This window comes from Rhinichthys klamathensis, unplaced genomic scaffold, assembly GCF_029890125.1.
Source record: "Rhinichthys klamathensis goyatoka isolate OS25496 unplaced genomic scaffold, OSU_Roscu_1.1 h1tg000232l_1, whole genome shotgun sequence".
Lineage (NCBI taxonomy): Eukaryota > Metazoa > Chordata > Actinopteri > Cypriniformes > Leuciscidae > Rhinichthys > Rhinichthys klamathensis.
This window is the reverse complement of record NW_026606756.1, coordinates 2,508-533,555: the sequence shown is the minus strand read 5'-3', so window position 1 is coordinate 533,555 and position 531,048 is coordinate 2,508. Positions and strand designations below refer to the sequence as shown.

Below are 531,048 nucleotides of genomic sequence, written 5' to 3'. Positions count from 1 at the left end.
ATACAGATGCTGGAGGAACACGGCCAGTGGGGCCATGAAACAGAATACACTGGCATCATGTTCTACAGAATATCTGTAGACCTCAGAGAGGACAGGCACACACACACACACAAAGTAGTGCGTGCGTACTTTATACAAAAAAGCAACTTGAAGCAAAAATTCATTTTCTGTCATTTTTACTCACCCTAATGTCATTCCAAACCTGACTTTCATCCTCAAATGGTGAAATTCTAAAGACATTCTGCTATAATTATGATGAATTAGGACCAAATTTTAAGCTTAAAAAAAGAGAACTTAGAGATACCAGAAATATGTCATAAAAGTAGTTCATTTAAATGCTCTGAAATCATACAATATGTGTGTGGAACTGACTGCAACTTAATTTCAGTCAGCTGTGAATTGTTGTGACTGGTTGAATGAGTCAGTAAGTTTAACTCATGAATGAATCTTCCAGACCTGTTTTGTGAACTGTGTTAAGTGATTCATTGAAAAGATCTAACTAAAAAAATGATTTGTTCCTTTTTACAGCTTAAATTTGGGTCTGTTTCTCAAATAACACAGTCTTGTTGCTTTAGAAGACTTGGAACATATGGACAACATTTATAATACTATTTTGAAGCTTACATGCAGTCACTGGGGTGGAAACCCCATTAATGAGGGCCAGATGACAATATGGGATGCCATAAAATTTTAAAAGCAATCACTGTCCCAATCTTAAGCCCTAAATTGAATGCAACAATCAACAGGTGCACTCAAAGACATGGAATACAACTGATAGGTTAGACAAGCATGAAGACTTACAAATCCCTTTTGGTTACAAGCTCCCTGATGTGTCAGATGGCTAATGAAGACTTTGGTCCCTTTGAGTTTTTCCTTTATCACACACACATGTTCCAGGAAATCAGTCCAATGGTGACCTAACGCCAGCCTCTCTGATAGCTGCTCTACTGCCCAGTTCTATAAACCTCTGTATTTACAAGTCCATTAAGTTAAAAAAGCTTCATGACGCAATTCTAGGAGCCGTGTTGATCCCTGGAAGAAAGCATAATTACATAGCCCTGCATTCAAATGAATCAGTGCAAACTAAATAATACACTCAGAGACTACAAACAAACCAGATCCATTTGTAAATAAAAATGTTGTAAGACAACAACCCAGGGACAACTACAAGAACGTTTTAAACGTGAGTTAAAGAATAAGTGCATAAAATGAGCCGAAAGAGACAGAAAACATGCCCTTCTTAGTAGAACTGCAGCAGAAATGAGACATTTGTATCTATAACCTGCCATTATACAGATCTGCCTCAACATACATAAAGGTCCACAGCAATCAGACTGCAGAAGCAGAGGGAGGGATGGAACTTGAGGTAAATCTCCACAGGGAGAACCGAAGGAATTGGAGTTGTTTGTTGAAGAAGTGCTGAAGAGATTTTTCCAGCTGTTTTGTGGTCAACTGCTCCCCTAAAAACCCCTTTATTCATTTGTACATTTTCCATATGGAAATATTCTGAGACTAATGTACAGACACGCACATTACAGTCCTGCATTTAGCCTCGTTCCTCAAGAAAGACAGAATCTGAACTCTAATTGGCCCAATGTTTACCCAGGTATGGTAATCTATAGGTATTAAATGTGCTCAGTGTATGTGAAAGGTCAGATCATAATTTAAATCAGTCCAATAATCAGTGCCAGTTGTACTAGGCACCTCTTTATGCGTAGGGATGCCTCATCTTCTACTCGTCTTTCCTGGCATAACTTCAGAATGACACTCCTCTTCTGTTGTCTACTTAGGGTATCCACATAGCACAAAACAACAGTGGGGGGGGGGGGCATTTTGTCTTCCATTATTAAGAGTCCGAGTGCATCAGTCTCCATTTAAACTATGCCAAAATAATTATGCTATGATTACTCACTGATTAATAATCACAAATGGAAACAAACCTCTGCAGTGAGCAAGAAGGGCCAAACAAGAAATGCATAAACAATAAAATAATGAAATAAACAAATGCCCCCTTTTCCCTGTTGTGTAATTTGGTAAATTCCCAAAGTGCTAGTACATATTAGTGAGATCAAAGGTTGTTTATGTTTAGAAAGAACCACGGACTCTAATGAGCAACACATGTTGAAAGGCTCTACTGGTTCTTTTTTTTCCCCCATTCATTAATCCATGATGATTTATAGGGTTGCTTGTAAGAAGTCATCGAAACTTCCAAAACACATGTATATGGCTCCCTTTGTTTGCTCCTCTCTGCTTGAAATGTCATGCAGAGCATTTGAGACACAAGTATAGGCCCACTTTAAACCCTGAACTTTGAACAGTATTGTATGGTTGTGGTATTGCAGCATGATTTGTTCATCTGAAGGTATATCTGGACATAGTCGAGGCTGCTCTACCATTGGAGAAAGCATAATGGCTAACTTGGATCACATCTGCCTTGATAACACATCACATAATGGCCTTGACGTCATTGTATTTCTTTCAGAGTTGTAAGACAGTCAATCGCTGTTGACGGATACCATAGAAATGAATGAGAAGTGCCGTAAACTGAATCACCTGCCGCAAAATTGTCAGTGACTTCTCTTATAAAAGAGCATTTTTTTCAGGGTAAACTCTAAAAATAGATCAATTCAAAACAAATATTTAATGGCAATCATTTTGAAGATTAGCCGATAGACTGTCGCTTCATTAAATGATAAGCTGTTTCCCACAAAAGCAGTTTTTTCAGCATAGTGAAGCCTTTCCTCCATTGACATCCATTCAAAAAAATAAAGATAACAACGCCCTCCTGTCTCCTTCCTTGCATACCACAGCATTACGCTTTTTTGCTAACCTTGGCTTCAAGCGTCTTTGTTCGAAATCTTTAATCAAAAACTTGAACCTCCCCAGCATAGCCGTCATTTCACCGTCTGGTTTAACTATAGACCCGAAATAGTCCGGCTATGAGTAACCCACTTCTAGCCAAAAAAAACTTGAATTTGGATACATGTCATTTTTGCCAAAATAACTGGCAAGATGTATGATATTACATCATGTAAGCAAAGTCAACAGTGATTAGCCTACAAGGTGTTTGGTTTGATGTCTTTGACATGTTGTATTTGTGATGGATTTTTAAAGGGGACCTATTATGCAAAATTCACTTTTGCATGGTGTTTGGGCATAAATGTGTGTTGGCAGTGTGTGTACACAACATATCATATAGATAATCTCTCTATATGGCTCTGCTCTCACTGAGCGTGCACGCGCTCACATAAGAACAGCACGCATACAATAACGTACGCCATAGAAGACGTCATCTTAAAGGCATATCAACATGTCATGAACACTACTAACACTAGGTGGCCGTTACAATAGCTCTATCTATTTACTAAAAAGTTGCTCCTGAAGGATGTAGCAGTGCCAACTGTTCGTGATCCAGCTACACATCTAACGTTAGAAGTAAGTATTACGCGTTTGTTTTCCAAATTGCCTTTGAATTTGTCAAGCTCATAATAACATGTTAGACTTATAAAGTTTGTGATAGCATGTGATAGCACCATGAGTCTGTCCAGCTATGTTGTTATTTTTTTATCGCGCTGTCTTTATTTGTCTTTATTTGTAAAGGACAGCACATCAGAACAGAGCAGCCAAACAAGAGATATTGCTTGTCAGACAGTCGCAAAACCGCTGACCAAGTCTGTTGGTACAGTTAACAATGAAGACGTTTCATGTTCGCTACAGGGGCGGGAGCAGCAGCTCATTAGCATTTAAAGGAAAACACACTAAAACGATGCGTTTTTGCAGAGCCCAAATTTGGCAAATTTAAAATGCTATAAAAATTATCTGTGGGGTATTTTGAGCTAAGACTTCACATACACACTCTGGGGACATCAAATATTTGTTTTACATCTTGTGAAAAGGGGAATAGGTCCCCTTTAAATAAATAAAATAGTAAACTGTATATCAAACTAATCATAATTCTAACATCTAACCTTACTTCTCCTTTAGGACTAACACTCTACCACTTGAACAAAATGTACTCTGAAGATTGTGTCGAAACCAGTGGAAAATTCTGAGATGCTATAATATCAAAAATGTAATAGTCTAGAATAGTCTCATGACATATTGAGTAATCAACTGAACTTCTAACCTTTTCCATTTGTTTTTAATGATTTGAGATCTAAGTTGCTTCTACCTAGTAACAGAAGGGTTTGCATATGAAGAACCAATCAAATTGTAGGGAAATTATGTAATGTTTCATGTAATTTTTGCCATGCTCCTATTCTATAAAAATTGTTGTATTCTTTTTTGCTGGTGGGATCCTCCGGCCGTGATAAAAGCATATTCAAAGGCATTGACGCCCAAGATATATATAAATTTAGTGTCGACTCTAGACGCTTGGGTGTCGATTGGAGATGCCCCAGGTAATTAGGAGTCATAAGAAGTAATAAGAAGTAAGTAATAAGTAATAATAAGAAAAAATCTACCACATATACCACACGCCTGTGCGTCTATTCTTGGGCTATGGTTAGCCTATTACAATTTTCACTGACAGCCCAAATTTTGCCTTGTTTTAGCCAAGATGTCAGGGCTGTGTTTGGACGGCTATAGAAGTCTTTTAAATGCAAAATTGCTTGCTGGGTCCCCTCCACCTCAAAATGATGTGTGTTCTCTTCATGATGAGGGTGTTTTTTTAAGAGTTCTTCCCCACTCAGGTGATGCATTACTAGTATTGCACCTTATGTTAAATAAACCTAAGTATTAAATGGGTCATGCTGGCTTAAATTTCGTTTTAAAGCTTCCCTGTAAATACTTTGGTGTTTGTGTAGGATTAAACTAAGTGGTTGTGCAGGTTTTTGAGTTATTAATCAGTGAGGAGCACAGCAGGAGTAGCAGCCAAAGACTGCAGTCATCTGTACACTGACTCTGCAGGCAGGCACGGGAGGATTTATATGTATACTGCTCTGTCATAATGAGGGGAAAAAATGAGTGCTCAAGGACAGTCTGGTAAAAGACTGAGAGACAGAGAGAGAGATTCATCCTGTTCCCTGTTGGCCAGCCTAAAGCGTGCCATCTCAAAAAAGTTAGAAAATAACAAGCAATAACGGTAAATATGACAGATGGAAGAGAGAGAAAAATGAGAGAGACGGAGCAACAACTACCAACACAAATATGGATAAGACTATAAATGATGATCTGTCTGGCAGGAAGGACATTTTCCATGTTTTTGCACACAAGAGGGCCCTCTGTGCTCAATTCATCACCCTGGACTATAAAAAAGGGGACACGTACAAAAAATGGAGCAAATCATAACAAAAGCCTTTTTAACCTATTAAATTATTATACATTTAATAGCACTTGTGCTTCTTTTACCATAATGTTGTAAATTTAAAGTGTTTTTAAACAGCAAACAAATAAATAAAACAAACAAATAAATACAAATTTCAGTAAAATTGTGATGTTCAACAACTGGTACTGATGTTGTCACTGTCACATTATGTTGGTGTTTTTAAGCTACGTCCGAAATAATAATGAAAAACAGTACGGCAACATAGTATGTCCGAATAGGCTGCTTCCGAAATTGAGTACTGAATACGTTTTTAATATTTCACATTTCACCAATATGTTCATGTTTCTGTGTTTCTGTGTCTGTATAAAAGAGAGAGAAAACAATGGAAGTTTTTTGTGCTATTTTTTAAATTTTGCTATTTTTTCCATCAACATGTATAACTTTAATACAATTCATAAATTTCTCTATGAGCTTCAAAAACACACACACACACACACACACACACACACACACACACACACACACACACACACACACACACACACACACACACACACACACACACACACACACACACACACACACACACACACACACACACACACACACACACACACACACAGAGAGAGAGAGAGAGAGAGAGAGAGAGAGAGAGAGAGAGAGAGAGAGAGAGAGAGAGAGAGAGAGAGAGAGAACAAAAGATAAATATGAGAGAAAGGATAAGGAGGTGGAAAAAAAGGTTTGAAAATAAAACCGGAGTAAGATAAATTAAACAGAACATTACAAAACAAAAAATGTAAACAATAAAATAAAAATACAAACCTGTAGGGGTTGACTTAATGAAATGTTTATCAGAATTCATTGGTTTTGCCGGGAAAAATAATGTTATATTGAAAAGATTCCTTAAAGATAAACATTGTGTAAATATTATGTAGCAGGAGCTTTGAAGTATGGTCTGTGGTGAAATGCGTGGGCTAATTCTGAAAAGTGTTGTATAGTATAAATCACTCCGACATCATGACACATTAAAAATATTTTCACTTAACTGACAATATGAGTTTACCATTAATGTGTCACATAAAAACGTGCTAATTCACACAGCATATATCAGAGTTTATGCTTTAAGCAGAATTTTGGTGAAAGGCCATTTAATGTATCACATTTCTAAGAGGCTTATGAGTTTTGAGTCACTCTTGATCCAGTCAATGATCTCCTGCTGACTAAAACAGTGATGTCAGCATTACAAAGTGTTTAAAAGAGGCAAGTTCATTTTAACTGGCATGGGCACACAGAGCCGTTGGTCTTTCCAACGGCTGTTAAACACCATCATACATAAAAGCAGGATGAAGGCTATGAGGAGAGTCAGAGAACACATACATAAATAATCTTCAATTTTCATTATAACCGAGTGTTGCAACACACTCCTAAGGTGTGCAAAATATTCAAACAGTGGAAATGTTTAGACCAGAGAATCTAGGTTCTTATTTAACGCAGGGAGGAGGATCACGCATGCTTTCCATATGCAGTAAGTGTTGGGAGCACTGAAGCAGTTGGAAGAGACCCACACTAGGCCAACAGTGGACCTACACTGGGCTTTCTCTGGTGCAGTAATGGTTGGAGCGTGCTCAACAGGAATAGCTGCGGTAGTGTTAAACCTCCGTGCATCTGCCAGGAACGCTGCCGCAGAAGCAGTTCTGTCTCACTACGTCTGAGGTATATAAATGCCCTCATTGTGCCCAAGACACTGTCAGAGTCAGGCAAATCACGCCACACCATGTCGACACCACACTGTGACAGAAAATAGCCATGTTCCCAGAATAGGAAGCTAATGAAAAAAGGCAAATGTTTGCACAATGTTAGTCTAGGGCTTGTCAATTAAGTTGCAGGGAAAATTAGGTCTAGTGTCAAGTGGAATGAACAGTTTGAGATCTCAATGTAAGATTGTTGAGAAAAAAAAAGTCATTTTAAGTTAAATAGATAGATAGATAGATAGATAGATAGATAGATAGATAGATAGATAGATAGACAGACAGACAGACAGACAGACAGACAGACAGACAGACAGACAGACAGACAGACAGACAGACAGACAGACCAAGCTGAGTTCTTTCTAATTAAACTCCGCATTCCTCCCAAAAGAATTGAGAGGGAAATTGCCAAGGTCATTCTGGGCTTTTAAAAATATCTGTCATATTTAATAAAATACGTTGTAAGTAAAGTAAATTTGTAGCCCTGTGTTTTTGCCACTGTATATGATTTTCTTTTCTTTTTTTACTTCAGGGTGCTTTGCACATGCTGATATTACCAAAAATTACATTGCAAATGTATAATCAATTATATTGGATATTTTAAAAAAATCTATCACTGTTGTACTACTCTCTGGTCAATAACATAGGCTACTTGACAGAAATATTTAGTAGGTTCTTTATTGAGAACAGTGATAAAAGTGTGACAGAAACTCTGAAACCAGATGGCTGTGAGTCTTGTGCCTATTGCCATAAACTAAAAATAAAATTCTCTCAGGGATCAGACTTGTCTCTATTTTATAGTTTCTAGGAACAATCCATGATTGTTGGAGCAGAAGAAGTTTTTTTGTTAGTACGTTGCTACAAAAGCCAACAATTTTTTTGCACTTCTAAACCATTTGTTCAAACAGTGCAAAAGTGTTGACTGTGAAGGTGATTATAATCAAGGTAATCAAGGTTTATTAATCAATATTTTTCCGTCTAAATATCACATGAGTTGAATGACTTCTCTAGGCTTATGAGATTTTACTTGGTTATAGAAGTTACCAGTGCGATTACTGAAACGTTCTTTTCATGTCTTCTCTAATGTCTGTATTTTATATCTGAGAGGTGACTGAAGGGTCTGGCTCAAATGCCAGGAATGCAGAAACAGTGCTTGCTCATTTAGCCCGGCTTCCAGAAATGAAATATGGACTCGTCTTGTGTTTGAGAAAGGTCTTCAACATGTGTCAATACATACATTTGCTTTTGTAGGGTACTCTGACAACTATGGTCACAGGGGTCATTGAAGTCTATAGTTTAAGGGACCATTTCTTTGTTAAAGCCTTACTTTCCAGTTAGACTAAAGTCATAGTGTCCTCTCACTGAGAGAAAGAACGTATTATCTTGATGTTTTAAGAAGACTCTCCTGTTTATAGTTACAGCCTGGCCAAATCCAACCTTGAAGAAGCTGTGTGTCTGTGTATGTGTGTTAGTATTCTTGGTTACAGGTTAAGGAACCACTGGCATTATTGGAGATTGACCGACTTGTTGTTCGGGACAGGCTGGTGCCCAGCAACCCAAATCTGCGACCTGGAAGGTCATCATGGCATGCCTGTAACTTAAGGGTCCGAGTGTCAGCTGCATAATCGATGGAGATATGATTCAGTCTATCTGTCTAAATTACTCTGTTTATTATTTCTTAGCCAATGAGAACCTGAACCATTCAACCTGAAGCAAGGACGTAGCTTAGACCTTGGTGTAGGGTATAATTGCTGTGATCTTTGTAACTGTAAACAGGGCGGCCTACGAACTCCTTGTGAGTCTTGAAGCTGACTTCTGCTGATGAAACTACAAATCTTCTATCTTCTTCTATTACTACTATCTTCAGTAAAACTTTTCTTCAATTGACTGCACTCTTTCATTCCTCATATCTGGTTCTGGGTCTTTGACTGTAAATCCCCTTACAACTGAAAGGAGCTGACAGATCTACAGATAATGTATAAGTTCCAAATATGAATCTGCTGTGGAGGAAAATCAGTAGTATATATACTATAGTCTACTCTAACTAAGAATCACATCTTACTAATGACATTTGCATAATCATCATATACATTCTGCACTAAAAGTATGTGATTCAGGACTGTGAGACAGAATGATGGATGAAGGGTTGAATGAAATAAAGATGGAATAGACACTGAGATGTTCTGGCTCAGCATATAAAACCCATTGTGAATTAGAAAATCTGCAAGTACTTTAATTCTCCAGATGCATCTTTTCATGCATATGCTCCTATACAGTACATCTGCGTTTGTGTGGCTGTGAGCATTGATATATCACCATCATTTTAAATAATTATCATTGATTAGTGTAATATCAAGTTTTATGTCACTGTATATGGTTTGTGTAATTATTTGGGTGGTGTATTCTGTAATTGGCAGAATCCAGCTGAAAACAAAAAAATTTGTCCAAGTGACCTAGTTTTTTTTAGATGTGTTTTTATGGATACAGCCATAAAAACTTTGTTCACCAAAAAGGAATGTTTTATCTCACATTCCCTACATCTAAGCTGCAGTGGTTCTCCAAGTTTACTTTTTCAAGTCCTCAACAGGCCAGTTTCTGGCCTCCTCAGGGCATCAATCAGCAGTGAAACATCAGTGAAGCAGGATGCTGAGCTCATGTCTGAGGAAAGTCTCTCTCTTATTATCTCTCTCTGTCTTTCCTCCAAATCTGGAATCATTTTAGGTCTGGATTCTCTCTCTCTCTCCCTCTCTTTTCTTTGTCCATTTCTGCTCTCGCTGTCTATTTTGTGCTGGCCAATAGCCACATGTGCCCAGGAGGTGAACGATTCTCATTGTCAGCAGGAAAAGAGTAGCTCTAAGCTCTGATCTTATTCTGAGTCACACACCAGATGCCCTTAAGTGTTTGCACAATTTGTTTTGTTCTAGCAAAGACTGTTTTGAAACCATCTCCATGTGTTCACCATATCTAAGGTTAATATCGCTGCCAGAACTGCAAATCAAAAATTGTTGTTGAATTATCTGTACCTGGTGGTTATGTTATGTAGGTCAGTGCTTTATCTATTCAATTTAACTGTTAAAAAAAAAGAGCCTTCAGTAGTTTATTAGCCCAAATGCACAAGCATTAATATCAGAAGAAATTATCTGATTTCTAAACATATGTGATGTTCTTTGATGCACAAAATGTCTACAGGGAGAGAAAACCTCTTACTTTAAACCCCTATGTGGATATTAATCATTATAATTCTTTATCTAAGATGGTCTTTGACTGGGAAGTTAAGCTCCACTCCCACATTTTTCCAGGGTTTATGTAATAGTGTGATAAACGGAAAAGCAGCTGCTGAAAATGTTGAAAAAAGTGGGTAGAAAGGAGAGAGAGGGGAGGAGAAAAGGAAAATTGTGTGGTCATTGAGTTTGGGTTCTTATGGTTGGCCAAGAAGATTCCAGCTGTAACACACCTTTATATATCAATGTATGTCTGTTCTCCTTTAATCACAGGTTCATCTAATTTCATTTAGATGGAGAATTACAATTATTTTTCATTTTGTGAATATGCTCATTGTTTGGTAATTGTTACATACACTAGTGTACGTAATAAAATGTGTTAGGGCATTTTTATGCTGAAGACTTATTTTCTACATTTCCTTTTTGTCAGTTTGTTACATATCAGAGGTGTTTTTGTTCTATTTTTTTTTTATTTCAAGTGTTGTCTGAATTATTAGCAGTAATTTAGTAGATTTTCTTTTTACTTTAGTTTTATAATACAGATAAGATTTAAATTCCATCAGAAGAATTAGGGATCGCTAAGGAGACAGCGGGTTAACATAAGAAGTAACAGACAGACACAAGATTGAATTAGAAATATAATTGGTTTCACTTGAAAGAAAAAAATAGAAAATGTATAAAAGTAAATTACAAGATCACATAAACAATAGACAATAAAATTGACTATGAAAATTTCCACCACGAGTGCACTCTTGTTGGTGTTTTCAAATATGTACCGACATAGTTCAACACTCAGAAAGAAAATAGAAAATAACAAATAAGATACAACAAAAGAGAGTATAATCTCTCTCTAAAGACCCTCAAGTATCTCTCGTAAAAGTTTCAATGTCTCTCAAATCTGGGTTGTGGTTGACCATACACCCTCAAAAAGAAAGAAAAGTTCTTAAGATCAAATTTGTAGCACTGGAAACTCAAAGAAAGGATATCGGCCTCCTCTCCACGACGTGATGTCTTCTCCCTTTCTAGAAACTGGGTTGGCTCGCCATCAAACACGGAGTCTACAGGATGTCACTAAAGGTGGTGCAGTCATCATGTCTCCACGATATCAAGAAGAAAGAAAAGAAAACGAAAAAAAAAACAAAGGAGAGAAAAAAAACCCTGGCCTCCTTTCTCTCTAATACAGACACGTGGCCAACAATGGCGACGGTGAACTCTTTGTGATCGATTTTTCTTTTGCTCTCACACAGGCGCAACTACAGGCGTGCGTGATCATAAAATGGCGTCGGTGAACAGCTAGAATGTATTCCTCTATTCAGTCGGCTTCTTATTCAGAATGCATCAAATTAATCAAATCTCAACTTTTTCAAAGATTTTCAATCTAAGACTTATAAAATGGATCACGACGATCAGATTGCGTCTGCTCTTCTCAATCAAGCTTGTCTCTCTCCTGTCATTGCGCATGCGTCGACACCCATGGCGCAAATGACAAAGAGCTCACATTGGTTGATCACCGAGCTTTTATCTAGAATGAATTTGCATATTTATTCATTTATTTATTTTTTATATCACTCATTTGTTCCATCTCTTATCGACTTTTATTAAGGGAACAGATCACTTAATGGGCTCTATGCACGGCGGTATTTCCGGTGAAGGTCTAAGGATGCTGGATTACTTCCGCCGATCGTAGAGTCCAATGCTATACCGAGAATTTATATTGGTTTTTATACTCTATTGCTATACTAAAGAAACGTTAGTCGCAAAAACAGACAAAACAGACACTCCTCATTTTGTTTATGCTTCTGTGTTTATTATATTAAATAAACATAACTATATATAAAATTACATCTAAACGTATTAAAGTTTCGTTTCAAAGACGAGAGGACAGTAAATTTTGAAGACTCTGCCATAATCCCGTTTTCCTCGGTTTTCCTCCGCTTTAAATCTCCCCAAACGGAAACGCACGAGCATCCTTGCGTCAAACGCGGAAGTTATGCGTGCATGTAGCCCATTGTGTATAAATTAAATTACCTTTATTTAACCTGTGTTACACAAGCTTTCGCCTTCCCTCCTTGCCTTGTCATTGTGTTGTTCGTCTTTCTTTGTTCTCACTCTTTTCACTTGGCACTATGCACTTTTAAAACTTTTGAAATCGAATTGAACTGTCTATATCCTCCTCTTTCACAGCCACACCTCCATTTTGAGACCCACACACACATTTATTTTACTGTTATAACCCCACACACCCCTAATCAAAAATTCCTAAGATCTACGGGATGTAACAGTAAACATTATTAAAGACAACAAATTTGATGTTAAGGAGTTAAATAGATTTTACACAAAGCAATCCTGCTACTTTTTAGCCTAATATGCTTATGAAATGTTTGTCCATCAAATAATAGTGTAACTGTATGTGTATAAACTATATATTTTATATTTGTATCAAATTTCCTAGTGTCCCACATTAGGAAATGTGGTTTCCAAATCCGGGACAGTATGATCAGCCTAATGTGGGACAGTACTTCAATGAGTCAAAAATGTGTGGTGGGGCATGTTTTAAACATTTTTATTTTTTATTTTAATAAAAATATGAATAATGTTTATATAGACAAATCTTAACTAAAGAAAAAAATGTTTCACCTAAGGCATTGATGAAATGGAAACAGGATTTTCATGACCTTTTTTCAGAATCCGTGGTCAGATATTAATAAATATGTAATTCCTAATAAATAAGTCAAAGAAACTCACTTTAAAATAATTAATAGATATTATCCATGTTATGATTTTATCAGTAAGTTTAAAGAAGGGGGTTCTCCATTATGCTGTTTTGGTAAAGAGGAAACAAAAACAATTGTACATTTATTTTTTAGTTATAATTAATTATTTTGGTCCAAAGTTTATCTGTTTATTTTTTAGGTGTTTTACAAATGCATCACTACACTGTAAAAAAATGATCGTGATTTCAACGGTAAAAGTCTGTAAAAATGCTACAGTGCAAAACTGTTAATTGGTTAACAGAAAGTTTCCTTACTATATACGGTAAATAACTGTGATAGATAGTACATTTAATGTAATTTTACTGTAAAATTCCGTTAAATTTACAGTTTTTGAAAGTGAAAAGAACAACTCTTTGTATAATTTACAGTGAAAAACCGTAAATTGACATTCCCACAATTCCCTGCATGACACTTCACATTTGATTTATTTTTGTTGAAATAACTATGTTTCTTCTTAGTTTTCTTAGTTATTTTCTAATCAGTTATGTACATTAGGGTTTTATGTTACATTTAATGTTGTTAAATTAATGTTTATTGCATTTTTAAAATTTCATGTGTGTTACCATGATGGTGTTTAATGTTTGTGTGAATAAGAATGTGCAGCTTCAATATAATAGTATTATCTTTCTTGTGGAAGATTGCTTGAGATGAGCTTTGATTTATCATGTGACTCTCATCACTGCTGTGGTGGTTGTTGGTTGTCAGTGTATTACAATGGTATAAAACAGATATTAATACTTCAATAGGTTGGTAAATTATCATTATATCAGATAATGAATTACAGTGTAATGCTGTAAATTTTACGTTAAGTCTGTAAAACCAAAAACGTTGATACCGTATTTTTGACAGTAAAGTTCTGGTAACCACAGCTGCCAGTTTTTTTCCGTAAAAACAACGGGATTTTTTTTTTACAGTATAACTGATATAATGGTCTTGTTTATGGATTGTGATACTGGTTTACTGGAAATGGATAACTAAAGATTTTGTTATTTTACATGTTTCATTCATTCATGACAAAGAGAATTACTAACTAAGATTTAAGAGAGAATCTAAAATAATATAAGATTTTACTATTCTACATGTATCAATGTGATTTTTGGTATTTTATCATAGATTTTTCAGTGTCCCACATTGGGGGCACAACTGTCCCACATTAGGAAGCTGCAGATTGTCTCAGACAACTTGCAATAAGAGCACTAATATGTCTATAATTTCTCTTATGAATGGGTTATCTGAATTTTGTCTTTTGATTTGATTAGGACACATACTGGGGTTTTTAAAATGGTATTGGGTGTGGATTTAATGTTCTGGTTATACATTGCAATATGTCACAGAAGTCTGAAGTGCAAAAAATGTCCCACATTAGGGCAATTCACCCTAAGTCTTTTAATCATTCACTAAACTGATTTGTTCAAAATATGCTGATTCATTTGAGAAGAAATCACCGGTTTTGTGTAGCCTACTCAGAGACGCGACATTGTCTAACTGCTTTCGTTGTTGATGCAAAAACAGACAAAATAACTGGCAACATTGTGTCAAAAAATGTAAGTTACTCAATATTACCATCTTGTTTTTTGAACTGTTGTATAAATCACAGTTGCAATTATATGCTGTTGTTTGAAATATCAAATGCACGTGATTGGTGACCATGACTGTTACATGGATTTTCAGGGAATAATTACCTACTTTTCATTTATATTTTTAAAATTGTATTTGTCATGTGTTTTTTTTAAATGAGCATTGGTGTACATCTGCTTTCAATATATGGAACATACTAGAGTTAAAACTTATAGGCTATTTTGGGTTGTAAAGAAGAAAAAAGTCACATAGGGTTGCATTAACTTGTATGCTACTACTATAATTGCTCATTTAACCGTGTGGCTTAAGCAATGATACTAACATTAAACATTGCCTTCACTGTCCGAATCCAAGACAGTGTCACAAAAAAGAAAGATACAAATTAACAAGACTGGTTGGTTGGGCTACATCAAAATTCACTCTTATCTATCTCATCAATTTTGAAAACTGCAAGATATCCCAGAGGCTATAACTCAGAAAAATCTAATAGAACAAAACATTCTACCAATGCTCAATAAATATTGCCTTATTTAAAACATCTTCTTTTGGCTTCCATTAACATAAAAAAAATGTTTGAGTAAAACTTCTGGTAAACCATTAAAAACGTTAAGGGAATGATGGCTTTAATTGTTTGGCTTGCTTCTTCCAGTATAATAAAACATCACTCAAGGACATGATGTTCATGCTTTCTCAGTGTCCAGCTGCTATTCACATTTCATGTAGTATTGTAATTATTCACATTTGACACTGTCACTGCATAAGTCTGTTACCTCACCATCCATCAGGTTGCTCCAGTCAAATACAGTTCACCGCTCCGCCATGAGGTCTTAAATTTCAGGAGGCCCCAAATAAAAATAAAATAAAAAAAACTTCTAAGCTTTCGCTGATCTAACAGTTTCCTTGGATAAGCATTTGACCATGTTGTCATGGCAATGATCAATTTATATTTTATTTAGTTTTATTCAGTTTTCCATAATACAGTGCTTTCTGTGAAGTCAGAGCTTGACAACTATAGTGTGTGTAGCTTTATGATGTGAAGCAAGCCCCCGTAGTTTAATAGTCTGGCCTATGGGCATCAAGCTTTTGTTCTCCAGGGGAAGTTTATGGCTCAATTTCATTTTATTCATTTGAATAGGAACCTTCTGCAAACAACATTTTCCAATGCCCAAAATGTTCAATTGAAAAGGCTTGGACAGAAGTTAGTTGCCTCATTTAAAGTGTCAAGAAAGTAAATACCGGTAAAGTAAATGTGATGTTGGTTATTCCCTCTAAAGTTTCAAATTGAAAAACAGCCCAACCCACATTGAGAAACACTGCAATGGTTTCTTCTTTAATCATATTTCTAATTGTATGATGACCATGACATAACAACTGCAATTTTTATGTTAACATAAAAAAGTTCTAGGGACTTTTCTGTAAAAAAAACAGCATCTGAATTTGACAAGAATATCAAGTCAAGAGTGCAACAAGCAGAAAGGATTCAACATTATGTTTCAACATGTATTTTGTTTAAAGGGATAGTTAATAATAAACATTTAAAGATGGGAAAGATGATTTTAATTATTCAGCTCATGCTAAAAAAATATATCTAAGCCTAAGTTGGTTTGGTGGTTTTAGCTGGTCTCTCTGTCTGCTTATGCTGATGTGTTGGTTGGTTGGTTAGTTTTAGAAGGGTTTTGGTCCCTTTTCAGCAGGTCAGACTAAGAGGCCAGCTTAGCCAGGCTGAAACTAGTTTAGTTAAAACCAGCTAAGATGATCAAGCCAGCTTAGAACAGTTTAAGTTATATGTTGGCCTGTTGGTAATATCACACTGGTTTCATCCGATTATGAACAGTAATGTAGTTATCATACTTGTTGGAGAACTCAATGTTGGACAAACTCAATTAAATTGGCCCAAATTGAGTTGTACCAACTTAATTAAATTGGCTCAAATTGAGTTGGACAAACTCAATTAAATTGGCCCAAATTGAGTTGTACCAACTTAATTAAATTGGCCCAAATTGAGTTGTACCAACTTAATTAAATTGGCCCAAATTGAGTTGTACCAACTTAATTAAATTGGCTCAAATTGAGTTGGACAAACTCAATTAAATTGGCCCAAATTGAGTTGTACCCACTTAATTAAATTGGCCCAAATTGAGTTGTACCAACTTAATTAAATTTGCCCAAATTGAGTTGTACCAACTTAATTAAATTGGCTCAAATTGAGTTGGACAAACTCAATTAAATTGGCTAAAATTGAGTTGTACCAACTTAATTAAACTGGCTCAAATTGAGTTGGACAAACTCAATTAAATTGGCCCAAATTAAGCTGTACCAACTTAATTAAACTGGCCCAGATTGAGTTGTACCAACTTAATTAAATTGGCCCAAATTGTAATGGGGCGAACAAGACGTGAGGCGTGCGGATCCATGTGCAAGCTTTTATTTAGAAACATAGTAAACAGGCAAGGGTCAGACAACGGTAAACAGGTATGGTACGGGCAAGACACAAGAGAGACCCTAGGGCAAGCGTGGGTCTACGATCGGTGAACAATATCCAACAGGGCAAGGCAGAGAGATAATCCAGGTACGCAAGCAATGATTCAAACGAGGGGCAAACAGAGTCCGAAGGGCAAGGCAAAGGGTTAATCCTGGAAACACAGGAAGATATCAAAACACAAGAACACAGGCAAGGCAAGACTTAAAACAACTGAGTGGGCTCCGTAGAGTAGCTATCGCTAGGATAAGCGCTATACAATACTCGGCGCTCACAGAGAGAAAGTCCAAGGTTTATAAAGAATGTGATTGAGTGATAGTGATTGTGAGATAATTCTCAGCTGTGAGTGTGATTAGTGTAATCAGTTGTGTGTGTTGTCCGTTCAATGGATGATGGGAAATGCTGTCCAGTGTGGTGTGAGAGTCAATATGATGGAGAAGCGACCTCTGGTGGCTATCGGGTGGAAGGCCACATACTGGATTCGTGACACAAATTGAGTTAGACCAACTCGATTAAATTGGCCCAAATTGAGCTGTACCAACTTAATTAAATTGGCTCAAATTGAGTTGTACCAACTTATTTAAATTGGCTCAAATTGAGTTGGACAAACTCAATTAAATTGGCCCAAATTGAGTTGTACCAACTTAATTAAATTGGCCCAAATTGAGTTAGACCAAATCGATTTAAATGGCCCAAATTAGACCAACTTGATTAAATTGCCCCAAATTGTTACTTTTTCTTTATACTTTTTTCCCCATTTCAACTAAAATAAAATAAAAAATCTTTACAAAAAGGACATTTTCAACATACTGCAAATTAAAGACCTATAAAGTAACTTTATAAACTTTATAAATTAATAAACACACTGTTTCTGAAGAACAATGGCATATTATGCAAAACAGTATAGCCTACTGATTCCATTCTTACAGCAGGTCAGCATTTTTGTTGAGACGGAGTAGCTTATAATACTGAGAATAAAGAAGGATAATCTGGGAGGGGGGAGGGTCTTTTAATATGCTTTATTAAATTAAGGTCATCTGCCATTTTCCTGGCCTTATAATTTTAGTAACTTACTACAATAAGTAGCAACTGAAATGACCACATTTAATGCAAGAATACCCTCTGCTGGGCAAATGTGGGAAGTACAATCATCTGGCCAGTCTGTCCACTTCCAGCCAATGATATTTCACAGGTTGTTCACAGGCCCATGATTAAGCACTGGAAACATACCCCTACTATCCCACTTAAAGACATGACTAAAAATTTCACCATCAGTATGACATTATAAAAATGCAGAATTTGACCCCACTACCACAAAAGACGCCCTTATGACGCATAAGGTCATCGGTCATGTAAAAATAGCATGTGTCTTTTGTCATGGACAAAATGTTTAATGTTGCAAAGGTATGGGGCGGATGAAAGCAGATCTGAGCAACCTATGGGTTGCCATGGACACAGGGCATGGGAGGAATGCTCAGAGGCCCAGCCAGCGTGTCAGGTGCTCCTCCCTCCAGGGAATTTCACTTGCTCAAAGTCTTCAAAACTCACCTCCAGGATAAACCCGTTTATAGTAATGACGTATGTATAACTGACGTATGACTGGAGATTGACGTTCAGCTTAATTCATTGTTACAGCTGACGCACATCAATGCTTTATTTGTCTGTTTGCATGCAGGAAGGTGTGGTTTACAGGTGCAAATTCAGGAAAGGCCAGTTTCCTGATAGCCACAAGCGAGACAGAGCCCTCCCCTTGCCATTTGTCTCTGGATGCACAGTCTCTGAACTCTCAAGCGATTCTATTTTAACCTCGATCATCTCACCCGAGCCCAGCAGGCAGCACTCAGGTAAGGTGCACAGTTTTAATTTTAAATACATAGAAATCTATTGAGGAATTGTGCTGCTTTCACATTCGACTGGGCTAGTTTGGTGTAAAATAGAGAATAGGTATTAGATGTCAGTGGTATGAAGGCTATTGAAATTCTGATCCATCAAAGGAAATCATCAGGATTAAATAACTAATAATTACCATTGGGAGGTTTGACACATAACACCTGAAAACCATTAGTAAAATTAGACATATTAGTAGTTTTTCTGAATCCACTGATGAACCTCTAATAATAAATGAACCAAAAATGTATTCTTTAAACAAACCTATGGAATATATATCATATTATAGATTAACACATTTGCATAATACATTTCTTATCTGTACATTGCGTTATTGACTATTCTTTAATCCTGCATCAAACTTCAACATAAGAGATGCCACATACTCACAGTACTAATATATATTATTATAATACTAGAATATTATTATAAATATATTTTTTTATCCAGGATGTTTTAAGGAGGGAAAGAGAAGTATAAAATTGTGTTATTTTACATTTCTAATTTAATGGACATGTACTTTAATTATTATTATTATTTTGGGAGGTGAGGGCCTCCCCCTTGGCAGCATTGACAAACTTTTCATGTTGACTTCATATTGCCTCCGAAATATTGCCAAGCAAACATAAAATATAATAATAACTGACAATGTAGAGTACTTCATATATTGCCCATTGCCCAAATTAAGAACAAAGACATGCTATAAATAATTGTTACAACAACTTTATAATATTTGTAAATAAGAAAAATAATTATGCCACTAGCAATCAGCATCTGGTTCAGATATGACATGGCAGATTAAATGTTCTATAAAATAAATACACACAAAAAGGTCACTAATGTGAACCCCAAATAGTTAGTTAGTTAGTAATTTATTTTCTTCGGTCATTTTGAACAATTAAATCTTAGGTCATATGTAATTCAAAAATCCTGTACACAATGAAAAAAACATAAAACAATGAAACAAATAGAGAAAGAAAAGAAAATGTAAATACATTAGAAAGATAAATACAAAATGAGTACCTAAGAATTTAAATGCTAAATAATACCTGACCGAAGGGGTTTAGGCTGAAGTCGAGACTTATTTTGCCTAACCCCTTTTACAACAAAAACACTATGTCCAAAGATGACACAATTTTATGGTTTCTCTTATACCAAAAATGATAACATGTAAGCACAGAACTTAAACTTCAACAATCAAAATTATATTATGCATCCACTTTCGCTTACTTTTCTAATGTTCTTCATTCAAGTGTTCTATACTTTTCCATAATGTTTAACTTATATCTTTTCTTAAATGCATTAATAGTTTTAGAGCTCTTAAGTGAAATAAGAAGAAAGTTCCATAAATTAACTCCTTTATACCAAATACTCTTTCCATTTCATTTCTGTAATATTGTCACTGCTAAATAGTTTTGTTGGTGGTTGGCATAAACTGGCCAAACAGGAATAGCTATGATGTCACAACGTGATGGAAATAGTTACCCAGTTAGTCACATGTTAAGTGCGGGTGTGTCTGTTCAACAACACATTAAAATAAAATATAGATATCAATTATCGACATTATGCCACTTCTCATCTCATCAATACACAAAAAAAGTACAAAACAGTATTTATACAAGTATATGTGAGAGAGTCACTTTGTCCTTTTTTGTTTTGTTATAATCTCACTCAAAATGTATCTAAATATAGTTTGGGTGTGTAATTTGTATACCAGACACAGAATACAGAATATTGTGTGCTCACCTCCTGTTATTACAATGCAGTGAAATGGTTGAATGGTGTACATTACACTTGCATCAAGAGGGCTTAGATACACTTCAGTGAAAAGGACTCATGGGAGTGGAACAAAGGGCTGCTAAACAGAGGTTTCTGAGAAATAAAGACTGAAGAACACTTTCATTTTGTAGAGGAGAAACATCTTAGGATTTGCATCTTTTCCCAAATGTTGATTCATATTATGAGAATTCGCCTTTTGATTGATGCCAGCATTTATAGCGGCAATGTATATTTGATAAAACTTTTGTCATATTTAAAAAAGTGGAACATTGTTGCTCTTCTTTTCGCTGTTGGTCTTGAGAATTTATCCTAAGTGAGACCAAAGTGCTTTCTGTGATATGCACATTCACTATACACACAAGTAATGTGTCTCATTTTGGCAGGTAGAAGAACCCAACATGAAATTGCCACTGGGCATCATACTTGCACTCCTCTTGATACTTCAGACATTCCAACAAGTATCCACTGAGATACCCGAGGAGTGGAAAAGAGATAATGGGGCAATGGACAACAACGAAACACAGTCGTCTAGTGAGAAACCACCTGTTCAACCATCTGTTCCAATGGGAGAAAGTATGGAGAGCAGTTCAGTAGAAGATGGACAATCATTTGGCTCGTTTCTATTTACTGGAGGAGATGAACAAAAGCAGAATTCCACAGAACTGTATCAAATCCCTGATCACAGGGACAATGACACAGAGGAAGCCAGTTCTGGCGGACCCATTTCTACAACGCCACCTCCTATGATTGCACTTACTTCAAGTTCTGAGCCCTCAGAATCTTCAGCGGAATCCAATGAAACACAGACCCAGGAGACAGCTACAAATACCTCCACACCAGAGCCGGAGCACACGAATCAATTTGCTCTTAATGACACATTTACCAGTCCAAAACCCGAGACTACCACAACAGAGAGCAGCCTTGACGAAACGGGTTCTGGATATTTGCCCTCAGACGTTGTACCTACCAACAGCACTACTAAGAGTCCGGCCACCACAACAAAAGATGAGAACGTCCAGTACAAAACTACAGTGAGTCCAACTGAACCACCAGTAAACGGAACAACACCACCAGTGATTCCACCTGCCATCCCTGAGGACATCACAACACCTGCCGCAGACAGTGAGGACACAGGAGCAAACTTGACTGGACCTTTTGACAACAAAGATAATTCTGAAAGAGGTTAGACTCACAAATCAGCATCAATCGAGCATTAATAATCAGTGTTTATAAGAGCAAGCTTCATTTGATAGCCGACCGAAGAGTTCTGTCATGAGATATTTGTAATTACACTACCATTTAAAAGTTTGGGGTCAGTAATATCTTTTTTTTTTTTTTAAGAAATGAATACCTTTATTCATTAAGGACAAATTAAATTGATCAGAAGTGACAGTAAAGTCCTTTATAATGTTACAAAAAATGTCTAATCTAAAAAAAAAAGAAAAAAAGTTTTCAACACTGATAATAAGAAATGTTTCTTGAGCAGCAAATCAGCAAATTAGAGTGATTTCTGGAGGATCATGTGACACTGAAGACTGGAGTAATGATGCTGAAAATTCAGCTTTGCATCATAAATTACATTTTAAAATATATTCAAATAGAGAAACAAATATTTTAAATTCTAATAATATTTAACAATATTTCTGTTTTTACTTTACTTTTTTTATTTTGGATCAAATAAATGCAGCCTTAGGAGACTTCATTCAACAACATCTTCTGACCCAAAACCGTTGAACAGTAGTGTATATGGCAAAAATATTTTAGTTAAACTGTAAAGCACACTACAAATCTGGGACACTGATAGTGTTTTGACCTTTTATAAGCATTATTTCTCTCTCTGTTTCTGTAGTTCACAAAGATCACAAATCTTTTAATTTCATCCCTCAAGCTAACCCTTATTCTCAGCTTCTCAATTCAGTCATAAAAGCCATATTTGCTGTTCCTCTGTGTTGGATTGGGTTTCGGGCTTTGTTTGTCCTCTGCTCTGGGCCAGAGTGTCTAGTTACTGACACCAAACCTTCATTCACAATAAGAGTGGTGTTCACCCCACAGATATTGGGAGGGGCTCCTTTCGAGGTCAGGCGTGGACCAATGTGACACAGAATACCTGACATTGAAGAACAAATCCCATTATCTCTTCGTGTAACTCTGACCAATTTGTGTCCAAACCGCATCCTAAACTTAAAAGAACAGGTTATAGGCTATTTACATATCCAGAATAATTATATACATTTAGATGTTGTGTGTTTGGCCTGTTGTACAATAATTAGCTTATAAAAAGCTTTTAGACAGCAACCACTTTAACCCCTCTGATGGTGTTGATTCCATTCACATTTTTAAACCAGGAACTCCATGTTAAAGGCAACCACATACCAATCTGTTCTCTAATTTGGTCAATAATTTTGTCTTTTATGAGAGCATCTTTGGATGAAGAAGTTAGTGTCTTTGTTATAATAAACATGTAATATGTCTTTACAGGTTTATCCTCAGATATTACAGATGCTGAAAACAAGAAAGGGGAGGCATGGGCTATCGTCCTAGCCGTTGGGATTGTAGTGGGGATCATTGCCTTGGCAGCATTTATCATCCTGAATCGAAGGAATAGAAGAGACTTTTCACACAGAAAACTGGTGGAAGAGACATCACCTGATCCAGGTAATATAAAACTTTCCTGTCAGTACTTTGAACTGAGATCCATTCGAATACATGTGAGGGCTTCTATGAACTACAGAATCGTTTTTCCTCCATGATGTTATTTAAATTGTTTTGTCTCATCGTTTCAAAGTTCTCCGACTGGATAACAGTGAGCCACTAGACCTGAAGTTTGATGGACTTGGTTACTACAATCCAGGACTACAAGGAGACAGCATCCAGATGACCAACTTTCCGCAGGGACGGTCGCAATAAGAACAAATCTCTGATGCCAAAGACTCTTTATTTAATGTTGCACGCATTTGAAGACAAAAGGATAATTAAGAAATGATTGTAATTTTTAAAGTGATTTGCCAAATCAATCTCAAGGCAATTTTACATAACTGAACAATCGAAAACGTTTTTAATTTTAAGTAGTGTCTTTTGTTTGGATGTTTTAAGGAACCAAAATGTGGGGGCATATTACAGAAAGATCTCTGTTTGGTAACAAATCAGTTAGAACCCCATTTAGGATAAAAGCTGCAGAATGATATTTCGTGTGCATAATCTTATCTTAACTACGGTTAGGAAAAGGGTATTACAGAAGCATTCTAACTCGACAAAAACCCCTAAAAACTGTCTTCACTTTAGCACAACCTGGTGTCCTACTTCAAAATTATTTGAAAGCCAACTGTAAAAATCCCATTACAATAGTCCTGTCTGAGAATGGAGTCACATTTATTAATGATACAAGATGAATAACAGTGATGTTGGATGGTGGAAATACTTTTTGAACACCCAAATGATGTGCTGCACTTTGACGACAAAGCACTGATAAATAATTACAGCCTCCCATGAAATATAGTGATAGGCTTTGCCTTTCCTACCAAGCTTATCAAACCTTCTCTTTTTGCAACACTTATTTAAAAACACACCTATTTTATTTAAGATTTCTTAACTAAATGAGATTTTGTAAAATATAATCCTAAATCAAGTTAAGATTTGCTTCTGTAATACGAATTTGGGAAAAATTCTAAATGAACTTGTCTTGACAGATCTTATCTTAAAAAAGATAGAAGGTTTCTGTAATACGCCCTCTGAAGAAAATTTCTATACTGGGCAGTTTTGTTGAAATTGGAAAGCATTAGATTGTATGTCTGTTTTTTTCTAATTGTTCTTTGATCTTCTTAAAGTCAACAAGATTGTTTTCTTGACTAAAAGTTATTGTATCATGTCAAAACCAAACTTCATTTCTGAATGTTGCTATATGCAAGATGGTGTGAAATGAGCATTATGACACTGGGAAGAATTTTCTGACACATGGTCTAATACCTTTCTTCTGAGTCTATAATATTTGAAGAATTTTTATAGTTTACAAAAACGTAATAGAGAATTAACATGACAGTAGGTTCTCAGATTATTATAAATAATAAAAATGATTTAAAATAAATGTGTCTCCGTGACTGATTGATTACTCGTCTTCCAGTCCTGTAGATGGCGCAGATTCATTTCGAAAATGAGAAACTCATCTTGATGATAAACAGCAAAGAAGAACTGAGGATACTGATGTTTTTGAACGCTACCTTTACCTCAAACTGTAGATTATTATGCATAATCCGGTCATGATTAAAACCGAGAAGGTTTTACATTTGAACAGCTCAAAGGGTAGAAAGGTCCGTGTGGTTCGGGAGCATTATGTGAGGGAGCAGGTGCCGTGTGGAAGCTCCTTCTGTCAAGCGAACTGTCACAACGGTAAGAAGAGGAGCATGAGACAGCCAAACAATACAAAACAACATGAAATGTGTAGTTAATTTTATTTTACATTTTTTTATAGTGACCGCATCAGTATACTAACAAGAAATAATCTTAAAATACGAGGTCTTTACCTTCTACACTGAACTATAGCTTTAGGAAATGTTAACTTGCATTGATTCTGAAAATCTTTCTTAGTAGGTACAGTAATTCTCATTACTGGTGACTAAATGTGGTACGTCACGCCCCCTGAAGTAATGTCAGATCTTTACCATTCCATACTAGTTTAGTACGAACCTAAAGTTGATTTGTAGTAATTAAGCAAACGTCACAAATCTTGTTTGTGAAAGTTGCAACCTTGCAACACTTCTTCACCCTACAACACTGATAATTATCAGTAATTTACTATCTGATGTTTTGGTGAGAAATAATTTTGTTCGGTAATTCATCCTGCAATTAATTTGTTCTATGTGTGATGAATTTTCATATTGTGTTTACAATTTAGATAATACAATAATGGTTTACAATATGATATCGACCATTTTGTGGTCCAACAGTTGGGAAGGTTCTGTCTAGTGATGTGACCCACTATGTGGTTCCGGATGTGGGAGTGGTTCGGGATTTCCTGGAGATACTGGAGTTCAGGGAGCTGCAGGGGATCGTTTTGACCCAGACAGCGTACCAGACTGTTCAGCACACTCGTGGACGCAGGTCGACCTCTCAAATATTATTTTTTGTCATCGGTTTTACTTTATTTTACTGTCACACATTGTGCATTTTTCACTCACTTGTCGTGTGTGAATAAAAAAAGGAAAATTCCTTCAGAAAAATTAAAAGGGCTACTTTTAAAGGTTGCTTTTATAGATGCATTTTGTTTTGTCTTGTACAGGCACTATAACAGACTGCGTGCTTTACTGAAGGACCCTCGCCACGATTGTGTGATGTTTGCAAATGAGTTTCAGCAATATTCCTACTGCCCCAGAGACAAGGGTGAGTCTCAGGACAAATGGCAAACGAGGTGAGTCCTGACTAATCTATCCAGTATTACACTTTCTTTTATGTATTGTGTACTTTGAGAAAAGAGTATTGAGAGTATTAATAGACTATAGAGAAATAGAGAATTAATTTGTGTCAACCTCCTCTCCTCTAATGTGTCATGCACTTTACTTTATTTACTTTTATTTGAGCATCTAGGATCCACAAAATTCTATATAGTAACAAAGGTCAGCACAGTAGGCCAAACTAAAGAAGGATACATGCGCAATGAATAAGTAAGAAAATAATTAAAAACGTGAATATGATGCTCAAAAGTAGGCAGAAGCTTAAGCTTATTGACGCCTACACCCTTTTATACATTTATGCAGGAGTTACATTTACTACAATCAAGAAAACAATTGATATATATTTATGTTGAACTTTTCCAGTGTCCATACAATCAACAAAATTAACTCACAAGCATTCTGATGATTCCAAGACAAGTGAGGACAATACTTGACAAGAAAAGAAGAATCGTCAATTAATACCCTTTCCACATTTAAGGATATTCTTCCGTCCTGTACTTAGACAGTATAACTTGTTTATACGTGGATTTGAACTGATAAATGAATGGGCATTTATCAATAAAGATGATTATTGATTAGTGATGAAAATCAATAATCTTTGATTTTCAATAAACAATGGAAGTATGCAGTGCAATTTTTATATGAAACCTTATTGAGAAGTGAAGCTGCTTCCACGAGGCACTTCACAGGATTAGAGGAAAGCATATTTCCGAAAAATATTTGATCACTCATGGGAGAGTCATTTTTATCTGTGAACATGATGTTTATTCTTACAGAAAAGTGTACAATGCAGCAGTTTGGTACTATAATCATCTGGCTGGACTCCGGCCAGTGGTCATGATTACAGAAGATAGTGACGCTATTTCAGAATATAGTGCCTTAAACAGTGGAGTGTATGTCATCTCAACTCAGGTATGTTCTTTTATTTTATTTTCTGTCAAATCTGTAGTGTTGGATTTTAAGTATCTTTCTGGAGTCAGATATGTTTAATGACCACTACATTTTATAACTGATTTTTGTCTCAGCCAGGAAACCAATTCCCTTTGTCATATGATTGCAGTCTCTTTTTTTCACATAATAAAAAATAATGTCCATTTGTTTATCTAGGATTATGTATGATCAAGCTGTCAGGGTTTATTTTGTGATGATGACTGGCTTATCATAATACATTTACCATACACATTTTTAAATTTGTAACAAATTGTGAAGAGCTGGGTTTAGACTGTTCTGCACTTCACAAAGTAATCCATGTTTTTGAATCAAATGATGTTTTTTTTAAGTGCATTAAATGAGATCAACATACTTGTCCATTAGTGACACCAGTGAACTCTATTGTAGGAGTACCTGTTAAGTTTCTGTCCGGACCTGCAGGCCGCCCATGATCTGTACATCTCCATTGCTCAGACCCTTCAAGAGCGAGAGAGTGAGGCAGCAGAGAAGGTGTATTCTGAACACCTGCCTGCGGAGGTGCTGGAGGCTGGTATAAAATCTGGAAGGTACATCCAGGTAAGTGCCTCTCAGAGATACTCCTGTTTTTCAGATCTCTTTTTTTTTTGGTGGATACATTCCAACCAGCTCTCTCCCCTTTAAGGGCAACCTCAGTGTGAACAAACATCGAGCACAGCATGAAGCCTTTGTCCGTTATGAGGGTTCAGCCAGCAAAAATACAGGTTGTTATCAACATACTTTAATCAGTCGTTACATTTTTTCTGATTACTGACATTTTTTGATATTGATGGTTTTATGATCTTTTACCTTTGACCCTGCCTGTGTGATCCTGTGTTGTTAGAGCTAAACAGTGATGTGCTGATCAGTGGAGCGAAGCATCGTAACCGGGCGGTGCATGGAGATGTGGTTGTCATAGAGCTGTTGCCCCGTAATGAGTGGAAGGGCAGGACTATGGCGCTTACAGGAGGTCAGGGGGAGGAGCGGGCACAGGAGGACACCCAGAGTCAGCCCTTGCCCACAGGTAAACATAAGCAGAGGTGGACAAAGTAAACAACTTTATTATTTAAGTGAAAGTACAGATACTAGTGGTCAAATATTACTCCATTACAATTGAAAGTTGTAAAGACAGATTTTTACTAAGTACATTTACACACCTATCAAGTCAATCCCTGAATACTGAATTAATTTCTAATAATTTCAAATAACCAGCTAATATTCATTAATATAGACAAACTTTATATTACTGTAATTGTCTAGATTGGCAATATGTAAAATATTAAAACAAAAAAACACGTTTTTCAACACACGTAATGTTTTCAACACTTATTTTTTTTAAACTCTACATTTGTGCAGTAAAATTAAAATGAATCTCATTTTCATTCATGGAGATAACATGGAAAATGTGCCAGGATTTCTGTCACCTGATGGAAAACAAACACACTTGAAAATGACATGAAATTACCAATATAACCAGTAGATAGAAGCAGAGGACCATTCATCACTCCCTTTTATAGTTCTTTTAGCGTGTTTTGCTTTTGGATTTATTATAAAATGAATATTATAACAAATTTCAGTAATTTTATTGCACTGAAGTATGAAGCATAACAAGAGTATGAAAAGTCACACAGTCTCATGCCATTTAGGTAAAAGGAATTTCATACAATAAATAAATAAGCCCAAATTTGACAGTGGATGAGAAAACCGTGTTGAATTGCTTCCACATCATATTATGTAAACTGCATTTATGACAAAGAACTACACAGATGTAGATATCATAACAATTTTTAATCACTAATTCTAGTATGTTTGAGTTCAATTTTATTGAAGAAAATGTCTTGTTCAAATGAGAAGATTCCCAAAGTTTCAGTAGGTTTTTGAACCTCTCTGCAGATTGATAGCTGTATAAGTTGTGGCTGTTTTTAACTCTCTCCTCTCTTTTCTGTAGGCAGGGTGGTGGGTATTCTGCAGAGGAACTGGAGAGACTACGTTGTGACATTTCCTCCTCTCGAGGAGGTGCAGTCCCAGAGCCGAAATTCACAGAAGATTCTGGTCATTCCATGGGACTACCGCATTTCTAAAATCCGTATCAGCACACAGCAGGCTGAGGCACTGCAGGTGGAGATATAATTCAGTATTTTAAACGCATTAAGGCTAGATTAGCAGATCTTGTTGCAGCAAGTGTGAAGTAATGTTTATATCATTGTTATTGATACCCTTTGTTAACACTTAAACATTTAGACTTAGTACACTCCTGAAATTAGAAATGAATGACTGAAGAACTAGAAATTAATACTTTTATTTAGCAAGGATTAAATTGATAAAAAAAAGTGACAGTAAAGATAATTATAATGCTACAAAAGCCCCCCACCCCCCCCCCCAAAAATGCTGTACTTTTGAACTATTTTCATCAAAGAATCCTGAAAAAAAAGTATCACGGTTTCCACAAAAATATTAAGCAGCACAACTGGTTTTTGTGACACTGAAGACTGGAGTAATGATTCTGAAACATCAGCATCGCCATCACAGGAATAAATTACATTTTAAAATATACTAAAATAGAAAACAGTTATTTTAAATTGTAATAGTATTTCACAATATTACTGTTTTAGTTTTTGCAGCCTTGGTGTGAGCATAAGAGACTTTTTTCAAAAACATTTAAAAACCTTACTAACCCCAAACTTTTGAATGGTACTACAAGTCTTGTTCATCTGGCACGCTTCTCTGTGTAGGACCAGAGAGTAATTGTGCGTCTAGATTCGTGGGAGAGTACTTCTGTCTACCCAAATGGTCATTGTGTGAGGGTTCTGGGGAAAGCAGGTGAGCTGGAGACTGAGATTCAGACCATTCTGGTGGAGAACTGCATCCATGTGCCACCATTCTCAGAGGCACAGGTGAGGTCATAGTGTCAGCATCTGAGTTGAGTCATTTCAAATGTATAAACTGTGATTTTGACCTATTAAAAGAGTAAATCCCCAATAGTAGACCTTGCAGAAAGGTACAAGGTGTATTCCAAAAAATTGTTGTTTTTGAATCTCTTTAGTTGCGAGAGATGCCGGTTAACACAGACGAGAACCCGTGGCAGATGGACAGCAGTGAGGTGTCCTCTCGACGGGACCTGAGAGAGACACATCTAGTGTTCAGTATCGATCCTAAGGGCTGTGAGGACGTGGATGACACCTTGTCTGTACGGACTTTGCCTGGGGGGAAACGGTTAGAGCTGGGTGTCCACATTGCTGATGTCACTCACTTTGTCAAGGAGGGCTCTCTTACAGACCTAGAGGCACGGTCCAGGTATGGAGATTGGCCAGTTATTCAATATATATATTATATCAATATATATGAATTGATAGAGTATATTATTGTTTAATGTCATGTTTTTCGTCACACTTACTAATGAATAATAATAATGATTCATATGTTTATCAAATGTCTATGGTGAATGTACATTTATAAATATTAAAATATTTTAATAGCATATATAATATAATGGTAACTAGTCCAAACAATTAAATAAGTTGCATACACTACCACACTGTACACTGGGGTCAGTATGATTTAAAAAAAATATATATATATATTTTTTGTAATCAGCAGGGATGCATTAAATTGATCAAAAATGACTGTAAAGACAATAATGTAAAGTTTTTCTTAAAAAATCTAATGCAAATACATTTTGATCTTTTTGTTCATTGAAGAATTCTTAAAAATATTTATCATGGTTTCCATAAAAAAATAAGCAGCATAATAAGAAATAATTATAAGAAATGTTATAAGACTGGAGTAATGATGCTGAAAATTCAGCTTTGCCATCACAGCAATAGATTACATTTCAAAATACACTAAAATAGAAACCAGCTATTTTAAATTGAAATATAATTTCACAAACTTACTGTTTTTACTGTATTTTTGATAAGCAATATGAGGCTTGAAAACAAAACCCTAAACTTTTAAACAGCAGTGCAAGTTGATTTTTGGTTTAGGTCCCCAGATTTAAAATCCCACCAGATGTGAATCAGCTCTCTTTTCTAAACACAGGGCAACCACTTACTACCTTGCTGACCGGAGGTATGACATGCTGCCAGCGGTGTTGAGTGCTGACCTGTGCTCCCTCCTTGGAGGAGTGGACCGGTGAGTAACACACAAACCTTTCCCTGCTATTTGACACTTTGAAAGTGGCCCTAATATGCAGCTGGAATCTGTGGATTTTCTGTCTGTATTCTGTGACTTTAATGAGAAATAACAAAGGAATCGCTCTGTAATTTGTTCCAGATATGCCATGAGTGTGCTGTGGGAGCTGGATGCTGAGTCTCTGAATCTGTGTACGGTTTGGTACGGTCGCACTCTTATCCGCTCCTCCTATCAGCTTTACTATGAGCTGGCCCAGAGCCTGCTGAACGGCGAGGAGGTCGAGGTGCCTGAGCTAGGCCAGCTTAAGAGTTCGCAGCGGGACCAGAAACTGGCTGAGCTCTTGCTGGCCCTGGAGACTCTGACGAGGGTAGCCAGGCACCTCCGGGCACAGAGAGATAAGGGTGGTGCCCTGGAGTTGGAGGGGGTGGAGGTTAGGGCTCAGCTGGATGAGGAGAAGAACATTACAGCCCTTGTGCCCAAACAACCTCTGGAGGTTCATGAGACTGTGGCAGAGTGCATGATCTATGCCAACCACTGGGTGGCACGCAAGATACAGGAGGGCTTTCCACATCAAGCTCTTCTGCGTCATCACCCACCACCCAAACAGGAGTTCTTCAATCAGCTAATCGACAGTGCCAAAGCCCGTGGCTTCAGTATTGATACAAGGTAAAGTTAATAAAAAAAAATTTTTTTTGAAAGAAGTCTCTTATGCTCATGAAGGCTACATTTATTTGATGAAAAATACAGTAAAGTAGTAATATTGTAAAATATTATCACCATTTAAACACCTGTTTCATATTTTAGTACATTTTAAAATGTAATTTATTCCTATGATGTTAAAGCTACATTTTCAGTCTCTAGTGTCACATGATCCTTCAGAAATCATTCTTATATGCTGATTTGCTGCTCAATGATAACAGCATTTCTTATTATTATCAATGTTGAAAACAGTTGTGCTGCTAAAAGTGTTTGTGGAAAGTGTGATCATTTTTTCCCCAGGATTCTTTGATGAATAGAAAGTTCAAAAGAACATAATTTATTTAAAATAGAAATGTTTTGTAACATTATGGATCTTTACTGTCACTTTTGATCAATTTAATGCATCCTTGATGAATAAAAGTGTTAATTTCTTTCAATAATACTGACCCCAAACTATATATATATAAATAAAAATGAAAATAGTACCAATAGAAGTAAGTATAATTAAATCAATACATGCATGTGTCTGTCTGCATTGTTTAAACTAGGTCAAACAGGGCTCTGGCTGATTCTCTGGAGCGAGCTGTGGATCCTCAGGACCCCCTGGTGAACAGGTTATTGAAAATGATGGCCACACAGGCAATGTCTAATGCCCTTTACTTCTCTACAGGAGCCTGTCCTGAGGAACAGTACTATCACTATGGTAAATGCTTTTCATTCTCTCATTATTTATGATATAAATATTATTTCAGATGTTAAACAGAGTTTTCATTTTTATAGCAATAAATGATACCATGATTTAAAACCTACATAGACTTAGTGACATTTTGGTATATTTGCTTGCTAGAACTAAAAGGTTGAAGCCATTATAAATCATGTTTTGCTGTTCATGTTGTTTTCAGGTCTTGCACTGGATCGATACACTCACTTTACCTCTCCAATCAGACGCTATGCTGATGTATTAGTTCACCGGCTGCTCATGGCTGCCGTTCAGCTGGAAAAGGAAGGATCACTAAGCAAAGCTTTGGCCAGTAACAAAGAACTTGAGGAGCTGGCTCAACAAATCAACAATAAAAACAGAGTAAGTGGGGCCATTAGCTTTTGTGTCAATATTTTAACAGTAAAATAGTAATGATTTTCTGGGAAATTCTTCTCAAACTCTCTGTTTGTGTGACAGGCAGCGCAGCACGCACAGAAGCAGTCCACAGAGCTCTTCCAGTGCCTCTACTTTAGAGATAAAGACTCCAACACAGATGAGCGCTGTGTGGCTGATGCAGTGATCTATGGTGTCCGAGCTAATGGTTTTCTTGCCTTCGTACCACAGTAATGACCCACTTATGGAATATTTCTTTGTTTTGAACATGGTGTAGACAAAATGTTAAACAAAAAAATTATACACTACCATTTAAAGTTTGGAATGGATAGATTTTTATTTAAAATTTCTTTTTAAAATAAGTCTCTAACTGTGAGTTCACACCACCGCCGGCGAGAGCATCAAAGTGGCCGGAAGCTATTCATTTTCAATGTGAGCCGGCGCGGTGCGTCTTGTATGGTTTGGGCGTTGAGGAGAGTTGAAGTCAGATCAACTTTATGGTAATGAGCTATGGCGCGGTTCGGCGGCAACCAATTGGAATGTAGAAGTCCTCCACTTGAGGATTCCAGAGAACGCTGTCCTGTAAACTTTGGTTCCGACCACATTAGTTCCCAAGCAAAATGGAGGAGAGGTTGATCATGTGAATTTGATAAGATGGCGCGCAACACTATTTACAACATTTGCGCTAGAACGCTTGTTTCAGCGGGAATGCAAATTAGCACTTAACCATGAACACAAAAGCCACACCACACAAATGGCTTTTAATTGGTTCATTTCGTTAGAAAACATGTCACTATAATTGTTAAGTTCTTTCCATCGATCAATTTCTTACTTTCGAGGTTGCATTCATTTGATCAAAAATAGCACAATGGTATTGTTACAATTTCAAGTAAATGTTTTCTATTTTAATATATTTTAATTGTAATTCATGACTGTGATGCAAAGCTGAATTTTAGCATCATTACTCCAGTCTTCAGTGTCACATGATCCTTCAGAAATCACTCTAATATGATGATTTGATGCTCGAGACACGTTTCCTTTTATTATCAATGTTTAAAACAGTTGTGCTGCTTAATATTTTTGTGGAAACTGTGATACATTTTTTTCAGGATTCTTTGAATAGAAGGTTTAAAAGAACAGCATTTATTTGAAATAGAAATCTTTTGTAACAATGTAAAAGTGTTCATTTTTTATTCATTTAATGCATCCTGAATAAATGTATTCAAAAATCTTACTGACCCCAACTTTTGAATGGTAGTGTACACCAAAAATAGCTCTTAAATGTTGGACATGATGTTTTATGTCAAGCTGCTGTAACACTTATCATGTAACCTGTTCACACAGGTATGGTTTGAAGGGAGCTGTGTACCTTAAGGATCGAGAGGGTCATGTGGTCAGTGTCGATGAAGGTGGAAGATGCGAGTGGAAGGCTGGGACATTGCAGAGATACCCTGACAGGATCAGCACCTGCACCAGCACTGGAACTCATACCTTTTACCTCTTCGACCACATTACAGTAAGTAAATTCCCAGCAAACAACAAAAAATCACATTCTTTGTGGTACCTTTATTTGGACTGTCATAGATATTTGCTTGTTGCATCCTCTGACCTCATTTTTTTCTTCATCATCTTGTGTCTGTCTTCCTCCACAGGTTCGTATCTCTGTAGAACCATCTCGTTGCCATGCCGACAGCTTGTGTCTGCAGCTTATCAGGAACAAGCCTCATTGCGCCGTGCAACCTGAGTCCCAGCCAGCTGGTCGAGGTCGGTCTGAGCTGGTTCAGGAAGTGGTGCGCTGGGCAGAAGAGGCCTCGCTCCAGGCAGAGGAAGAGAAGGGGAGGAAGTCCAAACTGAGCAGGGAAGAGAGGAAGTTCAGACAGAGCAGAACACCAAACCTCTATGTCCTGTTACAGGAGATCAGTGAACTTGCCCTGCTGGATCTGTCTTTATGCCAAATCAGAAATACAGAGGAACAGACTTGTACTCCATCTTCTTAGCTTTATACTGCTGTTACTGAAATTGATTAGACACAATACTCTACACAAAAAGCTTTAGGGATGGTTTTGCTATATTTGCTAGATTTACACCTGCCATGAAGTTCCATTGAAGTGTCCAGATGTGAACTATCAAACAAGAGTTATAGCTACTCAGGATTTATGAACCCTCATAATTGGAGATTATTTCTCAAAATTATTAATCTAGAATAAGATTACAAATAGCATGCAATTTACATGGGCTCTTTCTTTTTTTTTTTGCCTGAAGTCCCTGTTAGCCATATCTGTAAACCAGTTTGAGGCAAATGAGAATAATAACCTACAATATTTTTGAAGTAGGCTTATAGACTTCCAAGATTAATGCTTTCTATTTTGATAATGTAAAAATTTAAAATATTTTTAGAAATAAAATGTATTTTTGTATGTCAGTAATGAATCATGGTCTATTTCTATTTTCTCCTTTGATGCTACAGAATCAAATTGCGAGACACTCATCTCCAGTAAAGGCTTGAATACGCTACATGACGTTTGCCCATATTTTGAGTTGACACCAGTAGTCGAAAGTCAGAGCCCGTCTGCAGATTTTGGTCAGTCGAGTTGACAGAGCTCACAGAAAATCATGTAGTGTATGATGTGCAGACTTTTCGAAAACATTGTTTTCATTTCTCATGCCTCTCCTGACAACAAGTTTGCTGTGGTCATCATAACAACTTCAAAGTCTGGTAGTGAATAAAGCAGTTTTTCTCTTTAATCATTTATAGTGATTTGTTTAGATTTTAAAAGTTGTGTAATGTTTTCCAGCCTTTAATCTCACTTCAAAATATAGAACTGCATTAATTAGATCATACATAAAGGGTGTGCTACATCAACATATTTATTCAGAAAATCAAAACAATTGGTACTGAAACACTGAAGATTGACCAGCATTGTTGAAAATAACATTTTTGTGACGACAAACTGACTTGATCCCCGCCTCCCCCCTTAAGTCCTGCATTATTGCATGCTTACATATTAGGACTTTTTAATTAACTTTAGCTAACAATAAATGAAATGGTGATAATTAAGATTATCTGCAAAAAGGGAATGTGATTCCCAAAGAAAAGTTTTGAATACAGGCAAAATATTTCAAAATCCTCACAGAGGATAAAAGATAATACGACAAAATGCAAGCTGAACTAAATCAATGTGTGTGAAAGACCATTAGTGGTGATCGATCCCTGGGTTGACATTACAAAACATGCCAATGAGGTGCAGAAAATGTCTGGCATATGACTGGGAAGAGTTTATAAGGTTAAAATGTAAAAAAGCTCGACTGATTTAGCTGCTACTCCCGAAAACACCCTCAATTTATTTGTAGTCCTCTTTGTACAAACAGGGAGGATTGGTTCAATTGCTATCGTCGTCATCAACTATGCCATTTGGAACAGGCCTGGCACCCTCGTTATCCTTTAAAGGGGAATTCTGAAGTACAGCTGGCTTTTCTTTGAGTGGAGTTTGGTTTGAGATGCTCTGATCGAAAATCTCCCGGTTCTCTTGAATGGGGTACTGTCCTGAAGAACTGGTGGACGGTTCATCTGCATCTCCCTGGATGGAGTTCTGAGAGGATTCTGTGGAAAAATAAAAAATAAATTCTTTAAATAAATGGTCAAAAAATGCGAAACAAACATGAGACAGCTGAATCTTAAAATTAATAATTGTAATCACAGTGGACCCAGGTTTTTCCCAGGACTAGAGGCAAATGCTTGCATTCTGATCATAACTCGACATCATGCCATATCATATCAAATGGCTCCACACACCTAACTCTTTCTGCTTCGCAAGTCTCCTCTCCAGAGCGAGCCGTTTGTTGAGCTCTATGCGCCGCTGCTGTTCCTCGGTGAGAGAGGCTGGAGCAGGAGTAGAATGGACGAACGGATCTTCAGGGAAAACTCCGTCTCCAGCTGGATCAGACTCTTCTGGGACTCGAACCTCTGCCTCCTCTGGAGGGGAGTAGGAAGTCAGTGAAACTTCAGTTTTACCTACTTTTTTCAATAGTAGCGTAAGACAGCCAAGATTTGAAAAGTATCATTACCAACGTAGTCCTCATGTGTTATTGGCATGTCCAATCGAATTCGTTTTAGACATGTCTAAAGTAGAAACAAAGAACAGCATTAACAAAGGACGCAATCAATCAACGTCTATTAAGGATGTAAAATATCACATATTAATGGTTTTTAAATGGTTAACTCTTCCTGGATTAATTGTCTGAGGAGGTGTTCACAACAGGATGTTCTTGCACTAACTGAACAGAAATTACTTGTAACTTGAATGTGTGCTAAATCACACATTCGATATAAAAAATGCGCCAGTCATGGTGTAACAGAAAAAAAAAAATAAGACTTGTTTAGTGCATGTGTGCATAGAGTAACAGTTGAAAGTGCATAGATTGGTCGGATAGTATAGATTTGCGTAACAGTGCTTCAGGCAGCCGAGTTTAAAGGGATAGTTCACTTTGAAATTAATTTTTGATATGTTTTAGCTTACCTCAAGGGCATCCAAGATGTAGGTGTCTTTGTTTCCATACTAGTAGTTTTAATTTTGATATTTTTAGGTCAAATCATTCTTGTCTGTCAGTCATATAATGCAGGTCTATGGTCACCACCTCAAAGAGCATGCACAGAGAAGTCCAAATTAAACATTTGATGACTCGTAAATGTACACATTGATGGCCTAAGACACGAAACGAGCGGTTTGTGTGAGAAAATCTGCTTTATATGACTGACAGACAAGAACGGTTTGACCTAAAAATATCAAAATTTAAACTTCTGCGGAAACAAAGACACCAACATCTTGGATGCCCTTGAGGTAAGCTAAAACATACCAAAAATTCATTTCAAAGTGAACTGTCCCTTTTAGTCCCGACTCATGGTCTTTTCCCAATTCCACTTCCCTCTCTCCTATCCTATCACTTCCTGTTACAGCTTCTACTGTCCTGTCGTAAAGGCATAATGCCAACAATATAACTTTTAAATGGATAATAAACTTTTAAAAGCACAGATAATAAAAATAAAATTCAATTAAAAAAAAGCACAGATGGAAAGAACACATCCTTTGTGAACAGTTCCTAGGTGATCTTGATTTTTCCTTCAGATAAAATTATTTTCTTTTCATTTGCATAGTAAAGCCAGAAGTCTTACCTGAACTTCTTTTTTGCCTCCCAGACTCTCTACTTTATCAATGAACTCTTCAAACTGCATTTTAGGATATAGGCGATGGGCCCAGTTCTCTATTTTCTGCATGAGGAGTTTCAGATTCTCTGCCTGAATCAAAAATGAATGAAGAGGGGTGAGCACTGATAACTGTATTCACACATCACTCTGATTCATTTATAAACACAAAAACATTCCTAGAACAACAGCATCTGTAATCATATAACAAAGAGTTCAGCAGAATATATAAGTCGAAGAGAAAGATTAGCCATTACCTCGTGTCCTTTGCCTTTGAACTTTACATCATCATATAAAGTACGCAGAGCTGGGAGACCCTTTTCAGAAATCAACCTAAAAGAAAGAAGAAAGGGAAAGAGAAGAACTGTAAACACTGGAGAAAGTCAGTCATACTCTGTCTGCTAAAATAAACAAATAATTATCATTATTATTAACTGCCATCTGGTGCAGTACCTGTTAGCATCCAGTTTCGGCCGAGGCCTCTTCACCGTTCGTCTTTTTGCCACTGGCACTTCTGCTAGTTTTGACACTTCTCCTTCCTCCTCACCTGAACACACAACAAAATGGGATTTATTTACAGATTAAACTCAAAACATTTTTACTATGTAGAGTATGAATATCGAGTGGGGGTTCAATCTTCAGCTGGCTGGCAAGAGGTCCTACAGATCACATGACCTGCCTCCTCAGTTAAAGGGATACTCCACCGTTTTTTTCATATTAAACTATGTTATTCCCTTAACTAAGACGAGTTGATACATACCTCTCTCGTCTCAGTGCGTGCACTCAATCGCTCTGGCGCGCGAGACACTTTGATAGCACAGTTCATTCAATACGTGCCAAGCAGAGAAGCGAGCAAACACCTCCACGTTTTCCCTATTTAAATACAGTTACACGAGTATGTAACTCGACCAAGAATGGTGACACAAAATAAAACGTTGCGCTTTTCTAAGCGTGTAAAGTGGATAACTATAATGTATGGCGGAATACCACAGCAAGTGCTTGGGAGCACTTTGACTCGGCGCATATATATCTATGGACTCGGCGCAGTAATATCATCACTCCGGAGAGGGAGAGGATTTTTCACGAGTGATGATATTACTGCGCCGAGTCAAAGTGCTCCTAAGCACTTGCCATGGTATTCCGCCATACATTATAGTTATCCACTTTACACGCTTAGAAAAGCGCAACGTTTTATTTTGTGTCACCATTCTTGGTCGAGTTACATACTCGTGTAACTGTATTTAAATAGGGAAAACGTGGAGGTGTTTACTCGCTTCTCTGCTTGGCCCGTATTGAATGAACTGTGCTATCAAAGTGTCCCGCGCGATTGAGTGCACGCACTGAGACGAGAGAGGTATGTATCAACTTGTCTTAGTTAAGGGAATAACAGTTTAATATGAAAAAACGGTGGAGAATGCCTTTAAGACAACTACTGAATGAATAATACAGATTCATTATAAAAATGTAAACAATTTTCTATACATTGTTTTAAAAAATACTTTGAAAAAATGAATATATTTAATCATTTTTATTCACGTCCGACTGTTTGGTTACTGCTGCTCTTGGCCTCTCAGTCCTGCCAGCCACTATGGTGCTCCAAGTAAAATGTGTCCCCTACCACTCGCTGCAAGAAAATACATTAATTTATTAGTGTAATTCTATTCTAATGGATCTTTTCTTTTACATGATCCATGTTTTAGGAGGGTTTTGTCGAATTAAAGCAGTCAAATGACTGTAATTCAGGTTACTAATGTGTTGGTGGCCGCTCATACCAGCCAGCCACTGTTGTTTCCTACCACTCTCTCTGCAGGGGAAATACATTATTGTTTTATTGTGAATATAATCTTATGAATCTATTCATTTGTATGATTGAAGTTTTATGGAGGTTTATCCCTATTAAAGTATTCAAATGGCGGTGATCTTGACTGGTGGGTTACTGACGCTTTGCTGGACGCTCAGTCAGGCCACTCGCTATGCTACCAGATTATCACGTCCCCTACCACTCTCGCTGCAGCGAAATACATGATTTTATTGTTATGAATAATTTCTTGTGAATCTATTATTTTATACGTCGACATTTTAAGCAGGCCTATCCCGATTAAATTGGTCAACTGACCACGACCCTGACTGGTGGGTTAGTGATGCTTCAGTCCAGCCAGCCACTAAAAACTAGTTTCCAACCATTCTCGCTGTAAGGAAAAACGTATATATTCGTATGAATCTATTCATTCATGTGATCAACGTTTTTTTGGGGGGAAGGTTTAGCCCAATTAAATTACAATTACTGTTACAGTTAAACCCACAGCTCAACAGTGGCTGGGCTACTTTAATCGGGGATTAACGTCTCTAAAATATTATATTAAGGAATATATTCATCTTAAGGATACTTTAATAACAATAAAACAAAGTTTTCCCTTGCAGCGAGAGTTAAACAGGAATGCGTTAAACTTGTATCAGCTCAGCAGCGGCTGGCTGGACTGAGAGGCCAGTCAGGATCAAAGTCATTTAAACCAATTTTTTTAGGATAAACCTCCCCAAAATGTCGATCATGTTAAAAACAGATCAATAAGAAAAGATTCACAATAATACAAAATATATATATTTACTCCCTCGAAACAAGAGTGGTAGGGCACGCATCAAACTTTGAGCGCTATAGTGTCTGGCTGGACTGAGAGGCCAGTGTAAGCGTTAGTAACCAACCAGTCGGATCAAATATATTTGACTGCTTTAATTGTGATAAAACATTTTTAAAACCTCTTAAGAACACAATCATATGAACAGATGTACAATAATAAATTAATGTAATTTGCTGGAGCAAGAGAGGAAGGAGCGCAACACAAAACCTGCCAAAAATCATGTTGCTGAAACGAGGCAGACTGCCAGCAGCCACTGAGAGGTCAGATGACCTGCCAGTGGCTGGTGCTGACAGGTAGTTAGGGATTGAACAACTACTGTCAGGAATTATGCAGCATGGGAAAGCAGCATGGGGAATTTGACCAGCTCACATCACCAAAGCAGCAAGTCGATAAGAAACAGCCTAACAGACCCTCTCCATTGCCAAAAGCATCCTCCCCAAGGTCCCGCCGACCAGGCGATGACGGAGGAGGAAAAGGAGGGAAAGTCTCGTCCTCTATGTGCTCATAATCTGGGATGTCATACAGGCCATTTTCTAATGGATCAATCATGGTGCACAGGATCCTGTAGAGAGATAGGAGAATGATCAATTCTAGAACATAAATAGAACTTCCTTTTACCTTCAGTAATGTTCACATAAATTAAGATCAGATACATCAGCTGTTTTTTTCTCTTTTCTGTGTTTCTGAACAATAAACAAACAGTAAGTATCATTGTCTAAAAGTCTGGGTTTTCTGGGGGTAATATGGTCAGATACTAATATTATATCAAATTTCATTACATTCCAATTAAAATGCTATTAATTTATTAATTAAACAATGTAAATGTATTGCTAAAATGGTAAACTAATTCTAAATGTGGTCAGTCTATTATTTAGCTTTGTTAATATTTTTAATCTACAGTTGTTAGAAACAACCTCTCACGTCACCACAATATTGTATCAGTAAGCCATGCTAGAATGTTGCAGCGAGTTGTTTACAATACAAACAGAAAGTCAATCATAAACTTTTCCAGTAGTTATCTCGTTAAAAAATCATGTAGCTGTACTGTCGCAGAAACGTTCACACCGTTTAATCTATATCTGACTGAAACTTACAAATGTTGAACAATGATTGGAGTGATGAAAAGACCCTTATTTTTTCAGTATGTTTGAGAAGACTTTAAAACACAGTGAGAGTAACGTTAGATCGACAGCAACCAAAAAAATGTTTTTGTCGATGGCTCATACATAACGAAATAAGAAACATCCTGGGTTTAAACCATAGACTGTAAAAAGGTTTAAACTTATGAAAGGTGCATAAGTTACAGTACAAAACAATGTCACACGATTCTGTTATTGGGAGTTATTCTCATGACACAATGATAGTTTAGTTGTAGAATTGAACAAGTTGTAGAAGAGAGTTGTTTTGTTACTGTCCCAGCAATTTGGCGCCAGACACCATACAGATTCAACAACACGCACGGCACGACGTCCTTAGTTTCGCCCATGACTGGATATCAAGCCCAACCGATGTCACTGTAATTTCAGTGAATAGTTGAATTTCAGTGCGGTCCGTCAAACTTACTGAATATGTGCTGTCAAAGGACGAAACTTCAACACCGACCGCAGCACGAGGATATCGATCCAGTCAGTGTTGAACCAAAGTTTCTGCTGCGGCTTCCCGGTCGGACCCCGCCTCAGCCAATCACATTTCTGATAACTGATGAGAACTGCGACGTCTACCGGCTCGGAGCGCTGACAAGTCTGATGTTCACAAGTCTTCTTCTTCTTCTTCTTCTATTCGAGTTTTATGGCGGTTGGCACACAATGAAATGGTGCATTACTACCACCTACTGGTATGGAGTGTGGTACTGAATGACTATTACTTATATATAAAAAAATTAAATAAAAGAAATAAAAAAATAATAATAATTTAAATCCTCTCAATCATATTAATTATTCTAAAATAATGAAAAACAATTCCATAACACTTTTCTTTAGAATTTTTCCTAAGAATTTCTACTAAATCATACCGTACTCTTTCCTTTTTCAAATTTTGGATCATTTCCCTCCTTTTTCCCTCATATTTTTTACAGTCTATCATGACATGTTCTATTGTCTCTTGTTGTTCACAGTATTCACATCTGCCGGTGTTATGTTTACCTATTTTAAATAAAGTGCTATTTAGTCCTGTATGTCCAAACCTAAGTCTAGATATAATTGTCTCATCTCTCCTTTTCCTTCCTGTACATCTCATTTCCCCCACTTTCCTCTGAATTTTGTAAAACCATCGTCCTTTTCTCTCCTCTTCCCATTGCTTTTGCCACCTTTTCTTCAAACTCTGTTTAATAATGCTCTTCATTTCCATCTTACTGATGTTAACTTCTACATCAATGTCTTCTCTTTTTGTGGCCTCCTTTGCAGCCTTATCTGCCTTTTCGTTTCCTTTAATTCCAATATGTGCTGGTACCCACACAAATATAACTGTAATACCCATCATTTGAATTCTATATAATGCTTGATGAATTTCTATCAATATATCGGCTCTACTATCTGAATGACTGCTCTGTAAACTGACTAATGATGATGCAGAATCTGAACAAATAATAGTTCTCAATGGTCTTACTTCCTCTATCCACTGAACTGCTAACATTTCTCCTGTGTATACTGATACATTATCACTTATCCTCTTCGCTGTTGAAATATGAAACTCTGGAACAAAAAAAGCTACTCCTACCCTATTATCTAAACTCTTTGATGCATCTGTATAAATCTGAATATAACTATAATAATTATCAATATATTCCTGTACAGCATACGAGTCAAAAATTAACCCCATGTCTTTGTTCTTCTTTCCTAATAATACTAGATCTACTTTTACTTCTGGTAATATCCAAGGTGGTACTATTGGTAATGGTACTGTAGGACTGATTTTTAATTCCGTTAATTTTAACTCTGTTGCTTTTTGTATAACTGTCCACCCAAAGCTTTTTGTCTCCCTCTTCTCCTTTTCCCAACAAGATTTTAAAGTGATTTGTGCTGGGTGATCTTCATTATGGCCCTTTATATTAACCCAATAATTCAGAGATAGCTGTATTCGTCTCAACTCGAGTGGCATTTCTCCCATTTCCACCTGCAGTGCTGCCGTTGGTGTTGTTTTAAAAGCCCCTGTACATAATCTCAAAGCCTGAAACTGAATGGTATCTAGTTTTTTAAGAGATGTGCTTGATGCCGATCCATACACCACACATCCATAATCTAATACTGATCTAATTAATCCACAATAAATTGCCTTCAGTGCTGTTCTGTCAGCTCCCCAATCACTTCCCACCAAACACCTCATAACATTTAACACCTTACATTTTTCAATTACTTTCTGGATATGTACATCCCATGTTATTCCCTCATCAAACCATATCCCCAAAAACTTAAAACAACTTGAATTCGCATAATAGTTGTTTTTGCGAGAGATTACCGATGTAGACACAGACACATCAAAAAAGATATAGCCTATAATTCAGGGTTTCAAACTTTATTGAATGGATGTGGATCTTACACTGCAATGTATGCTTCAGTAGGTGGTTGGTTAAATCACTGAATTTTAGTATTTTGAAGTTTTATAGACACATTTATTTATTATAGTGCTAATCGTATTTATTGGTTGTTTTTCACATACAAAAGAGATACAAAATTGCTTTCAAAAAGTTTCAGAAACTCTTTCTCACCTTACTTCAACACTCAAACCTCAACTTATCCTCTTGGTAATTTGTTGAGAGATGTTCGGATGGTTCATGAACACAGAAGTGCATTTGTGGACCATTTTATTTCAAGGTACATGTAAACGAGTCTCTGCATATCATAATTATTCAATAATCAATAAAAAAATAGAAATGCTGCAGGGAGGGACACATGCAATGTGAAAAAATATAGTCGTAAATGTGAGGCAGTCAGTTTAATATCCGTGTTCTCAGCAAAAACATGAGAAAAACTGCACTGAGGAGAATGCAGAGAGTGCACACAGTGGGGACGACAATCTCCGTGACCATCTCCATGTGGCTGATCAGTGGATCTGTAAAAAAAACACACACAGGTAAGTCATAAATATGCAGAATATGCAACACTAGCACTGGCCAGAGAACATGTGAAACATGCCAACCTCCAAAAATAGCAATATTTCGGCCCTGTACCTAAACTTCATCATGCACAGGCCAAACCTTTGGCATATCTGCATGTTCCTTATTTTCCTTGGATTTTCTTCTAGCTGGAAGGGCAAACAAAAGAAAATTCCTGTTAGAAAGTTACGCTATAATTTTCTTTCTCTGTATAATGTGCTTGGTTACAAATAGAAAATATAATTTGAGACAGAATTTTCTTTTATTTGCCCCAGCTAGATCACTGCCGGTTGTGCTGCCCTGTGGGGAGTGAAGTCAGCAACAGTTACACTAACCTGCCGCAAGGAGCTGGTTACTTGAGGTGCATGTTTCCAGTGCCTTTCTTTTCCAGCTTTCAATCTGTGGGAAACATGATCCAACTTAAAAACTGCATAAGATGTGAACTGAGACATAATATAAAGTTCATCACACAGATTGCACAAAAAATGCTCTCATTGACTCAAAAGATGAACTAACATTATATTATATTGCTAAAGTCATCATACCTCTCTCTGATTGGGGAAACCATTCGAGCTGATGATGCGCTTGTAGTACTGAACTGATGCTTTTGGGTAGCGTGGTTTATTTTTGCTCCCAAAATCCACATAGTACAGGCCAAATCTTTCAGAGTAGCCCTCATCCCACTCAAACTTGTCAAGCAGCGACCAAGCTGTGTAGCCTTTCACATTAACTCCATCTTTAACCGCTGAATGAAATAGAAGTAAAAAACAAAAAGGTTCCTATCACTGGTTGAATGGGTTTTATTTATCAGTGTATGAAGAGCAATATGATTTGAATCTCTAGAAATGTTTGAAAGCATTTCGAATTTTTAGAGACCTAAAGCAGTGACATGGTCAATCAGTAATCAAGTTTCTGTAAATTTAGATTTGCATGTTCTGAATGGGTCATTTTATTAAATCTAGTTTAAGACAATGGTTCAGGCACGGCGTTATGGGTGGGCCTGACGGGCCTAGGCCCACCCACTTTTCAACAGGCCCACCCAAAACTTTTCTTCAAAAATGTTTTGTCAATAATTAGGCCTATAATAAAAAAATCGCCAATAAGCTCATAATTTGTGCTAAAATAGTCTAAATGTTTAGTTTTAAAAACAATTTTAAAAAGCTGGTTATGTCTATTTTGATGTTTCTGCACAAGTTCAGCAGACAGTGTTCGGGTTTGTTCCGATCAGAGCATGTGAGCAGAGAGCGCATTTCTGAATATTCCGCTCTGCTCGCTCATTCCGCAGGGTCGCGCGCTCAACCCAGTGGCCTGCTGGCTCGAACTTCCAAGATATGTGGAATAAGGCCTCCGACTATTTTTTTCCCCTAGTCGACTAGTTGTTCATTTAAGCCATTAGTGGGCAAATCGCCCCTTTATATTAATTTAATTAGGCTACTTAAATAGGACAGGCTGCTATAGCCTATATGGAAGCTTGTTTCCGCCATATAGAATAAAACATTTTAAAAGATAATTGCGACTTTTTATCTCACAATTGCGAGTTTACATCTCACAATTCTGACTTTATTACTCAGAATTGCGTGAAATAGTCGCAATTGCTTATTTTTTTCCTTTCTTTTTTTTTTACCCCACAATAGTTTATATCTCACAATTCAATTCTGACTTTGTAACACGCAATTGCGACTTTATATCATGCAATTCTGCCTTTATATCTCTCAATTGCGTATTATAAAGTCAGAATGGCGAGATATAAACATGCAATTCTGTGAAAAAAAGTCAGAATTTCAAGCTATTCTCGCCCTTTATACAAATATGAACTATAGGAACAATAGTTTTTGTATTTTAGTTTGAATTATTTGTTAATATAATTACATTTGTGTGTGCATATATATATATATATATATATATATAGTTATATGTATGTGATTATTTTGGCTTTATCTTGATAGAACAGTAGATAACAATGGGAGGGGAGAGACTAATTAAATCATTTTTAATACAAAGTCATACTGGCCCTGGCCCCTTTGTTGAGCTCCACTGGTCTAAGAGTATTTAACTATAGAAGGCAAGGCATTGATTCCTCTATTGATTCTGACCTTTAAACATTTCATTTATGTAATCCCTGAAGTACTGCATTCTCCATTCATCACACAGTTCTGTGCACATCATCTTCTCCGATACTCCATTTCCTGTCACGTAAATCATGGGGTCTCCATACCGTGTCTAAGAATACAAAAAGATATATAAGCCACCAATGTGCTAGTCAGACTACTGGCTACCGTCTGGAAGTAGTTGTTGCAAAGATGTTTACAGAGATGTACCTTTACAAAGCTGAGCAGACGGCTGAAGCCCCATGGCACAGCATAGAGCCACTCTGATCCAGGGTCAGGCCACTGTGGGTCCACCAGCTCAGCCAGGTCACGGTCAGTGAAGTAGCTGTTTCCACGGTTGGAGGGAAAGTTCTTTTGTGTGATGTAGCGTGTGGTGAAGTGGCTGATGCCAAGGAAGTCACAAGTGCCTCTGATGTAACTTTTCTCGTGAGGGCTGAAAGTAGGCAGGCGAGAGCTACTCAGGCCCTGCTGGGCACTCTTCCTACCTGCAGAAATAAAACAGAAAATGCTGATGAAATACGTACATATGTAAATTAACACCAGCCCCTACTAAAAAAGCAGATACGTTTTTGTTTTTCTATTTATTTGCGGTTTGTCACTTACCTATGTAGTCTTTCATTATTTGAGGATAGTCTCCATTAAAGAGTGGCGTGGCAAACCATCCCAAGTAGAACTGAACATATCTTTCAGCGGCTTCTATATCTTGCTGATTGGTGACATCCACTGGTTCTCCCCAGTCTGCTGACAGGGAGATGCCCACCATACCTGAAATGGCAGAAACACTTATACTAGTTTGGACCTTTGCCTTGACAGGTTATAAGCTGAATTCAGAATCTGAAATTTGTCTACCTTTCTGCTTGTTTCGCCATTGGGCGTCGTATGTGTGCCAGACCTTAGCATGAGCCTGTCAGTGCAGCAAATGGTAAAAGTGAGCTTTAGTTCACTACATTTGAATTTGTATCAAAAGAACAGTGGTTTTAATAGTTGATAAGTCTTTTTGGAATAGCTTGCACATGCATGCTACATGCATGCTTATATGATCATTTGTGTTTTATCATTTATATTTAGCATTTTTGTCTCTGCTGTCCAAACGCATTTTCTGGTTTAAGAGTATCCACCTTATTTTGCAGTTAAGTAAGCTATTTTCTGTAAATGCGTAAGCCACTATAGGTAGATAACTAGAAGAATAACAAAGCGCAGTTAACGGTAAAACTATTTGTGCTACAAAACGCTGTGTTTATGATTATGATAACCAAATTGCAACATCAAGCAGCATAATAGCTGCTTTTGTACAGCTAAAATTACTGGAACCGATACCGGAAGTTACAAATAGCCGCACCCACTTTTATGTTAAAATAATGTGGATACTACAGCAAAGTGGATTGCATTGATAACTTGTCATTTGTTAGGGTTATTAGACTACAGTGGACTGCGGTGGATTTTGATCACCTTAATGATGTTGTGGGCAGCATTATAGGCACCAGTACCCCTCATCTTCAGACCAGGAGCATGTTCTCCAGTCTCATAACCCTCTACTGCAACAGACTAGAAACATGGGAGGAATCTTTACTGCCAGTGTAAGAATGGAATTTGAACCAGATAATAAACAGTTTTTTCTCATAGAAGTCAAAGTGTCCCTGACAAGAATTGTTGCTAGCTTTTATTTTATTTAAAAAAACAACAACAACTTGATATTACTTACTCACTAATATTGTTTAATTTTAGAGAAAGGCCAAGTTACTTGAAATTTGCATGACAAATTAATTATGATTACATTTTTAATGAGTTGGAATTATAATAGTGGACACTATTTTTACAGTTCTTACCCAAGGATTGTTGAAGGTGATCCAGTATTTGACTCGATTGCCAAATCTCTCAAAGCACAGGTTGGCAAAATCGTTGAAGAAGTTGATCATACTTTCATTTTGCCAACCTCCATATTTCTCCTCCAGAACCTGTACAGGTATTTTGAAAATTAAATCAAATTGAAGTATATATACTCTTAAGATGTGTACTCTCTGATATACTAATTGTAAATATTTTTTAGAAAGAGAATTCAGAGTCATTCCCTGTGTCCGAATACTACATGTACTATGAACTGTAGGTGGATAACGAGTATTTGGGAGACGAGTAGTATATATGAAATGAATTCACAGTATTCATAAAACAGTACAGCAAAAAGTACCCAGATGACTTGCTACTTGCTAGCGAGATTCTAAAGTGTACATCCAATGGACACTTTACTATCCCATAAGGCCACGGGAGAGGATTTGTGAATGGCAGAGAAGTGACGCTGGTAGGTCACGTGACAGTGACAACATGTAGGACATCCAAAGTTTCATTCATATTACCCATATTCATACTATATAGAAGATACTTTTTAATAATTGTAAAGTACGTTTCAAACTAGACAGTATGCAATTTCAGCTATTGTCTTCCTCAGTGAGGATTTTGTTTTACCTGAGGTAAGTCCCAGTGGTAGAGCGTCACAATCGGTGTGATTCTGTTCTCCAGAAGCATATTAATCATGTTATCATAGTGCTCTATCCCTTTCTCATTGATGTATTTAGCTAAAAGACAATCAGAAAAATGTTTGGTTATGACTCTTGTAAAATATTACAAGAAAATTTTTTTCTTTCTTCATTTTAGCATTCATTTTAATTACTTTTAATGCCACTGGGCAGAATCCTTGGCCAGGAGATGGAAAAGAGATAGTGGTTCAGCTTCATGTCTTTCATCAGTGAGATATCATCCTAAAACATACATTAAACAACTCTTAGAACCAAAGTGTCTACATACTGTACGTCATTGTGCATTTCTGATAAAGTTAATCATAGCACCTTGATTTTATAATAGCCATCACAGGATGAGTCACCGGTGTCATTCCGGTCTGTTTTCCCTCTCTTGTGGGAGAACACATCCCAGATGCTCTTTCCTTTTCCATCTTTATCCCATGCTCCCTCTGTTTGGTATGCTGAACTGCCAGCACCCCAAGAGAATCCTGAAAATGTATGCATACACACTTTGCTATTTATATCAAAAATGATATACTGTATATTAGGGCTGTCAATTTAATGCGTATATTTAATTAATTAGTTATGGAGAAAATTACCCGCCCCAGACCTACATATGTCATTTTACATTTATTTCATAGTTGATTGATTGGTAATTGGACAACTCACTGTGTGATGGAGCCTATAGAATGCAGTTAGAATGCCCCTAAAATTTAAGATGCGCGTTTATACGTTTTTGTCTCATATTTATATCATACGATAGGCTATAGTAAGTAACACGCGCGATATCACACAAGTGCTGTTTAAACAGTAAGTAGGAGGTTAATATTGTGTCATCTCAGACACGATATTGTCCGTTTTTGCTACATTTTTCCAATGAAAATATTACCTGTACAACCAGAACTTTGCTGTGCGTCTCCGAGCAACACACAGCGGTGTTTTATTTCTAAAGCATCCACATTTTGAGCGAATCTCTCCAATAATAACCAACTGCAGAACCGCAGAGCCATACATCACACTAGCCTGAGGACATCAGCAACAGGCCAGCAGTCGCATATGCCCCATTCATAAAGAGAGACATTCACTTCATCCCTGAATGAATCAGCCGTTTGAACGAATCAGATGAATGAACGACTCAATAATCTCCTCATTTAGACATTTACCGCACGCTACCTACTGACAGTTTTAGTTTCTTATTTAGAGGATCATTTTATTTTAAAAATATATATATTTTGGGGATAGTTTACACAAAAATGAAAATTCTGTTTATTTCCATTTACTCACCCTTGTGTAGTTTCAAACCTGTATGACTTACTTTCTTTTGTGGAACATAAAAGAAGATATTTTTAAGAATGTTGGTAACCAAACTGTTTTGGTCTGTAAATATATCTAAATACCAATTCAGATGCAGCTTCTGAAGAAAAAAAAAAAACATGGCCGTTGTAGCCTAAAAGTTTGTGTATAAAATAAAATATTTCTTACTAAAACTACTTTTTGTAATGTTTATTTGATGCTTTTCTCATTTAACACAATAATGACTTTCAATAATCTTTTGGGGGTCATTTCTCAGCCGAAATTGATGTCCGATTAAATTGCGATTAATTAATATGCACATCATGTAGGTAATTAATTAATAATTTATAATATATATATATATATATATATATATATTTTTTTTTTGTATATGCAATATGCATTAATTTATAGGATATAGAATATAGAATAGAATTCTATCCTATAGAATCCTGAAAATGAATGATTTCAATAAAATGATATATGTAATTTTATATAAAACATTTTTTTTATTGTATTTTTTTTTATTTCAAGACAGGATTATAGTTTACAATCTTATTTACCTGCTTTAATCACTTTATTTTTACTGTGCTGCAAACAATATAAAATACTTTTTTTTTTCAACCAGATGCATACTTAAAATGTAATTTAATATTTGAGCTTAAAGAGAACACGCATCTATTTGCAAGTGTTAATTGCTTTTATGAGTAATGCTTTACCTGAAGGAAATGTTCCATACTGAAATGACCCCTTTTCGTTCTTGGTCCAGTCAAAGTCTTCGCTGGAAAAAATGCAGGGTGCCAGTAGCAGAATGTGGCATATCCTCAGCACACAGTGTTGTGGCATCCTCTTATTCTCATAGGAGTTTGTTTTTTACCAGTAACAACTGGACATATAAAACAGACTCATTTTACTTACAGGCACATCTTCGAAGCACATCTTGCAGTTATTCTTAAATAGGTATATATGGAGAAACTTCACAGCAGTTATCCTCATTTCAAAAATAAGAAAACATACTCACTGAGTGGTCAGTTCAGGAGCTGAGGCATATCAATGATGCATCCCAAACTAAAAAGCTGTCACAATCCACGTGCAATCGCCTAAAATGTCAAAAAGAATTCCAAACCCAGATCAGATCAGATGAATTAACTCATTTCAGCCAGCTATAATACAAACTGATACAAAAGGCTATCAGAGACAAAAAATAAGTCAGTTTGTCAAGAGCTGCCAATATGAAAGACATCTCAAAAGTATTTATCCTGAAAAGAGGAGATGTGACTTTCTATCTGAAGGAGAGAGGATGAGAAGATGATTAAAAAGCTCCCTTCTCTTCACAGGAACCAGCAGCTTTGCCCTGTCTCTCTACCTCTCCCTCCTCTCACCCTCTCCCTCCATCTAGATTCACACTCAAGCACATATACACGTATACCTGCTCCAGGCCTCACATTTGTCCTGACTGGAATCCACTCCAAAGTGCCAGAAGGTTACCTAAGCTTCTGAACTTCATTCACCCTCACAAAGCTGCCCAGTGCCTGTGCGCCCGCACGCACAAAACAGTAGCGAAGCATCTAGTAGATCCAAGCTCCATTCAGGAGCCACACACAGGCCCAAATACCCACTATTCAAATTCAATGGGCTGAGAGGGGAAAAGTGCTGCTCCTAACATGTTTTATAGAATTGAACATTTGACTCTGTAAGCAAGTTGATGTTGGTGTGGGTGATACATTTGCATTTTGGCCCCCAAAGGAGAAATGTTTATGCTATGAAAAAAGGTTGACTTTAATCAGCAGCATTTCTGAATCAAATTCTGAACCAATGGACTATATATATATATTAAAAAAAGGCAATATCTGATTCATTTTCTATTGAATAAATGAGCATTACATATTAGTAATAATGTATAATGTTCTTTTATAATGCAAAATATAATAAACAAATTATATAAAATAATATTTCAATATATAAAATATTGTCCCTTACTTAAATATGAATCCAATTCTGACTGGATAATCAATATAGACCAATATTATATTAAATCATGATTGGTTACCACAATGTGGCTGTAATTGTGTCATTGCTTTATGCATTAAAACAATTTTCTAGACTAAAATATTTTTTACAACATCTGACAAAGATTATTGGAGTACATTTTACATGAAAATACGATTTCAGTCTTTCTACTTCAAAATGTCATTATTTTTGAGTGAAAATTGTTTTGATTTTTTTCAGCATAAGCTGCTCCAGTTTAAACACGAATAGTTACAACATGCAAAATGCATTGTAAATGAACTGTGAAAAGAATGCTGAATTGTTTTAGAAAGTGTTGGCTCTGCACTCTTTAACTGTATGTGTATGTATGTGTGTATGAAGCATAATTTGTTCAATGTATGTTGGTTTATCATGGGAACATGCGTGTTGTTGTCTTGCATGGGCTACTGATTTGCATGTCTAAGCTTTTGTACTGTATGTGTGCATTTGAGTTTCTGTATGCACATATAGCTGAAGGCTTTGACAAAACATAGCAAACTGTATGTGTTTAGCATATCAATACACAGACCGACTACAGAGAGAGCAGCAGAAAGAGTATGAGCATTCTAGCACTCCCTGTTTCTATGTACCTGCTGTATTTAAGGACCATCTTAGTGGCCACCACGAGCTGACATGAACATCTTCACTAAGGTCCCCGGACTAGCCCAACAAACCAGGTATGTTTGCGGTGCATTTGGAAACAAGAGCAACACCAAATTTTGTGGACTGAGTTTCAACCAGATCTGCACCTCTCAAGAGGGCTGTATTAATCATTGCAGAAAATATGAAAGTCAGACCAACATCCGTGACTCATTGCAGTTTTGTGGAAGAGAATACATATGTAGTTCAGATCACATCCGTACGGTTAGGGAAGCCCTGAAACAACATACTGTTATGCTTTAATTGGCAAACTGATTTGTTTCACGCATACATTGTCATGGAAGAAATCAAATGTAACTTTAATTTAAATGTTGACAGTTCAAAAAGCTATGTTTTCTACTGGCTTCTATTATGGCATATTTTTATTGATTGTTGTTGTATATGTGTTCTCTGTTGGAAAATATGCTAAGAGTATTGGACTTTTTTCCCTAGCAAGCTGGGGTCTGTGCTCCAACGTGCCTTCTACGGGTCCAGTGGGAGGGTAAGAGTTTTTACTTTCCTGCATAGTGACTCGGTGCTGATGAATAATATATCAGTCTTACTCTTTTTATCGCTTCTCATACCGCTTAAGTGGTGTTTTTAGGAAAAGTCATTTGGAAAATTAGCTGAAAAAGTAGCTAGTTTCATATATGCTCCGAAAATTCTTTTAAATCCTGTTGTGCTTTTTAAATGCTTAAATGAATGTGTATATATTCAAGTGGGGGTTTTTTAACATTAGTTGTGTTTTTCAGGTGACCCTTTTCGAGCAGAGGAACTTTGCAGGTCGGCGACTGGACCTGACCTCTGACTGTCAGAAATTGAGTGAAAAAAACTTTCCCGACAGATGCAACTCTGTCCAGGTGGAGAGTGGAGCGTGAGTACATGGCACTTTTATATCACAAGACCTTGTTTGACCCTTATTAAATCTAACATTAATGATTACTTCACATTTTGATTGAGTCGATATTTTGAAAAGATTCTAAGCTAAATTAAATATTTTTTCTCCATGTAATGACATTTTGCCAATTCAAGCCCACTCAGCTATTTTTGCATTTTAACTGTGGCATGTGTTCATATGTAGATGGGTGGGATACGAACATGAGAACTTCCGAGGGCGTCAGTACCTGTGGGACATGTCTGACCGGGGGGAGTACAATTGCACTGATAAGTGGTGTGCTCAGGGTGACCACATCTCCTCTGTTCGTGCTGTGAAACAGGTGAGATACACATTTTATTCAATAGTACAAAAATACAAAAAAAAAGGAAGAAAACCAATATTCTCACAATATACCAAAGTATCAATCTTTGTCATTTCCACTGAATGTAAAAAAAAAAAACCCCATAAACCTGGAGTTTTCATTTTGTTTGTGTGTGTTTGGTGGGCTAGGACACCAACACTGCCCGTGCACAGCTGTTTGAGAGGGCAGGTTTCTCAGGCAAGAAGACAGAGCTCCATGATGACATCCCCAACCTGATGAGCCGTCACAGCCTTAACAGGGTGTCCTCCATCAGAGTAATGGGCGGAACGTGAGTACAAGTTCACTGATGTTAAAGTACTTGGATATTTATTCTGTTCTGTATATATTCAGTATTGTGTGCATTTTTTAAATCTATATTTCCAATCTCTCTTTCAGCTGGGTGGCGTACCAGGAGCCGAACTACAGAGGAGCCCATTACATCCTAGAAAAGAAGGACTACAACAACTTCTCTGACTGGGGTGCTCAAAACAGCACCGTTGGCTCAATTCGCCGCGTCCGCTTCAGCTAAACAAAATCCCCTGAAAAACACCCACACCCGTCAGCTCTTTATACAAAAATATGCCAGCTCTAAATGAAACAAACCCTACAGAAGACCTATTTTAGTAATAAACTGATGAAAAAGACAAATATTGTTGTTTGTGCTTCCATTATCTAACAGTAATTACATAATTCATCTGGTATGATAAAGATGAAAAGTTCTTCAACAGCTCAAGAGCTTTTTGGGTGCAAGAATGAGTGTTGTGTCGCCCTCTACTGGTGAAGCACATCATGCGCATTTGAGTTTCTGCAATATCAGCCTGTCTGTTATACTGTTACCTGGCATGTCTGAGCCACCAACATCTTCAGATAGCACAGATCCAGGATTGTTCCCAGGGTGCTACAGTACTCTGTTTCGTCCTACTGCCCTGATGGGACGCATCATTAGACGTGGGATGCTAATAGGAACAGTGAGCTCACGACTTTGCCCTCTCTTCTATGATCCGAATCCTTTAAAGAGCAGCTGTAAAGCTCATTTGTGTATATTTGAGCATACGTTAAGGAATTCACATGGGCTTTAGCTCTGTGTTGGACTGACAGACACATGCTGCCATGCTCTCTAAAGGCCGGTGAGGTATTTCTGTGGGTCGTGGGAATAGCAGTTGCTGTGGCCCGGTTGTGCCGATGACATTGTGCTGCTACATATCCTCTCACGGTCACCACAGCAGCCTGGAGGTACCCACCAGTGCCTCCTTTACATGCAGAAACAGCGGAAGGGTTCAAACAATGCAAATTGCTTTAGGATTATGTCTCAAAGAGAAGGATGTACAGGGAATGAGAGAGAGGCAAGAGTGAAAAGAGGTTATTTGATTATAAACAAATGTTTAGCACAACCATTATTTTATAATGTTCTGGCTCTTTATTTACAAGATAAAACTAGCTATTGTTTCCATTAGAGCAGATGTTACTGTTATCACTGTTGCTGCAGATACTGTTGCTCTTATACTAGTAGTATGACTGAATGATACATGAATAAATGATTCCACAGGGTTAAATATCCAAAAATCCAATAATTAGAGTTAGGCAGGAGTCTAGTGGATAATATAATATAATATAGATTATTAAGTATATAGTATGAATTAAGTGAATATTTACACAATTCATAAAACAATCTGATGTTTCACAGAGAATCTGCTGATTTGAAACATAATGCCAAAACATACAAACACTGTTCAAATGTTAGGTGTTAAAGATTTCTATTTCTATTACATTAATTTCTTTTGAACTTTTTGTTCATCCACGAATCCCCTCCAAAATGTATGACAGTTTCCATAAAAATATTAAGCAGCATAACTGTTTTCAACATTGATAATAATAAGAAATGTTTCTTGAGCACCAAATCAGCATATGTGACACTGAAGACTGGAGTAATGACTGCTGAAAATGTATTTAAAACATGTATAATTTTATATTGTATTATTTTAAAATGTAATAATATTTCACAATATTAGTTTCCACTGTATTTTTGATCAAATAAACGCAGCCTTGGTGAGCATACGAGACTTCTTTAAAAATCTTACTGACCCCAAACTTTTACAGAAGTGTATGTGCGCACGCAATAGAAAATTATAGGCAAATACAGCTGTTTTTAAACAGAAAAAACGAATGCCTAAGTTTTTTTTTTTTTTTTTTTGGAGATCAGGGCAGGAAGTCCATCACAAAACTCTTTCCCTCTGTACCACACACACAAACAAACAGTCAGAGTCTGACCTTGGAGGTGGTAAGGCCTGCTGAATGGGAAGGATCCTATGTTACTTTCCAGTAAGCCAGTTGGTCTCAGCTGAAATGGTAATTGACCACCCATACAGCATTCCTCTTGCTTCAATCCCACACACACAAACACATACACAAAAAAATGTAGGCCATTTACATCCACACAGCAAACCATCAGTCAACTTTTAACAATTCTACTTTGAATCCCTCTGTCTCTGAGTGTGTTTATGTATGTAAGTTTGCACTTACAAACATACCACACATTTGGTTGTTCTGTAAAAGCTGTTTGACCTCTTCTCTACTTGCTCTTTTTCTCTGTGCGTCGACTTTTACTGTGATCCATAAGCCAAACGTCATAGATTACCAGTCCTCATGTTACATAATTACAGTACTACGTGACAGAGTCCCAAACAAGCACACACCTCACAGTACAGCACACCTTAATGGCAGTTATTATCTCAGTCTGGTTTGGTTTCGTTCACACAGTATCGCAGAGTGTTTAAACGCTTGGGAACTTCCTTGTGAAACGGCTTCTATCCAAGTGTGATCCGCATCTTCATCAGAATGTCACAGTAAAAAGTGACATTCACCCCCACTCTCTCAAGCGAGGCAGTAACAGACATGAATGTCACATTGTTTTTGTCAATCCAATCTTGGAAACTCCACCTACTTGATTTTGGCCCAAGAGAGAAAGTGTATAGACACTAAAGAGACCGAATGTAGGCTACGACAGGATAGTCTGTTAAAATAAAAAATAAAAAATCTGTACCAGCTATTTTTGTAAATACTTTTTTTTGGTAAGCACTACTTAATTGAAGATAATGCAATGTTATAGGTACCCCTAATATATTCTGTCTGTTTTGACTCATTTGCCATGTAATGTATAGATATCACTTTGTCAATGTTCAATGTTCTTTCTTGCGCTCAGGCTTTTTGCTCGGTCTATGTTGCGGAAAGATGATCTCATCAGAAAATACCCTGCAAAGCTTAAACGCAAACTCTTTCATGTCTGACAAGCTATTTCAGTATGATTATCAGGAAAATCTTGATGGTACATGCCACTTGGCAGAGTGGCGTCTTGTTTCAACTTGTTGTTTGACTTTTAGTCAACAAAGAAGGGTAATGCCTGGGGAGACTGCATGCTCAATGCTAATGGCATATCTAAGGAATTTCTGCATTATCTGATAACAATATCTGATAGGAGGCGGCGGCGCCAAAAGAGGTTTTACTGGGGCACTTTTGCTATAATGCAACTAAAATCTTCTAGATCACTTTGATGTGAAATCAGTGAATACATTCTAGTCTTACATTCAGCAGTATGGGGCTAGTTTTACTCAGCAGTTATCATTATTTTCATGCACTTTATCATTTCCGTATAAAATATATGGTTTATTGTTTCATTGTTTAAAAGTAGAAAACCTCACAGTAGTTTCAGAAAAATCAGATCAGTTTCAGATACTGTTACTATTCCGCATGTAAATATTGCCGTGAGATCTTAACATCAATACTGCGTTCTTTGCAGTGGTTCTTTTCAAGACTCTTTGTTTGAATTCTCAGGATACTCAGGAGACTCATGAACTCATGTTTAGGTGGACACGGGAATGGCCAGAGGCTTTGACCACAGTCAATAACAAAGAGCCCTGGAATCTTTTGTCTTTTGTCCCAGGCCCTGGTATGAACTCAAAGCTTGGACAGGCCACCACTGTGGCCACCTGTGAGCCACAATTATCACCAATGCTCGCACACATGCACACTGGACCAATTAAGCATCCCGTGCACCCACCTCCATTCAGCCAGCACTAACAGCTTTGCAGTGATGCCAGGACTGACTCCCTCACTTCCCTCTCACTCATCAATAATGACTCTTTGAGCAATGTGTGAGCCGAAAGGTATTTAAAGGGTTGCCAAGTAATTACCTAAACAACACATTTCCTGCTATACAGATTAAAAATATCATTGACAGTACTTCAAAATCGTGTCAAGATTTATTAGACGACTTTCAGGAATACTAGATTCTGAGTGTTCAATCGCAGCACTCAGATATTTTAGAAAGTGATACATTTCAGCAGTTAAATCTCACATAAAGGTTTTTTTTTTGTGTGTGTTTTCATATTTTTACATTTCTAACACTACTTTGTGTTGTATATCCTGCCATTAAATTAAAAAAAAAAAAAAAAAAAAAAAAAAAAATTGTAAACAGCTGGTAAGGTACACTCTTCAGGGGAAAAACATTCAGTGGGGGTTCAATACTGAACCCTATAGGGTTCTTGACTCAATTTTAAAGAACCCTTTAAGCTAAAAAGGCTCTATATAAGAAGAAATATCTTAAATGGTTGCATAATTCTTTAATCTTTAATTGGTTATTACAATTTTTCAACAGAAAAATGATCTCTATAGTAGTTTACCGTACTCGTTCTAAACCAGATGTCAAGAGGCACCGCTTTATAAATCCACAAGGCCCGGGAAAAGAACTCCGGCTGAACCCAAAAGGTCAGGCAGCTGACTGCACAGGTAGCGTAAGCGTTTGCGCATGAAGTAAGGCCTACCTAACGAAACTGATTTCAGACAGACTTCTGAGGCAGCAATGCAATTAGTAGGCTAATTAAATATTAACATAGGCATAGCTGCTGCAGCATATAGCGGTTTTGGTGACAACTATGCCTGAGTGAATTTGTTGTTAGGGTTGGTAACTTGCAATTTTGTGACATCTGGATTCATTTTCTACTCAAAATGACACATTCATACTCAAAAACGATCTATCGATTGTTACCATGCATTGTGTAGCCTACCAAGCTATGTGTCTATGTTCAGGTATCTTTATTAATGTATAGACATTATGGAATCTACACAATGTCTATTATATTTTTTTTACATAGATATTTCTAAGTAAAGCAAACAATTTAAAAGAGTGGATTAATTCAGTGTTTTATTGTTTGCATAAAAATTAAGTTTTGTTAAATTTATTTAATGTTACTTAATTCTATATGTTATCTTAAATAGGCCTATAGCCTAATTAAGTAATATTTACTTAACTAATTTAATTAATTGTTAAGTGCCAATTAAATGTCAAATGAATGTTAAGCTCAATAGTAAGTAGACTTTACTTGATAATAGCAGGTAAGTTGTATACAGGGGCCCGTTCTTCGTACGTCGCTAACTCAGCTGGTTCTCTTACGAGAGTATCTCTCGTACTGCGTAATAGCTTACGCTAGGGGAAAAACTCTTTTCCGCGAGATATTGAAGCCAAAAATTATCCTTAATTTTTTATTAATGTAAAACGCTTTGCAGCAGCAAGCAGACATAGGCGAAACAGCTCGCGCGCCTATTGGTTGCTCTGCAGCAAATGCAGCAGCCTATCGAGAGAGACTCTGCGTGACGTAATGACCAATGGGGGCAATTCGCGCCCATATCGTCACGTCCCGCCAGAAGGGGCGTGGTCTCACCCTATAAATATGCTCGTTAGGCTGATACAAGCTGATTTTTACCTCTTCAGCGAAGCACACGCATCGCTGGATCCGGAGTGAGAAGCCGCGCCGTCGAAGCAAGCCTTTCAGCGGGACGAGCTCTGGAGTCGCTGGCCTCGCCGCCTTCAACTGCCGTACCTGCTGCGCTTTCCGGCGTTATATATCCTTTCATACTCTGTGTGTATTTACTCTGTTGAGAGTGTTTGCTCGCTTACTTGACGCGACTCACACTTCTCTCACAAAAGAGCTGCGTCTTTTTAAAGATGCCTTCCTGTGGCTCGTACCGCGCCCCGCTCAGCGATGGAGACCGGCACGTCATCTGTGTTTCCTGCCTGGGTGAGGATCACGCGGCTCTCGCGCTCGCTGACGGCGGATGCCCTCATTGCGAGCTTTTGCCCATGGTGACTCTGAGGACTCGCCTGGCATCATTCTCCGAGCCTTCACCGCAGCCCGCCGTGGTGCCGCGCCGCAAGAAGCGCCGCGCCCAGCGCGCTCCCGAGCTTTCTCCAGCCCGCCAAAGCTCGCCGGTTCGCCCGCCAGCTTCGCCGGCTTCGCTCGAGTCGCTCACTGACGGACAACGGCCGCCGCCTGCCGCCGCGTCCATCCACGAGTTTGACGAACCCACTGAGGCGTGTTCTCTTCTGGCATCCGATAGTGAGGATTGGGCGAGCCCCGTGGATCTCCCCTCCGCTAGCGTTTCCCGCCAGACCACTGGTAAGAGAGCCGGCATTGAGACTGAGCTGATGCGTCTGCTCTCTCAGGCCGTGGAAAGCATCGGCCTCGATTGGGAGGCGCCCGCGCAACAGGCGAGCTCTGTGGACCTCCGCCTTCTGTCCGCGAGTCGTCAAGGAAACGGGCCAGCATCAAGACCGCGAGCCCTAAAACCGCGGCTAGCTTTCTTTACGTTATAAGAAATCTACCCCGCCCCCCATGGGCGTGCGTCACCGGCAAATGAGAGAAGAGTGTGTTTTAGTCCCCGCCGAGGCCGGACTAATCTCCATTTCTTAAACATTTCTCAGCTCCTAGTTTGAGCGGCTGAAAATGTCATTATTGCAGCAATGAGCCTGTTGTATAACACGCACACCTGCATACAAACGCCGACACACACAAAACTGTGATGACGCTCTCTCTTATCTGCTTGCACTAGTGTAGTTCTCCCTGTGGCCCAGTGGCGGAACCCATAGCTTTCACGCGAGAGACCCGTGTTCGATCCCGGCTCTCGCAGCAGTTAAAAATTTAGTCTCGCCGCGGCCAGACTTCTACCAAAAACTTTTCGCTCGTTCAGTTCCAGACAATGCGACTGTTCCAGTGTATTTTGCAGTAAACAAGCTGGTACCACGGCCCGCTTGCCTGCACATAAAGGCCGTTTCCACGGCGACCCAGAAAAATCATGTAATCATTGTATTTCTGGTTTTCCGGCCACAGCCGATGGTGTTATAAGTGTAATAAAATGCTCACAGCCCAGTGTTCATTTCTACACACAAACACAGCCCGCCACGGTACAGGGCTCGCACAAATGAAATCGACGCATGTCAATTGTGCATCAAATGTAGTAAATGTGCCCACAACCCAGTGCCCACAAACACTACCACGGTTTCTGTAAAACGAAACCAACACAAGTCTTCCTAGCCTCCTAGGAAATCGACGGTGTTTCAGTCAGTCAGGCCAGACTTCCACTGAAATTTTCGCTCGTTCAGTTCCAGAAAATGTGACTGTTCCAGTGTATTTTGCAGTAAGCAAGCCAGTACCATGCCCGCTTGCCTGCACACAAATGCTGTTCCCACGGCGACCCAGATAAATCACATAAATGGTGTATTTTCTGGTATTCCGGCCACAGCCGATGGTGTTATGAGTGTATTGAAAATGCCTACAACCCAGGGCTCATTTCTACACACAAACACAGCCCGCAAATATGCAGGGCTCGCACAAACAAAATCGCCTCATGTCGATTGTGCACTAAATGTAGTGAATGTGCCTACGTCTCAGTGCCCACAAACACTACACACCACATGTCCCACGGGTTCTGTGAAAACGAAACCAACACGCATTCAGTCAGCTCAGGCCGACGGTGTTTTTCAGTGCAGTAAATGTGCCCGCTGTCCTGCGCCCACATTCACTCACAGACATGTTAAGCCCCACGGGGCTCGCCCCGCTCTCTCTCCCTCAGCAAACTGCTATAAGGGTTTTGAGCGCGGCCAGGCTGCCCGCCGCGATCGGCGCGCCCCCCGCCTCACACACTGTAAACACAGTGTCTGCGTTACAGCACGCCGGAGCTCTCTTGCCGTCACTATGTCTCGGCCAGAGCCCAGATCTCATTCTACCCCTAGCTATTCACGCGAAAGTGTGGGCACAGCTTCCTGGGGTATCAGAATGGGTGCTGAACACTATAAATAGAGGCTATTCGCTACAGTTCGCTCGACGTCCCCGCCGTTATACGGCGCTCGTCGAGACTACGGTGAAAAACGAAGTATCTCATCTACTTCGAGCCGAGATAGCGAAACTACTGAGCAAAGGTGCTATAGAACCTTTATCTCAAGCTCAGAGCAAAGGGGGCCTACACAGCAGATATTTTCTGGTACCGAAAAAAGATGGAGGTCTCAGACCCATTTTAGATCTGCGACAGCTGAACAGAGCGCTTGTGAAGCGCCAGTTCAGAATGCTTACGACCAGGAAAATCCTCGCGCAAGTGCGCCACGGGGACTGGTTTATGTCAATAGATCTGAAAGACGCTTATTTCCAAATACAAATGGCGTCCCATCACAGGCGATTCTTGAGATTCGCTTTCGGGGGCCAGGCATATCAATACACAGTCCTGCTGTTCGGCCTGTCCCTAGCACCTCGTACATTTACGAAGTGCATGGACGCGGCGCTCGCACCCCTGAGACTTCAGGGCATGCGAGTCCTGAACTACTTGGACGATTGGCTGATTCTAGCTCGATCACGATCGGAGCTCATAGAACACAGGGCCGCATTACTCGAGCACCTCGAGGAGCTGGGCCTCACAGTCAATTGGGCGAAGAGCTCACTGTCTCCCAGTCAGAGAATTTCCTTTCTGGGAACCGTGTTGGACTCGCTGTCCATGACAGCACGCCTGTCACCAGAGCGCGGGCTAAATATTCAGCGCGGCGCGAAATCCTTCTGCCACGGCGCGATAGTTCCGCTCAAAAGGTTTCAGAAAATGCTGGGGCTGATGGCCTCAGCAGCCTCTGTACTCCAGTTGGGCTTGCTCCGCATGCGCCCACTGCAGAATGGACAGCGGGTCTGTTTCGCCTCAGGGTCGACCTTCAGTGTGTTTCAGCTCTGGAACCTTGGAAAATAACCGACTGGTATCAGTCAGGTGTGAGTCTGGGGACCGCTTCGAGTGTGAAGGTGGTGTCTACGGACGCCTCCACCTCGGGGTGGGGAGCGCTGCTCGAGGGCAGACCGCTAGCTGGCCTGTGGTCAGAACGGGAAAAGCTCCTTCACATAAACTGCTTGGAGATGATAGCAGTCGACAAAGCGCTACGGCGTTTTTGTCCCCAGGTAACAGGCCACCACGTCTTGGTCCGGTCGGACAACATGTCAGTGGTGGCATACATAAATCGCCAGGGCGGCGTCAGGTCACGAAACCTTCACAGGCTGACGGAACGCCTCCTGGTCTGGGCTCAGCACAACCTGCTCTCACTGAGAGCAGCGCATGTGCCTGGTCACCTGAATGTGGGACCAGACAGACTGTCCAGGAACAATGTTCCAGCAGGGGAATGGTCGCTGCACCCGCAGACGGTCCAGCTGCTGTGGAAAACGTTCGGCAGAGCACAGGTGGACCTATTCGCGTCCCACGAAAACGCTCATTGCCCGGAGTTTTTCTCGAAAAGCAAGGACGCGCTGGCTCATGTTTGGCCCCGCTGCCCCCTATATGCTTTTCCTCCTGTCTCGCTCCTGCCTCAGGTGTTGGAACGAATCAGGGAGAACGGATGCCCAGTGCTGCTCGTAGCTCCGCTCTGGACAAACCAGACGTGGTTCCCTGCCCTGATGCAGCTGACCAGCACTGCCCCATGGCCTGTACCATTGAGGAGAGACCTCCTCTCTCAGGCGGAGGGCTCGATTTGGCACCCTCGCCCGGAGTTGTGGTCCCTGCACGCATGGGCCATCAACGGGTACCCGCTAGCCTCCCAGAAGGAGTGTTAAACACGATCGCGCAGGCTAGAGCTCCGTCTACCAGGCGGCTCTACTCCTCGAAATGGTCTGTTTTCTCTGCATGGTGTCAAGCCCAGAGCTTTTCACCTGTGGAATGCGGGGTTTCGGAAGTGCTTTCCTTCCTTCAAGAGCTACTGGATAAGGGCAGGACCCCATCCACGCTCAAAGTATATGTGGCGGCCATAGCAACGTTTGCAAAACCGGTGTCTGGCCAGTCGCTGGGGAAAAACGACTTAGTCGTGCGTTTCCTTAGGGGAGCTCGGAGGCTGAACCCTCCCAGGCCCCCTTCAGTCCCGACGTGGGACCTTTCCACGGTCCTGGAGGCCATGAAAGGCGCCCCGTTCGAGCCAATCCAGCTGGTGGACATGAAACACCTGTCGTTCAAAACAGTGTTTCTCATGGCTCTCGCTTCAGTGAAGCGCATAGGGGACTTACAGGCGCTTTCAGTAAGCGCGTCGTGTATGGAGTTTGGGCCTAATGACTCGAAGGTCATTCTCAAACCAAAGCACGGGTATGTCCCGAAATCCCTCAATACACCGTTCAGGGCCCAGGTAATTTCCCTGTCCGCCCTTCCGGTTCTCAGTGAGGAGGAGGATGCGAGTCTCCTTTGCCCCGTCAGGGCATTGAGAGCTTATGTGTCACGCTCGTCTGTTTTCAGACAGACGGAGCAGCTTTTTGTTTTGTTTGGCGGGCGTTCCAAGGGACTCGCCGCCTCAAAACAGAGCCTATCCAGATGGATAGTGGATGCCATTGCGCTCGCTTACTCTGCGAAGGGCCTACAGTGCCCCTTGGGTGTCAGGGCGCACTCCACGAGAGGCGTGGCCTCTTCGTGGGCATGGTCGAGCGGGGTTTCCCTTCAATATATCTGTACGGCCGCGGGCTGGGCCTCGCCGTCTACATTTATAAAATACTATAACCTGGAGGTACCCGCCTTACAAGCTAAGCTTTTGGCGGTCTAAAATTCAGTGCTATCTGCCCCGCTGTGCGGCCCAGATGCTGAGTTTACTGCAGCCCCATGAGTGTTGACACACGTATGGCCACCCAGATCAGGCTGAAAGCTTTCACCCTGGCTGCGCGTTTTTTTGTCATATAATAGCCCCGCTGGGTGCTTTTTTATAGGGAATGACGCTTCCAGCCTCTCATACACTCTATGTGAGTTTATGGTGATTATGCACTACATGAGCCCTGGGCTTCGGCCCCCGGGACTTTGGTGTTGGATCCCTGTACGCACGGCGTGTTGCATTGTGTTCCCCTAGCGTAAGCTATTACGCAGTACGAGAGATACTCTCGTAAGAGAACGTACTCGGTTACTAACGTAACCTCGGTTCTCTCTAGAGAGGGAACGAGTACTGCGTATCTTGCCGTGCTTGGTATACGCTCTGGTTCGCTTCAGTGATAAAAACCAGCTTGTATCAGCCTAACGAGCATATTTATAGGGTGAGACCACGCCCCTTCTGGCGGGACGTGACGATATGGGCGCGAATTGCCCCCATTGGTCATTACGTCACGCAGAGTCTCTCTCGATAGGCTGCTGCATTTGCTGCAGAGCAACCAATAGGCGCGCGAGCTGTTTCGCCTATGTCTGCTTGCTGCTGCAAAGCGTTTTACATTAATAAAAAATTAAGGATAATTTTTGGCTTCAATATCTCACGGAAAAGAGTTTTTCCCCTAGCGTAAGCTATTACGCAGTACTCGTTCCCTCTCTAGAGAGAACCGAGGTTACGTTAGTAACCGAGTACGATTTGATTGTTGGCGATTTGGCATGATCTTGGATTGCTTGGTTCTTCGACGCTCATCCTGGGGCCCGTTCTTCGTACGTTGCTTAAAACATCCGAGATCAAACGAGACATCCAAGATAATATCATCGTGCTCATCATGATCTGGCTAATTAGGTTCTTCGAACACTCTTGCCGGTTATGATTAGTATAGCTGGATTGGGTTATAGATAATTGCGCGTTCATGCGCTGGGTTAAAAGGGGATATGTATCGATAGTAGAAACAGTGATCAGCAACGCTGCTATTGGCTGCTCACCGTGGCCAAAGAGCGCGCTCAGTTTTTTTCTCCACAGAAGAGCCAGAGTTATTGTTTGAAGGATATGCAGAATTTGAAAACTTAATTAAAACGCCAGGGAACACCTCAAAGTGTGCAAAAGCCAAGAGAGAGGGCTGGCAAAACGTAGCAGACAAATTAAGTTTGTAGTTAGATGTTTTTATCACTTATTACAGTATATATTTTTATATTTTAATAATTTCTAAATAATTAATAACTTTGTTCATTGTAATGTCAGAGTCACCACCCACTACTAGAACATGGGAACAAGTAAAAGTGAAGTACTAGAATATTCTACATAATAGTAATTTGTACTAACTAATCTCTTTTAAAAAGGCACTGTTAATAAATGTTTGCCTGTTTATAAAAGCAACCAAGAAAAAGGCTGAGAAAAAAAAAGAAAAGAAAACCAAACAGGTGGTGGTCCTGCACCCCCACATTATACCCAGGCAGAAGAGCTGACCCTTGGGTTGAGTGTGAACCTTGTGGAGGGCATCCCTGGGTTCAGCTCTTCCTCAGACCCACAGCCAGAGGCCAGGAGCAGCAACACCTTCACTGCTGGGAAATGAACTTTAAATGATCTACACTGTAAAATAATTTGTTGCTGCATTAAATTAAGTAGGCCTATAATCCAAATGGCTGTCCAGTCATATCAGCTGTTAAACCTTGAGTAGCAATGAATGCCTTTGACTTGTGAAAGTCTACATGAGTGACTGTGAAACTACATAGTTAATGTAAAAAAAAAAATGTTGCCTTGAGTTATTGATCACATTTCCCCCCAGTGTACTTCATTGTAATGAAATTGTGTTTTCCTCTTTTGTGCAGTATTAAACAATACACCCCAACACTTTTATGTGTTCCCAAGCATATGCAGTAAGTGGACTTTTTCTAATGTTACATCAAAAGGGAAGAAAGTAGCTACAACACTTTGTAATGGCCATTTTTCCCCCAATGCACAGGACAGTGAAGAAACCCTCTCAGGTATCTTTAAGTGCATAAATAACTTTACTTAATTTACACTTGAGTACCTATTATTTCTAATATGAGTTGCAGGAGTCCACATCTACAGAAGAGCAGTGATGCAGAGGTGGGCAGTGTTGTACTTTTCCTTTTAATTTTTGATGCATAAGCCATGTGTTTGACAGGTGTACCCCTACCCCTAGAAAACCCCTACCCCTTTTGAAAATACTTGACAACTTAAAGAAAAAAAAACTGGCACTAGAGATAGAGTTGCTTCATAGGAACTTCAGAGTAAGTGCTAATATATTATTTCACACAGAGTACAATATATATTATTTGCAGGCAAAAGATGACTTGATCACTGGCTTTTCTTTACAAAGAACAATTAAAATAAAAATCAAGGAACTAAGCATATTTGTCTTGTCTTTTATTAAACATTTAATGAAATGTTTTATATTTTTTCTGATGGTGCAATGTTGTGTAATATGGCCCATGTCACAGGCCCTGTCAGGTGCAGCCCTCAGACTTTTCAGACACTTTAGTTGGCTAAAGTTCACTTCATTGTGTGCCCTTGTCCTGCTAGAGCTGCAATGCAACTGGTCTGGGGTTTGGGTCAGGGAATGGGGTCATAAAACACCTGTCTCCAAGCAGGATCCTGTTGTAATCAGCTGTTTAATGGAAAATTTCAGTTCTGTTAGGATAATCATGTATGTAGCCTAATACAGTGAGCTTGATATTTATATTTTTACTTACCATGTTCAAATAATGTGCATAAATCTCTGAAAATTCTTGAGTCGTGCACAGATCCTGGCCATATCTGTGATATGGAACTAGTCACACACCATCTAAGAGATTTTAGTCAGTCAACTGCCTTTTTAAAATTTGATATAATACTAATCTGGATAAGAATCGCAATAGTAACTTGCCTGCTATTAAAGCCCGACTCCGACGAGTCGAATAGTATGCGTTTCCAACAAATTAATGATGTAAACGACATCCTCACGAGTCATGAGAAAAATTATATCTCTCAAAAAGTACACTATCGCGCTGCGCTAAAAGACTTCCCGTATCACCTCCGCGTATAAAGCCGCGATCTAATCCTGTTAAGATTAAATAAACCTGATCGCGAGCAGGTTCAAGCTGGCGCACCTGTTGCTATGACAGCAACTCCAGGATGAGCGTCGAAGAACCAAACAATCCAAGATCATGCCAAATCGCCAACAATCAAATCCAGCTAACTGAATTAGCGACGTACGAAGAACAGGCCCCTGGACTTGCTGTCATAGCAACAGGTGAGCAAGCTTAAACCTGCTCGCGAGCAGGCTTATTTCATGAACCCCTTTCACACAGCGCTTTGAACCCGGCAAATTGCCGCCAAATTGCCAGAGTGCCTTCTGTGTGAAAGCAAACACGACCCGGGACTGATGCCGGGATCGATGCCGGGTTGGGGGGAGTAACATTGCCGTGTTCAGACCCGGAACGCGCGCTGTGTGAACAAAAGCCGTAACCAATGCCGTGTCGTAATGATGACGCTGAAGTGTAGTGAAAGCAGGCTAGTGAAACGGTGCGCTAGTTTATGATCGAATCAGAGAAAAAAATGCACAAGCGTGGATTTCGCTCCAGAGAGAAATTGCAGCTCATAAGCAAACTATACACGTTGCTGAGACATGTCACATCGATGTGACGTGTCTTTCCGGAACATACACGGGTTGTGTGTGAACGCGCTCTCTGATTCCGGCAAATCACTGGCAGTGTGAATGAAGCAAAATCAAACGAACCCGAGTCAAATCCCGGGTCGCTTTATCCGTGTATTTTCCGGAATCTCTGTGTGAAAGGGGCTCATACAGGATTAGATAGACCAACGCTACTTTTGCGTCATCGAAGGGTAACGCCCCCTTTTGTGTGAAAACAAACGGATTCCCCTGAGAACAGAACTCGCTCTAGATCTGCAAAGTTTCTTGATAGCAAAAATGGCACAAACTTAAAGAAGCTACTGGATACGGGGTTACAGAACCTGTCAACACATGGCTTATGCATCAAAAATTAGTACAAAAAAAAGTACAACACTGCCCACCTCTGCATCACTGCTTTGTGCAGACTCCTGCAACTCATATTGCATTCAGAAAAAATATGTACTCAAGTGTAAATTAAGTAAAGTTATTTATGCACTTAAAGATACATGAGAGAGTTTCTTCACTGTCCTGTACATTGGGGGAAAAATGGGCTTTACAAAGTGTTGTACTTTCTTCCCTTTTGATGTAACGTTATAGGCCTACTTAATTTAATGCAGAAACAAATTATTTTACAGTGTACTAGGATCATTTAAAGTTCATTTCCCAGCAGTGAAGGTGTTGCTGCTCCTGGCCTCTGGCTGTGGGTCTGAGGAAGAGCTGAACCAGGGATGCCCTCCACAGTGGGTCGGTTCAGATTTTACCCAAGGGCCAGCTCTTCTGCCTTTTTTTTCTCAGCCTTTTTCTTGGTTGCTTTTATAAACAGGCAAACATTTATTAACCTTTTTAAAAGAGATTAGTATAAGTAGCTAGTACAAATTACCATTATGTAGAATATTCTAGTACTTCACTTTTACTTGTTCCCATGTTCTAGTAGTGGTGACTCTGACATTACAATGAACAAAGTTATTAATTATTTAGAAATTATTAAAATATAAAAATATATACTGTAATAAGTGATAAAAGCATCTAACATTACAAACTTAATTTGTCTGCTACTTTTTTGCCAGCCCTCTCTCCTGGCTTTTGCACACTTTTAGATGTTCCCTGGCGTTTTAATTAAGTTTTCTAATTTATGATATGCTTCAAGCAATAACTCTTGCTCTGCTGCGGTGAAAAACTGAGCGCGCTCTTTGGCCACGGTGAGCAGCCAATAGCAGCGTTGCTGATCAATGTTTCTACTATCGATACATATCCCCTTTTAAACCAGCGCATGAATGCGCAATTAGATAATTCAGATAATTCAATCCAGCTATACTAATCATAACCGGCAGGTGTGTTCGAAGAACCTAATTAGCCGGATCATGATGAGCACGATTATCTTGGATGTCTCGTTGATCTCGGATGTTTTAAGCAACGTACGAAGAACGGGCCCAGAGCAGTAGCAGTCAAATTTACTTAAAATGTGTTAGTGCAAATTGTTATGAGGATTTTTAAATCATACAAGTTATTTTTTTTCAGTGTATTTACAAAAAAAATTGACCTACAATCGGGGAGCACCTCTATACGCATGCGTGTTGTGTTGACTCAAGACTGGAAGTTGTAATATTATTTTGTAAATATAGAGGTAAATTATGATTTTTTTGCACAAAGCACTTGCGTTGCTTCATAAAATTCAGTTTTCATATCCACACCTATCACCCTTATGAACTCATTGAATCATTGATGCATATAATGAGCTGCTTAACATTTAATTTGCTTGAAAATGTTTCAAAGCGAATGAGACATCGCATCAAAGATTGTGAGTGGGATTTGCAGCCTGTCAGGGTTGTGTCTGAGCTTTAACCCCACCTCTGCATACAAGGCCAATGTCTGTTTCCAATTAAGAGTGAAGGCTGGAAAACACGGCCTGATCATGTTTGGATGTTTACATTTCAGTCCTTCCCTTCAGTGTGGAGGCTGGGCCGAAGAAACAGCCAAAAAAACAGCAAGGAGTTTTTAAAGTCTCAGTACTCAGTTACCAGAGTCCTGCGCCACCCACTGAGCCCCTGATCCTATCAAACACAAACAGGCCAAAGTGGTTTACTCAATAACACAGGCATCCCATAGCCGCCTGGCTGCAGAGATATGCACAACCAGGTCATTTTCAACCCTCCTTACTTATTTCATACTTCTTCTCTCTCTCTCTCTGTGTCTGTGTGTGTGTGTGTGTGTGTGTGTGTGTGTGTGTGTGTGTGTGTGTGTGTGTGTGTGTGTGTGTGAGTGACAAAGTTGTTGTTTTGGCATTAGTTGCATTTTTAGATGGCGCTTAATATTTTTCCAATACACAGTTAAAACCCCAAGATAATAAACAGATTATGCATTTGATTCATGCATGAAATCTATTGAATTAATTAGATGCGTTTTTGGATTATTTGTTATAAATTAATTTTAAAACTAAAAGTTCTAGCAGCCTGCTTCATTTTCCTATATAAAATTTAGCAATAACGTACAGTATAGCCTTCCTTCTGGAAAGAGTGCTTTGGGCGGTTTTGGGAATCATGTGTTGCCTTCTGGAAAGAGAGCTCTGGACAATCTCTGGCCTGCTCCAAAAGTGCTTATACTGACCCCATTATGGGCGTATAAACGTGGATGCTTAAATTAGAGCTGGTCTGCATTCACATGTCATTGCCAATCCTAGCTATGGACTGTGAGAGGGACCATGAAGCTGTAATCTAGAGTAATCTTTGTGTGTGTGTGTGTGTGTGTGTGTGTGTGTGTGTGTGTGTGTGTGTGTGTGTGTGTGTGTTTGTTTATGTCCCTTTTGGGTACATTCACCAGGATACACACCAGTAAACTGAGGACCACCTCAAAAATTGAGGACATTTTGTATGTCCTCATTTGTTTGACTATATAATGGCATTCAGCATACTCTAAAATGGTGTCCAGACTTAAAATCTCACTTGTCCCAAAAAATCAGTTTTAAGTGATTTGTGTATGTGAAGTGTGTATGCCCCCCCACTAAAGTGTGTATAACACAGCGCCCTCTAGGAGTACTGCACTTCCGGAAAAGATACACACTTCGGGGATTCTGACCAATCAGAGCGCAGGAAGCCACTATGAGAGCGGGACTTAATGATCTGACCAATCTGAGGCCATCACGTCATCAACAAAAATGGCGGAGCGGAGGCGATATCATTATTATGAATGAATTAACAGATAATCCACATTCAATAATAGATAAATTCGCAATAATTATTATTTAAATAAAAATAGACTAATTTACCCTGAGCAGCAGGAGCTCTCACGATGTATATGGGCATGTTATTAAACTTTAATCCTCGCAGTTTTGCTCTCGCATCGGAGTCTGCTCTGTGTAACGTTATGTGTGTGTGAAGATCGCGCTGCTGCGCGTCACCGAGACTATACAGCTGTACAGTAACTTACATAGGAGTTTATTAATCATGTAGGAACGAGTTTGAAGCGGGGAAGAGACAGAGACATTACATCATGTGAATTTACAAAGTACATATTTTCTTCCAAAAGCGGAGGAACAGCTGTTTAAATCTGTCAATATGGATGTGATGATTTATTCATCCAAGTTTGTTTAATAAAAACACACAAGCCACCAAAAGATGTGAAAACATGCTAAATCGCTTGCTTTTATGAGTGATTTTATTTGTTTGAAGTGTTTTCTCCTACTTTGCGTTCTGCCGTTTCCTCTCATAATATCAGTGATTTCCCTGAGCGGCCACCGCCCCTCCCCCACCCCCCGCACGAGCAGGACTCCGTTACCAGTTACCACAGCAACACATTCACTACAGCAAACAAGCTAACTTTTTTCTTTATATATTATATTATATTATATTATATTGAGGAGAGCAGTTACAGCAAACATTATTCTTATTATATTATATTGCATTGTATTATTTTATATTATATAAAGAGGAGAGCAGTTACAGCAAACATTCTCTTTGTAGTATATATTATATTATTTTATATTATATTATATAGAGGAGAGCAGCTGCATGAAACATTCTCATATTATATTATTATATTAATTAAATGTTTACACTAATTACATACGTTTTTTTAAGGCGCTTTGGTGCATTTCTCAAATCACAACTAAAATTCTTGTTCAACCTCCACATCATCTAGTCACTTGTGCACATCATGAAAGCAGTTTATCATTCTTTTGAACAAATTGCAAATGCTTTGGTACATTCATGCAATAAATGTAAGTGTCTGCTGTTTCTTACATTATCAATTGCTTATGTCATGTTGATCAAAATGTATTATACTGGTTCTCTGTTGAATAGTCTTACCCCTCAAAACATATAGGCATTAAATTACTAGTTGTCATAAACTGTCAAACATATTTTCTATACAATTCTATTATACTTTTTTTGTCCTGAATTGCAGATGTGAATTTTGAATTTCACTAATGAAGGGGAATGTAAAGCATTAGATCAATCAATGATCACCAGTTCTCTATAATCGCTCAGAGTGCATCTCATGAAGCTTCCTCTGGAAGCCATATAGACAGAGCACAACACATACACACTCTGAGAATGGAAGAACAACAGGGTAACAGCCGAGAAGAAGAAGAGGAGGAGTAAGGATGTGTGGTGGAAGGATACAGAGGTAAAACAGAGAGATTGTAGGTTTCTGAAGAAATAGGGGCCAATATTGTAGATCATGTTCATGACCTCATGGCCGAGGCGGGTTGAAAGCTGAGCTGAATGTTGGGAGAACAACCGTGTGTGTCCTCAAACATTCAAGTCTTTATAGACAGAACATGCGTGTAATCAGACAGTGTTCACTATACTGTACTGTTCACCATAAGCTGTAGACTTACTGTATTACAGTGGAGTCTACTTGCATTTTACATGAGACAGTAAAAATACGTGATAGAGATCCCTTTCCCACTAATTAGATATCTTAAATGATGTTGTGTGCACTTCTGTATTTGTCTTCATTGTTGTACAGCCTTGATGTTAATATTTTGTTGAAAAATTGTTAAGACCCCAGGAAGAATAGCTGCTGCTTAATGGAGTAGCTAATGGGGATCTAAATAATAAACAATAAACAATAAACTCTACAGATAAAGCGTTGTGAATCTAGTTTCGCGTACCTACCCCGAAGTGATAAAATAAAACAAAATTATGTATCAAATTTATAGACAAGTAATTTGTTCAGGCATGGTTTTCTAGGGAAATACAAACCTACGCACATATATTCAAACGCACATAACTATAGAATCAATTCTTAATGCGCATGTGAACGCCATCAGCGTTAATCACAGGTTCACGTTTAAAGTCTGTTTAGAGACATTCATATACATTTTTACCTTGCAGTTACTGTAAATCCGGCCTCTAGTTCATAAACGCCAGAGGAGAACTGGCCCCCACTGAGCCTGGGTTCTCCCAAGGTTTTTTTCTTCTCCATTGGGTCCCTGATGGAGTTTTAGGACACCATCGGGTCACTTGATGGAGTTTTTCGGTTCCTTGCCACTGTTGCCTTTGGCTTGCTCAGTTGGGGATATTCAAATTAATTAACCAATCATTAATACCATTGATCAGCTCTACCAAACGTGGATGTTTTTTCTACTAAGAAACGAACATTGTTATTATGTTTTGATTGATACTGTGAAGCTGCTTTGATGCAATCTATATTGTGAAAAGCGCTATATAAATATACTTGATAGAGACATAATGTAACACACACACATATACAGTATGTGTTTGAATAGTCTGTTCATCGCAATGGCATTGTCATTTTTTAACAGACCAACAGTGTATCTGTGAGTCCAGTCTCATAATGGGTACATGTGTTTATGTGTCATACAGATAATGTGCAGTCTTTTCATTGTCATCAAAATCGTAGCCAGTGTTTACTTCTCAAAATACTGATACAGTTATATTGACAACCATCAAAAGCCTGTAACTTGTTAAAAATCCTTAGTACAATATATATCAATGAACATATCAGTGCCTTGTGTCACAAACAAGAATGTCAAAATGCTGTCATGTAATCCTATTGTGTTCTGCTGTTTGTACGAAATGCACTTTCCTTGTTTGCAAATCTTAAGGATGATTCAAGAAATGTACCAAAGCGACTGATAAGAACTGTTTATAGAGGAGAGCAGTTACAGCATACATTCACTCTCTCTCTCTCTATCTATCTATCTCTCAATATATATATATATATAGCCTATATATATATATATATATATATATATATATATAAATCGATAGATAGATAGATAGATAGATAGATAGAGAGAGAGAGAGAGAGAGAGAGAGAGGGGGGGGGGGGGACAGAGCAGTTACATATAGTCATACAAAAGAAAAAAAGTGTTTAAAAGAATCATGAATCAAGCTGACACGTTTAAATGTTTGTTTACATAATTATTTTGTACTTAATTTGATTTTAAAAGCCATTGGATCTGCACTAACCCTAACCCTAACCCTAACCCTAGCTCTGCCTGTGACTGTCAGTCTGACTGAGATCTGCTCACACTGTGATCAGCCGCCCTTCCCCCACAGCACTGAGACTGATCGCGCGCGCGCCCTTCCCCCACAGCACTGAGAGAGACTGATCGCGCGCGCGCCCTTCCCCCACAGCACTGAGACTGACTGGAGTGACAGAGAGTTGAACTTGTCTCTGGCTGAACTAACAGGGTTACAGGTAGATAGCTAAGCAGAAGTGCTGCTCAAAAGATCACAAACTGTCGTGGCTATGCGTTTTTAAAGCACTTTTACAAGGTCTATTAGCTTCTCCGCCCTGTAATGTAAAATACCATTAATTTATGAAAGAAATACAAAGAAGATAATGCTGTTAAAGTACTTGTTAAAGTTTAATTTAGAGCCTCGAAATAATCCACACCCATCCCCCATCTTAACTCGAATAAATTGACAACAACACAGACTCCAAAAGTAGAGACATATTATACCAGCTTGAATATCAGCCCTGCTGTGTATTTGCATACATCAGTTTACTATTTTGATTAATAAATGCTATTAGTAGAAAATAAGATGTCTGTTCAAGATATCTAGGTTGCTCATTTTGCATTTTTTGCTCTTTTAAACCTGTGCTTGTTCGGACATGCGCACTGGTTCCTAGTTCGAGTCGGGTGAGTTCGTTTACAAGTGATCATGTGCTCTGTCCACTAGAAAGACTTGATCCACGACAGTTTTTTTTTTTTTTTTTTGAAGAAGAAGAAACACTACTGCGATTAAAAAAAAAAAGATTCTTGTCATCAGAGAGTTTTCTATTCGGTCAAATAAATAGTCACAATTGCAACGTGAAATCCAAATACGTAACTACGTCATTTACGCACGTCTGCGACAGTGGATGTATTTTCCCGGGAAATGCAGACACGTGACAATGGGACGCGAAACAGTCAGACGACAGCCCTCCACCCTCCACCACGCAGGAAAGGTGAGATGAAGTCTTGTCCTGAAAATGCATGATAACTAAATACATTGTGAAATATGAAAGTTAGTAAGATGTATGTTTATTTTAGTGGTTTAATTATTTTTTGCTTAGGGTTTTATTTACTTCTCGATTGTATTTTATTTGTTTCTCATTTGATAATTTGTTGCAATAAGGAAAAAAGTATATTGCCTACTTGTAGGCATTGACCAGTAAATATAATTTTGTTATTTCTTATATAATAGTACTTTAGATTCTACAAATAAAAAAAAAAACGAGTCAGTGATAGCCTACTATATCATTGTTTTTCTCAAGTGTTGTCAAATTGCAACTGTGATTTAAAATATTAATTATATATTTTTATATCATTATTATTTGATATATTTTTAATTTTATGTAATACAATATTTGCCCAAAAATCTTTTTTTCAGTGGAATGTTTTTTTCTAGATTTATTATTTATCTTTTTTTATCTTTTTTTGCCCAATGATGGTACATAGACACTTTATAGTATTTTTATTGTGTGTTTCAATGTCCAAAGCAGACAAAAAGCACATTAGAAATAGTCCATATAAATCTAGCTGGTTATTGACTGAAAATATCCTGTATGCTGTAGCTAATCAATATAGTAGATTCATGTCAATTGTGGTCACAAGACACACAAGAACCAATGTTTTTTGGCATCATTGACATTGCCTTTTTTTAATCTAAATTCCTGTTGTAGACTGGTCACACGTGCTGTCATTGAATAGAGCTCTGTGATATAATATAAATATATACTTAAGTGTTGAACAGAAAAAACACACGTGTTTGGAACAACATGAGGTTCAATTGGAACACTTAACATAATTGTATGTTAATTACGTATGTTTTTGGGTGAACAATTCCAGTAAGATCAACAAGATTTTTTAAATATGCTTGTTTATTTCATTCACATTATATATATATATATATATATATATATATATATATATTTTTTTTTTTTCCCAGTCATTTCAAGAAAGTAAGTCGCCATGCTGGGAAATAAAAGACGTAAGAAACCTCTGCAGGACGCTGAGCATCACATTACCTGTGAAACCGACAAGCCTGAGCTTCAAGAGCAGTTCATCAGCAAATATAAAGGCAAGTATTTATGAATAAGCAGTAATAACGTTACTCTACAAAACTGATAATTTAATATATAATTTATTTTTATTGTGCAGTCAAGATTTCTGAATAGAGTTCTGCAGGCATTAGCCCGAAAACAAAAACAGTTGCATTTTTGCATTTCTGGTTCCATCAACCCAAAGTCAGTGTTTATTTGCGCATTCTTAGCCCAATTATGCACAATAAGCCCATAGTGCGTGTGGTCATGTAAACGCAGACTAAGGTCATCATAAACGGCATAAGCATAAACCAATCGACACCGCTAGATTTTTGCCCCTTATTCCAGATTTGCCCAGCATGTAAACACATTAACCTGCGTTCTGTGGCTTATTGAAGTGAGCATGTGTGACTGGAAAGTGTCCTTATTGTGGATTTAAGCACATCCAGACAGAGCGAGCGTTTTCTTGACCCAAGAACATCTTAAAAAGTGTTCTCAAAAAGTGTTCTCATCTCATGCAGAAGTGGTACAGTCAAAATCCTACTAAAACTTCTTTGTCATTGTGGAGAGTGCAGTGCATGGTTGCATAGCAACAACAGACGCCACGGGAAAATCAGACTGTTATTTTACTATTAATAATAAAATATAAGCTAATATGCATTAACACTAGGACTCCCAGAATTCTATAACTACTATAATGGCCATAGCAGTCATTCTGACTGCTCATACGTTATTTGCATATCATTTCAAAAAGCTATATCAAATCTAAGAATAAATGGATCTGTTATGTTAGGATAGGTAATAATAAACATCAGAACACTACATTTTAATTATGATGTATGTAAAATTGTATTAGTTAACCAACAACCACTCAGCCTCATCAAGGCTCTGAAGCATGGCTAAAGCCTCTGTGGCAGTCATTCTTCTTGCTGACATTGTTCTGATATTCTCTTTTCAATATTTCAATTTGGTTTTAGCTCGAAGCTAAAGCTAGATTTCAGCTTTGCAATAGACTAAACAAACAACAAGAGAAATTGTTGCTAGTCAACGGTGATGCATCTTCAAGAGCAGGAAAAAGGAGCAACCGACACACGGTCTGTAATGCATACGGTCAGTATGACTGTTATGACCATTCAAGGTAGAAATACTCAAAACTCAGTCTTTTGTGTCTTGTAATTTTAATAAAATAACAATGATAGAATAAAATATAGACACATTTAGGAAAAGTCAGGGTCCTATAGTTACATGGGTTTTATTTCAACTAGGGGTGTCGCAATATACCGGTATTGACGATAATCGTGATATTCAAAGCTTGAAATATCGACATCGTGTTAATTTAGAGTGTGGCAATATACCGGTATTGGCGATAACCACGATGTTTAAAATGAATAGGACTTTTATGATGACATGACACGTATACTCCAGCGCCAGTTGAGGTGGCAGTATTGCACCCGCTGACATCTATCAAATGAGAAGAAGACGCAGCGCGCGCCCGCGCAGCCACTCTGGTATGGGAGTTCTTCGGCTTCAAAGAACAGCACAATAAAGGGGGTCGCACACCGGACGAGGCGCAGAGAATTCTTTCAAATTCGAACACATTATTTTCTAGGAGTTTACACACACCACCGGCACCATTCGGCGTCTGTCCGCGACGCCCAGCAATGGCTCGGATTTTCAGGTGAGATTCTCAAATCATTCAGTTAACGGATGCGCTCTGACTGAGGTAAAGTGTTCAGACTGCAGACTTGGCAACGATTGTATTTAATTGTACAGTACAATCATAACATAGTACAGACATGATCTTAATTTCATAATGTCCTTAAACATAACAGTATTGCTGGACATGAACTGAGAAAGTGCGCGTCCGGTGTGCTACACGCGTCGCGGGGCGGAGCTGCGCTTCTCGTCCGGTGTGCGACCCCCTTAAACCCAATCTGCAGAATGTGTAGCCACCAACCTTTTTACCCATCTCCGTGTCCATCGCCCTGCGGATTACGCTATTTTACAGAGAGTAAATTGCGATTATTTTACTAGTCATGGAATGGGAAATGTGACATTAACCTGTTAACAGCGGGTTTTTGTTTTCATATGTTTAAATAAGTGGTGATTATTAAGTACCCCGTTTTCTTTACTCGTCTTATTTATTGTATTTGCACTTAATTTGTTTTGTTCAAATCTGCATGACTTGCACCGGCGCAACAATAGGTTTAAGAGCTTTTCAGTTTTTCAGGAAACATTCAGACAGTGTTTCGCTCCAGTTTGAAACCAGATATACTTAAAGGTGCTCTAAGCGATGTCACGCGTTTTTTAGGCCAAAACATTTTTTGTCACATACAGCAAACATCTCCTCACTATCCGCTGGCTGCCTGTCCCCTGAACACACTGTAAAGAAACGCGATCTCTGTAGACAGCCCAGGCTCCACAAACAGCAACAAAAACAAACTGCATCGACCCGCTCCACGAAACATAACAAACTGTTCCAGCCAATGACCGACAAGAAGGGTTTGGGGGTGTGTTTTGGGGGGTTAGTGTGCAGATGAGGAGGAGGGAGGGTCTAGCTAGCCTCCGTTTTGTTTGACAATAGTTCAAACGTCAACAAGAAGTGACGTCGCCCAGGATCGCTTAGAGAACCTTTAACATGCTTGTCTTACTTCACAAAAATGTGCATTCAAATATAAGAACGCAAGAAGTAAAAATGCAAAAAAAGAAAAATTAAATAAACAAAGTAAAAATGAATTTGACTGATTTGACATTTTTCCCCCAAGGTTTCTATAGATATCGCGATATATCGATATCGTGAATTATTTTGGCCACAATAACCGTGGTGTGAAAAATCTAACATCGTGACAGCCCTAATTTCAACAAAGTTATTACATTGCAAAATTTTAAAACAGTCAAAATGACTGCCTTGGGAGTTCTAGTGTTAATGTACATGTCAAGTAATTTGTCTTTTTTTACTCGTATATTTCAGCCTTTAAATCATTTTTATAAAAAGAATGAGGTTTATCTTTTTATAAAACCTTTTTTGTCAACTTTATTCGAATTTAATTTTACTATATGTGCCTATAGGGGTGGGCCGGGGATGGCAGGGGTTGGTGGCAATGTAAGTTTCTGGATATTTTCTATAAGAAAATTTGCGGGGCGAGGGCTTCGATTACCTCTCTCTTTTTGGACCATACATGTGTTTGCATCCCTGCATATGCGCGAGGGAGGGAGAGAGAGAGCAAGACAGTTTGAAGGCGCGCGCGCGGCCGGGGCTCTGCTCGTTCTTTCAGTAACATGCGCCCTGTCACACTCATCTACATCACTCACCGATCAAATAAGGCTTTGGCGGCAGGGGCGTGTCTAGAAGGGGGGCACGGGGTGGCAATGGCCCCCCTGGAATATGATTGAGAAAGATACCTCGACACGTCATTGTAAATATTGCACCGTATGTTAGTCTGATTACTTTCATGTGTGACTGATCAAGCCAGTACCGTTAGATCTGCTAACGTAATTTCGGCAGACTGAATAGAGATTCCGCGGCAGCGCACGACCACATAAATATAAAATAGATAATTTTTATAGATTTTTAATAGATTACTCTATCTGTTGTTTTAAAGACTAAAGGCACAATAATCTTTTTCCAAAAAAGTCGTGCCGTGGTGAACATTAAAATGTGAGAATGTTAACTAACACCATAGCTACATGCAACTCTGTGTAATTTAGATACTTAATGGGTTTTTGTTTATTTATACACCGCAACAGGACATCCAAGATTTCTTTAAGAAATCATTTTAGAGACCGATTTCATGCAGAGAACGTTCACCGACACTCACACACACATTCAATGTTTGTGTTGAGAATAATGCATGTTAGATGACTAATTAATGCCTAGGTGATGTTTTTTTTATTTATAAGAACAAAACTGTGTGGTCCAATCCATGTTAAATACAAAATGATTTTCAGGCTCTTGTTCAGTGCCACATTTAATACCATCTATATTAGGGCACTGGGCATTGCAAAGATTTTTTAATTCGTGTTTAATATTTTCTAAACAAGTATTTATTTCTAGTTGAATTTTCTAGCTGATTTCCCATGGGCCCCCCTGACTGGTCCTTGGTCCACCCTGTGGCCCCCCCATTTATAAAATCCTAGAATCACCCCTGTTTGGCGGGGCAAATAAACTGCATCCAACTGCTTTCCCTGACGCCTGGATCGTTCGGTGGCGTATTCAAACATGTTGTTTGTCCGCAGCCAGTAACAGCACGTCTGCGTGGCATCGCAATCTTCTTGTAAACAGACCCACTCGCTGCATGACAACGCATGCGATGATGCGAAATGAGGCATAGTTGTCTTGTGCTGGAGGCGGTCATATGCAAACGACTGGTACGTCACTTCGTACCGTGACGTCACCTCGTACCATGGATCCACAACGAGCTGTATTTAGAGCTTGATTAAATAAATGCTTCGTTTATAATGGGGGGGGGGGCATCTTAAGCTATTAAACTTGCAGGAAGTTTTAATAGTACATAGATCTCTTATATACCAAAAGATCAAGGCAAATTTGGTCTCATGTCATGACCCCTTTAAAAGTATAATGTAAAGTATAAAAAGCAAAGCATACTTTGAGATTAGCCTGGCTATTGACTATTTTCCTACAGTAATTTCCCTTTTACATCATATAATGTACATCATATGGTTGAGAACTTTTAGTAATAATCAAAATAATAGTTGACATTAAAGAAACTGCTGCTAATGAATTTCTCCTCTTCAGGGCGTGGAGTTTTCACCACTGGAGCTTTCTTCAGAGGGGATTTTGTTCTTGAATACAGAGGTGAACTTCTGAGTTCAGAGGAGAGTCTTGCTCGAACTGAACACTACACTGAAGCTGAGAACACGTTCCTGTTTGATTTTCAGTGGCATGGCAGAAATTGGTGGTGAGTAAAGAACTGTTGGATTGATGTAGTAGTGATGATAAAATATCTGGAACTGTAAAATACTCAGGGTGTGTTCATGCCTGTAGTTCTGTTCGCTTGGTTCGTTTGGTCCGGGTCTGCTTAGTGTTCAGATTGGCATTTCTATCGTCAAACCTGTTATGCTTGACCAGTTTGTCCTTTTTAGGGTCACATCTTCCTGTTTTTGGTTCGTTTATATGTCTCTGGTCCATGTTATGCTCATATTTCATTCAAACCGCACCAGAGTTTTTCTCTGTATTCCCTAAAGAGAACAAAATGGTTAAAGGGATAGTTCAGGATTTAGCATTAAGCTTTGTATTAGTAGAAAACCTGTAGTATTTTCGAATTACCATGCTTTCCACCCTCATATCCCCCTGAGACGAGAGATTTATGTATTTTTTGTCTGGAAAAAATCCTCCGATGAAGCAAAATTCGTCATTTTGCGTCATCGGAGGATTTTTTGGCCAGAGGCTAAAGACTACAGCCAGTAGTAGGGGCTGTCCCGCATGTTCTCAACCCGCCCATAGAGGGTGGGATCTCACTCACAGAATGTACACATAGTGTCAGACATCTTTTTCTGGAAGCTAAGCTAGCAGGTTCTTGTTCTGTGGCGAAAGCTGAGTAGTAGGGGTTACCATCCTCTTTTTCCCGGACATGTCCGGCCGTCGATGTCCGGGATTCAGCTTTTGCTTTCTGCAGTCGCCATTCATTGTTTACATGCACACCTTTTGTTTCAATCTAACTGAATTCATTCCGATTGGTGAATCTGAATGTAGTGTTTACATGAAAGCTAAACAAGTGATCGGTTGATGTGCATTTTAACATTGCTAAGAAAATTTCGTCTCACAGGTGTCGCTCATCAGTAATCACGCCACCGGCCTCGCGCCGTTCTCCCGCGGCCCTCACTCGTCCTGCTCGCCACAGTAAACATGACTCGCTCCGTTCTCCCGCGGCCCTCACTCGTCCTGCTCGCCACAGTAAACATGACTCGCGTCGTTCTCCCGCGGCCCTCACTCGTCCTGCTCGCCACAGTAAACATGACTCGAGCCGTTCTCCCTCTGCCCTCACTCGTCCTGCTCGCCACAGTAAACATGACTCGTGCCGTTCTCCCGCGGCCCTCACTCGTCCTGCTCGCCACAGTAAACATGACTCGCTCCGTTCTCCCGCGGCCCTCACTCGTCCTGCTCGCCACAGTAAACATGACTCGCGTCGTTCTCCCGCGGCCCTCACTCGTCCTGCTCGCCACAGTAAACATGACTCGTGCCGTTCTCCCGCGGCCCTCACTCGTCCTGCTCGCCACAGTAAACATGACTCGAGCCGTTCTCCCGCGGCCCTCACTCGTCCTGCTCGCCACAGTAAACATGACTCGCGTCGTTCTCCCGCGGCCCTCACTCGTCCTGCTCGCCACAGTAAACATGACTCGCGTCGTTCTCCCGCGGCCCTCACTCGTCCTGCTCGCCACAGTAAACATGACTCGAGCCGTTCTCCCGCGGCCCTCACTCGTCCTGCTCGCCACAGTAAACATGACTCGAGCCGTTCTCCCTCTGCCCTCACTCGTCCTGTTCGCCACAGTAAACATGACTCGTGTCGTTCTCCCGCGGCCCTCACTCGTTCTGCTCGCCACAGTAAACATGACTCGTGTCGTTCTCCCGCGGCCCTCACTCGTCCTGCTCGCCACAGTAAACATGACTCGTGTCGTTCTCCCGCGGCCCTCACTCGTCCTGCTCGCCACAGTAAACATGACTCGTGCCGTTCTCCCGCGGCCCTCACTCGTCCTGTTCGCCACAGTAAACATGACTCGTGTCGTTCTCCCGCGGCCCTCACTCGTTCTGCTCGCCACAGTAAACATGACTCGTGTCGTTCTCCCGCGGCCCTCACTCGTCCTGCTCGCCACAGTAAACATGACTCGTGTCGTTCTCCCGCGGCCCTCACTCGTCCTGCTCGCCACAGTAAACATGACTCGTGCCGTTCTCCCGCGGCCCTCACTCGTCCTGCTCGCCACAGTAAACATGACTCGCGCCGTTCTCCCGCGGCCCTCACTCGTCCTGCTCGCCACAGTAAACATGACTCGCGTCGTTCTCCCGCGGCCCTCACTCGTCCTGCTCGCCACAGTAAACATGACTCGTGTCGTTCTCCCGCGGCTCTCACTCGTCCTGCTCGCCACAGTAAACATGACTCGCGCGTTCTCCCGCGGCCCTCACTCGTCCTGCTCTCCACAGTAAACATGACTCGCGTCGTTCTCCCGCGGCTCTCACTCGTCCTGCTCGCCACAGTAAACATGACTCGTGTCGTTCTCCCGCGGCCCTCACTCGTCCTGCTCGTCCACAGTAAACATGACTCGTGCCGTTCTCCCGCGGCCCTCACTCGTCCTGCTCGTCCACAGTAAACATGACTCGCGCCGTTCTCCCGCGGCCCTCACTCGTCCTGCTCGCCACAGTAAACATGACTCGCGTCGTTCTCCCGCGGCTCTCACTCGTCCTGTTCGCCACAGTAAACATGACTCGCGCCGTTCTCCCGCGGCCCTCACTCGTCCTGCTCGCCACAGTAAACATGACTCGCGCCGTTCTCCCGCGGCCCTCACTCGTCCTGCTCGCCACAGTAAACATGACTCGCGTCGTTCTCCCGCGGCCCTCACTCGTCCTGCTCGCCACAGTAAACATGACTCGCGCCGTTCTCCCGCGGCCCTCACTCGTCCTGATCGCCACAGTAAACATGACTCGTGCCGTTCTCCCGCGGCCCTCACTCGTCCTGCTCGCCACAGTAAACATGACTCGCGCGTTCTCCCGCGGCCCTCACTCGTCCTGCTCGCCACAGTAAACATGACTCGTGCCGTTCTCCCGCGGCCCTCACTCGTCCTGATCGCCACAGTAAACATGACTCGTGCCGTTCTCCCGCGGCCCTCACTCGTCCTGCTCGCCACAGTAAACATGACTCGTGTCGTTCTCCCGCGGCCCTCACTCGTCCTGCTCGCCACAGTAAACATGACTCGTGCCGTTCTCCCGCGGCCCTCACTCGTCCTGCTCGCCACAGTAAACATGACTCGCGCCGTTCTCCCGCGGCCCTCACTCGTCCTGCTCGCCACAGTAAACATGACTCGCGCCGTTCTCCCGCGGCCCTCACTCGTCCTGCTCGCCACAGTAAACATGACTCGTGCGTTCTCCCGCGGCCCTCACTCGTCCTGCTCGCCACAGTAAACATGACTCGTGCCGTTCTCCCGCGGCCCTCACTCGTCCTGCTCGCCACAGTAAACATGACTCGCGCGTTCTCCCTAGGCCCTCACTTGTCCTGCTCGCCACAGTAAACATGACTCGTGTCGTTCTCCCGCGGCCCTCACTCCTCCTGCTCGCCACAGTAAACATGACTCGCGTCGTTCTCCCGCGGCTCTCACTCGTCCTGCTCGCCACAGTAAACATAATGAATGGTGACTGTAGAACGCAAAAGCCGAATCCCGAACATTTTGGGCGATCTCAAAACACATTTTCGAACTCACTAGTAGCCTATACTTGTTGTTTAACTACTGCGCTCTGTTACCGGTAGGCGTGGCCTCCTAGGGCAGCGAAGCAAGTGCATTCTGGGAGTTGTTGTCTTTCATCCACATAAGCCAAAAATACATTTTCTGGCTTTTCTCAGTCTACAGTAGAAAGCTCCAAATTCAAAAATAATTTCACATTTCTTCTACATAAATGACCCATTTTAAATACATATTCATCTTCGCAGAGGTGAAGTATCCCTTTAATTTGAGATGGCTTTATCTGAGAGCTGAGAGGATGTTGCAGTACACTATCATATATATCAGTGGTTTTCAGACCCTCTCTGCAGATTCTGTATGTCTCCTTCACCAGACACACTCAGTTGAGTTCATAGAGCCGTGTTCTGATGATAAACTCCTCATCTGAATCAGCTGGATTAAAACACGAGACATACAGCATATGCAGAGCGGTGGGTTCCCAGGACTGGGGTTCAGAACCACTTATAGAAAATAACTGTACATTTCTATCATGTATACTAAGATTACAAGTATTGAGTGATAATTGGATGTCTTTATAGCATGGATGCATCTAAAGAAGACGGGTTGTCCTTGGGAAGACTTGTAAACGATCAGACCAGAAATCCTACTTGCAAAATGAGAACCGTTGAAGTGAGCAGAAAACCTCACCTGTGTCTCTTTGCTGTACGAGACATTCTACCAGGAGAAGAAATCACTTACAATTATGGAGACTCAGATTGGCCATGGCGAGTCAAGGTACTATCAAGAAAATGCTAAAGAGATTGATCAGTAATTCATGATAATCTTTTACTGTCATTCTGATTAGTTACCATGTGATTGTGGTCTCATATTTCTGAAGCCTTTAAATCAAGCATCAGCAGAATCCACTGATAAAAAGCCAGCCAGCAGTTTGGGCCCGCAGAAATCGGTAGGTCCACTTTAAAACATCTGTATCATTATATTATTGACTATTTCAGCTTAGAGATGTGTGTGAAAGAAATGATAGTTAAAGTGTAGGACAGCTAGAGAAATGAACATAAACAAGTTTTTCTGTCCTTCACAAATATTTCCTGCTTTCTTAGCCCCATTGTGCAGCTTCTCTTCCCTTTCCTGAATTGGACAAGGTGAACAGCAATGGTCCACATAAGCTGTCAGGCAAAGCAAGAACATCAAGGAATAAAACGGTAACCATCTCATACATGCAGCAGCGATCTACTGATGTTTACTGCCAGCTAGTTAAAAGTGCAGTCAGTGATTTCTGATAAACACTGTTGATATTTAAAATCGACAGCCAAACAAACACACACCTCCCTTCATTGCTCCGCCCCCAAAATAATGAACAACACAGGCAACCAGTTGACTACAGGTGCATATCCACTTCATCCAGCACACGTGTGTAATAGTTGTGGCACGTTCGGATCATTTTACTGACTTGGATCTTTGAATCTCGTTCATCAAAATTAACAAATCTTTTTTCGAAAACCTTTTGTTCATTTCAGTAGAATGTATTTAAAATGGTAGCCAAATTCCCCAAACACATCAAATGTTGATCGCATTTAGAATAAGAAAAAAAGTGCGATGCAAGGAAAAGGCCAAATTATGAGAGACGGAAATGATTCATTAATTTATTTGGGTCTTCAGGCTATGCAGTCTGTTAGTTACCTCACCTCCCGATCTAAGCCGTTCGTTCATCCTGTGACATCCTCATAAACTTAACTTTGCAGTCTGTAGTACCGGATACGTACACGTTTCGAGTCTATCGACTTCGGGTTCAAGTCATTCGTTCATCACGTGGCAGCCCCATTGAGCTATGCAGTCAATACTGGATGCAGAATTGATTAGTTCATATTTTGAGTCTTCGAGGACTTGAGAGGTGAACTAATCATTTATCTTTCCAGTACTGACAGCATAGCCTCAATGGGACTGATGGGAAGAACGAAGGACCCAAAGACTCGAGTGATTTAACTAATCATTTCTGTTTCCAGTACAGAACCTATAGGATGTTGTGTGTGCGCAGTCAACACAAAATTAAAGAATCACTCTCTGAGACAACTCAGTAGTCACGAGTCATTAAAGATTCTTCAAAATGTCTATCACACAAACAAGCCCCCCCCGTTGGACCCCATTGAAGTCACTATATGGAGAAACACCTGGAGTGTGTTCCTCAAAAACCTTCATTTCTTTTACACTGAAGAAAGAAAGACATGAACATCTTAGATGGTGTGATGATGGCGAGTAAATTATCAGGAAATTTTAATTCTGAAGTGAACTAATCATTTAAGTAGTTATTGGTTCAGAGTTTTAATGTCTGAACCAGTGTAACTATTAATTTGACTATTGTCACAATTTTGTTGTTTTTTATTTTATTAATGATCTTTGCTTTGAAGTGTGCAAAACACGTTTCTTTATTTTTTGTTTACCCCTACAGTGTGTTTGTTTTGTTTTATATGGGTGCCACAGTTTTCAATATTTTTAATGTCATTTTATTCTTGTTTAAGCTAAATATCTCTTTATATATCTGCAGAAGCGGTTTCAATCAAGACTGTTACAGTCATCCTCAGTCGCATCCATATCTGGTGCACCCTCTTCATCAGCACCCTGTGCTGTGTCCACCTCTATAATGGCCTCATCAACCTCATGCCCTCCTGCCCTGTCCTCATCAACATCAACACCTCCCACGTCACCTTCATCATCCTCGCCTGTGCAGCCTTCATCCTCGCCTGTGCAGCCTTCATCATCCTCGCCTGTGCAGCCTTCATCATCCTCGCCTGGGCAGCCTTCATCAGCCTCGCCTGGGCAGCCTTCATCATCCTCGCCTGTGCAGCCTTCATCAGCCTCGCCTGGGCAGCCTTCATCATCCTCGCCTGTGCAGCCTTCATCAGCCTCGCCTGGGCAGCCTTCATCATCCTCGCCTGGGCAGCCTTCATCAGCCTCGCCTGGGCAGCCTTCATCAGCCTCGCCTGGGCAGCCTTCATCATCCTCGCCTGGGCAGCCTTCATCAGCCTCGCCTGGGCAGCCTTCATCAGCCTCGCCTGGGCAGCCTTCATCAGCCTCGCCTGGGCAGCCTTCATCAGCCTCGCCTGGGCAGCCTTCATCATCCTCGCCTGTGCAGCCTTCATCAGCCTCGCCTGGGCAGCCTTCATCAGCCTCGCCTGGGCAGCCTTCATCAGCCTCGCCTGGGCAGCCTTCATCATCCTCGCCTGGGCAGCCTTCATCATCCTCGCCTGTGCAGCCTTCATCAGCCTCGTCTGTGCAGCCTTCATCAGCCTCGCCTGGGCAGCCTTCATCAGCCTCGCCTGTGCAGCCTTCATCAGCCTCGCCTGTGCAGCCTTCATCAGCCTCGCCTGGGCAGCCTTCATCATCCTCGCCTGTGCAGCCTTCATCAGCCTCGTCTGTGCAGCCTTCATCAGCCTCGCCTGGGCAGCCTTCATCAGCCTCGCCTGGGCAGCCTTCATCAGCCTCGCCTGGGCAGCCTTCATCAGCCTCGCCTGTGCAGCCTTCATCAGCCTGGCCTGGGCAGCCTTCATCAGCCTGGCCTGTGCAGCCTTCATCAGCCTCGCCTGTGCAGCCTTCATCAGCCTCGCCTGTGCAGCCTTCATCAGCCTCGCCTGTGCAGCCTTCATCAGCCTCGCCTGTGCAGCCTTCATCAGCCTGGCCTGGGCAGCCTTCATCAGCCTGGCCTGTGCAGCCTTCATCAGCCTCGCCTGTGCAGCCTTCATCAGCCTCGCCTGTGCAGCCTTCATCAGCCTCGCCTGTGCAGCCTTCATCAGCCTCGCCTGTGCAGCCTTCATCATCCTCGCCTGGGCAGCCTTCATCATCCTCGCCTGTGCAGCCCTCATCGCCTTATGCGCAGCATTCATCATCCTCATCCTCGCCTGCTCCACCCTTATCTTCACCTTGTGCTGTGTCAACACCAGTGGTTCACTCATCACAGGTGTCTGAGACACATTCATGGGAGGTGGGTAGATTCATTTGCTGAATTATTGGGATGGTCGGGGTGTATTGCACTGGTAGAACTAACAATAGATTATATGAAATTATATATCATTTATATTGGTTTGTATTCATCCTCTTCCAGATATCCTCTTTAAGGCCATCAAGAAAAAGACAGGTATGTGACTTGCCATGTGATACTTTATATGCAATTTTTTTTGCATAATTATGAATTGGCTTGCATAATAGTATCCGCAATATGATGAAATGTAATGTTACAGCAACCACTGCCTTGAGTAAGTGTTAAATTCTCTCATTCAGTATTCCGGAAGTTCCGTCTGTGACACAGACTACAGCGATGTCACAGACTACAGCGATGTTGACTACATACCAAAAATCAGCTCCGATGAATCGGATGGTAGTTCTTCTGGACATGACATGGTCAAAAGTGCTTTGATACATCCAACATCTCCCAACGAGGCAGGTAGTTCATCTGATCAATTTATGACCGCACCATCACCAAAAAAGATGAAATGCCAATCTAAAGAGACAAACACCTTGTCTGGTGAAAAGACTTTTATTCAGTCAATGCCATCACCAAAGCAGGAACGCAAGGCGTACAACAAGAAGCAGTATTGCCTTTATTGCTCTAAGCCATATTCAAAAATGGCAAGACACCTTGAATTTGTCCATCGCAACGAAGTGGGGGTTGTAAAGGCAATAGCATTTCCAAAACATTCCAAAGAAAGACAAGTCCAGTTAAACCTCCTTAGAAAAAGGGGCAACTTTGCCCACAACACAGATGTGGTGAGACAAGGACATGGGGAGATGATTGCCTGCTACCGTCCAAAAAATAGACAAAGAGCCAAAGAATTTATTCACTGCATTTACTGCCAAGGGCTTTACAACAAGCATAGCCTTTGGAAGCATATCAAAAACTGTCCCCTGAAACCTAAAGAGGATGATGCCCAGGGCAGGAAAAGAGTTCGATCTCTGTGTGCTTTAAACACACCAGTTGGCTTAGAAGTGAGCAAAGGTTTCAAGAAAATACTGTCCTTTATGAACTATGATGAAGTTTCGCGTGTAGTTCATACTGACAGATGCATCATGCAGCTGGGGGAGCACATGTTCAACAGGATGGGGTCTGATGTGACCAAACATGACTACATCAGACAGAAGATGAGAGAAGTAGGCAGACTTCTTCTTGAAGCAAGGAAGATTACCCCACTGAGAACAATGGTAGACTTCTTCATACCAGCAAACTTCAAACATGTCATAGCAGCTGTTAAAGTTTTATGTGGCTACAATGAAGAGAAAAACTCCTACCGCATTCCTTCTTTAGCTCTCAAACTTGGGCATTCTTTAAACAAGGTCTGTAGCATTGTTGAGAGCAATGCCATGATGTATGGAGATCATGATCGTGCTGAATGCGCCCGAGACTTCAGGAAAATACACCAGGCAAGGTGGAATGAGTACATTTCTGCTGGTGCTATAACTACATTGAAAGAAGCCAAGTGGAACACACCACAGATCATTCCTTTCACTCAGGATGTCAAAGTCCTGCACACACATCTTGAAAAGAAACACGATGGGCTCCTAAGTAAGCTCAGAACTTGCCCTTCTGCTGACAGCTACTCTGCTCTAGCCAAGGTCACACTGTCCCAGGTCATCCTGTTCAACCGAAGGAGAGAAGGTGAGGTATCCCGGATGCTTTTGTCAGCTTTTAAAAGTAGGGATTCTTCTGAGCTACACAAAGACATTGCCATCTGTCTGTCTGAGTTTGAGAGGAAGCTGTGTCTGCACTTCACAAGAGTTGAGATCCGGGGTAAACGAGGCAGAAAGGTTCCTGTGCTCCTCAAGCCTTCCATGGTTTCTGCCATGGAGCTGCTCGTTGAAACTCGGGAGCTTTGTGGTGTTCCAGCAGAGAATCCCTTTATGTTTGCCAGATGTGGAGCAATGTCAGCCTACAGAGGTGGAGAGTGCATCAACAAAGCTGCCTGCGAATGTGGCATAAAGAACCCTGAAGCACTGTCATCAACTAGGCTCAGGAAACACATAGCAACCATGTCTAAAATTCTTAACCTTGATGAGAATGAAGCAGACCAACTGGCTGATTTCCTTGGTCACGATATCAGAATCCACAGACAGTATTACCGGTTACCAGAGGGAACACTGCAGCTGGCAAAAATGAGTAAAGTCCTAATGGCCATGGAGAAAGGAACACTGTCTGACTACAAAGGAAAGAAACTTGATGACATTGAAATTGACCCAAATGGTATGAGTATATTTAGTCTGTGTGTATCTGTGCTGTACTTATTTGCAAAACACATCATGTCACAGATACTAAGTATAAGCAATATAGTGTTAATTTTATTGTCATTTAATTATTTAGAGCAACTTGAGGCCCAAGGTGATTCCATGTCAAGTGATGAGGAGGACTACAGTGACCTATCTCAGACAACAGCACCAGCAGAGACTGATCGACCTGTTCAACCTGTTCAATCTGATCAACCTGTTCAACCTGTTCAATCTGATCAATCTGTTTCACAGGTGGATCAATGTAAGAAAAATCTCTAAACTGCACAAACAACAATAATCAAATAAACATGAATTAGCTCCAAGCAGCAATATCCAGCCAAATTCAAATAATCAACACATGAGGACACAATCTTGATTTGGTCTTTACTCACCGATTTAGTTGTAATGAGAATTTACTTTTTAACTATTTCATAGGTTCTTCACACGCTCCAAAAAAGAAATGGGAGGACAGTGAGGTAAAAGCAGTAGAGAGACACATGATGAAGTTCATCAAGACATGCAAAGTTCCTGGTAAGCAAGACTGTGAAAGATGCATTCACGCAGAGCCAGAAGCTTTGAAGCAGCGAACATGGACTGGTGTGAAAAATTATGTGCGGAACAGGATCACGACTCTTAAAAGAAAGGGTGGTTTGTAGGGAGCCATCAACACTTCAACACTTTGCATATTATGCTCTTTTTGTAAGAAATTGAGCTTAATTAAAAGAAATGAGGATAAAGGTGTAGAAATATTCTGAGGATGGAATGAAACAGAATATAAAGTGAAAAGTTAGAGTATAAGAAAGCTAATGAAGAAGTAGAGGATAGTAATATAGTCTAATTTCATTTATTCAGTTTTCTTTGTTCAGTTGCAATGAAGTTGGATGGAATGTCATGTTAAACTTTTTGATATTTCTGTTATAGAGGGAGGAGAGAATGTAAAGATGATAAAGTGAAGAGTGATTAGCTGTGTTGGACATGGGCTGTGGCTGGATGTAACCGATCGGTGAGAGTTGCGGGAGGAGCTGAAAACTGAGACGTGAGTTTGACACTTTCTGCTTACCGTAGTGACGCTTGCGCTGTGTTTGCATACTTTACCACAGCTGAAGTGGAATAAATGCATTATTTGCCAAATACACCGATATTTCAGAGACATTTTGATTCAATACATGTACTGCTTAATACAGCGTCTGTTTGTACAAGAATATAGTTCAACATAAGCCTAAATCCAATGAAGTGGGGTCTACATTGTATCAGTTTTATTTTGATAACCATGACAATATAACATCGCGACTACATGAAAAGAGCTTTCACTGTTATAAAAAACAGATTTGTGCGGTGGATTCGGCAAATCGTGGATCAGTTGTGTCGTCATCAGAGCTCGTGAGTCGCTCTGGAGAAACTGCTCTGGCTGAGTCCTGCTCTCGAATCGCTCTCGCCGTACTCTGAGACCATACGTCACAGTCACGGGGCGTCGCTGTCTGAAGCCGTACACAAGCTCTAACCGTCATGCACTGCTCAAGTCAGCCGTCTGTGCAGCGCTGTCCAACAAGTTCAACAAGCATAAAGCTCTCCTCCCTCTTTACATCATCTTTATATTCTCCTCCCTCTTTACATCCCCTTTACATTCTCCTCCCTCTTTACATCTGTAAAGTAAAGGGGATGTAAAGAGAAGGAGTGAATGTAAAGAGGAGAGAATGTAAAGAGGATGTAAAGAGGGAGGAGAGAATGTAAAGAGGATGTAAAGAGGGAGGAGAGAATGTAAAGAGGATGTAAAGAGGGAGGAGAGAATGTAAAGAGGGAGGAGAGAATGTAAAGAGGGAGGAGAGAATGTAAAGAGGGAGGAGAGAATGTAAAGAGGGAGAAGAGAATGTAAAGAGGGAGGAGAGAATGTAAAGAGGGAGGAGATAATATAAAGAGGATGTAAAGAGGGAGGAGAGAATTTAAAGAGGGAGGAGAGAATGTAAAGAGGATGTAAAGAGGGAGGAGAGAATGTAAAGAGGGGGGAAAGAATGTAAAGAGGGAGGAGAGAATGTAAAGAGGGGGGAAAGAATGTAAAGAGGGAGGAGAGAATGTAAAGGGGATGTGAAGAGGGAGGAGAGAATGTAAAGGGGATGTAAAGAGGGAGGAGAGAATGTAAAGGGGATGTGAAGAGGGAGGAGAGAATGTAAAGGGGATGTAAAGAGGGAGGGGGATGTAAAGAGGGAGGAGAATGTAAAGGGGATGTAAAGAGGGAGGAGAATATAAAGATGATGTAAAGAGGGAGGAGAGCTTTATGCTTGTTGAACTTGTTGGACAGCGCTGCACAGACGGCTGACTTGAGCAGTGCATGACGGTTAGAGCTTGTGTACGGCTTCAGACAGCGACGCCCCGTGACTGTGACGTATGGTCTCAGAGTACGGCGAGAGCGATTCGAGAGCAGGACTCAGCCAGAGCAGTTTCTCCAGAGCGACTCACGAGCTCTGATGACGACACAACTGATCCACGATTTGCCGAATCCACCGCACAAATCTGTTTTTTATAACAGTGAAAGCTCTTTTCATGTAGTCGCAATGTTATATTGTCATGGTTATCAAAATAAAACTGATACAATGTAGACCCCACTTCATTGGGATTTAGGCTTATGTTGAACTATATTCTTATACAAACAGACGCTGTATTAAGCAGTACATGTATTGAATCAAAATGTCTCTGAAATATCGGTGTATTTGGCAAATAATGCATTTATTCCACTTCAGCTGTGGTAAAGTATGCAAACACAGCGCAAGCGTCACTACGGGAAGCAGAAAGAGTCAAACTCACGTCTCAGTTTTCAGCTCCTCCCGCCTCCACACGGCAACTCTCACCGATCGGTTACATCCAGCCACAGCCCATGTCCAACACAGCTAATGTAAAGGATGAAAGAGGGAGGAGTGAAGGTAAAGAGGGAGAAAATGGGGAGGAGTGAAGGTAAAGAGGATGGAAAAGAGGGAGGAGTGAAGGTAAACAGGTTGAAAAGAGGGAGGAGTGAAGGTAAACAGGTTGAAAAGAGGGAGGAGTAAAGGTAAAGAGGATGGAAAAGAGGGAGGATTGAAGGTAAAGAGGGAGAAAATGGGGGAGGAGTGAAGGTAAAGAGGATGGAAAAGAGGGAGGAGTGAAGGTAAAGAGGGAGAAAAGAGGGAGGAGTGAAGGTAAAGAGGATGGAAAAGAGGGAGGAGTGAAGGTAAAGAGGGAGAAAATGGGGGAGGAGTGAAGGTAAAGAGGATGGAAAAGAGGGAGGAGTGAAGGTAAAGAGGGAGAAAATGGGGAGGAGTGAAGGTAAAGAGGATGGAAAAGAGGGAGGAGTGAAGGTAAAGAGGTTGAAAAGAGGGAGGAGTGAAGGTAAAGAGGGAGGAGTGAAGGTAAAGGAGGAGGTAGAGATTTTGATGGGTGGATGGAGGAAATATCGAGGATGGTTGTGCACTGAGAATCATTCCCACCTCCAAGTTAATTGATTTTTCATTGTTCTTTTTTTTATTTTTTATGTTTTTGAATTTCTGTCATTAACTGCAATGTGTACTTTCAACACAATGTGTTCAAGACTGTTAATATTAAAGAGTCATTTAATTGGAGTGTGTGTCACTCGAGTCCCCAAAGAGTCATTTAATCGGAGTGTGTGTGTCTCTCAAGTCCCCAAAGAGTCATTTACTTGGAGTGTGTGTCTCTCAAGTCCCCAAAGAGTCATTTAATCGGAGTGTGTGTGTCTCTCAAGTCCCCAAAGAGTCATTTAATCGGAGTGTGTGTGTCTCTCAAGTCCCCAAAGAGTCATTTAATCGGAGTGTGTGTGTCTCTCAAGTCCCCAAAGAATCATTTAATCGGAGTGTGTGTGTGTGTCTCTCAAGTCCCCAAAGAGTCATTTAATCGGACTGTGTGTGTGTGTCTCTCAAGTCCCCAAAGAGTCATTTAATCGGAGTGTGTGTGTGTATCTCAAGTCCCCAAAGAGTCATTTAATCGGAGTGTGTGTGTGTCTCTCAAGTCCCCAAAGAGTCATTTAATCGGAGTGTGTGTGTCTCTCAAGTCCCCAAAGAGTCATTTAATCGGAGTGTGTGTGTGTCTCTCAAGTCCCCAAAGAGTCATTTAATCGGAGTGTGTGTGTCTCTCAAGTCCCCAAAGAGTCATTTAATCGGAGTGTGTGTGTCTCTCAAGTCCCCAAAGAGTCATTTAATCGGAGTGTGTGTGTCTCTCAAGTCCCCAAAGAGTCATTTAATCGGAGTGTGTGTGTGTCTATCAAGTCCCCAAAGAGTCATTTAATTGAAGTGTGTGTTTTTTTTGTTTGTTTTTTGGACAATTACTACACTTTACAGAAGAACATGACTAATGTGTTAAAGCCCCAGTGAGTAGCCAAAGACTCAAGATGTTTTTGTGATAATGATTATTTTGCAGTCGATGCTAAATTAACTAGAGGGATGCAGGCCGTGGTCTTAGAAAAACTATTTAGGCTATATATATATATTAGTTTGCGTGCCGTGTGCTCGGCTGCTTGCTGTGTTGTGATCGTAATTATACGATCACGCGAGAGAGAAAGTAGATGTGTGCAGTTTCAGCCGTCCTCCTCTGATTGTGATGTGATCGAAATAACAAACAAAACAGTTTTGTAAAATGATATATGAATCATTTTTATTTTATCATATATCATTTTACAAAACTTTTTTGTGCATGTGCTCCCGCACACACAATTTCAGTCACAACACGCAGTCAGAGGATGCGCTGAAACATCAGCTCGCGATGCTGTTCCCTTCATTCATAACTCGGACTGAGAAGGATAGGCTATATTTGTGTAAATAGTTGTGCAACTGCGCAAACTTTATGAAGTTTAATGTTTGGGTTCCAGGGGAATTTATGACTGTTTCACCTTTTCAACCTCATCAAAGTTTCGTAATTAGTAAGTTCTGTGCTTTTTCTCTTTTTTTTCTTGTGTGCTGACTGATGAGGGGCCGATGTGCCTTGGTGAAACGGTGTTTGTACATGTAGCTTATTTTTTTAATTATCGTGGCAAGCAATCATAAAATACAGCATATTGCACACAAAAAAAGCAATTTACTGAGAAACGGACCTCGGGTTTGGGTCGGGCTCAGGCTTAAAATATAACCGTAATGTTCGGGTCAGGTTAAATGATTTCGGGTACGGGCCGGGTTTGGGCTTAAGTTTAAAGCCTGTGCTGACCTCTACTTCAGGCACATAACTTGTAAAATTTCAGCAATTATTAAATGACTTCTGTAGAGCTGTTTTACAGTTGAAATAGAATTGAGCTGAATAATGACACTATTGTCTTCAGTTCCATCTTTGGTTCTCTCTGATAGTCAATCAATCAAATACAGTCAAATGAATAATATTTCTGAATGTTAATTGTCATTCCCCAACTGAGCAGTGAAGGACACTTCATCTCAAGCTACAAATCAGACAAAAATGTTGGCTACCCATTTTCTGTGATCTTGACGAAATAAAAATAAAAATAAAAAACTGTTTACTCACTAAATATATACCATCTCAACAAAGTCCTGATATTATACCTTTACCAGAATCTGTGTATCACCATGGTCCTCAAAGTATGACTTAACCAGAGTCTGTGTATCACCATGGTCCTCAAAGTATGACTTGATCAGAGTTTGTGTTTAATGTCCCCAAAATGGACATAAAAAATACTGTCCCTAAAGTGAAGGCAAAATGTCAGGTCTTTAAGGAAGACTTTTATTAATAAAATCAAGTGATAAGTGTGATGACAGCTTCTCCAGAAGTGCAGTCATGTCTTTCTTTTGTCTCTAGACCCTTCAGAAAGGGGTGTCCCTAAAGGTAGGGTTCCCAGTCATACGTCCTCACATTGTGGTTAAGTAGGTATGTGTGTGTGTGTGTGTGTGTGTGTGTGTGTGTGTATGTTTGAGTGGTGTTACAGCCTCAGGCCCAGGGAGTAAAACCGGGTGCAGTTCATCTCAGGCACTTGGAGTGACTTAAAGGGTTAGTTCACCCAAAAATGAAAATTCTGTCAGTAATTACTCACCCTCATGTTGTTCCAACCCCGTAAGACTTTCGTTCATCTTCGTAACACAAATTAAGATATTTTTGATTAAATCTGAGAGCTGGATCACTCCTCCATAGGCTTCTTAAGGGATCGAAGCTGGCCGGCCCAAAAGTTATGAAAGACATCGTTAAAATAGTCCGAGTGACTACAGTGGCTCAATCTTAAGTTTATCAAGCGACGAGAATACTTTTTGTGCGCAAAAAAAACAACAAAAATAACGACTTTATTCAACTAATTATTTCCTTCTCTGTACGGCCGTGATATTTCACGTAGTGATATTGCGCAAAGCTTCTAGGTTGCACGTCACACGCAGGCTCACTATTGGCCGACGCTGGTCATGTGTGTGATGCGTGACGTACAACCTAGAAGCTTTGCGATGTCTTTCATAACTTTTGGGCCGGTCAGTTTCGATCCCTTAAGAAGCCTATGGAGGAGTGATCCAGCTCTCAGATTTAATCAAAAATATCTTAATTTGTGTTCCGAAGATGAACGAAAGTCTTACGGGGTTGGAACAACATGAGGGTGAGTAATTACTGACAGAATTTTCATTTTTGGGTGAACTAACCCTTTAACTTGGCAGTGCCATTATCCTATGAAACATTTTGTGTTTCATAACTTTATAAAAAATAAAAACATTGTAGTGAATCATAGAGAATTTTTTTGTACAAACATATGTAGGATGCTAATAGAAGCATATGCATATTAGAGAAGAGAAGGAGAGAGGAAAAGTGAAACATAGTTCATGCATGTGAACATTGTTCTTTCACAATTGAAGTCAGTATATTTTGCCCTGGATGTGTGAAGCTCCAAACCATCACTGTAGACTATCATAATAGAACGGCCAGTCTGGACAAAGATTTCTTTTAGATAGCTCGTATTTGAATTTCATACGAGAACCTACTGAAAAAGCTTTATCTTTCACGCTCCGCCCTGGGCCACTCAATGTATGCTTTTTCTTATCTCACATGGATAATTATTATATGATAGGCTACTGCTCTATGTCACGGATGCAGGCAAAGGAAAATTATATTTAAAAAAAAATGCTTGAAAGGGAAAAAAAGAGTTCATAGAGAAGATTTGATTAGTTGTGTGAGATGTTGTAGACTGGAAACTCTGAGTTTGTCTTCCTTTTTTCAGAGAGGGACCATGAAATATAACTAATTGGCATCCCACCAATATTAATAACGTTTTATTTATTTGTTTGTTTGTTTGTTCATTCATAAATGAATAAAGTTATCTTTATTCAGAAAGCAGAAAACAGTCTCTCTGTTGTTATTAGTTGATTTGTGAGGTTTTAAATCAGCAACTTGAAAAATAATTTGATTTTGCTTGTTATTTTTATTCATACAAAGAACTGTAAATAATGAACATGCAGTTGTTACTTTAACCAGCTACTTCTGCCTGATTTGACCCTTAAAAAGTATTGCATTGGTGTCAGGCCAAGCCTATTCAGAAATATAAATCATTCTTTGATCTGAATAAAAATAGTTCATTTAGATGTTATGAACATGAGGAGCATCTTTGTTAAATGTTGAACTTTTTGATGTTTAAACTTGATACACACACACACACACACACACACACACACACACACACACACACACACACACACACACACACACACACACACACACACACACACACACACACACACACACACACACACACACAAAAAACTCTCTTATGTATTTCACACGTTTCTGCCTCAGATCCTCTCTCTCTGCTCAGAGCCAGGCAGGGACAGGAAATTGAGAGCCAACCTGGTAGTGGTCTGGCCTCCCAACCCTAAACTGCTTGCCTTTGAAGTTGGGAGAAGAATCACATGCAATTACTTGCGATATAAACCACGTTCTCCAAAAACAGATCCCCTCTCTCTCCTTCTCTCACTGAGGGCTTATATTTTTCATGAACTAGTGGGAGAGTTGTTGACTCGCCAAATGCTGGGAATTCAATATACAGTAATCAGGGAGAGAGATTTTGAAACAGTTGATGAATCGCACTATAAAAACATCCCACCCATTCCCTGCAGAAAAAACACAAATACAAATTCGATGAATTCATTACCCATAATAGTTATTTCCTATATGCATTCAGTACCTTTCTCTTTGTCTTTACTTTTAGCCTTCTTTAGAAATATGAAACTGTCGCACCTTTAACCAAGCTGTGTAGGCTATAGAAAGTGTCTGGGTCCGGTAAGTGAAGGAGTGGAGAACTAAACTTCCTCAGGAGAGAAAGAATGCAAAGAATTCCCCAGATGACCATAGTCCACAATCAGAGAAAAGGAAGAATAAAGAAAAGTGAGTCTCTCTCTCTCTCTCTCTCTCTCTCTCTCTCTCTCTCTCTCTCTCTCTCTCTCTCTCTCTCTCTCTCTCTCTCTCTCTCTCTCTCTCTCTCTCTCTCTCTCTCTCTCTCTCAAGATTTCAAGATTCAAGATTCAAATAGCATTATTGGCATGGTGAAAGAAATCTTTACATTGCCAAAGCATTCATAACACTATACAATACAAACAAATAAATAAATAATTATAAATAAAAACAAATAAAAAAGTATAAAAATAATAGTTATATATATATATATATATATATTACTTGAAAAGAAACATAGCAATAAAAATCTTCAATCTTCTAATATTTACATCGGTGTCTCTAGTCGTATTGGTAGCTCTGTCCTGCTGGAGGCTCTTTCTCCGTGACAGGAGTTCACATACCTGGCAGCCAGGTTTGAGCTCGCTGGGCTTTCTTCTAGCAGGAGTGGGAGTTTGTCCATATTTGATTTTTGATGGAAGTCTTTCTGGTAGGTTGTAAAAAGGGGATAGAAAGTGTCCCTAATGTTTTTATATTTGGGGCAGGATGTCAAAAAGTGTAGTTCTGTTTCCACTTGATTCTCTGTGCAGTGAGGGCACAGTCGCTCTTCCTTCGGCAGCCAGGTCTGTCTGTGTCTGCCTGTCTCTATGGTCAGACTGTGTTCACTGAGTCTGTACATGCTCAAGACTTTCCTCAGTTTAGGGTCGCTCACTTTACTCAGGTATCCTGCCAATTCATAGTTTCTGTTTAGGGCCAATTAGCATTCCAATAGTTTAGCTGTATTTTTCTTTTTTTGTGTTTTAATTATTTGGTTTGGTCTGGCTATGTTTTTATTGTCAGTTTGTGACATCAGCTCTAAGACCGATCGGCCGAGGGCGTTTTTCTCTGGCTTCAGCTCTTGGTAGGTCAGGGCTTTGTGGTGGAGGGTCTGTTCATCGCTATTTTCTAAGTGGGCATGGGATTTAATGGCTCTTTTTTAAATTGTTATTACAAGGGGGTATAATCCTAATTCTGCTCTACGGGCATTATTTGGGGTTTTGAGCTGAACTCGTGGCAAGATTTTGCACAGCTCGGTCTGCTCTCTATTGGCTGTGTGTTCCATTTAGTGAACTCTTGGTCTGTGAGTGGACCCCAGACTTCACACCCGTACAGCGCAATGGTCTCTCTCTCTCTCTCTCTCTCTCTCTCTCTCTCTCTCTCTCTCTCTCTCTCTCTCTCTCTCTCTCTCTCTCTCTCTCTCTCTCTCTCCCTCTTTATAAAGATGATTTGCATAATGTTGTTTTATATGTGTGTTACTAAATAGTAGCTTTGACATGATTGTGATGTGTGTCGCTCAAAGCACATTCAGCAGGACGGACCATGTTTATTTAATCCTGACAATCACTCCTTTGGCAAGTTCACAACCCCAAATCCACCTTCATTTCTTCTACAGATATTAAATATTAAACTTTTTATTACTTCATTATAAGTTCCACCACTAAGGACGTCAAACCAAATAGGTTTATTTCATTCAAAGATTATATGTACAGTATAATTTTGAGGAACGTCAGGGGTTTAGCATTTTATTCCTGTTGGTTTTCCTTTGATCAATAAAATACTGTTTTGCACTGCAAATAAATAAATTATATATATATATATATATATATATATACATATACATATACACACACACACATTATAGCCTTTATTTTATTATTTTTTAAACTTGTTTTCAGACAATAGGCTATTTATATTTAATTAAGTTTATTTTCTTTATACCAATGTTGTTGTTTTTTGTTGTTGTTTTAACTTTAAAGCATTTTTCTAATGAGAACAATTGAAAACAATAGGTTTTTAAGGATGTTTAGATAGTTTGACTGGAAAACAAGACAAAAATATGATTAATAAAATTATCACTATGATTTAAACTAAGGACAGTGTTGTTCTGTGAAGCATTCAGCATGTTGTGCTGTGATACAGTGCACAAAAAGAGAGCCACACAGGATCAGTTTACTCACAGATCAATGAATGTTCAGTCCAAAGACAATGCAGCATTTTAAGGGGTACTGAAATAGTACATCAATGCCTCAAAATATAGCCTCGAAAGTAATATTTGAGTAATTTAACTAACATAATGAAGTTGACAGAGATCACTGAATAACATTTAAGTCACAGGAGGAACAAAATACAAAAAGAACTGAAAGAAAGCAGTGAAATAAAAGTTATCTATCTTTCTTTTTCTTCTTTTGAGGAGCTCAGTTCCTTTTTTTCTGCTCCTGTGTCAGTCTAAATCAGAGCCAAAAACACACGAAAACACATGCATTCTTGGTAAACTTATACTCGACATTACTTGCAAAGCAGAGGGTTCTTCCTGAAAGAAGTAGCTTTTCCCTTAGTCTCCTTTCTACTCTGTCTTTCTTGCTTATCTTTAAGGAAAAGTTTGTCTGACCCCTGGCCAGACTCACACGTTTCTCAGTCAGGTCCGTGTTTCCTCACCTTAGTGTTGTGGATCTTGCTTATTCAAGGACGAAATACATGTGAGTTCAGCCAATCTATTGTTACCATTTTGACCAAAGTTCAACTTCTACATGTTGCTCACATATTATGGTAGCCCTGTTTGTGCTAAATAGAGTGTAATTACACCTTTGCCATTAATATGTTTATAAGCAAATGAAAAAAGCACAAATGTCAGTGCATATCAAAACATCTCAAGGACCCCATAAACACCTTGACCCAGAGGGTTAAGATAGTTTATGAGAAATGAAAGAAATCCATTTTGTTTTGAGCAATGTAAAAAAAAAAGAAAAAGATTCTTAATTAAACATAATCATAATCACTGGGGTATCTCAACATGGAACGTCAAGGAGCGCCGGGAGCATTAACTCAGTCAGACGGTCTCTATAGCAGTGCATAAGCGCTGTTGAAAAGCACCAGCAGAGAGGCCCTGTGGGTGTCTGGTCAGTTGACAGTGAGACAAAGCTGCTGGGCCCAGGAGAACAAGTGTGTTTGTGTGTGGAACTGAAGCCCTTATCTCCAGCCTGTACTGACGCCATACTCTTCCTGTCTCAAATCTCCTCCATTGATTTACTCTCTCCAGTCTGCCTCTCCACCCCTTGCTCTTTCTCTATTTCTCTTTCTCGATCTCTCTCTTAATTCAGCTCACCCCGAGGAGCCCTGCTGGCCCCTGGACTAGTCGTCTCCCTTTCTGTCCTCTCTCTCTCTCTTTCTCTCTCCTGTAGATTAGATGTAGTCTTTGTACCCACTGACGTAAATACTGATTGGCACAGATGCACGCAAAGTCTATTACTGCTGATGGGACACGCCTGTCTCTGGTTATGCAGGTTTACTGATGAACGCAAACGGATGAACTTGTAATCTTCATATCTGCCTGTCTGTGTTTGTACATCTCTGTCTCTGTTTTTCTTTCTTTTTTTTCCCCTGAAGCGTACTTCAATCTCAGCAGCGGTCTATCGTTGTTCATGTTTTTACCGGTGTTATTGTAATCATTTAGTCTTTTGTGCCACTGTGAAGATAATAGTTCTGAAATTACTTGGTATAAGATAACTTAATTTGCATCGACTGTGCTGCACAAATGCGAAGTGAATTGCACGCTAAGTGAAGTAAACTCTTTGTTTACTCGCACAAGTAAGAGTATGAGCTCTATCTCTCTCTATCGTCTAGAAGTTTATGGCCTGCTCCGTCGGCGCCAGGCGCTCTGAGACTAGACTAGAGTACAATCAGCTACAGCAACAGAGTGGCCTGATCTCGCTGAGTTTCTCTCCCTTTCCTCTGTTTTCAGCCTACTTCCTTCCTCGGGTTCTCAGATATTCTCTTTTCCTCACAGAGGCAACAACAGGCTTTAAAAGCACACTAAATGAATGTAAGGAGTCAACTTTGCAATGCAGAGACTGTTGTATATTCAAAGAGGAAATCTTTGAATTGCGTACTCCTCAGATTTGCTGTTTAGTTATACAAGAATTAAATTATAGATTTTGAGGGGTTTTTTTAGAAACAAAGAAGTTTTCTTACAAACATACATAAATACATTTAATTTAATCACTGGCTCATGTAAAATAAAAGTTTTCTTTAATGGCCACTTTTATGATAAGAGTGAGTTCTGGTCTAGATTTTCAGTTACTCTTCTTGCAGGTTACATTGTAGCAGCTTAGTTGCTTCACTGGGCAGATGCAGGCTATGCGTCGCCTGAACAGCCTTTTTGTCAGCTTAGTTAGTTATACAAGAATTAAATTATAGATTTTGAGGGTTTTTTTTAGAAACAAAGAAGTTTTCTTACAAACATACATAAATACATTTAATTTAATCACTGGCTTATGTAAAATAAAAGTTTTCTTTAATGGCCACTTTTATGATAAGAGTGAGTTCTGGTCTAGATTTTCAGTTACTCTTCTTGCAGGTTACATTGTAGCAGCTTCCCACTGGTCGAGTTAGAAAACATGACAAAAAGGCTGTTCAGGCGACGCATAGCCTGCATCTGCCCAGTGTACCTGCGTACAACTTGCACAGGGCACGAAGCGAGTCTCCTGTCTTCCTCTGAGTCAGAGATTTTACAGGGTGGGCAGCTCGAACAAGAGCACACTCTTGACATGATTTTAGGTGTATATGCAAATTGGATGAAAAAGGGATGTACCGATAGCGCATGAAGAACACCATCTTGGTTCGATGATGCCAGTACCAACGACAGGCCAGCATATATTCAAGGATTATAAAGGCTCAAATGGAGGTTCACACATTGCCTTCAGACCTACCATCATGTCAGGACAGCACCATTAAATCTTGCAACGAGGCTAAATACGCCGAGCCCCTTAAAGCACAAAGTATACTTTAGCTGTATACACCATCCACGTGACGTAATTTACATCAACAGGAGGGTCCACAATGTGTGTACAACAGCGCATTTATGAGTGACTTGATCGCTTTGGAACAAAGTCCACTAGCAAGTGCTTGCACGCTAAATGCGTCTTTTCACACTCACGACCAGTAGGCTTCTTGCACTTGGGAGAGGACTGCTCCAATTCCCCTGTCACTGGCATCCGTGTCGAGGAGCAACTGGCCACTGTCGAGGGGATAACCCAGCACGGGTGCTGACGTCAACCGGCTTTTCAGCTGTTCAAACGCCTCCTGGCATTCGTCCGTGCAGTTAAAGCGTGCATACTTTTTGGTCAGTTCGTGGAGGGGCTTGGCAACGGAGGCGAAATCTTTGACGAAGCGTCGGTAATACGAAGCCAGGCCGACAAACTGACGCACTTCAGATACGTTTTGGGGTGCGGGCCACCCAGCCACCTTTTGGGGGTCGGTGGCGACACCTTTTGCGGAGACAATGTGCCCCAAGTAAGCCACTTGCTCTCAGAACAGGACACACTTTGAAGGTTTAAGTTTCAGGTTGGCTGCGCGTAGTCTGCTGAACACTTGACTGAGCCGCTCCAACATTTCAGTTCCGTGCCACCCCAGGACAATGATGTCATCGAGGTAGACTAAACAGGTCTCCCACTGCAGCCCGGCCAGGACATGGTCCATGAGCCTATGGAACGTGGCCGGCGCATTGCACAGTCCGAAAGGCATCACGTTCCATTCGAACAGGCCCTTACGGGTGCAGAAAGCAGCGGCTTTTCGGGCTCTTGGCGTCATCTCCACCTGCAGGTACCCTGATGTTAAATCAAGCGTGCTGAAGTACCTGGCAGTGGACAGTGTGTCTAAGGTGTCCTGGATGCGGGGCAGTGGATAAGCATCCTTTATGGTTCTCTCATTTAGGGGCCCGCAACGTCTGATCTTTCTTTCTCACCATAATGATTGTTGCAGCCCAGCTGGTGTTGCTGGGTTGGGCCACACCAGTGTCCAGGCTCTGCTGCACCTACTGGTCTGCTGCAGTTTGTTTGTCTCTAGCCATCCTGCACGGATGCTGTTTCACAGGCGGACCAAGGGTGGTGAGGATATCATGCTGCAAGAGGCCAGTACGGCCAAGGTCAGTCGGCCCCGTGGAGAAGACGTCACTGTAAGACGGTAGCAGGCGGGCCAACCTCACCTGGTCGCCCTTGGGCAGACTAGCACAGCTCTCGTTATACAGTCAAGTCAAGTCAAGTCAAGTCATCTTCATTTATATAGTGCTTTTAACAATGGATTGTTTCAAAGCAGCTTTACAGAGATAAACATATAATTTAAGGTAACCGATTGTTTTGGCGTTATGGCGGTTCTTGAATAATGTTACTTCCAGCTAAAGTTAACTTTGATTGATTCACCTCCGTCGAAATGATCAGTCTTTAAACGCGAACCTGTGATTAACGCTGACGGCGTTCACATGCTCATTCAGAATTCTATAGTTATGTGCTTTTTAAAATATGTGCGCAGGTTTGTAATTCATACAACCCAGCCTAAACAAACTACTTTTCTTGCCTATAAATTTTGATACAGAATTTGTTTTATTTTATCACTTCGGGGTACGCGAGCCGGAATTCACAACGCTTTATCTGTAGAGTGGGAAAGGGATCCTCCATAGGGAGAGGATAGTGGATACTTCAGCACTGCATTGTCATCGGGCCCAGGCAAAGCTCCCTCGTCAGATCTAGACACTGCCTGGATCCGGCAGGCTGCGGGAAAACCTCGGGATAAACAAAGACACTAATATTAGCGTAGATGCCATTCTTCTTATGATGTAGCGAGTACATCAACATTTAAGGGAAGTGTTCCCAGTTCCGGCTGACCTAATCTATGCAGCCTAACATTGAATTTATAGAAGTCTATAATGTATTATGTGTATGCTAGGTCAAAGAGATGTGTTTTTAGTCTAGCTTTGAACTGACAGAGTGTGTCTGCTTCCCGGACAATGGTAGGAAGACTGTTCCAAAGTTTTGGTGCTAAATAGGAAAAGGATCTACCGCCTGCAGTCGATTTTGATATTCTAGGTATTATCAACTGGCCGGAATTTTGAGATCGCAAAAGACGTGAAGGACTATAATGCGTTAAGAGCTCGCTCAAGTACTGCGGAGCTAAACCATTTAGTGCTTTGTAGGTAATCAACAATATTTTAAAATTTATACGATGTTTAATAGGGAGCCAATGCAGTGTTGACAGAACCGGGCTAATATGGTCATATTTCCTGGTTCTGGTAAGAACTCGAGCTGCGGCGTTTTGAACTAGCTGTAGTTTGTTTATGAAGCGTGCAGGGCAACCACCCAGTAGAGCATTACAATAATCTAGCCTTGAGGTCATGAACGCATGGACTAATTGTTCCGCATTTCCCAATGAGAGCATATGGCGTATTTTAGATATATTTTTAAGATGGAAAAATGCAGTTTTACAGATACTAGACACGTGGCTTTCAAAAGAAAGGTTGGTATCAAATAGCACACCCAGGTTCCTAACCGACGACGAAGACTTGACAGAGCAGCCATTAAGTGTTAGACAGTATTCTGGGTTATTACGTGTGGAAGTTTTTTGTCCAATAATTAGAATCTCTGTCTTTTCAGAATTTAGTAGTAGGAAATTACTAGTCATCCAATTTTTTATATCAGCTATGCATTCCGTTAATTTTGTGAATTGGTAAGTTTCGTTGAGTTTTGAAGAAATATACAGCTGAGTATCATCGGCATAACAGTGAAAGCTAACTCCATGTTTCCTAATGATATCTCCTAATGGTAGCATGTACAGAGTGAACAGCAGCGGTCCTAGTACTGAGCCTTGTGGTACGCCATACTGAACTTGTGATCGATAAGACATCTCTTCATTTACTGCTACAAACTGATAACGGTCAGTTAAGTATGATTTAAACCATGCTAATGCAATTCCACTAATGCCAACATAGTTTTCTAGTCTATTTAAAAGAATGTTGTGGTCAATGGTGTCAAATGCAGCACTAAGATCGAGTAACACTAATAGAGAGATACAACCACGATCGGATGATAAGAGCAAATCATTTGTGACTCTAATGAGAGCTGTCTCAGTGCTATGGTACGGTCTAAATCCGGACTGAAAATCCTCGCAGATATCATTTCTTTCTAGAAAGGAACATAGTTGTGAAGATACTGCTTTTTCTAATATCTTTGACAGAAAAGGCAGATTCGAGATCGGCCTGTAATTGACTAATTCTGTAGGATCAAGTTGTGGTTTTTTAACAAGCGGTTTTATCATAGCCAGTTTAAAGGTTTTTGGTATGTATCCTAGAGACAAAGATGAATTAATGATATTAAGAAGAGGATATATGACCTCTGGAAACATCTCTTTCAGTAGCTTAGTCGGTATAGGATCTAACATACAAGTTGTCGATTTAGATAAATTAACGAGTTTGCAGAATTCTTCCTCTCCTATAGCAACAAATAAATCAAATTTTTCCTCAGGGAGACTACAATGCACTTCCTGATGCGATACTGTGGTAGACGGTTGCATAGTTATAATTTTGTCCCTGATATTATCAATCTTATAAGTGAAGAAGTTCATAAAGTCATCACTGCCGTGTTGCTTTGACACTTCTGAGCTTGAAGCTTTCTTTTTCGTTAGTTTAGCCACTGTTTCAAATAAATACCTAGGATTATGTTTATTTTCTTCTAATAGGTTTGAAAAATAAGCAGATCTAGCAGCTTTTAAAGCCTCTCTGTAAGCAATCGAGCTCTCTTTCCACGAAATCCGAAATACCTCTAGTTTAGTTTTCTTCCAGTTGCGCTCCATTTTTCTGGCTGCTCTCTTAAGGGCCTGAGTGTGATCGCTGTACCACGGCGTTGGACTATTTTCTTTAATCTTCTTTAAGCGCAACGGAGCAACTGCGTCTAAAGTGCTGGAAAAGAGAGAGTTAAACGTTTCTGTTGCAATATCAAGTTCTTCTAAGCTATCCGGGTTGCTGAGATGATGAAACTGATTAGGAAGATTATTGATAAAGCAATCTTTAGTGGCAGAAGTTATAGGTCTAACGTATTTATAACACGGAGTCGGCTTTGCAGCCTTGGCTAAATGTAATTTACATGAGACTAGATAATGATCTGAGATGTCATCGCTCTGCTGCAGAATTTCAACAGCATCAACATCTATTCCATGTGATAATATTAGATCTAGAGTATGATTACGACAATGAGTAGGTCCTGACACGTGTTGTCTAACTCCAATTGAGTTTACAATGTCTTTAAATGCCAATCCCAAAGCATCTTTTTCATTATCTACATGTATATTAAAATCACCAACAATTAGTACTTTATCTGCAGCCAATACTAAATCTGATAGAAAGTCCGCAAATTCTTTGATAAAATCTTTATGGTGCCCTGGTGGCCTGTATACAGTAGCCAGCATAATTCTCAAATGTGATTTATCGTTTACACTATATATTTTTACATTAAGCACCAATACTTCAAAAGAAGTATATTTAAAGCTACATTTCTTAGTGGTTTTGAAAATATTACTATAAATTACAGCAACACCTCCCCCTTTGCCTTTCAGACGAGGTTCATGTTTATAACTGTAATCTTGTGGGGTTGACTCATTTAAAATAATGTAATCGTTTGGTTTTAGCCAGGTTTCTGTCAAACACAGCATATCAAGATTATAATCTGAAATCATATCATTAACTATGAGAGATTTTGAAGTAAGGGATCGAATATTCAGCAACCCAAGCTTTATCATTTGCTCATCTGTATTATATCTGTTTTTTATTTGTTGAACATCAATTACATTTTTAACCTGACGTTTTTTGGATTTCCAAATTCGGGGAACAGACACAGTCTCTTTATGATGATATCTAGGTGAAAGAGGCTCTATGTGATGGGATTTATCTGACCTTGGTGACGTGAGGCCGCTAGCAGACGGTCGGTTTAGCCAGTCTGTCTGCTTCCTGACCTGAGCCCCAGATTGTCATGTTTTATCTCTAAGACTATGAGCCAAATTACTAGAGAGAAGAGCAGCACCAGCCCAGGAGGGATGGATACCATCTCTTTTCAACAGATCAGGCTTGCCCCAAAAACTTTTCCAATTGTCTATGAATTTTATATTATTCAGCGGACACCACTTCGACAGCCAATCATTCAGTGAGGCCAATCGGCTAACTATCTCATCACTCCTGCGTACAGGAAGGGGGCCAGAGCAAATTACAGTGCCTGACATCGTACTTGCGAGTTCACACACCTCTTTAATATTAATTTTGGTGATCTCCGACTGGCGGAGTCGAACATCATTAGTGCCGACATGAATTATGATCTCAGAGAATTTACGATTAGCATTAGCCAGCACTTTTAAATTTGCTTTGATGTCAGGCGCTCTGGCTCCCGGCAAACATGTGACTATGGTGGCTGGTGTCTCTATTTTCACGTTCCGTGTGATCGAATCACCAATTACCAGGGCACAATCAACAGAATTCTCAGTGGGTGTTTCACTGAGTGGGGCAAATCGATTTGTTATGGGAATCGGAACGGAAGAGTGGTTCTTTGATCCGCGACTAGAGCGGTGATCTCTCACGGTCACCCATCTGCCCTGCTGCACGGGCTCTACTTCAGCCGGAACCGAATCATGTAAAGAGTTCACTATGCTAGGCGCATCCAAAACACTATCTAAAGCTCTAGCATTCTTACCATCCTCAATTAAAGTTTGGATGCGTGTCTCTAGTTCTGAAATCTTCTCCGTCAGCCTGACTGTCTCCTTGCATTTATCACATATAAATCCTATATTGCCATCGGAGAAGGCTATACTAAACATATGACATGTGACACAGGTGACAATAACAGGACAAGAAGACATTACACACCGTGTTTGTTAACTGATTTCTTACTTACCTGGACTTTATGAACTCAAAGGCGCGGGCGCGCGAGAGAAAATAAATATATAAATGAGCGCACGGGTGGCGCGTTAGCAGGCTAACGTTAGCGAGTTACTAGCGTGCTGTGTTAACAATAACGGAAGCTAGAGATGTAAGGTTAATCTGAGATGTTGGGTAAGCTGTATTTAGTAGTATAAACAACTAGATAGTAAATGATGGCTCAAAACATAAAGAAATACGAGGCTCAGGCGGAGCTTACAGCCTCGAAGCAAACAAACACACAGCAGGCAGCGAGGCAGACAGGAGCAATCGATCAGACCCAGACAGCAATCGATCAGCCTGCAGGTCCTGGCAATACAGGACCTGCAGGTGGCTGGGTAAAGAAACACAGACAGAGTTAATAGGTTCAGGGGCTGGTGAGGCCAGAGGCGGCTGGGGCTCCCCCCTCCCCAACACCGTGGCTGGCTGTAGAATCCCTGCCACAGCGCCTCTCTTCAAAGTGACAGGTAAGGCACCAAGGTTGAAAACTCTGATGGGAACGTTGGTGGACCGCTGCGCCTGTACGATGAAGTGAGCCACTAGAACGTGGTGCTTTTCTATGAATCCCTTGGTTGGGCTCAGCATCAGGTCTTCCTCAGTAGCATGGCGCAGGTGGGCAGTGCCAGGCACTACATACTGACAACCCCGACTCCAACACTGTTGTGCGGGCCACTCTGACAATGTGTACCCGAGGCTGATGGCGTTGGTTAAAACGAGGTACCTTTTCTCCAAAGAGGGTTATCTCACGGCAACCATAGTCCAGCTGGCCACTTGTCTGATGTAGGAAGGGGTGCCCCAGAATAACCTCGGTGTTCTCTGCTGTGTCTGCCAAAATAAAATTCACATTAGTAGCTCTGCTCCCAACTTGTACTGGTAGGTTGACCTCCCCCAGCACTGCCAGACCACTGGGGCCGATGCCCTGCAGGACCTGTGCGACAGATGGCTCTATTGGGGTTCTGGACTCTACGGGACTGGAGTTAAAGATATGGAGGGGCAATACATTCCTACGAGCACCAGAGTCAAGCAGAGCACACATTTCCAGTCCATATATCAATATTTTAACACACATGTCGTCTCCCTGACTCGCAGTACAGGTGACCACTATAACTGTGTCGGGTGCTGTGTTCTTATTGACTGTCCGGCCTTGCTGTCTGGGTCAACGGGGGGATGGGCAGTTTCTTTGAATATGCCCTAGACCGGAGCAGTTGTGGCATTGAACATCCTCCATAGGCATTTTTATATTTGTGCCTCTCTTCTGGCGCCACTGCTGATGAAATCTTGGAGCCCTCTCTAGCGAGTCGATGGACCAAACAGTTACCCCCACTGGCTCCACACAAGCTGACCTGCTGTCATTTTCACGTACTGTGGCGGCCCTGGCTCTCTGATTTACAAGGCCGCGTTGGCCAGGCTGCATGAACTGTGTGACTGTTCCGGCGGCCCTCTTGGTTGTCTCGTAGCTGTGTGCGATGTCACATGCTCTGAATAGGGTGCGTGGCTGCTTCTCCAGTAGTTTTTTCACCACCTCGGCGTCGGCCAGGGCGTTGGTGAAGACCTCCACACTGATGCCGTCCTGCTCCAGCTCTGTACGGTCAGCATACACAATGGACACTTTCTCGTAGATGTCATCCCTTAATAGGTGCAAGGCTTCGTTCTGCCCCCTAACCCTCTGTCTCAGTTCAATGCCGATGGCTGCCGCATGGTCGGAGCGTGGCCTGTAGGCAGTCTCTATTTCAGCCACAATCCGCCGGTAGCTCCAGCGGTCAGATCTGGGGTTTTTATGGACGATAGCTCCAGCCACGCCAGTCAGGCTGAATCTCAGTTGAACCGCCATTGTCATTTCAGACCAATGGTTTGCCATTGCACAGCTTTCAAACCGGTGAATGAAGTCTTTCCAGGAGCCCGTTCCATCAAAATGGCCTGGCTTTTCTCTCTTGATATCCATAATGTTCATCATCACTAATGCCCATTATTTCAACATCTGGCGCTATATGTGATGACCGTGGGGCCGACTTGGCCCTTTCCACAGCTGACTGACCGTACTGGTATCGATCACGGTGTGGGGCATAGTTATCATCATAGCTTAATACTCCACAACGTTCCACGAGCCGGGGCTTGCAGGGTGGAAAAGGTGTCGAAGTGAACTCGGAGAGCAATGCGTGGGCCGGGGAAAAGGGGTTTTGTGCCGTACAGTTCAGGGGTGGAACGGTACACAGAAGTCACGGTTCGGTTCATACCTCGGTTCAGACATCACGGTTCGGTACGATTTCGGTACAATGGAGTGAAAAGCAAAACAAAAATGCAGAAGGCATTTTTATAAATGTCTTAAGCCTTGTATTTTTTTTAAATAGGTTTTATTAATAAAGGCATATAACCAGTTTATTTGTAGTCCACTGACAATAGTTTTATACAATTAGTTTATTAATTAAATTAATAAAAAGACCTTGAGATATGTTGGGTAATTGTACCTGAATGAATTTAAAATTAATTTGCTATATTTCAGATCAATATAGTTGTTTTCCTTAATTTTAATTAACCCTAACTTTATTCTCATCTGAATTCTAAATAATTGATTTCTGTATAAAATAATACTACCATTAAAAACACATTTGTTCTCTTACGAGAGGTTCTCTCGTATTGCGTAAGTTTAGCTTACGCTACGGGTAAAGTTCATCTTTGCTCGAGATATTGAAGCCAAAATTATCCTTAATTTTGTATATATCGTCAACGCAGTGCAGCAGCTGCAGACCTAGAGCAGGCTGTCTAGCGTGCTCATTGGCTGCCTTGCGGCAACTGCAGGAGCCTACCAGTGAGCCTGGCGTGACGTCACGCCCAATGGTGGCGCTTCGCGCCCACTACGCGTCACAGCCCGCGCAAGGGGGTGTGGCTTAGCGTATAAAAGCGAGGCTCAGAGGCTGCTTCCCTGATTTTCATCTCTTCAGCGAAGCTCTTCATTCCGCTGGATCCGAGAGAAGCCGCCGCCGTTGGAACCAGTGACTGCTAGCAGAGGAAAGCGCCTGAGGAAGCCGGTCGACTTCTCGCCGCCTTCAGCCTTCCATGCCAGCAACGCTATCCGGCGACAAATATCCTTTCTTTGTCACTGTTTTACTGTCTGTGTGTGCTCGCCGCTGGGACACACACTTTTACTAAAAGAGCGCGAGCGTTCTTTTAAGAATGCCTCGCACGTCCTGTGGCTCATGCTGAGCCCCGCTCAGCGCCAGAGACCGCCACGTGATCTGCGCTCTCTGCCTGGGCCAGGACCACGCAGCCCTCGCACTTTCGTCGGGAGGTTGCATCCACTGCAAAGAGCTGTCTATGGCGACCCTGCGGGCTCGTCTGGAGCTCTTCAGCGCTGAAGCTGTCACTCCGCCCTCCATTTCACCGCGCAAGAAGAAGCGCCGTGCTCAGAGGATTTCCTTCAACAAGTGTCACCACCATTGGTTTTCTTGTGAATGTGGCATGTTTGTAGTCTGGCTCCGCCCTCCTACGTACTTCCGCACAATTTTCATTTTCAGTTCAGTTCAGTTCAAGTTCTTTATTCAGTCATGATGTTATTACAGACACAATATTAATCGTATCAACAACAAAATAATAACATTCAATGCTGAATAGGAGCATGAGGAAGACCTAGTCTTATAATTTCATGCCCCTTTTTTCAATAATCTTAGCTGACACAAAACAGATGGCTCGCCGTTTTTTATTTTTATTTTTTTATCGAGGTACAATATTACTTCACATCTAAATAATTAACAATTTCAAATTTTCAAACATTGGTTCTTATGCTTCACTGCCTTCATATTTTTTTAAAGAACATTTTTTTTGTACATTTTATTGAATTGAACAATCGTGTTACATGTTTTTTGCACAATGTCCAAAGAGTTCCATAAATTGATCCCAATTACAAGAAACCCTTTTTGTTTTTGTGAGGTGCGTGAATAAAAAATTACCTTTTCTTCAGTTGTTACTGTCTGTGAATAGCATGAATTTGTTTTGAATATGTATTGGCACCAAATCATTTTTCACTCTCCACATAATTTGTTGTATTTTAAATTTGACCAACTCTTTTAATTTCAAGGTCTGCAATTTTATAAACATTTTTTATATTTTATATATTGTTTGTGTGGTCTCGTAAACCTTTATAAGTCACAATTCTTATTGCTTTCTTCTGAAGTAAGAACAGCCTTTCTGTATAACTGGTGCAAGCAGCTTTCGTGACTAGCTTTCGTGAGGCACACTCGCAAGGTCTCTCGCTCTCTCCCTCTTTGCCGTGCGCGCGCTATGTTATGCGCGCAGTACTGTCTCGCATGCGCGCTCTAGATTCCGGGAGATTTGAACTAATTTGCGGGCATCGGGGAGACGCTATCAATATGCGGGAGACTCCCGGGCCACAGACAATTTGAGGAAGTGGTGGGGGAAGGACGTAGTTGAATTTTGTAGTTCTTTTTGTGCTCCGGTTACTACCCGAAACCCGAAGTTACATAGTGCAAGTAAAAGCGATACAGACCACGTCAGGCTATGGCAGACGTGTCATTTAACCTAGTGTAAGTCGATGTACCATCACAAGGGTCTTGGAAATTATGAAGGTTGAAAAACCACATAGTGTTACTTTAAAAGATATCAGCAGGAACCTCATGAAATAGTTGTGTGCCAGGCTCTGAAATTTTGTGCAAGCATTTTTAAATCTAAAATACAGAGCTACAAATTCTAATGTTGACGTTTTATGAACATTAATTTTAATTAATTAAATATTATTAATATGATTTTATTTATGTCTTCAAAGTGACCATAAACTGTCCATCAATTTTTCATTGGTTTTAGTGAGAAGTAGCCACAGTGGATGTGAGATGAATGTCACAGCAACTCTCACACCCCCCACACACACTGATGCCTTGATGCTATAATGCACACAGTAATATATTCATCAAAACAACCAGCAACTACACATGAACACATCCACATAGACACAAAGACATATACACATATACTCAGAATCATCCAGTGCAACCAACAAAAAGAATCAAACAAGTTTTTTTAGACTTTATTTCATCATACCTTTCTTTATTGCATTGCTCATTCTAACAGTATGGTTTTTTTTATTTTTAAAAAAAAAAATCTTCAACACTATTTCACAAACTCTAGTTCATAAGTATGGTTAATATATGATATTTTTGATGTTGCTTCAGTCATGGTGTCCATTGTAGTGGACAAGTAAAAAATCTAATAAAAATTAGTTGGCAAAATCTTTGTTTTTTAGATGTTGATTTTCTAACTTCAATTCTACATGGAAGAAGAGCAATATATAGGCTATATTACTGAGGAAGAAAATCTGATTGAAACTCATAAATCTGGTTAAAACTCATATAATCGAAAACACTGAAATTATTGCGACAATTTAAATGGGTGGAAACAAAGATGTTGGTACAGCAAAATGATGAAATATTTATAGAGTGAATGTTTCCAAACAGTACAGAAGTTGCCATTATATTACAATTTTCAGAAGAAAACTTCACAATCTGCTTTTGTTAAGGATATTCCATAGTTGTTTTTTTTTTATGCACATACTCCTGCCACGTAGAAACATCTGTCACATTTACACAGCAGACATTCGTTTAAGTCTCTGGCTGTCTCCTTGTCTTCACCATAAATGAGGTTTTCCTTGCCGAAACTCTGTTTTGACTTCCAGAATCTTCCACAGGAGACAGATTGCACTGCTAATAATGTCTGTCTGAGGCTACAACTTTCATGCTACCATAGACCACACCAGCAGTCACAAATCAACAAATTACAATACTGCTAAAACATCTTTACATTGTGTAATGTAATGATTTTTTCTTAAACTCATTCCATCTGCTCAACTCACTTATTAGCCATACTCACCCTTTTGAATGTTTTTTTCCCCCACTTCGTTTTTGTCTCTCTAGTCTAGAGAATTTGAGCAGTATCCAAATAGTGCCATCTAGTATGGAGTGTGGGCCCAAGCAAAGCCCTTGAGGGGATGTGAGTGCCATCCTTTCTGTCTCCCACTGTCTTGCCTTTCTCCCTAAAGTCCATTAGGAGTAAGGGGCTTGTTGACATGCTATTCCTGTTGGGTCTTGCTATAGACCCCATCAACAGGACCATTTCTGTCGGGAGTGGAAGGACTGGGGTTATTTTGGGTGGTAGTTTGGTGCTGGTCTCTCCATCTCTGCTCCAGACTTCTGTTGATAGATTATCTAAGAGACTTCATGGGAGTAGCTGCAATTATTAGCCTGACGCCATGCAGGCTACAACAGTTATCACTCCCTCTGATAAGTGAAGGGAGAAAGCCTAAGGATTCTGCCACTGAAGTAGGAGTGTAAGAGCAAATGCTGTTTGCTCTTGATGTTGACAATTTGCAAAAGTTTGCAACACTTACATAATGGGCAAAATCTTCATCATTCTGAATGTCTGTTATGCGTGCTAAATATCATTCACTAGTGTAGAAAAAAATAATGCTTAATACAAATTGCAAATTCTCAAAGTAATAAAGAAATATCATATGGGTTTAGCCAGACTTCTGACTACACACACACACACATGTTGGGTTTTCATGTATGGGGACTTTCCATAGACATAATGATTTTTATACTGAACGGTATATTCTTTGCCCTAACCCTACTCATCACATAAAACGTTCTGTATTTTTAGATTTTCAAAAACACATCACTTAGTAATAGTATGATTAATAAGCTGTTTTCCTCGGGGACCAAAAAAGGGATTTTTGATAACGTAAAAAAAGACAAAAGTAAATTCTATATTAGCACTCAATTTAAGCTTGTATATTTGATATTTATAGTTGATATTTAAAGTGTAAATATCAACGTTATAAAATTAAGTAAAACTATTCCGCTTTTCTAATACTGGTGCTCCCATCATGCACTGGGGATTAAATGTATTTTCACTGTTTTATCATTGCTTTTGTTGTTAGGTTTAGTAACTTGTCATTTTGTGCCATTTGGAATTTATTTTCTACTCAACATTCACATTCAAAATGACACATTTATACTTAAAAACGATCAATTGAATGTTACCGTCATAAATATTGAGATCTCTGTGTTCACGTGCCACGTTACGTAGATATGGTGTCTACACAATATCTATTGTATCAATTACTTAGATGTGTTTAAGCGTACATTTTAAAAGTGTGGATTAATTCAGTGTTATATTGTTTGAGTAAAAAGTATTGTTTAGGAAACTTCAACTAAGTAGAAATTACTCAACCTTTTACTGTATGGGCATGGCCAAGTTAAAATGACTTATTTTCTTTGCTAATTATACCTAACTTAGTTAAGTAGAATTTACTTAATTCCATATGTGAAATGAAATTTACAAAAAAATATGCGTGCAAAAAAATGTGCAAAAGAAAAATTAAGAACATTTTAGGCTACTTATTGTTTTTTCTTCAGTGAACCACATGACGTGTGTGTGTGTAAAACAAAAAAAGATAGAATAAACTATTAAAGTGAATTTGTCTTGCAGTTATTTCAATAGTTAATGTCTCTATATTAATAATTATTATAAGAATAATTAGTAGCCTACTAGTATAAAACATATTATATAAATATTTATATTTATAATTTATATTATAAAAATTAACTAAATAAAAATTAGGCTAATGATGCAAAGATTTTTATTGTTCCCCCAAAATACTTTATATTTTATTTATTTTTAAATATGAGTGTCGAAGGTACTATTTGTCTTACTAGCGATATATCCACTTTGAGAAGTTAGCAGTGTTTTTTTTCTTACACAATCACAGTCATTACAGCAGTAACATTTCGGTGTCTTGCAATAACGTTTTTCGTGCACAATCACAATCACTGCAGCCATAACATTTTGGTTTCCTGTCGCAGGCAGAGCGCGCGCACACACAGAGGTACATGTTGCTCCTTTAAGAGTTCGGAAACTTGATACTGTGTTTGCGCAACAATCAGCGCGGCTCGCAGCCGCCAAAGTGTCTAGACGAGCACATGATGGGAATCAACCAATGGCTCCACTGCTCTCCTCAGGGGCCCCGTGTGTGTGTAGCCTATCTGAAGAAGAAAGAGAGTGAAACGGTGAAAGAAACCATCGAAGAATCCCATTAATCTCGCACGAAACACGGAAAGAAACCTCAAGACATTGTATGTCCATCTATCCACCCGGAACGACCACTTTGCCGTCGCAACACGATCATTTTCTTCCGCGAGGAGCGCGTTAAACGTCAATAAGGATTATAGTGAGATCCATTCATGTGCTCGGCGTCATTAAACTGCTGCAGGAGGTTTTCTTGAAAAAAGAGGTTTGTTTCGGAAATTATTTTCCTGCATATCGTGCATTTCGCGTTGTTTATCAAGAATAAAGTTTATCATGTTGATGGGGAATGTTTAGAAAGTGGATGCACCGCTCCTCGCGTAGTGCACTATGATTACAGCCATCCCGTTGCTACAGTGTTGATATATTGTAGCAGTGGAGTCTAATGTTGGGCTTTGCTCAGGCTCTGCTCGGCTGTGCATGTGAGCACAGATCATTGATGTCGGACAGCGAGCGCACGAGCGTTTGGAGTCTCCGCGGTTCTGACCAAACATAGAAAAACGGATGCAAACTGTTTAAATTGTCGTATGTTCAGGACGAGACGCTCGGGTCTGGTTCGGCGACTCTGGAGAAGCCGTTTGGTCACCGCAGGTAAAGAGGGGGGCGATGGAGGTCCGGATGACTGGAGTGACAGCAACCCAGAGAAGGTCCCCAGAACGGAATACGCACTGGGAAACAATGCGGGCTCTTGCAGCAAACGCTTAGAGGAACGCGGGGAACCGGGGGTCCTTATTGAACAGGATGGACCCCTCGACGAGGGGAGCGAGGGCAGGACGGTGACATGCTGTTTGTTTAAAGACCTCCCCAGAGGCAAAAACCGACTTGCTTGTCGCGTGGAACATAGGAACCACAACAACTACAGCAGCTTAAGTGGCAGGGAACTGAAAAATGGTGCCGTGACCGAACAAGAACTCAAGAAGTGCACTTATTCGTTTCTCAAAAAGTTGAAAGAGAAGTCTCTTGATGTTTTACTGGAAGCTGTGGAATCTCAAGGTGGGATGCCGAGTGGATGTGTCCTTGTTTCGCAGACTGAAGTGCGCATTGGAGGTCAACTGGTGTCTCCACAGTACCTGTTGTGTCGACTTTTCCGCTGGCCAGACCTGCGGCTCTCTTCTCTCCTCAAACCGCTCTGTCACTGTCAAAGCTTCAGGGCAGAGGACAGCCAGACCCTCTGCTGCAACCCCCATCACTACAGCCGCCTCTGTGGACCAGTCAAAGATGGTAAGGAAACCCTGTGAATGTTTTTAGTCAAGGCAATAACGACTTTCTTTTTCAATCTTAATCTAATATGCTTTTGAATTGTAATAACAATTTCATTTCAACCCTGCTGAAAAAAACAGAATTTCTTTGCTGTTTCTTGCCACTGTTCCAGGCTGGTCTGTTTGGTGCTTTTAGATGAGTTATGGGCACTTTTTGGAAGTAAAAATTGACCTAAGCCAGGAGACCATCTTAAACCAGTTAAGACCATTTTAAACTAGCTGAGATGGTTAGCTGAGACCAGCAAACCATCTTAGACTGGTTTAATTGTTTATGTAGCATCAAATGAGGCAAAACACAAAATTAAGTCCTTTGTACTAATATAACTAATAGAACACTTTTTTTTCTTTTTTTTCGTGAAGCCTGGGTGAATGATTGGGAGGGGAGTTGAACAGTGATACTCCTGTTCAGGAAGTGGAATTCCCAACTAGAGTCCCTCTGGGATTCTCAGTTTCTCTGCTCCCTCCCTATTCACAAAAACACTGCCCTAACATTGTGTATGAACAGTTGCAGATTGAGAACAGAATTGATTGAACAATAATCTTAGAGGAGGGTCAATAAAGAATATAGAGTAAAAATGTAGCATGCTGGTTTAGTAACTAAACCATACATCAAAAATAAAAGTAGTATGACTTGCACTGTAGTCCTACAAGAGAACTAGTCAGGCATACAAATGGTCACTACAGTCCAACACTGATGTCCTGTAAGTGGTTAATAGTTTTAAAGCAAAGTCTGATACATTAAGTGTTTTCCATATTTTTTCATCTGAAGTTGTTATTCACTGTGTCAGCAAAAGTGTTTCCACCCTCTGTAATAATGAGATTCAGAACTGGTCACTTTTATTGGATTCCATGCATTCTTGGCTCATGGTGACACATTCATTGTCTTTTTGATGGATGGCTCTTCTTCACCTGTAATTTCCATACCAGCTGGTAACATTCTCATTGGCTGTAAACGTGCTGGAGAATCTGTGCCAAACGCTTTCGCAGTGTTAGATCTTTAGATCTAGGTCTGGTCAAATAGGCATCAGAGATGTGTTCAGTTTTGGAGGTATACTCAATCAAAAGAAAACTTTTAACTCCGTTCTCCCTATTTTCAGACACACCACCTCCTCCATACTCCCATCTCTCCCCCTTACCAGAACACAAGCCACTGAGTAAGTAATTTAGTTTTCCTCAGTTCAAGCAAGCAGAGATTCCTTGAAATAAAGTATGATGTTTTAACTCTGTCATGTTTTTTTAACTGCAGTCAAATGGAGAAAATATTGAATTTTATGTCTTGTCATTTTGCAGATTCTTCCCTCCCAATGCTGCCTTACATAGAAACCGAAGCCACGCGTTCACACTGTGGCATGTCGCAGGACTATTCAGGTTGGTGTTCAAGTCTTCAGTAAATGAATGCATTTAAATGGGGGGAGACTTTCTGGTTGATCCTGAAAATCAAGTGATGTGTATTTACACTAATGTTCAAAAGTTTGGGTTGCCATTCAAAAGTTAAAAATAAATTTAAAATGTTGCAAAAGTTTTTTTTTTTTTTTTTATCAATGCTGTTCTTTTGAACTTTATATTCAACAAAGAAACATGAAGAGAATTTAACATAGTTGCTACAAAAAATATTAAGCAGGACAGCTGTTTTCAACATGAATATTAATAAGAAATGTTTCTTGAGCACCATATTAAAATGATTTCTGAAGGATAATGTCACGTGACACTGGCTACGTTTACATGCACACCTTTTGTTTCAATCAGAATTAATTCATTCCATTTCATTCCGACGGTAGTGTTTACATGAGCGCTAAATAAAGTGATCGGGTTGATGTTCGCTTTATATGACACAAGCTATGACGGGTCCTGACTAGGAGACGACGAGCACATAAACTGTTGTGCCGTGCTGCTTATATTTATCAATCAGTAAAAACACCCCTTCCCGTGCCCAAAATAAAGTGTCTGTAGATGAGAGAATGAAGTGAGGACTGATGGGACTTAGTTCTGCTCCACTTCACAGACAATGAGTGGTAGTAGAATTTTAGAATAATACATAAGTAATTTATAATACTTTATTTAACAACAACTGCAGCTTGTCATATGTCATTCCGCGTGTCATACATCATTACGCCATTTCTGCGTCATTTCACTTGCACAGTCCTTTCCAGTTTCGTTTTTCAATCCGATTAAGTGTTTACATGCCCTCTCGATCAGATTAGAAAAGGAATAAGCCACCCCTTCCAATCCGATCGAAATTTCATTCGGATCGAGCTCAATCTGATCGATTAAGGTGTTTACATGAAGGCTTTTCAATCTGATTGAGACGTTAATCCAATTACTAAAGGATTATCTGGTTGTATGTAAACTGAAAATTCAGCTTTGCCATCACAATTACATTAAAAAAAGAAAAAAAAGAAAGTTATTTTATATTGTAATATTTTTTCAAACTATTCCTGTTTTTACTTAGCCTGGCAAGCCAGACCTACATCAAGATGTTAGGTCTGGGAACTCACAATTGGCATACCTCAATCCGAGGGGCGGGATAAACGGTTGTCTTTCAATATCACTCTGCACGCAATAGGACAGCGCTACAACCAACCAGAGCAACGAACGGCTGTGGCTGAGTGAGTCCCATGCGTTTTCCCACCAGCGGAGCTAACTTTTGCCGTATCCGGTCGTCAAAACTCTGAACACATCTTCCTTTTTTAAGAATGACTTAAGTGACGTTCTCTTAACTCCAAGTCCTCCAGAGTCGCGGCCAAAGCCAATTCGAAAGACCGCTGTTCGCCAGCAGCATCTTGTTTGTTTTCAAGTACCAGGGAAATCACTTATGAAAATCACGGCGCAGAACCGTCACAACTCCGCCGTCATTGTGTTAAGCCCGCCCACCAACTCTATACACGATCTGATTGGCCTGACCAGAGTTTGGTTTTTCCACTTCGAAAGCCAACGGAGTTGCTAGACCACACTGGCTGCAAAATAATTTTTGCTGCCGCTAGGGTGCGTCTAGATTTCTAGACTAGTTTTTACTGTTTTTTTTAATCAACAAAGCATAAGAGAAGAAGCCCAAACTTTTGAACGTTAGTGTATGCTGAATGTGATGCTTTGGTTTGGCCATTGCTGTTTTCAGAGCTGCTAATTGGCATAACATATCAAATGGCTTTGCTTATCCATGCTATCTTTGTTAGCACTGGTCAGCTAAGCTTTCCTCTCCCTATCATGCATATGATAACCTCCCCACGTAAAGTTTTTGTGCTTGTTGTATGGTTCTTGAAGGAGAAGCATGTTGTCTATGTGCAGACATTTGTTTTGTTGTCACTTTCCTTCTTTATCTTTTTCCTATAGTCCAATTATGTACCCATGTGGTTTATGGTTCTCTCCATTTCATCGCTTCTGTGTTTAAAGATATTTTTAATATGATGAAAACATGTTACACCTTGAATATTCATTCATCAATATTGACTTTCTCCAGTTTGAATATGATATTTAGATGAGCTTTATGCAAACAGCTAAAAGACGTCATTTAGCAGCTTTTCAGCACTGAGTCAAAATTAGATTATGAGCAACAATGGGCAGTCTTGTCAGGATGCTGACTGGGGGACTCAGGGCCTCCTGAGCTCTTATCTGCTGTGAGTCTTGCAGTCCTGCGCTGATTATTACCCTGCATTTAAAGCTCTGAAGACAAGGAACAAGATCCTTTTGGTGTGTCGCATACTTTCTTTCCTCCATTATTTTCATGTTGATGCTTCCTGCTGAGTTTTGCAATGCAAGCCCTGGCATAGCCAGCCAGTCGCATTTTAAAATAAGGTTTAAATTACAGGCCTCGCTGTGGCTTCCCCTCTTCCTGACAGAGCGCAGGCCAACACGCAATTTAACTAATGAAATCCTGCCTGTCTCTGCAGAGATTCTTTGCAGATGTTGACAAAGAATGACTCTATCAATTGTTGGAAAATGATTTGCCCCTGCTTTTTAAGGGACATGCATGTTTAGGCTTTTTAGATCTAGTCATTTTTTTTGTTTGTTTTTTTGCCAGATTTATTGTAATTACGTTTACGCGTGATTGTGTGTGTCTGTCTGCATATTTCTCTCAGTGTCTCCTCAGTATTGTGACCGGGAGAAATCATTTTGCTTTCTCATCCTGACAAAAGCTGTTAGTTTCATCTTAGATAGGGATCAATATGCAGTCAATTCTCTTACCACAAATTCATCATCCAGAGGAATGAACAACAATATGACTTGCAAAAGAAAGACATTTCTACAAATATGTCCCCCAATTTAAGGATTTGCGCATGTATGCCTGACTGCCATGTATTAGTTAACTAAAAATGTAGCATAGAGAGACAGTTCACCCAAAAATGAAAATTCTGTTATCATTTACTCACCATTATTCCTAACCAATTTGACATACTTTCTTATTTACAACACAAAGGAGTGATATTTTTAAGAAATTCTGAAGTATATGGGTTCCGAAATAACATTGGATCCCATTGACTTTTATTTAATGGATAAAAAAAAAAGAGTCAGAATATCTTTGTTTGTGGTCCACAGAAGAAAGGAAGTCATACAGGTTTGAAATGGAATGATGGCGAGTACATGATGATCAAATTTCTATTTTTCAGGTGAACTATCTCTTTAAGAGTTATTTCAGAGTATAGATTTAGATGCACAGAAGGAAAGATGTTGGCTTGCTTTTGGAGCCAAACGATTTGGACCCCCCCCTAATTTTGTGGTGTTGGTTTAGGCTAGGCACACAAGCACCAAGAATGCTTTTGCAGGCACTAACAACTGTGCATGCAATACAGTGCATAGGAGTAACTTACTTAAACTTAAAGGAGATCCTGAAACCTCATTGTCATACAAAATAGCATTGCTTACAGAATTAAACTAGGCAGCGAATGTGTTTATTCCTTATTTATTTCAATAATTTCCATGTCTTTGCATAAGATTTAAGAAAGTTAAACTTCAACATTAATGAGGCACTCTTTGAAAAGCAGATTGTTTGTAGTCTTTTCCAGTGACTTCTGATAGGTATTTTGCCTGGTTTTCCCTTTGTATCTATTTTAAACCCAGAAACCAAAGAAATGTAATTTTTTGCAAATCTCTATGGAAATGATTATATTCCTCTTTGTCTTTAACCATGCATATGTGTTTTGTATGTATTTGGAAGCACATAGCCTACTAAGTCAGTGGCCAGAGAATCCAAAATAATGACAGTGCATTTCCGTACCCTTCCGTACAAAACTTACTTCATTAACAGTGTGTCCTCTGATGTCTGTTTGGGCCAGAGAGGGTTGAGACTGAGCAGAATGGGGGCACAGGCCCAGGGCTTTAGATCTTCTCCCTCAATAGAGCCTGTGAAGCAAAATAATGCCATCAGTCTGTGTTTGACTTAATCAGACTGGATAGGCTGGCGGCTGGGGGGTCAGGGGGTCGCGAGCCTTCACTGAGTGGTCAGAGAGCTGAATGCTGGTCCTCGGAGGGGGAGAGGGGGCCCCAGTCGGCCCCGCGCGGGGAGAGAGGAATGCTGAGGCAGAAGCGGGGGGTGTTAAGAGTCAGAGATGACAGATTTGGGCCTGTTAGTGGGGGTCGTTGCTTCTTCAGTTTCGAATCCTCTCCTGATAGGATTGGAGATTAAGTGAATGAATATGCTCTGTGTAATATCAAAAAGAATAAGGGAGCTGATATGAGAGTGGTCAAAACATTGACATTGCTTGTCATGACAGCACATTACAGTAGAAATAAGTGTGGTAATGCTTAGGAACACTCTGTTGGCACACTAGTGGCTTTCAGAACTACAAGAAAAAATATTTATTATTATTATTATTATCATTATTTGTTTATTTGCTTAATGTTATAAAAGTATAAAAATACACAATATAGCTATATATAATATTGCTATAATCGTTGGTATATCCAGTATTGTAGGAAGATATATAATAACAATAATAATAATCAATTAAATAATTATTTTTTTCCCTAATCAGCATAAACACATTTTTTTTTTAAATATTTCATTTAAGTTTACAATGAATTTGACCAACTAATTGTAAAAAATACTGCAGACAGCACTTTTCTTAAAAGACTGTAAAAAATAATTTGGTGGTATTCTGTTTTATATTGTGCTTTATGTACTTTGGTTTGTGTATTTTTTGTGTTTCATACATTTGTTTTCTCACTCCTCAGATGCCAGTATGTCTCCATCCTCCTTGGCACAGAATCACTGGTGTAACGTGGCATACTGGGAGCTTCGTACACGCGTGGGCCGTCTGTACCCAGTTCACGACGCCTCTCTTAGCATCTTCTATGACCTACCTCAGGGTACAGGCTTGTGTTTGGGCCTGCTCCCCCTCTCTCCACGTTCCACTTCCGTCCAGCGCACCCGTGGCAAGATCGGACACGGCATCCTCCTCAGCAAAGAGCCAGATGGAGTTTGGGCCTACAACCGCAGTCAGCACCCTATTTTTGTGAATTCCCCAACTCTGGAGCATCACCCCTACTTGAGTTTGACTGTGAGGAGAGTCATGCCAGGCTACTCCATAAAGGTTTTTGACTATGAGAAGTCGTGCCAAATTCAACCCCTCAGCGATTTGGTGCACCTGGAAGGGCCGTACGACCCAAACAGTGTGAGGATCAGTTTTGCCAAGGGCTGGGGACCATGCTACTCCAGACAGTTCATTACATCATGTCCATGTTGGTTGGAGATTTTACTCAACAACCACAGATAATGTATACACACAAACAAATGCAGACATATACATTCTTACCACATACTGCACACACTCACTGCAAATGCTCAGACACCCACAGCCACAATCCCAAATGTAATCTATCTAAATTTAATATAAAGTTTTATATAAACGTATTATATGGAATACTTGTAAATACGGAGTCATTTTTACAACAATTATTTATGTATGGTGCAATGTCTTTATGGATGGACAGAGAAAATAAAAACAAAAGAAATGCACTTTGGATTTCTGTGTGTTGAAATGTGCCATTTTTGGAATTTACATCGAGTCTTGTAGTATACTATAAATTATATGCAGATTTTCCGCATGATCCAATCAATGCAGTACACACAGTTGATGCAATACGTAGCTGCAGATTTAAACAAACACATAGGACTATTAATGAAAACTTGAAAGAATATTTCTTTAAAAAACCAATAGATGGCAAAAAAAAAAAAACTCGTAGCACTTTTAGTATTACTTGGATTAATATCAGTGTAGGTATTTTGTCTGTTTTTGCTGGCTGCTTTTTGAGCAAAAGCTAAACCTCTAATTTAATTTCACCCTTATAATCAATGCTGAGCTAAGCTTACATTCATGAATTTATCACTGGGTCTTTTGTCTTTGCTGACAAAGATTTTATGTTTGGTTGAATTTTCATGAATAAAACTCTATAAATGTTATTGCATATCTAAAATATGTGTCAAATATGTGGGTTGCTATCTAGAGATCATTTTCAGATTTTTCAGTAGAATCAAAAATCGCTGATAGTTTCTGTAGAATAAAGCGATTTCATTCCATTTTTTTTTTTTTAAGTACAAAGTTAACTTTACTATGCTCACACATCACATAAGTGTCACAGCTTTCCATTTCCAGTGTTGCAATACATGAGGGTCCAGGGAAGCTTTCTTTTAGTGCCGTTGTTTGTTCTAGAGGGCGACCGCGTAGCGGCTAGCTTACTCAGCAGTCTGCCTGGCCCCACCTCATCCCTTTTAAAACAGGACTCCCAGAAAGCAACATAGACATTATCCCTGCGCCATGAAGCCCCAGCCGCCCAGCTCCAGACGCATTCTTCAGCTCTGTGAACACCATATTATGACTGTGGAGACAGAAGAGAAATACTAGCACCTTTGAACATTTATATCTGTGAAGGGAAACGGAAAAAATCATTCTGGAAACGGCGCCTGTGAATGAAGGCATTTGCATTCAGCTTGTTTGCCTTCTCAAGAGTTTATGCTGCTTTTCATGGAGGATTTTGTTAATTCAACTTTTTTTGAAATCATTGTTGCTTTCTCACACATTTCTCATGGTTCAATGGTTAACGTGTTTCTGCATAAAACAGCATAATCAACTCAAATAATATGGTCTGTTCTCTTACATGCATGAATGTTTTTAGTTTATATCTCTAATTGATCTCATTTGTCATATTCTGGAAGCAGGATCTCTGTCGGAATGGCTCTGGTTTCTAGCCGTGGTGTTTTTAACTCCATGGTGGGCTGACCTCACAGTGAACTGGATTTCTGAGTGAATGTGGTGATTTTGGCTCAGCCAATGCTGCTCTAATTCGTTTTCAACTGCACCAGATCTTACCAGTTTGGGATTTATTTGTGCAACTTGCAAAGAATTAACTCAAATATTTGCCCTTTGTATAAACAGAGTTGAACTTACTAAAACGATACACTCTTGTTAAATCACTGTAAAATTATTGCTTGTTGAATTCATGGAATTAGCCTTTAAGGCTTGAAAGGTTCGACCTACTTGAATCTCAATAGCACAATAGAGCTTTGAGGCCCTTAGGAAGAGAAGCAGATGCAGAGAGGCGCCATGATGACGTCACATAAGACATTTAATTACATATCAGCTGATTTGAATTTATTTACCACATGTCCCCCTTTCTTTCTCTTTATTCCCATACAGTCTCAAAAACAAAATGGATAAATAAGAATAGAAATTAGAGTAGACAGCACCATAAATCATTCTGTCATCAGGTAATTATCTAAATATAATATTTAGCCTTTATTTTCTTTCACCCTTTTCCCTTCATTTAAATCATTCAGCAGTCCATATAACTCCTAGATTATTTAAAGTCCATGTATGTATGTAATGTGTCTGTGATGTGTGTAGAGTTTCTTTGCGTGCAGGCGTACTGGTGTTTATTCCTAATCCTGTCTCTGTTTTGTTTCTTTAAGCACTATGTCTGTCAGCCACTGTAGTAATTATAGTGAGACTGGAAGCCTGGCTCGGGACGGCCCGCTCCTTAAACATCCTTCAGACACAACACTGCTAGACCCAGATCCAAAAACACAGCCAAAACCATTTCCCTACCCTTTCACCTTTTTTTTTTTTTTGGAAAATCCTTTCATCTGTCCCCCTCTCTTTTAAATCTCAAATGCAGTTTGAATTAGGTTACCCCAAACCCTTGGATGAGTATCTGATTATGGAGGTGGTTTTACTGGCAGAGGAAAAATATTTGCCTTTGCTTTATCATATAATTTTGAATTATTATATTTTCATAGGCTTGCATGGTATTTTTTTCCCAGTATAAACTATGTACTTTGCGAAAGACTGAGCCACTGTAGACCGTCCAGCATTTCCTGTCAATAGCTCTGCAGCAGAGAAATCAATATGGTCCCCATGGAGCCAGACACAGTTCTGCTGTTCAGCTCCAGTGTTTATCAGACACACAGTGATATATAAAGAAGAAGACAATCCATTCTTCATTTTATTCCTGATGATGGGCTCATAGTGGTGTGTGTCTCAGTGGGTGACTATTATCTTTTAGAACTATTTGGTAGTTTTTTGTTCATCACTAACACTTTCTCATTTGATTAACTAACTGAACCTTTTACTATTATACATGGAAATTCAGTGTTAAAAGTGTTATTTCTATTCTATTCTAGATTGTTGGGTTAGAAAGTCTCTAACTATAGATCAGTTTCTGTCATGCATATTCATGTCTTTTTTTAAACTGAAATGGCAGAATCAAATATGTGACAGACAAATATTGTTTGGAAATAGGGCAACCTAAAAACAAATGTACAAATGTCTCCTCTGCTTGTTTACAAAAAGAACAAAATATGTCAATGTCCAAATATTTCAAAATGTTAGAAATGACACGTATTTTATGTAACATTTTTAAATGCATTTCCTTTGTCTTATTGGAAATACAATATAAAAGCCAGGCCCTTATATTTGTGTTATTATTTAACATATTTAAGTATTGCAGGTTTGGAGAGTTTGCATCATATTCTGTTTTCTTTTTGCTGTTTCTATTGATTTTAAGGAATACTGAATCTGTTTTTGTGCAAGTGAGATTAATAAATGCCTGCTCACATTTAGTCTCTAGATAGAACTACAATAATCATATTTACACAGCGCACAGCACACAACGCCCCTGTCCCTTTACTCTGGATTTCTCTCAACATGGGGACACGAGAGCTGTCAGTCAATAAATGGGAAAACAAAGTAACTTGTGTTACGCCTACTTAAGTAACTCAGTGTAAATTTAAAAGTAATGCATTACTTTATTTGTTACTTGAAAAAAGTAATCTGATTTCGTAACTCACATTTACTTGTAGTTACCCAACACTGTTTACTAACCCTAACCCATTATTCTACTAACCCTAACCCTGCGCCTAACAGTCCACTAATACTGAACTAATAGTTGACATGTAGGTGCAATGTTACTCTTAGTCAATAGAATGTCTGAAGGGGGCCGAATTGAATATTAATGTAATTTTTACATAATGTGACATTTGATATTGTAAAAAAAGTGTTAGGATGTTCTCCACCCTAGCCAGCCTTCTCTCCCACTCCCCTCACTCTCTTTCTCTCTCTATTTTCTCACCTTTGCTCTCTCTCTCTCTCTCTCTCTCTCTCTCTCTCTCTCTCTCTCTCTCTCTCTCTCTCTCTCTCTCTCTCTCTCTCTCTCTCTCTCTCTCTCTCTCTCTCTCTCTCTCTCTCTCTCTCTCTCTCTCTCTCTCTCTCTCTCTCTCTCTCTCTCTCCACAGGAGGATCGGATGTTCTCGAGTCTCCAGGAGGGCAGTCGGCCGGCAGACGGACTGGCTCCACACTAGACTGGGCATCCGTACACACAGTCAGACATTTTCTCATCAGTTTTACTTTCCCTTGCCTCAGCTAAACATGCTTGTTGCTAGCAAACATTCTCACACATATAGAGTAGACACATATACACACACATACATGAGAAACCACATGTGTGCATTCATTATCTTAATCTATATATATGGGTTTCTCCTCAATCTTACAAGTAATCTAGAACATTTATTGGATAGGCCTATAAATACAGCATACGAAGATGATATTCAAGAACATGATGACAGAAATGTTTTTTTTTTTTTAACAGACACACAAGCATCTATCCTTGAACATAATGCCAACTTATGATATGATTGACGATCAGACAGGCACATGCTATCACCACCACCCCCGTTTTTTACTAAATAATAATAGCCCACAAACAATTAATAAACATTAATAAACCAAATGTCAAAATTATTTTGTTCCCTGTAAATTAATGTCCTCCGGTTTTATGACTTAGGGATAAGATTCATAGTGCTGCAGCAGACAATGCATATGTTTGTCTGTTTTTTTTTTTCTTCAAATCCAAAGTTATTTTTTTTTTTATTATTGCTATGTAATCATCATCATCATCATCTCTCTTTCTCTCACACTTTCTCGCTCAGTGAAACCAGAGTGGGGGACATTCCTTCTTAAAATGGCCCCCTCTTCCTCTGTCTCATCCTGTGGTGTTATTGAAGCAGTATTTCAGGCCTGTCATAAAGTCTCTCAAGGATAAAGTATCCTAACTACCTAAATAAGTGTCTACAGATGATTGAGGTTTTTACACCTCAATATTACAATAATATAAGGTATTTAATTATATTTGTCATACTGCATTACATAACAAAACATATAGATTCAGGCTAAATGGTTATTTTCTTATTTCAGGTATAGCCCATTCGGTCATCAACTGTCTGCACTTGCTGCCACCTAGCGGAGTCTGAACTAACTACATGTCAGTAACAACCTTTTGGAAGGAAGGAGCAGGACAATCCTCTGGCATCATGTTTTGGCTACTGGCCATGCAGCTAGTCAATATTTTCCTGGAAGACACATTAGATGTGAATGCTCACTGGAGCCAAGCAACCTCAGATGTTTTCCTTTGCCGTTTCTGCTTCCATTCATGAGGAGTTGGAGCTCAGCCCAAATAGCTGTGTGATCCGTTAGTGATTTATAACTGTTCTGTATTGTTTAATCTCCTAAATTATACTAGCAGACACTGGAAACGTTTCCATGGTTTTCTAAATGCTGCCTAACCATGATGAATTTTTTCAGCCCACATGCCATGGAGTCTTTTGCCTAAGACATGTGAGAGATATGTTCAACTTTTCATAATACCGGTAGTCTAATCAAATGATCTGTCAGCGATTTTCTTGTCTGCTTTGCTTGCTGGAAAATCCAGCTTAAAAATGGTATCTGTGTTTTAGACAAGGTGCTGGTTTCTAGCTGGTCTGAACTGGTCATTAGCTGATCCAACCTAGTAGACCATCTTGGACCACCAACAAAACTGATTAAACCAGCTTAAGGTGGTCAGTTTTGGGTTTGTTTTGTCACAGTTTGATGTCTGTTCTTCACAATAATAGGCTACAGACAACAGAATGAAAATTCAATCTTTTGTCCACTGTATACAACTAACAAAATGTGATTGTTATGAGTTATTGAGTGCATTTCTCTCTCTACATATTCATTAGCAAATTACAGTGAATGTAGGCTCCATTATTATTCTAATAAGTGGAAAGTTTTAGGAGCTAATTGCATGCTGGCTTTTCCACTCTAAATAAAGGCTGGTGTTTAATTAAAGAGTATCCCATGATCAAGCTCTGGGTTGTATAATGGGGTGTGTTTATCCCTCTCCATGTGTGAGGCAACAGCTAAAGAGACTAGACTGTTTAGACCCCATGTTTGCTCAAGTTATATTTTTAAAGTCTGTTATTTCCTCTTAAGAATATTTACAGTGCACACAAGAAACAACAGTATTTAAGTATGGATTAAAGGGCGCTTGTAAAGCTGCTTCAAGCCCCTTCGGAGCCCCTGCTTCTCAGACCCACCCAACAACTGCAGACCTGAGCCGAGCCCTGCATCCACTCACACTAAACTCACACCGACAGCCCAGCCCACAACACTGCTGACAGTTTAATGTGCTGGTTCATCACTCTGAACTATTAGATGACAAAAGTAGACAGCAAAGGGAATGTCTCAAATATATATATATATATATATATATATATACACTCACCGGCCACTTTATTAGGTACACCTGTCCAACTGCTCGTTAACACTTAATTTCTAAGCAGCCAATCACATGGCGGCAACTCAGTGCATTTAGGCATGTAGACATGGTCAAGACAATCTCCTGCAGTTCAAACCGAGCATCAGTATGGGGAAGAAAGGTGATTTGAGTGACTTTGAACGTGGCATGATTGTTGGTGCCAGAAGGGCTGGTCTGAGTATTTCAGAAACTGCTAATCTACTGGGATTTTCACGCACAACCATCTCTAGGGTTTACAGAGAATGGTCCGAAAAAGAAAAAACATCCAGTGAGCGGCAGTTCTGTGGGCGGAAATGCCTTGTTGATGCCAGAGGTCAGAGGAGAATGGCCAGACTGGTTCGAGCTGATAGAAGGGCAACAGTGACTCAAATAACCACCCGTTACAACCAAGGTGGGCAGAAGAGCATCTCTGAACGCACAGTACGTCGAACTTTGAGGCAGATGGGCTACAACAGCAGAAGACCCCACCGTGTACCACTCATCTCCACTACAAATAGGAAAAAGAGGCTACAATTTGCAAGAGCTCACCAAAATTGGACAGTTGAAGACTGGAAAAATGTTGCCTGGTCTGATGAGTCTCGATTTCTGTTGAGACATTCAGATGGTAGAGTCAGAATTTGGCGTAAACAGAATGAGAACATGGATCCATCATGCCTTGTTACCACTGAGCAGGCTGGTGGTGGTGGTGTAATGGTGTGGGGGATGTTTTCCTGGCACACTTTAGGCCCCTTAGTGCCAATTGGGCATCGTTTAAATGCCACGGCCTACCTGAGCATTGTTTCTGACCATGTCCATCCCTTTATGGCCACCATGTACCCATCCTCTGATGGCTACTTCCAGCAGGATAATGCACCATGGCACAAAGCTCGAATCATTTCAAATTGGTTTTCTTGAACATGACAATGAGTTCACTGTACTAAAATGGCCTCCACAGTCACCAGATCTCAATCCAATAGAGCATCTTTGGGATGTGGTGGAACGGGAGATTCGCATCATGGATGTGCATCCGACAAATCTGCGGCAACTGTGTGATGCCATCATGTCAATATGGACCAAACTCCCTGAGGAATGCTTCCAGCACCTTGTTGAATCTATGCCACGAAGAATTGAGGCAGTTCTGAAGGCAAAAGGGGGTCCAACCCGTTACTAGCATGGGGTACCTAATAAAGTGGCCGGTGAGTGTATATTAGGGCTGTCAAAATGAACATGTACATTTTTTTCAGTTTAATGTGTTAAAATATTTAATACAATTAAGGGCCGGTTCACACAGAATGCGTTTTTGCTCTTAATAAAATGTGAGATTCAGGTCAATAGAATGAAAAAAAAAAAAGCGCAAGTTTTAGAGATGTGTTTTTTAAAAACTGAACTTATTTTAACTTGAGCGCTACGTTTTTAGAGTTCTGTGTCATGCACGAGACGCTGCAAAAGACATAAGACGTGAATGCAATGGTTAAAGACGTCCGTCTAGCGCGTGTTTACATTGAAAAATAATGGAAAAGTAATGCAGTGGAATGGAAAAACGCGTTTTGTGTGAACGGCCCCTAACGCAATATAAAAATAATTACAAAATGTATAAATCAGTCGTTTTTCTAAAGTAACACTATCCAACAGCGACACCCGCAGGTGAAGATACAGCGGGATGCCGCATCTCTCTTGCCTCCCCTGAGCCCATTGAATTTTAACAGACACCCCTAGCGTGCAGTAGGTTAGTGGTGGGTAATCAGTGATGGGAATAACGGCGTTGCATTACTTTTTCCAGTAACGAGTAATCTAATTGATTACTCTTCTCATCTTAATAACGCCGTTCCCGTTACTGCCAAAAAATGCGGCGCGTTACTATAACTGATGAAGCTGGGTTTTTTTCTTTTTCATCAGACCAACTAGATCTCTGAGCGAGAGGCAAATACTTTTTTTACTGTTCTTCCTTGGTTAGTGGGCAGAGCACGAGACAAGCGCATAAATGCTGACGATTGGCTGAGGTAGAGTAAAATGTCATTGTAAGCCAATCAGAGGTAGAGTTGGGCGGGTGTTCGAAAGCACGCATAGTAGGCATTCGGCACTTTTGACTCAGCTCACTGAAAAGAGCCGGCTCTTTTGGCTCACAAACGGCTCTTTAAATTACTTTGACTATAATATTTAAATTTTTATTACATAATTATTTAATTTCTATAGGCTAAATTTGTAAAAATAGAGTCGGCTCTTCAGATATGCGAGCCAGCTCCCGACGTTCACCTAAAAGAGCCTTCGCGAATCGCGAACGACCCATCAAAAGCTCATTCGCGAACGAGTCGATCCATCATCACTAACGGCTAACGCTCATGAATTGCGAACGACCCATCATCATAACGCATAGTCGGACAGGACAGGACACACAATGAACAACACAAGCAAGCCAGTCAGTCAACGAGAGACGGGTATGGCGACGAGCTTAACAAGCTTAATTTAATTTTGCCCAGTTGTGGCCTGTTGAGGGGCAATAAATATCAAAAGTTCCAAAACATGTTATTTGCATTGATCCACTATATAAACATAATATCTACATGGCATTTGATTGGAGGCTAGTCTCACTTTGTCCCACAGCAACATTTTTTTTTTTTTTAGATGTGTGTACAATGTTTCATGTTTCTGTTAATAATGTATTGTATTAAGTGTCCATTTCATTATAATATTCAGATTTATCATAAATAATTGAACATGCACATGTATTGTAAGTTCTGTTAAAGAGGGGTAGAGGTGGGGTCACATTTGAGCATTTAAATTTAAATTTTACTTGAAAGTAACGCAATAGTTACTTTCTTAAGTAACTAGTTACTTTTAAAATTTGTTACTAAGTTACTAATTTAGTTACTTTTTGGAAGTAGTAACTAGTAACTGTAACTAATTACTTTTTAAAAGTAACTTGCCCAACACTGTGGGTAATTGAGGATGGGGGAAAGTTATGTGAGGAGGCAATGCCTCCTTCGCGCTATGAGGGGATGTGATTGGTTATAATAAATCCGCGCCTCTTGTTTTCATGCGTTGGCAAATCAGTCTGAATGAACAAAATGTTAATGGGAAGACTAATTAAAAAGTATTTACTAATTACAGGACGTTTCAGAGTGGTGTGGGTTTTTTCTCTCTAATAGATACGATGTTATCCACCATTTAATCATATTTGTTGAAAACTATGGTAATACAAAATCATGGGTAATTTTCATGGGTAAAGGTGGTGAACAGTCTTACAAAAGCAAGAGCTTACAAAAGCTAAAGTAGACACTACATCCATACTGTAATGTTAGCTAGCTAGCAGGCTAGCTTCATTTACATCAGAGCTATCATATATAAAGCTTATTATTGGAACTGTTAATAGAAAACACAACTACAAAAAATAAGACATACTTACAAGTTGTGATCCATAAACAACAGATTGTCCTGACAAAATGGGAATGGCTACATCTGCTTTTGTGCGAATAGCCTGCATTGTACTCTCTTCTGGAAGCTGTTCTCCGTAAAATGTTAAATATAAAATGTTATAATGGTCAGGAACAGTGTTAAAAATTTATTTTAGCCTCTCTAAGTTCGTCAGCCTTAGGAAAAACTTTATCTGGGGAGTGAAAAACGGCGACCATAACTTTTCCTGTTCGCTTTAAAGCAGCCCAACATGGCCTCACCCCCCTTTGTGTTCCTGGGGGCAGGATATGTACATTTTAGGGTTTGTGATGTCACCAACCTGGGAAGAGGCTCGTTGTTGTCCCTCCCAGCCATTTGTTGTAGTCCTTAAAAAGTGATTTCTGTAAAAGAAAATATCTCCCTTTGCAATGAACTTTGAGCGTTGTAACTTTGCAGAAGTTGTTAATGCTGAAACAGCAACATTACACAATAAAGTTAGAAAAGTGAAATCATAATCAAGGACCCATTTAAAGATGCATCTCCGTGTCTGTGACCAGTGTTTACCGAGCATGATGACTGAAAGTGCATTAGCCATGTTGAAATTATCTTGATTTCGAGGTTTCAACTTGTAACAAACTTTCACGTCCTCATAGAGCTCATAATTACAGCTTGTAAAATAGGACTTTTCTGAGAGCTCATACTTTTACCACGTGACCGCTGCAGATTGATTTAGGCTTGATAGTGGTGCTAGAAACCCATAATTCCCCAGTCTGAGGATGTGAACAGCTCAGAATCACAGGCTGCCTCCCAATTCGCATACTATCCGTCCTAAATAGTATTCGAAAATAGAATTAGTGTCCCAAATCGTAGTATGTTGAAATGAGTGTTCCAAAGAGACCCGGATGGTCTACTATTTCCGGTTAGAATCCGAAGTGCAGATCGATGCACACTCTGGGTGCTTCTCAATTCTTATTTGTGCATCCTCGTTTCCTTTCCTCGCTTCCTTTCCTCGCGTCTCAGCTCCACCCCCTGCAGGATGCGAGGGAAGGCTGCAAGGAAAGAAAATGGAGGAAAGGAGGAATCGAATTAAAGTTTTTTTATACTTTGGAATACTTGATCACTCGAGGGTCACTTCACTGCGTCATCAGCAGCGCTCAAAGGATCTGCCCTTATGTTGTTGAAGTTTGGTTATTTAAGAAATTAGTAATAAATAATAATAAAGCAAGATACCCTGTTGAAATATGTGAGATGTGTGGTTTATATAAACTGCAAAGTGTAACTGTAAATTTAACTGTAAATTAAAATGATTGTGACCGACGTGAAGGGGGAGGAGAATTTATACGTGCGTCACGTTTAGTCGATAAAACACTTCCCCAAAGCATACAACTGTGCATCCTCGCTCATAGCTCCTCTTGAAGCCTCCTCACTCCTCGATCCTCGCCTCCTCGCGGTGCAATTAGAGAATTGAGATGTCCTTCAAGATGGCTGAGCTCGATCGGTTTCCGGACTTCCCCAGGAGGACTTGAACGGATCGAGGAGACGAGGAGGGATATTGAGGGTGCTTCTCATTTCTTATTTGTGCATCCTCGTTTCCTTTCCTCGCTTCCTTTCCTCGCGTCTCAGCTCCACCCCCTGTAGGACGCGAGGGAAGGCTGCAAGGGAAAAAAATGAGGACGGAGGAATTGAATGAAAGCTTTTTTTATACATTGGAATACTTGATCACTCGAGCGTCACTTCACTGCGTCATCAGCAGCGCTCAAAGGATCTGCCCTTATGTTGTTAAAGTTTGTTTATTTAAGAAATTCATAATAAATAATAATAAAGCAAGATACCTTGTTGAAATATGTGAGTGTGTGGTTTATGTAAACTACAAAAGTAAAGTATAAATTCAAATGATTGTGACAGATGTGATGGGGGAGGAGAATTGATACGTGCGTCATGTTTAGTCGATAAAACTCTTCCGCAAAGCATACAACTGTGCATCCTCGCTCATAGCTCCTCTGGAAGCCTCCTCACACCTCGATCATCGCCTCCTCGCGGTGCAATTAGAGAATCGAGATGTCCTTCAAGATGGCTGAGCTCGATTGGTTTCCGGGTCACAGGATGGAGGATGGAGGAGCGAGGAGACGAGGAGGGATATTGAGAAGCACCCTCTACGGCTAATTTTGCCCACAACCCATCGTGCGTTGGACGAGCATTCGGTTAGAACTACAAACACGAGAGAAAAGTGTTCAAAAACTACAGACATGTACGCGCGAGTCCGGTTATAAAGGGGTTTAAGTGATTAATTATCAGTATTTAACCTGACGAAAATGTATTTATTCAATGTTGTCCACATTATATTCCATCTGCAGCAGCATTGTGAACTTTTGCAAAGATACGTTTAGCCATTAAATTTTAAATGCATTATTATATTCAAATTCCAAACACACGGAGAGTCTCGGCATGAAAGACCCACAACTGGCAGATGAACGTGCTACAACATCTCTCTCCGAAACCGTAAGAAATTAACTTATTGAATGGAGTATTTTAACTGTGACGAGATGATTGACAGGGCAGGGCAGTTTACGGTGAAAGGATGCACGCGACTATTCTGTCCGTTAAAGATGACGAAGTAGGATGTCCCAAAGCTTGCCTACTCTTTTGCTACACACTCAAAAGTATGTAGCTACTTTTTCTTCACAAAAAGAGTAGGGCGTAGTATATAGAACGTCACGTGTTGTCATCTCGAGCCTACGGTAGGCCTAATTACAACATGGCGCGAACGCAGATGGTTCGAAAATATGTTGACTATTTAAAAAAACACACAAAAAAAACAGCTTAACATCAGTTCACAAATAACATATAATATTTTAATTGTTACTGCCTTTAGTTATTATTTTGGAATAAATGTTAAAATTCTTAAAACAGTAACTTGATGGGATTGATAGGCTACTTGGTTTTATTAAATAGAACATTAATCACATTGTTAATGTAAAAATACAAAATATAATTGTATTTTTCTTTTTTTGATGTAACGTAAAGTAATGCTTATAGAGCCAGGAAAATGTGACAATGTTAAGCGTATCTGGGACATGAAGATACATTTGATTTATTTCATCCTCATTTCAGAACACCTCTGCATGCAACTGATAGGCCTGATATAGCCTATAAAAATACATTCTGAGTGGCAACTTCAATAGAACATCTTCGCCACCAGGTGGCGCTGACATGCTTGTGTGAATCCTAAAAGAACAGCTGGCTCTATACCATCTGTCCAATTAACTATACATTTTGTAGGACCAGCTGAGTTGTTGAAAAAACAATTGGGGGACATGCTTAAAATAAAAACTTTTAGTTGTGTGGTAGCATCCTGCAAGATAAACAAATTAGATTATCTTCAACTAACCCAAATGACAGGCCAAGATGACACTGGATATTTTAGTCATCGCTTGCTGATCCATATCATTCTGCCCTCAGTATTTCCAACACATTCGCTCTGACTCATGGGTGCTAAGACCAGTATGCATCACACTCAGCACAATAGAGTCAGATCTCCAGCCTTGTACACGCATCAGCACGTGAATCATAATCCTCACATGGGTGTGTAGTACTTTGGGCCCATATCAGCCACAAAATATATGCCCTCCATGCTGGGTCTGCACTCTTTTAGTCCCTGTTACTCACAATAAAACAGAAACATACACACGGTGAGTCACTGTTGGTTTTGCAACGCAGCACACTCCTTCAATAATAAAAATCCAGAGCGTCATATTATGTAACGCCGGAGTGTGGGCTGGTGTTGACTGAGTGGTGGTGACCAGATTTATCACCACCCTCGGAGCTTATCAGCGACATGATGAGTGTTGACTACAGCATGCAAAATAATTCAGCTGATCATATGTTTAGGGTTTTCTTGTTTATCTTTTTATTCCAGTGATGAATTTTACTCACAAAGAATGCTGCAGAACAGCATTTCCTCATTGTTTACATGAAATAGGATGGAAAAGCTTTATTTTAATATGCAAGAGGTGTTGATAGGCTCTTAGTTTTCTTGTGCAGACAATCAGCTAACATAATTATATATAGTTTGGGTATTTATGACTTTAAATAGCTGTATTTGTGCTTTGGAGCAATAATGAATACATCTTTAAATTTGAAAGCAGCATGACGAGTCTGAGTTTGACCTTCCCCATCTTTAACACTCAATACGCTTTAAATAAAAAAGTGACCTTCATTTTTGTGCATTGCACAGGGACTTCAAAATATGTGTCTATATGACAACGGAGAATGGGGCGTTTATGGCAGTAACTGAAAAGTGACTTCTGTCTGAGGAGGTGTATGTGTGTGTTTGCACATGCCTGTTCTGTTTTGAAGTATGTGGACAGATTGATGGATTTTGAAGGGCAAAAACTTTTATATTGCGCTCTGCTGCCTGGAATCTTTATGCTGCCGTGGTGTGACTGCTCTCAACATAACATATTTAAGCCTGCCAAAAAACTTGCCTTAATCAGGTACACTCGCACACACACACACACACACACGACACGTGCACATTTATTTAACTAAAAGCAATGCAAATGGGGACATACAATAGATTTCTATGGTCTTTATACAGTATACAGCTTTTTTATTTACACTCAAAAAAATGATATGTTGGCTTTACTTAACTTTTTTTATGTGAACAGGTTCCACCGGTTCCACATAACTATGTTTCGTTAAACAAACATAATATGTTCATGTAACTTCAACATCTTGACCATTAACTAAGTTAAGACCATTAACTTATTAACTTTAGATTTTGTTTGGTTGCTGTACATGAGTTATAACAGCCGGATAAACAATAAACAAAGGTCATCTGATGGTGTTGGTTGTGATTTAACATAATCATTATTTCACAATCATTTGACCTCAATCACTGAACTTATATTGAACCCAATTTCTGAGTTAAGTTAACCTTACTGTCATTGTAGAGCATACTATTTTTAGCCTTTTCAAAGAAATTCAAATGATCAAATCAAGAAATAAAAAATAAACTTCCTAAAAAATATCTTGAGTAGGCACACACAGACATCAAGAATCAGCATATGAATCTCAGCAATGATGACAAACAGATCATAAGCTCATTATTTATTCATGCAGCAATGCATGATGGGAGCCATGAATGAGTTTTGATTGGTGGCACCCAGAATGCACTGCAACATGCTTTATAATTGTCACCATTGTTGAGATTCACAGGCTGATTCTTGATGTCTGTGTGTGCCAACTCAAAATATTTTTTAGGAAGTTTCTTTTTTATTTATTGATTTGATCATTTGAATTTCATTGAAAAGTCTAAAAATAGTATGCTCTACAATGACAATGCTGCTATTATTCGTAAGGTAAACTTAACTCAGAAATTCGGTTTAATATAAGTTCAATGACTCAGGTCAAATGATTGTGAAATAATGATTATGTTAATACACAACCAACACCATCAGATGACCTTTGTTTATTGTTCATCCAGCTGTTATAACTCATGTACAGCAACCAAACAAAATCCAAAGTTAATAAGTTAATGGTCAAGAGCCCAACTAAAACAAATACTTATCTCCATAATGGTGACTTAAACATTCCGGTTTTCTCCTTCAGAGATTCTGCTTGTTAACATCAGGTGTCTTCAATAATGCTCAATCATCACTCAGTTATTCACTTAATTAACTCATTAGCTCAGAGTTTAATTGGGTCGCTTAAAATGAGCAAATTCCATGATGTTGAAGTTACATGAACATATTATGTTTGTTTAACGAAACATAGTTATGTGGAACCGGTGGAACCTGTTTACATAAAAAAGTTAAGTAAAGCCAACATATATATAAATAACCCAAACCCCACATTCTAAACTTAACAGAAACCTTTTTATAATTAAAACAAAACATGAATACACTGTTATTTAAAGGTTTGGGGTAAGTTTATTTGTTTTTGTTTTTGAAGGAAATTACAGTAAAACTTGATTTAGCCATGACGCATTAAATTGAACCAGCCTGGACCAACATGGAATTCATGATGGTTTATGCTGGATCAGCGGGGGTGCTATCATAAACATGAATGTGTGCATGCCCTACCCTTCAAACAAACATGCATATACAGACATGCATTGGAATAAAAGCACAAAAATCTAAACACGGATGGATGCATGCAAACATACAGATCCTGCCACACACAAACACTGCTACTCAGAGCTCTTGGCAGAAATGTTTGTTTATCTCTCCGTACCTGCCACTCACAACATACTGGCGCAAAGTCATCACCTCAGAACTATTTACCAAAATGATTCAGTAACATCTCTTTCCGGATGTCTCCTTCAGCAGTAGACTTATAAAATGATCTCGTGAGAACACTGAGTAAATACACAGCAAAACGCGTTAAACTAAAGAAATATTAGCATATATACAGTAATATTATACTGCATACTAAACTTCATCAGGTAGTCTGAGAATGACTACTGAGAGGCTCTACTGCTGTTTTCAGTTCTGCTGAGTGTACAGATGAAGCTGAAATCATTCTCCCACCTGTCCTTTATCATTGGTTCCAGTATTGTGTTAAACACTGTTGATTAGACATAAGCTTCATCTTATCACTCTAACACATGTCCTCCACTGGGACATAGTTCAGCCCCCTCAGCCCCTCTTTACCACCTTGTAGCTCCCCAGGGTCTCTTGAGTCAAAGTATGCACAATACCCTCATCAGCCATCAGATTGTATAAGGCCATTACTCATTCACGCTGCCTTGCCTTTTGTGTGAGGCAATTCTTCAGACAAACACATGCACGCACACACACACACACACACACACACACACACAGACACATATATCCCCAAATCCCCCCACTTCGCTCTTCTAGATCCCATCTGCCCCCTGCCCCCACACATCCTAAACTACAAGCCCCCTAGGCCCTGGACTTCATCCCTTCCTACTCCCAAACCAGCTGTCCGGGAGCTGAATCCCCTGAGGGAATAAACAGGTGCTGAGCTTGTGCTGGCCACTGCAGTCAAGCTGCACATTTTAACACTCGCAGCCTCCATCCTGCCACACGCTTTCACACAGATGACAAACACACACACGTTTAGCTATCTAACTGAGGATACCATACAGACCTTTGTAAACTACCATATACCATTCAAAAGTTTAGGGTCAGTAAGAATTTATAATATTTTTGAAAGTAGTCTCTGCTCACCAAAGCTGCAGTTATTTGATACAAGTAAAGACAGTAATATTGTGAAAATTAAAAAATGTTTAATATTTTTTAAATGTAATTTTTGCTGTAATCATTTTCATGATCCTTCTGAAATCATTCTAATATGCTAATTTGATGCTTTATTAACTTTTAAAACCTTTATTATTATTATCAATGTTGAAAAAAGTGCTGCTTATTATTTTTGTGGAAATTGTCGATTCTTCAGGATTACTTGACGAATACAAAAGTTCAAGACAACAACATTTATTTTTGACTTTATTGTCACTTTTAATCAATTTAATGAGTCATTTGCTGAATTTTTTTTTTGAATGGCAGTGTTTAGATGTAGGCCTACATTTGTCATAGGCAGCTTTTGACAATGCATCCCTAAAGTACTACGTCAACTCATACACAAACATGTTAAAGTTTCCTCTGAGGAAATATAAATTTTTGAAAACCTGAAAATGACATTTCAACCAATTAGAGCACATCTCTGTTCATCATAGTGAATTTATATGAAAGATGCAGAAACTACACTTGTGCAGTTTTTTTTTATCTTCTGTATTCCTGAGGTGTGCCATGCTGTGCACAGAATCTGTTTATACATTTTTGAGTATATTGACCATCACCGTGCGGGAGGACAAGAAGAAAGCAAATGCTATGAAAAAATATACATCAGATGTTCTTTAAAATAGATAAAAGGAAGAAGCAGTACCACGCTGAGCTGAGGTGCAGGCTGGGTATTTTTTAGCACGGCTAGTGAACTGTTTTAAAGGGTTGCCATACACAAATTTAACTAAATGTGTGTGGCCAGGGTTTAATGACCTCCAATGTAAAACTCTTCGGTTTGAAGCTGTTTTTAAAACATTCATGAAAATTGCCTTGAAGTTTTATCATTACATCTGAGAAAATCGAGAAATTGGCATAAAACTGCACACTTCTTACTTATTGCTTCCTTCTTGTGTAATGTCTTGTGTAGAGGGGCAAAAAACTATGGCTCAGTCTGATGAGGATAAATCAAATCTGACTAGTGCAGTCCCTTGTGTTTGCATTTTGCATGTAACAGCTGGCCATTGGTTGCACACGCTTCTTTTCGACACTTATGACCTAAACTCCCACTGGCATATGTTCATGTGTGTGTGTGTGTGTGTGTGTGTGTGTGTTCCAAGACTATGGCCAGTGATGATGACATAAAAACAAACACAAACAAAAACGAAAACCATTCAGGTTAAAAAGTTAGTGTAAAAACAAAAATCAAGACAACATAAATAATCATGATAAAATATCATCACAAGTCCACAGAAGAACTAAAAAGTGGATCATGTAAATTTTTATCTCCTCTATATTAGCTAACAGTTTACATAATAAAGTGCAGTAAAATCTCCTCAATCTTATATCCCCCCAAAATAAGCTGTTTGTTAAGACTTGTTTATCTGCTCCTAATGAGTCGTGTACAATGTTAGTGTGTATATGAGTTAGGGGTGTGTGATTGCATGTTGTTGTCATGCTGAGGCAAGGCATCTGCATACTCAGCAATATTCACTCCATCACTAAAAAAAGCAGACAATGCCCTGTATCAGATGAATTAAACCCTGTATAGGCCTTCTCAGTTTGGTGGGACAACCCACTCACAGACAGAGAGAAAGAGTGGGGGTGGGAGAGGTAAAGGAAAAGGGAATGTCACTCTTTTCTCTCTTGAGAATTAAACTGTGCTTTTACTGTGAATGATAAGTAAGGTCTTGTATAAATTGTTTCCTGTGTGTCACTGTCTAATAGTGGTTATTGGGCGGGTTTTATGAGCGTTTACAATAGCAGAAGAGGAAGGGAGCAATAAAACTGTTCAGTAGGACTGTTTCAAATGTATGACATTGCGCCAAAGTCTATGGCATATTGTCTTTATGTTTGTATGGGAGTATTTTGGCCATGTGATGTCAACATGATGCCGCACTCATGAACTATACCAGAAAAAAAAAATATTAAGAGACTTTATTAAGATACGCGTTATTACGATACTGATATGACTAAACTCCTCCTCTCATGTGATTCTACGTTATTTTAAACATATTTCCAAACGTAGCCTACTGCTCATTGCTTTAGGGGTAAAACTTTTTAATGAGGAAAAAACCACTGAGTGCACCTTTAAATGCAGACGCAATGAATACAATACAGAGAGCGCACCACACAGCACAGCGGATGCCTTTAAACTTGAGTAAACCTAATTTTTTAAACGGTGCACAAAAACGTAGGCTATATTACAAACAGACGAGGTAATAATTTTTTTCATTAAATATATCAGTTTTATTTCTCTTCCAATTCCAACCTGTCCAGACGGGATGGAGGGGACTACTTTCCTGCGCGGAGTGATATGAATGGCCTCGCAGTTATTGGTGTGTGTGGCGCGCGCTATGCCTGATGATCTCGAGAGACGGACAGACGGAGCTGAGCTGAGCGCTGAACTTGAGACCGTGTCTCAGTCACGCCTCAAGTCCCTCTCACTTTTCTCCATATTATTATCAAGCTATAAGCAGTTTATTTTGATTTACCGCCTTCGGATTACATTGAAGATTAAAAAGTATCCAGAATTTCTCTCCCGAGGTGCGTGAGAGACTGCGCAATAGAGGAACGTTGAACTCAATTCAACATGTCAATTTTACCGTTTACTCCGCCGATCGTGAAGAGGTTGCTGGGCTGGAAGAAGGGAGAGCAGAACGGACAGGAGGAGAAATGGTGCGAAAAGGCCGTGAAGAGTCTGGTGAAGAAGCTGAAGAAGACGGGACAGCTGGACGAGCTGGAGAAAGCCATCACAACTCAGAATGTCAACACCAAGTGTATTACCATACCACGGTGAGTGCTGTTAAAAACATCCTCGACTTTGCTTAGGGGAAACATCGGGTTGTGGTGAAGTGGGGCTGTTTTACTGTCGTGATTTTTGCCGAGCCAGCCCAGATAGTCTCAAACTGAAGTTATAACACATTCAAACAGCACAGTAAGGCTTAAAGAAAGCAGCAGAACCGCTTCTGTTTAGGAATCAACTGTGTGTTTCCTACATAAATAATAAACAGCATCTCATACTATGAGTGCTCGTATCTGTTTATTTATCTGTTTAATATATTATCAAATTCCGACACTCCTGTTGATTTATTATGACTTCATACTCTTCTTGGTTTTCATAAACCCACATTTGCCTTGCCTGGGGTTGTCATTTACTCTCTGATGAGGTTATATAACCCGACCTTAATCTGGGGAGCGCTGGTTGTAACTGCTGTCTGGCAGTGTATGGAATCCCGTGCTTATATTTTGGATGGCGGATATATTTGGCGAAGGACGTTCAGCTCTTTTATTCTTCATAAGTGTGTGTGCATCGGTGGATATAGGATGGACGTTGTGGTCTGAAGTTGTTTTTTCTTAGTTTCGCAAAGACTGGTTAATCTTGTTATGTCACAGAGTACTATGCTGGCCAACTGCTCACAGAATTTGAGGGTTGCCTACAAGCCCCTACACTCAGCAGATCTTCAGTCTCTGCACTTCAGTACAGAGAAACATGGCATTTGCACTGGTTCTGTTATATTGTTTTGTTGATGTATACAAACATTGTGCGAATTAAGGACCTCTTTAGAGAGGTCACCAAAGAGTTTTTGTAAATTATGCTTAGACATTTTCTTATTGATGAACTTGGTTTGGATACATAAAGGTTATTTGTTTATGTAATATCCATATGGTAAGTTCTTTAAACCGTTTTTTTTTAAGTATTGTGTATACAGATTAATCAAAAGGTCAGCTAGAAGTTCACTTGAATTTTTTGATAGACTAATATGGCTACAGGTCAGACCAATCAATCAGATGGTAGATTTGAGGTGTTACTATGCTTGCTTGGCCAATTTACAGTGTTGTCTTCCCCTGTTCCCCCAAATCTGCTGACAGCCTTGTCCTTGGGAAAGTAGCCTAAATCTTGTATAAAATAATCATTTGTGTCATTTAAATAATGTTGTGTCCATCTAGGCTAATTTTCTGTCTTTTATATTAAATTATGTAAATGGACGTCACAACAACCGTTAGTAAGATTAATACTTTTATTCAGCAAGGATGCATTAAATTGACATTTATAATGTTACAAAATATTTCTATTTCAAATAAATGGTTCTTTTTAACTTTCTATTCATCAAAGAATCCTAAAAAATATATATATTGAGGTTTCCACAAAAATGTTATGCGGCACAACTGTTTTCAACTAATATTAATAAGAAATGTTTCTTGAGCATCAAATCAGCATAGCCTATTAGAATGATTTCTGAAGGATCATGTGACACTTAAGACTGGACTAATGCTGAAAATTCAGCTTTGCCATAAGGAATAAATCACATGTTTCACTAATAAAAAAAAACGGTATATTTTTTAATTATTGTAAATTGTATATCACTAATGTTGATATACAATTTATGTTTTTGAAACATGTCTCTTATGCTCAGCAATAATCATTTATTTGATCAAAAACACAAAAAATTGTATATCAACATTAGACTATCAACAACAACAACATTATATTGGTCAGTGGTTATCAAGCTCTGTTCATATTATATCCATTGGGAGTAAGGGAAAAAGATAAATCAAACAATCAAAAAAGTTTAACCAAAAAGTTAACCAAGAGAAAGATGCATGATGAGTGTGAGAAAGTAATTAATTGCTTATTAAATACCGGAGTGTCTGTTGTCTTTTTCACATTGAGAGAGTAGATAAGACTAAACGAACTCTTGACAGAAAAGTTCTTGTGATGTGCCAATGTCACATTAAGCGATGCTCTAATTATTTTTCATCTGCATGATGGAAATTTACGACCTAGTCAGTCAAATTGACAGATAATCATTATTTGTATTCTATTCTGATCGTATTACCAGTGAAAAATTAGTAAATTAGTTTGGATTTTAATTCGACAAGGTTACTGTAAAGGTAAAGACTACAAAAAAAAATCTCACCTCTCTGTAATCCTCAGCCTTATAGTTGTTGCTGCCTGTAACCGGACGAGTTTCTGTTGAACCTCATAAGAGAGTTTATTCATGAGCTGAGCTATATGCAAAGTCATTGTCTTGACACATTTGGGTTGCTTGACTAAATTTAATATATTTGCTAAATTGGGTTGGCCTATGGAATTGAATTAAAGAAGACACTTTGAAGGAGTATGTAACTTTATAGTGACTCACAACATTTACATTTATAGTCCCTTAGAAATTTTCTTTCCAAATTTGAAGTTTGCATAATTTTGTGGTGTTACAGGGCCGAGCAACTGCGGTCCAAGCCTGCAGCGCTGTTGTATTGGTTGTTGTTTCCAAACAACAGATCACTCAGTGAAAGCAGGGCTCCCAGCCAGAGATCAGGCTGAGTCACCCTGGAGGGAGAGTGAGTTTGAGCCTGTGGCTTTGTGGTGTGACCCACTGGTGCTTCTGTGGTAGAGCTTGGTGGTGACAGAAACCATAACAAGTGAGGACTGTATTGCAACTTTTGGGATGTGAGTAGCGGTTCTTATGTAACTCAGATTGACTGGGTTAGTGTCAGTTAAGTGCATAAAAACAGTTTTAGCTTAGACTTCAGTCAGTTTTTGTCCTTGTTGTTAGAGTAGTGTAACCTGAATCAGCACAGTATCCAGTCCAAGGCTCTATTCTTGGCTAGATCTATAGACGGTAGCCTTCACATCTGAGATACAACACTCTGCCTCACCCTGCTGGAGGATCCAGATTCCTCAGAGACACTCCACTCACCTCAGGCCACACAATCCTGTCTTGCCCTCACACGCAGCTCATGCTGGAAACCTGTCCCGGCCTGCTGGAGATCCAGACTGATAAAGAGATAGAATTGAGTGGAATATGACGTCGAGTTCAAAAGAAGCAGCAGAAAGAGGAGATGGAAGACAGATTGAAATTGTCCAAGACAGGATACGAAAAACATAATTATACCATAGTCACACTTCCTTCGCCTGCCATACACCTGTCGAAGCCCTATCGGAGTCTCCACATAGACTTCCTGAGAGGATGTCTGTTCCACAGCTTTTCTGTGTTCTGAGATTCCTGCTATATCTCAACCCCGCAGTCTTTGTTTGCTTTTGCACTTTTCGCACAATGACTTCAAAGGCATCTGAACTGTGAATTAAATCTGTGGTCCATTGTGTAGGCGCATTCAACCGAGTATTCAAACAAGTCGCCTATCAGCTAAGAAAGTTTATGTGCCCTGCCACGCTGATATAGTTTATTGTTGGCATTTAAAACTGAAAGTGTCTGTGCCTTCAAGAGATGTCTGGCTTTAAGTCTGACATCCTGAAACTCTATACAGTATGTGATTCAAAGGCGCTTTTGATAAAACGTGGAGATTGGATGTCATTGGCTTGTAATTGATGTGCCGAGGGTTGTTTTGTTTCAGCCAGGGTAATGCCTTCAAAGCGCCGCTCGTCTGAGGGAAGTGAATCTGTCGGATGATTCAGAGTAATTGTGTGGCAGCTGATAGAAACAGAGTGAAAGACAGCACGACAAAATTTCACAAGCCTTTGAAGTGATGGCTGAAACGAGTCTTTTAACAGTTTTGTCTACAGCACCTTACTGTGCACTTATTACTGTGACTGTCCGGTCCTGCGGTTAGGTGTAATAGTCATGATTCATAGGGGGATGAATTATTATTTTTTTTTTTTTTGTTGTTGTTTAGTTTTGGGTTGACTGAACAAATAGTAGTCTAATGTGCCTCAAGAAAAACCTGAGGCCCATTAGGCTGGTTTTGGGTTCACCTGATCCTGGTCGAATGTTTCATAGGGTGCAGTGCAACTGAATGTAACAGAAGGCCGGACACACTTTTTAAAATTTGGACTATTTTTACCTTCACTGTCTTAGAAACACAACGCTCGTGGTGGTTCCTTGAGACGCAAAATGCAACGGCCAAAGATGTCTGTCTGAATGTGTATGGCTGTAGCGCCAGTGTTCAAATAGCATTCATGCAGCTCAAACAGTAAAACGTGGTGCTAGCAATGCCATGGTCATGTTTTTGTATCCCAGGGCATGCATGATCTGATAAAATGTATACCTTAAAGGGTAACTAAATCCTAAAACAACTTTTTTTAGTTAATGATCTGTAAGACTGGGGCTTTATTAATGCTGTTCATTGATTCGAGTAAAATTTTTGACATTTGGGTTTAAAGCAGGCACGGCGTTATGGGTGGGCCTGACGGGCCTAGGCCCACCCACTTTTCAACAGGCCCACCCAAAACTTTTCTTCAATTTTTTTTGTCAAGAATTATAAAAAATCGCCAATTAAGCTCATAATTTGTGCTAAAATAGTCTAAATGTTTAGTTTTAAAAACAATTTTAAGCTGGTTATTTCTTGATGTTTCTGCGCAAGTTCAGCAGACGGTGTTCGGGTTTTCTTCCGATCAGAGGATGTGAGCGGAGAGCGCATTTCTGAATATTCTGCTCTGTTCGCTCATTCTGCAGGCTCGCGCGCTCAACCCAGAATGGCCTGCTGGTTCGAACTTCGAAGATATGTGGAATAAGGCCTTAGGCTACTTAAATAGGGCAGGCTATAGCCTAGTATGGAAGCTTGTTTCCGCCATAGAATAAAACATTTTAAAAGATAGGCTAATTGCGACTCTATTTCAAACAATTGCGACTTTAGTTCACGAAATTCTGATTTTATATCTCGCAATTCTGAGAAAAAAAGTCAGAATTGCGAGATATAAAATCAGAATTTCGTGAACTAAAGTCGCAATTGCGTGAAATAAAGCCGCAATTGCATGTTATAAAGTCAGAATTGCGTGAAATAAAGTCAGAATTGCGTGAAATAAAGTCAGAATTGCGTGAAATAAAGTCGCAATTGCTTCTCTTTTTTACCCATAGTTTACTTTATATCTCACAATTCTGACTTTGTACCACGCACTTTATATCTTGCAATTCTGCCTTTATATCTCCCAATTACGTAGGCCTATTATAAAGTCAGAATTGCGAGATAAACATGCAATTATGTGAAAAAAGCCAGAATTTCAAGCTATATTTCTCGCACTTTTAGCCTATATCACGCAATTTTGACTTAATAACATAGGCTACAATTGCGACTTTATATCACGCAATTCTGACTTTATAGCTAACCTGCAATTGCCACTTTATATCATGTAATTCTGAGATAAAAAGTCAGAATTGTGAGATTAAAAAAATCGCAATTACATTTTGCCGGCGCCTTATTACATTGTCTGCTATATATTTGCTTCTTATTTATTCAATAAAGGCAATTGGTTGATAAAACATTGATCAAAATTAAGATACAATTTAATACAAAACGAAAAAACTCAATTAAGTGGTCAAAATAATGTTTTAATACCCACTCCATGTATCCAGAAATATTGCGCATCTCATGATAGCCTATCATCTCTCTCATGCTGCATGCTCACTTTAATAATCAACAATGATTAAATTAAAAAACATAATGAAAACCGCCGCATGAAACAGCTTCAGCGCTTATCATTAGCTTGTATAAAAATAATTTCCAGTAAAGGACAATGTTACAACAGTCGTTGTTTAGGTACCTTAAACGCGCAAGTACAGTCTCTGAGTCATCGCTGCAACCAGGAGATGAAGGAGAGCTGAGATCCACATCACCTAGCACATCTCCGTCTCTGCCACCCCAGAATGCTAGTGCGACTAGCGCAGCTAGCGCGACCAGTACCGTTGCTAGGAGGGCGCCAGCGCCTCTGCCTCTCAGCGCCTTTGACTCGCGAGTGGATGATAGTCCTGCTGTGGATCTGTCTTCCGTGGATGAGCCCGCAACTCAACCAGTGCTGAAGTATCCGGTCACAGTGATAGGTGATAAAGCAAGGAGTTTCTCCACAAACTGGTATAGCAGATACAATTTCCTTGAGTACAGCATTAGGAAGGATGCAGTCTTCTGTAAGATGTGTAGGCACTTTGGTGATCGGGGCAGGGAGGAGAAGTTTAGCCAGACTGGATACCGGGACTGGAAGCACCTCAATCACGCTTGTTTAAAGCACCAGAATAGCAAATCGCACACATTTGCTCTGGATAAATTTAACAATTACAGGCTGTCAATGTCTGAGCGGGGCTCTGTCATCCATCAACTCAACAACACAGATGGTAGACAGTGTGAAATCATAGAGAGGAATCGGGAGCACATCAAAGTAATTCTGGACGTTCTGATTACTTGTGCCAAACAAGAAGTACCCCTGCGTGGCAACCGGGAGAATGAGGAGGTCAAAAACGCAGGTAATTTCCTAGAATTTTATAGACTTGTCTGCAGGTATGACAAAGCAACTCAAGAGCGACTAGATGCGATCCCTAGCAATGCAAAGATGCTCAGTCACGAAATTCAGAATGACCTGTTGGATGCTGCGTGCACTCTCCTGTTGCGACGGATTAAACGTGAACTGCATGAGGGATCTTTCTATGCTATTTTAGCAGACGAGTGTAAGGATGTATCTAAAAAGCAGCTGGTGGCTGTTTGCTTTCGGTATGTGCACATGGGGACTGTGCGAGAACGCGCTGTTGGCATCGTATCCACAGACAACATGACTGCTTATGCGATAGCACAAAAAATATTAGAAGTTGTCGCACCTTTTGAACTAGACCCTAGCCTTTGCGTTGGTTTTGGGTTTGATGGTGCATCGGTAATGGCTGGGCATAAGGGTGGTGTCCAAGCCATCCTTAAGGGCACCTTTCAAAACGCCATCTACGTGCACTGTCACTCTCATAGGTTAAACCTCGTCCTGTCAACTGTGGCCCGGACATCGCTGGATGCTTCTACTTTTTTCGACACTCTCAACACCTTGCACACCTTCATGTGCGGCAGCGAACGTCATGCCCGTTTCCTTAACGCGCAAAGAGAGATGCGGCCCGATCAGAGGTCATTGGAATTGGAGCGAGGGTGTGACACCAGGTGGGATTCAAGATCAGCCGCAGTCAAGTCAAGTCAAGTCACATTTATTTATATAGCGCTTTTCACAATACAGATTGCATCAAAGCAGCTTCACAGTGATAACATGAAAGTAGTACAACACAGTTCAATAATATTGTTGAATATTAAATATCCCCAACTAAGCAAGCCAAAAGCAAGGCGACAGTGGCAAGGAACCAAAACTCCATCAGATTGGATGGAGAAAAAAACCTTGGGAGAACCCAGGCTAGTCAGGGGCCAGTTCTCCTCTGGCTAACAATCATAGGGTTTTAAAGAAGCTTTACAGTAAGTCCATATCAGAGAGTACCTGGAAAAAATACATTTAGTTAATCATGTAATATTTAGGGGATAACATATCGCCGGCGTTGAGTCGTCTCTTCGCAGGCGTTGAGTCGTCTCTTCACAGGCGTTGGTCTTCTCATCACAGGCGTTGAGGCATCCGAAATCCCCGTGAGAGGCAGGATACCAAACTGGAGCCTACGAACGCCATTTTTCTCGGGACAAGCGTCCCGAGATAACAGCAGAAAGGCAGATGGGAAATAATTAGCATAGCTGATGTTCATAATGATTTCCATTACACGGGAGTAGGTGTTAGAAAACCATAATCTCACAACTCTCCGTAACCCAAACTCTCCGCAACCATACGGACCGCAGTGACAAAAGTTTTCATTCTGTATGATGTTATCGTGGAGGTGCTGGCACAGTATGCGGAAGACGGGGGACAGAGTGAGATTGAGGCACAGTCACTACTTCAGCAGATCAGAACAAAAAAGTTCATATTCCTCCTTGTACTTTTCATACAATTGTTCAGTAAATCAGACTTCACGTCTAAAAGCCTCCAGTCCATCGACACATCAGTGACAGACACGGTTGATTTGATCGAGAACCTCAAACAAGAACTGACAGACATTCGCTCCGGTGACTCTGCATTCTCAAATATCTTAGCAACAACAAATAAGATGATGGAGGATCATGATGTCGGGAACTGGGATGTCATGAGTTTGCCTCGCTCAAGAAAGCTCCCAGGCCGATTTGAGGGAAGTATTGTCACATGCACGTTGGGGAAATCGACAAGGGTGAGGAGTGATAGTGACCTGCGCAACATTTCCAACACGCTAATAGACTGCCAGCTTAATGAACTGAGCACTCGATTCCACAGTGACACCTATGGCCTCATGGCATCTGCTGCAATCCTGATGTCCCCTAGCCTTGATACAAATGACACCAGCTTGGCCACTATAGCGAAGTCTCTCAATGATACAGGGAAGCGCTTCCACGTAACCATATCAGAGTCAGAGCTCGACGTGTTTGTGCAACTCCTAGAGAGGAAGAAAAAAAGAGGAGAACATCTCAAAAGTCTTGTAGAAGTGATGGACATATGCAATGGGGACGTTTTCCCGAATATCCATGCTTTCTTAAAAGCTCTGATAACACTGCCAATGACATCTTGTACAGTTGAACGCGTCTTTTCCAGTGTCAACCGGATTAAAACACCAAATAGGAGCACCATGCTTACCTCTCGCCTTATGTCCCTCTGTCTGTTGACCTTTGAGAGAGAGCTTACAGTAACTCTGGACTTCGATGAAATCATTGACATTTTCAAGAGCAAACCCCGCCGACTACTCCTGTAATTTCGGAAAGATAGGTAGGCCTAGTGTAACGCAAAGTTGAGGCTCAGAGGTGTCGGAGGGAAAGATGCACGAAAGACGAGAGCGTAGCCTATTTTCCCCGTGTTTAGTAAAATTACTCAAACGTCACACTCGTCAACAAATATAAAATGAAATAAAAGAAAGAGTAGGCCTACAACGGTCGGTGGAGCGGTTATCTCCTCAACTTTCAAATCTATTACTGACAGTCTACCCAGTACGCACATGCGCAGTTCTCATTTTACCTCAGATTAACATAAAAGCACAAAGTGACCGTTACAGTAGTATGCCCTTTCCTACTGCTCTGATAAGTAATTTGATTTGCAATGAATGAATATTCTTCTCATACTCTCTCTTCTTCCCTTTCCTTCACGTTTGGCAATCTTTTAAGCCTGTCTGTTAGCGCATAAATATGAGTGTCTTTTACTTAGTTGTTACTCAGTTGTTATTTTTTAGCCTGATTATTTTTTGGCTTCTGAAATGTTTTTTGCTGTTGTTGTTTTTCTGCAATGCAGATCACTTTGTTGATATTGTGATATTGTATAGGTTACATTTTAATACATCTTCTCTGTATAATAAGTAAGTCTGTTGTTAATGAAATCGAAAATAAATAAATGGACAGATGACGTTGTTAATGAACAAGTTCTGTTCCCGAGTAGGCTATTGATTGAAACTGTCGGGCAGTGTTGTTGATCTGTAATGTAGCATGTTGAAAACTTAAAACAATTAAGAATTGTGAAATATTCGGCCTCATGTTATAGGAGCAGAACTAAACTATGTTTTGGGGAAATATTACATTCCTGACCTCTTTTACAGTCTAAATATAGGCTATTATAGTTTAGATTATTTTTTATAATATCCCATGAGTCCTAATAAATGCAATTTCAACTATTTCTGAAGTGCTTATTTTATAAAGAGCATCGTTTTTTCTTTTATCGGGAAACGCAGCCCAGGTAAATGCGTAATGGAGATTCCAAAGCGCTCTTCTTTGGTCAGAACCAAGGAGAGCGATCGCGGATAGTTCCGTCCATATGCACCGAAACTTTTTAACAATGCAACAAAATATTTAAAGAGCATCAAGCTATTAAAATCTATATTATGTATAGCCGGCCCTGCGTACAGATAATATAGCAGTATATTAGTCAGTAACTTTTATTAGGTTAAACAGTGATTGGATAACGTTTTAACGTTTTTAATTTAAGGCCCACCCACAATTGGTCTGGCCCATCCAAACCTGAAATCCTGGCGCCGTGCCTGGTTTAAAGTGTTTTAATTCTACAATATATGGTGTAAAAACGTCTGAGTGCTGCCTCCTCAGGTTGAACGGTGGCTACTGCAGTTGAATTGTCTTATTGGATGTTGTGGTACTGTGTGACGTAAGCAGGCACCAGCTCACCACACCCTTGCCTACAGAGAGACGCAGGTCTCAGGTGCACGCCTCTCCACTGGGCTCTGCCCACTTTTCCAGCATTTTTCAAACATTGCCAGTGGGTGGAGTCAGGCTCTGACCAGGGGTTGAGTTACCCTTTAAATGCACACCTTAAAGTCCCCATGAAATCAAAATTGAAGTTTTTTGGCTTTTAGTGTAAATATGTTAGCTCTAAGATTATCTATAAGCTAGTGTGCTCCAAAACAATGTCAAAATTCGCATTTAAAAGATATTAGCATTCAAAACGTACAGTCTCTCACTTCTGCTAATATGGATCAACGATTTTGATGACATCATTCTGCACTTTAGCTTCTCATCAGATTGTTCTGTCCAATCACATGCTCTCTAGAATTTGAAGCGTATAAATAGATAGACGCTGAAGTTGCAGCTGAAATCAGTCACTTGTTCACATATTTCCTATTTTCTATATGGTGAATGGTACATAGTGCACTAAAGGATAGGGAATGATTCAGACAGTGTAAATATGCTTTCCATTTGGGCGAATGAAGTCTGGTTTTGCATTAGCCTCACGCAAACCGCCACAGCGCGCACACAGTCTGCTCCGGTCCAGAGACACGATAGCACAGAGTGGATTATATGCGAGAGTCGACGCATACCAGAGAAAACGTATCGGACCCATTCAAATTGTAAACAGAATGCTATAATATTTTAAAGCGATGGTGGAGATCAGGAGGAGAAATGGTTAAACAGACTCGGCATTAGAAACAGCACTGACGAGTAGAGATAACATCGGTGACATGCACCAACATACTGTATATTACAACAATATTACATAAACTTTCCAAATACACACCCTCAGCATGATTATGTTCACTGTTAATGCACCACTGCAAAAAAAATATAAAGAAGAATCTATATATCCTAGTCAACTCTCTAATTTATGGTCAACAGGTTGTCTAACAACCAACTAGTCAACCATTGTAACCCATCCCTATGAACGCTCTAATTATAACACTGCTGCTAAAAATATAAAAATTACACACTGTTCAACAGTTTGGGCTTAGTTTGTGAAATTACTTTTATTTAGCAAGAATGCATTAAATTGATCAAACAGTAAAATACATTAATAATGATACAATAGATTTCAGTTTCAAATAAATGCTGTTTAGATGCTCTTTAGAACTTTCAATTAATTAATTAATCCAGAAAAAAATGTATCACAGAATTATTAGGCAGCACAACTGTTTTCAACAGACAATTTTGTTTCTCCAAAATTAATATATAACCTTGTTTGACAATACCATATGAAAAGTTAATGCAGGATTTTAAAGGTTTATGTCAGGTTTTGCAAGACATAAGGGCACAAATTTAGTAGAAAACGTGACAGTTTCCTCGACCGTGTTAAAAAAAACGCTTTTTTTTCCAACTTTGCGTCGTATTACGTCACGGGAGGGAGTCGTTTACCGGGGCTCTGCGTTTGCTCAGTGCAGAGTAGGTTGGTATTCAGTAGGAGCAGTCGTGATTCAGTGTGTTTTCGGTGGTTATTGTATTTCAATTAATCATTGTCGTGGTAAATTATGGCTTGTCAGGACATCGAGTCCACAGGTTTCCGAACAAGAAAAAGGACGGTGCTATCCTCCGTGCCTGGGTGCGTTTTGTGCAGGGTATACGGGACTTCACTTCTGCATCTCCTTCGAAAAACGCGGTAGTGAGTAGCGTTCACTTTAGACCGGATGATTATAATCCCGGCGATATGATGGAGTTCAACATGGGATGCCGAAGCAAGAACCAAGTGAGACTCCGGGCTGGTGCGGTTCCTTCGGTGCACACTGTCCCAGCTCCTTCATCGGGTCCGCCGTCAGCGTGTGGTTCGGCCGCCGGCGGGAAACATGACGATCCGTCAGAGATCTCTTATTGTACATCTGTTTTACAAAATGTGCCTTGTCTTAATTTAATTCATGAACATATCCTACATAAACTTGTAATGTAATGCATGTATGTGTTTGTTATTAGTCTGCAGTCGAAACTGTATTATTATAAATATAATATATTATGTTTAGACAGTTGTGATTGTGATTATTTTTTTATTCATTGTCACCAAAATAGGGTCATTCAAAGCCTTTATAAAGTCCCTCTTTCTCTGTAAACGGTCTCCTCATGGCTGACATACACAACACATGCAGGTAAGGGTCTAAATACTAGCTTTGCTATTGCCTGATACATGATAATAATCTGTACAATATTGTGATCTGAGCATAGTGTTATACATATAGTCCAGTCATTTTATGAAAAAAGGTTGAACAAATTGCAACAGAAGCAAACTCAACTGATTTTGTATCCTCAATATGTCCTGAGTAAGGGAAAAAAAAGCCCCGAAGAATCCCATTAGGGGAACGTTTCGAAAAAGACCCAAATATATCCCATTCATACGCCTATTCATTCTTTTTCTCATGTGAAAAGGGCAAAATTTTTAACCTTTAGATATCACCATGAAAATCACTGAGTTGATTACTTGCATCAAGACAAACAAAAAATGTATTACAAGTTTTTTTTAATTGTTTGTTAACATGGACAAACGGTGCATCATTTAATTACGTATTAGCTAATTTGCATAATTACCCAAACAGATCTAAACTGGGTATAGCAGGTGAAAAAATGTTTTGTTTTTTTTAATCTTGTTGACATATAACAGTAAAAGACTTAATGTTAAGGTCTGAATGGAACCCATTTAGGCTACCCATGAACATTAATACAGGAAGAAGTACTTTATTAATTATTATTGCAGAGATGGAGTTTGGGCATTGAGTGCATTGTGTACGTAATTAGATTTTTTGATCCAGACACTTTTTATTTCACCCACCTTTTGTCTTCTGCATTCTCCTTACCCATGTCTCCTGTTCTTCCCTCAGACTCATCCCCCAGAAACAGTCCCACTGACCCAGTCCCACTGACCCAGCCCCACTGACCCAGCCCCAAACCCCATCTCTGCCATAATAATTAATAAAGGCTGGTTTCGAAAGTACTTCTTCCTGCATTAATGTTCATGGGTAGCCTAAATGGGTTCCATTCAGACCTTAATATTAAATAGTTTACTGTTATATGTCAACAAAATTCTACAAGACATTTTCCCCTGCTATATATGTTTAGATCTGTTTGGGTATTTATGCAAATTAGCACATATGTAATTAGATTATGCACCATTTGTCCATGTTAACAAACAATTGCAAAAAACTTGTAGGCGTAATACATTTTTTGTTTGTCTTGATGTAAGTAATCAACTGAGTGATTTTCATGGTGATATCTAAAGATTAAAATTTTTGCCCTTTTCACGTGAGAAAAATAATGAATAGGCGTATGAATGGGATATATTTGGGTCTTTTTCTAAACGTTCCCCTAATGGGATTCTTCGGGGCTTTCTTTTCCTTACTCAGGACATATTGAGGATACAAAATCAGTTGAGTTTGCTTCTGTTGCAATTTGTTCAAGGTTGACCCCCATTTTGGCTTAAAATGACTGGACTAATAGGCTATCGTCGGCCAACGTGTATACACTCACCGGCCACTTTATTAGGTACACCTGTCCAACTGCTCGTTAACACTTAATTTCTAAGCAGCCAATCACATGGCGGCAACTCAGTGCATTTAGGCATGTAGACATGGTCAAGACAATCTCCTGCAGTTCAAACCGAGCATCAGTATGGGGAAGAAAGGTGATTTGAGTGACTTTGAACGTGGCATGATTGTTGGTGCCAGAAGGGCTGGTCTGAGTATTTCAGAAACTGCTAATCTACTGGGATTTTCACGCACAACCATCTCTAGGGTTTACAGAGAATGGTCCGAAAAAGAAAAAACATCCAGTGAGCGGCAGTTCTGTGGGCGGAAATGCCTTGTTGATGTCAGAGGAGAATGGCCAGACTGGTTCGAGCTGATAGAAGGGCAACAGTGACTGAAATAACCACTCGTTACAACCGAGGTATGCAGCAAAGCATTTGTGAAGCCACAACACGCACAACCTTGAGGCGGATGGGCTACAACAGCAGAAGACTCCACCGGGTACCACTCATCTCCACTACAAATAGGAAAAAGAGGCTACAATTTGCAAGAGCTCACCAAAATTGAACAGTTGAAGACTGGAAAAATGTTGCCTGGTCTGATGAGTCTCGATTTCTGTTGAGACATTCAGATGTTAGAGTCAGAATTTGGCGTAAACAGAATGAGAACATGGAACCATCATGCCTTGTTACCACTGTGCAGGCTGGTGGTGGTGGTGTAATGGTGTGGGGGATGTTTTCCTGGCACACTTTAGGCCCCTTAGTGCCAATTGGGCATCGTTTAAATGCCACGGCCTACCTGAGCATTGTTTCTGACCATGTCCATCCCTTTATGGCCACCATGTACCCATCCTCTGATGGCTACTTCCACCATGTCACAAAGCTCTAATCATTTCAAATTGGTTTCTTGAACATGACAATGAGTTCACTGTACTAAAATGGCCTCCACAGTCACCAGATCTCAACCCAATAGAGCATCTTTGGGATGTGGTGGAACGGGAGATTCGCATCATGGATGTGCAGCCGACAAATCTGCGGCAACTGTGTGATGCCATCATGTCAATATGGACCAAACTCCCTGAGGAATGCTTCCAGCACGTTGAATCTATGCCACAAAGAATTGAGGCAGTTCTGAAGGCAAAAGGGGGTCCAACCCGTTACTAGCATGGGGTACCTAATAAAGTGGCCGGTGAGTGTATATCTATAAGCTAACTGGTCTCCCACCAAGACCCCTGCCCTGTTCTCCTCACACCACAACTTAATTTGTTTCCTCTGACCATTTTGTCTAATCCTGGCCAGTTCCTGCTCTCTTGGCCGTATAGCTGGCTTATAATTATATGGCTGAGGTCCGTCATACGAGTAAACATTTAGGCTACAATTTCCTCAGCGTCCGAACTGTCATTACGATCCATTGCTTTCCTATTGTTTACTTTGATCGCACTCCCTCCCGTTATGTAACTTCCGGTTTGGCGGTTTTCAAATGCGGAAGTAAAATGTTATTACAAAAACGACTCCAGAAGCCTAAATAGCGTTTTTTAAGTATATGTTTATATTTAAATCTAGTTCCTACATTATTTTTCTATACATTGGCTGACTGGGCTAACCTGCAATATGCCCTTTAAGGATAATGTCACCTGACACTGGCTATGTTTATGCACAGTGCACACCTTTTGTTTCAATCGGAATGAATTCATTCCTACTAATGAATCCGACGGTAGTGTTTACATGAACACTAAATAAAGTGATTGGGTTGATGTGCGTGTTTAAATGACACGCATACCTTGACACGCATAAAAGCTTTTAATAAGAATTGATTTTTTGACATGCTCACACTGCACGAATATAAAGAGTTTCCCGCTGTTTGCACATAGGCCTACTCTCATTCATTGTTTTTTTTACTTGTTGTAAAAAGCAAAAAATAATTTTTTGGCGTTAAAAAACTACTGTCAACATTTACTAAAGACACACAGTGAGAAATTTGCACTGAAATTTGCACTGAATTTGCACTCTCACGCTAATTTGCCCTGTTTAGTAAATCTGGCCCTTAATATTTTTCTGTTTCGGGTCCTGATTAGGAGACGACGAGCACATAAACTGTAGTGCCGTGCTGCTTATATTTATCTAGCCTATATCTTATATTTCCCGTGCCCAAAATCCTGTGTCTGTGGATGAGAGAATGAAGTGAGGACTGATGGGAGTTCTGCTCCACTTCACAGACAATGAGCAATGAGTGGTAGGAGAAATCATGACCAAATACAACCAGAAACAAATGTTCAGTCTTGCTTGTGTAAGATAATTCCTCGAGACCTGTTTTCAATTGTGTGGCGATTTTGTACAGCCCCAAGCAGCACACGACACAGTCATTTATCTCAATTCTCATTATGAGAAGTATGAGAAAGTTGCCCTCCGCAATATGGCGGCGCCGTTGACGTACGCTCCAGCGGCCAATAGGGCGTCTATGTATTTATTATGTCTATGGTCGTTCACACCTCAGAGCTGAAAAAGTCTCAAAAAGTGGGCGTGTAAAGCTGTGGAAAAGTGGGAGTGTAGAGGGTGAGAAGAGGCGAGACAACAACCAATAAAACACAGACCTGCAACACACTCATTATACAGACACATGAATATTAATATTTTAAACATTTTAAAAGGTCTAATAGTATTTTCATTACATTTACGAGCACAACAGTCTCTGAACAAACGACACGTCAGTTTAACACAAAAATAATAATGGCATAGTAACTTTTTGTTCATTCTTCTTTGAATTCTTGGTCTAAATAATTGTCTTCTGTGTATGTATCATAATAATTTATCGTATTCATGATCAGATGTATGGCTGTATCAGTGTCCTTATTTGCTAAATATATTTCGTTTGAAGAAGACGTGATTAAATATGTGTGCATACACGGTGCTGGTTCATATATGAAGTAGCCTATGTCCATAACTGGAAACAGGCTCGCTGCAGTCCGTATATGATCTTCTGTATGATCCGCGTTGCGAGTAGGCTATTGTTAAACTCATCGCGGCATTCCATGCAAAAACCACTCTCATGCACGTTCCGCTTGTTGTTAATCATATTTCCCATGTATTTGCAGTCAAACTCCAGCTCTAAACGCATCACAGGGGAAATGCAAACTGCACTTTTGTGTTACTGAGGAAATATACAATTACGACACGTGGCTGAAGGACAACAACACAGCAGAACAGGCAGAGAGGTGAATGAACAGCGCTGAACCGGTCTTTCTTGACATTTGAATTCTCCGCTGTAATGAGATCTCCTTCTTCTCATGCATATTACGGCGCAGTGATTGGATTGAATGAGGTCTTTCTCACGAAAGCATTCAGAACCGGCTGACGTCAGCTCGTTCGTCCACCCCCTACTGGAGCCCCGGCAGCCAATCACCACTCCAGATCTTGCCGGTATTACGCATTGACGTCAGAATCCGTGACGTTGCTCCGACTTTGCTTTTCAAACCAGAAGACAGAAATGGCAAAAAAAAAAAAAAAAAAAATTTCACTTATGAATAAACTTAAAGGCACACCGCGGAACTTTTGGCCACTAGTGGCGCTCGACCTGTAACTTTCACGTCTAGCGTCCCTAGAGGCCACAAGCTCCGCAGCACTGTCGCAAAAGTCAACAAACAGTCAACCGGTCAGACCATAGACAGTGGGTCAGCCTCCCGTGTCTTTAGATTGTGTGTGCTTGCAGTGTTTGAGGCGGGCAGCCTTGCCGCGCTCGATTCCCTTATAGCAGTCTGCTGAGAGAGAGAGAGAGCGGGGCGAGCCCCGTGGGGCTTAGTGCTAACATGTCTGAGTAAATGTGGGCGCGGGACGGCGGGCCGGGCACATTTACTGCACTAAAAACACCGTCGGCCTGAGCTGACTGTAACTTATGTGTGTTGGTTTCGTTTTACAGAAACCGTGGGACATGTTGTGTGTAGTGTTTGTGGGCACTGAGTCGTGGGCACGTTCACTACATTTAATGTACATTTGACATGAGTCGACTTTATTTGTGCGAGCCCTGCACTGTGGCGGGCTGTGCTTGAGTGTAGAAATGAACAATGGGCTGTGGGCATTTTATTACACACATAACACCATCGGCTGTGGCCGGAATACCAGAAAATACTACACTACTTATATGATTTATCTGGGTCACCTTGGAAACGGCATTTGTGTGCAGGCAAGCGTCAGCATCGGTCGGGCACCCCTCCTCCTCCTGTAGCTCACGCCAGCGAGCGAACGCTGGACCAATGGTGATCCTCGTCCTGGCTTTTCATTTGTCACTATGCCTTTTTCTTTATTTTTTTAGTGTCCTCTGACAAAACCTTTGCCTTCTTCCTTGTAGCTGTTGGTTCGGCCATGACGAAAACATACAGACGAGACGGCAATCAAACGCGAGTTGAGCACTCACGTCAGAATCTGAGGAAGTTGTGGGTGGTGGGGGAAGTGACGTATGCCGTAAAGCGGTTGAATTTTGTAGTTCTTTTTGTGCTCGGGTTCCTACCCGAAACCCGAAGTTACATAGTGCTAGGAAAAGCGATACAGACACCTTCAGGCTACGGCAGACGTGTCATTCAACCTATTGTAAGTCGATGTACCATCTCAATGGGTTTTGGTAATATATTATAAAGGTTGAAAAGTTCCACAGTGTGCCTTTAATGAGTACCTTTAGTGTTTAGCAAAGGATTCGTTGTGCTTAATATCTAGATGTTGTGTTTTTCATTATGAATAATAATGAACCCATCAGTCAAGCAATTGCTGGCCCCGAATTGGCGCTAATTGGCGCACAGGCATTTATAACAGTGTGTCCACTGGCACAGAGCGATCGTTTCCAGTTCATTCCTATGGTATTGTGTTGTCACACGTCGATTAACTGGTGGGAAAATTTTCTCACCGTCACATTCCTACTATTTTACCTCGCTAATCAGCTAGTTGGTTGTTGGAAGACTAATCGACTTTCGTGACCCCCTCGCCACCCCAGTTCTTGAATCTCCCAAGAACCTTTCAATTTCCAGACCAGATGTTTAATGCAGCGCCTCTAACTTGAGCGGTTTAGAACTACTGTCTGAATGCTGTTGCCTTTTCTGTGTAAAATATATCCCTGTCTGTGTGCATGAAAGTTGTGTTCATATTTGTGTCCTGTTTGACTGATAGTGTGTCTCTAGGTGTTTGTGGATTTCATGAGGGTGTTATAAGGGTTGCAACACCCAAGTGACGGAGAAGGCCAAGTGTGCCAAGTCTGACTGTGGTTGTGGTGGAGATTAGCGACACAGTTTGTGTCTCTGTGTTCTGGAAGTGTGTGCATTCATTGTGTATTGTATGTGTACACACACACACTGCTGTTGTGTCTATGGAAGTCTGTGCATTGAGAGTCTTCTCCTGTGTGTGTGTTGTTCGAGGCGGGGTTAGTCAGGCTTCAGGAATGCTCTGTCTGCCCAGGGGAGGGCGTGGGCCGCTTCTGGGTTTGTGGCTCCTGCCGGGGTTGAAGGTTTAGAAAAGCTGTGCCGCCTCCATATCTGCTGGAATAATAGACACTCTGTACAGCAGACAACAAGACTGCTTTGTGCTACTCTGTCATCACTAACCCTACCGCTGACCCTCAGACTGCTTCTGACCACCCTGAGAAAATAACCGTCCTTCAGCCGTGAACTCTCCGTGTGTGTTTGTGCGTTCTTTAGAAGAGTGCCAGTGTAGACTTTGCGCAGGATGTTTTGATGTTTGTCTGAGAGTTTTGAGAGACCTGCTTTAAAGTCTGCCATGAATGTACACTGACACTGATCCAAGTTAATCGCTGTAGTCTTTAATTTTAAGACTGTTTTATCTGAGGTGGCTCAGTAGTATTGCAGGTACACTGAAAAATCTTGTTTAATGTTATATGTTATGTAGACATGTGCCAGTATTCGGTAATGCGATAAATCGCGGTAATGAATATGCACGATATTGTTATCGTGGGGACTTCAAAATACCATAAAAAATAATAGATCCGAATTTACTGGTTCAGAAGCCACACTGACAATTGATTGGTTGATTTACTGAAACAGGGCATCAGGGTGCTCTCTGTCTTACATATGCGCTTCATGAGGCACACACGCAAGGTCTCTCGCTACGGTTTGGAGCACAGTCTCTTCTGTCTCGCATGCGCGCTCTTGCTCGCTCTAGATTCCAGGAGATTTTAACTAATTTGCGGGCATCAGGGAGACGCTATCAATATGCGGGAGACTCCCGGAACTTCCGGTAGACTTGGGACGTCTGCGTTTTGGCGCTTGTAAATGTGACGTGATCATTTCAAGTATACGGATCATCTGTTACTTTTTATTTAAAGATAGAGTACAAATTACAGAAAGGTATATATGCCTCATACATAATATCGATCAATCAGTGTTTTTCAACCACGGAAAGAGGTCAATAAAACTGCAGGTGAACAATATTGTCACGTTACGAGAACATTACCTCAGGAAAGCCATTTAATGAACAGAGTATTTTGCTAAATATGTGCACTGTATTATATTTATTATATTACATAATTGTTATTATAATGAAAACCGCATTTAATTTGTTATTTTTAACCTTTAAAAATAGCCTACCAGCTAATAGGCTCTCTGTATGTTTACAGCATTATGTGAGATATATTTTTTCTTGAGAAAAATTACATGTAGGCTTATCTACTGTAGTCAATATTGAATCAAGATTGAAATCAAATCAATAATTTAACTGAAATTGTGAAAATTGTGTTAAGCAATAATACAAACAGTAGCCTACCAGTCATTGTACCAGGTAAACATTGTGACATGTTCTCACTAAACTTAATAAAATTTTGTTTAGTTACCAAATGTTTTGACAATCACAATTACACCTATTGTGATGCAAGTTGTTTTTTTTACATCCCCCCAATCCATCTTCTTCTCTTGTGCAAATAAAATATCGTGATAATACCGTATACCGTGATAAAAGCTCAATCAATTAATCGCAGCATGAAAATTTGATACCGGCACATTCCTTGTGTTGTGTTGTGTTGTGTTGTGTTATGCTCTGGGGTAAAAGTGTCCTCCTGTATACGAGTACTAAAGCCTAAAAAGAATACTTCGGTTTTGATACAAATGAATACAGGGTTTCCGTTGTCCGGTAATTACCGGACATTGGCCGGGAAAAAAATGAAATGTCCGACAAAATTAAATCTCTCCGGTCAAATTGTCCGATTAAAATTGCGTAATAATCCCGCCCCCCTAACACAATATGAATTTGAGAATAAGCCTAAAATGTATAAAGCAAAAATACACCGTTTGAAAGTTATTAAACAACATCGCATGCTGCATTTCAAATAAAGCACACGCCTAGAACGGCTGTAATATAGACCTAAACAACGAACGATTGAGTGAGACGTTTCAAATATGGCCAGGTCCATTGATATTATTGATGAAGTTGATAAAGTTGACGATGCAGACTCGCCATCTTCGCAGTAGTGAACGCGCCTATAGAGAGAAGTGTGCACGCGTCGGCGCCTCCGTGTCCTGATTAGCCTATATTGTCCACTATATTTGCTTCTTATTTAATAATCCAGGCAAATTTGTTGATGAAACATTGATTAAAATTAATATACAATTTATACAAAACGAAATTTTCAAGCAGGAATAATATTCGAAGATCGCTGGGTTGATTATTATTTGAAAATCGCACCCCTCCACCACATGCACGCACACATGCATTAGACTACACACCAGAGCATGTGAGCAAAGCGGAGCGGTGTGACGCTTATTATAAGTTAAAAAACTTAAATATACGTTTCATTTTTATAAATAATATAATGATATTATTTTTTTATTTCATCTGTTGAGTAGGCTATATGAAAAGGGAACCGCATGAGATGAGTTAGATAGGATCATAAAATGACCAATAGGCCTATAGGCTATATCGGAAAACATTTGGAATTGGTCAGACATGATTTTGACCACTTAATTAATGTTTCATCAACAAATTTGCCTGGATTAAAAAATAAGAATTTATTCATATGAAGTGTGCATTTCTGGCGCGTTCACTACTGCGAAGATGGCGAGTCTGCATCGTCAACTTTATCAATTTATCAACAATTTAAATGTTTCATGCATAATCATTACTTTCGCCGGTTCTTTGTGGCAAGCTTTATTTCAGGTGTTGTGTGATATCTCTGCGCCCAAGTAGCAGTGCTTCGCCTGTGTAGAGTCTCCGCAACGGCGATAGATTGAAACGCGCGTCCGAGTGAAGATTGCGCAACTCGCGCAGCGCGTCGTCCATGCAACTGATAGCAGCGGACACGAGCGCTCAGCTTGATTTAAAAAACAACTGATTTTAGCGCTAGATCTCTTATTTAATAGCGAACTAAATGAATGATCTGCTAGTTAACTGGAGATGTTAACTAGTTAGCTAGTTATTTATTTGTATTAGGTACATCCGTGCCTCAATGTTTCAAAAAGTAAATGTGTGTGTAAAAAACAATTGGTGTTAATTGACGCCAATCGGACGTTCATGTTTTTTTCCGTCTATTTGAAAGTTAGGCTAATAATAACATGTTGCATTCTATATGGCCTGATTATGTCATTTTTTAAGTTACATAGCCTGCCTCCAGTTTTCCTCAACTTGACTAATTAAGAGGCGATATTTGACCGGCATATCATCAAAATGTCCGTTAAACGAAACCTCTGCCGGTCACTTTGACCGGCACCATTCTTTTCTAGCGGAAACTCTGAGCTGAATGCATAGTAGGGCTGGTCGATTAAACAATATCATATCGAGATTGTGATTAAAATTTATGTCGATGACGATGATAAGCTCTAGACATTCTTACTCCATATGGATTAATCTAACAGCCTATCACACAGCAGAAATAAACACGACAACAGCCAGTCAATGCATGTTGCTAATAAGTGATTTCTGCGTGTCTCTGTGTGAAAGAATGGTGCGGTTTTGTCTGATACACAAACTCACACACTGCTCCAGAGCTGCTTTGAGTCACTTCACAAGCTTTTCACTCTCTTTTGAGGAAAAACTACCGTCAAATACACACTTGAAACTAAAACTGAAAAGCCAGTCAGTTGAGTTTGTGACAAAACCTTTTACAGTGCTTGTTTATTGTTGTCTTTCATGCATTTGATAATTCATACTCATAAGAACTGAAATGACATTCATTAAAAGATTATTAGTTAAAACATTTTAAAATGCATGAACTTTGTCATTGAGGATTTCTATTTGTGCAAAAATCTTGTCTCGTCTCGTTCTCGTGAACCCAATATCGTGTCTCGTCTCGTGAGATAAGTATCTCGTCACACCCCTAATAATAATATTGTGGTAACTATCATTATGATATGGAATAAAAATATTGTGATAATTATTTTTGGCCATATCCCTCAGCCCTAATGCACAGCCTTTCAAAGTTTACAACATTTGATGTGCGTGAACACAGGTGGTCGACACATGGACCAAAATACTATAAAATCTTATCCTTGTCTGCACTATTTCTCACACCGTCCACACTGGAGACAGCAAAGCGATTGTTGCAAATACATTTGTCCTTCGTGTCAGTCATCAGAAATAGAACGGGGCATCAGTTTACTGTCGGGGATTTGTCATGTCGCATCGCACCGCGCTGCATCCAGTGTAGACAGTATCACTGATTATTATTGGTTTTAATGTCTTTTGTCGCGTCATGTTGCGGGGTACAGAGTACATGCGGTACTCTGGCTGTGTGCATAAAGTATGTGCATTCTATTTACATTGTGCACTGTATGCATAACCTAGCGTATGTGTAAAACTGAAGTGTACTTTGGGCTTTACAAAGCTAGTTTTATTCTGCATCTCGGATTACTGTGCCCATGTGCCTGAAATGCAGTGCCACTCATGACAATGAACAATGTTTTGTTGGATCTTTTTTCAAAGTCATCTTCCCTGTTTTCTATGACACAACTCCTGATGTATCTTACCTGCTTTAGCTATGTGTTTTCAGCATGGGTCCGCTCTCATTAAAATTTTGAAAAGGTGTGATGGGAGGATGTGAACACGGGGCTGGGTACAGCAGCTGTCTGGTGTTGGTTATCAGTCTTGTTCAGATCCTAGTTCTGACAGGATTGTAAGTAAAACCATGCAAAATAATATTTGCTGAAAATGTACTTGTCAAAAAATAATGGTAAAGAATAATAATTTGTACTCAGACACTGCTGAAGTGAGAGGTACAAAACTATATTGCTTACTTTTTACCAAGTGACATTTACTCACTATTGATTTCAACCCTTTAAAAAGAAAATACCACTGTCCCCTTGAATATTAATTAACAATTAAACCGAAGTAGAGACAGTTATTTTCTTCCATGTTGTGACATACAATTGAATGAAATGGATTATCCAAAAAGAAAAATAATTGTTCAGAGTCTTGGTTCCTTTCATTGCTTTGATTGGATGGAGACAGATCTGAATGCGAGCTTGCAGTTGATTGTAAGAAAGGGGCGGGATTTAAGCCAAGTAAATGATTGGAGAAATGTGGCATACATCACCAGTCTGTCATTTCTCCTGAAGATTGAGTTAAGACGGTTTGATGAAAGGTTACGAAGTCAAAAAAAATTCAAACAAAAAGAATATTGCATCTTCTCTTTTTTCTTTTTTTTTAAAGAAAAAAGGCTTCATCTTTCACCTTCTGTGGAGGTGGGAACCTACTCCGAATTCTACAGAATGCTATGCTATGGAACCTGAGGTTCAGTGATGTAGTGTTGTCACGATACTGGAATTTCTAACTTCGATACGATACCTTGAAAAATATCGATATTCGATACCATTTTCGATACCACGGAGAAAAAACTGCCACAATATTAAGGGGGTATTTTTTTTATTTTAAGCTATATAACAAGTCTAGAACATGACAATGAGGTATATTTAACATGAACAAAAATGTCCTGAGTTCTATTTGTTTATATTTTTTAATTGGACCAGAGCTAACATGATGTACTTTTATTACCTACTGTTATCAAAGATTAAAATATACTGTAACAAAAAAGCACTTAACAGTATCAAATTGGAGGATAGAGACAGTAATGTATAATAATAAGATTAAACATTAAATTTTCAGTTAAAGGCATGTCATTATTGAATTCAGAGATGCCATTGTCTAGCTGTTTAGTTTAAAGGTTCTCTAAGCGATCCTGGGTGACATCACTTCTTGTTGACGTTCGAACTATTGTCAAACAAAACGGAGGCTAGCTAGACCCTCCCTCCTCCTCATCTACACACTAACCCCCCAAACCCTTCTTGTCGGTCATTGGCTGGAACAGTTTGTTATGTTTCGGGGAGCGGGTCGCTGCAGTTTGTTTTTGTTGCTGTTTGTGGAGCCTGGGCTGTCTACAGAGATCGCGTTTCTTTACAGTGTGTTCAGAGGACAGGCAGCCCAGCGGATAGTGAGGAGATGTTTGCTGTATGTGACAAAAAATGTTTTGGCCAAAAAACGCGCGACATCGCTTAGAGCACCTTTAATTAATATCTGTGTAATCAAATTGATGATAATCGCTAATGAAGGAAAATTGCAGAATTAAATAATACTTTTTGAATAAAGTTAAATAGGCACCAGTTAATTTACATTTGACCACAGTTACAATATTTACTTGTCAAGATTCCTCAGTCAGATTATGTTAACTTTAAGAATTAAAACGAGACAACACAGACTCTTATCAACAACAATACTAGGCCATCTTGGTTAATGTTTCAGAAAAGTTCAAATGAGAAGAGTTACAGTGTTTCCTTGAGGATTTTTTTTAGCAGTGGGGGCAGGTCTGTCCAAACAACAAACACCCCTGATGCTGAGCATATGCTGCTAAATAGTAGCCTACCCCTGGAGCCTGTTCCTTAAGTCTGTTTTCACCTATTCAATAATTAAAAAAAATGAGTGATGTGAGGGATTATTGATAGTCAAACAATCTGTTGGGTGCCCGCAGCCCGCTCGCGTGTCCGCGCTATTCTCCGACATGCCCGCTCACGGTGTGTAGCTCGTGTCCGCGCTATTCTCCGACATGCCCTCTCGCGGTGTGTAGCTCGTGTCCGCGCTATTCTCCGACATGCCCTCTCGCGGTGTGTAGCTCGTGTCCGCGCTATTCTCCGACATGCCCGCTCGCGGTGTGTAGCTCGTGTCCGCGCTATTCTCTGACATGCCCGCTCGCGGTGTGTAGCTCGTGTCCGCGCTATTCTCCGACATGCCCGCTCGCGGTGTGTAGCGCGTGTCCACGCTATTCTCCGACTCCGACATGCCCGCTCGCGGTGTGTTTTTTACGCGTGTCCGCGCTATTCTCCGACATGCCCGTTCGCGTGATGTTCTTTATCAATTAACCAAAGCCGGTCGCGGGGGCGCCGCACTCGCCATCTTTCCATTCACTTCACTTTTGCTATTTAACCAGAGCGAATGAGACGAGTGCGTCACGTGTGGTGTTTATCAACGCGCCTTTTGAGAGAAGTGAAAGTGACTGCTCGGCTAGTATCGATACTTCGGGAAATTAGTATTGGTACCGTTCAGATATTTCAGTATCGATATTTATCGAAATATCGATATTTTTGACAACACTACAGTGATGTGTAGGTTTGACATTGTGGTGTTCATCACACAACATGTTTTAGGTTTATAAACAAGGTATAAAACAAGATTTTAAATAATAAAAAAATAGATACATTTCCAAATACTTTTTTAGTAGGTGCATTGTCACTTGCAGCAGCATTATATACAGGCCAGTCTATTGAAATAATACTTACAAAATATACAATGCATGGCAGTCACTGACCATTTTTTCAGTAAGCGATCTGTATCTGTGTAATTTGATTAGCCCATTTTACATTCTTTTACATTGCGATTTGAACCGTGCAGTATTTCGCACTAAAAAAAGTGGCTAACTGGAGTGTTACTTTTGGCCCCTGCTGCATTTGTATGATGGTTGTAGTGTTTCTGCTATAGTCCTGCTCCCATGCTGAGAACGGGCCCCCGTAACCACATCCAACCACCTGCACATGAGACCCCTGCAGGGTTCTGTTTACTTAAGGAAGGCCTTAATGACTTTAGCAGAGGGAGGAAAACCAAAACCTTTAAAAAAAATAACAGGAAGTTAAACATGATATTTTCCCCACACTCACATTATGAAATGAAGAATAAGCAGGTATATAAGCCTTGAATTAGAAACAAATATTAGACTATAAGAGTTTCCATGTGAGTTGGGTTTCCAGATATTTATGCCGTATTTTTTACAGTCAGATTTAATATTTGATCAGCTTCCAGCTATTATTCCAATACAAATATTATGACCAGTCAATCCAAAGTTGAGTAAATGTATGTTCAGACATATCTCAGCTTTTATCTTCAGTAGTAACTGTACGATCAGGTATGTGTCCTTCATCACTGCACTGTGTCGTGTAGTATTAGGTCTGTTGTACTGCTGCGTGCTGTCTGGGTTTAGGCTGGGGGGATGGGGGAATAGCAATGGTCTTAAAAGTGTTTTTTAAGGGGGGCTGTGGGGGCTGGGTCGGGGTATGTTCCACAGGGTGAAATGGTCCCGCAGACGGTCTGGTCTGACGTCGAAGTTGCTTTTGTCCTTCTCTCCCTCTGCATCAAATTTGCATGTATCAGAGTTCACAGAGTTTGTGTTTTGTCAGACTCTCTGATTTCAAACGGAGACGTGCAAGTTCAGCTCTAAAAACATACACATTAAAGGCTAAACACAGCTTGAAAAAGTGAAATAAAAAAGTTGAAAATTACTTTGGAAAGATGTTTGTCTTGTCTGTCAAACAAAATGCATCATGTTAAATCTAGCGTATTAGTGCAAATAAACTACACATCAGCTGTAGTTTGCCTTTGCTTATTTTTGTTGCTCTGTTTAAATTTGTGTTAAAGCTGCAGTCCGCAGTTTTTCCTCTTTGTCGCCATCTCTGTTCGAAATCTGCAATTGCAGTTATTCGCGGAAATATCAGCTTTACGTGAGTTGTACTTCGACACGGCACAGCGCGGATGAACACAATGTTTTGAGGAGAGTGTGCAGCTGTCAATCACCGCGCCGGTGTGGATACCGTCATTCAGAATCACAGATTATTCATTTTGGAAGTATGACCAACATAATAATTTTCACCGGAAAATGTCATCTGAACAAGTAAGAAACATTCACTTTTGTTCTGGTTCTGACATTGCAGTAAATCGCACTGATTAAATCTAACAGTCGCTTTTCTTATCACGCAAAACCGTGCAAATTATACTTTGTTCTCAAATTGTTAATGTTCAACATCAGCAAGCATTGCGTGACTACATGTAATGTCCTTCCGATATGTATCCTTGTTTTCGCATGGGTCCGGTTGCAGTCTCTTCTTTTCTGTAGCCACTCCGAAGTCCGAACGAAGTCTTTTGCATTTTACAGCGGGTGAATCTGTTGTCACTGGTGATTGTCGTTTGAACCTTTCTGGATCCGCCATCGAATTGATAAGTTTAATTATATCAAGTGCTGTGAGAAAAGGCTATAAATCTCCACCTCCAGCATCCTCACACACGCAATATAGCCTACTAGCCGAGACTCCTTCTTTATGTGTACAGAATCAGATGTGACGTAATGACGCAAAGACATGCTCGAATCTCCCGCGGAAATCCACCAGTACCACTAGAATTAAAAACATTATTACAAGCTTACCGCTTTGCATCGAGCTAAGGCAACCAGATAGTTTTGAACACTGGCTGGTTATGTATTTTCTCAAATATGTATTTTGAATAATTTTTAACCCAAAAAAAGCTACGGACTGCAGCTTTTAGCAAAACTTTGTATAAGTTCATGTCGAGTTGCATGTAAACATCAAAGAAATCGACCTGATCCTGATTCCTTGTAAGCATTGAGTTGAGGATGATAATGCTCTCTGGGGAAGTGTCAGTGTCATGGTCAAGTCAAGGATGCCTGGGCTGATACAGAAATTGTCCACTACAGCCCACGGCGTCTGTGTTTTTATCCTAGATTAAATCTGCCCAGCGTGGTTCAGCCTGTGTCAGACCCCTCCATCCCTCCAGCTCACCCCCTCAACTCTCTTTCTCTTCCTCACCCCCTCCCTGTTCAAATCTCACCCTGCTCTCTACTCAAGTGACAGCCGGCATGCGGGTGGGGGGGAGAGCAGGCTAGACCCGCCCTCCAGGCTGTGTGTGTGTGTGCATGTCTACGTTTATGTTGGTTGGATGTGCCTCACTGCTGACCTAATTTGCCCTCTGCAGCTCAATCAATAGTCATTCAGTGCTTCCTTTTCACATGAGGTCTGCCCACACAGCAGCAAACACAGGCTCTCTCTCCGCTGAGCACTGGAATGTAATGGAAATGTAAAGGACTGATGGTGGATACAATATTTTCAGACTGATGCAGTTAATGAATGCCAGACCCCACGGAATGATCTCATCGCGAACTTTGCCATTTCTTAAATTATCCTAATTGTTGTTACCTGTTGTATTTCTTTTATCTCAATTAGACTTTTGTGTATGAAAAAAAGCTTTTGAAAGGAGTCACACTCCCATTCAAAAGTTTGAGTTCAATGTTTTGTGCTGTTGTTGTTGTTGTTGATGAAAGACATGAATAAGTTCATTCAGCAAGATGCATTGAATTGATCAGAAGTGACAGTAAAGACTTTTACATCATTTAAAAAAAAATTCTACTTCAATGCTGTTCTTTTGGACTTTTTATTCATTATTTCTTGAGCACCAAATCAGCATATTAGAATGATTTCTGTAGGATCATGTGACACTGAAGACTAGAGTAATGATGCTGAGAATTCAGCTTTGACATCACAGGAAAACATTTTATTGGACTGTCCTGGGTATAATACAAGTAGAATGCTCTTTTATGAAGTTATATCTTACTTATTTAGTAAGATTATGCCTGAAAAGGTTTTGGATTTTTTATCATATGTTAACTTTTTAAAAAATTGTATAATATGACTTATTGTGTTTGTTTGCTTGGTTTTATTGTATTTATATGATGATATTTGTATTTTTGTAATTAAAATTTTGCCATGAAAATAGGCTTAGATGCTGACATGGCATTAAATAAAACAATCTAGGCCTATCTATTGACATCACAGGAATAAATAAAATTTCAAATATATTAAAATCGAAAACAGTTATTTTGAATTGTAATAATATTTGACAATATTACTGTTTTTTGTTGTTTTTTTCGGATCAAACAAATGCAGCCCTGATGAGAATAATAGACCTCTTTCAGAAAAATCTTACCAACCCTAAACATTTGAACGGTAGTGTAAAAATGCTACATTTCCTTAATTGAAATAAAAGGGTTCAATGTTCTATGAAAACAGACTGTAAGATTCAGAACTGTAAAATGTTTTTCAAAATAGTTATTCCTGACTTCAGAAAACTGAATGCAATAACACATGGCCATTGTCACAATGACACTTATTTGGTAACCGCACCATTGTGGTCATAAGGAGGAAGTATGATAGATTATATCATATATTATTCCTAAACACCACTGAGTGTTTTTCACAACTATCACAAGAATAAAAAAGGGGCTTGACCTTGGTTATTGATTCATACATTGCTCAAATATTTTATACAAGCTGTTGTATGAACAGGAGAGTCAGACCTGTCATTAGTGTCTAACACTGACTGAGTGAACGGACGCAGCCATAGAAGTCTTCAAGACACAAGTTAAAAAAAGGCCAGTTTAATTCAAAAGTTGAGAGAGGGAATGATCATGAAAAAACTGTGTAATGACCTGATTTGGGCAAAAACATAAGTGCAGTATAGGAACAAAAAGAGAATGATGTGAAATGTATTATATGACCCATTTTAAAGGGCTCCGTTAAGGAAAGTTCACACCTCTTTCCTCCTTTCTTTTCATGTCTCTGCTTTTATGTAGTGTATAAAGGATGAATAGAGTGTCATGAATGGTATCTGTGCCCTGGATTCCTCAAAGAGTTGCTGACCTAGTGCACAGCCCTCCTCTCTCTCTCAGCACTTTGGCTGCTGTTGCATATTTCAAGCACACAATGTAGCAGTCATGTATAATAGAGTGCTCTGAGAGGTTTCAGCACACCATAGCAGTGCATGTATTACGTTGGTGTATTTAATCTGATCTCGACCGCGAGTGTGCCGTTATAGGAGGCCGCTACACAGATAAGCATCATAAAAATGTTTTGGTCGCAGCCCTTGACTGTAAAGATAAGAACTGGAGGCGTATAGAATGGAGTTAGTGTGAAAATGTGTTTTGATATGATGGTGTGCTCAATTATGTCTGCAAAAGTCCTCTTTGTCTGAGACCGGACCAGTGAATAACTCGCCTCAGACATGAAAAGTTCACTGTGTGTTTTTTCAACATTGCTCAAGGCCTTCCCCACATTATTCTGAAATGATTATGCCTTTTTCCATTTCCACATGGGGCCATCCAAAGAAAAGTCTGAGTTGTATTTGCCTGCAGTTAAAAAGTGAAGCAGGTAAAAATATGATGTGTACAGGAATACATATTTGTGTTGTTTTTCTGTCCGAGTTCATCTCTCCTTTTCCTTCCCTCTCTCTTGTCTCCATTAGCCTTAATGTGTCTTTGACTGGTTGGGCATGCATGTGTGAACTGTGAACTGAAGGAAGTGACTCTGTGTTTACAACTCTGTTGCTGTACTCTGCCCGTGTGAGCCTGTGTTGCAACCATAAAGTGGATTGTTTATGCCTAAATGTTCTTGTTTATTCTTTAAATTTTATTGCTTTATAGATTCTCTTTTCATTCTCTCCATGGGGTGTCTGGATTTTACATCATTATTTTTTTCCTCACGCAATCTGCCTGTGGAGCGAAAGCTCTGCTATGAAAAATTTAAAGCATATTGCTGGGAGAGCCACAGAAGCCTCGGGCTGGCCAGGCAGGCCCGTGCCATTGTCTGGGCCAGGCTTGGTGGGTGTAAAAGTGGGAGGAGGGGGGTCTGACAGACATGCTTTAAAGAGCTTTTGGGATTTGCATTATTTGGCCCGCACTACATATGTGTGTGAGGAGTCTACTGTTGCTTTCATATGGCTTTATGAGATGAAGCTGTTGTTAAACTAGAACACAATCAACCTCCTAAACACACACACACATTGTTCTGAAACACTTTTTTTTTGGGACTTCCTCTTCCTATTTTTTCACCTCATTCACATCACGTGTGATGTGTAACCGAAAGCACCACATTAACAGGAAATTGGGCCACTTTTACTTCATCTGCGGTCTCACATAATACCGTGGCGTTGTCCCTGCAAGCCTTGGAGTAGTGAGTGTTTATATTGTGGTAATTTAGGATTTTACACAATATTTCTGACTTAAGCCATAATAACATTTCAGCTGTATTTCTGCTTTGGATTTTAGAGAATGAGCTGCTGGGATTGTTTCTGCTACAGTGAGCATCATTATTGTCTTCTCTTTTTCTCTCAGATCACTAGATGGTCGGTTGCAAGTATCTCATAGGAAAGGACTCCCTCATGTGATCTACTGTCGTCTGTGGCGCTGGCCTGACCTGCAGTCACATCATGAGCTCAGAGCCGTTGAACTCTGCGAGTTTGCCTTTCACACGAAAAAGGACGAGGTCTGCGTCAATCCCTACCACTACCAGCGGGTCGAGACACCAGGTAATGCACACTGATATTTATGGCTCGTTTCCACCGTACGGTACGGTACATTTGTAACATAGTAAATGTTACTTAGTAATTAGTAATATATGTAGTATATGCACAAGTATATATTGTTCAAGTTGTGAATCAAAACGTGTTTTTTGTTTGGTTATTCAGGTATCATGTTTTTTCTCTTCTTTTTCATTCTTGTTCACTTTCTCTCTCTCTCTCTGAAGTTCTTCCTCCAGTGTTGGTGCCTCGTCATACTGAAATCCCCAGCGAGTTCCCTCCTCTAGATGACTACAGTCACTCCATCCCAGAAAACACCATTTTTCCTGCTGGCATCGAACCCCAGAGCAACTACATACCAGGTAAAAGACAAATACACTCTAGTACGGGAAGTAATGGAGAAGACTCTTGGAAATGAGTTTCATAGTGTTATAAAAACAGAAAAGCCAAACCAAAAAATGTCAACTGGCATTTAAATGAATATGTCTCCATCAGCTGCCACAAAGCGGCACAATCTCAAATGTTTTCCAGGTGTACTAGAGTACATTTAGTCTGTAGCTGTAGTCCCAGTAGGGCTGGGTATCGAGTTCGATACTTTTTAGGCACTGACCGATTTGCCTCGATACCATCGAGTATCAAAAAATCTCTTGTTGTTCGTACCAAATTTCGATACCTAAGGGGTTAATCTCGTCAGTGAGCCAATAACCATGCAGCATGATTGGCTGTGGCAAGGCTACAAGGAAAACACTAGTTTACGCCAGTTACGCCCAGAGATGTTGCTCACACTTGAGGCTGTAGTGTCTCAAACCCCGTAGATGTAAAAGATGTGAAAAAGATCAAAACTGTGGCTATATTTCACCAGGCTCGATGCTAACAGCGTGCGATGCAATATTTGTGACAAGATAATTGCTGCCAACACCGGCAACACGACAAATCTGATGAAGTACTCGACAGTGCACTGAATAAACTTAAGAGCAGAAAGTTGCTCTGTCTTCGACTGCAGGAAGAACTGGAGCACGTCACAAATGAACCGAAACTCTGCGTATAGGCTTTTTGCCTCACAGACATGAGAAATAGGCATATAAAAAGCTTGAAATGTCTAAACAAACCAATTCAAATCGAAAACAAATTGTCTCTGATTATGTAATCCAAATGAAATATGCATTTATCTCTATAGGCGCATGCGTGCGTTCACTATACTGCGGAGATGACGAGTCAGCAACGTCAACTTCATCTTTGCAGCCAACACTGTCTCAGAAAACACTAGTTTATTAATAAACAATTAAAATGTCTCCTTGCTAATTTTTCCAGTGCTTTGCGGCAAGCTTTATGCATGCGCTTGAGCGCGAGGCTTATATTCCTCCTCCCCAGTGGTCTGAATGTCTTTGAGTTTGTAAAAACAGTCAACAAACTGAAAAAAAAAAAGTTTTAACCTTTTTTTTAGGTAATATGTAATGTAATCTTGTTAAAATGATTTCATAAAATTGGTATCGAAAAAAGTATCGTTCAGGAACTAGTGGGCAGTGGGTGGATCACTTTTATTTTAGATGTAGGATGAGCAGAAGAGACCACCAAACACAAAGATAAAGCAACAGTACTGTCCAATCACTACATCGTGTTACAGTGTGTTGATGAAGCACAAAGAATGAACAGTAAATGCATGGAAAAAAAACATGTTCATCCAGAATAAATCTGATTTTTAATCTAAATACAAACATGATATTTCAAGCAGAATTCTTAGTTATTCTTAGTTATAACTAAACTTCTGATGTGCCACAGATCAGTCATAGTAGAGAAGTTTTGCATTTTTGTCTATATGCTCTTTCAAATTTTATGATTGGATGGTTATTTTGATCTAAGCTGCTCTGAAACTTCATAGTTTAAATCCCTTGTTTTAGCAGAGTTGTTGATTGACAGGTTGGTAGTAGGCGGCCATTGTTGACCTGGATACATCAGCATTTACACTATACATATAATGTGGTCACATGTGTTTCTGACCTCCTGTATACTACCATTCAAAAGTTTGGGGTCAATATGATTTAAAAAAAGAAAACAAATTAATAAAAAATATTCAGCAATAATGCATTAAATTGATCAAAAGTGACATTTATATATAAAACATTTATAATGTTACAAAAGATTTCTATTTTAAATCGTTGTTCATTTGAACGTTCTATTAGTCAAAGAATCCTGAATTCCACAAAAATATTAAGCAGCACAAATGATTTCAACATTGATAATAAGAAGAAATGTTTTTTGAGCACCAAATCAGCATATTAGAATGATTTCTAAAGGATCGTGTGACACTGACTGAAGACTGACACCTACTCATGTCCTTAGACACAAGCAAAGAGTACATGTGAAGCTTTAACTGTACACACAAGCAACTCATAAGAGAAAGAGGTGCACAGGTAAACAATCACAGCCATTTAACAATTTACCCGTTAACCCAACCTACAGACCCGTTTTCTTATTTTTTTGACAAATGTCTGCATGAAAAATTGGCTATAGTCCTGTTGCTTATTATATTTGTAGGACTAATCAAAATATGTTTAACCATTTTACAGTTGAACAATATACGCTGAAGTGATTCAAAGACTGCTTTTGTCTACATAAGGGGAAAATTATCCCATGAAGTCTGTATGGAGTGGCTTTGACTGGGATTAGTTTCATCTGAATGGTATTTGCTTTAGAGAGGCAGTCTTTTACTGTAATAGGCCGGTGTGTGTTGTTTTCATATCCTCTGCTGCTGAAACTGAGCTGACCCCAGCTTTCTAAATCGGGTGTCTTAATGTGAAGGGGAAAAATAAAACCCTTGTGAGACATTGTCTCTGCTGCACCTGCTAGATTTTGCCGGATGTGTTTGCTGATGTGCCTAATCCTTCATCCATCAGCTGGCTCACTGTGTTACGGGTGTGTACAATTTGTGTTCATGCGGGCTAACCTTGTGTGTTTGTGTGTGTTACAGAGACGCCCCCTCCAGGCTACATCAGTGAGGATGGAGAGACCAGTGATCATCAGATGAACCGCAGCATGGACACAGGTGACGCCAGTAGTTATACCACCGCATTTGTTGCATTCTTTGATTGGTTGACACATTGAATTTTCTATAACTGCACAGCTATGAAGTAGTTCCAGGTTTGTTTTTTTGGTGGCATTTCAGATGCATATCACTTTTCCAAGTTTCTTTCTGACACTTAATCAGTGGTGTATGAAAGTAGGTCTACACACACCAATATTTAGGGACGAAAATCTGAAAAATGTCTGAAGACAATCACATGATAATTGACTTTGCACTCTTGAATTATTGGAAATGTAATTGTTTTTTAATCAAAATGTGTTTGTCCTATTTACTGTACATTCTTATACCATTAATTATTAATCTGTCCTTTTCTTTTCAGGGTCTCCAAACCTGTCACCGAACCCCGTGTCTCCTGCCCACAACAACTTAGGTAACTGATTGCATGTGTGTGTAGATTTTGGACCACTTTGGACACAAAATGATTGAATTGAATTGCATTGCAAAAACCAATATACAAAACCAAGTGTTATTTGAAAAGATATGATACTAAATCTTTTCACATAACAAACTTCACTTTTCTTTGCCATTTTTGCAGTTATTTTTAATCAAATGGTTTTGATTAGGGTTGTCTTGATATCAGATTTTCACTATAGATTATCGTGGCCAGAAGAATTCGATATTAAAGTTAGAGTGGGCAATTTCGTAAAGGCTAGCAATAGCAAGCTAGCTTTGAAAGCATAAGAACCCACCCTCCCTTCATAGGGTCTCCAAACCTCATTCATCTTTAAATTCATCTTTAATTTTGTTTTGTGTTTTCTCTTTTTTGGCTAATGAATCACACTTGATAAATATCACAGTTATCATCAATACCGGCATATTGCGACACCCTTAGTCTTGATTCAGGGTCTTCCTGACATCCAGTTGCATTAACAGTTCTTCTCCACGATTCAGACACTGATGCGACTCAACGCAACGACAAAAGGAATGATGCTATAGTTGAGTTGTGCTTGCAATCTGATTTGAATGTGAGAGTGAGAGAATATGAGAGTATGGCCACCAAAAAATAATACAAACAATAAATAAACTACATAGCATTCAAATGCAGTGACCTTGCTGTTTTTTTTTTTTGCAGTAACAGAAACTTGCAGTGTATACCAACTTATAAACTAATAACTAATGAATCGGTCAAAACAGTCTTGAAAATGTGTTATTAGCCACCCAGCCAAATTTGAATGATAAAAAAAGTAAATAAAATAAGCTAAAATAATGCTCTCAAACGCGGGGTACTCAAACTAATGACTCAGTCTAATGACTCGCTCGCTAAACGAGTCAGTCGAAGCAGTTCTTACTCACTCATTCAAGTCATTATTTTCCCCATGTCCAGCTCTAAATGAACCAAGAACTGTTACTGTGTTGTGTGCTTAAAGTCCCTGTAAAGTCAAAATTAAGTATTTGTTCTGAGTTTTTCACACCACAGAAAAATGTGTTATTAGCCACCCAGCCAAATTTGAATGATAAAATAAGTAAATAAAATAAGCTAAAATAATCTTGAAAAAATGAGCAGTCTCTGCTCTCAAACGCGGTGGGCGTGTCCGCTGCCTGCGCTGAAACCACGCCCACTCGCGGGAAAGCTGCCGACGGTAATATTAGGTGATACTGCTTTCGGGACGGGAGGATGAAGGCCGAGGCGGGAGATAGTCGTTTCGGCCCATTCACCAGTAACAGCGGATTATCAGTGAATCCCAGTTGTCTCAGACGAAAGTTTATAAATCTATCCCATGTAAAATGATCACTACAGAGGCGGGTGTTGGTGTTGATCCTCAGCTCTCCATCAAGGTGGCTCTTCACAAAATTAATCCACCTCTTCTTGATGTGATCGTTTTTCGGAAAATTAAATAAGGACACCGATCTGTTTTGTACGTGATCGCATCCAGGTAATACGCATTTCTGTGACGAAGGCATAGCTAGCTAGCAAACTGTAGGCTGTAGTAACTAATAGTACTGACAGTAACTCGCGATTGAGCGGCAAACTGATGTGAATGTGCTCTATTGTTAGGGGAGGGGCCAGCCTCAGGGGCTCCAGTGCGTCATCAAGTAGGGGCGTGTCCAGGAGCTCAGGGGCTCCAGTGCATCAAGTAGGGGCGTGTCCAGGAGCTCAGGGGCTCCAGTGCATCATCAAGTAGGGGCGTGTCCAGGAGCTCAGGGGCTCCAGTGCATCATCAAGTAGGGGCGTGTCCAGGAGCTCAGGGGCTCCAGTGCATCAAGTAGGGGCGTGTCCAGGAGCTCAGGGGCTCCAGTGCATCATCAAGTAGGGGCGTGTCCAGGAGCTCAGGGGCTCCAGTGCATCATCAAGTAGGGGCGTGTCCAGGAGCTCAGGGGCTCCAGTGCATCATCAAGTAGGGGCGTGTCCAGGAGCTCAGGGGCTCCAGTGCATCATCAAGTAGGGGCGTGTCCAGGAGCTCAGGGGCTCCAGTGCATTATCAAGTAGGGGCGTGTCCAGGAGCTCAGGGGCTCCAGTGCGTCATCAAGTAGGGGCGTGTCCAGGAGCTCAGGGGCTCCAGTGCATTATCAAGTAGGGGCGTGTCCAGGAGCTCAGGGGCTCCAGTGCGTCATCAAGTAGGGGCGTGTCCAGGAGCTCAAGGGCTCCAGTGCGTTATCGAGCCCCCATTTTAGCCCCGCCCAAAAAATCCTGAACACAGCAATGGTGAAAAACTGTTTAACGGTCTAACTCCACAATTCAGTACTTCAGACTTCACAGTCTTTGTAATATGTTTTAGCAATACATTTCTAACATTTATAATGTGTTTAGATTTTTTTTTTTGGAATTGCCTTTTACAGGGACTTTAAGGACTTGTGAGATCTAAATCAGTGCAAATACTGACTGATTGTTTAAATAACAGTTTGTCATTTAAAAATACACATTTAGAACATTTGAAACACAAATGTGTTTTCAGTCTTTTAGAGGAAATGGATTAAATTGATTATTTGGATGGAAGAAAACCTCCCACTCTAAACATCCTGTCAGTTACCATTTTAGCAAGGGAGGGCCCACGATTCCTTTTGTATCAGATTGTGCTTTTGCAGACACCGCTCAGATCCCACAGCGATTTCTCCTCTCCACAGCAGTGGTGTATGAGTGTGTGTCAGAGAGAACGGCCAGTGCCATGAGCCTGTAATTGTCTATAGATTTGTGTCCAAGTGATGATGGTATTTCCCGATTCAGCCTTTATTTCTGGGAAGTAACATTTGCTCTTGACATCACAGTGCCGTCAGTTCCCAGCCCCCGTGCTCTTTCTCTGTATCCCCACCCATTTGTTTGTTTTCTTTTTCCTGTTTTCTTTTTTTCTTTTTCCTGTTTTCTTTTTTTCTTTCTATTTCTTTTCATTTTCTGTGTATGTCTGTGCCTGTCGGATTCTCTCCTTTTATTGTTTTTTTTCTCTCTTTCTCTCTCAGATCTACAGCCAGTGACATACTGTGAACCAGCGTTCTGGTGCTCTATCTCATACTATGAGCTGAACCAGAGAGTCGGTGAAACGTTCCATGCCTCCCAGCCCTCTTTAACAGTAGACGGCTTCACAGACCCGTCCAACTCTGAGCGCTTCTGCCTGGGCCTGCTGTCCAATGTGAACCGCAACGCTGCTGTGGAGCTCACGCGCAGGCACATTGGTACGCACACATCTGTTTCAATCACTCATTCATAAGACAACATTATTTAATTTAATTTTATAATAAAATAATTGTATTTTTTATTTATGTGGCAACCTTCTATTTTTGCAGGCCGAGGTGTGCGTTTGTACTACATTGGTGGTGAAGTGTTTGCAGAGTGTCTAAGTGACAGCGCCATCTTTGTTCAGAGTCCCAACTGTAACCAACGTTATGGCTGGCACCCCGCCACTGTTTGCAAGATCCCACCTGGTAAGATAAAACGAGAGACCCTCAATAAATAGCCCTCATCAACAGAGTTCAACTGTTAAGTTACTGAATTGCTGTTCTGAAAAGGATGAAACAGCTCCCTTTTTGATAGTTAAAACCTTGTTTTAAACCGCTTTGTTTCCATCCAGGCTGTAATCTGAAGATCTTTAATAACCAGGAGTTTGCAGCTCTGTTGGCCCAGTCTGTGAATCAGGGCTTTGAGGCCGTGTACCAGCTCACCCGCATGTGCACCATTCGCATGAGCTTCGTGAAGGGCTGGGGAGCCGAGTACAGGTACGATTACTGCTATCACTTCACTCTATATCTATCCACGCGCTTGCCACTCCTGGAATGTGGCTTTGATTTGTCTTGCTCTAAGTCTTTTGCATCACTTGTGAAGTGGTGTTACCCAAACCACAGAAGCCACCCATGCTTCCTGTTAAATTCTTTGAATTTGATTGTCGTAATCAGTTTTTTTGTAGAAACGGGATTATGAATATTGAATGACTTAAACACTACTACTACTTATTTTCTTTTACATTTACATTCATTATCTTGATTTAGATTTAAATTAAATAGACCGCAAGAGATGTTAAATATAAAAATTCTGGCCAATACCGATAACTCTCATGTTATGGCTGATAACTGATAAAATCCTGATATTAATATTCTTTTCTATTTTGTCTAAAAAAATAAAACTCAATAAAATCTGTAGTTTAGTTGCTTGTTAATTTAGGTATCACAAATTTTAAATGTACAGTTTAAAAAAAATATATTTATTTAAATATTCAGATGCTAAAGAACATTTAACAGTGTTATTAAAATAAATTTGAAATGCGTGATAAAATAAGTAACTGTTAGATGATGGCAAAGGTGTCTAATTGTAAAAATAGGTGAAGTGAGCATGCACCATTAAAATATTCAGTAGTGGTCGATATAGATCTAATAGGTGTGCACGATATGTTAACATTTCGATCATTAGTCAATAGAGGGTTTGCACTTGACGTCACCGTCGGCCGGAGTGACAGCTGAGTGGCAAAAAGACTGAGTGCCAGCATTGTTTTTCAGCGTGAATGCCTCGAAAAAGACAAAACACATCTAAACTGGGAAAGAGCTGAAAGCTACAGAAAAGGAAAGCAAATGGATCGCTGCAATTCACAGAAACAACTGAACAGGCAGCGAAACGTGGATTTGCAGTTATCATTTTATGTCAATATGTTGAATTTTGGGGTAAAATCATACCATATAGCACACGTACGTCTGCAAGATGTCTGTTAAAGATCACTTCATCTGGAAAGCATCTGCTATTTACTAACATCTGATAGACATCTGTAAGATGTCAGTTTAACATACATTCTAAATCATTACATCTTAAAGACATCTTCTAAACGTCTATTTGACATCTGACAGGAAACGTCCTATAGACGTATTTAGGGCTGCAACTAACGATTATTTTGATAATCGATTAATCTGGCGATTATTTTTTCGATTAACCGATTAATCGGATAAAAATTCAATTCGATTTTTTGTTTATTATGACTAAATAAAACCCGGTTACACTTTATTTTAAGGTGTCCTTGTTACAGTGTAATTATATATTTAAGTACAGAGTAATATTAAGTAACTACATGTACTTACTTTAGGAATAGGGTAGGATTAGGTTGAGGGTTAGTTGCATGTAATTATGCGTAATTTACTGTTATTACTACAGTAAGTACATGTAACATATGTAACAAGGACACCGTAAAATAAAGTGTTACCTAAAACCCTAAATTAGGATATTTATGTGTAAAAGTGTACTTTAAAAAGTGCAAAAGCCACACATTGAGTTTTACAAATATCAATATTTGCATTGTTTTTAATGATAATTGCTGATGGCAAGTTGACAACCATGATTAATGTAAAAAAAAAAAAAAATTATATCCAACATATTGTTTTAACACAATTTTTGTTAAAACAAATGTACAGACATGTTGTTCAGATGTAAAGATATAAACTAAAAACATCTCATACATAATTCATTTAATTTTTATTTAAAATTAATTGAATTATAAGGATAATTTGTAAAAAGAAATATAGAAAGACTGAAGCGTGTGAACAGAGCCGCAGTAGATCGCGTTTGAAAAACAATTAAAACTTAATAGTAGACAAATGCTATATAAAGAGAACGTAATGGAGGTACGCAGCAAGCTAACAGGCTTGATTAAAAAGACAGGAAAAATTATGCATTAGTGCACAAACATTCGCTGAAAACCACTGAGTACAGTGACTAAAAAACAATAATTTACTGCTGCTGTTATTAACTGCCTTTATATTTAGTGCTTCGCTTTGTAAAGACCGTTTTAATTTAATATTTCTGCGGTAGCACTATTTTAATCCATCACTTATGTTGCGAGCGAACTGATTGAGCAACCTGATGCTCGAGACGCAAAATACAGACATCCCAAGTCTCCCGGAAGTTCTGGAAGTCACCCGCATATTGATAGCGGCTCCCTGATGCTCGCAAAAATTTTACTAATTTTAGTTCAAACTCCCGGGATTTGAGCGCGCATGCGAGACAGAAGAGACTGTGCTCCAAACCGTGTAGCGCGAGCGCGCGGCAGAGCAACGGAGGGAGAGAGACCTTGCGTGTGTGTGCGTGTGTGCCTCATGAAGCGTGTGTAAGACAGAGAGCATCCTGATTGGCCTGTTTCAACCAATCACCAGTAAACGCTCCCCGTGACGTAAGCAGACCAACTAATCGATAATGTCATTCGTTGACAACGATTTTCATAATCGATTATTATCGATTTTATCGATTAGTTGTTGCAGCCCTAGACGTATTGCAGATGAGCAAACACTCTAAAAAATACGTCTTCCAGATGTAAACACACACATCAAATAGACGTCTCTGTGATGTACGTGTGCTACACATTTCTCCGTTATTAACGGATCAAACAGCGCTGACGTGGAAACCAGGAAGAAATACTGTGCCATGTATCCAGTGTCCACAGATCAGCAACATTCACCATGGATTTACTGTAGTAACACTACTAACTGTAACCATGGAAGTTTGGCAGGAATAGTAGGCTATATTGCTTTCAAGTAACATCACGTCGGTTTTATTTTGACATTATGAATACAATTGCTGCCCTCAAATGTTAATCTGAACTAAAATAAACCTTTGTTTATAACTACTACAATATTACATTTCATTTTGTCCAAGGAGCTGTTTTGTTTTATATTCTCCTAATAAAAGTCAAGTATAGCTCCATCATTGGTCAAAGTTAAAAAATATCATACTTTATGATGTTAGTTTTAATAAAAATATAATTAAAAAAATTAAATCAAGAAAATTTCTCTGGCATTTCTTTCTTTTTGCTGTATCGGAAACGTACCGAACTGAACCGAACCGTGACACAAGTGTATCGTATCGAACCGAACCGTGAATTTTGTGAACCGTTACACCCCTAATATATATATATACACACATACTGTGTGTGTATATATATATTGGACTTATATATATATATATATATATATATATATATACAACTTTTATATAAGTGATCAACAGGATTTAGACCTAGCTATATTGTATTTATGTAAAGCGTTCACAGGCAAATTTGCTTTATGTATTTCCCCGGAGTCAAAATCAGGCATCTATAAATGTCAGGAAACACGATTCACTGGATCTTTGGTAAGTTGTAAGGAACACTTATATTAAGTCCAACGTTTGTTTAAACTGATAATCATTTGTTTTACTCGCGTTTTCACAGTTTTCCCTATTAAATCCAGTCATGCAGCAGGCTGTTTTGCCACTCAGTCCAGCTGAGGGGGCGTGTTCTGGCAGGGAAGTGATGTCAATGCATACCCTCTATATTAGAGTTTTTTATGTATCTGTATCAGCTGAAAATTGCATAGAATTAAATCATCCATAACAGTTATTTCAGAAAAGCTATCAACTGAAAATAATTATCAGCTTATCAGACAGAATTTTAAAGTGCCTCTATTATGCTATTTTAAAGTTTCCTAATGTTATTTTGGAGTCTCCTACAACATGTTCACATGCATCAAAGGTCAAAAAACTGTTTCATTTTCTCATAATATACATTTGCACATCACCACATTTTCATTGATTCTCAAACGACTCGTCAGATGAATCAATCTCTCCAAATCCCTCCTTTCCGCGAGCTACTCTGCTCTGATTGGCCAGACAGCTCAGTCTGTTGTGATTGGTCTACCGCGTACGCGCGTGTATCGAAAACAAAAACGCCCATTGCCATAACAACGTCAGCTCTGCTTGTCCTGAGGCTTCCTACACCACAAACTAAAGACAGGAACAAACAATGACGTCAATTTTACCATATCAATGCGAGCGCGAGCGCGAGTCCGATAATGAAATATTGGAAGAACTATTCATTAAATCCGAACCTCCATTGCAAGGACGACTCGAGCAGGACGTTTCTCAGTGATACACTACTCAGTTTGAGGTACATTATGAGATGTTTCAACTGTAATTCCTCAGCATCAGCATTAAAGGGGTCATATAATGCCATTTTTGTACAAGCTAATATGATTCTTTAGAGTCTAAATTAAAACTTTGTAATATACTTTAATTAAAAATTCTCATTAGTATTGTAAGAAAACACTTATTTTACCTGGGCAAAAACAGCTCTGTTTTCAGCACGCCGTTTCAGTGCATATGACTTTAAATGATCATGAGCTTTGCTCACCCCGCCTCTCTGTTCTGTGTACACCGTTTGTAACACAATACCATAACGCGTTGTTCATTATAGATGTGGGATTATGAATTATATTGAGAACGTCGTACATAGAAAACATGCCGTAATGTACCCTGAGTGTAAACCTTAGACGCATTCATTGTGAAGCGTGCAGCTAGCGATTTGCAAAGATTAATATAAATATTAAAGATTAATAAAACGATACACTCACTTCAGTTATTTTGGAGGTTCAGCAGGAACACGAATAGTTGGTACTTCTTAGCAAATCCAGCTTTATACTGACCCTCCTCGTTTATAAGCAGTCTGGTGTGTGAAATGATTCGCGCAAATATGAAAGCATTGACGTTGCTCGTGGGGAATATTCCCTTCGAAAACAAACTCAGCCACTGCGTCTTCAGCGGTTTGGATTTAGGAACATTAAAATGACTGCTGTGTTCGTTATTGCACCCAAGAACAGAACACCACAATCGCTTAGACGCCATTCTGCTCATAGACAGTGCTCCAGCATATCAACAATGTCCGCGCCGATCCGCGCGGACTATGATTGACAGGACGAGCGAGGGCGGGTCTGTGTTGAAACCCCTGCTGTCAATCAACAATCGTGCGAGGGGCGTCCGTTTTATTGACGTCACAAAAACGAACGGCTCAATTTAAGACAGGGGAAAACATATAAGGAGATTAAAACAAAAACACTGGATGGATTTTTATCATTATATGATGGTTGTGTACAGGCACTGCCAACACACATTTCAGTACAACAAACTTGTAAAAGTAAAACAAATGACCCCATTATATGACCCCTTTAACAAGTGCTTGTCCATCAACAAACCGATTATTTTACTTGTAACGTTACTTATTTATTTACCGAGTATTTTTTATAATTTATTCCAGTGAACATGTGGAAACTGTATCAATAACAGTGCATACATTAGCCGAGCTCTAGCGTGAATGACTGATGTAACATTAACATTGGTAAAACAAATCTTGCTCCATGCTTAATCTTTCCTTCAAAAAGTGAGAACGACAGACAATCTGCATTAATAGACACAGTTTTAGGTAATAGTGGCCCATAACTGCTTAGCAGAAGTATTTCAGTAAGACAGTGATAACATGAGTTAACCAGTTAGCAGGAGACCTACACAATATAAAAAGACAGTGATAACATGTCATCTTTCATCATCATCTTTCAAGAGCAAGCGGTTTGTGAATCCTGCATTGAACTCCGAGATTTGAGAAGCAGTCATAAATAAAATAAAGGGAACACAGCAAAAGTTTAGGATTATACTGCTGTGATATCATGGTAAAGATGAAATTTAACCACTGATTCTTCACATGCTCGTCCTTGGGCAGTGAAAAAAAACTGGCTTTACCTTCACATTGTAGAGCACAGCGTCTTCTCGACGTGATGCTGTCGAGTATCCACAGGAATCAGCTGCAGAGTTTGAGGGGGTTCAAGTTTTCCCTGGTGTCTGCGCGCGCAATAAGTGGGCGGGCAATATGCTAATGTTTCGTCTTGATGTCACCATGAAACGGCTTATGACTCGTTTGAAAAACGATTCATTTCATTGACTCAAGTCAAGAGTCAACTCTTACTTTTGAAAGACAATAACTTTATATACGGTGCACTTTCAGATTTAAAACTTTGCAGGATGTTTTCATTCACTTAGAGCTATGTTACACACTACATGAAAGGTCATTTTTAAAAATCCATCATAGGGGCACTTTAATATTTTTCATCCCTAATATCCAGCGTCAATGATAAATGATAAAGTAAGAAATCTCTTATATCAGCAGATATAACTAGTAATGACAGAAGTTCGTAAAGGAAGCCCAAGCCATTTTACTGCTCCGTAAGACAATAGGAGGGAATGTTGCTTTACAGCTATTTTAATATGGACAGTCCTGCGGGGTCATGACAGGATCTGACAGGCTGCGGTAACTGTTTTTCTCGGTCTGGCTCACTCTGGTGAAGAGCTCTGACGTAGCAAGGCAACCCGGTGTCCACCAGTCTAGCGTGTCCGTCATATAAACTGTTAGGTCTGCGCTGGCAAATCATTCCACACCAAACAAACTCACATATGGTGTGCTTCAAAATGTCTCAGAGTTTCCTGGTTTCTCTTTGTTCTCTTCCCCTCTTGTGAGTAACTTCATTGTTTGAGCCCATGGAACCAAGACCCTAATTAGAAGCAGTTGTGGGTTTTGACCATGGACATCTGCAGAGAAAGCTTGAGAAGAGAGTGGGAAAGAGTAAGACTGGTGTGAGAGAGAGTGAGACTGTGGTTTCCAGACAGCTTGGCGTGTGGAGACACAATCTGAGCTGTGTCAGGTTTCAGCAGACACCCACTCTGTCTCTCTCTCTCTCTCTCTCTCTCTCTCTCTCTCTCTCTCTCTCTCTCTCTCACGCCCCTCCACTTCTCCCCACCTTCAGATCCACCTCTTTAAGTGCGGACAAACTCTCACTGTTGCAGTTTAAAAATGCCATTTGAGCACTTTATGGTTGGGCCATGTATTTACCATCACGTCAGCGAATATCATGACGTAGAACAGCACAGTGCCATTGTCTGAATTCACCTTCATATTCTCTCAGTTTCATATTCTGCCCCAGATTACTTGGTCGATGACTAGAGTAGATTTCACCTCTCCTCATTTTTGCTTTTATTTACCAATATCTTTTCTAAAACAAGACATTAAAATTGTTAATAATTTTGCAGTATCTACATGGAAGACGAAACTCCTGAATTTAGGAAGAGCTTTCCTCTTTCATTTCCTCACTCCTGCTCTCCCACTTTCTTTCCACTACTCCATCTCTTTTTAACTCTTAGTAGACTTTGTAGAATAATGGAGGCTGCGACCTCCGCTTATGCTGTATTTCAGCACTGCCCTTATAAAAAAGTCAGGGGTTTGTTCATAGATGGCTGAAAGATTTACTCGTCGAAGAACAAGAAACAGTCAAACGATCAATAAAAGAAGCTGCTAGGAGACAAAAGCAGTGGGTAGACACATTGTTGGATGAAACTGTAATGAAAATGTCTAAAATGTAATGGTTACATTATGAAATGATTCGAAACACAATGTGAAAGCAGCAGAACTGTTTTAATAACCAAATTAAAAACTGTTAATTGTTAAGAGGCAATTTCACATTCAACGTGCTACTTTTTAATTATTTTTATTACTTTTATTTAAAAATATCATTGCATGAGTTATATATACACTACTGTTCAAAAGTACGATTTTTTTTAAGGAAATTAATACTTTTATTCAGAAAGGATGCATTATGTTGATCAAAAGTGACAGCAATCTTTTGTAACATTATAAATGTCTTTACTCTGTCAAACAATGTTCTTTTGAACTTTCTATTCATCAAAGAATCCTGATAAAATGTTTCACAAAAATTATGGTTAAGCAGCACAACTGTTTTCAACATTGATAATAAGCAATGTCACGTTAGCTCCAAATCTTCATATTAGACTGGTTTCTGAAGGATCATGTGACACTGGAGAAAATAAATAAAATAAATGCAACCTGGTAAACATAAGAGACTTCTTTCAAAAACGTTAAATAATCTTACCGACCCAAAACTTTTGAACGGTAGTGAAGCTTCAATTAGGTTTTTAAGCTTCAATTAGGATTTATTTAAAACTTTTCTGTTGAGCTCTGTTTAATAGCACATGTTTACTTGATGTCTCTGTTTAATAGCACACGTTTACTTGATGTTAGGACACATGGTTTATTTTTCAAAATAGAAATATATAATAGAGTATAACAGTACAATTTTAAAAACGTTTTTTCCATAAAAATATTTTTCACTACTTCACTCACATACGTTTTCTGTGCACAGTGTAGCGATTTGACTGATCAATAAAACAATTTATTGCTGGCTGTTTTCATTATTGATTATTATAGAATGATTACATTTTAAAATTAGTCTATAATTCTTTTATGAATTATTCTCTGAGTGCTGAAGTGACTGTAAGTCATGTAGAAGGAGAGGGACAGAGATTAAAGCTGCAGTAGGGAGTTTTGAGAAAACGTTGACTTAGCCTGAAAATTTGAACAAGCACAACTTACAGGTCCCACCCCCTTGCTCTCTGCTGCGCTACAGCCCTCCCTCCACAGCTCGTCCTCCACAGCGGAGCCTGTCGTGAACGCGCAGGCTAGTAAACAGGGCCACCGATAACAGCGGATAAAAAGTTATATGGCACATTCACTAATAGGGACTAAACGTCAATAATATGCTTTACATTGACTATGGCCTGCCCATACTTTGACTACAAACTTGGTCCTCAAATCATTATGTATTTTGCAATACATGTAACTTTATAACGTTGCACTCTTTCTATAAGTTATAAATAGCTAGTAAGATAACGTTAATATAACGGTAACTAACATTACAGTATGTAAGTAATTATTCTAGCGATATATAATGCTAGATAAGGTGTGCTAGTACATTATTTCAGCAACATGACAAGCCAGTGAATTAGCAGGTTTCAATTGTTGCTTAGCAGAGTGCGTGACATTTTATCTACATGTTATGCGGCTAGAGTTTTGACACCGAGTCAATGGGCTCTGTGTAATTCTTTCTTTTTCGCTTGTTTATCGTCATCGGTCTTTTTCCTTTTACCTCTTTGTTTTATGAGCAGGTGCCACTCGAGAATTGGCAGTTTAGGTTGTTTCTCCGTCATAAGCACACAGCACAGCTGCGGCACACCGGCAATCTTGAGTTTGAATGACGGTACGCGCTCGCGCTGTGCAAGAGAGGGGTGTGATCAGCGCGTACACGAGCGTGATTGACACTGCTAAGACATTCCTCCTGGCTCTGATTGGTTGTTTCTGACCGGGAGCGTGTATTTCTGCAGATGGCAATAGGACCACTGGGAGGAGCCAGAGGAGCTTGATTTTTTCACAGACTATCTGTCTCATATTCTACTGTCAGGACATAATGACAGTTTTAACAAATATGTAAAAAATATTTTTTACAAAAGTTACCTACAGCAGCTTTAAGGAGAGACTTACACACGTGTGTATGTGAGTGGAAGGATTAGAGGAAGTCCCAGTGAGGAATGGAACGTGAGCAGTGTGAGGTGTTATGAGGAATGGAACGTGTGTGTGTGTGTGTGTGTGTGTGTGTGTGTGTGAGTGTGAGTGTGAGAGAGCCCAAGCTTTGGAAACTGCTGAGACGAGTGTTGTGTAAGTATTGTAAAATGTAAAAGAAGTGTGTTTGGCAGTAAGTACATCCCTATGAGGGACCAAAGCAAAGAACAGCAGAGCAGAGTTTACACACAGTTTATATCCAGACAAACTGACAAACTCTGTGAATTATCTCTTGACAGTACTTCACATTCACAGTAAATGATGTCAGTGGATGATTTATTAACAATCTACATGCTTGGGAAAAAATCTGTATATTATTAGTTTGAAAATAACATTATATATATATATATATATATATAAAATAATAATGTTTTACCCACCCTGGTGTCATTTCAAAGCTTTCTTTCTTCTGCAGAACAAAATAAGATATTTTGAAGAATGTTGGTAACCAAACAGTTTTGGTGACCATTGACTTCTATTGTATGAGACATTTCTCAGAATATCTTTCTTTTGTGTTGTACAGAAGAACAAAATTCATACAGGTTTTGAACTACATGAGTAAACGATGACATAATTTTCATTTTTGGGTGAAGTGTACCTTTAAGCCACACTTAATGTTCCAAAGTCATTTGCATTAGAATATAATAAAATATCAAACCAAGTGTTATTTATTACAAAGAAAGATAAGCAAAATATTTCAAAAAGAGGTTTGGTAGGTTTAAAATTTTCGTAATGTTTCTGAAAAATGGTTGTGATCAAAACAAAGGCATGTAACAAATATGAAAATGTGTAATGATATTCATATGCTAATCACTGAAATTGCTCATTGCAATCACTGATCCGATGCAGTTAAATTGATATATTTAAGTGTGGCTTAAGTGTGTGAATACTGTGTGTTTCTGGTTTCTGACCTCTCTCTTTATTTCTCTCTCTTTAATGCTGTCAGGCGGCAGACAGTGACTAGCACCCCCTGCTGGATAGAACTGCACCTGAACGGTCCTCTGCAGTGGCTGGACAAAGTGCTCACTCAGATGGGCTCCCCCTCCATCCGCTGCTCCAGTGTGTCATAGGAAAAACGCTCCATATACAAACCACCAGATCTGGGAAAAAAGTTCCTTCAGGAGTCGATGGCTGAACACCTTCATACCTGCCAACTAATTGGGTTCCACAGACTCGGTAGCACTTTCATGTTGGAGGAGTGTATTACAGTATGTGTATATACTCGTTTTTATGTTATTGGTAGCCATTTTTATTGCCATTATTGACATAAAATATTGCCATTTATGACATATTTAGTTATATACTGTTGCACGTGTATGTAAGATCTCTCCTCTGTTGTGTCCATTATGATTCTGTTATGTTAGGTACATTTTTACCATAACAGAGGCTTGTTTTTTTAAGAGACATGAAAAAAGTGCTTTTTTGTAAAGTGAATATATTAAGTTTTTCAAATATCAGTTAAACTGTATTTTTGATTTTTTTTTGGTTTGATCAAACTGAAACTTTCCCCATGTCATAATGTTATGTAGTACATATCAAGAGGTTTTGACCTTCCTCATGAGAAAGAAACAGGATGTCTTTGACTAAGCGGTGTGTTCAGACATTGAAAACTCAAATTAATATTGTTTTTCAGGTTTCCCCAAAACATTACATTTCCATATCCCGTTTTGTCCTAGCCAGTGAAATGTGCTGGACAGCACTTTAAAAAAAGCTCTTCACCTTTTTAAAATTCCCTAAACAGAATACTATATAACAAACTTCATATGTGTACATAACAGTTTATGTAACACTTGTGAACGTGTTTTCTATGCTTCACAATATCTAAGGTTGTTGAAATGTTAGGGGATTTTGTCATTGTACAGGTTCTGAAAGCCTGATACTACTCCTACAGCAGATTTCCAGTTGTAGTGTTTTTCATCTCTTAACCCGGACTCGTGTGTGTGTGTGTGTGTGTGTGTGTGTGTGTGTGTGGAGGTTACATGAGGGTGTTTTACCTGTTCCAGCCGTCCTCTGTGAGTGTTATGTAGTGTCTGGTCTGGTGTTGAGTTCAACTTTGTCTGCAGCGAACCGGCTGTCTGTTCTGCGCGAATGAATGTGAATTATTATTGAGTTTTATAGGATTCACCACTCACAACTCCATGTGTTGTGCCGCGCTTTCATTTCTTATTCTTTAGTGAGTGGGTAAGGAGCTGTTCAAGGTCTGGTGAGGTCTCCCAGTTGTCCGCTTCGGAAAAGAAATTTCCTTTTTCATGTTGTGGCAGTTTTTGAAAACTGGGCATTTCATAATTTTGAGCACTATATAGTTCATGCTTCATATCTCACAGTGTTAGTTGTGTCTGTATACATCTGTGGATATGCACACTTACCTGTGAGTCCTTGTGTTCTCACATCCTCTAGAAATGAAACTGAGTGAGTGTGCCTTCGCATCAACTTTCACAACAGAGTTTGTAAATAGTATATTGGAGACTTCTTCACAGGCATTCATCCATACTGAGTAAGTGGGTTGTCCAGTGTTGGACCACTCAGGGTTGTGATTTGTTCTCAGCTGAACTTGTAAATATGTCTGATAAATTGATTATGCATGCCTATTTTCTGAAAATCATGGCATTTGTACTGTAGACTCTATTTTGCTACCAAATATTTTTTCAGAAGTGGGACGGGAAAGTAAATGCTCTTTGTAACCGTCGAAAGGGGGGGGGGGGGGGGGGGCTGTACTGCTGGCAGGTTTTTTTAAGGTTGTATTTTTATATACGTCGGATACTCATAGGATATGGAGAAGGGCTTGAAGAAGGCAAAAGTCACAATGGGTTTCGTGAAAGCCAGTTCATTTCAGTACTTTCAATTAGCATCAGGTCAGTGTGATTCGCTTGCAATGAGGAGCTCTTTCCAGGCTTTGTGAAATCTCTGGTCTCCCAATGTGTTATAAAGGAGTCATGGAGGAAAGTTGCATTTAGGTGCATCATGTACTTCACAGATAGGAGAAAAGATGTGTAACATCTGTTTGCTTAAATGTTCATAAGGACTGTTGTGCGATTTAAATGCGCTAAGACTTTACTTTGATAAAGTCAGTGTGTTGTATGACTTGGATTCCTTGAAATGTATTTAAAATCTCTTGATGTCATCCGGCAAGACAAAATAGAAGGTACTTGTATTATTCAGGAAATGATTTGTTGTCCATCTAAGCAACATTAACTGTTTTCTTTGATAGGAAGAAAATCAAATCTCATTTTCTCAACAAATTGTTGAACATATTTTAAGTAATGTGCATTTATTGTGCTTTTGTGATGTTGTGACTTAGTGGTGATTGTTGTGCTTGACATGTTAGATGTTTTTCTCTGTATAATAATCTTTATTATTTCTCTCCATCTTTAAAGCTTGTCAGGAGAAAAAAATAATTGTTTATTATTGTTGTACTTTTAATAAATGTGTAAATGAAAAAAAAAAGTCTCATCTGATTTGTTAGGCCAAAAATGTCTTTACAAACATTCTCCTCTACATTCCAGTCAAGTTCTGCTTATTTTTTGATCATGACAATGCTGTAAAAGGTGCATTGGCATACGGAGACAGATACGGCATGGCCTGTTGTTACCTAATGCACTTTTTTCCTTTCCTTGCTGAAATATGAAAGCTCTCTTTGTTCAAAGGACCCTAAGGGCAGGGAGGCGCTAGAATTCTTCTGAACCGCGATTACATAAATCATTTTAGGCAAATGCTGCTATGCAGCATCTAAAAAAATCACCAGGCCCTAATCAGCTTTTGTTGTTCCCTTATTAAAAGGAGGAGATTCAACTATATTAGATAATTATAGGCCAATCTCAAAGCTTATTGTCCTATCAAAAATTGTAGAAAGTTTTATTAGTGACCAGTTGACCTGTTATTTGAATGTAAACAAAGATTCTATCTAATAATCAATCAGGGTTTCGTAAAAAACATATCACACAACAGCCGTTCTGAAAGTTTTAAATGATATTGTGGAATCAGTGGATAAAGGTGATTATTGCGCTTCCCTTTTTATTGATTTATCAAAGGCTTTCGATCATGATTATGAAATATTGTTGGATCATAGACTGCATAGACTAGAGAGTGTTGGTTTATCAAATCATGTTATTTTCTGGTTTAACAAAATATTTAAGTGAAATAACTCAATGTGTTCAGGCTGAAGGTAAACATTCAGGACTATTGGAGATTGTTAACGGTCTTCCCCAAGGATCTGTGTTGGGACCTCTTTTATTTACTATCTACATAAAAAGTCTACATATCTTGGCATCATTGTTGATGATGCATTATCTTTTGGCTCTCACATAATTAAAGAATTTTTTTTAAATAAAGCTTGGGTTTTATTTTAGAAACAAGTTTTGTTTTTCATTTAATGTAAGAAAGAGGTTACTTTTTTGCCTGTTCTTGATTACGGTGATTTGGTGTATCAATTTGCTCCTTCTCATCTTCTCTCTTCTTTGGATGCTGTTTATCATAGCGCTTTAAGAGTTATATCAGATCGTAAACCTTTAACTCATCATTGCACTTTGTATAACAGAATAGCCTGGCCCTCTCTGTCCATTAGAAGGAAAATGCACTGTTACCTAATTATTTACAAAACTATTCTGGGGTTGTTGCCTTCGTATCTAGGTTGTCTTATTTAACAGAAAAGTGTTGGGAAATATTCCCTCCGGTCTCAAAATTGTTATACTCTTTCTGTTCCATTTGTAAGAACTGAACTGGGGAAAAGGGCTTTTTTGTATGCAGCTCCGTTTGAATGGAATCTACTCCAAATTGGAAAATTGAAATGAAAAACTCTGGTGTCTATGGAACATTTTAAATCTATTATTCGGTCACTTGAAGAAGACTCATCAATTGTTTTTAAGTGTTTTCAGTTTTTATTTGTTATTTTGATCTGTAAGTTTGTGATTGTAACTGCTGCCTATTCTTGGACAGGACACTCCTGTGAAAGAGATTTTTAATTAAATAGAGATTATCCTGGTTAAATAAAGGTAAAAAAAAAAGAAAAAGAAAACGCATAAAAAACACCTATACTTTAGGCCTACTGATGGATGAGACAGACACCAGATAAGGAGTTTAGCTGCTTAAACTCAACCCAGCTCTGCTACTGAAAAATTAACAGGTTTGAGGGTCAAAACCTATAACACTCATGAATGATTCACAGCTTCTCGAATGTGTAGGGCACTGTGTCAAGGTTTGTTTCAGGTTCATGAGGCTGCTGTGTTTGTTCCCTTAGGTTTTTTTTCCCTTCCACATTTCAGGTTAAATGCATACAGTAGTCCGGTGGATTATTTCCTTTGCGCTAGCGCTCTCTGTGGGCAAACGAGAGAAACGCATCACCACATCACAAGTGTATGTTGACTGAAGCAGTCACACGGGGAAAGCTTGTTTGCGCTGTTGAATCACCATCACTCATCGTTTAAATGCCTCTGATTTTTTTCATTTAACCAAAACACTTCACACCTGGTCTATTGCGAAATAAACCCTAGAGTTTCTGGGCTTCATCTATAGGCCTAGTTTTATTGTAGTAAACACACTAGCCACGTCAGAATTCACTAGGTATACTTTCGGAATATTCTTCTTGAAGTAGGCTAAATGCTTTACATTTTTTGCACGCGTGGGTGTAAACCTTTGGTGTAAACTGAGATTCCTGAATATGCGTAGGCTACTGCATTTGAGAACTGAACACTTTACTATCCCATAAGGCCACGGGAGCTGAATTGAGGTCAGACGTCAAGAAAAATGGCGGAAAACTTAACGGACGGTTCAGGACAGAAAATGAAGTTTGTTAATTTGTTACATTTTATTTGTTTAACAACACTCGAATACATATTTTTTTCACTTTATGACATGTCTTATGGGATATAAATTAATCATCTGCTGCTACTTTCTATATAAGGTAAGCCTATAGGCCTGCATACATAGCCTAAATATAGGGGAAATGAGGCATTTGTTTTCATTTTGTTTAGCTACGTAGCTACCTAAAAACAATATTTAGTTTGAAAATTAAGAAAGGTGATGATAAAGCTAAAATCAGGTGGCAAAACAACTCACAACAAATGAAGTAGGCCTAATTAAACATAAACATTAGTGCAAAATAATAATAAAAAACAGTTAAACGTCCAGGGTAAACTAATTGCATATAGCATCTAACTACACATCTAATAGCACTAAAATAAGATGAATAGCCTAAAAAGACTAAAAGGAGGAAGGACCCTATAATCATAAGTAGCCATAATACAGACTGGAAGTCTTTATTATTACTAATAGTGCTTTAGCGTTATGCCTCCTGTGAAAGATGTCCTTACAGATTTTGATAAAAGACTGACAGAGTTGATTAACTGAACACCATCCTCTCTCTCATCAGGCCTGAAAGCATCATGATCGTCGGTGACAGCTACTACCTTTGTTGGTAAACAAATTAATCTTCTTAAAGGTCACAATTTGCTGTAGTGTGTCTGTATCTCTCTCTCCGTCAGATTGTCCCTCCATCAGCATTCCTCTCAGGTGACTCACACACCTGATTGCGGCGCTACGCACTGCTGCGTCACAGCTGTCTCCGGACAGAAGAGAAGACAGGGCCGCTCGTCTCCAACTGCCGCGCACTGGAACTCTGCCCAACGGGCGATGCGTATCTGTGTTACTGGCCAGCAGTTCTCCCTTCAAGCCTTCTGTCGGCGACAAAGATATAGCCTACTCTCTGTTTCTCTTTAAAATCGTGAACACCTGTTCTGCTTAAGGTCTCCAGAGAAATGAGACTCAGCGTAAAGCAAAATGATCAGGATCGTTGGACTATCTGCGCGTGTTAGATGTAGGCATATTTACTGTTAAAGGGGTCATATAATGCCATTTTTGTACAAGCTAGTATGATTCTTTAGGGTCTAAATTAAAAGTTTGTAATATACTTTAATTAGAAATTCTCATTAGTATTGTAAGAAAACACTTATTTTACCTGGGCAAAAACAGCTCTGTTTTCAGCACGCCGTTTCAGTGCATATGACTTTAAATGATAATGAGCTTTGCTCACCCCGCCTCTCTGTGCTGTGCGTACACCGTTTGTAACACAATAACACACAATAACCATAACGCGTTGTTCAGTATAAACGTGGGATTATGAATTATATTGAGAACGTCATACATAGAAAACATGCCGTAATGTACCCTGAGTGTAAACCTTAGACGCATTCATTGTGAAGCGTGCAGCTAGCGATTTGCAAAGATTAATATATTAATATAAAGTTTAATAAAACGTTACACTCACTTCCGTTTTTCTAGTTCAGCAGGAACACGAATATCTGGTACCGATCCTTTTTTCATGAGCAGCTTCTTAGCAAATCCAGCTACTGATCCTCGTTTATAAAGCAGTCTGGTGAGAAATGATTCGCGCAAACATGAGAGCATTGACGTTGCTCGTGGGGAATATTCCCTTCGAAAACAAACTCAGCCACTGCGTCTTAAGCGGTTCGGATTTAGGAACATTAAAATGACTGCTATGTTCGTTATTACACCCAAGAACAGAACACCACAATCGCTTAGACGCCATTCTGCTCATAGACAGTGCTACAGCATATCAACAATGACCGCACCGGTCCGCGCAGACTATGATTGACAGCTCCCTCACGAGCGAGGGCGGGTCTGTGTTGAAATGCTCCTGTCAATCAACAATCGTGGGAGGGGCTTCCGACCGTGTGACGTCACACGGTCCAACGGCTTGATTTGAGACAGGGGAAAACATATAAGGAGATTAAAACAAAAACACTGGATGGATTTTTATCATTTTATGATGGTTGTGTACAGGCACTGCCAACACACATTTCAGTACAATCAGCTTGTAAAAGTGCATGTACCATTATATGACCCCTTTAAGAGAAAAGAGCTTTGCACACCAAAATTGAGTGGAATTCACAGGACTGATGCTAAATTATCTGCTCTTTCAGGTAGATACGAAGTGAATGAATGGCTGTTTTAAATTGAGTATTGTGATCACACAGACAATAAACACACGAAATCCACACAATTAGGGCTTTGATTTTGTCCACATTCTCTGAAAAAAAATTCAGGGTTCTCTTTTGAGTGCAAATAGAGGTGCATTTTTGCGCATTGGTGGTTACAGTTTTTTAAGTTGTTCATTTCAAAACAACTCATTTAATGCATTTCACAGCACAACACAGGCCCTTTTCACACCTAACTGTTCATGTAGGGAAATTTCAATTTGAGTGTTATTATACTGGGTGAAATCATTGATGATTTTCATCTCCATTGTTTTGATGTTCATCACCAACAGCTCATTTAAACAGACCTGTTCAACCATTTCAGGGATGACAAATTAAAGATTCTTTTATGTTTTCTAAATTAATGTAAGGACACATTTTATGGCATTTTATTGGAGTATGCCTACCTAAGCCATTCACACTGCCTTACTATTACAATACAGTCAGCATTATTTAGTATCTTAAATTGCATTAGGCCAAGGAAAAGTTACCCAGAAGCTTATGCTTTGCTTACATGTTCATATTCAGTCCAATCAGGTTTAAAATCAGCTTTAAATGAATTGAGTGAAGAAATATTTCCAGCCCAGAGTTTGAATAGTCAGAAACCACTGGCTTAAATATCTTAAATGTGGAGTTATATCATGCTAGTTTTGGTCAACTGATTTGTATGCAGTGTAAATAATTACTATACAATATTTAAGACTGAAATGTCACTGTGTCTGAAAATGTATTGAAATATAAATTGGAGATTGCAGAAAGAAAGCAAAGAAAACACTAATGTTATACATAAAACAAGCTTAAAAACGGGGCTTGAACTTCAATAACCTGAACATGTGCATGTCTTATCTTTATAAACACTTGCCCTTATAATTACCTAATGTTTACCCCTTCAGATACTGTTATACAAGCTATAAAATGGTTTAAAATGTGTTTATTGTAAAGTTAAACTAAGTTTGATTGTTTTATCAAACCTACCAATGGTCCATTGACAAGTATGCCATGTGACGTCACATGGACTGTGGAAAAGGCCTATTGACTATGCTTGTGAAAGCAATCCCCTCCCTGTTGCACAGACTGCAAATCTAACAGTTTTAGTTTTAGTCCAGCAGCTGCCAAGCTCCTGATTAATGACCGCTCAATCCCTGCCCAATGAAGAGTAGCCATTTGAGTGGGACAGAAATCAAGACAGCGACCCATTACTAATAACATTCTACTCCAGCAATCTATTGAGCGCTCAGACCACTAGTGGTTATTGTACTGGTTGATGGCTGTGAGAACCAAATGTGAGGCAGGGCAGCAGGTTAATAATCTAACCTTTCAGTCTGACCATTCATGTGCACTGTGTACACTTATCTTGGTCATTTACTGCAGTACCCTATTTGATTGTAGTAGAACTGAAGTCTTGATCTTGTTTACGTCTTGTCTCAAGACCAAATGATATCACTATCAATGCTCTCACAAGGTCTTGCAGTGACCTTTGGTCTTTGACTGGTTCTTTAGATTCTCATGGCTTTTTATTATTTAAGAATGCGTCAGGTTATCCAATACATTATATATAGAAAAGAAACTTGGATTGCTCATTACATGTATACAACAATAGATCTCTTAAATGTTTCGGCCAATCGTTGCCATTATATTTGAATGCATAATTGCTATCATTCTATAAACTGTGTAGGATACTGCTCAAATGCCTGCACACTAAGCTATGTGAAGTACTGAACAGACCGTAGTTATATATATATATAGCCTATATACCAGCTGAGCTGACATTATTATGCACTGGATTACTTTAGTAGCTAAAATATACAGAAACAAATCTCCAGTGCTGGATTCAATATTATTTTAAAACATGTTTGTGATAAGGTTCAGTGTATAGAAGGAAGAAGACAGGGTCGGTGTGACTGGGACTCGTACGTTTTATTGACTCAAAACAACAATGAAACAAAAGGCGCGCGCGCACACACACCGTAGTCGCAGATCACTACAGCTCAAATCACTTTCTCAAACTCTTTCCACTTCAACGGCGTACGAGTCCGCAGTCCTTCTCTCTCTCTCTCGTCTCTCACTCCACAGCGCCTTATATCCGGTCTCTCCGCGCCGATTACTGCAACAAGACACAGGTGTTCGTCATTTGCACTTGACCTATAGGCTTTCTGCTCGTCTCCTTGCGTTTACACTTGGGGCATGTTCAAGATCACAACGGTGCGCAACGTTTTGCTACGGTTTCCAGGTTGAACGTCATGTTTCCTGGAAACGGCGTGCACCGGTGTGCAACGGGGTTTGAGATCCGTTTTCTCTTGTTTGGTGGGCGTGTCAGAACTGCAGTCCAATCAGCAGCAACATGTATATAAAGCACACGGTATTAAAGAGAACTCGCACAATGGAAGTAATTTACAAATGTGTTCGATACGCAACAACTAAGGATATCAGAAGACATGTTTGTCATAAGTATTATTGTAAAAATATAGGATATCAACATAATGATGTAGTTGTTTATATTTTTAGCTTCATTGCAAGTGTGTGACATTTGGTATAGAAATAAACAATGCATGTAAAGTGCTTTTCCTAAAAATGAGAAAGAAAATACAGGGTATTAATAAAACATTATGAACAACAAGAATGTGAGGCTAAATAGATGTGTTTTAGTCTTTATTAGGTAAGATGTGCTTCCATTTCAGTTTCCACAAATCCCTTCACTCGATTGGGATGTTCTCTTGTGTTCTGGGCGGCAAGTGCAGTAACTGTAACATCGGGCATATTTTGTAGTATTAAACATTTTTATACCGACTTCATCAGGCTCCGAAAATTCTTCACAAAGAACACAAAAAGCCTTCTCAGCTGCCGTAGTTGCAACTCTTGCGTCATCACAACAGTGCGTTCAACGCATCACCGTTTCTGTTTAAAAAACGTTCTGCAACGGTTTGTCGGCGCTGAACGCAGCCCTGGCATTAACATGCGACCACTATGATCCGATTAAGCACATCGGATCATTAGCCAATCAGGACATGGCCCGTTTACATTTGTTCACATTAAAGTAGCCTATGTATCTGGATAACCAATCGGATTTCTGTTTCCTGCTTAATATTTAAATTAGGTTTGTGGCACGACACCAGATTAAGAGTAAAGATGATACAAATTAAACAATGTCCCAATTGCTTTCCCTCACTCACTTTACTTAACTATGCAATCTCAGTCTTATATCAAATTAAGTTTTTTGAATGAAGGAATACTTCCAGAGTTGATCATACAAAAATAACTTGATCATGTTAAACAAGTCACATCATCGATCATCTGGGTTTAAGGTTATTGCAATGACTATATCTGGGAGATTGATGAACATGTGAAACAATAAAAACATTCAACATTTAAAACGTTAAAAATTCAGATTCTGATTCCTCTGTCAAAGATCGCCTTGTTCAGATAATGTTGCACAATTAAAATGAAAAAAATAACACGCATAGTATCATGTAATACAATGTTTTATTGTAACTTTTTGTTACAATTTGTAAGGTTCAAATAAGTTTAATTTCTTGTCTAAAACTGCGTCTGGCCATTATTTTCTGACAGCCGTGGGGAGACGGGCGGGGATTTATATGACGTCCACCTGTGAATGCAGACGGTGGATTGCGTTTACAGATCCGATCACAATGCGTCCTCTCCCATTAGGGGGAGAGCGGGGTTGGTTGACACACTTTTCACTCTCTGTCATATTTCTCAGTCATGCTATATGTTAAAATAGTCTAACCAGTAACAACTGAAAGGTTAAGATCTCAGCTACTCAACAGGTACATTTAATGTTCACAAATTATTCCTAAAAAATAATTATTCATCATTAAAGTGATGTTGTGCACTTGTGCCAACCAGCCCCAGTATGGGGGTTAGTTGGCACATGCAATGGGGTTGGTTGGCACAGATGCTATAGTTACAAAGAATGAGGTGACAAATATAAAAAGAACTTGACCATTTAATTCAAACCAGATGCAGAATAACATTCAAAAGAATTTCTGCCCATTTTTAACCAAACCAAAAACAAATACAGTTTGTATAGTATACAGGTGCTAGTCATATAATTAGAATATCATCAAAAAGTTGATTTATTTCAGTAATTCCATTCAAAAAGTGAAATTTGGATATTATATTCATTCATTACACACAGACTGATATATTTCAAGTGTACATTCCTTTTCATTTTGATGATTATAACTGACAACTAATGAAAACCCCAAAATCTGTATCTCAGAAAATTAGAATATTGTGAAAAGGTTCAATATTGAAGACACCTGGAGCCAGTGTTGGGGGTAACGAGTTACAAAGTAACGGATTACAGTAACGATATTACTTTTTTGGGTAACGAAGTAAAGTAACGCATTACACTAAAAATATCGGTAACTACACTACTTTACTATACTATAGGAACGCGCTTTCCTGCGTTACCCAAGCCGTGTTTGCTTGTGTGTAAAGTTCTGTCTAGTGGTGCGTGCGCACCGTTGCCATAGAGATCGATTTGAGTGACATAGCTGCCGGTGCGCAGGAGAGAGGGAAATGGAGACGGAGACGGAGACAGGGGGTCTCTGCAGCGCGAGTCTCCGCTGACTGCACGCGCACCTCCCCAAACGGACGAGGCGTTTATACTCGACGCGCTCGCCATTGTACTATTCTGTGAAACGACGGGGCGACTCGAGTAATTGTCCTCTTAACCATCAGGAATCAACGGTGAGAAGAAGAAAGGTCCACACGTGACGATGTTTATTTTAGTAGGCTACATCACCACCAATAACACTACAAAAAGAATCGTGTACGTAAAATCCAGTAAACCCTGAGATTATTACTTGTGACATTAGAACAAAATGTGGATATAAAAACATGTATGTAGACTATAGAACTAAATCAACGATCTCTTAAATGGTTTCTAATTTCACTAAACATTTCATTAAGTTTCGTGGACATTTGATAAAACATGGATCTTTCTATTAAAAATGCTTATTATGCTATTGTAGGCTCATTTTGTAAACATAAGCAACTGATTTAGACACGCAAACTGTGTGCCGATGCGGTCACGGTGAGACGTAGGCTACATGCTCGGGCAGATTCGGCTTCTTGAAGTCGTTCATCCTCGGATTCGGCGCCGCGCACGCTGTTACAAAAACTCTTCTCAAGTCTTGGAGCACAGCAGGTAACACAAAACAAAATGAACAGGCTTGTTGCAGGGTTCATTGTAGAGGAATGCTTCCCCTGCCGACTATTGAATCGCCAAGAAAAATGCATTTTAAATTAAGATCAAAAATGTAAAAGTGACCTTTATTTTATTATTTTTCATTGACCACTTCATTTTTTATTTTTATTGCCATGAGTCGAATAAAAAGCTTGTTTTGTTCTCAGGAGAAGAGTTTATTCTCATGTTTCCCAAAGCCTGTGTTTTAAAACTTGTGTGTTGACCCCATTTTAAAATGACCGCACCATAGCCTCCTTTATCCTGTTGTTTGTGGATTTTACAGTGAGATATATTTCCTTGTGCAGACAGGGATATTGTTCTTTCATATGGTTTTACATGCCATTTTGTATATATTTATACAATAAACACTATGTAGACAGGCTAAGTGATGATAGGGCTATGATATTTGTCCATAAATTAAGAAACGGGAAAGTAAAGTAATAAGTAGTGAAGTTACTTTTCAAACGCAGTAACTAGTAAAGTAATCTCATTACAATTTACAGAAGTAACTAGTAACTAGTAACTAATTACCTTTTTTGAGTAACTACCCCAACACTGCCTGGAGCCACACTCTAATCAGCTAATTAACTCAAAACACCTGAAAGGGCCTTTAAATGGTCTCTCAGTCTAGTTCTGTAGGCTACACCAGACCCAACAATGCAGAAGAGCTGAAGGCCACTATCAGAGCAACCTGGGCTCTCATAACACCTGAGCAGAGCCACAGACTGATCGACTCCATGCCACGCCATATTGATGCAGTAATTCAGGCAAAAGGAGCCCCAACTAAGTATTGAGTGCTGTACATGCTCATACTTTTCATGTTCATGCTTTTCAGTTGGCCAACATTTCTAAAAATCTTTTTTTTTGTATTGGTCTCAAATAATATTCTAATTTTCTGAGATACTGAATTTGGGATTTTCATTAGTTGTCAGTTTTAATCATCACAATTAAATGAAATAAACATTTGAAATATATCAGTCTGTGTGTAATGAATGAATATAATATCCAAGTTTCACTTTTTTGAATGGAATTACTGAAATAAATCAACTTTTTGATGATATTCTAATTATATGACCAGCACCTGTATTTATAAATATACAACATATAATAGTATTATTATTATATAAAGTCTTTATATATATATATATATATATATATATATATAATGTTTTAACATATGTAAAATGCATAAATTAATACATTTATAACCAATTGGCTATAATGACACATGTGCCAACCAACCCCCAAATCAGTGTGTCAACCAACCCCACCCACATTAGGACACACCTCTTTACTGAAATTATGTTAGCCACATAGCATCACTCATCAGAGACTTTTAAATTTCATATCAAAATATAGCTGATCCTATCTATATCAACTGAAATCCTTTCATTTTATATTATCTCTATCTATCATAGTTCTAAAATGTATTTAGTGGGGAGAAGGTTTTTTTTTTGTTTTAACACAGTAAAATAGAAAAGTTATCCTCACCTCAACAGTTGGTGAAAGTTCAATGATTTTAGTAAATAGGTGTGTTCAGGTCAAGAGGGCAGTCATTTTAATGTCAGATTTTTGTGGCAGCGCCCTCTGGTGTACTGGAATTGAACTGTGTGCCAACCAACCCTTGACCCAACCAGCCCCGCTCTCCCCCAGACGTCCTCTCCCCCCCCATGTTTAAAAGTATTGTTTTAGTTTTTCAGCTTAAATTGATATTTCACCCCAAAATGATAGTTTTCTCATAATTTACTCAGAAAAAAAAAAAAACCTTCTGAAGAAAGAAAGTCATATCTGGGACGGCATGAGGGTGAGTAAATGATGAGAGAACTTTCAATTTTGGGTGGAGAATACCTTTAAGATTGTTGGCATTGGATTGGATTTAATGGTAGATCCAGTCAGGGATAGGTAGGGTCTAATCTCAGGGCTGGTTTCAGTTTTGAGGGTCTTTGTTTGGGTCATGGTAATGTGCAGACTTAATGTAGACAGATGGATTTCAATCAAAGCAACAGTTGTCGATGTGGAGAGAAACACAAAATAATTTCTTCACTGTTATTAACTTACCAAATGTTGACAGCAAAGTCTCAAGCCAATTTGTTCATTCCAAATTTGTGTGGTATCTCTCTGTCAAAGCAGTTTAGCTGCAGGGAGGAGAGGAGCAGCATCTGGATACTAATGAAGCACTGAGGAGCTTGTGCTGTTCTAGTTGTGCTGTCATGTCATGTTGTCCTCTTGTCAGCATCACAGACGTGTTTATGTTAAAAAAGAAGTAAAACAGACCATTTGGTGTCATTTAATTTGATTAATGTTATTGATTGGTCTAATTTTGATTTTAATTTCATTTTAAAATTTTGATTGGTTATGTTGTGCAATAACAATATTTTTAATAACTCAAATCTCATAACAGGTGGATCTCTGGATTTTTGAGAAATGTTCGAACGTCAAGTAAAACAGTTTCTTGGGTTTTGGATGGAAATAAATCAGATTTAATTGCAACTCTGCTTTTATCTCATTCTCTCTCTCTCTCTGGCGTTCTCTTTTCCTCTCACTCTCACATTTTCATATTTAATATCTTAGCCTGTTATATGTATTAAACGTCAAAAAACATTAACATTAAAAAAACATTAAAACTGTCTCAAACTTTTATCATTTTATTTTATACTTATTAAAACATTAAAACTGGCTTAAACATTTTATTTTTTATTTTTTAATTTCCTTTTATGTGTATATTTTACATTTTTACCCCATCCAAGACCAGTGTCATGATTACGGTTGTGTGTTTCCCTGTCTTGTGTTTAAGGACTTTTATGTTTTATGAAAGTGTTTTTCTGTTCCCATTGTTTCTGTCTTCACTTCCTGTATTTAGTTCCTGTTTGCTTTGTGCCTTTTTAGTTTCCACAGTTACCCTCGTTTGTTACCATGACAACTCATTGCCTACATCCATAGAGATATATACATAGATGCATCATTAGCAGCCATTTCAATGGGCCGCTATAAGCCGCCCGCCATATTGAAACGGTCAAAGCCGGTCTGTGAACATTCAAGAGCAAATTGACTGAGTGTCTGTAACCGTAGTTAGATGCATGTATGAATATCTATATGAAATAGAGTTCATCAGATAATTTTTCTAAACTAACACAATACAACAAGATGAAGGCGTCAGCTAACACGACATTAAAAAGTTACCATAGTTTAAAAACATGTAATGTTGAGTTAATACATATAAAAACACAAACCAACACATTCTCACCTGTAAATTCTTCAGGAATTTAAATCTCGGCTGTTTCACAACCAGAAGTTGTACAATGTTGTGGCATTATTGATTTTTACTGTGAAAACACGCTGAGCGTTGCAATATGGTGGGCATGTCAACTTATTTGGAGTGGTCGAATGTGGCATCTATGTATACGTACTATGGCCTACACCTGTCCCTCCTTAGCCCTTTGTTTCTTTAGTTGCATCCCAAATGACGTACTATACACAATGCACTTATTCACCATGTACTCATTCATGTAGTGTATGAATTTTATAAGGTTATTTTTATAGATATGAATGTCTGACTGAGTGGTGTTCCAGATGTTATTTCCAAGTACAAGTTCCCAAAAAAATTCCAAAATCCAAATTCGGAGCTGTCTAAAATGTAGCATTAATCCCGTGTTTCTTCTGTTTAGTGTCAGAGGCCTGTTGCATGAAGCCGGTTTCAGTTGCTACCTGGGTAAGTTTGAGATAAGTTTGAGCAAACTCTGGTTTTTTAGGTTTAAGAAGGAGTGCCACTACCACTTCTTCAATGGGGGGAAGCTTGGCTTAACCACTCGTTCTGGTGGCAGCCCGAGTGCAGAAACCACTCGTCCAGGTGACTCGGCGGGAGGAGGAGACCACTCCAGACCCAACTCTTCCACCGCTTTAGTGAGAATGCGCAGCAGTTCATTGTCCCTGGCGGCTGGCACTTGCTCGCCTTGCTATGGGTTCTGGGACTGGACTCTGTGACCAATCCTCTCTCTCTAAAGCTGTATTAAACATGGCGTCGTCGTAGTCCTCCGACGCGCCAAAAGACACCAATCCGCGTGCTCCTTTAAAGGGGCGGAGGGAGTCTTTGGCATGAGTGACAGGGGGCTCAGGTGAGCGCGATGCACACGCGGGAGCTGGGCCGTTGCGAGCTTGTCTCCTGAGTAAGCGCCCTCCAGCTGGCGCTGCTTCTTTCTCCACGGCTTGACATCGACGGAGGGGGGAAGCATATTCACTGGCATTTTATGATGGCAATACAGAGGTGAAGGGTCCTAATGCTTATCTCTTCACAGTAGGTGCAATCAGACCCTTCCATCGATGTTTCTGCTTGGGCACGACCCAGGCAAAGTACACACGAGTCATGTCCATCGGGAGCTCAATAGGTCTCGCACAGAATCTGCACTGTTTCAAAGCCATCTCTTTCAAAATCATCTTGAAGTTCACCGGAACGCGAAAGGGAAATAATCTACTTTGATGAGGTGTTGATTAAAGGCGAATACAGGCTTAAGTAGACAGGTGTCATGAAGGAGAAAGATTCTAATGCAGTGACACGTCAGTGACGGTTTATATAGCGGGAGCGCCCGCCCTTTTTTAATAACGCTTGAACGTCATTGGCCGGCTCAATGCACACGGTGCCATTCAACAGGGCTTCAGTATTCTAGGAGAAAGGGAGTTTCCCATAGCATCAGCAACGATGCAATGTCTCGTTCCCTACTCTCAGGGAACCAAGGTTACGTTGAGTAACCAGAGATGTTTTTAGTGGTGGTCATCGCCATTCGCCACGGTAATTTACACTTCACGACTAACATGCTGTTTTTCTTCAGGGTTAGAGATTGCAAACCAAAACTGGAATAATATAAAGCTTTTAAACTGACCAAGCTTACGTGTGTTCTTTTGAACTCTTTGTGGACCTATATAAATGATTTAAATTCAGTTGATTCACATGCATTGATATAGGCAGATATTTTATTTCAGCTGCCTTCCCAAACTCTCGCTGCAGCAGCAGTGTTAATCCCTGCCTTGGAAAATGCATTTAAATTCATGAAATTTTTCAAAACTATCTCTTTATCTCCAACAAAGAAGTGAATTGCGTTGTCTCTCTCGCTAGAAGTGAATCAAACCAGGCGCGCTGGAAGCTGTTTCATGCGAGGGGGGCTGAGGGCTGGGTTGGAAAATATGTGACGTCATTGTGTTATGGCTGACGACAAGACATGACATTTCTCTGTATATGTTGTAGCCATTAAAGAAAACATATTTAGTTTCATATTTATGTTTAAATATTATAGGCTAATGTTATTTTTTATTTAATCAATGTTGATTATGAAAGTGAGCTCGCAGCGTGAGAAAGACATGATACATGAGATCATGAAATACTCAAAATGTCTGGAGACATGTCACGAGGAGTGGGTAAGACATGATTTTTACCTTCACTAAGTTTTTTTATTGTTGTTGTTGTAGAAAGACTCTTTTAAAAATATTTTCGTTTAGTATAAATTGTATCTTAATTTTGATATGTTTTATCAAACAATTGCCTGTATTTAATAGCTAAATAAGAAGCAAATATAGCAGACAATGTAAGGCGCCGGCAATCACTTGCATTGCACGTAAACTGGAGGGCGCCGAAACTCAGCTTATGCCTCACAGATTTTATAAATATAGGATATCTATTAGCTTGAAATGTCTTCTTTTAAACGAAACTATTCAAAACGAAAAGAAATAGACTAGGCCTACTCTCTGATTATGTAATCAAATGTGCATTTCTCTCTGGCGTTCATGGCGAGTCCGCATAACTTCATCTTTGCAGCGACACAGAAAACACCTGTTTATTAATAAACAATTAAATGTCTCCTTGCTATTTTTGACACATTAATAATCATTACTTTCGCCGGTTCTTTGTGGCAAGGTTTATGAGTGCGGGCGTGCGCTTGAGTGCGGCTATATTAGGCTACGTAAACGCTCATCCTGTAGCCTATTTAAGTAATTAAATCAATATAAAGGGGCGATGTGTCCACAGTGGCTAAAATGAACAACTACTAATCGACTAGAAGAAAACTTTAGTCGGAGGCAGCCCTTATTCCACATATTTTCGAACCAGCAGGCCATTCTGGGTTGAGCGCGCGACCCTGAGCGGAATGAGCGAGCGGAGGGATTCAGAAATGCGCTCTCCGCTCACATGCTCTGATCGGAACAAACTAAGCATGACAAATTCAAACTTTATTTCATTTTCTCCGTAGCTTGAACACTCAAACACAGCATGTCTATTTTAATTTTTTCCCCCCACGTTTTTTAGTACAATATTATGTTAGTCCACAGCCACCACCAAGGGGGCTGTGGCTATGACGAGGGGGGCTGCAGCCCCCGCAGCACCCCCCTTCCCGCGCTACTGAATCAAACTAACGCTCTCCATCTTTGTTCTGTGTGATTGGCTGTTCGCTGCACATGACACATTAGTATGAAAGGGCGTTAAGACAAATATTTATATTTTTATATGGATTTGTCAACTCTAAACCTACTCTGAAACAGGCCCCTGGTGTTGTCCTTTGTTGGATGTTTCGTTGTGGTTCTCAGTTCTGGGCTCACAACGCTCGGTATAAACGTTATCTGTCAACTTAAAGCGTTAGTTCTCCAAAAATTTTAATTATTTCGATAATTACTCGCCCTCATGTCGTTCCAAACCCGTAAGTCTTTCATTCAGCTTCGAAACACAAATGAAGATCTTTTTTGATGAAATCTGAGACCTTTCTGCCCCTTCATTGACAGCTACGCAACTGACACTTTGACGCTTCGAAAATTCATAGAGATTGTAAAATTAATCTATGAATTGAGCGGTTTAGTCCAAAATTTCTGAAGAGACACCTTCGCTTTATATGATGAATAGATTTAATTTAGGCTTTTATTTACATATAAACATTCATCAACTCACACATCAGTTGTGGCAAATGGAAGCTTGCTTGACGTGAGAGAAACAATGAGGTTCATTCTTGTGTGTTACGCAGCAAGTTTGAGCTTCCGCAAGAACCAATGAGGTTTGTTCTCGTGTGTCAAGCAAGTTCTGTTGAGCTATACATGTATATTTAAAATGTCATTTCCATCACAAAATGTTATCAAACTAAATAAATAATTTGAGATAAGTTGGGAATGACACTCTGGCAGAATGACAACAATTACAAAATTCTCCTGGTACAGGTATTGCCACTGTTAATAGACAAACTAAATAAACTATAAAGAGAGTCTAAAAAGTGTGTTTTAAGAGAGTTTAAGTTCACAGAGCAAAAAGTGCCCATAGTTGAGGAAACCCCCAATATAATACAAATATATGGTGCAAACAAATATGTATTTATTTACTCCTATATATGTGAATTTCTTACGAAAAAAGGGGGAGTGCTAGAGCTTGGTCTCATTTACACATTAATACGTTGTTAATTACACCCATAATGTCTCCCTGCTAGCTACACCATGTTGCTGACTAATTGAATATATGAGTTGAAGATGTTTGAAAGCCTGTAACTGATTTAATTAATGCATATTTTGCTTTAAGCATTGCCCGTTATAAGATCTCTGTGCGCCGGCGTGTTGAGGTGTGTATGTCTGTGTGTAGCTGTGTTAATCCTCCTGTCAATGATCAGTGTTTGTCTTGATTTCTGGCAGCTGGCATCCAACTGGAAACACATCAGGTCTTCCAGGAGGGCAATTCCCCAGCATCCCTCATTATGGATCTCTCTCTTTTTCTCTCTCTCGCCTGCAGGTCCATCACACACACGCACACACAGCACAGATTTGAGGCAGCCTTCTCGTCTTATTCAAATTGGTCTCGGCAGGAAAATGGGTTCATGATGATGGGGGTAATAACAGTGTGGAAAAGAGAGCGTCTTCAGCTTCAAACACCATTTAATTTGGAGATTAAGCTAATAAAAAGCCATTAAGGCCAATGCCTTGCTGTTGTAGCAGGCCGTAGTGATACACAGTAATTCCTTCTCATTTAACGCAAATGAGCTATAAAAGATTAGGACTGGGCGTGTTATTCCTTTTATGTTTATATGTTTCCCAAGGTTTATGGAAAAGAATAATCAGTCTGTTTTAATGTGTTGCTTTCCCCCCGACTATGGTTTCACAACACATGGACCCTTTGTGTAGAAAAACAAAAACCATCCAGATTTATAAACAGGTTTTAATCAAATTTGCAGTCAAAATGATTAGCTATAATGTCTGATATTATTTAGCTCTAATTACCAGCAGATGGTGTCTTTATCTGCACTTAGGGCGCACGAGTCTTGGAAATGCTGCATGCACAAGAATAATTAAGAAGTTGACTTGAGCTGTTTTTTTCTGGTCTTTTGTGAGCTTTAATAGTTAGACTCAGCACCCTAATGTTAATTAGTGCTAATTTGATAATTTGATTACATTTATTCCTTTAAATCCAAGCATTCTCGATTGCTGCTCAATGTGCTTTATTGGCATAACACAAATGGTATATTTGTATTTCAGTAGCAGCAGTAGCTTCCTCTCTCTCTCCTCTAAATGCAATTATTTTTATTATTCATGCAGGAGATCATCTTGTGAGATAATTTGCAGATCGTACAATTCCTCCTCACCTCTGGAGATAGATGGACACTTATGCCTGTCTGTGTGTTGTTGTTGGGAATGGGAACACAGCGCTCACCTGTGGAGAGAGAAGCAGACCAGCTCACTGGGGTATTGATGGAGTCATACAGAGTTAATCAGACTCAATGCCAGCAATGATTCCTTCATTTCCTGCAATGCAGAATTAGATGGTAATGCGGCCCCTGTTGGAACTTTGGCAGCATATGGTCTTGTGTAATGTGCCTGTTCCATTGGGTATAGATGCATTCCATAGGACAGAACAGCATTACCCGAAATGTAGTTATATAACAGGCTGTAGTTTGTGCTGTGGTGTTTGATTGTGAATATTGACATTATATTTATACTAGGATTGTCGCTGGATTACGTGCAATTGGCCTCTGTCTTGAAAAATTTGTGTTGACTTGAATCTGAGAGAATAATACTGCTGATGATGCATTCTGGTGAAGTAACTAATCACATCTCCGTGGACGGAGAGCTGGAAGGTGTGTAGAGCTTATGAAAAACAGGTCAAACTGTTATCAGTAATTGCCACAGATTTTAGGGGGCAGTCACTCAAATGGCAAGCTTAGAGGAGAAAACAAGGTTTTTAGGAAAGAAGGCTTAAAATGCTTTACATTGAGTAATGTAATTGTAATTTGCCAACAACAACAAATAGTTACAGTTCTCATAAGCCCCCAAACCTTGCCTGGGCCTAAGGAATTAAAGTCATCATGTAATCAAAATGGACAAATCATATGTGTTTATGGAACATTGGCGTGTTTATTATAAATGATTTGTCTGTGCACATCATATTATGATGATGTGGGACATTAACCTCTCCCCTCCTGCAATCTGTCACTCACATGAGATCACTGTCACAAACTCATCCTCTATGCCAGCGCCATATTCTTCAGCTCCTCCCACTCATTCCTAGTCCCTGCAAGTGTCTGACTTACCTGACTCGCTTACCCTTTCCCTGTGGCGATCATCATCTTCACCTTCCTCGTCTTCCTCGAATCTACTGCCAGTCATGCAGTATCCATCTCCTGTCCTGCAAATGAGAACAAAGACTGTTACATTGAGTTAAGTTACCAATTGAATCTCTTACTTCTATTTACGTCCCTGAGTTGACTCCTCCTGACGATTCTTCAGTAAAGTCCAGTGATGAATATTCCTTGTGTCTGTGCTTTGTTGTTTGTGACAATCACAGCAACAGCAAACGAAAACAATCCAATCAATTCCCGATGGACAAAATTAATCCCTGCCTTACATTTTTATAGAGGGTATGTACTGACGTCACTTTGCCGCTAGGACACGCCCCCTTAGTCGGACTGAGGGGCAAAAACATCCTGCAGCATGACTGGTTTTAATAGGGGAAACTGCGATTACTTGCTTAGATTAAAGGCATCTTGACTCAACAGTGATCCTCACAACTCGCCAAAGAACCAGTGGTCCATGGACATTGATTGACACGTGGCCAGGAATCGGGGCTGCCTGCTGCCTAGAGTCCGGTTGTTTCTGCGAATTGCAAGGATCCATTTGCTTTTCTTTTCATAGCTTTATTGATAAAGGAAAATATTTTATAATCTGCCAACACTAAGTATAATAGAAAGTATGAGCTGTTGTGGGCTCAAGTAACCCGCAGCTGTCTAGATTTTGCATTTGCAGTGTATTTGTTTATATCCAAAAGTGTGCTTGATGGCTTATGAGTGTCCAGATCATAAAACCTTTTAGATATGTAGTATACATGCAGCACGATTGTAGAGAATAGATGATTCGATAGGATAATTTGAGTGGGATTTGGATGTAATTATGACGGAGTAAGCGAAAGGCCTTGCTTTGAAGTTATTGTCTGCAGTGTGAGGCAAGCCGTTCGTTCTGCTGCAATTATAGACCCTTCAGTGTAAGGCTTATTTGTGCTTAACAGTTGGCAGTGCATTGATTTAATATGTAATCAGTACACATAGGCCTGCAATGTAAATGTTTCTTAAACTTACAAAGATTTTCTGTCACGCTTTAATTACTATGTTTCACCGCTAGACAGGAAGCTTATATGTAAACTAATTATGAAGTAATCACGGTGTCCTGCAAGCATGTTGTTTATCACCTTTTATAAATATCCTCTTTTATATATATATATATATATATATATATATATATATATATATATATATATATATATATATATATATACTTTTTTACAGTAGAGCCACCTACTGTATCTCACAGAACACGCCGGCGTTAGCTCACTCTAATTTTCAGGGTGACGTAGTTAGTATCCATCCCATAATTGTAGTGGTATCTGCGCTGTTAATTACTGAAGTAAATGGTTGAACTGCTGCCAAGGACCCATTGTGTTGGGGCTTTGAATTGTGTTTTTACCATCTGTAGAATTGGGAAGAGGAGAGAGGGGAGCAAAGGAGCAGGGGGAGGCTGAAGAGCAAGCTCACAGCCTCGGGGTCTGAGGCCATATGGAGCCAGCACTTCGCCTGCGCTTTATTGCACACCTTGCTGTTTTAATCAATGGCAAGCCTGTTCACAGGACACAGAGAACAGAGGCTATTGCACTGTGTCAGTAGGTTTTTTTCTGCTTGATTGTTTCTCTCTCACTTCCAGAAAACTTTTGCACTTGACTTTACATGTGCTTATATCTTGTTTGTGGATTATGGTGATGTCTGGTGAATCTGCTGATCTATTAATATACTTTATTTAATATATTTATTACACTATATGCTGCTTTCCGTAAACATGAGCTAAATAAATGTCTTTGACCGTTGTGCTTGAATTTTTTTACAGCATCTCGGGCATGACACAGCGTTCTAAAAACGCTGCACTTAAAATAAATTCAACCTTTAAGTTTTTTACATACCTGTTCCAATGCCTGTGTCTCGTGTTTTTCAATGCTAAAACGTGTTCTGAGCGAATGCCCTCCTTACTTTGTCTATTTTTGCTCTGCCAATAAAAGGGGTTCCAAACAAAGTCACAGTAGAATTAACCATTGCTCATTTCCAAGCAAAATACAGTAGCGGTGTCCCTGCATGAATGAATCAGTATTTTTGAACAAATCGCTTGAGTGAATGATTTAATGACCAGATCACCTGTCTTCGTGTTCACTCGTCACCTGCACAGAGAATCCACTTCAGTCATCGCCAGCTAAGTCACCATCATCATTCTACAAGTCATCATCCTCTCACCATCATCTGGTTCCTGTTGTTCCACCACCACTCTGTTTTTAATAAACACTGTGTGCACTTAAACCTGTCTCCTCTTGTGTGTGTGACAAAGTGGGTAATCAAATATCATCAGGTAAAGTTCTGCACACACTTGCAGCCTTCACACATACTTTAACACTGGGGCCAAATACGTCATCTAAGTAGACAAGTGATCAGTGCAAAGACCGCAAGTGGGTGTGTGTATTAGGACAGGCCCAAAGGCTTCATTTCTGAATGAATCAAATGTTTTTGATCAAATCGGTAGAATAAATGATTATAAAGTATCAAATGATTCAATGAAAGACTCATTGTAGAATGAATTAGAAATACATTATTAAAATAAAATAAATTATAAACGTTGTATGCTTTCATCCAGATACAGGTTATACAAAGTCAAACAGCCACATCACAGTTTGGCTTGCTCATTCTCCACTATTGGCTTAGTGCAATCATTATGCCTGGTGAAGCCTAATGTTACAGCTTGTGGTAATGGTTACACTGTGTCTAATAGTGTGTTTGTGTGTGAAACTCTTCATTGTAATGTTATAGTTTGTGTTAATGGGGCAGAGAGCGTGATGGAGCGTGTGTGTAGGAGTGCATGGCAGGTTCAGTCAAATGTTATAGTTTGTGTTAATGGTGCATTTAGAGTGCTAACTGCTACAGTCCCAGCTGTAGACACAGCTAGGCCTCCCTTGCCCCAGTTATGCCCAAACCCTCCCCAAAGCTGAGAGTGGCTCCTGCTATTCACCAGTCTGTGCGCATATTGTTTAATTATTGGCTGTTCTGGAGCACCACAGGAGGGAACCCACTGAAATGTACCAAGATGAACGCAAGGTTACTCCTTCTGTACTATGCAAGGTAATCAAACCACATGTTTTTTCATGGAGAGGATGTCAAGTGTGCCCGTTGCAGAAGTGGTCATATTAGGGCATATTTAGGTTAATAGCCTGAGGAAAAAAGTGTGTGTTTCAACTGACTTGTGGCAGTAACTGGCTGGGCAGCAGCAGTGTCTTCAATTATATTCATTCATCACACACTGACTCTTTATAGCATCAGCAGATGGAGAAATCTTTCCTTTATAAAAGTGACCAGATAAAAAAAAAGAAAAAAAGATCTGTTAAGATTTTGAGTGTGGTATGTTAAAAAATGGCATGCCTTTCCCTACAAATGGGTGTGTGCATTTAATTTGATTTATTGGTTTAATCAGATAATACATCAGTGCAGAAAGGATTGACAATTGCATTCAAATTTCACACCAAAGCATCGTGTAAGACTGGAGTAAAGGTTCCGCTTTGCCATCACAGAAATAAATTACATTTGAAGACATATTTCAATAGAAAACAGTTATTCTAAATTGCACAATATTTCTAATGAAATATTTCACAATATTATTGTTTTACTGTATTTTTGGTCAAATAAATGCAGCCTTGGTGAGCGTAAGAAACTTCTTTAAAAAACATTTAAAAAAAACTTTCTGACCACAAATGTTTGTTTAAAATTCACCAATTTCAAAGTGAGTGTTAATAATTCTTTAAAAGCAATGTAAATAACATCTTAATCAACAACATTCTCAAGGGCACGGAATCTTTAAAAATACATTGCTTTACAAATCAAGCAATTTGCTGTGGAGAAAATCAATATTTACTATGAGAGTGGGTTAACAGTAAGGGCAGCAGCATTTGAAAGCAGATGATCATTATCGCCTGACTCAAGTTATTGAATTGTGAATAAATGCAGCATGCCTGGAGTCTGCAGGTGCGGCCACCCTCAATTACTAACCTAAGGGACCTCCTGCAGAAATCTTAACACAGCAATTAACAACATAATTAAGTAGTAAAGTCGTTGTGCCATTTTCCCACAGCAGAAACAAGAGTGCCATTGACCAGATGAAGGAGCGCTGGCCTCTGATTGATCGTCCAGTTGACTTGCTTGCACAGGCATTTATCACCCTCTCCAGGATAGAGTGAGTGAGAGAGAGAGAGTATGTCTGTGTTTATTGGGGAGATGATGTGCTTAGTCTTGGTAAAGTGTCAGAGGCCTTGTTTTTCACATCATTAGACAACTGTGTGTTAATGAGCTGTCACATCCGGCTCTATATTTTAAATGTGCCTGATGCACACTTATGTGTATTTCCACATATGCAAACCTAAAAAAACAAATGGCCTCTGCTAAACTGGCTCTGTTTTTTTCCCTGTCATTTAGATCAGCTGTCATTACGCAGAATTCCACCTTATTGAATGTCTGCTCATCTGATTGAACAGATGTAGGTGTACAGCAAGGTTAAGCGCTTTTCATTCAGTGCTCCAGGAATGTAATGACTGCAGATGTGTTTTTGCCAACACCAAAATATTTAAAATCTCAATATTCTCTACTGAACTGCTTGTTGTGACATTGATTGATTCATTTTGTAAGATTGTATGTCTGTTAAATGTTACATTCATATACCATGTAGTAACTCAACTATTCAAATTTATTACGTTTTTTTAAATAATGTTCTAGTTTTTTATACAGCTAGTGTTCAAGTTGTTTATAAATGATGAACAAAAACAGTAGTTTGATCATTTAGTTTGTCTATTGTAAAAAAAAAAAATCAACATTTTTCACATTTTTTTCAAAATCATATTTTTCAAATAGTGTTGAATGGCTATAATTATTGATATTATTTATTTATCCATAGAGATTGGAAAATAAACCCTATTTAATAGAGGTATTGGTATCAGGTATCAGTGTTTGCAAAACTGACCTTGATAGTAATTGAAAAATACTAAAAAGATGCCTTGAAACAAATATGAAAACACACGTCCTCTATGTTGGTTCTACTTTAATTTGAGAATTGTGTAATTATATTTGTTTGATGTTTTTATATTAATATAAATGTGTGTATGTATATATGTGTGCCTATCTATCTATCTATCTATCTATCTATCTATCTATCTATCTATCTATCTATCTATCTATCTATCTATCTATCTATCTATCTATCTATCTATCTATCTATCTATCTATCTATCTATCTATCTATCTATCTATCTATCTATCGATTGTTCTATCTATCTATCTATCTATCTATCTATCTATCTATCTATCTATCTATCGATCGATCGATCCATCGATCGATCCATCGATCGATCCATCGATCGATCCATCGATCGATCCATCGATCGATCGTTCGATCGATCGTTCATTCGTTCGTTCGTTCGTTCGTTCGTCATTCGTTCGTTCCTTCGTTAAACTAAGTGTGATTATACTTGTGCAATTAACTAGTTACATTTTTAACATTTTTAATCAGTTCAAAGTTTTAATTATTATTCCGCCGAATATCAAGTTCTCTCTCATTTCTATATGAAGTATCTAAAACAGATTAGGTAGACTGGGACTCAAAGGATCAAGGGACCTCAAAGCATTATAACAGCCGTGATAGATTTCTCATTTATATAGCTTCTGTTTCTCACCCTCCCGTGGGATCTGTGAAATTGAGAGGCAAACATGAGGAAGGTTGGAACACTGTGTGATGGAACATCAAATAAACTGCCAGGTCTTATTGCGTCAATAAACTAATTTCTCTTTTAGGCTTTGACCTTTGACCTCTAGTGGCAGGACCATCCGGGGTTGTGACTGGAGAGAAAATCTCTTGGGAAGGAGATGGGGGAATGAGAAACAGACAGAGAGAGAGAGACTGTATCAAGGATGTGTCAACACAATATCTCCCACACATCGTTCCTTCCTGTTTCCTCATGTGCTGCATGTTTTACAGATGGATCCCCTGCTACAGAGCGAGGACACCTAATGAGCCATCCTCATTTCCTTCCACACAGTCATGGAATGAGGTCTGCTCACAATGGCTTTGTTTGCCAAGAAGCTGTTGTCTGTTTGTACAGAACTATGGCCTCTTAGCAGATTCTTTTGAGGTGTGTTTTCTTAAATTGTGTCAATGTTGTGAGGCGCTCAAGTCAGTTCCACCACCAGAGGGCACCATTATATGGACAGAATGGGAAGGAACTCCATCAGGATCCTTCCTTTAACTTCAAATTAGCACATGTTGGTTTAGATCAGTTTCTTTGACTTTAAAATAACCCTCAGATTTCAAAAACAAAAACACATATCTAGATGATTTATAAAGGCCAAGTGCCATTCATCAAACGTTTCGTCTCTAACCTGTATCCCTGCAAGATTGAGGCGTGTGGTTGGTCTCCATCACAGTCAGCCAGGGGTCACAAGACATGACAGTCAAACATTTCCTGTGTCATTGAGGGTTTTTATAGTCTGAACTTTAACTCTGTAATTACACAATGGCTAAAGCTAGTGTGCCACGCACACAAAGATACACAAAATCACTAAATACTATAGCACTGCAGCGTAGTCAACAGACCGTTGTCTGTTTAATTTTATAGATGTTTTCCACACCCTGTATGATATTTACAGGCTGTTTTAGACTATGTAACATTAGCTGCCTATGTGCGGTGGAACTCACAGCACTCTTTATTGCACTAAATCAGCTTCCTCTACACAAAGGGAGCTGGAGTCTTTCAAAATATTAAAGAAACCCACAAACATAAAAGGCCAAATGTTGCACAGAGCGCTGGACAAACCCAGTTACATTCAATTCTCATTTACATTCAACCCTTTTGCAAAAACCCACTTCAATTTGTCTATTTATTTACTGCTTTTTTATTTTTTGAAGGCTAGCGTCAGGTCCTGTGTGTTTGCCCTTGTGTTAGAGGGCTGCATTGTGGCTTTCCCTGAGGCTCAGCTGCAGGATTGTGGTTTTTAATGAAAAAGTGATGCTATAGAGCACAGGTAGCTACAGACCAGGCTTGTATTTCAGCTGCTTTTGTTATGTTTTACAATGAGGCAATGCGGTTGGATTCTTACAGACACTGTAAATGACCCTCTGGAGCCTGCATGCTCATCATGCGGGCCGCTGGATTAGGCATACGGGAGCTACAGTGCTTTAGGATCGATACTAGGCAGAATACCTCAATACCTCTGGTACCTTAATACATCTGCCTGTAGTTCTGCCCATTAAGTCTGTCTCATTTAGACTTATTATATAAATATAGCTGAGATGGGAAGACTGGAATATGTGATGAGTCTGAAAGAGAACAAATTAAACTATAGATGAATGAATGTTGTGAGAGACCAGATTCATATTTATTTCTAATAGCCAATCAGACTTAGATTAAATACATTTCTTGGCCAAGTTACACTTGATTCTGATTGTGCCATGCAGGTTCAATTTTAATGACCAAGACATATAGATCTTGGAATCAATTTAAAGTGTAAAATAAGATGTGTATGAGTGTGCTTGCAGACACTGATCGTACCGCAGACATTCCTGGATCTCGTAACAAGACTGGGGGAGTCTAAAATAGAAGGAGCAGCACTTATTATGTCTTCAGTATAGGTCAGATCCAGAGGCAGTGGCGTGAGTACATTAGCATACACGCTGGCAGAACGTTTAAGGTGACGAATAGGATAAGCTCAGAGGGCTGTGCTACCTGGCTCAGAGCTATTACCAGATCCCCTCAGGCTTGATTATCAACTCCCCTCTCGCAGTGTTTCTGCTTTGATATGACTGTGGAAATGGACTTGTTTAAACACAAAACCTTGATCCCACTGACCTCTTAATATGCTTATAATGATCCCATTTAACAAACAGATGTTAGGGCAGACACGGCAAAGCCAGGCCACAACATGTGGTGTTGGAAGTAGACACTTAGAAAGATAGTGAGCGCCTTTGTCCGTCAACACACAGCATAACAACACATTCCTTGGTTGTCATTGTGAATATTAATATTAAAATGAATGAAGTACACATTCTGATGTTGCAAAGCTGGTTTAGAACTGTTTTGTTTGAGATTCAATGCGTTTTGGGTATTACAGAACAGAAAACGGAACACATTTTTGTAGGTCCCTGAAGAAATACCTCCTAATTACACTAAATTAATACAAACAAACAAACAAATAAACTTAACTTGAAAGCTGTTTGTAAATCACTTGAATATATACCATTCAAAAGTTTATGTTTTTGAAAGAAGTCTCTTATACTTACCAAGACTGCATTCATTTGATAAAAACAAAAAAAGTAAAAACAGTGAACTATTATTACAATTTAAAATATCTGTTTTCTATTTTAATATATTTTAGAATATAATTTATATAAAATAGCATTTATTTTTATAAAATTTAAAATAAAATATAATTTATTCCTGTGATGGAATTTTATACATTTCAAAATATACAATTATTGGTCAGGATATGATAAGACTGCAGAAATAAAATGCATATAAAAAATAATAGAACTCATAGATGGTACCCGATGCAGACCCCTCTTATGGTGATAGATGAGCATAAAATAAACAGGTAATGAAATATTCACAAGCCAATTAATTATGCATGTGCATCACTACTTTATGGATGCAAGGAGGATCTCATTTACATATTGCTCATACTTTAGCCATTACAATCAGAGTGGTGCTGAACTCGTTCCATGCAGTGGATCAGGTGGGTGAGCGATGTGATGGTCAATACTGAATATAGTGCTGATCTTTTTCAAACTGAGGAAATAAGTGTGTGGAGTTTCAGACAGTGCAAGACTTGCTGATATGATTGAACTTATCAGGCTAATCAAACTCCTTGACTAAACCTTTTTTTAAATTTTTTATCAAGGATTCCGTATAGAATGTAAGCCATTTATCACACTTACAGGCATAGGGTTAGGCCTATCAGGTTGAAATTCGCAATGAAACGGAAGTAGCGACATATCTTCTCTTTTCTATTGTGACCTTATATCCTTGATTAATGGAATATTGGAAAATACAAAATGTAGGGTGGGGTCTTTGTTCTATTCATCGTTTGTCGATTGGATTTTGAGATGTGGACACTGCACTCAAAAATGGAGGTCGGATGAACAAGAGCTTGAAGGGGCGGGGTTTAAACAGAATAGATCACTGGACAAGTCCGGCATTCGTCATCCGAGAGAAGTCTGTTTACACCGAAATTGAGGTCCAAAAATATATTTCGATGTCAAAACATACATTTAGAAAATAGATAGGGTGAATTTCCACCCTAGTAGCCTACTTAAAGTTAAGGATGTTAAGGAGTACTTATTTTCAAAATAAAGATGTCCGAAGAGCTTATGTGGTTTTTCTACCCAGATTAATTTGGAATTTTACAAACAATAATATCAGAAAATATTTGTCTTTGCGGAAAAAGCGGGAAGACCTCACTACAGCCAATTTTGGTGTAGTGGAAATTTCCCCCGCTTGTCTTTTGTTCCAACAGCTCATGTGCCTGTAGTCAAACTGCTCTGTCTCAAAGCAACTTGTCGATGGAGAGGAAGAGAGAGAAGACCGTTTGGGCTGATAAAATGTTTTTTAATTACCAGACACTGCATTCTAGCAATCTCTCCACCCTTTTCCTCACTGCTATAGGTCCAGTTTGATTTCTGATAATTGTGTTTGCTGATGTGGCATGTTTTTTTTAATACTGCACCAGACCTTATAAGCAGGTCCACAGAGGGACGACAAACTGCAGTTACATCTCTCTTGTAATCAGCACTTTACTGCTAGATACATTGACTCTGGTACTCCATTTCTGTAAACCTGCAACAATGAGACTCAGCCATTACTTATTGTGCCGTGTGACACACAATCAATGTCATGCAGAGCAGCTGATGACTCATTCAGATCAAGAAGGGTTAACCACTCATTAGGTTTGATTGTGTGTTTATGAGCCACTTGTGGATTCAGCTGTTTCCACAAACTGTACATTTTAGAGCTATCAAAACTAAACCCCTTGGTTGACAATTGTTATATGAGTAATATAATCTGATCATTAAACTGAGAGCTCTTAGTAAGTTTTCACTTACACCAACCTGACTGTTTCAATTGTAGTTTGAGAGGAGAATGGTCGTCATTCAATTGTGCACAACCCCATGGCGTATTTAAGCGTTTAGCTTTTGTCCTCTTTCAAAGTGAGCAAAGAAAACATTTAAGGTGGCATTCTTCCACTGCTCTTTTAGACTACACATTTGTTCTATTGACAGGGCAGCTGTAGAGCCAATAATAGGCCAGGGCATTGATAGGCTGCCTGGAAACACTATTGTTTTAAAGTTTGATGTGAGACCTGATCCTATTTGGAAGGCCGTGATCATATCATTGTGGATTGCAGCTTGCAATGGGTCAGACTTAGTTTTCGTAGAATCATTACACATTGCTCTATAATATCCTGCCCGCCAGGTAAGACTGCATTAGCTAGTCGAAAGAAACAAAACTCTACTTTGTTGAAGGATCAATGTTTGTTGAAGCTTTTGCAATCAGGCTGTGACCATGAATGAATCGAATTAGTCTTTCTCTAAGATAAGGCTGTAATCAACAAGGGCACATAATGTTCTTTGTTGTACATTCAATTACAATCTAATGAGTTGTGCAAAGTGGAAATCTTTAATGCTATTTAAATTTTATATAAGTAAAGCAGAAAAAAGGTACTAATAGAAGTGAAATATTAAGTAGATTTAAATAGCGGTAACAGACTCCGAGTAAATTATTTACAACGATAAAGACAGCCTGAATTTAGTATCCTGGTTATACCAAATAAATAAGTAGGCTATTTAGACATGAAATATTTATTTGAGGTGAAATTTAAAAAAAATTTGTCTTTGCATAAGTCAAATAACCTGTCTGTGTTTATTTTGTAATAATGACCATTCTACACTGCTATTTAACAAATAGCATACATTTAGGCAATATGTAAACTAATTAGGCTATAATGTAAAGCAACATTGAACTTTCATTCAACGTGAATTGTTTTAATGGCGATTTTTGATTTATGACTAAAATTAAAGCTATGGGGTCAAAATGATACAAACAGCTCAATTAAAAGGTAGGCTATATCATTTATCCAAAGCCTTATGTAGCAACTTGTTCGCAACTTGTTCACAACTTAAAAAAAATAATAATAATATCAGTATTCCGGGTTGGCCTGCAAATTGACGCCACGTTCTGAAATATTACTTATACAAGCTAAAGGAATAGATAAAGACACGTCGAGAATACTGTCTAGCAGTCAGCATCTCAGTCTGTGAGGCTTTTATATACCTCCAGCTGACGGTCAGCTTCCGGGTAATTCTCAAAACACTTCCGCTAAACTTCCTCTGCTTTACTTTCATTGTTGACAGTTTGTTAACTACGGCCAAATATTTGTTCAAATCCTAGTTAACAGTCGGAGTAACTGTAGTCCGTACATCTGGAAGTACATGTCTCTCGTTTATGAGTCGGAGTGGCCGCTGCGTCAGTTGTGTGGTGAATGTTTTCTTCACTGTTAGTGAGCTAAGCAGCTAGCTAGCCGCCTAGCCTGCTGTACAGCTGCTGTGTGTCTGGGAATCTGCACTGAAAGCCAAGATTATGTTTCTCGGTGTGCTTTTGTTATGCTTTTACTTGTTTTAAATAACCTGTGCAGCATGGAATCTGAGGGAATCGTCATCCGGATAAAGACGCCGGTGGGGGACATGGACTCATTAGTGGATTATCCATCACATCTCAACTTTAACGATTTGCTGGTGAGTTGCTGTTTTACCTGTATATACAGTGTGTTTCCATGTGACATCTCAGTATATTTTAGAGGGAGAAACCATTCATGGAGTATGTAATATCCTAATGAGTGGTTTTCATGATAATGGTGCTGATTGACAGCTGTCAGTCAAATGTTTGTTTGCTCACTCAGTGATTCTCTATTTTGGCAGGCCGCGATCAGGGATGTCATGCCTGAAGCCACAGTCACCGCTTTTGAATGTGAGCATTGTTATTATATTTTAATTATTTTACTATTTGCAGTATAGCCAATTAAATAGTATATGAAACAACAAAGAAAAAAATTACTGAATATAACTGTCATTTTCTCTTTTCAATGATGTTGTCTTTATTGAACAAAACTAATCGGTCTGGCTAAAGGCATGCCAAAAAAAGTAAACTTATACATTTGCAGAATACATGATAAAAATGGTTGTTTAAATTGGCAAGTGATTAGCTGTTTTAGATTCAAATGATTTCTTATATTTCAGATGAGGATGAAGTTGGCGACAGAATCACAGTTCGCAGTGATGAGGAGCTCAAAGCCATGCTGTCATATGTGAGTATACCCAGAGACAGTTTGGTATACCTCATGTATAAATGCAGCCGAGCTCTTTGAGTCCTTTGATTCAGCTGTTAAACAGTGTGATTTCAGCATCATTTCTAAAACATGTTTAATAGCCAGATTGCCATTGAAGAACTACATTGCCTAATTGTAAACATAACTCACCATCAGAAACGTCACTGTTACCATGAGAAACATCCGACAAAAGTAAAGTTAGACGCCATATTGAATTTAATGCAGATGAAAATGAGGCTGTGAGGGATAGATGTACAGTCTTTACAACGTGCACACTATATAAAGGAGATCACACAATCATTTTTACAACTCACAACTTTCAAAACTGTTTTTGTCTACTGAAAGTTTAGCTTGCTGGACAATCGGTAGGTTGTTAAACAACCGTATAATTCATTGAATCCACTGTACTTACAGTAGCTGTCAAAAGTTTGGAAACATTAAAATTTTTATGTTTTGGAAATCTCTTATGCTCATCAAGGCTGCATTTATTTAATCAAAAATACAGTTAAAACAGTAATATTGTGAAATATTATTACTATTTAAAATAACTGTTTTTATTTATTTATTTGAATATATTTTAAAATGTTAATTTATTCCTGTGATGCAAAGCTGAATTTTCAGCATCATTTTTCCAGTCTTCAGTGTCACATGATCCTTCAGAAATCAGTCTAATATGCTGATTTTTGCTGCTCAATAAACATTTATCAATATTATCAATGTTGAAAATAGTTATGCTGCTTAACATTTTTGTGGAAATGGTGATACTTTTTTTCAGGATTTTTTGACGAATAGAAAGCATTCAATGAACAGCATTTTTTTTTCTTCATTTATTAAATTGATTAAAGCATTTATTAAATCATTTTTTTTGTAACATTATATATTTCTTCACTGTCACTTTTGATGATTGTTTCCACAAAAATATTAAGTACGGTAGCTAGATAATAAGAAATGTTTCTTGAGCAGCAAAGACTCTAGAGACTCTAAAGACTGGAGTAATGGTGTTGAAAATTCAGCTTTGCATCACAGGAATAAACCACATTTCTAAATTTATTAAAATCGTTTATAAAATATGTAATATTTCACTATTACCGTTTGTACTGCATTTTTGATTAAATAAATGCAGCCTTGGTGAGCATAATAAATTGATTACAAAATGTTTTAATGTTTCCAAACTTTCAACAGGTACTGTATATCCCTCACAGCATCGTTTTCATGCATTAAAAAATAATAAAAAATGGTGCTACTCTGATTAAGATTTATTAAGGCCTATTGTGAAGCATTGCAAATGATGTAATTGAATCTCTCTCACTGCTTATATATTTTGTTAATATATTAATATTACAATACATCTAACATATATTGTTTTTATACTTATTAACAGTTATAATGTTTTTTTTTAAAATTACTTTAATTCAGATTCTTAAAACAACACCATTTGCAATACTTCATGGAATTTGTAGTTAAGTGCAAGTCTTGTACTTTTTCCTTTTTTCTTTTTCTTTTCTTTTTTTATTCAAATCATAGATTATAATAGGATTGTCATGATATCAGATTTTCATTGTATGGTTATTGTGGCCAAAAAAAACCCAAGTCAAAATCTGTCACATTCATCCTTAAAGGGGTCATATAATGGTACATGCACTTTTACAAGTTGATTGTATTGAAATGTGTGTTGGCAGTGTCTGTTCACAACCATCATATAATGATAAAAATCCATCCAGTGGTTTTGTTTTAATCTCCTTATATGTTTTCCCCTGTCTTAAATTGAGCCGTTCGTTTTTGTGACGTAAATAAAACCGACGCCCCTCCCACGATTGTTGATTGACAGCCGCGACAGCCGCGTTTCAACACAGACCCGCCCTCGCTAGCTGTCAATCATAGTCTGCGCGGACCGGCGCGGTCATTGTTGATATGCTGGAGCACTGTCTATGAGCAGAATGGCGTCTAAGCGATTGTGGTGTTCTGTTCTTGGGTGTAATAACGAACCCAGCAGTCATTTTAATGTTCCTAAATCCGAACCGCTGAAGACGCAGTGGCTGAGTTTGTTTTCGAAGGGAATATTCCCCACGAGCAACGTCAATGCTCATGTTTGCGCGAATCATTTCACTCACCAGACTGCTTTATAAACGAGGATCAGTATAAAGCTGGTTTTGCTAAGAAGCAGCTCCTGAAGAAAGGATCGGTAGCAGATATTCGTGTTCCTGCTGAACCTCCAAAAGAACTGAAGTGAGTGTAACGTTTTATTAAACTTTATATTACTATTTATATTAATCCTTGTAAATCGCTAGCTGCATGCTTCACAATGAATGCGTCTAAGGTTTACACTCAGGGTACATTACGGCATGTTTTCTATGTATGACGTTCTCAATATAATGCATAATCCCACGTTTATACTGAACAACGCGTTATGTGTTATTGTGTTACAAATGGTGTACGCCAGAGCCGGCTCTGGTGACGCATAGAACAGAGAGGCGGAGTCAGCAAAGCTCATGATCATTTAAAGTCATATACACTGAAACGGCGTGCTGAAAACAGAGCTGTTTTTGACCAGGTAAAATAAGTGTTTTCTTGCAATACTAATGAGAATTTTTAATTAAAGTATATTACAAACTTTTAATTTAGACCCTAAAGAATCATATTAGCTTGTACAAAAATGGCATTATATGACCCCTTTAACTTTATTTAGTGTCTTCTTTTTTTTTGGGCCAATGAAACACTTAAAATACGAGTGTAGGCAGGTGAATCGAGAGTTTGTAACCATAACTGTACAGAAGTGTACAAAAATAATGTACTATGTTTTTCTATTTTATGATGGGTGGTGATGATCAAGGTTAAGGTGTAAAACTGCCATCCACTGTATTTGAGTGTCATACTGGTGCCGGCTTTCAAACGATAATATTGTATGTGTAATATTAACACAATATCAGCATTTCATTTTTGTAATATTGCTGCTATCGTCAGTACCGATATATTGTGACAACTAGGGATACACAGAAATTTCGTCTGCAGAAAATTATCGGCTGAAATGGTATTTTCGTTTTTTGGCCGAAACGGAAAAAAGGCTGAAAATGAGCCGAACATACAGCAAATGCCTCAGTGTTCAGTGCTCAGGTTTCACTTTCATGCAGGATTTTTGTGTAATTCCATGTGTACTATACTTTATTTTGATAATTGGTCAAAAAATAAATCGGGTAAATCTGATTCTGTTGCATACAACTGAATGAAAAATAATTTTTATACATTTTCTGTCCAATTTTGGTGTGTTTCTTTAAATAAGTGTGGTTATTTTATTTTATTGGCTTGTATTATTTTTTTAAATAAGATTAAATTAAAAAGTCTAATATTAAATACAATTTTATATATATATATACTAATTTTTGGTTTCGGTTCTCGGCCAAGTGCATGCAGAATTTTGGCTTTCGATTTCAGCCCAAAATTTTCACTTTGGTCAATCCTTAGCAACAACCCTTGTTTGCAATTTTGTGATTCTTCTTGGAGCTGGTTGGTTCATGAGACACTTCAATAAAAAGGCTTTAATGAAATGCCTATGGAGCAAATAAACAAAGAAAAATACTTCCGGGACCAAAGCTGAGGAAAACTGGGTGGTCACCGTTGCGCTCTATTACAGTCTGTTGTATTAGACCTTTGAATGCTGAAAGTGTTTTGTTGGAAGGGAAAAGCTATTACAAATCTATTATTCCAGATCTATTCACCCTTGGGGAAAATGTTCTCATTACTTTGCTGATTGGCAAGGATGACAAGTAGCTACATATTTTCTTTTTTCTTTTCAATTTCTTCATCTATTTCCTTTTTTTCTGGCTTCACCTCTCGATGTTTCCATGGCAACGTGCGTCTCTGGCTCTCACCCCCTATTTTAAATTTAACAGGTGTTAACCAAGCAAGATTAGCAAAGGGAAAAGTGTAATATTAAATTCCTGCTTATTTTTCTTAATATTCATTATTTTTGTGTTGACTCAGGCAGTGGCCTCCCCAGTGACCAGGCACAAATTGAAAATGTTCAAAATATTTGTGTCATGTGTTTAATAAAAAGCTATTGTAAACTTTTCAAGTCAAGGAATGTTGTTGCCTACTCTTGTTTCCTCAGTCTGTTCTTCTTCTTTCTCTGCTTTCTATGTGTTGTTTTTAACGTTCTTCTTTTGAGACCGCCGTAAAAGTGCTTTCAATACTTACTGCTCACATTGTGGACACCAAACGTAATGACTCGTAATAGTTTTTCCCCCTGTGAAGTACAGTGGAAGTTAAATGAACTATCAACTTTTATTATTTATTATTCAATACTTAAAGTTTCGCCTCATTAGAAGCACAGCCCTCTTGGGTAGAGGAATTTTTCAAAATCCACTTTCAGCTGGTGTTGTCTTTTACCCCCCATCAGCTCTCAATGACTCTCGAGTAGCCATGGGCTTTAAAACCACCGCTTCTGCATGAAATTAAATTACTTATATTTGATATTTATTTATTTTTAGATGCTTTATCAATGTTGTACCTCTCAAGGCCATTGGAGTCATTAGCCAGATTAGGCCAGAAGGTGACACACTGACAATGATGTCTCGCGGGTGTCCTGCTCTGCCTGAGTGTAATTCAACTTTTTTCCCTGTCTTGATTAATTCTAGTTTTGAAATGCACATTCTGACATTGGAGATATTTGCGGGAATGCGAGTATTCTCATTTGTTATCGCAACAATCTGCATTGATGCTTATACACGGAGAGACTTTACTCTTAAGGAACGTGCCATCGCACATCACCAAAAAAATCTTTGAGGCCATATTACTCTGACAGTGAATATTACCGCTCGTTGCTGTTGCAGATTGCCTCCCCCTTGCATTTTGGTTAACAGCACAACTGAGTCCACTTTTTCTGAAAATGAGTTTTTCCTCCCATGATGCTGTTTGCTTCTCTGGGGAGAGTGCAAGCTGCTGAGAAGGGTGGAATTTAATATGCATGTAACATGTTCTGAGGCTTGTGCCTATGTCTAACTGATCATTGTGGTCATATTTCAAGCGTGTGCTCTTTGCCCTGGTGGCTCTTGGGGTCTCTGTGGGGGACCTTTATAAATTTGCTTCAATTAATTCCATGTGAAGGGATCTACTGTTATGTAGACTTAATAGGAATTAAGAGATGACTTCTTGCTTTACAGGTGCGTAAGCTAATTCACAGAGCTCTCTGGTGAAAACCGACCTTCAAACTGTCTTGACTGCTCTAGCAGCGATCATCAGTCTGAGGTCTCTGAGATGTTCTGGGTCCCCGGTGAACCCCTTCTTACCGTTAGCCTTTCCAGGATGTTAGTTCAAAGTTAAAGACTGACCCATGTCAGATGTAGCCTCGCCAACTCTCTCTCTCTCTCACACACACACACACACACACACACACACACAGGCACTGATCTCCCAGGCTGGGACTGCTAATTACAGAGCGCTTTACTTGGGGTGTGTTAATGATCGGGGTCCAACAGAGCGGAGGTCCGACTCCTCTGTTCCCTCCAGCTCTCAAGCTGCCTTCCTGTGATCAAACTGCCTTTAGTTATTGTCCAACAAAGGGAGGTTTCTTTTAATACACTGTTACAGATTAGTTAGGTAATTGCAGCCCTAATCGATAAAGCAACCGAGTGGAAAATTAAAGGTGTGTGTTTTGGTAGAGCTACATGGTTTCAGTGCCTGCAGGCAGTGCAGAGAGGTGACAGTGATAAATAGGGTATTTAATAACAGCTGCTCTAACACTGCTTCCTCTGCATGTCCTCGCGTGCGGCACGGCGTATTCATCACGTATTCGCACGCGGCGGAGGGACAGTGCTGTACCGCCGGCCCCTTGGTTAGGCTTGCTTTTGACCTTTGTCTTGTTCTGCCTTTGTCTCTCATTCTCTCTCTGTCTCTGTCTTTCTTTCAAACACTGACACTCTCCCCTCCTCTCTTGTCCATCTGGATCTGTGGTTTTTAATGGCTTTATTGTGTGCGATGGGTGCTCTGTGTTTGGACACAAAGGTCTCGTGCTGGACTGAGAGGAGAGGACGAGCGACCAGATGGTTCTGTTAACCGAAACATCCATTGAATGTTCTTTTGGCAGGAGAGACAAATCTGTGCGCGTGTTTGAAAGACACCAGAGTTCTTTTGAAATAGAATCAGCAAAAGTGCTACATGACATATCAACTGCAAGATCAACTTCAAAATAATATTGAATATTTATACAATAATATGAATGAATAAAATAATATATAAAATAGTAATAATAAAAATTAAATCGTTAAAATGGAATATGTATATATATATATATATATATATACACACTGCAAGATCAACTTCAGTAAATATTGAATATTATAAAATATAATAAATGTAATTAATATACGACATGAAGTCTCATATTGTAACTACAAGTACAGTGCCAACAAAACTTGAAATCTAGATTGCTTTAAGTTAAATTTCTTTATTAACCGCATAGATTAATTAAAGAAAAAGAAAAATAATTACACAAAAAGCTTGCCATGACATTAATAATATCATTAATAATATAATAAAAGGTTTATAAATGCCAGACTCCATTTCAGCCTATTATGCAGTGTAATTAATTAATAGGCAGCCGTTACTGGCAGATTGCTTTTACGTCAGGCTGAAATGAGAAAACTCAGTGATTGGGCTGCGCCTGGCAGCCATTACAACGGATGAATTGATACAGAGGCTTTCAAAAAGATTACCTGAGCTGGGTGCCCGATTCATTTAGCGTCTTTTCTTTACCCCCCCAATACTGCAAGTGGCTCTGAGAGACAATAGTTTATTCTAGGGTTCAATTCTCGCTATTAACTAGTTGCTTATTATCATGCATATTACTAGGATATTGGCTGTTTATTAGTACTTATAAAGCACATATTAATGCCTTATTCTGCATGGCCTTATTCTACATCCCTTAATCCTACCCAATACCGAAACTTAAACGCCACAAAAACTACCTTACTATTAATAAGCAGTAAATTAGGAGTTTGAGGCAAAAGTTGAAGTAAATAGTGAATGTGTGTTCCCTATACTGAAGTGTTACTTAGAATATATATATTTTTTTTGGACATAAGATTGCTTTGATACTCCGTGGGACTTTTTTTTTCTCAAATACTTTTGTTGTTGTATTGATTTTTGTGAACTACTGAAAAAAGGAACTGGCCTGTTTTTAGAGTCTTTTTTGTTTTTGTTTATTCTCCACAGTACTGCAACACAGTGATGGAGCACCGCATCAATGGACTGTTACCTGAGCCTTTACAGATATTTCCACGAGGTGTGTAAAGTGTGTGTTAGTGTGTTGGCCCAAATTACAGTTTAACACCGCAACAGTAAACGTGCCCGAGGCCCACCTAGAGCCTAGATCGCTGTTTAAAACCCCATACTCAGCACTGGCCTGTTCACGTGCGTTTGTGAGCGTTTTCTGTTTAGCAAATCCCAAATTACTTCATGCTCAGTGGCTTCTGTGAGAGGAATAAATATCAGTTTCAGTTTCAGGAATAAATATCAATTCTTTATGAATGCATCCACATATGCATTATTCTTTATGATATACTTATTAGCTCCCTAAGCTGTATTTCAATATGTTTTGTAATGTTGCAGATAGACTAATTCTGACATTTGAAACATTTTCTGTAAAATATTCTGCTCATGTTCTTTTACTCTGGCCTCATTTGATCTACAATCTAGTCAATTTTCTTTTCAGCCGGTAAGACCCCAGGGATCCGCAACATACACGGCCTGAAGGTATGTGTCTCAATGATTGTTTCAGCAGAATTGGCCATGGATCGGTTATGCTGCGTACACTTATTGAAATGTCAATTGAAGTCAAGACTCTCTCTTTCTATCTGTCTCTCATTTTCTACCCCCTCAATGTTTTTCATTGTATTTCTATCTGCTTATTTGATAAACCTTTCAAATATGACCGACCGAATATGGGGTCGGTAATATAAAAAAATATATATATATTTTGAAAGAAGGCTTTTATGCTGACCAAGACTGCGTTTTAATTGATCAAAGCCTATTGGAACTATTATTGCAATTTAAAATGGCTGTTTTGTATTTGAATATATTAAAAAATAATTTATTCCTGTCATAGCAAAGCTGAATTTTCAGCATGCCATCATTGCTGAATATCATTGGTAAATAAAACATATTAATTTCTTTAGCACAAAAAAAAAAAAAACCTCTTACTAACCCTAAAGTGTTGAAGGGTAGTGTAGTTTCTGTTTACCTAGATAGTATAATTGTTCTTGTTTTGTGCTTGTTTTGGTTTAATTCCGAATTAATTGGCTTGAAAAGGGTAAAAAAAGAAGAAGAAAAAACTGATCTAAATGAGGTCTTCATAGACACTAATTAAGAACAGAATCACTGCTTTACTGCACTACACTATACGACCTACAGACCTCAATTAATCTACTTATTTATATAGTGACTCTCTTTGAGCTTTTTTCCTTCATTCTCCCACTGCGATCCGTTAGCGTGGCTCTGACAAGAAGCAGCTTCATAAATCCCCTTTAATGACAAATAAAGGACGTGATGTTGATTCATTCTTTTTTTTTTTTTTTTTACCCAAGGATGTTCCCAGAGTTATATTTAATTTTGCCTGATAGATGAAGTGACCCCTTTCCTCAAGCCTCTCTCTTTATTTCTCTCTGTCTCCCCCACAAACGCCAATTAACCTTGCGGCCAAAACAGGCAGTTTGCTGTTGAATCACAGGTTAATTAGCACAGGGTTCTGATTGTCTTTGTTTGCCCGCAGGTGAACACGCGGCCCGAATCCTCGAGTGGCAGGAGCTCCTCTGCAGCTGATTCCCGGTCCAACGATAGGTGATACAATTCTATATTAATCCCTCAAGTTTTCTACATTGCTTGTTAAACAGCTTAGGGTTACCAACTATATTTCTTAATCAGAGGAATCCGGTATCCATCATGCCTAAGAACACCTCTTACCTGTGGTAAAATCACTGTAACTTGCAGCCTCTTGTGGCTTGTTAACTAAATAGCGTTTTTTTTTAAATTAGGACTACCATTTTAGGTGGATTAACTTCTGGTTACACACTACCGTTAAAAAATGTGGGCTCCGCAAGTTTTTTTTAAAGTTTTTTTTTAAATAAAGTATTGAATACATTTATTAAGCAAGGACACATTCAATTGATCAAAAGTGACATCAAAGACGTTTATAATGTTACAAAATATTTTTATTTCAAATAAATGCTGTTCTTTTACTCTCTATTTATCAAAAATCCTGAAAAAATGACAGTTTCTACAAAAACTATTTAGCAACAAAACTGTTTTTAACATTAATAATAATAAGTTTATTGAGCTCCAAATCAGCATATTAGAAGATTTCTGAAGGATAATTTTGACATCACTTTGCCATCACAGGAATAAATGTTATTTATATGGAAATAATATTTATATTAAATTAGAGAAGTTCTTTTAAATTTTATTGATATTTCACAATATTTCTGTTTTACTGTATTTTTAATCAAATAAATGCAGTCTTGGTGAGCATAAAGACCCCTATATACTCACGGCAATGTTCTTTTTCGTTGTTCGCTTGGGAAAAGGAAGTTCGAAATACGTGACCATACTGTTAGCGAACATCTGACGCCGCTCACACTGCGGAGAGCAAAGTTTAGATGAATATGTAAATATGTGCTGTGTGCTTTCTTCTCAATAACAAAATAAACACAACAAATATGATAAATCAGCAAGCATTTTTTTTATAATAAAGCAAAAGAAAAGCTTCTGATCATAGCAATGTGGATACATTTGCACAAGCTCTGCAATTCGGCACGTGACAAGTTAAGTCACGTCATGTTTATTTATAACATTTTATACTATAGATTGCTTAATCAAGCAGCTTTACCTTATTAAACATGAAAAACAGTTGTTCTCATTTCATCTGAAGAACAACTTCATTTTCTACTATAAAGCAGGTCTCCAGTGTGTTCATGTTTTCACTTGCGGACGTCTGACCTCGACAAACTGAACAGGAGAAATGAACGGGAAAATATTTTCATGTGAAAGAATGCGGAGCCTCCCCACACACCTGCCTATTACGTAATCGCCACGGACCAGTGGTACTACAAAGGTGTTTACTACCCGTAGCAAACTTTTCCGGAAAGTTCGCTTTGGCAAGCTGTTTTGAACTTCCAAAACGAACTCTAAACGAACTTCGTTTTGGCCTGATTTTGTTCGAAATGACGTCACAGCAGTTCGTTCTTCGATTTCGCTTGAAGTATATCGGGGCCTTAAGAGACAAAAACATCATCAAGAAATCTTACTTATCTCAAACTTTTGAACATTAGTGTACATTACCAAATTTAATTCCTGTTTCTATGGATAATTGTGTCCAATTCTGGTGTCCTTGTGCTTAGGAAATAAGTAGTAAAATAACTAAAAAGCAATTAAAGGGATACTTCAGGATTTAGCATTAAGCTTTGTATTAGAAGAAAACCTGTAGTATTTTCGAATTACCGTGCTTTCCACCCTCATATCCCCCTGAGACGAGAGATTTATGTATTTTTTTGTCTGGAAAAAATCCTCCGATGACGCAAAAATCGTCATTTTGCGTAATCGGAGGATTTTTTGGCCAGAGGCTAAAGACTACAGCCAGTAGAAGGAGCTGTCCCGCATGTTCTCAACCCGCCCATAGAGGGTGGGATCTCACTCACAGAATGTACACATAGTGTCAGCCATCTTTTTTTGGAAGCTAAGCTAGCAGGCTCTTGTTCTGTGGAGAAAGCTGAGTAGTAGGGGTTACCATCCTCTTTTTCCCGGACATGTCCGGCCGTCGATGTCCGGGATTCAGCTTTTGCTTTCTGCAGTCGCCATTCATTGTTTACATGCACACCTTTTGTTTCAATCTAACTGAATTCATTCCGATTGGTGAATCTGAATGTAGTGTTTACATGAACGCTAAACAAGTGATCGGTTGATGTGCGTTTTAACATTGCTAAGAAAATTCCCGCTCCTCCGTGAGAGATACGAGACCGGTGCGTCTCACAGGTGTCGCTCATCAGTAGGCCTAATCACGCCACCGGCCTTGCGCCGTTCTCCCGCGGCCCTCAGTCTCGTCCTGCTCTCCACAGTAAACATAATGAATGGCGACTGTAGATCGCAAAAGCCGAATCCCGGACATTTTGGGCGATCTCGAAACACATTTTCGGGCAGACTCATCACGGAGACTCACTAGTAGCCTAGACTTGTTGTTTAACTACTGCGCTCTGTTACCGGTAGGCGTGGCCTCCTAGGGCAGCGAAGCAAGTGCATTCTGGGAGTTGTTGTCTTTCATCCACATAAGCCAAAAATACATTTTCTGGCTTTTCTCAGTCTAGAAAGCTCCAAATTCAAAAATAATTTCACATTTCTTCTACATAAATTACCCATTTTAAATACAGATTCATCTTTCCAGAGGTGAAGTATCCCTTTAAAGGAATTTATAGTAAAAATTTTAATCAACAGGGCCTTGTTGTAAAAATTTACAGATTAGCTATAGTAACAGGACAGTTTTGAGCTGCTGCATGGTGACTAACAACAAACTCTTACTTGTATATACTCTTGTGTACTGTGTTAATTTTTTTGTTCTTCCCTGTTGTTCATTGGTCATCTTCGCTTTATTTTTCGCAAAGCATTATTTTGCTTCGCTTCAGCTATGATAAAGAGACATCCATTCTGCATGGCATGTTTGTGCACTTTGGGGGCGGAGCAATGAAGAGAAGGGTGTGTTTGTTTGGGTTGATTTCAAATATTAACATTGTTTCTCAGAAGTCGTGTACTGCACCTTTAAAGGTGATATTCATAATTATAAAGGTCTCAATGTAATTCCCTTTAATAAGAGAAACACTAACAGGAGCTGGTAGTCTTCATAGCCTAAACATACAGCAAAAACATTTTGTCAGTTATAATTGGATCTGGTCTGATATAATGAAACCCCCTGGCACAGGACAAAGACCTGCAGTCTGAAGGCCAGTGTGTGTGTGTGTGTATTCATCAGTGATGCATGTCTGATATTTGCAGAGCCTTCTATTAAGTATTCTATTCTCATACACAATTTCATACTTTAAATTTTTTCTTCAGCAGTTTAAGAAAGTCTTCAGCTGAGCTTAAGAAGATTTTGACAAATGGACAGGTATAGTAGCCCTCTCTTCACACTACACACTTTACTTCTGCATATCTTTTTTGATACACACACATATAATGCACAGTATCATCAGTAGTACCAATCAACCAGTGATGCTTCACTCATCCCATTTAATTTGTCACCTTAGATTCTCTGTGTGAATGTGCGAAAGCATCTATTGATTGCACATAACAGGCTGTTCACTGACCCTTTCTCTGTGGTATGGTTGAGATCTTTATCTTGAGTGTACAGAGCTGTGTCCTTTTGCTGCCCACCCCTCCTCCTTTCCCTGTCACCTCTTCTCCCCCCTCCACAGGCCCCTAGCTGACCAGTCTGTCAACTAAAGTGTGTCAGATAGACAATTAAGACAGTCACATCCCCTGTGACACCAGTAACATGCACAGTTAATAGAGCACTAGCATCCTCACACACACACACTCTCTCTCTCTCTCTCTCTCTCTCTCTCTCTCTCTCTCTCTCTCTCTCTCTCTCTCTCTCTCTCTCTCTCTCTCTCTCTCTCTCTCTCTCTCTCTCTCTCTCTCTCTCTCTCTCTCTCTCTCTCTCTCTCTCTCTCTCACACACACACACACACACACAATGCCTCTCTCCCACACTTCAGCCTAATCAAATGTCCTGTATCAAATCAAATGGCCCCTGTAGTCGGGGTGAGGCCTGTCAGCAGAGCATTGGCTTCACATCAGGTCCAGTTCACAAGGGGAAACACTTCCCCTACAATAACACACAAAACACTGACTAACCAGCCGCATTAGCAATCAAAAACAAATGACTTGGATTGTTCAGATATATAGTAATGATATTATTATAATTTTTTTGTTAATGAAAAATGCTGCTGTTATTAATAATAATAGTAATAATAACAACACTAATTATTATAATGCTATCATTATTAACAATAATCCTTATTTATATATAATTATATTATATTGTCATCGTTTTTTTATGATGATGATGATAATAATAATAATGTTTTTAATACATTTATTTATTCATAAGTAAATATCTTGTTTTGGTTTTCTGCAGTTTTATAAAAGCAGAATGCTTCACATCAGATGTAACAATACCCTGTTATTGTGGTACAAGTAAGGAGTAATTGATGACGAGCCATTAAATTATTAGAAAAATAACGTTGGAACATCTTGGCTGTGCATTGTTTTTCTAATAATCCAAGGGCCCAGAGTCAATTATTCCGCTTATACTATATGATTGCCATGCCTCAAGACATTGTTCAGATGTTCCATTGCAAGACATTTTTTTAAGTTTTTGTCCTTAAAAGCTTGTGTGTAGGACTAATTTATTTATTTTAATTTATTTTAGTGTCCTTGTTACATGTTACACTTTACTATAGTAATTACTATAAATTGTGCATAATTACATACAGGTAACCCTAAAACAAACCCTACTAACCCTAACCCTTGTAGGAAACTCAGAAGCGAAGACGAGAGAGACTCATTTGTATCTTCAGCAAGAATCTTTGAGAACACAAGCTGTGGGTAGCTGCAGTCATCAAGTCTAACTAAGGCAGTGTACACTGTAGTTTATATAGATTTTAGGAGGCAGTGCTTAGAAATGGAGACAAAGCACCTGGCTGATGATTTTAAACAAAGCATGCAAATGAAGTATCCATGTATAGGAACCCGCCCCAGACTCTAGAGTGTTACCAGTCCTAATCCAATCAGCATAACTATTCAAAGAATGGGACAGGGGCTCCAAGAGCCATTGAAGACAAAGGGTGAGAGTCTCAGTAATCTGTAATTAGATTTACAATAAAGAGAACAGGACTGGCAGGAACCTCTTGCTATAATCTTCGTTGAACCGAAGTATTCATCTGATGTCATCATCTTTACCTTAAATGCTAAATACAATGTACTTCCGCTTAGTTTTCCATCTGACATTATGTAAGGATGTAGGATCAGCAAATCTTAAACAGATTCCTAAATTTGCAATCCCACACCCTACATGTAGTTAATTATTATTACTCAGTACTTAAATGTATAATTACACTGACACGGACACCTTCAAATAGTCTAAACCTAATTTCTACAAAATGTAATTTTAGAGCTAGGAACAGAGGCTTGAGCCATTGATATGCAGACTAATGTAGTTATTGGAAAGAGAGAGAGATTACGCTTGTGTATATTACCAGGCTGTGTGTCTCTCAACAGTGTTCGTCAGTAGAGTCTCTACTAATAGTGAAGTGTAAGTTTAATTGCTTCAAAAACAGCGGCATTGCCACCTCGCTACTGAGAAATGTCATGTATCTTTTCAGTTGCGAAAAGAATTGTGGTTTTGTCAATTCTAATGTCAATGATTGAGTGGGAGTTAATTTGTTGACTGGATGAATCGGTTCAAAGCTGAAAATCTGAAAATCCTCTGTGGCTGGAATTAGCAACTGCATTTACAGGTCAGGTCATGAGATTACCAGAGTGACCTTCCACAGCGTTTTTCTGTTTCGTCAGCCTCAGAGATACTCTGGCCCTATGGAATCTGCAGCTGGTTGTTACAGAGCCCTTATGTTACGAAAACCCATAATGGTACAACCATTTTCTTAACTTAAGGGGTTTGTTGCAACTGGGCTCTGATGTATAGTCTTACTCACACTCACAGGCTGAAAACCTGAAGCTCTGAGAGTTAAGATCCCACAGCATGTATTTTATTGTTATATTCAAAGAAATCAAGAGGTTGAAATAAAGATGGAGGGCATTCTGGTGTGCATTAAACTGACTGCATGTTAAAACATACTGGTCCCTCTGGCCTCTTGGTGCCAGAAGGGCCTGTATTGTATTACCATTTTGACAGCTTTTATCAAAGTCGAACATGACAGCATAGGCAAACAAATCATCATTAAACTTCTTATCACTCTCCTCACTGCTGTCACCTTTTTATATATTAGACAGAAAATGTTGTATTGATCCTCCTTTTTTGTTGCTACTGAACTCCCAATGACCTTACAGTGGGATTTCTGAGTTTTTAGGACCTTTTTTCCCCTCTTTGGGCAGCTCTTACAAATAATTTTTCACTATAAACTCTTTTTTATATATGTCCCTTTCTTTTCTTTCTTTCTTTCTTTCTTTCTTTCTTTCTTTCTTTCTTTCTTTCTTTCTTTCTTTCTTTCTTTCTTTCTTTCTTTCTTTCTGTCTGTCTGTCTGTCTGTCTGTCTGTCTGTCTGTCTGTCTGTCTGTCTGTCTGTCTGTCTGTCTGTCTGTCTGTCTGTCTGTCTGTCTGTCTGTCTGTCTGTCTGTCTGTCTGTCTGTCTGTCTGTCTGTCTGTCTGTCTGTCTGTCTGTGTCCTTCAACTCACCAGTTTATTTTACCGTTTTAAACATTTATTGAGCAAAAAAATAAAACTGCTGTAGTGGCCATCTCATAGAGACATGTCTATGACTGCATGCGTACAACCAACTCGCACAAAGAAATGCACAGAAACACCTGATTCCACACACACTGGCACACATAATAACTTACTTTAGATTATTTAGCTAAAATAGGGTTGAAGAATTTTGCTCTCCTTGAATAAAAACAGTATCTAGAGGGGACTTTCTTTCTCAGTTTTTTTATTTTCTTTGTTTGTTTAGATAAATGAACATGACCTCCAGTACCAGGAGCAGCTCGGCCATGGAAATGGTGGAACTGTTTACAAGTGAGTGCTTCTCTCGTGTTTTGAGATTTTAATTAGACCGATTGTGATCAGCCTCTTCAAAACCTTACAATCTATAGGTTGTCTGCACTCATGTTCTGATTAATTTTACATTGCTTATGTTTTCAGACATCCCTCAAAACCTTTTCAATATTATGATTCTTTAAATGTCTTGAGACATCAGAGTTTTAGCGCTCGTGAGGGTGAAGTGACTCTTTTTGACCCTTCTAAAGCTCCTTTTGTTGCCCAAACTATACACCCATCCTAAATGATACAATGACAGGACAGGACTGGACAAGGCCGTCGTCTTACACGCACAGTTCATTTTATTAATTTCTTGAACCGATTGACCGTTGACAAGGGTCTGTGTGCTTTTGTGGATAACCCAAACACTCATCATATTCTTCTATTACTGGAGGAGCACCTCTGTGTTGTTGGAAATTGTTCAACCATTTTAAAAAAGCCAATACTGCAACCCAAACATAAATGCAGTCTTACAAGCTCAGCACTAAATGTGTTTGCCTAGAATATTTTTTTTCCCAAACAAAAGAAAGTGCTGAATATTGCATTTATCTCCTAATTCAAACCATTTTCCCTTTTTTTTCTCTCTTTTAAGTGATGGATAAGAAATACAGCTTGTCTGAACATAGACGTTTTATTTTTAAGTCTGTATGAAACATCCATTTAAAATCAATGCAAACTTCTATCTCACATAGCAAAAAGGATGTGTAATGTGTTCTAAAAGACCGTAATACCAGGAATGTTTGTTTTTATTTATTTATTTTTTGTTCAGTGCATATTCATGATCTTTAAAGAAAGGAAACATTCACTGTTATTGTGTTTCCTGCTCAGACTGACAGCTGCAGTGCAGTACAGGTAGCGGGAGGTGAAATGTAATGTAATGTAATGTAATATAATCTCTGATGTGGCTCGTAGGGAAATTTAGGCCAGTGTCCCATCCATCTCCACAGCTGTCCTCGATCACCTCTACTTTGCTTGCTCATGTACACACACTCTCTCCTTTATGCAAAACACACACCTTTGTGACCGTCAGACTGCATACAGGATGGTGCCTAGGGTATTTGCTTAAATTGCTTTTCTTAAGAATAAATAAATATTTTTTTTCTGTAAAGCTTCAACCTAACCTGCACCCCTTGATGTTGTGCTACTGTGTTTATAGTAGTGTTTATAACCCTGCGCCTCTCTTACATATCCAAGAAAAGATCAAGTTAACCAAACATTCTTATATTCATAGACTGAAATTCTGAAAAATTATTTCCATAGATCCAAAAATATACTAAAGTATTGATGTAGGAAAAAATGCCACTTTCTACATTTCTCTTGACTTGGTTTTGTGCTCTCAGCACCCAATAATGCACCACTCAAAACACATTATGGTCAGTACAAACCAAGTGAACGCATAATTAATGTAATCCTGGTCATATTGTCTTTCACCATGTATAGTTTTGTTCAATGAGGACGTCAACCTGCCTATGCCACACTACCAAAATACTGTACAGTTTAATTGGACACAGCCTGTGAAATCAATAAAAGATATGAATTTCTCCTCACTTTTATATATAAATATTTTGTATATATAAATACACACACATGCATGTATATATTTAAGAAAAATGTGTTATGTAAAATCTTTATATATACAGTATATACATTCATATGTGTGTATTTATATATACAAAATAATTATACACAGTACACACACATATTATGTAAACACAAACCTTTATTTTGGATGCGATTTTAATCGCGATTAATCGTTGCCCAACACACGATTGTCAAAATAGCTGGCAACAAAAGTGAGTACACCCTAAGTGATAATAGCTGTACGTCGTTTAACCATGCAAAGCCACATGTCCTATTCATCATGTTCATGTCTTTGTCTGCTTGACAGGACCATACACATTTTTGTATCTTGTATTAGAGCAGTTAAAATGTGTGCTTTGAGTACAATTCTCTCATACTGACCACTGGATGTTCAACATAACACCTCTAGAAACTCAAATGACTCTCTAAGGGTTTGAGAATTAGAATTGTTGCTCTCCACAAAGTTGACCTAGGCTATAAGAAGATTGGTAACACACTGAAACTGAGTTACAGTACAGGCCAGGGTCATACAGAGGTTTTCCAAGACGGGTTCCACTCGTAACAGGCCTCGCAAGGGTCAGTCAAAGAGGTTGAGTCCTCGTGCTGTGCGTCAGGTGCAGAAGCTGGCTTCAAAAAACAGACGCATGAGTGCTGCCAGCATTGCTTTAGAGGTTGCAGAAGCAGAAGGTCAGCTTGTCAGTGCTCAGACCATACGCCGCACACTGCAACAAGTCGGTTTGCATGGCCGTCGTCCCAGAAGGAAGCCTCTTCTGAAGCTGGCTCACAAGAAAGCCTGCAAACAGTTTGCTGAAAGCAACCTGTCCAAGAGCATGAATTACTGGAACCATGTCCTGTGGCCTGATGAGCTTAAGATAAACTTATTTGGGTCAGTTGTCCAGCATGTGTGGTGACGCCCCCTGGTGAGGAGTACCAAGAACATTGTGTCTTGCCTACAGTCAAGCATGGTGGTGGTAGCATCCTGGTCTGGGGCTGCATGACTGCTGCTGGTACTGGGGAGCTGCGCTTCATTGAGGAAAACATGGATTCCAACATGTACTGTGACATTCTGAAGCAGAACATGATGCCCTCCCTTCAGAAACTGGGCCGAACGGCATGATAACGACCCCAAACACACCGCCAAGATCTGCCTTGCTGAGGAAGCTGAAGGTGAAGGTGATGGAGTGGCCAAGTATGTCTCCAGACCTGAACCCTATTGAGCACCTGTGGAGCGTCCTCAAGCGGGAGGTGGAGAGGCGCCATGTGTCTAACAGCCAGCAGCTCCGTGATGTCATTATGGAGGAGTGGAAGAGGGTCCCAGCAACAACCTGTGCAGCTCTGGTGAACTCCATGCCCAGGAGGATTAAGGCAGGGCTAGATAACAATGGTGCTCACACAAAATATTGACACTTTGGACACAGTTTTGACATGTTCACTTATATTACTTTTATATTACTGTACTTACTTTTGTTGCCAGCTATTTTGACAATAATGGCTGTATGTTGAGTTATTTTCAGAGGACAGTAAATATATACTGCTATACAAGCAGCACATTGACTACTCTAAAATCTATCCAAGTTTCATTTCTATAGTATTGTCCCTTGAGAAGATATACTAAAATGTTTGCTAAAATGTGAGGGGTGTACTCACTTTTGTGAGATACTGTATATTATACACACACACTGCACCTGCGCACCTCTCTTTATGGCTTTCTTTTCAGGTGAGGCGATCATCTGGTCATCTCAGGTTAGATGGCATAGAGAAAGAGATGGAGAGAACTGTCTGGTCCGCATTGGCTGCTGTAATCGAAACCTGTTTGTGTGGTTGCGTGCGTGTGTGTTCGTCTGCAAACGCACATGCATTCGATGGCTGTCTTCTAGAGGTCCATGAATACTGCATGACAGAGCTTTCATTACCTTGGGCTCTGGAGTGTAAATAACAAACAGAGAATAGGGACACATTTACGGGGGTCAGGACCACACGTCACTACGTCACCTCGCTCTGACCATGCGTCTGTCAGTCTTGAATCATCCCTGCATGACTACTCAGCAGGGTCAAAGTTCAAGGAGTTTAGCTGAACTTTATCAATGGGCTTAGTAGGATCCATTACTGTTCAGGATGTCCTGAAGCGACCATTAAGACAACATCATTGGTTGGGTTGGCAAACTTGGCATTAGTAAAGCAGTGAGTAGTCATTTAGCAAATGCTTTTATCCAAAGCAACTTATAGCCTACATATTACACAGACAATCCCTATGGAAAGACCTAAGGTTAAGTGTCTTGCTCAAGGGGACAATGGTGATGGCTTAATGACTCGCTACATGCATGATGTGGAACTCGCAATTGTGGTCTGCCTTCCGATAATCAGGCCTGAGCTATACCCATCACTACCCATTAAGCCGTACCACCTCTAACAGGTGATGTCGCTTGAGTTCGACTATTCAATTGATCAGAGATTACTAGACAACTTTTCCCTGGTTTCACAGACAATGCTGAAGCCAAGTCCCAGACTAAAATGCATGTTTGAGCTGTTTTAACTGAAAGCAACTTGCACTGTCATATCTTAAAATATATTAGGGCAATTGTTTTGTCTCAAGATTCACATCAGTAATGTTTTCTTTCTGCGGCATGTTTATAAAATCTACTTAAATGTTCTAATTGAACTAAGGTCTAATCCTGGCTTAATCTAAGCCCTGTCTGTGATACCAGGTCTTTAAGATTTAATTTTCTGTACATATTAATTTAATAATATGTGATCCCAATAAGCACATATTGGGTGTATCACTGGGCATCTCCGTATCTTGTATGTCTCAGAATCTTCCGAAGTGTAAAGTGTACCTGCAGAGTACTCTGAGGTGAGATGGGATCGAGTGTCGTCGCCCTAAATGAGGGAAGTTAGCCGTCGCGTCACTTAGAGCGACATTAATTAAAGGCTTGCTGGAGTTACGAGGTGTCTGGAGCTGTAACAAGATCAGCCATCTATTTCCCATAAATCACATGCACTGTCTCAAACACAAACCATTACGAATTTGTTTACTTCAGATGTATACGCGCCTACGTACGGAGCGCCATAATCAAATCTTTTTCTTTTTTCTTTCTTTTGTTTGTTTCTTTCGTGTTCATACACACATACAGTGTGCCTGTGTTGTTGAATCCACCCTCGTTTGGCAGCTGTCTGTTGTTATAGTATATTATCTGGTGGAATGGACCGTGTCGTGGGTTATTGTAACCCAAACCCTCTTCAGCACCTACTGCAGTAACCAGATCCACTGCTCGGAATGAGCAAGGATCATAATTAAATAATTGTGGCTTTGCCGTTAATTCGACCTGTAACAGGAGGCCTGTCTGGGAGAGCTCACGCTGAAATGGGAACGGAGCTGATAACGCTCCACAGCTCAGAATGTCTGAGGTTTCGCAGGTGACTGACTCAGGGTTGACCTCACCTGCATTTGACACTTAGGATGAGGACACCCCTTCTTGAGCTCTTTTTTGAAGCGATTAAGATGCTGATAATCTGTAAATAAATACAAATGTTTAAAAAGCACCTGAGTGTCTTACTTAGTCATATAGATGTACATCTCAGGTTGCTGTGACTTTAAAAAAGAACCCTGAACATAGGTTCCATCCTTGAATGTCAGTTACTGAATGTCTATCCTTGAATTTTTCTGTGTACCGTGGCCTCAAAAATATTTGGACACTTTTAATATGTTTAAATGCATTAGCTAACAAATATATAATAGATAGATCATTTAAATATCTAAGTCAAGTTTATTTTATATATAATACTTTGGGGCCAATAAGATATTGTAATATTTTTTAAAGAAGTTTATTATGCTGCTGTTCAGAAATGATCAAAATACAATAAAAACAGTAATATTGTGAAATATTCACAAGAAAAACTGTTTTCTACCTGGATATATTTAAAAATGTGATTAATTCCTGTGATGGCAAGGCTGAATTTTCAACAGCCATTACTCTATTCTTCAGTGTCACATGATCACATGATAGCTCATTGTTTCTGCCCAAACAAATACATGATGTTAGCTAACTACATGATTTGTATTATTTGTATTGAACTGTACATATCTGACATATGGATAACAATCTTATAACAGATTACTCTAAATTGTAATGTAGAAACATGCATTTTCTGTAAATCTGCTTTGAAACAATACGTATTGAACTGAATTAAATTGATCCTTCAGAAGTTATGCTGATTTGGTGCTCAAGAAAAATTTCTTATCAATTTTGAAAACACTGCCTATTTTTTGTGGAAACTGATATATTTCAAATTTCAAATTTATTTGTATAGCGCTTTTCACAATACATATTGTTTCAAAGCAGCTTTACAGAAAGTGCATTTCAGAAATGTACATAGAAGAATATAGTTAGTTAATCATCATGTATTAATTTAGGGCATAACATATCGCCAGCGTTGAGTCGTCTCTTCACAGGCGTCGAGTCGTCTCATCGCAGGCGTTGGGGCATCAGAAGTCTCCGTGAGAGTCTGGATACAAACTGGAGCTGACGAACGCTATTTACCTCGGGACTAGCGTCCCGAGATAACAGCAGAAAAGCAAATATTCTTTGATGAATAGAAATTTTAGAACATCATTTGAAATACAAATCTTTTGTAACATTGTAAATGTCATTTACTATCACTTTTGATCAATTTAATGTCCTTGCTCTTAAAAAAAAAAACTCACTGCACCCAAGCTTTTGAACATTAGTGTGTATACAATTGTTTTTTTGTGTGTTTTGTTTGTTTATTAATGTATGCATTGTCATTAATCATAAATCGTTCCTTTTTTGACAGAGCATATCACCTGCTTGGGAAGAGAATTGTAGCAGTGAAGGTAAGAACAATACAAATGTCAATAAGCTTTAGAACCTCAAGCTACATTAAGTGAACGGAATTCACTGATGCTCTTTACTAACCTTAAATAAAAGCTTGTTGTTCAGAATTACTTGGCTCACATAGAAAACCATGAAAACATACCAAAGACCCAACATATGATATTAAAACTCACATTGAACTAATGGATAAGAAAATCATACAGCCAGTAAAAAAAAAAAAAGAAGCAGTGCAGAAGAGGTGAACTCAGGGAGCAAGACCTCAGCGGGTCTGTTACAGGTGGACTTTACTGCGGCAGGATGCAGTGAATGACTGCTGGAGATGTTAATAGTGCTCTGCTAAAGAGCAAATCCAGCACTCCTGCACTCACCGCCACACTTAAGCATGTTTGAGATCCTGTGGCCCTCATACGACAGAGTCTCTTTCTCTTTCCATCTTTAGCTGTTCTCTGTTCTGTCACTTCTTCCATTCTTTTCTCACATTTTATCCCTCTCTCGTCATCCTCATTTACATCTGTTTAGTTATCCTCTCACTTCTCTTATGTCTTATCTCCTATCTGTCCTCCTTTCCTTTCATTTCTTCTGCTGTGTCTGCTCATCTTTCCGTCTGCGCACTGCCTGGGTTTGCTCGAGCAGGGCTATCTATTTGGCTAAGGCTGTAAGTGATCTCTGCTGAGCTTTAACTGTGTGGCCTTGCCTTACTGCCTTACCTGTAATCAATTATTTCAGTGGGAGGCTGATAATCTAGCCTTAACTAAAGAAGCATTTTAGTCGCTGCTTCTAGTCGCTGCTTCATTACAAAAGTGGGGAAGCGGGAGAGCAAATGCCTTGGTCGTAACAAGCACAACCGTTTCTAGTTCAAAACTTTTGTAATATTAGATGAAAATACAGCCTTGGAATATATTTTTGCTATTTTAAATGGCAGACCATTGATTTTCCTGTCAATACTGGTTGAAGGAAAAACTCTTCGAGCATGCATCGAGTTTGCATCGAGCAAACTTCGAGCATGTTTCTCAAGCATCCATTCTCAAACTCAAAGTGAGCTGAAACAGAAGTATTGATGCAGGTCATGTAGATGATTAAAATCAGAAAAGTTGTATTTACCTGATGTAAAATAGTTGGATAAAGGAATTACACTGGTGGGCAAAGAGTCTAGTATTGGATATGTGTGTTTGATATCATTTATGAGTTCTGTTTGGATGTAAATGGGTTGTAAATGAGTGCTTATGTAATAAGTAGTTCAGAAAGTTTAATTTGAGTGTGTGGTAGTTCAAACGATGGCCTTGTGCTTGTATTCCAGGTTATTCCTCTCGACATCACGGTGGAGCTGCAGAAGCAAATCATGTCAGAGCTTGAGATCCTTTATAAGGTCTGAACCTTTTTTTCTCTGCGCTTGATTACTTAATCTGCATCTATATGATATTATTTGCAATGCAGTTCAGTCCTCTTTTCAGTGGATAGGAGCAGTGACATAATTTCGAAAATGTGTGTGATCAGCTACTTGAAATACTGTATTCCCTCTCAATTCCTCTAATTAAATTTAGAGGATTTTGCCCTCTCTTAAACACTCAAGTGTCGCTTTGTTAGCTTTCTGTCCTTGAAGATGTCAAAACTGAGAGATGATGAATGAGAGGGAGAGATAGATATAGCCTTGAGAGTTAAAAATAACACGCATAAATACTCTAAATAATTTGCTCTGTACTCCTCACTTTGTGTTTGATTAAGTTTGGAGTCCTTTTCCAGGTGGAAACCACATTCATTTAGAGCTGTGTGGGGTTTCAGCTTTCAGATTAGGTGTATTTGAGGTGTATGACTGTAATAAGTATGAAAGAAGTGTCATGAATTATTCAGGGATCAGTGCCTATGTAGTTTAGTCCATCTGCTCCAGTAACCTGCTCTGACAACAGCTGCTAGATAGACTTTAATGGATACCCATCACTCTTTGCAGCGACGAGCCAATCGCATCGAATAATTAGCCAGTTCCACATATTGAATGAAATACTACGGTGTCATTAGCATCACATGATGGCTTACTATAAATAACTACAAACCAAATACTTAATGAAAACAATTAGTCTCATCTTTTCATCAGTGGTACATTTTTCTTATTAATAAAGTATCTTTGACAATCATCAGGTGAATCATGCAAATTAGTCAATAAACGGTTTGCCTAAAAGTATAAATAAATGTTCTTTTCATAACCATAAAGAAAAGTTTATATTATTCACTGCATTGCCATAAACTAGCACAGATTCCTCATTCTACAAATGATCATACACTACCATTCAAATGTTTGGGTTCAGTAATATTTTTTTTTTTTTAAAGAAATGAATACTTTTATTCAGCAGGGACACATTAAATTGATCACAAGTGACAGAAAAGGTAACTATGATGTTATAAAATATTTCTATTTCAAATAAATGCTTTTCTATTTCTTAATGCTTTCTATTCATCAAAGAATCCTACAAAATGTATTACAGTTTCCACAAAAATATTAAGCATCTGTTTTCAACATTCATATCAATAATAAATGTTTATGTTTAATATATATTAGAACAGAAACTTTAAATGGGAATAATAATTCACAGTGTTACTGTTTTTGCTGTGCTTTTGATCAAATAAATGCAGCCTTGGTCAGCATCTTTCAAAAACATTTAAAAAAAAAAAATTAACCTTTGAAGAGCCCAAACTTTTGAACGGTAGTGCACATTTGTGAGAAAGTTAGTGATAGTGTTAGTGATTTGTGATAGTGCTGATATATTTGATTGTGTTGTTTACAGTGTGATTCTCCGTACATCATAAAGTTCTACAGTGCTTTCTTTGTGGAGAACAGAATATCAATATGCACTGAGTTTATGGATGGTGAGTCTCATCTGTTTTGACATTGTCAGGCATCTGGGAGGCAACATTTGCACAGGAAGAGATCACTCAGCATTTCTACAAATGTAATTGAATTATTTGTTTTTGATGTAGGGGGCTCTCTGGATGTCTATTGGAGAATCCCAGAGCATGTTTTGGGCAGAATTGCTGTTGCAGTAAGTCCTTTCAAGTCTTGAAACTGTTGTCGAGTAAGCATATCAGGGAATTTTGAAAACTGGAAGATATCGGCATATCCGAGAATGTTACAGCTCAGACTACTGTGTGTATGTGCAGGGCCGTAACAAGCTCAACTGTCGCTCCAGGCAAAACACCGTTGTGCCGCCCCCACTTCACACTCACAATTAAACACGATCTTTGAGATGCATGTGAAAGACTGGAAATTTTGTTTATTGATAAAATTGCACCAAAATAAAAGCATACACAAGCATGTATTTTTTTCATTCTGCAACGTAAAACATCCGCACGCAACCACTAGTACAGCTGAAAATGCAAATTCTGTATTATATTATATAATAAGTATGTGCAGGCCCAGAGTAGACATTGGACGATTCGGGAGATTTCCTGTTGGGCCGCTGATAAATTGGGTTGGCAGCATTACCACTTTGACATAAAGACAGTTTCACACGGGACCCTACAAGTCTCAAGCTAATTTTCAATGAGAGACGCACGGAAAGCGGCAAATCGATGATGGCTTTAGTTGTGGCGAAGCGACGGTGGGCAAGCGGTGCTCGTACGCCTGAAATCCCGTCACTTGCACGTGCACAGCTCTTCATAGTGGTTAAAAATATTATAAATATTAATATATGGCGTATATAAATATTGCGCATGCAATAAGGTGAGCTACATGATTTGTTGATATAAGTGCAATAATGCGCCGGCCATGTGTATGTGTGTTTTGTCTTTGTAACACTTTATTAGTGCTGAATTGTCATTTGCACCCGGTTCTGACCCTCATTACCCTCTCCTTCACGCTTTCTCACAATAATCAAAGATATGCCACTGTTTAGATAATTTACAGCTCTATCCTCTACAGACAGAAGACGTAGACACACCCTTTCGAGTCTCTTCTGAGTTTTTCAATGAGTATGGGTGTTTGTGTGTGTCAATAGGTGGTAAAAGGATTAACATACCTCTGGAGCCTGAAGATTTTACACAGAGGTGAGAAAGCCTCTTTTATATAACTTGAAAAACATCTGAAATAATAATATCCAAATATTTGCTATCAATGTAATATCTTCATTTAGGTAATTTAGGCATGTGTATTTAGAAGTAAATTGAGTACAGTACTGTTTAAAATTGAGGATAGGAAGATTTCTTTTTAAAGAAATTAATACTTTTATTCAGCAAGGGCATATTAAATTGATCAAAAGTTACAGTAAATAATTTTTTTATAAAGTTACATTTTTTTTAAATTTCAAATAAATGCTTTTCTTTTGAATCTTCTATTCATCAAAAAAAAAAAAAAAAGTATAACGATTTCCACAAAAATATTAAGCAGCACAACTTTTCAGCATTGATAATAATAATAAATCCTTCCTGAGCACCAAATCATCATATTAGAATGATTTCTGAAGGATCATGTGACACTGAAGACTTGAGAAATGGTTACTGAAAATTTAACTTTGCCATCACAGGAATACATTACATTTCAAAATATATTCAAATAGAAACCAGTTATTTCAAATTGTAATAATATTTTTTATCAAGCATGTAGTCTTGGTGCACATAAGAGACTTCTTTCAAGAACAAAACCAAACTTTTGAACTGTAGTGAATGTGATAATACACACATGTTGGGTAGTAATGACATACATGTCAATCTAAATTGTGTAATCATATTACATAAATCAAGTGTTTATAATTAGACATTTTATATACAGAGTCAGATTTGTTTTTATGTATTGTGTGACACAATAATGTGTGATACATTTGTTCTTAATTAATTTGCTGATTGTGCCCCTAATTTTTAAAACAGATATGACTTTCAAAGGAGACACACACATAGCATCACAGTGCAATGTAATCCTTGCCTTCGAAAAATTAACTAACTAGTTAACTATTCATAAAAGGAGCGTTAGGTTGTACAATGTACATAATGCAAAGAGTATTGGTTAAATTTACATAAAAATTGAACTCTCTATCAGATTACACTGCAGAAGTAATCAAGTCACAATGGTATTAGATGCTGACATAATCGAATATTTTGCGTGTCATTGTTTCTCTGCGCAGATGTGAAACCCTCCAACATGCTGGTTAACACACGGGGTCAGGTCAAACTGTGTGACTTTGGAGTCAGCACCCAGGTATGTTCTTATTTGTGTCCTGTGATTATTTGTTTGCATGTTTGTTTGTCTGCTTGAATGTGTATACTCACACAAGTGCTTCTTATGTTGTGTATATCTGTCTATGTTGTGAGCACAGTCAGATCAGATCAGCCATTGTCCCATCAGTCTCCATGTCTCTTCTTCGTCTCATTCCTCCAGGGACTTCTTGCCTTTGCTCCCTAACCTCCTGATACCCCTTAGATTGCTCCTCAGTTCTCACTTCTCACTCTTTCTAATTACCACATTGAGCAGATATTCAGTGCATGTGAGTGACGGCGTGTGTGTGCGCGTGGCTGGAGACAATAGCTCTTTCCCCTCCTCTAATACAGTCAGGAGTCCAACAATGGGGCCCAATCACTCCAAACAGCTTTCTTTTAATTAATATTCATACCCATGTTCCCCGAAGAGATTCTAGTTGAAGCTGACCCCTGGATGAGGTGCATGTGTGCGTTCTCCTCTGTGCCCATTCAGACCATGACACTGTATAGTAAACCTATGTCTCTCTTATTCACTTACACACACGCGCACACTGATGCACGTCAGGCCGCGGGGGAACGCTCTCATTATGTTTGTCCTGTCATTGCTGACATGTGCCATTGTGCCCGGATCTCACTGTCTTTCCCTTGTGAGAGTACAGACTAAAATTAAACCAGGCTGGCATTTCAATAACACTTCACAATAACACGCTCTTTTCAGTAGATTTAAATCAGTTTCTTCATACTGTGTCCTTTAGCTTATGGCAGAGAGCTCAGGTCACCTGCTGTCACATCTGTACTGAATTTCAATGTTTAAACAGAGATAATAACTGTTCTGCTTATATCAGAGGACTGAATGTGTCAGCTTCTCTATACTATTGTTGGCTGTACACACATAATGTTTAGGGGATAATGTTTCACTTTGAGGTTGTGTGTGTTTGATGGTACTATATATCCAATACTGTCACTGCTAAGATCTTCATTAGCTATTAGGATGAGTAACAGGAATCTGTTAGTTAGGTAGTTTTGAAGATAACACATTACAATGAGGTTCAATTTATGGACATTAGTTAATGCATTAAGTTTCATGAACAACAACGGTGCTTTTACAGCATTTATTAATGTACGGGAGGTTAATGTTAATTTAGGGGTGTGCTAATACACTTCAAGTTTCAAGTATACATTTATGTCAATGTATTTTAAACAAGCATAAATTGGCAATTAAGGAAAATATGTTTATAAATTAACATGAACTTAGATTAGTAAACACTGTAAATAAGTGTTGTTCATTATTTAATTAATGCTAACAAATTGAACCTTGCTGTTAAGGGTTACCATTTTTAATGTGTACATCTGTCGTCTTGTCATTTTAAATGATAACTGTGATAGTACTACATTAGTATTACTATTGTTCATACTTGGGATTAGAGATTTGAACATACCCATAACCAAAATAAAATTTGGTACTTCAAAGGATAGTTCACCCAAAAACCATGTAATCAATTATTCACTGTTTTGCCACTGTTTTACCATTGACTTCCATTGTGACATTTCTTAAAATACCTTCTTTTCAGAAGTGAGCTCATGCTGAAAATCATGCTGATTATAAAGGGAGTGCTCTTTGGTCACTATCTGTATATTATCCATTCAAAATAAAAAATGTTTCCATTATTTTTCATTATTATTTTTTTATGCTGGCAAGGACACAATGAAAGTTTTGGGAGCGACAGATTTATTTGAATGGTTGGTTGAATCCTGAATTGTAATGATAGACAGTGATAACCGTGTTAATGGACAGGACAAAAAAAAAAAAGTCAAAATAGATCTGCGAAGGCCAAGGTACCTAAGAGAACCATGAAATTTTACTGCTATTGGCCCAAATTACTGAATTTTCTTTTGGTGTTGTGACAACCTTTGCACTGAATAATCTACTTAACACCACAGTAATAGGATTCTGGACACACAGTTGATATGTTATTTCCTCTATTTGAGATTCTTTTTGATCTCCTGCTAAAAATATTTCTGCAACACTTTATTTCACAATGTCCTTGTTAAACATTTTACATGTGCTTGCTATAATAAAAACAGTGAATTTTGCATAATTACATGCCACTAACTAAACTAAACCAAACCCTAATCCTAACCACATGTTGTTGATTAATGCTACTCAGTACTTTAAATATATAATTACACTGTAACAAGGACATCATAAAATAAAGTGTAACCAATATTTTTTCTGCTTTCTTCCACAGTTGGTGAACTCCATTGCTAAAACATATGTCGGAACTAATGCATACATGGCGGTAAGCAGCAGTCATTTCTTGAATAGTGTTTCTTTTCAGACAGTATGTCTACTTACGGGAGCAGGGAAAGCATAGGTCTATCTTATAAGTCATACATATTTGGTTGTAAAGGCTTTCGGTCAAGCATCTGCCTATTATGCACACAAAAAAATCAATTGCCTTTTACAGAAAAATCAAATGCTTTCAGAAGTACAATTTACACACATGCACACACATATAGACAACAGAGCTTGTTAAATAGCTAAACATCTGCACAAAGGGTATGTCTGTTTGACCTTCAGTGCCAGTTATACTCGAAGGACAATTCATATTGTAATCTGCATTATAATGATTTTTTCATGTGTCTGTGTGTCTTTGCTTCTATAGCCAGAGCGGATATCTGGGGAACAGTATGGTATTCACTCAGATGTGTGGAGCGTAGGGATCTCTTTCATGGAGGTAAAACAGTCATATAATCATTTCTTATAAATGCCCACATATAGGCTCCATCGTATGTGATGCCGCTGTGCGGCGCAGTCACAAAAGCTTATCATTTGAATGTGTTTTTACGCATTGTGCTTTAAAAACAAGTGATTTAAAATCATTGAAGAGCAGTAAGCAGAGAAAGACAACATTTCGCTATATGCGCATGCTGTCAGAGAGAAGGCTTCTAAGCGCTGTCTGAAAGACGCGCACACATAAAGCCGCTGCTCGTAAAGCATGTGAGTTCTTTTTGCTGCCTACTTGGGCTTGAACATTATATACACATACTTTTGTGTCAAAATTACCGTCTTTGAAAAACAGTTATTTATGTCTTAAGTGAACATAAACCGTTACGAAAGAAAATGCACAAGTGTCTTTAGTAAGCTTGAGTTTGTTAGTTTTTTACTTAGGCAAGTATTTGTTTTTTGTGATATTAAAAATGGTGACAAGAATTATGAAATTTCAATGTTATCAAACATTTTCATATCATAAAAATGTTATTTAAAGCAAAAATAACTATATAGTATGTGATATATATTATCGTGAAATAAAATTACTCATATCGTGATATAAGATTTTGGTCATATCGCCCACCCTTACCCACATATACACATGGCCCAGCATTAATAGATCGAGTGGACTGGTGTCTTAGTGTTTCTGCTGAGTGCTGTTGATAGTCCCTGCAGGCACCCTGTCCAAACAGATGTTGGCCTAAAGCTATGCATGGATCACACTTGAGATCTCCCACTGACTGCTACACACACACACACACACACACACACACACACACACACAAACACACTCTCTCTCTCTCTCTCTCTCTCTCTCTCTCTCTCTCTCTCTCTCTCTCTCTCTCTCTCTCTCTCTCTCTCTCTCTCTCTCTCTCTCTCTCTCTCTCTCTCTCTCTCATGCTCTGCTATCCTTTTGGATCATTTCCCTTGAATTCCTATGAGAGCATAGAGTAAGGAATGAGATTTTGTGTTTGTGGTTTCTTTATATAAAAAAAGAGTATTAATAAATACTATGGTTGTTTATTAAGGAAGAAGTGTGTGTGTAGTGAAACATTAAAGAAAATGAGTATGCGTATTTGTGTGTGTGTAACGGTGGAAGATGTGGAGTCAGTGTGGCAAAACGCTATCAATCACTCAGCCAGCAGAACGTCCAGTAATTAGAGTGCTGTGTTCTCTACTTCAGAGGTGTGTGTGTGTTCCTAAAAAAGAAGAGAGGAGAGGTGTATGAGTATAGCGAAATTTTTTTGTAATGGATGTTTTTCTAAGCAGAAACCAGCAGCATGAAATGTACGTATGAGTGGATTAGATTTTAATGTGGTTGTTTGACTCGTGTACTGAAAATGCCGTGCTGGTAGTTCTCATTGGCTTTATTGATTCCCGTTTTGTAATTGTCAGCGCTTCTCATTGGCTGTGATGAATTGTTATTGTATCCCTTAAGTCAATCCCTTGATTGCATTTATCAATACTGTTAGATATTATCGGTGAGATGTTTAGGGTGGGAAATATCAAGGGTCATATGGATTGACATCATCATGAGTTGATGAACAGTATATTGATCTGATTATGATTTAGTATTGACCTCACCATGTTGTTAGGGACGTGATCGATTCGTCTCAATGCCTGCAATGTTTAGGCGGTTCAGGTGAAGTACCTCTGTTCTGTTGGCAAAATTCTTAACCAATGAACTGAAGCCACCTCCTGAACTGAGATGGGTATGCTTGATTTAATAAATGAGTTGGATTAATTTCTATATGTAACTGGAATGTAATCAAAGTATGGTTTGAAAATAGATAGACTTTTGCTTTTGGGTTTTGTTGCTTTTTCTACATCTGTTCTTTGATGATCTCCAGCATGTGTTGCAGTCTTCAGAGATTAATGTCTGTTGAAGTATATACACCTGCTGTGATGCTGGGATGTAGGCAGGATTTTTCTAGTTATCTATTTACAATGTTTTTTGCAGCATGTCAATAAGAGATTCATTGCAAAACGTAGAGTAAATGGATTCATTGATTATAACGGGAGTTTACGCAAAAGTGTGGCTTTGTATACCCTGCGTTGTAATTGACATCTTCAGTGATTATAATGCCAGAGATCTTTGCTCGCTTTCTGTATATAATATATATTTTTCATGCTGCTAACTACACATTGCAACATTTCTGGAATGACAACCATATTTAAATGCGTGATTGAATCCGATTGACAGTAATAACCATTATAATGGATGGAACAAAATAGTATAATACTGTATGTCAAATTATCTTTATTAGTATTTTGTCACACTATTAAGAAGTAAAGTGTAAAGTACTTGATTATAATTTTAACTGTAGTGTGTTATTCAATATTACATGTAAGTTTCAATAGAAATGACATTAAAGGTTTTTTTTTGTACCATAAATGCTGGTCAGTACGTTCGGTAGTACTCTTTAACCACATTTCCAAGACAATAGAATTATGAAATAACATATAAAGATCTACTTAAGTCCTACTTAAAGGTTTTTGTAAGTGTAAGTATGTGACTATACCTGTGTGCTTCATTAAAAGTTAACTTTCCCTCTGTTCTTTCATTCGCAGTTGGTGCTGGGCTCTTTTCCATATCCACAGGTGAGTCTGCTTCGTCAAACCAGATACCAGTTTAACCAATTTAATGTTTAGCTCTTGAATTCTTCTCTCGCCCTGAAGACACGGAGGACAAACGTTCCCTCATGATCTTAGCGTATGGGCAGTAATTAATTCGCTGTTCGTCCCACAACTGCTCATCCCACCCTTGTTTACTCAGCTTACATTACATACAGTCCTGCTGACCCGTTCCATTCCTCAATCCAATCAACCCTGTAATCAGATTTCATGCAGGGATTTATCAAGATTATCCCAGTTTAAGAATGACAAACCCGGATTATAATCCGGATTGATTTGGAGGGTTCCCAGTTTAGGAACCACATGGCACCAATGCACAAAGCATGTCAGTTTATGGTGCCTGTTAGTTTAGGATGACATGGTGTAGACGTTGTGTAGTATATTTAATGTACTCAGTTGTACTTATTTAATTAAACTGCCATATTAGTTTTTAACCGTATTTGCTAAATTACTTCTATTTTTAATTGAACAAGATCATTGTTGTGAAAAGAAACTTAATGAAAAAGTTAGAGATCTATAACGGTATTTTTAGTAGACGGAGTTTATGATTCTTAGCACTTAAACATCTCAGTCTTTTGTTAAAGGGATAGTTCACCCCAAAATTTAAATTCTGTCAGTAATTACTCACCCTCATGTTGTTCCAACCACGTAAGACTTTTGTTCATCTTCGGAACACAAGTTAAGATATTTTTGATGAAATCTAAGAGCTGGATCACTCCTCCATAGGCTTCTAAGGGATTGAAACTTGCCAGCCCAGAAATGTTATTAAAGACATTGTTAAAATAGTCCAAGTACAACACAGAAGCGCTGCACTGTTACACTACGTGAACTAATGCTGCGTTCCAGGCAGGTTTTTGAGCACGTAAATCACAACTTCAAACCACGACTCACGACTTTGTAGCGTTCCAGGCCAGTCATGCCAAACTACCTGAGCGCAATATACTGTACATACTTATTGTTTCAGACACATAACATTGTAATACATAATCGTGTGTGTATTATTATCATTATTATTATATTATTATTCATTTGACTGCAACGTTATATTGTCCTAAAGTGTATTCTCACCGTGTACCGCCTGCAGAAACACTGCATCCGTAGAGGCTGCCATTGTTGTTTTGTATGGTTTCTCGGGCTATGTGACGTCAGAGCTCGTAACTGGAGTACATCGATCTAGTACGAGTTCACGGGTGGGAAGTCACGGCTTTGACTGCCGTTCCAGTGCACTTTCCGGGTATAAGGTTGGAAAAACACGGGTTACAGGTTGCCTGGAACGCAGCATAACTCGAGGCCCACAGAGAAGGAAATGAATAGTTGAATAAAGTTGTTATTTTTGTTTGTTTTTTGCGCACAAAAAGAATTCTCGTTGCTTAAGATAAACTTAAGATTGAGCCACTGTAGTCACTTGGACTATTTTAACAATGTCTTTAATAACTTTTCTGGGCCGGCAAGTTTCAATCCCTTAGAAACCTATTGAGTGAGACAGCTCTCAGATTTCATTAAAAATATCTTAATTTGTGTTCCGAAGATGAAGGAAAGTCTTACGGGGTTGGAACAACATGAGGGTGAGTAATTACTGACAGAATTTTCATTTTTGGGTGAACTAACCCTTTAAAGGCAGTTCTGGTTCTTTGTAAACTGCGTTCTATTGTCAATGATCAAAAGTTACACACACACATATACAGTATATATATATATATATATATATATATATATATATATATATATATATATATATATATATATATAAAATAATTGATAATAATAGTAATAGTAATAGAAATATTAATAACAGCGCAGCATTGATAATAATAAGAAATGTTTCTTAAACACCAAATCAGCATATTTTAATGATTTCTGAAGGATCATGTGACACTGAAGACTGGACTAATGATGCTGAAAATTCAGCTTCGCCATCACAGCAATATATTACATTTAAAGAATATATTAATATAGAAAACAGTTTTTTTTTAAATAGTAATAATATTTCACAATATTACTGTTTTTACTCTATTTTTGATCAAATAAATGCAGAGATTTATAAATGCTGTGAAAGGATTGTGCATTGTTTGTTCATAATGCCTTATGCATTAACTAATGTTAATACATTTAAAATGTAAATGTAAAATTTTACTTTAATTATTTAGTTTGATGACTTTGATGATTTTCAGATGTGTGTATATAGAAATATACTGTATACCCGATTCTGATTCAGTGCCCTAGTTTTTTCTAATCAGACTCTTGGCTTTTAAAGTTCTGCATGTAAGAGTGCAGTGAGTTTAATGAGGGAAATGTTGACTAATGCTCAATAAATTACTCCCAGCATGCCTGTTGGGTTAATTAGCATATTAAAACAAAGCAGCCACTCAGGGCATGCAGGGGAAATCAGAAAGGAACATTTTGAGGCTGCATCTAGAGCCAAAGCCTTGAGCATCGTACAGTCACGGAGACTGGGCTTGGCTCTGTGTGTGTGTTTGGGCTTTATCTCACACATCACTTGATGCAAATCTATTGTGCACAATTGCAAACGTTACTAAATACAATTGATGTGCAATACATGAAATTTAAAGGACATTATGAGGAGCGCTATGATTAATCATAAGGTCTAATACATTTTTAGTGTAGATATTTGTAACAGAATAGAAAGACAAAATATAGGATGAACAAACTGTTTGAGATGATGAACAGTTGATGGGTAGAAATAACATTAGAAGGCTAGAGGCCTGCATTTGTGTGTGCATTATCCCGGGGCCTGGAGGCTCGTCTCATTTGAAATTGTTTTTCTTTGCTCTCCAGCATTATCTATTAACAGGGCCATTATCATGTTAATCCACTGAGTATTATTACATAAACTAATGTATTCACATGTACACACAAACACTCCTTCATACACGCATAGTGTCTGGAACCATGATTGGATCTTTTAATGTTAAATATTGTACAGTATTTCTCTTCTGAAATTTGTCTTTTAGCAGTTGGCCTGTACCTAACCCATCAAAACAAAAACAAAAATACTCATAGACCGCGAGATGGGAATGTGTGAAACCCATTCAGGTCTGCGGTTCTTCTCCGAATGCATCATCATATAATATTATCAGTTGAAGTGATAGTGATTGAAACCAATGAATGGCAAAACTTTTTTGTTCTAGGCCCGTAGTGCCAGAGGCATTATACTGAAGCATTTCATGTATACACACCCCATTAATTTATTACTTCCTCCTTTAATCTTTCTTACTCTCCCTTTTCTATGTTCCTGCATTTCAGAATTCATATGGAATGAAAATGGAGAGAGAGAGAAAGAGAGAGAGAAGCATGAAGGAGAAAGAGGGAGGGGGTTAGTCAGAAAGAAAGAGAGGGAGAGCTAAACCTCCCACTGCTAGAGCGTTTTTGCTCTTGATGTTAATTTTCACAGCTCCATATGGTGCTGCAGACTCTTCACCTGCAGGCATCACACACACACACGCTTGCACACACCACCCAGCCAGCACACACGCTACCTCAGGCCTGGCCTGTCACTCACATCAGCCCAGGCATCTGTCTGTTCTCTCTCTCTCTCTCTCTCTCTCTCTCTCTCTCTCTCTCTCTCTCTCTCTCTCTCTCTCTCTCTCTCTCTCTCTGTTTCTCTCTCTCTCTCTCTCTCTCTCTCTCTCTCTCTCTCTCTCTCTCTCTCTCTCTCTCTCTCTCTCTCTCTCTCTCTCTCTCACACACACACACACACACACACACACACACACACGCTCGCAGAGTCATTGTCCATTGTGTGGCGAGATCTCGAGAGATGCCCGCTGTATTTCTGCATAAACTTCTGATGCCCTGCCCCCGCTCCACCTGCACTCAGAGCCACAAATCTGCTGATGTTTTGTGTGTGAGTGCATGCATGATTGCAAGGGTGTGTGTGTGTTTTCTATGTGTTATCTTGTCATTGATTATAAAAGGCTCTTTAATTTCGTCTCACCCCATGTTGGGATTAATTTGCATTCTTTGTCAGGAGTTAATGGCGTCTCCCGATGGCTCGCTCGGAAAATCTTTGAAGACTGCAGACTGGCTGGCGTGTGTATACAGCCTATAGCGCTTCTCCTCCTGATTGATTTGTTGTTGCCTTTTCTGTTTTCCGGCTGTTTTGGTTTCAGCTCATTTTAAGCCCCATATTCATCTGAATATACTGTATGATTTTGCTCTCCCTGAGCTTTAATGCTATATTTAAGCAATATCACCCTAGCAAGAGTGTTGTTGTACAACAAGCTGTTGAGGCTGAAGGTAATCACAGCCGTGGCCATATTTATTATAACAGCACAATTTTGAGTGTGATATTGCTTTTATACAACAGTTCTGTTCACTCTGCTCTAGCTCCACTTCAGGTTTTTCATTTCCCGCCACATGGTCACTCGTGAAAACTCATTGTGAGCATTCCTGGAGTGAAAGAAAACATTGGTTGCTCAGGCAAAATAACACAACTCTGCTTCTACTCCGCACATCTCACATATTTTGGTCTGGAACATTGCAAACACAGACAAATGGAGCGATACAAACAGAGATCCGTCCCAGTGTCATTACCAAAAAACAGCAATCTTTGAGTGTAGTGAAGTTGGTTTGATTGTATATTTCACCTCACTATTATTGTTTGGAGAATCATCTTTTTTAAAATTTGTTAATTAGCTCATTTTTATCTATTCACAGAATTTTTTTTTATACTTTGAAACAGTTTTCACTCAGAAATCACTAGTACATTTCACAAAAAATTACAAAGAAACTAAACTAAGAAAATTAAACATGAAATTTCAAAGTAGAAAGACGGAAATGTTATTTCTTGTAAAACCTACTGAAATAATCGTTTTATTTATTACTTTGGAAAAGCTTCTTTTTAAATAAATAAATAATCACACTGCTTTGCATTTAGTTTCCATTTAGAAATTGTAGCACTTTTAACATTTGTTTAAAAAAAGTAGCTGAGTTGATGTGTTTAAAGTCGTCTTGATTGTTTAGTGGAGATCACATTTAAGTATTTCATCTTACTCCAGTGGTTTAATTGGAAAATAGCACAAACGACAAATATTTATGCCTTTAATTGTCCTGTGATTGCCTTGCTTCGCAGTTTTAGGCAATGCTGTGTGTTATTTAGTTCCTACATTAAAGGTCCAGTGTCTCCAGGTATTTAAAGAGAGCTGGGCCGTGTTTAATTGAGAAAGAGAATCAATGACTTGTGTAATGTCATCAGAGTGGCCTCAGACCGTTAGCTGCTAGCTTAAATTATGCGGTCCAGGCAGAAAGTTTTGACCAGATTGCATAAGCGTAGCGTTGCCCTCATACAAGCAGATAAAAAAAAATCACAGCAAAATATGGGAAAGCGTTCTCTATCTACTTGATGATTGTTGTATCCATTAAAGAGGTTGCAAAGTAGAAATTGAAAAAATCCTGAAGATTTTTAACTGGGACTCCCCTTTCCAACAGAAATGCTATGTAGAAACATTATGTGTTTTATTGTTATCACATTAAAATGCTCATATGAATATAAAACAATGCCTGTTTAACAAGTTATATGATTGTCAAAGAAATAACGCACTATTGACTGTAACGCACCCAGACTGTCATGCGTTTTGAGATATACAGTATATCATTAGTGTACTTGAGTCAAACATATAAACCTGGAGGTTAATAAAATGCAGGAAAATGACATTAATAATAATAAAAAAATGCTAGGCAAAGCTTATCCTAATTGAGAATCAGACTTTTAGTGACTGTGTTTTCATTATGCAAACGATGTTATCACATCATGCCCATAAATTGCCATCAGGTTTTTTTTAAATCTTCCGCCTGTGATCATAAACATGTTCTGGTGCAATGCTTGTGATTGTAACATGCTAATTGGGTGTAGCTTGCTTTCGCTCTCGCTTACTTATTCTCACCTAAATCCCATTCTCTATTATTTTTCTCTCCATACAGATTCAAAAGAACCAGGGCTCCTTAATGGTAAGTGTTTTTTCCCATGTATTTTCGGAGATGTAGGCGGCTCCTCTCGCAACCCCTCGCAGTTTTCTCCTCACTTCGCTTGGTTGCCTCCCTCGGAAGTTAATACCAGATAATAATACGCTCTGTCTTAACAGCCTGTATTCAGATTAGGTGCCATTAGAAATAAGAAAACATTACAGATCAAATGGCTTTTCCCGAGTCAGAGTGCATTTGATTAAACTGTATTGCTACCTGTTTTATTGCATTAATGATTTTATTTCCTTTGCACTGTAAGGACGTTGTATGGGGTCTAATCTCTTTTTCTCCTACCCCCTCTATCACAGCCTCTTCAGTTATTGCAGTGCATTGTTGATGAGGTGAGTCTGTGTCCCATGTACGAAACCGTCCCTAATGGGGTGGAAAGCTGATATTTTGTTTCCTAATGAAGCGAGGTGTATTATCAGCTCAGCTCAGGGTTTGAGCTCTGAAGAGCTGGAGCTGTCGAGAGCTCGGTCGTGCTGATGTCAAGGCCTTGTACAGAACAATTGGCTTAACTCCGGATTTGACTTGTAAAATAATCATAGTTAATAAACAAGTGACTATAATTATAAACTGTTTAATATTTTTCCTTATTTGTACAAACAGTGTTTGTTTGTCGGACTGTGTCTGCAGCTCAATATTTTTAAATCACTTCTTACTTTGTCTTTTTCTCTCTCTTCTCATTCTATCTTTTACACACTTGTAAAAAAAAAAAAACGTGCGCACACACAGTTTGCTGGTTTAATGTAGCATGACAGGGCTCTGGACAACTGAGGGTTATGGACCACAGAGTTGTTGCATTAACCTTGACATCCGTTAGGCGCTAAAATACACCCAGCTCAACCCTGACACATTTTCTCACCCTAATCTTTTTGAGGAGTTGGGCCAGGGTCAGTTAAACCCAGATATTCCTTGAAATAGATACAGCTCTGTGTTAAACTCACTTCTCTGATATAACCTGATATGCCTAGCTCTGGCATGTATGTGGAGTTGTATGCAGTATTTCACTAGGGGTGTAAATCGGACAGATCATCACGATACGATACGATAGCGATTCCTTCAGCCAGCGATACGATATTTGCCGATACCTCAAAAGATTATGCGATAAGATTACGATTCGATTCGATTCAGGGCTATATTGATTGGTTTATCGATATTTAGATATTATGTGCCAAGTTTACACAACCAGTTATGTTTATTAACTCACAAATGCAACCAAAATATATAACATGAACGTTTAATTAAACTCTTTGAAAATTGCACACCCATTTGGGACATTTACAAGAGAAGTTAATTTGCAAAAACAGATAACTCCGTTCTTGTTCATTTTATTATTATTGTGCATTCCAACTAATATCAATCAGTCTGCAGCTGAACATGAGCATTTTTAAGTTCAAAATAGTTGAAAACCCCACATTCTTTCCCATTCTGTTATGCTCTGTCTAGCTTTTATAAATTTGTTGTTGTTCACTCAACAGCAGCCCTACACGTTCACCCCAGGCCACCATTTTCCTTTTTCTTGTAAAATAAAGATGGCAAGATAACTGAAACATATGATCTGAATGGCTGTATCTAAGCAAACCTCAGCTGATGTGTCATTAAATTAGCAGATCTGAGGTAGTAGGAGAGGTCATCTTTAACACGCTCAAACAATCCCCAAAATTGCATCGGCCTCCTCAGCATTTAGTTAAAGCCTGTAGGCCACGGTAACTCCGACATTTAAATGCGCTTTCTACCGCTATGTGAGTAATTAATAAGTAATTGTGTTAATTGTGTGTGTGTGTGGTGGGGGATCCTCTCCCTTCTCCTCTCTGCTTGAGCTACTCACTGACACATGCTAATAACAGAACGCCACAGAGAGATGGAGAGGGAAGCATAAACACACATTAAACATACCGAACGTGTCCTTTCTGCTATAGATTGCTGCACGTAATTAATAATTAAACGGCCGCTCGTGTAATGAGTTGACCCGCGCGAACTGTTCATTACTCACCCGGCAGAGGCATCACTCAAACTATTTTCTGCCGTGCCCTTCGCTCCATCTCCCTCAGGCCAGAGAGCGCGCCGCCACGCTGCTGCCGACTGCATTCAGCTGACCAAGGCCTTATTACTCACTGCCACTGATTTACAACCTTCGGAGAGAGACAGTGAGAGGGAGTTTGAGATGGGAGTTGTGGGTGCTCCCCAGGACCTACTTTAAAGAGTAATCTAGTGCACAGGCCGAGAAAGAAGCAAAGTGAATGTGATGGACTAAAAGAGCAGGAGAAAAGAGAACATTTAGAAACTGTACCTGAGAGAATATGAGAAACAGGCAGAATAAAGAGGATATCCACCTGAGAAGGGCATCAAGACCCAGTCTATCATAAAAACCGGAACGAATATTCTGTGGTGTGAATGTACGATCTGAGACCCATTAAACATGAGCTTACCATCAGTGATGATGGAAATCACTAGATAGCAAAGAAGTGTCATGAAGTACATGGGAGAAATTCAGGAAGGTCAAAGGTAGTTGATCTAGTAATCTGACCACTTGTACTTGGAGAGGATGCGGGTAATGACAGTCTGGCTTGTTTGAAGGGCATTGTGTTTGAGTATGTATGGCTGGTTTCCATGGTGACCTCGGTATAAATAATCAGCCGCAAGGTCTCGCAGGACTCATGGGAAGGGTGAATAAATGGCTAAATGAGGTGAAGCACGCCAGAGCTGTTTTTTGTCCTCTTGTTTACTTTCTCTCAATCAAGTCCAGCCCTGCTCAGTGTCTTGCTGATTTGTAGTGCACTTCTTTATAGGAGACGCTCTGTTTCAGATCTGCACGGCAGCCCATCTTTAATTGTCCCTCTTTGCTCGTGTATTGAAACAACCCTGATGCTACTAATAAGACTCAGGCTTAAATTCACCTCTGTAATTACTGATCTAATTTTGCCTGATAATTGCTGCTGGGCAATTACATGTATATTTACTGCTGGTATTGTGGAGGAAGACGGGCCGTGGTCTGGCTCTGTTTGTAGTGTTGGATAATGGCAGCAAGCTGCATAATGTAACAGTGCTTTCATCATCATCATCATCATCATCCTCATCATGCAGCCGCCACATCAAAGACCCCCAAATGAAGGTGTTTGTGCGTCCATAAGTGTATGTGCATCTGTTTGTGTACGCGTACGTGTGTGAGGCCGTGTGCATCTTGCTGTATTTACATGTGCCTGTTTATGTGTGTTGCTCTGGATCTGTGTTTTTGGTCCAGGCATGGGACATGTATGTGTACTGTGGCCTCCAGGCTGTGAGTCTTGGCTGCGTAATGATGTATAGCTGTGCTTCTTCACCTCTGGCTATGTTCATTTGAATAGGTGTTTGTTTCACACTCTCTAGAAAATGACTTGGGTGATGTTGGCTCCTAAAAAGATACATTTAGGAGCCAAATTACTTTTTTAGTTGACTAATTACAGATTTGCTCAATAAACATGCTATTCAAAAGCACTTTAGTTCACTTCCTACTTTAACAGACTGTGTTCAGTTTTCTTCCTACTTTCCACGACAATTGTATAAACAGTTAGGCCTTGTCCACACGGAGACGCGTTTAGCTGTATACGTAAACATTTTGTATCGAATCGCCGTTTCGTCCAGACAGATCCGCCGTTTTGGGAGCCTGAAATCGCTATTTTTTTAAACCGGATCACAGAGTGGATAAATCTGAAAACGACACCCTTGCGTTTTCGTGTGCACAGCCAAAGCCAGCCAATCCGTATATTTTGTGCAATTATGATGTCATCACCCCACGTCGACCCTACTCGGACACCGCTACGTCACGTAACAGTAACAACAACTGCGGACTACATGCTTGAGTTCGTGGTGCAGAAGCTACTGAGCCTTTTTTATTCCTTTATTTATTATTTACTTGAATATGTTTTTATTTTATTTCTTTATTTTCTTTATATTTTCTTTCTTATGCAATGATGCTTGTCTGTTGTCTGATTAAGACATTTCATATTAGCCGCGTTTCCACTGCCGGGCCAGGGCCGAGCCGTGCTAGTGCGTGCCAGGGCCAGTCGCGTTTCCACTGTCACTTCCGGGGCTTGATCGGGGCTTACTCGGGGCCAACGGCCAGGATTTCTGGCCCGTCGAATACCTTGGGCCAAAGCGGGCCAGCTCGGGCTAGAGGAGTGGTTACGAACAGAGGCGGGGATTACGAGAGACAGGAGCGCCGAATGATTCTGTCAGCATTAAAGACTTTTAAAATAATTTAACTCACTTTCATGTTTTAATGCCTTCTGTTTGTGATCCGATCTGGATTCTGATCACTGTATAAGGTAGAAATATTTATACGCGATGCAAAAGACTATATGCGCGCTAACCATTACCATAGTAAACATAGTAAACGCTTGAAGATACGCATAGTAAAAAAACATGGTGAACGCTTGAAGAAGTCAGACCAATCATAAAGGCTATCGCAATCATGTTTTTATTTTATCTGTCAGTAGCCTACATATACTAGTAGTCTCTTTTTATACCGGACTATCTACTTTTTTTCGGGAGCTTCCTGTTTCTCTGACTGAAAATATATCTGTAGCTACCCAGATAGCAAAAAATATCGGCACGGCTTCTTTTTGCCGCCGGCCCCAAACTGTCGGCTATAGGTGCGCCCCGCTGGCGGAGAAGAAACGTTTGCCGCCGAATACGTCACTCCCATTTCTTGCGAGATGCCGCCGGCGAACAGCCGCCGGGCCGCCGACTTCATTCTCTCTGGCGGTTGCCGCCGTCTAAATGAACCGCGGCCGGCTGGCGGCAAGCCGCTTTGAAATCGACCAGCCATGTCATTGGCATGAGTGGAACTGACAGCATTTTAACTTTCACATTTAAAGCGATTATAATTATTATGTGAATTATATCAAATTTTTAGGTACCAAAGTCATTAGGGTTTATAACAGATTTGACTCAGTCTGATTCCATGATAAGGTTTAGGAAAATACATTTAAATTACGTTGAAACTCTGAAGCGATTCAGTGATAGGCCTATGTAAAATATATAGAATTATTTTATTCACTTAAGGTGACAATTCATTTCTTTGATTTATGCACAATTGAGATGCACAAATATTCCAAAAAGAATTCCTTTTGTAAAACTTACTTGGCAATAAATATCTTTCTGATTCTGATTAGGTTTTAAAATAAATATTTCATTCATGGTATGAACAATTTAGCAGAATAAATGGATGAAGTTAGACTTTTAACCAATGCCTGAAATCAGTGAACAGTGAAAGACATCTGCAACTTGGCCAAAAGCTTGGGTATGCTTTAGATTTTTTTTTATTAATTTGCAACCATGGTAATATTTATAATAAACATGAAAATCCCTGTTTTGACCTGAAAGATAAAGTGAAATATTTAGAAATATTTTGTCTCTCTGTCACCCCAGGAAATTTATGTCTTTCATTTTTTTACAAGTTCGATTTTTTTATTTATTTTACCTTTTACAGGTATAAGGGATTAATTTGCAATTGCGAGTTTTGCAATCTGTACAAATGTTTAAGAAAGTATTAAAGCACAAACAGAGAAGTACCTCCACCGGCCGAGAGGGGCAGTACCTAAAAAACGGAAGCAGATTTACCAACACAACAGTGGCCACTCGTCACACGATTTCAGTATTTGGAGAGGATATCCTATCTAGTCATTGACTACGATCTTTAAAGTAAGTACATTTTTCCTTTTTGTGTAACGCAATATTATGTTCATTTTTTACATTTTTAGTTCATCTTTTTCAAATATGTTCTTGCCTTACTAGTCAAGCTAGTAAGTTAGCCTGTTTACAAAGTTTGCGTCATGTTTCTGACATAGCTCATGTTAGTTAGGCTAACGTTACTTAGTTTCTTCCTGGCGTTAGTTTTTTCTTTTCTTCTTTTAACTATATTTACGTATGTTTATGCAAGTGTGAGTACTACAGTATGTGGTTTAAGATAGTATTGGTCAGTCGAATAATTAACTAACTTACGTAACTAAATCCTGAAGGACAATTCTCCCGCCCACGTGGGAATGGTAACGTTAGCAACATCTTTACGACAAGAAAGACTGATCAGTATAACTTGTGTTGTTTTCTAACTAAACATAATGATGTTTTGTTTGATTCGACAACCATGCTGCTAGTCTAGTTTAACTTACAGTGTTAGCTAACACATGCTGCTTCGCCTTTTTTACTCACTGAATTCAAGCATGTTCGACATGTTGAAATGTATCTAGCTACAGTAGATCGCCAAAGCTTTACATCTAGAAAGAAAGCTTTACATCTAGAAAGTTTAACTTTTGGTGTTTTCTTACAAAAATAACGATGTATGTGTATATATATATATGTATATATGTGTGTATATGTATATGATTGTGTTTTTCTGAACATGGTTTTCTGTTGATCCACTTGTGAAAATGACTCGTTTTTTGAAGGGGTGAGCATTTTAATGTTATTGATTTTGCCTGGAAATTAATCAAAAAGTATACTTTATGCAAAATGTTCTTCTATTTTAGATGGTTCACATTGTTCAGTTTATCAAGGAGGAGGATCTGCCATTTGCAGTGGTTCCGCAAGAGAGCATGTGACATTGGCCCCCATTTAACCTCAGCAAAAAGACGAAGGCAACAATTTAGCCATCCTCTGCACACCTCCACACAGCACCTGGGAGAAACATCATTTTAAGTTCATGAAGGGAGCAGGTAAATGGGTCTGACTTGTGTATTTGATTTTCCTGTATTTCATCTGTGTAATTTATTTTCTGTTTATTGTGGATAACTGACTCTTTCATTCATTATTCCCTACTCTAGAATCTTGTAAGTCTCAAGAAAAAAAACTCTAGAAAGATGCATCGATTCCAGAAAACCAGGAAAATGCTGAACTGGTATGTAAAATCTATTGCTGTGATGCTGGATTTGTGATCCTGCCACTAAACTATACCATTTGTTAGATTTTCAAATTTCTGTTTCCTCTTTCTCGCAACCAGGTTTCTCCCCAGTAATCCAGACTCCACCTCACAGAGCCAAGAGTTTGAGTACAAGTAAGTGATGTTATTTGTGAAGTTTTTTTGTCTTGGAAACTATTGCTTGTATTTGAAGTCGGCATGAACCGGAAGTTACAAACGACTTTTCTCCAGTGTTGTGACGTATTTAAAAGTGAAAAGGTATATTGAACGGAGGGCAGGGTTTTACTCTAGCGCTCCTCTTCTCCATCTCTGCTCATAGCACGGTTTGAGGGGAGTTGCCACGCCCTCGCGCCATAGCACATGACCGGAAGAGAAGTCGTTTCGAGGGGGGAGGGAAGGGTAACGTATTTGATTAAAGATTATAAGGCTACATGAATTTTAAAAGAATAATGAAGTGCACAGATAAATCATTTATAATAAACACTACAATATTACATATAAAAATACAAATTGTAAAATCTTACTTCAAGAGCAGGTGAAGCAAGTTCAACAAACAATGTTGAAGACGTTTGCTTGCACTGAGCAATTAGGTACAACTTGCAAACAGCACCTGTGGTTGTAGGTTTAATTCCCACTGGGGCTACCTGTACATGTAGTAGACCTAGATATAAAGTAAAATTTAACATTGTATACTGCATATATTACAGTCTGAATCCTTAGCCTTTCACATTTTTTATTTATTTATGAGAAGCTTCAGAGAAATGTAATTTGTAACACTTTTTTGAATTTTCAGCTTGGTGTAGGGGATAAAGCATGTTTTAGAGACATGTTCCTGAAGACCATTGTTCAAAGTAAGTTGGATATTTTTTTTTAGATTTAAGTAGATGTGTATGTCCTATTGTCCTCATGCAATTCAAATTAAATGACAGATCTGTATTTTCTATATTAGCCATCCGGAAGGACCCGGCAACCCAGGATGCACTGATGAGGCGGTCCAGGTTAACGTTACGCGTTACCTGAAAGGAGCATCTGACCGTGAAGGCAGAAAAAGGCGCCGCACAGCTGAGAGGGACCCACAGCCGACCACTTAAAACTATACTGACTACTGACACCCCAGAATCACTGACAACTGGAATCCTTTCTTTATCTTGCAGTCAGTAGAATCAAGACCCCTAAAGAAGTCAGAAGTTTCAGACTACACTCACTCACTGTGGAAATTACTTTCTTTTTTTCTTTTTCAAATAAAGCTTGTAAATCCTTGTGCCACAGGTCAGCATTGCCGTTACAATGGCCTATTCTACTCCAGAGCTTTACTATAAATTACTACCACTTATCATATTGTTAGAAATGGTTTGTAAATGTAGTTATACTTTTATTTATTTGGTATCTTGCACATTATTTGGTATCAAATATCCTCTTTACTTGTCATAATGTTTACTGGTAATGTTTACTGGTACTGTCCTTTTTATGAACACTTATTGTAAGTGTTGTAATTTGCTTGTAAGGCTGTTTAACCAAAATTGAATTGGAAACCTGCATGTTAGTATATTGATTTATTTATTTTTCTGTTATGTTTCAGTGATCTGAAACATCTTGTTTAAATGACAGTTACTGTACTTTGAAATGTAGAATAAAAATGCCAATTGTAAATTTGTCTGGTTTGAGCAATCATTATTCTTGATAAACTGCATGCTATAAATAAATAAAAAATATATATATATAGCCAGAATAAGCGGCGGCAGAGCGCTCGAAAATAGCGTTTGCCTCCGGCGGGCCGCGGAAGGACGGCCTTCAATATAAAGGCGGCGGAACGGCAGTTGGCCCGCGGGCCGGCCGCTTAACGAAGGCGGCTGCCGCTTTTAAAAAGCGGCTGCCGCCGGCGGTGCGCCGTCCAACGTGTTTGCGATGTCGCCATTCTGACGCTTCTACTGCCGCCGGAGAACCGACGGTGGTCCGCCGACTCATTGCTATCTGGGTACTGGGAGTCGAGACTGTGCTAACGCTCCTCAGGTCGTATTTTTGGTGGCATATAACATTATTTGTAGAAATTATCATTGTTTCTAAATGTGATATGTCCTGTAACTACCGTCATTTATTTCTGTGTGACTAATGTGCAATTTTGACATAAATTAATTCATTATGATCAATGTATCACTTTTTATTGTAAACCTGTGGTAAAACATCGATGCTTGGGTTTTAAATATTCAAGTAAACAACAAAAATGCCAGCAAACGGCCGCTTTTATCATGTTTGTTTTGCGATGCACGCTGTTTCCAGTGATTTCTTTCTGATTAGTTTTCTGATAAAACTTCCATTTGTTGGTGAAATGATGGGTTAGTGCAGCGTTTCTCAAAGTGTGGGGCGCGCCCCACTGGTGGGGAATGGAAACATGACAAGTGGGGCGCGACAAACGGGAGAAAATGTGGTAATTTTTGTGCCCATCTCTATTAATTCCTTTATTTATTGAGTATAAACTCAAAACAAAACAACGACACATTTAAATGGAAGCCTTACTTAACCTTTTCACACGTAAGTTTAAAAGTTTTTAGAGGCGCCCGTTATTTAGATCATATCCCTTTATGGTGTCCATGGTGACGCGTCATTGCTTGTCACACCGCAGCCACAATAGCGCTGAATGACTGATTATGTGCTTTTATTTCACAAATGTGTTGGCTATAGCAGGAAATATCTGATATTCCGATTGTCAAATATGAGCAAGTGGATGTGTTTTGTTGTTTAAACACCTTAGTTGAGCTATACGCGATGGGCGTTAGTTTATGCCGGATTTTAGAGGATCGGACCTGTTGGATTTAACAAACGTCAATTTATCCACTTCTCCCGAAATGAAAGTAACGTTAAGTGGCTGGTGAACTGAGAGAAGCATAGAGTAAACTTGAAATTTACTTACACGATGTGTATTTGATATGAATAATACATGTCGTCTAATTATAATGGAAATAATTATTATTCCCGCTTCCATAGACATAAGTGTGTATTTGACAAACTCTAAATGTATTGCTTTTTAATAACTTATTTATGTGAATGTAAATGTCTGAAACCTAAAATAAACATTATGTGGTTGAAAACACTGAATATTGTGATGTCAAGCGGTGAGCGGCGATTTTCTGGTTCAGAAAATGTGTAGCCTACTAAAAAACCGGCTCATTGCAGACATTAAATCACTTAAAGGCCATGGTGCAGGTTTTTTTTTTTTTTTTTTTTGCCAGTTTTCTAGTTGGTAATAAACATTTAAACAGTTATCCTTTGTATTTTATGTTGTAGGGGATTACAAAAAAGAAATATAATACGGAAAAGTCGGTGATGTGTTAGCATTTACCACTAGCCTAGCGAGGATTCTAATTTCTCCCACAATGCATTGCATGACGTCACATGAGGTACTCGCTGTTGGACAACAGACGAAAGCCCCGCCGCGAGTAGTAACTTAGCTAACGGTAGCTAGTGAAAGAGTGACAGTGTCAGATAAGTAAATATATCGAGATAGATAGATAGATAGATAGATATCATAAGCATAACATATATAGATAGTGAGAGATAGCATAGCATAACAGCTTAGAGATAGAGAAGAGTAAGCTAGATAATAAGTAGACAAAATGGTTTATTACTGTGTTTGTGGCGGGTGCAAAAACTTTATCAAAACTGGACATGGGGTCCATTGTTTCCCCAAGGACAAAGGGAGCTTCCGAAGCTGGGTGCAATTTGTCAAGATTAGGCGAGCAGATTTTTCAGCTAAATTAGCTCTGTCGCCGCCTACTCGAGAATATGCAGCGCGCATTTCAAAGAGGAGGATTAATTTACCACGCAGGGGATGCCAAGATGGTCTCACTTAGTTTAAAGAGTGAGAGGATGGCTAAGTTACTTCCTACCGCCGTGCCGTCTGTGAATGCAAACCTCTCTGCTTGCCCTGTCCCGAGGTCGAGAGACACCGTCTGCCGCAAGCGAGATATTGCCACGGTAAGTTCATTCTAACGTTAATGTTTACAAGCTGCGTGTTAGCTAGCTCTGTGTGTATTTTGTATAGCTACCGTGTTCCCTTTGACACAGCCTCCACTACAAGCACGATCACTCTGACATTAGAAGAGCATTTTTCGTGATTCACGAATTTGAGCCAAAACAAAATTGCCCTGAAGTAAATGTCCATATCGTCATGAAAGCTTCATGGCTAGTGTTTGGATCAGTGGTGATGATCATCAAGCGGCTTTCGCAATCGTGTGTTTGCTTTTTTTGTGTTAGACTGCTACGGTTCTCTTTCACATTTGACCGTGACCGTGTCGTCAGGGCTGTAGTGGAGGCTAAACGCAGTTTACCCACCGCTGAAATTATGTCAGAAACAGTTTATCCACTTCTCACTTCAGAGTTTAGCTACCTCTCAGTAAATTCACTACCTCGTAGAGTTTATGTAACTTTACCACATGTATTACCACTAGTATTGGTGTAAACATTTAATTGTAACATTCAAATAATCAAATATGTTCTGAATTTCTTTTATGTATTTTTAAAACATTTAGTAGCGCATATCAGGGTCCACTGTACTGTAATCTCCCTGGCAATCTCGTAACATTCTGTTTACTGTTTATGTTTGCTATAATTCATATGTAGGACAATTTCATGTGTTTCCATTAGTGTCAATGATCTTTATACAGTATTATTATTATGTCTGCAGGTTATGCAACATCATTAATGAAGGCCCTTCGGGAAAGCTACACCAATTCACCTGCAGCTCTTTGAGAGGTTAGCGCCAGTTTGTCCTGATGCACCCGCCCCCATCGCCACATCCTTCAAACAGGTTCCTGAGGAGGCCGTCAGCCTCTACCTAGCCCGGCAGTCACACTACAAGAACCTAATTTCACATTATTTTCTTTCCACAGACAAGTCCAATGATTTAGTTGTAAGTATTCATTTAGTGGTGGTTTCCTGCATTCTGCATGTTTTTTTTTTCTTTGTGTGCTGTTGCTTTGGTTTTACTTTGCACAAAATCATTACTTTTTTTCTTAGGCTATTGATTCCCGTGATCTTGCTTATAAATTCCGATTCAGCCATTAGCCTACCTTCGTGATCACGCAAAGAGGTCTGGAGAGGCGGTCTGTTCAGAATTACAACCAACATAAAATATAAGTGTGCATGTACAAATTTGCAGTAATGTTCGGTAAATATATATATATATATACACACACACACACAATTCATTTACTTAAATGGGTTAGGGTTATGTGTGTATACATGCATAGGCGTACAAACATACATACATGCATATGCTATGCATATATATTATAAATAATATAATATATACTTCAGGTTACCAGAAGTTAGCGAACTTTAATGAAGAGTTGGTCATGTGAGCTATAGCTAGCTGCAAGTAACCCATTATCTTCCAATAAGCATTAACTAAAACTGGCTACATAAAATATACTGACTAGATTCACGAGAGGTCGGCTAATGTGTGTAAAAGTAAAAAAAATACAGTAATTTCATTATTTTACCAGCGAGCGTACTTCGGAAGCACTGAAAATGAATGGGGTTCAATGCTGGAACTATCAGTGTTTGGAACTATTGGCCGCTCCACGACACGCGTTACTTGCGCATTTTTAAGTTCCTATGGCGGTCTATGGGAGTGTCGCAACTCTCTCTCTCTATGGCTCTGGACCACACTATTGCAGGCAAAAGAAACAATGTGCAAACGTTTCAGGTCTAGCCCTACATCAGTTGGCTTTTTTTTATATAGATTTGTTTACTTGCAACCTGTGTCTTTGTTCAGTAATCTTTGTCCTTGTTCAGTAAATGTTTAGTAACTATTACAAGCAATGCCAATAAACTGTTTTTTTTTTTTCTTATAGAAATTCATGTGTTCTGTGTACTTTATAACATTTTGAGGGCAAATTGGGCGATCACAACAGAATAAGCAATTATTATTTTTATACATTTTGATCCAAACGAGGCGATTGAAAGCCCTGATAGGTCTGGTCACGACTTTGGAATTGTTGTCTGATGGTTGAAACCACACGAGAGGCTTCTTATACTCCTGCCTAAAACTCCAAGCCCAGGCCAGCGTATAGCCTGCCTGTACGCAGTGTACCGGTATTGCCTAGGGATAAGTAGGAAAGATTCTTAAGTTTTAAATTCTGTAAGTAGGTTGGAAACGTCTCTGATGCATGTTTATTGTGTATGCAACACATCTCCTGTCACCTATAGCTGTTGTTCAAAGGACTCAGTGTAAAAAATAAAAAGGTAAAGTAAACATAAACCATGAACATACTCGTGCGTGCTGGCTTGAAGGGGACCATTATCCTGCATGAAGTGAGAGTATGCTATGTGTAGCACAAATGGATTCAGGCATTATGCCTCATATCCAGGATGCTGCGTTAGGCACGTTACAACTGCTGGGCGCGGGGTGAGGTCCTCGACCAGCAACCAAAACGCGCTCACCTCCCTACAACACAAGCTCTCCACCACAGTTTCCATGGGACGACACCGCCCACAACTCACTCCCTCTCCTGGTAAGCCTGACGGTGTCAATGACAGTCATGAGGAAAACTAGTTAGCACTATCAACAATAATCACACTGACTGAAGACATGACCAGCCTACTCGTCGTCAGCTACGTTTGCAAACAACATTTTCACTGGAGATAGAGGTGAAAGCAGGACACTCGGCCTGGCAAACAGATACTCAAATTAAACTCGAAATTTACTCGATGCCTTATTAATTTCAGTATATTTAAAGTAGCCTATGCCTCCTCTGTAGAAAATGGTTATATTACAAGACACAAATTCAGATAGCCTTCTCAGAGCCTGTTTTATTAAAGGTTTGAATGAATGAAATGTCTCTTGTATTAGAAAAAGAAAAATATAATTATTACAGGTTTGAATGAATGAAATAATGTCTCTTCTGTATTAGAAAAATAAATATATAAATAAGAAATAACTAAAAGAAATACCTCCAAATTTAACAAAAATAGCTCTCACAAGCTTACAAAAACAAACTAACAAAATGTATCTTTAGTCTTCCTTTTTATCCTGTTTTTCTTCCTCATTCTCCTTGTTTGCCCATCTGTTTTGCTTTAGAGCTGATCTTTCCCAGAAGTTTTGAAAACCAGGACATTTTCATAATTAAAAAAAAAAACCCAGCCAGGACAGGACGTGAAAACAGGACTGTTGGTCACCCTAACCTAGTCTAAAGTCTGGGTCTAGCGCGTACATTCAGATGCTATTTTAAGCGCGCATGCTTGGCCATAATACAGAATGAACAACGCGCATACACTGTAGATGATTCTCTCATCTACACAGATGCATTTTACTTTTTGCAAATGATACATTATTATAAGGAAAACTATTTAAACACGAGTGAAATCATTGTTGTGTTCATGACGATAGGAAAAATAGGCATAAAGCGTACACATTTACCCAAATTATTATGTGCATGTTTAACCGAAGCTAATTTGGGTGGGTTTGTCCCATCCCCGGCCCAATGTCACTTCTCTTTATTTTACGGCCCTGACGAGAACATCGATCTCCTCGGCTGTGAACCATCAGAACTGTAACTAAACCAAGCGCGCCGCTGCCTGCGTCTACCTCATGTGACGTCATCGCCGAGTCGCGTAAAAAAATAACCGTTACTAACCAAAAACGTCAAAAACTGGACTTTAACACAATTTTGGAGACATTTCTAACTTTATATACATATCTTAACTGCTTTATGTACCCATTAATCGACAGTGGTGTTTAACCTGCACCATGGCCTTTAATTTTGAACTTTCAAAGTGCACCATATTTATGAATTTATCTTTAAAACGCACAAACTTTTCTTCCGGGGAGCATGCCCCCGGACCCGGGTGCAGAGGTCCACACCACACACAAAATACTGTGGGAAACACAGTAGCTTATTATGATAGTCTTCGAAAAATACAAAATACAATTATTATTATAAAATTTCCTTAAATACGTACATTATTAGGATTTTACCACCTCCGCCTCGTTTTGAGCCAGGAAAAACCCTGAGATTTTTATTATTCTTTTTCAATTTTGTTTGTTCTTTTTGGATGCAGTTTGCGAAGTGACAAAATAAAGCAAAGCACATTTAGTCCACACTTTTATTTTCTCCGTTTCTGAATTTGATGTTATCAGAGGCAAAATACAAACACAATTGCATTATTATTTTTATCTACTGTCATGTTTATGTTTTTAAAATGTCATGTTAATAAAATACATTTTAACTTAAAGCTTAGTTTATTAACATTTTGTTGGGGCGATTGCATGAGGACAGGTGGGGCACGAACCCTTCCCTACCTTCAAAGTGGGGAATGGCAGAAAAAGTTTGAGAAACACTGGGTTAGTGTGACGTTCCAGAGAGGCGTGTTGCGGGCGTGTTTTAGTGACGCGCTGTGGAGCTTCTGGCCCGACAGTGGAAACGCAGGCCAGGTGCTACTGGCCCGAGGCTATTAGCCCGGCACGGCCCGTTTAAAGCCCTGGCCTAGCACTGGCCCGACAGTGGAAACGCGGCTATTGTGTACCAGGCCATTTATAGTTGTTTATATTGTTCAATAAAGTTCTTTGTAAAAAAAAAAGTAAAAGAAGCTACTGAGCCTTTTATTGTATTCAGCGCACAAGGTTTATGCGCATGCTCCAAGTCTTCTTCTCCGTTTTTAGTGTATCTCTGTGGCAGAATTACAGCGCCACATACTGGTCTGGCATGTATACTACATAGTTTTGAGACGGTTTCAGTGGTTTCGTGTGTACGCAGATATTTCTTGAGACGACGCTGTGTTTACTGATTTATTTATTTTTTAGAACGAGGGAAGAAAAAGATCGGATATGGAAAGCTCCGGCTTCGTGTGGATGTGGCCTTATATAATAGTTTTTCTAGTTGTGTTAGTACTTTTTATGCTGTCATTCTAGTGATCATGATTGTATTTGTGCCATTCGCTGTGAAAAAATTCTAGCATGTTTTTTTTTTAGTAATGGTTCTCGATCCATTTTAAATCAGACCTAACAGAAAAATAACTCTTGCTCAGTTAGGGGAGTGAATTGTAAACTCCGTAACAGCTCTGAATGAATCAATGACTGAGTCTGATTCACGCTATAAGTTCTGCGTGAGTTTGTTTTTGTGAATCAGTCATTAAAAAGAACCAGTTCATAAGAGTTGAATCTGACATCATGGCTGTTAAAGCAGCACTAAGTAGGAATTCCGTTTTTGTCAAACAGCGACCCCTAGAGTCGCTGTGGAGTACTTGTACTGTCGTGAATAGCACTCATGCAGAGATGGCTCGCACTCACGGCCGGATCCCCTCCCCCTGTACACCGGTACCTGTTCAGTAGGTTGGACGCTGTAACGAGTGGAAATAAGGTATGGCCCCTTTAAGAGCTGCGCGCGCCCAACACCACATGTATGCGGCACCGGGTTATTTCTGTTTGATGCTCATTTTATCAGAATTTTATCAGATCTGTTTTTTGCCGTAAAGCAATTCGTTACCTCGCGAGACCTGATATCACACGATACTTCCTAACACTGAGGTCGGCGGCCCGCATTTGCAAGGGTGGTTTTGCGGCTCACAGGCACCAGGGCGGTGCGAGACGACCACCATTCAACACAAAATCAGTAATATAAACATTACAATCACTCCAAAGCTGTTCGGTTAAGGTAAAAAAGTTACTTAGTTCACCTTTAATGTACACAAATGTTTTCCTGACTGTCGCCAATAATAACTAGATTTTAGTTTTTTTGTTGCATGCGTTACCATTTTAGTCACAATGTGGCGCCCTGCAAACCCAAAACAGCATATCAGATTATTTCTTTCCATTATTCAGTCTTGTTTTGTAAAAGGCATTTTGCTTGTATTGTGCCGGAGAGGTTTCCTTTAATTCCAACTGGCTGTTAAAGCAGTTTCTTCTCTTTGTCCCTGGTCTTTTTGTGAAAACAGAACACTTTCCCTCTAAATACATCAGTCCTTCCCAAACACCTTGAATCTCAATTCTGTCTTTAACATGAAGGCTTTTAAATCTGTGTAACATGTTGATATAATCATTTCTTTCTTTCCCAAAGGTCATATTCATTCAAATTATTTTTATGGTTGGAAACTGGAATACAAATAATCTTCTCTTTGAAACAGGCCATTTTTTTATTTCTTCTCTAGTCTCGTGTAAAAATAGTGGCTCCAGTTTTCTGATAAAGATTATATTACAATGAATGTGTCAGTTTGATTTCAGTGGTGTCTGAATACATGCATTGATGCAAGTGTCCTATTCACACAATGAGAAAGATATCTGGAATTTTTCACTTGTTTCATTTAGTTTCAGTGTGTCTGTCCTTTACAAGTGGCTGATTTAATTTGGTTACCATGTTAACTATTTGGAGGTTGAGGTCGTAACTAAATGTTCTTATCAACTGTATGCTTTCTGCTTCAGGAGCCCATGAATGGCTCTCTCTCTTCAAGCTTTTTGTCTGTTGTGTGTGTTTGTCCCATGTTCTGTGCATCAGAAATCTTCTACTGTCCAACAAAAGAGGGGTTCAGGTGCTTCCAAAATTGAATATACAAGGCTGCTTTTGACTTTCCGCACATATAATACCTCATTATGGATTGTAACCTTTCTGCAACGTAGTCAAGGCCACACAAAACCTACAAGTTATAAACCATATTATAAACCGATTTTTTTGTGAAGTATAAACATGTTATTGATATTTTTTGTTATATTTTATGGATGTTTTTGTAAATAATGATTTTAACAGTGTATATTTGTTTATTTTTAGGATCCTCCCGTGCTTCCAGTTGGCCAGTTCAGTGAGAAATTTGTCCACTTCATTACTCAATGGTGAGTGTTTCGAACCGAACACCTGTTTCTTCTCTTGTGCCTCTCATAAATAAATAAATCCATATCATGTTGTGATGAATTTGCACTGATAAATGAAAATAAAAAACTATGAAAACATGTTATTCAATAAAAAATGAATTCAGGACATTGAAACAATATGTACATATATATACAACCCCCATTTCCAGAAAATTTGGGACATTTTGTAAAATGCATTAAAATCAAGAATCTGTGTTAATTCTCTTGAACCTTTATTTAAAGCTACAGTCCGTAACTTTTTAAAGTTAAAAATAATCCAAAATAATTATATAAAAAAAAACGTATTCTGCCAGTGGTCAAAACTATCTGCTTGCCATAGCTAGATTCAAAACGGTTAGCTTGTAATAATGATTTTAATTCCAGTGATACTGGTGGGTTTCCGCGGGAAATTCGAGCATGTCTTTGCGTCATTACGTCACACCCGTACACATAAAGGAGTTTCGGCTAGCCGGCTATACTGCGCGTGACGAGATGTTTAGATGTATAGGCTTTTCTCGCAGCACTTTACATAATTAAACTTATGGCATCCAGAAAGATCCAAACAACAATCATCAGTGTCAACTGGAGATTCAGCAGTTATAAAACCCAAAAGACTTCGTACTTCGGATTTAAGGTGGCTAGAGAAAGAGAAAGAAACCGTCTCATGCGAACACAAGGATTAAACATCGGCGGGGCTTTTGAAAAGTGCGTGAACTCCGTGTTTTGAAGGGGTTCAAAACGGAAGAAGAGACGGCTTTTTTCTGCTGAACAAGTAAGACATTTCAATAGTTCAATCGTGTAACAGTACGTTTTCTTAATTCACACAGTTATGGAGTTTCCTTTGTTGTGCCTTTCTCGTTTTGCTATTATGGAGAATATGAATTCTGAACTACGCAGGTAGCTGCTAACCATAAAACACATTAAATTGAACATTAGTCACGCAATGCTGATGTTGTTAACATGAACAATTTGAGAACAAAGTAGGCTATAATTTGCACGGTTGCTGTAAATAGCGTTGATTAAATCTAACGAAGCTTATCATGTCGAATGCTTTTTCCCCCTTAGTTGGTCAGAACAAAAATGGATTTTACTTACTTGTTCAGAAGACATTTTCTTATGAAAATTCTTATGTTGGTCAAACTTTCAAAAAGTGATTCTGTATGACAGTATCCACACAGCGCGGTGACTGACAGCAGCACTCGCCTCAAAGCACTGTGTTCATCCGCGCTGTTTCATGCCGATTTACAACCCACGTAAAGATAATAATTCCGCGAATCACTGCAGTTACAGATTTCGAACAGAGAGATGGCGACAAAGAGGAAAAGATACGGACTGCAGCTTTAACTGACAAAATTACTAAGAAAAGAAAAGTTATTTTGTAAATACTGTTTAATTTTGATGGCTGCAGCACACTCCAAAAAAGTTGGGACAGAGGCACATGTTGTCACATCACCTTTACTTTTAATTACAATGTAATTATTTGGGAATTGAGGATACTAGTTGTTGCAAGTGGAATTTTTACCCAATTTTGCCTGATATAAGAGATCTGCTCAACAATCTGTGATCATCGTTGTCTGATTCTCCTTTTCATGATGGGCCATACGTTTTCAATAAGAGACAGATCTGGACTGCAGGCAGTCAGTCAGTCAGGCACATCCACTGGTGAAGAGTGTCTAGAAACCACTCAGTTGTAGCACGCGCTGAATGAGGCCTGGCATTGTTTTGCTTCCCAGGAAAAATGTCATCCTGATGCCATTAAATGTCTCTCTACAATCCCAATGTATAGTACGCCTCCATGTCAATGGTACCTTTACACACATGCAAGTCACCCATGCCATACCGTGACAGATGTTTGCTTTTGTACCTGTCGCTGATGAAAGTCTGGATGGTACTTTTGTCTTGGGGACTGAGAACTCGATGTCCATTTTTCCAAAAACAAGCTGAAACGTGGACTCATCTGACCACAGCATCTGAGATGAGCTTGGCAGCATCTCTGCATTGAACAGATGTATAGCTTTCTCCTTGTGTAATAGAGATTCAAGTTGTATTTCTTGATGCAGCGTCAAACCGTGTTAAGTGAGAACGGTTTTCTAAAGTACTCCTGAGCACATGTGGCTGTATTTAACATAGCAGCATGACGGTTTCTCATGCTATGCCGTATGAGAGCTCAAAGGTCATACACATTCAATGGAGGTCTCCTGCCTTGCCCTACACAGACTGAATCTTTTCACAAAATTATGTATAATTATAATAATTCGTTACATTTATATAGCGCTTTTCTAGGTACTCAAGGCGCTTTTACATATGTATGGTAGATGGTGAAAGACATAAATTCTTTGCAATCTTGCTTTGAGAAATGTGATTTTTGAATTGTTTGACAATTCTCTCATGCACAAAGTGGTGAGCCATGACCCATCTTTGCTTACTGAGAAGCTCTTTTACACCCAAACAAGATACCCTCACCAATTACCAATTCACCTGCTAATGGGGTTTAAAAAACGGTTTAACTTGGATATTATATAATCTTTTCACTTTTACTTTGCCTCTGTCCCAACTTTTTTGGAGTGTGTTGCAGCCATCAAAATCAAAGTTTGTTTATATTAACAAAATACAGTTATGTTGGTCAGTGAAAACATTGGAAATCTTTTCTTAGTACTTTTGTCAGTTAAAAAAGGTTCAAGAGAATTAACAAATCACAGATGGTGGTTTTTATTGCATTTTACAAAATGTCCCAACTTTTCTGGAAATGGGGTTGTAAATATATAATATTAAAATCATAATATTTCGCAATATTATTTTTTATGGTATTTTTGATTAAAAAAATTGCAGCATTTTCTTTCGAAAACATAAAAAAAATCACACTGAGCCTGAACTAGTGTAAAATCATGTATAAAACATGTAACATGAAGTGATCCAACACAGAATTGCCTTTCCTGGGTCTACACACCAAACATACAGCAGTTAGACTAGCTATACACAACAGTAAATATTTATACAACATCTGTCCCTGGTCTGCTGACCTTGCTTTCTCAAACACATCTGCACTCAAATTTGCCCTCCACAGGTCATGCCCCAAGAAACAGAATTCCCCACCAACCTCTTTCATGGTTTCTCTGGCGCTCTGGGCCTGTGGGCATGGTGGGTGAAGCCAGATGTTTTGGGATTTGTTTAGCAGCTGATGTTTATCTGCAACACACTTTATTTACACAAACAGGTCACCTGGCTCACTAGTGCCACCCCTGCCTGGCACTGCTCTTCCAACATCCTTTTCTATTATTAGCCTGCTCTGAGTGGGTGTCATTCATCATGGACCAAATGATGCCTCTGTAGGCTGCTCTGTCCCTATAATCCCTCCCATTTCTTATCTGGGTCAGCTTGACTAATTTACTTGCACATAGGTGTGATCTGTGCCAAGGAGAATTGATAATTACTTACCTCTCCCTTTATCACTGTGTGATGCAGTTATATTAACCTCAACAGAACAATGATAAAGATGATGAGAAGATAAAGATGGTGTAGAAGATATACTGGATGCAAGATCTAGGAGCGTTGTAGAAGGCATTTATTCAGAAAAATTGGATTTATATATATTTTTTTTAAATGTATGTGTCTGTATACTTTTCTTTATTATTTTTAGTTTATTTAAATTGAGTTATTTTAGTTCTTCAACAAGATGTTGCTTTGGCAACTAGCTGAAATAAAACAAGTTCAAGTTAATTTCAGTTGTGATATTTAATATAATTTTTTTTATGGTTTTAGATCTAGTTTTAATTTACGATAATAACTCTGATACAGACGATGGTGATCATGTAAAATGGATTGTGAAATAGCAGAATGGAGAGGTGAAAGTTTTCTTTGCAGGTTCATGGATAGTGTGGTAGACTTGCCATGGTATACAGTGATGACAATGGATAATTTTATATCAGGTAAAAGGGGGAAACAATATGACTGAACATTTCCTACACTGTAATAGCAGAACAAATAGAATGGCCTTAAAGGCACACTATGTAAGATTTTTGGATCAAAATATCCCAAAACCACTAGAACAATGTTATATATTTTGTTGATTTGTGTACTTTATCATATACATTATCCCAAATATTTCTAAAAATGTTTAAATCCAGAGAAATAAGCAGTTTTAACCAGGACACGGATCGTGTCTGTGCGTCGCCTATCAATGACATACCCGCGTTACTCTCGATTTCCATTTTATTTTGTAGAAACCATGGAAACACCATTGAAGACGATGTGCAGTGCAAATTCAACTATACTAAACACTCTTTTCTCTTGCATAGAGACACCTAATATTATTTGTACCTATGGGGGGAAAAGTAAATGATAAAATGCATGCATCAGTCCTTTAAAAGTCTATATTATGCACTTAAAGACTGCCTTGCGATTCAATGTTAGTGTGTGATATATATTTTCAATACATTGACAGATAAGTTATTTAAAACACATATTGTGAATATGTTGTGTAAAATACAAAAACAAATATCACTAAAGCTTTAACTCGTGAACACATGCCATCATAATATTGAGTAAAATGAGTCCTAAAGCGATGCGGGTAAGTCAAGGTTTGTCCCTCTCTATTTGTTCTCAAGGAGTTCTGACATGCTTCTTTTGCTTTCATCCTTTTGAATTAATGGTGGAGGATTAATTGCTACATGCATCACATTTATAATTACCTCTTCTGCTTTTCTCACAGTATGAGGAAGCAACCCAAAGAAAGACCAGCTCCAAACAACCTTATGGTGAGTTTCTTTTCCTCGCTTTTACATTTCCCCCTAAAGTCCGAATAAGCCTTCAAGAGGATTATAACATGAAATGCCAATTATTTGATGGACAGAGTAAGTGAATGGGTGTATTTGATGGTTGGAAGGCTTTTGTTGGTACTCTGTGTAGGGGTTTGTTTAAAACCTTGACCTTTTGGTTTCTTCTGTTTGTTTTTTTGAAAACTTCATGTATCCTATTTTCCATACTCAACTAATCTACACCATGGAAGTTCTATGACCGTCAGGCTATTGATTTGAATTTTGTAAGTGTTGGGTAACCTTTGACGCTTCTGCTGTGGATTCAGTTGAGGAAGGACAAAAAAAGCAGCTGCGTGCATTTGTTCTGCGTTAATGTGAGGATGCTTTGTGTGTTTGTGAAGGGCACACGGCTATTAGTTGCTCTCGGTGCTTGAGCATTGTGATATTAAACCCTTTTAAATGTTTACATTTTAACATCTTTAAAAAATGTGTGTACATTTGAATGTTTTTGGAATTATAAGAACTTCTTTGAGGCTTCTTCTATCAGGTTATATAAAAGGGATCATGAACTTTAAACAATGTGAAGTTTGTTGAGATTGTCAGCCAGAGGTTAATTAAAAGTTGTAACAAGATTTTAATGTTAAAAATGTCTGATCAGTGGGATCTCTGATGCATTTCTTAGCTCTCTATAAATAAGTAATGAAAGAATTCATATACTCTAAATCGAATAGAATCCCCCTAGTGAACACAAGGGAGGGTGTAGGTTTTTTTTTAGGGAAATTTAAAACAATGTATAAATAATTTACTTTTTAAAAGTTATAATCAATTTTTAATGTTTAATTTTGATACATATTTTATGTTTAAAGTTTAACCTATTCGTGGAAATTGTCATGTAGCGAAAAGTTGGATTTTTTTTATTTCTTTTTTTTGGCACATTGTCCTCATCCAAAAAGGAAACATATAAACATTGCTGTCTCATTTCTAAGACTCAGACTTAAATTAAATACTTAATGATTTATCCACTGGAATTTTGATTCTCAGTTTAGGCTTAAATCTCTTAATGCTTATTAACGGAAAACTAAAATATGACAGTGTCCTGTCTCCCTTCTGTCTTTGTGCCACTTGGAACAACTTAAACTCCTCCATTGGCTGGGCTGATTTAATCTGAGGTTGTGTGTCAGCTCACACTTTGACAAAAGTTAGCATTCAGAGCCTTTAAAAGCTGTTTTCTCCGCACCACAGACAGCGCAGTCCACAATAATCTGACTGCTAATGCAGAGATGCTGCACACTGTGGCCCTGTTTAAACCTGGTATTAAGATGCGTTTTAGTCCATCGGATCACAAGTGGACGATGCTGAATACAGGTGTGAGCGGGTCTAACGTTTTGAGCTTGTCCACTTTCGACCACTTTCAGAGGTACTCCAAAACGCATTTCACCAGATTGCTTTCGTAGTGTGAACGCTCATGTGGTCGAATGCATTCCAACAGCCACAAAAGACCGGCTACTAATCTAATGTGTAAACATTATGAGAAGCACGCTAGCCTTAAGACCAATGTTTAATTTGAAGATGAAAACATACCAAGCACAATGTTCTTTCACCATTCCTGATTTCTAACACGCACTCACAGCGTTCGGCGTGATCTTGCGGCTATCAAAGCTCCGTATGTTTGCCGTCATCTACGAGCGCGTTAATATGTATATTGCACTTGCTTATTTTGTCCATTAGATCGAAAAATCTGTACCCACCCATAGACCCTCCCCTCAAATAAATCAGGACAGAAGTGATTGAAAGTGGACAAAAGACAGATTAAAACACCAGGGGCCCTATTTTAACGATCTGAAACGCAAGTATCAAGCGCGAAGCGCAAGTAACTTTGTGGGCGGGTCTTGGGCGCTGTTGCTATTTTACCGGCAGGATAAATGACTCTTGCGCCTGACGCAAGTTTAAAAGGGGTTGGTCTGAAATAGCTTCATTATTCATAGGTGTGGTTTGGGCGTAACGTGAAATAAACCAATCAGAGCGTCATCCAACATGCCCTTTAAGAGCAGGTGCGCATGTTGCATGGCGGATTGTTATTATTATGGCGGATTTACCAGGCGCGCGCCAGGAGCGGTTCACAGCCGAGGAGACTGACGTTCTTGTCAGGGCAGTGAAAGACAGAGAAGTGACGTTGTATGGGGATGGGAGTTTTTTTTTTCCTGGTTCTTGACGGACAAACTAATTTGTCAGATGTCCTTATATACATATGTGTCTTGCCACTATTGGGCAAACAGGTCTGATCCGTCATTACTACAATTAGCCTGAAAAATTTGGGTAAATGTGTAAGCTAGATTTAGGCCTACATTTTTTTTTGATACATGCGTCAGTGTACAAAGTCATTTGCGCCGGGTGCAAGATAGGGCCCCAGGTGTAAACGGGTGTGTGTGTGATACCTGTGCTTCAGTGTTTGCTCTCTCATCGTCTAGTGATAGACAGACCAGATTTAACTCATCATTCTGAGTATAGATGAGATTGTGGGATGTTCTTGTATCATCCTCTAATATCAGATGTCTGTATTCAAGCACTGTTAATAAAACATACACTCACCTAAAGGATTATTAGGAACACCTGTTCAATTTCTCATTAATGCAATTATCTAATCAACCAATCACATGGCAGTTGCTTCAATGCATTTAGGGGTGTGGTCCTGGTCAAGACAATCTCATGAACTCCAAACTGAATGTCAGAATGGGAAAGAAAGGAGATTTAAGCAATTTTGAGCGTGGCATGGTTGTTGGTGCCAGACGGGCCGGTCTGAGTATTTCACAATCTGCTCAGTTACTGGGATTTTCACGCACAACCATTTCTAGGGTTTACAAAGAATGGTGTGAAAAGGGAAAAACATCCAGTATGCGGCAGTCCTGTGGGCGAAAATGCCTTGTTGATGCTAGAGGTCAGAGGAGAATGGGCCGACTGATTCAAGCTGATAGAAGAGCAACTTTGACTGAAATAACCACTCGTTACAGCCGAGGTATGCAGCAAAGCATTTGTGAAGCCACAACACGCACAACCTTGAGGCGGATGGGCTACAACAGCAGAAGACCCAACCGGGTACCACTCATCTCCACTACAAATAGGAAAAAGAGGCTATAATTTGCAAGAGCTCACCAAAATTGGACCGTTAAAGACTGGAAAAATGTTGCCTGGTCTGATGAGTCTCAATTTCTGTTGAGACATTCAGATGGTAGAGTCAGAATTTGGCGTAAACAGAATGAGAACATGGATCCATCATGCCTTGTTACCACTGTGCAGGCTGCTGGTGGTGGTGTAATGGTGTGGGGGATGTTTTCTTGGCAAACATTAGGCCCCTTAGTGCCAATTGGGCATCGTTTAAATGCCATGGCCTACCTGAGCATTGTTTCTGACCACGTCCATCCCTTTATGGCCACCATGTACCCATCCTTTGATGGCTACTTCCAGCAGGATAATGCACCATGTCACAAAGCTCAAATCATTTCAAATTGGTTTCTTGAACATGACAATGAGTTCACTGTACTAAAATGGCCCCCACAGTCACCAGATCTCAACCCAACAGAGCATCTTTGGGATGTGGTGGAATGGGAGCTTCATGCCCTGGATGTGCATCCCACAAATCTCCATCAACTGCAAGATGCTATCCTATCAATATGGGCCAACATTTCTAAAGAATGCTTTCAGCACCTTGTTGAATCAATGCCACGTAGAATTAAGGCAGTTCTGAAGGTGAAAGGGGGTCAAACACAGTATTAGTATGTGTCATGAATTGCGTGGAAGCAAAGGCGGTAGTCGGATCTAAATGCAGCAGTAGACTTTAATAATGCAGACTAAACTCAGAACAGACAAGACACTCGTGGTACGTAAATACATTAGCCGCGTTTTCACTGTCGGGCTAGGGCCGGGCCAGGGCTAACAGCGAGCCGAGCCGAGCCAGTGGCCTCGGGCCTCAAGCACCGGGCTGCCCTAAACCCCGCCCCTAACACGCCTTTCTGGATCAAACGTCATACAACCCAACCCATTTCAGCGGGTATTATGAATTTATTTATTTAATAAGTTAGGAAGATAGCATGTATATTAACTCACCGACCGTGGCTGCAATAGTGTCCCGATTGTCTCGCGCGTCGCCACTAACAGAGGGACGCAGCACACCGTCCATCAAGTCGATCCATGGAAAATTCCTTCTCTGAGCTCCGCTTTGTTCATTGTGCGTTTTAATCGCCTTGTACAATACTGCGCCCGCAACTTTTTTAAAAATTTTTCCTGAACTTGAAGCGTTGCTCGCTGAATGCTTAGAAAGTTCAGCATCGATGTATTTTATGACGTCCTCGTTTCTTCACACGCCGTCAAATTGACGTTGTACCCTTTCTTCTGCCCAAATGCTCAGAAGATTTTGCGCGATATAAAAAAGTGAAATGTGCATCTTGCTTCAAATCATAACGTTCCATAACACTGATAAACTCCGCCTTTTACCTTGAGCACGCCTCTAGCCCGATCTGGCCCGCTTTGGCCCAAGGTATTCGACGGGCCAGAAATCCTGGCCGTTGGCCCCGAGTGAGCCCCGATCAAGCCCCGGAAGTGACAGTGGAAACGCGACTGGCCCTGGCACGCACTAGCACGGCTCGGCCCTGGCCCGGCAGTGGAAACGCGGCTATTCATTCATTCAATAACTGACCAAGACAGGGCAGAAACACAGGGCTTAAATAATCAGAGACAAACGAGCAGACAGGATAACAAGGGGGCGTGGATAACAAGAAACACCTGGGATAACTAATGACAAGACACTAATGACACTAAACATGACAGGACACAAGACCCACATTATGACATAACCCCCCCCAAGGGTGGCTCCTGACGCCCAACAAAACCAAAAAAAACCCCAAAAAGTTCAGGAGGGCGGTGAAGCACAGGCGGTCTTGGGGGAGGGATGGAGGGCCAGGCCCGTGCAGGGGAACGGGACCAGGACCAAGGCAAGGCGGGCCTGGGCCGCAGAGCGTGGGCGGACCAGACTGGGCCGGTGACCAGGGCGGAGCCGGACGAGGCGAAGGCCAGGGCAGAGCAGGACGAGGCGAAGGCCAGGGCGGAGCAGGACGAGGCGAAGGCCAGGGTGGTGAAGCCCCTGCAGACGACCATGGCGGCGCAGCCTTCATGGTCTCTTCACCGGACCCTTGCCCCCCCCCCCCCCCCCCCCCCCAAAAAAATACTTGGGAAAACCTAGGGGGATAACCTCCGGGCTGGCAACGGGCTCTGGGACAGTCTCATGGAGCTTCATAGACATTGGCCGAGCGAAGAGCAGAGACGGGGCCGGCAGGGCGAGGCAGGGCGAGGCAGGGCGAGGCGCAGAGGCGGGGCCGGCAGGGCGAGGCGTCTGGGAACACCCACCGGAGCCTGGCGAACCAAACGAGTCCTCCTTCTCCTCCTGCGACGGCGAGTCACTGGGCTAGACACTCTCACTTGGCTAAATTCAGCACTTGACTCACTTGACTTGGCACTTGACTCACTCGATTCACTTGACACGGCACTTGATTCACTTGACTTGGCACTTGACTCACTTGATTCACTTGATTCGGCACTCGGCTCACTTGACTCGGCACTCGGCTCACTTGACTCACTTGACTCGGGACTTGACTCACTTGACTCGGCACTCGGCTCGCTTGACTCGGGACTTGACTCACTTGACTCGGTACTTGACTCACTTGACTCGGGACTTGACTCACTTGACTCGGGACTTGACTCGTGAACCGCGGGTTCGGCTGGGCAGACGTTAGTCGCGGGCTCGGAAGACAGAAACTCAGGCATGTCGGTCTCGGCGGGTAGAAGCTCAGGCATGTCGTGAACAGCAGGCTCGACTTGGATCACGTGAAGCGTGGGTTCGGCTGGACAGACGTGAGTCGCAGGCTTGTGGAGCGCGGTCTCGGCAGGGCTGAAGTGCATTGCAGGCTTGTGGAGCGCGGGCGCGACTGGGTAGGACGGGAACGTGGATATGGAGCCGTCCACGAAGCAAGCCTCTGCAATGTACCGGTCCAGAGTCCAATCGGTAATGTCACTCGGCATCCATCGAGCGATTCGGTAATCCAGCCCGCTCCGAAACAGGCTTATGAGCTGGATTTTATCGAGCGTTCCTAGATGGAAAATGGAGAGGAAGTCATTAGCGTAGCTTCGGACGGACTGGTTCTCTTGAAACATTACCGAGAGATATTCTCTCAGGGCCCGGTTGCTGACGACTATGGGAGAGACTGCTGGAGCGACTGCTGGATCCATTTTGCGGTAAATTCTTCTCCTAACTGCTAGATCCTGGGAGGTCAGTTATTCTGTCATGAATTGCGTGGAAGCAAAGGCGGTAGTCGGATCTAAATGCAGCAGTAGACTTTAATAATGCAGACTAAACTCAGAACAGACAAGACACTCGTGGTACGTAAATACATTCATTCATTCAATAACTGACCAAGACAGGGCAGAAACACAGGGCTTAAATAATCAGAGACAAACGAGCAGACAGGATAACAAGGGGGCGTGGATAACAAGAAACACCTGGGATAACTAATGACAAGACACTAATGACACTAAACATGACAGGACACAAGACCCACATTATGGCAGTATGGTGTTCCTAATAATCCTTTAGGTGAGTGTATATCACTGTTTATTTTACTTTTTTTTTTAAAGAAATGAATACTTTTATTCAGCAGGGATGCTAAACGGATCAAGTGACATTTAGAATTTACAAAAGATCTCAAATAAATCTCAAATATATTTCAAATAAATATTCTTTTGAACTTTCTATTCATCAAAAAATCCTGAATCATGTTTCCAAGTGTTAAGCAGCACAACTATTTTCAACATTGATAATACAAGGAAATGTTTCCTGAGCAGCATATTAGAATGATTTCTGAAGGATCATGTTGGATCAACTTTATCCAACTTTTCTACTCACTTGTTGCCACCTTTTTTTCTTCTTTTTATTTTTACTCAATTCTGGAGATCCAGGTTCCACAGACCCCCCCCCCCCGCCACCCCCCCCCCCCCTCGTTTATATGTCTGTAACGTGTAATCTCTTAGTTTTAGTTAGATGCATTTCAGTGATTGACATCTTTCTCTCTCATTGTCAGTCAGCCTTTTAGCACCTTTTGTCCCCTCCTGGCCTTTGCCACACCCACCCCTGCAGGCTGTCTGGGGGGCTCAGCTGCAGTAGCCTAGGGACAAAAAGCTGAAAGAGTCCCACAAACTCACAGAATCTGTCACAGCGCTCCTATATCCACCCCCACGTTTCCTGATTATGTGGGCTGATGAGCTAAGGAGCGATTGCTTGTGTTCATGTGTTTTAAGACCCATGGGAGCGGCTCTTAAAAAGACACAGTCTCTCTCTGAATGCCAGCGGCCTGTGCCGTGGGGATTGGGATGAGAACAGGCTTTGAAAGCCCTCTGACACCGCTCTGATGACTTGTTTACACATTAGCACGCTGAGGAGCTTCTTGAACTCCCCGGAGGGTAATCCTACCTTTTAGCTCTCTGATACTGTCTGTCTGCCACCCCTCCTTCTCACCCACCCCCTTGATAATGGGGGGTCTTCAAAGCTGCCGGACTCTCTTTGCCACAAAGACTTGGTCAAATGTTAGAGCTCAGAAAATCAGAATAACTCAATCAATTTCAATTTAGCTCAGGCTCAGTTTTTAAAGTCTGTCACAAGCCACCTTATATGGGTTTGTCTTTAAATTAGGGATGATAATTCTAAAGAATTTTATGGAATTATCAATTCCTCTTAATAATTCCGATTTACATTAATGTAATAGTTACATTAATGGTTCGTGGAATTAATCCATTCCATTAATGATTACTTTAGTTTTTTTTTTAAATGATTAAATATATGGAAAGAAAACAATATATTGGAGTTGGTAAGAATGTTTGAATGTTTTTAAAGAAGTCTCTTATGCTCACCAAGGCTGCATTTAAATGATCAAAAATACAAAAAAGAGCAATAGTGTAATGTTATAACCATTTCAAATAACTTGTTTTAGCTTTTCTATATCTGTGATGGTATAGCTGAATTCATTCTCACATGTCCGTTGTTGCTCAGGAACCATTTCTTATTATCAATGTTGAAAACAGTTGTGCTGCTGAACATTTTTGTGGAAATCGTGATCATTTTTTTCAGGATTCTCTGATGAATAGAAAGTTTATATCTGGACTGACCTCAGACAATAGTGTATCTTTAACTATGATATTTAAGGCTACGTTTACACATGGCCGGCTATTTTCATAAACGGACATTTCACCCCTCTCCGTTTTCAAAAATAACATCGTGCACACCTGTCAGTTTTCAGAAAAATGTTCGTTTACACAAACCCGTGTATATGCCGCCAAGATCAGAATCCCGAAAATAGTCACATACTGTGACGTCGGCTGCCTAAAACTCAGTTTTTCTCAGTTTGCATGCAAACGTGCAAACGAAGGTTTCCAAAATCTCCACTCTGGCCGGAGTTTTTAGAAAGAATCGTTTTCAGAGGCGAATTCTCCGTTTGCGTGTAAACGAAGGGCACAAACGAAGGGAAATGTCTCCGTTTTTCAAAATAACCATGTACGTGTAAACGGGGCCTATAATTCTTAAAGTCAGCAAGTTTTTGATTCACTAAAAAGACCCACCAGAAGTCATTTGTTCAAGAATCTGTATTAGTTCTGAATAAGAACAGGTTCTTGGGTTCCCAGCCCTAAGTAATATTGTGTATTCCGTTTTCTGAAAATACTGAGTTTGTAAAACACAAACCTGTTTTAGTGATATAGAAATATTTGGGTGTTGTTAAGGTGCTTGTGTTTAATAGGTGTTGGTAGCCAACCCTCCCATCTCACTCACAGATGTAGCTTAAAGTCCCCCTGTAGTCAATAATTGTATCCCTTAAAACTCATCTCCAATCACCAAAATGACATATTTAAAAAAATGTCTTCATGCCTTTAAATAGCTTGAATGTAACTCTACACCCTTGCCTCATTAATGATACGCAGGTCTATGAATATGCAAATTAGCCCCGCCTCCACTCACTCACACCAGCTCAGAGATCCACTCGTTGACGATCACACGTTGACGTGATTGGTTACAAGGTAGTTTGTGACGTCAGAAACACCAGCGATTTCAAACCGCGTTTTTGAGACTGTCTTTGGTTCACTGCAGTTTTAAGGTGAAAATACTCAGCAATGGTGTTGACTTATGAATTTGCACATGGTTCGTCTTAAACCATGTTAAACACCACATAGGCATATATTAAAAACTAGATTTTCACCACAGGGGGAGTTTAACTATAAGTGAAGTAGACCTACCCTGCAGCTTTTTAATCCAGATAGATGGTCTGTCCCATGGTGACTGCTGAATTAAAAGATCAGCATTTATGAAATCTTAACATTGTCATATACATCGTCCTGTATCCAGAGGGAACAGGTCGTTAGTGTGCAAATCTGAAAAGACCTAGTTATTACTCCGACTTCTTCACCTTCCTTACTCTGTGTCTATCTCTCGCGTTTTCTCTCGGCTTCAATATCAGCCTTACACACACACACACACAATGACACGCATTACGCCGAGCTGTCGCTGTTCACCAACACATTCTAATGAGGTGATGACCAACCACTTGTTATAATTGCTTTGGACTCTTTTTAATTTTCAAGCTTATTAATCATATGTAGAGTTATTTAAAATTGCATAAATTAATCTTAGATTAAAAAGCCTTTAACAGACTCAAAACAATTAAAGAGAGAGGTGAGATTTCCCCTGGGTTTGGCAGTTTTACTTTAATAGAGAATTCAGGTGATTATCACACTTTGATATGAGGCTGTGATTAATGTAGCCACACTTTTAAATGAGATTTTGCCATTTATTTATTTTTTTGTTCACGCGTTGGAGAGGTAAAGCAGGGAGATGATAATGACCTAACTAACAGAGTATTTATACTGCCTCTCCACTCTGCAAGTGTGCTAAGCTATCAGCAGGTGGGTTAATTAATGGAGGTCCTGTTTCTGGCATGCTCCAGCACACACACATACACAGAACAGAGGGACACACAGGTGGTGCGCTTTGTGTGTTTGTGATCCGTCTCAGCACATCCAAACAAGCGGGTGACCATCTAAGCTCTGATTTATTTCAGGTCATCGGGCACACACCCAAATGTACGCGTTTGCATTAGTTAGCAGACCTGCACATCTTATCAACTTGCGTTCTGCTAGATACGTGTCCATGCTTGACATTTATTGTTAATGTGCTTAAGCTCTTATTGTTTCTTTAACTTTGGGCACTTTTATGTCTGAGGGGTTGGTTTTACTAAAACTTTTTAGATTTAGCTAAATGCTGTTTTGAATATGCATTTTTTTTTTTGGTCTACTTTTCAAGTATCTTTTATGTGCAAAAAAAAAGTAAATACAGCAATTTTGCCCCATATCAAGTATTTTGAAAAGTTAGTACTTGGAGACAACAGTGAAAAGCTTGAGATGAAATATGAGACATGATGTGTGAGGGGGGGAAAAGACAAATCAAGGTAAATATAGCTTGTGAGTTGCATATTTAATCATGTGTTTTATCCCAGTTAAGCTGTAATCAAATTATGCAAAACGTATTCAAGTTTGTATATTTAGGGCACATAAATGCAAGCTTTGAAAACAGCCCGAGTTGGTCATTTTATTTAAAATGTTCGTTCCATCACAGAGTGTTATTAAACCATATTAAAGGATGACACTGCAGTGGAAATGTTTGTTACTTTAAGGGGGAAAAAATATTAAAAGGAGAGAATTTATGCTGTCTATTAGTGGTCAATTTTAAGTAGTGAAAGCATAAAAAGTGTGTTTTAAGAGACTTAATTTCCGAGTTCAAACAAGCCCATAGCTGAAGAGTTATTACATGAATTCTCTCCATTCTCCCTGGCCTCTTCTGTCAGGTCAGAAAGCAGGTCCTCACCCGAGCAGAGGCAGAGCTGGTTGTGGATCTGGCACCGAGCGTTGGGCTGCCCAGGCTGTGTGATTGATGGGATGGGTGGCTGGTAGGACTGCCCCTTTCCAACACTCCAGCACTGAGAGTGATTAACCTCACTGTGGCACAGGCAGAGCTCACCATTAAGAGGACAGAACGATTGATGGTATAGCGTTGTCCTCGTTGAGAGAGAAAGAAGGAAAGAATGAGAGAGGATGATGAAAGGCTATGAGAAGATCATCAAAAGTGTTCAGTGCATCAAATGAACATCAGATTAAGAAACAGTTGTTGCTTGTTTACTGATTACAAGTTTCCTAGGATCTATCTGATTTTTCAGCTTCAGTTCAATTTAGCTTTGTTTCCCCCTCCATGTATGTCTCCTCATTAGGGCTTCCTAATGATTTTGCATTTGAATCACTGTCATTCTATTGCAAGTTGAACTATTTAATACCAAGTACTTAAGAGGCTTTGTGCCAGAGAAATTAGGGCTGATGTGCTCATTTGCGCTGCTCAATCTGTTCATCTCTGTTGAACACGGAGAGGAAAACCAGTAGGCATCACCTTGGCATGCACACGATTGACAGCCATATTGTGTCAGTCCTTCTCGTTTTTATGGTACACTCCAGTGAGATTTGTCATGTTTCAGATTGATTTGTTTATGTATCAGCTATTTGAACAAGTGAACATAATTGTTGTTCACTCTCCATTACTCATTTATTTTGCTGTTATGTATCGGTAAAGGAATCGCATTGAAAACTAAACATCATTTATTTATCTGCCTCATTCTGTTTTTCAGGATCACCCCTTTATCGTGCAATATAATGACGGCAACACTGAGGTCGTGTCCATGTGGGTGTGCCGCAGCCTAGAGGACCGCAAAGCCCAGCAGGCACAGATACTCATGTGAACAACAGTGGCACAGGATGGAATTATGGGAGATGGTGTTCACATTTCCTTACTTTATTCTTCCACTGAACCCAGAAAAGCAGCAGCTGAACTTGCAGCTCTTCCTCCCATGCTTGAGTTTAATGATGCACGGTGAGACAACTGCTACGAGTCTGATGCAGATTATGCTAGCATCCTGCACATGGGGATTATAACCGTATGTATTGGTTTGCATTGATGCAAATCTTTAACTTTGTTCTTCTGCAGTGGGTTTCTTTTCACTTTTTGTACAGATTCCAAAGTAAATGTTTTCACTGAAGATCCTTGCGGGGGGCTGTTGCTCGCTCGACTCGAATCGAGTAAAAAATGGTGTCTCTGTCTGTACTTAAAGCCACAATCTGGTTTTGCCAAAACATTGTGGGCATGTCATAAATCATCTCGAGTTCAGTGAAACATTACAGTTTTCAAAGATATGGGGGTGTGTCAAGCATTGCTCCCTGCTGCAGTGCAAGTCATGCTGCCGTTGTTTTAATAGCCACTTTGTTGAGTTTCACCAATGGCCTGCCACTTGTGGCGATACCCTATTGAAGTTAGAAAAATTTGATGCCTTGTTACGGTGGAAGGCAGTGGATGGCAGCTTGTGCAGATGAGCTTTTAGATAGTCCAGCAGAAGCCAACTGTAATGCTACATTAGATGCCAGCAGTTTGGTGAAGTGGTTCATGGGAATTGATTGCTTTGATTAATGCAATCCCATTTTTAAGTTCGTTCTATATACTTTTTACTCTATGTACGCTACCGTTTGAAAGTTTGGGGTCGGTACTATATATATTTAAAGAGATTAATACTTTTTTTAAGCAAGGTGATCATAAAGACTAAGTTAAGAAAGATTAAAATTTCAAATGCTGTTAAGCAGCACAACTATTTTCAACATTGATTATATTAATACATATCAGCACAAAATCAGCATATTAGACTGATTTCTGGAGGATTGTGGACACTGAAGACTGGAGTAATGATGCTGAAATTTCAGCTTTGAGGTCACAGGATTAAATTACATTTTAAAATGTATTCAAATTGAATATTTCACAATATTACTGTTTTTACTGTATTTTGATCAAATAAATGCTGCCTTGGTGAGCATATGAGACTTCTTTCATAAACATTTTTAAAAATCTTGCCAACCTCCAACTTTTGAACGGTACACTATTCTTCATTTCAAAGTTATACAGCAAATCGGATGAGTCTAGCCATTTAGAAAATAAAAATTAACTTCAGTTGAGAATTTAGATGAGAACCTGTGAATACTCTTAGATCACATTAGCTTAAGACAGTCTCAACATATTCCTCCATTCATATTAGCACAGCAGGATCCACTGAACTGTTGCAAGAATGGTAATAGTGACTCACAAAATCCCATCGCACCCCTTTGAAACCGAATTCGCTTTTCTCTTGTACTTCATGAAATATTAAGCAAACTCCCATTACAACTGTATGCATCTGAATGAACTGACCTCACTTGTCTGAGGATTTTATCAAAGCAAATCCACAACCTCTTTGCATTAGCCACACCAAGCCGTAATATTTGTTTCTGATATTTTATAGCCATTTTAGTGTCTCATCAGTATTACTTTAAAGTTGTTGTTTGTTTTTTATTGCAAGGTCAAAATATATTTTCTTATTTAGATATTGTGGTTCATCAGTGCCTGTGTCTGTTGAGAAAGCATTCAGAATTATTACAGGATACGACTCAACACAGTGGAAGAAGAGAGTTTTTCTATATAAAGGTGAATATGTATAGTTCTGAAAATGTAGTTGTCACATACCAAAGCCAAATGCATTATATTGTCGATTTTTTTAAAACTGTATCGTAAGTTATATTATTTGTATCTCCTTTTTTCTTAATATGTAGAACTATCTCAAATTAATTAAGATTAAAAAAAATAATTAAAGATTAAAAAGACAATTGGCCAATAACAAAATCTATGAGGAAGAAAACAACCATGTGACTACCTAATACTGTTGAGGTGAGGTTTGCACATAAAGGTAATCTTTCTAAATAAAACTTTTCAGATCTCATTGTTTTATTTACCTGCATTTCATAATGTTTCCCTACACTCTTAAGAAAAATGGTTCTAAACAGTACCAAATAAGGGTTCTTCTCGGCTTGTAACAATAGCAGAACCCTTTTTGGTGCTAAATAGAACCCTTTTTAAAAGGTTCCATAAAGAACCATGCTTTGAAAGTCCTATATAGGATCTTAATGGTGGAATAAATAACCTTTTTAACAATATTTATTTTCATTCATATTAGTATCTCTTTTATTATTAATATTACTATTATTAATAATATTTATATATATTATCTATTAATATTGTTTTTTAGTTCCCTAACTGCCTGGTCTTATATCTTGTTGACTCTATTTGGGTTTTACATTTTTTTAAAAACACCATGTTGTGTCAATTGGGTACTTTTATTTTTTATTGACATGGCAGATTGTAGCAAAAATGACAGTGATCTAATAACAGTTGTTAGCTGAATACATTCAAAATAACAATTGACGTTGAACACGACATAGATGTAATGAAGACCAAGTTCCAGTGAAATATCTTCACAATCTCCTGTCTTTATGTCCTTCATTATGTGTGTATTCTGAGTGGCAGTTTCTGTCTGCAGATGATGAGGGTATAATAAGTTACATTGTGTCTCTTCCATTTGATTATGTAAAAACAATTATGTTCATGAAGGCCAAAATTAGCAAAAATTTACTGTATGAAGCCTTTACCATGTTAAAAGGAAAAAGTGATATAAAAGCATGAGATGGCTTTAATGTTTTTTGCAGCTGTTATATTTAGGCATAAGGTCATAATTTAAAAGAAAAACAAAAAAAATAATATGGATCATAAATTCCATATCTCTGTTAATTATTTTGTGGAGAAGAGAAGATGATTATCCTTAACTGAACAGAGCTGCTCACACTTACATGTTCAGTTAAACTAAAAAGAGAAAAAGACATGATTGTTAGGAAATGATAGTTGCAATTTTTTAAAGTAATTTATAGACATTTTAAGAAAGAAATCATTTACCTGTTGAGAGTACGTTGACAGTCTGTGTAGTAACTGTAGTTAGCTGAGCTCCAGAAAATCAGTAATGAGGAAGCTTTGACAGTTACAGATTTGAAAAACAAAAAGGCGGGAATACAGAACCCTAAACTCTGTCTAACACAAAGAACCATTTCAGCATAGAAAGGGTTCTTCAGGACAATACAGTTCTAAATAGAACTGTTACTACGTGTAAAGAACTTTTAAAGAACCATTTTTTAGAGTGTATTTTTCAGGGTATGAACTAGATTTGATTTGTAAAGAAAACGTGTGCTGTTGTTCAAAGTACACCTCTCCAGACCATTTGAGGTATCAATCATGTCTGAATCAAAAAACATTTAGGGCGAGTTTTTCTCTGAATAAAACTCCGCAATGCAAGACTGTGTGGATTTGACCATGAAATGTTTGATTAGATGTAATTACATGTGGCTATATTCTGAAAGCCTGTTTAAGTTATTTATAAGATAAATAATTTAGTATATAGTATTATAAACCTATTTCCATCTTCAAAGACTATTCATTTAAACATACTCATCTGGATTAAGTTTAGGTTTATTCCTCAGATGATTAGCATTAAATAGTTTACTGTGTGTTTGAAAGGATGGTATTTTATTACACATAATTCATTAGTGGTCATGGGATGCAGTTTTGGTCCAGTGTTTTCAGAGTGTTGGGGTCCATACAGGATGACTACAATGAGGAGGACAGGAATCTGATAGGAGGTCGGAGTCACTCTCCTCTCCACATGAGTGCATATTGAACCGGATCAGTGTTAGTGTTCACTTACACAGTCCAACCTTAATGTTTACAATAACACTGTGCGTCGGATGTAACATTATGGTGATCAATACAAAAAGCATAATGAATATCCAGACAGAATGATGTTAGAGAGAATATATATATATATATATATATATACACAGTCAGGGGCGTAGGAGCAATTTTGAACCTGGGGGGGGGGGGGGGGATGTCCCGAATTTTTGTATATACTTTTTTATATATAAGGCACTTAAATGCTTATTTCTAAATACTTATGGGAACAGACTGTATTACTTAGTTTGGTCTAAGCAGTGATTAAATTGTGATTTATTATGTGGGCTCTCTCTAGGGGGGTCCGGGGGTATGCTCCCCCGGGAATTTTTTTTGAAAAATAAACCATTAAATGGCACTTTCTGGAGAGTTTTGTGCAAAGAAATTGAGAAAATGAGTCTTACATGATATGTGAAAAACTGCAAGGTTAAGAGCATATACTTTGCATTGTTGTAGTATCAACAGGTATTAGGACATTTAGCATTTAGGCTACATACATTACTGTTAATCAGTCATGTTGATTAACTAAAAATTAAAAACTCAAATAAATGGTTGATTTAATTTCCATCAACCACCTAGCTTACCCCCCAAGGATTGAAAAATAAAATCAATCTATACTTGTGGAAAGGTTCCTTGGTAGCTAAGGTCTAGCAAGTCTTATATTTCTGTAATTCACACAGATCAAACACAAATATGCTGCCTGAATAGATTGCTAGTTTGTTTTGAGTAGCCAGTTAGCAGTTCTCTTGGCAGTTTGCTGATAATCCGGTGTCTGAAGTAAAATGCTCAAAACATCTCCTGAGAAAAATCACATGGCCAACCTAGTCTTGGTCATTTAATTTAGATTTAGTCTTATTTTCCTTACCTTGTCATTTAAGGCCAGGGCACTTTATGTACATTTCTGGAACTTTTGCACGCTTCCACATCCCGCGCAACTAGGATCTCCCAGGAACACTCATTATATATTGCTGCGTACATTTATCCGTGTCACATAGATGCGCATGCGCGAGCGGTGCGCGATCATGGTCGACTGACAACGAGATTAGCAGCTGAAGAATTCGGCCGTTTTTTAAAATTGAATTATGTATTTAAAAGTTGCCGAATGGATTCATTTGGAGACTCCGAAATCGGCAGAGATAGGCAGGCAATGCAAAACAAAATCTTACATTGGGAAATAGTGGGGGGGACAAAACTTCGATTTTGAAATGTGGGGGGGACATGTCCCTGTACACAGTACTGAGCAAACGTCTTAGGCACGTTAGTATTTTCACCAAAAAAAAAAAAAGGTTTTAAACTGGAGGTAGGTTCGTTCAAGTTACCACAGTTCTTCTGGATTTAGTCTGTCTCAGTTTTTTCTTCATGTAATCCCAGATGGACTCGATGGTGAGATCAAATCTCCATGTGGAACAGATGGGCTGTTGTCAGACTCCTTGTGCATACAAAAATCTCACTGGATTATTACAATTAATGGCAAAATGAATTTTTGAAAATGTAAACTGATATTTCCTACTGACACTACAGTAAAATATATAAATAACTTGCTTAAAACAAATTTATTTGAAAATACTAACATTTTGCAACTAAGACTTTTACAAAGTGTGTATGTATATATAGCCTACACTTACAGTAGCTACACACAGGCACTAGGCCTACATACTCTCCTTTTTTTAATAAAAATATTTTTTGTTGTGCAATTTTTGCTATATTGTCTATATATATATAGCCTATGTATACGGTGAAGATTAGGTAGTCTTTGTTAATGAAAAATAGCCAAACAATTCGAAATAATTTTGTCCCACAGATGCATTTTAGGGTCAAACAGCAGTCCAATCAAGGAAGGTCTCGTTAGAGCAGCAGTATATGGACCCCCAGCCTAGCACCTATAAAGACCCTCAGTATTCCTCCTCCTTCAGCTGTTGGGGCTTGGGGCCCATATACTGATGCACTAATGCGACCTTTTCTCCTCAGTCCAGTTTAATTTGCGCGGGGGCCGGACGAGCACTGAAAGACCTGTTCACAGCCATTACCAAGATTCCTTTATCAATGTCTAGTAATTAAAATGTCACCACTTAATTTTCAGGCCATGGTGAACCTCTTGTAGCAATCCTTTCCTAATAAAAACAGTAATCGAAACGCTATTTTCACTCGAAACAAAAAGGTTGCGGCAGGCGACTCGAGGGTGTCAAGGCGACAGAGATCAATATGAGAGAAGCTGATTGATCTCGCGCTAAAGTGAAATTTATTGGGGTCGTGCTTTTATACTGCGCGGATATAACGGTGACTGTAGAACACTGCTTTTCAGCTGATGCGTTTATTAAACCTCTCTTGCTGAATTAGTCTGCTTTTGATTTATGTGCCAATCTTCGCAATGACCTCCAGGACAGGATCTCTTATTTTTCTAAAACACACTGGTTTAAATCTGAAGTGGTTCTTATCTGAACTTGTTAGTGCGTTCTTTGAACAGAACGAGCTTCTTGGTAAAATAAAATTATACATTTGGTTTAAGATACCACCAGAAAAAAAATGATTGCGTAATTTATATAGGCCTAGACTTTTATATTATGTTATTCCGCATGTTTAGCTAAAAGTAGTTTTTAAAATTCAACCTAAAAAAAATCTAATCGCTGTGGAAATAATGAGTTGCCTGATCTCATGGTCATTGCCTTTAGTTCTCTGAAACGGCAACCAGAGGGCATCAGTTCAAACTGTCTAGCTGATGATGGCATTAGCCTTAAAAGGCATTCCTTTAAAAATAACTGCTTGTGCCTACTGACTACCCATTCTTTCTTGTCTATTCTATTACAAAGACTTAGTTGTCCGAACCATTTTTCACCACACTGACAGATTGAAAAATAAAGATAGTTTAGGCCTACTTCGGTAATATTGGTAAATTCTGATGTTGGACTGGATCTCATTTCATTGAATTGTTTCCTCCCACCACATTAGCACAACTTCATGTGCGGTATAGCTAGCCTACAACTAATTATCTTTTTTACAACGTATTTAATCCTAATGTTATGCAAAAAGATCATGTGCAGGGCGATATTTAATAAAGACGTTTTCCCCCTCCAATTCTTTCTTAGCTACTGGCCTATATAAAGTTTCTTTAATTAGTTTACTCATGCCCGTGTAATATAATAGCCTAGCGCGTATATTAATGAGCCAATAATGGCATATGTCGTCCTGAAACACAATATTTATCGTATTGATTCAACCGTTATGTAAAAACAATCATTGATTATTTAATAGCATATGTCAAAGAGGTTACTAAGCACATCAAGTTTAATAGGAGTAACCTGGTCGGTGCTAAAATTAATAGGACAGCGTAATAGGCTATATGCAACCTTTAAATTAATATAAATGCCTTTTTGTTTGGGAGATTTCAATAATGTGAGGAGGTACGTTAACGTGAGTGAGTTACACATTTTTAAAGGGATATTCTTCTAAGGTCTGATTAAATGATGGCAGGATGGCTTGTTTAAAGACGGGTGTTGTGGGAGGATCCAGTCTTAGGACATGTGAGCCCCTGTCTCCCCTCCATAAACGCTAACAATGCTGCATTGAGTCTGACCACTAAATAATTCACAAGAAAGGAATAATTACAGAATAAAATTGTAATTATTGTTGGGCCAGAACGAAGCTTCTTGGTTGTGAAAGAAGACACGGCAAAGCAGATCTGGTTAAAGTTTCCCTTCCTATTAATATTGAATTAGGTTAAGCCGTGGCCTCTTGGTCACAGGACATACTGAGCGTCGCTTGACAGATTTTTAAACTTTCCCATGTTTTCAACTTTGTGCGATGATATAAGTTAACTACCTTCGACATTTATTTTCGTTTATTTATTGCTCGAATAAAAACGCATCTATTTATCTGTCAAATAGCAACATATAGCCTACAGATACATGTTCAGTTCATGCAAAATACACTTAAGCTCGAAGGCAGTTCTGATGTAATGGCTTAGCTGAGATGAACCATTCCTCTAAGGCAATTTTTGACATTATTAACTAATTGATTCGGTTAATTGTTAACATTTTATACAATTAATTACCGTTCAATCAAAGCTCCTTTTTTGCAAGACTGCATGTAGCCAAAAATGGACCGTGGCTGGAAATAGAATAATTAAAATAACTTGGTAATATCTTAGCCTACAAAATAATAGGTAGGCCTAAATTAAAACAAGATATAGACTATCAGTTATTCAAAACAGACTATAGTGGATTTGTTCTGCTTTGTTTTTAATCCTGTGTCTCTTTGCAAACCATCACAAGTGGAAAACGCGGATTGAAACGACTGACTGAGTGATGATGATACCTGTCCTGAACACATCGGCAAAACATTTCTGAGAGAATAAAACTTTTCCAGTGTCGTATTCCAAAGTAGACAGCGCAACTTTGCCCGGTTCGATATTGATATCTTTACGTCAAGACATAGTGGGGTTAACTGTAGGGCATTGATCAGGTTTTAAATAGTTAATACGGCCATATAAGGTTGCACCACTTACCTCAGTCCATTGCTCTGATATATCACTGTTTGTACACACTAGCCGCTCTCACTGGCTGGTGTGTTTAACAAATGTGCATCATTCATTCACCGGGAGACATGTGACGTAAAATGCGATGACCGCGAGCTTCTAATAGCAGTTTATAGCCTAGCCTACTGCATGGCCTGTGGACATGTTGCCAGAGGAAATGTTCAATGCAAATTCATAATGATTTATTGTTTAGTTTCAGAAGTGTCACTCAAACATGAACATTATTAAGTTCTAAAATTCATGGGAAACTTACGCCTATTAGTCTTGAGAAAAAAGACGCAGGTGTAGGCCTACATGACGAGTGGATGGGATGGGGTGGGGTGGGGAGCGGCTGATAGGCCTAAGCATCATAATTTTCCGTTGTTCATTGTTCTACACCCATCATATTCCGTCTTTATTCATGCGCAAAACCGCTTAAACTACATTAAGCGCCCTGTTTTTGGTGGCATATTTGTCTCTATCTATCTATCTATCTATCTATCTATCTATCTATCTATCTATCTATCTATCTATCTATCTATCTATCTATCTATCTATCTATCTATCTATCTATCTATCTATCTATCTATCTATCTATCTATCTATCTATCTATCAAGCAGCTCAACTATAAATTGGCAGTGATCTTTGTTTTGGAGTAGTGGAAGCAAACGGTTAATAGCCTACCAGAATCGGATTTGATCTCAGTGGGTGTGCCTTCTTATTCTTTTTGGCGTCCCCTCTCTTGAAGTAGATCGCGCACAACCTATTAAGAAGAGGCACGAGCTCCGGGACTGCCATGTGGTCACTCGGCTCGCGCTCCCGACGCCGTCACCACGCACGAGAGCTGAGTGGGATGGAAACTCTAAAGCTGTTTTGAGAGGGAAGACTCTATCCAGCCTCGCAGTTCTCCTCACGCACTACAGGCGGACGATTTGTCCTACTTGTTTTAGGCCTGTTAATTTGACGCAAACACACTCGCTCATTCGACTCAGTTTCCTCATAAAAAGGTAGGTTTCTTTTTTATATATTTATGTTTTATAATAAGTTGTTCAAAATTAGAATCAGTCTTGTATTTCCTTAAATTAACACGCTTATTATTGTATGGTCTACATTTAACGAAATGATTAGGACTCGGAAGAAAGATTAGCCTGTAATGTTTTAAAATATGCTGATCCTTGATTACGAAAGAGAATTTATAGCACCTAAATCAGGCGATTCAAAATAATACGACAAATCTAAAGAATATTCATACGTAAACATTAAAACATTACGGAGAAATATAGAAAACGAAAATATCCGTAGGACTGAAATATAACGGCTCCTTGCGCAATGGTTTAATTATAAATGATAAACTTTTATTAACAGATCAAAGTCGAACAACACAGGCTGTGTAATTACACAGAAAGCGGCTTACAGCTTCTTTTCCTTGTTGCTAAGCTTATTGGAGTAGCTAAAAGATTCTTCCCTTCTGCCCCTTTGCGTATTAGCGCCGTAAGAGGCCTTTAAGTAATCGCTCCGGCTTCTGAGCCGATTTGGATACATTAAGCAATGATGCAGGCTCTCAGGTCAGAGAGTGCGAGCTTTTAAAGATAGTGTTAGAGCCGTCAATATTGTCAACCTAAAAAGCCAAGTATTCATTTTAAATATTTATTAGTAGGCATAAAGCTGTTAAAAATTAAAAGTGCTAACTAAAAATAACTGTAGCCCACACTTTGTAACACAATTCTAAAATAATTATTGTAAAAAAAATGGTGGCCTAATTCTTAAATAACATTGAGGCTATTAGCCTATCTTGAAAAGCTAATTCTATAATGAAAAAAAAAAGAAAAAATAAAACGAACTAATTGGAAAGGATACATTTTAAACAAACAAAAAAGCCAATACTGCCGTTTTATTTTTTTATTTAGCCTTTTTATTGAAATAATGTTGCAGGCCTATATTATGATACAAATTAAAGATAATAATTATAACAAATAACGTGTTTATATTAGGATAACGCTTAGGCTACACAAAGCAAACATTGATTGATAATCTCAAGAGTTGCATAAAAAATACAACAACGGTTCTTGAATTGGAGTGTAATTTTTACGTTTCTGACTCGTTCTTCGCAGACTTCCAGGAATGGAGTCGATACCCGGTCAGCTTTCCACGGGACGAGATGCTTGCTCTTCCCCTAACTCGAAGCAAGAACTGCAGCCTTTTTCTGGCAGCAGCTCGCTGAAGCCTAATCAAGTGAGTGAGGCTGCGCTGTACGGAGTGCCCATCGTCTCTTTGGTCATCGACGGCCAGGAAAGACTGTGTCTGGCGCAGATTTCCAACACTTTACTGAAGAATTACAGCTACAACGAAATCCACAACAGACGCGTGGCGCTTGGAATTACGTGTGTGCAGTGCACACCGGTGCAGCTGGAGATCCTGAGGCGCGCGGGGGCCATGCCAATCTCCTCGCGCCGCTGTGGCATGATTACCAAACGGGAGGCCGAGCGCCTCTGCAAATCCTTCCTCGGGGCTCACAACCCTCCCAAATTACCCGAGAATTTTGCATTCGATGTTTCACACGAGTGCGCCTGGGGCAGCCGAGGAAGCTTCATACCTGCGAGGTACAACAGCTCCAGGGCAAAATGCATCAAGTGCACCTATTGTAATATGTATTTTTCACCCAACAAATTTATATTTCACTCGCACCGCACACCTGAGTCTAAATACACACAGCCGGACGCGGCCAATTTTAATTCATGGAGACGCCATCTAAAACTCACCGACAAAAGCTTGTCTGATGACATTTGCCACGCGTGGGAGGACGTCAAGGCCATGTTTAACGGCGGGAGCCGGAAACGGGCAATGCCGGGGAGTGGATCAGAAATGTCCTCCCCGCTCAAACCGCAGGCTTCTGGTAACATCACGCAGACCGCTTCCCCTGACATTCCTCACAAAACTTTGCGCTGCGACGACAACCGTGGTAACCTCGGTTTAACCAACAGCGTGCGTAACTACCCGGTCATTCCTGTGCCTAGTAAGAGTTTCGGCATGCTCCAGAAGATCCCGCCACCCATCTTCCCGCATCCGTATGGCTTTCCAGCATTTGGACTGTGTCAAAAGAAGGATGATGGAGTTGGTGAGCAGAACAAGACTAATGTACCTGGTGTGTTCTGGCCAGGTGCGAAGGACGGTATCTATCCATCTTTCCCCATGTTTTGGCCCACCACGGGCAGCCTGCCGCTCTCATCCTATCAACCAACACAACTAAAACCGCACACGGAGCTCATGAGTGCCCGGCAAACCGAAGCTGAAATGTCAGAAAGCGAGCGGGGAGGAAACACACCTAGAGACAGTCTGTTCGACAGCGAGCGCTGCTCCAGCTCGCAGTCCCTAAGGAACGACGAGGACAAATCTGGGGACGAGGCCAGGTCAAGTGAGGGTCAACCCAGCACCCCCAGAAAGTTGAGCTATATTTCTGCGTTCAGACCAGTCGTTAAAGATGCAGAAAGCATAGCCAAGCTCTACGGAAACAGGGACGCGTACAGCGGAGCTCATCCTGGCCATTTGTCGCCAGACTTTGTTAGTGAGAGCTCCAGCTACAGATCAGCCTCTCCGTGTGTGGATAGCGAGGAAGAACCAGATGTGGACGTGGAGACGCACAGAATTCCAGATGATGAGGAGTCTATACAACTTTCCGTGGATGATCGGCAAAGTCCCGTGGGAGAAAACAGTCAAACGCCGCAGCCGGACGATTTCAGTGATGCGGGCTCCCCTGAACACAATCAGAACAAGCAGGTGGCAAAGAAGAATGATGCCATTGCTTACGTTGTGAGTCACATAAACTATCATATTCAATGGTTTTGAAACCATCTGAATCTACCCAGTATTAAAACATCAAATGCTTAGCGTAAAATGATTTTGAATCAACAAATTGGCAGGCTGAATAAAACAAGTAATTGCTCCGAATGACACGTGTCTGATACAGAAGTCTTTCGGCTCTAATGAGTGATGATGACGCCTAATTATGAGCCTATAGCCTATGGACTCTACATTTATACTTTTCTATTTGTAAACACTTTGTAATTTGTGTTGTTATGGATACAGCTCGTTTAAATTCTGTTTATTAGTGTAGAACGATCTAAATAAAAGAACACAGCGGCGCGTAATTATAGTAAATTAAATGTTTAGAATTAATGGTCATTTCTGTTGTCGCCCGCGGGCTATTAGTGCATTGGTTTAAGGGTTCCCCTGTGGTTACTGCACAAATTATTCCCTTTGTCTGTCCATCTGACCGAATTTACCTTGTAATACGAGTATTTTGCCTTGATGTTGCCAAATAGCCTGTTTGTAGATCATTATAAGAGTAGCTAGGCCTAGCCTACTATTAAACGCAGTCTGTTGTCTGACGCATGGTTGCGTTAAAAAAGAAAGAAAATGATGCATGATTGAGCTTGTATTTTTTTGTTTATGTTTGGATAATTTTTGCAGGTGTACTCAAATGAAAAGGAGGGAGCATCTCTTCAAAGCACACTGCCATGTTTGGCCTCTAAACTTCCTCGCGCCGTGCCGGAAACAAATGGTGAGGCAATTTAATAAACTGAGATTTAAATGTAGGCTATAATTCATTAGTTTTATATATTCTATATAATTTTAACAACTTTTATTTTGATCAATTTATAGAGAAATTATAGGCTATTGAATTATGCACTCAAAAGTGACAAATATTTCCCTTTAGATTCACACATTTCAACTGACGACGAATGTGAATCACAAAAATCCTGTTCGGACCAAATTAGCGTTAGCAAAGAGAACCCAAGTGAGTAGCAGATCTAAAAATATTGTATCGTTCTTGCTTTTTTTTTTTTAAACTACATTAGCCTACATCTTTGTAATAATAATATATTTCTTATTTTATGGCAGGCGATGCTGCATTGAGAAGAACTGATAGCAGATTTAATTTCGAGAAAGACATCGAAAATATGGCGAAAGGTACAAGAGAGTTAACATTTAGACGTTCTAGACAATTTTGAGCTGTGTAATTGCATTGTTTTCTAAGGCGTTACAAAATAACTTGACCAATTACAAATACTGGATGCCAATATCTTTTTATGATTAATTATTTAAACACAGATTCGACAAGGCATTGTCTATTTTTAAGGCAAATATATAGGCCTTTAAATTGTGAATCTATGTTTCCCCCTTTTATGCACACATTATGCATTTAAAAATGAGTGTAATCGCTACTGTTGTGTATTACTGAGAATTGTCCTTGAACTGCAGACGATCCACATTGTCAGGCTCGTTTTCCACACACCCCTCAGGCAACTGTCCTAATTATTTTGCAATGTCATGCTTGAGAACACGGGGACCGTGTGTTTAGCCTTAGTAACCTAAATAGCGCTATTAGACAAGAAAACCAAACAGAGTGAAAATACATGATAAAAAAAAATACAATTCTGAAAAAAGACTGTATAGCTTACTCAAAAGCTATTGAGATATGTGGTGATTAAAAGTCACAGTGGTATGATCAATTATGTGATTTCTGTCGGTTTCCACAGAGGAGCTCCAAAAGCAGCTCTTGGCGCAAGTGGAGTTGAGAAAAAAACTGGAACGGGAATTTCAAAGTTTAAAAGGTAATTAAGAACTGGATAGTATATTCACAACATGATTTTATTTGCTAGCCTACATGATTTCTTCAATTTATAACTTAACACGTGTTGACTCTAACAGATAATTTTCAGGATCAAATGAAGAGGGAACTGTCTTATCGAGAGGAGATGGTCCAGCAGCTGCAGATTGTACGAGGTAATGCAGATTTTGCACTATTGACCAAAAAAAGGTCAGTTTAGAAAAAGTAACACTTGCATATTTTCAGAATGACTGAATTTTTAAAAGAAAATATTAGGTCACAGGAAATCTAATACCTTTAACATTTGTGACCCACCTCAAATGATTTATTCATTTTTCTTTTTATTTTATTTAGACACATTGTGCAACGAGTTGGATCAGGAGAGAAAGGCTCGTTATGCAATTCAGCAGAAGCTTAAAGGTAATTTAGAAATATAGGCTACCATCCATTAAAGTGGAATGAAAAAGATTTTTTCACATTGTTCTAAGAGCATTACAAAAGAAATATGCAAGTGCTACTTTTTAAACGGATTACTCAAGGTATTTAAAACGCATTAAAACACGTGTTTGATTAAGTGTAATAATAGAAATGATTAGAGAGGAGTGTGATAGCTTTCTAATCTTCATGTATTAGACATACAGTATGCATGTGCATCATACGTCATTGTGTGACATACAGCATTTGGAGAATGTAGTTGCATGACTCAGTAAAGAATTAGCTGTTGTGCTGTGATTCTTTGAACTCAATCAACCTTTTCCCTAGAAGCTCACGACGCTCTTCACCATTTCTCCTGCAAAATGCTCACTCCACGCCACTGCACAGGGACCTGCACCTTTAAGCCGCCCCTCTTACCACCTTAACTTAAAGCTGCATCCCAGGATCCCAGTGACATCTGTAAACCTCCCCTAAAGGAATTCTCCATTTACACTCTGTTTGAGAGGTTCACGTTATGCACACTGAACACTGAGGACTGCTGAATCACAATCCATCCATGGCAAGTGGCATTTGAACATTCTACTGTGGATGAAAGTGTCTATTACTTAAGGAAAACAGAGTAACACAAACCAGAGGATTACAATAACTGTTCAAATACTTATGCTGTTACTTGTGTAAATAGGTTGATTTTTTTAAACAATACAATCCATAATATGTGGCAATGTGCAATGAACTGTATAATGTGAAATTTCATAAACTGGAATTGATTATTCTCATTATTTATGTGTTTTTAACATGTAATTGTTTTTCTCTAAATGAATTCACTGATGTGCTATCCCAAATTAATTGTGTATCATCAATATTAAGCACTTTAAATAAGCAACATTTCAGACCAATCTATCCAAAATTATTCAACCCCAAAATTATTCAAAATCAGCTGTATCTCATATTTATGTATACAACAAGCACTTATCCCATATTTCCCATAAACAATTGAGAATACAGCAAAAGCTGTTATTCCACATCACAGTGCTCAAACTAAATGGCATACGACCTCTGGAGTGTTTCTTTTCTTTCTTTTTTTTGGTCAAAAATAAAATGATCTCTTGCCTCATTCTTCAATAAAAAGTTAAATCAAAGCCACAAGTATTGACTCTTGAATTCAAGCTATTTCCTTCACATTTGTAATAGTTTTTAACTGTCACGAATTAAATAAAATAATTTATGACACAAATTGAAAATCCAGAAACTGTAGGCCTATTGGCCACCTGAAATACATGCCTTTGCCCGACAGCCTGCATAGGCTATCCTAAGACGAAAACAATATGTAAGCCTATATTGAACAGCAATATTTAAATATGTTATGCCTACTTGTCCTTTCCAAACAATACAGCTTAATCATTTCCAATACATATATGTTTAGCCTGCAAATTAAAATTTGTTCAGTAGCCTACCTACTATTTTTTTTATAGAGCTGCACACTGCAAGCGCAGCTTACCCACAGCTCAAACTGAGCACGCCTATTACTGTTGTGAAATACAACACTTCCATCTAGTGGTGAAAACAGACACTGCACATTCCAATGGGTTTATTCAGCGTTCTTTTCGCTTCATGCTCTATTTGGAGCGTTCGAGTACATTATTCTGTTAAACAGGGTTATGAAAGTAAGATTTATGGTTCTTAATAAAGAAGATCTGAATTACATTCTCAAAGACGACAGTAAAAAATACATCTGAATATTAAATTAGCTTCGGCGGGAGTTGTTTAAACTGTGTTTATTGTCAAATAAACACGTGATAGGCTACTTCTGCAATGGTACCCTTTAATTACTGAGAGTGTATTTAATTATCCACTAATTCAATGTTGGCATGTGCATTGTGCACCCACCTGTAGAAAGGTATTTATACTTGTGGCGCATTAAAATACAGAAGACAAAATGCTGATTCAAAAAAATACTTTGTAATGACTGAAAACAACGTCAAAACAAATGTAAAGCATTTGGATAAATAGAATCTATTTGAATGCGTGCATTTTAAAGGCTTCACTTTTCGATATGATACTTGTAGTAGCATGATTTCTCCCAACATGATAGAAGTTTTCCACGCACTTTAGGCACTACTCGTTGAAAAACATGTGAGCGGTTACGCCGGCAACGAGCGGCGCGTGCATACCACGTGACCCGACAGCGTCACGCCTGCGCTAGCAGTCACAAGATGGCGGAGAGTGCGGAACTAAAGGTAAAACGCTGCGCTCAATTTCCAGTCGGATAGTGTGTAGGGATATTTTATTGTACCCTCAGAAGTACGCGTACTACTTACCTGCTGTATCAAGGGGCCGTTATTATGCATTTAACCTCTGTTCTCGTAGCCAAAGTTGCATGAGAAATGATTTTGCAGTGGAGCTCTTGTAGAAAGCTTTCAGCGTGTTATTGTTGATGTAGAGGGAGCTGTCTGTCCACCGCTCTCCTCATGGGAATTACTAACTTTAACTCTTTTCTCCCTAATAACTCACGCTAAGAGTATCTGTTGAAAATCAGTCTCAGACTCTGGCTATTTTAATATTTACTTCTAGTAGACCGTATGTGTGGATTTTTATGGTTAATGTGATGTAGTCGCCTGTACTTGTGGATTTGCTAGAAAGCTCCATCGCGTCGCGTGCTGGGCGCGAGCGCTGTTGACGTGCTGTCAATCAAGTTAGAGGAAGTGCACGAGCACCGTCACTCAGATTTAAGCACCGAAATAACAACTGACCATTGCAGTTGATCATCAAACTTCAGTCAGATGTTATTACATAGATGCCCAGTGAACATTTAAGTTAACCGTCCTTAGCCTTCTAAACCAGTCGATAAGGCAGAACAAGCTTTGCCTTCTTAAAAAAAAGTTCCAATATTGTATGATTATATTTCTGTTATTTATAGTGTTATTTGACCCAAAATGTAAAAAACTTATGTGGGACAAATTATGAGATTTTAGGCAGAATGACAGCCTCGCTTTCGCATTTGCTTTATTGTGTGGAAAAAGGATAAAGTGAATGGTGACTGAAGCTGTCTTGCTGATTCTTTTGTGTTTCACAAAAGACAATAGCCCTATGTCATACAGAACGAATTTTGTTGTTGTTGCATGAGCTAACCCTTTAAGTTTAATGGAATATGTTCATGACAGGTGTTGCATGACTGTGATGTCTTGAATCTTTATTAAGAGGGTCCTAACTGGAAAATAATATTCCACAACATTCTAAAGCACTATTAAGTTTTTCTCTCTCATTTTAGCTGTGCATGTCTGATAAAGCTTTTTGACCTCTGCACACTGGAAGAAGTTCACACTGTTTTAAATGTCTGTGCTTTTGTGATTTGTGCTGCTCTCCTTTATTCATTCTCATTCAAGGTTTCATCTGGTCTTTTTGCTTTGTCAATTGGGGGAAAAAGGGATTTAGTCCCCTGGTCCTGTCTTTCTACTTATTCATTTCTTACATACTGACCTACAGTTTGGTCAGTGTCTTTAGCAGGTCCACTTACAAGTGCAGAGATTAAATTATAAACCAAAATTAGATTCTCTTTTTACTTTGCTTGCAAAAATATTTAATAGTTACTTAAAGGCAGAAATGAGCACCTATACACATACGGTTACTTTGGGTTTGGCCGAAGGTGTGGATAGGGTGGATGAGAGAGGTAGACTTGCCCACATGTTGCTTACTGGACTGATATTCATCATGCCTTCTAGATCTCTGTCTCTCTGCACTTCTGCAGTCTTACTCAGTTTTAGATTAGAATGCAGATTACTGTCTTATTTTTTTGTGCTTTGAGGCATTTGGCAAAAATTCAGACCGTGTTCCTGGTAAACTCAATCGACTCTTTGCATGCTGATGCTTACTATGTATTTCCGCTAAAATCTCAGTGCTACGTTAGCTTCCTTTATACTGGTATTCTCCCATAGCAGACTGTGGTAGTAGGAAACTCTTTCTGTATTTCTAATAACTGTAGATCACAACAAATTATATTATTATTTAGTGCTGTCAAATCGATTAATCGCATCTAACATAAAAGTTTTTGTTTATATAATATATTAATATATGTATATCGGCTATATTACTATATATGTGTGTATATATATATATGTATATATATACATATACATCTTATTTCTCAACTGTTTACGTTCATTTAAGACATGTCAAATATGTTTACAAGGATACTCGCCAAAACAGGCTTTTTGATATAATTTTGTGTGATTTAGAAGTGAATGAGAACTCAATTCAGTAGGCTATTTGTGGCTTTCCGGGCACGCACTTTGGATGTGTGCGCACACAAAACTTCTCACACAGTGATTAGAATTGAGTTCTCTTTCACGTCTTCACGTGCAAAGGATAAACTTTTGTAAAGATCCAGCACTGGCCTGATCGGGACAGTGACAGTTCTGTCAATTGTCCCGATCATCATTCACTCTGGCACCGGGCAGGCCTTATCGTCGAGCCCTGCTGTATTTTGTACAGATTTCATTTTGTTTAATTATTTTACCCAGAGAAAAATGTTGCGAGTATGCCACAGACATTATACAACTCAGTGCCTACACACAGTTAATTAATAAATCATGTTATAGCTGATGTGCCAATGTTTTTAAAATGATCTAAAATCGTCCGATAAATATCGGCAGCCAATACATCGGTACGTCTCTAATACTATTTATATTGTTGTCTATAGTAAACAACATTTTAGTATATTATATTAGTAATGAGTTCCAGAAACTTTAAATACCTTTTGCGTAAAGGTGGATCATATCAATTCAACATTGCTTTGTTTATTCTGTTGTTGGACACTTCCTGTGCTTAATTTTCGGACAATTTTTATACACTTCCCTGCACCGGAGGTAGCGGTGGCAGGGAATCGGCTATTTGCTGAGACAAAATAGGGAAGCGATTGTTCATAGAGTCCATTGAATTAACTCCATTGAATTTTTTTTTTTAAAGAATTGATAATTGCAACAGAATCTTCTTTTTAGTCATGTTGAGGAATTGCGATGATTCCCACAGGAGAATGATATTCGGATTTATCTGGTGCTGATTTATATAATAGTGATTAGGTAAGAGTTGATGTAACCATAAGCTGTTTTTAAAGCATGCGAGTTTTACATATTCCTGTTGCCTACCTGCAGGATTGATCAGTTGTGTGGGTCCAGATGTTTTACTCTAGTGTTTTTGGATGTTGCTGTATGTCAGTACAAAGAAAAAATGACTTTGCGTGCGTACAATCATTCCTCGATTCATTATTTTATCCATCTGATAAGATCCACATACGCTCATACTGATGTGCTCATTCCCACTCAGGCTGTAGCCAGCTATATCCGTCCACACAAATAGCCTCCATCAACACACAGAGGTGATTAAGGTGGGGATTGTGGTTGTGTGTGTGTGTGTGTGTGTGTGTGTGTGTGTTTTATTATATCTCCCTTCAGCAGATGTTCTCTTACCTGGCTCTAGCTCCTGTACCAATTTCCTGGGGGCTTAGCTCACACTGCACGTTCTCACACACAATGCAGCACATAACCAAATACTGGAAAATAGACATTTCTACCAGAATATGTGGAATCATCCTACTTATCTGGGGTCATTTGCTGCTATTATGGCTTATAATACGTGTAGTCAGCTCAGCAATCATGCTCTGTTTGGACTGTCGTCTAAATCGTGTATTAAACTCTCCCTGTCTCCACTCAGCATACTCCACAATACATCACAGCATTATAGATGAATGAGGTTTAGATTTAAGACACGATGAGCTCCACATGGCCAACAAATTAGATTTTATGTTTTTAAAGCTGCCAAGTGACAGTGATGCACATGCAGACTGACTGAAGAAAGAGGATGCTGAGAAGCTCGTACTCTCTCTCGCTCTCTCTGTGATTTGTTTGTACTTGAGGGTTTTGTAAATGCAGGTTATAGGCTAGATCTTATTGTGAACCATTCATCCCTGTATATGTTTCATATTGTATTATTATTTTTTAGACCTTGTAATAATCATAATTCGTTCTTTTGGTGAAAAAGACTTTTGCCTGGTCATGTATGCTGGACTTCTCCAATTATTTAGTCCGTTTTAAACCCAAAATATTAACTGCAAGCTTACATTCATTTTTGGGTGCTCACAATCCAATCAACAACCGATGGATAGAGCCAAATAATCGCCTTACATTTTTTTTCCTTTTCAATAATCTATTACACTCAGATTTACGTCACTCACAATATGGAAGAAAATATCTCTCGCAACTTCTGTTTCATCGTGACTTTAAGAGATGTGGTCATAATCACATGATAGCGGCAGCCTATAACTTCTTATCTTGAAGTGCACATTTTTACCACGACTTTTACAACTGTCATTAGTGTTTTTTGCATTTAGTGGTTTGGAAATGCATTTGGTGATAAATATAACTCAATATATTTCTCTGTGTAAACACAGGAACAATGATGTGCGTTCTCTTCCAGGAAAATAGAGCTCAAGTGTGTGCCTTGGACACTGGTTTGTGTTTTGGATTCATATTATGCTCAGAGGTTTGGTCTGAATTTTTCATTGTGTCTCCTGCAAAAAGTACTCTGTAGTCTGACTGTGTCCAGGCATTAGAGCAGGTTTCCTCAAACTCGGTCCTGGAGGGCCACTGTCCTGTAGAGTTTAGCTCCAACCCTGATCACATAATTACATCAGGAAAAGTTTTATTTTTTTGGAATGCATTAGTGATTAGTGCCTAATGCATTTGCAGTTTGCATCTGCTTAATCAACACGTGCGTATGAATGCCTGTGGGCTCAGAAAGCTGTCATATCCTTGGTTTTACATGCTTGTTTCTGAACTTGCAAACGGTAAGTGATTAACGGCAAGCCTCCACTCTGGAAAATGTTCAGGGCCACCTACTCCATCCTCTTGTTAAAAACAAATTATTTCGAAGTGTTCAAAACCAAACTTAATTGACTCAGGGACTCAATGATCATGATAGACCAATGTATCAATCAGGCTGATTATGTGGCTATTGGGAAATTGTTGGCATTTGTCAATAACTGTGTCTGCTTGACCCATTAACGGCAGTGTCAGTTAACTTTTTTTTATCAGTTTAAAAATCTACCAAAAGTATTGGCAAGGCATACAACATTTCTGTTTTGTTGTGAAGTTTGAGTACATGTTCTTGAAGAAATGTTGCAATTCAGCGATGATGTGTATATTCTGTTACTGTCATTTAAATTGTGTTATGTGAGTAAAGGTAAAATGGGACTTAAGTTTTTGTATTTCATATTTTTTCTTTTTTCTCTGTGTAGTGAAATGGAGATCATTAGCTGCTTAAGATGGTATTGTGTATCGATTTTAAAGCAGCAGCAATGACAACTCTATGCAGAAGGCCTTACCATATAAATTGACCACTACTCTCTTGGACCAAATTTTTTATTTCTGCATGTTGGAAAATCTAAATATTTTATCCGCGCATCTGCAGGCACAATTTTCATTATAATATTGTAAAATATCTGAACATGAACAAACATAATTCTTATGAAGTAATTACCAAATAAGTATTTTGATTTCAATCTCACAAAAAACGTTTTTCAAATGTTTAAAATGTACAATTTTAAAAGGGACCTATAATCCCCCTTTTTATAAGATGTAATATAAGTCTCAGGTGTCCTCCGAGAATGTGTTTATGAAGTTTCAGCTCAAAATACCCCACAGATCATTTACTGTAAAATGTAAATGCCCATTTTTGAGTTGAAGCAAAAACATGCTGTTTTCCTGCATGTATCTTTAAATGCAAATGAGCTGCTACTCCCCATGCACTTTCCAGAAGAGGGCGGAGCCTGTACAGCGCATGCCTTGCATACTCTGCAAAAAACGAACAAAACATCCGTTTGGTTTTGATTATCTTATCAAGGTCACGCTCACGTGACATTACAGTTCTTCGCCTTCATGAAAGTTATTATTTGCATGCGTTTTAAAGCCATATCAGTTTAAACTTCTGATATGGTTTTCTGAGCATGCATATCCGAAGAACAGAAACCTTGCTTTTGGACGGTGTGTCGCGTGAGTATTAAACTAAGTTCGCTTTCACATATTATTAATGCACTTAGACTGTCAAATAGACAAAAGGTTGTCAAAAACACACAAAGCTCACATAAACAGTCAGTTATGCCTGTGAACGTTAACAGCAGAGAAAGACATTGCATGTTAAAGTGTATCTGTATTAAAGTGAAAGCAGCCTAATATAGAGTACCAACTGCTGCATATGCTGTTAATATCAAAAAACAAGAAAATCACTCACTGCTCTTGACTGAGTAACTTTAGTAGCTTCAACAAGAATACATTTCTCACTTGAATGCTGCTATTAAATGTTCTGGCGAGGAGATAAACATGGCTGGATGTGGTCATGGCTCACTCAGGTGAGGAGTTAAGCTATTATATAGCAGATTCTGTGCCAGTTGTGGGCGGGGCCTATTCCAATTTGACATACCACTGGAGTACATTCCTGAACGGCTCATTTTAAAACACTGTTTCAGATTTATGGGGAAAATAACAAATGAAGTGGATGGATTTTTACCACAATAGCTTGGTTGTGTACGCACTGTAATTATGTTCAAAAACAATATAAAATAAAATTTAGCATAATAGGTCACCTTTAAATGCTTTAATCCTACTGAAATTGAACGAGTCTTGAAAATTAGACTAACAGAAGAATGCAGTTGTAGCTTGTATACAAAAGCAATTTTTTTTAATAACTTACGATTACTCTAATGTAATGTATTTACTGTTTTGTTTTTTACTTTCCTAAAAATTGTTTAGGCCTAAATTATTCTAGTGAACTTAATCTAGTAGTATTTACTCTTTAGCCTAATAAACAACCCCTAAACCTTAATTTTAAACTAGTTTAAAACGAATTATTACAGCTAAGCAAAGTTTATATACTCCCATTATTTATATTCTTAATTTGAAAACATTACACTTTGTCAGTTTATTTCACCTATTTTTAATGTTATCGATGCTGCTGCTGTTGTTATAAAAACATTGATGTGATATGAAAATGAAATTGAGCAAAAACAGATACATTAAAAATCGGTTCTGCATATCGTTTTTCAGACATAAACATACAAATATTCAGTATAGATTAGAAAATATCTGCAATATAATTAATTATTTGATAGAACAGAACATTTGACATGTTTTACTAATAATAATGCTGCATTAAACAGAACCTGTTCATCATATTTTGGGTTTTTGTGGTGTCAGTGTTCAGTCTTTTCTCTTCTTTTCTGAAGGAGCTCCTTTGAGTAGCGCACACAGCATTAGCGCTGTTTGTGTGCAGTCACAGTGTGTTTGTAGACAGTTAAGTGGCTCTGCTGGGGACTTTGCTTATTTACTGCTGTCATATCCGAACCCTTAGATCATGCTATGATTGTAGGGTTACATGGATGTATGTGTGTGCGCTCACCGCTGGAGCTGTGTTGGTGGAACACAAAGCACTGAGGTATGTGAGTGTTGATCTTCCGCCAGTGAGCTGCAGGGCTGGAGATGGTGGGGGAGGGGTGGACCAGAGAGAGAGATAGAAAGCTGGTACACTAATTGTGTTCTAGGCTCTTAGCTAGAGAGAAAGAGAGTGTGCATGCAAGTGAAATTGGGGGTAGGTGTGTGTTTGTGACCCCGGCCTCAACTGTTTGTTGGCCTTCAGTAGCAGGCAGACAGGCATGCGAAAGGATGAAGGGATTCCGTCTCTGAATCACCTTCATCCTCTGAAATAACACTTCAGGAAAGATGATGATCTTCATCATGGGCCCATGTGCACCTAAGCCCAAAAGACAGACCACAAACACACCTGTCCTAGAAAAATGCTCGAATTAACATGTGTTACACACCTGAGCCCTAAAAAATGCGTCTGGTTTTGCATCGTTTCCCACAAACATCGTTTTGTGCTTGTGTATGTGGCATTTTATGTTCTCCTTTCTGTTTTAATAAAGTGAAAACCTGCATGACCTTGAAGATTATTTGGCTGGATCACCCGCATGAGGCGATATATTAGAGCATGTACCTGGCACAGATTTACCCTGAACAGCAGGAGCCAAAATATATACAAAAACAAACACATTTGCGTATGCTGGGGGAAAAAAAGATTTTAAATGTTTTTTTTTTTCAGAAGAAATGAGAAGGAAGTAGGCTACTCTTCTTTCTGCTGCCCGAAGACAAATACACTAACCCATAAATTTGCATTACATAAGTAAACAATTCACTTTTTTTTTTTGCTCATACTCTGAACAGTCGTAACCTTTGTACTGTTTGTGTTGAGTGCGCTTATTAATACACGGACCTCCCCTAATCAGGTGCACCTGTTTGATAAGCCCTACAATAGATGGTCAGATTCCAGCTGTGTTCACTGCTCCCTAAACACTGAGCAGGGGATTATTAGAATTTCACTTGGCACAATTTATTTGTATGGAACTTCATCAAACTCAGACAACATGAGTCACACATATTAGGTGTTTTGAGTATGATGATGTAACATTAGCATGATTACCATACTTTTATATTTATGAAGGTATAATGTAAAAAGCATATATTATAAAATCAAGTTCTATAATTTGTCACTCTTGGAACCTCTAAATTAAATTTAGTCATCAAATCACTACCTGCGATGTTCAATATAAGTATGTATCATCTTACCTGGCAGTTATGCAACCCATCATAATAGCTTTTTAATGATCACATAGCCTATCTGTTGCGCTTTATGCTAACAAAACTTCCTAGTTACCACTTCTAAATACAATAAAGCTGAATAAGAATGCAAGAGCCTTTTCAGCACATTTATTTGACCCTGGGTGAATGTACAGTATTATTGAGGTAGTTTTTTTATTTTTTATTGAAGTCTAAAATGTCTTAAATCATAGCAAAATACTGTATATTTATGATGATTAAATTACATGTTTTATAAGGGAATACAGCGTTTAGTGAAAAAGCCAAATGTGAAGGACATTTTGCATTAATTATTTCTTATTGCAAATGTATTCATATGCAGGACTCTACTGCCTGAAGATACATTCAACATGCCTTAACATGTCTTAAATTCGGCATGAAATGAAAATAAATATAAAATAAATAAACTCTAAAACATTTTGGTGACATATGCAGGACTTCTCCAATCATTTAGTCCACTTAAACCCTGCCCCTGAAACGGCCGTTCATCATCCACATCTGCACAACAAACTGCCGAACTAAGAACTAAGAACGGGGACATAGAACTAAGTAATTTTTTTGTTTTCAATAATCTAAGTGCATAAGTGCATTTTTTTATTTTCAATAATCTGTTAAACTCAGAATAACGTCACAATGTGGAACAAAAGATCTCTTGCTACTTTCATTTCATTGGAACTTTAAGAAGGCAAAATACGCTGTTATAGAGAGAAAATTATATGGAAGTAAAATAATGACAAATGTTTTTGAAACAAAAAAGCTTGTTGAATTGCACTACTTGAAAAACAAATATGCTTTACATTAACCCTGCTTGCATTTCTATGGGCTGAAATTCAACATGGTTGTATATTTAAGCTGTGAATATTTCAATTCAAAACATTTCACACAAGTTTTCATTATAAAAAATTAAATAATCCATATTCACCTTTCAGATTTCACTTCCAAAATATTCATTCTGTTTAAAAATACAACCTATAATATTCGACAGGCAATTTTCGGTCCATTTTATTTCGCTTTACAAATTCGCTTCTACAAAGTCAGTGGTTCAAATTCGACAGAAAATTCAACATTTGACTTCCTGGAACTGCAGGAATATCAGTAGATTGCCGATTGATAATCTCCATAGCTGTTAGTCAACCTCACCAGCAGGGGGTGCAAGCGGCTCTTGACGAAGAAAACTATAGAGCAACGGATGAGAGAGTCATTCATTCATAAAACGGATTTACAGAAATGGAGCAAGCGGTAAGTATTTGAATGGTAGCCACTGGTGCCCTCTGTAGAGAATAGAGGGGCATGGGTGTTTCAAAAAATGCCTTTTTCAGATGTTTAGGGTGTACTCACACTAGCCAGTTTGAACCGTGCCCGAGTGCATTTGACCACCAAAGCGCGGTTCGTTTGACTAGTGTGAGTGCTCCGAACCGTGCCCGGGCGCGGCTCGATTAGCCGGCCCTGGCCCGCTTGGAAGAGGTGGGCCAGAGCACGGTTCAGTTGGACTCGGGCGCGGTTCGCATGCAGTGTGAGCGCTAACAGTGCTGGAGCACGGAACAGGACGCGTGAGGTCATGGTTTTGCGACGCTCCAAAACCAACACAGTCCGTAATCAAAGCTGCAAAGTCCTTGCTGCACTTCAGCTGGTACCTTGCAAACCTCCTCATACGAGCAGCACGATTACGTGAAAATTTTCGCGCCACTAAGGCGACGCATCTGTTTAACAACAGGCTGTGAGAGGGCTGTGGACCAAACGACACAAAATTATCCACAAAGAAAACAGAGCGATGGACTCCATTGTGTTCAGAGAGCGCCGCTCTTCTTGTTTATCCCGAAACCGTCGCACGCACCATTATGACGTAAGCGTGCTCCGGCACGAATGCTGAAACCCTATGTGAGTGCAGGCCAGAGGGGGAGTGGGGAGGGGGGACAATCGTACTCGGGCCCGGTTCATGGCAACCGTGCCTAGTGTGAGTACACTAGGGCTGGGTACCGAGTTCGGTACTTTTTAGGTACCGACCGAATTGCCTCGATACTACCGAGTATCGAAACATGTCTTGTTTTTCGGTACCACATTTCGGTACCTAAGTGGTTAATCTCGTCAACGTCAGTGAAACAATAAGCATGCAGCATGATTGGCTGTGGCGGAAAAACACTAGTTTACGCGGCTGCCCAGAGACGCGGCTCGTCGCACGTGAGGCTGCAGTGTGTGTGTGTGTGTTTGTGTGTGTGTGTGTGTGTGTGTAAGCGTGCGTCCCAACCCAGATAGATAGAAAATATGTGGAAATGATCCAAAGTGTACCTATGTCATGTGCCAGACTCGATGCCAGATGTACGCGATGCAATATTTTCGACAAGATCATTGCTGCCAAGACCGCAAAACACGGTAAATCTAGGCACTGAAGCGCACAAAATACACTTGAGAGTAATGGTGTTCCCATCGAACGCGAATAGAGCGTCAAATACGCGTCTATCGCGTCTAGTTCGACGCTTGAATCTTTAGCTCGAGTTCAAATTTTTCAACTTGCGCGGAAGATGTTCGCGGCAAACGCGTCGCCCAATTCGCGTCATTCGCGACGCCCGGCGCGAATCATGCGTCTATTCGCGTCTTTGCATTGACTATGTATGTAATCTACTCGCACAAATAATTAAATTCGCGTTCGGTATGAACACACCATTAGTAAACACTTGTTCATTAATAAACAATTAAAATATCTCCTTGCTATTGTTTCCACATCCATAATCATTAGGCTACTTTTGCCAGTGCTTTGCTGCAAGCTTCACGTGCAGGTATATATCCCGCCCCCCAGTAGCCTATATTTAATTTAATTCACATTTATTTGTATAGCATTTTTCACAATACATATCGTTTCAAAGCAGCTTTACAGAAAATGCATGCCTAAATTACAATTTAGAGTGATCTGTTATCAGAGGTGACAGTGTAATGCATTTCAATTAATTTTCATTCAGTTTCATCGTTAATTAATGCATTAAGTTAAAGCAGAAACAATGAGCTCATTGAAGTAAAGAATACATGTTGTTAAATGATTAGGAAACATAGAAAACTTTAGCATTGGTGCTTTTTTACATACTCAAAATATGAGTGTAAAAAAGTCAAAAAACTGAAAAAAAAATTAGGTAATGTTATATTGTTAAACCTGGTTACATAAAATTGGTATCGAAAAAAGTATCGTTCAGGAACCGGTATCGAAGTCAAGGTATCGGTATCGGTATCGGTACCGAACATTTTGTTACGATACCCAGCCCTAGAGTACACCCTTAGTCAACATCTCAATCCTGAGTTTTCCTCTTTGTTGGGACCCTATGGGCACAGGTGCTTCCTTTGGGGACGCATCAGGCACAGATGCTTTCTGTGGCTTTTTCTGCCTCCACTTTCTTCTCTGGTCTGTGGCCATTGTTGCATTAGAGAAACTTGAGTGCTGAGCTTTCTCCGATGCATCACTGAAGACCAGGGATGAGGTGAGGTCCTCTTTTTTTAGAACTGGGAGAGTTCTGCTGGGACCTGGCGAGCATACATTCTCCCTGTGTGGACCCGTCAGGCACAGGTGCTTTCGGTGTCTGCTGCCTCCACTGCTTTGTGGTCTTCAGTTCTCCCTCCTCATATTTCCCAGGCCTCCGCTTTCTCCATTGCTTTGTGGTCTTAGATGCATCACCGAAAAACCAGGGATGAGGTGAGGTCCCCCTTCTCAAAACTGGCAGGCACAGGTGCTCCCTGTGTGGATCTGGCAGAAAAAGGGTGCTCCCTGTGTGGATCTGGTGGGCACAGGTACTCCCTGTGTGGACCTGGAAGAAAAGGTTGCTCCCTGCGTCATTTTCTGCGTTGTGGTCTTCAGTGTTACACTGCCCTAGACTTGTAGTTAAGACCGCCTAAACCGAGACCAAGACACTACCAAGACCAGAGGGTATCGAGACCAAGACAGACCAAGTCGAGACCAAGACAGACCAAGTCGAGACCAAGACCGAGACCAAGTCGAGACCGGAGGGAAAAAAACAGACTAGTGTTGAAGCTAAGTAATAACTTGTAAGGTTTTGTTTTGCATTGCCTGCTATCTCTGCTGATTTCGAAGTCTCCAAATGAATCCATTTTTGCAACTTTTAAATACATAATTATATTTTTAAAAACGAAATTATAGGCTTAAGTGCAGTATCCGAAAGTTGGTCGTTTTGTCGCTATGGTTACACACACACACACACACACACACACACACCGTTGGCGGTGCGCTCAATGTCATCTGTCAGTTGTGCTGTGCAGTTACCCAAAATCTCCTGAATGAAGTTAAAACCCATCATGTCACTGATATGTGTTTTACTAGATATTAATACATCAAAAACTGTACATGATAGGCCAATGCGTTTTTTTAAATCAAGTGATCAAAGTGCTCATTGCCGCTGCGATCAGTGGCGCGGATACAGTGTTTTCTCGTGTGGCTCGCGCACACCGCACTTGTCTTCACTCGGACGCGCGCTTCAATCCGTTGCGGATATCGCCGTGGTCGTGGATATTGTAGTATTGTATTGCTAAATCCCCCGACCACTGTCTCGGTCTGAGACAGCGAGACCTAGACAAGACCGAGAGGTCCGAGACCAAGACAAGACCAAGACCAAAGACCGTCAAGGCCGTGACAAGACAGAGACCACGACACCACGTAAAAGTGGTCTTGAGACATACATCACTACACCCCCCCCCCCCCCCCCCCCCCCCTCCCACTGGCCTGAGATGAGGTCCCCATACTCAGAATCCTCAGATATGGGGTGAAACTTCCATTATCGCCCACCACCGCCCCACAGCAAGGGCCGTAGTGAGCTCATCTGAGAATTCAGTAGATGAGGTCTGCTCTGCACTCCTGCACTCAAAAATGGTGGGCATGGTTGACATACTCATATTGATGTTGGATATGATGTAGAAAATGAACTAGAAGTGAACAATACTTTTTGCAATTTATATCTGTGAAACACTATGAAAGAAAGGGAAGAGATTATTTGAATAAACATACAGTACAAGAACCTGAAAGCTTGTTGTCTTAAGCCCAAAGTAAACTTATGTCGTCCCCATTCTGCAATTTTTGTCATCTGAAGTTCCACGGACATCCGTGTGTAGCCCAAGTTTTGTGTTCGCACTAACGGTGCGTGCTCAACAACGTATACGCTAGGTGATTGTTAAGATAGAAGAATGTTGACACAACTCAGTACTGTTCTTTGACATCTGGTAGAGTATAAATAAGAAATTGTGCAGTGTCAAACTGGTCCACCAACTAATAGCTGTGCGGACACGACTGTGCGCAAGATGGAGCGGAACGCGGAAAATCAAGTATAGGCTATACCCGGACCTTTAATTTTCTAAAAGAAAAACAAAAAAAATGTATACAGTGTATGCCCGGTGGCAATCCATCAGAAGAGGCAAGGGAGGCTGCGAGAGCCTCCTTAAAATGTATTTAAAATGAACAATGAAGCAAAAAAAGTTAATTGTTGTTTTTATCAATTTCCCTACTAATGTGCATAACTCAGATGCACATAATGTAAATGTATATAGTCATTTTTTATTATGCCCGGTTGTCGAGGCAAATTTGATTGATTTAACGAATCAGCTGAAGGCCAATAAGCTTTCAGTATCACTTCAGTGTCATCAGATCTGCTATCGTTTTGTCAATGAAATGTAAATTATCAACAATTATATATATATATAAAAAAGATTTGATCACTATTGATTTACATATCATCCTCTCATTTCCACAGAAACGGCCACAGTGTAGCCTACCATGCCTATTTATTTATCTAAAAGTAACTACAGCAAATCAAGACAATAACATTCCACCGTTTAAGCAGATTCTTCTGCAAATTATGAAAAGATTAAAATTCAGATCCCCAAACCCGTGTAAAAAGCATACTCGCACAATCGCCGACTCGCTACAAAAAGAATAAATCCGCTGCACTCTTTATACTCACCGAACGTTCTGAGGAATGCGGCAATCATTATGACGTAACAATCGACCACACGAGTTTGTGAGGGATGGGAGACCTAGGCTGTTGTATTAAAAGTGAACATGCAATAGAAACAAAGACTGACTTAGCATTTTTAATTCATGATTGTTGATACAAAAACTAGCACTGTTTGTTGTTTATTTTTAGCATTTGCAGCTGGTGCATATATAGGCCTAAACCGGTGCAAGTGAAGCTGCGGATGGGTAGCCTATACATTTTATTATTAAGCATAACAGACCACTGAAACAAAATTAATCAAGAGATATCTATCTATAAATTACAGGAACGTCTGTCTGTCTGTGTGTCTGTCTGTCCATCTGTCTGTTAATCGGATATCTCTCGAACCGTTAGTCCGATTGATTTTTCAAACTTGACGGGTGTGTCTTGCTATGGGCACGAGTGTGTGCAGTGCCGAGTTTGACGTTGTTTGGATTAGAAATGCAAAAGATATCATTAAATATATCGGTAAATGAAGCACACATTGAAGTTGTGGTTTAAAAATAAACATTCTGAGATTAGAGAGGGTTGTGGTTTAAAAATTGTGGTTTAAAAATAAACATTCTGTCAGCTAAACATTAAGTCAGCTACACTGTTTACTTCTGAATATTGTAGTTATTCAGAAGTAGTTAGTTATACATGTTGTTCAATTTTTCATATATATTTATTGTATGACATTATGTCACTATCAGTATTTGCTTTCAACCATGCACAAATAAAAATGTCACTGAACTTTTGCTGTGTAATTGTAACAATGAGCACTCAAACACACCAAACCAACAATTACTAAAAACACACACAAAAACTGATTTTGCACATACATACTGCTGAATCGATTAATCGCGATTAAAAAATATACAGTACACACACACACACGTATAATATACAGTATATATAAATATAATATAGCCTATACACAGACACACATACATCTATCTATAAATTACAGAAACGTCTGTCTGTGTGTCTGTTATTCGCGTATCTCGGTAAAAGAAGCACACATTGAAGATGTTTAGATGATGTTTAGAAGGTTGTGGTTTAAAAATAAACATTCTGACATTAGAGGGTTGTGGTTTAAAAATATATGAATATTATACATTTTTTTCTGGTACACTTAATGTTATCGCTACTGTGTAATAGTAGCCTATGCTATTCACCAACTAAACATAAAAGACGTTAACTGCCTTTCATTGTCTCTATAATTGTAATACGCACATAGTTGACACTGATGTAAATCTAATCTAAACTCCTGCTACCTGTACACAGATACCCAAATACATGTCACCTAATATCACCATTATAAATTGTTTTGCAACCATGTAGTTCAATTTTACGTATTATGTCATTATGTCAGTATCAGTATTTGCTTTCTACCATGCACAAATAAAAATGTCACAATTAGTAATTGTCTCAACAATTAATAAAAACACGCACACAAACTGATTTTGAACGGGCATATCTATTATTGGCATATCTCTCGAACCGTTAGTCCGATGGATTTCAAACTTGACAAGTGTCTTGCTACGGGCACAAGTAAGTGCAGTGCCAAGTTTGATGTTGTTTAGATTAGAAATGCAAAAGATATCGTTAAATATATTGGTAAAAGAAGCACACATTGGCTTTTGCCGCTCTCTGGCTAACACTGCACACTGAGTTACCACTCCCCCTCTCACACTGCACACTGAGTGGCCACTCCCCCTTCACACTGCACACTGAGTGGCCACTCCCCCTCACACTGCACACTGAGTGGCCACTCCCCCTCACACTGCACACTGAGTGGCCACTCCCCCTCTCACACTGCACACTGAGTGGCCGCTCCCCCTCTCACACTGCACACTGAGTGGCCACTCCCCTTCACACTGCACACTGAGTGGCCACTCCCCCTCACACTGCACACTGAGTGGCCACTCCCCCTCTCAGACTGCACACTGAGTGGCCACTCCCCCTTCACACTGCACACTGAGTGGCCACTCCCCTTCACACTGCACACTGAGTGGCCACTCCCCCTTCACACTGCACACTGAGTGGCCACTCCCCCTCACACTGCACACTGAGTGGCCACTCCCCATCTCACACTGCACACTGAGTGGCCACTCCCCCTCTCACACTGCACACTGAGTGGCCACTCCCCCTCTCACACTGCACACTGAGTGGCCACTCCCCCTCTCACACTGCACACTGAGTGGCCACTCCCCCTCCACACTGCACACTGAGTGGCCACTCCCCCTCTCACACTGCACACTGAGTGGCCACTCCCCCTCACACTGCACACTGAGTGGCCACTCCCCCTCACACTGCACACTGAGTGGCCACTCCCCCTCTCACACTGCACACTGAGTGGCCACTCCCCCTCTCACACTGCACACTGAGTGGCCACTCCCCCTCCACACTGCACACTGAGTGGCCACTCCCCCTCCACACTGCACACTGAGTGGCCACTCCCCCTCCACACTGCACACTGAGTGGCCACTCCCCCTCTCACACTGCACACTGAGTGGCCAATCCCCCTCACACTGCACACTGAGTGGCCACTCCCCCTCTCACACTGCACACTGAGTGGCCACTCCCCCCTCACACTGCACACTGAGTGGCCACTCCCCCTCTCACACTGCACACTGAGTGGCCACTCCCCCCTCACACTGCACACTGAGTGGCCACTCCCCCTCTCACACTGCACACTGAGTGGCCACTCCCCCCTCACACTGCACACTGAGTGGCCACTCCCCCTCACACTGCACACTGAGTGGCCACTCCCCCCTCACACTGCACACTGAGTGGCCACTTCCCCCTCACACTGCACACTGAGTGGCCACTCCTCTAGGGGTGCTCCGATCAGGATTTTTGGGGCCGATCGCCGATTACTGGAAGCTGTATCACCCGATACCGATACCGATCACCGATTACATGGTCTATTTAAAGACTTCTTTTTATCATGTAGCATTACTTATTAAACTATATTTAACAACAATGTACATTAAGTATTACATTTAAGAGAAGACAATGCATAATGAATTGACACCTGTGTATTTATTTGCAAGCAACATGTATTAACATAGCAGCTTGGTTATTGGGAGCAGCTTAGGGCTTGACATACAACTTTCCTGTAGAATATAAAATAAAATTAATAAAAGACAGAACATCTGAGTCTTTAAATTTAGCTTTAGACTACTTTAAACTAAAAACAGAAACAAAAAAGGCTATAGCCAAAATAATGTTTTGAGTCAGTCAGCCATCAGTTTTTCTAATACACTTAAAGGACCACAGGTAGTAAAGTGCACAGCAACAAACAACAAAACAAAACAAAAACTAACAACTTCCATATCTGTATCTATAACTTTGCTTTTTTCTGGGATGCTTAGTCAGATTTTGTAGGCATTTAGAGAGGAAGAGAGAGGTAGAGAAACCTTTTGTGTGTGTGTGTGTGTGTGTGTTTGTGTGTGTGAAGAAGAACCCTTGCAAAATTATTTTAAACAGATTAAGAAAGCCACCACTGGTCACATCTATGGTTAGATTGATTTTTTTTTAGATCCAGTGAAGTCTGTCCCACCATGTACCTAATATAAATAAATAAAACATCTTCAGTTAACTAGCAGATCATTCATTTAGTTCGCTATTAAATAAGAAATCTAGCGCTAAAATGTGTTTTTGAACTCAAGCTGCGCGCTCATTGCCGCGGCGATCAGTTGCATGGATACAGTGCTCTGTGTCTCACTCAGGCTTCACTCGGACGCGCGCTTCAATCTATCGCCGTTGCGGACTCTATTCATTCCGGTGTAATCACAAAATAAAACACAAAAGTATCCTTGCTTGATATAACTATAACCGCTGATGAACATATTCAGTTTTGATGAGAGAAAAAAATATGTACGAGTGATTTGACGGACGCACGGGGAGGGGGGGGGTTGGATACATTTTTGTCATTGGTTGTTGCGTTAAATCTTACCCAGATACAATAGTGCTATTTTCTGATTGGCTATTGTGTAGCTCGACGAACAACACCAGAGGAAACGCGCTTGATTCATGCCGGTTCCACAGTGAGAGCGGCGCGGCCAGAGTTTTGGCCGCTGCGGCATATTAAATATATTACAAATAGTTTTTCAGCGTGAGAAATACAATGTGTGGCGGGAGAGCGTGACAAAAGACCGAAATGAGGGACTGTCACGCTCAATGCTTGACACTTGAGAGCCCTGTTGTAGAATTGCCAGACCGGTGAAGCCATTTTTACCAGGCGTAAAAAAATGGTCTCGCGAGTTTTGCGTCATCTGATCGGCTTTTCTGGATCGGCCTTTATAGAGACCGCCGATCACACATCCCAAAGCAATTATCGGCCGATTATGATCGGCGACCGATCATTCGGAGCACCCTTACACTCCTCCCTCTCACACTGCACACTGAGTGGCCAATCCCCCTCACACTACACACTGAGTGGCCACTCCCCCCTCACACTGCACACTGAGTGGCCACTCCCCCCTCACACTGCACACTGAGTGGCCACTCCCCCCTCACACTGCACACTGAGTGGCCACTCCCCCCTCACACTGCACACTGAGTGGCCACTCCCCCCTCACACTGCACACTGAGTGGCCACTCCCCCCTCACACTGCACACTGAGTGGCCACTCCCCCTCACACTGCACACTGAGTGGCCACTCCCCCTCACACTGCACACTGAGGGGCCACTCCCCCTCTCACACTGCACACTGAGTGGCCACTCCCCCCTCACACTGCACACTGAGTGGCCACTCCCCCTCACACTGCACACTGAGTGGCCACTCCCCCTCACACTGCACACTGAGTGGCCACTCCCCCTCTCACACTGCACACTGAGTGGCCACTCCCCCCTCACACTGCACACTGAGTGGCCACTTCCCCTCCACACTGCACACTGAGTGGCCACTCCTCAAAATAAACATTCTAACATTAGAGGGTTCTGGTTTAAAAATATCTGAATATTATATTTTATTCACGGCCATCTTTTGTAGTAGCCTATTCACAAACTGTTTGCTCAAGCGTATAGCGTTTTCTCAGAGTTCAATGTGTGCTCCCTGAATCGTCGCGCTTATTCATTTGTGGATGTTAACTGAATCTGTAAGTCAGCTGACAGCTACACTGTTTAATTCTGAATATTATATTTTATTCTAGTGCGCTTAGCGTTATCGTTTTCTAAGAGTTTAGCCTCCCGTGTAATAGTAGCATAGGCTATTAGTATTCAGCAACTCAAACATACCAAACCAACAATTACTACTATAAGCTTTCTATAAGTTTAGCGGCTTTAGATGCTCTCTGAAGCGCAGACAGAGAAGCGATGTCTCTGTGTTAACATTTAAGTCTTCACAGTTATTTTTGCACATGTAGGCTAAGCAGCTTTCTCTACCGTGAACGAGGTTATAATGTTATTCCCCGATGCTGATGTAGCCTATAGATAAAACTTTAAATCAGAGGTAGTGGACATATATTTCTCTCGGTTGTTTAGTTTTCTTAACTTCATGTCGTGGCACTGTGCTGCAGTATAGCGTTTCCCTCAATACGTCATTCTCCAGGATTCCCCTGCGGTCAGGACACTTAACGCTTAATGGACTAATACAGTAATAAAAAAGACCAAACTCGCACCTTATTGGGGATGTAGGCTATACCAGATATAGGAACAGGCAAGTGGACTTGAACGTAACGTGCAAAGTTTCACGCTGAGCGATTCCCAGTGAAATACTGGCGAAACAATTTACAGTTGGTTTTATGACTAAGTCATTCTCTTCAAATGCTAGAAGTTAGAAACGTGTGTACCAATGTTGTATATGTAACTTTAGAGACGGTCCCTAAATGTGCAAATGTTGAATATCCAGTGTCAAGACAACTTTATGCCAGTATTTCACTGGGAATCGCTCAGCGTGAAACTTTGCGCGTTATATTCTGAGTCCACTTGCCTGCCATATCTGGTATAGCCTAACGTTACATCCCCAATAAGGTGCGAGTTTGGTCTTTTTTATTTCTGTATTAGTCCATTAAGCGTTAGCCTAGGCTAAATACAATCTAAGTCTGCAGTCTGAATACTTTACCTCAGAGAGTCCGTTAACTGAATGAATTGAGAATATCACAGTAGCAGTATTAACATTAAGTGACATGGCATCTGACGCACAGAAGCCAATGGCACATGTCACTATGCGTATTGGCACATCCGGTCTTCATTGGCATGTGCCAGTGGATATGGCATGTGTCACTGACATTATCGCGACACACTGACAGGACACCTGACTGACACCGAGTGGCGGAACATGTCACCGTGTGTTGTGACACCTCCAGTAGTGACTGACAGATTAATCGAGCACCTATTCTGACGTAATTGTGACACAAAATCCTAAATAAATAGCCTAATTTTGTGATATTTTAAATATCAATTAAACGCATTAAAGTCAGTGATATTGTTTCAAACGTGTTATTTGTGTCACGTCTGTATTTGATTGGTATGTGCCACTGAATGTTTTGTAATACCAGTGCTACTTTATGTTGTTTATCTCGCAAAGTCACAAACTGCCCATTCTAGGAAAGACACGAAATAAATCTATCATGGGTCACTACGAATAACGTATTAACAGTCGCGTCCGTTACTGTAAACCTTTATTTTTGCGTGATGCTGCACGGACGCACGCCAGTAGCCTAGGTGTCAGTATGAGTGAGTGACACTGGCCAGCGCAAGATTCTGTGGCTTTGGAGCCCAGGGTTAATGCAATGCATATTTTTTCAAGTAGTGAAATTCAACAAGCTTTTTTGTTTCAAAAACATTTGTCATTATTTTACTTCCATAAAATGATGCCATCATTTACTCGCCCTCATGATGTTCCAAACCTGTATGACTTTCTTGCACCTGTGTAACAAAAAAAGAAGATATTTTGAGAAATCTATATAAATCTATATATTTTTGTCTATACAATGGAAGACAATGTAAACAATGTTGGGGAACTGCCACTCAAAAAGATTGAAATAAATCATTATCCATCAGTTTGCCTTCATGTTCTATTTTCAGACGTCAGCTTGGTATTTTAATGTGACATGGTATCACAAACATATCTGTGGCAAGCTCTTTTCAGTCTGATGCATTCTTTTCCTCCTGATTATTTTCTTTTTCTCTTTGTATTCCACTGTAACAATATGAAAAAAGACAACATATACTGCACACTTGTGGTCTGCTCTCCTGATTTACTTTACAGTACATCTCATGATTAATTCACTGGAATGCTCTAAGAATCTCTCGCTTTTCTCCCCAAATCCACACGTCTCTTTTCCAGGTTTGTTTTCACATGGATGCTTTAAAATGTAATTGTCTTCTCTTTTCACTTCTAATCCCTATTTAGCGTTTACTGGAATGTTTCTATTTTGTCAATATGACTGAAAGCACTTTGAGATATTATAATGCTTAAGTTAATGAACATTTTTGATTAAGGCAACGTGTTACAAAATACAGACATATATTACTATAGTGATATTTAACATGTCTGTCATATTGCTGCTGAAAGAATCGAGCTTTTCTGGTAATTCATGGTCTGTTGAAAGTAATTTCAACTTTTACAGTTTCACTTTTCAATTCAATGCTTTTACACTTAAGTTTCCTTTTAATGTTCAATGATTGAAGGGTGAACAGAATAATATCACTTTATACCCAGTTTAAAAAAAAGAGCTTATTGCATTTATTGAGCGAGCCTTTCACTGATTGTTTACAGTTTAACGGAAGTTATTCCCATTAGTGCAGAGCATCATGGGGTGTAGGAAAAATGTGAATATGTTTAAAAATAGTGAGCTCACTTTGCAGGCTTTAAGCATTACCTGTTTATAGTGCCTGTTTGAATGAAGCTGACTGTTTCACTGCAGACAGTGAGTATACTTCTATCTGTGTTGTTTCTCCTCTCTGTGGGTTTTAGAGTGTTGGTGTTGTTGAACCACTTTGAAACTCGTATGACACAGTGTTGTGCAATTAAACCTCAGCAGGGTGGCCGAATCTGACGTTGACACTGGTGCAACTAAAGACCTTTACTTTCTGACATCTGGAATTTTGTGTGTGACATTGTGCTGTAGGTGGTTGTGGGATAAAGCATTACCCACTGGACTATGATGAGGGAGAGGGGTTTGAGTGTAGAAGGATAGAATATGGGCGGTTGACTTTGGTGAGAAAAATCAGGGAAACAAGACATGAATATCATGCAATATACACTTGGCTGCTCACAAAAGTGTTTGGTAAATTCTGTATTTTAAGCTTATTTGTATCATAGTTTTCAAGGCTGAATCCGGCAATTGTCATGTGATATGTCAGGTTATATGATGGACATTAATTTCCATTCGTTTTCTGAAATCTAGATTTTTAAAAAAATTAAAGTAACAAACTGGGAAGCATTAAAAAATAGTAGTTATTGATTAGTTAATAGTGAAGTACCACTTTCATCTGTGCGCTATTACTTAATAATTCGTTAATCAGAGTTTCTTGTTAGTTAATAATAGTTACTAGATTGTTAATATTGTGTTACTCAATGGTTTTTGTGTAGTTATTCATTAACGAAGGAACCGTATTCTAAAGTGTTACCTTGCTTTGTTTGATACAGATCATTTGATATGTACCGAGTAGTTATAGTGTAGCGTCACAGTCAAATGTGAATAGTTGTGATTTGCTGTTCTTTTCTTTGCTTCAGAATTTATGGGGTTAATGCGTTGAATTATCGAATACGGGAGAACGTAGAGAACTATGCTTTTGTTATTGTTTTGATCTATGCCATTCGCTGCTATGTGCACAAGCGTAATTTCGAACTTCCGCTATTGTCAGAAGTCGGCATGTCAGTTTCCGGTTTACGGCTGTTCATCCGCATCCGCTATAAACGAACAAGGTGAGTGCTGCTGTTGTACGAAAAAAAGAGTTGTTAAACACATCTAAGTTTCTAAGAACTGTAGGTGGATCTATCATCTAACGCCCGTTTCACACATACCCCGTTTGCAGTGCGTGTTGCGGTGCAGGAGCAACGCGCGCTATAGTACTTTCACAAATGATGCGTTTGCAGTGAATAAACTGATCCGCGGCTGTACCACAAACACATACTTACTATTTTTATTTAAAATCCAGAAGTTGTGCTGCAACTTTTATTTCAAAAAAAGTTGTCAGCATTGCGATTCTCTTTGTACACACTCTTTAATGGATGTATGCACGTTTAAACACAATTTAAACAACGCAAGTTAGGGCTATTATTCCATGCATTACGTATATTAAGTTGCTCAAGCAAGTGGTCAAATTTACTATATTAAAATGGCAAATATTTTAAATTAAAACTTAAAATTGGCAAAAACAGCCGACTCACATGCCTTTTCTTTTGCATTTAAATTGTAATAGCCTACAATAGATCTTGCATGTCACAAAGAACTTGTTTTTCCACCTCCACGAATGAGACGAGTGTTGTTCATTATGTCGCCTTAATTGTAGTTTTCCTTGATTTACCCCGGTCTTCACAGTCTTCAGATGACTGTGAAAAATAGTAGTACCGGTATATTAAATGCATTTATGGTGAGATTACTACTTTTTATTTAATGAAACGCATTTATGGTGAAATTACTACATTTTCAGGTCAATCTTTGTGCATTTTGACCACGAAACATGCGGTGTCACTTTAATGCAGCACAGCAGAAATAGATTCGGTGCAGAAACGATCGCTGCACTGCTGTTATACGTGCCGCATCTGAAACGGTGTGAAAAGTGAAAGCCCTAACCTGTTAACAAGGTGCGTTAGGAGCACTGCTGTGTGCCACTTTGCTCTGCTTCAAGTCGCTAACAGCCATTTGAGCTTCCAACGCTTCCCGAAAAACACCAACCTTCGTGCGCAGTGGCTGCACAAAATAGACATTTTGGGCGACGCGCGCGCAAAAAAAAAAAAAAAAAACTAAGTATGTGTTTGTGGTACAGCCGCGGATCAGTTTATTCACTGCAAACGCATCATATGTGAAAGTACTATAGCGCGCGTTGCTCCTGCACCGCAACACGCACTGCAAACGGGGTATGTGTGAAACGGGCGTTAGATGATAGATCCACCTACAGTTCTTAGAAACTTAGATGTGTTTAACAACTCTTTTTTCCGTACAACAGCAGCACTCATCTTGTTCGTTTATAGCGGTTGCGGATGAACAGCCGTAAACCGGAAACTGACATGCCGACTTCTGACAATAGCGGAAGTTCGAATGCTTGTGCACATAGCCTATTCTGAATAAAAGCTTCAGTGAGCGACATCTTATTTTTTGTCATGAGTAAGACATCAACAAGTTTCGTTTTATTTAAAACATCACTGCAAATTACATTGAATACATTTTTCACGTGATTGAAAAGGATGAACTATGAACAACCTATAAGAATGGCGATGGCATTCATTCATAATTCCTTTTGCATGAAACACCGTAAGTCATTCTTACATGTCGTACCCAAGTTTATTAGATCCATGTCGTACAGTTTGATTTGTAATGATCTGAAATCGTAGTCTGTAGCAGGCATAAAACACCCAGCCAGTTGTACCAGACTGTGGTACATCAAGTGTTTTAATATGAATATCCGTATATCAAGAGCAATGATGCAAATGACACTGTAAACCATACAAAAAAAGAGTTTTTATGTTACTTTGATGATAGACCAGGTGCCGGCTCACCGCTATTGGAAATGGAGCCAAGAAAAGAGATGATTAATTGTGGAGGACAAGAAGAGGATGGGTTAATTAAAGATGACCTAATGGATGCCCATTGGTTGAGCAAAGTTGTGGGCGGGGTGTAAGTGACTGTATAAAAATTAGAGTTTGAGATTGTTTGATGTTTTGCAGGCATCTTGGCTTTGTTGTCTCCACCAATCTTATAAAATATTTAATCTTATAAATTTCAGGCATATAAGAAACTCTTATACCATTGAGGCATCAAATACCTACTTAAGTGCAATGATTGTCCTGCACTTTTTGTATTGCATAACAAGTTGGGCTCAAGCAGGAAAGACAAGCTTAAGACCACTTGAATCATTATATAAAACAGCCCTTAAGATCCATGATAAAAAGACTCGTCAATATCACCACTGCAAAATAATGACTAAGAATAATATTTTAAATTTTGGAAATTTGATAATGCATTCGAATGTTTGTTTACTTTTTAAAATAATTCATAATGCTGTCGCTCCTCCTTTAAAAAAATGTATTGTGCTCAACTCTGAAAAAAAGAGCTACTCGGTCGGCCACTAGAGGAGAATGCAATATTCCAAATCGCAAAACCTCATTTGGCAAATCAGCCTTTTCTTTTGTGGCTATAACTCAGTGGAATACTCTCCCCTGTCCCCACACACCTTATTACATGTACAAATCCTCAAACCTTCTCGAGTTTGACAAAAGCATGGTTATTGTCACAACAAAACTGTACACATTTATGAAATGTGTGTGTGTGTGTGTTTTGTACTGGGAGAGGTAGGGATCTTGATTGTTTAGTTTTGTCGGTGTGGGGTGGGGTTGGTTTTAGGAATGGGGAAAAATTGAGCATATGATAGTTTTAATTGTAAATTAATTTTATTGTAAAATTGTATATTTTAATGTTTTGTATTCTACTCTGCCAAGGGACTACGGGCAAAAAATAGCACTTGTGCTACAACCTGGCACAATGCATCTCTCTTTGTTTTTAAACAAGGTTAATATTAACTTGTGCATTGTCCCTATTTAAAAAAAAAAAGAAAAAAAAAAGAAACCAATAAAGTCTATGTTTTGGCAACTGGAACTCCGTGACTCTAGTGATTTCTTACAAAGAGGAGAAGACTTTTTCCATGATAGCTTATTACTTCTCAATTAGTTGTAAATGTAAATGTTTTTTGATGAAAACATTATAAGTGGACCTCAGAGAATATGACCCCTTTAAAATGTCACTATATTACTGTATTTTTGATCAAATAAATGCAGCCTTGATGAACATATGAGACTTAATTAAAAAATATTTAAAAAAAATTACCAATCCCAAACTTTTGAACAGTATTGTGTATATACTACATGACTAATGGAGTCACATATTAATTTATTATGATACAGCGTGACATGCAAAATACTCTTTAATCATATTTGTATTACATGTCATTAAATCCCTGGCCTAAAATTGTTACAGCATACAACACCAGTGCCACATGACAACAATGCCAATGATGCATACAACTGATGCATACAAACAACTGGGGGGTTTAGTGTTCAGTGTGAATCGGCAAATTGCTTCACAATGCGTCACGTCTCACACTCAATTATATCCGTTTCCCGGAAGGTAATTTAACAACAGCTAACTGCTTATTATAATTAGACATGAGATTTTTTTTATTTTTTTTTGTGCACTCATTATTACATTATTTGATTGATAATTAACATCTCACTACTTTGACACTCTGGGCATGTGAAAAAGCAAGTGTGACTCAGAGAGAGAACTGACCGACTTGCAGAACACATCTTACATGTGAAGCATTTGGAGCCTCCATTGCGCTCTCTCACTCTCTCTTTATCTTTTTCCCCTTTCAGTTGAGCTGTTCAGATTCATAAGCTCAATCATACACTCTCTCTCATTCCGTTTTGCTCGCGCGCACACACACACACAGTCTTCTGTGCTGTCAGTGTGTTTGTTATGTGAGATGTTCCTGGCTGGTCTGCAGTATTTCACCTGCTTCTTTAGCTTTTTTTCTGAGTGTGTTCACCAGACCGAATGATTTCTTCATGAATGAATTTCTGCATCTGCTTTAGTTCTTATTTCTCCATCCCTTCACCTAAATAGCTCAATTATTGATTGTAATTTCTGCATTTGTTCCTGACACTTGTTGGAATATGATGGATCAGTAAGTGAATTAATGACTGATTGGATTGTTATGGTTCATTATAGGCAAAAATGTGTTGTTCTTGTAAGCTGCAGCCATGGTATCTTTGTCAGCAGACTCTACTTTATCATCCCTGCTGAGTATTTTTACTGGAGCCATCTCTATGTGTGTGTGTGTGTGAGTGCGTGTGTGAGTGCGCGTGTGTGTGTGTGTGTGTGTGTGTGTTCAATTTCATTTGTTTTGGAAGCTGAGCAGCTCTTGTCTCTGCCCCCCCCCCCCCCCCTCTCTCTCTCCCCCCTCCTTTTGCTGCCCACCCCTCCTCCTTTCCCTGTCACCTCTTCTCCCCCCTCCACAGGCCCCTAGCTGACCAGTCTGTCAACTAAAGTGTGTCAGATAGACAATTAAGACAGTCACATCCCCTGTAACACCAGTAACATGCACAGTTAATAGAGCACTAGCATCCTCACACACACACTCACTCTCTCTCTCTCTCTCTCCCCCCCCCCTCTCTCTCTCCCCCCCCCCCCCTCTCTCCCCCCCCCCCCCCCCCCCCCCTCTCTCTCTCTCCCTCCCTCTCACTCTCTTTCTCTCATGCTGTCATTCTCATTTTTTTCCCTGAACCAACCTCTCCTCTGCTCGCCTCTCCTCTCCTCATTTTAAAGCAGAAATGCATCATGGGTTTTATTCAGGAATGTCTTGCAGGCTCTTAGTTGTAAGAGCATCTGTTCTGATTTGTTCTCTTGTGATGATACACATGGAGGAATTAAGTTGTTAATCAGTGCATTGTTAGCTTTTTATTGTCTGGTTAATTCTAAACGAATATCTTGTCCAAAGGAGAAGCTAATAACAGGAATGAATTTAAACTGCGCACTGCAGTTATGGCGTCTGCCACTTTAAATGCTCAAGCTCTTCAAAGCATGATGGATTCTGATTGGCTATTAATGTTTTTATCGTTCATCAGCTGGAAAAATAGTTCTGAAAGTACTCTATGTTGTTGTTCATTATAGTTGTGGTGTGGACTTGCCTATTCTCATGGAATTAGAATGATTATTACAACTTTATAGGTGAACTGTCACTTTAATCTCACTAGGAAACACATATCAATCAAACTAGACCGCATGTGTTGCCGTTCTGGAGAAGAATGGTTTATTATTAAGAATGTTAGTGTGTACATTGCCGTCTTTCTTTACTCTGCATTCTTTGCCCTATTCTGTTTGGTTGTGGAATGTGACACTTCTGTTGTGTTTGTGTGTGTTTGGGGCTGTTCCTGCATATTTCATAGCTTATACCAGTACTGAACTATCCTAGCCTGAGGAAAATCGTGTGTGAGAGATGTGTTTGTATTTGAGTGTGTGCCTTCAGATGTGTGTATCAGTGTCTGAGCTGTGAGTATGTGTGTTTGGCCAGTAAACAGTTTGGCCTATGCAAATGAAGTGTGTTTGGCGCTGGAAGTGTGATGTTGTCATCAAGTTGGCTCAGAATCTGTGTGTTAATTTCTGCTGCTCTCTTTCTTTCATTCTCCTGTAGCAAATGGTGATGAGCCTGCGGGTGTCAGAACTGCAGGTTCTTCTGGGCTACGCAGGCAGAAACAAACATGGACGAAAGCACGAGCTCCTGACTAAAGCCTTACACCTCCTTAAAGCCGGCTGCAGCCCTGCCGTTCAGATGAAAGTCAAGGAGCTTTACAGACGACGATTCCCCACCAAGTTGGTTTCCCCGGCAGAACTGGCCCTGCCCGGAGTCCACCCCAACGCTGCTTCCTTGCCCCCCGGCCTCACGCAGCTGGGATTTGATGGGCACGGTGCGCCCCAGTCCCCTCTGCTTCCCATCTCCCTCCTCGGGCCCAAACACGAGCTGGCTCTGCCCCATCTCCCCACCAGCCTGCACCCCGTACACCCTGATGTCAAACTGCAACGGCTGCCCTTCTATGACGTGCTGGATGAGCTCATTAAACCTACGAGTCTTGGTGAGTTTTTGAGGTGTGCTATTGAAGTGTGTGTGTGTGTGTGGTCATGCACAATTTTAGCAGTTTGTTTTTTTACAACCGAGTGTTTATTGTACGGCAGCCGTAGAGATGTGCAGACCCGTTTGTCCCTAGATTAGCATTTTTATGGTGTTGGCTGGTTTGGCATCAGCGTGTTCTTTTGCCTGAGGAGTGTTGTTCAAATAGACTGCCAATCCCCACAACCAAGCCTGGTCTCTCTCTCTCTCTCTCTTTTCCTAAACTGTCTCTCTCTCTCTCATTTACATACAGTGTTGAAACCATGAGTATACACACACCATTACAACACTACCACAACATTTTCTAGAACACACACTGCAGGGGTCCAAACAGCCAGGGTCCAAAAATGGACATATATGTATAATAGTAATTAATATATATAATAAATATACACTCACCGGCCACTTTATTAGGTACCCCATGCTAGTAACGGGTTGGACCCCCTTTTGCCTTCAGAACTGCCTCAATTCTTCGTGGCATAGATTCAACAAGCTGCTGGAAGCATTCCTCAGGGAGTTTGGTCCATATTGACATGATGGCATCACACAGTTGCCGCAGATTTGTCGGCTGCACATCCATGATGCGAATCTCCCGTTCCACGACATCGCAAAGATGCTCTATTGGGTTGAGATCTGGTGACTGTGGAGGCCATTTTAGTACAGTGAACTCATTGTCATGTTCAAGAAACCAATTTGAAATGATTAGAGCTTTGTGACATGGTGGAAGTAGCCATCAGAGGATGGGTACATGGTGGCCATAAAGGGATGGACATGGTCAGAAACAATGCTCAGGTAGGCCGTGGCATTTAAACGATGCCCAATTGGCACTAAGGGGCCTAAAGTGTGCCAGGAAAACATCCCCCACACCATTACACCACCACCACCAGCCTGCACAGTGGTAACAAGGCATGATGGTTCCATGTTCTCATTCTGTTTACGCCAAATTCTGACTCTAACATCTGAATGTCTCAACAGAAATCGAGACTCATCAGACCAGGCAACATTTTTCCAGTCTTCAACTGTTCAATTTTGGTGAGCTCTTGCAAATTGTAGCCTCTTTTTCCTATTTGTAGTGGAGATGAGTGGTACCCGGTGGAGTCTTCTGCTGTTGTAGCCCATCCGCCTCAAGGTTGTGCGTGTTGTGGCTTCACAAATGCTTTGCTGCATACCTCGGTTGTAACGAGTGGTTATTTCAGTCACTGTTGCCCTTCCATCAGCTCGAACCAGTCTGGCCATTCTCCTCTGACCTCTGGCATCAACAAGGCATTTCCGCCCACAGAACTGCCGCTCACTGGATGTTTTTTCTTTTTCGGACCATTCTCTGTAAACCCTAGAGATGGTTGTGCGTGAAAATCCCAGTAGATTAGCAGTTTCTGAAATACTCAGACCAGCCCTTCTGGCACCAACAATCATGCCACGTTCAAAGTCACTCAAATCAACTTTCTTCCCCATACTGATGCTCGGTTTGAACTGCAGGAGATTGTCTTGACCATGTCTACATGCCTAAATGCACTGAGTTGCCGCCATGTGATTGGCTGCTTAGAAATTAAGTGTTAACGAGCAGTTGGACAGGTGTACCTAATAAAGTGGCCGGTGAGTGTATACACAATATAAAGCATAATAAGGTGCTTGGATCACACGCCAACTGATATGTTTCACAGTTTGTTTCACAGTCATATAGGCTATGCATTGCACATGTGAAAGGTCCAGTACAGACAACTCAATCCCAGCAGTGCTAGCGTGACAGTGTGGCCTTTTAAAGAGAGCACTATACTAACCTTGCTGTATAGGCATATTTGAAGTGAAGTGGAAATTTCCCTATTTTAAATTTATAAGCAGGCAAGTTAGATACGTGTTTAGTTATTAAACACTAAATAAATAAGCCTAAACCTTCAATCTGGGTAAAACTATGATGACTCGCTCTTTGTGAGAATAACTTTTCTTATGTGTATTGTGTATATGTATAACTTGTGTATTGTGTATGTGTATATAATTGTGTTTTTATGAGAAGCCAAAGGAGAATTTCCTTTGGACAATAAAGTTCAAACTCTGTCTTTGCATATTTGAATTTTTATTGAGCTTTATTGAATCATAGATTGCATTCCAATGGCTTTCAATCCCAGCCTTCATTGCTAGTGCTTAAGACCATTTTAGCAGTTGTGTGCTAGTTCCCCGGGAACAGGTCTTTAGGTTAGGTATTTGTATAATAAATTAATGGTAGAATTAATGATGTTAACACAACATGCCAACACACCCTGCTAAATGCTGTGTTTAAGTCATTCTGAGATCTTCCTATGTACAAATTCGGAAAATGTTCTGGTGATTGTAGTCAGAATAAAACAAACTCGGTGGACAGTTGTTTAATTTTCTCATTCTCTTTTTCCCTTTTCTTATGTACACTACAACCTAAGTTTGGGGTCTGTAAGATTTATAAAAAAAATCTTTTTAAAAGAAACATCTTTTTATGTTCACCAAGGCTGAACTTATTTGATCAAAAATCCAGTAAAACAGTAATATTGTAAAACATTATTACAATTTTAAATAACTGTTTTACTTTTAATATTATTAAAATGTCACTTATTCCTGTGATGGTAAAGCTCTTCAGTATGATCTTTCAGAAATTATTCTAATGTGCTGATTTGTTGCTCAAGAATTATTATTATCAATGTTGCAAATGGTTGTGCACATGTGCAGCTTTTTTTTTTGTAGAAACTGGGACATTTTTTTCAGGATTCTTTGCTGAATAGAAAGTTGAAAAGAACAGCATTTATTTGAAAAATGTTGTAATGTTGTAAAAGTGTTTAGTTTTGATCAATTTAATATGTGCACACTAAATAAAAGTATTGATGTATTTTAAAAAACTTTTTTGTTTAAATGGTAGTATAGAGAAGCCCCTTTCACCCAGAGATTCCGGAAAATACACGGATAAAGTGACCCGGAATTTGACCCGGGTTCGTTTGATTTTGCTTCATTCACACTGCCAGTGATTTGCCGGAATCAGAGAGCGCGTTCACACACAACCCGTGTATGTTCCGGAAAGACGCATGACGTTGGATGTGACGGGTCTCTACTTCAGTCCAGTTTTCAGACATTTTTTCGTTCTTTCTTGTATCGATGACAAACACAAACTTTCTTCTAGAGTAACTCAGCCACACGATAACTACGTCATTGCAAAGGCTCGTGAATCATCACTACGACACACCCCTTATACGGCATTGGTTCTGGCTTTTGTTCACACAGCGCGCGTTCCGGGTCTAAACACGGCAATGTTACTAGGTCCCCAACCCGGCATCGATCCCGGCATCAATCCCGGGTCTTGTTTGCGTTCACACAGAAGGCACTCTGGCAATTTGCCGGCAATTTGCCGGGTTCAAAGCGCTGTGTGAAAGGGGCTTAGAGAGCTGATACAACATAATGACAATCAGAGGATGCACATTATTTGTGCCATTGATGCTTATATATTTTACCATGCTTGTGCTGTCACTGAGAATAAAGCGGAATGTATTTTGTTCACTTAAGTCTGTCTACAGTACTCATAAAGCAATGTTCTATCAATTTTTGCTATTGCTATTCTTCATCTACAGCACACAAAATGTTCACAAACTAAATTGTTAATTGCTTTTCATATTGAGTTATACCTGTTATCAAGGTCATTGAAAAGTTTCATTTGAAGAGAAACTTTGAAATCCTTTTTAAAGCTCTTTTTCCGGGATTATTTGTCCTTTCCTGTTTTGTGTGCATGATTCTCCTTGTGCTTTAGCAACATATTTATCTCTGAATGCTCTAACATCATTGCACTGCCCCCCGCTTCTTACACCACAGGAAGCGAGTGTTTATTTATTTGCCATAATCACATTATTATCATTGTCATCCTTATTTTGCTCTCATCAGAGCGATTCCTGCTCTATGCATACATTAGTCATTATCTCAATCACCCTCTGGCATGCTGGCATATAGGAGCATTTAAAGAACATGGGACTTTTTAGACGTATTTTCGTCATATAAAGGATGTCAGTGTCTTTTATTAATTAGCTGAGATGTGTCTTGCTGCTGCTCTCAGCATGAACATACACCCACACAATGAGAGCAGTGCGGTGTGCATTCTTCAGTTATGAACCAAACAATATATGCGCCGCTTTCTGAATAAAGACTGCATCATTTGACAACCATTTCAGGGCTGTCAAAATAGTTTTGTGAATTAAATGAGTTAAACGGATTTAGCATTAGAAGACTCTTTCTCTTGAAGTTCAGTTTAGCTTTAACGGCATGACCGCAAACAACACAATATTGCAGAAGCTACGAATGCATGTTAGCAGACAGTAACAGATTAATAGCTTAGATTATTAAATATTAGTTACAGCTGCACACAGCCTCCCTCTCTGTTTCACTCTCTGTCTCTCCATTTCTTTGTGTTTCTCTTTCTGTCTCCGTGTTCTGCAGAAAGACAGAGGAATTTTTATTGGCGTGTATGTCGGGTTTAGAGTATCCTAGCAGTGTTTTCATTAAGATGAATGATCTACAGAGGCGTAGTATGGGACTGTGTGTGTGGGCACACTAAAGCTACAGCGCAGTTACCCTCACAATTTTGTTTCTTCTAACTAGCATTCTACAATACTCAATCTATGCGTACCACTTCCTGTATTGTCTTTAATCACAATCTTTCCTCTCTGGCCCAATTGGACATATATAAGTAGTGATGGGATATAGGGGTCTGATTTTTATTTTTAGTAGTCTTACTGTTTACGTTCACTTAAAACATCAACGACTGTGTTTACACGAATACCTAAATGGATCTCAGGCGTGCTCTTAGTGGGTCGTGCGTGCGTGTTAACAGATCTGCTTACAGTCAGGTGGGTCTTGTGGATGTTGGTTTGGTTGGGGTGTTTGCCTGCCCATACAGATCATGACTAAATAAAACAGTTACTACAAGTAATGTGCAGTATGATATGCAGATACATATGCTAAAATAAACACATGCATATCATATTAATTGCATAATCAATGGTGGTTTCCCCTTCACATGATCCACATGTACTGTAGGAGTTTTTACACTACCATTCAAAAGTCTGGGGTCTTTTAAGATTTGTATTGTATTTTATCTTTTTGTCTCTTATGCTCACCAAGGCTGCATTCATTTTAACAAAGATACAGGAAAAACTGTAATATTGTTAAATATTATTACGATTTAAATGGAACATGTAATTTATTCCTGTAATGGCATGTCCTCAGTGTCACATGATTCTTCATAAATCATTTTAATATGCTGATTTGGTGCTCAAGAACCATTTCTAATTATTATCAATGTTGAAAACAATTGTGCTGCTTAAAGTTCTGGTGGAAAACATTTTTTATATATACAAAATTGTTTCAGGATGATTTGATGAATAGAAACCACAAAACGGAATTTATTTCAAATACAATTCTTTTGTAACATTATAAATGTCTTTACATGTCACTTTTAATCAATTTTAAGTGCATCCTTGCTGAATATATGTATTAATTCCCTTTAAAAAGAATATATATATTCAATGGCAACACCTTTCATTTCCATTCCATTACCGACTTATCAGTGTCTGCCAGAATTTTATATTAGTGCATTCCTGAACTGGATTATACAAATATACTGTAAGCATTGCCACACTGTAATTTCATATACATGTTTTACAAGATTGCCAGTAAAAATAACTATCATGGCATGGGACTGTAACTGCAATATCAAATTATTGATTATCATGATACGAGATTTTGGTTTGTTAGTTTGATTTTGCAGCAATTCCAGGGCAAGTTGTGCAACCACAGTGAGTGTCAGTCTAATATTACTTAACTCAGTATCCAGAACCATGACTCAGCCAGCTCTCTGAAGAAGGAAAACACACAGACATCACTATCAATCACACAACACAGCCAGCCGTGCAGTCAACACAATGAAGAGTCTAATCCACTAGACACCCTCCTGTGAAAGAAGAGAAAACAAAATGCTTATTTAGCCCTTTCTAATCTAAATTCAGCTACAAATAACAATAAGTGTGAGTTATTATTGTTAGGATAAACACACAGCTTTTTGTCACACTGTACAAGAACACATGCATGTCTTTGGGTCTTTATGCTTCATTTTGTTCACTTAATGCTTCACTTAATTGCACACGTTTATAATCGTATCCTGAAAAAGGCACGCTCTTTCTGTCACCCTCGCACATGGTTACAGAGTAGGATTTAAGTCTTAATTAGGTGTATACAGATGAAGAGGGAGGTTTGTCAGAAACAAACTGCAACACACAGGCCTTCATGTCCACTGTTCATCCAACTGTTGAAGCAAATCAGATGATGAAGACTGCCATGCTATTTTTAGATTAGACATGGGGGAGGGAACTTGTGCCTGCGCTTTCTGTCTCTCTCTCTCTCTCTCTCTCTCTCTCTCTCTCTCTCTCTCTCTCTCTCTCTCTCTCTCTCTCTCTCTCTCTCTCTCTCTCTCTCTCTCTCTCTCTCTCTCTCTCTCTCTCTCAGCCTCTCTCTCTCTCAGCCTCTCTCTCTCTCAGCCTCTCTCTCTCTCTCTCTCTCTCTCTCTCTCTCTCTCTCTCTCTCACTATCTCGCTCTCTCTCATATACCCCTGTCCGCCTCTCCCCGTCAATCTCCCTTTGTTCCTCTCCACCTCAACACTGTTATTTTCTCTCTCTCCTCCTTCCTGTCTCTCTCTTTCTCTTGCTCTCTCGTATTTTACCTCCACAGTGTTGATTGTGAGAATAGAGATCAGGCTAATTATGTGTCGTCGAGTCGATTCTCCTAGTCTAATTGCACCCCTGCTGTTTCATGTTAAGGAAAGCGAGAGATTTGATGAAGGTGCGGGAGAGAACAAGTGACAGACTGAATACAGGCAAAGCAGGAACGGTATGGCCTGTGAAAATGGGTAGGTGGGTGTATAGCTACACCTGTTTGGCCTTTCATCAGCATGGCGCCTGTCAATATTCAGAGTTAAATGGGAAGTAATTAGCTCCATAACGATGCCTCACACACAATCATATTCAGAAAACGCTCTCTCTCTTTCTTTTTGGTCTATGCTGATGAAATAGAGCAAGTCAATAGACCTGTCAACAGGATGATTTATTGTACGTGTATGAGAAGGAAAAAGACAAATGAAGGCAATGGAGAAATTAAAACGAATGGAGAATGAAAGCGGCCGGAAGGGGGAGAGCAAAGTGTCGAGAAAGTAAAATGGTAATAACTTGAAAAACAGGTTCACAGAGAAGCAGGAAATTAAGACATTTTGTATAATTGTGGAAGGTGTGTGAAAATTCTGTCATTAATGACTCCCCCTCATGTCGTTCCAAACCTGCCTATGGCTGGTTCAGAAAGCTCTTGGATTTCATCAAAAATATCTTCATTTGTGTTCAGAAGATGAACGAAGGTCTTACGGGTTTGGAACGACATATGGGTGAGTAATTAATGACAGAATTTTCATTTTTGGGTGAACTAACCCTCTAAAGGTGCATTCAGTAGTTCTTTAGTTAGCGTTCACATCACTGTTCTTCGTGTGCATTGGATACCAAAACCACAATGGTGTTGGGCGCTGCTCTGCCATCTATTGACGTGATTGACAATCATTGAATGATCAGTTTTATGTAAATTACACTGATACTAGTGAGTTTTAGAGTGCAGTGTACACCAGAATTAAATCCCAGCCAAAAAAAAAGCAATTTGGGCATCACTACTCAGTCATCAGATCACCTTGTATATGCCATAGTGATGTTTACCCTTGTTATTTTTCTTTGTCGGTCTTTCTCCCTTCTGGCTTCAGACCTTTTCTGCCTCAAAGGTGCTGACTCTCCTATTGTCTACGCTGGTAAAGCATGGTAATAGTGTGTTCCGTTGTATAATTTTCATTCTTCGCAATACTAAACAACACTATGCTACTGTAGCGCATCTACAGAGCCGGCAGCCTGTGTGTGTGAGGATTCTCTCGTCATTTCAGCATGGCGAAAGAGAGAGGATTAAGAGGCGTGACCTGCACCTCATATAATTAAAACACTTTTTATAGAAACTATCATGAGCCTACAGTCTTATCATTTAAGCGTACACCTTTCAGATAACTCTTCACAAAAACACTATTCATTTCTTAATGTGTAAAACCTTTTAAATTGGCACCAAACTACTAAATTCACCTTTAATGTAAATTCAGAATAAATATTACAGTCCATTCCACTGGAACGATGCAAACACAAACAAGTGGAGTGATACAAACAGTTGCATTGCAAATAGACATTACAGTGCAGTTGTGCTCTGTATCAGAAGTCTTGGAAATGGAGCTTGGTCTATCAATTTCCAGAATCGTTGTTTAAAAACCATAATAAGCTTTGCATCATTGCTTGTATTTGTCTATTTATATTTCTAAGAATATATCAGATATCTGTCATGTCACTATAATTAAATTAATCAGGCTGAGCAGGAAAGATCAAGAGGGAAATGAGGTGTGAGTGTGTGGCTTGTGTTAGTTTTACATGGAAAACAACTTCTGTGCTTAGAGACATTTAAATTACTGGTGTGAAGATATTTGGCTCTGCTGGGTGTGTGTCAGTGTGTTGCAGCGAATGTTATTTTAGGGAAGATTTCTCTGGATGAGAGCACTTGTGTTAGTACGATCATTCTTTAGCTGTATTTGTGAATGTATAAGAGACAGTTAACCCTTGTGCTGTGTTGAAAACCCTCTAACACCTTATGTGTTTCTGGTCAAATTTATGACCGGCCTTTTAAAAATGACTTGTAAATCGCTTGTTATGCTATATTATCACGAAATATTGAATTCAATCTTTTTGTTTTAGTTTTCTTTCATTTAGGACTGGTTTTGCATTTCTTTTTTGGAACTGATTGATCATAGCCCTCCTTTATCTGAGCTTATGCACCTCAGTGAAAAATGCATTATTTGTGAAGAATTTGTCAATATTCTACAAAATATAGAAATAGTACGGTTTATCACACTAGTGTGCTTTAATGTTTAACCAGGAAGTTTGTTTTGAAATGCTTTTATTTTGTTCAAAATGGAACAAAGTTACACTTGTGCTGTTCCCAGTCAGAAATGGCTCATAAATCTCTTGTTATGCGTTATATCACCAAATATTGGATTCAAACTTTTTGTCAACTTGTTTTCTTTCAATTAGGACAGGTTTTGTATTTATTTTTGAAACTGATTGATCGTAGGCCTCATTGATCTGAGGATAAAGTTCATCTCTGTGAAAAAGAAAGCCTGTAATACTGAAAATAGTTTGCTTGTGCAAATGAATGTGCGTGTGTGTGTGTGCGCGCGGTAGCGCTGGTGTGCGTGTATCCACGCATGCACAGGTCCGAGGCCTTTATCTTTGCAAACACACATGTAAATATGTGAACATGAATGATGAACATGCTCCTGAAGGCTATGAATGTCTTGGAATGAAAATAAGATATGTTTCTCTTATTTTCGATCTCCCCCATTCATTTTCAATGGATAGTCATTTTCGACCAATATATGCTCAGATCAACGAGGCCTACAAACAGTCAGTTTCAAAAATAAATACAAAACATGTCCGAAATGATAGAAAACAAGTTGACAAAAAAGACTGAATCCAATTTTTGATGATAGTATAGCATAACGAGAGGTCTATAAGCTATTTTTTGTAGGTCGTCATTTTTGACAGAGAACACCACCTTAAGTGTGACTTAAGATAAAAGCATTTCAAAACAAACTTCCTGGGTAAACATTAAAGCACACTCGTGTGATAAATATATATTTTTTTACATTTTATTTAATGTTGTGAGTGGATAAGTGTTCATCTGAGTATCTGTGATTGAACAACAGTATGAGTTGCAGACAGTCCTTCCTTTGTTACATGATCCGCTTTCCTGATTTTCACCAGTTCTGGCAGGAACCTTGTTTAGAATAGGGCGGTCACATTATCAGATTTTCACTAGACGATTATCGTGCCCAAAAGAGTTCATGATAACATTGTTATTACGATATCTATAAAAGTTTTCAAAGAAAAAAAATGCCATCAGTCAAATTCATCTTTAACTTTGTTTATGTTGTGTTTTCTCTTTTTTGGTCAATGACTCAAACCCCAAATACGAGTGTTGGGAGACAGACAGTTTGTAAACATAATTGTAAAAAAAAAACGTAATGTTGATCAGCACGTCCTGAAGGCTGCAGTATCTTTTACTGAATTCAACAAACTCCCAGACTGGCGAGCTAACTTTTTTTTTTGGTGCGCGAACCAAAGAGTCTCTTTCATTTGTCATCTCCTCAGCCCCCTACTACCCCCACCTACTATGTTGGAATGTCAACTAGAAACTAGCACAAAATGAACTAAAAACAGTGGGATAAAAGTAAGAAAAACCAACCGGATTTGGTATTTCACCTTTATCAAACAGATGGTGATCTGTGATGTGCAGTCAGTTTTTTTATCAATCTTTTTGTTTATGAGTGTAATTAACACCATAGTCCCAAATTGATTTTGCATGACTTGCAGGATGAATCTTGTAGCGCAACAACAAATGTTTGCAATCCTCACATAATCTGTAACCTGCTGAAAAATGCAGCATAAACAAGCTTGAATGATTGAGTCGGTGTAGCTGGTCCACCAGCACTCCTGCTTCCCATGCTGGATACCATCATCCAAAACATAGCTTATTCTGGTGATTTTTCAGCAGGGTAGTTAGTTTTCAAATATACACTCCGTCAAAGCAACTCTTTCAGATTGTCGTCTGTAACCATAATGGTTTCTGACACATTGTTTATCTTGTCCTTGAACCTTTGGAAAAAACAGCTTGAGTCTCTCTTCCTTTGATGACAATGAAATGAGCAGGAATAATATGAACATTCCCAGAAAAGATTGTTTTGAAGAAATATTGATGTTATTTAAGCTGGACATGGGTCAGAGTGGGAGGAGAAGACTGTACCATTACTCTTCGAGCTTTGATTGTAACCCCCTCACATATGGGTGGAATCATGCGGATAAGAATCTCGCTTGGCTATTGAAAATGAAACATTAAAAATACTTGATCTAAATAATTAGATACTTTGTACATTTGAACTTGTTCTGAGCTTTTTCATAGCCCACAAATCTTGAATGAAATTGTTTCTCATCTCAAAGTCATGTAAAATATAGTTGGGGAATTATTTACAGAAAGCATTACATGTGGACTGTTGTTTCAGAGTAGTTATTTTTCATCTCTGGATCTCTTTCTCTCTGTCTTTACAGCTTCAGATAACAGTCAGAGGTTTCAGGAAACATGTTTTGCATTTGCATTGACGCCACAGCAAGTCCAACAAGTCAGCAGCTCAATGTAAGTTTTTTTTAAATTATTTTTATATTTCTTTCAGAAATTATATCTTGGTGTAACAAAGCAAAATCCCTAAATAAGAAGAGGAGTTTCTATAAGGCTCTGCTTGTTGATGGGATTTAATTGTTATCTCAAAGTAATAGTTTTTACTTTTACTTTTTGCAGGGACATATCGGGGACCAAATGTGACTTTACTGTGCAAGTACAGTTACGGTAAGCCATTCATGTTCTAATGCACTGAAATGTTTCACATAAATATGATATAAAGATTCGGAGCACTAGCCTGATATTTTCTGCTTGTATTATAAATATGACGTTATCCAGGTTTTGTCTATCAGAGACAAGCTGCCCCCAGGAGGACCACTTTCCCCCTAATCTTTGTGTTAAAGTCAATGGGAAACCGTGTAATCTCCCAGTAAGTTAAACTACAGTCCATTTGTCCATCTATCCATCACTCTAAACTGAGACACATGGTCTCTTTAGCTGTTTTAAAGAATGATAAAATTGTCCAAACTGTTGACCTCTACACTAAATTACATTTCCACAATGCTGTTTGTTTGAATTTTAACTTAAAACAATAATTCATTCATTTTTCATTTATTGTCATCCTATTGTTTTTCACCAGGGATATCTGCCTCCTACCAAAAATGGCGTGGAACCAAAGAGGCCCAGCAGACCCATCAACATTACCTCACTGGTCAGACTGTCCACAACTGTCCCCAACACCATTGTAGTGTCCTGGACGTCAGAAATTGGACGGGTAGGTTAATAAAATCCCCATCCCCTCTCGTCCCAATTCATGAATACAAGTACTTTGTTTTCAAATGGGTTTTTTTCCTCACCTCAGCCCATAACAGGAACTCTAGTTGAAATGAAAATCTATTTTTAGCACCTCATACGTGTCTTGCAGCCATTTGCAGTCACATGATGGCCAATTATAGCATTGGCTTTATGCAGTTTATGTGAAAAGGTCAGCATGTATGCAGTATTTTAGTGTTTTCTCTGAATGACGAGTTGAGGGACAGCTAAAAATAACCAATATCAAAATAAACTTGCCCTTGTTTCAGTCTTTTTTTCAGACAAACAAGACCTTTTGTTGAATATTGATGGATATGATATCAAACAGAAACATTAAACTTGAGCTTTATATTCATTTAAATGCTTTGTCTATTCTGGGTTTTGTGCTCTACACTAAATGTATATATTTCCCTGCAGATTTATTTATCTGAAATACTTTGTGATCTTTGTGAATGCTCATCTACTTTTGATATGTTCAGGAAATGCATTTGTGATGAATGACTGCTCTTGTGCATTAGCAGTTAATGCATATTAAGAAAAATAATCTAGATTTTGATAAAAACGGGCCACTGTTTACTTCTGAGACTACTGCAGGCAAACAGGAGTTCATTACTTCGTCCACAGATCCCTATATCTTATAAGCTAACACATTAATCTTCTCCCGCATAAAACATCACTGCACCTACTAGTAATATTCAGCTTCATGAATTATGTAATTTCTTATCGTATAACTTGCCTTGGCAAGCAATAAGCAATCCTAGCGTTCTCTGTGGTAGATTCCTTAAATTTTTCACTCTTTCTCAGGAGTCTTGAAAATTATATGAGCTGTACATTCTCACTGAATCTGAAAGGCTCTTTATTATGGAACCTGTTCATATGGCACTGATAGAACGATGATGTAAGATCTGACCTGAAAATATAAATAAATGATGCCTAGAAGTAAACCTACTTCCCACTCTGTTATATCCTAGTACTAGCATCACATTGTCTCACTGGGATGTTACGGTAAAAAAAAAATATATATATATATAATATATATACATTGCATACTGTTTTATGGGATGGGATGTCACTTTGTCTCTAGTAACGTATCCACTGTTGGATTGTTTTTCTTTTTCAGAGTTATTCTATGGCAGTGTACCTGGTCAAGCAGCTGTCATCCACAATGCTGTTGCAGAGGCTACGGGCTAAAGGCATCAGAAACCCAGATCACTCCAGAGCACTCAGTAAGCATACACATTCTCCATAGGAATAGAGCTGTCCTAAAAGAAAAGTTACATTTATGAGCCATGGGTTTCTTCTGGAGTTTCCATTGGGATTTTAAAACAGTAGTTTTTGATTTAGACTACTGTTTTTTGTTGTTGTTTTTGATTTGTTGTTTGTTAAAGAAATGAATACTTTTATTCAGCAAGGATGCAATAAATTGATCTAAAGTGAAGTCAAGACTTTTACATTTTTACAAAAGATTTCTATTTTTAAATAAATGCTTTTCTTTTGAACTTTCTGTTCATCAAAGAATCCTGAAAAAAACTGCATCACAGTTTTTACCAAAAAAACCCAAACTTTTTTCAACTGTGATAATAATGAAAAATGTTATTGAGCACAAAATCAGCATATTACAATGATTTCGGAAGTATCATGTGACACTGAAGCCTCTAATGGCTGCTTTGCCATCACAGGAATTTACATTTTAAAATATATTAAAATAGAAATCAATTGTTTTAAATTGTAATAATGTTTCACAATATTACAGTTTTTACTGTATTTTCGATTAAAAAAATGCAGCCCAAAATTTTTAACTGTACTTTAGGTATGTGTTTAACATTAATCACGTTTAGTTCTAAACCCTAATTGCCTCAAATGTCAATTATGAAGCCTCTGTGTTTAATTTGCGTACAAGTTGCTAAATGAGTACTTAAACGACTGAATCGCTCTGTTTTTTAGTGCTAGTTTAATAAATGGAAATAGTCTCTGTGTCCTCTTGTCTCTTCCTCACACCAAAGATAAACTATTTTGTGGGCTGATAAATGGTTGGCATCTTATCCAATTTAAAACCTTAAAAATTGTGCTCCATGGACTGCAGTCAATAATCATTTTCTTAAACCTATCAAAACTAAGTAGTACTTGATTGTGTATATATACCACAATGTTTCAATCTATATAGCGTAGAGTGATAGAGCTGAGTTCATCTAGGATTGCTCTAAAACTGACAGCGATGCAACATCACAGTTCTGGTTTACACAGATTGCTCTTTGTTCTTGTCTGCCCTTCAAACCTTCCATGATACATTAAGATTTTATGCATCAACCTATAAACTGTCTGAAGAGGCTTGTTAATACTGAAAGAACGCCCTGATGCCCTTGTTGTAAACAAGCTACAGCACACACCAGCCTAATGCAGTTCAAACTAATTCTGAAGCACTAACATTTGTTTTCAGCACCATTACTCCAGTCGTCAGTGTCACATGATCCTTCAAAAATCATTCTGATGCTGATTTGGTGCTCAAGAAATTTCTCATTATTATCAATGTTGAAAACAGCTGCTAAAAATTTTGTGGAAATTCTTTGATGAATAGAAAGTTAAATAGAACAACATTTATTTGAAATAGAAATGTTTTGTAACATTATGAATGTCTTTACTGACACTTAATAAATCAAATGCATCCTTGCTGAATAAAGGTATTCATTTTATTCAAAAAGAAATAAAAATCTTACTAATAACAACCTTCTGATTGCTAATGTAGGTATTAATTTGATGTATTAATTTGAAGCGTTTGGTACTTTATTATAGCCAGCGTTGGGGAAAGTTACTTTTAAAAGTAATGTGTTACAATATTCTGTTACTCCCTAAAAAAAAATTTACTAATTGCATTTCTTGGTTACTTTTTATGGGAAAATAATGTTACACGTTGCTTTTGCATTAGTTTTTTTTTTTTTTTTACCTGGGATTGGCTTGTTTGTTTGTTTGTTTTTTATTAAATGTAAATGTAAAGTCCCTTTCACACCAAAAGTGAAATTAATAAGGAAATTATTACAATATCTGAATTGTCGGAAGCCATTAGTCATCTGAAAAATTCCAAATCACCAGGTACTGATGGTTTGACATCTGAATTATAGAAATTATTTTCCAAAGAATTGGCTCCTTTTCTTGTAGAAGTATTTGCTGAAAGCATTGAGAGACAATATCTTCCACCAACTCTAACACAAGGTTTAATTACATTGCTCACTAAACCAAAAAAAGACAAGCTATATATTGATAATAGGCTTTATGCCGAGCGTCACGTGACCAAACCGGAAAACGGGTCTCATTGCATCCGCTTGTCAGAGAAAGTGTTAACGGCCGTAAGAACTAACTACGATATCTATGGATTTTTAAGGTAATCCGCTAACCTACTAAATTCACTTTGTTATTGGTGTTTTATGCTATTTAAATATCTAAACGTTAGTGTGAAGAAGAAAAATAAAAAAAAACTTTTAAATATCAATCTGCACATGCGAGGGACATTGGTTATGCTCATTTTTGCTTGCTCCTTTTAAGTTATCTTGAGTAAAACCGCAAAAAATGTCATGAAGCACATACAAAAGACCTGAATCGGAAGCGATGTGATCTGTTTTCCGGCTTGGTCACGTGACGCTCAGCATAAAGCCTATTGGCGCCCTATATGTTTATTAAACAATGATTATAAATTGCTGGCCCTAATTTTAGCTAGAAGATTAAAAAAACTTTTGGATTCCGTAATTGATGAATCACAATCGGGATTCATGAAAAATCGACATATAACGAATAATATAAGATTAGTGTTGGATGTCCTGGACATGATATGGGTTTAATGATAATGGGTTTATATTATTCTTAGATTTTTATAAAGCATTCGACTCGGTAGAGCATCAGTTCATCTTTGACACGCTTAAGAATTTTTTTTATTTTTTTTATTTTTTTTTATTAAAACCCTTTATAAAAAAGGCAACTGTTCTATTAAATTATGAAACGGTACTACCCCTAGATTCGATATTACTAGAGGAATTAGGCAAGGGTGCCCTGTCTCTCCATACCTCTTTCTATTAGTGAGTCAACTTCTCTCTTCTCATATTAAATCAAGTCCAATAAAAGCCATCACTATCTTTGATAGAGAGATCAAAATAACCCAATTAGCAGATGACACTACGCCCTTCATTCAAAACGAAGACCAGATCTCAGTGGCTACTGAATTAATCTGTGAATTTTCAAGGGCATCTGGTGTTTACTTAAATTTGGCTAAATGTGAGCTTATGGCCATCAAGGAATTTTCTGAAGCATCTTATAATGGTATTCCCTTAAAATCTGAGGTTCAGTATTTGGGAATAAGCATTACTAAAGATCAGCACAGAAGGTGTTTATTACATTTTAATCCTATTGTTGAAAAAACTAAAAAGAAATTAAATCACTGTCTTATGAGAGATCTTTCTTTAAGGGGCAGAGTTTTACTTACAAAGGCAGAGGGAATTTCTAGACTGACTTATGCAGCAATGGCTTTGCATCTTAATAAAAAAATATGCAAAGAAATAGATAAAATACTGTTTGACTTTATCTGGTAAAACAAAATACATTACATAAAGAAAACAGTTATAACTAATTCATATGAAAATGGTGGCCTAAATGTTTTGGATTTTGAAATGTTAAATAATACATTTAAAGTTAATTGGCTTCGTCAGATTGTCAGAAATCCTTACTCAATTTGGAACTTTATACCCTCCCATATTCTTTCTAATCTTGGTAATATACATTTTCTTCTTAGTTGTAATTATAATATTGATAAAGTACCAGTGAAACTTTCAGAATTTCATCGCCAGGCCTTTTTATCATGGTCATTGATTTTCAAGCACAATTTTTCACCACATAAGTATTATATATGGAACAATAGGGATATATTATATAGGCGCAAATCGTTGTTTTTGAAACATTGGTTTGATAATGGCATCATATTGGTGGATCAGTTATTTAATTCAAAGGGTTTTCTTTTCACTTACAATGAGTTTTTGGCGCATTATAAGATTCCTGTAACACCAGGGGAATATGCAAACGTTTTTGGAGCAGTTTCTCCTGAAATCTGTATGCTGTTTAAACATCAAAAAAGAATTAATACTCAACAATTGTCCCCACCTACTGTAGTAAGTACTTATGTAGGTAATATCTGTTTTCCCTTAACGCAAAGAACAGATCTATAAGAGAGTTATTTCAAAGAAATGATGTGTTTTTGCCTTATATTTACTCATATTGGAATCGTTTTACAGAAGATATTGTGTGGAAAAAGGTTTGGCTTATACCTAATCGATATTTAATTACAAACAAAGTTAAGGAGGTATCATTCAAATTGATACATAGAATATACCCTGTAAAACATTACTTTATAAAATTTAAAAGTGATATTGATGTTAATTGCACCTTTTGTGACAGTTGCCCTGAAACTGTGGTTCATTTATTTTGGCATTGCCCATTTGTAAGACTATTTTGGCAAAATGTCTGTGATTTTATCACAAGAAACATTGATTTCTTTTGCAAACATATTTTATTTGGTATTTGGGAGAACAGTAGAATCAAGCATTGTCAGATTTATATAATTAATTTTATTCTTTTAATGGCAAAATTTTATGTTTAATGGTTAAATTCTCCTGTAACCAACTTTATTTTACTTCATTCAGGAACGAAATTGAGCTTTATATTGATTCACTCCGATTTTCTATGAAGCAAAAAGCAATTAAAACATTGAAAATTTGTAATTGCTTTAATATCTTCATATAAATTAGCAATAGCCCCCTAGTGTGAAAGTCTTTGTTATATCTATGTTGTATGTCAATGATTTATACACAAGTGTTTGTACAAACTTTGTTGATAATAAAAAAATAAAAAAAATAATAAGGAAATGCAAATTCACGCCTTTACAGTAGAGGGCGCAGCTCAAACAAACCTTTCAGCTGCCATTCTGAAATGTAGAGAAGAAAGTTCAACACTTACTTAAGCAAAAACATTGAGTTTTTAAACTGGAGAAAAAATGGAGTCTTACTTAAGGAAATGGGATGTTTACCTAAAGTAATTTTTGCTTATATGGTTGAATTGGATCATCAATTAATAAAGTGAGATTAAATGCATAAAGGCCTAGTTTCACAGACAGGGTTTAGATTAAGCCAGGAGTAGACCTTAGTTAAATTAGGACATTTAAGTAGCTTTTATAAACATGCCGTAGAAAAAAAAAAAACATTACTGGTGTGCATCTTGTATATGACAGTGAACGTTGCTTTAAGTTAAAACAGCTCAAACATGCATTTTAGTCTTAAGCCTTGTCTGTGACACCAGGCAAAAGGATATTTGTATTATTTATTTAACATTTAATTAGTAGGTTTGCTTCATATTCTGAGTTTGCATTTCACTGTTTTTATTTATTTTGAGGAATACTGAATCTGTTTTTGTGCAAGTGAGATGAGTAAATGCCTGCTCACATTTAATCTAGAACTACAATAACCGCACACAACACCTCTGCACATTACTTAAAATTTCTGTCAACATGGGGTCAGGAGAGCTGCCAGTCAATAAATGGGAAAACAAAATAACTCGCATTACTTAGATTGTTGTAAATTTCAAAGTAAAGAGTTACTTTACTCAACACTTGAAAAACGTAAACTGATTATGTAACTCACATAACTTGTAATGCTTTGCCCCAAACACTGATGATAGTCAGATTAAATGTGACCATATTCCTCGAGTTGTATTAATAACTCACAGATATGTATTAATAGCAGTGCAGTTGTAAAGATCTTTGTGGGTTTTGTGCTGCTAATGTGTGCTTTTGCTCATGTCCTGCAGTAAAGGAAAAGTTAACGGCAGACCCTGACAGTGAAATAGCAACCACCAGCTTAAGAGTTTCATTATTATGTCCGGTAAGCATTTTATCAGATCACTCATCAAAATCAAACAAACACACACATCCGGTAATGTATATTTTTGAATGTCTAAATGTTAGTTTAAGCCCAGGGACCGGGTTACAGCTAAGAAAACCCTTAATTACAATTCGAAATGAATGAACACCAAGGGTTTTCTTTGCTTAACAGGTTTGTTGCAGTCAGCTACAGGACCTTACAAAGACCATATGAGAACCAAAGCTAGAAAATACGTTATTGTTTAGGATTCTAATGTTTCAAAGTAGTTAAAGATCACACAAAGCAAAGACAGATGTTTTTGATTTTAAACTCAAAATGAAATTAGATTCAGAATGTTTTGTATATTATGACTCATAAATCTGTCTAAAACAGTTAGACTATTTAATGTCAGTTGTATATTGTCATGATTATATAAGTTTTGTTCATGTTTCACTTCTTGTTATTTTCATTCTTTGGTCCATCTCCAAACCTGTGCGTGTGTGTGCGTGTGTGTGTGTGTGTGTGTGCGTGCATGCGTGCGTTTGCCTGGATTGTTTCCATGCAGTATGTCCATGTGTGTTAATTTCTCTATGATTGTCTGTGCTTTTGCCTGTGTTACACAGCTGGGAAAGATGCGGCTAATGATTCCGTGTCGGGCGTTGACGTGTTCACACCTGCAGTGTTTTGATGCTACGCTCTACATCCAGATGAATGAAAAGAAGCCCACATGGGTGTGTCCTGTCTGTGACAAAAAAGCACCCTATGAACATCTCATCATTGATGGGTATGCACAACCATAATAGAACAAAACTGCACATGAAATTCATTTGATAATAAGGACATAATGCATAAATGTTACATTTGACCATTGAATGCAGTAATTAGGTTTTAGTGAACAATGTATGAACTCGCACCTTTATTTTTCTATTATAATTTTCACTTTCTCCCTTCTCTAATCTCTCTTTTGTTCCCAAACATTTCTCTGTTCATCCTTAGATTGTTTATGGAGATTCTGAACAGCTGTTTAGATTGTGATGAAATTCAGTTCAAGGAAGATGGCAACTGGGCCCCCATGAGGTCGAAAAAGGAAGTGCAGGAAGTGTCTGCCTCATACAATGGCATCGATGGTAAGTTTTAGTCACTGCTGATCATCTCCTCATATTGTTGAGGAATTGCTGTAGGAAGCGTTTTGGATGCATTGTTGAACATTAAGAATTGTTCAAAAGCATCTTAAAACCCCTAATATAGCACTGGTCATTTTGCACAGCATTGTATTTTGGTGAGTAATGTAAGAAAAAATATCAGCACAGTTTTCTTGTAAAGACATACTTGACGCAATTATTGACTGGCAAGTAGCTGGTTATTTGCTGTGGTCCCGGGTTCTTTAGCAATAAGGTTTTTGTGGTTTGTGTGTATGTTTGTTTCTGGCTACCTTCAAATATATACTAATGTTCAAAAGTTTGGGGTTTGTAAGATTATATATATAACTCTTATCTATACATACACGCATTACATTGATCAAAAGTGACAGTAAAGACATTTACATTGTTACAGAAAATCTTGAACTTTATATTCGTCAATGAATCCTGAAACAAATTATCACATTTATACAAAAATATTAAGCAGCACAACTGTTTTAAAACATTGATAATAATAAGATATATTTATTGAGCACAAATGAGCATATTAGAATGATTTAGAAACAGTAAAAAATCTTACCCACCTAAAAGTTTTGAACAATAGTATCATTTTAAGTGATCAAATCAAAAAAACATTTAGGACCCCATTTACACCTATAGTTGGCACAGTTCACCTGTGATCATCATATCACCTGAGATTTATGATACTACCAGGTGTAAAGGGGGCTTGTGAAATTAATATCTCTGATCTATTAGATGGTGGAAAAAAGACGAATGTGACATTAACCTTCACCCTGAAACTATTTTGTTTACAACCCATCAGGTGGGTGTCGTACGACAGTGTCGGAGCAAAACTCTCATACAAACGGCAACAGTGGCGGCAACAGCAAAAAAGTGGAGGTGATTGATTTGACTCTTGACAGCTCGTCTGAAGAAGAGGAAGATGAAGAACCCCCTCAAAAGAAAAGCTGCCCCTCGCTGTGCAGCCTCTCTCCTCAGATGGATAATGGGTAAATGATAATTTCAGAAAAACATGTCAAATTCTTTCCTTTTCTCAAACACTTTTCTCAAGCTAACTTTTGTTGGTGTGTGTTCATAGGGTGTTGAATCTCCACAGACAAGCATCTCCTTTAAGCCGAACTCCCAGCATGCCTCAGGTGGACACCAATTACATCCCTCCACCTCCTCCTCTTATTCAGGACTACCGCCACTACTACTCTACGCCCACTGACCTGTCAGGTACAACACACAAACATCATTAGAGGAATTTGGGAAATGTGCTCATTTAAACATCAATATTTCATTTAAACTTCAATGTACTGATTTGTCCATGTTACCTCTTACAGATCTCAACTTTTTCCCCTTTTTACAAGGGGAGAATCATCAGGTAACACAATCCAAACATTTATCAGCCCGCTGTGATTGTCTATTAATAGCTATTAATAGCAAGTAGATTAGCAGTATAATAGATACTGCTAATCTAGTGAATGTTTTCTCTTTACCTGACTCTTTTTTTTTTTTTCTCCCCCTGCTGTGTCTCTCCAGCACTACAACATGGTGATGGCAGCGGCTGCATCTGCATCGGAAGATCACGACCTCCTCCTGAGTCGTTTCCTCCCGTACGGCTCGTCCCAGCTCTTCCTGGACCCCCCCTCCACCCCTGTAAGCAGCAACCTCCCTTCCATTAACGTCAACGGCAGCAGCCTGGTGTCCTCCAGCAGCCTACGGGAAAGCCTCGGACATCCACCTGCCCCACACCCCAACTCCGAATCGGCCCCCATGTCTGCCATATACGGATCCGTCCCAGACGTCATCTCGTTAGACTGACCCAGGACCGAACCCTCGTACGGGAAACTGACTGAAGAGACTTCCAAACGTTGGGAAGAAAACGTACATGCAGGATGACTGAAGGGTGTTTTTGTAAACGATGATAATCGTTGCCGTGTACAGAGAACAAATATATTTTTTGTTTTACTTTTGTATATACTTATCTATCTAGCTATCTAATGTATATGTAAACTTGAAAGAGTTTTCGCCCAACACGGCTTGCTAAGTTACTTTGGGTTTTAGCTCCTTGGAAACTGACGCTATTTTTCCCTTCACTGCTTCGGCTTTACCCCTTTAACATAATATGAACACTTTTTATGTCCTTTCCCCATCATATTCTGTGATTGTCTATATTTTGTCTGATTTCACTGGGCACAATGGCTGCGATCAGACCGTCTGCCGGACCCTTGGTTCTTCTCTCTTTTCAGCAAAACTTGACATGTCTTTGCCAATCACATTTCCCCTATAAGTGCAGAAATATTTTATATAATGCTTTTAAAGGGATAGTTCACCTAAAAATTTCACTTCTGTCATCATTTTCATGTCATCACTTTTTTTTTCTCTCCATACAATGAAAGTTTTTGACCCCACTGAAACCTTCTTACAAATATCGTTCGTGTTCCACTGAAGAAAGAAAGTCATACAGGTTTGTATGTATGTAAATGATGACTAAATCTTCATTTTTTGGCTCAACTATCCCTTTATGTTGGTGGGCCGTTAAAAAGCATTCCTTCACCTTCAGATTAACAACTGGAAGTAAAAGCATTGTTACAGATTGCCAATATCTGACCTCATGATTCTTATGTGAAATGTAATTCATGACTGTTTTTAAAACAATGTAATTCTCTAACAGTTTTACATCCATATTTTTTCTTGCTCAATGCCAAAAGAACACTTTTTAGTGTTGAAGTTTTTAGAGTGAGAGCTTGTGAGTTCAGTGAACTTAAACGTATACCTTGTGTAGAAAGTAAAGATTTACTCTTTGTGGCTGCCATGCTTGATTGTTCTCTCATTCTTTCTTCCGTCCCTCTCTTTTTACATTTTTCAGAAGGAATGTTTTGTTGGGAGGTTCAGCAGTGGCGTAGATGGTGAGGTTGCGGTGTCTTTGGTGTTGCAATGCATCCTTAACTTGCTCATAGATGTTTGTTTTGACATTGAACAGTGACTGAGGTCTCTGTTCATTTGTTTATTAGGTCGTCTGTGCTTGGTACTGTGTGGGAAGTCCTAAAAGCCACTCATCATTTCTTCTACCGTTTTGTCACGCGTGCCTTGTGTGAGTGTTTTTTTTGCATGTAAACGACTGGACCTGTTATTTCTTGTACTTCAGTTCGCCTGTATTAAAATGTCCCTCGTGGCACCCACCAGATTTGGAGCTCTTATCTACAGACTTGGAGTTTCTAAACGAATAATCCTATTGAGTAACCAATGGATGTCCTTTCAAGTGCTGCTTGGGATTAACAGAGGAAATTAATTGCAAAAGTTTTGTTCAAACAATATTTGAGAAAATTAGAACGGAAGATTGGAAAAAATAGTGTGTTCAAAACGAAAAAAAAACCCCGTTAAATTAGGAAGTTCAAATCTTTTTTATTTGTACTTACATCAAACAGGCTAAGGTGTGTGTGTGTGTGTGCGTGTGTCTGTGTGTTTGCTGGTGTGGCTCTCAGTGTGTTGACCAGACCTCTTTTTAAAGCCTAATTGGGTTTGGGACTGGGGTAATTGCCTGTGACAGAATCTAGCTATTGCGTCTTGCATTATTTGATAGACTGATGAGTCTCACTCTGTTTCCTTTGCCCTCTAAACTTCCTTTTAACATACATTTCTTCTGAAAGTATTAGATGTTTATCAGTCGATTTGTCTCGACTCTTAGATCGGTTCAAAATGTAATTGGTTAAGTAATTAACGAGATAAAAATGACAGCGACAAAAATACATATGCTGTTATGGCAAAATCCTTGTTACCAAATTGACTACTTGTTAGATCTCTAGCAGTGTTAATGATTATTTTTGACTCTATTTTAACAAGTAAATCTGGACCGTTTTTGTCCTTTGTTTCAATGTGTCTGTCTCACATGACATGTATTTGACAAGGTTTGTTACCAAGGGTATAGAAGTAAGGTTCAGTGACAAACAGAATACAAGTTTTCATTCATTTGTTCATTTTGATTATGATTGATAAATGGATAAGTTGTGTGTGTGTGTGTATGAATGTGTGTATGAAAGCGTGTGTGCATGTTTTTGTTCTTGATGTAAGGCAAACATTGTGCAAATTTGGATGTTCTAGTGATGTGCATTTATGTGTTGAAGTTGAATCCTCAACTTCACAACAAACTAATTTATATATTTTAGATGCAGAATTGTGTTATGAGTGGGCTTGGTGTCAAAGTCCAAGTTATTTTATTTTCCAATTCAGTAAGCAGACATCTATGCTCACTGCCTTAAATTTCATCCGCTCTGTGTCTGTGGCATGTTTTATGGAAAGAAAAAAAGATTTTTAAGATGTGGAAGACATATTGTACAGTAGACCAATGTCAGTTTGTATAAAGTACTAAGTAAAAAAAATATTTATTACATGCATTGAAAGAAATTGTTTACCTATTGAATGTTACATGTTTATGTAGAGACATTTAGATGTAATAAAATGCATTGAGCTAACTGGCTTTTGTCTTGATGGAAAAAAAAGAGCTGGTTGAGAATGAGATGCATGATGTGTATAAGATTTTATATTTCTTTTGGTACATTTTAAGAATTTGGAATTCACTCCTTTACATTGGAGCTGAATAGCTCAGCTATTTTAACGTGCTCACTGAAAAGTAACTTGCGCTGTAAGATGGACATAAGCTATTTGAGTTGAATGGCATACTGTTTAGTATAAAGTTCAGACAAGTCTGAATCGATCTGCGAAAAGGTGAAGATTCTAAATTGAGAACTAACCAGGTGTCTGTTCATATTTCAGAAACAACTGTATCTGGGGCAACAAACTTTGACCCATTTTCAATTCACACAGGCCTAAAGCAGATTTAATATTATATGAAATGTATCAATTTGGTTGTCTTTTTTTTAACGATAAAACCCACACATAAGGAGGCTAACCAACCAACTCCCTCTAAAATGAATATAATAAATGGTTTCTCACAATTTTGACCTTCAATTCACTACTCATTCTGATAACCCACGGTGTCTCAAATGCCACATTTTAAATCTTTCCTGCCTTTAAATCCTTTAGAACAAATCATTGATTCATGTGAATCCCCTCATTCAACTGTCATGTCAGATCCCAACTTAATGGGATAGTTCACACAATAAAAATTCTGTCATCACTTACTCAAGTTGTTCCAAACCTGTATGACGTGTCTCTCTTCTGTTGAACACAAAAGAAGATATTTTAAAGAATGTTGGTAATCAAACAGATGACGGTATTGACTTCCATAGTAGGAAAAATTACTATGAAAGTCAATGGCTACCATCAACTGTCTGGTTACCAACAATCATTAAAATATCTTCTTTTGATGATGATGACGACAAAATTTTCATTTTTTTGGGTGAACTGTCCCTTGAAGCATCTGAACCAAAGCCTTGAAGTGGTAGTAAGAAACCGTGAGAAACTGGTGTTAATTTACATGTGAACAGCAGATGGCAGTGAAAACTTACCAAGTGGCTCCCACCTGCTCCATTGCAACTCCACACAAACCCCTTTAATAAACCTCATCTCTGTTTAAACTCTTTTTTGTTATTAAAAACGTTATTTTTGTTGTGTTTTTTTCCTTCCATTACTGTATGCTATTTTATAAAGGTTTGAGCATAAAAAAATATACATAAATTATATATAAATTATATGTGTGTGCCTTAACTCTGCGTCGTCCTGTCAATCAAACAGGAAGACGAATCACTGCTCTCGATGGGCGGGAACATTTAAGAAGCGCCCGAGATAAATTCTTGGCCGCGCCGCATTGTGCTCATAGTTTTTGCACATTGAACTTGTTTGTAGCCCTATAGTAATGTAGCATCAGTGATGTTTTGTCAGTTATCAATTAAAAAGCCTAAAACTAAGTAATTAATGTGACTAAATAAAAGGCATACTCATTATAGATAGGCTAAGTACAAATGAATCTAGTGTAAAGAAGTAACCTACATTAACTGTCGTCATGGGCAACACTGAAGTTGTGAAATCGCTGGATACAACGGGAGACAGTAATCAGAGTGGTGTAATCAACAGATCCATCAGTGATCGGGAGCGCTTTAAAAGCCTGGAAGACATTGATGTGAGCGCCGATGGGAGTCCGGTGTTGAGGTGCTTGATCTCCATCACCTACTCGGTGGTTTGCATCGTAGGTTTGATTGGCAACCTGCTGGTCTTCTTCTTTATTCGCGTGAAACAAGAGAGACGCACATCCAAAATAAACTTTTTCATCCTCAATTTGGCCGTGACAGATTTTCAGTTTGTTTTGACTTTGCCTTTCTGGGCCGTGGACACGGCGCTGGACTTCAGCTGGCCGTTTGGAGACGCCATGTGCAAGATCATCCTCTCGGTGACCGTGATGAACATGTACGCGAGCGTCTTCTTCCTGACCGCGATGAGCATCACACGCTACTGGTCAGTGGCTTCAGCTCTGAAGGACAGCACTAGACAGACCAGCTGCTCCATCAGGTGGGTCAGCGTCGTCCTGTGGACTCTGGCCACCGTCGCCACCGCGCCAACATCCATTTTCTCCACAGTCACTAACGTGGCCGGAGAAAAACTTTGTTTGTTGCGGTTCCCCGAGGGGCAGTATTGGTTGGCAGTCTATCATCTCCAGAAAATACTAATCGCTTTTATTTTGCCAATGGGAATAGTCTCCATCAGTTACCTGCTGCTATTGAGGCTCATCCGACAGCGGAGCATGAAGAACAACTCGAGGCGAAGAACGCAAGTCACAAAGTCCGTCACCATAGTAGTCTTGTCGTTCTTCCTCTGCTGGATGCCCAATCATGCCATAACGTTTTGGGGCGTGCTGGTGAAATTCAACGTGGTGTACTGGGATAAGTCGTACTATATCGTTCATACCTATGTGTTTCCGGTGACTGTGTGCCTGGCGCACGCAAACAGCTGTTTAAATCCACTTATTTACTGTCTGATGCGCAGAGAGTTCAGGAAAAAACTAAAGGACATGTTTCTCCGCGCCTGAGAAACAAGTGCACACGCATCTCGCGCGACTCCATCCCGTGGAACAAATGTGTATAGGCCGAAAGAGTTATTTGACCCAAAATGTAACTTTCGGTCATTATTTCTCTCACCCTCATGTTTTTCAAGCATTTTTGACTTTATTTCTTCAGCGGAGATCAAAAGGAGACGTCAGTTCACAGGTTTGGGACAACATGAGGGTGAGTAAATAAGGACAGAATTGTTATTTTGGGTGAACTGACTCATGCGCTTGGTGTAGCCTACATCAATTGAATTGTATGAATGTCTTTGTATTGTTGTGGAACATTGTTTTCAAATAGGCTAATTCTTACGGTGGCCGAGACAGCTCAATGCGCTGCAACTGAAGCAAACACATGCAAATAGAGAAAAACGCGTGCAAATAGAAAAAAACGCATGCAAATAGAAAAAAACACATGCAAATAGAAAAACACGCGTGCAAATAGAAAAAAACACCTGCAAATAAAAAAAAAACATCTTCATCAGTTTCACAACACACGTGTGCTCCAAATAAGGAAACGCGCTGCAAAAGTTCACAACACAACCAAATACAGAAAACGCGCTGCAAATAACACAGACCACAACAGAAATGTTTCCAGGGGAACCAAATAAGTGACGAACCCGGCTGAGACGTGCTTATTGCTCGTGAGCTTCCCTATGCCACAGCCATACTCCCTTCGAAGGGCAGATTGCAGAGCCCTTTTGGAGTGAGCAAGGCTGTAGTGTGCTGTTAGGCAGCCGTGTGGAGCGCACTTGATGAAGGGAGCAACTAAAGACAACGTGGGATGTTCCCATGACAACGCAGCACGGTGTCCATCAGCCGGTCTTACAATGCTGTTAACATAACGGATGCAAATACATTTTTATTTTTAGTTTACAAAAAAAGCTTTTAAAATGTGCGTTATATATCTGTGTCTCAACTTAAAAATTTTGGACCCTACATTATCTAACATTTCTTACGAAACTTTTCTTTATGAAAATGTAATAACATGAAACAATTTGTAGTGTAACTGATGTATAGATAAATATCTTTCCTTCATGTTTTTCTTCTTTATCTTTTTTATTTATTTATTTTAGTTTCCAGCTCATTGTTCTTTTCTCATTTGTATTCTGATGACATTGAACATATTGTTAATACATTTTGTACATTGTATACAAGTTGTATGTCCTAAAAAATGTAATCTCTGTATATGTTTTGCACAAACAAATAAATAAATAAACAAATAAATAAAGTACAATTTTAAGCTGTAAGCACCAGCACGCATAGATTTATGGATATCTATGCCAGAACGTCCCAGCCGGGTCCGTCACTTATTTGGTTCCCCTGGAAACATTTCCGTTGTGCTCTGTGTTATTTGCAGCGCGTTTATGTATTTGGTGGTGTTGTGAGTATTTGGAGCACACGTGTGTTGTGAAACTGATGAAGATGTTTTCTTAATTTGCAGGTGTTTTTTTTTTTTTTTTGCACGCATTTTTTTCTATTTGCATGCGTTTTTTTTCTATTTGCATGCGTTTTATTTAATTTGCATGTGTTTTTTTCTATTTGCACGCGTTGTTTTCTATTTGCATGTGTTTTCTTCTATTTGCATGCGTTTTCTTCAGTTGCAGCGCGTTGAGCTCTCTCGGCCACCGTAAATTCTCGATATAAAATGTTACATTACTTTTGCGTTAAAACCAACAATTTAAAAAACGCAGCTAAATTAAATTGAGTGGCAATACCTTTCAATGCACTATACTTCAATGGCTGATATGCTAATCATTTCTCTTCCAATTTCTTTTTTTTAATTAATACATTATTGTGCAAGTTCCAGGGTTAATTGTGTAGGCTATAGCCTATATTGTTTTTTTAATGTTAAATTAAAACATGTTTAATTTATAAAATAAATAAAATAAAATAAAACACAGAATATATGAGACATTGGATGTTGTCGGTGAGGATTACTCCTCAGTATTAGCCTTTGAGTCAAAAGTCCAGTTACACAAATGCGTTTTCCCTATCAGTGTTTTTGTATGTTGGTTTACACCTTTTTTGTTTTGTAAATTTCATCCTCCAAAATCAAATTCCAATATCATCATGTGTGACAAATTTACACAGCATATTAATTAACATTTTTGTTGGTTTAATATTATAGGATGTTACCTTTGCCATTTTTGCAATTCAATGAATTATTGTTGCATATATATACTGTTTAAATTTAGCCGAGATGCCTATACTAGGCTGTTTAATGGCCAGTTCCATTGTGACAACTTGCCCCGCTATTGGGCAACGAACTGTGAAATTTAATAACCTGCAGAGAAATATTAATCAGAACAAACATTGTTACGAAAACTAGCATCAGTCTCCCATATGTACCTTTTCATCATAAGCCATTTTGAATTATTTTTAAAAACTCAAAATACATATTCTCAGCATTTTACATTAGTGATAGGATATTACCAAACATACAATTCATTTAATATTTTTAGAGAACTTAATAAGGATGGACGACCACACCACCTGGTTAACCAAAAGGCTAAGTTAAGTTGACAACCGTTTGTCAACTTTATTTTCTCTCCCTCACACATTCTGAATGACAACACACTCTCTCTGCGTTTCCCTCTTGCAGTGCTTTCCATATCCAGTCTTGTCTCATTCTCAATTAGCATTACTGACAGACACTCCCACAAGCTCCAAGCCAAGATACCACCATCCCGATCACAGCATTCTGGAATTCATTAGGCAAAAATAAGCAGAAATGTGTTTCATTTAGTCGAGCCAGGCCATATCAGTTTTTCAGAACATGTTTTTGTATCCTGTAGAAATGACAGCTCTGCGGCATGCAGTTAATTACCCAGAAAGGGGCGATCAGGTTCATAACTGATGAGAATGCTTAACGTCTTGTTAAATTGTGGTTGCTTTAAATCACTTACATAGTAAGCTATAATGATGGTCATTTGCAGGCAATTTGGAAGATTTGAAAAGACAGTACATCTGCTGCTGTTTACCGTCACACTCGCACAGGAGCCTTTTAATGGACACCCGGCACAGAAGTGATGCTCTCGACGATGTTCTTTTGGTTATGATGCGTCACACTCCAGTGTTCAGACTGCAGACAGGGCAACGGACTGTGAGGAACAGTCTGGGCAGCAGTCAATATTTTTTGGATGCATATAATTTCCCATTGAAGACTAACCAAAGTATCCTTTAAAAACAAAGCAGTAGCAGTTATTGGCTCCTCATAACTCTGCTGCTCTCATTTTATGTGTGCACTTAAATGTCATTTGAATACTATTTGAAATGTCATTGAAGGTCCTGTTTGTGTACACACTGTGTGTCTATTCAAAGCCTATGTTTTGACCAGTGCTGCTGCTACTAAAACAATCCTTCCTTGTATTTTGATGTGATGTGGTCACATGTGATGGTGTGGAATGGACTACCTTCCCTTTCTGTTAAATGGCTCTTTGTTTCATCCAGGGTCTACACTGCTGTGCTGTGTGGATGCAAATCTACCAGTTTGTCTATTGATGTTGGTCAATATTACAAAACTCACTTTGGTCTCCAGCTGAGTGTGCTGATATAATCAGATCCCCACTGTTAACAGGATTTCCTGTGGAGACATGGTTTCCTATTACCGAGTGAGTTAGGAGTTATGTTAGTCACTTCTTAATGCACATCATCATATCATATTCCCATTATGATAAGAATTTTACCCATTTAAAATTGTATTTGCCCCCTTGGATTCTGCCCACAGCATTTCAGTAATATTGCAGAATTATTCATATAAACCAAAAAGTAGAAGTAAATGTACTGTACTACATGTATTGTAATTGACTTGCTTTTATTTTTGCAGTTATTATCTCTGTTGTTGTAATTTCTTATTATAATTAGGCCTGATTGTTTGACCTTTTTGAATGAAATACATTTGATCATGTCTGTGTTTTGTTTGGCTCTTTCTAGTGAGACTTCAAAGTCTGACAATGACTTCTAATAAATTCTATAAAAGTTTATAGAATTGAGCAGGCTTTCAAAATCCAATCATGTTTTCAACATCCGTTGTGTTGTATGGGAATATGATCTATCAGGAAATTATTTCAAACAATTAAAGGGACTAATTAAGCTTGAACTTTATTTGCATAGGCAAATGAAAGATCTGTTTGATGTTGCAGAATTAACACACAATGGATCCTCTCTCACTGTCCATAGTGATGAGGATTTCATAAACCTTAGTTAGGGTATTTTATCAGTGTGTGTGTGTGTGTTACCTGGGAATTGAACCCATGACCAGGTTCAATCAGTTGAGCTACACTATGGCCAGCATTCATATGTCATGCATGTTTATAAGACTGTTTCAGACAAGAAGATCATTTAAGCACTTCACCTTGCGAACTTGCCCTCTTGATCCCATCCAAATCCCCTCTCTACTGAGAGATCTCTGGTGGTTATCTCTCTTCTGATGCCAAATCATTATGTAGTGGTGCTGTACCATCTCACTTCATACTTAACATAATACAATGTTAGACCTTACCAGGCTTTTTACAGTAAATACTGTTCCCCTATATTACAGCAAAACACTAGATATTTTACATTTATTTACCCTGGAAATTACACCAAGGGTTAACAGTGTATTATCACCAACACGAGAAACTATAAGCCAGGCTCGCTTCTTTTCATGACTACTGCTGTGGAATGAAAACATGACGCTATACATCTCATCCCCCCTTCCGGTGTTTTTTTTTTTTTTTTTTTTTTTGCATATGCGTTGTCAGAATGTCCACATCCCTCTCTGACACCTCAAACTTAAAGTTGACAAGAGGGAATTATTCTTACTTCCAGCTAAAATCACCTCACCAAATTTCTCACTATCAGCTGAAGGTCGCACAGATGTTGCCTACAGGAGTGTCGAAACAGTGTCATCTTTGATGACAAGTCACATTTTGTGAAAATCTATTCCTGCTGATGGTCTAAGGGGAAATAATACTTGCAGTATTCTTGACCACAACACTGATCAGTACTTTGTCCTGGCTCAAAAAAATAATTGCAATGAAGTTTCCACATGGTGAATGTTACATCAATGTTAATTCTCTGTCATTGTAATTAATTTAATTTGTTGTATTTTATTTAATGATTATTAGAAGTTATAAGAAATGGTCGTCAACAATCTTTCAGAGGCATTATTAATAAATGAACCGTAGTCATTCATCAAATTGTTCTGCTAATATTATTATGATAGTATGTCCAGGAACCAAAATTTGGCAGAGAGAGAGTCACATTTCCTGCCAAATAACTGTTTGACGTTGACCCGAGGGCTTATACAAGGACAATCAGGCCCCTTCCTCTTTCACTTCTTGGACAAAATCTATAAACAAGCATAAAAAAAATAATCCAACAATGTACAGTACTGTATAATTTCGCTCAGGTTTATGGGAAAATTTATAAAAAAATGTATACATTTATAAATATATATTATAAATATATAAATATCAGATGTGTCAAATAACGAGAGAATAGTGCAAAAGTGAAATAGAAAATGAAATGTATTACATTTATGGCAAAAGAGACTTTTGTTGCGGTAACGCGTTCAATCATTTCAAATAATTGCAAATGATTAAACATGCAAACATTTTCCTGCATAAAGTGTGGGAAGCATAGCCTATCATCTGGAATGACGTTTAAAAACAAGTGTGTGTGTGTGTGTGTGTGTGTGTTTTAACTGTAATCTGACATTGCTCTAGCCTCGCAGAAGCGCAAATGACGTCACCAGCTTTTCAAGGCCAGAAGGGGGCAACACATCTCTTAAGTGGCATAAATATAACCAATGATAAACATACATTCAGATATAAAAAAATAAAAAAAAATAGCCTAAAGGTAGCCTACGCAAACAATTTTTTTGGAATTATAAAACTAAAAAACTAAATTTAGCTCCGATTGGGATTTATTGTTTTGCACCAGCTATTACTACAACTCATGATTCAAACAAGACTGTTTTTGAGTCATCAATGAAAATATAACTAGCATCATAATAAATATTGACTCTGTAGCTAATCAGTACTAGGCTATAATGAAAATCACTATTATACATAGGCTAGCTATTAGCCTACATAACATTTTTCTTTCCTGAATTGTATACTCCACCCAAAGCAATTCAGGTGTTGATATCAAATAAATGTTTTCCAAACTATCTCTCTCAATGACCTGAATCTGAGACAAAGTCCAGCCTTTTTCCAGGTAAGGATGACGTCAGGCGCACAGCAGCGTCTCCTGTTGTTCCCTGCTACAATTTCAAACGCTGCTAGGACCACGAGGAAGTTCCGCCCTCTCTAACGTCTGATTGGCCAACACGTAATTTATTCAGCTATGCCTCTCTACTATTGGTTTACGCAGTTGTCGGTAAGGAAACGGGTCCAGATAAGCCTGGTGGTGTATCGCGTCAGGTGAAAAATCGCAGTCTGTTGTCAGACGTTAAAAGTTGTTTTTGCGTAATCAAACTAAACCGTAAAACGTAACTGCTGTTTTAATTTATTCAAATACTAATATACGCGCTACTTTTTATTTATTCAACCAAGGAGAAACCATGAAGAGTTTGAAGTATCGACTGAAAAAGCATGAAGTTACCATCACAGTAAGTTGAGAGTTTGAAACAGATTTGCTTTGGTTTGTGTTAATTTATGAAAACTACTGAATCGAAATTGCGTGATATTTGTTTCTTGGCATAGTTGAATTACTTCATATCTTCCGGTGTGTTGTTTCATGCACTACTCATAGTTGTTTTGTTCTCAGAGGCTTTACTCAGATCATCTTGCATTAAGGCAAATCTTTTGACGCCTCATCATGTCACATTCACTAATAGGGCACTGTAATCTTTGTGCTGCATGATGCAACTTTTTGGTCGAACTTTGGAAAATTGTAATTACACTTGCCTCTCATTGCTGTTGTATTTTGTATTCGAAATTGTATTACATTACATATTCCGTATGTAGTTAAGAGATAATTTTCTATTAGAATACATTGAGCTTCTGAAAATGACGAAATGGTTTTATTTTCCTCGAACGTGCAATCTAAAATAACTCAAACAATCTTAAATTCAGATGCAGTGAACACTTGAAATCTTTACCCTCCCCTTTTTTTAATTTCCATGTCAAAGAGCCTGGCACACAGAACCGTGTGGGAAGCTGCATGGGGGTTAGTTATTGAGGGGCTTTTTCAAGGGTTTTGTTTTGAACTGGCTTTAAAAGGAGGGGATCCCACTGCGTGGTGAAGATGATTCAGAGGAACCAACCGATATCATGTTCACTCAGCATTTGATGATCATTGCTTTATCACTCTATGAGCTCTGTTTTGACTTGATGCCTTTTTGACACATGGGAAAGAAGCATTTCCACAGGCTTTCAGAGCCGGACTATTGTCACTGGTTGCCCTCTGATTTAACAACACAAAGGATCATGGGAGCACACCCTCTCTTTTTGTGACGTGTGTGTAGATGGCTGGAGGAGTTCTCTCAGAGTTTCAGCATTCATTCAGTAAATTTATAGGCACACAAATGTTTTAGTTATATTTTAGTTACCTTATTCAAAATATCCCCTGCAAATGAACAGTAATTTATATCTTATTATCTAAACAAATGCAATTTTGGGTTCTATTAGAAATAGACGAGTGTGAAAAGTCAAGCAGGAATGGAAGAAACATTTACAGATTTGCTGGAGTCTCAAAATCTACATTTTGCAGTTCATTCATTTTACAATTTATCCCAATTTACTGAATAAATGATAAATGGCAAGAGAGAGGATTACTCATTTTTCCAGAAGTAGAATGTGCAATAATAAACAAATGTTTATTTGGATTATGCTGATGCATACAGGAATATTCTAATAGCCGTGGAGCATGTTAACATCTTATTTAAAATAAAAGCATGACCAGAAAATAGACTAATCAGAACAATGTGCATGTTAACATGATTACTGACTTTTGTCTGTGAGGAAAGAGTAAAAAAAAAAAGAATGTGTCTTTGGGTCAAAGGCAAAGCAAAGCAAGGCAAGTTTATTTATATAGCACATTTCATATACACAATGGCAATTCAAAGTGCTTTACATAGAAGAAATTAAAATAATCAAAAGAAATAAGAATAATTAGACTCTCCATGCTTTGAGTGAACCCTTGGTATTTCTAGCTGATGTGATCCTAATGATCTGAGTGATCTGTTAGGTTTATATTCAGTGAGCATATCTGCAATATATTGAGGTCCTCCTAGCCCATTGGATGATTTATATACGAGTAATAATACTTAAAAATACTTCAAACATCAAAATGAGTTGTTTGTAGTTGTACTCTTTACAACATCCTGGCACTATAGGTACAGTTCACGCAAATGTTGTCACCTTATGCTGTTCCACACCCGTATGAACCCTAAAGGGTCCTATGAATTTTTTTTTATTTTTTTATTTCCCAAATTCTGTGTTTTCTGTTTTAATTTTCTGAATTCCAATATAATGGGCCCTTTTCACATTTCCGGGTTTCTCAGAAGCGGAATTTGTCATAGTTTGGTAAACGTCTATAGCGGTGAATGAGAGAATACATTAAATATATTTTTTTCCCATTTGCTCAAATAGCAAAAGAAAATCTCTACAATAGTGTTTTCAAAACTTTCAAAAAGAGGAAAAAATAGAGAGATTGATAACGGCAGTCAGAAGAGAGAAATGTCAATCTTACCATCACTTCCACAGCTGCTGTATCAGAAACACCCTCGCAGTAGTGATAACTATTTTTTGTAATTTGAAGCCTATTAAAAACGTTACATGATTTACGATGCTGATGAGCGTTAAAATGCGTCATCACAGTCTGTAAAAAGGGTCCATGGTTTAAATGTGTTTTAAATTAATAATCAAAAATAGTTTTGTCTAAGGAAATGATGAAATGCCCATGAAGTGAACTCTATATAGTGAGACCCCAGACGCTGCCTGAGTGTAAACTGTGCTGCTCGTTCACACGACACGCAGAACATCCAGACGTACATTCACATACACTAGTCCTGGTCCATATCTCAATTGTGATTATTATTAATCCTAAATTCCATTTTATTATGACTGGATTCTGTGGTTTTTGTCCACATGGAAGAACATTACCCAATATTCAGCCAAATATCTCATTTTGTGTTCCCCGGAAGAAATAGTCAAACGATTTTGGAACAACATGAGGGGTAGTAAGCGATGACACAAATTTCAATATGGGGTGAACTAACCCTGGAGAAGATGTTTAGTCACTGAAGCGCACTGCCATGTTTACATTCTACTCAACTCTGTCTTATAAAGTATCATAGTGTTCACGCAGTGGTGTTTCTGGCTCTGTGGAGCCCTTGAAGCATGCCTGAGGCCTGAATTAAATGAATGCACAATGTCCTAGTACTGCATCTCACTTGCAGTTTCTGTTTTCATTTTTCAATTAAGTGAACAAACTACCAAAAGCTATCAACCCTTAGAGATAAATTTCTCAAAACTCTCTGCCTTAATTTTGTTTTTAGTTGAGTGCAAATTCCACAGTTTACTTTTGATAACATCTAATTGATCTAACTGATGAATCTAATTGTACTGCATCCACTGTCTCTCAACATCATAGAATAGTTTTCTGTAGTACCTTATTTGCTGGTGGTATTATACATGACCGTCATCGGTTGTCTTCAAGATTGGCTATTGATTTTCGATGGAGGTAAAAATATCTTAGTAGGGTTTCTTTGTTGAATCACTGAAGCTGTTTGCATTACAAATAGCCATTTTAAGGGCCTCTTTGTTCTCCAGCTGTAAAGGGTGAAATCAGGACAACTATACACTGCTTAAAGGGACAGTTCACATGAAAATGAAAATTGTCATCCTTTACTCCGCCTCATGACATTCCAATCCAAACCTGTATAACTATTATCTCTTCTGTGGAACACAAAATAATATATTTTGAGGAATGTCTCTTTTTTTTGGGGGGGGGGGGGGGGTGATTATTCATCCAAATCTTGCCATATTACACAGTATAAATTCCAATTTTATGACTGGATTCTGTGATTGTTGTCCACATTTTCAGCAACATGGAAATCATTGGGCCTCTAAACACAGATTAACAGCCTCAGTCGCCATTCAACTATGTTGTTTTGAAAATCATATTTTTGAAGCCTGGGGTTAAAATATTGATTACTTGGTTTTAAACCGATTCTCATTTTGAAAAACTAATTCCAATATTTTATCTTTTGGTCTATGCTGTTTTCAGTTGATGCAACATGGCATCATGACTTTGCGTATAAACAGACACGCCACTTTCAAGTCAAGTGGCGTGTTATCTATACGCATTTTGAGCTATCCGCGAGTATGTCCACGCCGAGACGAACCGTCATCTTTTGCGTGTGTGTCTACGCTGTTAAATGTCCGAGTGATTCCGCGTGTATGTACACGCCGTTAAATGTCCGAGTGATTCCGCGTGTATGTACACGCCGTTAAATGTCCGAGCGAAACGAAGCAAAATGTAGATCTACATCTGGGGAGCGATATTTTTTTTCCTAGGATGGTAGGGGAACACTCATAAATGGTATTAACCCCAGTGACGGGTAGGTTTAGGGACGGGGTTGGGGTAGGTCATATATTTATATATACAGTAATGTAACGTTAAGTCTACGGCGTTGATAAACACGCTGAAAAGCGATTATGCGTGTTGATAGCACGCCAAAAATGGAAATACGAATTGGCGTGTCATACATACGCCATTTCATGAGATCAGTCTGGTTGATGAATGAACAAAGTTTTGTAACATGCCTCCGAGTCCCATCCAATAAATTGCAATAAGCTTTGTTACTTCTAAGATCATACAAAGTCTAAATTTTTGTCAATTTTATTTAATACTGTATTGACAGGAAATATTCAGGAAATATGCCTTGTACTGTCCCTGATTGACAATTAGTTGAATTTAATTAAAATCTAATTGCAACTTGTGAATTGAGTCAAAATTTGTCGATGCCCAGCCACTTCACAATGTGGAAGAAAAGATCTGATTTCATGATTTGATCATAATTTCCCAAGCTCTCGTTTTGATTCAATTCTGATTTTGCATTACACCATTTTAATCCACAATGCGGAGGCAAATTATTCATGCAGTGAATAGCAAAGGTATTTATTTCATTTAATAAAAGTTGCGGGGCAGCATTGACTGGTTTCTGTGTATGAATGTTTCTATGTGTGAGTGTGTATGTGTGCTTCAAAGAAGGCAACAAATTAATAAAGAACAGTCATTAAACTGACTGAAACATGTCTGTGAAAAATTAGCCAACACACGTTTCAATACACACCTTACAGAATCAAGTATTTAGTCAGACTGGTATAAAGAGTTTTAGTTTTCATCATCAGTAAAATGTTTTGAAAAGAATCAATCATCCAGTCCACCAGGAATATCGTGCAGTATTTATTTATTTATTTATTTTCCGAATTGATCGGTGGAAGTTCAGGAGTGTATAAACATAGTGTATCTGTGTTTGTGCCTGTCTGTCTGAAAGCTTTGCTGTGTCCGTGTCTCTAGTGCCCACTGAGCCTCTCTGAAAGCTTTGCTGTGTTAAGCTCGGGCCCCCAATGTAGTGGGAAACTGACAGTGAGGATTGAAGGTTATCCTAGGATGAATAAATGGCTGGGGATTACAGGGAGTGGGAATTTGTTGTAGTTGAAAGCCCTCAGGCTTCTATGTACAGCTCAAAAGACAGGAACCCGGAACCCAGTCGTCAGTACATGGCAGAGTGGATGTTACTGCAGTAAAATGAGTTGCAGTCCGGTTCTCTCTTCAATCCTCAAAGAGAATTCATTTGAGCTTTGATGTTGAACTGAAGTATTAATTATATTGACGGAGTCCAAAACAAGGTTTTAGCTTTTTCAAAGTGGAAAAGAAAACCACCTAAGCAGGTTCAGTTTCAAGTATGTGAACCGCACACAATATCAGATTATTATGATCCTCTGTTAGATAAGAAATATGCATCAAAGAAATATTCAAACCTGGTGGTCAATGCATTATAAATTATGTAAAAGCGTTTTCCTTTTGCACCGAATCAAGGTGGTTTGAAAGCCTGAGCTCTGTTCTGAACATGTGCAATTGGTGCCTCGTTTGATCTGATTTCATTAATTCAGGAAGGCTGACTAAAGGAGAAAGATGATGTTTCAGACAATTTTTGATAACGTGAATGTCATTATTTTGTACTTGCAGTGATTAAGCTGATCCACTGCATGAATTTCAGAGACTGATTAATAAGTATGCAGTACGCACTTTAATGCAGCTTAGTTTTAGCATTTGTATTGGCAGGTCTGGGCCAGAAAATTTGGCTCTGTGCTGGCCAATAAAACCTGCCGGTCTCGAATCATGGAACTGTTGTCACCGGAGGCCCAGGGGTGGAGGGGGGCAGGATAATGTTTTCACCAAGTAAAGTTTACAAAGCAGTCTTACAAGACTGACGCAACACAAAAAAAGACAGCAGAAAACTAGATTGATCCATTAGTATGAACAAAGATGTCTGCACAGGAACCAGCCAATGCGGTGCACATTCAGCTAATGGACATCTCATTTCTATGTGGAGTTGCACAGCAGCTCCAGCCTTTTGGTTATGTATTATATCTTCTGACCACAGTTCAGCTTATAATTGGATCATGATCAAATTACCTGGGAACATATTTTAACACAATTGAAACAAAGACTACAATGTGTGTTTGTGGCCAAGTTATGTTGTAGCACACTCTTGTCAATGAATGGTAAACTATTATGAAGTTTGTGAAGTGAATTTTGAGTCTTTTTATTTCAGCAAGTTTTATGTAGGCTACTTATTTGCTCATTTGAAAATAGTAGAAGCCATTGGAGCAAATGTTTAATGCCATTTGATCATTGATCCTGAAACGCAGGGCTTATCAGCAAGTTTTTGGTTGTATGCAGGCTTTTTGTTGCACTTCCTCATTCCGTTTTCGCTGAAGTCATCGAGACGATGGTTGGAAAAGGAGTGAGATAGAAGAATGAGCTGTACCAGATGTCACACAGTTGTATGATTGCTGTTGACAGCATAACATCTGGCACATTTTCTCATCGCCCCCTATTTGAATGATTTTCACTCCTACCTTCCACTGTATTGGAAACAAAATCTCTTTATCGGTCCCAGTCTCGCTCTCTTGGAATGGATCTGAAAGGACATGAGACATTTCTTGCTTGAAATCAACTTGCATAACCAAAGCAGACACTTTCCTGCTAAAGGATAAGAGACTGATTCAAGATTGTATGCATATAAAACTTGCAGGGAGAGAGACGCATAACTATCTTAGATGGTGTGTTCATTATATAGGGTCAGTAAGTAATTTTGAGTTTGAGCAGCTAATCAAACACACCAGCAATTGGCTTTGTTTTGAAGTTGCTTGCTATAGATATAGGCTATGTGTTTAAAGCTCTCAGTATTAATATATATATATATATATGTGTATATATACATTTTTTTTTGTCACCCAGAACTGTTGCTTCTGAGAGCTTTAAAGCAGTTGCGCTTGCTAAGCAGTAAAGCAGCTGTTTTTCAGTTGAGCCATACAGCCATGCTTGCCCACACTCGTCTTGTACACTAGAGTATGTGTGTTCAAAACACGTACAAACAACACGCTTCCATGACTTTGATGTATGATTTTGTGACCTTAGTAGGGCAGGACTCTCCTTTGTCTTTCTTCATCTCCCCAGAGTGGGCTCAGATAACAACCGGCATAATTTTGAAAAAAACCTTGATATAAATTTTTGGTCAAACCGCCCAGCACTAGCTCAGATAACAGTATAGTCTCTGTAGACATGATGCGATAGAGAATACTTAACACTTTTGTTTTTTTCCTCATCCATTCTTCTCCTGTTTTTCACCTGGCTCCTTTCCAGAGACTCTATGCCTTGAGTATTCATTTCATATGACTTAATTTTGAGACATTTAATGTATTCCTGGTATTCCGTCTTTCACATATTCTTTCTATTTAACTTGGCTCCTAACTCGAACAAAGGAGCAGAAATATTAATGAATGGCGCCAAATTCTCATTAATGCTCGTCACTAAAAAGAAAATATGAGAATGGACAAGATTCAGGGAAAGATATGTGCTGAACATAGCAGTTTTGTCACTCAAGAAAGATCTATATTGTGTTAGTGTTTACTACATGCATGTTCATTTACTTAGTACTAATATGTACTTCAGTAAATGACTCTAGGATGAAAAGTGGTTTAATTGTCACTGTGTTGAGATGTCTGTAAATGTAATTTCTGGACAGAAAAATGGCAAATATCATGGCTGAAGAAATTGTCAATGCTTTTGCATTCCCTCGAGAAACTTTGTGTTCGCTTACAAAACTTTTGAGCGAAGTCAGCGAACGCAAAGTTTCTCTGAGTAACGCAAAACGTATGCGTGAGAATGCAAAAGCATTGAAATAAATGTCCTGTTAGGGACTCCGTAGGAATGGACTGGGATTGAAAAACAATTTGAGACCAGTGACTGTCATTTTAGAAAATAAATCTTTGTTCATTGTATTATTCATACATTTTTGTTGTTGTTGAACATAGATTTTTTTCATTTAATGACTCTAAAAATTAGAGTTGTTCCGATACTAGTATCGGAAATGCCGCCGATACCAATACAAATTCTGGCATCGGAATCGGCGAGTACTTCTACCCATGTACCGATCCGATACCGTTTTCTTAAACAATAACTAACTAGTTATGCACGCTAGCTTTGCTTAACGCTGCAAATCGGAGATCAATTCTTCTTCGCTGCTCTAAACAGTGGTTGCTTGTGGCAACACAGGAAGTTGTGCTGTTGCCACAAAGAGCAGTGAAGAAGAAAGCGCGCACTAGCAGTATGTCCGCTGTTTGGCAGTATTTAAGACTGGACCAACCAGTAAAACGGCGACATGTCTCATATGCCATACTGCAATTTCGAGGGGTGGCACAAGATTAGCAGCTTCAACACTTAATAAAGCATTTGAAGATGCGTCACCCCGCAGAACACGATGTCAGACGGAGGATGAGCCGCGCCAGAATCAACAATCTCTGGAAGCTTTATTCAAACGAAGAGAAAAGTTTTCAAAAGACAGCCAATGAGCGATACAATTAACCGACAAAATTATCGAGTTTATTGTTCTGGATGACCAGCCGCTGTCAACTGAAATGCCGTGTATTTAACAAAATTGTTTCTGGACTTTAAGTTAGGCTATAAAGAGGTTCTTTTCTTATATTATTCATATATAATTTTTTAGATTCCTAGATTTATTTGTTGCACTTTTTTTAAACAGTTATATTGTAAACCTAAAATACCTTTTTCAGTTTAAAGTATTGGATGTGTGGCTGCATTTTAAGTTCTTTTTCACTTAAGAAAAATAAATAATATATTGCTGTGAAATGTATGTCAGATAATAAAAATACTCTAGTTCACTGTATGTATTTTTTCATGTTTTATTAAGGGATAAGTCTGAAGCACACCATAAAATAATTCTATCAATTAATATAGGGCTAGTATGAATTGCAGCTGTATAGATACACACCCAGGTATCGGATCAGTACTCGGTATCGGCCGATACCCTGAGTCCAGGTATCGGTATCGGGAAGGGAAAAAGGGTATCGGAACATCTCTACTAAAAATGTAATGTAGTGTAATATTTTCCTTGAATACAAGCGAATGTACACCGTTTTGCCAATTTTTCATTTTGAGTACTGATAGTTCTCAAAAAGGAGTACTCGGGGGCTGGGCGTGCACAGACATGGCGATAATGAAAATATTTGAATAAAACTCTGTAACGAAAATTAATGTTGACAAATAGAAATGACACATTTATCAAAATATGAAAATATGACTTGGAAAAATAACTGCTAGATTATCTATGTTTTTGAAAAATCAACATCTAAAAGGAATAGCTGAGGTGAAGCTAAAGAGTGAATGAACACCAGTAAACTGAAGCACGTTTTATATGACACATCCTATATGAGATTAATCAGATATCCTGCACAATATAAACAAACTTATATCTGCTCAAAAGGACACAAGTGCTAGCCAGAAGGTGTTACTCCTGTTGTGCATGCGTTCTTCCCATAACACAGGCAACTAAAGCACAAATAATTCACAACATTTCCAGTCTACGGTGTTTCTAGTCAAATTAGCGCATTTTTCCGAGCTGATAATCTAATGTTAAACCTATAGGGGTGTGAATTGTCACTGGTCTCACGATTCAATTCGATTGCAATTATCATGTCAACGATTCAATTAAATATCACGCGCATCATGATGCTTTGCAATATTACTGCACATGGCTACATTTTCGTCAATGAATACAAGCAGTCAGATATATGAACTTTTTTTATTTTATTGAAACCATTTTATCTACACTAGTAAATACTAAAAACGCATGAAACTTTCATAGTGATTTAAGGTAAATGCTCACAATAACGCTACTGGTCACTTTACAGTGTCACATCAATGACCCTTTTTTGTCAGTGCGTAGATGACAAGAAGCTGCCTGAAGTTAGCTACATTGAAAACAGATTGGCACTCATATCCTACATACAGCTCCCAGGGTGAAGTTGGGGGGTTTTGTCCTCAAAATGATGAGCACACACATACCATTTATGGAGAGAGTATTTTAACTTAAAGGTGACCTATAATTCAAAATTGAATTTACCTTGGTATAGTCAAATAACAAGAGTTCAGTGCATGGACATGACATAGAGTGAATCTCAAACTGGACTGTTTTCGCGTTCTCATTTAATTCACGTTTATGAAAAACACCCCTGAAAAACGGTCGGTTCTCCACACAATACCGACTGTGACGCAATAGTCGGGATCATTAATATGTACGCCTCCAAATATTTGCATAATGCCAGCCCTCAATGCCAGGCGGAACTGCGCAGCCGAAGCATGGCAGTTGCTCAGTGTGGATGTACACATGAACACAAAAGTATTTTTTAGTTCCTTCATCTGAGCCTCTGAAGAAACAATGGGTTAATTTTATTTTCTCTGGAAATTTCCAAACATTTCACCGAGTGTTTCCTCAACTTGGGCCAATACAGAGCTGGCCTCGGATCGAGCTACCAAGCTGATGTGTAATTGTTCAAGTTCAGACAGGTAATCTTTCTCTCAAAATCGTTCAATACTGTTTATGCATCAGTAAGTCAAGCCAGTGACTAAAATATCAGCTTCACATCGTTTCTTTTAGTAGGATGAAAATAATCGTATTTAAATTGTGAACAAACTATATACAGAAAGCGATCAAAGAACAATCTTTCCACACAGCGCGAGTTTATCTGGACACTTGCCAAACTCGTTATGAAATCAATGACGCACGTTACTGCACAACGAAGCTCTTACTGTATTTACATCATCGTGTTTGCATTGGTGAAAGCAGAGAGAGTGCAGAAACTGCTTTGCAATGATAAGATCTTCATTCTCGCGATCAACACACAGTCATCTGCTCAATGCTCATCACGGCAACATTTTATGTGATGGGAATAGATCTAAATACTTTAAAAACATCTCACGATTCGTTAATCTCGATAGCTGTTATAGTAAAAACGTATAATAGCAGCAGTAAAAGTATTCGGGAGAGAGTTTCACATGTAATGCGTTGCTATTTCATATGCAAGCATGTCAGCCAATCACAGCAGTGGCCGCGGTTACACTGAATCCCACAGCAGACACGCCCCTTCAAACAGAGTGTTCAAATCAGAGGCTAAAAGCAGGCTAGGAAAAATGCCATTTATTTCTAAATTATGATTATTTTTTATCTAAAAAACATACTAACATTATAAGGGTAACCCAGGAAACATTATAAAATAAAAATAAAAAACATTCTAGGGCACCTTTAAGAGCTACAAGCCATGCTCATTTTCTCTTGTCATTCTTTTGCATAAAATGCAAGGCATATGGCGGCATACGGACATTCTTTTCAGGTTTGCTGGTGCTAAAAAAACACATACTTGTGGCAGTCAACAGCAGCACAGCTTAACCCTATGCTCATTTTAATTTGATTAACAAAATCACAAAGTATCCTTTTCACTACACAAAATAACCGTTTCATCTATATAAATGTTCCATTCACAGTAACTGCCTTTCATAAAGCTCTTACTATCAAACTTTTGATTTGCATGTCTTCTCGTTCAGTTTAATACATTTGTTTATTATTTAATCCAACTGATCTTAATGGTTAATAAATTAATAATTTGGTGCAGCTATAGATTTCTATAGGTATTGATTCATTCTATAGACATAGTTTCTATAGAAATTGTTTGGAATTTCCGATATGGATAACCAAATGTAATGAATTATTTTTAACAAAGTGATTTATCTTATGATAACCACCACTATATTCAAAGTTTGTGCATCAACATTGTGTGTGTGTGTGTGTGTGTGTGTGTGTGTGAGTGAGGAAGAGAGGGAGGGAGAGAGAAATGTGCTATTTGTGAACATAGAGCAGGATAGAGTACAAGGAAGAGGAAACAGTCCAAGACTGTGTACAGTAACATCAGGTTGACCAGAGATGCAATAGAAGGGAAACAGATGGCATCAAATCCTTGTGGCTGTGTCATACTTCAGCACCTTTTGATAACGCACTGTATAACATTATGGATTCAATTACAAGTTAGGTAACGTATTTTCTAATGTGGCAACTTTAGCCTGTATTACTGTAATTCAGCAACAAGGGTTATTTGAAATGTGTATATTGCATTGTTTGCTATTAAAAGTACTAAACTGAAAGAAGATCATACTGTTGTGTTTCGGTGATTAAACCAAATGTTCTTATTACATATTACAATAATCGGTAACACTTTGGAATACTGTTTCTTACTTACTAATAAGGCATAACTAATAAGGCATTACTGAAGAACTAATAGGTAATTCTTTATTAACACTTAAGTCACTACTGTTAACTACTAAGTAAGATGTGTTAAATAATCAGTATGTAATCGAATTTTATGATTGTGTTAATCAATAACTAATTAATTCTGTCATAAATCCTGAAGAACTACTATTAATATGGTTCAAGAAAAATAACTATGAAGTAGCCTAACTACTAATGAACAGTCATACACAGTAGTTACTACAATAATCCATTTTATTTTAGCAGTGGAGTGGTGAATGAAGTACACAAATCAAGTACTTGAGTAAAAGTACAGATACCACAATAAAATATTACTCCAGTAAAATTATAATTAGGCCTATTCATTTTCAAAATTACCTTAGTAAAAGTACAAAGGTAATTCATTTTTAAAGTACTTTAAAAGTAAAAGGTTTTAGTCATTCTTCAGCTCTACTAAGAAAGATAAATGCAGATATTTACCTATAGGATATATTGATCTGCAAATAACTTTTTATTTCATTAGCAAACCTTATCATAATGTACATTACATTCATAGTGTTTTTTTACAGTAAGTTTGGTTTGAGTCAGATGCGGTAATTCTTTATTAATTACTAATGGGTTCCCTATATTTTCAGTTTAGAATACTGTTTCAGGTTATCAGTTGCCTAATTCCTGGATAATTATTTGACAATTCTTTATTAATTATTAAGGGGTTCCCTATATGCTCACTTTAGAATACTGTTCTAAGTCATTCCTGAAGAATTATCTAATAATTATTTATTAATTACTAATAAGTTCCCTATATTTTCAGTTTCCCTTAGTCATTGCCTCAAATACATGAATTTACTCAATGGGCATTCTATGCTGAGGAAAACAGACACACACAGTACTGTATATAAAATGTAAAACTAATCTGAGGTTAGTTATGGCAAAGCACTTGTGTGTGGTTCCTTTCTGAAGTTGATTTCTTACAGAACACACTCACAAAACCACACAGGCAAACATTTAACTTTAACATTATATGTATTTGTTAAAATTGCTACTTCTATTAATAACATTATTGTATAAGAAAAGTCACAACTCAATGTAGTTTTGTATGACTGTTCATTAGTTACTTCTTTTTTTTTCAGATTAACAGTTTTTATTGATTCACAGAAACTTCCAGAGTACCACACAATACATAATGTATAGAATCAACATTTTTACTCCGATACTCCCCAACCCCCTCCCTCCTGACTTGGTCACAACTTCACTATACAATTAAGTACAATTAAGATAACTTCCGGCATACCATGTTGAGGAAAAAGAAAATAATAGCATACATACATACTTATATCATCAGAGTTTCACTTTTGAGTGTGAGCATGGTTCTAACACCGTTATTACTGCCCTTTTTCCAAATAGGTTAAGTATCTGGACCATTTCTTATAGTATAGATTTACTTTATCAGTCTGTTTATAAGACATTTTTTCAAATGCGGACACTCTACCTAGTTCTGTTATCCATTCCTGAAAAGAAGGGGCCTCCTCTGACTTCCAACTCCTAAGAATTATTTGTCTGCCAATTATTAAACTGGTTTGTATCCAGTAGATTATGTGTTTGTTTCTTGTTCCATTATCTGTCCACACACCTAATATAAACAATTGAGGACATAGTGAAATATGAGTATCCAAAATTGTGCAAATGTGTTCATGTACAAAAATTCAGGATTTCTGGAAAAAAGTTCAAGACCACAGAGCATGTGTTAAATCTCCATCATCAGTTTTACACCTCCAGCAATATGGTGTTTCTTTTAACCCAAGTCTATACAGTCTGGAAGGAGTCCAGTAAAAACGGTACAGAATCTTAAACTGTATAAGGCGTATCTTTGCATCCCTAGATGTCGTTTTGACCTTCTTTAAAACTCTATTCCATTCCTCATTATTGAATATCAGATTCAGATCTCTTTCCCAAATTTTCTTAAGAGCTAATAAAGCTCCATTACCAAGACTTTGAATCAACCAGGAATAGTACACTGATGCTTCATGACCCTTCCCATATGCCAAAATTACCATGCAGTGTAGATCTGCTGACTCAGGAGGGAAGCTGCGAACTAGAACCAAAAGTAGTACAAAGTAAATGTCGTAACTGTAAATACCTGAAAAACTGAGATCTAGATATATACTGTTGTTGTATGTGTTCAAATGACTTCAGACTACCATTTTCATAAAGGTCGCATAACAACACCCTTCTTAATCCATTCCTTCCATAGAAAGGGTTTTTTATTAATACTCATTAGTTACTTAGTTATTTTTCTTGAACCTTAATTAGTAGATAATTAGTAGTAGTTCTTCAGGAGGTATGAAAGAATTCATTAGTTATTGATTTACTAACTGTTACTTAACACAATCATAAAATAAATTCTATTACATACTGATTAGTTAACACATCTTACTTAGTTAACAGTAGTGAAGAAGTAGTTAATGAAGAATTACCTATTAGTTCTTCAATAATTCCCTATTAGTTATGCAGTAAGAAACAGTATTCTAAAGTGTTACCCAATAATCTTGTGTTTGAGACAATGATTATGTGGACTGAAAATATGTGCAACTGAAGGAAAGCATTACATCAGGTTTTGAAAGAATGTCTAGCTGTTACAAGTGTGATCAGTTTGGATTTTTGTAAGAGTTTTGAAAATGTAAACCTTATTTAAAATAGTACCAAAGCTATATAGCAGATTGGCGCTGCACATATTGTACTTAACTGTATTTTGATCTACTTTATCAAGTGATTGCAGACATCCCTGTGCGTTTTCAAAGCCATGACCAAACGATTTTAATTGGCCTATACGGTTGAAAAATATGATGAGAAGAAATAGCACTGCTTGATTGTTAACAATATCATCAAAGGTTTTGAAAAAGAAACATCTAAAAGGAATATCACTGTCTCCAATAACCCAATCATAGTCAATGCCGGGCATTGCATTTGAGCTGACGTTGAAGAGTGAATGAACACCGTTAAATTGAAGCACTTTCCAGGCTGGTTAATAAACTCAACCAAACACATCCTAAATGAGATTAATCAATACAACATAGGCCTAAAAGTATTAACGTAATATCATTCTGCACAAAAGGACACACATGCACACATGAACTTGACCGTGCTTGTCTAAATGCATAACTTCCGTTGTGGATGTGCTCTTCCCGAAACAACAACGCTGAAACACGGGCAACTAAAGCACAAAGAATTTACAGCATTCCATTACAATAGTGTTCTCATCATAATCTCATTAGCTGCTCATCTTGCACTTAACTGTATTTTCATGATCAAAGTTATTCCAGGTATCACTGCAAGTTTCAATGTATTTCTCTCAAGAATCGATTAGTCACCCTGTTTTCATTTGATGAATGAATGGAACATTGTAGCGCATCCCATCAATAAATCGCAATAATCTTTGTGCTTTGTTACTATTGATAAAAAATAGTCTCAGATTTCAAATTACGTCCATTTTCTTACGGAATTCAAAAACATAAATACCGTTTTGGCGCTGTGGCGTGAGATCGCTCGGGCGCAGCTCAGCTCAAGAGAAGCAGCAGCACGGAGCGCACATGATCTCCTCTTCTGCCTTAATAATACCAGTTACAGCGCGAAATAAACATGAATGAGCATCTGAAAGTGTGTTAAAAGATAGAGTACAACTTATCGAAATCCGTATCATGTCACATGGAATCGCTCAATCAGTGTTTCAACCATAGAGTGTAAAAAAATGTGGAAAGACGTTAGTAAAACAGCTTGTAAACAATGTCATGTAACGTCACATTTACCTCAGAAAAACCATATGTGACCATAAACTTGTTAGTCAGCTAGAAAAATTTACTCTAAAGAGGAGCATTTTGCTAAATATATGCACCATATTACATATTCATTATAATGTTTAATGTTCCTCAATATTTAATGCATGCATGTTTGAATAAATCTGGCAAGTTTTTATGACAGCCACTAGGGATGTAACGATTCACTCATCTCACGATGCGATACGATTCACGATACTGGTTTCACGATACGATTTTCTCACGATTTTTTTAACAAATGCGATTTAAGACAAAAGTGTCCCTTTTATTATTTCTCAGACAAAATGCTGCACATTTCTTTTTAATTTAAAATATATTTCTCAAATAATAAAACTACATTAAAAAAATTCCCTTCAAGGTTGTTTCAACTCAGTCTTTCTGTCTGTTTGGTCAAGAGGCTGGACACTGGTACCTTCGCACACTATGTAAAAGACTGTGTAAAATTAGTAGTACCAGATTGACAGGGGTTTTACATTGTAATAAAGGCAAGATTCTAATTTTGTTATAATTTGTATCATTACACTAGTAAGAGTAAAAAAAAAAACACATTTAGAGAAAGAGATAGTAAAATAAATACAACACCTGGTTGCCACGGAAACACTGATGCACCTTGTGATCTCCGTGGCTCTCGCAATTGTAGTATTAATGACTTTTACATGAAAACGGAGGTGACTGGTGTTACTCACGGTGGTGATTATTATTAGTCTACGGAAAGTCAAAATGCCGCCACACCTCCGATTTGAATGAGTCAACGTCAACATCTACGCTTGCCGTCGCCAAAGCCATGTCTACTGTTTGACGGCACGTGCACACCAGTCTATGGCACACACTGGTGCGGCGCGAGCGGAGCAAACCGAGCGTTTTCAGTTCATTCCTATGGAAGTTGAGCTTGGCTCACACAAGATCAAGTTCCATGAATGAAGTGAAAACACTCGCTAGCTTCACGCCAGTGTGTGCTCGCTGCTATTGTGCTATTGTAAAGCGAGGTTCACAACTTCACAGTAGGCTATAGTAAACGCGCCCTGCTGTTTAAAACGTGTATCGCGATTCGTTTAACATTTCAACCGACTTGAATCGTCACACATTTTTATCGATTTTCAACCGGTTGCGAGTGAATCGTTACATCCCTAACAGCCACCATTTAAATGTTTATATTTCATATAACTGTCTTATTATTAAAAAAAGGTGTAATTTAAGTGTTTGTATAGCAACAAATCAGTTAATTTTTACCTTCAATAGGCTAATGAAGCCTATAGGCTACAACTGACTCCCATAGTTTACAGTAGAGCCCGACCGATATATCGGCGGGCCGATATTATCGGCCGATTTTAGGCATTTTCCTAACTATCGTATCGGCATTTATAATGGCCGATAAATGAATATTTTAAAAAATGCGGGTGCGGTGATTCATGTAAGGGTGGTGCTGCCAATAAAGCACCTAAAAGCTGTCACAAGAACTGGCAAAAGTAATGATTATGAATACAACAAATATAGCAAGGAGACATTTTAATTTTTTATTAATAAACAAGTGTTTTCAGTCAGTGTCAGCCAAAGATGAAGTTGACGATGCTGACTCGCGATCTTCAGTGAACGCGTGCCAGAGAGAAATGCACATTTCATTCGATTACATGAGTCTGTCTGTCTTTCGTTTTGAATTGTTCTGTTTAAAAGCAGACATTTCAATATAGATATATTTCAATTCTCAGGTCTATACGCTGAGTTTCGGTTCATGAGACGAGCTCCAGTTCACCCGCAGGCGCCTCCGTGTCGAGATTATCTACCGTCTGCTAAATTTACTTCTTATAAATTAAATCCAGACAAATGGCTGATGAAACATTGATTAAAATTAAGATACAATTAATACAAAACGAAATTCACTTTGAAACGAAAGGTTTTGTGCTTTCTGTTTGATATCTATGTGAAAGTTTCAAAGCATATTTTAGTGCCGCTTTCAGAGCGCTCACGTCCGTAGTGCTGAACTGTCGCGTCTGTAACATTGTTTTTCCTCATAAATGCGAACACGAAAAATAAATAAAATGAATATTTTATGTAGCCTGTGGAGACTGAGAGCCAACCCTTCTTCATCCGGTGGGTAGTAGCCTACTTGTGATTTGCGCAGTGTAATTCACAGAATTGATTTCTCTGCTACAGCCTCTGTCACGTATTGTGTGAGCTTGTGACTATTGCAAAGCGCGCAGCTGAGAAGTCCTGATTATATTGTCTGCTATATTTAGGCCTACTTCTTATTTATTAAGGCAATTGGTTGATGAAACATTGATTAAAATGCGTGGCGCGAGCGATCTCCGACAGTAAACTGATTCTGCGTTGTCTAGGGTAAACAGCTGTTGCGACGCGAGCAATAACGGCCGTGTAGACACCGTGCTCATTCTGCCTGATAACGCTACGTTACAACATCAAGCAATATTCCAATAATTTATATAATTATAACACTTTATATAGGGCCATTTTGCATTAAGAGTAGCCTAGTTTCACGTTTAGTACATTTTGCTTACTAATTATTTAAAATAGTATAAAAGTACTGTATGTAATTAAAAACGTTTTCATTATGATATTATTAATTTTACTTTAGTAAAAAGATCTGAGTTCTTCCTCCACTGGTAGAGATTAGAGGAATTAAGAGTAAAAATAGAACATAATAAGGTTTTGTCAGTGACACTTTTTATATATTTATTGATACAAGTTATGACTAAATTAAAAGACAAAGTCGTTAGTGAAGATTATGCAACAGTATTAGAATATAATATAATATAATATAATATAACATGCAATGCAAACTAGTTTGGTTACAGCTTAGCTGTATAATTCTCATTCTATCATTCCCCCTGCCTCCATTACATATGTGTCACACAAGTGTTTGATCACCACATTTGAGTGATCATTGCAAAACGTGTTTATAAAATATATTTATTCTGTTTATACTGTGTAAAGTACCCATCAAAAGTTTGTACACACCAATAGGAAAGTGTCCAAACTTTTGACTGGTATACTGTACTATAATACACATAAATAATATTGCTACTGTATTATAATATACACATAAATAATATCGGCCGATATATCGGTATCGGGCTTTTTTTTTCTCCCTAATATCGGCATCGGCCCCCAAAAATCCATATCGGTCGGGCTCTAGTTTACAGCATTAGTTAAGAGATTTGTTTTCCTTGAGAAAATTTGCCATGTATTGTACCTGATATCCAAAATAATAAATATCGAATCGAATCGGATATTCTCATTTACTTAATGTTTCAACATAAAGCAACTATTGTGGCGGTTCAAAAAGCTGATAATACATTGTTTTTTATAATCTGCAAAAGATAACACTTTAGTGCCCTCAGGAGCTGGAGAGTCGGATAATGAGCGAAATGTGTTGCTGCATATTGATCGTTTGGAATGTACTTTACAAACAAGAGGCTGCAGACCTGCATGCAGAGACGGCATTCACAATGTTGATGAATGCCTATGAGTGAATACTCTTTAATTATGGGCTATATTGACCATGGTATCCATAGAGTATATCACCCCTATGGGGGGTCTGGGCTCCCTAAGACCTTTGCATTGGTTCTATTTATTACTGCTATTAGATGCTGATTTGATTTTAAGGTCACCATGAAATAAAAAAATTACAATTCTCTTTCTTTTTTCTTTTTTTATGGAATATTGTTTATTAGAAATGATTTGTCCATGCACATCATTATTTTTTAAAATCCATGTGCCCTCGTAATCTTTAATCAAAGTAACTTCCCCTCCCACTTTCAGTGACAGCTCTTTTCTTTTCATCACTTCTCAATCTGTCACTCACAAAAATCCAATCAATGGATCCAATCAATTCCCGATGGACAAAATCAAGTCCCGACTCCCGTACCACATTTAAGTTCGAAAAGCTGTTTCACTCTGAAATGTCACCATAGGGAAGAAAAGACTGTCACAACTTCTGTTTCATGCCGACTTTAGCAAAGCATTTGTAGTAAATGTATTTCCTGTTGTGTTGAGAGAAGTGTTCATATAATTTGGGAGTAGTGCTTTTACTGTTGATTTTATTGATGCTGAAAAATATTTGGCCTCCTTTAATGAAACATTTGAGGCTTTAGGTGATGATCTAGTTTTTGGGTACAGGTATACAGTATACATGCTGTTTTGGAAAGAGACATTATGAAACTGGGTCTCCAAACACTCTGTGTGACCGCTTGTGATTTTTGTGTGGCTCTTGTTCTGCTGACCTCAGCGAACAGCCGAACGTGCACACACACACACACTCACACACTCAGTGCTGAACCACAGCAACCGTAACTTTGACTGCAGTTGCGTTGGTTCACAATCATCAGCAGTAAAGAAACCTGACAAAAGGTGTTTCTCAGACAGCTCCACTAAATTATTTAAAATATTACAGGAGCATAGAAGCAGATTTTACTTTTGTCAGTCACATTGGATGGTTATATTTTAACAAATCCGCAATAGCCAAGCTTGCCTAATGCATCATAGAAGACTTGTGAATGCACTTCAGGCAGGGCCGGCAATTGCTATAGGCGAACTAGGCGATTGCCTAGGGCGGCAAATGTGTTGGGGGCGCAGGCACCCTCTAGTGTCGCCCTTTGCCTACTTCCCATTAATCATAGAATTAGAATGACAATCGAAATAAAACATGTTTATTAAATATGATCATCATAAGGCGCCCCTCAGCCACACGTTTAATTACTTGTCAACTTGATTATTAGATTGAATTGATGATTATTGTCGATCATTTCCTAAACTTAATCTCGCCTAGGGCAACCAAAGGGCTAGAGCCGGCCCTGACTTCAGGTTTCAAACAATAGTTTGGAAATAAGGCATTAGGACTGCCTCCTAGAGGAGAGACATGGCATTAGCTTGAATGCATTGCCCTTACATAGAGCTTGAGTTTCTACTTAGCTCCATCATAAAATAACTGTTGTTAAACCAGCTCCCCCTTGCAGGGACTATCCAACCCCCGTTACTTATACCGCCTTGTTAAATGTTTACTTGACATATTATGTTATTATGTTTTTTTCCTTAAAGGGATAGTCTTTTAACAATGAAAATTGTCATTTACTCACAATCTCGTCGTTACAAACCTGTATGACTTTCTTTCCTTTGTAGAACGCAAAAGAAGATATTTGGAAGAATGTCTCTTGTGTTTTTCATCCATACAATGCAAGACAAAACTGTGCAGTGTTGTTGTTTTTTTTAGACCCTACTGACTTTCATTTCATGGGCAAAAACATGGTTTCAAAATAATTATCTTTAATGCTTCACAGAAGAAAGTAAGTCATATAGGTTTGGAATGACATGAGGGTGAGCAACTTTTTGGTGAAATATGCCTTTAATTTAATATTTAACTTAGACAAAGTGTCACTCAAAGAAATTCCCAGAAGTGCCTGGCAGGGACTTAAGGAGGCCTACCATCCCAGATAGAGCTACTAATACAAAGAATACTTTTTTTCTTCCAAGTTGGGAACCATTTAGTAGGCTGTGTGTGTGTGTGTGGTATGTAAGAAGAGGAGGGGGAGTGGGAAGGAGATTCCAAAGGGTGTAGTGAGACAAGTCCTAACCTGCCATTCTCAACATTGGTTGCCAAGCGGGAGGGTTGCTAGGCTTTAGCTGGCACCGTCCTTTCACTTAACATTCAGACTGACTGACAAACAAACACAGACACACTCATCTTTTACTATCTGTGCTTCTGTTCTTCGTCTGCTCTGATCAACTCATCTTGTTCTCATGTACCTTGTGTTGTTTTAGTTTTATGTTGTTTCAGGTGTTTCTCTCAGGCAAATGCAATATTGGGCCGGATGAACATTTCTTCTCTTGTTTTTCCAGTGGGATTTTACTGAGACATAGATGAGATAACCGAGGTCAGGCAAATATTGTTTTAATGAAATATGTGGACCATTGAATTTCTGGAATGCTGTAAGCAATTTTTGCAATCAGTTCTTTTAAAGAATTATTGATGTATTGATATAAGTTTGGGTGGGACGAGATCTTAAAGGCATTGACAATAGCTCAAGTTACATGATACTTGTTAGACATGTTCTCATTCCAGTCTGGTTCAGAGCTGTTTAGTGGTGTAACTTTGTTTTAAAAAGTGGGTGGGACAGGTGGTTGGGGGTGGGGATGAGTTGCTAATACAATGCTATATCAGAGATGTACAATAACTATTGCAGAAATAATATGTTGTTGTCCAGAAATCAATTGCAAAAGAACATTGAGTTTAATTTATCGACATGTGATAGTTTAATCCTTACATTTACTATAATACAATCAATGTATTGTTTGTCCCAAGGTTCTTGACATCAGTGAATAAATACATAGTTCCGCATTAAACGTTTGTGCTTTAATGGTCTTTTGGTAGAACTTTTAAGCATGTCAGAGGTTTTGGGTTCTAATCCGCACTCGTATTTTTTTTTTTTTTTTTTTTTTTTTTTTTCATAAAACCAAAGATGTTCGTCAGTGTGATGTGTTGACCTGCCAAGGGACTACAGATGAAAATGAGCTTTTCTGCTAACTCTGGCACATTTACATTTTGAGTCTAAACAAAAAATGTCAATTGATGTGCACTGTCCCTTTTAAATAAAAAATAAAAAAATAAAAAAGGGACTTGTTTATCAAGAGCAAGAACACGTTTGTGTGCATTTTTGTTTTGTGATTTCACCGAAACGAACAGAGTCCCCGCAACTGCATTAAAGCTCTCCGTAGCTTTTTTTGGGTAAAAAATGATCCAAACATATTTGAGAGATCCATTACATATTTGAGAAAATGCATAACCAGCCAGTGTTCATAACTATCTGCTTGCCTTAGCTCGATTCAAAGCGGTAAGCTTGTAATAATGTTTTTAATTCCAGTGGTACTGGTGGATTTCCGCGGGAGATTCGAGCATGTCTTTGCGTCATTACGCCACATCTGTACACATAAAGAAGGAGTCTCGGCTAGTATAAGCTATATTGTGTGTGTGAGGATGTTGGAGGTGGAGATTTATAGCCTTTTCTCACAGCACTTGATATAATTAAACTTATCAATTTGATGGCGGATCCAGAAAGGTTCAAACGACAATCACCAGTGACAACAGATTCACCCGCTGTAAAATGCAAAAGACATCGTTCGGACTTCGGAGTGGCTACAGAAAAGAAGAGACTGCAACCGGACCCATGTGAAAACAAGGATACAGATCGGAAGGACATTACATGTAGTCACGCAATGCTGACGTTGTTAACATTAACAATTTGAGAACAAAGTATAATTTGCACGGTTTTGCGTGATATGATAACTTATAAGCGATTGTTAGATTTAATCAGCGCGATTGACTGCAATGTCAGAACCAGAACAAAAGTGGATGTTTCTTACTAGTTCAGATGACATTTTCCGGTGAAAATTATTATGTTGGTCATACATCCAAAAAGAATTAAAGTTCGCTTCAGTCTCGTTATAATCAGATTCAGCGAGTTCTTCATCTTCAGTCCGCAGCGGCACGCGAGCAGAGCGCACATCAGAAACAGAGGACAGGGTGTGTGTGTGTGTGTGTTCATCTGAGCCTCATTGGTCTGTCACTGCTCGTCAATGTCAGAATATTTGAGATGACCAATCAAATCAAAGTAGGCGGGCCTTATGTTCACAGAAGCTGCTGAGCGCGAATTTTAGCAGAGCGACTGATTCTTCAGTTTACGGTCAAGTGCGAGATACGATGTAAGTAGCTAAACTAAACATTTCATATTTGACAGTTTTTTAGTTCATAAATGTTGAACGAATGACAAAAATAATCAGGCAAACTAATATAGCCTACTTTTGTCTAATTTCGCCATTTTGAACTGAAAATAGGCCTATGTAACGTGACTAATGTAATGATTAGTTTACTGTCATTGTGAGGGGACAAGTCACATTAACAAAGCCGTTTTCATCATGTTAGGCACAAGATTAATAATGAATGTGTACATGTTGAGAATTAATATAATACATTTTTTAGCCTTCAGTAAATTAAAAAAGTTCAGCTTTAAGAGGGAAGAGACAGGGCAAGATGAGGAGACTGAGAGAAAAAGAAAGAGTAATGGACAAGAAGTGAGAGCAGGTATTGACAAATAATCTACTGCCCGCTGAGATGGTTTTAAAGCTATATCTTATCCTTTTTTTGGCATTCAAAACATCTTAAAATGCACATATGTAGATCAGAGAAATAAAAATGTTATCGGGGGAGCCCCCGAACAACACTAGCCTACCTCACATTCGGGACCTCAGTGATTTTAAAACCCTGCCATCTGCATGTTAATGAAACTAGTTAATAGTGAGCATTAGACTCTAAACTAGTGTTACCTTTTTCTTTTTCTTTTTTTTTTTAATCACACCCTCATTGGGGGCTGAGCCACAGACAGACTGATTCATGTTCCATACTGGTCACACAAATTTCAGTTCAGTTAAACCAGATGCATATTTGTATTTGATTATTTTATATCCAATTGTTGATATTTGTGTTTTAAAAAAGTTTTTGATTGATGTTTTGACTACTAACCAGTTTTCTACATTAAAAATTGTCTTTTTATTTGGGCTAGTAAAATTCATTTTGGGCTACCAAAATCTGAAGAGTGCCTGCCCGAAGGCCGAAGGGCTACCAGCGATTTTGAGATTTTGCGAGCCCTGCACTGTATCCACGGCCGCGCCACAGATAACAGCGGCAACAAGCACTACACATGATTTCAAAACAACACATTCCTGCACCAGATCGCCTCTTATTTAACACAACAAACGAAATGAATACTGTGCTAGTTCACTGGAGATGTTTCATTTGTATTGGGTACATCCGTGCTGCAAGATGTTTCAAAAAGTGGTGGGGACATATCTCACCCGTTCCACCCGCAAATTATGTCTATGGAGCTAACAGACAATAGAATTAAAGCTACAATTTAAGTTTTGATTTCTTAAACTAATGACTGTATTCATTAGTTATCTAAGTATAGGTTGTAATTCTTATCAGAAGTTGAATGTGCATGTACACTCTGTGCACAATTATTAGGCAAGTTGTATTTTTGAGGATTAATTTTATTATTGAACACAATGCTCTCAGTCAATCCAAAATGTTAATAAACCTCAATCCTGAATATTTAAGTAAAAGTGAGGTTTTGGTTTTCTTAGGAGAATATCTATGTGTGCACAATTATTGGGCAACTCTTAGTGTTCAGAATTATTATGCAGCAAAATGAAAAATGAAAATTTTCCCATCTCACTTGTTTGTTTATTATTCTCACTTTGACAGATTAAAATAAACAACTCAATTTACAAATAAACATTTCTGACATTTAAATAAATAAATAAATCAGTGACCAATATAGCCACCCTTTTTTTCAATAACATTTATAAGCCTTTCATTCATGGAGTCTGTCAGTTTCTTGATTGTTGATGATCAGCTTTTTGTGCAGCAGACACCACAGCCTCCCATACACTGTTCAGAGAGGTGTACTGTTTTCCTTCACCTTAAATCTCCTGTTTAAGAAGGGCCCACAAGTTCTCAATAGGGTTTAAATCAGGTGAGGAAGGGGGCCATGTCATTATTCTTTCATCTTTAAGGCCTTTACTGGCTAGCCACGCAGTGGAGTACTTCGATGCATGCGATGGAGCAATCAGCATTGTCCTGCATAAAAATCATGGTCTTCTTGAAAGATGCAGACTTTTTTCTGTACCACTTCTTGAAGAAAGTATCTTCTAAAAACTGGCAGTAGGTTTGGGAGTTCATTTTGAGTCCATCTTCAACCCGAAAAGGTCCAACTAGCTCATCTTTCATAATACCAGCCCATTCCATCACCCCACCTCCACCTTGCTGTCGTCTGAGTCAAAGTGGAGCTCTGTGCCCATTACTGATCCAGCCGCGGGCCCATCCATCTGGTCCGTCAAGAGTCACTCATCTCATCAGTCCATAAAACCTTTGAAAAATCTGTCTTCAGATATTTCCTGACCCAGTCTTGACGTTTCAACTTATGTTTCTTGTTCAGTTGTGGTCGGATTTCAGCCTTCCTTACCTTGGCCTTGTCTCTGAGCACTGAACACCTTATACTTCTGGGCACTCCAGGTAGGTTGCAGTTCTGGAATATGACAGCACTGGAGGATAATGGGTTCCTGGCAGCTTCACGTTTGATTTCTCAAATCTTTGGCAGTTAATTTGCATTTGTTTTTCTCAACACGTTTATTGCGACTCTGTTGAGCATTTGCTACAAAAGGTTTGATGGTCCTGTGATCACGTCCCAATATCTTAGCAATTTCAAGAGTGCTGCATCCCTCTGAAAGACTTTTTTTTATTTAAATTTTGACTTTTCGGAGTCAGTTAAATCTCTTTTTTGGCCCATTTTGCCTGAGGAAAAGAAGCTGCCTAATAATTATGCACACCTTGATATAGGGTGTTGATCTCCTTAGGCCACACCCTCCCTCATTACACAAAAACACATCACCTGAAATGCTTAAATCCAATAAGCATTCAAGTTTATACAGCTTGGAGTTGGAAAAAATGCATAAAAATGATGAAATGGTCAAAATACTCACTTCCCTAATAATTCTGCACACAGTGTAATTTGTGCTGGGTTTAATGAATGAATGAATGAAAGGAATGAAATGAAAGGACTGCAGGAACAGTTGTCCATCTCAGTGGTTAATTCAGTCCGTTAGGGGGCTCCAGTGTTATTGTAGGTGAAAGAATTGAAATGTGTGAGAGAAAGTGCTGTCACGCTCTGCTATTCTCGCCAGAATCCACAGAATAGGGAGCAGGCGAGGTCACTGTAATGTAATGCCAAAAATCTAAAGCATTCCCCACCATGACTGTTATTAAAGAGACCATTTCCTTTTCACTTTTTTGGCTTCTGAGATATTTCACTCCTTTCTTTCATTTTCACTTTTTCTCTGATGTTATAGGTATTTAATCAAACGTATGAGTTTTGATAGTCACTTTTATCCAGCTTTTTGCATAATTTCTATTAGCTTTTTTTCAAGATCAGCAAGTGCATAAACAAATCTGTAGAAATATCTGAGCACCACAAGCTCACGTTTCTAGGACATCTTTTTCATGGTTTAGGTTTAGACAGCTTGCACATTTAAGAGAGGCTCACTCCAAAGCTCCATTAAACTTGAACTTTTAAATAAATGTGAGTGCAGAGGCTGTTTATTTTGGCCCCTTGACATGAGAAGGGACCGTATTTAATTTAGTTTGAAATAACAATTGAAAGAGGGGTGACTGTGGGAGAGAGTTATAGTGGGAGTTTTCTAGTCTGGAATTCATCCTCATTCATCAGAGTGGTGATAGGACTCTGCTCTGGTGGAATAAGATGCCTCGGCTTTAATAGAGATGTTGGACGGACTGGCGCCAACCAACAGAGGATGACCTCAGAAGTCATTACTCCTGTGTCTAGCATCCACTTAGATATGCTGTGCCACCCACAGTCTCTTTCTGCCCCTCCTGATAGAATGATGAATAAGGCATCAGATCTGACTGCATTCAGTCTGGTTGAAAGTTTATCTTGGCATTTCACTCATTCCGAGTGCATTGACCCACTGCATAGTGTCATACAGTATCATTTATAAGTGTAGGATTTTTTTTTTTTTTTTATTAAAGAAAAATGAACAAATACTAATATTCATGAAGGACACATTAAAGACACTTTTTTTTTTTTTTTACAAATATTTTATGTTTCCTGAGGTGCACTTCTAATAGCCTAATGTTAGTAAGATTTTTACATCACAAATAGTCATAATTTAGAAATAAAAGGCATTTTTCGTACCCTGATTTTAGCCCTTTGATTTGAACGCTCTGTTTGAAGCAGTGTGTCTGCTTTGAGACTTTAATGTAAACTTCTTTTATTCTTTTTACTATTACAGCTGTTGAGATTATTTTGATAATCGATAAATCGGACGATTATTTTTTCGATTAACAGGATAAATTCAATTAGATTGGTTTATTATCGGGGTATTTATGTGTAAAAGTGTGCTTTAAAAAGTGCAAAAGCCACACATTGAGTTTTACTAATATCAATATTTGCATTGTTTTTAATGATAATTGCTGATGGCAAGTTGACAACAATGATTAATGTAAAAAAAATAAAAAAATTATATCCAACATATTATGTTTTAACACAATTTTTGTTAACAAATTTACACAGACATGTTGTTCAGATGTGAAGATATAAACTAAAAACATCTAAAATATAATTCATTTAATTTTTATTTAAAATTAATTGAATTATAAGGATAAATTGATAAAATAAATATAGAAAGTATGAAAACAAGCGTGTGAACGTAGAGCCGCAGTAGATCGCGTTTGAAAAACAATTAAAACTTAAAGTTAACTTAAAAAGAGAACGGAATGGAGGTACGCAGCAAGCTAACAGGCTTGATTAAAAGGACAGGAAAAATGATGCATTAGTGCACAAGCATACTCTGAAAACCACTGAGTACAGTGACTAAAAAACGTACTCGGTTACCTAACGTAACCTCGGTTCTCTCTAGAGAGGGAACGAGTATTGCGTAAGTTTAGCTTACGCTATGGGTAAAGTAATCTTTTCTCGAGATACTGAAGCCAAAATGATCATTAATTATGCAATTAACTTTGTCAACGCAGTGCAGCAGCTGCAGACCTAGAGCCAGGCTGTCTAGCGCGCTTATTGGCTGCTCTGCGGTAACTGCAGCAGCCTACCAGTGAGCCTGGCGTGTCGTCACGCCCAATGGTGGCGCTTCGCGCCCATTACGCATCACAGCCCACTCAAGTGGGTGTGGCTTAGCGTATAAAAGCACGGCTCGGAGGCTGCTTCCCTGGTTTCATCATCTGAAGCGAAAATCGCTCGTGGCGCGAGCACGGCCGGTTATGCAATACTCGTTTCCTCTCTAGAGAGAATAGAGGTTACGTTAGGTAACCGAGTACGTTCTCTTACAAGAGGTTCTCTCGTATTGCGTAAGTTTAGCTTACACTACGGGAACCCTTTGTCAACGCCGTGCGTGCCAAGCATCCACTCTATGAGTCCCAGAGGGACCGTGGAACACTGAAAAGTAGGAAATACAGGAATACAGGCAGCCAGCAAGCGGGCCGACACATGTATAAACATAAGCACCCATGGGGAATGCAGAGCGGTGTCGCCGGGCGAGCCCTTATAGCCACAGAGTCCAGTTCTATTCCTAGAAAGGAGATTGACTGGCTGGGCAGTAATGAGCTCTTGGTCCAGTTGACCGTGAGACCCAAGCTTTCCAAATGACTGAGGAGCATAGTTCTGTGAGATAAGAGTTCTATCTCTGACTGTGCTAAAATCAGCCAATCGTCCAAATAGTTCAGAATCCGCACACCCTGACTTTTCAGGGGGGCGCGAGCGCCGTGTCAATGCACTTCGTGAGTGTACGGGGTGCCAGGGACAGGCCGAACGGGATGACGGTGTACTGATATACCTGGCCGTCGAAGGCGAATCTCAAGAATGGCCTGTGACGGGGTATAATCTGAATCTGAAAATAGGCGTCTTTCAGATCGAGAGATATAAACCAGTCCCTTGGACGAATTTGCGCGAGAATCTGTCTGGTTGTAGCGTGGGCACATTCTCTACACTTGAAACACCAGCGGCGTGAGCCGGATAAACAGAAATTACACTCTTTATAAGATTTCTGTGGGTCGCCGTGAAAACGGCGGTTGTATGCCGGCGAGAGGGCAATGTTACCGGCTCGTTGGCTGCTAAATACTCTCTTGCAGTAGCCTTCTGTGAGGGGACTGACAAAGCGTTGCGTTTCGACGGCGGTCCGGCCGCAGCGGGACTCAACTGTCTTTTCTCCCTTGATGTTAGGAGGGCTTCGCTTGCTCGGGCTTCAGCACAATCCTGGGCCGGGGTCCCCGCGGGGGAATCGGCCTGTGACGGCTATCCGAGCGCGACCTAGGGCGGCCGCCCTGTCGTCGCTCCAAAGAGGCAGGCTTGGCTGGACGCTGTGTAGAACTCCGGGCAGGCGGCTTGTCATGTGAGCAGCCAGCAGCTGAGCTCGAGCGTCGTGGCAGAAACAGATTCATGGTCTGCGAGGTCTTCTGTACTTCGGAAAAAGCGATCCACGATGCCGTTGACCGCTGGGTCGAAGAGACCGGTAGGGGAGAGCGGCGCGTTGAGAAACGTGGCACGCTCAGATTCCCTCATGTCTGCGAGCGTCAACCAGAGGTGCCTCTCTGTGACGGTAAGCGCAGCCATGCTACTGCCGATGGCCTGTGCTGCAGTCTTAGTGGCGCGAAGGGAAAGGTCCGTCACGCTCCTCAGATCAACGACCACAGCTGGATCCGAGCCCTTCTCGTCCCATTCGCGGAGGAGGTCGGCTTGTAGGATCTGGAGAATGGCCATTGAGTGCAGGGTGGAAGCAGCTTGTCCGGCGGCGGAGAAGGCGCGGCCGACGAGTGCTGACGTAGTCCTGCAGGCTTTCGACGGGAGGGCAGACTTTGAGCGCCATCCAGTAGAGGGCGGGCAAAGGTGCGCTATAACCGCTTCTTCTACTTGGGGAATAGAAGTGTACCCCTTCTCGGCGGCGCCGTCCACGTGGGAGAGCGCCGCGGAGACACTGGTGTGGAGTCTCGCGGAGAATGGTGCATTCCACGACTTCGAGAGCTCAGCGTGGAGCTCCGGCAGGAAGGGCGCAGGCCTTGACGCCGGTGGCTGTTGACGGCGTTGGAGAAAACAGCCGGCGAGGCGATTAAGCGCAGGCTCCTTGGGCGGTGACCACTCGAGGTGGTCGACGGCCTTGACAAGGAGGGGCATCAGCTCCGTTCGGACTCCTGGATCGAAGTGGAGGAGGAGTGGAGAGAACCAGGCCATTCCTCGCTGTCCAAGGCCAGGATAGAGCAGCTGTGCCCACGGCGCCCCCATCCGCCTCGTCCTCTGAAGCAACGGCAGTGAGGGCGGAAGCCGGCATCTGCACGTCTGTGAGGGGGGTGGGGAAGGTGAAAGAGGCACTCCAGGGAGCTGGTCCGGCGAGTGTTTGTCTTCCGCGTCGGGCTCCGGCAGTCTCTGAGCACGGCGCTTCTTTTTGCGCGGTCCAACAGATGGCGGAGTGACCGCTTCGGTGTTGAAGAGGTCCAGATGAGCCCGCAGGGTCGACATGGACAGCTCTTCCCAGTGGACGACGACGAAAGTGCGAGGGCTGCGTGGTCCGGGCCCAGGCAGAGAGCGCAGATCACATGGCGATCTCCGGCGCTGAGCGGGGGTGAGCCTTCTTTTAGTAGAAGTGTGTGCCGCAGCGGCGAGCACACACAGAAATAATGCAAAGAGCAGAAAAGGATATGTCGCCAGATAGCGTTGCTGGCACGGAAGGCTGAAGGCGGCGAGAAGTCAACCGGCTTCCTCAGGCGCTTTCCTCTGCTTGCAGTCGCTGATTTCAACGGCGGCGGCTTCTCTCTAGATCCAGCGGTGCAAGAGCTTTGCTGAAGAGATGAAAATCAGGGAAGCAGCCTCTGAGCCGTGCTTTTATACGCTAAGCCACACCCACTTGAGCGGGCTGTGACGCGTAGTGGGCGCGAAGCGCCACCATTGGGCGTGACGACACGCCAGGCTCACTGGTAGGCTGCTGCAGTTGCCGCAGAGCAGCCAATGAGCGCGCTAGACAGCCTGCTCTAAGTCTGCAGCTGCTGCACTGCGTTGACAAATTAAGGATAATTTTGGTTTCAGTATCTCAAGAAAAGATGACTTTACCCGTAGCGTAAGCTAAACTTGCGCAATACGAGAGAACCTCTCGTAAGAGAACAATATTTTACTGCTGCTTAACTGCCTTTATATTTAGTGCTTCACTTTGTAAACACTGTTTTAATTTAACCTATTTCTGCGGTAGCGCTATTTTAATCCATCACTTATGTTGCGAGCGAACTGATTGCGCAACCTGATGCTCGAGACAAAATACAGAGATCCGGCGTCTCCCGGAAGTTCCGGGAGTCACCCGCATATTGATAGCGGCTCCCTGATGCCCGCAAATTAGTTCAAACTCCCGGAATCTAGAGCGTGCATGCGAGACAGAAGAGACCAGAGATATCCATAATAAAGGCTAGATGTCTCGTCCACGCTGCTGGCCAATGGAGGTAGACGTCTGCACCTGGCGGCCATCTTGTTACAGGCAGCTCGCTCACTCGTAACATTGTGTTTTAATGGTGCATGTACTTTTTAAATAACCATAACTTGCTCAATTTTTTTACCGATTTTCAAATGGTTTGGTTTGTTATAAACGTCAGAGATGTAGTTATGACACTGCATATTTTTGAATAATAAGTGTATAAATAAATAATCATCCAGAATTATAGCTACGTTATTAACGTTTGTATGAAACCAAACCGTTTGTAAATCCGTCAAGATTTCAACGAGATAAGAGTATTTGTGTTCGCGCTGATCACTCATCTTACATCAGGTACCACAGAGCCCGCCAGAAAGCTTGCCTGTGACAAGATGGCCGACGGTGATGACGATAGAGACTCCGCCGTAAGTCATCTAGCCTTTATTATGGATATCTATGGAAGAGAGTGTGCTCCAAACCGTGTAGCGCGTGCACACGGCAGAGTGGCGGAGGGAGAGAGACCTTGCGTGTGTGTGCCTCATGAAGCGCATGTTTCAACCAATCACCAGTAAACGCTCCCCGTGACGTAAGCAGACCAACTAATCGATAATGACATTCGTTTCAAGTTTGTATTTATTTATATAGCACATTTAAAAAACGCAAACAGGGCTGACCAAAGTGTTGAACAATAGACAAGATAAATAACAAGGACAAACCACACATTCATGACAAAATATCACAATGAATTAAAAGCTAAAGAAAAAAAAAAGGGTTTTAAGAGAGGATTTAAAAACAGTTAGAGATTGAGCCGCTCTGATATAAACCGGAAGGCTGTTCCACAGCCTAGGGCCAGCAATCGCAAATGCTCTGTCCCCTTTATTCTTTAACCGTGATCTGGGGACAGACAAAAGTCTCTGATCACCAGACCTCAGGTTTTGTGTGGGATTGTGTGGACAGAGTAGCTCAGACAAATAGCTCGTTGCCAGATTATTTACGGATTTAAAAACAAAACCGGTTCTAAAATGCACAGGGAGCCAATGCAGTGATTTTAAGATAGGTGAAACATGATCAAATTTACTTTTTCTTTTGAGGAACTTTGCAGCAGCATTCTGTACTAATTGGAGACGAGCAATAGAGTGTTTGGGTATTCGTTGACAACGATTTTCATAATCGATTTTATTGATTAGTTGTTGCAGCCCTAGTTGAGATTAACTAATGGTGAAAAGTGTTGATGATTATAGCATTATATTTAGATCTACTTCTGTCGCATGAAAGGTTGCAACGATGAGCGGATGACAGGCATGTCCGTTGAGTGGATGAATGCAGTGATCTCGTCATTACAACTCGATTTCTGCACTCTTACATATGATTTCATCACAACTAACAGTGCAAACATGATGTAAACAAGAGTGTAGACCGTGTCATTGATTGTAACAGGAGTTTTGGGGAGAAACAATGTGAAGTTGACCTTTTAGCCACAGGCTTGATTTACTGATGCATAAAGGCAATAAACGATTTTGAGACAAAGAACGTCTGACTGTACATGAATCATTACATATCAGAAATCGCTGATCACAGATCAGGCATTAGAATTAATATGTTTACTTGCATGTTGTGAATTACTGTGGGATCCATATCTTACAGTAAAAGTCTGTTTGCAAAGCCTGCGCCGAACCTGTGACTGATTTACTAAAGAATCCACAGTGAAATGTACCGGACAAGAAAATAATGCTCTGAGACATTCACATAGTTGAAAATAAATAACCATTTTCCTTGCATTAGGTGATCATCTAGGGGCTGAAGTAGGCCTAGCCTACATCTCATTGTAGAGTATGTTGAGACGGAGGCGCCAGAACTGCAACTGATAGAATGCACTGTAGTATGATACTACGATATTTCTTCAAAAGAGGATCATTGAGACATTTTTATCATCCACGATCAAAAATCGTGATATCGCACACCCCTACCTGTATCTCTCTTCTCTCCTTCTCATCTCAGTAACACACAGTGGGCCGGGCCAAAGCCACAGTGATGTAGAAGTAGGCTTTGATCTGATTCTTCAGAGGTGGTCTTTCGTCGTACTATTACATCATAATTTGACAAAATCCGAAACAAGTTGATTTCAGAGCTTTCACAGAGGTTTCAGTAAAAGCTGTTTTTGGACTAACCAGGAAGTTTTGAGTTCTGAAACTTACAGGATGTTTTTATAGTACAATGACCTCTTACATGTCAAAATATATGGATTTCTCAGTTCATGACCCTTTTAAATTGACCAAAAGTGACAGTGAAGACATTTATAATGTTACGTGACGTCACGTCCGCGTCCTAGCCCGCCAGAATGGGCGTGGCTTAGCGTATATAAGCGGGGCTCGGAGGCTGATTTTCTGATTTTCATCTCTTCAGCGAAGCTGCTCGCATCGCTGGACCTTGAGGAGCCGCCGCCGTCGAAACAGCGACAAAGCCAGCTAGGACAGTGACTGAGGAAGCCGGCCGCCTTCGCCACCTTCAGCCTTCCGAAGCGAGCTACGCTATCCGGCGTTGTATCCTTTTTCTCATTACAATCCGAGCATCCTAAAAGAGCACGAGCGTTTCTTTTTAAAGATGCCTCGGTCCACTTGCGGCTCGTGTAGAGCCCCTCTCAGCGTCGGAGACCGCCACGTTATATGCGCTCTCTGCCTGGGACAGGAACATGCTGCTCTTGCCCTCTCTTCGGGAGGATGTGAGCACTGTGAGGATCTTCCGATGTCGACCCTGTGGGCTCGACTCGAAGCCTTCAAGGATGAAGCTATCTCTCCGCCCTTTGCTGCACCGCGCAGGAAAAAGAAGCGCCGTTCACAAAGGCCGCAGGAGCCTGCCGCCGCCGCGACGCGCTTGCCGGGGTCCCTCCCTCGAGCCTCACCGACGCCCTCCTCGCCTCTTCTCACCGACGCGCAGCCGCCGCGAGTCTGAGGATGATGCGGATAGACCCGCCGCAGGAGATAGCTGTTCCATCCTAGCTTCGGATAGCGAGGAGTGGTCGAGCTCTCAACGCTCCGCCTCCTCTTCTATTCAGGAGTCTGGGAGAACACGCGCTGGAGCGGAAGCCGAACTGATGCGCCTCCTGTCACAGGCCGTCGACCGCCTCGGGCTCGAGTGGTCACCGCCTCAGGAGCCTGCCCCCAACAGGCTTGATGGCTGCTTTCTTCAGAGTCGCCGCCGTCAAGCGCCCTCTTCCAGGCCCGCGCCCTTCCTCCCTGAGCTGCACTCAGAACTGGCTAAATCGTGGAATGCCCCTTTCTCCGCGAGGCTTCATTCCTCTGTCTCCGCATCGCTCTCCCAAGTGGACGGCGCCGCTGAGAAGGGATACAGCTCTATTCCTAAGGTCGAGGAAGCTGTCGCAGCGCACCTTTGCCCGCCCTCCGCGAGATGGCGCTCAAAGTCTGCCCTACCATCTAAAGCCTGCAGGACCACATCTGCCCTTGTCGGTCGCGCATAAGCCGCCGCCGGACAAGCAGCTTCCGCCCTGCACTCAATGGCTGTTCTACAAATTTTCCAAGCCGATCTCCTCCGTGAGTGGGACGAGAAAGGCCGGGACCCAGCTGCCGTTACGGACCTGAGGAGCGCGACGGATCTCTCCCTTCGCGCTACCAAGTCTGCGGCCCTGGCCTTGGGGAGATGCATGGCCTCGTTAACTGTAACTGAGAGGCACCTTTGGCTGACGCTGGCTGACATGAGAGAGTCTGAGCGATCCATTTTCCTCGACGCCCCTCTCTCAACCTCCGGTCTCTTCGGCCCAGCAGTGAATGGGATTGTCGAGCGTTTTTCTGAAGTGCAGAAAACGTCGCAAGCCATGAACCTGTTCCTGCCGCATCGCGCTAGCTCCGCTGCAGGTCACCCACGTGACCAGCCGCCTGCACGAGCCGCCACGCAGGGCCCAGCTCAGCCCAGACAGAATAGCCAGTCTTCGCAGCGACAGGGCGGCTGCCCTAGATCGCGCTCAGCTAACCGCAGCAGGCCGCACCCCCCACGAGGGCCTCGGCTGAGGATCGCGTTGAAACCTGAGCACGCGAAGCCCTCCTAGCACCATCAGAAGGAAAAAGACGGTTGTGTCTCGCCGCGGCCGGACCACCGTTAAAACTTCTAGCCCTGTCAGTCCCCTCATCTCAGGCTACTGCAGTGGATCATTTAGCAGTCAACGAGTCGGTTACACAACCCGCTCGCCTGCACACAAACGCCGTTTTTACGGCGACCCAGAGAAATCTCATAAAGAGGAAGTTATCTGGTTATCCGGCTCATGCCGAAGGTGTTTTATGTGTAGTAAAAGTGCCCACAACCCAGTGTTCACCCCTACATGTAAACACAACACTTCCCGTGTCTCACATAGAGCCCACTCTCATGAAGCAGGCAAATGCTGCTCGAGTGTTGCCCATAGCAGATGTGCCCACGTGCACACATCTTCTACCTGTCTGCTCTGTCACGCGGCCAAGCCGCGCGCGCACCACAGTGCGCAGTCCCACATGAGCTCCTCCGGTTCAGTCTCTCGAGCCCGCACAGCGCGGCGACCAGAGCCGGAGTCTACCCTTAGCTGCACATATAAAAGCATGGGAAAACATCCCAGGGGTATCGAAGTGGGTGCTAAGCACTATAAAGCAGGGTTATGCGTTACAGTTTGCTCGCCGTCCCCCTCGGTTTCGAGTGCGGGCCGCGACGACAGTGAAAGCAAAAGTAGCACACCTACTTCGCTCAGAAATAACAAAACTGCTGTGCAAAGGGGCCATAGAACCGGTACCGCCTTCTCTGAGCGAGTCAGGCTTTTACAGCCGTTATTTTCTCGTGCCCAAGAAGGACGGGGGACTCAGACCCATTCTGGATTTGAGGCATGTGAACAAAGCTCTTATGAAAAAAAACGTTCAAAATGATTACAACCAGACAACTCCTCGCGCACATTCGCCAGGGGGACTGGTTTATATCTCTCGATCTGAAAGATGCCTATTTCCATATTCAGATAATACCCCGTCACAGGCCATTCTTGAGATTCGCCTTCGACGATCGGGTTTATCAATACACCGTCCTGCCGTTCCACCCCGTACTTTCACGAAGTGCATGGACGCGTCTCTCGCCCCCTTGAGAACTCAGGGCGTGCGAATTTTGAACTATTTGGACGATTGGTTGATTCTAGCACAGTCAGAGTCAGAGCTATTATCTCACAGAACTGCGCTTCTCAGCCATCTGAAATGCCTAGGTCTCACTGGACCGAGAGCTCATTACTGCCCAGTCAGTCAATTTCCTTTTTAGGAATAGAACTGGACTCAGTGACCATGACGGCTCGCCTGTCTACACAGCGCGCGCGGCAAATAGCCATGTCCTCATTCAGGACCACCATGTTCTAATCCGTTCGGACAACATGTCTGTGGTGTCCTATTTAAATCGCCAGGGCGGCGTCAGATCCAGGAACCTCTGCAATCTGGCGGAACGCCTCCTCGTTTGGTCTCAGCACCATCTGCGCTCACTGAGAGCTGCACATGTGCCGGGTCACCTGAACGACGGCCCAGACAGACTGTCCAGAGACAACGTTCCCCTGGGAGAATGGTCCCTGCACCCCCAAACAGTCCAGTTATTATGGAGCCTTTTCGGCAAAGCGGAAGTCAACCTTTTAGCGTCACAAGACAACGCTCACTGCCCGACGTTCTTTTCGAAGGACAGGGACGCGCTTGCCCGGACGTGGCCCAGCTGTCCGCTATATGCATTTCCTCCTGTATCTCTGTTACCACAGGTGATCAAGAGAATCAGGGAAACGCGCCATTCAGTGTTCCTCATAGCCCTGCGTTGGGAGAACCAGACTTGGTTCCCAGAGCTAATGCGGCTGTCACAGACAGCCCCATGGCCTGTCCCGCTGAGAGCAGACCTCCTCTCTCAAGCGCGCGGCTCGATCTGGCATCCCCACCCGGAGCGCTGGTCACTACACGTGTGGGTGATCAACGGGTATCCCTGCCAGACGCAGTAATGAACACAATCTCGCAGTCTAGAGCACCTTCTACCAGAAGGCTCTACGCGTCCAAATGGTCTGTGTTCTCTAAGTGGTGCACTAGCAAAAACCTGCATCCGCGAACGTGTGGGGTCCCGCGGCTGCTCAGTTTCCTTCAGGAGCTGCTGGATGGGGGCAGATCCCCCTCCACGCTCAAAGTCTATGTGGCGGCCGTCGCAGCATTCTCTGAATCAATGCATGACCAGTCATTAGGTAGAAACGAGCTTATCATACGCTTCCTCAGAGGAGCCAGAAGGATGAACCCCCCGCGCCCCCCCTCGGTTCCTATGTGGGACCTTTCACTGGTCCTAGAGGCCCTCAAAGCATTCCCCTTTGAACCCCTGGACACAGCGGACCTGAAATACCTTTCCCTCAAAGCTGTTTTTCTGATTGCACTGTCATCAGTCAAACGCGTGGGGGATTTACACGCGCTGTCTGTAAGCGCGTCGTGTCTTGAGTTTGGCCCGAATGACTCTAAAGTCATCCTCAAGCCTAGACATGGTTACGTTCCCAAAGTGGTTGGCACCCCATTCAGAGCACAGGTCATTTCTCTATCGGCTCTGCCAGCATCCGATAGTGAAAGTGATGTTAATCTCTTCCGCCCCATTCAGGCGCTCTGAGCAGCTGTTTGTTTCGTTCGGTGGGCGCACTAATGGTCTCGCCTCCTCGAAACAGAACCTGTCCAGGTGGATAGTAGACGCAATCGCAGCCGCTTACACGGCAAAAGGTCTGCAGTGCCCCTTGGGCATCAGGGCTCATTCCACTATGGCGTGGCCTCGTCGTGGGCATGGTCAAGTGGAATTTCCATTCAAGACATATGTGTGGCGGTGGGCTGGTCCTCCCCGTCCATCTTTGTCAGGTTTTATAACCTAGAAGTTCCCGCCGAAACTGCTGTCTGTTTAAGTGAGAGGCTAGCCCTGTCCAGATACTATCATGCACAGACTACCCTCACGTGAATTCAGCTCTTCTGGTTGAGCTGCGCTGTTTCAGGTTATCTGCTATATATGCCTATACACCGGCCACACACGGCCGCTCTGTATTGCCTGTCAGTGCTTGTTTACACGCGCTTATACGCTCATAGTACTCGCGCTTATGCTCGCACTTATGTACATGCGTGTTGTTCCCACTTTCTGGGTTCACAGAAGTGTTGTGACTCATGAGGTGGATGCGGGCGCGCACGGCGTGGACAATGGGTTCCCGTAGCGTAAGCTAAACTTACGCAATACGAGAGAACCTCTCGTAAGAGAACGATACTGGTTACTAACGTAACCTCGGTTCTCTCTAGAAGAGGGAACGAGTATTGCGTAACCTGCCGTGCTAGACGCCACAAGCGCTATTTCGCTTCAGTCGATGAAAACCAGAGAATCAGCCTCCGAGCCCCGCTTATATACGCTAAGCCACGCCCATTCTGGCGGGCTAGGACGCGGCTCGCGCCCTCGATTGGACGTGACGTCACGTCGGGCTCACTGGTAGGCTGTGCAGTTCCCGCAGGGCAGCCTATGAGCGCGCTAGAATGCCCGCTCTAGGTCTGCTAGCTGCTGCACTGCGTTGACAACATATACAAAATTAAGGATAATTTTTTGGCTTCAATATCTCGAGAAGATGAATCTTTCCCGTAGCGTAAGCTAAACTTACGCAATACTCGTTCCCTCTTCTAGAGAGAACCGAGGTTACGTTAGTAACCAGTATCGTTTCCACTTTCCACATAACAGCACAACATTGAGCTCCAAACCAGCATATTAATAGCCGTGAGAATATGTTTTCTTTTAATTAATGAAAGTATCTTGCCCTCTGACATATTTTTTTTGAACTGTTGCCAAATGCTCGCACATTACCCAAATACAGGCACTGGCATGCCAACGAGATGTTAATTTTTCATTCCTCTCTTATCTGTTGATATTCTCTCAAGTGTTTGCAGAATAATGAGCACTCTGCTCTCAGACATGACTCTCTTTTAGTTTTAATTGAGAAGCTTTTTGACGGATGGTCAAGGACTTTATAAGAGAATATTTATAAGAGACTGAGATAACACTTAAATGTATTAAGTTGTTTAATATATAGTGTTGCTGAAATATCGCTAGATTGTCCCATGATGGTTTAGGTCGGATGTGTTGAGAATTATGCAGTGGGGGTCTGCTCTGCAGAAGGATGAAACCTGAGAATGACACTGTACAGGTCAGCAGAAATCTGATCTTGCACTTTACTCAGCTGTCGGAAGTGTAGGAAAATAGCAGGGAAGTGGTCTGGGCACTGGGTCAAAGGTCAAATCAGAACATTGTGATCAAACAGCTGGACGAGACCCAAGTGTGTCTCTGTGTTGCACTGGTCTGATTTTTTGACCCCAATGTATTTTATATAGGCTATTCATTTTTGTATCTAACTATACATTTTTATTTATTTATTAATTAGTTACTTTTATTAGTATTTTTATGCATTTATTTATTGTAGTATTTAGTGTATTCTTGTTTACATTCACTTTAGACATAGTGTTTAAATTAATACCTCGCCAACCAGCCATTTTAACCAAGTAATGATTGACCATTGTATCATTACCTTGCTACTGTCCTGTATTCCTGGCATCTCTACTCCCTAGTGTAGTATTATATCGCTGACTCTAATGACACCATAGGAGATAACTGACGTTAACTGGTGGGGTCAGAGCCGACTAGCCTATAGTTACCACTGAAGATTAGATAATGTGTGAGAAACCGATACGCCCTAACTCCATTAACCATGTTCGGTGTTGCCATGGCAGCAGTATGCCTTGTCAGTCATAATAACGCGCACGTCAGTGGGCCCGAGACTGCTCTCAGCCAGTAGCTGTCTGCGTTTAGCTATACTGTAGATGTAAACACAACGTCTTCCAACAGTTCCTCTCTGCCTTTCTTTAGCATACCGACACACTTCGCTGAGATCATCAAAATGCCTTTTGGGAGGATAGAGGCCCTAATTAAAGCATCTGTTTATCCCGGTACTCAACAACAGACACTGGGTCTTAGCATAGTAGAACTTCATAGTCTCCAGTTAACTACAGTCAGTGTGCGCAGTAATACAGGTTAGACCCTCATAATACAACTTTAAAACCACCAGTGACTCACAAAATAGTTCATAAAACAATATCAAGATATTGCATATAATCTGAATGTGTATGTTATTTGTGAGTGCAGTGCACAGGAGAGAGCTGTTGTGAAATAAATTATATATATTTTTTTATTTTTAACATAAAAGGTATACGTTTCTCTGATTGTGGGACAGTGTTATATTTATATATGATACAATAAATTAATAATTTTAATAGTTCATTAACAACAACAACAACACTGATGTGGGTAATTGTATCCATTAAAATGTTAAACCAGTTTGCCCCCCTCCCCCGCGCGAGAAAGAAAACACTTTTCAATTATGCCATGCCAGACTCTGTCTACGAAGCAAAGCGAAGTAGCAGAGTTTGATATTACCAGGCTACTAAAGATTTGGATCGCATTGAAAATGTGACCTAAGTTGTTTTTTTCTCTGGCATAATTTTATATTGGTTGCATTTTTAAAAAAAGAGCATATTCCATCAGTATGCTCTGCTTAAGGATTGTGATATCCAGCTGTGCGATGTTTTTGATGTGGAATTAGTGATGGGGTAGGCTGAAATCCAAGAATCCTGTTTTCTCCCTCTCTTTTCCCACCTTCAGCAATCCCACCCTCTACAGTCACATGAGAGGGTTACGTCTGTCTCCAGAACTTTCTAAATCCAGCGTGACCGCTCTCTGCTCCGCTCCAGGGGGGCTGATTCAACAGCGACTCATCTGTCTGTGGTCAGTGCAGCACTAAATCAGACCTGATGATGTTTGGATGGCATGTCACATGTCTGATGGAATGAGAGATTTTCTGTGTAAGAATTATGGGAAAGTGACAAAAACAGATGTAAATGTCATGCGATGTCAGTGCTGCAGGTGTCCTTATGGGGGAGCAGCAGAGAAGATGAGCTTGTTGAGTGAGCTGTTGTGCAGATTTCACCTTATGCCATTAATAATTCATAGTTGTCAACATATGGCCCTGGGCTAGTGCAGGTACTAGTTAAAGCACTGACACGTTACTCTTTAAAAAAAAAAAAAAATCATACATGATCACTATGTCACACCCATTATAACTGCTTGGTTATGTTCAGTCTCTTATTCTCTCTCTGTGTTATCTTAGTATATCTGGACACAAGTATCTATAGCTTTCTTCTGTGTGTCTTGATTTATGGCCATGTACGTTTGCTGTTGCCAGGCAAGACTTTGTGGGTGTGATTTGGGATGAGGGATAGGGTTTCATTTTTACAAGGTGTTGACATGAGTTATAACACATAGAGTCATCCAGACTGCCCGGCAGCCAAGATTCAACCTAGATACATTGTCCAACCAGAGAGCTTATCACTTCATTCCCCGTTGGTCTTATTAACGTGTTCACGTTGAAAACACACCATAGAGTGTGTGGGTTTGTGTAGATTTCACAGGTGCATGTTAAATCAACACTAGAAATGTGACACACCCTATTGCTCAACTTTATAAAAAACCAACCTGCTTGCACCTGTCCCTTATATGCAAATGGGTTTTGTTCATGCATTGCACACACACACTATCCGTTTACTGTACCCAGAGGTTAAGACTCTTCTTGAGTAAATGCATACAAATAGGGGATGTCATGATTTTCCTTTTTCTGGAACAGAAAATGAGTGCACTGATCTTCGCAGGTGTAATGATTACAGCGACAATGCTAAGGTTGTCAAAAAGTTCTTGATGTATCCTTTAAAGCAATATTTTATTCCAAAAATAGAACTTCTTTTAATCACCCTCACATCGTTCCAAGCTTGTATGACTTTCATTTGGAAAGTTTTTTTTTTTTTCATATATGAAAGACGGGAAACATTTTAAATGTCTTATTTTGTGTTCCATAAAGAAAAAAGTTATAGATTTAGAATGACATGGGTGTGAGGTAAATGAAAGGACTGACCATTGACACAATTCAATATTTTTAACCCAGCCCTAGTTAAGTGATGACTGAATTTTAATTTTGGGCTGAACTATTCTCTTAATGCAGTGGTTCCAAACTTTTTACACCCCACCAACATACACCCACATAAAGACATTCTCAAACATGACCTTGCTTGCAAAATCCTACAGGATTTATTTGAAACATTGTAAATAATACAGTACTACAACAAATCAACTTCAACGGGCTTCTCATTGCATTTGTAATGTGAAATCTCTAAGTGGCATCTTAATTTGCTCGGCTTCATTCTGTCAGAAGCTAATATTTTGAGACCCACAACAGACTGTGGTCTGGTCTCTCTTCATTACCCATCATTGTAATGGTGAATCTGAGGGCGAGATATGCCTCATCATATTACCTTTTCTATAAAATCACTATGTCTACACGCCACAGGATGTGACAAAGAAAACGTAGCAGATCCATTTGTCCCTTGTGTCAGAAGTTGCGTGAGCTCTTGCCCAGAAATAGAACTTCAGGAATGTGTCATCGTGCCGCACCGCATCCAGTGTAGAAAGCATCACTGATTATAATTGGTTTCTATTTGCTTTTGTCTGGTTTAGACGCGTTGTTTTGGTAGTTGTTGTTTGCAGTAGATTAATTGTCTACTTTTGTTTACCTGGCACTGGCAGTCCTTTCACAAACTTGTCCATGCTTAGTGCAGAATAATGCAATGTCATTCGCTTAAATTTTTACACTGCCCCCTGCAATACTCAATTCTTCAATTGCGCAATCTAGTAGTGGTCTGTTATTTTATGATGACAACTACCACAACTGATAATAGACCACTCAAGCTATTACTGATTTGAGAGCTACAGCAGAAGGCAAGGTTTTTATTATCATTATGATTATTATTATTATTATGGCATTACATTTATAATTATTTTTGACATTACAGTGGTGTTGCTTTCATTAAGGCCCACCCCAAACTGTTGCAACATAGTGCTACGTCGTACAGTGACATTCAAAAAACGGTTTTGTTTAGCTAAAAATAGTAATGTTTACGTATGCGTCTTACGTATAATAGTGCGCACACACCAGTTTTTTACATTTTACAACAATAGTAAGTTCAGCAAAACTATGAAATGACAAAAATGGAAGTATGAGAATAATGTTGTGACCGTTGAACTAATAAAAAACATCTATCACAGTTTAACCTTATTTTTGCCACCCTTTGCCTAGAATAGATTACAGCTCTACACACATAATTTATGTATGTTGGGCACTTTTTCTTTTGACCTTTCTGTCACTACTTTGTTAACTTTCTCAGTTTCGCAAAGTAATCTCTGTCAAAAAACTAAATTTAGTAACTTTATTTCAAGTTTTAAACGATAAATATTTATTAATATAATAGTCAGTCAATGGTGTCCTACCGAACAGACATGTAATGAATATTTTTTATGGTCTTGTTCTTTAAGACTTTTTTTGGCACTGAATTACAGTTGCGAGATGTTTATAGTCTATTCACACAGTGTCCTCTGCAAAAGACAAAACAAAACCGAAATAGTCCTCTCTCTTACACATCCACACACTCTCTGTTGTGCCTATTTAAGGGACTAGACCCTATATGCATCCATTTCAGTTTCATTGTTTCTATGGGGCCGAGCAGGTTTTGAGAGTCGATACCCAACCCAGCACCCCCTTATGACATGCTATATGTGTGGGTATTCTCACATGTATGCTGCTGTATCGGTGGGGGTAGTGGGGCATTTTAAGGAGTAACTGAACTCCCTCATTGGCACTGGTGTGAAAATTTAACACGTCCCTGCTGCCTTTTGAATCGCTTTCAAATCTCTCATCTACCAAATTAAAAGCTGACATCTTGCCTTTGGTAAAAGATCTTTTGCGTAGTGTTTGTCTTGCAGATACAGAGATGGCAGGGGGCGATAGTAAACAGGCTTCCAGGCTCCATATGCCAGACAGTTGATTGTAAAAAGCCGACACCTAATCCTGCTACTGTGTGCTTCATCCGTCAACTCAGACCCCTCCCGGCGAAAGGCTGGAAGCGTCTCGTCAGACCGCCAGATGATGACCTGGTCTGGACCTGAGACTTTAATCTCCCAGAGATTAATGGTTGTGGCTTTATGTGCGGCCATGGCTGCGGAGGGTGATGCAGTCAGCACTGAGGTACCTCTCGTTTGGCTGGCCTTGTTGCTCACGGGTGTCACTGTAACGGTTACTCATGGACTAGATATGCTAGGATGGTTTATTATTAGCAGTTCTACCTCAATCAGTCATTGGAGGAAGATCCGAGGGTCAAAAATAAAGAGGTAACGGCTTGTCTGCGTGCTGTTTACAGGGATATTTTAGACCTGGAAGAGCTCACATATTTACTACCAGAGGTTGAACAACCTTGCCATTTGGCATAGAGGAGCAAAGAAGATCGAGTCAGGAGAGGAGCAGGGAACTGAAAGCAGCCTAGCTTTAGAAGATAGAGCCTGTGCAGACAGGAGGACGGTCTAACAGAGAGGGGAAGAGATAGACTCAACCCCGAAAGGAGGAGCTGCTGTCCCGGGGCTGGTCCCTGCGCTACAGCGGCTCTCTCTCTGTGTGTTTGCATCGTTTCTCATGCCGTGATGAAGTCTCGGGGGGAGGCTGTGGGCTGGAGAGAAGTTCGAGGACTCTGCCGAGGTTTCTGGTCCCCCTGCGAGGCGCTGGCTGCCTGCTGGAGAGGGGGATTCATCTGAAGACCACACACACACACACACACACTCGCTGGCTGAGTGTTCATTTTGTCGGACAGGCAAAAGAAGAACTTTTTCTTATTTCTGTACTTCTCCAGACCACTGCAAAAGGACCGCCAAGATGAGTCGATGGCTCAAATGCACCTCCATGTACTTTGTAGGTATCAAGAAATTCTTAGTAGGGATTTCCCCTTAAACTTTGCTGTGCTCTGTTCTTTTTGTCTTCTATGCACAGGCTGGAGGGAGAGAGGCTGTTATTTCATTGTGTCTGTCTGTGTGTGTGTGCGTGCTTGTTTTGTCTCAGTGTAAGAGAGTGACTTATAGCTATCTCCATGAATTCAAGGAATCCAGGAATGCTGCAGCATTCTTTGGAGAGTGAATTGTTGCTTGAGATCTTTGGAGCTTAGAGGTCTTTTGAACAGTGTGTCAACTTGTGTGATCATGCCAGGCTTAAAAGCATTTTTTGTTGATGCAGTAGTTTTACTTTTTCTTTTTTCCCCTCACATTATTATTATTTGGTTTGCGAAATGTCTATTAAGACAAAGTATTTATTTCCTCTGATGTTGTTTTGATATACCAGTTCTTAACTTTCCCAGGTGTTTATTGACATTCAGCATCAAATAAACCAGATGCAGATTTCAGAAATAGTATCATATATTCATGTTTCCCATACTCCTTGAAATGGGACTTTATCGAAGGTATGCACATTAACACGCACACAAAAAAAGAAAAGAAAAGAATGACTATGTAGAAATAGGGAGTAATTTTTCTGTACTTCATAACCATTACCTTGAGAAAATAAAATCAGGCCTATGGGGGTCTTGCACCATTTAGTAAATAGTAAACCCATTTTTCCAGTTTATGGTTGACTAATTCTGTCATCCCTTTTTATTTTGCAAAGATATAAAGCCTTTTCATTTCCTTCACGCATTTTATTTCCTGTTGTGCCTTTTGAATATGTGGTGTACAGGAGTTGTTCACATTCCTTCATTCAGCTAATTACACTAGCGATCGCCACCCTGATCATTAGAGGACTCATGAACAATAGGTGTCACATCTGCAGTTTTATTGAACATGACACTGCTGTCTTTGTATATATGCTGATGTTATGAATGTGCTGATCTCTCTCCTTCTCTCTCTCCTTTAGAACACAGACTGGAATAAGTATGATGACAGGCTGATGAAGGCAGTGGAGAGGAGAGAGGTGGACAAGGTTGCAGCAGTGCTTGGCAAGAAGGGCATCATCCCTACCAAACTCGATGTAGAGGGCCGCTCTGCGTAAGTTCCTGTCTCTATGGATGGGTCACAATTGTTGAATTGTCATCCAACAACTGACTAGGCTATTGTTAAGGTCAACTAGTTTATCTAGATTTTTTGTATGTGCGTTTAAGAAAGCGTGTCAAGTTAAACAGTCCTACATTTCAAAACCTTTTTCCAGAACCCTGTATTCTGATCCACTTCTTTACGTTCTGTCTTACTGGTTAACATAAGAACACGTCCCTAAGAAACGTGGCCTCTCTTGGCGGGATTAACCCAAAACCAGCCTAATTGTACAGGACATCCTTAAGACAGATTAATCGACTAGGCAGCATACACGATTTAGTCTGCTTTGAATATTTGTCATTTTGCACATCCTTGCCTGTCACTTACAGTACAGAAACTGCAGGATTATTTATAATAGTTTGTCATCTTACATACTTTCACACTCTTTAGGTCTGCGTATTTCTTAAACCTGTAATAAAGTACATGTAATATAGACACAGTAGTTTCTGTAATAGTATAGACACAGTTGTGTTCAAGAGTTTTCATTATAGGAAAAAATGTATATAATTTCTTGTCTTGAATATGATCTTCAACTAACCCGTTCAATATATTACACTGCTTTATCATGCAGCAGGCTGATTGTCACTTCATTAGCATGTCTTGCCCAAGGGTATTTATTTATGCATATATTTGCATTTGTTTATACTGTTGTTTGTTTTTATTTATGCTTTTATTTTTCATTTTTGTTTTATTATTAGTACCGTAATGATGATGATTAAAAAAGTATTGAGTACATATAAGATCTTTTTTTTTAATTGGCACTTTCTTCAATATTGGTTATAGAGGTGTGCTTGAGAGCATTGTGATCAACTTGAAATGCTTTGGTTTTTACAGAAATTGCTAGGCCTATGTTTTTGTCCAATCTGGGCTGAGGCATTTTGTGCCTGACCAAGGGTTTAAGTTAAGATTGGAAAACATGTGGTCAGAGAAGCTTGACCAGGCGCAGAACAGCATGGGCCTCCTGGGCTGGAAGTGGGTCTTCAGTGAGTAAATCTGTGCTTGTGTAGTCCTACACTGACTAAATTTAGGAGCTAGGAGTTTTTTTCCTTCCTAAACTGGCATGTTAACTGCTGTAATCTTCTGAAAGCTCCCAGTCCAGAGAGCTTTAGATGATGCCTCTTTATTTTGGGATGAATGCAAGAAAAGTATTTTAAGTTAGAGGTGATTCGTTGAACCATCTTATTCAGTATCCCTAATTGATGTTCCATATTATTAAATGACCACACAGTAGACTTCGACAGATCAATTGCGTCTTTTCCTGTTTTAGAAAGCCAAGCTGGCCTCCCGTCCATCCCTGATGTTTTTACTCATTTGACATGGTATATGTAGGGCATAGATGGACTCATTTCAGCTTGATTTAACCACAGCTTTGTTTCATTCCCTCATTTAGTCCATAAGATTCCCCTTTGGGTATTTTTGTCATAGTGTGAGATTCTTCTTGCTCGGTTGGGTGGAGATGAGCTTGACTTGTAATAAGGTGCTAGAATTTCTCAGGACTAAATCAAGTGCATTCGCCGCCGTCACAGTCGTCGAGTCGGCCTTAGTGTAACAGAGCTCAATTAATAAACACCAGCTTGTTATATGAAACATACTTGTGGACGGTCTGTGCGCCCTAATGGCTGCCAAATGACCTGAACATGAGCGTATGTAGCCTTTTTGTGTATAGTCTAGTAGTGGAATACACAGGTCACATGACTTTGGATTTGTGGAAATCCTCTGTTCATATATAGCAGGACCCCACATGCAGACTGCATCTCCAGCCTGTTATTTTCCTCACCAGTCAGAATAGCTCACAGGGAGGGCAGACCACAGGGCTTGTAGGGTGTAATCCAGTAGTTTGGGTGGGTAAATTGGTAACCTGCATTAGCGCAGCATTTTTGCCTTGTGGGCAGATGGAAATGAGCAGATTTCGCTGTGTGTTTATGTATAAAGAGGAGTATGGCATGAAATACACCTGGTTGACAGAGCTTGCTAATGGATGGTTAGTTCACAGGAAACATAGACAAAGCCTTCCTGCTGTGACCATGACTTTTGTTTCTTTAACACACCCACTTTTGAAAATAGATTTATCCAAGATCTGCAATTAAAACTTGACAAGTGCCAACTGCCAAATGAGAGCACAATTGATTTTGATGAGTACCGTAAATAAGTTGACCAGTAACTTCGTTAGGAACTGAAACATAATATATGGTTTAAATCAAATCGCAAAAATGGTAATCTGGCCCTCGCTGATGTTAGTGAAGTGTCTTTCTATTACAGCTCACACATTTTCTAGTTTGTCAAAGATTACAATAGAAAATAGACAAATGTTACAATAGCAACATCTAGCAATGACAATTTGCTTGTCATACCCAAGTATAAACTCTCTACTGTGGGTGGTAGGGCTTTTAGTGTTATAGGCCCTAAGCTATGGAATAAGCTGCCCCCTAATCTTCGTGCCACCCCTAACCTCCAGACCTTTAAATCTCAATTTAAAACTCATCTATTCACCATGCTCAGTAAATAATAATTTTCCTCTATACTTCTGTCTTCCACTTTTTCAGTATTTATGTTACATGTTTACTTTATCGAAATTGATGTTTTCTCTGATTCTATAACTTCTCATGTTAATTATTTGTAGTTATTTGTTTTCGGCTTGTTTTATTGTTATAATAAGCAGATCACTTGTCTCTTTGTCTGTCAACTGTTTGTATTATTTTGTGAAGCGACCTTGGGTTCTTGAAAGGCGCTATACAATTATTATTTATATTATTATTATTTTTATTATTAATAGAAAAACAATGAAATAATTCCTTTTGGCAAAAGGGAATTTTTGTTGTTGTTGTTTATTGGAATTTTGCCTTTTAACATGCTGTATGACAGCTGAGAAGCAACAGAAATGTACAGGAAAAGAGGGGGAAGGGAAATGGGTCTGGGACGTGTCCCTGAGTCCTGACTCAAAACAGTGGTGTTATTGTTGACTAAACCTAAAACGATTAAACATTTCATTTTCGGGAATTGAAATTTGTACCCAAAATATTAAGTGAAAAACTTAAAATTAGAAATGCTGCCTTGACAACTAACTGCAATAAATAATACAGAAATATATTGGAATGAAAACTAAAAATTTATAAATGCTGTAATAGTACAGTCTATTCTATACATAATACTAAAAAAAACAGGCCTCCAGGTCCCTAGAAGTGCAACAATTCTTTATTTGATCGTATTTTGGAGTAACACACTACCCCATATATTAAAGGCCAAACTTTTATTATTATTATTATGAATATTATATTGGAAACTAATGCAAAATGCATGACCAGTAAGGAATGTATATCACTAGTGCATTTTCTCAAAGTTAATTTTGGACCCTGAATATCCACAGAAATTTCTCTGGAAGATCAGATCATTATTTTTGAGTTACTGCTAGGCTGCTAGAGGCTTTTAGTTACCAATGAGTCTTGTGTTCATTAAAGCATTCAAATTCCTAATGCATTCCACATTTATCAGATATTCAGATGTTTTGAAATGTCTTTTGCTGAACTGCAGAGATTCTGGTGACAGACTGGTGCAGCATGCAAAAGTCTTGTTTTGAATTCAAACTGCCCCCCACTCCACCTCTCTGGCACCTCTAAAAATACATAATGTATCTTGGAGCTGCAGATATGCGAGTCAGCCAAGGAGTTGGAGCCAAGCTAGAATGACATGTCTGGGTCTTCAGGACCATCTGAGCCCTTCAGTCTCTTCTAATCGCCAAGGGTCACTTACCATAATAACAGCCACCTTCTTTCCATATACCTAACGTTATTGCATTTAGTCGTTTTTAGCTATGAAATCATATTTGCAGGAACCTGCAAGAGCAATGAGCTATGGCTCCCTTTTGGCTGAAAAATGTTAAAAAAAATTTGATTAAATTTGAAAGAATCAAATGTAAGTTTATAGTAGTTGGGCAAATGTTGTTTTGATGGTTTACAAAAAAGCTATCATAACTAAGTTTCAAAAAGTGATTTGCACTAGGTATTTGAGAGTCACCCCATTGCTAAAACAGTATTAAAAACACAACATCTTTTATGTCCTCAATTCTAATAAGTCAATTGCCATGTCTCCATGGGTGGTTGTTTGGGACTGAGTGTGGAGTTATCTACAACTTCACACATCAAACTTCAGGTCAGGGATCTGTCTACATGTTTGACTTCTCACCATCAACATGGTCTTAAATACCGGTACACTTTTCAAACAAAGGTGAACATCTGCACATCTATCTTTACAACATGTCTCAGAGGACATTCTCACCTCTTTAAACTGAGCTCAAAGTGCTGATTTTTATCCATTCTGAATCTTTCATGAATGTGAATCAGTTAAATAGGAACATCATCTTGCATCTAAAGCAGTTATAGACACTTTAAGCTACATGGCCAGCATTACAATAATGGAAGTATGTTAATATGAGATATGTATGAATAAGAAGTATGCTGCTTATGTAATGTAAAGTGAAGGGTTTTGCGTGCAGATGTATTTAAGGGGAGAGAGATTTTTTTTCTGATGGTAGTCCTTTCCTCCTCTATAATGCTGATGACGGGTGCAAGAGCAGGCCAGGCATCAATTTTCAGCATTATCTGTTTTTCTCTCTCTTTTTCTCCAGGTTCCATCTTGCTGTCTCCAGAGGACATCTCGACTGCCTGAGTCTCATTCTCAATCATGGTGTGGATGTCACAGCCACGGATGCCACAGGTGAGGATGTTGCTCTAGATGAGTGTGTTCACCTAGCTCATGAGTTGGTTTACCAGAGAACACACATAATGATAAAACATATCAGAGTCATTTTGTGTAAGAGTGTGAATTTCCTTAAAGGGATAGTTCACCCAAAAATGTTGTTGTACCAAACCAATAAGACTTTCATTCATCTTCGAAACACAACTGAAGATATTTTTAATGAAACCTGAAAAATGTTTGTCCCTTCATTGAAACTCTGTTCCACCAAAACTTTAACGATTTAAAAAGTTAGTGAAGAGATCGTAATAGTTTTAAGTTAAGTTTTAAACTGAAGCTTAAATATGAGGATGAGGTTTGTTCTCTTGTATCACACAAGCAACACAAAAGTACAGGAAGAGAGAGTGGGAACGTGACCCCAGCAGGACTCAAAACAGTGGTGTTATTGTTAACTAAACCTGAAACTATTAAAAATGTAATTTTGGTAATTGAAATTTGTACATAAAATATTAAATGAAAAAGTTACATTTCAAAAATGTAAACTAAAATTATAAATGTTGTCTTGGTAACTAACTGCAATACACAAATATATTGAAATGAAAACTGAAAATATAATCAATATATTTTTTTTTATAAATGCTGTAATAGTAAACTCTATACATAATACTAAATTAACAGGCATCCAGGTCTATATAGAAGCACAACAATTCTTTATATGACAGGATTTGGGAGTAACACACTTCCCCATACCTTAACCTTAACCTGGCCTTGCCCAGGACTTCTATATTATTATTATTATTAGTAGTAGTAGCATTATTATGAATATTATATTGGAAACTAATGCAAAATGCATGACCAGTAAGGAATATATTTCACTAGTACATTTTCTCAAAGTTCATTTTGGACCCTGAATATCCAGAGGAAGATTAGATAAATATTTTTGAGTGACTTAATGTTTTGCGGCTGCTAGAGGCTTTTAGTTACCAATGAGTCTTGTGTTCATTAAAGCATTCAAATTCCTAATGCATTCCACATTTATCAGATATTCAGATGTTTTGAAATGGCTTTTGCTGAAAGGAGCTTCTGCATTCTCACATGTCAAGCAAATATAATTTAGCTTCCGTTTACCATATCTGATGTGCTCCATGTAAGTGCATTGATCAATGTTTATATGTGAATAAAGGCCTATATTAAATCTGTTCATGGTATATAAAGTGATTGTATTTATTAAGAAGACTCGGATTGATCTTTTATTTGTATAGATTTCTTTTACGATCTCTTTTTTAACATTTTGGTGGAATGGACTTTCAATTGAGGCACATAAATCTCTGTTTTCATAAAAAAATATCTTCATCTGTGTTTTGAAGATGATTTTTTTTTTTTTAGTTTGGAACAACGTGAGTGAATTTTCCATTTTTGGTGAAAGTTTTTATTTTTATTAAATTTTTTATGTAAATGGTGGAGAACCAGAGAGTGAAGAATTGTGTTGACAAACAAGCCATAAATATGTCATTATCAACTGATATCTATAGAAGAATTGTTTTATGTAAAATGGGATTAATGTGGTGTGTTTTTGTTATACTCTCACTGTTGACATTTGTCTATACAAGCAGTTAAGATTGGTTCATCTGAAACACTTTTGTTACCTAATGGCTCCTATAGATTTGTTGTTTTGTTCCTGTAGGAAAAAATGCCTTACACCTGGCAGCCAGAAATGCCCAGTCATTGTGCGTGCAGAAACTACTCCAGGTAAAGCTGTTTTCACAGTCAACACAGTTGAAAGTAGAGCATAGAAACTCAATGTATTTGTGTGCTCTTTTTTTTTTTGAAGCCAGACAATTTCTGCTCTATTGTATCCTCTTTTTGATGTGGAGGAAAAAGATTGAATCTCATTTTTAAAGTGAGGTTTTCTGAGGACTGTGATATGAACTTCAGAAAGGATTATTTGCAGTCTCTATTGTAGGGCTTTGCCAATACAAACATACAGTGAGGAAAATAGAAATCATGGAGGGGTCTGAAATTGTCATCGTAGGTGCATGTCCACTGTTAGAGACATACTCTAAAAAAAAAATCCAGAAATCACAATATATGATTTTTTAACTATTTATTTGTATGATACAGCTGCAAATAAGTATTTGAACACTTTTTGTCTATCAGCTAGAATTCTGACCCTCAAAGACCTGTTATTAGTCTGCCTTTAAAATGTCCACATTTATTATCCTAAATTAGATGCACCTGTTTGAGGTCGTTAGCTGCATAAAGACACCTGTCCACCCCATAAAATCAGTAAGAATCCAACTACTACATGGCCAAGACCAAAGAGCTGTCCAAAGACACTAGAGACAAAATTGTACACCTCCACAAGGCTGGAAAGGGCTACGGGGAAATTGCCAAGCAGCTTGGTGAAAAAAGGTCCACTGTTGGAGCAATCATTAGAAAATGGAAGAAGCTAAACATGACTGTCCATCTCCCTCGGACTGGGGCTCCATGCAAAATCTCACCTCATGGGGTCTCAATGATCCTAAGAAAGGTGAGAAATCAGCCCAGAACTACACGGGAGGAGCTGGTCAATGACCTGAAAAGAGCTGGGACCACCGTTTCCAAGGTTACTGTTGGTAATACACTAAGACGTCATGGTTTGAAATCATGCATGGCACGGAAGGTTACCCTGCTTAAACCAGCACATGTCAAGTCCCGTCTTAAGGTTGCCAATGACCATTTGGATGATCCAGAGGAGTCATGGGAGAAAGTCATGTGGTCAGATGAGACCAAAATAGAACTTTTTGGTCATAATTCCACTCGCCGTGTTTGGAGGAAGAAGAATGATGAGTACCATCCCAAGAACACCATCCCTGCTGTGAAGCATGGGGGTGGTAGCATCATGCTTTGGGGGTGTTTTTCTGCACATGGGACAGGGCGACTGCACTGTATTAAGGAGAGGATGACCGGGGCCATGTATTGCGAGATTTTGGGGAACAACCTCCTTCCCTCAGTTATAGAGCATTGAAGATGGGTCGAGGCTGGGTCTTCCAACATGACAATGACCCGAAGCACACAGCCAGGATAACCAAGGAGTGGCTCTGTAAGAAGCATATCAAGGTTCTGGCGTGGCCTAGCCAGTCTCCAGACCTAAACCCAATAGAGAATCTTTGGAGGGAGCTCAAACTCCGTGTTTCTCAGCGACAGCCCAGAAACCTGACTGATCTAGAGAAGATCTGTGTGGAGGAGTGGTCCAAAATCCCTCCTGCAGTGTGTGCAAACCTGGTGAAAAACTACAGGAAACGTTTAACCTCTGTAATTGCAAACAAAGGCTACTGTACCAAATATTAACATTGATTTTCTCAGGTGTTCAAATACTTATTTGCAGCTGTATCATACAAATAAATAGTTAAAAAATCATACATTGTGATTTCTGGATTTTTTTTTTTTAGATTATGTATCTAACAGTGGACATGCACCTACGATGACAATTTCAGACCCCTCCATGATTTCTAAGAGGGAGAACTTGCAAAATAGCAGGGTGTTCAAATACTTATTTTCCTCACTGTATATCAATGTGTCCCGGTTCTTTTTCTCACTATATTGTCAATATTTCACGTCACAATTTTTATAATTATATATTTGCACGATTTACTATGACTCGTATCATTCCCTGAAATTCAAGCACTTTCTAAACTATATCATTCAGCGCAGTTAAAGCTGTACCTTTTGAGATGCAGTGCTGAAAAGTAAAGCAAACAATACAATTGTGTTACATAGCAATATGTTGAATCATAACATACTGGTACATCGGTACATTTGAGAAATATATATATATTTTTTTATTTGAATATGTTTTAAAATATAATTTATTTCTGTGATACAAAGCTGAATTTTCAGCATCATTACTCCAGTCTTCAGTGTCACATGATCCTTCAGATATCTTTCTAAAATGCCGATTTGATGCTCAAGAAACATTTATTGTTATCAATGTTAAAAACAGCTGTGCTGCTTAATATTTTTTGTGGAAACCATAATATATATTTTTAGTTTTCTTTGAATATGCTTTTCAAAGGAACATGTTTTTTGTGAAATTGTAAATGTCTTAACTATCACTTCTGATCAATTAAATGCATCCTTGCAGAATAAAAATATTAATTTATTTTAAAAAAAATGCTATTCAAATTTTAACTTTTGAACTGTATTGTATGTATTCTAATTGATGCATTGTATCATAGGACAATACCCAGCCCTACTTCATTGTCACCTGTGTGTCAATGGAAAGGCAGCAAAAAGTTTACAAACCTTTATTGGTATTGGCAAGCCTCCAGCCCACATGCTCATAAACAAAGTCAGTGCTTATTTCACAAACTAATAAACTGATGACCTGAACGCAATTGCATAATGCTGAACCTGACATTGTGGTTATGGGACAATTATGCTGTTTGAAGGCAAATTGGGCAGAGCTTGTTTACAGATACGGTTTAATTTGAATCAATTAATCCACAAACACGTTTTGCAAGAGGGTAAAACTCAAGATAATTAAGATAAGAAATGATTCCTATCACTTGCTTGTTGATGACTCCAACAACAGCCTCTTTGTTGCAGTGATTTGTTGGTGTTAATTACTTGTACCACAGGGAGCAAAATTAGAAAAGTCTGACTAGACTAATTATGTAAAAATGAATCTTAATATATAAAAGTTTGTGTAACTCTTGTTTTTGAAATCACTGGTGCAACACATTTAGCTGCCAGCTAATGTGAAGCGTAATCCACCATAATGCTCTGCCAGTGTTCTGACTGCGTAATGCTTATGCAGACAAGATTGAGTGGCTGGATGAGAGTATTTTCCGTGTGTCTGCAGTGTTGACAGGCTGCCCATATTGTAACCTGCAGTCTATATTTCTAATGCCGTCATCATGTGCTATCTGAGCCTGGCTCCTAGAGCCCATCAGATAGAGTTACCCAGGACACAGTTAGCCAGCAGGACCATGTGACCTTGCTACTGGTTTTGGAGGCTGTTGCTAGAGTATAAGGGGTTTTTATAGTGACTGAAGTCAGAGGAGTTGTTTTGTTAGAGGTAGCAAAAAGCAGTACAGAAAGTATTGGGCTTGAGAAAGTAGGGCAGAGAGTGCAATTTGGAGAATAAAAATGATTTTAGAAATAAGGGCACAGAGAGTGGTGGGATACAGACCACTGAGGCCAGTATCTTAGCAACAGTCTCATTTGCTTGACCTGGTTTCAGTTCTTGGGTCCTGAATCATTTCAAAGATTCAAACTAGAGTCTTACGCACCCGTGTCTTTCTGGTCCATTCTTTGTTTTTGTGTTCATATTTTAAAAGAAATCAGTCATCAGGGATGTTTTTCAAAGTTTAGACTCATCCTCTGACCTTTTAAAGCTTAATAGCCATAAACTGTTGAATGGCCTGACAGCGTGTGACCAGTGTTTTGTGTTTCAGCACAATTGCCCTGTGGGAAATGTGGACCTGCAGGGAAGGACAGCCTTGCATGATGCTGGTAAGCCAAAAGCTTTGTACATTTTAAGGTTTTGTTGGAATTGAACTCTGCAGTCCTCTCAATTCAACCTGATTTGGGGGCTTCCCACTCCTTCCACTTTCCTTGCGTTTCCATTCCTCATTTGTAGTGCCTCCTTCAATGAGTAGTGAATCAGAGGATGGAGGCAAGGGGTAGTGGATGAACGTTTGAAAGGGATTCTTTGAGGCAGAACCAGTCGTAATCAATAAGATGTAGTTCATGGAATTATTTTCCTTTCCTCAGAAGGCTTTCATGTAAGATTTAGAGCTCTTGCCCAGTGGAGTGTTTGGATTATTTATTCATAATTTTTTTTTTTTATTAATATTTTTGAGTGTGATGTCAGATGAGTCTACTGAATCTAATTCAGATGCTTGGGGTAAATGGTTAGGAATATTATTATTGTTTGTCTTTTCAGTTATGGCCGGCTGCTCCTCCAGCGTGAAGCTGCTATGTGACAGCGGGGCATCAGTTAATGCCAGCGACTTTGTGAGTTAATATGTGGCGTGTGGGATATTTAATATACTGATAACTTTTTTATATTGTCTTAATTTTTCCTGGACAAATGTTCTGTATTTATTTCCCCTCAGATGTACTTTATCCTCAAATGTTCTCTCTGATTAGATTTTTCTGTTTGAGTTTATGCAAATGTACACTTCTATGTGTGTGTGTTTGTAGGATGGTCGGACCCCATTAGTGCTTGCCACTCAAATGTGTCATCCACACATCTGTCAGCTGCTGTTAGAACGAGGAAGTGACATCACAGTCAGAGACAAACAGAATAAGTAAATATTATCACATTCATATTTCTCTTTTCTTGTTTTTCTTGCCATGCATGCTTTATTCAGATATTGAATTCTCTGTTTTCTCTTTATCTTTATCTAACTTTATTTTGGGGTTAGATAGCTTTCCTGTAGCTCAAACAGTAGAGCGTTGGCGCTTGCAATGTCTAGGTCATGGGTTTGATCCCCAGGGAAAGCAAGAATGTGATGCAAGAACTGATAAGAATGTAAAAATGTGTACCTTGAAATGCAATGTAAGTCGCTTTGGATAAAAGCGTCTTATAAATGTAAATGTTTTAATTTAGTAGTTGGCACAGCCATTTTTTTAAATTAATGTGCAAGGCTTCTGGTGTCAGCCGCTACCAGTTATTTCATGCTACTTTTTTTTTTAAATCATATTTTAATTTATTATTGTAATCATAAACACATTGGTTTGTAGCGCAAGCAGTTTTACTATTAACGGCATCTTGTTATTCATCCAGTTATTTACCTATGGCGGCTAATTAAATCACGTGTTCACAGGAAATAGCTTACTTTTGTGTTGGGGACATTTAAAATGTTTTTGTGTTGTTCTTGTCTTAATTTAGAGAAATCACAGATGCAATTTTAGTATTTTGATGTCATTGTCAGTCCTATTAAAGATGTGTTTGTCTTTGTTCACTCAGAACAGCGTTGATTCTGGGCTGTGAATATGCGTGTAAGGATGCTGTGGACGTTTTGTTGAAAAATGGAGCTGATGTCACTGCTGTGGATGGTTACGGCCACGACAGTTATCACTATACTAGACTCAGCAAAAACCAGGAGCTTGTCTCTCTTGTCAAGAGTTACCTGGACAGTGCCACAAAAGGTTTTGTTATTTCTTCCTGTTTTTATGAAATCTCTCTTTCCCATATGTGAGCAGCACTGTAGAGCAGTGCTTAAAATCTTAAATTGAAAGGAATTAAAATGTACCTCAAACTGAATTGCCCCAACACTATTCAAAATTACTAACTTGACATAAACTGAAATGGAAAATGTTGGTAAATGCATGAACAACAAGATTCACCAGCCAAAGACATAGAACGAACACGGGACCAAATATTGAATTAATATTAGCCATATTACAATAGTGACTGTTAACTGTGTCCAGAGATTGTAAAGTTTGATTGAACGCACAATTTTATGGTTGTTGTATTTTGTTATTTGCATCAGGTATTGTCACATCAGAACAGATATTAGTCTGAAATCTAATATGCTGGACAGTCAGTGATGTAAATGAGAGAGAAAGCACAAAAGGTTATAATGTAGTCCTTCGTTGTAGATTTACGGACCGATAACCTTTTGGGTGATGTGTCCAGAATAAGCACTCCAAATAGCCATAATGGCAATAAACGAACAGAGCGAAAAGAAGTGATATGCCAAGCAATTTCTGACGATATTTGAACAGTAGACCAGTTATCATTGTAACATCACCTCATTACTTCCGTGGTTCCATTCCATTATCCGTTTAATTTAAGTGATGGGTTTTTATTTTCCAGTATGTGTATGCTTTCTCAAACACATTTGAAACTTTTTACAGAGGCTGATGAAAATTTCTGCCATTCTTGGTGTAAATCAGTTGAATGCATTTTTTTTGTGAGGTTTTTAAATTCTTCTTCCCCCCCCCCCCCCCCCCCCTGCAGTTCACATTACTTTGTTGCATCATTTTTGATGTGAATAGGCCTTTATCATATAGTAAGTTTATAGAGATCAAAGCTCCAAGAGCTTTTGACGCACACTCTCTAAGTAGAGTGTAGAGCAGTGTCTTTTCAGCTTCCAGACTGAAAGAAAAAGCTACTCATACATATCATAGCTCATGAGGGGGGAAAAAACATCTCAATCCTCCTCCTGTGCACTACTATTTATTTATTTTTATTTCGGTTGGTCCATAAATTGCTAATTAATGATTACTCATTTGTATTCACAGCAAAAGAAGCTGCCAAGATGGAACAGAAAAAGAGACAGGTATACACAGCATGTTCACCTTTGTTTTATTCTGAGCATCACCCTGTGGATGAGTTTAAAAAAAAAACACTTTACAGATCGTACTCAATCACACAAGGTTAAAACTGTTTTTCCCTTTGCTGATTAACTTTTGTTAGTGTCTCAGTTTTATCACTGACTCACAAATGGACTGATATACAGTATTTTCCCCACACACACTGCACAGAGAAAGGCTGCCTTCATTCTCATTGTAATTTCACTGAAGCAGTCTAGAGCAGTGAAACTGGAATTATACAAATGGGATTTATGATTAATGAGAAGAGAGGCTCTTTGTTTCTCTTTGTGTCATTTCAGCACTTGTGCATCTATCATATTAATTGGAAAGTAACTATTTCAGGCTAATATAATTCCTTATCACATGCCAAATCTCAATGTCTTGATGCACTAATCTGACCCCACCTGCATTAGCGGCTGCAGTGCTGTAGCAATTTTTACACAATACTGCCAGCCAGTGTTCGATGAAAGTAAGGCAAAATAATTTTTTCTCTAAAACCACATCCAGCCATTTTTATAATTCAGCCACTTTTTATGCACTAAACAGTCATAATTTGAAAAATGCCTTGAAGTCATTAAATGTGCTGCAAAAAACTTAAGGTCAAGCTGTAATTATCAGGGATCATGGTAGAAATAAGCTGCAGCCACTCGTTTCTAACATTGGGATTTGTCAGAAATGTATGAAGAGCAGCTATTTCTGCCCCACAGCCCACATAACAGTTTTGCATCTGAATAGTAGTTTTCTCTAGTGTATAGAAAAAAAACATTAGCCCATCTGTTAGGACTACAATTTTAACAGTACAACATTTTATTGTTGCAAGTAGCATTTCTCAGACTCCTAACCACTCCACTGATTTACAAATATATATTTTTCTTCTTCTTTGCTCTTACCAAGGAAAAATAGTGAAATAGCTCTGAAATAGTGAAATTATATATTATACCTGACCATTTTTGTTGGATTTATCATTTTATTTTCTGTCTGTGTCAGTTGCAGTCTGTGGAGATGGTCTCTGAAACCTCTAACCATGAGAAGATCATACAGGTGAGGGCCATTCAACTCCATGACTGTTGCCAGTAAATTGTTCATCCTTTTGATGTTATTGTTAGACCAGGACTTGTCTTATTACAGGTGAAACTCGAAAAATTAGAATATCGTGCAAAAGTTCATTTATTTCAGTAATTCAACTTAAAAGGTGAATCTAATATATTATATAGACTCATTACATGCAAAGTGAGATATTTCAAGCCTTTATTTGTTATAATTTTGATGATTATGGCTTACAGCTTATGAAAACCCCAAATTCAAAATTAGAATATTGTGAAAAGGTTTTCATATAATATATTAGTTTCACCTTTTAAGTTGAATTACTAAAATAAATGAACTTTTTCACGATATTCAAATTTTTCGAGTTTCACCTGTATGTTCCATTTACATGTTCATTTACACATTCTTTTACCTGCATTTTTAGGGTTGTAAGACATCGATCCTAGACATTTTTTGTATTGCGAACTGTACATTTATTACAACTGTACATTTATTACAAATGAACTGTACATTTATTACAAATTACTACATTTAATGACTGTGAATTATGTACATGTGTTGTCTAGGACCTGGAGAAAAAGAATGAGAGCCAACAGGAATCTCTAAAGAAGTTCCACCAGGAACAGAGGACGCTGCTTGACAAAGTTAACATGCTTCAGCAACAACTCAGCCAGGTGTTTCTTCAGTCTTTTCATAATTGGACAATTTATTTGCAAGTCTGTGCCTTACACAGGTGTTTTCAGCATTGAAGCCAAAATACTCTTCTGTATTTATCTGAGCAGGCAGTTTTGTATTCATATTGCAGTTGTTTTGCAGACATTTTTTGTAATGCATGTTTTCTCTATCTCTCTTTCTTTCCTTTCCTTTTTCAGGAAAAGTCAACAGTGGAGGACATTCACAAGGAGGTATGTGTTGCCCTGGAAGAGACTTTCTTCTGTCCTAGTGTCATTGTCTGTTATTTTTTATTTTTTATTCCTTCATCATCTATACCTACAAATTAGTCTTGGAATTAGAAATTCACTATTTTGAATCAAAATATCTCATTCATGTGAATCGTGTAGATCTGGTGTGTGTGTGGGGGGGGGAGGGGTGTGTGGTTGGATTGCAAGCTTAATAAACCTCACAAAAATCGAAAATGGGCTAATTTCCCAATTCCCATAGACTGGAGTGAGACCAAAAATGTCTCTCTCTTGCTGCCACGATTTTTTGTGGTGTGACAGAACACTGTCGCGCCTCAGTTTAAGCGAAGTGGCAGTGTGGAGCGCACTTGAACCGATCATCTCTTCCACTTAACTAGTTACAAGACGAAATAAACATCAGAAGTTATATGTTGAAAGATACAGTAGGACTTCTCGAAATCCGAATCACGTCACATGTAATCGCTCAATTGGTTTCAACCGCGGAAAGGCATCAATAAAACAGCTCTTAAATAATGTCATATAATGCCACATTTACCTCAGAAAATTCAATGTTCAAAAACGTTAGTCAGCAAGAAAAATGTACTTAAGAGATGAGCATTTTGCTATATATATGCTCAATATTGCACATTCGTTGTATTTTTACCTGTTCTTCAATATTAATGTATGTTGGAATATGTTTTATGACAGCCAACATTTAAATATAAAAAAAAAATTGTAGAAACATAATTGTCATTAAAAATGTATTATAACGTTACTATAAAAACTTTTTTATGTGTAATTTAAATGTAAGTAGCCTACCAATCAATTAATTGTAATCCTTAATACTATAATGATGTACCAACTGGGGTTTCCTGTATAGTTTACAGCATTAGATGAGTGATATATTTTTTTAGATATATTTGAGGTAATTAGCCATGTACTGTGCTTGATAGGCCCCAAATTAGTCAATATTGAAACAAAGTATATTGAATTGCTAGCTTGTGAATCAAAATTGAATCCAATTGTGAAATTTGTGTCAATTCCCAGCCCTAGTGTCAATAAATGTTTTTTTTTTTTTTTTCTTGTTCAAATGTTGTCTTTTCCCTTTATTTTCTTGTCAGAGTGCACCAGAATGCTTTGTTTACATGTTAAAATCACAAAAACTTCTCCTGGGGGAGAATGCCTCCTGACCACCCAACAACAATATAGTTCGTAACCATGTCACCTTTTTCTCCTCCTCTGAGTTTTCAGGGCTGATTATCCTATCATAGTTTTAATGGTTTATTTGGTTTTTTTTAAGGTTGTGTGTGAGTTGCTATTGAATATGCATGTGTATCTGTTTTGTACACCAGAGAGAGCAGCTGAAGCATTTACTTTCTGCCAAAGAGAAAGAAGAAGGAGCCCGGGCCATAGAGACTGTGAGAGTCCAGCAGCGGAGCCATTTGGTTAGTTAAAATCTTTGCAAGATGCTCATCAAGGGCTGCTGCTTGTTAACTCCAGATCCAGAAACTCATGATTAAAGTGATGAAATGATGAACAAATCTGCATGTTTTTATTTTACAGGGAGATTACCCTGGCCAGTCCGTGATCAAAGGTGATTTTGTCTTTTAAAATCTGGGTCTTTAGTCTGTGATTAAGTACAGTATGACCTTAAAGTTAGAGACATTAATATAAACTGTGCTGATGTTGAAATTGTTAATTCTGGGTTCTTATTTTCTGCAGGAAAAGACAATGTACTAGTTCGACAGTCACACAGCTTGGACTCTGCTCAGGTGAATTTAAATTTCTTTAAATTCTTCTTAATCACCATAAACACCAAAAAATTCTACTGATGCCAAAAACAAATTCTTTTTATATTAAATTATATATTAGCTATTTATATAACTAATAAATCATTTACTTGGTGTAAACCAACTCCAAAACAAACAATTAAACAAACAAAGGACTTTTTACTGAAACTACTGTGATTAAAATTGCTGACCTTGTTCCAATATTCCAACCCTTGTCAATTGGTAATAAAATATGTGTGTATATCAAACATTGTCCATAAGTAAATATATCTTAAGAGATATTAAGAAAGAGGGTAACACTTTATGCATGAAACATGTATACCATAGGCACTGTTAAGTAATTACTAATAAAATAATATAATGAATTGCTATAAAATAACAGTCTGTAACATTCAGGTCTACAAAATGGTTGCACTGTGCGTAAATGCAGTTTAATGTTTTTACTCAGTATGTACTTGGGTTAATACCCAGGAACTAGTCAGTTCAGTGTACATACACAGATATTTATTTGTCTGATTTCCTTCATGAAGTCCAACAACAACATCAGACTACAAGTGCAAAATCAAGAAATAATTCTAAAGGTTTGCTCAGCACGCACAAGGTTCCCAAGGTTTGGAATTTTACTTATGTTCACTAATGCAGCGAGCAGGCTGTCTATGTCAGCTGTGTTAAGCTTAGGAGAGGAAGTCAGATAAGTTGCTCTCTCTCATTTCATTTCAAAACCTCCATAGCCTGCAGCGTCAGACAGGTTTTTGATTTATTAGCACTATTCTCTGAAGGGATATAATATACCTGGGTTCAGCTTTTGGGCAGATGTGGTGGATGCAATTTTGTTGTCACATAGCACCAGAGACGACTTTACTCTCACCTACGTTAGAGGTCACTACACGTTTTAAAAATATGAAAATAGGCACCTGCTAAAGTAGGATCAGATGTTTGACTTGGTAAGTGCCCTAGATAAAGTTTTCTTTGAAAGTTTTAAGCCCTTGTTATGAACCCATGTGAGAAAAAAATATGGGAGCCATCAAATCTTCTATTCCTCAACAGAATGCCGGCCATGGATTTTTACAGACTAGATTTAATTTCCCTAATTTCTTGTTCTTATAGTAATGAGGAGAAAGAAAGCTGTTTAAAATAAAAATAGGCTCTTTCCAGTCTTTTCCCATTAAGCTTAGTTACTATCCACTCAGTATTCTGACAGAATGTTTTTGTGCACAATAATTAATGCCCGCTTGTGTTTGAATTCAGATCTTGCCGTCTACAGGACCATCTCGATCTGTGGCTCGACCTTTGGAGCTGTCTCGGCCGGTGCCTGGTGATCCTGAGTCACCTCGACAAGAGCTTGAATGTGTCCGCCGACAACAAGATGCTGCACAAGAGGAGGTTGGCCGCCTCCAAAAGGCTCTAGCATGCAGGTCCCAGGAGTGCGAGGAGCTGACCAGGAAGTGTGAGGCCATCAAACATGAGTCGGACCAGCAGGTACATGAGCTGGAGGAAGCCATGGGAGATGTGCAGAAGCGAATGATAGATTCTGAGGCAAAGGTGAAACAGCTTCAGGCTCATGTGGTGGCAGTAAAGGATCATCTCAATAACCAAGTTGTTGATGACCTCAAAGCACAGCTCAATGAGATGAAGGCAAAATACGAGGGAGCTTCTACCGAGGTTGGACGGGTCAGGAACCATTTGAAGCAGAGTGAAAAAGCATTGGAGGAGTATAAAAAAAGTGAAGGACTTCTGGCTGTGGAGGTTGAGAGGCTCACTGCAGAGCTAAGCGCAATGCAAGAGGACCATAAAGTCATGGAGGAGACGCTCTTAAACATGGAGGGTCAAGTGAAGACTACAGAGGTCAGGTTGACGTCAATGGTTCCCGGAGAGAAGTTTGACAACATGAAGAACCTCTTCACCAATGCTGTGGATGAGAAGGAGCTGCAGTTGGCTGAGTTAAGGGAAGATTATGACCGTGTGCTGGAGGAAGTGGCAGAGCTCCACCGTGTGATGGACGACCGACAAACTGTCCCCTTGCAAGAGCATGAGCGAGTCCGGGCTGCTCTTGAGGAGCAAAGCTCAACCCTGAAGAAGAAACTTGCTGATGTCACTGTAAAGTGTCAGTCATTAATATGTGAAGTTGAGGAGGGTGAAGATGAGAGAGAACTGCTCAGAGAGGAGCTGCAGGAACTCGGCAACAATCTGAAGACCAAGTTTGTGACCTTAGAAAACCATGAGGAGGTGAAGAGGTCTATGGGACTCGCTGTGGAGGAGTTGAGGATTAGGTTAACAGAGGAGACGGAGAGGAGAAAGCATGCTGAGGAGAAGCTACAGAGGCTGCACGAGGAGAAGACCTCTCTCTGTGAGAACATTACCAACCTGAAGAGCACGTACATCCCCTGTGAACGTTATGAGAGCGAGATAGCTGCACTCACAGAACGCAACACAGATCTGGAAGGAGATCTTAATAACCTTCAAGATCAGTACCAGGAGAAAGTCAATGAAATTGAGATTTTGGCAGCTGAAAAAGCAACTCTGAAGCAGAACTTTGACATTGAGTTTGTAACAAAGAAGGAGTATGAGAGTGTGCAGATGGTGTTAGATGAGGCTTTGGAGAAAGCTAAGATTGAAATCGCAAAGTTGGAGGGTTATTGTAGACTTCGGGATGAGGAGTTACAGAAGGCGAAAGAAGGAAATGCTAGGTTGAAAGAAGAGTTTGAGAATGTGCAGGCCAAGTTAGCAAATGACTATATCAGCCTTGTGGAACATGAGATATTCAAAAGCACAATGAGCAAAGCGTTATCAGAAGCAGAGGGACGAGCTAGAGATGCCTACTCAAAGTACCAGTGTGCTCAAGAGAGCGCATCAAAACTACATGAGGAAATTGAAGCACAGAAGAAAGAGTTGGATACTATTCAAGAGGCATTGGAGTTGAAGTTTGTGCCATTGACTGCTATGGAGGAAAAAGAGATGCATTTCAACACCACTTTGAAGGACTTAGCAGATAAACTTGCTGAAATGCAGGGGATGTACAATGACGAAAAGACCAAAGGGGAAAGCCAAAGGCTAGAGAATGAAAAATTGAAAGAAGAGATGGTGCCTCTGCAGCAAAAACTTGAGATGGGGCTTGTGTCCCGCGAGAAGTACAAAGAAGTGGAGGACCGCTGCAAGAGCCAGGGGGAGGAGCTGAGTCTAAAGTTGGTGGAGCTGGAGCAGCAATATAAAGAGGTTACGATCCAGAGAGCTGAACTAGAGGAGCAAAACGCCTTGTGCAACTCTGAGATCCAGAGTCTCCAGAAGAAACTGAACAGTGAGTATATCCATCTGGATCAGTTTGAGGCCATGCAGAGCTCTCTGAGTGGGAGCCTGCAGGAGGCGCAAAAGGAGTGCAAGTGCTTACAGGAAGCTCATAAACTGGAAGTCCAGCGTGTTCATGAACTAGAGAAACAACTCCAGAGTCAGAGCTGTGATGAGATCCAGTATAGCCAGGTTAAAGAGGCTCTTGAGCGTGAGGTCAACAAGCTTCGCTTGGCACTGCAGGATGAGGAAGAAACCAGCGCGCAGAGGGCTGAGGATGTAGCCACTCTACAGACTGAGCTCCTCAGAGCCACACACGCTCTCGATGACCTCCGCAGCTATGAAGAACAGGTGACCGAGCTCAGAGCTGAAAAGCACAAGCTTGAGGAGAAGGTGTGTGAACTTGGCGACCGGCTGTCAGGACTGGATGAGCAATATGAGGATCTGTACAGGGAAACAACCCAGGCCAGGGAGGGTGAAAAGAGGGCGAGAGCTGAAACCGAGGCCCTGCAGATAAAAAGTGCCTCCATTGAAAAGGAGATCAGAGATCTGAAAGAGAGATATGAGGAATCGCTCCGCACCATTGGAGAACTACAGAAGAGGATTCAAGCGTCCTCAGAGCAGACTGAGCTTAAAGACAAAAGGGTGAGAAGGTTATACTCATTTGTTATAAATGAAGTGTTTTTTCGATAAGTGCCTGATATTTTGTCTGATTATAAAGCAAGGCGTTCTCTGTTTCAGATTACAGAACTGTTGGCAGATGTTGAAAGGCTGAAACAGGCTCTGAATGGCTTATCCCAGCTGGCTTATGCTGGCAACACTCCCAACAAGAGACAGACTCAACACATTGACACACTCCAAGCCCAGGTCAAGAGCCTCCAGCAGCAGCTGGCTGTGAGTAGCTCTGTTCATATGCACATACAGATGGATTAGTTTGCCCTCAAATATTACATGCCATCACCTTGGACTAAAAAATACACCCACTTACTAACTGACTTGCGTATATAATACAAATATAATATAAATCATAATCATAATATTTAAAAATAACTTGGAGTGATAGAATGGACTGAGGGACCGATTTCATTCTCCCTCAGGTTATTTCAGCAGTAATTGGATTATATTATTAAGTTGTCTTCCAAGATTTGGTGTTATACTGAATTAAATGGCCTCCTTTTACTTAAAGCCTAGGGTAGGCAATGCTTTGCATAAACACTTTTTGTTATCCTGGTTGAAACTCTCTTGCTCATAGCAATTAATAATAGAAGTGGTCTAGGGATGCACCGATCCACATTTTTTCACTTCCGATCCCGATACCTGAATTTGGATATCGGCCGATGCCGATTCTATTCCGATACCAGAGCTGTTTGCTTTAATATTATTATTATTATCATTATTGTTGATTTTATATGATGCTGAAATAAACTCCTCTCAACAGGCAAGTATGATATGTACGTATGTATGCATGTATGTCCCAAAAGGCAACTTTAGGTAAGTATAAGGTCAGAAAATCAGGAAATCCTGTTAACAGGAAAAATCCCATTCTGAAAACAAATATGCAACTGTAAGGGTTTCAAATTGATTGTCATGTCAATATTTATTACATTCCCAAAATGTCAAATACTTGAGTCTTGAAATATAAGAAACGTGCAAGTGTAAACATCTTACACACACACACTATCAATAAAACAGTGTACATCTGAACAGCACAAATCAAGTAAACTGGCTCTTGTAGCATCAACAAATCAAGGTTTTAAAATGTCAAATATTAGAAATATAAGAAAAGTGCAATAACTGTAAACATCTTAAGGCCCTTGCACACTGAGTCCGAAATCGTATTCGTGATTGGGTGGCTCTGAATTGTCAAAACACCATTCAAACTCCATTCAAACTGCTTGCTACAGATGCGAAAAACGCAGAAAATCGAACCCGATTCGATTTTATTTTATTTTTTTTGACGGACGAAAGTTTCAGTGGCAGTGTGCAAGCGTGATTGACATAACGTGAGGATGTATTTATTTTTTAACGTGCGAAAATTTCTGACGCGAATTTCGGACTCAGTGTGCAACACACATAGCCTGACTACGTCAGACTTCATACTTCCGCTCAATTTCAGTTCGCTTCTGTACTCAGTCTGAGATAGCGACCTATCTGTTTTCCTCCGGCCTGAAAACAGCCGGCCAATCAACGAACAGAGAGCGGGGTGAGAGCCGTGATGTAGACGCTAAGCGCTGAGTTTAAGAATAGGCTTGTTTGAGATGAGCCTTGCCTCGCCTGAAATGTAGTCGAGAGTAGGCGGTTGCAGTGAGGGGAGGAGTGAAAAATGTGCAGGCAAGCCGGACAGATCTCTCTTCTCGCAGTGGATCAGACACCTGTGAGATCAAAGACTGATATCGCGGGATTTACGCCTGTGCACGGTGTTGCTAATAAACTGGATGTAATTTAAGTTCTGTTGCTTTTATATGAAAATAAATATAATAAACAAGACACCCAAAGTACTTACAGTATTTAATTCCATTCCAAATACATGTTTATCAATAATTTTTTCTTTAATACAATGTTTTTTTATTTTTATTTTTTTAAATAAAAATTACATTGCATAACCCATCGCACTGTCAGAGAGTTTGGGAATATTCACACATAACGTATACACAAAAATTGTTTTTATCAGAGTTTTGAAAATTAAACATTTTATAAGAGAGCAATACATCACGGTTGTTTAAACCAATGAGCATTAAGCTGTGTCGTCAGCAAGTTGTTTCCCATCGTGCTTTTGATCAGTGCAGTCGGTGGAGAGCAACTGCGCGCGACTGCAGAATCCGACTCGTGCGCCTTGCGGTCGCAAGAGTTTTTTGACATATGTCAGCATGACATCAGAGCAAGGCGGACCGCACTCGGACACATTTCTAACCGGCATGCATCTCGCGGTGAGCACCGGTGATCGGTTCTGCGCAGATTTTGCTCATCTCAAACAAGCCTATTGTATTTTAGGTTAGGGAAATCGAAAACGACCGCGGATATGGAGATACGGGATGCAATTCGCTCTGTTGTGGAGAATATTCCCGGCATTTGCAAACTGAAGCCCGAACAAGAAGAGTGTTTGTTAAAGATTTTGAATGGAGGTGATGTTTAAGTTGGAGAGAGAGGTGATTGCGTTATGTGATTGGCTTACGGGTAACCAATGATTTTATACTTCAGACAAGCGCCCCCCCGCGAGAAAGAAAACACTTTTCAATTATGCCATTCCAGACTCTGTCTACGAAGCAAAGCGAAGTAGCAGAGTTTGGTATTACCAGGCTACAACACACACACACATACACACACGCACTCTCTCTATCAATAAAACGGTTCCCGTTGTCTTTTGGCCCCCTGGCTAAAAAATCCTCGTGCTCTTTAACGTGGTCCTTTTTTAAATGTTTGATTGCGTTCGTTGTGTTGACCGACGCGAGGGAGCTTCCAGCTCTCTGAATCACGGCTTTGCAAACATTCCATTTTGCTGTCTTGCTCTGCGGTGTTTCCAGTGTGAAGTATTTCCACAGCGGACATAATGCTGCTCAATGCTTTCCTGCTAGCTGGCTGCAAACTGCGGAATGGATTTCCTGAGCGGAGGCGTGTCTCATTGAGCCGCGCCTCCGTTCAGGAAATCCATTCCACAGTTTGCAGCCAGCTAGCAGACTAGCCGGCGGGAATCACTTTTGGAGTCATTTCAGCAGACAACGTTAAAGCGCAGACATGGCTCATGGATATCGGATATCTCCGCAGGTTGGATCGGGAAAATCCAATACGTGAATTACGCTGGTATCGGTCCCGATACCGATACTGGATCGGATCGGCCCCATCCCTGGTCTAAAATTTTTTAAAAAATTACATCTTCTGTGGGAGTCCCAGAACCAAAAAATGTTCGTCCAATCATTGCATTCGGTCCAAATGCAATAATAGGATGTCTTACCTGCCTGTCAAGATATGTATTTCCATACCTCCACGCTCCCTGATCTCGCAGACATCACAACGTCATCAGCGCGTTCTGTAAGGCTATGCAGAGTTGTAGACAGACATCACTGAGCGCCAGAAAGAAACAGCATCCACCTTTTACAGTTCCTCATGAACCAAAACAACAAGCTTATGCTGCGTTCACGCTAGGGCTGGGCGGTATATCGAGTTTGTACGATATATCGATATAATTTTTTTAAATGATATGGAATGAGGCAATACCGTTTATATCGATACAGTAGTTTGATATGAGCACATCTGAAAAATAGCGGAGGTCGCAGTTTGAGCTGCTGCAGTGAAAGTAGCTACATAGTACAATTTGTCCTAAACATGACACAAGCTTATATTAAAGGAACACTCCGACTTTTTGGGACTTTAGCCTATTCACCTTATCCCCCAGAGTTAGATAAGTCCATACATACCTTTTTCATCTCCGTGCGTGCTATAAGTCTGTTTGACGCACCCACCGCTAGCCTAGCTTAGCACAAAGACTGGATGTAAATGGTTGCAGCTAGCATACTAATCCAAATAAGTGACAAAATAGCGCAAACATTTTCCTATTTACATGTTGTGATTTGTATAGTCACAGAGTGTACAAAAAACAAAGTCACATGAGACACAGACATATTTTAACCGTATAAATACTGGGAACTATATTCTCTGAAGGCGAAGCACTGCTACTTGGGCGGAGTAATAACCGCAGCACCTGAGACGTGCCGTGGTGAGGAGCAGAGAGTTCGTTCAGAGTTTGGGTACGGTACGTCTCAGGTGCTGCGGTTATCACTCCGCCCAAGTAGCAGTGCTTCGCCTTCAGAGAATATAGTTCCCAGTATTTATACGGTTAAAATATGTCTGTGTCTCATGTGACTTTGTTTTTTGTACACTCTGTGACTATACAAATCACAACATAAAAATAGGAAAATGTTTGCGCTATTTTGTCACTTATTTGGATTAGTATGCTAGCTGCAACCATTTACATCCAGTCTTTGTGCTAAGCTAGGCTAGCGGTGGGTGCGTCAAACAGACTTATAGCACGCACGGAGATGAAAAAGGTATGTATGGACTTATCTAACTCTGGGGGATAAGGTGAATAGGCTAAAGTCCCAAAAAGTCGGAGTGTTCCTTTAAGGGCTTCAAAATAACTGGTAAGATATAGTTAACAAGTTTAAAGCAGCTTGTCCTGTAAGATGCTCTGACAGATACTGTTGCTGACTGACAGATAAATACTTGTGCTGTTTAATGCGTTTGAGATGTGGTGCTTTCCTCAGTGCTCAACTTACATTTCACAGGTATATTCTCTATCTGTAAATGTTAGAAAGTCAAACAAATATGTCCATTTCACTGTCAGGAGAGGACGAGCTTCTGCAAGTGAATCTCCGCTAAAATTCAAGCTTTCGTGAACGAGCGCCGCTGCGCGCATGCGCGTCAAACAGACGGAGCACAATATAGAATATTAGCGCAATAATTCTGACTAAAATAAACATATTGCTAAAATATTTGTTGTTGGAGACAATAAATATGCCACATGTGGAATTTTAAACCTACAAGTATATTTTTATAGCCTGGATGCCAGCCCGAACCCCGCCCACAACATTTTTTGGTCTGGAAGTTCGGTCTGGACTCGATCCATTGAGGAGTAATTATGATCGGTTCAGAAATTGTCGGGCCAATCAAATTGCCAGGGTGGGCTTTATACGATGATGGACAGATGATCTGCGGTTACGTAATCATCACGTTATAAAAGAGCTCTTGGGTTGAACTGGTTTCCCTCAAAGGTGACTGCAGCTGGAGAATTGAGATGTATAGATTCCGCTATCGCGTCTGTTGTAAAAGAAATCCACAGCGCATTAATTTTAAAAGACGAACAGAGAACTGTAATCAAGGCATTTGTCGATCGGAAAGATGTGTTTGCCGTCCTTCCTACGGGATTCGGCAAAAGTTTAATTTTATCAGCTGGCTCCGATGGTCACTAAGAATATGGGACGCAATGAAAACCCTGTTGTCGTTGTGGTTTCTCCTTTGGTCGCACTCATGGAGGACCAAGTAAAAGAAGCAACACTCATTATTTTACTACTTCTTCCAGCGTGCGTGCAGTTGAGTTCTGTTGACAACTATGCGTAGCTCAACATACATCACTTACTGCGTTGCTCTGATTGGTTGTAGGTCTATCCAATGGAGTGCAGAGTTTTTTTTTTCTGGTTCGGTTAAGACGCCTCATAATCAAAGCCCTATGGAGCAGTATCAGACTCACATTCTGACTAGAATATGAGTATGACGAAGTCAGGCTAATATTTTTATGAAAGTGACCATTATAATGGGGTAATCAAATGCAGGCTAATATAATTAGTTTGTGCTTTTGTTTTTGTTTTTATTTTATTTTTAGTTTAGCCTTTAGTCAATTTAAAAACAAAATCTTTTTGCACATAATATATTGCATAGCCTACATTCACTATATTTGTTTCCATATCCTTCAATATCGCATTGTTTGTAGGATATCATTGGGCAGAATGTGAAATAACATTTTTTTTTTAAAGAAATACAGATTTTCTTTATCCAAATAGAAAACCGTAGAAAGTACAGAGATATATATCGTATATCGCCATTTAACCAAAAAATACCGAGATATGATTTTTTGGCCATATCGCCCAGCCCTAGTTCATGCCATGTCGTAATTACTGAACGTCCGGGGAGGACGTATGTGTTTCTATGGCAACACTATCAACGCCGAAATGAATCTGCAGCTGTCAGGTGGTACAAGTCAACGCTCTTTAAGTTGTTTACAGTCAAATCGTAATTAACCAACAGCAGCTTTTATACCCGAGTGGAGAAGCAAAGCATTTGAGTCACGCACAGACCACACACTATGCATCTCCGATGGAAGACAAGAACTTAATCTAAAAACTTCACAGGACACATATCTTCATCTCTGTAAGTCACCGTAATGAAAACCCGCTACACACACAAGACATGCTTGTGTGCAGTGCAGAGTGGTTCTTTCAAACTGTATGATTCGACAGACAACTAGTTGTCCAGTCCAGTTCACACACCAGGAGTTTGCAGAGAATGCGGTTGTGAGTCGTGAAAATGTACAGGTATGAGTTCAGTGATAGAATGCGGTCGTCACTCCCGTAATTAACTAAACTGTCTGTGTACAACCATATTAAGGAGTCAAATACAGGACTGACAACCATATTCAATTACTGTGTGAACAGCCTTGGCTACCTCTGGTGCTCGGTACAAGCAGCTGCATTGCTAGTTTGTAAAAATGGCAAAAAGTAAGAATTCAGAGGAGCATAAAAAAATTCAGTGACTGGACTGACACACACACAACAATAAAGAGGTGTTATGCTCAGGTGGAAACTTAACCTCATAGTGAAAGCCATGCACAATTAATTCCATATTGAAACCTATTGTTAGACCTATTGTTAAACCTAAATTTTGTTACCTATTGTAACAAAATTACCTATTGTTTGTTGCTTTTTCTCTATTTTTCTCTATTATCTCTATTGAGTTGGCTATGGACCTAAATAATGTAATTGTTATTGCATTGGCTCTTAAATACAGGAAAAAATACATTAACGAAAAATACATTAAAAAAAACGAAAAAAGGTTTCCGACCCCTGATGTAGGTTTAGAATAGATGAACCCAATGTGTCCCAGCCCCCTACTTTACTTTCATGTTATGTTTGTGTACATGTGTGTCATCTCAATTGCTTAGTATTTTGTGTTACTGAGGGTGCATTGTGTTTACAAACACATTGAGACCATCTAACCTTGCAAGATCTTATTATATAATGCATGTAAAACACTGCCTGATATGTCCTGTCTTTTCCCATCTAAACAGGATGCTGAGAGGCAACATAGAGAAGTTGTATCAATTTATCGAACTCATCTTCTCAGTGCAGCACAGGTAATTGTACATGAATGTGTGTTGAGTGTGAAGGTTTGTTTTCCTTTGCAGTAGCATTTCCTTATATTTTGCTCCTATAACAAGGCCATTCATACCTCTTCGGTATATTATAGCGCATGGTCTTCTGTGTACCACAGATGACATACAGAGATCAACAGTACTGTTATAGTAAGACATTATAAAAGTGTACAGGTCATAACATGTAGTTGCATAGAAGCTTCTGATGCAATTCTGAAGATGGATTTATCCTGACTGAACACCCATGACTTGTTTTCTTTCAGGGTCACATGGATGAAGATGTCCAAGCTGCCTTACTGCAGATCATTCGAATGAGACAAGGTTTTGTGTGTTGAAGTCAACACACCGAGACCACACTGACTCCAATTCATCATTCACACAGTAACCTCCCATTCAGCTCAGTGCAGTTTTATACTGTTCTGGAGCACTTCACTCAAAAAGTCAAGTTTTGTAATGTTTGATATGTTCTGATTAGGTTCGGTGTTGTACGTTCTAACTGTATGAAATATAGTATCTGTAATAGTGACAGTACTAAATATAGCACTAGGGATAACTAAACTCGTCAAAAAAACACATAAATCATAAACATGAGAGGCAATGGATAATTATTTAATCATAATTAAGCATATTGACTTAACTATGTATGTTATTGCTACATGCTATAGAGTCAATGAGAAGTACAGGATGTTGTGAAGATGTAAACTGCACATTCAGTGATTGAGTCTCATGTACCTCCTTATTTCATGTTGAAATAACCTAACTACAGTTTAAAGAAGAACATTCCCTCCCTCCATGCTTTTAGCCTCGATCTAAGCTACGTGTGGTGTATTAATAAGGGACGCAGCCCTTTAGAGAGATTTTAACATGCTGTTTCAGTCCAGCATTACTGTGTCCACTGCAATGGTTGAAGTAATGATCTGGTTAGGCGAAATAGATCTTTCAACACTAGGGAAGTTAGCTTAAAGGCTTTAGTGGAGTGGTGGGCATAGAGGCATTTCCTGGGCCGTCTGTGTTTTATGAAATGCCAATGGCATAGTGGTTGAATATCCTGCTCAGTAATAATATTACATTTTTATCACATGTAAGCTTATGCTCATACAGTGTACAGTAACCGAAGAGTACCACAGTAAAAATCGTTGGTACACTTGTTTTGGAGGGTCCCAAAATTGTTATAGTCCAAAGACATCATGAAAGATCAGAGCACATTACTGCAGCTTCATCTTACACGTATCTTTTGCAGTTTTAACTTGTCCATACACTGGATCATTTGTTTCAAATGCGTGTGATGTATTTGAGTCAGTGAGTGTCTATTGGGTTGGGTGATATAGGAGGGAGTAGTTCTTTAATAAAGTGTTTATGTAAAATTGCTTTGCCTCTGCAGTGACAACAGCAGACCACATCTCATGGATGATCGAATGAGCAAAGAATTTAACACTGAGGACTTTCATAACACTCTATCCTTCATGTTCCTGTATCCTGGCTGATATCGCCATCTAGTGGTGTGACTTGGCTGGCCAAGTTTGATGTGTGCTTTTGTGTAGGAGAATGTGATGCATTTAGGAACTCTCCCTTTTGATGCTTTCCAAATATGAGATATCACCTTTTACATAGCTTTGTACTACTTTTGATTAAGGAACACCATGTTTGTGGTAACTATTACAGAATTCAGCAGGACTGGAATGGAAAGGCACAATAATCTGCTCAGGTTTCAGAACATGACTGTAGACTGACATACTTTATACTTTGTGGATCCGTTTTTTTTTCTTTTCTTCTAAACTGTCATTTTTAAGTCAAATTATCCTTTGAGTTTCCAATCATATATTCTAAAATTAATTAGAGTTCCCAATCATGGCTTTTCAGTATTTGATTTATTTTAAAAACACCATGCACTGTAGTGCCGTTTGGTTTGATTGGAATTAACTGATGAACTGTTGGTTCTCTTTGTCGGGAATGCCTAATTGTAATGGTTTCATTATTTATTAGTATTACATTCTAACTGCTCTTATGGTTATCAGTTAGTCTGCATTTCCTTCATGAACATTTTCTCTTTTCTTTTTTCTTTTTGTTTTGCAGAATTTTGAGTCTAACATCAATAAAAGTGCCTCTTTTAGACTAAACTGGCTCTGTGCAAATGAAAAAGATTAATCCAAGCAGTCTCGTAGTGTCATGAGGTGAACCTTGCCGTTGGCAGGCCTTTCCAGCCCCTCTCGCTCTCCTTGAAGTGAACGCACATGTTGTTACTTTAAATCCAATCAGATCAAGATTGAGAGCTTTTTTCCTCATGTGGTTTGCATTGATTTGTACCTTTGTCTTTATAAATCTCATTTGAAAGGTACGTTAAACACTAAGAAAATACTGGGGGTTTTTTTCTTCCCATAAAGGTCATAGTTTTTTTCTTATTAAACTAAGGTCAGAGTAAAAAAATTAACACTCCAACAGAATCAATTTTGTTTCCCCCTCTTAGTTTCTACAATGTGCTTTAGTAAGTCACTAGTCTCTATCATTTTATGTAGTCTCAGTCACTTATGCAAGAAGGTAATTTTCTTAAGCTCTAAACTCATCCCACACCTAATTAATTTCACATTTTTGTATATTTGATTGCTTAAATGACTACCCTTCCTCAGCAGTGTATAGTTTTTATGAGTCTGTTATTTGTGGCCTGCCCTGCATAAGCTGTTCTCAGCAATTATGGCAAATACAATTCAATCTGTTTGGAGCTTTCCCTTTAATCTCATTTCCAGGACCATAAGCAGAACCAGACATCCTCCCATCACTCCCCTCTCTTTCCCATTCTCTCTACCATTAATCATGTCCATAAGGATCACAGTGTAACCCTGATGTTTAGCTGGCCCCCTGGTAGGTAGGTGGGGGCTGGGGGTGGGGGTTGCTTTAATGTGGTTAGTTGTTCACTCGGTAGTCTCTGTGTCATGATTCAAGCTTGCTTTTACTGCAGAGCCCTCCACGTGTCATGAATGATTTGCTCCTTTTTTATCTTTCTTGCACATCTATTTTTTTTCTAAGTTTTTTTTACCTTCCCTTTTAATAGTTTTTAACAAATGCAGATGTGCACAACATCCCGTTTTGGTCTCGTTCACCCTCCCATAGGTTGTGCTGGCTGTGCTTTCTGTATTAGTACCTTTAAAGGAATCTCATAAAAAAAAAAAAAAAAAATTCTCATTAGCCACCCTGGATCGGTCACCTCCGCTCACCCCTTTAATGTTTTTGCAGAGGTCCCTGCACTTTGTTGCCTCAATAAAGTTCATTTATAGGATAACAGGGCTCTGGAGGACACATGGGGCTGATTTCGACTAGATGGATTCAACATGTCTCCTGCCCAGCTCCTCTCTGATCCTTGCCATGTGATCCATGCCTCCCTGACCTCATCATCCATCATCTAACACCTGGGATGAGGGGAAAAAATGGTTGAAAAAATAAGAGACTCTTTTATTTTGTAGGATTTATTGGCTGGCCACAGGAGAGTCCCACTACCACCGCCAGGCCGCGGCTCTCTCTGTCCGTGGTTGGGTTTTTATGCATGAGGGAAGACCATAGAGTTGTGTTCTGCACATTTTGGCCTCCAGATCTTCCTTCTGAACAAGTTTTACCTCCATACAATTGTTTGAGGGTGAGGTGGGTTTGATTCGATCACACAGGTAAAAAAACTTGATACTGTTGAGCACATTTCAAACAGACTCTTAAACCGCAAGGTAATTGTGCAGAGGTGTTACTTCAAAGTTGAAAATTTAAACCTCCCATTTAAACGGTTACATCTGAGCTCATTGTTGTTCTTTTTCCCTCATTAGCTCTCGGTTAACCACTAATGCCTTGTGTATCAACTCATTTTTACTTTCTCCCCCTTTTCCGGTCAAACAAGAAACATGTGGTCGTCCTCTCTTCCAAGCTCAACCTCTTAATAATCCCCAGGCCTCGATGGAAAATCGACTGCATTCACATGTCTGCTAAGAGCTGACACATGGGGCTGTGTCCGTGGTTTAACAGAATAAGCATGCGGAATTGATGGTGGGCTGCTTGGAAATAGTGCTGCAACTAATGTACTTTCTTGACTTTTTTTTTTTTTTTTACCATTTGGTTTTGTCTGCTTTTCTTGCTCTGTGGTGCAGGCCTGTGGTACTTTACAAGCTTGTTAAGAGGTAAATTGAGGGGAAAGGTGAGGAGAGCGTTATGGTTTCCCTTTTTGGCCGTCTTTGCTATACTTTCATTTTGTTAAGGACCTCAACTGGTTGACAGTCTGAAGTCACAGAAGAGAACATTCATTCATGCAGACTTTAGAAGAATTTATACATAATGGTCTAGGAACTAATTTGTAAGAGTCTTTATAATAGAAAAGCACCAATGTTAAAATCCTGGTAGATGCTAATAAACTGATAAATGGCAGATATTAAAATGTATACATACAAGTGTAAAATATAAATTTTGTATTTGTAACAGGTGGCTTTATATAGAGCGCATGAAAATGAAGAATGCAAGGAAATGGTCAAATTCAATAATCCACAGAATACAGGGTGGTACCATTTTTTTCTGAGATTGCAAATATTAGCCTGCACTATTAAACACTATGTAATATTGGAGATTTATTATTAACATTTATTGTTATTATCAATGTTGAAAACAGTTGCTTTATATTTTTATGCAAACCATGATACTTTTTTTCATGATTCTTTGTTGAAAAGAAAATTGAATAGAACAGAATTCATTTTAAATGGAGAAATATTTTATCAAAAACATTATACATCTCTTTACTGACACGTTTGATCAATTAAATGTGTTCTCGCTAAATAAAAAATATTTTTGAACAGTGTGTTTATAAGTAGGCCTATACAGTGTATAAGTATTAGTGTACACACACATATTATGATAAATTTAAAACGTTTCTAATATAGTTTTTTATAACCAATATGCTTCTGATATATTGTGCATATACAGTTTGCTTGTGGTAACCATATACTGCCAATGACTTTAATTGCACGATCGCGTCATTGAACCAATGAACCAAGACGCTTTCTTGCTGATCATCCTCTACTGACTTGCGTTAGCTTGTCTTTTCATTTTGCAGTCCTTTGCACCCAGCTCTCAGTGTTTACTTCCTTCATTTAATAGGCCTACCTCCGGCAGCCAGGGTGAAGGTGCGGTTATAGAGGTGTTTGAAATGGTTAATGTTCCTGGAGAGTTTCCTGCTAGCAGAACATAAGGTATTAGTTTATTCCTTACTCATTAGGCTCACAGTCAAAGTGCTTTGGGCAAAAATCAGGGCTGTGACTGTCGATCATTAGCGTTGAAAATGTGCATTTGTTAGACAAAGCCGCAGTCACACAATCCAATTAAGACATGAAAGCCTCCGTCTCCTAGGAAGGAATTCACAATACATAAACAGGCTGTAAAGTGGAAACTTACATCTGCATTTGTTTCTTTTCTTGAAATTCAGCCACATTTGGTAAATTTTAACAAACCCTTGTTGAACAATCTGGAAGAAAAAAAGGATAGCTAAATTAATACCATGTGTTTTGAGAGCTATACACAAGGGTTTATTGTAGTGTTAAGTTAAAGGGACAATCTTGCCTATAAGTGAGAGTTTGGTAGATTTTAACAAGCAAGAACATTCTAATCACTTTGAATTATGTGATTTTTTTTTTATACCCAAATTTACCTTGTAATGTCAGTGTTAAAGATCTTTCCATAAAAACGGTCTTACCTGCTTTTATAACAGATATTTACTATGAAATGTCTTTAATCAAGACCAGGGTCTTTTGACGTTGGAATGAATGTGTAAGTGTAACTTGCCTTCATCTCGCTTTTCTAGATGTTAATTGTATTGCTTTTCACTCTTCTTATAAGGCAAGGTATTGGATTAATTGCTTTAAATGTCCTTTAAATCTCTCTAATCTTCCTCCTTTCATCTGGAGCTTTTGCAGGTTTGTGTTGCTGTGATTTGCTTGCGTCGCCTGCCTTTGGTTCCACCGCAAAGATTGCAGCACGCCCCGGATCGTAATGCAGATCCCTAGAATAACAGTTTCCGGATGCTTGCAGGTGTTAGTTAGTAGGATCCTGTTGGGAACAGTGGCTGCTGCGTCCAGCCTTTGATGCCTCTGACTTTCACTGAGCCAGTTTCTACCTTTCACACCTGCTTCATAAAACCCAAAGAAATATTTTTCAGTCATCTACACAACAAACGAATCCTGAATGTCAGTGCCCACAGAGAGAGACAAATGTCTAACAAATCATGTATAATAATAATAATAATAATTCATTACATTTATATAGCGCTTTTCTAGGCACTCAAAGCGCTTTACATAGAGGGGGGGGATCTGCCAATGTATGGCACATTACATGAGTTTGCTGCACGGGAATGGTCCAGTCAGATGTGCTAATGAACAATTAAGATCATGACATCACAAATTCAAGTTTGCCACTGTCTGAAAATATTGCAAAATTTTTACCTTTAGGGGTACAACAGCTAGTCACTATAGGGCAGTATCCTTAAAGGGACAACTTTGTATCAACCCCTAAAATATGAATATCAGTATATACCTTACAGAAGTAATATGTACCCTTAAAGCTATGGTATACGATTTTGAAAATCGGTCGAGAAAGCCTGAATTTAAAAAAAAAACTCATCCCGCCCCTCCACACACACACACACACTCTGTGCTACCTGATCCCTCCCACCGGGAAACGAACTGAACTACGTCACTCAGTCAAGCTGTGATCACCGGTAGTAAACATCGGAACTGAGGCCTTGTCCACACGGACACGGGTATTTTTATAACCGGAGTTTTTCCTACAGCGTTTAAAAAAAAAATCCCGTCCACACATGCTCGGTCTCCGACATGAAAACGCAAAAACACGCTATCAAGCGCGGTCAAGAGCGTGACACGCCAGCAGGAGGCGATATAAACCTTAAGCGTAAAGCCACGTTGGCCAATCAGAAGCGCAAATCTGACGTCAAACACAGCGGATAACGGCGCACGCTCTGACGTCGCAAGGCAAAAACCCCGGTTTCACTGTCTACACGACAACACTGTAACCGGCGTTTCTGAAAATCCTCACCCTGGCAGGGGTTTTCAAAAATGTTCGGTTTCAGTGCGTTTTCGTGTGGACGAACGGCCGAACCGCGTAAAAAAAGTCACGGTTATAAAAATACCCGTGTCCGTGTGGACAGGGCCTGAGATGTAATGTCAGTTCATGTAATGTTCAATCTAATGACCTCGCTAATGACACATATGTAAAATTGCCTTTAGACACTTGAACTTAGTTGCTTCATCAACAATTCAATGTCACGTTTGAGATCACGTCAACGCAAGATTAGCAACACATGAAATGTTCTAAACTCCCCACCACCATTAGTATAATACTACTAGTATTGCTAAGGTTTTCAGTAATTGTTATTGCAGCACACAGCGCATCTTGTTCAAATTTCGATCGGCTCGAACAGAAACCCGCTAACTTAGGCCAACTGAAATATATTCAAGGACTTCAAGAAATATAATTACTTTGACCCGTGATAGGCGATGCTAAACGGCTGAGCAAGTTGTCAAACTGATAAAAAGCTATTTTTGTAACACGTCCATAAAAGTATAAATAAATGTTTACCTGCTCAACAAAAAGTCAGCCGTGTCAGCGTCGGTCTTTAGTCCCAGATCTTTCTGAAGCTTCCTCCAACGGTCAATGGTGGACCCTATATTTATCCTACACAAAGTTCGGCGTTCTTCAGATTTTTTTTTTTTTAATCTCTGCTCGTTCCTCTAATGACTTTCTCTTTCGTCCTTACTTTACTGTAGGGACAAGCAGGGGACGCTTGCTGCTGTCTTTTTTTTTATCCATTGCTGATATGCTATTTAGCTAGCTACCATAGACTGTCAGCTGCTTGCTCGCCCAATTTCATGACGCAGGAGGGGTGCGGTGCGGTGGAGACGCGAGCGCCAGGCGGAGTTTCAGTGGAACTGGTGATTGGATGAGAGCAGTTGACCAATGTAAGCTGTCCGGCCGGACAGCTTACATTGGTCAACTTCTCTGCGGCTGTACAGCCAATAGAGTGAATGGATTTTTTTAATTCTTTTTTCTATTCATATTGTTAGGATTGTACTATATAACCATAACCAGCATCTAAAAGAGGATATTAATAATGAACAATCTTTGAAATCGTATACCCTAGCTTTAACTTACTACTTGGAACCTTTTAGAGGTAAAAAAGATACAAATATGTTCCTACTAGGTACTATTTTTGCACTATTCTGCAAGTGTAATGTGTTTGGGATGACTATTTTAAGACCTACAACTAATAGCCATTTATGTAAATACATTGCATAATCATATGCTTTTTCCTTAATGGCCTAGTTTCATTCCAGTTTCTTGCTTGAAAAAAAGAAGAAGAAGTAATTCTTAAGAATTAAGATATTGTGCCTAACAGACTCTATCATGTTAAGTGGTTATAACTGCACAGGCCCCATTGCTCCGCTCCCCAGTTCTGTCATTTGCCCTTAATTACCACGCCAGCAGAGTCCATTAAATATTCTCCTGCTAATGCCTCATTAGCTTCTGCAGGCTAAATGGTCAAGAGATGTGCATTTTATTGGTAGTAAGCGTTGTCCTCTCTGAATCACTGCCTGGGGTCATAACCATGAATCAGGGCTCAGAATGGTGCCCCAGTTTTTATATCTGAATTTTAAGACTTTCCCTCAGGAGTTACTGCCTTTGTAGTCAGACAGGAGTGTGATGTAGTTCCACTCCCATCATCCAGAGGGCAGACCTACATTAAGTTTTAAGACTGGCTTGGATTCATGATCGAGCAGGAATGATCACTGATGCTTTTAGAATCCAGGATCTGATTAGTCTGGCATTAGATAGATAGATAGATAGATAGATAGATAGATAGATAGATAGATAGATAGATAGATAGATAGATAGATAGATAGATAGATAGATAGATAGATAGATAGATAGATAGATAGATAGATAGATAGATAGATAGATAGATGGATGGATATGATTGAAATGATAGATGGATAGATAGATATCTGGATGATATTTATGAACATCCCTGATGATCCAGCTACTGCGCCCGTCCAGCAACATGAAACAAGCTCATCCAGGGCCTTTAAATAAAAGCCAACTTCAGCAGAGTACCTTGGAAATACTTGGATATAAATCTCTGTCCTTGCAGATGTACAAGCTGAGCTCATGCTTCATCTGCAGTGAATATTTTGGCCCTGTATCTCTGTTTACACAGGTGAGATGGTCTATCATCAAATATTTGTGTGATTTAATGCTTGATTTTCATTTGCTGAGGTGTTGGCAGGTGATCTACTAAATTTGCTGGTGTGTCATGGCCACTCGTTCCCATTCTAGATAGGCAATAACATGCCAGCTCTCATCATAATGCCTCTGTGAATATTTACCCAGGCTCACCTGCTGCCACATCTGCTAAAATGATTGTAAAGGGTCCGTAGAGATGTGAGGTGGGGATCGAGGCATCTGAGCATACACAGTGCTGCTGTTGTTTAGTTTTTTTTAATCTGCATGGCAAAAAATGTTTTTTTGGATGTATATGGTATCTATTATCATCATATGAAAACAACAATGCTTAAATGATCAGCATTTGGCTGTTGGCTGCCTTCAGACTTGAGTGCCAATCCCAAACTATTCCCTTTGCCTGCAGAGATTCCCAACCAGCCAGATTACAGTGAAACTAGATGTCACATGCAGAGAAGTGTTCGTGTACAAAGAAGTAATTGAGCCGTTTTATAACCAGTTATCAAAACTCAATATGTCTGCATAAAAATATGTGAGCAATGCATGTGAGTGTATATAAGAATGCATATGTATAAAGTACTGCCTGCTTGTCAGTCTCTGTCATTTGCATAAGCGTTTTATTCCCATTTTCATCCAAATCATATTAGAATGCATTATTAGATTCTTTCTGCTACACCAACGGTAGATACATGCTGGCTTTTCAGATGCTGTGGAGAGCAGAGAGAATCTGCTTCTGAATTTGTGGCTTTTGATGTGCACTTTCTGTGGTTTTGGATGCAGTTCTGACAGGTATTGTCCCTGAGGCGAAGGATTACCTGAGGCCTCCTCACAAAAGAGACCAAAACAAGTTACCAGAGGGCTTGTAAGCCCCTTCATGGAGAGTATGACATAAATTATTCTAGCCTTGCAGATGCTCTGAGATCAAAATCTGCATGAATTTATGCCATTGGCAGCGAGTCCCACTTATTAGTTTTCATGATGCATGCTGGAGCAGCTGCAATGCCGGGGCTTTTACAGGGGTCATAAATCTGGATCTGTCATCATCTCAACCACTTTGGTAGAGATTATTTCACTCCGCTAATAAAGCAACTCCCGCTCGACATTACAAATGCCTGCAGGTTAACAACCTTGGCAGCCGTGCAATCTCAGTGCTCACTCGCACTTCAGAGGCTTTGCGAACTGGGGAAGAAATAGAAGCCCAGATATAATGGAGACCCTAATGGATCCCAGGTGGTTGTTAGATCCTGACCCCACCTGATATTTTCCTTCTCAAGGGAGAAGAACCATGGGTCAACCTGCCTCAAGTGTTTGGAGTTTCATTGTTCATTTGGACTCTCTTTGATGTTGCTGCATATACCAGAGCTTACATTTGTGCTTTGTTCAGGAATGGACCAATTTCCTATTTTTGGTAAAAATGTCAGTGTTCACATTCTTCAACATGATGGAATAGTTCAATAGCTGCATTCAATGTTATTCTCTCCTGGGTGTGCACAGTTGAAAGTTTGTGTTTCCAGTGGAAATGGTCTCAGCAAATACATGGTTACAACTGTGCCATCAGTGGAGTTCATAAAATTAACTTGATTAACCCCATATAATTAACTTAATGGAACCAATCAATTAAAGCTAATCTTATTGAGTGTTCCTGTGTAATAGCTGCTAACCTTATTGAATGTTCTTCGACCTTTTCTTCTCATGCACTGTGCTTTGTTTCCCTCTCAGTGTTTACTTCCTTCATGTTAATGTGACGAGACAAGAAATTCCCTGTTTCCCAGGTTGTCCATCTTGACAGGAGTTCTGTGCTATAGATAGGGATTGGAGGAAACAATTATTTCAGTAGGTTGTTTTTAGAAAGTGGAATCAATAAATATGTTGGTATTGTATGTGGAATAATAGTGTACTACTGACTTTAGGAATACAGCTATTTTATTGACCACATTGTTACAGTAACTGGTGTCAGTCCAATCTAAAAATCAAGACTCTATTTTTTTTAAAGCATGATAGATGTTGCTTTTAGTTAATTTATGTTGGAAATGGAGGATAAAGGAGGATTCAGTATTCATTGCAGTGTGTTCTGCTGTGCACTGTGAATGTAGTTGGTCACAATATAGTATGAGTATGGTAAGAGAGTATGCTATTTTGAACATAGCCACTATTAGGGAGCTGATTGAAACACACCCTTTGTTTCAGGCGGACCGTTAAAGAACGCAACAAACACGTTTCCCGGAAATCCTGGAGAATTCAACCAATCAGAGGACGACTTTGAAATTCCTGAAGTGTTTCCCATTTTGTGTACCTAATGCATCAGACGTTCAGGCAGCGGTCCATGGGCGTGACGAATGAGGCTGAGACTATATATGACGGACGCACAAAACTGGACACACAAGGGCAAAAGTCTGAATCTGATTGGCAATGAACGCTTCAGAGGAGCAACACTTTTTGGTTCTGGTTCTTACATTTTTTTATGTGAAGTCACAGCATAGAACAAAACAAAACTGTGATTGGTCACAGAAAAGGCTGTTTGACTGACATGCACAAAGTGGGCGTCCTTGGCTACACAAGACTATTCACTTTTTGCCCTGTTTATCAAGCCATTAATAGCAGCCAGCACCCGATTCAAAGTTTTTATGGACACTTGAGCCTGATTGAGTCGTTTGTCTGTCTTTTTCAATTATATTGGATAAACATAGTCATTGAGGTAATTTAGCTCTTGAAAATGAGAATGAAGAGGTTTCATTCAGTCATAACAGGCTCACAACTTTGTCAGTGTGTCACCCTCTCTTCATTTAACAGTGATTTAATGTCAGTATAGTGGAGGATCAGTACAAGTGACTATTCAGTATCTAAGTTTATATGAGAACATGACTGAAACAGTAGTAAAATATGATGCTTATGCAACCACTCCAAAGTATTGTCAGCCTCAGGGGATGACAATAATTATTCAAATATGAGTTTGTTTGGTGAGCACTGTCATATATGTATTCATCCCTTTTGCCTTGGATCCAGACATTGCTCATGCTAAGATGGTCTCATGTAACTTTTTTTTTTTTTTTAAATGGTACTGAGGGGAAAAATTAGTATCTTAATTAAGACAATACCTTTTTTGACTTGTTAGTTCAATAAGATAAATTCAGAGGAAAATAAATCACAAAAGAAAGTATTTGGGCACTTTGAGACCATTACATTTTGTACATTCAAAACTTGTAGAGTTTTATTCTGTAATAATGGATCATATTTAAGACCACAATAGTCAACCTGTTTGGTACCATGCACTTGTGCAATTAGTTCTCAGATGTTCAGTGGTATTATGATGTCACAATAGGCTATATAAAAGTGGCTCTTCTGGATTACAATAAAAATATTTTGAGACACTCAAGATTTGACATTTATTTTTTGCTGGGTACTGCAAGCATGGGTTTTATAAAGTGGTCAGCTTAAGGACATCAAAAGTATTGCAATTTCAGACTACCATAGTAAAAAAAAAAAGAAAAAAAAAAGAGGACTAAAGTGTTTGACATTATTTTCTGCCCTCTCATTTTCATGTGACTCAATCGGCATGTTGTTCTGCAACCGTATAGCCACAAACTCTGCCCCACCCTGAACTTTATAGGCAGACCACAGACATTTGTTTCCTATGACCTTCCCTGCTTCTCTATTTGCTGTAGCATGCTGTTCTCTTCCCCTCTCTGTCATCTTCCCTTCCTCTACCCATTCCTCTTTTCCTTCCACCATTACGCTCTCACCCTTGACTTCTTCACTGCTCTGAAAGTTCTCTTTTCACTGGCCCGTGGTCAGACCCAAGAGTGCTGGCCACAGTAACCACCCTCAAAGCTAAAGCACCATTTCCTCTTTACAAAACCACACCAACCTCTACTAGTCTTGTGACACAGCACAGTTAACATAACACTTGCAGTCCAAGCCAGAGATGTTTTGCGGACAGAACCTCATACCCTGTTGGCCATTAACGTCCCAGAAAATCAATGTTGTTGTATTAATTTTCAGAACAGCGTTTGGTCTGTTTGTACTGATTGGTTTGGGTCAGTCAGCCTGACTGTTATGTGGTTTGTAAGAAGCAGCAGTAGGTCTGCGTGCATGCGGAAATGGAGGATGTGTTTAAAGATGCCCCCACGGCGCACTGCGGCTGGTTGGATAACAGATTTAATGTAATGGTTTGTGTAGGAGGCCTCTGGGCGACCAGCCCAGGCAGGGGAGACAATTAGACTGGCCCCATCTCAGCCTGATTTTCCTGAGGGCAAATGCAATATGTGAGTGTTTGTGTGTATAAATAGTTCATTTTATAATACACACACACACACACACACACACACACATATATATATATATATAATATCATTAATATATATATATATATATGAGTATAAGTGACTGAATAATGGACAAATGTGTGGAATATGTTGTCGTTGAAAGACAAGGCCAGACCTTGAGTGTTTATGGTGGAGATTCATTTAACATCCCTCTCTCCCCTCTAGCCACAATCCCCTCATTGCAATATCCTGCAAAAGGGAGTGAGAGCGAAAGAGAAAAGAAAAACAGGAAGGATCAAGTCCCTCATTTCCCATTCTTGCAACATATTGCTTTTACATTCTCTTCTTCTGTTCCTATAGAAGAGATGAACAAAGGGCTGTTGCTTAAAACCATACAGAAAGACAAACATGTAGCTGTAAGATGAGCAATGGCACAGGAAGGCCTGTTTTAAATGGGACACAGGCATATGATAAAATCAGAACCAGTGGCACTGCTTTTGATGTCAGAAAACAAATCAGATTTTTGCTCTGAATCTCAGCCTTCAAATTCCATGAGAGTGTAAATATACTAAATTAATCGGAATCTTTTCGGTTATATGTAAGATTTTAGCCAAAATTTTAGCAAATTTTTTTTTCTATTCACTTTTAATGAAAATGCACAATGAAAAACACCTGTGTTGCGTCGTACTGGTAGATAGGATACATTTCTCATTTCCTTTTAATATTACTATACACTGACAGGATCAAATTTTGCCCACCATCTGGTTTTGATGAAAAGGATTTTGTGAAATTGAATGCTTTTGATCTGGATCAATTCTGTTGATGTTCTGCTTTTAACTGCATCGCTTAGATACACTTGGGATGCACTGAAATTTTAGCAAACAAAGATAAATGTAAAAGATAAAAAAAAAAAAATTCAGTTGTGGCAAAAATAATTTTGGAGGGCCGTAAATGATTCACTATTTCATGCATACATCGTCGATAAGCTACAACAGTAAAACAAGTCAGCAGTGTGGATGCACTTCAACATGACCAAAAATTATGCTTGGATTATAGCAATATATGAAATTTGTTCAGCTGAAATATTGAGAGCTGGCTTGTTTCAGAAGAACTTTATCACAACTGTTTTAATGTATGATCTGAGGGAACGACAGTTTGAGAACCTACAAAAGTAGGGTTGTGCGGTACAAAAAAAAAGTTTTAAACATTTCTAAAAAAGTACTTAATTCAACAGTTTTTGCTCTGGTACCGACTACTGACATTTTGGTACCGTGACAACCCTACTGAAAAGCGTAAGGAGTTCAGTTTTCAGCTTAAGGAAATATTTGGTTTCATAAATAAAATATTTTGGTGCATCACCAAGATTCACCTGTGTCAGATCTATGGTCTGCCACACTATAATTTAGATACCACCTTACTGCATTGAATTCGTTGTTTGAATACAAAACAATGCACATGATTGCATCAGTATCCACTGGGGAAGCTCTTTATCTTTATACATCAGTGACTCTATGATATCTGTCTACTGAGCTGTATTGAAATGATTGTGCATTCACTGGGCTATTCGTTGCTGTTAGATTTGACACCTGTCTTCACGCTCATCTTATGAAATGATTAAGATGATGAAACCATGCAGAGATCATGATACTACAGAACCTGATCCACACTTCCTGTTCTGTTCCCCCCAAGCCCACCCATCTCAGTAAGAACGGGGGTCACGTCACCCAGCTAGCTTATAGCTCCTCTCTTCCCCATCCTCCAGAACGCTCATTATCTTGTTAACACTACATTTATCTAACAAGACAAAAGGGAGTGAGTGACCCAGCCACCATTAAAGATTAATAGAAAGGCATTAAAGGGAAGGGAGTGATGGAGAAAGGCTGGGCCTTAACCAGGCTTTTCTTTTTAAAGAGTGAGATGGCTGTGACAGGATTATTAATCAGAATGGGGGGGGGGGGGGGGTTAGATAAGACCTCCATTGCAGCTCCCTCACTTAGAGTCTTTAGTTAGCGCTCATGCAAAGCATGAACAGGTCAGAAAGGGTAAAACTAATTGGCTCTACTGGGTTTTGAATAACAATGAGCAAGGGCCCAATTATAAAATCACTCTGATTTTGACATCAGGGAAAGAGAAGACAGTGCAAGACTAGATTTTTCTATAATGTGTGAGGAAAATGTAATATTACATTGGAGATTGGGAGACTGAGGGAGAGTACTACTTTTGGAGGAGAATTGGTGCAGGAGACATCAGACTCCATACCGAGGGATAGAGAGAGAAAGAGCATGTAAGCAAGCGTGCTGTCTCTCCTGTTCCCTCAAAGCTTGGCTATTAATGCAATTTATAAATCATTGGTGATATAAATTTTAATCGAGGGCTGGTGGAAAACCGTGGAGGTCTCTGAAGATAGCTTCAGCTCATTTGAAATTCCATTTGCATTAAAGATTCACATAACACTGAAAGATTTGAGGGAAATCTTTTCTTTTTTATCTTCCCTTCATTCATTAGTAATGATTCCTTTTTCACTACGACACGAGGGTTTTCAAAATCAGCGTCTCTTCATAACAAATGCCTTCCGCCTTTCCCCCTCTCTATGTCCCGTTGTGTGTGTGTCATCATAGGCTCCGCATAGAGCGAGATGAAGACCAGAAGGCAGCAAAGAGGGAATAATTTTTTACTGAAAACTAATATTCAAATTTGTTTGAATGCTCTTTTGTAATTAACACGCACTAATAATCTTTTAAATTCATGATCATTGGTTAGCGCTGTTTCTTTATCTGTCACGAGCTCACACTTGTTTGGGGTCTCTAATTAGTTAATTAATAGTGGCATTTTGATTGGAATATTGTTTGTTTTGCAAAGGTATGAGCCTGTTCTATTTGTCAGCTTGAAGACTGAGACGTCTTGTTGCATAATTCATGGCACGCTCTGCCAACAGACAGCATTGCCATTTAAATTATGAACACATTAGAGAAATGCTAACCCTCCCTGACTGCCTGCGGCAACTGAGAGATAGAGAGAGAAATAAATGAATTTCCCACTGCTCATTACTTCACCTGTGATAATATGGGGATGTGAGGTGGAAAGAGCGTGTCAAAGGCGTTAATGTGTATCATTTGATATGTAGAGGTGTGTGGTTGTTGTGCACAGATCCTACATTTATTCAGATACATATTCCTTTTTTTCTATTCATTCAAAAGAATAGGTGTTATTGGCAGGAAAGATCCTTTGGGCTGGCTCACAGATTAAAAAAAATCTTACTGACCCCAAACGTTTGAATATCCCGTATGTATATACACACATCACAGTTAAAAAGTTAGATTTTCAGTAAGATTTTTTTTAACCTTACAAGTGACAGTAACGATAAAGTTACAAAATATTTATTTTTCAAATAAATGCTGTTTATTTTGAACTTTCTAATCATCAAAGAATCCTGATTTTTTTTATCTCAATTTCCACAAAAATACTAAGCAGCAAAACTGTTTTCAACTGTGATAATAAAAAATGCCTTTTGAGCTCCATATTAGAATGATTTCTGAAGGATCATGTGTCATTGAAGACTGGAATCCACCAGGGCTTTTCTCAAAACGCCTTGCTGTGGGTGCATAAGTGTTGATACGGAATATCCACGAAACTGTTACTACTATCTGATTTTGCAAATAGTTTGTTTCTAAATATAAAAATGTTGACACAATGTAACGCACTTGCTTTGGCACTAGTTTTGGATGAAGAGGAGTCGGTATAGACAGACACCATGGTGGAGCTGATGGTGGTAGGAGCCAGGGTGGAGCTTTGGCTGAAGAGCTTGGCAGAACCAGGGTGCATGGAGTATCCGGCGGAGCAGAGACGCCGACACAACAGGGCAAGATCCTTGGTGATCCCTGCTGGCTAACGGGACTCCGATGGAGTGAGAGAGGACGACTGGGAAACTGAAGGAAGGAGGATCCGAAGGGGTGGAGGGACCTGGAAGTCCGTGGCGGAAGCTGACGGAAAACGGGCCACGGTGGAGACCAGGAAACGCAGAGTCGGAGCGGAGCCAACGGACTGACAGGCCGAGGTGGAGACATGGTCTTGGAGGCCCGAGGTGCAGCTGGGGACTCAGCCTCACGCTGAGCTGGTGTAGGGGAAGGCGAGCTGACAAGCCGCACGGAGCTAGTAGCAGGGGCAGAGTCGAGGAGCTGAACGACACCTGTGAAACTAGCGGATCCAGGGGACTGTCCCAAACACGGGAAACGGATGGGACCAGGACGTCGGGCAAAAATATTGGAGGAGGAAGGTTTCCGAATGGGACCGGAGCGTCTAGGTAGCTGGACGGGACCGGCGGAAAAGGTGAAAACTCAAGGGTGTGGACTCGGGAGGGAACTGGATCTGTGGACCACAGATCGATTAGGTAGAGGTCCGCTCCTGGCTCTGTGGTGGACTGAACAGCACGCATGTAAACATGCTTTGATGGTTCTGGGATGAGCTCGGTGGGTGCTTCAGGCTGTGAGGGGTTGGTCGCTGTGCCGTAGCATCCAGCCTGAATACTCCAGCACATTCCGGTGTTCTGGGAGGAGGAGAAGGCGCCACACTGGTAAGTTTATTTTTTAATCTTACTCATTTTGAGGGTCGTAATTCTGTAACGTTTCTGGAATTACTAGGAATTCTCTAAATAGACTTTAATGATGAACACGAGAGTAACACAATAATTTACATTAGAAAATAACCGACAAGGGACTGAACAAAACAGGGAGTTTAAATACAAGATGAACCAAATGACTTCAGGGGAAAATCAAATGTAACCATAGAAACAAACAAGGAGATAATCAGTAACCAAAACTAAAAGGAGCAGAGAAACAGGAACTAAACAAAATACAACAGAATATCCAAGTCCGTGACACTCTGGGTTTTTACTGTATCTTTGTAAAGTTTTTGCGTTTGCGCATGGCTATCAGACATTTTGAACTTTATTTATACGTTTCTGTCTATTTATCTTCTTTCGTTATTTCTCTGTCGACACATGTGAATGTGTGTGGTCTACAGGCCTGCTAAATACTGCAGTCATTTATCTTTACACTTTCCATAATGCCTCCACCATACTTTGATCCTTACTTGCTGAAACAGCACAGCTTGGACCCCCTGAATTAGCTTTGCGTTTATAAAAAGATGGCTGAAGTTAATCCTTGAACAAATCATGAAAAAAAACTGTGATGGTAATGATTGTTCGAAGAAGGTTGAGTTTGCACTGCTGTTGCCATTACCATATTAAAATATCTGCTAACAATTCCAGTAATATGCAGTTTACACACAAGCACTCAATAATTCCACTCTGATGGATTAGATAATGAGATAAAGATATTTTTACATCTTTATTTGTTATTTGTAGAAAGCCAAACACATACACTTGTTTTTCGCCAGTTTCAACTATATTCAGCTGCCAGATTCTCTTTAGCATCTCTCCGCTCGATATGCTAATGTCGGTCCCAATTTCCATAATTAGAGAGAGAGATTGTGTTATTATGGCAAGAAAATGCTAGGCTGAGGTTATTATAACTCTCTCAGCAGGGAGCTACAGTCAAACACTACAGCAAGCCTTTCTGATTCATCTTTTATATGCTACCATATTCCCTTATTCAAGTGAATTAATTACCCACAATACCACATGATGATATTTATACTTCTCTACTAAAGTATATGTTTTTTAAGAGGTGTGTGTGTGTGTATGCGCGTGTGTGCGTGTGCGTGTGTGTTTGACTGTGGGCATGTTATTGGCTTTGTTCCCTTGTGTATGCATATGCACCTCTGTAATTAACAGTGCCGTGAACGCACAGCACACATAAGGCTAAGGAACTGCTATATCATTACTCTATTCCTTATTCAGAGTGAGAGCACTGCACAGTGGAGAAAGAAAGACCTCAGAGTACCATTCAGGTGGTTCTGCCAAACGGGAGAAAAATTGTTCCCAGTACTTAATGTTGAGCTCCATGAAAAAAACAGTTAGGAATGTAACATGGTTAGAAATACCAATGTTGAGATTTTGCATCCAGTGTCACATTAATTCACCAAGCTCCACATTCATGCAAAGTCTGTGATTTACCCAGTAACGTTTTAAAAGGAATTTCAACACAATGCATGTTTTCTCACCCTCACCCAAGTTTTCTTTGGGTTGAGTTTTTGTAAGTTGTTGTAAGTTAAAGGTAAGTTGTTGTAAGTTCACCCAAAAATGAAAATTCTTTCGTTCATCTTCGGAACACAAATTAAGATATTTTTGATGAAATCTACTTGCTGGCCCAGAAAAGTTATTAAAGACATTGTTCAAATAATCCAAGTGACTACAGTGGCTCTCTCATAAGTTTATCAAGCGACGAGGATACTTTTTGTGCGCAAAAAAACAAACAAAAATAACGACTTTATTCAACTATTCATTTCCTTCTCTGTGGGCCTCGAGCTAGTTCACGTAGTGTAAGTGCGCAGCGCTTCTGTGTTGTACGTCACACGTAGGATCACTATTGGCCGACGCTGGTCATGTGTGTGATGCGTGTGACATACAACACAGAAGCGCTGCGCAGTTCCACTACGTGAACTAGCTCGAGGCCCACAGAGAAGGAAATAAATAGTTGAATAAATCGTTATTTTTGTTTGTTTTTTGCGTGTGCTGATCACTAGGCCACAGCTCAGACGCCGCTAAATAAATTATATCATCATCATTGAAGATTGACAAAGTCTATGTGACTGGACATTGCAGTCAATTTCCACTGGAATCAAATCGCCTTAGAACATCCATTTCTTTCTTTTTGAAATCAATTGATTTATTTTAGATGCCTAAATACTGTTCCCCTCAACACTGTCAATTATATAGTGTGTTTCTCATTATGCTCATGGATTGGCTTGTAAGTGTGTCACTGTCTATTAATGGTGAAACTCTCTCTTGGTGCATACACACACCTGCTCCTCTAGCCTAATTGAATATGTGATCTGACAATTTCTCTTGTTTATCTTTGCACTCAGGATGCTCACTCTCTCTCTTCTTTTGACTGCAGGTGTGTGTATGTTTCACAAAAGGTTTTAGAGGTATTATAGCATTATTTATTAATCATTAATGTCTTAAGATAACAGTGGAGCGCACTATGCTTTCTTCATCTTCACCCCCCCCCCCCCTCTCTCTCTCTCTCTCTCTCTCTTTCTCTCTCTCTTTCTCTCCAGGCCCACGTGGGAAAACTTTATTATGCTTTGGTCTGACAGAGAAATATACAGATAAAAGATAATTGCCTGGCTTGACTTCTGCATTGATATGAAAATGAGATCTAAATTATTCAGTATGGTTTAAAGGTTAGTTGAAGGTTATTTCTGACGGGAAGCTATGAAAAGAGAAAGGAGCTATGTTTGCTGTGCATGCTGTGTGCTTGTGTGATTGTGTATTTGTGTGTGATGTCCATGAACTGGGGGGTTAGACACATTTGAAAGGCTAATTTTCGGTGGATGTCGCTTTGCAGTCTACTGACAAAGTGAGGGTCTCCGATGGGACTCGAACGATAGCAAATCAATTATTTACAGGCAAATTAGGCCTGATGTCTCTGGAAACACTTTTAGCACGGGCTGTAACAGACCGCTGTTTTTTCTTACGTCGCTCTATGACATGTTGACTCCTCTGGTATCGTTCCCTGTAAAATGCCTGTTAGCTAATGAGCACTGTGCTGTGCATGAGATTGCAGGTGTTCTTTGGTTTTCAGTGTGAGCGCAGAAGCTCAGGTTTGTATTGAGATGTGTAGGAGGCAGTAAAGAGAGATGATAGGCCCTCCCGGGGGCCAGAGGAAATTATCTGCCTCGTTGTCTACTCAGATGATCCATGCTGTTAACAGCAGGAGGGGGCTTCTAAACCCTGGCATGTTACCACGGTAACCTACAGCCCTGTGCTTTGCTATGAAGAAGATTTTTTGACGCTACGCCTACATCTTACATCATGCGTTGGGTCATAGGTCACTCTTAGGCCGGAACTCGACTTGCGTACGGCCATAACCGGAAGCTAGTGATTATAGTTTATAAAGTTATAAATATGGATATTTTTCTTACAAATACGCATCGCATCAGAAGGCCTTTATTAACCCCCTGGAGCCGTATGGATTACTTTTATGATGGATGGATGTGCTTTTTTGGGCTTCAAAATCTCAGGTACTATTCACTCCCATTATAAAGCTTGAAAGAGCCAGGATATTTTAAAATATATCTCTGATTGTGTTTGACTGAAAGAAGAAAGTCATATACACCTATGGCTTGAGGGTGAGTAAATTATGTGATAATTATGTGATCATTTTTGGGTGAACTAACCCTTTAAATGGTGTGTGTGTGTGTGTGTGTGTGTGTGTATATATATATATATATATACAGGTCCTTCTCAAAAAATTAGCATATTGTGATAAAGTTCATTATTTTTCATAATGTAATGATAAAAATTAAACTTTCATATATTTTAGATTCATTGCACACCAACTGAAATATTTCAGGTCTTTTATTGTTTTAATACTGATGATTTTGGCATACAGCTCATGAAAACCCAAAATTCCTGTCTCAAACAATTAGCATATTTCATCCGACCAATAAAAGAAGTGTTTTTAATACAACAAAAAAAAGTCAACCTTCAAATAATTATGTTCAGTTATGCACTCAATAGTCAATACTTGGTCGGGAATCCTTTTGCAGAAATGACTGCTTCAATGCGGCGTGGCATGGAGGCAATCAGCCTGTGGCACTGCTGAGGTGTTATGGAGGCCCAGGATGCTTCGATAGCGGCCTTAAGCTCATCCAGAGTGTTGGGTCTTGCGTCTCTCAACTTTCTCTTCACAATATCCCACAGATTCTCTATGGGGTTCAGGTCAGGAGAGCTGGCAGGCCAATTGAGCACAGTAATACCATGGTCAGTAAACCATTTACCAGTGGTTTTGGCACTGTGAGCAGGTGCCAGGTCGTGCTGAAAAATGAAATCTTCAACTCCATAAAGCTTTTCAGCAGATGGAAGCATGAAGTGCTCCAAAATCTCCTGATAGCTAGCTGCATTGACCCTGCCCTTGATAAAACACAGTGGACCAACACCAGCTGACATGGCACCCCAGACCATCACTGACTGTGGGTACTTGACACTGGACTTCAGGCATTTCCTTCTCCCCAGTCTTCCTCCAGACTCTGGCACCTTGATTTCCGAATGACATGCAAAACTGAGCAACAGTCCAGTGCTGCTTCTCTGTAGCCCAGGTCAGGCGCTTCTGCCGCTGTTTCTGGTTCAAAAGTGGCTTGACCTGGGGAATGTGGCACCTGTAGCCCATTTCCTGCACACGCCTGTGCACGGTGGCTCTGGATGTTTCTACTCCAGACTCAGTCCACTGCTTCCGCAGGTCCCCCAAGGTCTGGAATCGGTCCTTCTCCACAATCTTCCTCAGGGTTCGGTCACCTCTTCTCGTTGTGCAGCGTTTTTTGCCACACTTTTTCCTTCCCACAGACTTCCCACTGAGGTGCCTTGATACAGCACTCTGGGAACAGCCTATTTGTTCAGAAATTTCTTTCTGTCTTACCCTCTTGCTTGAGGGTGTCAATGATGGCCTTCTGGACAGCAGTCTTACCCATGATTGCGGTTTTGAGTAATGAAACAGGCTGGGAGTTTTTAAAAGCCTCAGGAATCTTTTGCAGGTGTTTAGAATTAATTAGTTGATTCAGATGATTAGGTTAATAGCTCGTTTAGAGACCCTTTTCATGATATGCTAATTTTTGGAGACAGGAATTTTGGGTTTTCATGAGCTGTATGCCAAAATCATCAGTATTAAAACAATAAAAGACCTGAAATATTTCAGTTGGAGTGCAATGAATCTAAAATATATGATAGTTTAATTTTTATCATTACATTATGGAAAATAATGAACTTTATCACAATATGCTAATTTTTTTAGAAGGACCTGTATATATATAATTATTATATTGATTTATATTATATATGATTATAACATATGCTTGATTGTCTGTAGTTGTTACATGACTGGAATAAATTCTTGAAGTATTCCCATGAGGGTTAAACTAAGTCGCCTAACTGCATCACAGGAGAGCTGTCTATAATGTTTGCACAGGAAGCTGGTCTAATGGATTCTACTTGAGCTTCCCATTAATACTCGTGTATCTACAGACAGAAACATCAGCGTATGGCCTATTTACAGTAGCACTCTACCTGATCTGTCTGTACGGCCCATCTCAAGGCTTCTCTGTTTGCTTCAGATTTCATTCTTTCCATTCCCCTGAAAAAGTTCGATAATTTATCCTTCCTCTCTGCCAAGCACACTTGCTTGTTTTTATTTAGAATCTAGATGAGCCTTGTCTATGCTCTCCGACTCCCTGTAGTACACCTGTGATGGGCTGATGGGATGTATCGATCACCTGCAGCTAATCATTCCGTACCGTGTCCACCAGGAGCCGATGGAAACCTTTTTCCCACTTCTTTTTAATTAGTGCCCGGACCCCATGGGCGCTAATCCATGAGTCCTGCTCTGATATTCGTCTGATGTATGCCGCTTTGATTTCTCTGACCCTACAAGGAGTGAAGAGATTGGGAGACGCTTCTGGAATCTTAATGCTCAATGCAAATCTCTGAGGAAGACTTCACTGCAAAGAGAGATGTGGGAGATCAAAAGAGTCTTGCACAACAACACATAGCGACATTTTGTTACGTGTCTGCTGCTTTGTTTCTTTGAAGAGATTCAGGCCTATGAAGTGATTTAAAAGCTGATGAGTGTTCAGTGGCTGCTGCATCAAGTTAACATCGCCTGCAAATTACAAAGCAAAACTGCACAATGCAATTAATCATCATTCTGGTTAGCAATATAACATATGGAGGTGTATATGTTGTGAGAATACTAGCTATAATAATGCATGGTACAGTTGTTCTTCATTTCTTTTCTCTTGAGGCAAGGGCAGGGGCATCTTTTCAAAGATCCTGTCCCCCCACCCCCCATAATTGTATAAGAATGAATTAGTATGTTGTACATCGCTTTAAAAAAGCATCTTCAGATTTTATGCACAGCAGCGGTATCCATATGGCTCATCACATATGTACAGTCTTAAGTCAATTAAATCGTCTTGCCTTTAGGCTGTGTTCTTTAGATTAGTAATCATTTGTTCTTTTAAAGTGTGCATGGTATTGTGTGTTCACAAACAGATTTGGCTATCTCCTGAATATTAGTGCCTCTTATCATGAAAACAACTTAGAATATCATGATATTCTATTAATTTTGATGCATATATGGTAATAATGTTATTGTCATAACATGTTGTCATATACGGGTAAATAATACAACCTCTACACTGGCCTTTAACTGTTTTGCTATCTGTTCTATCTGCTTTCTGTATCTGTATGTGGAAAGTTTGTTGTCTGTAAGCTCTGAATAGCACAGAGAATGAGAAAAATGTGAATTTGCTCAGTGATCAGCTGCTGTTGATTTAATAGATCCCTCTCTCCTTTCATCCTCTCTGCACTAGTCTGTAGATAAGAGCTACTTGATATGAGGGATGAAGAGAGGTCACAGGGTCTGGATCCAGCGGTTCCATGTACTCAGCTGCCAAAGCAATATTGTAAGTGAGCCCAGATTTTCAAATTTCTGAAGCTTTGCATACTTAACCCTTTGATGCGCAAGCTATGGATACCCCTTCTAATGCGCAACATGGGTCTAAAAAGACCCGTATTCATTTCCTATGTTATTTCAGTCATGGCTGAATGTTTCTTTGCTGAATCTTTAAAATATATGCATTTTATCATTTGTTATTCCAGGTATTGATTAAATATCTTGTTTTTGATTTCCACAAATCATTATGTTTATGTTTCCTTTCTTACTTTATAAACAAACACAGTTTTTGTATTTCTACATCAATTTTACATACATGGGTCTAAAATGACCCGTATTCATTTCCTATGTTATTTCAATCATGGCTTAGTGTTTCTTTGCTGAATCTTTAAAATATATGTATTTTATCATTTGTTATTCCAGGTATTGATTAAATATCTTGTTTTTGATTTCCACAAATCATTATGTTTATTTTTTCTTTCTTACTTTATAAACAAACACAGTTTTTATTTCTACATCAATTTTACATACACGGGTCTAAAATGACTGTATTCATTTCCTATGTTATTTCAGGTGGCTTTGACAGTTACAGATTTTAAAATCAAAAGGCGGGGAAAAAAGGACCCTAAACTCTTAACACATCGAACCATTTCAGCATAATGGCTTATTCAAGACTATACGGTTCTTAATAGAACTTTTAGGCCTATTACATGTAAATAAGCTTTAAAGGGGCATTTGGCAACTATTTCAACTTAATGAAACCGTTTAGAAATCATTTGGATGGTTTAATAATTGTTCTGGTGAAAATGGTGACTTTCCCTGCTCCCCCCAACGTTCCTAGGCGGAAAACCAACCTTGCAACATGGGGACTAACGTCCCAGTAAGTTGGAAACAGGAAGTCTTGTGAGAAGCGAGAACGAGCGAGAAACACAAAATGCTTTATGGCAATTCGACATAAACACACACGCCGCCCTCAATGTGTATGATGTATTACCCACCTCGGTATAGCTCCACACGATAAAGTTGGCCGGCTCCGATAATAACAAATGCTCATGAGCAGCGGTAGAAAGGGGGAGGAGGGGCCGCAAGTGAGTTTTTTTACAACATTGTTGTGAAATATACATCCCACAGCTGTAGGGGGAGCTCGTTGAGAAAACATGCGACAACAAAAGTGAAAATCAGCGAAGAAATAGCTAGAGTTGCTGAGTTCCCCTTTAAAAACCCATCTTTTTTTAGTGTAGCTAACATTAGCTAGCTAGAATAGAATATGTCGACAGCTAGCTAGCTAATAGTATTGGATATGTTTCTCTTTCTCACAAGTAATTTCTCACTAGGATTTCGTGGTCAAGTAACCATAGCCTAATATTCAAATATTATGTCCAGTTATCTTTTACAAAATATCAAATATTTTCTGTGGTTAAAATAAAATAAGACTTGCATCAAATATACAAAAGCAGCAGTGTTGAATTGTGAAATGTGTGGCAGGTGAATAGTATTATGTAATAATACCATAGTAATAGTATTTATGCAGTAAATATGTTCCTACTTGCAAATATGTGCAAATATCAAAGGTTTCTATATGGGTCATTTTTGACCCATGTATGTAAAATGTATGTAGAAATACAAAAACTCTGTTTGTATATAAAGTAAGAAAGAAAACATAAATATCAATATTTAATGAATATCTGGAATAACAAATGATAAAATGTATATATTTTAAAGATTCAGCAAAGAAACACTCAGCCATGACTGAAATAACATAGGAAATGAATACGGGTCATTTTAGACCCATGTATGTAAAATTGATGTAGAAATACAAAAACTGTGTTTGTTTATAAAGTAAGAAAGGAAACATAAACATAATGATTTGTGGAAATCAAAAACAAGATATTTAATGAATACATGGAATAACAAATGATAAAATACATATATTTTAAAGATTCAGCAAAGAAAACACTCAGCCATGACTGAAATAACATAGGAAATGAATACGGGTCATTTTAGACCCATGTATGTAAAATTGATGTAGAAATACAAAAACTGTGTTTGTTTATAAAGTAAGAAAGGAAACATAAACATAATGATTTGTGGAAATCAAAAACAAGATATTTAATGAATACATGGAATAACAAATGATAAAATACATATATTTTAAAGATTCAGCAAAGAAAACACTCAGCCATCACTGAAATAACATAGGAAATGAATACGGGTCTTTTTAGACCCATGTTGCGCATTAGAAGGGTTGTGATACAAAAACTATTTTTATTCAAAAAGTAAGAAAGTAAAAATAAAAATAAGGATTTGTGATGATCAAAAACAAGTTAATTGAGGAATACCTGGAATACTGAATGATGAAATTAATTTCTTGCAAAGATATAGAAAATTAAAACTCAGTCGGGTCTATTTAGACCCATGTTGTGCATCAAAGGGTTAATAAAGTTTTAAATGCTGTCAATATGTCCATATTTATTCATGCCTATGAATATCAGAGACATGAAACTACAACAGAGATTGGTTTCCAGGGACAACATTTAAACGTACAGTTTGACAGTTATATTTGTCCGCTGAATGCTGTTATTGTCCAATCAGAATTAAGTATTTCAGCAAGCAGTGTAATAAAGTGGCTTAACAAATAGAGGAGATTAAAGCCACCTTCAAACTATATCTTGTAACTGTCCTTGTTTCAGTTGTGATAAAAGAACAATACGGCCATTGATGGTGTTGATAACCTGCCATACATCAGATTAAAAACACCCATCCCTACAACACACTGCCTACTTTTATCAAGATAAACAAAACACATTGACTCAACAGCTCAGCATATTTTTCCTCACCACAGAAGACATCCCTAGAGCCTCACTAAGATCTACTTCCTCTTGGTGCATGCATGTGTTCAGCACCAGAAATTGAGCTATTGGACAGGGTGCTGAGTGTCCGGCCAAAGAGAGTAATGTGTCCCTGTTGCCACCGGAGCTTAATGCCTGCTCAGCGTCTCAGCGGCCCAGACGCTCCTATTGAGCGCTTTTATCGTGGCTTGGCTCTCCTAGTTTGAAACAATATAGGCTGACTGCCGCTATTGATTTCAGCGGATTGTACTGTGGTAAGCTTTCCTCTGAGTCTGTCTGCTATATTAAGCAATCATTCGTCCTGCTGATGGCAAAACTTCCTCCTGAGGCAGCGTGCAGTCCTCTAATAGCCCTAGTATTACTCATGTTAATTGATTGGGTGGCAGTGAGGGGTTGAGGAGGAGAGAAATTATGGCCCTTTTGAGAAGAAATCAACACAAGTGGCAGTAATTAGCGAGGAGAGAAACTAGCTGTAATTGAAAGAGCTTCAGTCATCGACTGTTCTTAACAGCAGCCCGAAGGAGCACACGGATTGAGCGTAATCGAATGCTCTGTGTCTATCCACGCATAGATTTCTCTTCCACAGAAAATTCACATCACATGCCAAATAAATTAAGATGTATGTGTGTTTTGAGTTTGGATGCATGCGGTAATGTTCTTCCTTGGCAAGCCTGTATTGTTAAACTCCCTATACTGAAGACTTTGCAAACGCACCCTGTTAAGTAGGTCTGGCAAACAGCATTTGAAATTTCAGATGTGGGCTGCTTTTCAGATCAGCTCCTCCATAGTGTCTATCTAAAGCCAAGTCTCCATACATCACCTCAGTTAGGGGGAGAGGGCACATCTGGGCCGCATAAAACTTGGTGCAGTCACGCATATTTAGATATACAAGCCTCTTGTATTGCTGTTGATTAGGACACACATGGTGGCCGCTCTTTTGCCAGAGTCGAGTGGGAAAGAGTTTTCAGCCATTTGGGAAGAGAGAAATGGCTAAACCATCTGGCGAGTGACTCCACGTTCTCGTCCAAATCGAAGGGCGTTCATGTGTATGTCTGTCGCCCCTCTTCGAAACGTTCTGTGAACCTCTGATAAATAGTCCACTGTGCCTCTGTGTCTGTCAGCGTTCCGCAGTGTGTTCATGTTTTTTTCATTAAAAACTGAAGAGTTCATGTGTTTTCGCTGTCATGTAGACGAAAAACTATCCTGCTGCTTACTTCTTCAAATATGATAACACCATGATGGCATAAAAATACAAGCAATTTACTAGTCTTCACGGAACATCATCTCCCCACAACTTCACCAGCTTGGTTTGTCCCAGAGCCCTGAACCACAGACCGCTGAAACGCTTGACATAATGTCCTCTCAGAGACTACATCACATTAACAACACAGACCGAAGGGACCTGGGCTTCTGGCTGAGCCTGCATGAAATTTATGATGTTTGTGTTATTTGTGGGTCTCGCTCAAATTTGGTTTGAATCTAGTGGAAAATCCCATTTACACTCCATTTCCCATCTTCCATGAGGACTAAGATGTGACTCGAAGGGCAGCTCGGGGCAGTGCTTTAATTTACTAATGGAGTGTTAGCTTTGCTGCCCTGAGTTGTGATTCATTATGCCTTGTTTAAGTGTTTGAGTGTTTTTATTTATTCATAAATTTTTAGTGTCAAAGGTGCAGGTTGGCTTGAAGTAGTAAGTAACTCTAGGACTGTCTATCATCTAAGCCTCCTGGAAGGATACAGCTGTGTGATCTGTCCAACAGAAGCCTGGTGGAGGCCATAACTACAGCCCACAAAGGGCCTCAGAGGTGAGCCAACGACTGTCAGCTTCATTGTTCCCCCTACGGTTGATCCATTTTTCTTATAACAAATTTATTTATGCTCATCTTTGCAGTACCATTGTTCTGCCTTTACCAACACAGATAATTTATATGGTCACAGAGCTAATTTTCATAATGTTTTCTATATTATCAGAGGGAAAAATTAACCCAGGAATATATTTACACAGCAGGCATGAATGGTAACGGCTTGCTAATTGCCTGTTAGATGATTAATAAGCTTACAGAGATGCTAATGAACAGAGCACTCACTGTTTCAGAGGTGCTCTGGCAGTGCGTGTGTTTTGGCAGCTTAATTATGGAGATAATTACACACTTGTTGATGCTGCTCTCCAAGCAAATGCCATCAACCATTAAAATATATTAAGTTGAATTACTGCAATGTGGACTAAGTGTGAGCACTTGGATTGTCTCACAGGGAAATACACAGCACCTTTGGAATGACAGCTTGGATGATTGCTGTAGTGTGAGCTTTCCCTTTATAGAAAGATCAGTGCGGTTAGGTAAAGCTGTTTGAATTGCAGTGTAATTTAATAGATTTATTAGTGTATGTGTATATATAGTGTGTTTTTGTATGTATGTATGCATGCATGTATGTATGTGGCTGCTAAAATTCAGCTTTGTCGTCAGGAATAAATTACATTTTAAAATATTAAAAGTAAAAAAATATGTTTTACTTTAAATTGTAATAACATTTCACACTATTTTACTGTATTTTTCATCTAATTAATGCAGCCTTGGAAAGCATCAGAAACTTCTTTAAAAACAAAAACAAATCAGTAACACGGTAACACTTTAGATTACGTACATTCCAGAAAGTACTACTTAAAGGGATACTCCACTTTTTTTGGAAATAGGCTCATTTTACAACTCCCCCAGAGTTAAACTGTTCAGTTTTACCGTTTTTGAATCCATTCAGCCGATCTCCGGTTCTGGCGGTACCACTTTTAGCATAGCTTAGCATACATCATTGGAGTGGACAAGACCATTAGCATTTCTAAAAAAAAAATGACCAAAGAGTTTCGATATTTTTCCTATTTAAAACTTGACTCTTCTGTAGTTACATCGTGGACTAAGACCGACGGAAAATGTAAAGTTGCGATTTTCTAGGCTGATATGGCTTGGAACTATACTCTCATTCCTGCGTAATAATCAAGAAACTTCACTGCCGTACCATGAGAGCAGCAGGCGTAATGATATGACGCAGCGCCTGAAAATAGGCCACCTTCCTTCAACACAACGGAACTATTTTCAGGCGCTGCGTCATATCATTACGCCTGCTGCACTCATGGTACGGCAGTGAAGTTTCTTGATTATTACGCAGGAATGAGAGTTTAGGTCCTAGCCAAATCAGCCTAGAAAATCACAACTTTACATTTTCCGTTGGTCTTAGTGCACGATGTAACTACAGAAGAGTCAAGTTTTAAATAGGAAAAATATCGAAACTCTTTGGTCATTTTTTTTTTTAGAAATGCTAATGGTCTTGTCCACTCCAATGATGTATGCTAAGCTATGCTAAAAGTGGTACCGCCAGAACCGGAGATCGGCTGAATGGATTCAAAAACGGTAAAACTCAACAGTTTAACTCTGGGGGAGTTGTAAAATGAGCCTATTTCCAAAAAAAGTGGAGTATCCCTTTAAGTAAAACGAATTTACAGTGTACCTTTCGGTAATTATAGTGCACCTATAAAGTATGTGCGTGTAGGTATAAGGGAACAATATGTAAAGTTAGGGGAATATAGGGGGAACAACCAGGAATATTAACAAATTATTTATACTGTAAGTATTTTAGAACTAAGGGGTACTTATTATAATGATAGGCAACAATGAACAATCTTACGTTTGGGAGCAATTTAGCGAGAACATACAGTTTTTGTAATAATAGTGTCCCAATACATAAAGGCTTTTTGTATTATTACAAAAAGGGCTAGAGTCAAAAAACATATACAGGAAAAAACAAAATCAATACACGTGGCTCCTGATGATACATTGTGGTCTTATGAAATGAATCGGTCTGTGCAAGAAACTAAAAAATTATTAAATAACTGCAAACGTGAAAAGTCCTGAGCATGTTCATGGCAGTCTGGAGCTCGAGCTTCCTGTCGCAGTATGCGTATTTGGTTTATGAATTTTTCCTTTTGATAAACCTCTTTGTATTTGCTTGATTTTAGGCCTTTGAGTTTGCCGAGGAGCAGTGTAGCCAAATTGTAAAGACCTGAGTTGACTGAAAGGTCCAGCACAGATGTGAACCCTGTAAGGGGTGCTACATCAACACTATGCATTTGTGCAAGGCACTTAGCTCTAGTTTGCTCTATGGGGGCTGTCCATATATACAAGTATATGCTGTAAGTCCCTTTAGATAAAAGTGTCAGCTAAACTGCAAAGCTGATGAAAGGTTTCTAGCTGTTTTATCTGTAACAGTCAGCATTTCAACCTTATTGACCACATTTAAATGTCCACTAACATTCTAATAAGTGGAAAGAACTAAGTGGAATTAAAAAAAACGCTTCTTCTCTTGACACTTTTCTTTCTCTCTCTTGCCTGTGGACACACAGTCTCTCATCTCACCTCCTCCATTTCTAAATTGGCAGTATCTTGCTGATGTAGCTTTCTTTAATGCTTTTCAGCCAGTAGCTGCTGTTGGCAAGTCTTTGGTTTCTTGTCTCAACTCATTAATTCAAGAGTTGGATGGAGTTTGCAGAATGTTGGCTATAAAATATTAACTTCAACAAATCTTCAAGGGCTTGTTCAAAAACATAATAGGCGGACCAATTAAGAGAGTGGCCTGCAGTCAGAGTTTTACAGCTTATTCAAGTCTGTGTGGATGGAGAGCGCAAGTGCTGCCTCTACATATTTGAAACCGCTTAAAAAACAACATATTTTATATAGGAAGTGCTTTTTTAATCTGCAGTGTAAATGGCTTGTTAAATTAATTCACAGCAGCATCAGAATATGGCTTACTGAGTTCAGTTAAAACCGTCTTATGCTTTTATTTTTGTGTAGTTTGTAAGCTACTACATGTATTTCTTCAGAAAGCTGAATGTCAGGCTGTTCGTTGTGTCTGGAGGGACAGATCTCCTCCTCTCTTACATCACTCTGTTACTCTGTTTCACACACCTCATGGGATCAGAGGACATATGTGTTCTAGTTCGGTTTGGAAGGATGCCAAGTTGTTATTCAAAAATATTTCTTCAGCAATAGACAGATAGCAAGCTTGTTAAAGTGCCCTTGACATTTGCAAATCTTTTTGTCACTGTACCAAAGGCTCCATATGGCCCTAGAGAGCATACTACTTTTGGGAGCAATATATTGCCAAAGCTAAACTAAGGCAACACATTAAACATATTATGAATTATAAACCAGCTTACACAAGGTTCAGGCATTTTATTTCACTTAAGTGTATAAGACCTAGTGTAAAATATAACCTCACATCACTGTGACCAAACAAAAGGAAATAATTTCCCTATAGCTGAAGTCCATTATAGTTGGGTTTATTAAGACCGAATTACATTTAGGCAAGACTCGTTTAATATTAATTCGACTGATGTGTGCGATGGACTTGCCAAATGAGCTTATTGCCCTTTGAGCTAATGTTCAGAAAGGTTGTTGTAATTCTTATTACCTATCATTAGGGAGCAACAAAATCACCCCCTAAAACTCTCTTTGTATCTCTACTAATGTGCTGTGTGCACAACACATTCATATCCTAGCCCTTTCAGCAGAGTCCCATAAAAGTTATTCATTTGTGAAGCACCTTAAAACCTTGCAACATGACCTTTTTAGGAGTGCTGATGCTTTGTAAAACAGGCTGTCGCCTTTAATGAATAACTCTTACACTAACGTGACACGGAGCACAGCATTGCTAAATTGCATAAACATTATAACCACTCATAAAACTCAATGAGTCCTCTCTTGTTTACCAGTTTGGTTGCAGTGTTTGCCTAATTTAATGTTACGTGTCTTATTTCACTTTAATCATTAACATCTGGCTGCTGAAAATGAAAGTAGTACACCAATGGACAGATCTGCCAGACAAATACAAAACGGATGCTTGCATTATTTTGTAAAGCTCAGTAAAGAACCTCTGGATTAGAGGTAAAGATAACGCTGCTGAGCACATGCCCCTGGCGCTCTGTCAGATCACAGGCTTTAAAGCTGAAGTGATTGGTTTATTTTTTTAATCTTAATTACAGTGCGGACAGAGGGGAGATCAGTTCTGTCTGGCATTTGTCCTCTTCTGTAATTATAGATCAATTTGGCTGAAGCGCAGAGTTATCCATCTGCACTTCTCTTTCTGGCTCTTGGGAGGATGTGTGTCTAAGTGCTGTAACAGGATCAGATGAAGAGCTAATCCAAGAAAGCAGGACAGACTATAAGACTGACCTCAGATCAGTGTTTGGAGTGCCTCTTAGAGTCAGATGGAACATCATGAGCTTATCATTCAAAACAACATCTTGCATCTGTTTGTTTCATTCCATCATTCAGGTTGGTAGTCAGTCCTATTTTCTGATTTCTGTGATGAGTGGTCGGGGAAGAGCAAAAATCAGAGCTAAGCAAAACTTTATTCTAGGCCGGCTTCCAGGCTTGCTACTTTTGACATGTCTAATACCTTCTGATGTCAAGCTCATCTTGTCAAATTCAAGTAAAATGTTTTAAAACCTGTTGTGAGGCATACTGGAACTGAGGTGTTTGACCCATATCAAAGTAATAAAGATAAATGGCTTTTGAAAGTCTGACTTTTTCTACACAAAGCACTGTGGGAGAACTGTCACACTTCACTGTTTCTCAAAAATGTTCCCTTTAGATGTGCACCAGCCAAAAAATATTGAATTTTAAAAAGGATAGATGGACGGATGGGCAGACGAATGGATATGGATGGATGGCCGGACAGCTGTCTGTCTGTTTGTGTAGTTTTGTCATGCACCTACACAGAGGATTAGGAAAAAGTCTGCCCTTTTTTCAGCTTAAGGTAAATTAGACAGCTTGAATGGTTTCAGAAAAATAGCACCAGAAAATCCAGTTATGAATATATAATGTATATGCTAACAGACGAGGCCCTGGGGAGGCCATAAATGACTTGGCAACTTTTGATGTTTATGCATAAAATAAAATTATGTAAATAAAATGTAAATTATGAATGCATCTATTTAGATTTGTGGCATCACAGTGATAGATTCAAGGTAACAGAGAGTTCAGGTGATTCTGCCCTCAATTCTCTGCCTATACACACTGATGTTTGCACCAAATATTAGTTTACTGGAACTTACATTTGGGTTAACACATTTGAATGGCAGGAACATATGTTTGTTCACCTCTCACAGGAACTTCTGCCTCTAATTTCCTGTATCAACACGCAGCCAGAAAATGTGTGCCTACACAACTAACAAAAACAGCTTGATGAGAGTACCACTCCACTGTGTCAATCAGGCCAGATCTTAATCGCTTTTCGTTAAAGAGCACTATCAGTGTTGATCTGTTGCCACTGAAAAAGTTATCTGAAAATAGTAGAGTGTGACTCACACACTATATGTTGATAGTCCTCGGATCATTTATAGCGCAGCAGATTGTGCTGCCGTGGTGGGCGAGAAACATGTGAACTGAGTTCTAATACACTCACATGGAAAGTGAGTAGCAGGGCGGGAGCGAAGATAACCAGTCTCTCACAGGTGGTTCAGCTGACATCTAGTAACAATATGAACATTATATTGAAATTTGTGTTATTTTCAGAGAGGAAAATATATTTTGAAGAGTTTATGGGGTCTAAAACAACATTGGACCTAATTGCCTTTTATTGTATGAGAATTTTTCCCTTCACAGAATAAGAGATGTGGGTGAACAAATAAATCACTTTTATTAAATTACCAAAATCTAGAAGTTTTTTTTTTTTTCAAAACACCCATATCAAAGACAGAACAAGAAAAAAAAAGTGCATTACATTTAAAGATTAGTAAAGTGCTGACTAGTACAGATTTCATTAGAAACAAACACTTCAAATATTAACAATACACAAAAAATACAAAGTCAATTATACATTTCAAGGGCAGCATTCAAGAAAAACTAAATAAACAAACAAATAAATAAATAAATCAAAAGATGGGGCAGAGGGTTGCCAGCAGGGGGAGACTCGAAGGACACTAGCAACACTCAAATGAGTAGAAAACAACCTCCCAAAAAGAAATAACCAAATCACCACATACTGTAACCTTCACACACCAGTACACACACACCACATATCACAAAAGAAAAACCTACGAGTCAACTCCCCTTGCTCCTAGACTCTCAGCTCCTAACAAAAAAATAATAATAATATGGACAGAACATGCATACAAAGAAATCATTTAATGCACATATTACAAAAGAAAATACTACATAAATACTAACAACCACAAATACACAAAATAACCCTTAAAGATGTCAAGACATCAACCAAGATACACAAAAAAATTAATCACTTAAACAACTTGGCATAACACAGCATCAAAAACAATCCCAATAACATTAAAAGAAAACCAAAAAAGAAAATATTTACAAAGCAAACAAACAAAGAAAACAACACCTTCCTTGGAAACTTACACACAGACACACACATCTGATCATGAAACACTAACCATTTATTACGTACTTACCACAGGGTCGACAAAAAGATTCAAACCAGTGACGAAATGATGAAGGTCCCACCAATCCTATAACACAGTATCTACGTAAAGCCAGTAGCAAAACAGAAGTGCTCCGCAGACAACGAGCGAGCCTCTGGTAGCCCCGGGAATGGAATCCTCCCCGCCAATCAACGACATATACACTGTACGTCTGAAATAACACATTCATGATTAAAACAAATATAATATCAGATCACAATGAACAAATAAAAATAAACTACATACCTAGTGTCCAAGAAACCAGCCCATTCTCATCCCAAGGCGTCATCTAACTGACGCTTTTGACCATGCGTCAACATGCCGACGCACATGGTACCCCTTAAGCATCAATATGAGACGCGCCTCCTAGTGGTCTAACCCTAGCCCTACCTCAGACCTAAACCTACCCATAACGGAAGCGTCATCTAACTGACGCTAAAGGGTGCCATGTGCGTCGGATTTAGACGCATGGTCAAAAGCGTCAGTTAGATGACGCCCGAGGATGAGCGTCTCATGTTGACGTTTAAGGGGTACCATGTGCGTCGGCATGTTGACGCATGGTCAAAAGTGTCAGTTAGATGACGCCTTGGGATGAGAATGTGTTGAAGAAACAGACCAGAGAGAAATCAACACGCATGCTGTAAAAAAAATACACGGGATTAAGATGTAACCATAGTGCCATATAAACACCACAAAGAAACGTGTTCCTCCCTGTCAATGGGCTGCGAACACGTTGACTGTGGAAAACGGTACAGATACTCTCCCACAGGAAGCAAACAAAGAAGCTTGCATGCGAGACCGGAAAAGGCATTAACTCTGTGATGCGATTCTCAACAAGGCAGGTCTATATCCTATGCCTCTAGCCATGATGGGCTCACTCAATAAACCCTAACCAACTAATAGTAGAGCGAGACTAACACCCATTCTGCCACAATTAGATTTTCTATAAACATTTAAATAGTGCCTTTCCAACATGAACAATGTTCGTTGAGAAAGTAGTTTGATAAACTCAGCAGCAGGCTTTCGATTGAAAGCGGCTCTATTATAAAATGGACCATTAGAGGACACCAACGCCTGTCATCGCTGGTATGAATAAACAGTACGTGTCTCGTTATACATCTGCTGTACTCCAGTACACATTGGGTCACTTTAGTAATTAATCACCTAATTACCAAGAGTGGTTTTTCTCATCAACCGAGATGTGATGATGATAATGACAATAAACAGCAGGGGTACAGAGGATAGAATTTCAATAACAAAACAACAACAGTAGATGAAACAAGTTGTTGCTTGCCCTGCAGTAAAATGACACTTAGGGTTATTTTTTAAAAGTGTAATTGAGCTTTTATCACATTCACAATATAGAGAAACTAACTTGGGATTTCCTAAGCTATACCTCATTACTGTATTTAAAGGGATACTTCAGGATTTAGCATTAAGCTTTGTATTAGAAGAAAACCTGTAGTATTTTCGAAGACCCCCTGAGACAAGAGATTTATGTATTTTTTGTCTGGAAAAACATTTTGTCTGGCAAAAATCGCCATTTTGCGTCATCGGAGGATTTTTTGGCCAGAGGCTAAAGACTACAGCCAGTAGTAGGGGCTGTCCCGCATGTTTTCAACCCGCCCATAGAGGGTGGGATCTCACTCACAGAATGTACACATAGTGTCAGCCATCTTTTTTTGGAAGCTAAGCTAGCAGGCTCTTGTTCTGTGGAGAAAGCTGAGTAGTAGGGGTTACCATCCTCTTTTTCCCGGACATGTCCGGCCGTCGATGTCCGGGATTCAGCTTTTGCTTTCTGCAGTCGCCATTCATTGTTTACATGCACACCTTTTGTTTCAATCTAACTGAATTCATTCCGATTGGTGAATCTGAATGTAGTGTTTACATGAACGCTAAACAAGTGATCGGTTGATGTGCGTTTTAACATTGCTAAGAAAATTCCCGCTCCTCCGTGAGAGATTCAAGACCGTGCGTCTCACAGGTGTCGCTCATCGGTAATCACGCCACCGGCCTCGCGCCGTTCTCCCGCGGCCCTCAGTCTCGTCCTGCTCGCCACAGTAAACATAATGAATGGCGACCGTAGAACGCAAAAGCCGAAACCCGGACATTTTAGGCGATCTCAAAACACATTTTCGGGCAGACTCATCACGGAGACTCACTAGTAGCCTAGACTTGTTGTTTAACTACTGCGCTCTGTTACCGGTAGGCGTGGCCTCCTAGGGCAGCGAAGCAAGTGTATTCTGGGAGTTGTTGTCTTTCATCCACATAAGCCAAAAATACATTTTCTGGCTTTTCTCAGTCTAAAAGCTCCAAATTCAAAAATAATTTCACATTTCTTCTACATAAATGACCCATTTTAAATACACATTCATCTTTCCAGAGGTGAAGTATCCCTTTAAATGTTTTTTTTTCTAAGGTAAAGGCTGACAGTAAGAACGAGAAAAACTTTTGATTTCTAGTTTTGCAGTGAGTTCTGTGCACAAAGTGCAGATTTGTCACACTCCACTCAGCTGATTCAAAAGTAAAATTGTAATGAGCTGTCATCCCAGCAGAAAGAGATAGATAAAGTGAGAATAAGAAAGGTGAAGATCTTCTTGTTCCATCCTGTTTATATATGACACAAATTGGCACTGTTCTGTCTCTCACCTTCTCTTTTATCAAATCTTACTTGCCTCCTATAGAGAACTCAGACAGTGACAAGAAATAAGAGAAAGGACAAGGCAGCAGCCGTCATTCCACACTGGGGCGGTCGTATGGAAGCCAAGGAGAGTCTGAGTGATCACGATAATGTTCCTCTGACTCCACCTGAGTTTGATCAGGACTTTGAGTGTCGTGAAGATGACTCTGTCTCGCTTGATGGGGGAGAGGAATTCTCTGATGACATTTGTCAAGTGGCGCGAATCTTGGCTTCCCCCTCTTCCTCCGAGGTGGCTGGTGGAAGGGAAGTGTAAACCATCTCCAGTGCAAACCATGGTCAGAACACGCCTGCCGCTTTATCCGGATTGCATAGTGGAGTTGACAGCTTCTAGGCCGAAGCCAATGTAACATACCCCCCCCCCCCCCCCCCTATCTGGTGCATTGCAGGTACCCCCACTCTTCCAACGGTTCCATGCCGGTTCTCGTACAAACAGCTCAGCAGGATTTATAGCAATCAGGCCTGCTAGAGCATTGAGCACTATGTCCTTGCTGCAGATGTACCAGGCTATTTGCGCATTAGTGTCATTGGGTCATGCGATGGCCAGTACTGTGGTGGACCACCGTCATCTTCGGTTGACCCAGGCAACCTGCCCAAGCGAGATCGAAATGCTTTCCACAGCGCACCGATCTCGCCATCCGGCTTGTTTGGTGAGGGTCTTGACACATTTCAGGCGCGATTTGAGGACTCTAACAAAACAGGTGGAATCTCTGAGGGGTTCAATGTTGATGAAATCTAGCAGACCAGTGCCATCTTCTCGACCACAACCAGCCAAGAGGCCGGCCTCAGCAACAGCGCCGAGGCCCAGTGCTTGTGAGGCTGGGCTGATACAAACACAGCCTAAACAGCTGGCAGGGTCGGGAAAGAAGGATCCGAGATATATTTCTCTGCAGGGAATAAGGGGCAGTCAGATCCCTAGTCTGCATTAAGGGGGAGGAATGTCAGTCCAGAGGCAGCAAAAAGGACCCTGCAAGAAAGTGGGTTCAGCTTTAAGGGTGTTATTAATAAAGAAACTTTCTGTTCAGCATACAATGCCTCATGTTGATTTGTCAAGACGATCACAATGTATTAAAACCACTAACCTCTAGGGGTGGAGGAAAAATTGATTCACATATGAATCGCCATTCTATCTTCTGTATTCGCATCGATTCCCAGATTAAAAAAATCAATATTCTAAAGCAGAGGTCTTCGATCCTGCTCCTGGAGGACCACTGTCCTGCAGAGTTTAATTCCAACCCTAATCAAACACACCTGAATCAGCTTATCAAACTCTTCAGGATTGCTTGAAAATACAAAGACAGGTATACTGAAGCAGGTTGGAACTAAACTCTGCAGGACAGTGGCGTTGGATCAAAGTAAAAAAATTACGTCAACTAGTTACAAGTAATCGGTTTACTTTACCTCAACTTAAAAAATTGCATTTACACAAATCAGATTTCTATAGTCAATTGAAAATAAAAATACACTTTCAAACCAAATAGATTTGATTAATTTGCATTAAATTATTATTTGGATTAACTTAATTTTTTAAACTTTTAGATATTAAATATCAAAACAAATACAAAACCAAATTACACACAACATGAAATCATGTTTTTGTCTGAAAGAATAAGCCTTTTACACTCTGGAATCAAACATTTAACTGTATATTTAGTGCATGATTATGCACTAAATTTGAGGAAGAATTCATTTGATGCACAAACGGTTTCAGTATTGACTTTTGTAAATGACAAAAAAAAAAAAAAAAACATTCAATAATACAATCGTCACCAATGTCATTTTGTGAAAACAAAAACAAAAAAACATTCATCAATAAATGTATACATCAATTCCATTTGCTAAAATTATCACTCTGAGATTTCAGATTATCTTGCATTCAATTTAGGAATGTAACAGAAAACATTGAAAAGCCCTTAATATGGCATTGATAAATCATCCAGTGTAACATCAATTCATTGGAAAAAAAGTTTAACTTCGACACTGAAAGCTCCCGTCGGTGGAACTGATACAGCCCATCCTGGACAGGGTGCATCGTTCGGGTCTGTCACTGATTTTGGTTGCTCCTTGCTAGCCAGCAAAAACATGGCACATGGGCATCATGGCGTTCCTGTCAGGGACACTGTAGTGTCTTCCCCTATGTAGGGACCTGCTGTCCCAGGCAGAGGGCAGATTCTGCACCTTCGGCCGGAGCTGTGGTCTCTATTGGCCTATCCGTGAGAGAGGGAGAATCGGATAGAAGCCGGGATCCAAAATCAATGTCATGGCCTCAATACAGTGTACTATGGCACCGTCAACAAGGGGATTTTATGCATTGAAGAGACACGTGTTGGAAGCTTGGTGCAGATGTATGTCTTTATTGCCGTATCAGTGCCAGTTTGTGGGGATATTGACTTTTTTTGCAGGATTTGTTGGAGGAATGTTGCTCCTATTCCAAGATAAAAGTGTATTTGGTGGCCATTTCAACTTGTTATGAGGGCATTAATGGTGCTGCGCCAAGCATGTACCCCCTTGACATTCAGGGCTAGGCGTCTTAGACCTGTTACAAGGGCTAGGCGTCTTAGACCCGTTACAAAATCAATGGTGCAGTCATAGGTTCTGATTGTAGTTCTGGAGGCTATGTGTGAACCTCCGTTTGAGCCGCTAGAATCCGTGGATCTAAGGATGCTGTCTTATAAAACCGCCCTGCTGGCGCTGGCATCAGTGAAACCAACGCATTCTCATCCCAAGGCGTCATATACTGACGCTTTTGCCAAAGCGTCTACATCCAACGCACATGGCACCCTTTAGCGTCAATATAACACGCTTCGGTTATGGGTAGGTTTAGGTCTGGGGTAGTGTTAGGGTTAGACCACTAGGAGGCGCCTTCTGGCCCATATATATCTGCGTCTCATATTGACGCTAAAGGGTGCCACGTGCGTTGGATATAGACGCTTTGGCAAAAGCGTCAGTATATGACGCCTTGGGATGAGAACGGGCTGGTGAAACGTGTTGTTGACTTCCATGCGCTGTAGGTGCATTCCTAATGCATCCAATTTGCGTTGGATTGGTCAAAAACGGTGTTGCGTCCTAATACGGAGTACGCCTAAGGCAGTGGTTCTCAAACCTTTTTTTTTACACTGGGCCGCACTATGGTCCAAGTGCAAGTTTCACAGGCCGCATATTATTTGGCAGATAATATTATTATTATACCTAGATGTTGCACACACATAAGAGGCGGTGTTTTCTGGTGGCACATAGGCTACAGTATTTTAATTTTTGTCACACTCCAAAATCAACAAAAAAATTATTTTTGTTTCATAGTGTGTTGAAATGACTGGGAGTGTGACTTCTATCAATATGAAACTCCCTTGTTTAATAAACTCACGTTACCCAATGGCCACCAAAGCGCTTTACATATTGCCTCACATTCACCCATTCACTCACTCATTCATACACCGACGGCGGTGTCAGCCATGCAAGGCGCCATCCAGCTCGTAGGGAGCAGCTGGGGTTAGGTGTCTTGCTCATGGACACATCGACACTTGGTCAGGTGGAACCGGGGATTGAACCACCAACCTTCCAGTTTGTAGACAACCTACTGAGCCACTGCCGCCCCAATCAATGAACATACACAAACTGTATACAAACCCTTTAAGTAGCTATTAACTCAGTATGACTGTATAAGCTCTCTTCATCAGCATCGTAATACACCAAACAATCACAGAATGTTTGAGGACACAAACGCCTCAAGTAAATGTTAGTCAACTCTTTTTACAAACAACATTTTAACAAACAACATTGAGCGCATTGTAATTACAATCTCTGATTCTGTCACGTAGCAATCCCTCGCACAACATCCGCCAGCGCGGCCGAGTTGGCCACATTCCAGCCGCGGTTATTTTTATTGTTTTAAAATACAAGTACATCAAACAAACACATCGAATTCACGTCTTTTGACATTGTAGGTTTTACATATGCCAAGTACTTTACCACAGATCAAACAGAAAGTCTGCCCATCTCGCTGTTTGACAGCAAACCGATTCTTCCATTCTTCCAGTAGCCTACTCTCCTACCTTCGCTGTTGATGCTATACGACTCTTCTTGTTTGCATGTTCCCTCATTGATGTTCCTTCTTCATTTCGTTTTTCTCCTCTAATAACAAATTTGTCCATTTTGATCCCTAAATCTGCAAAAAATAATGGCTTCTGAATTATGATACTATTGGAATTCTGCCAAAGCGAGCACTTGTAAGTGTTCGTTAACTGCAATTGCGTCAGTACATAGTAGCTAGGCTATGTCTGCTCATGTCTGAAAATAATATATGATCACCAAAACTATTTTATACGACAAAAAAACAACAACATTATGATTCAAACTTATATCTGTTTAATCCATTTTAATTTAATTTAAAACAAAAAATAAATTGTAAAACTGGAATTTATTTTTTAAATGTGGTCATCATATCACGGGCCGCATTTGCATTTGTGATGGGCCGCAGGTTGAGAACTACTGGCCTAAGCTCATGTCGGGAGCGTATAGTGCGCTCTTGTTCCAGCTGCCTGCTCTGTCAAACCTCTCTATTGACTCGATTCAGTGATTCACTCATAAGGACAGCCACTTGTCGCCACCTACTGGCATAGATACTAATACATATCAGAAAAAGATAGATGCTAATGCATCAGATAATTAGTTAGAAAGGTTTCACTCCTCCAATCATCCACAACACTGTATTTCTGAGACGTATACATGTACTATTTGATAATACAAGGCATCACAATAGCTGTTGACACACATACACACATTCCCTTCTAGTGATAAGGATAGCGGTGTGTCTGCAGCTGGCTGAGAGAGTGTGGAGTTGGTGGGATTAGGGAGGATTAAGTGTGCATGGAGTGAGTGGATGGGTGCTGGGATAATTCTGGATTAAAGAGATTAGGCTACAGCAGCAGGATGGAGCTCACAGCTGCAGGTGTGGATGTCAACCCTAGGGAAAGACAACCACTCTGGGCTACACTCCCTGATTCATCCTCCACTAACTCCACAATGGAAATTGGGCCCCCTTGCTGCTAGTCTACAACAAATTTCATCATGGAGCAGTTGCAGGCTTCTTTCAATCTTCCTCTCGTACTCTTTCTCTCTTCTTGTCTGTAACGTTCTCTTTCATGCTTTTACATCAGCTCTGCAAGCCAGTGCTCATTTGTAAAACACAAGGCAGACAAGAGCGAACATGAAATAAACATCTTCATTGAAGTTAAGAGACGACGTTATATTAAAGTGTCAGGAATAAAGACAAATAGATTAGGTAATATAGCTTTATGATTATCATTGGGAATGTGATTTTAGCAATATTCATTAATGATGGTAAATGTGCAAGCTTGTTTCACACTTAGCAATATAAAAGCCAAATTTTTATTATTTGACAGCAATTTGTATTAAACAGTTTACATCTCCATTATCCAACCACAATGGAATTTGAGCCCATGTGGAAAAAAAGCACAATCGCCGGTCACCTCATCAGGTCTATTAAAGGGTTAGTTCACCCAAAATTGAGAATATGAGGGTCAGTAATTACTCACCCTCATGTTATTCCAACACCGTACGACCTTCGTTCATCTTCGAAACACAAATTAAGGTATTTTTGATTAAATCTGAGAGCTGTCTCACTCCTCCATAGGCTTCTATTGTAATTGAAACTTGCTGGCCCAGAACGTTAGTAAAGACATAGTTAAAATAGTCCAAGTGACTACAGTGCCTCAACCATAAGTTTATCAAGCGACGAGAATACTTTTTGTGTGGGCTCACTATTGGCCAGCATTACACGCATCACACACATGACCAGCGTCGGCCAATTAGTGATCCCATGTGTGACGTACAACACAGAAGCGCTGCGCAGTTACACTATGTGAACTCACTCTGAGGCCCACACAGAAGAAAATGAGAGTTGTTGAATGAAAGTTGAATAAAGTCGTTATTTTTGTTTGTTTTTTGCACACAAAAAGTATTCTTGTCGCTTGATAAACCTATGGTTGAGCCACTGTAGTCACTTGGGACTATTTTAATGATGTCTTTACTAACTTTCTGGGCTGCCAAGTTTCAATTACAATAGAAGCCTATGGAGGAGTGAGACAACTCTCAGATTTCATCAAAAATATCTTAATTTGTGTTCCGTAGATGAACAAAAGTCTTACGGGGTTGGAACAACATGAGGGTGAGTAATTACTGACAGAATTTTCATTTTTGGGTGAACTAACCCTTTAATGTATAGTATAATTGTATTTAGCAAAATGGAGTGTGTACACAATACATTCATTGTGTCAAATACTTTAATACATTTCTACAATACAAACACAAATACAATTTATAACCCAGTAAGTTGTTTTTAAACACATCATACCATGTGGTAAATTATTAATTAATATTTTGGATGTTTGCAAAGAATTTGCTTTCAGTAACTCATGTTGGCAGTTCTTTGGTTTTAGGTGCAGTCAGGTGACAGGTCATAATTTTTCTAAAAAAAGAGAAGAATTTAGCATAGCAGTGGCGGCTAACAGATGTTTTAGGACTATATGCGACCACAACAACTGACTGCTTTACCATCGCAGTACAGTTTTTAAGTTTTCTGTCTGAACTGTTTAAACATTCTAAGGAAGATTTATTGAGGGTCGTCAAATTCATTAGACTAGATTAGGCAAGGCAAGTTTATTTATATAGCACATTTCATACACAATGGCAATTCAAAGTGCTTTACATAGAAGAAATTAAAATAATCAAAACAAATAAGAATAATTAAAACAGTTTAGAATAAAAAATCAAATAAAGTAGTATGGGTCCACCCCATCTGAGATGGAAGAGATTGAGCCGGTTTACGGTGCCACTGGGCCTCTCCCACATGGAAAGAACCTATATAAACATATATGTTTTAATATAGGTTTTGATATAGGATTTCAATATATGTGACATATATAAAATTGGCCGTTTTCCTATATTATATGTACATATATGCACATACATGTACATATATGTATGCATATATGTGTACATATATAAGTACATATATGGACGTATATAGGTGCATATATGTGTGCATATATGCACCTATATAGGTGCATATATGTACATATATTGGTGCATATATGTGTGCATATATGTACTTATATAGGTGCATATATGCACATATATATAGGTGCATATATGTACATATATGTGTGCATATATGTACATATATTGGTGCATATATGCACATATATTGGTGCATATATGCACATATATAGGTGCATATATGTACTTATATAGGTGCATATATGTGTGCATATATGTACATATATACGTGCATATATGAACCTATATATGTGCATATATACGTGCATATATGTACCTATACATGTACCTATATATGTGCACATATGTACCTATATAGGTACATATATGCACGTATATGCAGCTATATGTTTACCTATATATTAGTATAATTATTAAAATCCATAGCTACTAGGCAACATAAATAATAGCCCAAAATGTAGAAATTTAAATTATTTATTTACTCAAGAACAATCAAATAGTACAAGAACAAAAATAAGACAAAAAACTACAGAAAAAAACCCCAATTTATCTTGTTGATCTTCTCAGCTCCGTGAGCTTCGAATTGATAGATGTGCCTATCTGCCCTCGGCTGGCTGCCGGCCACTTCTTCAATGTAGCATCTAGAGAAGACAAAAATAATAAGACAGTATAATAATAATAACAATATATTGCTTCATCAGGAACCCAAAGTGCTTACAGTACAGCTGCGATTGGACACACATTTTGGATAAAGGGCTGATCATAATAAAAAATGTGTCATGTAAACACGTCAATTGGAAGATTCTGATTGGATTCTGTTAAATCTGAAAGAAATTCTGATTGGAAACATCGTCCCCCTTTTTTTTTTAGCGACATCGTTCTTTCATATGCACATGTCCGTCATGGGGACTGCATTGTTAACAGTCACACGGTCAATCATGTGCATCCAAAGCAGAGAAAATTCATGGATAGAAAAATTTCAGAAATGTGGCTTTAGAAGAGGAAAGGTAAGATCAAGAAGTGAGCAAGCAATGAATTAGTATTATAGGTTCCAAGCAGATACAGTAACAATAATGGGTGCCCTACATTATACAGTCTCCATTGATGCCTAATAAACATTGATACAAGTAGGCTATGGTTAAAGTGGTGAACTTATAAAGTCTTAAAAGTTTTGTTTTCCCTTCTCAACGCATTATGCATTTACTCACCAATAATGGCTGCCTTTTTAATTTGGTCAAGGGGGACCAGCTGCTCCCCATCCCCTCTGGTTGGCTTCCCACCTTAAAGTAATATTTCAAAATTATTATGAAAGGGGGGTAAAATGAAGGTGGCGAAAACAAGAGATTTTTTATATACACATCACATTTTCTTGAGGTGCAAGGAAATACAAAAATGGCAAGTAAAAAAGCGATGGTATGCCCGCACACAAACATAATTTATTCCACAGAATATGACTGACTTGTTTTTTTGAAGGACAGAAGAGATTAGGAACATGTTGTTTAGTACCATTCAGGTTGCTTTTCAGCAAAGTATCCAAATCAAAGGTGCCCAGCAGCAGATTCGGCACCATGGCAGTGGCAGAGGTGGCAAGGCGGGCTGCTTTCCACGCTTCTGCCTGGCAAAACACCCCAGAGGCCTTTATAACTTCAATCTGAAAAATAATTTCACATCACAATATTAATTTATTGGCAACTTTTAGAAACTTTTTCATGTTTCATATGTAAGCAATAAGGTACGAGAGGCTGTGCTGTATCGTGAATAAGTAACGGCTGGAGGGCGTTGTTAGGCACGACGCGAAGCGGAGTGCCTGCAACCCCTTCAGCCGTTACTTATTCACGATACAGCACTTGCCTCGAGTACCTTATTGCTTTTATAAAACGGTTGCCACACAATAAAAATATTAAAGCCGAAAAATATGTATCTATGCAACTTTCATGAAGTAAAATCACTAAAAGCCTGCCTTCCGCTGGAAAAAATAGTCCCGGAACGTGAACAGCAACAGAAGTTACATATATTATTTCGCCAATAGATGGCGGCAAAGACTGTCTTTATGAGTGAGTGAGTGAGTGAGTGAGTCTGTAGAGAAGGCTTTTGAAAGGACTCGAACTTGTGATCACGGAGAAGACAGACGCAACTGACAGATGACTAACGTTATGCACGGAAAACCCCATGACTGTTAAAAGGACAAAATATGCAGCGGACATTCAAACGCATTTTTTTATTATGAATATAGGACTGACCTGAAGGAAAATGCTACGTCTACTGTAAATGCAGGTACACTCGCTTACTCGATCTCTCACAATGCTCTGCTCTAGCTTTAAATGAACAATATCAATGAGATGAAACATCTGTTTAAGTTGCTAAGAGTGGTTGCTAGGGGTGTTGTGTAGTGATACATAGAACCGTTGGGTGAAGCGGTCATAGCCGTGTTTTATCGTGAATAAAGCACAGCTATTGACCAATCAGAATCAAGGATTGGAACTAACCGTTTTATAATGATTATTATGCTTAGCTTCCCAAAAGTTAATAGGTTATGATGTATAAATGTAGATTAATGATAAAGATATGAAACAAATTAATCATTGCCCTAAACGTTATTAAAGGAGAGAAGGAGGAGGTTGGATGGAGAGTAGGGAAGGAGAAAAGACAGTGGGTGGAGAGGAGTGAAGGGGGGCAGGAGAAAAGGATGATTGTCTCTTATAACACTAATTGGCTCCTACAAAGCACACAGTTTATACCCATCCTTACTACATATGCCTTAAGTAAAATAAGTACAGAAAAATCTGAGGTATATAAGGGTTACACACACCTGTGGTGTCTCTTGAAAGCACTCAGTCACCATGGGACTCTCTTTAAAGGGCTCGGTCTCCTCTCTGGAGTCTTAGAGAAGAAAGAAACTTAGTAAAACTCTACAACAATTTTTATTCATCCAAGCAAGCCACTGTAGATTCTTATTTACAGGGGGGGGCTTGGAAAACATTAAACATGTCAATAAATTCATAGCCAAACATAAAATAAATAAATAAATAAAAATCAGCCAAACATCATAAAAATCCATATAGCTCTGTTTGAGTAACAAGTAAACTAAATAAATAAATACAAATGCAATGGGGCTACTCACCGGTTGCACTTCTCCAAAAGTCGAGGAGACATCTAGATCAAATAATTAACACTATCAATCAGCCCAACATCACAAGTCTCTACAGCTCTGCTTGAGAAACAATTTTAAAAAGCAATGAAAATCAGTGGAACTTACCTTTTGAGCAATAATGGCGAGGTCACTTTTCATTTGAGGGATTTCTAGCAAGAAGTTATATAGCCTAAAGAAAAAACAATTACAATCACTAAAGCAGAATAGCACCCAGCAACTCAGTGCCCTACCGTTAACGTTACTCTTCGAAAGACATTTCCTGCAGCTGTGAACGCAAACTACAACCCTCCAAAGCCCATTGATAAGGCTCTGGAGAGGAAACCTGGTTGTGAACGCAATTAAAAATAATGTCTTTCTCCAATTTCTCCCAAATTCAAATTCCCCAGGGTTTTTTTCTGGAGCCGATTGACTTCTTGAGCCGTTGAAGGCAGAGAAGCATCATTTATTCTCATGAACTGTAACGTTATGTTCTCTAGGCCATTACTTTTGTTAACCCTCTACGAATTCCTCTAGAAAGAGACACATAAATATAATTCTAATTTGAATCTTATCAACGGCTATATGAGCACCCACACTAACTTTACCTCAGTTAACAACATAGCATGTATTTTGCCAAACACGTGTTAAACTTTCAGCCCATACAATTTCTAAGTTTATACTTCTCTGCCACCGCAATATCCATCTCCAGAAAAAACCCTGCTAATAAATATTAGAATTAGGAATACTTACGATTGATGATAAGTAGGACATAGCGGATCTCCAACGCTGATATTGCCATTTTCACTCCCAGCCGATATCTTTCGGCGCGAATCGTCAAACGTCAGGCGGATGACGTCATCAACTACGCGGCGCTGTAGCCATGGTAGCAGCAGAGTGGAGAATTTTTTTTTTTTTTTTTTTTTTTTTTTTTTTTTTTTTTTTAAAATTACAGAGTTTGATATCAAGTTCTTGACACATTTCTTTTACAAATTTTCACATTTGATAAGTATAAGTTGAAACAACAATAATTTGGAAAAAAAAGAAAAGAAAAGAAAAAGAAAAAGAAAAAAGATAAAGGCCATCTCAAACATATATTAGATTCATTTAGCAGAGATACAGATCTTTGGGCTTTTCGATTTTTTAAAAACTTTACAGACTCAAAATGCTTGTCTTCAAATTCATTAACCATAGTGAAATGCTCAGATAGATGGGATGATGATGATGATGAAGATTATTACTTCAATGTATGTTCTGTTCTTTTTTTTTTTTTCTTTTTTTTTGCTACATTTAGACTGTAATGACCTTTCAGCCATATTCATATAGAAACTGCATTAAGACAATACAGAAAACATTGCATTTTGCATTGCATTTGGTGGAACGGTGAATGTGTGGATGTGTATGAGCTGTAATGTAAATCTGGAAGTGACTTGAAATTGGAAAAAGGGCTTGATTGACAAAATAAAAAAACGACAAACCATTTTGTTATTTCCTTCTTTTCCACTTTCTTCATACAAGAAAGAATTGACCTTGTAATAGCTTTCCATCTCCTCTCACTTAATTGCCATAGTTAAATTCCATAACATGCCAATTACATGTGATACCAATTTCACATGTTTGCACATATACAGTTCTTGCATAATTTCTTTTTTTAGTTAGTTCTAGTTATTGCCTCGATAATAGAAAATATGAGCTAGGCATCATGTATGACAGTTGCCAAAGTGAGGTATAATGACCAGATCCTGCCATGAGCTATATAGGAGTCATGTATGCACATATAGGGCTTATATGTGGATAAAAAGAAGCAATACAGGATACCTATATACCTGTATATGCACATATATGCACCTCAGTTTTGCCTATATGTACAATATATACGCATATATGCAGCATATATATTATCATATATGTGCATATATGCTGTATATATGAAGCATATATGTGCATATAAACTGCATATAGGTTTCATATATGCGCATATATCCTCATATAGGTTCTTTCCATGTGGGCTAGCCCAGGGACGTACTCTGCTGGGGTGGTGATTAGGAAATCGTTAGGAGATTAGGAAATCGTTAAATTCACAAATGTCTTGATTAGATCTTTTTCACAATCCACTGGTCATCAAGTTATCTCAGCTGTCCTTTTACCTCGATATTATATGTTATTTTAATGTAACAGTTCATTTCTAGGTGGTTAATCAAGTTTTATGATTGATGAGGAAAAGTATGACATATTGCTACATAAGGCTGCAATATACCACAAGTATGTGAGTTTGCGTGCTTCACAAATCTTACAACTGCTGTCGTTATATAGAGGACACACACAATGGCTTCATGTTTGAGATTTGACTGATGTGTATTTTTTTTTTGTTCTAGAGCAAAACCTGAATGTCTCATCTAGTAATATTAACCACAGACCTAATTTTACTCATAAATCCATTGCCGCCTTTCTAAAATCTCATAGGAAATTCCCAAGGGAACCCATGGTGAATTAGCCTTCCAGGTTGGCCTATAAATTGGCATCCTGACTGGACAGCTCTCTAAAAATGTCCTTGAATGACAGTATTCAGTGCCTGTCCTACACTTCTGGGGGCCCTCAGCTAAACTTTGTGATGGGGCCCCAGTTGAAATTACCCTAAATCTGTTCTTTCAAAGCAGTTTCACTGTCAACAAACAACATACAGTGAGTGGAATTTCAATAAACATTAGTATTAATGGCAATGGAATTCTGTATGCGAGGTGCAACACATTTTCTTTGAAAGTTAAATAAATACTTTATGAAATGATCGCTGTGACACCAATCTTTAACACAGCTGAAATGATTTTCCAAATGCTTGATTTACTAATGAAACTAAAGCAAGATAAACAAAGCGTACCCAAGAAAGCTTAACTAATCATGAAAATACATCAATAAATGTACTAACTTTAGATGGGCATTGTTTTAAAGCACTTGACAGGACAGGTTGCATGACTGAACAGGAAATTGTGTTTATTTCTAATGCAATACCACGCACCAGAACGTTTTTATTATTGATGTATAATACTGACATGTACTGAAATTATTTTTTTTTTCATCATGGGGCATTTCTAATGAAACAGTTGACTAATATTGAACCCGTATATCAGAACTGCATTATTAATATTATTATTTTTACAAATTTATTGGTTTGTCAAGACCTAACTCGTTTTTGGCACATTTTCTTTATTTTTTCTGCTGCGGACAAATAGCTTTGTTTGGAAGCCATATGTTAAGACACATGTCATTATCTGCCGCACTGCATGATGTCCGAGGCCAAAACAGTTATTAAATAAATATAAATCATTAAATATCAGAAAAAAGAAATTTCCACATGACCACTAAAATTAAATCCGCATTTATATTTGCATGTTATAAAAAAATATGTGTACAGTAAGTAGTAATATGCTACTTAAATGATCGTTGAAATCATTCTGGTGCTTCGGGGGCCCTACACACTGTGCATAGTTTGCGTATAGGGAGGACCGGCACTGACAGTATTCATGGTAATATACTGTATGTTATTAAAGTCTTTGTGAGTGTGTAATTTAATTTCTGAAATGCCTTCAACATTTTATCTTATTTTTAACATAATCTGACTCATTCTGCCAATACAAAATGACTGTTCGTGTAGACCTGTCCACCAATTCTACTATCTTCAGATAGAATAGCATCTGATATAGAATCGCATTCTGTGCTTTTTTAAAACTCAAAATAACATCACAGCATCTCTGAAACTATTCTGCTGTGCTTTTTATTGTCTGAACTTGGTTGTGTCAGTGCCGTCGTTGTTCTTAAGGAAAGAAGATGCGGTTGTGAGAATCATCGCGTCGGCAGAAATAATGAGGCTACCAAAACCAGTTCCTCTTACGAAAGCGTCGTACTTTCACCACAAATGCGCACGCACGCACTCACTCACTTCTCACACACCTATCTTGGTCAAAATAACAAAAACATGAGTTCTCACTTGCTCGTCTCATCTTTCTTCGCTTTCTCACAAATTATCATCTTGTCATGTGCCATGGTACAGCCACAAGTTTATTTTTAAGGTTGTTTTTCTACTCCAGAGTGTGTGCAAGTGTGTTTGTGTAAAGGTTATCTCACAGGTTCAGCTGCGGTTTAGTGCAAAGATCTATTAGTGCTGAGTGAGCAAGAGAGACGTTTGCTCTTGTGAAACCTCATAGACCAGAAACCACATTCTGTATCCTCTGTAAGCTTTTTTCCCTCTGTTGTGTGCTTTTGCAACACTCAGACTCACACTTTACCACACTACTCATAACTCATAACCTAAATCTCCCATAACTCTCCTAACCTAAAACTCATTTTATTTTGAACTCAACACACACACACAAACATGCTCAGTAGCTGATTTTGGGGTGTTAGCAACTTGATGTGTAAACTGTGCCGGTTTGGTGTGATTATGCAGTTAGTTTTCTTTTCACTCTATCACACCAGCTGCCTACACTCTCTCTTACAAGCTGCTACTGCATGTGATGTTGAAACTGTTATCAGTTCTCTTTTCCCTTTCATGTCTTTCCCGCTCTTTTTGTTGCCTTTGACTTATCCGCACAAAATGATCTGCTGCTGTTGTCATGGTAACTGAGGGCATATACACAGTGTATTTTCTATCATTGTGCATTACCAGTTTAAGATTGTATTTCTGCATCTTTGGAATGCTGTTAATGTCGTTTCTTTCTACTTTTTCTCTCTCTTTCAGTATTACAGTGTGGGTGATAAGCAGAGGTTTACGGTTCCAGGAGCTGTGCACCTCTCTCTGTGTAGGTGTAGGTGACAAATTGCATTTTGCACATATTTCCACCAGTGTCATTGCATTTGATGCGTGTGAATGTATCGAGGGCTGTCAGAAGAGCGTGGAAGCTAAAAATACACATTCTGTGCCCTACATGGCACTTCTTGCTTTTTCTTTGTTTGGTTGTTAGTTCTGTTCTACCCATACTAGTCCATGAGATGTAAGATACCACACATGCATTCACCACATATAAACACCGTCTCTCACGCTTTTACACATCTTATCATCATCTGAGGTTTGGTGAACGCGCTCTCTCACATATTTCATCTCAGGGGCAGTTAAACCCACAACAGCACAAGCAAAGTTCACACGCGATGAACTGAGAGAAAAACAAAAGACAGAAAATAACAAAGAGAATGAAAAAAGGAAAGGGGAGGAAGATGGGTCACAACCACACATTAGCTGGCATGGCACACGGAAAAAGAGAAGTGTATGTGGAGTGTTAGTTTTTAGGGAGGTGAAGGCAGCGCTGTGGTGCGAGCATGACGTGTGTATGTGTACGAAATCAGCCCACAATAGTGATTTTGACTGTTACAGCCTTTCCTCGATCTGTAGTATAGTTAAAGGTCTGTCAACTACTGGTATACCTCATCCTCCCTCAAAGGAAAAACACTGATTTAAAAAAAAGTTCTCTTGGAACTGCAGAATGAGGTGATAGTGACCATAAAAGTTTTTTTGTGTATGACATTATGTGGGAGGGAGTGTGCCCTATTTTTGCGCTTTTTGACAGGTTTTTTTAGCATTTGTTTTCCTGTGTGGTAGAAAATAGTTCAGATTTATATTGTGATATGCAGCATGAGAAATAGAGACACACATAATCTTACACTCAAAGTTGAATACTGAATAGTTTGTTAGTATAAAGATGTGATGCTATATATATACTGTATATACGTTTAGCTGCCCATCGTTTCCGATGATGACGCTTGCTTCAGGGTTAGGGAGGGGATCAACGACGTTGCCGTTGGTGCCACTTCTCGTGGGCGTTGAGGCCGATCCTTGAGCCGCACACTCGTCCACAGATCGAGCAGGGGAAACCAAAGGACAGAGGAGCCCCAGCCGCCCTCTGGTGTCTTTGTCTGCGTCTCTCGGCTTTCCGCTGTTGGTCTTTGTCGTGGATTTGTGAAACTACTCGGGCACAGGTGACCTGCCAAGCTGATCTGTCCTGTGCAAGAGCTTCAAGCGGCATGGGATTGATGTTGGAATGCTTTAAAAGTCCCTTGATGTAGTCCTTATAGCGCTTCTTTTGTCCACCAGCTGCTCGTTTGGCACCTTGTAGTTGGCCATAGAGGACTTGGCGAGGCAAGCGGTGGTCCGGCATACGGATAGTATGCCCTATCCATCGTAGATGTTTCTTAGCCACAGCGGCTTCCATGCAGATAGAATTGGTGCTCTGTAAGATTTCCGCATGTTGGACTCAGTCCATCCAGGAGAGGCCGAGGATCTTCTGGAGACAACGGATGTGGAAGGATTGCAAGAGAGTGATGTGTCGGCTGTATGGGGTCCATGTTTCCGCCCCATAAAGCAGGGTGGAGACACACACAGCATTATAAACGGCAACCTTGGTGCTGACCCTCAAATTTCGGTTTCCAAAAACCCTACTACGAAGGCGACCGAATGATGAAGAGGCTTTTTTGATGCGGGTGTATATTTCCATATCAAGGGAGCAGCAAGAGGACAGAGTTGAACCGAGGTAGGTAAACTGATCTACATTTTTAAGTGGGATGCCGTTTATATGGAAGCTGGGGGGGGAAGAGGTTTGAGAGAAGATTTGGGAAATAACTTCAGTTTTTTTAATGTTAACCTGAAGACCAAAGGATTGGTAGAGACTAGTTACCGTGTTGAGGGCGTGCTGCATGGACTCTGGACTATGTGCTAGAATCGCGCAGTCATCAGCATATTGTAGTTCAGCTATGCAACAGGATTTGGTCTTTGTATAAGCCTGCAACCTCCGAATGTTAAAGAGGCTTCCATCAAGGCGGTATTCAAGAAGAACACCATCCTTGTGTCCTAAAGCATAATGAAAAAGTTGAGTGACGGCAGAGAGAAGGAGGTTAAAAAGGACTGGAGCCAAGACACAGCCCTGCTTCACCCCAACATTTACATTAAAGAACTCTGACTGAAGATCTCACGTGGTGACTCTGGCTTGGATCCCATTGTGCAGCTGCTGTAAAATGGTAAGGAACTTGGGTGGTACCCCAAGTTTGGAAAGTTGTTTCCAGAGCATCTCACGGTTGATAGTATCAAATGCATTACTGAGGTCAATGAAGGCTATGTGGAGGTCTGTGCGCTGCTCTCTGCTTTTTTCTAGCAACTGCCTTAAGACAAAAATCATGTCGGTGGTGGATCTAGTCTTCCGGAAGCCACATTGCGTTTCCGGGAGTGCAGCTTCTGAGATGTATTTAACTAGCCTATTGAGCATGATTTTTGACAGAACTTTCCCTGCGATGGAGAGGAGGGAGATTCCACGGCTGTTGCCACACACGGCTCTGTCCCATTTTTGTTTATAGATGACCATAATATCGGCATCCTTCCAATCTTGTGGGAGGGTCTCACATTCCCAGATATGGCAGATGAGGAGGTGCAGACGGCGTGTAAGAAGGTACCCTCCATGTTTGAAGACCTCTGCCGGAATGCCATCTGGTCCAGCACTTTTATTGTTTTTAAGACTCGCAATGGCTTGGCGTGTCTCCAGAAACTGGGGGGGATTATTGAGGTGTGTGACTGGTGATAGATCAGGGATATTATCCAGGATAGAGGTGTCAACAGGGTTATTGAGGTTGAGGAGAGTCTCAAAATGGTTTGCCCAGCGGGTGAGGATCTCATGGCGGTCCTTGAGGAGAGTCAAGCCATCAGCTGAACGAACGGAGGCAATCGCTCTCTTCCTGGGGCCGTAGAGAGTTTTAATGGCATCATAGAAGCCCTGTGAGTTGTTACAGTCTGCCATGCGCTGTATCTCTTCTGCCTTCTTCACCCACCAAGTGTCCTCCATGGTCCGGAGGGCACGCTGGGTTGCAGATCTCGCTGCATTAAAGGTGGCTTTGAAGGTAGGAGATCCAGGGCAGGACAGAAGAGCTTTATGGGCATCATGTTTTATTTTGAGGAGTGTCTGTATCTCAGCCGAATTGCTGTCAAACCAGTCCCGGTGCTGTTTCCTCGACTGGCCCAATGCCTCTGACGCTGCACTGTGGATGGCTTGGCGCAGTGTTGGCCAGTCGGCTGAGGTTATCAGCGAGGAGCTGTCGAAGGAGGTCTCGTGAGGTGAGGCAACTGAGTGCTGAGCAGTTGCTTTTTTTTGAGGGGGCTGTCCTCTGACCACATGGTCTAACCATGGTCACAAGGGAAGCAAGAAGCTTGCACATAGGTAAGGATTAAGGTGGAGGTGCAGGTGTGCATTCCACACTCCCACCATCTTGGCTCCTTCCAGAAGGATCTCCGGTGGCATGAGAGAACCCATGACGACCTTCGTCTGAAAGGAGTTGCAGGGGGCTGCCTGTGGCCCGGTCTGCTGGGTTCCGCCTGTGCCTGTCCCCAAAAGGCAGATTTGTCATCAGGGTTTATTCCCCTAGCCACTGTACCCCTCCGGGTTTACCCACGTGGCAGTGGGGCTGGCTTCTTCAGACTTTTCCGCCATTTTGGTGGTTCTCTCACACCCACCACTTTCCGGCGGCTCCATCGTTGAGGCGTTTGGGATCACTCTTTGTCTGGCCTCTACCCTTTGACCTGTTCGGTCGGCATGGGAGGCCCTACCAGGAGTGCAAGACTCCCGCCGACATAGCTCTAAGGGTCACGACGACACGCAAAGTGCCCCACCACGATAAGGTGGTGATCCGTCGGGACACAATATATACACTGTATATACACACACTGTATACACACACGGACACTGTATATACACAAACACACACACACACTATATATATATATATATATACACACACACACACGCACACACACACAATATATATATATATATATATATATATATATATACTATCTGGCTTCAGCTGATTCAGTGAGAGAGAAGAAGAAAATATATATATATATATTTTTTTTTTATTATTATTTTTTTTTTTAGGCTTCTCTCTTATGGGGTGGGAATTGTTGCATTATTCCAAATAAATAGATTATGATACACAAATAAATGTAAAGAAATTCACAAAAATATATAAAATTCACAAATAAATAGATTAAGATCCACAAATAAATGTAAAGAGTTTCACAAAAAAAATGTAAAACTCACAAATAAATAAAATGAGATTTGCAAATAAAAAAATATATTTACAAATGTTTTTTATGCCACAAACACAACTCTGCCTGGCATTTATTTGTGAACCGCTTTCTGTGCATTTCCCCTCACGCATTTGTGGATTTTGAAACACATCTAGCTTCCAGGGCTGCGTTCAGCCCCGACAAAACGTTGCACAACGTTTTTTAAACAGAAACGGTGATGCGTTGAACACACTATTCTGATGACGCAAGAGTTGCAACTATGGCACCTGAGAAGGCCATTCTTTGTGTTCTTTGTGAAGAATTTTCGGAGCCTGATGAAGTCGGTATAATATGTGTTTAATACTACAAAATATGCCCGATGTTACAGTTACTGCACTTGCCGCCCAGAACACAAGAGAACATCCCAATCGAGTGAAGGGATTTGTGGAAAAAGAAATGGAAGCACACATCCTTACCTAATTCAGACTAAAACACATCTATTTAGCCTCACATACTGACTTTATTTGTAGTTCATATACCCTGTATTTTCTTTCTCATTTTTAGGAAAAGCACATAATTACCATTGTTTATTTCTATACCAAATGTCATACACTTGCAATGAAGCTAAAAATATAAACAACTACATCATTATGTTGATATCCTATATTTTTAAAATAAAACTTACGAGAAACATGTCTTCTAATATCCTCAGTTGTTGCGTATACTGAGCTGCATCGAAATTTAAATTTAAATTACTTTCCTTGAACCCATTGTGCGAGTTCACTTTAATACCGCGTGCTTTATATACATGTTGCTGCTGATTGGACTGCAGTTCTGACACACCCACCAAACAGCACACCGTTTCCAGGAAACATGACGTTCAACCCGGAAACCGTAGCAAAACGTTGCGCACCGTTTTGAACTTGAACGTGGCCCACGTGCAGACAAATCCACAAATAAGTGGACTCCACCCACCGTTTCCTCAAGCCAATCAGATAACAGCCACATTGAGCTGACCAATCGTAGCACGTTCTCGTTCCAATCAATACCCAGAGCCAGAGCCATAAGGTGTGTTCGACATCGGCTGCGGCTGGATGTAACTGATCGGCGAGAGTAGCCGCGTGCAGGCGGGGAGGAGCTGCAAACGGAGACGTGAAGTCGGACACTTTCTGGTTCCCGTAGTGACCGCTCGTGGTGTTTGTATACTTTACCACAGCTGAAGTGAAATAAATTCAATATTTGCCAAATGCACAGATGTTTCAGACACATTTTCATTCAATACTTTATGTACTGCTTCATACTGCATCTGTTTGAACAAGAATAAAGTTCAAAATAGCCACTATCAATGAAGTGCAGTCGACGTTTTTTAATCACTTTTATTTTGATAAACATAACACAATATAACCTAACATCACGACTACATGAAAAGAGTGTTTACTGTTATAAAAAACTGATTTGTGTGAACTAAAGGTGTGAGAATAAACACGAAACGCACGTGATCGTTGTCATGCGGTGAATCCGGCCAATCGTGGAACAGCTGTGTCGTCATCAGAGCTCGTGCAGCCCAGAGCAGCCGCTCTTCAGAAGCTGCGCTGGCTGAGTTCTCCGGCTACTCTCGAATCGCTCTCGCGGTACTTTGATGGCATACGTCACAGTCACGTGGCGTCGGCGCTGTATCAAGTCGGACAAAATTTCGAACCGGCATGCACTGCTTCAAGTCTGCCGCCGATCGGTCTGCGCAGAGCTGCATGAAGTCGAACAAGCCTATAGAGAGAAAAGGTGTGTTCGACATCGGCTGCGGCTGGATGTAAGCGATCGGCGAGAGTAGCCGCGTGCAGGCGGGGAGGAGCTGCAAACGGAGACGTGAAGTCGGACACTTTCTGGTTCCCGTAGTGACCGCTCACGTGGTGTTTGTATACTTTACCACAGCTGAAGTGAAATAAATTCAATATTTGCCAAATGCACAGATGTTTCAGACACATTTTCATTCAATACTTTATGTACTGCTTCATACTGCATCTGTTTGAACAAGAATAAAGTTCAAAATAGCCACTATCAATGAAGTGCAGTCGACGTTTTTTAATCACTTTTATTTTGATAAACATAACACAATATAACCTAACATCACGACTACATGAAAAGAGTGTTTACTGTTATAAAAAACTGATTTGTGAGCTTTAGTGGAACTAAAGGTGTGAGAATAAACACGAAACGCACGTGATCGTTGTCATGCGGTGAATCCGGCCAATCGTGGAACAACTGTGTCGTCATCAGAGCTCGTGCAGCCCCGAGCAGCCGCTCTTCAGAAGCTGCGCTGGCTGAGTTCTCCGGCTGCTCTCGAATCGCTCTCGCGGTATTTTGATGGCATACGTCACAGTCACGTGGCGTCGGCGCTGTATCAAGTCGGACAACATTTCTAACCGGCATGCACTGCTTCAAGTCAGCCGCCGATCGGTCTGCGCAGAGCTGCATGAAGTCGAACAAGCCTAAAGAGTTGCGACACGCTTTGATGTCGCCGCGACGGCTGTCACGTGGTTCATGTAAGCCCCATTAGTTCCAAAACATACGCGGGCTGTCATGTTCTTCTATGGACAGACAGCAGCGATTGGATTATTAAACGATAAATATAAAATAAAACACACACCCAAGTACTTTTTAAGCTGTTATTGCATTTTGTTAATGTCAGTTTTGCATTTGGAGAGGCAGGGTGACAACTTAGATAAGTTTTAGGCTATTTTTTTGGAGGGAAAAGCTTAGTGTTCATGTTCGCATGGGTAGTACGTTAGCACTGGCTTTAGCGGCTCTAACTTAACTTTTCCATGTCATTCATCTGATGATGGACGTCTCATGATATTTATTTTAGCACAACTGGGCTGTATTAGGCTATTGATTCCCGTGATCTTGCTTATAAATTCCGATTCAGCCATTAGCTTAACGTTACCTTCGTGATCACGCAAAGAGGTCTGCAGTGAATTCCAACCAACACAAAATATAAATAATTACGCTGTGCATGTAAAAATGAATGATTTAGGAGGGAAATAGACTGCTCCCATAACGTAGAAAGCACTGATATACAGCAATGTTCGGTAAATATTCAACCAAAAAATATTCTTCATAAAATTAAACCGGAGAGATAGTTAATGAGTGAATTAACTATGTTCCTAAATACATATAAGCACATGCATAACCCTAACCCATAACACAGTGTTGCAATATGGCAACATACCCTTTCTTTAGACATTTCTTGAAATTTGAAAATAAACATGAGCTCTGATTGATCTTAAATTCATAATAGAACCTGGTGGTAACCAATGATATGCTTTGATGACATCACGACACTACACACACCCTTGCAACGTCATTCTTTTCACACACTTTTGATGACTCCAGCTGCTGAAAAAGTGCTCGTGTATATGTGAAGATTTTCCTCATTTTTTTCATATTTCTTCGGAATAAAAAAATACATCAAGCATCTGGGATAAGTTCTAATCTTTTTTCAATCATTGTCACATTGTTTTGATACTTATATTACCTTTTTATTTAATAAAATAGGTATGTTGCCATATGGCAACATTGTGCGGTAATGGAACAATATTTTACAAAGTAGCTTTGTATGAATGACAATGTATGGATGCACTGATATAGTTGGATGGTTGTATTCTACTCATATATTTATATATATTTGTATATATTTATAAAGTAAAGTAAAAGTAAAGTATAAAAGTAAAATATATATCCGTCTTGACCGCTTTGATCACTGGCCAGAGATGGGTGCACCAAAAGGAAGGTGCAAGAATCCTGGCTGCAAGGGCATCGTCAGAGTTGTTTGCTCTAGGTGCAAGGTGCACCTCTGCCTCAAAGGTGGGGTATGTGATTTGCAAAATGGCCGGCAGATTTTGAAAATACACAACTCAAAAGGTCCTACCTTCTTTCCTCCAACGCTGGCCCTGACTCCACCCACTCCACCCATTTGAAGAGGGGCATGGGGGAAGGGGGGGTATGGTACGACCGTTTGATTGACGCACTGACTGTCCAATGATTCTAGGTGGTCTTGGAAATGATTGGCTGGAGTTTTTCGAGTCCTGCCCGTTCCACAGATGATTAAATTTTTTAATTTTCATGTCAGTGCTTCTAACTCAGTGGCTGTAAGTGGGTTAGGAATAGGATTTCAAGTGATTTTGAAAAAATGGTCAAAAAATAAAATCACATACCCCACCTTTAACGTAGAGAACAACTGCTTTAAGGCGTTTCACATCGAGTAGTTTCACTTGAACAGTTCTTATGAGTTTGCGTCAGATGTTTTGTAAATGTTGTTGAAATAATCGTTTCACATTGAGTAGTTTCACTTGAACAGTTCTTATGAGTTTGCGTCAGATGTTTTGTAAATATTGTTGAAATAATACTTTGAAAATTAGTTTCATATTTTGTACACAAAGCTCTTGAAAACATTTTAAATAATAAAAACAATTTCATTTCTAAAAGACAGGTCTGTAATCATCTATGAATTTCATGTCATTTTGGGAGAAAACGGATCAGGCTGTTCCATTGTCGCACAATGTTGCCATATGGCAACGTACCCAAAAGTACCCCCCCCCCCCCCCCCCCCAAAAAAAAAAAAAAAAAAAAAAGAAATGTTAATTTGAGTCTATTTTATATATATAAAAAAACACTGTAAACATTTTTCCCATGATTGCATAATAATGCGTGCAGTAGAGGGTTAAATAAATGAATTGTGTGTGTGTGTATATAATATTATATATAGGTTATATATATATATATATATATATATATATATACATATAAAATATTATTAAAAATATTATATATTATATACATCAGGTTACCAGTTAGCTAACGTTAGTGAAGTGTTGGTCACGTAAGCTAAAGGCCTTACGGTTTGGGCTGCACGATGTGTTTTAGGTTTTTTTTTCTTTTTCAAATAGCAATTACAATAGGTTTTCAGCACTTCGTGCTTGAACACCTAATAATGGGCGACCTTTTTGACAGTTATAGCGCCACCTATGGTCCGATCTCCATGAAACTCTGCATGCTTCTTCACCATGTTATGACACATGTGCTCATCAATGTTTGTGAAGTTCTGAGTTTTTATTTATGATTTATAGGCTTTTGAGTGTATTTTGACACGCCCCCTTTTCTAAATGACCCTGTTACAGTGAACCAAAGGGAAAAGATAATTATTGATCTAGAGAGTCCAGAGAATTGTCCTAGACTGGTCTGGTTCCGATCGGGCAAAAAACCAGGGACTAGTTCGCAAAAGTAGGTTTTGGACAAAATTGGCCATAACATTTTTTTTTGCTCAAATCGAGAATCCGAGATATACATCTTGTCCGCCCTGAGCCAAGGAACACAGTGGTGCAAAAATCTTGATTCTAGGTCAAACGGTCTAGGAGTTATGAGCAATTTAGTACTTTTGGTTGCTGTAGCGCCACCTATTGGCCAATCAGGGTCATACTCTGATAGGTTCTCCCCAAACTGAGGCCCTACCACCTGGCCAGGTTTCAAGTCTCTAGGCCTTACGGTTTGGGCTGCACGATGCGTTTTAGGTTTTTTTTTTTTTTCAAATAGCAATTAGGTTTTCAGCACTTCGTGCTTGAACACCTAATAATGGGCGACCTTTTTGACAGTTATAGCGCCACCTATGGTCCGATCTCCATGAAACTCTGCATGCTTCTTCACCATGTTATGACACATGTGCTCATCAATTTTTGTGAAGTTCTGAGTTTTTATTTATGATTTATAGGCTTTTGAGTGTATTTTGACACGCCCCCTTTTCTAAATGACCCTGTTACAGTGAACCAAAGGGAAAAGTTCAACTTTTTTCGATAATTATTGATCTAGAGAGTCCAGAGAATTGTCCTAGACTGGTCTGGTTCCGATCGGGCAAAAAACCAGGGACTAGTTCGCAAAAGTAGGTTTTGGACAAAATTGGCCATAACAATTTTGTTTTGCTCAAATCGAGAATAAAAGATATACATCTTGTCCGCCCTGAGCCAAGGAACACAGTGGTGCAAAAATCTTGATTCTAGGTCAAACGGTCTAGGAGTTATGAGCAATTTAGTACTTTTGGTTGCTGTAGCGCCACCTATTGGCCAATCAGGGTCATACTCTGATAGGTTCTCCCCAAACTGAGGCCCTACCACCTGGCCAGGTTTCAAGTCTCTAGGCCTTACGGTTTGGGCTGCACGATGCGTTTTAGGTTTTTTTTTTTTTTCAAATAGCAATTAGGTTTTCAGCACTTCGTGCTTGAACACCTAATAATGGGCGACCTTTTTGACAGTTATAGCGCCACCTATGGTCCGATCTCCATGAAACTCTGCATGCTTCTTCACCATGTTATGACACATGTGCTCATCAATTTTTGTGAAGTTCTGAGTTTTTATTTATGATTTATAGGCTTTTGAGTGTATTTTGACACGCCCCCTTTTCTAAATGACCCTGTTACAGTGAACCAAAGGGAAAAGTTCAACTTTTTTTCGATAATTATTGATCTAGAGAGTCCAGAGAATTGTCCTAGACTGGTCTGGTTCCGATCGGGCAAAAAACCAGGGACTAGTTCGCAAAAGTAGGTTTTGGACAAAATTGGCCATAACAATTTTGTTTTGCTCAAATCGAGAATCCGAGATATACATCTTGTCCGTCCTGAGCCAAGGAACACAGTGGTGCAAAAATCTTGATTCAAGGTCGAACGGTCTAGGAGTTATGAGCAATTTAGTACTTTTGGTTGCTGTAGCGCCACCTATTGGCCAATCAGGGTCATACTCTGATAGGTTCTCCCCAAACTGAGGCCCTACCACCTGGCCAGGTTTCAAGTCTCTAGGCCTTACGGTTTGGGCTGCACGATGCGTTTTAGGTTTTTTTTTTTTTTCAAATAGCAATTCGCCTTTGGCTAAGCCACACCCTAGAATGTAGATTGACCAATCACAGCGCAGCCAAGAACGAGCTCCCACAGAGGTCCGACACTTTTTCACAGCGCTCCATTGACTTTAACACAGCCGTCTCATATTTTTGGTCTCGGCAGGCTATTACCGTCGTAGTTTTATCAAAAATATGGTTAAACGTTGTGCCTGGGGCATTTGTAACACAGATACGCGTTTCCCAGAGAGGTTGGAGGGGGGTGTGCGTTTTTTTCCCTTCCCAAAACCGAAGTCAAATCCTGACAACTAAAAGTGTCGTCTAGCACACGCTGCTAATAAATACAACGTTATACTCGCGTAGTCCGTTTGCTTTGTAATAACGATTATAGAAGTGAATAGAGACCTACCCAGCTTTGCATGAACAGTGTTGCTCCTTGATATTGTTAGTCCCAGCCTCCGTCTCGATTAGTACGATATGCGGTGGTTCATTTTTTGACTGTGACCGGTATGCTTTGCCTCTATTTTGGATGCCTTGTTGTTCCTTGCGTTTCACCTGTATGTCATGAACGTATGCCTTCAAACGTATATCGCAGCCCCTTTTGACTACTTCTATCAGACACTTTATTTGCTGCTTTATAAAAGTTTGATAAAATTTCAGCAGGAAGAGCTGTCACAGCATAAGCCATGTTGATACCAGAGCCCAGATGAAGTTTGTTTGTCGGACGTAGCAACAGTAACTAAGGGGGGCGGGGCCTAGCCAAAGGCGAATTACAATAGGTTTTCAGCACTTCGTGCTTGAACACCTAATAATGGGCGACCTTTTTGACAGTTATAGCGCCACCTATGGTCCGATCTCCATAAAACTCTGCATGCTTCTTCACCATGTTATGACACATGTGCTCATCAATTTATGTGAAGTTCTGAGTTTTTATTTATGATTTATAGGCTTTTGAGTGTATTTTGACACGCCCCCTTTTCTAAATGACCCTGTTACAGTGAACCAAAGGGAAAAGTTCAACTTTTTTTCGATAATTATTGATCTAGAGAGTCCAGAGAATTGTCCTAGACTGGTCTGGTTCCGATCGGGCAAAAAACCAGGGACTAGTTCGCAAAAGTAGGTTTTGGACAAAATTGGCCATAACAATTTTGTTTTGCTCAAATTGAGAATCCGAGATATACATCTTGTCCGTCCTGAGCCAAGGAACACAGTGGTGCAAAAATCTTGATTCTAGGTCAAACGGTCTAGGAGTTGTGAGCAATTTAGTACTTTTGGTTGCTGTAGCGCCACCTATTGGCCAATCAGGGTCATACTCTGATAGGTTCTCCCCAAACTGAGGCCCTACCACCTGGCCAGGTTTCAAGTCTCTAGGCCTTACGGTTTGGGCTGCACGATGCGTTTTAGGTTTTTTTTTTTTTTCAAATAGCAATTACAATAGGTTTTCAGCACTTCGTGCTTGAACACCTAAATATAAAAACAGGAAATTATATTGACTCAATCACATCAATTAAAGGGAAGGGTACTCACTTCACTTAGGCAGTCATATCAGGTACATGTAAACGAACAATTTTGTGAGAATTCTAATAAACTATACATTCATTTAACAGTACACTTTATGTACCTGTTACACTCACCCCTCAGAATTTACACAAAATTCCCAGTGTATATAAAAGAAATACCGGTCACTAGAATTACATGGTCCACACTTAAAAAAAAAGTGAAGACACAGTGTAAAAAGCTACCCAAACACAAGGGATACAAATATGAAGAAAGTTGGCCAAACTTCAACACATATTGTAGGCATTACCAAAGTGCCCATTACACTTTGAAAAATCTCAAACCAGGTACTTAAACAGAGCCAATAGGCATTAGAAAATACAAGACTTGACTTCTAGCATTTGAAGAGACAGCGGGAAGAAAAAAAAAAAAGAGAGAGACTGATCTAAACATGAATAACAGGAGATACAGACTCCATACCAACGTTCCCATAACTTTCACTAACGTTATGTAAAAGTTATGTAAATGTTAGTAAAAAACCTTCCTGAAATAATGTTTTTGGAACGTTCTTATAATGTATATAGAGTTCAAATACATTCTCGTAACGTTGAGAGAAAAATGTTCTTAGAACAAAGTTTTAAGAACGTGCTTGTAATGTTATTTGTTTTTGACTGATGTTCTCATAATGTTGAGTGAAAACGTTCTTATAACAACGTTCATGGAACGTTCTTGTGATGTTCTCATAATGTTGAGTGAAAACGTTCTTATAACAACGTTCATGGAACGTTCTTGTGATGTTCTCATAATGTTGAGTGAAAACGTTCTTATAACAATGTTCACGGAACGTTCTTGTGATGTTCTCATAATGTTGAGTGAAAATGTTCTTATAACAATGTTCACGGAACGCTCTTGTGATGTTCTCATAATGTTGAGTGAAAATGTTCTTATAACAATGTTCACGGAACGTTCTTGTGATGTTCTCATAATGTTGAGTGAAAACGTTCTTATAACAATGTTCACGGAACGCTCTTGTGATGTTCTCATAATGTTGAGTGAAAATGTTCTTATAACAATGTTCACGGAACGTTCTTGTGATGTTCTCATAATGTTGAGTGAAAACGTTCTTACAACAATGTTCACGGAACGTTCTTGTGATGTTCTCATAATGTTGAGTGAAAACGTTCTTGTAACAACGTTCACGGAACGTTCTTGAGATGTTCTCATAATGTTGAGTGAAAACGTTCTTATAACAATGTTCACGGAACGTTCTTGTGATGTTCTCATAATGTTGAGTGAAAACGTTCTTATAACAATGTTCACGGAACGTTCTTGTGATGTTCTCATAATGTTGAGTGAAAACGTTCTTATAACAATGTTCACGGAACGTTCTTGTGATGTTCTCATAATGTTGAGTGAAAATGTTCTTATAACAATGTTCACGGAACGTTCTTGTGATGTTCTCATAATGTTGAGTGAAAACGTTCTTATAACAATGTTCACTGAACGTTCTTGTGATGTTCTCATAATGTTGAGTGAACACGTTCTTATAACAACGTTCACGGAACGTTCTTGTGATGTTCTCATAATGTTGAGTGAACACGTTCTTATAACAACGTTCACGGAACGTTCTTGTGATGTTCTCATAATGTTGAGTGAAAACGTTCTTATAACAATGTTCACGGAACGTTCTTGTGATGTTCTCATAATGTTGAGTGAAAACGTTTTTATAACAATGTTCACGGAACGTTCTTGTGATGTTCTCATAATGTTGAGTGAAAACGTTCTTATAACAATGTTCACGGAACGTTCTTGTGATGTTCTCATAATGTTGAGTGAAAACGTTCTTATAACAATGTTCACGGAACGTTCTTGTGATGTTCTCATAATGTTGAGTGAAAACGTTCTTATAACAATGTTCACGGAACGTTCTTGTGATGTTCTCATAATGTTGAGTGAAAACGTTCTTATAACAATGTTCACGGAACGTTCTTGTGATGTTCTCATAATGTTGAGAGAAAACGTTCTTATAACAACGTTCACGGAACGTTCTTGTGACGTTTTCACTCAACATTATGAGAACATCAGTCAACTTTACGAGAATGTAACGTATTTTAACTCTAAACATTATAAGAACGTTCCAGAAACATTATTTCAAAGTTTTTTACTAACATTTACATAACATTAGTTAAAATTATGGGAACGCTCCCTGCTGGTTTTCTATTGTGTTGTTTTCCACATGTCTTGTTAGATGTGACTTGTTGTATGTTTGAGTTTGTGTTCTTTTTTCCCTTGTGGTGTGGTTGTGTTTTTGGTTTAGAAAATGTAATTTTTCCTCTTTATGATTCCATTGTTTGGACTGTGTACTACCCAGAGACTCGTACAAAATGTTGTGTACTACAAAGTAAAATGTGAATCTTGAAGTAAACCTTTATGAATTCATAGAAATAAAAATTGAAATAGCGCAGCACAGCAGCTCAGTGGGTAGCACTATCACCTCACAGCAAGAAGGTCCCCGGTTCGAGTCCCGGCTGAACCAGGAGTTAGCAGGTTCTCTGTCCTTTCCTCCAGGTAAGCTACCACAGTTCAAACCCATGCAGCATAGGTGAAATAGTGATACTCGAGTATCTGTGTGTAAGCCTGGTGTTGGATGGGGCATCCAACCATGTAATGTGAACATCCAAACACATTCCAAAATGAGTGAATGGAATGTTCTTTTAACGTTCACATTAACCAAGAAAAAACTTTCTTGATACATTAAAAAAACTGGACGTTTCCAGCGTTTAAAAAACGTTCAGAAATAACGTTTTAATAACATTTTCAAAATGAGTGAATGGAATGTTCCTTTAACGTTCACAATAACCAAGAAAAAACGTTCTTGATACATTAAAAAAACTGGACGTTTCCAACGTTTAAAAAACGTTCAGAAATAACGTTTTAATAACATTTTCAAAATGAGTGAATGGAATGTTCCTTTAACGTTCACAATAACCAAGAAAAAACGTTCTTGATACATTAAAAAAACTGGACGTTTCCAACGTTTAAAAAACGTTCAGAAATAACGTTTTAATAACATTTTCAAAATGAGTGAATGGAATGTTCCTTTAACGTTCACAATAACCAAGAAAAAACGTTCTTGATACATTAAAAAAACTGGATGTTTCCAACGTTTAAAAAACGTTCAGAAATAACGTTTTAATAACATTTCAAAATGAGTGAATGGAATGTTCCTTTAACGTTCACAATAACCAAGAAAAAACGTTCTTGATACATTAAAAAAACTGGACGTTTCCAACGTTTAAAAAACGTTCAGAAATAACGTTTTAATAACATTTTCAAAATGAGTGAATGGAATGTTCCTTTAACGTTCACATTAACCAAGAAAAAACGTTCTTGATACATTTAAAAAACGTCTCAGGTTACGACTGTAACCTTTGTTCCCTGAGAACAGGGAACGAGACAATACGTCATTCGACGCTATGGGGGAACGCCTCAGGCGTGACAGGTGTCTGAAATCACTATCAAATCACGTCAATCACATTGACCGGCGACAGCCCGTGAATCATTAACGTGAATGATTAACGTGCGACCTGGAAGTATATAAGGGCGCCTTGCAAACATGACAAATCACCTTATCGTCTGAAGGGATTGTATGGCAGGCGGGCCCCGAGGCATGGCAGGGAGACGTATTGTCTCGTTCCCTGTTCTCAGGGAACAAAGGTTACAGTCGTAACATGAGAAGTTCCCTTTCGAAGGGAACTCAACAATACGTCATTCGACGCTATGGGGAACGAAATACCCACTCCGCCATGCTGAGGGAGTGCATGCCCAAAGGCAGTGACAACTGTCAGAACCAGCAATTTCAAATGAAACGCTAGAACCACTCACCGTCAGGTCACACTGGGCTGTCAGTGACAGCATTCCCTACGGTCATAGCCCAAGCTATAAGCCCAGCAGTAAAACCTCCATAAACATGATTAAATGAAAGGCCTACCTGGGCCTGCTCAAAGGCCTAGGACCACAACTTCAATTAGAAGGGGTCCCTTCTAGGGAATGTGGCTAGGGAACCCGAAGGAACCCCAGCCAGTCACTATTCAGTGGAACGTACTCACCCCGAAGTGCCACCAGGACGGCCTGACCTGGCGTCAGAGCATAGACACTTAGTCTGGCCACTTCCTGTCTGTCCGAAGACAGAGCCTCTGGACACTTGCCTTAAGTAAGGCATCCAACCCGAGGGACTGCAAAGCTGGCAGTGAACCACTCGGCCCGGATCTCAGAGACGGGATATCCCGGAGAGTATGACTCAGCGTAGTGCTTTCCAACCCTTGCTAGCGAGGGGAGTTCCTCTACTCGATCCACGGATCAACCCAGTGTCTCTGTTTCAAAACACTGAGGAGGCCTGTGAAGGCCTAAAGGACTGATCTAACTGGGAGGCCTCACGAGAGGCCTACGACCGTCTGACCAGACTCAGGAGTCCGCGTGCTCACAGTGACCCTCAATGAGGGGAGCATATGGTCCCCCTGGTAGGCAAAACCAGGCTGTTGGCAGGAAAGAGGTTCCGGGAGGGAACCAGTAGCAGAGAATGAACACTTTAGTCGAGCCAGGGCGCAAGCTCGCCTTCAGCAGCTGCCTGATAAGGCCAGCTGAAATGATAGCAAGAAGCCACTAGCTTCCTGAACCCAGCACCGCTAGGGAACCACTTACAAGGAGGCCTGGTGAGGCCTACTACCTGATAGCAACAGTATGTGGTCACCTACAGGGAGGCCTAGAGAGGCCTACTACCCGATAACGATAGTACGTGGGGAACTCACCCTTAGGGAGGCCTGGTGATGCCTATTACCTAATAATCATAGCATGTGGG

The 531,048-nt window shown here is 39.3% G+C and overlaps 12 protein-coding genes and 1 long non-coding RNA gene across 27 annotated transcripts; 11 read left to right on the top strand and 2 right to left on the bottom strand.

Moving 5' to 3' along the window:
* The first annotated feature begins 18,798 nt into the window (after positions 1-18,798).
* On the top strand, positions 18,799-23,742 carry muc15 (mucin 15, cell surface associated). The gene is made up of 4 exons (XM_056265457.1): positions 18,799-18,910; positions 21,116-21,914; positions 23,211-23,387; positions 23,518-23,742. The coding sequence occupies exons 2-4, from the start codon at positions 21,131-21,133 to the stop codon at positions 23,637-23,639; spliced, it is 1,083 nt and encodes a 360-aa protein (XP_056121432.1). The 5' UTR covers positions 18,799-18,910; positions 21,116-21,130; the 3' UTR covers positions 23,640-23,742.
* Positions 23,743-24,932: 1,190 nt separating this feature from the next.
* Positions 24,933-35,203, top strand: dis3l (DIS3 like exosome 3'-5' exoribonuclease). Its single transcript, XM_056265371.1, has 17 exons — positions 24,933-25,115; positions 25,673-25,826; positions 26,005-26,133; positions 26,953-27,088; positions 27,515-27,682; positions 27,768-27,846; positions 27,966-28,145; positions 29,070-29,239; positions 29,854-30,015; positions 30,165-30,415; positions 31,160-31,252; positions 31,394-31,918; positions 32,500-32,654; positions 32,854-33,032; positions 33,129-33,274; positions 34,389-34,560; positions 34,697-35,203. Exons 1-17 carry the CDS (start codon positions 24,971-24,973, stop codon positions 35,039-35,041), a joined length of 3,189 nt encoding a protein of 1,062 aa, XP_056121346.1. The 5' UTR covers positions 24,933-24,970; the 3' UTR covers positions 35,042-35,203.
* Positions 35,204-36,366: 1,163 nt separating this feature from the next.
* Positions 36,367-42,524, bottom strand: tipin (timeless interacting protein). 2 transcript variants are annotated; one of them, XM_056265440.1, is made up of 8 exons: positions 42,444-42,524; positions 41,291-41,442; positions 38,698-38,791; positions 38,502-38,577; positions 38,215-38,337; positions 37,110-37,164; positions 36,838-37,017; positions 36,367-36,645 (listed from the first exon to the last, which is right to left on the bottom strand). In XM_056265440.1, exons 2-8 carry the CDS (start codon positions 41,427-41,429, stop codon positions 36,425-36,427), a joined length of 888 nt encoding a protein of 295 aa, XP_056121415.1. In that variant the 5' UTR covers positions 41,430-41,442; positions 42,444-42,524; the 3' UTR covers positions 36,367-36,424. The 2 variants fall into 2 exon arrangements, with proteins under 2 accessions (XP_056121415.1, XP_056121416.1); XM_056265441.1 differs by having other exon boundaries at positions 41,291-41,470; positions 42,444-42,509.
* A 2,271-nt stretch (positions 42,525-44,795) lies between these two features.
* Positions 44,796-52,529, bottom strand: lctla (lactase-like a). Of its 3 annotated transcripts, none has more exons than XM_056265330.1 (15): positions 51,906-52,529; positions 51,604-51,770; positions 49,919-50,079; positions 49,744-49,831; positions 49,539-49,648; positions 48,905-49,033; positions 48,528-48,623; positions 47,928-47,982; positions 47,682-47,843; positions 47,289-47,563; positions 47,064-47,190; positions 45,516-45,715; positions 45,306-45,369; positions 45,015-45,119; positions 44,796-44,927 (listed from the first exon to the last, which is right to left on the bottom strand). In XM_056265330.1, the coding sequence occupies exons 2-14, from the start codon at positions 51,728-51,730 to the stop codon at positions 45,046-45,048; spliced, it is 1,668 nt and encodes a 555-aa protein (XP_056121305.1). In that variant the 5' UTR covers positions 51,731-51,770; positions 51,906-52,529; the 3' UTR covers positions 44,796-44,927; positions 45,015-45,045. The 3 variants fall into 3 exon arrangements, with proteins under 3 accessions (XP_056121305.1, XP_056121304.1, XP_056121303.1); XM_056265329.1 differs by having other exon boundaries at positions 45,046-45,119; positions 51,906-52,528; XM_056265328.1 differs by lacking the exon at positions 45,015-45,119 and having other exon boundaries at positions 51,906-51,984; positions 52,314-52,528.
* Positions 52,530-53,374: 845 nt separating this feature from the next.
* On the top strand, positions 53,375-55,437 carry crybgx (crystallin beta gamma X). The gene is made up of 6 exons (XM_056265332.1): positions 53,375-53,589; positions 54,005-54,053; positions 54,304-54,425; positions 54,633-54,768; positions 54,939-55,078; positions 55,186-55,437. The coding sequence occupies exons 1-6, from the start codon at positions 53,546-53,548 to the stop codon at positions 55,316-55,318; spliced, it is 624 nt and encodes a 207-aa protein (XP_056121307.1). The 5' UTR covers positions 53,375-53,545; the 3' UTR covers positions 55,319-55,437.
* Positions 55,438-119,529: 64,092 nt separating this feature from the next.
* smad6a (SMAD family member 6a) lies at positions 119,530-127,924 on the top strand. Its single transcript, XM_056265331.1, has 4 exons — positions 119,530-120,939; positions 122,075-122,131; positions 122,268-122,345; positions 127,143-127,924. The coding sequence occupies exons 1-4, from the start codon at positions 120,246-120,248 to the stop codon at positions 127,682-127,684; spliced, it is 1,371 nt and encodes a 456-aa protein (XP_056121306.1). The 5' UTR covers positions 119,530-120,245; the 3' UTR covers positions 127,685-127,924.
* A 19,076-nt stretch (positions 127,925-147,000) lies between these two features.
* Positions 147,001-198,411, top strand: smad3a (SMAD family member 3a). The gene is made up of 9 exons (XM_056265343.1): positions 147,001-147,448; positions 179,533-179,726; positions 179,945-180,079; positions 182,686-182,760; positions 183,119-183,169; positions 186,193-186,405; positions 186,517-186,654; positions 186,801-186,945; positions 197,413-198,411. Exons 1-9 carry the CDS (start codon positions 147,246-147,248, stop codon positions 197,534-197,536), a joined length of 1,278 nt encoding a protein of 425 aa, XP_056121318.1. The 5' UTR covers positions 147,001-147,245; the 3' UTR covers positions 197,537-198,411.
* A 32,393-nt stretch (positions 198,412-230,804) lies between these two features.
* On the top strand, positions 230,805-305,584 carry map2k5 (mitogen-activated protein kinase kinase 5). 2 transcript variants are annotated; one of them, XM_056265338.1, is made up of 22 exons: positions 230,805-231,017; positions 231,201-231,249; positions 231,519-231,586; positions 238,814-238,883; positions 239,313-239,353; positions 240,369-240,436; positions 243,698-243,746; positions 247,330-247,394; positions 253,809-253,848; positions 255,147-255,215; positions 256,627-256,708; positions 256,820-256,881; positions 257,836-257,884; positions 258,955-259,028; positions 261,277-261,327; positions 261,694-261,765; positions 264,372-264,401; positions 270,375-270,401; positions 270,725-270,757; positions 288,072-288,133; positions 292,860-292,905; positions 304,662-305,584. In XM_056265338.1, exons 1-22 carry the CDS (start codon positions 230,886-230,888, stop codon positions 304,770-304,772), a joined length of 1,350 nt encoding a protein of 449 aa, XP_056121313.1. In that variant the 5' UTR covers positions 230,805-230,885; the 3' UTR covers positions 304,773-305,584. The 2 variants fall into 2 exon arrangements, with proteins under 2 accessions (XP_056121313.1, XP_056121312.1); XM_056265337.1 differs by having other exon boundaries at positions 243,695-243,746.
* A 29-nt stretch (positions 305,585-305,613) lies between these two features.
* On the top strand, positions 305,614-306,827 carry LOC130099606 (uncharacterized). Its single transcript, XR_008808419.1, has 2 exons — positions 305,614-305,856; positions 305,890-306,827. It is a non-coding gene; the product is annotated as an uncharacterized LOC130099606 (long non-coding RNA).
* A 6,837-nt stretch (positions 306,828-313,664) lies between these two features.
* On the top strand, positions 313,665-320,176 carry skor1a (SKI family transcriptional corepressor 1a). 9 transcript variants are annotated; one of them, XM_056265454.1, is made up of 9 exons: positions 313,665-314,177; positions 315,282-316,977; positions 317,638-317,728; positions 317,885-317,965; positions 318,070-318,138; positions 318,708-318,782; positions 318,891-318,954; positions 319,133-319,198; positions 319,541-319,648. In XM_056265454.1, exons 2-8 carry the CDS (start codon positions 315,292-315,294, stop codon positions 319,194-319,196), a joined length of 2,130 nt encoding a protein of 709 aa, XP_056121429.1. In that variant the 5' UTR covers positions 313,665-314,177; positions 315,282-315,291; the 3' UTR covers positions 319,197-319,198; positions 319,541-319,648. The 9 variants fall into 9 exon arrangements, with proteins under 9 accessions (XP_056121429.1, XP_056121430.1, XP_056121428.1 ...); XM_056265455.1 differs by having other exon boundaries at positions 319,544-319,644; XM_056265448.1 differs by having other exon boundaries at positions 313,666-314,177; positions 318,880-318,954; positions 319,544-320,176.
* A 1,198-nt stretch (positions 320,177-321,374) lies between these two features.
* On the top strand, positions 321,375-373,243 carry pias1a (protein inhibitor of activated STAT, 1a). The gene is made up of 14 exons (XM_056265342.1): positions 321,375-321,450; positions 350,238-350,676; positions 361,935-362,019; positions 362,182-362,229; positions 362,341-362,431; positions 362,642-362,776; positions 363,935-364,040; positions 369,652-369,725; positions 370,328-370,488; positions 370,701-370,831; positions 371,667-371,853; positions 371,943-372,082; positions 372,190-372,230; positions 372,389-373,243. Exons 1-14 carry the CDS (start codon positions 321,427-321,429, stop codon positions 372,668-372,670), a joined length of 1,944 nt encoding a protein of 647 aa, XP_056121317.1. The 5' UTR covers positions 321,375-321,426; the 3' UTR covers positions 372,671-373,243.
* A 3,568-nt stretch (positions 373,244-376,811) lies between these two features.
* rxfp3.3a1 (relaxin family peptide receptor 3.3a1) lies at positions 376,812-378,100 on the top strand. Its single transcript, XM_056265374.1, has one exon. It carries the CDS (start codon positions 376,812-376,814, stop codon positions 377,829-377,831), a length of 1,020 nt encoding a protein of 339 aa, XP_056121349.1. The 3' UTR covers positions 377,832-378,100.
* Positions 378,101-384,231: 6,131 nt separating this feature from the next.
* uacab (uveal autoantigen with coiled-coil domains and ankyrin repeats b) lies at positions 384,232-460,026 on the top strand. Of its 3 annotated transcripts, none has more exons than XM_056265464.1 (19): positions 384,232-384,444; positions 431,398-431,528; positions 436,195-436,283; positions 437,947-438,011; positions 441,701-441,758; positions 442,192-442,262; positions 442,452-442,558; positions 443,221-443,402; positions 444,501-444,538; positions 445,560-445,613; positions 446,183-446,290; positions 446,489-446,521; positions 447,868-447,960; positions 448,079-448,109; positions 448,238-448,287; positions 449,554-452,232; positions 452,329-452,481; positions 459,422-459,487; positions 459,769-460,026. In XM_056265464.1, exons 1-19 carry the CDS (start codon positions 384,397-384,399, stop codon positions 459,838-459,840), a joined length of 4,128 nt encoding a protein of 1,375 aa, XP_056121439.1. In that variant the 5' UTR covers positions 384,232-384,396; the 3' UTR covers positions 459,841-460,026. The 3 variants fall into 3 exon arrangements, with proteins under 3 accessions (XP_056121439.1, XP_056121440.1, XP_056121441.1); XM_056265465.1 differs by lacking the exon at positions 384,232-384,444 and adding an exon at positions 429,911-430,407; XM_056265466.1 differs by lacking the exon at positions 384,232-384,444 and adding an exon at positions 429,911-430,411.
* The last annotated feature ends 71,022 nt before the right edge of the window (positions 460,027-531,048 follow it).

Coding starts and splice junctions, on each gene's coding strand:
- muc15 (XM_056265457.1), top strand. CDS start 21,131: ATGAAATTGCCACTGGGCATCATACTTGCACTCCTCTTGATACTTCAG. Junction 21,915..23,210: donor CAAAGATAATTCTGAAAGAG/GTTAGACTCACA, acceptor ATGTCTTTACAG/GTTTATCCTCAGATATTACA. Junction 23,388..23,517: donor AGAGACATCACCTGATCCAG/GTAATATAAAAC, acceptor ATCGTTTCAAAG/TTCTCCGACTGGATAACAGT.
- dis3l (XM_056265371.1), top strand. CDS start 24,971: ATGCATAATCCGGTCATGATTAAAACCGAGAAGGTTTTACATTTGAAC. Junction 25,827..26,004: donor CAGCACACTCGTGGACGCAG/GTCGACCTCTCA, acceptor TGTCTTGTACAG/GCACTATAACAGACTGCGTG. Junction 29,240..29,853: donor AGCAGGCTGAGGCACTGCAG/GTGGAGATATAA, acceptor TTCTCTGTGTAG/GACCAGAGAGTAATTGTGCG.
- tipin (XM_056265440.1), bottom strand. CDS start 41,429: ATGATTGATCCATTAGAAAATGGCCTGTATGACATCCCAGATTATGAG. Junction 38,578..38,697: donor CCGAAACTGGATGCTAACAG/GTACTGCACCAG, acceptor TCTTTCTTTTAG/GTTGATTTCTGAAAAGGGTC. Junction 36,646..36,837: donor TGCGAAGCAGAAAGAGTTAG/GTGTGTGGAGCC, acceptor ATTTTTCCACAG/AATCCTCTCAGAACTCCATC.
- lctla (XM_056265328.1), bottom strand. CDS start 51,730: ATGCCACAACACTGTGTGCTGAGGATATGCCACATTCTGCTACTGGCA. Junction 50,080..51,603: donor GTATGGAACATTTCCTTCAG/GTAAAGCATTAC, acceptor ATACATTTTCAG/GATTCTCTTGGGGTGCTGGC. Junction 47,564..47,681: donor AATAATGAAAGACTACATAG/GTAAGTGACAAA, acceptor TTATTTCTGCAG/GTAGGAAGAGTGCCCAGCAG.
- crybgx (XM_056265332.1), top strand. CDS start 53,546: ATGAACATCTTCACTAAGGTCCCCGGACTAGCCCAACAAACCAG. Junction 54,054..54,303: donor TCTACGGGTCCAGTGGGAGG/GTAAGAGTTTTT, acceptor TGTGTTTTTCAG/GTGACCCTTTTCGAGCAGAG. Junction 54,769..54,938: donor CTGTTCGTGCTGTGAAACAG/GTGAGATACACA, acceptor TTGGTGGGCTAG/GACACCAACACTGCCCGTGC.
- smad6a (XM_056265331.1), top strand. CDS start 120,246: ATGTTCAGGACGAGACGCTCGGGTCTGGTTCGGCGACTCTGGAGAAGC. Junction 122,132..122,267: donor ACCAGAACACAAGCCACTGA/GTAAGTAATTTA, acceptor GTCATTTTGCAG/ATTCTTCCCTCCCAATGCTG. Junction 122,346..127,142: donor CATGTCGCAGGACTATTCAG/GTTGGTGTTCAA, acceptor CTCACTCCTCAG/ATGCCAGTATGTCTCCATCC.
- smad3a (XM_056265343.1), top strand. CDS start 147,246: ATGTCAATTTTACCGTTTACTCCGCCGATCGTGAAGAGGTTGCTGGGC. Junction 147,449..179,532: donor AAGTGTATTACCATACCACG/GTGAGTGCTGTT, acceptor TTTTTCTCTCAG/ATCACTAGATGGTCGGTTGC. Junction 180,080..182,685: donor CCAGAGCAACTACATACCAG/GTAAAAGACAAA, acceptor TGTGTGTTACAG/AGACGCCCCCTCCAGGCTAC.
- map2k5 (XM_056265337.1), top strand. CDS start 230,886: ATGCTTTTACTTGTTTTAAATAACCTGTGCAGCATGGAATCTGAGGGA. Junction 231,018..231,200: donor TCAACTTTAACGATTTGCTG/GTGAGTTGCTGT, acceptor CTATTTTGGCAG/GCCGCGATCAGGGATGTCAT. Junction 256,709..256,819: donor ATGCACTGAGTTTATGGATG/GTGAGTCTCATC, acceptor TTTTTGATGTAG/GGGGCTCTCTGGATGTCTAT.
- skor1a (XM_056265447.1), top strand. CDS start 315,292: ATGGAGTCGATACCCGGTCAGCTTTCCACGGGACGAGATGCTTGCTCT. Junction 316,978..317,637: donor ATGATGCCATTGCTTACGTT/GTGAGTCACATA, acceptor TAATTTTTGCAG/GTGTACTCAAATGAAAAGGA. Junction 318,783..318,879: donor GGAATTTCAAAGTTTAAAAG/GTAATTAAGAAC, acceptor TGACTCTAACAG/ATAATTTTCAGGATCAAATG.
- pias1a (XM_056265342.1), top strand. CDS start 321,427: ATGGCGGAGAGTGCGGAACTAAAG. Junction 364,041..369,651: donor AGATCACTCCAGAGCACTCA/GTAAGCATACAC, acceptor CATGTCCTGCAG/TAAAGGAAAAGTTAACGGCA. Junction 372,083..372,189: donor TACGCCCACTGACCTGTCAG/GTACAACACACA, acceptor TACCTCTTACAG/ATCTCAACTTTTTCCCCTTT.
- rxfp3.3a1 (XM_056265374.1), top strand. CDS start 376,812: ATGGGCAACACTGAAGTTGTGAAATCGCTGGATACAACGGGAGACAGT.
- uacab (XM_056265464.1), top strand. CDS start 384,397: ATGAAGAGTTTGAAGTATCGACTGAAAAAGCATGAAGTTACCATCACA. Junction 384,445..431,397: donor AGCATGAAGTTACCATCACA/GTAAGTTGAGAG, acceptor TCTCTCCTTTAG/AACACAGACTGGAATAAGTA. Junction 443,403..444,500: donor CCTGGACAGTGCCACAAAAG/GTTTTGTTATTT, acceptor TTGTATTCACAG/CAAAAGAAGCTGCCAAGATG.